The 576716-nt window shown below is 42.2% G+C and overlaps 3 protein-coding genes across 6 annotated transcripts in view; 2 read left to right on the top strand and 1 right to left on the bottom strand.

Annotated features, from left to right (window-relative positions):
- Positions 1 to 104314, top strand: part of LOC120524856 (electroneutral sodium bicarbonate exchanger 1-like) — a 237765-nt gene extending 133451 nt beyond the window's left edge. The window contains exons 8-25 of the mRNA XM_039746652.1: positions 34655 to 34812; positions 46803 to 46890; positions 47022 to 47168; positions 54718 to 54818; positions 59909 to 60083; positions 60610 to 60743; positions 62620 to 62865; positions 64927 to 65032; positions 65275 to 65436; positions 69577 to 69690; positions 71606 to 71767; positions 71932 to 72183; positions 80898 to 80966; positions 84489 to 84662; positions 90567 to 90704; positions 90804 to 90880; positions 96971 to 97087; positions 103104 to 104314. Coding sequence (XP_039602586.1) covers positions 34655 to 34812; positions 46803 to 46890; positions 47022 to 47168; positions 54718 to 54818; positions 59909 to 60083; positions 60610 to 60743; positions 62620 to 62865; positions 64927 to 65032; positions 65275 to 65436; positions 69577 to 69690; positions 71606 to 71767; positions 71932 to 72183; positions 80898 to 80966; positions 84489 to 84662; positions 90567 to 90704; positions 90804 to 90880; positions 96971 to 97087; positions 103104 to 103113 — 2430 coding nt within the window. The 3' untranslated portion in view covers positions 103114 to 104314. The remainder of the gene's footprint in view (positions 1 to 34654; positions 34813 to 46802; positions 46891 to 47021; positions 47169 to 54717; positions 54819 to 59908; positions 60084 to 60609; positions 60744 to 62619; positions 62866 to 64926; positions 65033 to 65274; positions 65437 to 69576; positions 69691 to 71605; positions 71768 to 71931; positions 72184 to 80897; positions 80967 to 84488; positions 84663 to 90566; positions 90705 to 90803; positions 90881 to 96970; positions 97088 to 103103) is intronic.
- A 43546-nt stretch (positions 104315 to 147860) lies between these two features.
- Positions 147861 to 188579, top strand: fignl2 (fidgetin like 2). The gene is made up of 3 exons (XM_039746650.1): positions 147861 to 148019; positions 148124 to 148222; positions 183198 to 188579. Exons 2-3 carry the CDS (start codon positions 148198 to 148200, stop codon positions 185267 to 185269), a joined length of 2097 nt encoding a protein of 698 aa, XP_039602584.1. The 5' UTR covers positions 147861 to 148019; positions 148124 to 148197; the 3' UTR covers positions 185270 to 188579.
- A 37575-nt stretch (positions 188580 to 226154) lies between these two features.
- Positions 226155 to 557918, bottom strand: LOC120524854 (sodium channel protein type 8 subunit alpha). 4 transcript variants are annotated; one of them, XM_039746647.1, is made up of 27 exons: positions 557790 to 557918; positions 506951 to 507285; positions 389698 to 389816; positions 383354 to 383443; positions 382546 to 382674; positions 375562 to 375653; positions 363320 to 363541; positions 363056 to 363119; positions 357801 to 357942; positions 337450 to 337656; positions 335539 to 335817; positions 333246 to 333617; positions 327667 to 327802; positions 326986 to 327224; positions 315416 to 315589; positions 304670 to 305026; positions 304048 to 304518; positions 301922 to 302036; positions 296535 to 296689; positions 289203 to 289376; positions 263101 to 263223; positions 247242 to 247526; positions 246438 to 246491; positions 245905 to 246042; positions 236590 to 236694; positions 234490 to 234760; positions 226155 to 227879 (listed from the first exon to the last, which is right to left on the bottom strand). In XM_039746647.1, the coding sequence occupies exons 2-27, from the start codon at positions 507224 to 507226 to the stop codon at positions 226729 to 226731; spliced, it is 5940 nt and encodes a 1979-aa protein (XP_039602581.1). In that variant the 5' UTR covers positions 507227 to 507285; positions 557790 to 557918; the 3' UTR covers positions 226155 to 226728. The 4 variants fall into 4 exon arrangements, with proteins under 4 accessions (XP_039602581.1, XP_039602583.1, XP_039602580.1 ...); XM_039746649.1 differs by having other exon boundaries at positions 333279 to 333617; XM_039746646.1 differs by lacking the exon at positions 375562 to 375653 and adding an exon at positions 375324 to 375415.
- Positions 557919 to 576716: the final 18798 nt, after the last annotated feature.

Raw genomic sequence — 576716 nt, 5'->3', positions numbered from 1 at the left:
GACCGGTCAACTCTATAATAGTTTAAATCAAATAAACGACCTTTAGGCATATCAACAACAACAACATTTATTTATATAGCACATTTTCATACAATCAGTAGCTCAAAGTGCTTTACATAATAAAGAATAGACACAAAAAGACACAATAAGAAAACAAAATAAATCAACATTAATTAACATCGAATAAGAGTAAGGTTCAATGGCCGGGGGGACAGAAAAAACAAAAAAACTCCAGACGGCTGGAAAAAAAAATAAAATCTGTAGGGATTCCAGACCATGAGACCGCCCAGTCCCCTCTGGGCATTCTACAGTGGTGTGAAAAACTATTTGCCCCCTTCCTGTTTTCTTATTCTTTTGCATGTTTGTCACACAAAATGTTTCTGATCATCAAACACATTTAACCATTAGTCAAATATAACACAAGTAAACACAAAATGCAGTTTTTAAATGATGGTTTTATTATTTAGGGAGAAAAAATCCAAACCTACATGGCCCTGTGTAAAAAGTAATTGCCCCCTTGTTAAAAAATAACCTAACTGTGGTGTATCACACCTGAGTTCAATTTCCGTAGCCACCCTCAGGCCTGATTACTGCCACACCTGTTTCAATCAAGAAATCACTTCAATAGGAGCTGCCTGACACAGAGAAGTAGACCAAAAGCACCTCAAAAGCTAGACATCATGCCAAGATCCAAAGAAATTCAGGAACAAATGAGAACAGAAGTAATTGAGATCTATCAGTCTGGTAAAGGTTATAAAGCCATTTCTAAAGCTTTGGGACTCCAGCGAACCACAGTGAGAGCCATTATCCACAAATGGCAAAAACATGGAACAGTGGTGAACCTTCCCAGGAGTGGCCGGCCGACCAAAATTACCCCAAGAGCGCAGAGACGACTCATCCGAGAGGTCACAAAAGACCCCAGGACAACGTCTAAAGAACTGCAGGCCTCACTTGCCTCAATTAAGGTCAGTGTTCACGACTCCACCATAAGAAAGAGACTGGGCAAAACGGCCTGCATGGCAGATTTCCAAGACGCAAACCACTGTTAAGCAAAAGAACATTAGGGCTCGTCTCAATTTTGCTAAGAAACATCTCAATGATTGCCAAGACTTTTGGGAAAATACCTTGTGGACTGATGAGACAAAAGTTGAACTTTTGGAAGGCAAATGTCCCGTTACATCTGGCGTAAAAGGAACACAGCATTTCAGAAAAAGAACATCATACCAACAGTAAAATATGGTGGTGGTAGTGTGATGGTCTGGGGTTGTTTTGCTGCTTCAGGACCTGGAAGGCTTGCTGTGATAGATGGAACCATGAATTCTACTGTCTACCAAAAAATCCTGAAGGAGAATGTCCGGCCATCTGTTCGTCAACTCAAGCTGAAGCGATCTTGAGTGCTGCAACAGGACAATGACCCAAAACACACCAGCAAATCCACCTCTGAATGGCTGAAGAAAAACAAAATGAAGACTTTGGAGTGGCCTAGTCAAAGTCCTGACCTGAATCCAATTGAGATGCTATGGCATGACCTTAAAAAGGCGGTTCATGCTAGCAAACCCTCAAATAAAGCTGAATTACAACAATTCTGCAAAGATGAGTGGGCCAAAATTCCTCCAGAGCGCTGTAAAAGACTCATTGCAAGTTATCGCAAACGCTTGATTGCAGTTATTGCTGCTAAGGGTGGCCCAACCAGTTATTAGGTTCAGGGGGTAATTACTTTTTCACACAGGGCCATGTAGGTTTGGATTGTTTTTCTCCCTAAATAATAAAAACCATCATTTAAAAACTGCATTTTGTGTTTACTTGTGTTATATTTGACTAATGGTTAAATGTGTTTGATGATAAGAAACATTTTGTGTGACAAACATGTAAAAGAATAAGAAATCAGGAAGGGAGCAAATAGTTTTTCACACCACTGTACCTAACATAAATGAAACAGTCCTCTTTGGATTTAGGGTTCTCACGGAAGGACTTGATGAAGATGGTCACGTAGAGTTCTTTTAATCCATCCATCATTGTTGGAGCATCATGAAGCTTTGAGTAGGTGGAGGTGGCGCAGGCCACCACCACAAAGAAGCCAGAAAAAGAAACAGAAAAGAGAGTAGGGGTCAGTACGGATTTTAGAGCCACCATGAATAGTTATTATGATGAATTGAACATACAGAGTATCAGGATTAAGTTAAATTGAAGTTATAGAAAGGCCATGTTAAAGTAATGTGTTTTCAGCAGTGTTTTAAAGTGCTCTACTGTATCAGCCTGGCAAATTCCTATTGGCAGGCTATTCCAGATTTTAGGTGCATAACAGCAGAGGGCCGCCTCACCACTTCTTTTAAGTTTTGTTTTTGGAATTCTAAGGAGACACTCATTTGAGGATCTGAGGTTACGATTTGGAATATAAGGTGTTAGACATTCTGATATATAAGATGGAGCAGATTATTTAAGGCTTTATAAACCATAAGCAGAATTTTAAAGTCAATCCTGAATGACACAGGTAACCAGTGTAGTGACATCAAAACTGGAGAGATGTGTTCGGATTTTCTTTTCCTAATTAGGATTCTAGCAGCTGCATTCTGCACTCGTTGCAAATGATTTATGTCTTTTTTGGGTAGTCCTGAGAGGAGTGCGTTACAGTAATCTAGTCGACTGAAAACAAACGCGTGAACTAATTTCTCAGCATCCTTCAGTGATATAAGAGGTAGATATAAGAGGTCTAACTTTACTTATGTTTCTTAAGTGAAAAAATGCTGTCCTAATGATCTGATTAATATGCGATTTAAAATTCAGATTACAGTCAACCGTTACCCCTAAGCTTTTTACCTCCGTCTTGACTTTTAATTCTAATGTATCCAGTTTATTTCTAATAGCCTCATTGTATCCATTATTGCTAATCACTAAGATTTCAGTTTTCTCTTTATTTAACTTGAGAAAGTTACTATTCATCCATTCTGAGATACAAGTCAGACATTCTGTTAGTGAATCAAGAGAATCGGGTCATCAGGTGCTATTGATAAGTACAGCTGTGTGTCATCAGCATAGCTGTGGTAGCTCACGTTGTAACCTGAGATAATCTGACCTAACGGAAGCATGTAGATATAAGCTGTAAAAATCTTTGGTGACCACAAGGGGGTGCTGCTGACCGTGCTAAACTATAGACACAATGTTTCCTAATACAACTCTGGATTCAAACAAATAGTTTTTATTTGTAACCAACATTTTTCCATGTAAGCACCAACCAAAACGTGCAAGTATAATTAAATGTTTGCTCTCCTGCCGAGTGTCGCCCCCTGCCTCCCGACTCTGATTCTTCAAGATGAGGCTGAGCGGGTCCTTTTCTCTCAGGCCCGGGAGTTCTTCTGGTGCGAGGGCACGGTCCATTGGAAGCACTTCTGGGTCAGGCGCAAGTCCCACGATGTTGGGAATGTAAACCCCTGCAGCTGCCTCTGATGACTCCCATGGAACCCAACAGGGCTGTACACCAGGACTCCAAATCCCAGCATGCACTGTGAGTATCTGATTGGGTACCGAAGCCCAAGGATGCTGCCATCTAGTGTATTGGGTGAGAAACTCTTTACCAGACAACATCTTCTTCCTGGTCCTTCCATTACAATGGCCTGGTAAGGGTCCCTGTTCAGCCCTGGCTGGCATGCCAGCCCCTGTGTGCCATCCATTACACTACCCATATCATTCATCCCAGCTGGGTTCATACTCCAAAAAACACCTCCGTTATTTTATTTATTTCATTTCATTTTTGAGGCGAGTTTCTGGTTGCTGGCTCTCGAGTCGTCCATCTCCTGCCGTTTTCCTTCAGTGACTCGGGCTTATGTGACGGCTCTTTTGTTGGACTCAACAGAGCGTAGAATACAAAAAACTGGGTGCAATCTGAGCCTTTCTTGGCCGGCTCCTAATTTCAGTCTGCCAAAGTCACGTTGAGGTATTGACGCTGTGGATCCGTCTTCATTTGTGGGAAAAGCAGAAAGAATAGTCGGTTTTACTGCGGTAAAGCTGATGGCAGCCATTTAGAGCTTCACTGATCTGTCTGATGAGCGAGTCCTGAGAAATGCTACACTGTCATCTGTACCCCCACCACCTCCTCCACAAGGTGACCTGCCAGCAGTGTGGCAGACAAAAGAAATGATCTGCTGCTCTCTAAAATAGACTCGGAAAATGTAGCAACGCTTTGAAGGCTCTAATGAGACAAAAGGAGTGACAGCAGTCCCTCGTCAGGGGAGCCAAAGAATAGATAATGAAGTCAAACAAAAGGACGCTGCCTCATAATGAGACCTTTCGAAAGATGATATCCACCTTGAGGGAGAAAAGGACTGATTATGGGATGTGAAAACTGTAGGTACTGGAGTGACGTTCAAATTGACAACAGACGCCTCTGTAAAGCCTTCAAATACAACCCCAAATCAGAAAAAGTTGGGGCGGGATGGAAAATGCAAATTACAAACATAAGACTCCGTGTCTCTTAAATGGACTTTGACTTTGCAGACAGTTTGAACCCAAGATATGTCATGTTTTGTTATTTGTTAATATCCGTCCATCTCTCCCTACATTTCAGTCCTGCATCACATTCCTAAAAATGTTGGGCCGTGTAAAGCACTTGGCACTTTGTGATGTCGCCATTCCTTCTCTCAACACTTCTAAGAAGGTTTGGCACTGAGGACCCCAAGTGATGAAGCGTTTCAGGTGTTGTTTTGTCACATTCCTCTTGTAAACACGTCTTAAGGTGTGCAGCAGTATGCGGGGTTGTTGTTATTGTCACGTTTTACATTTCAAAATGCTCCAGACATTCTCTGTTGGGGACAGGTGGGGACCGCGAGCAGGTCAGTCCAGTACCCGGACCCTCCGCTTCCACAGCTATGCCTTTGTCATGCGGGAGCAACGTAGCTGTGTATTGCCTTGGTGAACAACATGTGGACGTCCCTGGAAAAGATGTCCCCTTGAAAGCCACATGTGTTGCTCTAAACCAGTGATTCACGGACCCCTTTGAGAATCTGATGAAAGCTATGGACACCCCTTCCCCAGAAATGTTCACATACAAATGCAACTTTGCATTCAATGAATGTAATGGATTTTATTTATCGAGATTTGATTGTCTTATACTTATGGTATGTGACATACAGATGCTGGTCATAAAATTAGAATATCATGACAAAGTTGATTTATTTCAGTAATTCCATTCAAAAATTGAAACTTGTATATTAGATTCTTTCATTACGCACAGACTGATGTATTTCAAATGTTTATTTCTTTTTATTTTGATGATTATAACTGACAACTAATGAAAGTCCCAAATTCAGTATCTCGGAAAATTCGAATATTGTGAAAAGGTTCAATATTGAAGACACCTGGTGCCACACTCTCTAATCAGCTAATTAACTCAAAAGCCTTTAAATGGTCTCTCAGTCGAGTTCTGTAGGCTACACAATCATGGGGAAGACTGCTGACTTGACAGTTGTCCAAAAGACGACCATTGACACCTCACACAAGGAGGGCAAGACACAAAAGGTCATTGCTAAAGAGGCTGGCTGTTCACAGAGCTCTGTGTCCAAGCACATTAATAGAGAGGCGAAGGGAAGGACAAGATGTGGTAGAAAAAGTGTACAAGCAATAGGGATAACCGCACCCTGGAGAGGATTGTGAAACAAAACTGTGGGGGAGATTCACAAAGAGTGGACTGCAGCTGGAGTCAGTGCTTCAAGAACCACCACACACAGACGTATGCAAGACATGGGTTTCAGCTGTCACATTCCTTGTGTCAAGCCACTCTTGAACAAGAGACAGCATCAGAAGCGTCTCGACTGGACTGCTGCTGTGTGGTCCAAAGTTATGTTCTCTGATGAAAGTAAATTTTGCATTTCCTTTGGAAATCAAGGTCCCAGAGTCTGGAGGAAGAGAGGAGAGGCACAGAATCCACGTTGCTTGAGGTCCAGTGTAAAGTTTCCACAGTCAGTGATGGTTTGGGGTGCCATGTCATCTGCTGGTGTTGGTCCATTGTGTTTTCTGAGGTCCAAGGTCAACGCAGCCGTCTACCAGGAAGTTTTAGAGCACTTCATGCTTCCTGCTGCTGACGAACTTTATGGAGATGCAGATTTCATTTTCCAACAGGACCTGGCACCTGCACACAGTGCCAAAGCTACCAGTACCTGGTTTAAGGACCATGGTATCCCTGTTCTTGATTGGCCAGCAAACTCGCTGACCTTAACCCCATAGAAAATCTATGGGGTATTGTGAAAGGAAGATGCAATACGCCAGACCCAACAATTCAGAAGAGCTGAAGGCCACTATCAGGGCAACATGGGCTCTCCTAACACCTGAGCAGTGCCACAGACTGATCGACTCCATGCCACGCCGCATTGCTGCAGTAATCCAGGCCAAAGGAGCCCCAACTAAATATTGAGTGCTGTACATGCTCATACTTTTCATGTTCATACCTTTCAGTTGGCCAACATTTCTAAAAATCCTTTTTTTTATTGGTCTTAATTGATATTCTAATTTTCCGAGATACTGAATTTGGGACTTTCATTAGTTGTCAGTTATAATCATCAAAACTAAAAGAAATAAACATTTGAAATACATCAGTCTGTGTGTAATGAATGAATCTAATATACAAGTTTCACTTTTTGAATGGAATTACTGAAATAAATCAACTTTGTCATGATATTCTAATTTTATGACCAGCACCTGTACACAAAGTATTATTAAACTTTATAGTAAACAATCTCAAAAATGCAATGGTCACTCATAATTATGAAATACAGTCATGACTAAAAGTTTTGAGAATGACACAAATATGAATTTTCATCAAGTTTGCTGCCTCAGTTTTTATGATGGCAATTTGCCTCAACTTCGGACTGTTCTGACAAGCGATCAGATGGATGGCAATGAATTGTAAAGCCCATCTCCGCCATGAAAATGAACTTCATCCCAAAAACCCACTGCATGTCAGCCCTGCCAAAAAAGGACCTGCTGACATCACTTCAGTGATCCTCTTGTTCACACGGGTGACAGTGTCGACGAGGACAAGCATGGAGGTCACTCTGTCATGCTGATTGAGTTACAATAGAGAGATGATGAAGGCTTCAGGGAGCCCAAGAAAGTCCAGCAAGTGCCAGGAGCGTCTCCTAAAGTTCCTTCAGCTGCGGGCACCACCGGGGCAGAGCTGGCTCAGGAATGGCAGCAGGCAGGTGGGAGTGAGGCGAAGACTTGTGGAGGATGGCCTGGTGGGTGTCAAGAAGGGCAGCAAAGAAAAACATCAGGGACTGATATTCTGGGATTGGACCGCTGGAGTCAAGTCATTGTCTCTGATGAATCCCCTTTCTGATGGTTTGAGACATCCGGAAAAAAGAAAAGGTGAGCGGCGCTACTGTCAGTCTTGCGTCAGGCCAACAGTAAAGCATCCAGAGACCAGTCATGTCAGCCAAGGCAAGTGCATAGCTCAGAACACAGCCAGGAATAAAGAATGGGACCAAATCATCCTCTGAGGGCAACTTCTGTCAACCATCCAACAACAGTTTGGTGACCAACATGATGGAGCACCGGGCCATTAGGCAAAAGTGACAACTGAATGGCTCAGGGAAAAAAACATCAAATTTTTGGGTTCCATGGCCAGGAAACTCCCCGTTGAGAACTTGTGGTCAAGAGGCGGGTGGACAAACAAAAATCCACCAATTCTGATTATACAAGAATGGGTGGGTGCCATCTGTCAGTATTGGGCCCAGAAGTTGATTGACAACCTGCCAGGGTGAATTGTAGAGGTCTTGAAAAAGAAAGAAGGGCCAACACTGCCAATATGGACACTCTGTGCATAAGTTTCATGTCCTTGTCAATCAAAGCCTTTGAAACTTCTGAACTGCTTGTCATTCTACTTCAATATTCCGTAGAAACATCTGACAAAAAGATCTAACAGCACTGAAGCAGAAAACTTTGTGAAAACCAACACTTGAATCATTCTGAAAACTTTTGGCCACGACTGTACAATCGTCTTGTGCAAATTAAAACAGATCTACTACTACTACGTTTTCTTCTACCATTACTACTATTACTACTCCATTTGCTCTCTCATGGTCTACTTTATTTCAGTAAGAAGGTTGTTCTTGTTTGCCTTAAGAATATGAAACTATGGAGTGGTCTTTAACAAGGTGACACGCATATCATCTTTGACATTCAATCTCTTTCGACTTTTTCGTTTTGGTAGACATAAACTCTGAAACCCCAGATTGACAAATGTATGTAGTAGCAAAGGGAATCGGAGCACTCGTCGCTCGCTTTACCAGACGAGATTAGGCGACCTGTGTCAGTACACACCAGAATCCTCCAAGACTCTTTGAGTTGAATTCATTTTGTCACATTTCCTTTATCCTCCGGTCAATGAGGCCATCTTTGGCAAAGTCTTCATCACTGATGACAGTCTGTTTGGGCTAGGAAAGGATTATGAGTCTATATTTCAACTTTAAGGTCACCTGAGCCAAAGAAACCTTTGGAAGAAATGAGTCCTGCGGAGTATCCACATGTCCCAGCATTCGGTGCTGTAAGCAGTGGCAGGGGCTTTGTTTTCTTTCATTTCTTTCAATGGGAAACCGTTGATTGGGACAAGGGAGAGGGCAATTTTTCTCCGGCATTATTTTTCTCACAAGTATGGAACTCCCGCATTAGGCTTAAGTGAGATAAATACTTGTGAGAAAAATCATACGCGTGGAAAATAACAGCAAGAGACGTAACACACGAGAAAAATCACGTGAGATAGTTCACGCAAGAAAAATCAACAGTACCAGGCTACATAGTGAATATAAATGGTCACTTTTATCTGACCCTCATGGGACCCCTGAAACCCATCCATGGACCCCCCTAATAGTCCACAGACCTCAGGTTAAGAACTCCTGCTCTACAATCTCAGTGTACTTTTTCTGCAATAAAGCTGCCATGACAGAAGTGCCAAGGGCACTGACACAACCCCAAGACTATGACAGACCCCGCAGGCTCTTGGACTTGTTACAGAGAACAGGCTTGGTGGTCGGAAGTAGATATCAGGAGTACGGCAACGGTGAAAGGTGAAGTTCTGAAGACCATCAGTGATGCTTGGAGCTGAGACACGAGCAGTAAAAGGGAGCTCAGGAGAAGAAGTTGAATGTGGCAGACATGAGAATGTGGAGATGGAGGTGTGGACAAGGCAACAAAAGTGAGAGAGAAATCCAAGAAAGTACATGAAGGAAGACTGAACTGGTCTGGACGTGTGATGAGGAGAGACTGGGAATATGGGGGCAAAAGAGAATGAGAAAGCAAAGGAGTGGATAAAGTAAAAGAAGATCTAAAGGATGAAATGGCCTGATTGGCGAGCTGTTTGGAGAAGGCTGATATGGGAGAAGATGAGGAAGAAGCAGCTCTCTGCTGTTTGCCATATGTCGAGTTTTATGAACCAGCTCTGTTCTTGAAGCGGCCAAATATTAGTGCCGTGTTTTACACTCTTGATGTTGGCTCGTCTTCCTGGCTGTTTTGACGGTTGATTCTCTTTTCATTCTCTCATTTCTCATCTCGTGTTTGTGTGTGTTGACTGCTCTGTCCATTGTGGCCTGTTTAATGGTAATAACTGTTTTCCTGTTTTAGTGTTGGCTTTGAGCGCTAAGTGATGTTTTTCCACTCCATGTTTTTTTCTTTGTACAGTACGTCGTGTGAGTCAATATTTGGGAGTTATCAATCATAGCATCTCCCTGCTCTTTATCTTGATGAGACCGGGCTTAAAGCAGATGGCCGCCGTTGTCAGCTGAGGTGTCCAGATTATTGCAGTTGACTGTTTTGTATGTTGTGTTAAATTGAGCCCTTTGCTATGATGGGAGCAGCTTCTCCAACACACGGATTAACATTCCACACGTCCCACAATCGCAGCCAACCACCATCCCACCCCAAAGATCACAGCAGCAGCATTTTCAGTTGTCATCTCTGCCCAAGTAGGGATTGCGGCTCTCCCTGCTGTGTGATATCAACATTCACAACCATCTGAAAAGGCAAAGACCACCAAACAAGGAACACAAAGCCTGTGCCCTCCATCGGTGCCCCTCGTTATCTGCTGGCTAAACTCACCTTAATGTGAACCCTTCATTGAAGTGGCAGCCTTTAGAATCTGTCCAGGCCTGAGTAATGGCACCTTACAGTAAGACTCCTGGTACGTGTAAATTCTCATATAATCTCTTAACATTTAATATTTCACATATGCTAATTCGATGAAACTATTTTTTTCTTCTAGCCTTTTGGTAATAACAGAGCCCACTTTTTTAATTGTACTGATGTTTTTTATGTTTGTTACACAACGTTTGGAACGTTTTTTAATAACTAAAAAAAATGCCACACTGTCATCGCTGTGGATGTCAGACCCAAACATTATAGTTATACATATATTATATAGGTGCGAAAAAGAAGCCTGAGAAGTCACAGTGACAGTAATGGAAAGTCTCGTATCCTGTGTGCTTTCAGTCAACATAGAAAACATACGAGAAAAATGTCAAGAGTTTTGAGAAGTTGGACTAGAAGGTGTTGTGTAGCGAGTGCAAGTCAGCGCAGTATTCCAACATGGCTGCTCTTTAAAGGCCCCTCTGTCAACCTCCTCCCTTCATTAAGACTTAACTGGCAAGTACTTACCAGTGTGGGCTGGGGGCAGTGGGACAATCCAGGAGTGACCCTAGTGGTCTATCTACAGTGCTTAGACGGTGCCTTTCATATCTATCTATCTATCTATCTATCTATCTATCCGTCTGTCTGTCTACCCATCTGTGTATCTATCAATATATTTCTTATATAGTGCCTTTCACATCTATTAGCTATATAGTGCCTTTTGTTATTACAGACCTCCACTGAGCCTTTGAGGAGGTCCTCTGATATGCATGCGTGACTATGTTTATTTACGTTTATTGATTTGGCTGACACCTTTATCCAAGGTGTATATGCGTGTATATTCAGTATATACTGTATGTATGTGTGTATATATATATATATATATATTTGTGACAGATTAGGGTTTTTCTTGCACCCTTGCACCCTCAGACACCACGTCAGACACCAGATAAAAGTCCAATAATAGGATTTATTATAATAATAAAGTGCACAAAGCACGCTCCTCTCCACAATACTCAATAACAAACAATAAACCAAACCTTCACTCCCAGACGCTTAGCCACCCTGCCTCCCAACTCAGCTCGCCGTCTGGGAGCTCCCACAGTCCTTTTATATCCCCCGACCCGGAAGTGTTCCCAATCCAACAGTCCACAAGTCCTTATTCCTTCCGGGTCAGGGTAAACAATACTTTTTCTCACCCCGGAAGCCCGTCGCTCTTCCTATGATGAACTTCCGGGTCATAGGGCACGAAGAACTCTTCGGTCCTCCCTGCAGCTCCCTCTCATGGCCCTCATGGCATCCAGCAAGGCGGTGCATAAAAACTCCATTGTCCATGATGCCCTGCTGGTCTTCTGGGGACCTCCATGCTGCAAGGAGGGCTCCACCTGGCGGCTTGGGGTATTGGCGGGGTACATGGCCGGCCATATCTTACAATATATATATATATATATATATATATATGCAGTATCTCACAAAAGTGAGTACACCCCTCACATTTTTGTAAATATTTTATTATATCTTTTCACGGTACAACACTGGGTTGTGACACTTTGATCTAATGTACAGTAGTCAGTGTACAGCTTGTATCACAGTGTAAATTTGCTGTCCCCGCAAAATAACTCAACACACAGCCATTGATGTCTAAACTGCTGGCAACAAAAGTGAGTACACCACTAAGTGAAAAATGTCCAAATTGTGCCCAATTAGCCATTTTCCCTCCCCGGTGTCATGTGACTCGTTAGTGTTAGAAGGTCTCAGGTGTGTTAAATTTGCTGTTCTCGCTCTCACACTGGTCACTGGAAGTTCAACATGGCACCTCATGGCAAAGAACTCTCTGAGGATCTGAACAAAAGAATTGTTGCTGTACATAAAGATGGCCAAGGCTATAAGAAGATTACCAACACCCTTAAACTGAGCTGCAGCACGGTGGCCAGGACCGTACAGTGACAGGTTTAACAGGACAGGCTCCACTCAGAACAGGCCTCGCTATGGTCGACCCAAGAAGTTGAGTGCACGTGCTCAGCGTCATATCTAGAGGTTGTCTTTTGAGTGCTGCCAGCATTGCTGCAGAGGTTGAAGGGGTGCCTATTAGTGCTCAGACCGTACACCCCCCTCACACTGCATCAAATTGGTCTGCATGGCTGTCGTCCCAGAAGGAAGCCTCTTCTAAAGATGATGCACATGAAAAACAAGTAGACTAAGGACATGGATTACTGGAACTAATGAGACCGAGATCAACTTATTTGGTTCAGATGGCGTCAAGCGTTTGTGGCGGCAACCAGGTGAGGAGTACAAAGTCAAGTGTGTCTCACCTACAGTCAAACACGGTGGTGGGAGTGTCATGGTTTGCGGCTGCATGAGTGCTACCGGCACTGGGGAGCTACAGAGCCAGCGGTTTAGACAGTAATGGTTATGTGTTGAGTTATTTTGAGGGGACAGCAAATTTACACTGTGATACAAGCTGTACACTGACTCTTCACTTGCCAACCCCCCAGCCTGCGCTACACGCCAGCCACTTCCTGTCTCTGCCATTCGCGTATGTGGATTTCACTTTCACCAAACAACAAATCTTTTAATTCTTGTGGATACGCCTCTTCATTGTGAAGAAACACTACTTTTCCCTGTTGGCAACACAAATTAGGTGATCTACAAGTCTCCGACTTAAACTTTAAATCCGAACAATATATTCAATCTCTTTTCGGTGTTCTGTTATTTCACCGAGTAATAATTTCAGTTTAGTGCAAATGTGATCTTTACTATCCTTTTTTGAGACATTCGAATTTTACTACTTTCATAATCTCTAACCTGCTCTGCATGTGTACCGCGCCAATGTTTCTGAATTCTTTACAACGTTCTACTTTGTCATCTACTCTTTGTCTTTTATAACTGGCCTGGTTAAATCTCTTGGCACAAAGTCTCGTCTCGCAGGACATGTAAGTGTCTCTCTGAGAAAATCACATCTCGTCTCCTTCCAAGATTCTTTTTTTATAATAGAGATGAAGTAGAATAAAATGTAAAAAGGTTTTGAATATCCAGTATAATGACTGGCTTGCCTGAATTCTGTTTCAGTTCTTTTCCAATCTTGGTCATTTATTTGCTTTACCTTGTTGCCGCGCACAGGAATGACAGCTCAGGATTGCAGCAAAGAAAATTTGGGGCGCCAACCGGGTCATCCCTTTTGTTGACCAGACACTGAAAATCAACTAAAGCATTAATCCAAACTAACCCAGGATGGCATGCGTCACTTCAATGGGGACACTCAAAGGTGTAGTCCATTCTAGCGAAGCTTTGTCCGGCGGGTCGCTCTCGCCAGTAGTGACGCCTCTTTCCGGGACGCCTGGATCTTTTATGTCTGTGGGACCGGAAGGGGCGGAGTTAAACGCCTTCTGCAGATGGCTTCTTGAAGCTGTGGGGAAAGAAGGAGGTGACAGGGTTGGTGGCAGTGTCCCCTCTTGCCTCGACTGACCCTGCAACATGGACCTCCAACACACATGCATGACAGGGCTTATATTGTATTTTATTTTTTTATTCTAGTAGTACTCCTCCCTCTGTAATCGTACCTTTCTTTCATATTTTTGTAACACTGACTATACTGATGTCACAGACTTCCTGACAGAAAAAATGTCTGAATCTGGACAGTCTGCTTTTCCCTCCATGTCCGTCTTCACCCTCCTTGTGCTCCTGGGCTGTTCTATTCCTGCTGTGACAGTCCAAGAGTCGCCTGAGTGGCGCCGTCAGCGGCGTTCTCACACATGCCTGTCGGTGTAGCCGTTGACAAGCCCCCACACACCCTGCTATTGCTGGTGGTATTTATAGAGCTGCCCTACCCTCAGTTGTTCTTTTCTTATCTTCTTGACATTAATAAGACATGCGGAATGGAAAAACAAAAAATGAGACTTCTTAAGTTGTCACAAGTAAAGCTGCAGCATTTGAAGTGGAGTCTGAAAGTGTCGTGTTTCAAATGATTTGCCGTGGGCACAGCAATATGAGCTTATGGAGATCGCCTGATTGTGATGATTGCCGTCATTCAGTGTTTAGTACTTCAAGTCGCACTCAGGAGTGCTGGGCTGTCGAGCTGCATGTCAGCAGCAGTCTTCAAAGGGTCCCTGTAGGCCGCCTACTTTAACAGTTGATCTAGTAATCCGTGTAGTTGGCGCCTGTGCATACGGCTAATTACAGGTGACCGCGTGCAACAGAGGGTCTCAAATTTACTGCCAGTCATAGCCTTTGGGCAGTCAAGGAAGGATTTACTGCTGCGGTTATGCAAAATCATAATCAACCCCTAGAGAGTGACATCTCATCACGGCTTCAATCTTTACTAGATGTCCCCTGTGGCTCCGCCCATGTAGTAGTGAAACAGGACCAACTTTAAAAATAAATAAAAAAAATAAAATGTAATAAGAAATAATATTGATAGCTTTCCTATCCGAGGGCCTCTTGATGTACAGTATTTGTGTTTTGATATCAGGGGAGAGGACAGATCGGTTTCTTGGGGAACTAATCCGAGAGAAAGCGACGTGAAGCTGACCATGCGAGAAGCCTGGCGAGGTAAGATTAACCCCCAGCCAACCTGAGGGTCTGTCCCTGGGGCTTGTTAATTGACATTGTAAAGCAAAGCTTCACCGAGACCTGTAATCTCTTGAATTGAAAGGGCATGGCCGTCACAATTAGAGGAATGCCAGGGATTAAAACCCTCATGCCGATGGCATACATCCTCTGTGATGTTGTTCTGAAGCTGACAGACCTGCAGACTGGTAGCACTGCAAAATGTGGCTGGGCTCAGGTTTCTCAAAAGGATCATTGGTGTTCCTGCTTTCGGTGCTAAGGTGTGGGATGGCATGCCAGGAGGGTTTGTAGAGTTTGAAACTGAACTGAATCATTGTCTTCTAAAATGGTATTTATTGAAATGAATGTCCGAGTCCGAGCAGGTCAAATCATTTGAGCACCAATTGATTCATTTTACGCCTCCCCCTCCCCTCAGCCCACAGCCACACTCTTCACTTCATGCTTATAAGCGAACTCTGATACTTCGCGTGATGCGAGAAGTTGCAAAATCAACCGGAATGTTCAAGCAAATTATAGAAAAAAAAAAAAACACCCCTAAAGAACACCTTATAATGTCACTTCCGGTTCCACCCCTCAAGATCCTACCCCCAGATGATGTCACTCCGATCCCAGAAGGCCACTTTCTAGTTACATCACTTCCTGGTGTTTTATTATATATTTGCATATATATAACATCTGTCTGTCTGTCTGTCCGCTTTTCACAAGAGAACTACTTGATGGATTTAGATCGGATTCCGGTTGATTTTGCAACCTCTCTCACCACACTAAGTATCATAGTTCGCTTGTGGTATCCATTTATGTGTTTGAATCCGACAGACACACAGAGGGCCGATGGGAGGGGGAGGCAGGACCTCGTGAGTGGGGAGCCAGGCAGGGCCCTCCTTGCTGTCCTGTTTCACTACTGCATGGGCGGAGTCACAGGGGACGTCTAGCGTTCAATAAATAGATCCAATAAAAACGAGGTCTGGAATCTGACCACTCGTTTTAAACCGACATGAACCCAAATGCAGCTTTCTAAATGTGCAGCTTGATGACAACTGTGTAAATTTAGAGAAAAGTGTATGGCATCTGTCTTGAGACAATCGAGTTGGCCATCCACCATCTGCAGTGTTTCCCCATTGTTTAAAGTTGAGAGAACGAGAAGAATTAGGGGCAACTGAGATCTTCAGCCATATCCTCGGCCTGTAAAAAAAAAGGAAACACACTGGAGTGCAAACTATATATAGTGAGGTTTCAGCCTGGCCACAGACAGACACCAGGACACACAATGTCCAAAAACACACGTTTATTTTACATTTCTTTTCCTTGCACAACACAGTGCACCAAAACAGCCACAACAGCTCAGTCCTTTACTTTTAGTCTTTCTTATACTTTCTGCCGCCGCAACTCCTCCAGTCGCAAGCTCCGTCCTCTTCCACCCGACTCCAACTCCCTGAATGAAGTGAGGCGGCCACTTTTATTATGCACCTGGATTTGCTTCAGGTACTCCCTGATGACCTTCCTGCAGCACTTCCTGGTGTGGTGGAAGTGCTGCATGGGCACCCAGAAGCACTCTGGGTGTACCTTGGATCCTGTTCCAGCAGCACTTCTGCCACACCAGGGAGGCTCTGGAACCATCCCGGCGCCCCCAAGCAGTGGCCATGGCTCCCCACAGGTTTGAGCTTCCCAGCTCTGTGGTTCCCATGTCATCCCGGAGGGTTGCTATCTTGCGTCCTGCGGTAGGAATTGCCCCTCTCCCAGTCCCCTGCTTCTCCAGGTCTCCCATTGGGGCAAGATCCCTGGCTGTCACAATATACAGTATATATACAGTGGTACCGCGGTATACATCCTTAATCCGTTCCAGTTCCTTTGACTTATACCAAACAGGACATATACCAAACAAATTTTTCCCATGAGAAATAAAGGGAAAATGATTAATCCATTCCCATGGAAAAAAAATTCTATTGTTACTGGCATATTATACATTGATGGGGTTGTATAAAATAATTTAAACACTGCTTAATACTAAAATACATAAATACAAAAGCAATTAAATGAAATAAATTAAAATTTAACCTCGCTTTACTTTTTAATAGCACCTTTGTTTTTCACAATTGTAGATGCCGTCGTTCTCGGCATATGGTATGCAGCAGCCAAGTTCCGGATACGCATGCCACCTTTATACTTTTCAACAATCAATTCAAATTTACATGAAAAAACACAAAATCACGTGACAATTCACAGAGAGTTATAGCACGGGTTGTTCACTGAATACTAGCAACTGGCGTACTGACGGTCGTGGGCAGTCGTGGCTTTGTGTCAAGAGAGGTAAACAAGGGTAGCGCGCGGTGTTCTAGCACGTGAGTCGTATTCCAAAGAAGGGTCGTATACCAAGCAAAATTTTTCGTGTCCAAACAGGACGTATACCAAGGTGGACTTATTCCAAAGCGGACGTATACCAAGGTACCACTGTGTATTGTAAAAGCTAGCCTGGCCACAGACAGACACAACAACGCAGTGTCCACCACACATATTTACAACTATGTACATGATTCACAGTCCTTGGCTCCTTTGGCTGCCTCCACTCCTGTCCTGCAAGCTCCGTCCTTCTTCCACCCGACTCCGGCTCCCTGATTGGAGTGAGGCAGCCCCTTTTATCTCGTCCCAGATGTGCTCCAGGTGCCTGATGATGCACTTCCGGCATCACTCCCCAGTGTGGCGGAAATGCTGCCCTTGCACCCGGAAGCACTCCGGGCATAAACCATCCCCGGTCTATCAGCACTTCCTGGCGTCCTGGAAGTGCTGTCCCCCAGGGAGCAAGGACCGGCCAAGTGCCCAGGGAAAAGAAGCGCCGCTCTCCCGGTTCCTCCTTCCTCCAGGCATCCTGGTAGGGCAAGGTCCCTGGCCATCTATCACAATATATATATACTAGCCGATGCCCGCCGTAGCATACGGTGGTGTAAGAATAGGAACGTAAAACGGTGAGAAAGGAATTCAGAAATCAAGAAGAAAGAAAAACTTCTTCAAACACGCAGTTGTGAATAGGTGTTTTTCTGGAGATTACAGATAATGAGTCGAAAGAGCTAACCCTAGAAAAAGCCATGTACAACCGACCATGGCTGAAGACTGGCTGTTGAAGATTAACGCAAATCTTTGCAAACGTTTGTCCTTGGGACTTGTTGATAGTCATGGAGAAGGCGAGTCTGAGTGGGAATTTGTGCGTTTAAATGTAAAAGGGAGATTGGTGTCGGAAGGAAGGAGAGAGATTCTGGGAATGAAGATTGTTTCAGAATTTTGGATAGCGATCAGTTTGCATCTCTTATACAGTTGTGCTTGAAAGTTTGTGAACTCTTTAGAATTTTCTATATTTCTGCATAAATATGACCTAAAATATCATCAGATTTTCACTCAAGTCCCAAAAGTAGATAAAGAGAAACCAGTTAAACAAATGAGACAAAAATATTATACTTGGTCATTTAATTATTAAGGAAAATGATCGAATATTACATATTTGTGAGTGGCAAAAGTATGTGAACCTTTGCTTTCAGTATCTGGTGTGACCCCCTTTGCAGCAATAACTGCAACCAAACATTTCCGGCTTGGAGGAATTTTCGCCCATTCCTCCGTACAGAACAGCTTCAACTCTGGGATGTCGGTGGGTTTCCTCACATGAACTGCTCGCTTCAGGTCCTTCCACAACATTTAGATTGGATTAAGGTCAGGACTTTGACTTGGCCATTCCAAAATATTCACTTTATTCTCCTTTAACCATTCTTTGGTAGAACGACTTGTGTGCTTAGGGTCGTTGTCTTGCTGCATGACCCACCTTCTCTTGAGATTCAGTTCATGGACAGATGTCCTGACATTTTCCTTTAGAATTCTCTGATATAATTCAGAATTCATTGTTCCATCAATGAAGGCAAGCCGTCCTGGCCCAGATGCAGCAAATCAGGCCCAAACCATGATACTACCACCACCATGTTTCACAGATGGGATAAGGTTCTTACGCTGGAATGCAGTGTTTTCCTTTCTCCAAACATAACACTTTTCATTTAAACCAAAAAGTTCTATTTTGGTCTCATCCGTCCACAAAACATTCTTCCAATAGCCTTCTGGTTTGTCCACGTGATCTTCAGCAAACTGCAGACGAGCAGCAATGTTTTTTTTGGAGAGCAGTGGCTTTCTCCTTGCAACCCTGCCATGCACACTATTGTTGTTCAGTGTTCTCCTGATGGTGGACTCATGAACATGAACATTAGCCAATGTGAGAGAGGCCTTCAGTTGCTTAGAAGTTACCCTGGGGTCCTTTGTGACCTCACCGACTATTACACGCCTTGCTCTTGGAGTGATCTTTGTTGGTCGACCACTCCTGAGGAGGGTAACAATGGTCTTGAATTTCCTCCATTTGTACACAATCTGTCTGACTGTGGATTGGTGGAGTCCAAACTCTTCAGAGATGGTTTTGTAACCTTTTCCAGCCTGATGAGCATCAACAACTCTTTTTGTGAGGTCCTCAGAAATCTCCTTTGTTCGTGCCATGATACACTTCCACAGACATGTGTTGTGAAGAGCAGACTTTGATAGATCCTGTTCTTTAAATAACACAGGGTGCCCACACACACCTGATTGGCATCCCATTGATTGAAAACACCCGACTCGAATTTCACCTTCAAACTAACTGCTAATCCGTGAGGTTCACATACTTTTGCCACTCATAAATATGTAATATTCGATCATTTTCCTCAATAAATAAATGACCAAGTATAATATTTTTGTCTCATTTGTTTAACTGGTTTCTCTTTATCTACTTTTAGGACTTGAGTGAAAATCTGATGATGTTTTAGGTCATATTTATGCAGAAATATAGAAAATTCTAAAGGGTTCACAAACTTTCAAGCACAACTGTATTTCTCTTCTGGTTCGTCCTGCTTCCTCTTCAAACCCAGTCCCAACTAACCAAACCCCCCACAAGCAGCCCAAACAGCTTTTCTCGATTCCTATTGCTCCTTCGGACTACTGTGCTCCCCGCTTCTTTCTCTCATGAGCCCATTGGTGTCACGTCACCGCACTATATCTAGCCTGACCGCGTGACCTTTCACTTCAGCGGTGAGGAAGCAGAACGAACCAGAAGAGAAATATATATAAGATATATATTATAAAAAAAATGTTGGAAGGAGACGAGACGTGACTTTCTCAGAGAGACACTTTCACGTCTCGCTAGACAAGACTTTATGCCAAGAGATTTAAACACTTTGGGGCCAGAAATGAAAGACAAAGAGTAGATGACAAAGTTGAACGTCGTAAAGAATTCAAAAATGTTGGCGCGATACACATGCAGAGCAGGTTAGAGATAATGGAAGTATGAAAATTCAAAAGTCTCCAAAAAAATGATAGGAAAGATCGCATTAGCGCAAACAAACGGAAATTATTGCTCAATGAAATAATGGAACAGCGAAAAGTGATCGAATATATTGTTTGAATTTAAACTTTAAGTCGGATACTTGTACATCGTCTAATTTGTGTTCCCACCAAGGAAACGTAGTGGTTCTTCCCAATGAAGAGGTGTAGCCGCGAGAATTAAAAGATTTGTTGTTTGGTTAAAGTGAAATCCACATAAGCGAGAAAATTTCAAGCCCTGTGAGACAAGACTTAATGCAAAGAGATTTGGAAAAGTCCTGCCCACATCTAAAACATTTACAGCCGCGCACACGGTTCAATCACTTCTCATTTGTGTGAATGCTATTGTCAGTCAGAGTTCATGTAGAGAGAAAGAAACGATATTCACTCACCGGCAGTTATACATTGCTTTGTCACGATGTAAGTCCAAACGCGGAATCAAAATTCAATGCGATAGACGAAAAAGTAAAAGCGAAAAGAGATCAAAAATATGGATATAGGTGATATGGCAGAATTATGTAGATCTTGTTTGGATTTAAACTTTAAGTCGGAGACTTGTAGATCGTCAAATTCATGTTGCCATCAGGGAAAAGTAGTGTTTCTTCCCAATGAAGAGGCCTACCCATGAGAATTAAAAGATTTGTTGTTTGGTGAAAGTGAAATCCACATACGCTAGCGGCAGAGACGGGAAGTGGCTGGCGCGAAGCGCAGGGGTTGACGAACAAAGCAAGCGAGGGCAAAGCCCCCTAGTGTGTGTGTATGTATGTGTGTGTATATATATATATATATATATATATATATATCCCTATATATATATATATATCCCTATATATACAGTATATATATATATATATATATATATATATATATATATATATAGACTGTATATATATATATATATATATATATACTGTATATATAGGGAGGTCCAGATCTGATTATGCAATTTTCATTACGCTATAACTTATTAAATTTAGTTCATAGAGAATTCACAAAAAATTATTTTTGTTGGTGATAGATGGCAGCGCCTGCCCTGCATTCCAAAATGGCGGGGAGACGGTTGTCAGTCGAACAGCAGGTACGATGTGTTCACCTTTTCATAACTGCATAATTAGATCTGGACCACCCTGTATATATACAAGAGGTGTTCAGTTATAAACAGGAATTTTCATGCTCTGTTCTTATAAAGAATGCAAGGTAGACGTGACTCATTGGACAAACACATGCGTATGTGAACTTGTCATTAGTAGTGCTAGCTGCTCTTTCCCCAATTCCTGTCAGAGCAGGAGGTACACAGTAGTGTTGCGCAGCACATTATTTTTCAATTTTTGAAAAATGAAGGAGTCATTCCATCTCAGATTTATTTGAGACTTAAAAAACAGTTTGGGGATGAGGGTCTCTCTCTCAGTCTAGAGTGTATGATTGGTGCAAGTCATTCAGAGAGGGACGATCTCTTCGGTCCACTTAAGAAATTTGTAGGAGGGAAGAAATTCAAGCTGAATGAGGAGGTTACTGATGCTGTGCAAGAATGGGTCAGCATGCAGTCAAGAGACTTCTACTCTTCGGGGATTAAGAAGCTTCCTGAGCGCTGGAACAAGGGTATTGCAATGGCCGGAGACTACATAGAAAACTAGTGTGCAAGTCGTTTCATTGTATTCAGTAAACAAAGCATAGCTCATAAATTCCTGTTTATATTTGAACGCCCCTTGTACAGTGGAACCACGGATCACGAACGTCTCGGTAATCGTACAACTCGGTTCACGACCAAAAAGTTCACCAGACTTTTGCCTCAGTTCACGACCACACACTCGGTATATGGAAAAGCCAGTTTCCCTTTCGGTTTGTGCGCGCTGATGATTTCCGCATGTGTTGCATTGTTCTCGGTCAGACGTGCCTGCCTGCCTGCCTGCGCATGCGTGCCTGCCTGCAAAAGAAACCCAAGAAATCACAACAGAGAAAACACCTGAAGGAAAACATCCCTCCATCGCAGAGCCTGACTCTCCCTCAAAACTAACCTCCTCTCCACCCAGTTCCTCCTCACTTCATGCCAGAACTCGACTCATGCAAGGTTAGTTTTCTTGGTGGTTTATAGTTTTTGTATTACAGATTTTTCAAAAGTTAATTTTTCAGTTCGTAGCGTGAACTGTTGCAATGTTACTTTTCTCTTTTTTCAAATGTTCCTTTTTTCCCCTGTGCTTAAAACTCATTTTAAAAAAAAGTGTTTACTGTACAGTACAGCGATCGGGCTGTAAGGCTGTTAGTGTGAACTCCTGTTTTTAAATTAAAGTTCCAATTTGTTCAAATTTTCCTCTCTGTTCTGAGAGAGAGAGAGAGAGCGCGTGCTGCTGAGCGAGAGGGGGAGGGTGCGTGCTGCTGAGAGAGACAGACAGAGAGAGAGAGAGAGAGCGAGGGAAGGTGAGTGCTGCTGAGAGAGAGAGAGAGCGCGTGCTGCTGAGAGAGAGACAGAGAGAGAGAGCGCGAGCGAGAGGGGGAAGGTGAGTGCTGCTGAGAGAGAGAGAGAGAGCGAGCGAGCAAGCGAGAGGGGGAGGGTGAGTGCTGCTGAGAGAGAGAGAGAGAGCGCGTGCTGCTGAGAGAGAGGGGGAGGGTGAGTGCTGCTGAGAGAGAGAGAGAGAGAGAGCCTGCTCATGCAGCTGAGCAGGGACCCTGGGTGTTTTGTGTCCGTGTTATTCAATGTTTTTACATTAGTTTACTATTACACGGTGCATTTTATGGTGTAATTAACTATATTTGTGCTTTATCTTTAAATAAAATATATTTACATACAGTTTGTACGGTCTGGAACGGATTAATTGTATTTACATACAATCCTATGGGGGAAATCACGACCAACTCGGTTTACGACCAGAGTTTTGGAACGAATTATGTTTGTGAACTGAGTTTCCACTGTATAGACAGTATACTAGCTGTACCCCACGGTTCCGCCCACATAGTAGTGAAACAGGACAAACTTTAAAAATCAATTAAAAAATAAAAACGTCATTTGTATTGAGAAGAATTTCTATTGATAGCTTTTGTATCCGAGGGCCTCTTGATATCTAATATTTTTGGTTTTGCTATCAGGGGTGAGAATGTAGCTGTGATCTCAAAAATGTAAAAAATTGGCAGGGTGTCTCTGGCCATGCGGAAGGTTGGTACACTCTAACCTCAAACGTTGGCACTGTATCTGATCGTGTTCAACTCTGACGGGAGAGAGTCCCCCACGTGAGGAGAAGAGCACATGGCCAATGAGCAGCTACCCTCTAAAACACACGTAGATCTGATCTCCATCTCTCAAAAACGTCAGACATTATCCCTTAACAATCTCTAGATGATTTTGTCTGCTGATAATCAGGTATCGCTAGCTAAGTGGTATTTCAATGTAATATACCGAACATCAGGCCACATTTACATTTTTCAGTCCATTGAATAATTTAAATAAACATTAATGCAAATTTCACATGTGGAAAAAGTTATTGAATGGTGCAATACTGTATGAGATGCTGCCCCAGCATCTCATATTCAGAGCGGTGAGCCACAACAGGATTATTTAACAACAGGCCATGAGACTCAGTGGGTGAATCAACAGCCTGCTTGTTGAAGCTCCTCAGATACGCACAAGTCCAAGGCCGATTCTCCTCCTGATAATGTTTCCTCTCGCCTTTTGTTTAACTTCTAATCTTTAGTTTTATCTCAGCACAAGCTCTCTGCTGATATCACGTGCAGCCCAATTGGAGCCAATGAAGAAGCTGTCATTGGGCTCACCTCTAAGGGGGGTCTTCCGTTCCAACGCCTGGGTGAATCTGGGTACATGCCTATTTCATTCACAAAGTGTGAGTTCCAAACATGGTGGGTGGGTGTGAGGCCTCCAGGAAAGTGTAAGAAAGCGGAGAGAATTTGAATTAGGGTCAGGTTTTAGGGGGTCATTTGAATTATCAGCTATACCTTGGTCGATGACAGTAATTAATTCAATAATCCTTTAAATGTCCCACTTTATTTCCCTTACTTTTCCCTGTTGTAGGAGGCAGGGGTCTCTGAAGTCCACTCGTTTTAAGAAACTAAATAATGCAATTTATTAAAAAACATGAGGAATATAGAAACACGATAACTGCATGTATATCGACATGAGAAGCAGGACGCAGACAGACTAGCGCACACAGCACTGAAGCCAGCCGGCTCTTTACTCGTTCTGATTTATCTTGGCACAGAGAAACATTTTTACGAGACCAGATCTTTAAAGATGATGTCCAATGTTGTGTGGCGCTGCTCTGGGGTTAAGTGGAGAGCCGTTACTGTGTTGGCGTGCACCCTCTTTATCTTTGCGACACTGCTCCTTTGCCTGTGGTGTGCTCTGCCTTTCTCTGTTGGGCTCTTTGCTGCTTCGCTGCTCTTTCTGGCACAGGAGTTTGGGCTCTGAAGTTCCCCTCCTGGAAGTGATGGCTGCTTCTCATTCTTCTCAGGCTGGGCACAGTTGCTGGCACAGAGCTTGACTTGGCAGAAGAGAGAGGGGGGGCTTGTCAGCGTTCAGAGAGTGCCATCTAGAGGTGGCTTCAGGTTACAGGGCCACTGCCAGCTCACTGGCACCTTATCTTGTCCGTTGAAGTTGGCACACATTGAATTGCAGCTCTTTGCTCGGACTCGGGCATTCTTGGGTGTTCAAGGCCTTGTTTTATGTCCTCCTTGTTGCTTGCTGAGCCACGATTCACTTTGGTATTAGTTCAGTCAGTTATCTGCAGCGTTTTCTTTGCTGGTGTTATGCTCCTTGTGTTTTGTGGGTGGTCTCTCCTGTAAGGCGAGGCCACCTGCCAATCACAGCCCGTGACAAAGATAAAGAAAAGGAGCCAAAGAAAGGTTTGGGGCAGCCACCCGTATATTGTTCCTGGCTGCAAAAATGGACAGAATTGATGTACAAATGTGTAGAGCGTAGAGTCCAAAATTTAACTGAATTGCTGAGGCAAAGATGGCGGTTTTTAAGGGCAAGCAGAGGAAGTGACATTAGTGGGGCCGAGACCGGAAGTGACATCATCAGAAGTGACGTCATCAGGGCCAGGCGGAATTTCCCGTAGGTGGTCTGCAGTGGAAAGAGAGAGAGGATTAGTACACTTTGTCACGCCCTGGTTTAGTGTGGAATTGCCCCAAACCAATCCGGCCCTTTAGCTGCCTACCCTGCGCACGTGTGTGCCACCAGGAATTTCCCTCCAACCTGTAAATCTGGAGGGTCTGCCACAGTTCCTGATAGTTCAGGGTGAATGTGCTTCGGAGTCGGCTACTCGACTTGCTTTGTCATTTATTGCATTTCTGGATTTTCAACCTTCTGCTCTGTTTTTTTAAAACTTTTTCCAAAAGGTATTTTAATACCTTACCTTTCTGTAATAGTGCCCTCTAAGCACCCCAGCCATCATACACAGGCAAGTAATAATAATTACAATAATAAGCACAATAAGCACACGCAATTCTCTCCTCCACACCTCCCAGCAAGCTCTGTCCTCTACCTCCCAACTCTGGCTCTCTTGCTGTGTTCACAGCAGCCATTTATATAGTCCTTGACCCGGAAGTGCTTCTGTTCTTCCGTCCATGTGACTTGCCAGCACTTGACTTTTCTTCAGCCCGGAAGCACTTCGGGACTTCCGTCCCCGTGACTTGGGAGTACATCCGGGCTACGCACAAAGTAGAGACTCCCCATTCTCCCTGCAGCGTCTCCTGGTGGCACCCATGGTACCCAGCAGGGCTGTGAAGCCGAACTCCAGATCCCATGGTGCCCAGCGAGAATCCGGGGTGCCGCTATGCTGCAGGGGAGGCGCGCCATCTAGCATCTTGTGGGAGGCAGTGTCCCAAAGTAGCTGCCTTCCCTTATCCTTCCTTCCTTAGGATGTCCCGACCGGGTTGAGCTGCCGGCCCTCCATCACACCCTGGATTCTGGAATGTTAGCTTTTGGATCGCCTTATTGTTTCAGGCAGCTCCTTAATGCCTTTTGTGCTATTCAGAATTTCACAGTATTACAAAAACGATTTTGTATTAAAAAAAAAAAAAACGTTTAGCCATTTTCTCTGGTATGCAGGTGGGGGGTGAAGCTGGATTTCTGTATCCCTGTTGAATCTGCCACCTTAACACATCTTTGTGTGCCTAGCACAATGGACAGTGTCCCACTTTGTCCTCCTTCACAGGCCAACCCAGGAGAGGCAGACTGCTTGAAAGAGTGCTGTTGAGGCGTTGGTGCGCCATGTCTGCCAGTCCAGGTACCAAGTACAGGTGGGATGACAGCAGAGCGACTGAGAGACCACCACTTCTCCATATGCTAATGTCCATTAGCAGTGTTTGGGCGCTAGAGTAGCTTTGGCCTCATGGTGCCAAGTTGCCGCTGACCCCATGTGAGCCGTTTGTCGCATGGTTTCCCACCTAGTGTCACAAAAGGTGTGGCACCTCAAAGAGCCACGTAAAGAGCAGACCATCCCCCCGTTGCAGTACATTGGTTTCAGAAGTGGGATGAAAAGACCAACAGTCTGACTTAGCAGAGCGCCGAATGCCTCAGAGACCTAAAACGGACCTGCTTGGCTCTACAGATGAAGAGTCTCGAGGCTCAAATCTGTAATCTGGAGTGCCATTTGCAGCATCCATACAGGTGGGGTGACAGCTGAGGAACTGCCATCTCTGCTACTCCACCACCACTTCTTGTTCTGCTAATGTTTCATTACAGACACCAGCGGAGCTTCAGGCTCATGGAGCTGAGGAAATGTGTGGCAGATGGAGTTGCCACTGACCCCAAGTGAGCCGTGTGTCGCATGGTTTTCCACCTAACGTGGCAAAAGGCGTGGCACCTCAAAGAGCCATATAAAGAGTAGAAAATCCGTCCATTGCGGTGTTCAGTGCCAGCAGTACATTGGTGTCAGTAGTGGGATTAGAAGACCTACAGTGTGTCTTAGCAGAGTGCCATGGAGTCCTAATAAGACCTGCTTGGCACTACGGCTGGAGCGTCTTGAGGCTGAAATCCGTAATCTGGAGTGTTGATTGCAGCAGCAGTGCAAGGTGGGATGACAGCTGAGGGACTGCCACCTCTGCCCCTCCACCACCGCTTCTTCATCTGCTAATGTCCATTAGCCTGAGTGTGTGGGCCCCAGAGGAGCTTCGGCCTTGTGGAGCTAGGGTAAGGGTGGCAGATCAAGTTGCCCCCAAGTAAGCCATGAGCAGCAGGGTCGGTGGTAAAAATGTGCAGGCAAAGCACAAGGCAGATCGTAGAGTCGGAGGGAGAGTCTCAACACCGAGGCCCCAGACCAGGAATGCACTTTTCACCTCCAGTTCAGTGAAGGAAAACGGCCAAGAGACCTGAACATGTGAATGACAAGGAGGTTTGGCTGTTCACTTACAGCTGGCCAGTGTTGAATGACTCTGCTGCCCCGCATGACAGAGTGGCACTCAACATCCCAGCTGCGCCATTTGACAACACGCCGCTCACAATGTTCGCTGATGTGCCCTCGTCACCAGCTGCACGACTCAAGCGAGACAGGAGACCACAGTGCCATTTCAACGAGTCTGTGCGCTGTCACAAGGAGCCTGGAGTGGCCACTGAGGACAGCAAGTTTAGCGCTGATGAGTGACATTAACCAGGGAGGAGTCACCCAAATATGAGCGGGCACGACCTCACCAGTGGTAGGGGTGCCTATAGAAATGACAAGCCTGCAGAGCTGCATGTTTTTTCAACAAGTGTGGTGAGCAGGCCTGGTATGGCGAAGTGCCTCAAAGAGCCACGTAAAGAGTGGAGAATCCATCCATTGTGGCACTCAGATACCGGCATTAGAATATACAAAAATGTCACTTCTGGGTGGTGTGCTGTTTTAAGGAGCCTTCCACGGAGGGGCTAGCAGATGTGCTGGCACAAATACATCAGGAACAGAAACCCAACAGGGCCGTTTTGTTTTTTTTTTTTGTTTGTTTCTGTAGAATTGTCATGTGAGTGCTGTGAATGTGCAGACCTCCTGAAAATGAAAGTCTTGTGGTCAGAAAAAATAAAGACTCCAAGTGTAAAGGGGCTAAGAGAAGTGGAAAGCACTTCTTACAGAAGAAAAGACCGTCATAGTTTCACAGCAAAAAAAACTGTAAAGGTTATTTCCACACTAAAAAAAAAGATGCAACGTTTGAGCTGTGTGGCCTTCGTCAGGTGTGCTACTAAGGAGGAAAGAGCCGGTCATTGACATCAGGGAAAGGGGGGAACGACGCCTCAACAGCACTCTTTCAAGCAGCAACCAAGGACTGGCTGGACACTTGGCTTCAGGAGGATGAACTCTACTGGTGGTATGGCTTCTGATCCAAACAGACCGCAAACAATCTTTAGAAAACAAAAGATGTTTTCTTCACAATCAATATTCCAGTATCTGAAGCTTGTGGAGAATAAACAACAACATTTATTTCTATACCACATTTTCATACAAACAGTAGCTCAAAGTGCTTTACATAATAAAGAATAGAAAAATAAAAGACACAATAAGAAAAGAAAACAAGTCAACATTAATTAACATCGAATAAGAGTAAGGTCCAATGGCCAGGGGGACAGAAAAAACAAAAAAAAAACTCCAGACGGCTGGAGAAAAATAAAATCTGTAGGGATTCCAGACCATGAGACCACCCAGTCCCCTCTGGACATTCTACCTAACATAAATGAAACCGTCCTCTTTGGATTTAGGGTTCTCACGGAAGGGCTTGATGATGATGATGGTCACGTAGACTTCTGCCTTTTAATCCGTCCATCAATGTTAGTGCATCATGAAGCTTTGAGTAGGTGGAGGTGGCGCAGGCCACCACCACAAAGAAACCGGATAAAGAAACAGAAGAGAAAGTAGGGGTCAGTACGGATTTTAGAGCCACCATGAATAGTTATTATGATGAATTGAACATACAGAGTATCAGGATTAAGTTAAATTGAAGTTATAAAAAGGCCATGTTAAAGTAATATGTTGTCAGCAGTGTTTTAAAGTGCTCCACTGTATTTGCCTGGCGAATTCCTATTGGCAGGCTATTCCAGATTTTAGGTGCATAGCAGCAGAAGGCCGCCTGCCTCACCACTTCTTTTAAGTTTTGTTCTTGGAATTCTAAGGAGACACTCATTTGAGGATCTGAGGTTACGATTTGGAATATAAGGTGTCAGACATTCCGATATATAAGATGGGGCGAGATTATTTAAGGCTTTATAAACCATAAGCAGAATTTTAAAGTCAATCCTGAATGACACAGGTAACCAGTGTGGTGACATCAAAACTGGAGAGATGTGCTCAGATTTTCTTTTCCTAGCTAGGATTCTAGCAGCTGCATTCTGCACTCGTTGCAGTTGATTGATGTCTTTTTTGGGTGGTCCTGAGAGGAGTGCGTTACAGTAATCTAGTCAACTGAAAACGAACGTGTGAATTAATTTCTCAGCATCTTTCAGTGATATAAGAGGTCTAACTTTACTTATGTTTCTTAAGTGAAAATATGCTGTCCTAGTGATCTGATTAATAAGCGATTTTAAAATTCATATTACAGTCAACAATTACCCCTAAGATTTTTACCTCCGTCTTGACTTTTAATCCTAATGTATCTAGTTTATTTCTAATAGCCTCATTGTATCCATTATTGCTAATCACTAAGATTTCAGTTTTCTCTTTATTTAACTTGAGAAAGTTACTATTCATCCATTCTGAGATACAAGTCAGACATTGTGTTAGTGAATCAAGAGAGTCGGGGTCATCAGGTGCTATTGATAAGTACAGCTGTGTGTCATCAGCATAGCTGTGGTAGCTCACGTTGTGCCCTGAGATAATCTGACCTAACGGAAGCATGTAGATTGAGAAGAGCAGCAGACCAGGATAGAGCCTTGTGGAACACCATATAGAATATCATGCGACTTTCAGTTGTAATTACCACAACTAACAAAATATTTTCTCCCTGCCAGGTAGGATTCAAATCAATTTAAGACACTGCCAGAGAGGCCCTCCCATTGACTAAGGTGATTTCTAAGAATATTATGATCAATGGTGTCAAATGCGGCACTCAGATCTAAGAGGATGAGAACAGATAAATGGCCTCTGTCTGTGTTCACTCGCAAATAATTTACTACTTTAACGAGTGCAGTTTCTGTGCTGTGATTTGTTCTAAAACCCAAGTGAAATTTATCAAGAATAGCAGGTTTATTGAGGTGGTCATTTAACTGCATAATGGCTGCCTTCTCCAGAACTTTACTTAAGAAAGGCAGGTTAGAGATGGGTCTAAAATTTTCAAGAGCCGAGGGGTCAAGATTGTGTTTCTTAGGTATGGGTTTAACTACAGCAGTCTTAAGACAGTCTGGGAAGACCCCCGTATCTAATGACGAATTTACTATGTCAAGAACATTATCAATTAGCACGCCAGATACTTCTTTGAAATAATTTGTTGGTATAATAAAGGCAAAAAGGAACTGCCAGAAACAAAAGGCAATCCAAAGCAAACAAGACCCAATTCAGAATCATAAGGTGAAGTCAAAAAACTGAGAAGAATGTCAACAAATCCAACCATTTACAAAATGTACAAAGTGCAACAAAAGCACAGAAACTACCCCCCAATAAAAACAAAAAAAAAAATCCCAGACTGCTTTCAAAATGAAAACAGGAACTGTGAGAGAGCCTCTGGATTTAAAGGGTGGAGAGCAGTGACTGGCAGCGAGTGGCAGATGGCCTGCCTCTTGGGGGAGCCACCCATCAAATACATGGAACATCATAAGGTACAGTACAGAAAAGGCACTATATGATAGATAGATAGCATAGTTGGCAGGAATTAGATATACAGTTGTGTTTGTGCTTCAGGTCCTTCCACAACATTTCGATTGGATTAAGGTCAGAACTTTGACTTGGCCATTCCAGAACATTCACTTTATTCTTCTTTAACCATTCTTTGGTAGAACGACTTGTGTGCTTAGGGTCGTTGTCTTGCTGCATGACCCACCTTCTCTTGAGATTCAGTTCATGGACAGATGTCCTGACATTTTCTTATAGAATTCTCTGATATTATTCAGAATTCATTGTTCCATCAATGAAGGCAAGTCATCCTGGCCCAGATGCAGCAAAACAGGCCCAAACCGTGATACAACCACCACCATGTCTCACAGATGGGATAAGGTTCTTATGCTGGAATGCAGTGTTTTCCTTTCTCCAAACATAACGCTTTTCATTTAAACCATAAAGTTCTATTTTGGTCTCATCCATCCACAAAACGTTCTTCCAATAGCCTTCTGGTTTGTCCACGTGATCTTCAGCAAACTGCAGACGAGCAGCAATGTATTTTTTGGAGAGCAGTGGCTTTCTCCTTGCAACCCTGCCATGCACACCATTGTTGTTCAGTGTTCTCCTGATGGTGGACTCATGAACATGAACATTAGCCAATGTGAGAGAGGCCTTCAGTTGCTTAGAAGTTCCCCTGGGGTCCTTTGTGACCTCACCGACTATTACACGCCTTGCTCTTGATGACTCCTGGGGAGGGTAACAATGGTCTTGAATTTCCTCCATTTGTACACAATCTGTCTGACTGTGGATTGGTGGAGTCCAAACTCTTTAGAGATGGTTTTGTAACCTTTTCCAGCCTAATGAGCATCAACAACTCTTTTTCCGAGGTCCTCAGAAATCTCCTTTGTTCGTGCCATGATACACTTCCACAAACGTGTTGTGAGGAGCAGACTTTGATAGATCCTGTTCTTGAAATAACACAGGGTGCCCACTCACACCTGATTGGCATCCCATTGATTGAAAACACAAGACACCTGACACCTCACCTTCAAACTAACTGCTAATCCGTGAGGTTCACATACTTTTGCCACTCACAAAATATGTAATATTCAATCATTTTCCTCAATAAATAAATGACCAAGTATAATATTTTTGTCTCATTTGTTTAACTGGTTTCTCTTTATCTACTTTTAGGTCTTGAGTGAAAATCTGATGATGTTTCAGGTCATATTTATGCAGAAATATAGAAAATTGTATATATATATATCATGGTTGGTGGGAATTAGATATATAGATAGATAGCATAGTTGGCAGGATTAGATAGATAGATAGTGTGACAAGAAAGAGTCCAAGACATCATAAAGGTTTGGAGCAGCCACCCATATATTGTTTTTCCTGGCTGCAAAAGTCAAAATAAGTAGCAGAATGTGCATAGAACAGAGTCCAAAATAGAACTGATTACAAGAGACAAAGATGGAGGCTTTAAAGGCCCATATAGGAAGTGATGTCATCTAAAGGGCCGGAATCAGAAGTGATGTCGTCTGGACTGGATGTGACATCAGCAAAGGCCCCGGTGCTGGAAGTGATGTCAGTAAAGGGTATGGCACAGGAAGTGACGTCTTCTGAGGCGCCGGAACATTAGAACATTAGAACACTCTAAACGAGAACAGGCCATTCAGCCCAACAAAGCTCGCCAGTCCTATCCACTTGTTTCCTCCAAGAAAACATCAAGTCGAGTTTTGAAAGTCCCTAACGTCTTACTGTTCACCACACTACTTGGTCTCTTATTCCAAGTGTCTATCGTTCTTTGTGTAAAGAAAAACTTCCTAATGTTTGTGCGAAATTTACCCTTAACAAGTTTCCAACTGTGTCCCTGTGTTCTTGATGAGCTCATTTTAAAATACAAGTCTCGATCCACTGTACTAATTCCCTTCATAATTTTAAACACTTCAATCATGTCACCTCTTAATCTTCTTTTGCTTAAACTGTAAAGGCTCAGCTCTTTTAATCTTTCCTCATAACTCAACCACTGTATTCCTGGAATCAGCCTAGTCGCTCTTCTCTGGACCTTTTCTAGTGCTGCTATGTCCTTTTTGTAGCCTGGAGACCAACAGGAACAGAAACCTTACAGGATTTCCTGGGAAAGGTCTGTAGGGAGCTGAGAAAGACAGTCGGCGCACTCCGCTGCCCCCTGGTTGGATGTTTTATTGCAATTACTCAAACCCTTTAGCTGCCTCCTACTCACAATAGATAGATAGAAAGATACTTTATTTGTTCCCAGGGGTAAATTTGTCTTTTTACAGAAGATAGTCTTTAATAGGTAAATACAGATAAATATATATACGCACACACACACATTATGATCTGAACACACAGCAGAATGACTAAAAAGAAAGAAAACTTCTCACTTGGCAGTCCCAGTAAAGCACTATACAGGCAAACAGCTGTTTGTATAAAGGACCCCCGTCACGTTTCTTGACACACTTCTGCCGAATAATTAGTTGGCTGAAAGTCATGTTGACTTTATTCTCAACATTTCCACATTAATCTCGGTGCTTATGTCAAGATTAATGTCGAAATGTTGACTTTTTTTCTTGACATACACTTTTTTTTTCTTCACTGTGTCCATATTGTTTTTCTTCTTCGTTTCCCTAATACATTTCCGTGTGTTTGACATCACATTATTTCATTTTTTTTCTCATTACTGGTCTGAATTTTCCCCTGTCCCAAGTGTTTTTTTTGGGGGAGGATATGCTGTGGGCCTGAAATGCAGGAATGGATGGACATTAACAACTGAAATGAAGCCGACCAGGCCAAACATTAAATATCATGGGGTCTTATGGTCAGCAATGAAATCAAAGGCAAAGTCCTTTTTTTTAATTGCATTTCCATCCTGCTCCAACTTTGTTTTTTGATTTGGGGTTGTAAATTGGTGAATAATCTGTGACATACAGCCAGGACACCTCCATACTGGAAGGGAGGAAGTGTATCCAGAGCATTACCTCCCCTGGAGTGGTGGATGGCAGCCCCCTCTTTGCTTGCAATGGTGCCTCAGTCTCCTGCAGGGCACCATGGGAGTTGGAGTTTGGTGCAGTCCTGTTGGATTTCCGTAGGTGCCTCTAGGGGATGCCCCAGCTACTGCTGAGCTTTGGGCTGCAGCATTTCCACCACACCCAGACGCAGGTCAACGAGTACCTGGAGCACTTCTGGGGGCCTTATAAAAGGACCCAGAGGCCGCTATTCTGGGAAGAAGAGGATGAAGCTTGCTGGAGGAGGAGAAGTGGAGGCGAAGTGAGAGATGAGGAAGAAAGAAAGGACTGTGAAATTGTGCTGTTTGGTGCTTTATATTGTGTGGCTTCTGAGGTGCCGTGCAAAAGCGCTTCCCCAGCTTTAAATAAACGTGCGTCATGTCCTGGACTTGTGTCTCTGCCTGTCTGTGTCGGGTCAGGGTGGCCGTACACCCCCTGGTGGTCCAGAAAACTGTAATAGAAAGGAAAGAGTACAAGGTCCCATAGGAGGCAGCTGCCAGTGCAGCGTCCAGAACCTCAAGAGCAAGCTAGGGATCATTGGGGTCTTTACCAAGGAAGAGTAAAATATCACCTGTGTCAAGTGAGATCTTGCTGTACAGTACGTGCCATGAGAGTCAATGTGGGTGTCATTAAGGATTGTGCTTGCTGCTTCAAAAATCTGGAAAGGACGAAAGCTGGTAAGTGTGGCTATCATAGGCGAGGAGGAGTGTGGCTGTTACATGAGGAGGAGAGCTCGATGCCCTCTGCTGTTCTTCAGCTTTGCTTAGTGAATGGTGGCTTTTCACTATTTTTTTTTTCTTTAATTTTTTCTTGGTTTCTTTACCTAAAGTGTCCCTTTGATTCAATCCTTTTTGACAGGTTGACCTCCATTTCATGAAGAAAATACCCATAGGAGCCGAGGCCTCTAATGTTCTGGTGGGGGAACTTGAATTCTTGGACCGCCCCATTGTGGCTTTTGTACGACTCTCTCCCGCTGTCCTCCTGACCGGACTAACAGAAGTTCCCATTCCAACAAGGTCAGCTTTTCCTTTTGTGTGCCGCCTTACCAGTCTTTGCCTGAAGTTCTTTTGTTTTGTATTCAGATGTTCAGGGTCCACAGATACAAGTAGTGAAACCAGCAAAATGGATATGAAAAGAAAAGTAAATACAAAGCATCCTGTCCCCATCCCTTTCAAGCCTTGTGAGTGAAGGTGAATTGTCATGATGTGGGGGGTCACCCGCCAAGGCAAAATGGTGTGAGCCCTCAAAAAGCTGGGTTTTTCACTGGTCTGTCCAGCCGAGCCCCACCCTAACCCCACTAGGCCGCAAAGACCAAATGCTGTGTAACAAAACACACAAAATCAAAGTCCAAGGGTTGGGGACTGTCCCTGATTAGTAATGTTGACCGACGCAATGAATAGGTCTTTACAAACCTGAATCCAGAATGGAAATGACTAATACAGAAATGGTTGACATACCTCTCTCTCTCTCTCTTTATATATATATATATATATATATATATATATATATATATATATATATATGTATGTATATGTATATATATATATATATATATATATATATATGTATATACAGTATATGTGTGTATATATATATATATATATACAGGCAAAATACCCGCGCTTCGCAGCGGCAAAGTACTGCCTTATAATTTTCATTAAGATAAAAAGTAAGCATTTTTAAACTGAGGGAAAATATACAAATAATTATTTGTTAAGGATCTCTTTGTATGCCATGTTGTCAGTTCAGCACTCCTGTTGTAATATGACCAAGCTGTGCGCTGAGCTCACTCTTGAGCATGCAACATACAGTTGGCCATGTGAAAACCAATCCTGTCTCAAATCAATGCCAACCTTTTGTAGGGTTTGTCCCTGAGACTTATTAATTGTCATTGCGAAGCAGAGCCTTACTGGAAATTGAAGGCGTTTGACTTGAAATGGGAGATCAGAGGGTCGTAAAGGAGTGAGAGAGACTTTACCACCAGTGCAGCACAAACCAGGAGACTCACATTTCCACCTATAAGCTTGACAATAGTCACAGTGAACATCCATGGATCCAATGTGTACTGTTTTGTCAGATTCACAATGTATGTTTGGGTTGTATGCAAATCCACAATCGTTTTTTTTTTTTTTTGAGCCAAACCTGTTGTTTTCGTATGAGCCGCTTTTCATTATTGGGATCGTATCTAGAAACAGAAGCTCTATTAACTTGTGGATTTGCCTGTGAGTATTTAGCAACAGCGTGTCTATTAACTTGTGGATTTTTCTGCAAGTATTTGGTGGCAGCAGCACGAAGTTGTTTTCGTCTAGCTGCATCAGAAAATGTACCATGACATCTGACACTCCTCCTTTTTACTGTTTTCTCACAGCTTGGATTTCTGCTGTCATAATCGGTTTGAGTTTCATGGTTTGTTTCAATTACGTTAGTATTTGCAGGACTTGTTGTGTTGAAGTGACATTCAGCATCTGCAAAGCGTTGTAAGCATACAACCGGTTTCATCGATAACTTCACATCCAGCTTTTGAGAGTTTAAACATTCATAAACATCAAAGTGTCCAATTCTGATGAGGTTCCTCACACCATCACCCTCTTCTTTCTGTGTCTAAGCCAATTCTGCACCTATCTACATACCACACCCGGAACTGCCACTTCATTTAGTTTGATGCCCAACCATTCTTGTGGCATCTTATCAAATGCTATCTGACATTATCATCTAGAGATTGTTAAGGAGTAACGTTTGACGTTTTGGAGAGAGAGAGATCAGAGCTACTTGTGTTTTAGAGGGTAGCTGCTCATTGGCCACATGCTTTTCTCCCGACGCGGAGGACACTCTCCCATCAGAGCTGAACATGATCAGATACAGTGGCAACAATTGACATTGGAGCGGGCCTATCTTCAGCTGGGCTAGAATTACTGTAAATTTTTTTTTTTTCTCATTGATTTGAAGCTTGTCCTGTTTCACTACTACATGGGCGGAGCTGTGGGGATAGATATATATATATATATATATATATATATATATATATATATATATATATAGTGACAGGGGGCGCTATCGCCCCCTTGAACCCTTGTCCAATACGCCAGACACCAAGTAAAAGTCCAAATGTTGACTTTTTTTTATACACAACAGTGCACAAGGCACCCTTCTCTCCACTATACTCATCAATTTAATCACAAATACAATAAATCAATCCTCCACCACTCCCAGACACATTGCCACCCTTCCACCCAGCTCAGCTCGCCATCTGGGAGCTGTCACATTCTTTTTATAGTTCTTGACCTGGAAGTGTTCCAATCCCTAGTTAATGTGATCCTTATTACTTCTGGATCAGAAATAAAGTCCTTTTCTTCATCCTGGAAGTACGTCACTTCTGCTGTCGCTTTGCCTATGACGTACTTCCGGGTTTTAGGGCACATATGACTCTCTAGGCCTCCCTGCAGCGTCCTCTGTTGGCCCCTGGGGTATCCAGCAGGTTTGTAGGGGAAAACTCCAGTCCATGATTCCCTGCTGGTATCCAGGGCACCTCCATGCTGCAGGGAGAGCTCCATCTGGTGGCCTGGGTGTGTTGACCACAATAGACCACAATATATATATGGGTCGAGACATGATTTTCTCTGAGACAAGACAAGGACATGAGACAAAAGGACAGCTGCTGTACAGGCTTTTAAATGATCAACACGCGCAGCACGACATGCAGATCACGCAGCATGGCACAAGCAGCAGCAGCAAGCCAGCTGATTGAGTATAGAGGAGGTTAAAAAAACTGTATTTGTTTCCCATTGTATCACCATTAAAGAGGGGGTTTCGGAGGAGCAACCGCATCTCCTTTGCATGCATTCAGCCCCCCTCGTCAGAAGGACAGAGGCAGAGACGCGAAGTGGCTGGTGCGTTGTGCGCTCCCTTTGGGGGAATAAGTCACTCACTACAGCTTTATTACTGGCAAATATCATGAATGAAATGAAATTAACAATCTATACAAATTGTATATCCGGTTAACCAAACCTGGGGGTGGGAGAGTGAAGCGAGCAGGGGCAGAGCCCCTAGTAATATAAATATATATATATATATATATATATATATATAGTCACACACGTGCGCATGGGAGGCAGCTAAAGAGCTTGAGTAAGGGCAATTCCGAGTCATACCGGGATGTGGCAGAGTGCACTGACTCTTTTTCTCCCTTTCCTGCAGACCATTCAGGGTAGATTCCACCTGGACCTCTTGATGTCACTTACGGGACTGAGCCTATGGAAGGAGTCCTTCCCGGCTCCGGCCCCTGTGATGTCACATCCGGGCTCGAACCAATGGCTGAAGACCTTCATGAGCCAGACCCCTGTGATCTCACTTCCTGTCTTCCCCTTTAAAAGCCTCCACCTTTTCCCTGTTCCCTCAGTTCTGTTTTGGACTTGGTTTTGTGTACATCAGTGCTGTATGCAATTTTGCGACTTTGCAGCCAGGAAACCAATTACACGGGTGGCTGCCCCAAACCTTTCTATGATTCTGAGTCGAGTTTGTGACAATATATATATATATATAAGTATGTATGTGTATATATATACAATATATGTGTGTATATATATATATATATATATATATATATATATATCTATGCGTGTATATATATGTATGTTTATATGTATGTGTAAGACCAAATATATTATGTTTAATGATGATCAGGATTCAGACGTTAGAGCTGTTGAAAATCGTGGAGACGTGTAATATGTAGGATGAGTGGTAAGCCAAGATGGAAAACACGATGCAGAGACAACTCTTAGATTGCAGTGTGGATGGAACAATTAGAAGAAGGCATCGGTGGTCTTGTGTGATTGAAGAATTAAGGCAAAGGTGAAAGGTCAGGTTTTGAAGACCAGCAGCAAAGTAAGGAACTGAGACATGGGCAGTAAAGGGAGCTCAGGAGAAGACAATGTTGGATGTGTCAGAAATAGGAATGTAAAGTTACAAACAAAAAAGGACAGAATAAGAAATGAGATGTACAACAGAAGTAGGAGAGACAGCAAAAAAAAGGACAGGAGAGTTTGCTGAAGTGGACCTGTGATGAGGAGAGGCCATGAAGATGTAGGCAAAGGAGTGATGGGAATGGAAGTCCAAGGGAAGAGAAAAATCGAGGGAGGCCAAAATGGAGGTGGATGAATAAAGAAAAAGATGATTTGAGGGAAAAGGGTCTGACTGAGGAGGGGGTGCAGGGCCGAGCTGTTTGGAGGAGGTTAATCAAGCACATTAGAACATTAGAACAATCTCGACGAGAACAGGCCAACAAAGCTCGCCACTCCTGTCCACTTCCAAAAAAACATCAAGTCAAGTTTTGAAAGTCCCTAAAGTCTTACTGTCTGCCATAATACTTGGTCGCTTATTCCAAGTGTCTGTCATTCTTGGTGTAAAGAAAAACTTCCAAATGTTTGTGTTAAATTCACCCTTAACAAGTTTCCAATTGTGTCCCCGTGTTCTTCATGAACTCATTTTAAAGTCACCGTCTCAATTCCATGGACTAATTCCCTTAGTAATTTTAAACATGTCAGTAATGCCTCCTCTTAATCTCCTTTAGCTTAAACTGTGTAGGCTTAGCTTTTTTAATCTTTCCTCATCACTCATCCCCTGTAGCCCTAAACCATCCTAGTCGTTCTTCTCTGGACCTTTTCTAGTGCTGCTTTGTCCCTTTTTGTAGCCTGGAGACCAAAACTGCACTCAGGACTCTAGATGAGTCCTCACCAGTCTGTTATAAAGCTTGAACAGAACCTCCTGTGACTTGTACTTCACACACCAAGGCGCTATATAACCTGACATTCTGTTAGCCTTCTTAATGGCTTCTGAACACTGACTGTCTGATAGTCCACTGCAACTCCTAAATCCTTCTCATAAGGTGGACTCTCGATTTTCAGACCCCAATTGTGTATTCCCTTGGTTTCCTGTGTCTGAGCCAATTCTGCCCCCGTCTACACACCACACCCTGAACTGCCACTTCTTTTAGTTTGATACCCACCTCTCATGTGGCACCTCATCAAATGCTTTCTGACATTTCAGATCAATAGTATCATCTTCTCGTCTCTGGTCGTATCCTTTTGTTGCTTCCTCATAGAATTCCAGCATGTTAGTAAAACACGACCTCCTTCTTCTGACCCCACGCTGACTGTTCAGAATAACTCCTGTTCTTGCCGTGTGTTGCTCAATGTTATCCTTAATAATTTGTTAATTAACGTTAATCCTACTGGCCCATAGTTGCTTAGATCTGCCCTGTCACCCTTTTTATATAATGGGATGATATTTGTCATTTTCCAGTCCTTTGGAATCTCTCCAGTACTCAGTGACTTCCTAAAAATATGCGTCATGGGTTTATATCTGCACTCACTAGCCTTCTTAAGAACTCCAAGGTAAATATTGGTGATTTATTTGATTTCAGCTTATTTAATCTCAGCAGCTCTTCTCTCTCTACAATTTCCAAATCCCTCAGTACCTCCTTAGTAGTCCCTGTTACCACTCTGAGGTTATCCACTCGTTCACTTGAAAAGACCTCAGAAATATGTAAGTTTAGGGCATCCGCTATTTCATTCTCTGTATCTTTTAATTCCCTTTTACTATTTCTGATGCACTTGATCTCCTCCTTGACTGATTTTTTGCTACTAAAATGCTGAAATATTCTCTTAGGGTCTTCTTTCGCCTTATCTGCTATACTCCTCTTCATCTGTCTTTTAGCCTCCCTGATATCCTTCTTAGTGGTTGCTGTCATGTTCTCATACGCTCTACAATTCACTTTGCAGTCATTAGTCTTATTTGTATAATTAAGCAGTTTTTTTTTTTCCTTTGCAGCTTCTGTTTTAAATCTTTATTAATCCACCATGGAGTTTCTTTTAATTTCCTATTAAATCCAATTTTATGTATGTACCATGTAACGCATTTTTAAACCTGTTCCACTGCTCCTTGACTGTCTCCACACTTCAAAGTTTATCCCAGTCCATCCTTCTTAGAGTTTGACTCATCTGCTCAAAATTAGCCCTACCAAAGTTGAACTTAACAATTTTAGTCTTTGCATCTGTACGCTTAAAAAATACTGAGAATTGTATTATATTATGGTCATGTGGTCCAATCACCACCGCCACCTACTGTACACCCTCAATTCTCTCCTGATTATTCTAAAATACTAAATCCAGACAGGCTTCACCCTGTGTTGGTGACTGATTCCTTCTAAAAACTCCTCCATCTGCAAGGTTATCCCAGTTAATATTCGGATAATTAAAGTCCCCCATGACTATAATATCTCCCTGTAAACTTGCCTTTTTGATATTACTAAAAAGATGTGTGTTGTAATTACTGTCTATAACACACTCCTAATATAAGGCCTCGTTCCCTGATGCTTTCTGGGTGAAGTCAGACGTCCTCACTAAGATGGGGCTCATCATCCAACTGACATTTAAATTCTGTTTGATGTAAACAGCAACCCCACCTCCTTTTCTGTTCTGTCTATCCTTCCTAATAATGTGTATCCCTCTATGTTAAACTCATCCTCATCTTTGTTAGTTAGCCAAGTTTCCGTTATTGCTATAATATCCTAATTTTGATCTGCTACATACAGCTCCAACTCACTTGCCTAACTTTATATGTCTAGCATTAAGTCAAACTATTTTTAATATGTTACTCCTTCTACATTTAAATGTTGGCTTAGAATTTACATTACTACGCATTTTTATTTCTACACCGTAGCTTGTTCCTCCATGCACAGACCTCAACATGGCCTAAATTCCCTGCCCCCAAATCCCTGGTTTAAACCATCCTCGTTGTGCACGTTTTATATCCACGTGAAGCACAGGCACTTAGGTGAAGCACCAGTTTTTTGAATCTGTCACCTGATGTTTCCCAGATAAAGCTGTCTGCCCGTGGTGCCATGCTGTCTGCCAGCACTTAAAGACGGCGAATGTATTGATTTGCTGCAATTTGTAAAAAATCAGACTCCATAGAGGGCATCAGCAGCTGCCTGGTAGTTTGAGTTACTTAACTTTGTTCCAATACATTTGTTGAAGAGCACTGTTTAAAGAGGACGGTTGGTAAAATATTTATTGTTAAAGAGGACTAAACAAAGATACTCTGGGGGTCCTCGGTAAATAAAGGTTGGAAACCACTGGTGTGATTAAAAAGGCAAATTTCTTCTTCTTTCAGCTGCTCCCGTTAGGGGTCGCCACAGCAGATCATCTTCCATATCTTTCTGTCCTTGTCATCTTGTTCTGTTACACCCATCACCTGCATGTCCTCTCTCACCACATCCATAAACCTTCTCTTAGGCCTTCCTCTTTTCATCTTCCCTGGCAGCTCTATCCTTAGCATCCTTCTCCCAATGTACCAAGCATCTCTACTCTGCACATGTCCAAACCAATGCAATCTCACCTCTCTGACTTTGTCTCCCAACCGTTCCACCTGAGCTGACCCTCTAATGTTCTCATTTCTAGTCCTGTCTCCAGATTTCTGGTCAGTGCCACCGTCTCCAACCCATATAACATAACTGGTCTCACTACCGTCCTGTAGACCTTCCCTTTCACTCTTGCTGATACCCATCTTTCACAAATCACTCCCTACACTCTTCTCCACTCACTCCACCCTGCCTGCACTCTCTTTTTCACCTCTCTTCCACAATCCCCATTACACTGTACTGATGATTTCAAGTATTTAAACTCATCCACCTTCAGCAACTCTACTCCCTGCATCCTCACCATTCCACTGACTTCCCTCTCATTTACACACATGTATTCTGTCTTGGTGGTCCTACTGACCTTCATTCCTCTCTTCTCATATCTGCATCTATCCAGGTTCTCCTCGACCTGCTCCCTACTCTCACTACAGATCACAGTGTCATCAGCAAACATCACAGTCCACAGGGACTCCTGTCTAATCTCGTCTGTCAACCTGTCCATCACCATTACCAATACGAAAGGGCACAGAGCTGATCCTTGATGTTATCCCACTTCCATCACTTCTGCTGCAGACCTCACCACTGTCACACTTCCCTCGTTCATATCCTGTACAACTCTTACGTACTTCTCTGCCACTCCCCACTTCCTCATACAACACCACAGCTCCTCTCAAGGCACCCTGTCTTGCTTTCTCCAGGTCCACAAAGATGCAATGCAACTCCTTCTGTCCTTCTCTCTAAACTTCTCCACCAACACCCTCAGAGCAAACATCACATCTGTGGTGCCCTTTTCTTGGCATGAAACCACACTGCTGCTCACTAATCATCGCCTCCCTTTTTATTTGCGCTTCCACTACTCTTCCCCATAACTTCATGCTGTAGCCCACCAGTCCTTTTCTCCATCCTTAGTGGCCAACCTCTCATACAACTCATCATACGCCTTTTCTTTAGCCTTCGCCACCCCTCTTTTCACCTTGCGCCTTGTACTCTTGGCTACTTTCTGCATCTCTCTGACTATCCCACTTCTTCACCATCCTCTTCCTCTGTATACTCTCCTGTATTTTCTCATTCCACCACCAGGTTTTCTTTTCCTCCTTCCTCTGTCCAGATGTCACGCCAAGCACCCTTCTTGCTGTCACTCTTACTACATCTACTGTAGTTCCCCAGTTGTCTAGTAACTCTTCACTGCCACCCAGTGCCTGTCTCACCTCCTCTCTAAACTCAGCCTCGCAGTCTTTTCTTTTTCAACTTCCATCATTTGATCCTTGACTCTGCCCTCAATCCCTTCCTCTCATGATCTCCAACGTCATCCTACAGACCATCATCCTATGCTGCTTAACTACACTTTCCCCTGCCACCACTTTGCAGTCTTCAGTCTCCTTCAGATTGACTCTTCTTCATGTCATCTACCTGTGTGCATCTTCCTCCACTCTTGTACATCACCCCATGTTCCTCCCCCTTCTTAAAATGCGTATTCACCACAGCCATGTCCATCCTTTAGGCAAAATCCACTATCCTCTGACCTTTTTCATTCATCTCCTTGACACCATACCTACCCATCACCTCCTCGTCTCCTCTGTTCCCTTCAGCAACATGTCCACTGAAATCCGCTTTCAATCACCACTCTCTGTTCATCACTTCATCCAACTCACTCCAGAAATCTTCTTTCTCACCCATTGCACACCCAACCTGTGGTGCATATGCACTAATAACATTCATCATCACACCTCCAATTTCCAGCTTCATAATCATTACTCTGTCTGACACTCTTTTCACCTCCACTCTTGACGTGCTGTTCCTTCAGAATAACTCCTACCCCATTTCTCCTCCCATCCACACCATGATAGAACAATTTGAATCCACCTCTGATCCACCTGGTCTTCCTCTCCTTCCATTTAGTCTCACTATATATCAACCTTCCTTCTCTCCATCATATCTGCTAACTCTCTCCCCTTACCAGTCATACTGCCAACATTCAAAGCCCCCACCCTCAGTTCCACTCTCTTTACTTTCCTCCTCTCCTCCTGCCTCCGGACACGTCTCCCACCTCTTCTTCTTCTCCTTCTTCTTCAGCCAACAGTAGCCCAATTTCCACCAGCACCCTGTTGGCTAACAGTACTGGTGGCAGTCGTTGTTAAGCCAGGGCTCGAGCAATCCGGTATAGAAATTTCTATTGTTGTCCACATATTGATTTGCCAAAATTTTACACCGGATACCCTTCCTGACGTAACCCTCCCCGTTTATCCGGGCTTGGGACCACCACGAAGAAACACACTGGTTTGTGCATCCACTGTGGCTGGGTTATTAAAAACTAAAATTTAATGTTGCATTATATCATAAAAAATTGAATATAAATCAAGAGATGTTATGTTTGGCAAGTAGGTTGTCATAGTCATCTGGACCACATTATGGTCACCACAATACCAAAAGAACATAGCAGCCCTTGAAGCTGTGCCCAGGAGAGTAACCAGGTGCGTCATGGGACTTACATATGTGTCATACTGTGACACCAGTGGTGTGCATTTAGGACTGAAGCCAGGAAGGACTTCTTTATGTAAAAAGTGCTGGTTCAGAGACACCTTTGTGAATGTCCTCGAGTGGCCCAGCCAGAGCCTGGACTTGAGTCCAGCTGAAAATCTCTGGGCAGACCTGAAAACAGCTGTCCACCCGCAGGTCTCCATCCAACCTGATGGAACCTGAAAGTGTTGAGTGTCGTTCTGGTCACCACACTACAAAAAAAGACAAAAGCAGCACCTACAGCTGTGCAGAGCAGAGCAACCAGGTGCATCATGGGACTTAAGGATGTGTCTGACTGTTAGAATTAAACCTGTTTAATATAAACAGAGGAGCCCAAGTGGGGGCCTCATCCAGGTCTTCTAAACCCTCAAAGGCATTGATAAATACTTCTTTAAAGGGTGAGTCACATAATTGAGGACAGCCATGAACGTTATGGGGACATACACTGAGGACTGAAACCAGGAAGCACTTCTTTACTCAGAGAGTTGTGGGAAAATGGATCAAACTACAGAGACATGGAGTTAAAGCAGAAACCTTGTCAGCCTTTAAGAAGGATCTGGAGGAGATATTAAGACAGCTTAGCTATTAGCTAAACATACAGGATTGATGGACTGAATAGTCTCCCCATGTTTGTCAAATTTGTTATGTTCTCCCAATTCTTACCTCCTCTCAAATAGTCTTAGCTGGGTGTGGCTATACACTTGAGTGACAGCTATCTGGGTGGGGCTAGTCATTAATTCTTAGCTGACTGGGTGGGCTAGATATTTGAGTGACAGCTATCTGGGTGGGGTGAGATGCTTGAGTGGCAGCAGGCTGGGTGTGGCTAAATGCTTGAGTGGCAACTGATTGGTGGGGCTGGATGAATGAATAGGCAACTGAGTCATGGATTTGAAGGAGAAACCTTAAAAACCTTTAAGAAGAATCTGGAGGAGACATTGGGACAGCTTAGCTATTAGCTAAACAAACGGGCTTGATGGACTGAGTGGTCTTCTCTCATTTGTCACATTTCTTATGTTCTTCCAAATCTTACCTCCTCTCAGCTGGCTGGGTTTGGCTGGACACTTGAGTGGCAGTAGACTGGGTGGGGCTAACACTTGAGTGGCAGCCATCTTGGCAGGGCTAGTTACTTAAGTCTCAGTAGACTGGACAGGGTGAGATGCTTGAGTGGCAGTAGGCTGGGTGTGGCTAAATACTTGAGTGGCAGCTGATTGGTGGGGCTGGATGAATGAATAGATGACCGAGTCATGGAGTTGAAGCAGAAACCTTAAACACCTTTAAGAGGAATCTGGAGGAGATATTAAGACAGCTTAGCTATTTGCTAAACAAACAGATTTGATGGACTGAGTGGTCTTCTTTCATTTGTCACATTTCTTACATTCTCAAAATATTTACCTCCTCTTAGCTAGCTGTATTTGGCTAGACACCTGAGTGGCAACAGTCTGACCAGAGCTAGTTACTTAAGTCTCAGTTGACTGGTCAGGGTGAGATGCTTGAGTGGCAGCTGATTAGTGGGGCTGGATGAATGAATGATGACTGAGTCATGGAGGTGAAGCAGAAACCTTGAAAACCCTGAAGAAGAATCTGGATAAGATATTAAGACAGCTTAGCTGTTAGCTAAACAAACAGGCTAGATAGACTGAATGGGCTCCTCTTGTTTGTCCCAATTCTTACCTCCTCTCAGCTGACTGGGTGGGCTAAAGACTTGAGTGGCAGCAGTCTGGGCGGGGCTAGTCAGTAAATCTCAGCTGACTGGGCGGGCTAAAGACTTGAGTGGCAGCAGTCTGGGCGGGGCTAGTTACTTAAGTCTCAGTAGACTGGTCAGGGCAAGATGCTTGAGTGGCAGCTCAGCTGACTGGTGGGGCTGGATGAATGAAAAGATGACCGAGTCAATCATGGATTTGAAGTAGAAACCTTGAAAACCTTTACGAAAAATCTGGAGGAGACATTGGGACAGCTTAGCTATTAGCTAAACAAATGGACCTTTTGGACTGAGTGGTCTCCTCTAGTTTGTCAGATTTCTTTTGTTCTTATCGCCAGCTGGAAAGTGAGTTGTGATTTCTTACTTTCTTTCAGATTCCTTTTCATTTTACTTGGTCCAGATGGAAAAGCACAACAGTATCACGAAATTGGAAGATCTATGGCCACCATAATGACTGATGAGGTAATATTTATTTGTTCCTTTTTCTATTGTGCTGTATTTGACCCTTTTCATGCTCTTCACGTCTCAGATGTCCATGGCAGGTTCCTACAGTCTTAGCGACTTGTCCATCAAGTGTGTAATTTGTGTTGCAGATCTTCCATGATGTTGCCTATAAGGCAAAAGACCGCAGTGACCTACTGGCAGGGATTGACGAGTTTCTGGACCAAGTCACCGTGCTTCCCCCAGGAGAGTGGGACCCATCAATCCGCATTGAGCCACCTAAAAATGTCCCGTCCCAGGTACTGAAGTCTCTGGTTTTGTCTCTTTTTCCAAGTTGGTTGGAGAGCCTTCTCTGTTCATTTCTGTAAGGGCTAGAAAGGAAATGAGCTGGGAAACGTCACTGAAGGATTCGTTCAGTGCTTATAAAGACAAAATAACTGAGAGGAAAGAAAAGAAAACAATGAGAGTAACCAAATATTGGAAACATAAAAAAAATCACAATGATGATACTTCAAAAAAGAAGGGAACACAGAGAAAAGCCTGTGTTTTAATCTTTAAAAGAAGTGTAAATCATCAAAAATCCTCAAACACAAAGATAGAAACAACAATTGTATAATAAAAAGTAAGTAAAAATCTACGATGCAGTAAAACACTAAGGACTCTGTGTGTGTGTGTGTGTCCAGTCTCTCTGAGCAATCTGATTGGTCGGTTTGGCTTTGGTGTGATTGGTCAGTTTGCTTTTGGCGACATAACAAAAGAAGAGGTGCAAGGTCAATGAGGAGGAGTAAAGGTGTATGCTTAGGGGGTCATCGTCAAAGACCCCACATATTTCGAGTCTGAGAAGGTGGGCTTTATGGGAAGGCACTAGATAAAGAGAAGTGGAGGGCACTGGTGAAGAGATGTTACTGGAGACGTAAGATGCACACTGAGAGCTGCCTTCAAAGACAGAACATATAAAAGCGGACAAGAGGCGAGAAAGGCGTCTCGGAAACAGTGACAGAGTCTGAGACGCTGGTTTTACGGGAACACGCACGAGATATGGAGTGACGGTGACGAGACGTTCAGACACCATGGATACCACTGAGGAAAGGTCCACGTAGGGCAAGAGACAGCAAATGCTTTTAAATTATTCTGCTATCTGATAGCTAGTGTATTCATAAAGCGCCTCTCACAGACAAGGCCAGAAAGCACAGCACAGTACAATTATATACTGCAACTACTAGGGGGCGCCACTGAGCCCTAAAGCTCAGACACTGCAACACCCAAAACAATTCCAGGTTTTATTTTACAAAACACCTTCTTCGTTTGAACACCAGCAAAACCACGCCATACACAATTCTCCTTCCTCTTCCAAGAAAGCGTTGCCCACTGGCTCCCGACTCGCCAGCCCTGCGGGCCCTCTTTTAAACCAGACCTGGGAACTGCTTCCAGTCTCCTGACCAGGGGCCTCATGCATAAACGGTGCGTACGCACAGAAATGTTGTGTAAGAATGTTTCCACGTTCAAATCGCGATGTATTAAACCTACACTTGGCGTAAAGCTATGCACTTTTCCACGGTACCTCATACCTTGTCGTACGCAAGTTCTCCGCTTGGTTTTGCAGACTAGCGGCATCCAGCGTCAAAGCAGTGCTACTCTTCCTGTGTGGTTACTCTTTTATTTTCCTGACACGGCTTTATAAATACACTGAAACTAACCGCATATTGTTTATTAGTATAATGCATCTGATTGTATTTAACCAGTAACAATATAATGGTCCAGGTAACAGCCATAGTATTCCAAATACCAGAACTGCTTTAGCGTTGTTACTCTCACTGCACCATCTTCTTCTTCTTCTTTCAGCTCCTCCCGTTAGGAGTTGCCACAGCGGATCATCTTTTTCCATATTACTGTCACTGCACCACTCGGATTATTTATATCGCTGTATCTGAGTGTGAATCACAGCAGCAGCTGATCGGAAAGAGAATTATCGGTATACAGCTTCAAGCACACGCTGCCTCAGCCACGGCAAAACGTTTCAAAGCCATTTCTGTACAGACCTCGCGGTTCAGAAACAGTTTCATCACAAGAACTTTAAATGCACTCAATCAATTGCTGCTTGTTGAACTGTTTGTACTTATAAGTACAATCACCTCACTGTAAACTTGCACTACAGTTATAATATCGCACAACCTGAGCCACTTTATAAAGCGTATTTACATATGATGATGATATCATTTTTAAGATGAAATGCAGCAAAATATGTTTATTATATCTTACAGATTAGACTTTAACTTCATTTAAATATTCTATATTCTTCACTGGGACTCTCGTGAAGGATAGAATAATTAAACATGTACTACGAAGGTATTTCAATGTTCCTCAAACGTTTTGAAGAATCGGCGCTCTAAGCTTACAGATGGCTTAACGTCTATTACAGAGCTGATTGTGTGGTGATCGGTTACTTGGAGAAAGAAAAGCAAGGACTGCAGGGGCGGCCACGGCAATATATAAAATATATAAAACAGAAAGAGAAAATAACGACACAGCTAAAAACGCAGCGGCAAATTTCGACAAAAGTTAAACGCTTGTGTCATGAGCACGAGGCGGCTATGCAGTGTCTGCAACGTTCGTGGCCATCCACCATGCATAAGATACCATATTGACATTGGCGGGCGAAGGGGCCACCGATTTTTCCTCTGCCCAGGGCCACCACAAGCCTAGAGCGCCCCTGAGTACTGCTGCAATAAATTATTTCACTGAAGGTCGCACACAATCACTGCGCTGTGAAACACATGTTTAATAACGTGCTTTAACTCCTATCATCATGAAAATGATATCACGTATACATCTCAGTATTTTAGTTATTCAGAGAGCTGTAATATCACGAATGTAATGGATTCGGTGTCCAGTTGGAGAAAAGGAGCCGGTTTAAGAAGCACATAGAGCACATAGAAGATCAAATACAAAACAAAGCATTTAACGTGCTATTTTAATTATGATGTGATTTGAGAAACTGATTAATTAAACGATTTTAAGATGAAGTTTATGATGTTCTACTTTAATGACAAAATAAACTACGTGATTAAAGTGGAAATGTCGAGATTGGAGTTGACATTTCATGCTTTTTTCCCACTCTGTGCCTTTTTTTCTCTGTACCCTAATAAACTTTCATATGACACTCAGACAGTGGGCTACAACTCTTCTTCTCACGGTGACTTTGATATGTGACTTCTTTTTTATTTCCGGCACTGTGCGAGTTTGTGAACGTGAGTTTTCAAGTTTCTCCATCACGCTATGTCACTCGATCAACTTCCTTTTGTTGATTATTCCACGGTTTATTTGAACAAATAGTATGTTTTTAATTTGCCTCCACTTGGTATTCGCTGAAATTCTTATATTTTCCCCCGTGCTTTTCCCATTGTCTTTTCACAGAAGGCTGAGTTTAAGGGCGATTTATATTGATTTGCATATTCAAAGAGGCGTAATTCTGGGAGGAGTTGGGGTGGGACAGAAGGCGCATGCACGAGCGTTACTTTTCACGCTGACCGGGATTTATGGAGCGGAAGAACGCGGAAGTTGGAGTACGCACAGATTCCTGCATCTGGATTTTTCTGTGCGTAAGCACATTTCGGCTTTTGTGCTTACGTCCTTTAGTGCGAATTCTACACATGGTATTATGCATGAGGCCCCAGGTCATCAGGGGCATTTCTGGGTTTGTGTGGAAACCAGAGCAGTCTTCCCCCAGCAGTGCCCTCTGGTGCTCCCCAAAGACCTTGACAGGGCTGTATTTCCAGATGTTCTTATCAGGTTCAGCCCTGAGGAGCACTGCCATCTGTCGTGTGGAGAAATGAACTGCTCCCTGGTAAGCCTGTTCTCTCAGTCCTTCTATTATGGCCAAATGGCTGGGATAAAGCATGGATTCATATCCATCCTTCCTTCCTGGTGCTTACAGTCAGGGTCAGAATAAGACCTTTAGAGGCATTAAGCACTTAAAAGATTTTAGAGTCCAAATATACAGGTCAGGTCAGGTTCACAACACAACGAAACAGCTCAGGATTCTGGTCCAGAAATGACCCTCTATCTTCCGCAGCCAGGTGTTATGTGGGCGTTCCTTTGGCCTCGTCCAGCCACTTGGGTCCTCAACAATGAGGGCCATGTGAGCCGGATCACCCTCAGCTAATCACGCCACATGACTGTAGTGTCATAACTGACTCCCCCTCACAATACAGGTCATGTGCCTCATTCGGGACCCCATTAGCAACACAAAGTCAAACCGGCGGGACCCAAAGATTCTCTGAAGAGACACAGAAGTCCAGTCCTCATCTCAGGTCACTGGATAGCCTCCATGTCTCACAAACAGGGAGCACCAGGACACTAAAGACTTGGACCTTCGACCTTTTGTAGAGACTGGGGGGCTTCGCCCCCTGCTCTCTTCGCTCTCCAGTCCCCCAGCTTACACCGCCTTCCAGCAAATTCATGTCTCTGCCGCTCACAGACAACAACATTTTTAATTCTCACGGATACACCTCTTCATTGGGAGGCAACACTATCCCTGAGGGCAACACGAATTAGAAGATTTACAATTCTCCGACTTAAAGTTTAAATCCAAACAATATATTCAATCTCTTTTCGCTGTTCTGTTATTTCACAGAGTAATCATTTCCGTTTGTTTGCGCTAATGTGATCTTTACTATCATTTTTTTGAGACTTTCGAATTTTATACTTCCATTATCTCAAACCTGCTCTGCATTTGTACCACGCTAACATTTTTGAATACTTTACGATGTTCTACTTTCTCATCTACTCTTTGTCTTTTATTTCCGGCCCCCGGCGTTGGTTAAATCTCTTGGCACAAAGTCTTGTCTCGCGGGATGTGAAAGTATCTCTCTGAGAAAATTACATCTTGTTGCAGGATAAAAATCTTGTCCCCCAAGATGTTTTTATTATAATATAGAGAGATATTGTGAGCGCCACACACCCCATTCTAGCGACCTCATGACCAACCATGCTCTCCCAATCCATCTACTTACTTCATAGGAAGAGTCACCAGAGCCATGAATGTCACTGCCGGGGTAAGTAAACCTCTCGCCAAGGTCAACACTCTCTCCGCAGACAGACACACTGCTGATGGCCGTGCCCAAGAGGTCATTAAAGGCCTGGCTCTTTGTCACATATACAATTAGGTCCATAAATATTTGGACAGAGGCAACTTTTTTCTCATTTTGGTTCTGTACATGACCACAATGAATTTTCAATGAAACAACTCAGATGCAGTTGAAGTGCAGACTTTCAGCTGTAATTCAGTGGGTTGAACAAAACGATTGCATAAAGCATTTTTTAACACAATCCCTTCATTTCAGGGGCTCAAAAGTACTTGGACAATTGACTCAAAGGCTATTTCATGGCAGGTGTGTTCAAGTCCGTCGTTGTGTCTTATCAATTAAGCAGATAAAAGGCCTGGAGTTGATTTGAGGTGTGGTGCTCGCATGTGGAAGATTTTGCTGTGAACAGACAACATGCGGTCAAAGGAGCTCTCCATGCAGGTGAAAGAAGCCATCCTTAAGCTGTGAAAACAGAAAAAACCCATCTGAGAAATTGCTACAATATTACGAGTGGCAAAATCTCCAGTTTGGTACATCCTGAGAAAGAAAGCAAGCACTGGTGAACTCAGCAACGCAAAAGACCTGGACGTCCACGGAAGACAACAGTGGTGGATGATCGCAGAATCATTTCCATGGTGAAGAGAAACCCCTTCACAACAGCCACCAAGTGAACAACACTCTCCAGGGCTTGGTAGGCGTATCGATATCCAAGTCTACCATCAAGAGAAGACTGCATGAAAGTAAATACAGAGGGTGCACTGCAAGGTGCAAGCCACTCATAAGCCTCAAGAATAGAAAGGCTAGATTGGACTTTGCTAAAGAACATCTAAAAAGCCAGCACAGTTCTGTGAAAACATTCTTTGGACAGATGAAACCAAGATCAACCTCCACCAGAATGATGGCAAGAAAAAAGTATGGAGAAGGCGTGGAACAGCTCATTATCCAAAGCATAGCACATCATCTGTAAAACACGGTGGAGTCAGGCAGTGTGATGGCTGCCAGTGGCACTGGGACACTCGTGTTTATTGATGATGTGACACAGGACAGAAGCAGCCGAATGAATTCTGAGGTGTTCAGAGACATACTGTCTGCTCAAATCCAGCTAAATGCAGTCAAATTGATTGGGCAGCGTTTCATGATACAGATGGACAATGACCCAAAACATACAGCCCAAAGCAACCCAGGAGTTTATTAAAGCAAAGAAGTGGAAAATTCTTGAATGGCCAAGTCAGTCACCTGATCTTAACCCAACTGAGCAGGCATTTCACTTGTTGAAGACTAAACTTCAGACAGAAAGGCCCACAAACAAACAGCAACTGAAAGTAAAGGCCTGGCAGAGCATTAAAAAGGAGGAAACCCAGCATCTGGTGATGTCCAGGAGTTCAAGACTTCAGGCTGGCATTGCCAGCAAAGGGTTTTCAACCAAGTATTAGAAATGAACATTTTATTTCCAGTTATTTAATTTGTCCAATTACTTTTGAGCCCCTGAAATGAAGGGATTGTGTTAAAAATGCTTTAGTTGCCTCACATTTTTATGCAATCGTTTTGTTCAACCCACTGAATTAAAGCTGAAAGTCTGCACTTCAACTGCATCGGAGTTGTTTCATTTAAAATTCATTGTGGTGATGTACAGAACCAAAATTAGAAAAAAGTTGTCCAAATATTTATGGACCTAACTGTACATGTATATCTAATTCAAACCATAAAATAAAGCTTTATTTTATGAAAATGGTGGTATGCCTGGTCATGCTGTGCTGCACTTGCTCTCAGTGGACGACTGAACAGGACAGCCGACGTGACCAAGGCAAGAATTATAACGTGAGCCTTGGTGGACCGTGTGGAACTTACCAAATTCTAATTTTGTTGTATTCCCAATATTAATATCTATCATTAACCTCTATTATTACTATTTTATTATTATTTTTATTATTGTGTGTATATATATATATATATATATATATATATATATATATATATATATATATATATATATATATATATATATATACAATAATACCATATTGGATACTAACCATAGTGGATACTAACAGGGCTGCCTTTGACCGCTAGTTGGTTCTGCAAGAGCAGGCTTGTTGGGTTCCCTGAGGGGCAACCAGGGGTAACTTGTTGTATCGCAGGTCCTCCTGACCCACAAGTGCTCTCGAAAGACTCCTGGGCCCCTCTGCGTTACTTAGGTGAGTAAAGGGACAATGTCCTCCAGGTAAGGAGTGGAGCTTTGAAGAGAAGAAGGAAGAAGAGAATTTGTGCTTGAGAGGAATGGAGACTTGTAGTAAGGTAAGTGAATCAAATGAACAGGCCCTTGTGTCGAGTGTTTGGGGCTCTACTACACCCCCTACAGGCCACAATTGGTATGTTTCTATTTGTTTTATTTAAATTTATTTTACTTTATATTTTTTCGTATAATAAACTGTGTATACAAATGTTTCTTTATGTCATTGGTTTGGGGATTGTTGATGTCTTAGTGCTCTCATGTCTTTTTGAAGATTAAAATACAAGATAGCTTTCTTAGTTTTCCCGTGCTTTTTTTTAAACTAAAGCGTCGTCTTTAGGATTATTTTTATTTTATGTTTCCAATTTTGGTTATTTAGTTTTTGCGCAGATATTCTAGAAAGGGATCAACCATTTTTTTAGTCCAGAACGGGCCTCTTGCTGGTACAACAGAATAAACTCTGCCTCGTTAATTTGCAGAGACATTCAGCAGTCTGCTTAAATTCGTCTGAAATTCTTTGTACCATTTTAACAGGAAAAACGAAAAATGCCATCAGTTCCCAACGGCATGGTCTCCCAGGTGGAAGCAGAGCTCCACGCGGAGCATCATGGTCCAGAACTGCAGCGCACAGGCAGGTCAGTGTCCTCAGCAAAATGGCAGAATTACTTGGGCGTGATATTTAAAATGAAATATTGTTTGTTGTGTATGCTGTGTTGTAATGCTGTGCCTTCTCAGATTCAGAACGTATTGTTTGAAATGCTACGTCAAACTCCTCAAGTGTTCCTATGGGTTATGATTTGCAGAAAACAAAATGGTGACAAAATGAATAAATAAAATGACTGAAGCAGGCCTCACCCTAGGCAGCCAGAACCCAAACTCAACATGCAGGCCCATAATAGTGAGCTGGCTTTCAAAGTTCAAAACACACATCAGAAATAGCCATCAAGGTAGAGGAAACTGCTAAAACCTCTGGATTCAAGAATAAGGCCAACTCAGAGGAAATATAAATACAGTGGTGCCTCGTACTTTGAACTTGTTTCAGATGGCCTTCTGAACTTTGAATCATTTAAAGTCCAAATCTGAAATACCGTATATACTCACGTATAAGTCCGGTCTTGAAACCCAAAAAATCGATCATAAAATCAGATCCTGACTTATACACCCGTTCAAAAATGCGACACATTTTTTCTTTTTACATCTTCTTGCCTCCTCCAATTTTAGTTACCTATTTCTTTTGCCACTTCAATGACGTTTAATTTAATACCAGTTTCATATTTTCTTCTGATTGAACGCTCCATCGGAGATGAGGGATGCTCTTATGATACCAGAAATTATACGGTAAAATCAAGCCCCAACTTATCTGTGGGAGAACTTATCAGCAAGTATATACGGTAATGGAAAGTGAACTAATCCACTCCCAGAATCTAAATGGCCATTTTGATAAAATTAAACATCAAATATGCATAATTTAAGGTAAAATTAACACAATTGAATGCCCTAAATAAAAAATTAAAACATGAATACAATCAAACAATACCTAAATACTGTATAATTAAATAAAAACTGTATTTACTGTACCTTAGTGAGGAGTGCTGATGTCCCGTGTATCACTTTCATGCTTTGCAAGTTCTTTTTTCACCTTGAAATCGTCAATACTACAACCATCCTCTTAGGCTTCATTCTTCTTGGATGCCATGGTTAATAGACAGGAGTTATGTCCATATAGCCAAACACTAAAACTAAAGCGAATAAAGCACTAAAACACAAACGCGTAACACAAGAGATGCTTTCACAGCGAGAGCGAGAGACGACTTGGGCGCACAACTGATGATGTTTGCACTCACTCTGTAAGCACCGTCTGTTGCTGTGTTTTATTCACTGCGCTCACCTCACAGTTTGAATGTAGAAGCATCGTTTGAACCCAGGATCGAATTTCTGTCTAATTTAGCATTCATACTCTGGAATCTTCAAAGTTAGAATCGTTCGAGGTACGAGACACAAGAAAGAAAGAAAGAAAGAAAGGAAGATTGTTTTGTGATTTAAAAGCCTATTTTGTAAAGTATTATAACTAAACCTTTCTATTGGAGGTGCAGAAAAGAAAGAAAGAAAGGAAGATTGTTTTGTGATTTAAATGCCTATTTTGTAAAGTATTTATAACTAAACCTTTCTATTGGAGGTGCAGAAAAGAAAGAAAGAAAGGAAGATTGTTTTGTGATTTAAAAGCCTATTTTGTAAAGTATTTATAAATAAACCTTTCTATTGGTGATGCAGAGAAGAAAGAAAGAAAGAAAGAAAGAAAGAAAGAAAGAAAGAAAGAAAGATTGTTTTGTGATTTAAAAGCCTATTTTGTAAAGTATTTATAAATAAACCTTTCTATTGGAGGTGCAGAGAAGAAAGAAAAAAGAAAGAGTTATGCCTAAAATGGCAACTCAAGGCAATATTCCACACTCCGTGTAAAGGCAACCAGGGGCTATAAAGAGAAAAATCCAGAAATGTTCTTCCAAATGTGAAACTCCGTGTTGGTCTGGGGGCCTGGCCATAAATAGGCAGTGGGCGGTCCCTCCAGCTGCACATTATGGTGGCCCCGCCCTTTCATATTCAATGGATGGGACATACAGAACTTCAAGTCCTTCTGATCACAAAATAGGGCCCTAAAATGGTCTAAAAATTAAGGGTTTTTTGGGGGTCTAGTGGGTCAAGAATATGGGAGGGGACCCCAAAGTATAAGTACATACAAAGACAAGTCTTAATTTTATATCGTATGTCAAGGCTTTCTTGCACTGATGAGACAGGAGGAGCCCGACAAACAAAAGTGAAGTGAATTCCAAGCATTCAGAAGGAATTCTTGTGGCCACCATATACCATAGTATGCCATTTCCAAAGTCTGTTTAATCCTACGCAGGTTCCCAGTGAAGCTGGAGACTAACCACCGTCAGACGGTGGTAATTGAATCCTCGCTGTCCACGATAGACAGGCTTCTACAACGGAGGCCACAGGTAGTGGGGTGTTGGGTTATAGAGCACCCACACATGTTGAGGGGGTTTAACTACAGGCCATGAACACAAATTTAATAAACAAAATAATGTTGCGGCACCATGAATAATTAATCATTACATTGGGAAACATTTAATCACAAAGAGCCCACAAAGAAGGTGCTAGAGAAAAAGCAGCCCAAATTCCCACATAATACAGTATATTGTTCTAAAACAAGTGTTTTAAGAGGGGAAAAATAACTCACATGCACAGTGCATAACACTTGGCAACTGGGGGCTGGCATCTCAACAGCCGATTAACAAATGGTTCAGTTTCCATTTAAAGATTCTTGTTTCCACTTCATTCAGCTTTTGGTTGAAGGGTCCGCCCCGCTCATGAATATTGATGAGTTACCTTAGCATGGCATAATGTACAGAATATTCTGGATTGTTTTTGAATCACGATGGCATTTTATCCACTAGATGGCAGCAGAATGCTGTCACAAGTGTTTTACAGGCTTATCGTTGCACATCACTCCGAGTCTGACTCGGGCTTCACCGTAATTACAAAGAATTCCGATTCAGAGTCTCACTCGAGGCTAACGCAGTAGATTTTAAGGGATAGCAAAAGGTACGAACACCGCCATGTTTAAGGCATCACTTCAACAGTGCTAAACAGGGCACATAAATGCCACCCAGTGTGTCACATAAACAACGGGAATAAAATAAAACTTTTTAAATTGAAAACAAAACAAATGAGAAAAAGAGAATCCTTAATTTAAAAATTAATCATTTAAAATTTTATATATAGAAATAACCAAATCCACCACCAATGCAAATCAGCTGTCGTGATCTGGGGAGCCCCGAAATCACAGGTACTAAAAACACTTTCCAAAACTGCCCGCTATTGATGGACAACACCGTCAAGAAAACCCGAGTAGAAACCCAAAAAGGACGAGAGAGAGAAAAAGAGAGAGCTTTATAAAATAAAAGGCTTGTTTTCCCAGAGGCTGTGCAGGTACAAACTCCAAAGAGAGCAAAGACAGTGAACAAAGTCCCAATATGGAATCCAAAAATCGTACACTGCAGACAGAGCAGATAGAGGAGCCTGCACCGGTACAGAGTGTCGCCGCACCCACCACACGACGAAACCGCTCGGGATTCTCCCACCCATCTATCTGGTATTACATGGACATCCCCTTGGCCTGGTCCAGCCACTTGGGTCCTCAACATTGAGCCGAATCACCCTCAGGTAATGGTGCCACATGGCTGTAGTGCCGTAACTGACGCTCCCTCGCAATGCAGGTAATGTGCCTCATTCTGGACTCCGTGAGCAACACAAAGTCAAACAAGCGGTGCCTAAAACACCTCGGAATCCTGGTTGGCAACCCCCCAGGCAGACACGCGGTCCAGTCCCACCCTACAGAAATGACCATCTATCTGGTGACCATCTATCTCCCCATGGCCTGGTCCAGCCACTCAGGTCCCCAACAATGAGCCGGATCACCCTCGGGTAATGGCACCATATGGCTGTTGTGCCATAACTGACGTTCCCTCACAATGCAGGGACTCCATGAGCAACACAAAGTCAAACCAGCAGCACCTAAGGACTTTCCAAAGAGACACAGTACTGAAGGAGTCCAGTCTTCATCTCAGGTCACTGGATAGCATCAATATCTCACAAACAGGGAGTACCAGGACTCTAAAGACTTGGACCTTCGTCCTTTTACAGAGATATCAGGAGCGCCACACACCCCTTTCCAGCGACCTCATGACCCCCCATGCTCTCCCAATCTGTCTACTGACTTCATAGGAAGAGTCACCAGAGTCACATGAATGTCACTGTCGAGGTACAGAGCAGAGGTTCAAAAATCATAACACACAGTTCCAATACGAAATGTTGATCAAAAAGGACAGCACAGGGTTAAAATCCCAAAAAAACAATAAACATAAAACAATAGCACAAAGCACAGAAAACGCAGTAACTGACCACTCGCTAGTGCATTTGAAATGAACCACCAGGAACTATGGGATGCCCTCCCTTAAATAGGATGGAGGGCGGTGACTGGAAGGTGGCCACACCCCTTGGGAACCACCCACAACACACAAGACCACATTCATTTAAAAATGAACACGAAGGAAAACTGTACACAATAAACAGAAGAAACATAAACACAAATAAATGACATGAAATTAGACGTCACCAACAAAAAGCACAACTGTGAACCCCAGGCAGTGGGAAAATGCTGGCTGAACCCTGACATCGGCAGCAAAACGTTTTGGGCTCGCTTGAACTAACGCCATCATCGTTCTGTCATTGTCATTAAAGCCCCTAATGTCCATAAAAGTCATCTTGACATTTCTCCAAATCCCAGTGTGACGCCGCCAATCTGAAGTTGTATTTGTGCATTTTCACCTTTTGAAATGTGTGACTTTGGTTTTATGATTGTGTTTCACAGCCTGAGACCCCCATGTGGTGTTAGGTGGGTATTGCTAAAGTGACTGGGGATGGAGTTGTGTGAGGACTAGGGCTGTTATTTGTTTTCACTGTGTGTCGTATGACAGGTATGGCTGCCAAGTTGAACGCCAGCTGAGGAGGGCAGAGAGCAGCGGAGCCCTAAACTGCCCACCTGCCCCCTTCAGAGTCTGAATGGGGGCTCGGTGTTCTGGTCTCACTTGTTGCAGTCAGCGTTCTCTTATTTAAAGTGTTAATGTTAATTTTGTCTTACAGTTCCTTTTCTGCCCTTGTGCAGGTTGTTTGGGGGACTAATCCTGGACATCAAGCGCAAAGCCCCCTTCTACTGGAGTGACTTCCGTGATGCTCTCAGCTTGCAGTGTATTGCCTCCTTCCTCTTCCTCTACTGCGCTTGTATGTCCCCTGTCATCACTTTCGGAGGGCTGCTCGGGGAGGCCACCGAGGGACGCATTGTAAGGAGCACCCTGTTAGATCAGATCTCATTTTCGGTAGGGGGGAGGAGGTACGATAACTGAGGAACGTTTACCTGGGAGCATCCTGATAGGTCAAAGCAGGCTTAATGGGAGGGGTAAGGGCACCGCTAGATCTCATTGGCTCATTGCTGTTCTTACAAAGTTTGGAAAAGTGAGGTGGGCGCACACGTGAGCTAAGGACTGGGAAAGTGGTGCATGTGCCCACCGGTGACCCTGCCAGGGCATCAGTTACTGCCATGAGGCATTTTAAGGAGGTACAGTGGCACTTACACAAAGGGGGACCTTTATATTCAGCCAGTCAAGCGTTCTCAGCTTTGTTTCTGGTACCTGTCTAAAGTGAAGGGCCACTGGAGCGCAGCTTGGCCAAGGTGTAGCTGTCATAGCCAGTGCCACGTGCTTTGTGACACTATGGGGACTTGCTTTAGCAGATGTGCCTGCCCTGTTGTCTGACTTTAGTCTCCAGAGACGTTCCTGATCCCTCACCCTGTTCCTGTCTCCCTTACAGAGTGCTATTGAATCGCTGCTTGGAGCTTCCATGACAGGCATTGCGTATTCGCTGTTTGCCGGACAGCCGCTCACCATTCTGGGAAGCACTGGACCTGTGCTAGTGTTTGAGAAGATCCTCTTCAAGTTCTGCAGGTACCTGGCTGCTCCTTTTACCTCCTGAACAGACTTTCACTGGAGATGTAAGCAGTGCTTGGCCTCGGTTGTTAGATGAAAAGCAGCAAGCATAAGGAGACTGAGACCTAGAAACATGGGGACAGCATGGTGACATGTAATCATATGTCTTCTACAGACTCGTAACAGCAGTACAAAATAAAACGCATTGAACATAACGGTGCACGGCTGTCAGGTCCACTCTGAATTTGTAAAAGCAGTGTTAATGGTTGTGATGTGCCATCTATTAGAATGACAAATGCATTGCATTTTTTACAACAACAGCAACAACATTTATTTCTATAGCACATTTTCATACAAAAAAGTAGCTCAAAGTGCTTTACATAATGAAGAAAAATAAAAAGACAAAATAAGAAATTAAAATAAGACAGCATTAGTTAACATAGAAAAAGAGTAAGGTCCGATGGCCAGGGAGGACAGAAAAAACAAAAAAAAACTCTGGAGAAAAAAATAAAATCTGCAGGGGTTCCAGGCCACGAGACCACCCAGTCCCCTCTGGGCATTCTACCTAACATCAATGAAACAGTCCTCTTTGTATTTAGGGTTCTCACGGATGGACTTGATGATGATGGTCATGCAGACTTCTGATTTTTAATCCATCCATCATTGTTGGAACATCACAGTGCTTTGAGTAGATGGTGGTGGCGCAAGGCACCACCAAAAGGACACCGGAAAAAGAAACAGAAGAGAGAGTAGGGGTTAGTACAGATTTTAGAGCCACCATGAATAGTTATTATAATGAGTTGGATATACAGAGTATCAGGATTAAATTACAGTGAAGTTCTGAGAAGGCCATGTTAACGTAATATGTTCTCAGCAGTGTTTTAAAGTGCTCCATTGTATCAGCCTGGCAAATTCCTATTGGCAGACTATTCCAGATTTTAGGTGCATAGTAGCAGAAGGCCGCCCGCCTCACCACTTCTTTTAAGTTTTGCTCTTGGAATTCCACAAATGTTTGTGATGTGCCATTTGTTGGAATGACAAAGGCAATGCATTTTATTACCACAAATGTTTGTGATGTGCCGTCTGATGAAATGACAAATGCAATGCATTTTACTGTGTTTAAATGTTTTGAAATGTTTGTGAGGCGGCACGGTGGCGCAGTGGTAGCGCTGCTGCCTCGCAGTAAGGAGACTCGTGTTCGCTTCCTGGGTCCTCTGTGCGTGGAGTTTGCGTGTTCTCCCCGTGTCTGCTCCAGTTTCCTCGCACAGTCCAAAGACATGCAGGTTAGGTGAATTGGCGATCCTAAATTGTCCCTTGTGTGTGCTTGGTGTGTGTGTGTGTGTTTGTGCACCCTACGATGGGCTGGAGTTTGTTTCCTGCCTTGCACCCTGTGTTGGCTGGCATTGGCTCCAGCAGACTCCCGTGACCCTGTAGTTAGGTTATAGCGGGTTGGATAATGGATGGATGGATGTTTCTGATGTGCCACCTGTTGAAATGACAAACACAATGCATTTTATTACTACAAATGTTTGTGATGTGCCGTATTTTGGAATGACAAATGTAAGGCATATGTCTTTGTTATATGCCATTTGGTATGGAATTTGTAAAAACGGTGTTAACATTTGTGATGTGCCAACTGTTAAAATGACACATGCAATGCATATGTCTCTTGTTATATGCCACTTGGTATGTGAGTTGTAAACGCAGTGTTAAGGTCTATGATGCGCCATCTGTTGGAATGACAAATGTCTCTATTATATGCCATCCAGTATGGGATTTGTAAAGCAGTCTTAATGCTCGTGTTGTGCCATCTTTTGGAATCACAAGGACATAACAACCAGACAGAGACCTGGCTTGTCTTTTTATTAAGGTGATGATCTTTCCTTCCTTACAGGGACTATGAACTCTCCTACCTCTCACTGCGCACTTGCATCGGCCTCTGGACTGCCTGCCTCTGTCTCATCCTCGTGGCCACGGATGCCAGTTCGCTGGTGTGCTACATCACTCGTTTCACGGAGGAGGCCTTTGCATCGCTCATCTGCATCATTTTTATTTATGAAGCCATCGAGAAGCTGATCCACCTAGGAGAGCTGTACCCCATCAACATGAAGTCCGACCTGGACAGGCTAACCCTGTCTTAGTAAGTACACACTTACACACACTGTGTCACCCTTCAGGTATGGGGACATCTGTTCCCTGATCTGGCGCTTAATGTGCCATTTTGAGATTAAATGCCTTCATTATTGTGTCAGCCTTGTCCATGCTAAATAATCACTTAGTGCATTCCAGAATTTGTCTTACGCTCATGAAGATCCTACTCACGCTTGTCATGTGATCAGAAGCCAAAGTCACATGATGCGACTTGTAGTTGGTGGTTGGTTCTGATCTGATTCTCTTTCCAATGGCAGACAGTAGCAGGAGTTACCAGCAAGTCAAACGTCTTTCAGCGTCTGGTGTTCTGCTCCTGGGCCGCACTTGCTAGCCTGGACACGACCTGCAGGAGAGTGAAATGGGGAGACTGGAGTTCATATTTTCCTATTTCTTGTTCTTTTTTGATCCTTTTGTTAATATTAAGGTTGTTTGCCATTTAGTTTCAGTGTGTCAACGTATTTACTGTTGTGTTCCAAGTCCCTTGCGTGTGGTCCCACCTATCTTATCACCATGGAGGGGCTGCCCTCAGCACTCTAAAGGCTGAGGAAACCCACAGTCCCTTGCGGTTCATTGAATGCCCTAGGGAGGTGGTGAGTTCTCCTGTGTCTTTTGCCCTTTTGACATTTCTGATTTCTTGGTGATCCTAAATTGTCCCTAGTGTGTGTGCTGGGTGTGTGTGCCCTGCCTTGCGCTCTGTGTTTGCTGGGATTGGCTCCAGCAGACCCCCGTGACCCAGTAGTTAGGATATAGCAGGTTGGATAATGGATGAATTTCTGAGGGCTTTTGTGACCTTTTGCTCTGTTGGGACTTTGTTCACTTTTGGGGTTGCCCTTTGAAGACCTTTGTGCTCCTCAGGACTTATTTTTATAAACGTAAAATGTTTGATTTATAAAGATTCTTTCTTGCCCTCTTTGTAACTTGCCAGGGGTTTAAATTGTGTTTTCCCCCTCTAGTGGCCATTTTTGGGATTTTTCAAGGCTCTTCGATTTATCACTCCCACCAATTAGTTTCCCTTTCAAACACGTCATCAGTTTGACCCTTGGGGTTATTCTGAGGTGCAATATGACCTTTATGGCAGGGAACCCCCTGCTTTTTGTTTGTATTGTGGCCCAATTTTTCTCCAAGTAAATGTCTTTGCAACTCACTAACTAAGCTTGTTTGTGAGAACAGTTTAGGGTGAATTGTTGTTTGTCCCCCTTGGTGAACTGAAAGTGGGAGCAGAATGAGTATGAGGGTCAGAGCTTCGTCCTTTGTGAACTGAGCACAACCGTCAGCTATTGTGGTCACTGTGTGACCCCCTACTGTCATCATAAATAGCAACTCGCAGCCCACTGGTGGCAGTGTCAAGCGTCTTTAGCTGGTCTGTATGTGTACAGTGCCATTCACATTTGTCACGTTTGGACCTTTAGAGGGGTCATCATGTTAGTTAAGATGAGGCTTAGGCTTGAAAAGGCATCGCCACCCTCTGCAGTAATTGGACTGGTCATACGTAAGGAGCATTTTCACAACCTCCTGTATGCATATCGGTTAATGGTGGGAATCTTCTTCTTGATGAGATTGCTCCCTGTGACTGCCTAAGACATTTGGTATGGGGGTCTTCTTGTAATGGAGTGTCCCTCTGATTTCTAAAGGTTAATGTCCATTTCCTAAGGTTAAACACTTGAAAATTTTGTCACAGGAGCTTTGTTGGGACATTCAAGCCATCACAGGGGGACACCAAGCGGCCATTGTCTCAGAGGTCCATTGAAAAGTCACCTGCTTTACTTGCTTTGTTCCATGACGGTGTACATTTTGTGAAGCTTCTAGTCACTGACCTGGTGAACTACGATGTATTTAAGTATCGACCCAGTCACTGTGCCACAGTGGTGCCCCTCGCCAGAGCTCTAACATTCACTTGACTGGCCACTCACTAAGTGACTGCACTGAGAAAAGAGTTGCAATGCCCTAAATGCCCAGGAGAGGGCGGTGGAGACTGTGATTGAGACTTCACATGACAATCGCAGTTAAAAAATCAAAAGAGAATCAAGTTGGCTTTTCTTCCTCTTCACAGTTGCAAGTGCTCAGAACCAACAACTCCCAGCAACAAGACCTTACAGTACTGGGAGAACAACAACATCACAGCGGCGTCCATCTCCTGGGCTGACCTCACGGTCACGGTGAGTAGACCTCTTGTTTCACTGCATATATGTCTGCATTTCCACCAAAGCTCCAGAACCAAAATGTTATCTTGCATGACCAGCAAATGATTCTGTGCCAGGGCATTCAATGTGGGCATGTGGCACAAAACTGGCATTGTATTTCATGAATGCACATGACAACGACTTGACATACAGGGAAGGGGGGTGTTTTGACTTGGAAACAAAAAGCAGAAAGATTGATGTCTGTGTCTCCAATGCAGGAATGTCACAAATTTCACGGCGAGTTTGTGGGTCCCACCTGTGGACATCATGGCCCCTACACCCCAGATGTCCTTTTCTGGTCAGTGATCCTCTTCTTCTCGACGTTTGCCATGTCAGGCTTCCTCAAGCAGTTCAAGACCAGCCGCTACTTTCCCACTCGAGTGAGTACAGCAAACTTACTGAGCTTTAACTTTGTTTTTTTCAACTTTTCTGCCGTTGATTCAAAACAATTGGGCGGGGGGTGTGGGGGGTGAGTCGGAGGTTGGATTTACAGAAATACAGCAGCAGGTCAAACATTTGTATGTCATTCACTGTTCAGATAGTTAGACAGATATGAGTGAAAGGCATTATATAATAGATAGATATGAAAAAGTTTGGGAACCCCTCTTAATTCTTTGGATTTTTGTTTATCACTGGCTGAGCTTTCAAAGTTGCAACTTCCTTTTAATATCTGACATGCCTTATGGAAACAGTAGTATTTCAGCAGTGACATTAAGTTTATTGGATTAACAGAAAATATGCAATATGCATCATAACAAAATTAGACAGGTGCATAAATGTGGGCACCCAACAGAGATATGACATCAATACTTAGTTGAGCCTCCTTTTGCTCCTTTGAGCCTCCAGACGCTGTCCTCCTATAGCCTGTGATGAGTGTCTGGATTCTGGGTGGAGGTATTTCTGACCATTCTTCATTACCAAATCTCTCCAGTTCAGTTCAATTTGATGGACAGCCTGCTTCAAATCATCCCATAGATTTTCGATGATATTCAAGTTGGGGGACTGTGGCGGCCATTCCAGAACATTCTACATTTCCCTCTGCATGAATGCCTTTGTAGATTTCAACTGTGTTTTCGGTCGTTGTCTTGTTGGAATATCCAACCCCTGAGTAACTTCAACTTTGTGACTGATGCTTGAACATTATCCTGAAGAATTTGTTGATATTGGGTTGAATTCATCTGACCCTCGACTTTAACAAGGGCCCCAGTCCCTGAACTGGCCACACAGCCCCACAGCATGATGGGACCTCCACCAAATTTGACAGTAGGTAGCAGGTGTTTTCTTGGAATGCGGTGTTGTTCTTCTGTCATGCAAAGCGCTTTTTGTTATGACCAAATAACTCCATTTTTGTCTCATCAGTTCAAAGCACTTTGTTCCAAAATCAATCTGGCTTGTCTAAATGAGCATTGGCATACAACAAGTGACTCTGTGGTGTGAGTGCAGAAAGGGCTTCTTTCTCATCACCCTGCCATACAGATGTTCTTTGTGCAAATTGTGCTGAATTGTAGAACGATGTTCAGATACACCATCTGCAGCGAGATGTTCTTGCAGGTCTTTGGAAGTGATCTGTGGGCTGTCTGTAGCCATTCTCACAATCCTGCTCATATTCCGCTCCTGTATTTGTCTTGGCCTGCCAGACCTGCTGAGTTTAACAGCAACTGTGCCTGTGGCTTTCCATTTCCTGGTTCCATTCCTGACAGTTTAAACCTCTGAGATAGCTTTTTGTAGCCTTCCCCTAAACCAGGAGACTGAACAATCTTTGTTTTCAGTTGTTTGGAGAGTTGCTTTGAGGATCCCATGCTGTCTGTCACTCTTCAGAGGAGAGTCAAAGGGAAGGAAGCACAACTTGTGATTGACCACCTTAAATACCTTTTACCACTCATGATTGGACACTCCTGTCTATGAAGTTCAAGGCTTAACCAGTTAATCCAACCAAGTAATCAGCATTGAGCAGTGACAGGCATTCAAATCAGCAAAATGACAAGGGGACCCACATTTGTGCACAGATAGTTTTTCACATTTGATTTAATTTTATACGACTAAATACTGCTTCACTAAAAATCTTTGTTTGGAAAACACCGCAGTACTCAGATGTTCCTAGGAAATGAAAGACATATCACTGTTATCTTTGTTGTTGAAAGGAGAGTCAATTATTACACAGGCTGAGAGGGGTTCCCAAACTTTTTCATATGACTGTAGAAAGATAGATAGATATGAGTGAAAGGCACTATATAATAAATATTAAAGGTGCTATATAATGGATAGAATTTAATGTTAGTATAGTAGGCAGGATGAGAGAGATTTTGACACTCACTGCACTCCCAACCTACCTGGAAAGGGGTCTCTCTCTGATCTGCCTTTCCCAAGTTTTCTTCCATTTTTTCCCTACGAGGGTTTTTTGGGAGTTTTTCCTCGTCTTCTTAGAGAGTGAAGGCTGGGGGGCTGTCAAGAGGAAGGCACTTCTTGTGTGATTTTGGGTTATACAAAAATAAATTGTATTGTATAGATAGATAGATAGATATGAAAGGCACTATATGATAGGTAGAGATAGATATAAGTGTATAGAAGTGTAAGGCACTATATAATAGACAGATGGATAGAAATGTAACACACTATATAATAGAGAGATAGATATAAGTGTAAGGTACTATATAATAGATAGAGACAGATATAAATGTAAGGTACTATATAATAGATAGAGATAGATATAAGTGTAACGCACTATATAATAGATAGACAGAGATAGATATGTGTAACGCACTATATAATAGATAGAGATAGATAGAAGTGTAACGCACTATATAATAGATAGATGGAGACAGATATAAGTGTAAGACACTATATAATAGATAGAGATAGATATAAGTGTAAGGCACTATATAATAGATAGTTATAAGTGTAAGGCACTATATAATAGATAAATAGAATTTAATGTTAGTATAGTAGGCAGGATTAGATAGATAGATTGATATGAGTGAAAGGCACTATTTAATACAAAAAGTGATTGATAGACAGCAATCACCACTGGGACAGACCTCCCCCTCAGATAAACACCAGAAAGGCTCAAACCAGTCCCAGTGAGGCGCTATACCGGTGTATTGCCATTGGTATAAAGGAGCCCCCATCCCATTTCTTGACACTTTTGATGAACTATTCGTTGCCTGAAAGTTCTCAGTGTGTCAGAAAGCGGATGTGCTGCATTGTTCATAGCAGCGCTGTTTTCGTTGAATTCTCTCCTCTGCTATGACCTCCAGGGGCTCCAGAGTGTGTTCCCATAACTGATCCTGCCCTTTTAGTCAGCTTGTTGATTGAAACACAGCACCTCCCACATTAGCTCCTTGAAGACTTGACCGAACAAGGAGGCACTTTGGTGTGGTGAAAGTCACTAAGCAGTTCTTTGGTTTTGCTGATGTTAAGTTGCAGACATTTTTCAAATCCCACCCTCTCCCCTTCTCCTTTGTCTCATCCCCCTTATCAATGTCCCCCATAAGTGCAGAATCATCTGAGAATTTCTGCAACTGCCATGACCTGCTGTTGTATTTCTAGTCTGAGGTGTACAGAGTGAAGAGTTAAGCAGACAGGCCTGCTCCTTGTGCTGCTCAAACAGTCCATTATCCAGGACACCATTGGCTTATCCACCTGCTTATCTCTGAGCTGACCCCTTAACAGAGATGGCTGGATGGTATTGATCTTCATCCAATGGGCACACCAGAATGGATCCTGGTGGTCTACCTCAAGAGGACTCTAATGATCCAGGACCAGTATGTACCACTGGTCTGTAGTCATTAGGTGAAGAGGTGCCTGCCTTGTTTGGAACAGGAACAATAGCAGTGGCACTTTCTGCGGCCTTAGAGGTGGACCAACAGGTAACAGAGGACACCAGAGAGTTGGTCAGCACAGGCCCTAAGAACTCGGGGACTGACACCATCAGGTCCCATGACATTTCAGTGTGTGAAGGCTCATTAAATGTCTCCTCACTTGGCCATTAGTTATGGATCGACAGCCCATACTGGAGGTCAGAGGTGGTCTCATCACTGGCCATGCCAGCTGAAGTGGTTGTAGATGTGGTAGAGGTGGGGTTGGAGGACTGGTGGTGTTGAATGAAGGACAAATCTATTAACAAACGTTTTCCTGTGTGTTGGTCTTACCCATGTCTCTGTCTAACACCCGAGTCTTTGATGGCCTGAGTCCAGTAATTCTGCCCTGGCCATTGCAGACGTAGTTTGTTATTCTGGGTGAGTTTCTTTTCTCTCTTAGCTTTGTAAGCTTCCTTACCTTCACTCATGTGCTCCTTCAGCAACCGCTGCTGCCTCTTTGTCACCAGATTTGAATGTTCTCTTTCACGAGACCCTTCAGCTTCTTGGCAATTCGGGGCTTGTTGTTTAGAAGGCAGCACACTGTTACTGAGGGGACCACCGTGTCGACACAGATGAAGTGTCCTACGTTTCTCGTATTTTTTTCATTCGGTTTATCTAATCAAGATGGTGTGTTAATTCCTCTGCTGCTCTCTCTTTGTCCAGGTCAGGTCAATGGTGAGTGACTTTGCAGTCTTCCTCACCATCCTCTTGATGGTCGTCATTGACTACTTCTTAGGAATCCCCTCACAGAAGCTCTTGGTTCCAAGTGTCTTCAAGGTGGGTGTCCACTTCTTGTTTCCCATGAGTCACTAGTGCTGCTCAGACATGACAAGAGAGTCGGCGGCTTTGTTAGTGAAACACATATTGGGCACTAAGATCGCAAGTGAGGAGAGCGTCACTTGAGCAACGTGGACGCCGGGGTTGGTTTTATCAGGGTGTGTACGGGTCCTGAAAAACATGAACATACTGAAATGTCCTTGAAATTTCAAAAAGTCGTGGAAAATATTCACACGTCATGAGAGCAAACATCTGACATTTGACCAACAAAACACCCCCAACTCACAGGATTGAGCTCAGATTTAAAATCCCCTTGAGTTGTGTTCTGTGGGTGAGCAACTCGGCGAACTATGACATTGCATATGTGACACTGTGTATATGACACTGTGTATGTCACCCTGCATGCGTGCCACTGCGTATATGACCCTGTATATATGACACTGCGTATGTAACACTGCATATGTCATACTGCATATATGACCCTGTGTTTGTGACACTGCGTATATGACCCTGTATATATGACACTGCGTATGTGACACTGTGTATGTGACAATGCCCAGCTTCATGTGGCAAAAGGATGAAGGAATTGATGCCACTGACTGCCTCACACATCACCATATCAGTCCATAGCAGAGAGAGCCAGCATTGAGAGCGAATGTGTTTTCAAAGTGGTCGTTTCATTTTTTTAAGCAGTTTATATATATTTATATATATATGTGTATATATATATATATTTAGTGAAAGGCGCTATATAGCGCCCGACCCGGCACAGACTAAGCAGAGGCACATGTAACAACAACACAGGCTTTTATTTACTCTTCAACCGTGGGGCACATCTTCCCCGTGTCCCACAGGTCCAACACAGTCCCAACAGCACTTAAATAGGCAAACCAATACAGTAATCCTTACTCTGGCACCACCACTCCTCCCAGGCAACCTCGTCCTCTTCCATCCGATTCTGGCCCCCGAGTGGTGGAGGCTGGCCCGTTTTATAGCCCACCCGGGTGGGGCTGATGACTCATCCAGCCGGGTTCTTGAGACTCGGCAGCACCCCCTTGTGGCCATCCCAGCTCCCAACCAGGCTGTGGAAGACTCCATCTCCCATGGACCCAGGTGGGAGGCTGGGGAATCATCGTCGGCCCGGGAGGCTGCAACCAAGCATCCCGGGGGAGGTATTGAGCTGTCCAAAATTGCTCCCCAGGAACATACATAGCAGGGGCTTCCAGGCCGGGCATGGAATCCCAGCCGTCCACCACTATATACTGTATATATATATATATATATATATATATATATATATATATATATATATATATATATATATATATATATATATATATATATAATGACAATAAAGAGTCTTGATACACAAAGTAATATGGAATATGGAAGGCCTGCTCAGTTGGATTGAGATCGGGTGACATGGCCATTTTTGTAGGTTTGATAAGCTCCTGTGTGGTCTCAGCAGTCTGTTAGGCTCCTTATCTTGTAGGGTGAAGTGCCGTCCAATGGGTTTGGAGGTCTTTTCTGTAACTTGAGCAGATCAGATGTTTCTCCACACCTCAGAATTCATTTATTGTGCATTCATTCATTTTTGTTTGTTTTTGATTTCATATACTGTATTAATGCCCGAGGGGAATTTTGTCTTTCCGCATGACCTTTGGGATGGTGGGGGGTGGGGGATGGGGGTTGTTGAGAGCACAGGGTCAGCCTCATCATAGAAAGTAAATCTCTGGCATAACGGACAAAAAAACCTGCCACAGTCTCGAATGGGAGCCTCAGCCGGGTGTGTCATTTATGGAATTTTGAACTTGTTTTCATTTTTGTACATTCTTTGGCATTATGAATCCACCAGATATTTATTTTATTGTTTAATCCTTGCATCTCATTGCTGCTGTCTGTCCTTTGCCGTCAGCCCACACGAGACGACCGCGGCTGGCTCATAAACCCCATAGGACCAAATCCTTGGTGGACGGTGCTGGCAGCTATCATTCCGGCTCTCCTCTGCACCATCCTTATCTTCATGGACCAGCAGATCACTGCTGTCATCATCAACCGGAAGGAGCACAAGCTCGTGGTAAGTGGGGCAGCCGCTAGCTTCACGGCAGATTCGGAAGAGGGCAGGCTTTGATGGTGCCCGCTGTGGCTCCACTTTGTTCAGAGACCTTCGACGACCTGTGCACTGAAACCAGCGGCCCGCCCAAACTAAAAGTCTCTTCATCTTGCTCTTGTTTTCTGCAGAAGGGATGTGGCTACCACCTGGACCTGCTGATGGTGGGAATCATGCTAGGGGTATGCTCCATAATGGGCCTGCCATGGTTTGTGGCGGCCACCGTCTTGTCCATCACTCACGTCAACAGCCTGAAGCTCGAGTCGGAGTGCTCTGCGCCAGGTGAACAGCCAAAGTTTCTGGGAATCCGGGAACAACGGGTGACGGGCCTGGTGATCTTTCTGCTCATGGGCTGCTCCGTCTTCATGACCAGCATCCTTCAGGTAAGGAGGATCTTTTGAATTCATATTGCCTGGTATGGGAGATTTCTCGGCAGAGGTGGGCCGACTAGTTCAGAATCATCGGCTGCTGCTGCTCTTCTTGGAATTCCATGTTTTCCAGCTGAAATAAAATTTGAAGTGCAGTGCAATAAGCTAAAACAGAAGTTTGTGCACCTCTGCTCACATGGGGTACCTTATGATTCTGATGTCATGAACAGTCCACAGTGTGTTTGAGCAGCCCTTGAAAGGGGTCATTTATTAAAAAACGTCATAGTACATGGAATGGAAATACGGGGATGGGGCAGTCCCAGAAAGGGAGACAAATATCGAGGTAGCGGCTGCCCTCTCAGGCCTCTCTGAATAATAATTAGTCGTCTGCACTCGGTAACATGGGGGTCCTGTCTTAGTCTGGTACTGTGGAACCTACAGATGTAGACAGATGTGTTGGTCCCCTTAGAGCTCATTGAAAAAGGGCTGACAAGTGACAAAATGAAAAGCCATTGTCTCTTGTGGACCCACATGCCTTTGACATGTCATCGAGTAAAGCAAAGCAAGGGTGACAAGAGATCAAGTGTTGCTTCTTCTAGAAAGATCTTTTGAAATGACTTACACACATTTGTTGGGATCCCTGGGATCCTTTGGATTGGAGTGATTTGTCAAACTGTCTGTTTTCTTGAATTTGTATCACACACACACGTCTCCAATCGTGCAATCAGTCATTCAGTCGATTGAAATGGAAGAAAGTCGTGACTCTGCAATGGTGAGACAGCAAAGGAGAGAGTCATCTGAGAATATCAGAAAGAAAATGACAGATCAGTGTGTCAAAGGCAAAGGCTAGCAGACCACCATCTCTGAGCAGCTTGATGTTCCTGGGACATGTGGAAGAAAACAATTTGAAACAGACAGACACAAACAGAGAGGCGAGATTGCGTTGGTTTGGACATGTGCAGAGGAGAGATGAGGGGTATATTGGGAGAAGAATGCTAAGGATAGAGCTGCTAGGTAAGAGGAGAAGAGGAAGACCTAAGAGAAGGTTTATGGATGTGGTGAGAGAGGACATGCAGGAGATGGGTGTGACAGAGCAAGATGATGAGGACAGAAAGATATGGAACAAGATGATCCGCTGTGGCGACCGCTAAGGTGAGCAGCCAAAAGAATTAGTGACCCCCGACTGGAATGCCCTGATCCCCTGATCTATAATAATAAAAGGCAAAGCACTCACTGACTCACTGACTCATCACTAATTCTCCAACTTCCCATGTAGGTAGAAAGCTGAAATTTGGCAGGCTTATTCCTTACAGCTCACTTACAAAAGTTAAGCAGGTTTCATTTCGAAATTCTACACGTAACGGTCACAACGGTCGACAACGTCTGCCATGTTGAACTTTCTTATTTATGGCCCCATCTTCACAAAATTTGGTAGGCGGCTTCCCTGCGCTAACCAAAACCGCTGTACGTACTTATTTCGATGGTATGACGCCACTGTCGGCCACCATATTGAACTTTCCAACGTCATCAATTTTCAAACTTCCCATGTAGGTAGAAGGCTGACCCCATCTTCACGAAATTTGGTAGGTGGCTTCCCTGCGCTAACCAAAACCGATGTAATGTACTTATTTCGGTGGTATGACGCCACTGTCGGCCGCCATATTGAATTTTCCAAACGTCACTAATTCTCCCAACTTCCCGTGTAGGTAGAAGGCTGAAATTTGGCAGGCCCATTCCTTACAGCTTACTTACAAAAGTTAAGCAGGTTTCATTTCGAAATTCTACGCGTAACGGTTATAACGATCAACAACGTCCGCCATATTGAACTTTCTTATTCATGGCCCCATTTTCACGAAATTTGGTAGGCGGCTTCCCTGCGCTAACCAAAACCGATGTACATACTTATTTCGGTGGTATGACGCCACTGTCAGCCGCCATATTGAACTTTCCAACGTCACTAATTCTCCAACTTCCCGTGTAGGTAGAAGGCTGAAATTTGGTACTTATTTCGGTGGTATGATGCCACTGTCGGCCGCCATATTGAACTTTTAACGGAAACCGATGTCCGTACTTATTTTGTTGGTATGAACTTTTCAACAGTCTGTTACTTATGGGCCCATCTTCAAGAAATTTGGTACACGGGTTCCCAACGCTAACTGAATCCTACTTACGTACATATACACGTCCATAGCCTGCAGCTCGGTCACCGTGTGAGGCGGCGTTGGCTCCCCCATCCCAACGCCTCCCACGTTGTAGGCTGCCTGCCTATATAAGGCTGTCCGTCGCTCCAGTCTCTACATTCCCTTCTTTGCTTCGCCACGGGATTTACGTCTCCCTACTGATAACTACAGCCTTTTTGTTTAATCCACAGCTTCTATTTTATTGTTATTTTATTGTTCATTTATTACGATTATAGCTATTGTGTAGGTATTTTAGACTTACTTTACATTGTTCAGGTACACATTTCCTTTATCGTTCCAACCGTACCCCCATTAACATGTCTATCGAGGTGATCACCATCGATCAAAGAACTGTCACTTACCGAGTGGTTTCCATGCCCGGAGATGCCGCCTGCCTTTTCCATTCTCTGTGTTACATATTGCACGGCCATATCAGGCTCACTCTTGATATCCATTGTGTCTTATGTATTGAATGACTGGACAGGTTCAAGGTTTGGACTGATGACAGTACAGGAGATAATTAGACTACACAGGAGCAGTAGAAGAGTGAAATGCTTAAGCCCTTCACCTATGGATCTGCATGTGAGTTGATGGCTGACGCTGAATTGTTCGGTTGTCGCTTTCAAGTGTACCGAAATGGCCAAATATTTTACACCTTTCGACAACCGCCAATGCCTCTTAAACATCTTAGATTGACAGGTGACGATTTCAGTAGTGGACACTTTGATGTTTATGAATGTTTAAACTCTCAAAAGCTGGATGTGAAGTTATCGATGAAACCGGTTGTGTGCTTACAACGCTTGACAGATGCCGAATGTCACTTCAACACAAGTCCTACAAATACTGTCGTCATTGAAACAAACCATGAAACTCAAACTGATTATGACAGCAGCAGTCCAAGCTGTGAGATTTGAGACAAGATTACTGTTCACATGGCCGACTGTACGTTACATGCTCAAGAGTAAGCTCAGCGCACAGCTTGGTCATATTACAACCAGAGGGCCGAACTGACAATGTGGTATACAAAGAGATCCTTAACAAATAATTATTGGCATATTTTCCCTCAGTTTAAAAAGGTTAAATTTTCTTCTTAATAAAAATTTTAATGTAGTACTTCGCCGCTGCGAAGCACGGGTATTTTGCTAGTTTAGGCAATAAAACACAGGCAGGAGAAAGTGTCAATCGTTATCTAACTCTTGCAAGAGACAATAGCATGTCGTATTAGCAAGTGTTGCAAAGAAAAGAGCTTCCTCTGCACTACATTTATACCCTTCATTGATTAGGCCACTAGTCAGTAAAGGAATTCATTACCTAATCAGATGACTTTGAACATGATTGGTTACGCCCAGTTTTTAACAGTGATACCTTAAATGACTACAATTTAATCCTGTCCACTAGGCTGATTGATAGCCCTGTCCACTACAGAGTGTAGTAGACTTTGTGTACAGGATGCACATTCATTTTTTGTTTGCCACCAGTCAGGATTGGGCCCAGAAGTCGATTGCCAGCTTGCCAGGGCGAATTGCAGAGATCTTGAAAAAGAAAGAAGGGCCAGCACTGCTCCCTTGTTGGAATAAGTTCTTTTTAAATTGCAGCGTTTTAAGTAACCCGAAACTATATACAGGGTGGTCCAGATCTAATTATGCAGATCCAGATGATCTGGATGACTTTGATTTATGCGGGGACGATTCCAGTTCAGCGCAAAGACGATTCTTCATGTCGTCAGTTTGCACACTTCTTTATGGTCCGCCATTTTTCAGGTGATTTTCTATGTAATAAACTTAAGTTATAGCGTAATGAAAATTGCATAATTAGATCTGGACCACCCTATAGATATAATATAAAAAGGCGATACCCCTCCCTTAGTGATACAATGTTAAGAAATCACATAGGAGAAATAACTTTGCTTTCTTTAATGACGGTTTACGCGACATATTAGACGAAGGAAGCCATGACAAGACTATTACAGAAGTGGGTGCTCAATGTATACAGTCTGCCGTTTTTGTCGCTGCGCTAGAAGGATTTTCAGGATCGGATGACGTTATCTCCCATCCGTCCGTTGGCTTCAAAGGTGTGCTGGGCCATGTGCCAAGGCTTTATACTCTTTCTCCATGTGCAGGCCCCCTACTTAGGTGAATCATGCCATTCCAAACAAGGAAAAGAAGATCCAATGTCATGCTGACTGTGTCACACAGAAATAGTACAATGCCTATTTTCGTGCTTGCCTAGCAGTTCTAAATGATGAGCGCCTGTGTGCTAAATCTGGCCTTGCGTTAGCTGTACATGTGAGTGGAAGCAGATTTATAAAATATTTTTTGTTCAGAGCACAGTGACATATTAAACATATAAACTTATTACCACTACCAATATGGACACTCTGTGCATAAACTTCATGTCATTGTCAATCAAAACCTTTAAACTTCTGAACTGCTTGTCATTCTCCTTCAGTATCCCATAGAAACATCTGACAAAAAGATCTAAAAACACTGAAGCAGCAAACTTTGTGAAAATCAACACTTGGGTCATTCTCCGACCTTTTGGCCCCGACTGTAGACCTGGCATGAGGTTCTTGTGCTCAGATGTTCTCTTTGTTCTTTCTGGTACTCTGGTCAGATGAACTCTTATCTTGGCCTTGTCTGTCTGTCGCACATTCTTTCTGAAGTCCCTGTCCAGTGTTCATGATGGAGTCTTGCCCTGACATTCTTTCTCTTTCCTGCTGGCACCACACCTCTCCCGTTGGTCTCATTTGTGCAGCCTCGTATTGTGTGCCATCATGTTGCCTATCAGGCCCACCACGGTCCTTTGGTTGCTTCTGATCTGATTCTCTTTATAATGGTTGACTTTGACGTGAATAGTGGGCAGGAGTTACCAGTCAGTACCCCTAATGAAATTCTGGACTTCTTACTGACGTCTTTCAGCATCTGGTGGTCTGCTCCCAGGCTGAAGTTGCTGGGGCAGCCTGGAGTGGACAAGTGGGCCGCTTCACTTGTAGATGATCTCCCAGCCAGTGGAATGATTGATTTCAAGTTTGTTCAGAGATCTTTTCAGACTCCTAGACATCTAGAATGTTCCCTGCGAAGGCCTCAGGGAGCCCTTTAGATCAAGACACACTTCAGCATCCAAAAGCAAACACAACTTACTGTCTGAGGTTTGAGTCCGAGGGCAGGTTCAGATGAGGTCCTCTCTAGTGAAGTTCTAATCATTTGCTCCTGATTTTATTCTGAGGTGTATGAGGTAGCCGTAAATGTAGGGCTTCACTGTGAGATGTGCATTTACAGTGGAACCTTGGGTCACGGCCATAATTCGTTCTAAAACTCTGGTCGTGACCCGAAGTAATTTCCCCCATAGGATTGTATGTAAATACAATTAATCCGTTCCAGACCGTATGAACTGTATGTAAATATATTTTTTTTTTAATTTTTAAGCACAAAAATAGTTAATTATACCATAGAATGCACAGTGTAATAGTAAACTAAATGTAAAAACATTGAATAACTCTGAGAAAACCTTAAACAGAGAAAACTAACACTGCAAGAGTTCACGCTACAGCCTTACGAACCGCTCGCTGTAAACACTTTTTTAATGAGTTTTAAGCACAGGGAAAAAATGAACATTTGAAAAATCCGTAATTTATACAAAAACTAACCGTAAACAACCAAGAAAAGCAACACTGCATGAGTCGAGTTCTGGCCTGAAGGAAGTGAGCAGGAACTGGGTGGAGAGGAGATTACAGTTTTGAGGTAAAGTCCCTCTGCGTGATGCACGTCTGACTGAGAACAATGTACTGTACAGGGAGAGACTGAACACGTGCGGAAATCACCGGCGCGTGCGAACTGGACAGGAAACTGGTTTGTTCGTCACCTGAGTGTGTGGTCGTGAACAGATGCAAAAGTTTGACAAACTTTTTGGTCGTAACCCGATTTGTACGTGTTCAGAGACGTTTGTGACCTGAGGTTCCACTGTATGTTTATTTCAGTGATGCAATGGACTACAACATGTAACTGTGGCACGTTGGTTATTTTATATCACCTTTCTAGATCTATAGATGCTCTTTAAATAAAGATGAAACCTTGATATGTCTACAGATGTTTGGAATAAAAAAACATTTACATCATACATGTGGATACGGCAAACAGAAGCCGCACCACCTTGTACCCATTATGAGCTTGGGGTCCTAAGGCACATAAAACATTGCATAGATCAGTGGTCTCAAACTCCAGTCCTCCAGTGGCTGCAGGTTTTCATTCTAACCATCTTCTTTCATGATGTGAGCCGTTTGTGCTGCTGATTAACTCTCTTTGCCTTCATTTTAATTGACATGACTCAGACCCCTTAGTTGTCTCTTTTTCCTTCATGAGTCAGCCAAGCAATAGTGAGACACAAAACAAGCCGCCACATGAGCAGCTCACCTGTGCCCATCACACAATATCTGAAAATAAAGAAAGGTGAAGGTCTCAGTGGGGTCACCCAAACATTTTGACGATGTTCTTAGGAAAAACAGAAAAATCAACAGTTTGAGAAATGTCTGCTGTGGCAGAATGAGAGCAGCAATGAGCCACAGAATTAAATAATGGGGTTAATTAGCAACAAGAATCGGCTTCTCATTAAGAGATTGGTTGGAGTGAAATTGGCTGGAGTTTGAAATCCCAATTTAGCTGGTCATCTGTCGGCTCGTTTCACATCTCATTTCTGATTGGTTGCCATTTAATGAAGGAACAAATCAATTCAGAGGACTGAATCCTTAAAAACGGGGCTATTAAAATGAAGGGAAAATGAAGTTAATTAGCTGTGAGAACTGGTCACTGATTAGGAAAAGGGTTAGAATGAAAACTTGCAGCCACCATGGCCACCAGGCCCAGAGTTCCACACCCCTGGTTTAAAACATTGCATAGATCAGTGGTCTCAAACTCCAGTCCTCCAGTGGCTGCAGGTTTTCATTCTAACCATCTTCTTCATTAGTGAGCCGTTTTTGCTGCTAATTAACTTTTTTTGCTTTAGTTTTAATTAACTTGACTCAGACCCTTGAATTGTTTCTTTTTCCTTAATGAGCAGCCAAACAACAGTGAGACACAAAACAAGCTACCACATGACCAGCTCACTTGTGCCCATCACACAATATCTGGAAATGAAGAAAGGTGAAGGTCTCAGTGGGGTCACCCACACATTTTGACAATTTTGTTAGAAAAATCAACAGTGCTGTGGCAGAATGAGAGCAGCAACAAGCCATGGGATTAAAAAACGGGGTTAATTAGCAGAAAGAATTGGCTTCTCATTAAGAGATTGGTTGGAGTGGAATTGGCTGGAGTTTGAAATCCCAATTTAGCTGCTCATCTGTCGGCTCGTTTCACATCTCATTTCTGATTGGCTGTCATTTAATAATGAAAGGAATAAATTAAGAGGACTGAATCCTTAAAAACAGGCCTATTACCATGAAGGTGAAAGAAGTTAATTAGCCGTGAAAACTGGTCACTGATTAAGAAAAGGGTTAGAATGAAAACCTGTAGCCACTGCGGCCCTCCAGGCCTGGATTTTAACACCCCTTGCCCAACAGTTCCATGAAGCACTTTCAAAAATGGCCACTAGAGGGCGATGTACTGATAACTTGGCAAATGCAGAGGATCTTTATAAAAATGAAAAGGGTTTGTTTATAACATAAATGCTCTTAAGAGCACAATGGGCATGAAGTGCCAACTGAAGGCAATTTCAAAAGCAGAGAAAGTGCCAACACACGATCCAATGGTGAAGGTCAAAAACAGAGCTCAGCAGAAGCGCAGTGACTCACCCACTCCACAATGAACTGGCAGGAACTGTGGGAGACCCTCCATATTTATAGGGCAGGTGGTCCTGTCGTTTGGATACCACCCACAAAATGCTAGGAACAGGCATTGGCAACACAGCAAATATTAAGCAAAAGTGACATGAACATATGTGAATGGCACCGGAAACACGACATTGAACCTCAGCCAGGGGAGAAACATGACAGCACCCCCGACCAGTGTCACACACGTCGAATGCCCACTTTTCATCAAACACAAACTTCGATTCCAGGAGAAGGGAGGGTGTGTCTAGGATTAGGGTTAGGAGAATGGAGGTGGGGGTTTGTTGATGTATGGGGTGCTGGCTGGTCAGGGTTCAAGGGCTTGGTATAAGGTTTACGAGAACGGAAGGGCTCAGGCAAGGGGTGGATTGGGTTTGATGTGAGGTTTGTTGAGCTATGGGGGGGCTGGCTGGTCAGGCGTTAAGGGTTGGCTGTAAGGTTAGGGTTAGAAACTGGAGGGGCTCAGTGGATGGGTGTTGGCTAATGGGGTTGTTGGGCTATTTGGTCAGGCATCAAGGGTGGGTCTAAGGTTAGTGTTTGCTGTTTTGCAGCTACGTGCACAGTTTATGGCCCTGTTGCTTCTGCAGAGTGCCGAACTGTTCTTTGACTTGCCTCTTTCATGAAAGTTTGTCAAAAGTCTTCTTTCTTTACAATTTAGCAAATATGGCTGATTTGAACTGTTCCAGACAGCTGAGCACGTGATAATGGCCTTCCCTCATTCTCTTCCTCAGTTCATCCCGATGCCAGTCCTGTATGGTGTTTTTCTTTACATGGGAGCTTCATCACTGAAAGGAATCCAGGTATGATGGTCCGGCAGCCATTTTGTTTTTCTTTTTAGTTATTTGCTACTTGTGTTTGTGGCATTACTTTTAAAAGTAACTTATTCGGGCGTGGGGGTTGATTTTTTTTCAATCCTATTTTTGTCTAAATTGATCTATTTGTATGGAATGATTAAAATAAAGTTTAAAACATAAATAAATAAAAGTAACTTATTTACTGGGCAGCACGGTGGCGCAGTGGGTGGCACTGCTGCCTCGCAGTAAGGAGACCTGGGTTTGCTTCCCGGGTCCTCCCTGCGTGGAGTCTGCATGTTCTCCCCATGTCTGCGTGGGTTTCCTGCCACAGTCCAAAGACATGCAGGTTGGGTGGATTGTCAATCCTAAATTGTCCCGTGGGTGTGTATGTGTGTACCCTGTGGTGGGCTGGCACCCTGCCCTGTTTTGTTCCTGCCTTGCACCCTGTGTTGGCTGGGATTGGCTCCAGCAGACCCTGTAGTTAGGATATAGCGGGTTGGATAATGGATGGATGTTATGGAACTTATTTACTTTACTCGTTCACAGGCCAGAATTTGTTATCGAATCTTCGTGCCAATATTTTGGTGTGTGCAAGAAAAAATAATTGCGCCTTCTTATGCTGAAAGTAGGAAAAATGGTTTGTCTTTTACATTGCTGAGAGATGAGTCTCCCATAACATGAGCTGGCATTCTGTGAGGTAAATTATCAGCGTCTGTGTCACTAAGACTGACACGCCGACCAAAGTCTAGCACAGCGATGGCGAGCAAACACGAGATAATCCATCGGCACTGCAGTGGCCTGCCACAGTATGAAATTAGCCAATTGTAATGATTATCAAGTCGGGGAGCCTGCACTGGTACAGCGCATTGCTGTACCCACCACTCCAATCAACAAAAGACCCTCAGACCCCTTGCATTATGATGACACTTTAAAGCAACATGCAGTAGTACGATCTTCTGAAAAACTGAACATACAGGTGAGCCTCGTCAATTTAAATTCCTACTCTGACAACATAATAAAATTGTAGATCCTTCCAGTAGAAGATCCTTTGTGGACCGGTAATTGGAAAACCCTGGCTAGCACATCCATTGGTGGCGTCAGACCCCCCCATAGGTCCCCCCACCTCTAAACTCCACCAGTGGCTGCACACCACATTATACAGCTATCAGACTGCCACTTTGATACGATGCACAGCCTAAAATGTATATGTAGAAAAAGTCAGTCAGTCATTTCCCAACCCGCTGTATCCTAACTACAGGGTCACGGGGGTCTGCTGGAGCCAATCCCAACCAACACAGGGCGCAAGGCAGGAAACAGATCCCTGGGCAGGGTGCCAGCCCACTGCAGGGCGCACACACGCACTAGTGACAATTTCAGGATCGCCAATGCACCTAACCTGCATGTCTTTGGACTGTGGGAGGAAACCCACGCAGATACGGGGAGGACATGCAAACTCCACGCAGGGAGGACCCGGGAAGCAAATACGGGTGTAGAAAATGAAGAATGAATTAAACTGGAATATCCAAAATATTTAAAAAATGAATGTGCATTTGTGTGCCAAGCACCCTTGGCACCCACCACGAGCTGATTTGCCTCAGCCTTCATGACAGTAACCCAGAAACACACTCAAATCTGTCACTTTTTCTTGTGTTTTATTTACTTACAGTAGAAAACCCCCCGATTTATAGAAGTGCTGCATTATCTGAGGTGAGCCTGCAAGTGGAATAAACTATTCTTATCATTCATAAACATTTTTCCGTGAATACTGTAGCAAGCACACAGATATTATACTGTGTGGACGCTAGGTGTCACTGTTGCTCCTTTAAACCCAACAGGCAGACACGCAGGACACAAAGCACTGAGAAGCATTTTGAATTCTTCTTCTCTAAGCAGTGCCCCAAGCACCACAGCCACAATGAGTACTGCAAAGCACAGTATTGGTCTACTCTCTCTCTATTCTTTCTCCTCCACACCTCCCAGCAAGCATTGTCTACCTCCTCCCGAATCTGGCTTATTTGCTGGGTTCGCAGTAGTCCTTTATTTATGGTCCAACCCGGAAGTGCTTGTGGGTTAAGATGGAGAAGTTAAGTTTTCTTCAGCCCGGAAATACTTCTAGGCTGTCGTCCCCATGTCTTGGTATGTACTTCCAAGCTATGGGTGAGACATGACTCCCCAGATTATCTTGCAGTGTCCCCTGGCGGCACCCATGGTACCCAGCAGGGCAGTGGTATTAAAGTACACATACCATGGTGCCCTGCGGGATTCCGGTGCACCTCTACACTGCAAGGAGGAGCAAGTAGTGTCCCAGAGAGGTTGCCTTCCCTCTTCCTTCCATTCTCTGGGTGTCCCAGCCGTCTGTTACAAATGATATTATACTTTTGTAAGAGATCGAGGATCCTGGTGACTCTGGAAATGTGTCGCCATTGTTGACTGTGTTCACATGCTCTGCTGTCCTCATATACATTTCAAAGAGCCCCGTAAGCAGGTCCTCCAACTTGCAGGGAAAACTTGGGTGTTGGTGGCAGGATTGGCACTCTAGCCACCGTCAAAACACCTCACAGTGTGGTGCTGAAGTGCCACCCGCTGCCAAGCTGCACTCGGATCTCAATGCGGGTGGTGGGTACGACAACACGCTGTAATTGGCAGATGCTCCCAAACAACCAACCAACCAATATTTGAAAGTGCTGTGGTGAACTGCCTGGTGGGAACTGAGAAGCCACGTTCATGTGGTATGAGTGAAACAGAGAGGTCCATCCATCGGCCACGCACTGCCCACCGTGAGTGGTGCTTCTCTCTCTGGTGACGTCATCTTCTCTGAACAGCGTCACCGCTACATTCCACCAATCCACAGTACATATTGCCCATTGAATGGCTTTGGACTCGCACCATACTGCTGGTGGGAACTGCCAACCCGGCTCTGAAACCTCCGACGTTCAGCCACACAGAGCCTGCCCACTGTGACTTCACAGCCCTGGTGACATCGGCTGATCTCTCTATCTCTCGTTTTCTGTATGAGACCCCCAGCTTCTCCTCGGAGCCTCGCCACTACAGCGGCCATCTGTCTAATCCAAGTTTTCAGGTCCAGGGGGTCATTCTTGTTCGACATAAAGTATGAGATCCACAAAGAAAAAAAAGAATATTGCAGCATTCATTAAAACCCCACTGACAGGTCACAGTGACGACGCACGGCCGGCGATTTATTTCATTATGCGCTTTTTAGTGCTCCTTTTTTTTAAGTAAAATATTGTAAATACGTCAAAGGCAGCATTCTGAGCTGTGCCGTGTTTACAACACACAAGCAAAAGCAGCAAAGCTTAGAAGGCAGCAAACGTTCTTTATAGTGTTAAAAAAGAAAATGAACACTTCGTTACTCTTTAAGTAATGCGGGTATTTTTACTTTAATTAAACAAGTATCGCGTTACTTGTTACGTTAAGCTGACGTAAGTGCGTGTTACTTTTAAGGCAATTCCCCAAACTCTGTTTACAAGCCTTTTTCATTCTTGTCTCTTCTTGGCTCTTCTTTTGCAGTTTTTCGATCGACTCAAACTGTTTGGGATGCCCGCGAAGCACCAGCCCGACTTCATCTACCTGCGTCACGTCCCGCTGCGCAAAGTTCACCTTTTCACCGTCATCCAGCTCACTTGCCTGGTGCTGTTGTGGATCATCAAGGCCTCGCCGGCAGCCATTGTTTTCCCCATGATGGTAAGTGATTGCTCTGCCCGTAGACTCGAGAATTAAAACATCTTTGTAGAGTCCAGCCTGGCAGTTTGCCTGATTTGTGTTGTCTTCTCACTTTAGAAAGTTAGAATGTTAGAAAGATTTAGATGAGGGCAGGTCACTCAGCCCAGCATTCCTGCTTGTTTAATACTCCCAGTAAGTCACTTAAGGTAATAACTGGGCAAGCAGACAAAGACTACACATATGATAGACATCAGTATGTACATGAGCAGAACACAAGCAAGGACATTCAGGCCCTCTGGACGAGAATAGCCCACCAGTCCTGTCTACTTCATTCTCCTAAAATGACATGAAGTTGAGTTTTGAAGGCCCCTAAAGTCCTCCTGTCCACCAAACTACTTGGTCACTCATTCCACTTGTGTGTGGTCCTTTGTGTGAAGAGTAACGTCCTGATGTTTGTGTGAAATTCACCCCTCACAAGTTTCCAGCTGTGTCCCAATTGAACTCATTTTAAAGTCACCGTCTGATCCACTGCACTAACTCCCTTCATCATTTTAAACACTTCAGTCAGGTCTCCTCTTCATCACTGGGAAGGCTCAGCTCTTTTCATTTTTCCTCATAACTTACCCCCTGTAAGCCTCAATAAGCCTCATCGCTCTTCTCTGGACTTTCTCCAGTGCTGCTGTGTCTTTATGGAGTCATAAACTGACCCCAGGACTCCAGATGAGGCCTCACCAGTGTGTTATAAAGCCTGAGCAGAACCTCCTGTGACTTGTACTCCACACATCAAGGCGCTATATAACCTGACATTCTGTTAGCCTTCTTAATGACTTCTGGACACTGTTTGGTAGTTGATAGTGTCGAGTCCACTATGACTCCTAAATACTTTAATCTTTCCTCATAACTCACCCCCTGTAGCCCTCAATCAGCCTCGTTGCTCTTCTCTGGACCTTTTCTTGTGCTGTTATGTCCTTTTTGTAGCCTGGAGACTAAAACTGCACATAGTCCTCAAGATGAGGCCTCACCAGTTTGTTAAATAAACTCCCTTGACTTGCACTCCACATGTCAAGGTGCTATACTGTATAACCAAACCTGCTATTAGAACAATGTGGAGAAGAACCAACCACTCAGCCCTCCAAAGCTCACCAGTCCTGTCCATTTCATTCTTCTAAAATAACATCAAGTCAATCTTCCTGTCCACCACACTGTTTGGTCGCTTATTCCAACAGTCTGTGGTCCTTTGTGTGAAGACAAACTTCCTAATGTTTGTGCGAAATTTCACCTTCACAAGTTTCCAGCTGTGTCCCCGTGTTCTCGATGACCTCATTTTAAAGTCACCGTCTGATCCACTGCACTGATTCCTTTCATTATTTTAAACACTTCAGTCAGGTCTCCTCTATATCACTCTAAAGGCTCAGCTCTTTTCATCTTCGTAACTCACCCCCTGTAGCCCCTCAATCAGCCTCGTTGCTCTTCTCTGGACTTTCTCCAGTGCTGCTGTGTCTTTATGGAGTCATAAACTGACCCCAGGACTCCAGATGAGGCCTCACCAGTGTATTATAAAGACCTGAGTAGAACATTCTGTGACTTGTACTCCACACATCAAGGCGCTATATAACCTGGCATTCGGTTAGCCTTAATGGCCTCTGAAAACTGACTGTCTGATAGTCCACTGCAACTCCTAAGTCCTACACATATGGTGTGTTTTTCATTTTCAGACCTCCTATTGTATAATCAGACCTCACATTTTTATTTCCTACATGTAATACTTTATTGACTTTAAATTTCATTTGTCAGAAATTCTGCCTAAGCCTGTGTGCTGTCCAAGTTTCTCTATGATGTTGGATTTTCGATGATCTGCCATTCCTCCTATCTTGGTATCATCTGCAGACTTACCCAGCTTGTTCTTTATATTTCAATCCAAATCATTTCTGTATATTAAAAATAGCAGCAGTCCTGGCACCGCCCCTTGCTGGTCACCACTCTTAACCTCAGCCAATTCTGATGAGGTTCCTTACATCATCACCCTTCCTGTGTCTGAGCCAATTCTGCACCCATCTGCACACCTACTATTTTGATGCCCACCTCTCGTGTGGCACCTTATCAAATGCTTTCTGACAGTCCAGATCAATAACATCATCTGCTCCCCTTTGATCGTACCCTTTTTTTGCTTCCTCATTGAATCCCAGCGTGTTAGTAAAACACAACCTCCTCCTTGTCTGACCCCCATGCTGACAGTCTACTAAAACTCCTGTGCCTTACATCTTGTCCCTAATAATTCCCTCCGTTCCTCCTCAGTGCTTTTCCTTTTCTCCTACAGATTGTGTGAAATTGTCTTTGCGTCCGATGCTGCTGCCTTGCTTGTGGGCTGCTCAGGCTTGCTTTGTGGACCCTGTCCACCGATGAGGCACACATATCACTTTAAACTTTCAGATTCACCAAGGGGGCTCTGAAGGCCACAGCCCACCTGTAAAGTGCGCATCACTGGATTTGCTTTGGTTTGATCCCACTTGCAGTTTGAGGATTTTTCAGTCAGGGCAGCACAAGCTGTTTCTGAGTAAGGAGAAGTTGAGAAATCGTTCTGCCCTTGTAGGTTGTCAGAAACCAAAAACAAATTAAGAAAGGAAGACGAGGTTCAAGGAGGGCTTTGAGCACAAGACGTGCTGTGTTACATTTTTCAAAGCCACCCCTGACGTGGTATGTCTGCTCCTTTCTCTTTGTGGTGATAAAGTCGAGATGGGAGAAGTTGACCTGAAGACGTGTCTTTGGTGTGATGGCCTGGCGAAAAGTCGAGGGAGGTGAAGATCTGTTAAAGCCCACCTGGGAGATCTCGGAGTTGAGTGTTGTGACAACTAGGGATCGTGACCCCAGACTTGGCTATGCACAGACAGTGACGGGTTCAAATTAAATGCCTTCACTTCACACAGCACAACACAATTTACACAGATCAGCACGACTCTGTTCTTTGTCTCTCCATCCACTACCTGCCACCTCCGAGCTTGTTTTTATGCTGGACCCAGAGCAGTATGGCATTATGGTTGTACCTCCAGGGTCAGGTGAAAGCCCCTCAAAAAGAAAGGGGTAATTCTCCCCAACAGCTCCACCTTGTGGCACCCTGCAGGGGTTGTCCTATGGGACTACAGTTCCCAGCATGCCCTGCAGGAGTACGCATGGGCTGCATTGGCCCAGGGCCCTGCCATGCTGCATATCGGGGGACTGTATAATGATCACTATTATTATTTTTCACCAGCTATTATTATTATCACTAATATTGTTATCATCACTAGGCAATTATTATCAGTATTATTATCACTATTATTATTATCACTAGCTACTATTATTATTATCACTATTATTATTATTATCACTAGCTTATTATTATTGTTATCATTATCACTATTATTGTTATCACCAGCTATTATTATTATTATTATTACTATTATTATTATCACTAGGCAATTACTATTATCACTATTGTTATTATCGCTAGCTATTATTATTATCACTAACTACTATTATTATCACTATTATTATCACCAGCTATTATTATTATTATCACTATTATTGTTATTATCGCTAGGTAATTATTATCATTATAATTATTATTATTACTATTATTGTTGTTATAATTAGGCAGTTATCATGATGATAATGATGATGGTATTAGGGTGGGCTGGACCTTTTAGGGAGCCAGTACCGGACCCGATAACAATCCATGGCAATCCCAGTGGTCTCACTAGGTCAGCGGGAGTGTTGTGAGTGCGATGAAAATGGTTTGTAATGGGAAGTTTTAGCCAATAACCAATATCCAGTAAATCTTGTTGGCTGTAGCAGCGATTTCCACAACTGTGTGTATTATTAAACGAACAGACAACATAAAACAAAAAACAGTGCAACCAAAAGATAGAGCCATGAGCCGCTGCGTCCGTGAACACAGCCACACCATTTGAATTCATCATTGGCGTGGGACGACTGAGTCAAAGGCTTCATGAAAGTCACAGTCATTTCTGTCGTATTCTTTGCTTTTGTCAACATTGTAAAGGGAGAAATGAAGAATGCACAAGCAAAGCTGCTGTCGAAAAAAATCAAAACAATTGGCTTGCTGGGATCTTCCTCTCATTAACCCATGCTGGCTGTTCTTTAGTATGTTATTCTCATTGTTGGTACTTTTCTAATTTATTTCATATTATGGCTTCCATAATTGTGCATGGCACAGGAGTATGACGTGTTGGTCTGTAGTCCAGTTTGTCTCCCATCTTGTAGGCTGCAGTCCCATTTGCAACTTTCCAGTCCTCGGGTGTTTCTCCGTTCACAAGTGAAGGCTCCGTTACGCCTGATGAGGGGCTGATAACGTCTTTCATTTCTTTCAATGTAAATTGGTAAAATCCCATCAGGTCCAGGGGTGGGGTGGGGGTTTCTCAATTCAAATTCAAATTCACAAGTGTTGTGTGAAAGGTGCGTTACAACATCAAACTCTTTATGAAAGTTGAAGTCAATTCTGTTGTAGGCTTTGATTTTACCAACTGCTGCACTTTCCTGGGCAAAACACCTGAACTCTTTAAGGGCTGAATATTTTTTCCAGTTTTCTGAAAAGCACACAAAGCAATGGTTTCACACATAAGTTGGCATAGGGGCGTTAGCTACATGGACATGTTGAGCACCATGATCAGCTAACGCTGTCCCCTCACTTTCGGTTGTGATCTCCAGATCATTTCCATCACAATCCGACAACTCATAGAGTCCCACTCTGTGACATGATACGCAAATCATCGTCCACAGAGTGTTTCGTTTTGCGCACTTGCTTTGGTCTTTCACCAGATGTCGATGCCATTTGAGGGGCTGTTTGCTGTTCGCTACTCGGGCACGTGCAGGAAATCTCAATCAAATCAACAAAGCTACCTTTAAAGAGAGTTGAACTAAAACAGAAGGGCGTGTTTTGTCACATCTTACTGTGGATTTCCATCCTCTACCCCTGAATCTCAACAAAAGTCGACATCCGCCCTGAAAGAGTTAAAGTTTGGTTTGGTAGGAGCTTCTGCTTATAGTATAAGTCTTCATACTTATAGTCCTAATTTGATTCTTCTTATACTCTCCATATGGTACAGTCCTAAGACTTGCTGGTTTCTGATCGAGTTTGTCTCCGTTCTTGAAGACTGGAGTGCCATTTGCAACTTTCCAGTGCTCAGGTGTTTCTCCCTTCTCAAGTGACGGCTCCGATACGCCTGATGAGGGTCCATAGATGACGTCTTTTATTTCTTTCAATGCAAATCGTGTCCGGTGGGGATTCTCAATTCAAATTCAGTGTTGTGTGTTACACTGTCAAAGACTTTATGAAAGTTGAAGTCAATTCTGTCGTAGGCTTTGATTTTACCAAATGCTGCAGTTTCCTGTTCAACACACCCAGATTGGATTGGTAGGAGCCTCCTCTCATAAACCCAGCTGGTTGTTATTTATTATGTTATTTATACTTATAGTCCTAATTTGATTCTTATTATGCTCTCCATATGATAGTCTTAAGATGTACTGGTCTGTAGTCCAGTTTGTCTCCCTTCTTGACAGCTGGAGTCCCATTTGCAACTTTCCAGTCCTCAGATGTTTCTCCCTTCTCAAGTGATACACCTGATGAGGGTCCATAGATGCCGTCTTTCATTTCTTTTAATACACCTGGTCAAATCCCATCAGGTCCAGGGATTTCATTAGCCTTCGGCATACTGGGGGCTTGAAGCCCGCCTGACACTTCTATTCTAAAGTCCAGACACTCCGTTTTTTGTTTTTTTTTACCTCTACATGGATTATTCCTTTTGTTTCTTCTTTTACAAATACTTTGGGTGATTTATTTGTTCAGCCCACTTGCTATTTTGTAGCTCCTGAGATATCTGTCATTTGCAGCCCATGTCCCCGCTCCTAACCTTCCGCTAAACGTCACAGGTGCTGGCCCTCGTCTTCATTCGCAAATTGATGGATTTATGTTTCTCCAAGCGAGAGCTCAGCTGGTTGGATGACCTCATGCCAGAAAGCAAGAAGAAGAAGCTGGACGACGCCACCAAACAGGCCAAAGCTGAACAGGTGTGGCTCCATCTTTGTCTTCCATTGTGCGCTTGATGTTTCCTTGTCTTCACTCGAAAAACGTTTTAAGAAAATAACACTGGATTTTAATTTTTTTAGGAATCCGAAGGGATGTTAGAGAAACAAGAGGAAAAGCAAGTGACGCCAGAGACCAGCAAGCTACTCCATTCTACAAGGTAAAGTGACCAGTCATGTGGTGTGCCAGGTCGATCAAAACCCGGACTTTGGATTTCATGACGGTGTTCATCCACAAGCAGTGAGATGCGTGAAGTTAGCATCTTGAACTAAACGTTCCGGCTGTGACATCCGCATGTCTTTGTGTTGAATTTGTGTCTGTGATGGTTACTGTGCTGCTGATGTCTTACTTACCTCACCAAGCCCCTGCACCTGGTGGTCTTCTTGCGGTAAAGTCAAAGCCTCTTCTAGGATTGTGAGTTTGGTATGCTGGGGGGACTTGTGTGCCTCAGTGATACATAGAGGTATGAAGTTGGCAGAAGTTGGACTGTCTAAGGCAAACCCGTCTATGGTGGTGGACCAGGCAAAGAGGAGTCCGTAGCTGACCACGCTGAATGTTCTCATTAAATCACAAAGAGCTTCACACAGACAAGAATCGGGCTTTGTGTTTCCTGGGTGCCCTCATGTGTGCTAGAAACCTGTCTTGGTATCACTGACACAAACATACAAGGACAACCCAAAATATCTACTCTGTAATTCAACAGTAAGGTGTGTGTGTGTGTGTGTGTGTGTGTCCAGTCCCTCCAAACAATCTGATTAGACAGTTTGGCTTTGATAGCACAATTAAAAGAGGAAGAGCAAGTGCGAGACACACAAGGCAGAATGAAGGCCTAGGAGGCACGCTGGGAGTCACCTTTAAAGATAGGAAGTATAAAAGAAGACGAGGCGTCGGTCAAGAGAGGCTCAGACACACATGAGGATAACAAAGAAAGGCGTAGGAGGGACGCTGAGAGTCGCCTTCAAATGTACGCTATATTGCCAAAAGTCATATATCACTGAATTCAGGTGTTCCAGTCCCTTCCATGGCCACAGTTGTATAACACCGAGCACCTCGGCATGCAGACGGCTTCTACAAACATTTGTGACAGAATGGAGCACTCTCCGGAGCTCCGTGAATTCAAGTCTGGTATCGTGATAAGATGCCACCTGTGCCATAAGTCCATTAATGAAATTTCCTCGCTATTAAATATTCCAGGGTCAGCTGTCAGTGGTATTATAACAAAGTGGAAGCAATTGGGAACAACAGCAACTGAGTGGTAGGCCACATCAAATCACAGAGCTGGGACAGCGCATGCTGAGGTGGGCAGAAGTCGCCAACTTTCTGCAGAGTCCATAGCTACAGACCCCCAAAAGCTCAAGAACAGTACAGCGTAGAGAGAGCTTCATGGAATGAATGGGTCCCCATGGCCGAGCAGCTGCAACCAAGCCTGACGTCACCAAGTGTAAAGCAAAGCGTCAGATGCCGTGGTGTAAAGCCCACCACCCGCCACTGGACTCCAGAGCAGTGCAGACATGTCCTCTGGAGTGACGAATCACACAATCTGATGGACGAGTCTGACCAGGAGAACGGGACTTTCCTGACTGCATTGTGCCAAGTGTGAAGTTTGGTGGAGGTGGATTATGGTGCAAGGTCGGCTTGGCCCCTCAGTTCCAGTGAAAGGAACTCTTAATGCTTCAGCAAACAAAGCCATTTGGATAACTTTGTGGGCACTGTTTGGGGATGGCAACATGACTGGGCACACACCAGTGCACACAGCAAGGTCTGTAAAGAAATGGAGGAGCGAGTTTGGTGTGGCTGCACAGAGCCCTGACTTCAACAGTCAGACCACCTTAGGGATGAATTCTAGCGGAGACTGAGAGCGAGCCAGGCCTTCTCATCCAACATCAGCGCCTGACCTCACCAATGCTCTCCTGGTCACAAACTCCCATCAACACACTCAGTCCTACACCTTGTGGAAAGCCATCACAGAAGAGTTGAAGCTGTTAGAGCTGCAAAGGGTGGGCCGAGTCCATATTAAAGCCTATGGGATGGCATTAAAGTTCATGTGTGTGTAAATGCAGGCATCCCAATACATTTGGCAATATAGTGTCGGAAATATGAAAGAAGACGAGCAGGGCGCCTCAGAATAACAGAATGGGAAAAGGCTTTACGGGAATGCTATTGAAAAAGGAGGCGCCGGTCAAGAGAGGCTCAGACACACACGAGGATGCCCAAAAAAGGCGTAGGGGGAACGCTGAGAGTCACCTTCAGATTGTTCAAAAGAATATGGAAGATGTTTCCACAGTGGGTATTGGGGCTAGTCACAAAGTGGACAAGAGACAAGCATAACGTCCCAGAGTGACAGAGTCTGGGAAGCGGGCTTTACAAGAAAACATTTGAGAAAGGAAGTGCCATTCAACACGAGCCGAGACACCTGAGGATAAAGAAGAAAGGCATAGGAGGCACACTTAGAGTCGTCTTAAAAGATAGAAAGTATTCACAAAAATATGACTGTTTTCACAGCAGATATTGGGGGCTAGTCAAAAAAGCGGACGGGAGATGGGCAAGGCACCTTGAAATGTACACGTTTAAGATTTTTAAATGATTCTACTAGCAGTCTTTGACAGGTGACGTGGCTAGGAAAAGAGAAAATGAAAAAAAATGAAATTGTATTAAATAAGTATAAATTGAGTACAATTCAACTAGTTATACACTGATAATATTTGTGCATTTTGTAGGATAAAATACAACATACTTTGGATTCTAAAAGTCTTCAGCCCCCTTCACTTTCTACACACTTTATTGTGTTGCAGATTTCATTTTAAATGGACACATTTGCCATTTTTGCCCATCATCACATGCCTCGTACCGTGAAACGTGGTGTTGGTGGCATCAAGGGGTGCAGGGACAGGGAGACTGGTCAGAATTGAGAGAAGATTGAATGTAGCCAAATTCAGAGAAGACTTTGAGGAAACTCGGCTCCAGTGTGCAGGCCACCTTAGACGGGGGTGAGTGTTCAATGTCCTGAAGCCAGGACAGAGCCAGAGTGGCTTCAGGACAAGTCTCTGAGTGTCCTCAAGTGGTCCAGTCGAAGCCCAGACATAAACCCCATAGACCATGTGTGCAGAGACCTGAAGATGCCAGTTTACAGGCACTTTCCTTCTATTCTAATGGAGTTTCAGAGGATCTGTCGGGAAAAATGGGATAAACTTCCAAATCTAGGTGTGTGAAGCTTGTAGAGACCTATCAAGAAGACTTGAAGCTGGAATTGCTATTCTATAGTGCCTTTCATATCTAGTTAGCTAGATCTTACATAGTACATGTCATGTCTTTTAGTTATTATACAGTACCTTAAACATCTAACTTGTATATAATGCCTCTCATATTCAGCTTGTTAGCTAGCTATTATATAGCACCTTTCACTATCTATCTATCTATTGTATAGCGCCTTTCATTTCTACCTATCTATCTATCTATTATATAGTGCATTTCATAATCTATCTGTATATCTATTATATAGTGCCTTTCACATCTATCTGTCTATCTCTTTGTGTTATCCTGCTTATTATACCAAAATTAATGTCTGTCTATCTATTATGTAGTGCCTTTCATTTCTTTCTATCTATGCTATCCTGCCTACTATACCAAAATAATGTCCGTCTATCTATCTATACTTATAAAATGCAAAGCCCTCACTGACTGACTGACTGACTCACTCACTGACTCATCACTAATTCTCCAACTTCCTGTGTAGGTAGAAGGCTGAAATTTGGCAGGCTCATTCCTTACAGCTTACTTACAAAAGTTGGGCAGGTTTCATTTTGAAATTCTACGCGTAATTGTCATAACTGGAACCTACTTTCGTCCATATACTGTAATAGACTGCAGCTCGATGGCCGTGGGAGGCGGAGTTGCGTCTCGCATCATCACGCCTCCCACGTAATCACGTGAACTGACTGTGAACGCAGTACATAGAGAACAAGGAAGAGCTCCAAAGAGCGCTGAAGAAAAAACGCATTACACAATTGAGAAGGCAGCAAAAGAATATCAAGCGAGTGACGCATTCAAGCATATTCATAAGTGCAGCTACTGCGGAAACAAAGCACGGTGTAAACCGTAAGTTTAAATTAAGTTTATAGACAGGCTGCCGTTTGTCATGCCTACGACAAATACGATATTCACGAGATACAAGTTTAATGAGAGGACGCAGGATATAAACGAGAGTTTTGATCACTTTGTAACTAAGTTAAAATTGCTGGTGAAGGACTGTGCTTATGCAAATTCCGAGAGACTGTGTTTGTGGGGGATTGACAGTTAAGGCGGGTGAGGGAGTCATGTCATCATCTCCCCTCCCATTCACCTCATTTCATTCACTTCATTGAGCTCCGAGCTGAGCTCCGCAGCTAACGCGGTCTTGCGGAAGCAACTTTGTGACGCTACCACCAAATACTTACAAAAAAATCCACAAGTTATTACACACGCTGTCTCTAGAGTTTCTCTACACTCTGAATCCTCCAGGCACTACTGAGCATAATCTAATTTTGAGGGTCGGGACACCAATAATGTTACTGAAAACCTTACAGCCACGAGACTTTGTAACGGCACGAAAACTTCAGACCACGTGTCTGCAAAACAGCCTAATTGAGGCAACTATTTTTACTGGCAGTTGCTCAGGGGAGAGAGTTTGTATTCCTCGCATCCCCATTATACCCTCTGATCTCCCATTTCAATTCAAATGCCTCCAATTTCCAGTAAGGCTCTGCTTCGTGATGACCATTAATAAGTCTCAGGGACAGACCCTACAAAAGGATGCCATTGATTTGAGACAGGATTGCTTTTCACATGGCCAACTGTAAGTTACATGCTCAAGAGTAAGCTCAGAGCACAGCTTGGTCATATTACAACCGGAGGGCCGAACTGACATCGTCGTATACAAAGAGATCCTTAACAAATAATTATTGGTATATTTTCCCTCAGTTTAAAAAGGTTTACTTTTCTTCTTAATAAAAATTTTAAAGCAGTACTTCGCCACTGCGAAGCTCGGGGATTTTGATATATATATATATGTGTGTGTGTATGTATGTGTATATATATCTAATAATGTAGATATGTATATACAGTATATGTGTCTGTGTGTATATATATATATGTAGATGTGTATATGCATATGTATATATGTATGTATATATATATGTGTGTATATATATATAATATATATATATATATATACAGTATATATATATGACAGCAACACTCATGACAGTCACAAAACAATTACATTGACAATCATGTTACGTTATTTTTAAAATGTTTCCTTTTCTTTTTCATAACTTCTTTAACACACTACTTCTCTGCTGCAAAGCGCGGGTATTTTGCTATCTATTATATAGTGCCTTTCATATCTATCTATCTATCTATCTATCTATCTATCTATCTATCTATTATATAGTGCCTTTCACATCTATCTATCTATCTATCTATCTATCTATCTATCTATCTATCTATCTATCTATCTATCTGTGTTATCCTGCCTACTATACCAAAATGAATGTATTTCTATCTATTATATACTGTAGTGCCTTTCATTTCTTTCTATCTATGCTATCCTGCCTACTATACCAAAATGAATGAATGTCTGTCTGTCTGTCTATCTATCTGTCTATTATATAGTGCCTTTCACATCTATCTATCCATCATATAATGCTAAAACTCCTTATTTCTACCTATGTATCATTTGTTTCCTTTCATATCTACAGTATACAGCTATTAGATACTGACTCTATATATCTATTATATACTGCCTGCTATATCTGTCTGTTATTTAGTGGCCTTTACATCTGTAAATCTGTTATATAGTGCTTTTTCATATCTATATGTTCTGCAGTGCCTATCATATTATATGGCACCTCTTCATATCTAGATAGCTGTGTATCATGTGGTACTTTTTATATCTATTGTATTATCTATTATATAGTGCCTTTCAAACCTCTCTCTGTCTCGTATACTTGAGTGTTTGTGTCCGAGACGGGTGATTCCTGCCTGGTGAAGATGCTGAGCCGATTCAGGAGAAGTACAAATGAGAGATGAACTGACAGACTAAGAGTGATGAACATTTAGAAAGCGGGCCGCGCCATGTGCAGCTGGTGATGATCCAGCAGTGGCTTCTTGCCCTTGGTACACGTCACCCTCGGTTCTCTTTGCCGTGTGTGCCTGCTCTTGTTGGGCAAGCGGAGGTCTCACTTTGCTCTTGTGTCCCTTTCCTCCTTGGCAGGTGTGACCCTTCTGACATCAACATTTCTGATGAGATGTCCAAGACCACGGTTTGGAAAGCGCTGTCCCTAAACACGGACGGCTCGAAAGTCAAGGAGGATGCTGCTTCTCCTGTAAGGCAAGTCTCTGCAACGCACAAGATTGGTGGGCTCACAGCGTTGGGGGGCTGCTCTTTGAACCTGATTGCTAGTGTTGCAGTGTGGAGGTGAGCAGAGGGTCAAACGCTTGTGTGCTGTGCTGTGCTGCTCAGAGGTGGGCTGACAGACGGCTGGGCTGACCCTTTTTATGTTCTGGGTTTAGAGATTTACCTTCTGTGGAAGCCATGGACAGAGTGAAGTTTCTGTCCTCCACTACCTCAGTCTGCGCTAAAGTGTGTGGCAGCGTCACATGCTGCTGACCAAACTAAAATGCCCCTAATTCTGTAAACGAGATGGTGAGAATTGTGCGTGGAGTCATCCCGCTGTCTGTCACAGTGGGGGTTTCCTTGCTTTTTGTATTCACAATTACAGCTTGCTCCATCTGAAGTATCTCCTCATACTACTACCTACCAGACTAAACATGGAGTCAGGTGTTGTCTCTTTTAGTTTAACTAGGCAGCTCTTTGGCTTATTTGTCCATCAATCCATTTCCTGCCGCTTATCCAGTTCTGGAGTTGCAAGGTGCCCAAGATGTCCGTTTTTCTCTGCCATCCCCTCCAACTCCCAGGCTGGATGAATGATACTGCGTCTCCAGCGTCTGCCCCAGGGTCTCCTACCAGTTGGATAAGCAGGGCGGTGTCCAGGTGGCATCCTGATCAGATGGCACAACCGCCTCAGTGGGCTCTTTCCACTGTGGCGGAGCAGCGGCTCTACTGTGAGCCTCTCAGCTTCTATTTATGGCCGAGTCCCGACACCCTGCAAAGGAGCCCACACTCGTGTCCGCGCCCCTGTTCTTTGGGTCACTAGATGAGGAGGATCGGTGGCTCCACTGTGAGCTCCTCATCCTATCTCTGAGGCTGAGCCCGGACCCCCTACAAAGAACATTAAAACAATCTGCACGAGAACAGGCCATTCAGCTCAACAAAGCCTATCCACTTAAATTAACATCAAGTCGAGTTTTGAAAGTCCTTAAAGTCCCACCGTCTACCACACTACTTGGTCACTTCTTCCACACGTCTATGAGGAAGCTCATTTCTACTGCTTGATGGAGTTCTTTCAGTCACTCAACAAAGCTCATGGCCGTAGGTGAGGATAGAAACAAAGATCAACAGACGCCAAGAGGTTCGCCTTTCAACTCGGCCCCCTGTGCACCGTGACTGACCGATACAATGTCCACATGACTACGGCCGCTGCTTGATCCACCTGGTTACAATACAATATAATACAACTTACTTATGTGTAGCCCAAAATCACACATGGAGGGCCACAATGGGCTTTAACAGACCCTGCCTCTTGACAGCCCCCCAGCCTTCACTCTCTAAGAAGACAAGAAAAAACTCCCAAAAAACCCTTGTAGGAAAAAAATGGAAGAAACCTTGGGAAAGGCAGTTCAAAGAGAGATCCCTTTCCAGGTAGGTTGGGCACACAGTGGGTGTCAAAAAGAAGGGGGTCAATACAATACACAGAACAGAAGTAGTCCTCAATACAGTATAAAAGTAAAAATATTACAAGTACGGAGCAGAATTTAACAGTAGGTGATATCCCATAATATGTTTAGAGTCCTGAAGACCTCAGCCATCAAGCTGCCTCCTCCTAATGGCTATTCCACAGCTGGGCCAGCCAATCCGATGAAAGGACCCTCCATCAGGGATGACTTTTCCTTAGGCAGGCAGAACAACTTGGCAGGTGGGCCGTAGCTCCAAGTGCCACATTGATAAGTTCAGACAAGTAAGCCGGACCTCGGCCATTTAATGCTTTGTATGTTAAAAGGAGGATTTTGAAATCTGCCCTAAACTTAACCGGGAGCGAGTGTGAGGACTTGAGGACTGGGGCTATGTGTTTTTATTTTCTTTTTCTTGCAGCAGCTTTTTAGATTAACTGGAGGCTGAATAAAGAACAGTTTGAACATCCAGTGAACACCGCATTGCAGTAGTCAGTCCTACTAGAAATAAATGCAGGAATTAATTTCTCAGAATTCCGCTTATTTAGAAAGCTCCTTAATTTCCCAACATTTTTAAGGTGTAAGAAACCTGATTTGGACAACTTTGTGACGTGCACTTTAAATGACATGCGAGAGTCAAAGATAACAACGAGACTGCGTGCTGAGTCAGTAACATTAATGGAGACTCCAGCTGAGTTAAGTGATGAAGATATGTTGTTGTGGTCAGCGTCACTCCCTCCAGTAATTAACATCTTGTGTTTAAAGACAAGTCGTTCTCATCCATCCACTCCTTTAATTCACTAACACAACTAATTAAAGACAACATCGGAGAAACGTCATTTGATCTAAAAGAAAGGTAGGACTGGGTGTCCTCTGCGTACAAATGAACATGAACATCTAATAAGAGATCCCATTGGAGTCTGTAAAGTGCAAACAGTGAAGGTCCGAGTCCTGAGCGCTGCGGGACACCATATTGAACTTCTGCGTATGATGATGGGGTCCTGTCAGCACATTTCTGTACGTACTGGAATCAGTTTTTATTAATTAAGAACTAAACCAGGCAAGGACAGTGTCTGTGAGTGGCCAGTAGCTTCTTCCCTCACTTGTGAATGAGACCCCGAGATACTTAAACCCCTCAGCTTGAGGCAGCATCTCCTTCCCAACCTGAGGGCGTCACTCCAGCCTTTCCTGGAGAGACCCAAAGGCATGATGGCCCATTGGTTGTGGTTTCATAGAAGAGCTATTTCAGCCAGATTCAAAATAGCAATAATGTCGATTAGCTGAGAAATATAATAGCTTACAAGGAAACCCCAATGTGAGTACATTCAAAGATAGAGCAGATATCAAAAAGTTACAAATCCTCCGGGCTAAAGGCCCAGTAAGACAATGTCTGTGCGTCTCAAGACTTAAATCAGAATCTCATGATCAAAATGTGGTGTCCATGTATGTTGTTACATTTCTTAGCTAATCGATTTTATCACCAGTTGTTGGCTCAAATACAGTCCTGTGCAAAAATATTCACCCCCTCGGTGTTTGCACTGCAGCCTGGAATTCAAGTGGAGTTCTAGGGGTGTTATTACCATTTGATTTCCACAACATGTCCACCACTTTGATGGTGCAAAATATTTTGATTGTGACACAAACAATAATTAAGTTTTAAAAAAAGAAAAGAAATCCTGAGAGTGCATAAGTATTAAACCCCCCAATATCCCCCAAATGGTCCATGCTCTGTAGAGTTCACCTTTGCTGCCATTACAGCTGCTGGTCGCTATTAACTTGGCACACCAGGCCATTCCTTTAGGCCACACTGCTCCGACTCCTTCAAGTTAGACGGGTGGTGTTGGTGTCCAGTAACCGTCCAAGTCATACCAGAGATTCTCCATTAGATTGAGGTCTGGGCTTTGACGAGGACATTCCAAGCCATTTCAGTGTCCCCTTTTAAACCACAACACTGTCACTTTAGCAGTATGTTGAGGGTCATTCATTGTCCTGTTGGTAGATGAACCTTCATCCCAGGTCTCAAATCTCTGGTTGACTCAAAATGATTTTCCTCAAAAATTGCCAGTTTTTTAGTGCCATCCACCTTTTTCCTTTAGTCCTGACCAGTTCTCATGTCCCCTCAGTGTGTCCTGCCACCACCATACGTCACTGTGGGAATGGTGACCACAGGGTGATAGGAAGTGTTGGGTTTGTGCCACATGTCATGTTTCCCATGGTGGATAAAAACTTCAATTTTAGTCTCATTTGACCTAAGAACCTTCTTCTATGTGTTTGGTGAGTCCGCCATGTACTGCTGAACAAACTCATGACGAGTTTTCTTGTGTTTTTTTTTTTACTGGCCACTTCCATAAAGCCCCGCTCTGTGGAGTGTATGACTTAAAGTGGTCCTATAGACAGATACCCCCGTCTCTGCTGTTGGTCAGTGCAGCTTCTTCAGTGTTACCCTTGGGTGTCTGTCTTTTGTTGCACCTCTGATGAATGCCCTCCTCGCCCAGTCTCTGTTGGGCATCCTTCTCTTGTCAGGTCTGTAGTGGTGCCACATTCAAGCACTTTGAGCTACATTGTTGTATGAAAATGTGCTATTTAAATAAATGTTGTTGTTACCATTTTGTTCTCATGGACTTAATGGAGCTCTGTGGGATATTCAACTTTTGGGATATTTATTTGAAAACCTATCCCTGATCTTTACTTCTCCACAGATTGGTCTCTGCTAAATATTTTGTGTTCTATGTGATGATACAGCCGGGTTTGGGCATTTTATCACGTGGTGTTACTTGATTTATTTGAACAGGGTGGTTGATTGATAAGCATGCAGTATAGGATCCACCTTTGACCTTCAGACTCCATCATTTGAAGTTAGGCGTAGCATTCTCTGATTCCCAAATCTGTGGTGGCCTCAACACTTCTAGGACTTCCAGGTCCTTTACAATGTTATGCTCATAATGCACTGATGAGACCACCTCTGGAGTCCTGTGTGCAGTTGTGACCACCAGGCTACATGAAAGACAAATCAGCACTTGAAGCTGGGTGGAAGAGAGTGACCAATTGCATCACGGGACTGAACGACATGTCCAACTGTGACAGACTCAGAGACCTCAGAAACCTGTTTAGGCAGAGCAGAGGAGACTGCATGGGGACCTCATCCAGTTCTTCAAAATCCTCAATGGCATCGATAAAGGAGATCCAGCAAAATTCATAGATGCTTGAGTGGCAGCAGGCTGGGTGTGGCTAAATGCTTGAGTGGCAGCAGGCTGGGTGTGGCTAAATGCTTGAGTGGCAGCAGGCTGGGTGTGGCTAAATGCGTGAGTGGTAGCAGACTGGGTGTGGCTAAGTGCTTGAGTGAAAGAAGGTTAGGTGTGGCTAAATGTTTGAGTGGCAGCAAGCTGGGTGTGGCTAAATACTTGCATGGCCAATGAACAAACTACCAAGACATGGTAACATGAAATCATATTATGTGATATCATCTACTGCTGAATTCTGCTCTGTACTTTTTTTATAATATTTCTATTGCACTATTGTATTGTATTAAGGATTACTTGTGTTCTGTTCAGCGTATTGTATTATAATTCCCCTTTATTTGACACCCACTGCACACCCAGCCTGCCTGGAAAGGGTCTCTCTTTGAACTGCCTTTCCTGAGATTTCTTTCATTTTTTTTCCCCCTGGGAGTTTTTCCTTGTTTTCTTAGAGAGTCAAGACTGAGGGGCTGTCAAGAGGCAGGGCCTGTTAAAGCCCATTGCAGCACTCCTGATTTTGGGCTATACAAAAATAAATTGTATTGTATTGTATGCAGCTAAAGCAGAAACGTTGACGACCTTTAAAGTCTAGATGGGGCTTGTTACTGAAGTCTCAGTTGACTGGGTGGGTTAGACATTTGAGTGGCTGCAGTCTGGGCGGGGCTTGTTACATAGGTCTCAGTTGACTGGGCGGGTTAGACATTTGAGTGGCAGCAGTCTAGGCGGGGCTTGTTACTTAAGTCTCAGTTGACTGGGTAGGTCAGACATTTGAGTTGCAGCAGCCTGGGCGGGGCTTGTTACTTAAGTCTCAGTTGAATGGGCGGGCTAAACATTTGAGTGGCAGCAGTCTGGGCGGGACTTGTTACATAAGTCTCAGTTGACTGGTCATTTTGAGATGCTTGAGTGGCAGCAGGCTGGGTGTGGCTAAATGCTTAAGTGGCAGCTGATTCGTGGGCCAGGATGAATGAACAGACAACTGAGTCATGGATCTGAAGGAGAAACCTTTAAGAGGAATCTGAATAAAATATCAAGACAGCTTAGCTATTATCTAAACAAACAGGCTTGATGGACTGAGTGGTCTCCTCTTGTTTGTCACGTTTCGTGTGTTGTAAAGGCTCAGCTTCCAAAGTGTTGGATGATCGTGCCAAACAACAAAAAAGATTGACAGGAAATGATTCCGAAGTGTTCTCCATACTGCTCTTTACAAAGTGACGATGCCCTCTCCTGTTGGCACAGCTTGACTTCTGTCCGCTCCCACAATGCATTGCCTGCCGTTACTCACAACCTGCCTAACCCCTGCATTTGTCTCTCGTTTTTCAGGAATGTCTGACGTGGACTCCACTCTGCTGTGAAGATTCCTCTGCAGGACGGTGGCCGTCGACAAAGGAACTCCAGGAAATCTCAGTCATCGCCCGCTCCGTGCCGTCCCTCCTCTCAAAGACCCGAGTAGCTCGAGGTCCCCCTTTATGACCATCCAGGCCTCTGCCATCTCAGAGATATTGAACACAAGGTTCTTAATCTCAATTCATGTTCTCCACCCTGGCAGGCAGCTGAGCTTCATTTAATTAGCTGTATATATTTTTCATTTTTTTTTAGTTTATCTTCTTGATAAGCCCTTCATAAATGTGGCACATCTTGCCAACAAATTGTACTCTGGTCCAGAAGGTCCTTTCCTCAACCTGCTTGCCAAGGCAGCTGGTGGCCACCACTCTGGTTGTCTTCACACAGGCAGGCAGAAAGGCCTCTTGGAGTATAAATAACGAAAAACGGGGCCCCAAAGGTGGCCTGTCCTCCTTCTGGCCTTGAAGCTGTCCGATGGCTGTGCCACCATTGCGCCACGCACCACAAAGAACTGCAAGGCCGGCTCTCCTTAAAAATCAGAAGGTGGCCATATACCTCGAAATAAAAGCCAGGCAGCATCTGGACTGGCCCTCGAGGTCGCAGCACACCCGCCATGCCACTCCGGACAGGTGAGCCACTTGGGCACTCGATTCCCTTTTCCATCCTGCCAGTCATTGCGACCAAGTCGACGTTTTGCACTACAGCAGACACTTCAAACGCTTTGTCAGCGACAACTTCATCCCCTGCAATAGAAGCAGGCCCAGCGGTGACTGTGTGCTGCTGGGTAGGGTGGGCAAAAGCAAACCAAGGGGGGCAGCAGCCTGCCAGCCAAACTGCAGAAGTCACCCATAAACTGGCACATCGCATTGAAAAAAAAAAAAAAAGATTAGTACTGCTTAACAGCCATCGATCGTGGTCAGGTAATACTAACAAAAATTCTATTTTCACATCTAATTTGTGTATTTTATATATAAATATATTTAAGTTTGAGAAAAACAAAATAAATTAACGAGAAGTCACATTCAGAAAAACTACTGGGGAAAAAAATGCAGGCACATTTTTTTCTAGCATCTAATTTCTTTGTAGTTGCGCTATGTTTAGAAATAGAGATTATTTTTATTTGAACAAATCCAAGAATATCTGTGTGTATAAAATCGATGGGCTTCATTTGAATAAACAGCTGTCTCGGAGTCCCTGTTAGTGTACTGTGTGTGTACGTGAGAGTAGTGACGCCGGGGGGCTCAGTCGCTGTTGTCAAAACCAAAGGTCCCCCCCCCCCCCGGACCCCCCCCACAACCTTTGATGCTCTTTAGTTCCTCTTTTTTTTTGTTTTTTATCTCTGTAGCCTTTTCTTTGTGTCTTCGCCTTACAGTCCAGATGTTGGTTAGACCTGAATAAGTGAGTGTGACGTGGTAGAGAAATACGAGCCGCTTCTGTGACTTACACTCCGTGCGCTGAGGTGTGTGTGTGTGTGTGTGTGTGTGTGTGTGTCTGCCGCTGTGTCGTCCTCCAGCTCACACTACCAGGCCGTCTGCTTCTGTGGTCCTTACCACCCGGGGACAAGTGGACGTATCTCTGCAGCCTCCACCCTGGAGCATCAAGTTCGCTCTTTGACCACAGCGTTAATGGGCGCAACTCGGGAAGTCTGCAGCTGGACCCTGTTGGCACCCATTAGAGTCACCTACGTGGCGCTCCAGGGTTGGGGCTCTGGAATGCAAAGATGCCAGTCGTCTCATGCCAAGGGTGCATCTCTGCAGCCTGGAGCTTCAAGTTTGTGGATGTCACTTGCCAGACAGCCATCAGTATTTGAGTCACATAACCTCCCATGACCCTCATCTTAACCACAATGTAAATGGATGCAACTCGGAAGGTCTGCAGCTGGACTCTATTGTCCACCTACTTGGAGCTCCAGGGTGGGGGCTCTGAGATGCAAAGATGCCAGTGTTCTCATGCAAAGGGTGCATCTCTGCAGCCTGGAGCTTCAAGTACGTGGAGTTGACTTACTGAACAGTTGCCGTTATTGGAGTCACATCTCCTCGCACAAACCCTCATCTTAACATAGCATAACCAGAAGGAGCTCTACGGCTGGACTCTATTACTCCACCTGCTCGGAGCTCCAGGAGATAAACTTGGCCTAAGGGACTGGCATCTCCGCAGCCTGGAGCCTCCACCCTGGAGCTTCAAGTCCCCTAATTGACCATAGTGCAAATGGGCACAGCTCAGGAGGTCTATGGCTGGACTCTGTTGCTCCACGCCTGCTTGGTGCTCCAGGCTGTAGGAGATAAACTTGTCCTAAGAGACTGGCATCTCTGCAGCCCACAGCAACCACACAGAAGCTTCAAGTACGTGGATGTGACTTACTGGGCAGCCATTATTATTTGAGATAGACAACCTCCCATAACTCTAATCTAAACCATAGTGTAACTGGGCAGAGCTCTGGAGGTCTGCAGCTGGATTCTAATAGCACCAGTTTGACATCCGTGGCAGAGCGACGGGCGCTGAGCAGACTCCTGTCAATCATGGAGAATCCACTGCATCCACTGAACAGGATCATCTCCAGACAGAGGAGCAGCTTCAGAGACAGACTGCTGTCACCGTCCTGCTCCACTGACAGACTGAGGAGACCCCACACTATGCGACTCTTCAGTTCCAGCCCGGGGGGGTAAACGTTAACATTATACAAAGTTATTGTCTGTTATACCTGCATTGTTATCACTCTTTAATTTAATATTGTTCTTTATCAGTATGCTGCTGCTGCTGGAGTATGGGAATTTCCCGTTGGGGAAGGGTGGAGGCTCCAGGCTGCAGAGAAACATACTTGGCTTGGCAGAGTAGACTTAATGGACAGCCGTCGTTGTTTAAGTCCAAAAACCCTTCCACAGCTGTAATCTTAACCATATTGTGACTGGGGTGGAGGTCTGGAGGTCTGCAGCTAGACTCTACTGGACTTCACCTACTTGGAGCTCCAAGGCAGCGGAGATAAATGCTTGGCTTGTGAGATTGGTATCTTTGCAGCCCAGAGCCTCCACCATGGATTTACAGGTACATGGAGTTGACTTGCTGGTCAGTCGCCATTATTTGAGTCCGTAATCCTCCCACAGCTGTAGTCTTCACCACAGGGTAACCATCCGGAGGTCAGCAGCTGGACTCTCTATTGGCACCTAGTGGAGTCAACTCCGTTTACTTGGAGTTCCAGCATGGGAGGTTCCAGGCTTCAGGGATAAATACTTGGCTTGGGAGGTTGGTACCTCTGCAGCTCAGAGCCCCCTCAATGGAGCTACAAGTACTTGGTGTTAACTTACTGGACAGCCAGGGTTATTTAAGTCAGACAACCCTCCAATAGCTATAAGCGGGTGGAGCTTGGGAGGTCTGCAGCTGGACTCTGTTGGCACCCATCGAGTCTACTCCACGTCCTTGGAGCTCTAGGGTGTAGCAACCAGGCTTCAGTGATACAAACTTGACTCAAGAGTGTGGAATCTCTGCCAGCTCAGGACTTCTACCCTGGAGCTCCAAGGCCGTGGAGTTGGCTTACTTGAACAGCGGTCATTACCTGAGTCACAAACCAAATCTTCACCACAGTGCGACTGGGGTGGAGCCCTGGAGGTCTGCAGCTGCTCTCTGTTGGTGCCCATTGGAGTCGTCTCTACCTGTTTGGAGCTCCAGTGTGGAGGCTTCTGGCTGCAGAGATGTTTACTTGTGCCATAGAGAGAGAAACAAAAAAAGCACAACTGTGTTTTGTCACCAGTAGGTGTCACTGTTTTACTTCCCTAAAGACCTCCGCATCACTTGAGCCTGATTGGCTGGTTTCACAATCCAGGAAGGATCTGTCATGGCCGCTTTTGGTGGTGTAGTGTGGCTCTTCCTTCCTCGTAACGCCTTGGAGGACAGCAGTGGCTTCTACCTTCTTGCTAGTAGGACCTTCTGTTCTTCTTTGTCCTCTCACTCAGTGGATTTACTTTTGAGTCTTTTCCACCCCACACTGCGTCCCCCTTCACCTAAGGCCTTGTTCACACGGGCGTTAAGTTTTTGGATAAACGAACTTGCTCTGAACGTCCTAGACGTTTATGTTGCATTTTGTGGCGGCGATCGATTGACTTCTACACCGGCGTTCGTTTGTCTCTGTCTAACGCCAGCCTGCAGCCCAAATTGTAGTTTGTGTGTTAACCTGTGGAGGCAGTGTCGGGAACTGGATATGAAAGCCCTTGTCGTTTTATTTGAGGTGCCTCCTTTCAATATGGACCATTTTGCTATGTTAGATATTAATCTTCTTGTTTTAAAAATACTCTTAATACGGCGACGTAGGGAGAGAAAAAATCGCCGCCGCTACTGGGTTCATCCTCTGACTGCACAACGTCGGGTTAAAGGAAGTTTTTTTGTGCTTTATGAAGAAATGCGAAAATTTCCGCGCAAGTTTTTTAATTACTGTCGGATGTCAGTTTCCACTTTTGATTGTCTGCTGCAGCTGGTGCAATGCCACATTGCACGCCGATCAACCAATATGCGACTTGGTGTTAGCCCGAAGAGAGACAACTTGTCACTTTGAGGTAAGGAAACAGTAGTCGAGTGTGCGCTTACACCGGGGTTATGCACTGAAATGCCCCCACATAATCGTTATCAAATATTATATTAGAACATAAATTAATAGGTTCATGGTTTACAAATTACATGAGACAATAAAATAAAATAAGCATATATGAAAATATATATGTTGTATATGAAAACATAAAAATATTAATATCATGGGATATATCCGGTCCTCCGAAGCGTAAAATAAACGCGCAGAAAACGAACTAGAAGCGGTTTCCTTGCGTTCGTTGGGTTTTGAACGCCAAGAAAAGCTGCTTGCAACGTTTTTTTGATGCTGTATAAACGCGCTGCCGGACAAACGCACGTCACCAAAGCCTGTGTGAACACTCTCATTGACTCCTACGTGTAGAAAACACTCGGCGCTTGATCCGCGCTCAATCCGCGCTCACTGGACGCTACGAACGCAATAAAAACGCTCGATTTTAATGCCCGTGTGAACAAGGCCTTAGCTGGCGGTCTGTGTGCATTAGTGACACCCCTCCTGGCGGCGGCCCCTCTATGCAAGTGAATTGATGGACCCAGTCGACTTCTCAAACATCAGTGGGGGGGCAGTTAAACTCACTGAAGTAAATCAAACAAGTTGAGGCAGTAAAGCCCCAGGGGTCAACAGGCAGGTAGTAGGGTGTGGTGGCCATTTAGACATCTGGGACCCCGACAGTCCTGACAGTGAGAGGGCGAAGGGGGTCACTTCATCTGTCACAGGTGACTCTCGTGAATCCGGACGCGGTGTTGTGAGAACTTCAGACACACCTCGGGGGGACGCAGGCAAGGTAGCTGGGGGGTCCGTATGAGCAGCACACTGGACAGGTGGGGGGGACGACACAGTGGCACCGTAGAAGAGGAAGGGCCGGGGCAGACTGGACGTCCTAAGGAGACTCTCTGGGTTTTCTGATGTGTGCAGTAAGCTGCTGCAGCAAGTGTGGCATTCTACGCTGGGGGTCTCCTCGGGAAGAATCTGAGCTCAAAAGACCCCGCAATGGCTGAAGAAACCCATGAGGAAAACCTGTGACATCACTGGGCCAACCCCCCCTGGACGCCCTGGGAGCTGTGGTGGCCCAAACTGGATGCCATCTTGCTTGGCACCCTCTTAGCCTCTGGGGGTCTTTTCTGCCGGCTGTCCGGTCATTGCTTGACTAAAAGCTGATGCTCCCTCAGTTGCTCTTCTTGATTTTGTTATGGATCTGTCTCTCGATTGATTGTATGATTTGTCCTGTGAGTCTCTCTCTTTGTTTTTATGTTCCTCCTGCTGTATGTATCGACATTTTTCCCATTGGGATTAATAAAGTTGATCTAATCAAAACCTGCACAAGTCAAACACGCGCTTCATTCTCAAAGTCCAAACCGCCTGGACGAGCGTAAGGCGCCCTCAGTTGGGGTCTTCATAAGAACTGTAAAGATCTCTGTCACGAGGTCAAAGTGCATCACAAATGAGAAGAGTCGTATTAAAATGTGTGCTGCAACGGAAATGGTTAATGTCTAAATATTCTAGATTGTAATAGACATTTGTCACCCACTGATGGTGGTCCTGGTGGGGGTGGGGGGCTAAGAAAGGATCAAAAATCATAAAGAGCCTCATATTCGTATCGCTGACCTTGAAGCAGCCTGAAATGACACCCCACACGCCCAGGTTTCAACTTTGACATTTGTAACATTCTGCCGGCTACTCTTAGGGGTTTAGGACCACCAGTGAAGAGTCCAATATCAAAACTAGGATCATATTGGTGACCAGCAACCTCAAAATTGGAACTCAGCACGTTGATATTACTGATCCTGTTTTTTATTCTTATTTTGTGAAATGGAGTAAGTTGGACCCCTCGTATCCTTTTAGGGGGTCAGTTGACGTGGCCTGTGCAACTTCAAGTCCTAATCATTTTTGCTGAGGGCACCTATTGGTTTATTCTTTATCATAAAGGTGTAAATTCCTGCACAAAATATGGTCCAAAAGTTGCCTACAATTTATTTTTTTGATTTAGATGGACAAAAAGGTGTTTGGGGGGGGGTCCCCAAAAAGTTTGAGTTGGGTATGTCATATGTTTGGGGGTCTTCTTATACCGACGGACAAAAAACTGACGTGATTTGAAAGCATTCAGAAACCAAACACAATACACACTGAACATGTCCATAAGGGAGAGGATCGCCGGCAGACCCCCAGCTATGAGAAATCTTCGTAAAGGAGGATTTAATGAAAGAAAATGAGAAAATAAAACAAATACAACATGGACAATTGTGTTGGTTCCCTTAGACCTCGTTGAGGGAGTGTTGTATGCCCCCTGAAAAGGGATGCAACATGACAAGTAATTGGCCCCTGTGTACCCTTTTGTCATGTCATCGAGTAAAGTGTGACAAGGGATCAAGTGTCACTCCTTCTAGAAAGATCTTCTAAAATGGCCCAGACACATTTGTTGGGACCCCTAGAAGAAAAGACCCTAAATCACGTGATGTCTCCAATCGTCACTCTACTGTTTTGTGTCATCGTGTGTCCCACACTGAACACAGAGCAGAGAGTCATCTGAGGAGATCAGGCAAAGACCACCATCTACAAGCAGCTTGATGGTCCGGTGATGACAGTTCAAATATTACGACGAAGTTGAAGGGCCATGGGACTGTAGAAGACCTCCCTGGTAAATCGAGTGGGCAGAAGGGCAGTGAGAATGGCAGACACAAAGCCAAGGAGAACATCCAGAGAGACACAGAGTGATCTCCAAGGTCGAGGACCACCAGCGTCTGATCACAGTACCCACCAAAAAGTTATTCCCGTACACGGAGCCTAGCGCTTTGGTCTGCCAGCGGCTTTCTTAGCGTTGTGTTTGCCTCCCCCGGAAAAACGAGTCAAAGACACTGAATTTTCTTCACAAGAAGAGATAAACAAGTCGTATTACGTGTGACGGACCCCCGTCAATATGAGAATGTGACCCGAAAAGCAGTAGGAAAGGCCAGTCGAGTGTCCCCTGCAGTAGTAACGCAGATTTAGTGAACACGTCCCGAGTGTCACATGCTTTGAGACCGTCACCAACGCCCAGCCCAACGTCACAATCGCGACACTTGTCTTATATTGTTTTTTGTTGAAGGTCGAAGTTCAGCGCCCCTTGAGTCATTGTGGGCCACCACAGTGCAGGGCTGAGTGACGTCCACATTTCCCCTGCTAGTTACCGCAGTGTGAGCAGCGCTTAGAGGGCTCACTTTTTCCTTTGTCCTTCCACTTTTACACAATAATTTTGCCTTTTGCACGCACACCGACTTGCACCCCACTGCAGCTGGACACACCTGAGGTGACCTGGTGGTTTGGTGGTCCGTCATTTCACCACCGACGTGTCAGCGTCCCCATCGCTCGAGTCAATGAATGACTCGGTGTCAGTTTGTTCTAAAACTGGCCTTACAACGTCTTGTTTGCATGCCCCGCCCCACTCATGAATATTAATGAACTACCATAGACTGGCAGAGCTCATAGAAATGTTCCTGATTTTTGGGCAGTTGGCTGCTATTTCATGCACTAGATGGCAACAGCGTCTCGTCGGAGTGTTCGTTTGGGTTCATTGCACTCGGGGTTAACCATTTTTACTTAGAATTCCAAGCCTGATCCACACTTGAGGAACCCAAGAAATGGTCAGGGGTAACGACAAGGAGCTCAATTAACTGCTGGACTCCAGTCACCAACAATCAATGGGGAAAAGAAACCTCTTGGGGGTCTTTGTTCACCTATAGCATAGAAAGTCAGCCTGAAATCATAGAGCACCGGCGTGTTCCTATTGGCTGTCACAGAAAGGGGCGGAGAGTCGGCACACAGCCGGTAAACGTGACCCTGGCCGCACTTTTCAGTTGTCTACAGTCATGTGATCAGTAAGTGTGACACACCCCATAAAGTAGTGGCTTGTCATTTACAGGTGTGACTTGGGACTGTCACAAAGAACACCTGCAGACCCCGAAGACGTCCTCTCCTGCTTTGGCTTTTCAAGTTTTTCCTTTCATTTCAGAAGTTTGCATTATTATGCGGGATTTTCTTTCATTGCTGAACGTTTCCTCCATGTTTGACAACTCGTGTCACCTCTTAACATTTCAGAGTCTCTCTTTGCAGGTCAGAGCTCACACACTACTGGAGAGCTTTCTTCACAAAAAATGGAGTGAACAAGTGAAAAAGAAAAAGTGGAGCGACATCTTAGCTTCACAACAACAATCGTTCCACTGTCTATAGTGCCTTTCCAGTCACTGGTAGGCACCGTGACCTGCTGGCTAAGGAACGTCACCTACGACACGGCCAGCCACGTCACCTAATGTGATCCAGCAAGAAACTTCTGGAAAGTCTTTGATCGCATGATGAACTGAGCCTTCATGTGGAAAGGCGCTATATGACGTAAGGTGTGCAGGAACACGATTTTAAGGGACATTATGGGGCCATCACGGTCACATGTGCAAAGTCTGGGGAACTTTTACTTGTATGTGCTAATTAACTTGCAACACATCACTACAATGTGGCGCTGTGATTAGCTAGATATGTAAATAGATAGACAGATATGTAAGGTGCTATATAATAGAAAGACAGACATGAAAGGCACTATATAATAGACAGATGTGTAAGGTGCTATATAATAGAAATATAGAGATATGTAGATAAATAGGCAGATATATGTGAAAGATGCTATATGATAGATGAGAAAGGCACTGTATAATAGATAGATGTGTAAGGCACTATATAATAGACAGAGATAGACATGGAAGGAACTATATAATAGATAGATTAATAGAGAGATTTTAAGGCGCTATATGATAGAGAGACAATTGTATAAGGCACGATAGATAGATAGGAAAGGCAGTACAATATATCCACCATCCATTATCCAACCCGCTATATCCTATCTATAGGGTCAATTCCAGGCAACACAGGGTGCAAGGCAGGAAGCATACCCCGGGCAGGGCGCCAGCCCACAGCACACACCAGGGACAATTTAGGATCGCCAGTGCACATAACCAGCATGTCTTTGGACTGTGGGAGGAAACCTACGTAGACACGGGGAGAACATGCAAACTCCACGCAGGGAGGGAGGACCCTGGAAGAGAACCCAGGTCTCCTAACTGCGAGGCATCAGTGCTACCCACTGCGCCACCGTGCCGCCCAGTACAATATATATACTGTATATTGACAGACAGGTGCACGTTGCCCACCTTGTCTCTTTGTTGTTAGGTGTCATCCAAGGCTCCTGAAAATATCAGAGAATTATTTCATTTTGCCTTTTTTCCAGTTGGAGCACAGACAGCTGAAGGGTCACTGGTCGCTGTCAGTAGTGGGATTTGAATTCCCATCTTCATGGTATTAAGTCCAAAGCCCTAACCACTGAGCCACCTGTTAGAAAACGTCAGATGCCAACAAACCATTTAGCCCACAAAGTTCAGTTTTGTTGGTTCATAAAGTCCTGCTGTCCACTGTTTGCTCACTTACTCCTTATGTCCGTCTAGGAAGAAACTAACATTTGTGTGAAAAGTTCCCACCTGCGTCCACTTGTTGTGGTTGTGGTCACTTTAAAGTCACAGCCCGAAGCCACTGGTCTTCTTTTCATATCGTCGTTCACCACTTCAAGGCGCCAGGAAGCCACACGATGCGTCTCCAGACTCCTGTAATGTGAGCGGCGACTCAGACTGAACAGACAGCCATAACCGGGAGGTGGCGCTACGGTCTGCCGGTGACAAGGAAGTCTTTTTTTTTTACCAGCATAATAACTGACAGTAAATGCTTGGTGTGTGGGTGTGTTTGTGTGTGTCCTGCGGTGGGTTGGTACCCTGCCCAGGATTGGTTCCTGCCTTGTGCCCTGTGTTGGCTGGGATTGGCTTCAGCAGACCCCCGTGACCCTGTATTCGGATTCAGCGGGTTAGAAAATGGATGGATGGATGGTTGGATGAATGGAAAAACTGAAACTGGAAATGGAGCTGCTGTTTGATGAGCTCTGAGGCCAGCCGCTCGGCGCTAATGGAAAAGTTCGAAAAGACAAACGGCCGCCACACTTGGAACGCCAGCCTTCTACGCGGTTGCGACGCCTGCAGTCTCTGGCAACCAACTGCAGACCCCCGGCCTACTCCGCTTATGTGATCGGTCAGAATCTTATATAGCGCCTTTCACAGCCCGGACTGCCACAGGGCACTTTACACAGTAATTCAATATATAATAATAACTACCTATTATATAGTGCCTTTCACATATATAGTATCTCCTACCTATCTATTATATAGTGCCATTCACATGGCTAACATCACATATCCATATTATATAGTGCCTTTCACATCTATCCCCTATAGTGCCTTTCATATATATAGTATCTTCTCTCGATTATATAGTGCCTTTCACATGTATAACATCACCTATCTACATTATATAGTGCCTTTCTCATATATAATATCACATATCTATCTTATCATATAGTGCGTTTCACATCTATCTTTCAGTCATGTAGTGCCTTTCCATTCTGTCAGGTGAGGCATGTGGAGGTTTGCGGGTCCGGCTGCTCTACTCACTAATCCTGGCACCACGTGTCACATGTTCTTCTGTCCCTGACCCTCTCATATGCAGATGCTGCTTGTCTTCGTGGGACACGCCCACTTGTTACCCGCCTTTGTGTCATTAAAGAGTTTCTTGGCTTCTGTCTAACGTGCAGTTCCCTTTGGTCTCCACCAGGTGTCCCTGAGCTCACGAGTGACTGTTTCAGTGGTAGATGCTGTGACGTGTGGTGAAATGCTGACTGTGATTGGTGATCGGCGGAAAATGAAAGGTCCAGTGGAATAGACAGAGTGACGTGAAAGGCGCTATATAATAAAGAGATGTTTAAAAGGTCTTCATGCTCTCGGGGAAAAAGGCCAGTGGAATTTTTACATTCCGTGCAAATCAACATGCAAGATTTCACCACTCTCCAGTGCCACCATTACTGACAGATATATGTAAAAGGCGCTTTATAGATAAACAAATGGATAGATAGATATGAAAGGCACTATATAACATATAGATAGCTATGAAAGGCACTATACAGATAGATACGACAGGCACTATAGAGATAGATGGATAGACAGATAGATATGAAAGGCACTATATAACATATAGATAGCTATGAAAGGCACTATACAGATAGATACGACAGGCACTATAGAGATAGATGGATAGACAGACAGATAGATATGAAAGGCTCTATATAGTTAGACAGATAGATAGACATGAAAGGCACTATATAATAGATAGACAGATAGCTATCAAAGGCACTATACAGATAGATAGTTAGATAGACAGATGCCAGTGAAACTCTTCCTGGCATGTGCCAATCTGGTGCCAGGACTGACTGGATTTCTTGATTGCACCAGAAGCCCCCCCACCAGCTCACTTGCAGCCCTGCGAGGGTCCCATTGACCTCAGCGAGCCACGCTGTGACTTTAATGAGGCCTGAGTGGCAGGTGGACATGTCGAGCGGGTGTCATCAATAGATGCAAGGTCCACAAGGTCACATCGGTGAATCCGGCGACCCGAAGTGAGCACATCGATGTATGATGAACGTCTTGAGGGAGCCAGCAGGGGCATGGGCGGGGGGGTCGTCAGTCACCAGTAAAACAGACAGGGATCGAGGGTAGGTCAGGGGGGGTCCAGTCGGTTGCCCACCCCAGGACGAGGAGGTCACTGGCCATGTAAAATGTGCCATGTAGTCGGAGGATGAAGAGCACATTGGAGTAAATGAAATCCCCCCCGGGTTGAGGCAGTCATTACAACGTGACCACTGAGCCAGTGTAGCCCCCTAAATGCTGTCCAGGCCGAGTGTCACACCACGTTGTCCACAGTCAGATGTTTTCATTAATGTAAGTGGAGTGGGAGGGGGGCTCATTTGTGTGACGGGGGGCTCTGCCACCTCAGAATTGCTAACGGCTCTGTGCCTGTAATGGTGGTCTCATAAACTGGGAAGGAGCAGCTTGGCTCTTTCAGCGAAGGCAGCAGTGCGGCTTTTTTATTTTTATTTTTATTATAATAACCAAATGAGACAAAGAAAATGGCCGCCCTGTCATTCATGCGATCCTCTAACAGATGGGCCTCGTCGTCCTCTCCAGGGAGGCGCGTTTGACTTTTGTACCCCAAGGTGAGTAAAGTGGTCCTCAGTGGGCTGCGGGATGAGCCGTGAAGGACACAGGGAGCTTATTATGGGCTGCCCTGCTTGTTTTATGGATGCCATTGTGAACTTTACGTCGCTTTTCCGTAACCTTGAGTGAAATGAATTGGAGATATGAGGGGGGAGTGGGGTGGGCTCTGTTATTACTGCTAATAAAAAACTAAAATAAATCCGGTGGGCTAGGGGGGGTGGCAGGCCCACTATCTCCAGGCGGCCCCCTCCACGATTAATGACAGCAGCCTTGCTCTCCTGGCAGATTTAAATCTGACGCTGTGGGCTGACAGGCCGAGACCATTAAAACGAAAGAAATTAACGACCCAATCCCCCTGAGCGGCTGCCCGAAAAAGTAAGACCACCGGAATGGTGTGGGATGCGAGCCAGCCGGCCATCTGCCGGACCCCTCTCTGCCTTCTCCGGTCAGGTCCTTCGTAGCCCCTGCTCCCCATCGGTTTGTCTTTATTTCCATCGAGGACCCTCACCTCGGCCCCCTTTGTCCAATATTTCCACACGGTGGTCCCACTTTTCAGAGCTGCTTGTCCACCTGCTGGGCTTCACTTCTCCTGAGGGGGCCCACGATGTGAGGTTTGCAGATGCAGCCACCTTGTACGATATGCGAAAGCCAAGTGTGGACCACCAACGGTCAGCAAACCCAAATGGGATTCTCGGCGTGGACGCGGACGTCAGATTTGTGAAGTCAGGTGGGCACTTTTCGCCACAGAGTACAGGTGGGGAGCGCGGGCCCACCGTTTCAGTTTTAGTGCTGCTATAACCGCATTGAGCAGCAGAGGGAGCCGTGAGAGAAAGTCTGGAACCAGAGACCCTGCTGGCCTGGTGCCCAACACCCAAGGGCAAGGGTACCCCTCATCAAGGTGGGGGTCTGTGGACCTCGCTGAGTGAACGCCATCTGAGTGGAAGGCAACCGTTCCATAGGCACAGAAGAAGTGGGGCCGAATGACACCTGTGTCCCTCTGTGGGGGGCAACTCAGAGCTCCAGACTTATGACCAGCGGAGCCACATGTCCTGGTGAACCAACTGGGCAAACTGGTAAACCAACTGGGTGAGCTCACTGGACACACTGCTGAACCAACTGGGCGAACAGGTGAGCCAAATGAGCAAACTGGTAAACCATCTGGGTGAACTGATGAGCCCACTGGACAAACTACTGAACCAACTGGGTGAGCTGATGAACCAACTGGCTGAACTAGTAAACTGATTGGGCAAACTGGTAAACCAAATGAGCAAACTGATGAACCAACTGGGTGAGCTGATGAACCAACTGGATTAGCTGGTGAACTAACTGGGAAAACGGATAAACCAAATTAGCAAACTGATGAAGCAACTGGGTGAGCTGGTGAACCAGCTGGGTGAATTGACTGGACAGACTAGTGTACCAACTGGGTGAACTGGTGAACTGACTGGGTGAACTGGTGATCTGACTGGGCAGACTGGTGAACCAACTGGGTGAACTAGTGAATCAACTGGGCAAACTGATGAACCAAATGGATAAACTAGTGAACTGACTGGACAGACTGGTGAACCAACAGGCCAAACTGGTGAACTATCTGAGCAAACTGGTGAACCAACTGGGCAAACTGGTCAACCAACTGGATGAGCTGGTGAACCAGCTAGGCAAACTGGTCAACCAACTGGGTGAGCTGGTGAACCAACGAGGTGAGCTGATGAACCAACTGGTTGAATTGGGGAACCAACTGGGCAAACTGGTAAACCACTTACCGGGTGCTTATGGTGCTCACAGAAGAGGATTTGCCAGACGATGCCACTTTGAGATGGCGGAGAGCTTCCTGATGCCACAGTTCTGAGGGTTTTACTGATGTGGTGCCCTTTGGGTGCCTGGGCTTCACTCCCCCGTCATCAGACCAACAGCTGTTGATCCATCTCAGAAGAAACCAACGTGTGAGCCCAACGGCACTGAAGCTCATCTGGCAGGACAAGGAATTCAGAAAGTGGTGGAGATGAAGACTCCATCCTCGTCATCAGTGTCATGTTGTCCAGTGGCACTTGACAACTCAGTACGTGGCACAGGACAACCCACGAGGGTGGCATCACAGGTTGCCATCTCTCTGGTCCTCACCTCTACAGGTACTCGAGCAGCTCGGCCCTGCTGACCTCCACCTGTCTGTTGGGTCACGGTGACACACAAGTCACTTCTCTAAGGTGTCCTCACCAGTCGGTGCTGGTGCAGAGGCCTTCATCTTCTCGCATCCCCTGTCAGTTGTGCCTCCTCCTTGCCCTGTCAGACTTTTATCGTTTCACGTTAAGTTTTATCCCATTCTTGCCGCCATTATTGTATCGTCACCACGAGGACAGCGCTGTGACACTTCACGTGACGCAGCTTCTCCCATTTCTAAAGGCGCACAGGCGTGCAAAGACAGCACGAGAAACGGCGGTGACAGGCGGGCACCTGTAAAGCGTACAAGGTCCTCAAAGGGCAAACCGGGAGAAAAGGCTCAAAGCCGAAAAGTGACAAAATGATGAGTAAGTCAGAAATCGAGGTGACAAGGACAAAACCAACATCAGGACACCCAGCGGCCGATCCGGAAATCGAGAAATACTCACGACAGGTTTAGTCCACAGCTCTGCTAAAGACCCCTCGAAGGGGGCTGCTGTTTAAACCCCCAATCTCAGAGGCCACATCCCTCCCATGACATGAAGGGTTGCCCCGGCAACTGAGATGAGCCGCGATGGACTCAAGGCACCCAAGTTGACCGTCAGAAGAAAAAGAGTTTCAAATAACAATGCCAGGGTGCCAGGCGCCCGACACTCACCAGGAGCGTTTGACATCTGCCACTTGGCATGGAAGCTTTCGAGCACCCTCTGCAGGCAGGCACTTCACAAACTTCCTCGTCAATTGTCCAGTCCAGATGGGCAGGCGGACCACCAAGCCCCACAAAAATGAGATCGGCGAAGTTCTACAGGAAATAATTGAAAGAAGAAGAGGGGTGGAGGACAAGACAGCAGTGTCACCTGCTGCAGTGCCCCTTGACCTTGCACTTGACCCTGGGTGGTCCGTAGAAGAGGAGGAGGACACTGGGTAATCCCCTTCTGTCACTTAAACATGCCAAATAATTCACACCCCATTTTCTGCTTGTCGTCCCTTGTGTTTGACCCTTGTAAGTGACCGGACCCCCACCCCAAACCCCCCTACCGCTGCATCCTGCAAAGTCAAAAGAGAGAAGAAGAACATCACAGCGGCACCCTGCCATCACAGTGGGCTTCTTGTGTGAAAACCAATCTCCCTCCACCTCCCAATTTGGAACCTGTTATTCAGGGGTCCTTAACTGCCACGATCGGCTTATTGATCGGGAATCAATGAAATCGACTTTCAACGGTCGTGTGGACGAGAGTCGGCGGGTTAGAGAGCAGGAGGTGGTCAGCGTTGTGGCACAGCCCTTGCCGAGTTGCTGTATGATGGCTGGCCACTCAACGTCCTTGGCAGATGGCAGCCAGCCAACGTGATTTGCTTTATGGACCGAGGGTCCCGGTGCTGGCGGCCCCCCAAGGTAAAGGGTTAAGTGGTGAGCTGAAGCAGATGTCACTTTTAATTTCAGGCTTTCTTTCAGATGAAGGTCACTCAGGTGGACACCTTTAACATCATCAGCACACCTCGCTGTCCGTCCCCTAGAGGGTCCACTTTCTGTGCACCTCATCTCCTCTTATTTGTGCTTCACGGAGAGTTGACTTTCAAACCACAGCCTCACTGGGATGGACGATGGAGATGCATGGCACCTTACAGCCTCGGCATGTCACATAAAGCCAACGATGAAGTGGGTGCTGGATGGGCACGGGCAGAGAGTGGTGGGTGATGGGCCACATTCAACAGCATGTGCCACAGGCAAGAGAAGACACAGAGAGGGCAGCAGAGACTCTGGCGCAGCAGCAGCAGTGAGCTGGCAATGACTGTCCAACCAGGTCCTGAAATGGGAGCTGAGGGGAAAGCGGACCACTCCAAATGCCCAAGGGGGGTTTAATGCCCATAGCATATTAAGGACATAATGGACCACAGGCCGGCCAGCTCCTCCTAACAATTTCATGGTGTGGTCAGCCTGTCCAGTCAGCTCCCAACACCCAGTGCAGGATATGGGCATCCAATGGGCACTCGTGGCCAGAGACTCCACAATGGGTGAGATACGACCACAGGAAGTGGCATCAGCTTTGCCAGCTACCTGTGGGCTGTTTAAAGATGGCCTCACATTATCCATTACTGGCCGTGGCACGTTTGGGTGGCACTTGTGGCCTGATGCTCTCCAGCAGGCCACAGAAAATCACACCAGCCTGGCCAGCTGGCCATGCCAAGCACATTAGCAATGACATCCTGGTGCTGGGCATCCACAGCATGGGCACCTATGGCTTTCCACCCTGGTGCCTCCACAGCCGGTGAGAGATATCTGCCAGGTGGACACTTTTGTCCATAGAAGGTCCACTCAAGGCTTTGTAAGCTGTTCAGAGACCCTCCACTGCCCCGGGGGGCACCCATCATGCTGACAGCAGCACCCTGAAGGTGTGGCGACTCCGAGCCGTGTGGTTTAACTGCTTTGACCGGATGGGCAGGTCAAGCTGCAGAGCCCTGACGGGACGAGGATGAGGTGTGGCGCTCTGCTAATCTCGCCAGCCTGCTCTCACCCGGCAGTCCTGTCACAAAGCGTTTCCCACAGATGGCCTCTACCAATCCTGAGCCGTGAGGACCCACCCTGAGGACGCCTTGTACAGAAGACAAGAAGGGCGTAAATCAGGCAGCAGGCCGCTCGGGCCACAACAATGGGAACAGAACAACAATGGCCCCCCCAACTCCTCTGAAGGAGCCCCCAGCCGCAGTAGGTTACCTGCAGTGACTTTTACCCGTTGGCGAGCTGCCACAGAGGAGGAGGAGGAGGAGGAGTGGCGTCAAGGAATCTGAGGGGCTCTGGGGGACAGAAGGAGCCGCCAGGGAAACAATAGAGTGGGACATCTGTCACACTCTGCCGATCACCTTCTCGGGACAATGGCGGTGGGCCGCTCTTTCACAGGGCCGCTCCGTCACACAATGTCTCCTTTGTTGGGCATAACAGCTGCATTTAACCCCTTCCAGCCCCGGCGCTCCAGCGATCTGATCTGCCTGAGTAATGAATGGCATCTCGAGTTTCCAATGCGGGTGGTGGAGCTGCGCCTGTGGGTAGAAGTGACCTTTACAGAAAAATGAGGGGGGCCAGAGGGGGAGGAAAGGTTGGTGTCCGGAGACATGGAGAGGAACAAGAGAAACAGAAACAGACGTCTATGGCAGGGGCACTAAGGAGCGGGTATCCAGGCATCCGTCTTCTAGCCTGCCAAGAACAAGCAGCAGCCTGGAAGGGAGGCCGGTGGTCCATCACAGGACAGACACACTCAGTTCAGTGTTGCTGTTCTGGATAACCAGTGATGCCTTTAAAATGTGACAGACGGGAAGACCCCACAAAGACGGTGACCACCCTGGTATGCAGATTCCAGACGGGGACAAAGTCCAGACTGAGCCCACCAGATACACAAAAAACAAAATGGGATCAGACATCCTGTAGACACCACTTTGTGATGTGTGAGGAAAACCCACTGAATCACAAAGAGAACATGCAGACCCCACGATGGCGGTGACCGGACTGGGACTTGGACAGAGATGGTGCAAAGGGGGACTGCAGTGCTGGGACTGGGGTCTGTATCAGTGCCACATTGGCTGCCAGTCCATTATAGGGCCCCTTCACCCACCAGGCCAGTTTAGAGTTTTCAATTCTCCGCCAGTGCTGTGAAAAAGTAAGTGCCCCCCAGCATACACCATGAATGGCCTCAAACCTTCAGACAAAATGTAGTATCAGAGAAAGGGACCCCGAGTGGGCAAACAACACACTCCATCTATCTATCTATCTATCTATCTATCTATCTATCTATCTATCTATCTATCTATCTATCTTTATATAGTGCCTTTCATATCTATCTATCTATCTATCTATCTATCTATCTATCATATAGTGCCTTTCATATCTATCTATCTATCTATCTATCTATCTATCTATCTATCATTATATAGTGCCTTTCATATCTATCTATCTATCTATCTATCTATCTATCTATCTATCTATCTATCTATAGTGCCTTTCATATCTATCTATCTATCTATCTATCTATCTATCTATCTATCTGTGCCTTTCATATCTATCTATCTATCTATCTATCTATCTATCTATCTATCTATCTATCTATCTATCTAAGGAGTGACTCGTCTCTCGATATTCTGATATTTGGAGATCATCCTGCTGTTTCCTTGCACTGATGTTCCTCCTTGCTCCTCTCCCATTTCTTCATCTGTCTCTTTCTCATCATGGAGTCTTGATCACTGGCCTACAATTTTTTGGTTGTTCTTCTGGGATTCTCTGGGACTTCTGAAAGGAGACATCACGGTGCCCTTTTGATAGTCAGATTTTCCCCACTGCTCCAAATGTTCTGCACCGGGTCCTGGTGCCTTAGAAATGGCTTTGTCACCATGTCCTGATCACTGAGTTTCCACTGGTTATGTCCTCGTCTCTTCTGGACGTTCCTTTGATTAGCCGTCTTCCACAGTCATCAGTTTATTACGTAGCATTTTAGAAATGTTGTTTACTGTTTGGTGGCTTTTCTCTGCTGTTATGTTTTATCTGACATTTGAAGTTGTTGTTTGTGACAAATACACAAAAACAAAGCAGAGGGGGGCAAATACTTTTTCACAGCAATGTAAAACAGGCACATATTTGGGGACAACACACAAAGTCCCCACAGACAAAGGCGTCCTGGACAGCAGGGCTCAATTGCATGGCACCAGTCGCCCATCCATAAGTGAGCCCAGTTAAACCAGTTGAGGGTCTCAGTGGCTGGAGCCTTTCATTGGGGTCATCTGTAAGTTCACCACACACATTTGTTACATTTCTTGTCACGATTTCTTGCCCGTGCCAGTCTCCTACTCCACACCTCCATGGTCAGTGAACAGACGTTGGTGCTGGGATGGGCCGAGCTCCTGGGTTCAAGTCCCAATTTTGTCACCATGTCAAACTTGTACGTCCCTCTGTGTTTGTCTGGGGGTCTCTTCTTTCAAACTCTCAGAGATGTGCATGTTGGGTCACCTGATGGCTCAGAGTGAGTGGGCATGAATGTGCCCTGTGATGGACTGCCAATCTGTCCGGCACTGGTTTCCGCCTCATGACAAGTGAAGCAGAGGAACATCTGGGGGTCCCAGCCACCCTGAACTGGGCAGGTGTCTTAAAAGATGGATAGCAAACACGTGGTTGCTCCCTATGGGATTGGGGGTTTGCAATGATGCCCACCTCAGTTTGACTTTTCCGTGGCACCTTTAGTGGTTCCTGAGGGTCTCCTTTGTTCCCCCCCAAGTGTCGACTTGTTTACGGCTAAACGCTTCCAGCTGTTGCTGCCGAGGAGCAAACAAAGCGACTTTTGAGGAGGTGCAGCCTGCAAACTGAGAGGGGGACTCGGGTGGGACTCGCTGGACACGCATGGCAGGACATCCACTGACCGCTCCCATGGGTCATTCCACCGGGAATTTCAGCCCCCCATCTACACTCAGCATTTACCCACAATTCTCAGTGTTCATTTGAATATGTGTTCTGAGGTGACCAGAGGGGCCACCAGGACCTCCAGCAGGGGGCGCTCTGCTTTCTCTTTAATTCAAGTCCAGATTGAGACCTTGGACTGGAAAGAATACGACTGCTAGTGCAGCCCCCATTTCTGACACATGTTCAAGGGGACAGCGTTTGCCATGAAAGAACCTGTTTATAGCGCCTTCCACCACTGCCAGTGCTCGGAATGATGAAAGGCGCTATATACCACTGTTTGGTGCCACCTTGAGGCTTTGTGCCATTCCCTCAGTCCAGTGTCTTAAACTGGCAGGCTCATAGCAGAGTGGGCAGTGTAACACTGGTGACATGTCCATCAGATGATACTGTCCAGCTGACTGTCACCCGCTGCCATCTCCGCATCCATTCCCATTCATCTGTGCCTTCCCACTGGAGACCTCACTCTTCTCTTGCCCCCCCTCCCCCTTTAATGTCACTGTGCTACTGGCTTTATTGTGAGAAGGTGACAAAGTGACTGTCTACCCAAGCTGCATCACGGAGATGAGCCCACCAACGCCTGCACACATAAGACCCTTGAGACGCAGACCGGATGAGGCCTCTGCCAGCTAAGTACACATATAAGTGACCGGCCCGGCAGGTGGCCCCTCGTCCAGCCTTGACGTCCACTCCGCTGCCCAGCCTGCTGCCATTTACATAAAGCGACGTGCGGCTCTCCGAGATGATGAATAGGAATCTCCGCGGCCGCCTTCCAGCTGTGCGCCCCACGTGAGGAAAAGGACCTGCCAGCGATCCATCATCTTCACAGAGACAGCTTGTGCTGAGGCACGCTCCGCACCGCGCGGGGTTAACCCTCCAGTGTCAGCCAGCTGGGTGCCTGACTGGTGGGGGAAAGGCGCTATAAAGGGGCGAAATCAGCAACACGCTGGCAAAGGTGCTTATTAGGACTGGCATGAGGGTGCCCTGTGCTACTGGGGGCTCTGCTTCAATACACGGAGAGATGCAGACTGAAAGGGGGCTATGTGAGGTCAAGCACTGTGGGGGGCAACTTTAAAAGGTGCCATATTAGGAGTGACACTTTTAATAATGCACACTGCAAAAGGTCCTCTAATTAATCTGACAAGAAAAGTGCCAAATGAAGGGCGCTATACTAAGGCCGCCACTTTGATATTAGCTAATGAAAGGTGCCACATGAACACTGGAACTTTAATATGAAATAATGAAAGGCGCTCTATTAAGGTTACCACTTTGAAGTAGGTATAAAAAGGTGCTATAGTAAGACTGAAAGTTTGATATTAGGTGAAGAAAGGCGCTATATCAGGACCACCACTTTAATATGATGTACTGAAAGGCGCTATATTAGGATTGGCACTTGGATATTAGGTAGTGAGAAGCGCTATATCAGGACTGCCATGTTGATATTAGATAATGAAAGGCGCTATATCAGGTACGCCACTTTGATATTAAAAAATGAGAGACGCTATATCAGGACCGCCACTTTGATATTAGATAATGAAAGGCACTATATCAGGACCACTACTTTGATATTAGATAATGAAAGTCACTATATCAAGACCACCACTTTGATATTAGATAATGAAAGGCGCTATATCAGGACCGCCAATTTGATATTAGATAATGAAAGGCGCTATATTTTAATGACACTTTGATAGTATACAATGAAAGGCGCTATATTTTAATGACACTTTGATAGTATACAATGAAAGGCGCTATATTAAGAATGACAGTTCTGATATTGTTTCCTGCAACGTGCCACATTAAGCCAATCGCTGTTAATGTTTCACAGCGTGAAAGGCGCTACATTCGGGATGATAGCTTTGACATTCCTTAATTGTAAGAAGTTCCATAGTAAGTTCAACGTCACTAGCAGAGAGGCCTGACGGTGGCACGCTGGTGGCCCTCAGAGCTGTGACTTTAGTCCTCAGCAGCTTTGTGTACTCATTTCCTCCTCTACTTCTCCTCCTCTTTTCCTCGTCTTCTCCTCATTTGCTTCTCAGCTGCTCGTTGTTTTCTTCTCGTCTTCTTGCCATCTTCTTGTTGTCTTCTGCAGTTCTTCTCCTCCTTTCCTTGTCATCTCCTCCCTGTTTTCTTGTTGTCTTTCCGCTGCTTTCTTCCCATTTTCTTCCAGTCTTCTTCTTCTTCTTGTCTTCATGTTGGTTTTTCTAAGTTCCCTTCTTCAAGTCCCAAAGATGTCCTGTCAGATTAATTGCCCACTCTAAACTGAGATGCCCAGTGCTGCCAAGATAGGCACTGACTAGCTGTACTGGGTGAGGAGGCTATAAAATGGATGGGTGGATGAAAGGCGCTTTATTATTGGATGTAAAGCACTTGCCAGTGCAGTCAGGGTGTCAGACGCTATATAAAGGATCTCATTTCTTGGTTTCTCTTGAAGCTTCTCCATATGCATGGGTCATTTATGGAGGCTCTCTTTAGCTCTTCATATGATGGTCACTCTGGTCTGCTGTTTCTTAACTGACAGTAAGTTGGTCACTAGCATGGGTCCCCATTTCTCAAGTCTAGGTGGTCAGTTGGGGCCCTCATTCCTAGGGGTCTTCTCTGGAGCTGCTCTTGCTCTGAGCTGATCTTGTGTCTCGCCCACAGCTACTGACCATTCAGATGGTGTCCATCTCTCTTCTTCTTCTATTTCTTTGCGGCCTTACTCTGTTCCAGTGGTCACTCCTGACAGCGTTGAGCAGGTGCCAGCATGCTGAGTGACCAGACAGGCCAACTGTTTCGATTGGCCAGTCTCCAAACCCAGCAGTCCAATGAAGTAGCCGGGCGCTGAATTCCTAGTGTGGCCTGCAGTCCTCGAGAAGACAGACTAAGATGCGGTCGAGCAGGTGCCAGGTCAGACGGGCAGTGGTGTCCTCCCTGGGCTCCGGGCACTCACATTGCCTGCTGTGGGCCTTGAGAAGACTGCAGTGGTCAAGCTGGGAACCCCTCTGGGTAGGTGAGCTCGAAATGGTGTGTGATATGGATGGGGCACAGGCCTGGCACACGTGTGTCATGGGGTCAACTCGAGTGTCTGTGGAGTGGACTCCTGTCCCCCCAGTTCAGACTGGCCTGCTTCGCACTGCCCACTCTGGAGGCTCCTTGTACTCTTGCTGGACTTCTTAACTCAAAGAGATGGATGAAGTGGCGCCAACAGTTAATAAGTGTGGGCACTTTGATTGCATTTGGGCCCCTTTGCATGTGTGCCCAGGTCACTAGGCAGAGGGACAATGAGACCACATAGGCCTAAAGATGAGTGGTGAGGCCAGTGGGCAATGCACCAGTGTGCCACTCCTGCCTCGTGAGGTCTGACTAGTCAGAAGGACTGGGGACCCTCAAGTGTGGCCTGGTGGGTAAGCCTCCAGAGACAAGGGGGCACCCGGTGTGATGAGGTTTGTGGGGAATCAGAGGGCAATTAATGCCTAACAGGCTGGTTCACATAACTCACCATAGCCGAAAGCCCAGTGGGCTATAAAGACCTGAGCTGGCATCCTGGTGGGCGAGTAGATTCACGGGGTGAAATAAGTGAGTAAAGGGATTGGCATTATAGGGGTAAAGTGCAACTGCCAGTGACCCCCAGTGACCCGTGGGGTTCAGGCAAGTAGAATGAAAACTCGCAACCCTTCAGTGAGTGGGATTGAGGTGCCCAGTCCAAACTCCAGATGCCAGCGGCGGCCCAGTGCCTCAAGGGGCTCCAAATGACATTCAGTTGCTAGCCAAGTGGACGCCTGTGGGCGTCAGTGATGCCAAGGGATGTCCAAGGGCAGGTGGCTGACAACAATGAAACAAAAGCTAAACTTGGAAAGAAGCCCCCAGGGAGTGACCGCTGTGTGGACCCCCGAAGCCTCAATCAAGTGAGTAAAGTCAAGGACATGGCCTAAAAAAGGCTTGAGGAGCTGATGGACCCTAAAAGTGGACCCACTGGACCCACTGGACCAGAGAAAGTGTGTGTGTGGATAGGTGCCCTGGCGTGGGTTCAGCGCACTGTTGGTCATCTTAGAGTCCACTGCATGAGTGACAACTGTGTGACCTCAGAGACCCCCTGGACGCTGCAGTGAACAAAAAAGACCAAAGGCCAGTAAAGTTGTGAGGACCTCTGTGCACGGCCAGAGTGTGACCACTGTCCACTAAAATCAAAGGATGCCACCAGGTGTGAGTGGGCACTCGTCCCTACACTGTGCATACCGGACGTAGGGGTACTGACCACTGTCCACATTTCACTTTGGACTGAACGCTGGACACCAGGATGAACAATGGTCACTTGTGTGTTGTGGACTCCGGAGGGCTGACCGCTGCCCACTAAAAGTGGACACCTGGACACCAGAATGAAGATCTGTGCTTATGAGACTTAGCAGTACTGACCACTGACCAAAGTGAAAGGACAATTCACCAATGAGTTCACTGAAATGAAGAATGGTCATCTGGGCATTGGGCATTTGTAGAGTACAGTTGTGTGTTCGCTGACTGCTGTCCATGACAAGGAAGAGGAGCCACCACAGCAGACTTCACCTGTGAGTGGACACTGGACACCAGTTACTTGTGCATATTTGATTTTTGAAGCACTGACCACCGTCCTCTAAAGTGCGGAGGACTTGCCATGCATTGAGTGGACACTGGACGCTACACCAAAGAATGGTCAGTTGTGTATTGTGGAGTCAGGACTACTACTGACCACTGACCATCACGATCACCTGTGAGTAAACATGGGACACCAGAATGAGACTTACAAGTACTGACCACTGTCCACTACAATGAAGAGAGGCGTTTAAAGTGTATTAGATTAAGGAAAACTGACCACTGTCCTCTCAGTTAGGATGCCATCAAAGAACATGCCACCTTGAAGTGCTCTGAGCACGGGCATGGCACTATAAAAATACAACGGATTATCGTTATTATAATTGAGTGGACACTGGACACTAGAATGAAGAAGGGTCAGTTGTGTGTCTGTTGACCGCTGTCCACTAAAATGAAGAGCAGAGTTCACCTGTGAGCTGGCGCTCGTCCCTAGACTGGAGATTTGCTATTTGTGCCTACTGATAACATTTCACTTTGAGTGGGCACTGGACACCACAATGAAGAACAGCCCAAATGGTGGGCACTGCCTGCTGCCCACAAAAAGTAAAAGAAGCAGAGTTAACCTTGTGCAGTGACTACCGGACACTAGGGGACAGTGTGATGGTGTGAATGGCATGCCAGGGTTGGTGCCCTCTTTGTCTGGAGGAGATGATGGTGGTGGTGTTGGTGGTGGTAGTGGGCTCACGGCTTTATCCTGTACACTGTCCTTCCTTTGGCACCCTCGCCCAGCTTCACCCTGCGAGGCTTCTGACAAAAGGCGTCTTGTGGGGCAGAAACAAAGCGGCACTGTTGGGCGCATTCTTTCACAACAAGGCGAGATTATTTATCACTCAGCGCTGCCCACCGCCAACACACAGGCTTTGTTCCCCTTGAGCCGCTCATGAAGGTCTCGGGTCCACAGCCTGAAGGCAGGGGGGCGGGGCTTGGCTCAATGGAGGTGAGGGGGTGGAGCCTCGGAATGGGAATTTGCATTTTGGGTGAATGAGTGGCACTGGTGGAGCCTTCACCTTGTGCTCATGATATGCCTACCGTTCTGGAAGGGCCAAGATGGAGTGCCTGTGCTAGAATTGTAATGGCATGTATGTGGCCAGACTGGGCATATCACGGCCTCCTGGTGTCCACTGTTGTATGGATGGATGTTGGAGGGCCGGTGAGGTGGTCCTCAGCCTACTTGTGACATTGTATGGCAGATCAAAGTAAGCCAAAGTGGCACAGCCACTTGTTGATTTGAATGTCAAACATCTGTGTGGTTTAAGGCAAAACGCTAACTGAGGAGGAAGAGGAAGAGGAAGAGGTCACCTTCTACGACTTGGAAAGCTGCAGGTTGTGGGGACATCAGGAATACGTCTCACCCGGCCACCTGCTGCATTTGAACCCGAGTCTTGTTTTTCCCTTATGAGAGGCCATCTGCTGTATTCCCTTCAGATTTCAGGGATGCCTGACACTTTAATCGGAGGAATTGGATTCTGTGGCTGCTTGACAGTGCTGTGAAAAAGTATTTGCCCCCTTCCCAATCTCCTCTTCTACTTCTCCATATTTTACACAATAAATGGCCTCAGAACATCAGACGTAATACAATGTTAGAGGAAGAGAACCCACGTGAATACACAGTTTGCTTCTGTTTATAAAACAGGAAGAAAGTTATCCAACACCCCTGTCCCCCATGTGAAAAAGTAATTGCCCCCATAGTTTCAGGGCTTGGTTGCAGCACTTGTTAGAAATTGGTCTCACTCTTCCCCATCGTCCATTTTCTTTGTTTTATTTTGGACACATTGGTAGGTTTTGTGAGGATCATCTGCTCATTTCAGGTCCTTTCTACTGGGTTCCAGTCAGCCACCCCATCATCAACTTGCTTTTGTGCTTTGACTCCTTGTCCTGCTGTATAAGACAATGAATGATGTGTCAGGTTTCAGATCATAGACAGATGATTGGATTTTCTCCATAAGAATATTCTGGTCAAGTGTGCAATTCCTGGTTCCTTCAATAAAGGCAACACTTCCAAAGCGTCCCCACACCAGTACCACCAGCATCACCATCATTCTTACTGCTGAACACCAGTCGCAGTGGGCCTTGTGACGTCCAAACAGTTCATCTTCTGATTCGGGTGTCCATAGAACAAATGGCTTGGCCTGGAACTCATCCCGGTGGTTCTTTGCACTGATGGTCCTCTTGGATACCAAAGGTTTTCTCTTTGCTTCTCACCCATCAATTCTTCCTCATTGTGGAGCTTAGTGGAAGTTGACGAGGCCGCAGCTGCTTGGATGTTCTTCTGGAATCCTTTGGGACTTCATGAATGAGTCATTGCTGAGCCCTCTGGTCTGCACTTTCCAAACTGCTGCAGATGTTCTCTACTTGGAGATCATGGAGTGCCAGGGAAGTGGAAATGCCTGTCACCTTTTCCTGACTGGTAGGGTTCAACAGCCTTTTTCCTCACTCCTTCTGGAATTTTCTTTGGCTCAGACCTAGTGTTCTGGTGGTGACGTGACTCTCACTCATGGTGAGGGTGCTCTTTGGGGCCACCTTCCCAGGGCTGCCCTTTTATTGTTCCCAATGTCCTCCATTTGTAGCTAATGGCTCTCATTGTGTCACACTGGAGTCCCAGAGCCTCCGACATGGCTGTTCCTGATTGGGGTGTTTCAACAACATTTTTTTTTTCAAATCTCTTCTGGAGTTTTCTTTGATGGAGGCTTCATGGTCTGGTGGTGACGACTTCGCTGTCATGCCGTGGGTCAATATATGCTGAGGTTCAGATTAACAGGGCTGGCTGTGTGAGGCAAATGATCAATGGACTTTAGTCAGCTGTTTGAGTAACCAAGGGGGCAATTACTTTTTCACAGATACTGAATAAGTTTATGACTTAAATTTGGACACGGTGTCTGTGTTTGGTTCACTTTATCTAATGTTATATTCTGTCTAAAGATCTGAAGTCACTAATTATGACAAATGCAAAATGAGGGGATATCAGGAAGGGGGCAAATACTTTTACACATCACTGTTTTTGGGGATATGAGAGGAAACCACAACGGAAACACGTGGTCAGCACACAAACTCTGCACACACACACTGTGATTTGACACTGGGACTGCAGAGCTCACCTCCACACCACCAGTTCACCAACATCGGCTAACCCAGTTCAAGGCCACATGGGCCAGGCCCCTTCATGGACAGAAGGTATCCTCTTCTGCCTTTACAGGCCCTGAGAGTTCTGAGAAGCCTACTGCTTGACGTCCTCTTTTGTGTCTTCCATAGATTAGCCGTGCAGTTGGATCCCACCAGACAGTGAAGCGCCAACTTTGTGGTTTCCCAATTGAGGGGGTCTCTCTTGGTAAAGTCAGCCCACAAACACCCAATCCTTTCATTGAGCTGGGGGTCTCCTTTGGTGGGTTTCAGCCTCCAGACACTTGATCATTTTACTGAGATCTCCCTTGGTGTTTTCTGGCCAGCAGGGGGGCAGGGGGTCTCCCCTGGGCTTTCACTGAGCGAGGGTGGGAGTCTCCCTTTATGACTTCAGCCCACGGACACGCGATCGTTTCATTGAGGAAGGGGGGTCTCCCTAAGTATATTCAGTCTGTGGACACTTTGTGGTCTCTCAGTTGGGGGTCTCTCTTGGTGATTTCAGCTGATGGCTTCATTGAGCAGTGGGGGTCCTCTCTTGGTAAAGTCAGTCCACAAACACCGAATCCTTTCATTGAACTGAGGGTCTCTCTTAGAGATTCATTGAGTGGTGATATTTGGGTGGGTGGTCTTCCTTTGGTGATTTCAGCCCACAAGCTCTGTCCAAGTGTTTTATAGATAGTGTTTGTGTGGGTGTTGGTGTCACCCAGTGCGGTCTTCAGCACCCCCTAATGACGCCACTGGGTCTGCTGTGGTGTAGTAAGACCACCCGTACTCTGCTGTCCAATAGCCGTCCTCTATTACGGGCTCAGCTGCTGCCCACTGGATGGTGGTGCGACTAGCGGTTGACAATTTTTCTCATTGGTTACAGAGATGTCACTCATCTTGCCCACGTTAGGTGACAAGAATGTTTGCTAACTGCATTTTCAGTGACCGTGAAAAACTGAGCGGTGCCACATCGCATGTTCACCGTCCCAGCGTAAATCTCTACCGGAGGTGCAAAGAAGTTGATCGTAACACGATTTTTAAGGGGGTCTGATAAATCTCGATCTACGGGGGGTGCAAAGGTCATGTGTGTCGGACCGCTGAGAGCAGCAGGAACACCAGAAAATATCCGAGGGCAGGCGAAGGCTGCAGAGCGGAGCCCTCGACAGTTCAGCATGACGTCAGTGGGTAGCCTTAAACGTTTTAAACGTTCCTGTCGCCCACATAGAATACAAATAACCAACACAAATTTGTTCCTGATAAACATTGTGACCAGCAGTTAGGGACACAGAGCGAAGTGACAAGAATCGTTAGGGTACCCACCCAGAAACCCCGTTGAATTATTGTGAAACAAACATTGGCACAACCAAATACCGATTCGACCGTTACATTCCGTCTCTGGCACAGGAACTTGCTGGGCATCGTCCCGCTTCATAGCGTCCTGTCTTGCTCTGGGTGTCACTGTCCCAGGCTGGCTGTCCCCTTTTAGAGCTGTGGGGAGCACCCCCTCTCGCTTACCTCAATCGAGCCCAGAAGATGAGGCCCAGTCGCACATGCATGGCAACAGGTGGTGGGGTGGGTTGAACTGTACATTTTTTGTTACCAGTGGAGTCCCTTTAGGGGACGCGATTTTAAACAAAAAGCCATGTAAGGCAAAGTGAATAAACGGCTTTGACCCGTCGTCATTTTTAGCACTTTACCCCTTTCTCTGGCGCCAGGTGACTAAGCTCAGCGGCCATTCACGTCGTCCTTTCAGAAATCCTTGGATTCTCCATTCATTCCGAACACTAAGCATTGACGCTGACAGTGATGGGCCAACCTCGGGGGTCTCCTCCCTGTTATGAGTGGTACAGTAACTCATGCTCACGTTCCACTTTTTTAATTATATTCATGTGGGAAATACACTCGACTGTGGTGGGCTGGCGCCCTGCCCAGGGTTTGTTTCCTGCCATGGCTCCAGCAGACCCCCGTGACCCTGTAGTTAGGATGTAGCAGGTTGGATACTGGATGGATGGATGGATGGAAGGAAGGAAAACATTCACTTTTTGCTGTTATAAGGCAATTGTTATTTCTTTATGTAAGACCCCTGGTGGGGCGGCACGGTGGCGCAGTGGTAGCGCTGCTGCCTCGCAGTTAGGAGACCCAGGTTCGCTTCCCAGGTCCTCCCTGCGTGGAGTTTGCATGTTCTCCCCGTGTCTATGTGGGTTTCCTCCGGGCGCTCCGGTTTCCTCCCACAATCCAAAGACATGCAGGTTAGGTGCATTGGCGATTCTAAATTGGCCCTAGTGTGTGCTTGGTGTGTGGGTGTGTTTGTGTGTGTCCTGCGGTGGGGTTGGCACCCTGCCCAGGATTGGTTCCTGTGTTGGCTGGGATTGGCTCCAGCAGACCCCCGTGACCCTGTATTCAGATTCAGCGGGTTGGAAAATGGATGGATGGAAGACCCCTGGTGTCATTATGGTAATAATCCTCTTCGTGGGTCCCAGTATGTTGCTGATTTCCTTACTTGGGTCCTCAGATTAAAACATTTTAAGAACACCTGCTCTAGATCCTCCAGCACAGCCCACCATAGCCTGGCCAACCATGTAGACCCAAACAGCCTCCTCAACTTGACACCGTGGTTCACGGTGCTGCCACCTCTGCTGGTCACCGCAGCTCCACCAGGGTGCCTTGTCCCCTTGCTGGATGCCACCACTCTGTGGCCACTCTCTATCCATGTCTGCTTGCTTGTTCAGTGTATATGAGTGTCATCACCCACCAGAACTTCCATTACAGCGGTCCATCCAGCTCCCATGAGCCGCTCAACAGAGCAACCTGCAACCAGTCCCGTTCCTTCTGTGGAATACGTGTGTGTGTGTCACAAATCAGCGAGCGCTTTCTCGTCTCAGTTTTCTATTTTATTCTCCCCTCCCTCTTCAACACTAACTCACCACCACTGAACAATTAACCCCTGCCCACCCAAACTCATTTAACCACATGAGTGCTGTGAACATCCACCTTAATAAGAGGAGAAGTGTCTGTGTGTCCAGTTACTATGTCTCTGTCATTCCAAAAGATGGCGTATCATCACCATTTGGAGTAATAAAACACATTGCATTTTTCATTCTAACAGATGGTGCATCATAACCATTTGTATTAATAAATTGCATTGTATTTATCATTTAACTAATGATGCATCACAGACATTTGTAGCAATAAAACACAATGCATTTTTCATTCTAACAGATGGCGCATTACAACCATTTGTAGTAATATAATGCAATGTATTTGTCATTCTCACAGATGGCGCATCATAACTATGTGTAGTAATAGAATGACAACAGCAACAACATTTACAATATCTGTATAGCACATTTTCATACAAATGATGATGAAAAGTTTATAAAAAATAGAAATATAAAAATAAGATTAGGCAATACTAAACGCTAAAGAATAAAGTAAGGTCTGATGGCTGGGATTTCAGAAAAAGAAACAAAAACAAAAGAAAACAACTCCAGAGGTCTGGAGAAAAAAAAAAAATCTGCAGGGGTTCCAAGGCCACGAGACCACCCAGCCCTGCCAGGAATTCTCCGTAACATCAGTGATTTAAATCAGTCTTCATGCATTGCATTTGTCATTCCAACAGATGGCATCTCACAAACATGTTTTTTTTTTTTTTTTTACCTAAAATGTTGTGAGAATCTAAAACAAAGTATCGACTGATGGCGTTGACGCAGAAACCTCCGGATTCTTCCTTTCCTAGATGACTTATTACTAACGTTAGGTAACCTCACCGTGTCAAACCCACTTGACCCATCTCAGGGTCACCTGCAGCTCTCGAGTGTCATTGTGAACTGGTCAGCATCTACATCCTGACACTGGACAGAAGCGTCACCAAATGCTTCTCAAACCAGTCAGTGGCCGTGTCACATAAAACCTGTAAGGCCTGTCAGGGAATGCTTGATGGCCCAGTTGGAGTTGAACCCTTTTATGGTCTGGCCTGTTAAGCCGCTTTTCCACTGCATAGTACGGCACGACACGGTTCAGTTCAGCTCACTTTTGCGGGGCTTTCCACTGGGAACAGTACCTGGTACCTGGTCCTTATTTTAGTACCATCTCGGCCGAGGTTCCAAGCGCGCCGAACCGTTACCAAAATGTGACGTGTAAACTCTGCTGGTCACTGATTGGCCGGAGAAAATCGTCATTACTGCGTCACTGGCTGTTCTTTTCTTTAAAGGTACAGACACGCGGAAGTTTCGAAAGTTCTCCAGCCACTGAGTGTTTGTAAAACCGGGAACAATCACATCCCACCACTCTGAAGCACGGTTAAATGTCCAAACAGATGGTCTGTTGCGGCGACTTTTTGCAAAATGTGGAAGATCTGTAATATACAGAATCAGCATTTTAATGTTACACTGGCAGTTAAGTTCATTTTATGCTTTGCAACAGTGATAAAAGTTAGCTAGTGATGTGCTTTTTTTAGATGCTTACCCTTGCGCGTTGTCGAGCTAAAGTGTTGTCGTTGTCTGCGTGTTGTTGTAAAAGTTCCACGGTGTCACGGCAGTAGAGGCGGCGCATCTCTAACGACACGTGAATAATCCCGCCCACTCTAAAGCGGTACTAAACTGCAGTCGAAACGCAAACCGAGCTGAAATGAGCCGAACCAAGGTGAGCTGTACTGAACCGCGCTGTGCCGTACTATGCAGTGGAAAAGCGGCTTTAGAGTCTGTGTGATGGTCCATCGTGACTTTATACATAGCCAGACCTGTCAGAGAATGCTTGAAATTGTATCTTGGCTTTATATAGCGCCTTTCATGACAAGGCCCATCACAGAATGCTTGCCAGTCCCTCTTGACTTTATATAGCGCCTTTCGTGTCAAGGCCTGTCTGAAAATACACGAAACTCTATATATAACTCCCTTCATGGCAACATCTGTCAGAGAATTCTTGAAATTCCTTCTCGAGCTTATATAGTGCCTTTCAAAGCAGGTTTGTCAGTGAATTCTTGGGGGTCCGTGATGACTTCATAGAGCCCCTTGAATGGTAAACACTGAAGCTGCAAAGCCAAAGAAAGCCTTGGAAAGAAACTAGTCAGCTAGATGAGAGCGGCCCCCCTTCCAAAAGGATAGGAAGCCCACCAGAAATGTTAAGGAAGACAATGGCTAAGCAGAGCCCTGGGCACTGCTGACTGCACAAGATCTGAGCGTCCCGGTGGCATTCTGAGGGTCACCTAAACAAGCCCAACAAGTCCTCGTCAGCCTCAGGCTTTTCCACTCGCTGATTCTGAGATAAAGGGAGTGGCTGGGGACACTCGTCTCGGTGCGTCACAGCCTAATGGTGACAGCTTGGTGGCAGGTGCAGCGCAGGGCTATGAATAACAGGCTTTGTGACGGCGAAGAATAAGGAAAAAGACAGCAGGCCGTGAGATGGGTCTGTAGGGTAGGAATGGCACTAGGCGGGGGTTCAAGTCGTGTTTTCTGCTGTACCCCAGCTAACGGGCTCAGATGATTTTCATGTAAGCATTCAGTAGCACAGGGGGTGCTGATTTTTTTGGCCTCCCACCTCCGGAGACCTGGGGTCAAATCCCAGCGAAACCCATGGTCAGCGTGGAGTTGGCACCTAATCCATGAGGATGTGTGGGCTTTTCTTCAGTGGTGCCAGTTCACCTCCCACATCTCAAAGACTTGGGATTGCACCAGGGAGGGCATGTGCCCTGCGAGGTTGGTCCATACCATATAGGTGAACTTGGCAGTGGCCAAGGGTGGTAAACTTTGGGGGCAGCAATTTTTGAAACAGTACAGACCCTCACACTCAACACAACCATCCAGTTCCCATTAACCTGATAATATTGGTTTATATTACAATGTCTGTCAACATGGTGGGACGGTGGGCCTTCTAGATCCAACTGGCATAGCATAAGAGACACAGAAGTTTCAAAATAAAATTAACAAAATGGCAACACTACTGCAGATCTGGACTGCTCTCGAAAAGCAGATTTAATTTAAACTTTAATCAAGTTCCAATGTCCTTACCGTAAATTAGTGTTAAAACTTAGCAAATATCAGTCCCTGCTATGCACCACCATCTTTGAGAGTCGCTCTTGACGCTTTAAAAAAAGGACTCCCTTGTCTCATGGGTGGGACTCACTGAGGTCACGCCCTGATTGGATAATCATGTTGGGCTATTTGCATATATTAGCAAGGATGTTGTAAATATGATTCATGGGTAAATCTATAAGGGTAATGATTATACTTGGCTTTCATTGAATTTTGCTATTATATTAAGTTTGTCAGTTTAGTTCAGTAATCTAAATGAGATATATATATTTATAATGCCACCTTGATAAGATTTAAATTAACTTGTCACCATCACTATAAAGTACCTGACTCTCTGGTGGTTTAAATACAGAGCTACAAAATACATTTTGGTTTAATATGATATTTTTTTAAACTATGATTTGCTGAGGATTTTGTAAAACATCATCACATGACAGCATAATAAAATCAGCTTACTTCATCCATGTGCCAGTTCTGTATTGAGTGACATACTGTCCTAGACTATGGAGCTGACGCATACAAAAATCTACTATAAAATAAAGTAATACTCTGTGCGTGTGTGTGTGTGTGTGTGTGTGTGTGTGAGAGAGAGTGTCCAGTCCCACCTAGCAATCTGATTAATCAGTTTGGGTTTGGTACTGAGTGGTCAGTATTGTGAGACAAGAAGCAGCGGGTGTGAGAGGTACACAAGGATACTGAAGGAAGGCGTAGGAGGAACGCTGAGAGTCGCCTTCAAGGATGGAAAATATTCACAAGAACTTGCACGACGTTATTACAGCGGGTATTAGTGGTGGTCAAACAGCTGACACATGACTCGGTCTGAGGAGCAGGCTTTATGGGAATCGAGAGAAGGAGTGCCGGGCAAGACAGGCTGACACCAGAATCCATTAGGCGACATGGACAGCTGCCTTGGGCATCGTTACATTATGAAAGTTAAGGACAGCAAACGTTTCGGACACCGAGGGGCGCCGTTTATGTAACTCAAGTGGGATGCGCTCCAGAAATCCCCCACCCCCTGGCCATGCAATGGACACCATGGGGTGACTTTTATGTAACTCAGGTGGGATGCGCACCTGAACCCCTCTGATAGATAGATAGATAGAAAGGCACTATAATATAGACTGGGCACTATATAATAGATAGATAGATAGATAGATAGATAGATAGATAGATAGATAGATAGATAGATAGATAGATAGATAGATAGATAGATAGATATCTAGATAGATAGAGGGCGGCACGGTGGCGCAGTGGTAGCGCTGCTGCCTCGCAGTTAGGAGACCCGGGTTCGCTTCCTGGGTCCTCCCTGTGTGGAGTTTGCATGTTCTCCCCGTGTCTGTGTGGGTTTCCTCCAGGCGCTCCGGTTTCCTCCCACAATCCAAAGACATGCAGGTTAGGTGGACTGGCGATTCTAAATTGGCCCTAGTGTGTGCTTGGTGTGTGGGTGTGTTTGTGTGTGTCCTGCAGTGGGTTGGCACCCTGCTCAGGATTGGTCCGTGCCCTGTGTTGGCTGGGATTGGCTCCAGCAGACCCCCGTGACCCTGTATTCGGATTCAGTGGGTTAGAAAATGGATGGATAGATAGATATGAAAGGCGCTATATGATAGATAGATAGATAGATAGATAGATACTTTATTAATCCCAAGGGGAAATTCACATAATCCAGCAGCAGTATACTGATACAAAGAAACAATATTAAATTAAATAGTAATAAAATGAAAAAATTTAAATAAAATTAATGTTAGCATTTACTCCCCCGGGTGGAATTGAAGAGTCGCATAGTGTGGGGTCTCCTCAGTCTGTCACTGAAGCTACTCCTCTGTCTGGAGATGATCCTGTTCAGTGGATGCAGTGGATTCTCCATGATTGACAGGAGTCTGCTCAGCGCCCGTCGCTCTGCCATGGATGTCAAACTGTCCATCTTTACTCCTACAATAGAGCCTGCCTTCCTCACCAGTTTGTCCAGGTGTGAGGTGTCCATCTTCTTTATGCTGCCTCCCCAGCACACCACCACGTAGAAGAGGGCGCTCGCCACAACCGTCTGGTAGAACATCTGCAGCATCTTACTGCAGATGTTGAAGGATGCCAACAATCTCACAAAGTATAGTCTGCTCTGTCCTCTCTTACACAGAGCATCAGTATTGGCAGTCCAGTCCAATTTGTCATCCAGCTGCACTCCCAGATATTTAAAGGTCTGCACCCTCTGCACAGTCACCTCTGATGATCACGGGGTCCATGAGGGGCCTGGTCCTCCTACAATCCACCACCAGCTCCTTGGTTTTGTTGGTGTTAAGGTGCTCAACACACCGTCACACTATGGATGCTGAGAGGTGCCATGTAAGCAGATCAAGGGGCAGTGTAGGCTGCAATACGGTTTATTAATGGAGTGGCAGGAAAGCCACTTGACTTGACCTGCGCACCTCCTCTGTTAGCCTGGGCACAAACTCAAGCAGCAGGCATACAGTGGGCACAGGCCCACTCTCATCTGGCAGAAGGTTCCATAGCATTCAAACCAGTTCTACCAGCTGTCTGGACCCTCAACTCTGTTCTGCCCCTCTGCCCTCAGATCTGCCCCTAGCAGTTTACTTTCGTTCAGTACTCTTATTCAGTCATTGCCCAACCCACCATATCCTAAAACAGGGTCACGGGGGTCCGCTGGAGCCAATCCCAGCCAGCACAGGGCGCAAGGCAGGAAACAAACCCTGGGCAGGGTGCCAGCCTACCACAGGGCACACACACTAGGGACAATTTAGGATCGCCAATGCACCTCACCGGCATGTCTTTGGACTGTGGGAGGAAACTGGAGAGAACACGGGGAGGACATGCAAAGTCCACACAGAGAGGACCCGGGAAGCGAACCCATGTCACCTTACTGCGAGGCAAGTACTGTACTGCTATTGTTAGTTGTTATTACTAATTGATGTATTATTGTCTACTTATACTGTCTATTCGATTACCTACTACTGTACTTATTTATTTTATAGACAGTTTATTACCTGCCTTGCATTTTGTTCGGTGTTTATGTCACACCAAAGTCCTGGGGAACGTTATTTGGTGCCACTGTGTGCTGCAATGTGGTGTGTGAATGGAACGACAACAAAGCCACCCGATGTGACTTTAAAGCAGGCCGATCCTGTCACCCGTATAAAATTCAAATAGCGCACATGTTTTTTGAAGAATAATTTCGCTACGCGACTCAGCTTTTTTATTCAGTTTATAAACCGAGGATATGCTGAACAACACATGGGCTCATTCGAAAAGCGTGTTAAGATTTGACGCTGATTAACCGCGTGGACTCATCCCTTTGACTACTTTTTTCTTTCATAACTGAAGTGACCAAAGTAAGTGACCATTCGTAGCGTCCTTTCCAAAATCGTGCAACACCTCGTGTTCAAGGACCGGATTTCTCTCCGCTTGGCTGGATTTTACACTGAGCATGACAGTGAGGGCCCTCAGGAATCTACAGAGCCCACCACACAGCAATGGCAGGTCTGTTAAAGCCATTGTCACATATCAGCAGTGACTACTTGAAGTCTGCGATTCATCACCATCAGTACAGTTGTGCTTGAAAGTTTGTGAACTCTTTAGAATTTTATAGATTTCTGCATAAATATGACCTAAAATATCATCAGATCTTCACTCAAGTCCTAAAAGTAGACAAAGAGAAACCAGTTAAACAAATGAGACAAAGATATTATACTTGGTCATTTATTTATTGAGGAAAATGATTGAATATTACATATTTGTGAGTGGCAAAAGTATGTGAACCTTTGCTTTCAGTATCTGGTGTGACCCCCCAATAACTGCAACTAAACGTTTCCGTAACTTTTGATCATTCCTGCACACCGGCTTGGAGGAATTTTCGCCCATTCCTCCGTACAGAACAGCTTCAACTCTGGGATGTCGGTGGGTTTCCTCACATGAACTGCTCTCTTCAGGTCCTTCCACAACATTTAGATTGGATTAAGGTCAGAACTTTGACTTGACCATTCCAGAACATTCACTTTATTCTTCCTTAACCATTCTTTGGTAGAAAGACTTGTGTGCTTAGGGTCGGTGTCTTGCTGCATGACCCACCTTCTCCTGAGATTCACTTCATGGACAGATGTCCTGACATTTTCCTTTAGAATTCTCTGATATAATTCAGAATTCATTGTTCCATCAATGAAGGCAAGCATCCTGGCTGAGATGCAGCAAAACAGGCCCAAACCGTGATACAACCACCACCATGTCTCACAGATGGGATGAGGTTCTTATGCTGGACTGCAGTGTTTTCCTTTCTCCAAACATAACGCTTTTCATTTAAACCAGAAAGTTCTATTTTGGTCTCATCCGTCCACAAAACATTCTTCCAATAGCCTTCTGGTTTGTCCACGTGATCTTTAGCAAACTGCAGACGAGCAGCAATGTTTTTTTGGAGAGCAGTGGCTTTCTCCTTGCAACCCTGCCATGCACACCATTGTTGTTCAGTGTTCTCCTGATGGTGGACTCATGAACATGAACATTAGCCAATGTGAGAGAGGCCTTCAGTTGCTTAGAAGTTACCCTGGGGTCCTTTGTGACCTCGCCGACTATTACACGTGCCTTGCTCTTGGAGTGATCTTTGTTGGTCGACCACTCCTGGGAAGGGTTACAATGGTCTTGAATTTCCTCCATTTGTACCCAATCTGTCTGACTGTGGATTGGTGGAGTCCATACTCTTTAGAGATGGTTTGGTAACCTTTTCCAGCCTGATGAGCATCAACAACTCTTTTTGTGAGGTCCTCAGAAATCTCCTTTGTTCATGCCATGATACACTTCCACAAACATGTGTTGTGAAGAGCAGACTTTGATAGATCCTGTTCTTTAGATAACACAGGGTGCCCATCACACCTGATTGGCATCCCATTGATTGAAAACACCGACTCCTGACACCTCACCTTCAAACTAACTGATCATCTGTGAGGTTCACATACGTCTGCCACTCACAAATATGTAATATTCGATCATTTTCCTCAATAAATAAATGACCAAGTATAATATTTTTGTCTCATTTGTTTAACTGGTTTCTCTTTGTCTACTTTTAGGACTTGAGTGAAGATCTGATGATGTTTTAGGTCATATTTATGCAGAAATCTATAAAATTCTAAAGGGTTCACAAACTTTCAAGCACCACTGTAGGTGCTGAGGGTCTTCTCGGGTGATGCTCTTCTCTGGGCTTGTCCCCTTACTTTCACTCTTCATCATATGGAAGGCCTGCTCAGTTTGATTGAAATCAGGTGACTAGCTTGGCCTTTCCAGAAATTTTCCATTTTGTAGCTTTGAGAATGCCCTGTGTCCTCAGCAGTACGTTTGGCTCCTTATCATCTTGAAGGATGAAGTGCCATCCTGTGAGTTTGGAGATCTTTACTGAACTTGAGCAGATGAGATGTTTCTACACACCTCAGAATTCATTCTGTGTCTGCCATCAGCAGTGAAGAGAAGTGTGCCGGGACCTGTGGTGGCCATACATGCCCAACACCCCCAGCAGCACCATGTTCAACAGATGAGGTGGTCTGCTTCGGGCAGTTCCTTGTCATCTCCACACTTTGCTCTCACCATCACTCTGATGAGGTTCATCTTTGTCCCGTCTGTCCAGAAGACCTTTTCCCAGAATTCTGCAGGCTCTTTGAAGTCCTTTTTCATAAACTGTAATCTGGCCATCCTGTATTTGTGGTCTCCATCTTGCAGTGTGGCCACTGTGTTTGAGTTCTTGAAGTCTTCTGCTGATAGTCGTCTCTGACACACACACATATCGGCCCCCAGAAGACTGATTTGTCAGACAGGCGTGTGGGGGCTTGTAGGCACCATAGTGAGGAGTTTTCTGTCATCAGCACTGGAGGTCTTCCTTGACCTGCCAGTCCCTTTGTGATTTCTGATCCCACCAGTGTGTTCTTTCTTCTTCATGATATTCCAGACGGTTGACTTCACTCATCCTAAGGTGTCACTGATGTCTCCAATGGTTTGATTCTTGTTTTTCAGCCTCATGATGGCGTCTTTGACTTTTATTGGCACAGCTCTTGTCCTCATGTTGAATGGCAGCCACAGACTCCAAAGGGTAGAAGCAGGCTGAGGTGTCTTATGAAGCCATGAAATACAAACCCCTGGGACACCAAGTGTCCCAAACATTATGGTCCCCTGAAATGGGGGAAACCACATAGACAAAGTGTTGTGTGTCCCCTCAAATGAAAGTCCACAATGTGCTCTTTAATCGCAACATCTGACTTGTGATTTTAAATCATGGAGCAGTGGGGGACATCACAGAGGAAGGGGTCTTTGTCCCAAACATTATGGAGGGCGCTGTATCCCTTGTTTTGAAGAATAATTCTTGTTTTATTAAGAATATGCTTACTTTCCACTCTTCTCTTTAAGTATATCCATCAATCCATTCTCCAACCCGCTATATCCTAACTACAGGGTCACGGGGGTCTGCTGGAGCCAATCGCAGCTAACACAGGGCGCAAGGCAGGAAACAAACCCCGGGTAGGGCGCCAGCCCACCGCAGGGCACACACACACACACCCACCAAGCACACACTAGGGACAATTCAGGACCTCCAATGCACCTAACTGGCATGTCTTTGGACTGTGGGAGGAAACCCACGCAGACACGGGGAGAACATGCAAACTGAGAACCCGGGTCCCCTAACTGAGAGGCAGCAGGGCTACCCACTGCGCCACCGTGCCGCCCTTCTTTAAGTAGATTTGTGTTAAATATGAATGAATAGAAATAAAAATGATTATTGCATTTTATTATATAGCTTTTATTATTTGTCTGTGTATGGCTCTGCTCTCATTATTGTTATAATCCACTTCTTGGATACCAATTTGGTTTTCAAGATTAAAGAGCCCCTCATTTAAACAACTTAATCCAGCAATGCAGATGGTTTTCTCGTCTTACAGAACCTTCAAATACAAAGGGTCGGCACCTAAAGCCCACCAACACAGCCCAACTCCTACGTGTTTTCTGGAATGGCGTCCCAGTGACAGTCTTGATAACAGACGTTGCTGTAAGTAATCAGACATTCTTAAAGTGTGAATTCACTGTTTTCCATCTTCCGGCTCCAGCCTCTCGTTTCTCCAGGTTTCTGTGTGCAGCTCTGCCTGTGACGGTTCCACTGGAAACAAAAGGGGGCGCCATTTACAGCTTCACTTAGAGAAGTAAAAATGCTCGGGTCGGCCCTGCCAACCTTGCATGAAATACCTTAAAAGCCTTGCAATAAACAGGGCATAACTTCAAATGTTGTCTTTCGTGTGCGGGCTTAGAGCAAAGAGGACAGATGGCATCATTGGCACCTCACTCAGCACTGGCACTTTTCCCACATTGTTCAAACAGACCCTAAGAACTCCTCTCAGTCTCTGCAAGAAGCCCACCCTCGACCCGTCTCAAGTAGGCCATCACAGACTAGCCGTTCTCCTCTCCTTTCCTTCCAAGACACTGGAATGTGCCATCTCTACAGTCGTGGCCAAACATTTGGAGAATGACCCCAGTGTTGGTGTTCACCAAGTCTGCTGCTTCAGTGCTTTTAGATCTTTGTGTCCGATGAGATACTGAAGTAGAATGACAAGCAGTTCAGAAGCTTCAAAGGTTTTTACTGACAATGACATGAAGGTGATGCACAGAGTGTCCATATTTGCAGTGCTGGCCCTTCTCTCTTTTTCAAGACCTCTGTGATTCGCCCTGGCAGGCTGTCACTCAACTTCTGGGCCCAATCCTGACTGACGGCACCCGCCCATTCTTGAACAATCAGAATTGGTGGGTTTTTGTTCGTCCACTCGCCTCTTGACCACAAGTTCTCAATGGGGAATTTCCTGGCCATGGACCCCAAATGTCGATGTTTTGTTCCCCCAAGCCACTCAGTTGTCACTTGTGCCTTATGGCCTGGTGCTCCATCATTGTTGGTCTTGGATGGTTGGCAGAAGATGCTCTCGGTTGATGTTTTGCTCGCATTCTTTACTCCTGGCTGTGTTCTGAGCCCTGCACTGCCTTGGCTGACATGACTGGTCTCAGGATGCTTTACTGTTGGCCTGACACAGCACTGATGGTAGCGCCGCTCACCTTTTCTTTTTTCCGGATCAATCTGGAAAGGGGATTCATCAGAGACAATGACTTGACCCCAGCAGTCCAATCCCAGAATATCAGTCTGTCCCTGATGGCTTCTTTGCTGCCCTTCTTGACACCCACCAGGCCATCCTCCACAAGTCTTCGCCTCACTGCCACCTGCCCACTGCCATTCCTGAGCCAGCTCTGCCCTGGTGGTGCCCGCTGCTGAGTCTACTTTACAAGACGTGCCTGGAGCTTGCTGGACTCTCTTGGGCGCCCTGAAGCCTTCTTTACCCCTCTATTGTAACTCAATCAGCGTGACAAAGTGACCTCCAGCCTAGTCCTCGTCGACACTGTCATCTGAGTTAATGAGAGGATCACTGAGGTGACGTCAGCAGGTCCTTTGGTGGCAGGGCTGACATGCAGTGGGCTTTTGGGATGAAGTTCATTTTCCTGGCAAAGAGGGACTTGGCAATTCATCTGATCCCTGGTCAGAACATTCTGAAGTTGATGCACATTGCCATCATAAAAACTGAGGCAGCATTCTCAGAACTTTCCCATGACTGTAGCCCAGCCTGTTCCTTTCTCCTACAGAGCAGACCACTCGATCCTAATCAGTGGGGCTTCAAGAAGAGCCACTCCACTGAGACAACTCAACATAATGGCTTTGCTGGGGCTACCGATATGTCATCTGTTCTCATCCAGCTAGATCTGCCCTCTCTCTGCCTTCCACACGGTGAACTACCAGATCCTCCTTGGCATCACTGGCGCTGCCCTCAGGTGGTTTGAGTCCTACTTCTTGGTCAGAGACTATCGTGTGTCCTGGTGAGGGCAGATGTTAAGGGTACACCAGGGAAGCATGGGGCTTCACCAATGATCAGTGCTGGGTCCTCACTTTGTCTTCCTGTACACCTTCTCAGAGGGCCCTATCATCCTCTCCAATGGCTTCTCATATCAGTGCTATGCTGATGATACACAGCTGTACCCGTTATTCCCTCCAGAGGACCATACAGTATCTGCATGTCTCACTGATGAAGTGGATGAAGTAGCACATTCACCATCATAATCTGACAAAGGCGGACCTTCTTGTTATCCCAGATTGTCCGTCTGCTCAGCACCCCATCTTCTGTTCAGGTTGGTGAATTATCGTTATTATCCTGGGTGGGGTGCTGATCAATGAGCAGCTGTCCTGTCCTTCATTGATCACACATCTCGGTCTTGCAGATTCCCTCAGTACAACATCCACAAGATCAGACCATACCTGATGGAATATGCAGTACAACTCCTGGTCCAGCCTTTGGTCTCCTGCAAATCTCTGCTGGCCGGAGTACTGGCACATGCCACCAAGCAGCTGCAGTGGCACGTCTGCTGTTCAATCAGCCAAGGTGGGCACATGCCACTCCTCTTTTCACATCATTACATCAGCTCCCTGGCAGTGCATATTGAGGTCAGATCCTCGATGCTCGCCTACAGTGTAGTCAGTGGGTCAGCACCTATGCGTATGGAGACTTGTGAGATCCTCTGCTCCTTCTCGCCCTGTCAGGTCTGCTGATGCCACCCCTGCGTGATCTCAAATCTCAGTCTAGACTCATTTCATGTCCTAGCTGGTGGAACGATCTGCCCACCTCCTTCCTAACAGCTGACTCCCTCAACATGTTTATGAATTGCTTGGTGTCTCTCATTTGGGGACTTTCTCTCCAACTGAGCTGTTAGGTTTTATAATCTAGGATTAATCAATTTTGTCACCTTGTCCTGTCACACTTGTTCCCATGCAGTTCCTCAGACTCGTATTTACTTGATTACAGGGACCTCATTTGTAAGTCGCTTTGGATAAAAGCATCTGCCACGCAAATACACGAACATGTTGTCTGCACTGCTGAAGGAGAAGCCTGATGGTGGCGCTGTTGGGCACTCCCGAGGGTCAGCACGTGCCAGTGTCGTGGTGTAACTTTACAGGCTCACGAGTGACTTTTCCTGACTTGGGCTTCTAAAAATGACAAGCAGTTGGGGGACTGGGGGGGGGTTGGTGGGGGGGGATTTTCAGTGCCTCAATGTGCCGAGTTGCAGCTGGCAGGGCTGGCAAGACAGGCGGCCTTTTATCCCAGAAGGCCGAACTCGGCTTTGTGCTCCTGTCAGCCGCTCATTCTATTAGCACAGCGCGTTCAGCTCTTTGTAAATCAGAAGATGAGGAGCAGATGTGTGGCCGTCCAGTCCCGTCCCTCGTCAGCCTGCCTTGCCGCCTTTCCTGCTGTGACATCCAAGTCGTTTCTTCTCAAGGTCTGAGCCAAAGTTAACGGTCGACACGCCGGCCCATTCAGTCTTATGCAGTTGGGGCTTATTAAACCTGCTGTAATCGGGTGAGCAGGCCTTCTGAAAGGCGCCATATCACACGTTGATTTATAGCCAGGCGTGTGTCCTTGAAAGAGAAGCCCGCCCGTAACTCGCTGAGATCGCAGGGCCAGCTGCAAGAGGAGCGTCACGGCCTGCTCGGAACCTCAGAAGGCGGGACTTGAGCTCAGGGACTTGTCCCCGCCCAACTTTCTTACTACTGAATTCGCCCCGCCCCTCCGCCAAATCGCTGGACTTTCTCAGCGCGTGATTGGCTGGCCCTCCTTCCTCGGTGCCCAAAAGGATTAACAAAAAAAAAAAGGGAGTGGGCGGGGAGTGGAACGGAGTGGAGGAGGGGAGGCGCCAACGGCGGCAGAAGCAGCAGCAGCTCAACGGAGCGCAGCCCACGCGCGTTCGGACGGGATCGCCCCGCTATTCTGGATTATTATACCTCGGTGGTCGTGGAGGAGGAGGAAGATGCGCAGGGATGAGAAGGTAAGATCCGCCCTGTTCGCAGCCGACCCGACGCAGCCCCGCGTGTAGCTCTCTCCGGGTTCGACGCGCACTCAAGTGGCCGCACTTTCTGCCTGTCGTTTCAGAGGACAGGAGGAGGGACCGCGTCTCTGAGCTCGACCCCCGCAGCTGCCAGCGCTAATGTGGCCCTCCCCGCAGAATGCTGAGCCCCCTGCTGCCTTACAGTAAGTACCCGACGGAGATTAACGGAGCGCAGCCGCGAGGAGCGGAAACTTACGGCGCGCCGACTGCAGAACCATTGCGGGGCTTCGCGGCACGTAGGCTACGTGACCAAAGCGGCGATGCACAATGCGGGTTGAACGACGGCAAACATCGGAGACGGAGCGCGGGCCTGCAATCCACCGAAACTGCACGGCGATGGCACAGTGCGGCGGGCAGACGCTAAAGACCCGGGGAGGGGGCAAAATGAAAAACGTGCTGCACGGTGCGGGTGAGGCTTCAGTGGCAGAGGGCCACACAGTCGTAGTTAAAAGACAAATGTGGGGTCACAAAAGTCAAACGGACCTACAAGAGCAGATTACACGACAGCCATGGCGAGCGTCGAGCATCAGGACCCTCGAACTGAACAACAAACGTGGGGTTTTCACCAGGGTCACGACAAGGGTCGTGTGGTGCCCTGCGATCTAAACAACAGCTGCAGTGCTTACGCTTCACAAACAGTGCTGGTGACAATCGGAGTGACCCATAATAGCAGTGCCACATGATAGCAGTTACATGACAACACTCGCAGGCCATAACTGGAGATGATCAAAGGCAGATAACACAATTAAACTTACACAACAGGGAGAGTGTCGGGTGCCACAACACAAATAACTTACAGTACACAAGGAATGCAGGTGCACGTTACGTAACGCTAGCAGTGCCACACAATATTAGTCACACGACATCACAATGCGTAACAGGAGGAGCGCCATGAAAGGCAAATTACAGAAGGAGACAGCTCGGCTTACACAACAGCAGTGGCATCTCAATACTCAAACCGAACAGCAAAATGTGGGGCTTGACAACAGTTAGTAAAGTGCATGGCAAGGGCAATACTGTGCCATGTGGGCTACACTACAGCTGCACTGCTTCAGGACCTTTACACTTCACAGACCGTGCAGGAGCTCATGACAGTCACAATGCACAGGGCTACACAATACAGGTACTAGGCACGAGACAACACATGGCACATAACTGGAGGACAGCTGGGTATGGCATCAGTGGCACGAGTGCCACACTTAAGTGGTTAAATGACAACATGGCTTTCACAGAAGCCTAATGGGTCACCAAGAGCAGGTCACACAGCAGCCCTGGGGATCGCAGGGCATCACAACAAATATGGAGCTTCACAAGGGCACGAGCGGTGCCATGTGGGCTACACAGCAGCTGCAGTGCTTCAGGACCCTTACACCTCACAAATGGCACTGGTGCATGTGACAGTCCAAATTCACGGTGGTATCCGCCAACACATGGTGCACGCCTGAAAGAGAGCCATAGATGGCAGATTACACAGTGAGACAACATACTATACGATGGGAGTGTGTGGCGCCATGCCACTCATGCTGTGTAATACAACAGCCCAGGGCGCTTACACTGTTCCATAGTGATAGCAGTGCTGCACAATACTAGTCACATGACAACGCAATGCCTGACATTCAAACAGAACAACAAATGCCAATGGTCACAGTGCATAGTGACAATTCCATGGTGCTTCAGAATCCTTACACTTCACAAACAGCGCCAGTGCTCATGATAGTCAAAACGGAGATTAGTGCCACTCAATGCCTGGCGCAGGAACAACACACGGTGATGCAGGAGGGCTATGAAAGGCAGACTACACAATGAGATGGCATACTGTGTGGTTAAATGACAACTGGAGTGTCACAGAAGTCAAACGGCACAACAAGAGCAGATTACACAACAGCCATGGCGGTGCAGGGTCTCCAACTGAACAACAAGTGTGAGGCTTCACAGGGGTCAATGAGCATGCGAAAGGCACTATATCAATAAAATGTATTGTTATTATTACAAGAGCACAAACAGTGCCATGCAGGCTACCCAACAGCTGCTTCGCTTCAGGACCCTTACACTTCACTAACGATGCGGGTGCTCGTTACAATCCTTGTGGTGGCAGCGCAACACAATAGAGAAGAGCTATAAAAGGCACAATGAGACGCCACACTACATACCACACAGTGGCAAATGGGAGTGTCGCTGCCACAACAGTCTGGCTGTGCAATATGGCAGCTCAGGGCGCTTACACTACACAAGGAACGCCGGTGCGTGTTACGTAGGGATGGCAGTGCCACACAAGACTAGTCACATGATGACACAAGGCATAACTGGAGGAGCGCAAATGACAGAAGCAAGCAGCACAGAGCAGAACTCGACTTACATGGCGGGCATGGGGACTCCAACTGAACAACAAATGTGGCTTCACAGCGGTCATAGTGTGTAGCAGGAATTGTGTAGCCCGCATGGCACTATACAAGAGCCCACAGTGCTGTTGCCCCCATGACACAACAATACCAGGCACGAGACAACACATAGTACCTAAATGGAGGCGGGCTGAGAAACGGGCAGCACAGAGAGTGTCAGGAGTGACAAGTGCCACACTCGGGTAAATACATGACATGTGATTTCACAAAAGTGAAGTGGCACAACAGGAGCAGGTTACACGACAGCTATGGGGAACGTGTAGGGCATCACAACACTCGAACAACAAACGTGGGGCTTCACGACTGTCTCAGTGCCTAGCGAGAGCTGTGCGGTGCCACGTGGTCGTTTAACAGCCAAATGGCCGCAGTGGTTTGGCACCTTACACTTCACAAAGCCTGCAGGTGCTCATGACAATCAAAATGGCGGCAGTGCTACACAATATTAGTTACGAGACAACACACAGTGCGTAAGTGCAGGAGTGGCACGAAAGGCAGATTACGCGATGAGACGGCACTCTGCACAACTGAGCTTGAGGGGCACATGCGCCAATCTCAGGTAGTTAAATGACAACTGTGGCTTCGTTCAAATCAGACGGCGCAACGAGAAACATCGGTGGGGAGTGAACAGCAAACGTGGGCCCTCACGACATAACGAGGGCTGTGTGGTGCCATGTTGGCTGTACAAGACCAGCAGGACCCTTCAGCTTCACAAACGGTGAGACGATACTCGCGCTGCATGACTGTAGAGGCAGGTGACGCAGTGGGGACGGCACACTACACAACTCGGTTTACGTCACGGCAACTGGGGAGTGTGGGAAATCATAACCCTCGTGCCATGCTTTGCAATGGAGGCTGCACACCAGCGCCAGGCCGCTCACCTTACACGAGGAATGCAGGTGCTAATTCCAGCCAGATTGCATTACACAATACTAGATACGCGCCCCCACAATGCATTGCTGCAGGAGAGCCATGAAATGCAGACTACACAACTCGGCTTACATGGCGGCTGTAGGCTGCGCAGGGCATCGCAACACTCAATCTGAGCAACAAACGAGGGGCTTCACAGCGGCCATAGTGCATAGTGGGGGGCGCACAGTGCCATGCAGGCTACACAACAGCTGCTGTGGTTCAGGGCCTTCTGCTTCATAAGGAGTGTTGGTGCTCGTGACAGTCACAGTGACAGCAGTGCTACACAAGATCGGTCACATGACAACACTCACAATGAATAACTGAAGGACAGCCATGAAGAGCAGATTACACAATGAGACTGCACAGTGAAGAACCTGCTGCTCAACTGCACAGAAGGCTTCGGTTCAATCGGGCAGCGCAGTGGCACCAGTGCCACACCAGAGAAGCTAAATACCAACTGGGGTTTCCCAAAAAGGAGCAGGGTACACAACAGAAATGGGATGCGTGGGGCATCCCGACATTCAGCGCACGGTCACAGCAATCATCACGCGTGGCGAGGGCCGCACTGTGCCATGCAGGCTACACAACAGCTGCCGCGGTCCAGGGCCTTATGCGTCACAAGTGTTGGTGTTTTCACGACAATCGCAGCGGTAAGCAGTCACATGACAACACACACACACAATGCACAGATAGTGAACAGCAGATTACACGCGGACACAGCACACTACACGGCTTGGATTACACCGCCCTCGTGCCATGCAGTGCAATGGAGGCTGCACAACAGCGCCAGGCCGCTCACCCTACACAAGGAATGCGGGTGCTAATTCCAGCCAGACTGCGTTACACAATACTAGATACGCGCCCCCACAATGCATTGCTGCAGGAGAGCCATGAAAGGCAGACTGCACAACTCGGCTTACACGGCGGCTGTAGGCAGCGCAGGGCATCGCAACATTCAATCTGAGCAACAAACGAGGGGCTTCACAGCGGCCATAGTGCATAGTGGGGGGCGCACAGTGCCATGCAGGCTACACAACAGCTGCCCGGTTCAGGGCCTTCCACTTCACCAGGAGTGTTGGTGTTCACGACAATCGCAGCGGTAGCAGTCACATGACCACACACACACACAATGCACAAATGGAGGATGGCCGTGAAATGAGATTACACAATGAAGAACCTGCTCTGTAAGGCTTCGGTTCACTCGGGTTGCACAGTGGCACCAGTGCCACATCAGAGTGGCAAAATGACAATTGGGGTTTGACGCAAGTCATAAGGATACACAACAGCAGTAGGGCGTGTGGAGCATCACAACATCCTAACTGGGCAGCACATGTTGGCCTTCGTAACAATCATGGTGTGTAGCGAGGGCCGTGCAGCGCCATGCAGGCTACACAACAGCAGCAGCGCTTCAGGACCCTTACACCTCACATGGAGGGCTGGTGCCCGTGGCAATCCCAATGCACGCTGATAGCAGTGCCACACAAAGCTTGTAGTATGTAACTGGAGGAGAGCCATGAAGGCCCGATGACACCAGGATACCCGCCTGGTTGTGTGGCACTACAGCATTTGTGCAATGCCATGGGGGCTCTACAACAGCTTCAGTGCCCCAGGACCCTCATTCCAGTCAAACGTCATAGCAGTACAATCGATATGTGACAGCACAGCATGTCACTGGAGGAGAGGGGAAAAGGGAAAATGTGTTGCCCAAGTGCGGAGTGAGCAATTGGCATCGGCTCTCTTGGACTGCACTGTGGTAGCAATGCCATGTCGCATTAGTTAAACGATAACGGGGGGTTTCCGCACAAGTGCCAACACGAAGCAGGTTACAGAACACTGAGAGTGAGCAACTCGTGTGGCAGACTACGTGGTCAGGGCTGGGCAGTGCCATGCAGGCTACACCGCCATGGTGGGGTATTTTAAATTTCACAGGGCGTGCAAGTCCTCATTCCAAACAAGGGCGCAGGGGCATTTTAGTGACAGTGGCACTACACGATACCCACCCGATTTCACAATGACACAGCACAGTGATGGAGAACATGGGGCGATGAAGGCTGCCCAACAGCAGTTGTAGTACACAGTCAGGTGTCATGGTGGCACTACACAGTATGGGTTACGTGGCAGTATTTGTGAGGTGTGACGGATGGAGAGCTACAGGGGTGGTGGGGGGTTCACATCACACTGTACAGGCTGGGCCGCATGGTGGCACGGTGGCACAGTGGCAGTAAGGAGACCCGGGTTCGTGTCCCAGCTTGTCTCTGTGTGGTGTTTGCAGGTTCAGTGCTAACTTAGCCCTGATGTGTGTTTGCCATGTGTGTGTATGTGTTCACCCAGTGATGGACTGGCATCCTGTCCAGGGTTTGTTCCTGCCCTGCGCCCTATGCTAACTGCCCCAATACCGTGACCCTGGTCTGGATTAAAAGTGACACGACATGACACTGCAGGCTGCTGGGTCTTCCTGACCCTCCTGATTACAGGCTTTGATCACACACTCCGTCTGCACGATGCCACACAACACAAGCCACACGACAGCTGTGTGTCTTCACAGCACAAAAGTGGGCACAAGCTACAGAAGCAGATCGGCCAGCGTGTGCGGGGCTTTGCAGAACGCAGTGTGGCACACAATGCACGTTAATGCCACGTCACGATTTTCAGGCCTCCCGCAGGTCTCCATGCCAGCCTGCTGACACTTACGACTTTGAAGCCGCACAGTTCAGATGCCACAACAGTGGTGGCCTTTCCCAACACTCATAATGGGAGCAGAGTAACGTGACAACAACGCACAGCGGTGTCACTCGCTACACAGGAATACAGAGCCACGCCTGGCGAAGTCCATCTGCACGATGCACGCAGGACCCTCATGCCACTGGGACCACACGGAGAAGGTGGTGTTTCACTCGATCATCGCTTGCGGGCACAGTGCTTTAGGGCTCACGTGTCTCAGCCGCTCTTTCTGTATAATGACGAGCAGCAGCCATGCTTTGCGTTTTATAGCGTCTTTCATTGTGCGCCGACCTTTAAATTGGCCAACAGTCGCTCTGAACTACCCCCCTGTGTGGCTCTTCCTTGTTATAGAGCCTTGTGTGGTGCCACCTGTCAAGGCCTAAAGTGAAAGCGGGTGAGTGGCACTGGTGAAGTGAGTGCAGTGCCCGAGGGCCTTTTTTTTTTATCATTCAGGACCACTAGGCAGGACAGGAGCTGGAGGATGGATCACCGCAACAGGCAGTGCGTCCCACCCCACCTGAGGGGGACCACCTTCCCGTCTTCTGATGTCATGACTCACTGCTGTCTTGGGTATCGCACCTGATGGACACACGTGGACGGACGGACGGACGGTCATGCTGGACCGCCAGAGGGGATTCTGTATGTGTGTGGGGAGCCTAAGAGATGGGCACAGGAGAGGGGGGCATCACACAGAGTCTGAATGACGTGTGGTATTGGTGCCCATCATGTATACGTGCAGCATGGACAGAGAGAAGAGACCACTGTGTAGAAATGTGAAAGGACAGACAGACACACGCAGCGCGGCTAGATGGACAGCCGGTGGCCGCTGATGGACGCGCACACTTGGAGGTGAGCCAACATGAAGGACCCCATTTCACAAGGTCATTGCGTGAGGTAGAGGTGGGGGGTTCCTTCGATAGGCGACCCCACATGCACACCAGGCTTTTCCTGTCAAAGCGTTCTTCAAACACAAGGAGTCCATCGTCACTACACACCGCACCTCAGCATCCCTCTTAGCGGTGACGTCCCAAATCGGAACACAGTTCTCAAGGTAGACAGACGGCTGTACAACATTGAACAGAAAATCTGCAGGCCGTCCTCGGGCAACGCCTGGCAACATCCGAGCTGTGAGGGCATCCATTTTGCAATCTGCTAGACGTTCAGCGCTCTTCTGCCTCAGGCATTTCCAACACGTCTTTGGTTTTACACGAGGACCTTCATTTCCATCCACGCAATGTGATGGCAGTGCAGGAACTCACTGGGAGAGCCGGAGAGAGTTGGGCGCCAACCTTCTGCAAACCGTTCATCGAGAAGCCATCAGCGACGAGGCACATTGCCATTTGAAGAGTTGCTGCGTAAATAAGATAAACCTTCACTATTGGGCTGAAACCCACCCTAGTGAACTTCATCAGAGACCCCCTGCACAGTGAGCACACGTGTTACAGTTTGGTGCGCCATTGCAGAATTTCGGTCACCGTCACTTCAGACCGTGACATTGAAATGTTAGAGAACTGGAAGAAATGGATGTGGTGGACACCTGGAGCGACGGCTCATACGGCCTGCGCGGAGATCCATGCAAGCGTAGCGGGAGAAGTGGCGATGTCGGGTGGCCTTCACATTCGCCTGATCTCCCTCTGTGCGGTTTCTTCTCTCAAGTCGATGGTCTACACACACCGACCTCAAAACCTTGAAGCCCCTCAGGGACGCTATTCGTCACGAAATCGGCGAACGACTTCCGTGAGTGTTCAGAAATCGTCTCGACTTGCGTATCGCTAATGATGGCCACCACCTTGACGACCTCATTTTTAAAACACGATGAAAAGCATTTATTCTGCATACCCTTTCTTGTGGAGCGGCACGGTGGCGCAGTGGGTAGCGCTGCTGCCTCGCAGTAAGGAGACCTGCGGGTTCGCTTCCCGGGTCCCGGTGGCGTTTCCTCCGACAGTCCAAAGACATGCAGGTTAGGTGCATTGGCCATCCTAAATTGTCCTGTGGGTGTGTGGCGCCCTGCCCGGGGTTTGTTCCTGCCTTGCGCCCTGTGCTGGCTGGGATTGGCTCCAGCAGACCCCCGTGACCCTGTAGTCAGGATATGGCGGGGTTGGACAATGACTGAGTAACAGTACTGTATTAACGTAAACTGCTAGGGGCAGATCTGAGGGCAGGGGGGCAGAACAGAGTGGAGGGTCCAGACCAGACAGCTGGCAGAACTGGTTTGAATGCTATGGAACCTTCTGCCAGATGAAAGTGGGCCCGTGCCCGCCATATGCCTGCTGCTTGAGTTTGGGCTCAGGCTAACAGAGGAGGCGCAGGTCAAGTCAAGGCTTTCCTGTCACACCATTAATAAGCCGTATTGCAGCCTTGTGCCCTGTGCTGGCTGGGATTGGCTCCAGCAGACCCCCGTGACCCTGTGTTAGGATATGGCGGATTGGGCACTGACTGACTGACCGACCCTTTCTCGTGTCGTAATGACACTTATTTCATCTGGTAGCGTTTCCGTCGAGTAACGTTTGGCATGTGGGAATTGTGTTTGGCTCACCCTGTCCATTTGGGTGGACAGACAGCTGAGGGTGCACATGTGCCGCATAAATGGACGTGAGGCCAGGTGAGTCAACACATGCGGACTGAATGGCAGGCGTTGACGGGCAGAATTTGACAGAAATGGAATGAAGTGAAAAGCTCGCCTCCCGTGTTTTCTATTTCTGAATGGCACTCATTTTGCAGTGGGTGACCCCTGGTGGGGTCACTTTAAAGATGGCTGGCTTACCCTCAGCTGCTCCCAAGTAATGTCGTCGGCTGACTTTTTCAAGAGAAGGCGGGCATTCGGAGAACCAATTGCCTGCCGGGCGGCATGTGGACGCGCACACTTGGTGACATGACATGGGACACATGCAAGGCCGCAGGACGAGGGGGCCGAGAGTGTGCAGAAAGTGGTCGCCACAGTAGTGAAGCAGGCAAGGGCATTGAGGGCATCTGTGACAACCCTGGCACCTTGGGAGGCACTACATAAGATGAGGCGTCTCTCTCGTTGTATCCAAAGTGACATCAAGCCACTTCTCGTTATGGACAGAACGCACACACAGGCACACATTTACCGCTGCGCCCACAGATGACCTGCACACACATTTCTATGTGCCTTGTCGATGCCCCCCAAGTCACTCCATCGTGCGCTGTGGAGATGCTCGACTTCACGCTACCCGTCGGAGTGGGCACGGTCACTGTGTGTCAGGAGGTCCTGTTTGTTATGACGGTGCACCCCGGGTGGCTCAGCAGGTCGCCACGTTTGCGTTTGCTGCCTTCTTTGTCTTTTATTGTCGGTAATTTGTCACTCTGAAAGGTGCAGTAGATTCAGTGGGATTACTGGGGTCCGTAAAGACGTACGGTGGGACAGCCTGACGTGTGGATTCTGCACGGGCTGTTCTAGTTTAGCCTTACCCTTAAAAAGGGGGCATGCACCTCCGCAAGGCCGTGATATGAAGGAGCTTATTCATTCCACACACACGTGTCACGTTTTATTCCTTTGCACAGAACAAAGCACACGTCTCACACTGACGGCTTATTGCACGGGACCACGTGACGTCCCTCCTCCCGTCGGTCAGTCAAGTAAAGACGAGTAACGAGAGGAAAGACTGACGGTCCCCTCCTGAGGTTTGGTGTCCTCAGCTCATTCTTCTGCCATCCAGTGCTCCTTCATCTGGCCTGCTTGGTGGGCAGTGCTCGTTTGTTGGGACCAGTTGGCATCTTCTGGCTGTTCATCAGGCGTCCAGTTCTTGTTTGTCCAGCCTGCTTGGCATCCCCTGCTTGTTTGTTCGGCCCTCTTGGTGTCCTCTGTTCATTCATCCAGCCCCGGTTGGTGTCTTCTGCCCATTTCTGCAGCCGACTTGGACTCATCGGCTTGTTTGTCCTGCCCGCCTGTTGTCCTCTGGTCATTCGTCTGGCCTGATTGGTGCCCGATGCGTGTTCATTCAGTCCCCTTTGGCGTCCTTTTCCTCTTTGTCTGGCCCTCTTGGCATCTTCTGCCTGTTCATCTGCCCTGCTTGGCATCCTCCACCCGTTTGTCAGGTCTGCTTGAACATACGCCTGGCTTTCTCTCCAGCACTCATTAATTTGGCCTGCTTGGCATCCTCTGCCTATTTGTTTGGCCCACTTAGTATCCTCTGCTTGTTCTTCCAGCCCATTTGGTGTCCTCAGCTCATTCTTCTGCCATCCAGTGCTCCTTCATCTGGCCTACTTGGTGTGCAGTGCTCGTTTGTTGGGCTCAATTGGCATCTTCTGGCTGTTCATCAGGCCCACTTGCCGTCCAGTTCTTGTTTGTCCGGCCTACTTGGCGTCCCCTGTTAGTTTGTTCGGCCCTCTTAGTGTCCTCTGTTCATTCATCCAGCCCTGGTTGGTGTCTTGTACCCATTTCTGCAGCTGACTTGAAGTCCTCTGCTTGTTGTCCTGCCCGCTTGTTCTCCTCTGGTCATTCGTCTGGCCTGCTTGGTGCCCGATGCGTGTTCATTCAGCCCCCTTTGCCATCTACTGCCTGCTTATCTGGCCTGCTTGGCATCCTCTTCCTGTTTGTTTGGCCCACTTAGTGTCCTGTGCTTGTTTGCCCTGCCCGCCCGTAGTCCTCTAGTCATTCGGCTGGCATGCTTGGTGCCCGATGCGTGTTCATTCAGCCCTCTTTGGCCTCCTCTGCCTATTTTTCCGACCCACTTGGCAAACTTCTCTTGTTTGTCTGGCCCACTTGGCGTTCTCTGCCCATTTTTCTGGCCTGTTTGGCAAACTCTACCTGTTTGTCTGGCCATCTTGCCGTCTTCTGCCAGTTCATCTGGCCCGCTTGGCATCCTCCACTTATTTGTCGGGCCCGCTTGGTGTCCTCTGCTTGAATATACACCTGGCTTTCTGTCCAGCATTCATTAGTTTGGTCTGCTTGGCATTCTGTTGCAGTTTGTCTGGCCCACTTGGTATCCTCTGCCCATTTTTCCAGCCAGTTTGGCATACTCTTCCTGTGTGTCTGGCTTTCTTGCCATCATCTACCCGTTTGTCAGGCCCGCTTGGTGTCCTCTGTTTGAACATACGGCTGACTTTCTGTCCAGCGCTCATTAGTTTGTCCTGCTTGCCATCCTCTGCCTGTTCGTCCGACCGGCTTGGCGTCTCTTGGCCCTGCCCTGCCCAGGAGGCTGGAATGTGAGGCGCTGGACACATGGTGACTGTGAAACGACAGGCGGCCGTGAAAATTGTGCGGGAGTGGCTTCTGTTGGCACACGCTGTGTCACTCTGCTGTGTTTGTCTATGCTGGTGTGCCCTCTGTGAAAGGCGCTATATAAAATCACAGTTGGCTGAAGAGTTGCTTCAGGTGGCAGTTCACAGAGTGCCACCAGAGTCATAAACGTCTCCTGATGTCCCCAGTTATCCTGAACGTTGTTAACGTGCCCGCTCCAGGGGACTGTGGTCGTTGTTTGTATTTTTTGTACATTTGAGTCACTAATTGTTGGTCACTCGAATTTGTACCTTAATTTGTGCCCTCCCAGACCTTCATCAGTCAGGCCGTTTTTATACAGCGCCCAGCATAGGGGGCATCATCACAAGTACACAGGATAAAACGACAGGTCATTCAGCACATGATACACGACGACCCCACACGGCTCTCCGCAGGGTCACATTAATGGCTTCCCATGTCGGTCAATTAGGGGAAGAGGGGCAGAGCGGTAAACAGTCGGTCATTTTCTCCAGCGGGCTGAGGGGTCATCCATGTTGGTGACCTGCGCCGCTCAAATCGTACATGAGATCGAATGACGGGAATGCGTGCAGGTGGGCAGCACGGAGCTTTGAAGGTCAGTTGGTATCAGCGCGGGCCGTCGTGCTGAATGCCAACCGTCATCGGCACACGTGTGCAGGCTGCTGCCCTTCGCTTCGACTGTGGAGCACCGCAAAGGGATTAGGGGGCTCTGAATGCCCCCCTCCCCCTTGCAGTTAAAGGGAAGATGAGAATTGGACAGATGGGTCTGTGAGGGGGTGGGCGGTGGTCAGTGTGGAGCCCCTGTCCAGCTGCTCTTTGATATATGAAGACAGAGTGGACATAATGACCTCAGCTCATCAGAGATCACTGACTCCGGGGGGCTGCAGCCGGCTGCTTGCTCTTTTATTTTACACCCCCCCCCCTTCTTTGTGATTGCGTGAGAGCAAATGCTGGCAGCCATTAATGGTGACCAGTAGCCTTGGGGTTTAATGGGCCGCTGCGCAGCACGCTGTGCCACTTGGTCTTGTGTGCCCACTCATTTTGTGGCACGCAGCCCAAGGGGAAGGTGCCAGCCTTCTATGGGAGACTGACATGCAGAGTCTTCCGCGGGAGGCCACACACACACACACACACACACACACACACACACAGCCTAGCAATGGACCCCAGACAAGTGAGTGCAGCCTGTTCAGTTACTCCGCTCGCAGCCTGCAAGATGTCTGCCTCTAAATGGACGGCCAGTAAACAGCCAAGAGTGAGAAACAGAAAGGGAACGCGACACTCGGGGACGAGGAACGCAAAGCGACGGAAACGAGAATCGCGGAGTTGGGGAGGGCTATCTATCTGTCTATTATATAGTGCCTTTCACACTATCTATCTATCTATCTATCTATCTATCTATCTATCTATCTATCATATAGTGCCTTTCATATCTATCTATCTGTCTATCTATCTACAGTGGCGGAAATAAGTATTTGATCCCCTGCTGAATTTGTATTTTTGCTCACTTACAAAGAAATAAAAAGTCTCTCATTTTTATGGTAGTTTCATTTTAATTGCGAGAGAGAGAGAATCAACTAACAATCCACATGACATCAAAGTTCTAAATTGAGTTGCATGTCATTGAGAGAAATAAGGATTTGATACTATAGATAGATAGATAAGAGAAAGGCACTATATCATAGATAGATGTGAAAGGCACTATATAATTAATAGATAGATAGATGTGAAAGGTGCTATATAATTAATAGATGCGAAAGGCGCTATATAATTAGTAGATAGATGTGAAATGTGCTATATAATAGATTTGAAAGGCACTATATAATAGATAAATAGATGTAAAAGGTGCTATATAATAGATAGATGTGAAAGGCGCTATATAATAGATGTGAAAGGCGCTATATAATACATAGATGTGAAAGGCGCTATATAATATATAGATGTGAAAGGCGCTATAAAATAGAAATGAAAGGCGCTATATAATATATAGAAGTGAAAAGCGCTATATAATATATAGATGTGAAAGGCATTTCTTTCTAAGTGAGCCAACTTACAAACTCAGCAGCGGATCCCGTACTTTTCCCCCCACTGTACGTCTACTCGCCTACACACGATATAAATGAACCCAAAATAAGTCAAGCTCAGTAGTCCAAGTTTAAAAATTCAGCCCGACTGCATCTGAAACACAAGACAAACCGACGTAAAACATGCAAACGTGTGACAGAAGAGTGCAGTTGAGAGGGAAATACGAGAAATGAGCTGACAATTACTGAGAGCACAAAAACAGATGAAGCAGTCGGTTTACATTCCAGTCACTGATGTCAAACCTGAAAAACAAAAAAACGAGAATGTGACGAATCGGGAAGCCCATCAAGTCAGTGGATCTCGACCTCTTTGGCCCTGTGACTCCGTGTTATTTATTTTTGGTTAGTGGTGTCCTTTTATGATCTCCCCAAATGGCACACATTAACAAATAACTACGCTTTAACATTTTTATCTACAGCGTACAATGAACATGACACACGGGTTTGTAATACTGACTCAGATTTAGTGTCCGTTTGTCTTCCTAATGGCTGACCTGGGCTGGGTTGTACGACTTCTACGTTTCTCAGGGACATGTGAAGAGACCAGCAGGTTTTACTTGGCGGGCAATGGACTCGCCTCGAGCTTTGGCGCAGGCGTCTGTTGGCACAAGACAAGGTGAGCGGTTCTGCAATGCTGTGCACTTCCTTAGGTTTGGCAATTCGATGTGCGGTGAGACGCCACCCCGAGTGCCTGCTGCCTTGTTGTACAAACACGCCTGAATGTTTTTGGTGAAGCGTCAAGATTTTCATGTTTTCATTTAAAAAAAACGCCTGACGTCTGTAAGTAGCGGGCCTTGTTTCCAAAGGTCTTTATAGCTGAAAGCTTCTTGGTTCTTGGCCATTGCTCACCTCGCTTCATGGTAAACGTGTATCTCAGAGAATTTGCGTTTGGTTCATGAGTGGTTCAGGCTTTTTGGGTGAATGATGTGGAACTGGAAGAGCCCGGAGCAGGTGATATTACGGGGGAATCTGCGGAGATCGTCTGTGTTTGTTGGCTCTCTTAATGAAGTGTGCGGTGTGCCGTGTGACAGGACGTCATCCGCTCAGTCGTTTCACTGTCCCAGGAGAAAAAAAATGTCCCTTTGACTGGGGACGGCACTTAAAGAAGTGGCTTTTTAAAAACTTAAACTGACAACCCATAAAGCATCCAGTGACCCCACGGGCTGAGAAACACTGCACTCAATGACTTGCCGATTGGCACAAACACAAAAAACGATGTTAACTGAACAAAAGAAAATATCGGGTTAGCGGTCTCCCCTCGACTTCCTCCTGTACTCAGATTAAGGGGATGGATATTTGAGGAGTAAACCTCAAGACAATGATTTACGTTTCTATATGATGTACATCAAATCAAATCCAATTAATAATATATTGAGCAATTATTAGAAAAGTAAAGTTGAATACAGGCGGCACGGTGGCGCAGTGGGTAGCGCTGCTGCCTCACAGTAAGGAGACCTGGGTTCGCTTCCCGGGTCCTCCCTCCCTGCCTGGAGTTTGCATGTTCTCCCCGTGTCTGCATTGGCCCGGGTGTGTGTGCCCTGCCAGGGGTTTGCTCCTGCCTTGTGCCCTGTGTTGGCTGGGATTGGCTCCAGCAGACCCCCGTGACCCTGTGTTAGGATATAGCGGGTTGGACGATGACGGACTGACTATAAAGTTGAGTAAATCGGACTGTGCAGCTGCATTAATAAAAGGTAAAGTACCACTTCTGGTTAGCAGAAATAGCTCAAAAGTTGATCGAAATGTACGTTTTGTAACGGCCGGCCACTACCCTACCAAGACTATTCCTTTGATTACCCGAGGCTTCGTGCTCAAATAACAAGCCGTACTCCATTTTTACCGACATCACAAAATAACCAGCAAACGGTAGACAGATATGTAACATCAAACACGGATATATTGTAAATGATAAGGTATATATGTAGACGAGGACAGACGAATATTCAATAATTAATTGTGGAGATCTCGGACCCGGACACAGACACCAAATGTCTCAAATCACACTCGTTTATTTACAACCCCTTTTCCTGACACCACAAACAGTGCAGTGATCACCACTAGCAGTCCTCCTTCTCTCTCTTCAGCCGCCTCCAGCTCCTCACTCGCAAGCTCCGTCCTCTTCCACCCGACTCCGGCTCTCCGAATGAAGTGAGGCGCTCCTTCTTATAACGCACGATTAACACCCGGCAGCACTTCTGGGTGTGGCGGAAGTGCTGCGCAGGGCCACAGTTCAGGAGCTGTCCGGGCACCCCCTGGTGGTGGCCACGTCCCTCTGTAGGGTTGAGCTTCCAAGCTGTGTGACACAAATGTCACCCCCTTGTGGTCCAGGGAAGATACTGCCCTTTTCCCGGTCCTTCCCTTCTTCCGGCGTCCCGGTGGGGCAAGGTCCCTGGACATCTGTCACAATATATATGCGTGCACAAAACACCACTATCCCAATGGCACCAGTGACTAATTATTATGTAAGCCACGAATATACCAATATTTACAAAGAACCCTCCCTTGCCCCCAAACACTAAGTGAACAAACACAAACACAGATGAAATGATAAACGGCGGTTGAAATGAAAATTATAGAAGAGTCCAAAAGCTAATAAAGTCCGGCAAACGTTGGATATTGGCTGGTGTGAAATCTCGCTTCCTCCTGACAATGCAGAATGAAACGACCTCACCGTAAGTGTCCTCATCAATGGTTGGCAAAGGTCCACACCCGGGGTTTCTCGGTCCTGGCTGTTGCGTTAATAATCCGGATCCTAAACAAGCAAGTAACGGACTGGCACGATGTTCGGAATTGAGTTGGAACATGCGTAAAATGATTCTTTTCCTTCCTTTCTCTCTCTCTACAACTCCACCTTGCCTTTTGCTCCTCTTGTTTAAATGCAAAATGTCCCGGATGTAACTGGTGGATCCAACAAGTGAATTTCCGTCTTGGGTTGCGGTCTCTCTCCATCATCCTTCCCCTCTTCACTTATGGGGACAACATTTACTGACGCGCATATAACGGACAGTAAACAAAACGCACACACCACAGAGAAAAACAAATACTTGCTACTTGCTACAGTTTTGTACCTAATACTTCTATGTAACATTTGGTTGACCAAAGTGAAAGCGTACTCAAGTTATCGTTTTACACACACACACACACCCAGACATGATTCCAAAAATATTTTCGGTCTCAGGTAGGTCTAAAACGTCGCGATTCATCAAAATCTCGTCATCAAATCTTTGGCTGATTCCAATGTTTTCCCTATACTTCGTATATGAGAAATTCAGGGAGATCTAAAACATCGAGATTCATCAAAATCTCAAAAATGGAATTTCTGGACGATTCCAATGCTTTCCCTATACTTCGTATATGAGAAAGTCAGGGAGATCTAAAACATCGAGATTCATCAAAATCTCAAAAATGGAATCTTTGGCCGATTCCAATACTTTCCCTGTACTTTGTATACGAGAAAGTCATGGATGGATGGATGGTTCCGAGGCAACAAGACCACCCGGCCCCTTCTAGGCATTCTACCTAACATCAATGACCTCAATCAGTCCTCATTGTATTCAGGGTTCACATGGAAGAACTTGATGTTGACGGTCATGTGGACTTCTGGCCTTTAATCCATCAGTGTAGGGACATCACGGTGCTTTGATCAGGTGGTGGGGGTGCAGATCAACCTGACAGAAAACCAGAAAAAGAACAGAAGAGAAAGTAGGGGTTAGTACAGATTATGGAGCCATAATAAAAATGATATTGATAATTAAATACACCTACAGAATATCAGGATTAAACTAAAGTGAAGCTCTGAGAAGGCCATGTTACAGTAGTGAGTTTTTAAAGTGCTCCACCGTATCAGCCTGGTGAATATCAGTCAGCTATTCCAGATTTTAGGCTCATAACAGCAGAAGGCCGCCCGCCCGCCTCACCACTTCTTGAAATTCCAAGCAGATTCTCATTTGAAGATCTGAGGTTATGATTTGGAGTTTAAGGTGAGAGGCATTCTGGGTTATCGGATGGAGCAGATTATTGAAGGCTTTATAAACCATCAGCAGGATTTGAAAGTCAATTCTAAAAGGCACAGGTAACCAGTGTAGTGACGCTCAGACTGGGGTGATGTGCTCGGATTTTCTTTTCCTAGTTAAGATTCTGGCAGCTGCATTCTGCACTCATTGCAGTTGATTGATGTCTTCTTTGGGTGGTCCTGAGAGGAGTGCGTTACAGTAATCGACTGAAAAGAAAAGCGTCAACTCATTTCTCAGCATCCTGCAATGTTATAAGAGGTCTAACTTTTTCTATATTTCTTATGTGAAAAAATGCTGTCCTACTGATCTGATTAATACGTGATTTAAAATTCAGGTCCGAGTCAATAGTGACCCCTAAATTCTTTATCTCCGTCTTGACTTTTAAAAAGTTTATTTCTAATAACCTCATAATATCCATTATTGTCAATCACTAAAATTTCTGTTTTCTCCTTATTTAGTTTGAGAAAATTACTGCTCATCCATTCAGAAACACAAGTAAGACATTGGGGTCAGTGAGCCAAGAGAGTCGGGGTCATCAGGCGCTATTGATAAATACAGTTGTGTGTCATCAGCATAGCTGTGGTAGTTTACGTTATGCCTTGAGATAATCTGACATCATGGAAGCATGTAAATCGAAAAGAGCAGCGGGCCCAGGATAGAGCCTTGTGGACCACCATATAGAATCTCATGTGCCTTTGAAGTATAATTACCATAACTAACAAAGAATTTTCTACCTGCCAGGTAGGACTCAAACCAGTTTAAGACCCTGCCAGAGAGGCCCACCCATTGAGGTAGAGCACCGCAAACTGGTGTAAAACTGCACATCAAACGTGATAGACTCAAGCTGATGTCACATTACGTGACTTTTGTTGCAAGGTACATCAAGTCACTGATCTCGTCACTGCATCGTGTCAAACTGCACGACCGAAAATCGCAACCCACGTCACTTTCGTAGCCAATTGCAGACTAGTTGGCCTCAGCTGGTGGGTAAGTCACATTAGACGTTTGTCTTCATGGTAGTGCACCTCTGGTTACCCTCGAATGGCTTAAGATTATATAAATGAAGGCTATGACTAAAAATCACTAGGAAAGTCGTCTAATGTGCCCTGGGCTTAACGTGACCATGGCTAAAATACGAAAATGTCGATGAAAAAAGTAAAACGCAACAGTCAGGCCTAAAAATGAGAATTTGAACAAGAATGAAACATGATAAGTACACGTCAATACCGACGTAAGGACTACAAACCGACAATCCAGTAACACAAGAATGCAGTCAAGAGTGACGTACGGTAAACGACCCCGCAGTTACCAGTGGGTCAAATCAACCCAGAACTGTCGATCAAACGGGGTCCTCGTTAATAAAAGCAAGCACAACTACAACTCGGGATGTAATCAGACAAACCTCGTGGGGTGACTGCTGCCTAGGCGATGTCACACACACACACGCACGCTCTCGTGTGGTCTTCAAGTTATTAATGCAGTGACACTAAAATGTCAGATCCAAGTACATCCTCCTCAGCGAACAACCCCACCACATGTAGTATCTTAATGGGTTTCCAAAAGCAACTTCCTTTTTTTGGGGTCTGAGTGGGCCCTCATACAGTACGTCTGTAAAAACGTGCAGATCTACTGCCAGCCTGCGCCCGACCCTGCCCTTCTCCTTCATGAATATTGGTATTTATGGTGCGTCCGTCACCAGGTCCTTTGGTTGCGTCACTCATGCCTGAACTGCGCTCTTCATTTCTTGTCCTTAATTTAACGGATTTCACATTGGGTGTAGTTTGCCTTTCACTGGTGTTCTCACCTTTCGCCCCTCTGTACCGTATAACTAATGGTCTCCTCTACTTTTGTTTTTCAGTCTGCTTTGTGGCATGTAGTAGTGATGGGTGATATATCACTATATTGGCCAAATGTATTGGGACGCCTGCCTTTACACACACATGAACTTTAATGCCATCCCATTGGTTTTAATATGGAGTAGGCCCATCCCACCCTTTGCAGCTCTAACAGCTTCAGCTCTTCTGTGATGGCTTTCCACGAGGTGTAGGACTGAGTGTGTTGATGGGAGTTTGTGACCAGGAGAGCATTGGTGAGGTCAGGCGCTGACGTTGGATGAGCTCGCTTGAAGTCTCCGCTCGAATTCATCCCTAAGGTGGTCTGTCGGGTTGAGATCAGGGCTCTGTGTGGCCCACCAAACTCGCTCCTCCATTTCTTTATAGACCTTGCTTTGTGCACTGGTGTGTGCCCAGTCCTGTTGCCATCCCCAAACTGTGCCCACAAAGTTGTCCAAAATGGCTTTGTTTGCTGAAGCATTAAGAGATCCTTTTACTGGAACTAAGGGGCCAAGCCCAACCCCACATCATAATCCCCCCTCCACCAAACTTGACACAATGCAGTCAGGCGAGTCCCGTTCTCCTGGTCAGACTCGTCCATTGGATTGTGTGATTTGTCACTCCGGAGGTCACGTCTGCACTGCTCTAGAGCCCAGGGGCGGGCGGTGGGTTTTACACCACTGCATCCAATGCTTTGCATTACACTTGGTGACATCAGGCTTGGCTGCAGCTGCTCGGCCATGGAGACCCATTCATTCCATGAAGTTCTCTCTCTCTACGCTGCACTGTTCTTGAGCTTTTGGGGATCTGTAGCTATAAAGTTGGTGACTTCTGCCCACCTCAGCATGCGCTGTCCCCGCTCTGTGGTTTGACGTGCCCTACCACTTCGTGGTGGAGTTGCTGTTGTTCCCAATTGCTTCCACTTTATTATAATACCACTGACAGCTGACCATGGAATATTTAGTAGCGAGGACATTTCATGAATGGGCTTATTACACAAGTGCCATCCTATCAGGGTACCAGACTTGAATTAATTAAGCTCCTGAGAGCGACCCATTCTGCCACAAATGTTTGTAGAAGCCGTCTGCATGCCGAGGGGCTTGATGTTATACACTTGTGGCCATGGAAGGGATTGGACCACCTGAATTCAATGATTGGGGGGGTCCCAATACTTTTGGCAATATAGTGTATCACTTGATCTGGTATACCAAATGAAATTCTTCTTCTGTTATAGAATTAGAGAGTCCCGTTTTACCAGTGTGATAAAAATGAGCAAAAACCTTATAACACAATATGTGAATATGAAAGGAAATGGGAAATGTGATCTTTGTGTTGATGTTTTAGCGTCTCAAAGGTACCGTCTTTGTGTATGGACTTGAACGAGAGCGATGTGCAGAAAGAAAGCCTACCCCTTTAAGCGACTTACCCAGAATGCTGTGTGTTTCATCCTGTTTGGAGAGTTGATACAAACAGAGATGGAAAATGGGAAGAAGCCGCGTCTTGTGCTGTGTTTGCTTGGCAGCAGAGATGGCAGCAAGCGAGTGAATGAGAGGGAGAGAACGAGGTTGTATATTTGTTGGTTTAAGACCTCCCGTCGAATCGTTTGACACGTGTTTTAATGGATGAGAGGAGCGCCAGTGTTAATTGCGTTAATCATTACATTTTAGATCCTGCCCCAAGTGGAGGAGTTCAAGTATCTCGGGGTTTTGTTCACGAGTGAGGGAAGAAAGGAGAGTGAGATCGACAGGTGGATCGGTGCGGCATCCTCAGTGATGCGGGCTCTGCATCGGTCTGCCGTGGTGAAAAAGGAGCTGAGCCGTAAGGCAAAGCTCTCAATTTACCAGTTGATCTACGCTCCTACCCTCACCTATGGTCACGAGCTATGGGTAGTGACCGAAAGAACGAGATGGCGAATACAAGCAGCTGAAATGAGTTTCCTCTGCAGGGTGTCTGGGCTTTCCCTTAAAGATAGGGTGAGAAGCTCAGTCATCCGGGAGGAACTCAGAGTAGAGCCGATGCTCCTCCGCATCGAGAGGAGTCAGATGAGGTGGCTCGGGCATCTGATCAGGATGCCTCCTAGACGCCTCCCTGGTGAGGTGTTCCAGGCACGTCCAACCGGGAGGAGGCCCCGGAGAAGACCCAGGACACGCTGGAGGGACTATGTCACCCGGCTGGCCTGGGAACGCCTTGGGATTCTCCCGGAAGAGCTAGAAGAAGTGGCCGGGGAGAGGGAAGTCTGGGCTTCTCTGCTTAAGCTGCTGCCCCCGCGACCCGACCTCGGATAAGCGGAAGAGGATGGATGGATGGATATGCATGTATTATTTGTTAATTGGGTCTTAAACGGATATACACATACCTTATACCGGTATCTAGTGAATTTTCAGGTATCCTGTGATGCGGAGTTTAGGCCCGGCCACCCATTCCTATCGTGCAGTGACCCTACTTCAATCTTAACAACCGAAAATAACAAGTGGAACTGAAAAATCAAGACCATGCCTGGGTGAGACACCAACTGGTATCTAATATACCAGAAGAAATTCTCTGTGCAGGATGGATTTCAGAAAAAAAACGTTTCACCGGTGTGTTAAAAATTGTTGGAAAACACGTGAGCACGTGTAAACATAAAGGAAAACGTACACATCCGTGTCTGGAAAAGGAGCTGAGAATTGTGATATTCTGCCTGCTCACTAGTGTCTTGAAGGAAGCGTCCTCGAGTATGGATGTGGAAATGAACCGCGAGCCGACCTCATAAGAATAGAGTGGATTGAGAAATTATTCAGACTTGGGTTGCGCAGTATGCTGGCTGGTACTGGAAAAGTAGCAAAAACACAAATTTTAACATAGTTTGGTACCAACATTTCAGGATTTTTAGATCTGAAAAACCTGAAATTTGCATTTGTGGAAAAACATCCATTTCGTAGACTTCATGAAACAAAACTACAAGCTTCAACACGATCAGGACTTGCAGGAGGACCCCTCACTCCCCCTCATTGCTTTGACTCAATTGGGACTTCACAGGCGCCGAATGGGTTTGATGCAATTGGGACTTCAGGGGGACCTCAATTTTTCCCTCCCCCTTCCTGATTTGACGCAGTCGGGACGTTATGAGAGAAATATCGAAATATTCAACACGATTAAAACTTCAGACTTTCAGAACTTCACGGGGGAGGCTGGAGTAAGCCGGGTGTTTTGGAGTTATCCATTATTTGCTTCGGAACTTTTTTGGCATCGGCGCTGAGGTCTGAAAGCTGGTATCGATACCAAAGTCGACATTTTAGTACCGATCCAACGATAAGTCGGACCCCTTCAGTCACATTTTGTTATTTTGCAGACTTGTTCTAAAACCATTTAAATTCATTTTTTTCCCCTCATCATGTAACCTTTTGGAACCCCTGAATGACAAAGCGAAAACAGGATTTTAGGAATTTATGTACCCTTAAGTCTTCTTGGGTTCAGTGTGACAAGCTTCACAAAGCTGGATTTGCGGATTCTTCACTGCACATCCTCTCAGGCTCTCTGTCAGGTTGGATGGAGAATTTGGAGACCGTCAGCACACCGCCGTTTTCAGATTTCTCCGGAGACGTTTGAGTAGGTTCAAGTATGGGCACTCAAGAGTCGTCCCTAAGCCACACGTGTGTTGTCTTTGGTTTGTCTTGTTGGTAGATGATCCTTCGGCCCAGTCTGAGGTCCAGAGCGCTCTGAGCAGGTCTTCATTACGCTGTCTCTGTACTTCTCTGTTCATCTTTCCCTCAACCCACCCTAGTCTCCTAGTCCCTGATGTCCTCCAAACATGGCGCTAATTCTGTGTCATCACACCATAGTCTGAGAATTCTTTAGGTGCCTTTTTGTAATCGGAAGGTTGTCGGTTTGAATCCCGTAAATTCCAGAAGTAACTCCACTCCAATTGCTCCGTCCTGGATATGACGTTAATCTGCATCCAGCCATGCAAGCAGCTCCTCCAACTCGATAGGGAAAACTTGTGGGGTTTGTGGCAGGATTGGCACCCCAGCCACCATAGAAAAACCTCACGCTGTTCTGGTGTGGTGCTGAGGTGTCACCCGTGCACTCAGATCTCAATCCTGGTGGGTTGCGACAACATGCTGTAATCAGCGTGTGCTCCCAACTTCTCTTTCTGTAAACTCCAAGACGGTTTCTGTGTCTCTTTACTGCGGGGAGGCTTCTCTTTGGCCACCAGATCGGTGGAGTGTTAGAGTGATGGATGTCTTTCTGGTATGTCCTTCCATCTCCACACAGGTTCTCTGGAGTAGAACATAGTGACTGTTGGGTTTTTGGTCACCTCTCTTACTTAGGACCTTCTCCCCAATGTGCTCGGTTTGACCGGGCGGGCAGCACTAGGAAGAGTTGCGCTTGTCCCAGAGGTCTTCTGTTCAAGAATTATGGAGGCCACCGTGCTGTTGGGAACCTTGAATGCTACTGGATTTTTATTTTTTTTTTGTAGCCAGATCTGAGCCTCAACACAGTCCTGTCCCTTAGCTCTCTTTTGACCTCATGGCTTGTTTTGTTTTTTTTTTTTTTGCCCACCTGTGGGACCCTTTATAGACAGATGTTCACCTTTACTAATCAGTCCAGTCAGTTGGTCGATTCCAAACAAGATACAGAAACATCTCAGTGGCGATCAATAGACTGGGATGTACCGGAGCCACATTTCATGTGTCACAGTAAAGGGTCTGAGTCCTCGTGTCATTTGGGAATTTCAGTTTTTTATTTTTAACAAATTCTGAAGTCCTGGTTTTGCTTTGTCGTTCTGTAGTTCTGAACATTCCTCGAAGATGTGAAGAAATGAATTTCAATGATTTTGCACAAAATGAATAAAAAGTGATGGGGGTCTGCGTACTTTATGAATCGGCTCTATTACCCACAGTGCCCTGCTGTTCGGCCTGATGTTTGAGTCATTGAATCGATTAGGTGGGTTTGGCAATGTGTGTATGTTTGAACCCGGGAGGGCGAACAAATGGAAGCCGCATCTTGTGCTGTGTGCTTGACGTGAGTGAGTGACAAAGGGGCCGCACTCCCATCGGTTTTTAAGTCACAGAGGTGAGACCCCCACTCTTAAACCTCCATGTAGCAAAGCGTTAACAAGCATTGTGATGGATAAAGAGGTGCACCTGTAGCAAAAATTAGTTGCTAATGCATTTGTTGTCTATAATGACAATGTACATTTTACTGGCATCTTCCAAAACTGTCAGAATTCCTAATTGTACCGGGATATTGTGGTATAATTATACCTGGAATGCTACAGTCATGCCTTAACCGCCTCAGTAAAGGAGTCTCTGTGTGTCTGTGTATTGGTGTGTCCGTCCGCTTTGCTGTGTCTTTGTTGTTCCAACAGAAGGTACATCACAACATTTTCTGCCATTCCAACAGATGGTGCATCACAAACATTAACATTTCTTTTATGAATCCCATAACTACATGGCATATAACAGAGACATATGCATTGCATTTATCATTCCACCAGATGGTGCATCACAAACATTTTTTACTAATAAAAGGCATTACTATAAATGGTTGTGATGCGCCTTCTGTTGGAATGATAAATGCTGTGCATTTTACTACACCATGCAATACAGAATATATTCCAGTAGAAGCTGCACTGCAAACGCTAATGCTAAGGGAAGAGTTAGGCATGTGAGTGTGGCCGACTTGGGGGGTGTGAGACCACACCGTGCTAAAAGGTGAGACGGGAGAGAAGTGAGACAGGCCGGCAGATCACATTGTGAGTCATTAGGATTCAAAAAACAAAGAAAAATTTGAGCTGCTGAAAAGGAAAAAAAACGAACAATTTGGCACCTCGAAGGAGGCTTAGACAACACAACACGCCAACACCCAACAGTGTGCCAGCTAACATTACATACAAGGCTGCCGCAACATCAATCAGTGTACCGTACCTCGGGAACGTGTGGAGCTACAGACTCCCTCCAGGGGCGTCACTTGGCTGGGCCATTGTCCACGCGGTCAGAAATTTGTCACCTCTATTTAAGACTTTAGCTTGCACACCCAATCCCAATATTTCACGTTATAGTGGGAGCAGAGCGTCAGGATGCAGGCCGTGATGGCCTTCCATGCCAACTGTAAGGTTGTGTAACGGAGGGTCTCGCAGGAATGGCCTGTAGCCCCCAGGTGCCCGTTTGTTTGTCACCTTTTTCTCTGTTTTGTAGTCCTTCTCACTTCCCTTGCCTCCTGCTTGGGTCACTTTGCCCCTTAATACGTCTCCCATGTTGTGACTTATTTGCTGCTCATGCCCTCCACTTCCTGGAGACACTTCCACTTCCATCTTGGTTGTCGGGACAGATTTTTTTTTTTTGGAATGGTTTCCTGATTTCTAACTATTGGATGTCTGTTGCCCTGTTATTTACCCCACTATATCATACCGACTACGCCACTTGTGGAAGTTAGGTGGCACATGCAAAAGGAAAAGCACAAACTCCTCTCCGTTGCTCCATCTTCGTTTATCTTGTGTGTGTTCAATGTATGTCTTCCCAAACTATGGCTCATCACTGCCCTCCCATGTTACATTACGCATCATTTCCGCCATATCCTCCAGAAGTCTTCCAAGAATTTTAATTCTGCATTAATTCCAGAAGAAATATCCGGGGTGCTGTTCCTCAAGGATGCAGAGCTTGGGCTGTCTCAGGTACAATCAAACTTCTTTGGGTTTCCCTGGCTATTTGAGGGAGTGCTAGGAAACTAATGGGAAGCCCCTGAGGCTCTCTCGTCTACTGTCTGGACTCTGGGTGTTGGGAACATTCTGGAAATTAGGAAGGAGCGTTTTGTAAAGGAACATTCCGGAATGTAGAAAGGAGCATTTTTGAAAAGGGAATATTCTGGAATGTAGGAAGAATTGTTTTGTAAAGGGAACATTCTGGAAATTAGGAAGGAACATTTTGTAAAGGAACATTCTGGACTGTTGGAAGGAATGTTTTGAAAAGGGAACATTCTGGAAATTTGGAAGGAACATTTTGGAAAGGTAACATTCTAGAAAGTAGGAAGGAGCATTTTGAAAAGAGAACATTCTAGAAAGTAGGATGGGAATATTTTGGAAAGGGAACATTCTGGAAGATAGAAAGGAATGTTTTGAGGTGTCTGGTAACTGAGGAGGTGAATTCTGTGCTGCACTGCAGGGGAAAAGGTTAAAACATTGGAATGTCCTAAAAATGCTAACATGGAGGTATTGAAGAAGAAAAGTGGGATTCCTCAATGATGATAAATGTACTTTGTAATGTTAATGACAGAGGAAAAAAATATCTGGTTTCAGAAATATGGGAATATTGACTGGGAATTACGATTTAATGAACTGGGAGACAGAGATGTGTTTATAGAAGCAGCATCTTAACTGGATTGAACTGCATTCTGCATCTGGACTTGGATTGGGAATTATACAGGCACAGTTGGGAATCAGTCGCTTGCCGAATGCAAGTCTGGGAATATAAAAATAATTTGTTGAGCATTTATTGAACTGGAAATTAAGATGGAATATCAGAAATTAATATACAATGTCTTTTTAATGTAATTACCAGGAAATTATGGTAAGATTTTAGATAGATAGATACTTTATTAATCCCAAGGGGAAATTTTGGAAGCAAAATAAGTCACAAAGTACTTTTGAGAATTTTCTGAACAAAATTGGGATGTTTTGATCTGGAAATTGGAAGGATTTGACATTATTTTAATGTTTCCAGCTACTGAGTGTATGGGATTTGGTGCAGTGGAAAAAAGTGGGAATTCCAAGTTTTGACTGTAATGGAATTGTGATGAGCCCAAGTCACAGGGACAATTGGAGAAGATTGTCTTTAAATTCCTAGTGGGACAACCGGAAGAGAGAAATGGGAGAAGGTCCAATCAGGCTGAGATTGCCCAGTGGAGGTTGTGATGTGGGGTGATGCACTGCTTAAAGATAGAGAGCCATGTAGCTTGTTGGGCAGCGTGGCACGCCACTGTTGGTTAGGTGTTTCCATGTTTTTCTCCTGGTTTTCTTCGGACATGCTGTGTGTCTAAATCGAGTCGACACTGGTGTGCCCTGTCCAGTGTGCCACTTACTGTGTGGCACCCCTTCTGGTTTCACGCGGTGTAGACTCCCAACACCCCAAGAGCCTGACCAAGAAAAAGTGGGTGCAGAACACGAAGGCGAATGTGTTTGGAAATATTTGGGAAGCTGAATCTTCATTTGGATGTTTTTGCATCAGTGTAGCGGTTTAGGAGCTCGGTGACATTAGCTAGGAATTTATGGCATCTAATTTGGGATTAAAATCAGCCTGTGATGGGAATTGGAGGGAGCAGGAGCTGGAAGTGCTGCCTTGTGACATGACGCAAGCGTCTGGTAATGTCTTGAACTCGTGGACCTGGCATCAGTTCCCAGCCCTCGCACCGTCTGAGATGAGCTTGCCTTGTTGGCATCTACTCCATGGGTTTATGTGGCATTGACAGGCCCCCTTAGGAGGGAGCATTTAGAGGTAAATGGGAACTGTGCTGGCCCAGCGTCCCATACAGGGTGGGCTCCTGCCACATGCATGCCCCTGCAGGGATTGGTATGATTCTGTAATGTTGAGAAGAAGGTTCGCAAAAACGGATGGGCAAAGGGTTAGGGCGTCCCAAGTGTTTGCCGCCCCGCCTGTCCACTGCCTGTAGGTTTTCTTCATCTGCAAAGGCTTGCCTGGCATGAGCGTGAGGCGTCTGGGCTTTGGTTCCTGGCTTCCACCCGATCTGTGGTAAATTTGGGAAACTGGTGCTCGGGGTTCTGACTGGTGCTTCCGAGTTGTCCGCTCAGGATTGCCAGAGTAGAGAAATGGAGCAGTTGTGTGTGAGGGAATGCAGAGCTTCGACACCCACATAGGACGAGAGCCGCCTGAATTTGGGAAGATTGGGAGCCGACATCAAAGGTCACGTTAGCACAGAGATGTCAGATCAATCTGCAGAGTCGCTCGGGGCATTCCCACATCCCCTCTTCACTATGTGATGCCTTCCAAAAGCCTGCCAGCGACTTGGCGAGCTTGAGACCCTTGAGCCAGGAATGTCTGGGAAGAAGTGGTGAAGGCACTAGAAAATGATGGAAGAGCCTTCTGTGTTGGGCACTGCCAAAGTCGTAGCAGTGTGCCAGTCTCCAGGCTTCACATTTGCCTAATCAGGGGGTCTGGGACGTGAGGAGAAATGTTGGGTTTTGGGGGTCCAGCGTCCAAAAGTGCCAAATGCTCGCTGGCATGGCTTGGACATGCAGGTCATTGCCTGAGGCTGGCATGCTGACTTGTTGGCAGAGACACCTTGTGTTTTTTTGTTTTTTTTTTTAAACAAGCTGACATGGCATTTAGTGGGGCACAACCCCCTCTTTGAAATGTTCTACCCCAGGAGGCAATGTTAACCTGTCTGCAGTTTAATGCATGGTAAGTCAGATATGGGCTTCCCGTTGGGAACGCAGCACCTTCACTGCCATGCTTGACAGATCGTCCTGTAAGGCCTAAAATCTGAGCAGCATAACGTGAGATGCATCTTCATTTTATATAGCGCCTGGACCACCTTGACAAAGCGCCCTCCATTATCCACAGGTGACAGGATGCCAGCACTAGAAAGGATGGCCCTGAAGTGCACACGGCTCCCCACCCTCCCTCACGCTGTCTTACGGTGCCCAGTTAGTTGTTTGAGATGTGGCAAACAGGAGGATCTGCTGGAAAGCAAGGGGAGGGCATGATGCCAGGGTGTAGGATTTGACCCCAGGACTGTGGAACTGAGATGTGCCACCCAATCTTAAATGAGCCCATCACCATTACAAAGAAATCGACCCAGTTATGTATCGTATAGCACCTGGCATGACGAGAAATGCGCCTACGGTATTGTATAGCGCCCTGCATGAGGAGAAGTCCAAGATATCGTAGAGCAAAGTATATAACGTTATATTAGATAGTGCCTGCATGACAAGAAATCCATCCAAGGTATTGTTTAGCACCTTATGTAGCGGGACGTCTGTCTAAAACACTTTATAGCGCCTCACATGGCGAGACATTAGTCCAAGATATCGTATAGTGCTTTGCATAATCAGATCTGTTCAGGCACCCGGCATCGTGATCATTCACTGGCGCCTTCATCCAAGGCGACTTGCAGTGCTTACGACACCATCAGCTCCATTGCAGGTGTCAGTAGTGGGATTTGAGCCCACAACCTCAGGGTTCACAGTTGTAACCATTACACAGCGCTGCTTCTCATTAGGACATAAAGTTTTGCCGACCAGTTGTGAATAATTTTGTATAGCGCCTTTTGTTTACTGGGACAACACAGTCAAGGAACCAGTTGGTTTATTCCAGCAATTTAGATAAAATTTGACTTTCCAGGACATTTAGCCGTGGTGTCTTTTTTTGTACCCTATTGTAACAAGCTGTTTCTTGTGGTTTTGCATATAGCGCCTTGCATAGTGAGTATTAAGACACGAAACATGAAGTGCAACGATGTGAGCAGGACATGGCGGCTGGGTCCGGGAACACTGACACGCTTGCTTGTTTTTCCAGGAAGAAATTTGATCAAAGCGACCGAGAATCAATACGAGAAGCTCTTAGCAAATCAGCAAAGGGGGCTGCCTGTCACAAGCAAAACGTCTCATTTGTGTAATGACCAGTGACTGGGCTGGCTGGGTATGGTGCCCACCTGCCAACCTCCATGGGCATCGGGGCCATTTCGACAGTCGCCAGGGTGTCATGCTGCATGCTTTCTGCAGATCCAGCAGGACTGCCTTATTAGTCTTGGATTCTTTATTAAGTATATAGCGCCTTTCACACAGAAGTGGTAAGGAAGGGTCACAGCTGTGAAAAGTACCAAAATAAATTGCAGAGTGACGGCACCTCATTGAGAGGTGCACCTTGTGTGACAAGAAATCTGTCTCGAGATATTATATAGCGTCTTGCCTGACTAGCCATCTGTTCAAAATATTATATAGCGCCTTGCACAATAAGAAATCTGTCTCAAGATATCGTGTAGCACCTTTTTCATTTGAAAGACATCTACTCAATATTACCGTATAGCACCTTGCATGACTAGAAATCTGTCCCAAGATATTTTATAGCGCCTTGCCATTTTAAAGAAATCTATCCAAGACTGTTGTTTAGTGCCTTGAATGCCTAGAAATCTGTCTTGAGATATTATATAGCGTCTTGCCTGACTAGGCATCTGTTCAAAATATTATAGCGCCTTGCACAATAAGAAATCTGTCCAAGGTATTGTATAGCGCCTTGCCATTTTAAAGAAATCTATCCAAGATTATTATATAGCGCCTTGCATAATAAGAACTCTATCCCAAGATTGTTGTGTAGCGCCTTGAATGACTGAAAATCCATCCAAGATATTGGATCGTGTAGCGCCTTGCACAGTAGGAAATCTGTCCCAAGATATTTTACAGCACCTGAAAAGGCAAGAAGCGTATCCAAGATATCGTGTAGCACTTTGTATGACAAAAACATTTGTCTGGGGTGTTGTCGAGTACCCTGCCTTTGTAAAATATCTCCAGTTTGTTGTGTAATGCCTTGCACAATGAGAAGTCTGCCCAAGATATTATATAGCGCCTTGCCGTCACAATTCAATCCAAGCTGTCATATAGCGCCTTGTACATTGTGTATGTTGTGTGGTTTGACTTTTACATTGTACCGTAGAAGCTGAGCATTTGCCTGAAATTTACCAGTTGGGTCTACATTTTGCCCACTGAAGGACTGGCATCCTGCCCAGGGATGGTGTTTTTTTTTTTTGTTTTGTGCCAAGCATTCCATATAGCGCCATGTTGTTTCTGTATCACAGCCCGGGTCCTGACTCGCTTACCGCTGCCTCATATTTTAAGTTTAAGCAGAGAAGGGTGCAAATCATCAGATGACCACAGGGGGCTTGTGGTGACCCTCACAGAGCACCCCATGCTACCCCTTCCCCCTCTGCACTGAAGGCTTGGTGCCATGTCCCGCCCCGGACCCCAATGCTGTTCTTGTTTTGGGGACCCTTGTCACATCAGCTGGCCTACATTTGAGGGAGGTCACACGCGAGTGACTGGACAGGCCACCGAGTGTCCCCCGCCTTAGCAACAATAGGTCATTAAATGATGCCACTCGAGGCCCCTGCGGTCCTCGCCTGTCATCCTGGGCCCAGCCACCGCGGCGACGGTGGCAGCAGAAGCAGCGTGGGGGCCTTGCTCGGCCCACCGACTCAGGCTCGCCACGTGACAGAGGCCCCAGTTGGAGTGCCGCTGAATTGATTAACAAGATTTCCATAATTAGAGGGGCTACGGACAATGGGATTCCTCTTTTATCCCTTGGCAGCGGATAATGGGCCCAGAGAGCGAGTTCTCACAGGAAACATCTGTCTGGTGGGCTGTGGAGGGGCACACAGATGCACAATACATGCCTTGCCTTTTTGGAGGTTGCTTTGTGTTTTATGGCACCTTTTTTTCTTGTTTTGGCACCGTCTTCTGAACGGGACCATTTAGGAGGACGTGGGGCTGGGGGCTCCCTCCATATGTTGTAAAGGGTTCAACAGATTTAACCAGGTCCGGAAAACCGAGGGGCTCGGCCAAGAAATTAAAGAAGAGAAGAGGGGCGTGAGACAACCGCTGAAGGTGCACCCACCAGTCTGACCGCTCAACCACTGGGTGGGGCGTCACTGCACCGCCAAAAACCTGTGGCACTCGCTTGACAATCGCCAGAGCCTGGCAGGCAGGGCGGGGGAGGGGGGATAAGGATGGTCATCTTCAAAAGAAGTAGCATGGTGGGGGTCTGGGGTTGGGTTCTGCACTATGGAATTTGTACAAGCCTAAATGAGGCCGCCCCTCCCCCACCCGCCCACCGGCATTCGCTCGCGGAGGTTAGAATGTCAAACATCGGCCTTGGGAGGAGAGTGATGGGCTTCAGATGGCCGCAGCGTGCCCACTGTGGCCCACCTCTGCCAGCCCCTTGTAGACCCCAGGCCTGCCTCTCCTATATAGCGTCCTTCATTGCCACCACTGAATCAAGATCAAGGCGTATATAGCGCCTTTCAGACTGAACGAGCCACAACACTCGTATTAGCATGAAACGGGCTGCTGCTCATTTCTTTTTATATGGTGCCTTTCAGATTACATGTCAAGAACATTATATAGTGCCTTGTAATGGCTGGAAAGTCTGAGGACGGATCAGAGTCGTGTGCACATATAGAAACCCATCCATCCATCCGTTATGCGACCTGCTATATCCTAACTAAAGGGTCACGGGGGTCTGCTGGAGCCAATCGCAGCCAACACAGGGCCCAAGGCAAGAAACAAACCCCGGGCAGGGCGCCAACCCACCACAGACATGTAGAAACCTTCCCAGTTAAAGCCCATCACAAATAGAATCCTTAAATGATATATAGCGCCTTTCGGTGATATTGTACATCCATCCATTTTCCATATCCTGAGCAGAGGCCCCAGGAGCCAATCAAAGCAAGCGTAGGGTGCAAGGCAGGAACAAATCCCTGGAGAGGGCACCACTTTATCGCAGAGTGAATACACACACACATCCTTGGGGGGGGGCAATTTGGCATCGCCAGTCCACCTGACCTGCATGTCTTTGAACTGTGGGAGGAAAGCCCTGCAGACACAGAGAGAGCATTTAAACTCCATGCAGGGTGGCCCTGGCACATGAACCCCAGTGCTCCTTATTATGAGGTGGCCGCTCCACCAGTGCGCCACGGTGCCGCCCTCACCAGGATTGTACTTCGGGCATTTCATAAAGTGATGACCACACGGACTGAAGATCCAGGAGCTCAGGTCTCTTATCTGTGTGGACTTTGCATGTTCTCCCTCTGCTTGTGTTTCACCTCTTGAGTTCTTTACATGTGAAGCTGGCAGAGGACTCCGAATTGGCACTGTGAGCCTTGCGTCCCATTAGGAGTCATGCCAGTCCCTCCAGCTTCAGGCGCAGGACAGGAGCCCACCCTGGATGGATGGCTAATCCGCGTCAGGATGACCCCCACCCCCGTTACCTGTGTGTTGTACCCAGAGAGTTAACCACTCACTAAAGTTAACCCTTTTGGCCCTGGCATCCTATTACTAGTACATACAGTATATATGCGGCCATTTTAGTAAAGCACAGGTACGTTTGCTATTAGCCCAGACTGGAGAGACTGGCATACAGTCCACGAAACACGGAAGTGAAACAAGTAGTACTGAAGTATTTGGCAGCTATCATATAATAATAGTGATCATTTTTTTGTTTTTTCATCCTAGACACCCCAAAGGTAGAATATCTCACAAAATAATTCTTCCCATAAAAACAGAAAATCCAGGGCCAAAAGGGTTAACCAACTGTATATAGCGCCTTTCAAACTGAGTCCTGATGTAATATTCTATGCAGTCTGGTTGACTGCGGTCAGTCTTTGCACCTTTACCTTGTGTGCTACTGTTCTTGGTCAGCCCTTTTTTAGGTGGGCATTGCCCACTTAGGGGGCACAGGATGCACACTTCATTCATTTCAGACAGCTTCTTTCAAACTGAGGAGCACACACGAGCCCAGGGTCTCGATCTGTGTGGACTTGGCATGTTGTTCCTCTGCTTGTGCAGAGTTCTTCAAATGTCAAGTTGGCAGAGGACTCTGAATTGGCACAGTGAGCCTTGCCTCCCATTAGACGTCATGCCAGTCCCTCTGGCTTTTGGTGTAGGACAGGAGCCCACCCTGGGTGGGCATTTAGGGGACACGGAATGCATACTTCACTCATTTCAGACAGCTTCTTTCAAACTGAGGACCACTCAGGAGCCCAGGTCACTATCTGTGTGGACTTTGCATGTTGCCTCTCTGCCTGTGTGGCTCCTCCTTGTACTTTTCGTGTCAGAGGACCCTGAATTGGCACCGTGAGTCCTGTCCAGAGTCCCAGCAGTCCCTCCAGCACCCAGGATGGAGATTGGAAAGGGTGGACCCTCACTCTCCATCGGGAGCAACGCCTTCCGCCTGTTAGCTACTGCCGTCAATCAACTCGCTCTTAAGCAGCGAGTGAACCGTCTTTTATATAGCGCCTTTCAAACCGAGTCTTTCCTCCAAGTCAGTACCCTTATATATTCTGCAGCATGGCTTACTGTGCACAAACGGGACTCGTATTTTGCCTGGGGAGGGTCAGCCTTTTTAGGTGGGCATCACCCATTTCAGGGGGGCACAGGGTGTGTTTTCTCAGCTTTTAATGAATTCTGTCTGCCCAGCTGCCATACAAGAGAATGCGGGCGTGCTGGCAGGCCATTCTGTTGGTGTTATGGCCAGCCAGCGGAGCAAGTGGGCTTATGAGAGGGGAAGACTCATGTCGAGGTTGATGTCGTATTCCTGCCCCCCCCAGCCCTGACCCACCCCCTCCTCACGGCTCAGCAGCGACAGTTTAATAAAGTGCAGCTATGCAAGGAATGCCACGACAGCCAGCAGCGCATCGGCAAAGACAAATAGCCAGCAAATCCCGTCCTGGTGTGTCACCCACCCCCAACCCTGCAGCGGGAACGATATGAAGAAGAAGAAGAAGAAAAAAAAAATCTCCGAAAAGCCCTAGAGGGTCCTGAAAGCGTGAAACGATACATGCGGGGGTCGTCGGCCATGTGGTCAGTGTCGACCACTTCCCCCTCCCCCAGCTCCCGTGGGACCCACAGTGCAGGCCAGAATTGAGTGCGGACTTATCGCGCGGTCCATCGCTAGCCAGAGGGCGCCAGCCCCTTTGTTTGTAATATGAGAGAATCGCTCGTTGTAGTTGGGTGGGGGGGATTTGCTGCCTGCCCCAGCTGTGCTGAAATTTGGGAATTTGTTTGGCCTGCAGCAAGTCTCCACCTTGTGTGCTCCTATCCATTTGTTCTCATAGGAAGGTGGCGCCAGCCACGACCATGTTAGGGTTAGGCAGGGCGTCTCTCTGGGGACGAGTGGGCAAAGGTTGGTGACTTCCACTTAACTCTCTCTCTCTCTCTTTCTGTGTCCCCTCCTGCAGGCCTGGTGAAGATGCACTGGACACCGGAACATGCCCAGCCTTTAAGCCAATGGCCAGAACAGCACCTCGACGTCTCTTCCACAACGTCGTCACCCGCTCACAAGTCAGAGCTCTACCACAGTCGGCAGCGCTACAACTACGCCTGGGCCAACGATGACATCTCAGCGCTTACGGCCTCCAACCTGCTCAAGAGGTATGCCGAGAAGTACACGGGGGTCCTGGACTCGCCCTACGACAGGCCCTCTGTCAACTACCCGGACGCAGCTTTCGGGTCGCTAAATGGGCAGAAGAGTGAGACTGAGCCCTGGCAGTTGCCACATGCCACCGACACCTCTTATCCAGTTGCCCCGCTCCATGATGGGCTGCCCGGCTCCAAGCCCGGGGGTGCTTCTGTCGTGCCTCCAGGGACAGGGAGCACCTCCAACCTCTCGGATGTGGGCTATACGGTCAACTCCTGCAACGGTCCAAGCACACCTGCGGGCCTCGGTGGGGTCCCGTCTTCTCAGGATTACACATCTGGCTACAATGGGACATACCTCTCCACGGGGTACTGCCCCCAGCCCAGCACAGCACTTCCTCCTTCTCATCCCCCAGGGCTGCTTGCACCAGGGCCCCCTGCACCAACTTTGGTGTCCACTTACAGCTCTGCCGGCTCCATGTACAACTACCCGTCTGGCGGGTACCCTCCCCAGGCCAGCTACGCGGGGGTCCATCCCTCTGTACCCTACCTCCCTTCGGGCATTGCGGCTCCCACACCTCTGCCGCCGTCGAGCAGGCCGGCCGTGGTCAGCAGTTATGGCTACCAGGCTCATGGCCTGCCCATACCCGTGGTACCCGAAACAGGAACCTCCCTGAAAAGGAAAGCATTTGAGATGGCGACGGAAGAGGATGAGGGGGTGCGCTACAGGAAGTACAGCTACGAGCAGCCAAAGACCACCTCGGGCTCCCCTTACCACCTGTCCGACAAAGGCGAGTGCAGAGGCGGCAGCAGCAGCAGCGGCAGCTTTGTGGCCGCTGGGTCTGAGGGCACCCCGCAAGTCACCTACAAATCTGGAAAGCCAGCAATGGGGGACGAACATGGCACCAAATACGGGAGCCAGCCCATGAAGGCTCTGCTGTCACCGTCCTACAGCGGCCCCGCCGAGACCCCGCTGCGGCCAGATTTCAGCCCCCCGATGATGAACGGAGAAAACGGGAACAGCAGCGACCGTAGCCACGCCTTCTCCCACCGCATGACCCTCAAAGCGACGACGTCGGAGGAGCTGGCCGAGTTGGTCAGCAGTGAGATCATCGACAGGGGACCACCGATCCAGTGGGGTGACATCCCCGGCCAGGCCACCGTAAAAGCGGCCATCGAGGAGGAGCTGCTATGGCCGGTCTTGCGTCCTGGCGCATACACTGGCGTCAGCCGACCACCAAAGACCATTCTGCTGTTTGGACCTCGAGGAGGGGGCAAAACACTGCTGGGCAGGTGCATCTCCACTCAGCTGGGTGCCACCTTCTTCCGAGTCAGCGGCGCTGCCCTGCTCTCCAAGTGGAAGGCCGAGGGAGACAAAATTCTGCGGACCATCTTCCTCATGGCCGGCTCACGCCAGCCTGCCGTGGTCTTCATCAACGAGGTGGAGTCTGTCCTCTCCAACGACGAAAAGATGGGCCTCCTGTCCTACCTGGAAACGGCCCACAATGGCAGCAGCACAGTCATCGTGATCGGAGCCACCCGGCGCCCCGACCTCCTGGACGAGTCGGCGCTCAGACACTTCGCCAAGCGCCTCTACGTCCCCCTCCCCGACAGCGGGGTCCGCCAACAGATTCTGCATCACGCCCTGGCCCAGCAGAACTGCTGCCTGAGCGAGCGGGACATCGGCAGCATCCTGCAGCGCACCGAGGGCTACTCAGGGATCGAGCTCGTGCAGCTCTGCCAGCAGGCGGCAGCGGCGGCGGCCGAACAATTGCAGCCCACCTCGTATAAGGACTTCGAAGGCGCCTTGTGTAAGGTGCGGCCTGCTGTGTCCCAAAAGGAGTTGGACCTGTGCATGGAGTGGAATAAGATCTACGCCTCCCCGGGACAGTGAGCACCACCAGGAGCCTCCGTTGCAACCAAAAAAAGGGAAATGTGGTGCCGGGGTCCCATTTGGAGCAGGTGATCCCTGCCCCCTTTTTTTTTTTTTTTAACCCCTTAAGGGTCTTTTGAAGTATCAGGTTGGACATTTTGTCATGTCGTCGGGGCTACACTCAGGAGATATCGTATTTATTAGCAGTCCACACGCCTTGTGCTCCAACGGTTGGCACCGTAAGGAACGCTGACACCCGGGACCACCCGCCTCGATCCGGCTGGACCGTCACTCCACTCGACAGGCACTTTGGATTGTCACACTCTTTACTTCTGTACTCACTCACAATCACCGGCGGGGATGCCTTGAACCCAATCACACCGGTACATTGTAGGGTGGGCTATGGTGTTGGGGGGCCGTGTCACTTTTCAGCGCTGTTAGAAGATGGCAGAAGTTTATTACGCCGGCTGACGCTCGAGCAGACGGCTCCCGTGTGGACCTTAGCTTTTATTTTGTTTTTGTTTTTTTTTTGTACGCCGTGTATGTAGTCTCGTTTTAAAATACTCAGGAATACTTTATTTACCTCAGAGAGATGAAAACGAATGTATGTAATCTAACGGACTTCCTAGTGAACTTTTAGTATTTTATCAGGAAAAAAAAAAAACGGAGACGTAGAAAATTGTCCCAGTGAAACGAAATGTGTGTTTACCTCAGAAGAAGAGAAAACTTGAAGTCAATAGCAGGACTAACGATGAATGTAATCCAGGTACGATATCTGATCTTCCTCATCCTCATCCTCCTCTGTGCTCTCTTTTATTTTTTATTTTTTTTAATTCCTCTCGTGTCGTCTCCTCTCTCTCTCTGGTAAGGCTCACTTTCAGGGCGGGCCATTTTATTGGGCGACAGACAGATCTGTGCAGACTTTGTAGGTGGGTTTTGGGTATTTAGCCCCCCAAACCCTAAACCCCCCGGCCGGCCTACAAGGTGTAGTCCACACGCACACTCGGAAACGTTGGAAAATTTGTTTTGGTATTCCGTTCACGTGTAAACAATGTTATCGACCACCCGCTTCAGAAGTGTATGAATTTGAAAACACGGGGGTCTCGAGCCTTCAGAAACGTCCGATTGTCGCGAATGCCCTGTTTATTTCGGCTGGACCCCCCCGTTTCATGGTGTCTTGAGTCTTTCCTTACGTTACGCTGATGTCACATTACTTGACTTCTAGTCGGAGGTTATGCCAGTCTTGCCGACGACAGTTGCTAACCTCGTCACCGGACTGTATAAAATTACGTGACCAAAAGTCACGGAGCAGGTGGGATTTCCAGCCCAGATTTTTGACAGCCAATGGCGAGCTTCCTGACGGAGCCAGTGCTGTACGGAGGGTCACCAACTATGATGGGTTCGGCTGTCATCTCCTCTCCTTTTACTTTTTTTTTTCACGTAAAACACGAGACATCAGACAGACGAGCTTCCCTTATTACGTTTGTGTGGTCCGGAGACCCCATGATCCTTATTCCTCATTGCTGCTGACTTGAGCATTCATTGGTCGTTGGCTCTCATGCACATAAAGGCCACCCCTACGACTAAAGACAAAACCTAACCTGTTGGTCTATTAGGAGAGAGGAAGTCACGTGACGCGAGAGTGGGCAGCTCACCAGGCTACGACCGAAAATTGCTAGAAAATTCCAGGTGGGTCCAACTGCAGACCTCCACAGCTCCACTGAATAGCCAATCGGATTGCAGGTTTTTGTCACATGGATAGACCACTTAGATAACTCTGTCAAACCCCAATCTGTGACAGTGGAGCGGGGCTCTGACGTGTCACCATGAAGTCACTCTAATGTCCTCTGTCCGGACAGAACAAGTCGAGCTGGCCGCGCTCCTCCTGTGCCCTTTCAACATTTCGATTCCTGGCACGTCAGCAGACATCATCCTCAGTCGACCAGCTGGGTGTGCCAAACAGGAAAGAGTGACACGTCGGAGCTGGGGACAAACTTTTAAGAAAAGGAGATGAGCGTGCGTTTGAAACGGACATGGCGATTGCCAATGTGTGTGCGCGCGCGCGCGTCAGTGTGGGCTGAGCCCGAGTGTCACGTCCGCTGCCTTCTAACGAACTCCACGTGATTTCCAGTTCAAACTCCCGTTTTCTCTTCCTTTGCACCTGTTTGTTTTGGTTCTCTTTTTTAATCTTTCCAGAGAATTCTTGTCGTGCACATTTTTTGCCGCCTCCACCTTTGGATATTGAGGCCATTTTCAGAGCTGCACCTTTCTGGACACGTAGCCCACCCTTGGCTGTGGAAGACCACCGCCGGTTATTTTCAGTTGTCCTCGTCGGCTCGTTGTTCCCGTTACCGAGTGTACGGCGTATTCTTCAGCCCTTCCAGTGTCTTGTCACGCGGTTCACCGTAACGACTCTTATGCCTTACAAGCGGGAGACCCGCCGCCATTCCACTTGTAAACGTTTTCTGTTTCAGCTCACTGAAGAACGCGTCTCATCCCCGGAAGATTTCATGGGGGGGTTTGTGCCCTCGTAGGTTTTTCTTGCCGTTTCTGTTTCAAGAGCTTTTGGGAACGTCAGACTGGAAGGACTTTGAGCCGCCGGGAGCTGCGGACGTTTCACCCCCAGAGTGCCCTCGTTTCAGCGTTCACTTTGGTTCCTTTCTGCCGATGTTGGGTTTTCATTATCGTTACGCAGATCCCCACTCTTGGGACGTTTTCTTCTTCCCTACGGTGCACTCTGACTCTTTATGGTCTCGATCCTGTGCCCATTGTTGTTGTTTTCATTGCTAGCCCCCCATTTTCTACTCTCATTTGCTTTTCCTGTCCCATTTCATTTTCTGTTTCTGGTTTGCTTTTCACACGTCGGCCGATTGACCACCCATTGTCAGCCCTAGTTTTGTGGTTTTTCTACTCTAGTTATTGTTCTTCTTTTCTTTATATAGAGACCGTACATTTTCGACCATTGTGGGGTTATTTTTTGTACCAAACACATTTTTCCATCTTGTACTGGAGTGATTGTCGGTTACAGATGTGCCACTTTCAACTGAATGGGTTTTTTTTTTTTTTGTCCCGTTACATGCCACACATTCCCTACTGTGGTTCTTTTATTTTTTTTTCTTTTCATAATCCATTACTTTTCCAGCTTTTAGCGTCTTTGGTTCTGATCCGGAGCACATGATTCTGCTCTACTTATTATCTTTTTTATTATTTTATTTTATTATTTTGTTACAAATCTGCCAGATTTCTACTGTCGTTTTTTTATTATCCATCCATCCATCATTCAACCCACCATATCCTAGCTACAGGGTCGCGAGGGTCTGCTGGAGTCAATGCCAGCCAACACAGGGTGCAAGGCAGGAAACAAACCCCGGGCAGGGTGCCAGCCCACCGCAGGGCACACACACGGGACAATTTAAGGTCGCCAACCTGCATGTCTCTGGACTGTGGGAGGAAACCCACGCAGACGCGGGGAGGACATGCAAACTCCACGCAGGGAGGGCCCGGGATGTGAACCCACAGGTCTCCTAACTGCGAGGCGGCAACGCTACCCACTGCGCCACCGTGCCGCCCGTTTGTTATTATTATTATGTACTTCTGTTACGGTGTGTTTTTGGCAGAACTGATTTTTTTCTTTTCATTTTGTTTTTTTTTTTTTGTCCCGTTACACACCACATATTTTCTACTGTAGTTCTTTTTTTTTTATGTTATCCATTATATTATACCGTAATATTGTTAATTTTTTGCTTTCTTATCCAGAGCACATTTTTCCACTGTAGGTTTTTTTTCCTTCATCTTCTACTGTACTTATTATCTTTATTTTCCTTACCCATCTGCCAGTTGTAACCGGTTTTTCTCTCTCTCCCGTTACAGTCCGCTCGTTTTCCGCTGTAGTTATCGGAGCGGCTGCTCGCTGAGGCAGGGTGAGTGGAGCCCGAGCCAAACGCAGACCCGAAGAGATCTCTCCTTCCAGAAAGTTCCTTTTAAACGGTTTAGTGAAACCTCACAGCAAACCATCCACGTGAGAATAGAGAGACACGTCAAATAAAAGGCCAAAATACAAAGTTTCTACTTGTTAAACTTCAGTTGTTTCTCCATTTCATTATCCATCCATCCATTTTCCAACCCGCTGTATCCTAACACAGGGGCGCGCGGCTCCATTTCATGATTTTCTTTTCTTTTGTCCACTTGACTTCACATTCAGTCGTTGTGAACGTCCGCCGCCACCGCACACTGCTGAGCGCGCTAAGCTAACCAGGCAGGTCACTGAGTGAGACCGAGGGGCGAGACACAGCGGGGGTCTTCCAGTCCAGTCCAGCTTATGAGACCCTCTCATTTATAGGCTAAACTAAGAAAACACTTCTGTCAGCTTCCCATGAGCACTCGGAGCTTTCTGTGGGGTTTTTCAGTGTAGACCACCCATTGTCAGCCTTAGTTTTGTGCTTTTTCTACTCTAGTTATTGTTCTTTTTTTTCTTTATTTTCGACTATTGTGGTATTCTTGTTCCAGTACGAAGCACATTTTTTCAGTGTAGACCACCCATTTTCAGCCAGTTTTTTTTTTTTTTTTGTCCCATGACAGACCACATATTTTTTTTTTTGGGTCATCACAGACCCCCACATTTTCTACTGGAGTTTCTTTTTTCCGCCATTTTTTGTGGGATGCGTTGCTGACGGGACTGCTGTGCTCTGTGTATTTCACCCCAAGGGTCTCCAAAACCCCTGTGCCCCCATATTTTGAGACTTTGTCAGATTTGTCATTTGTAGAGTTTCAAGCCCCGAGTCTGAGTCTCCCCCAAATTCACTGCCCTGCTCCTTTCTGGCGCTCTGCTCTTCTGTGTTTGGAGGAGTTGCTTATTCTCCGCCCGTTTGTTATTCTCCGCCCCATTTCTTATTCTCCGCCCGTTTGTTATTCTCCGCCCCATTTCTTATTCTCCTATTTCTTATTCTCCACCCGTTTGTTATTCTCCGCCCCATTTCTTATTCTCCGCCCCATTTCTTATTCTCTGCCCGTTTGTTATTCTCCGCCCCATTTCTTATTCTCCGCCCGTTTGTTATTCTCCGCCCCATTTCTTATTCTCCACCCGTTTGTTATTCTCCGCCCGTTTGTTATTCTCCGCCCCATTTCTTATTCTCCGCCCCGTTTCTTATTCTCCGCCCCTTTTCTTATTCTCTTTGCAGATCTCAGGTTGTTTTTCCGACAGCCCCTGGGTTTTGGTTGCCCTGGTGGAGCCCATTTTGTGTCCTTTGCCCGTTTCGTGGTTGATGACTGATTTTTTTCTCTTTCGTATTTCCCTTCCCTGATGTAAGACGTGATCTTCGGCTGTGATTTTCCTCCTGTACATTTCCTCTGTCGTTTTCGTTGTTGGAGATTTCCATACTTTGGGGGTGACACCCGATTTCTGGTCACGACCTGTTTTTTTGTTTCACTCCACACACCCACCTTCATAATTGAGAGACGTTGGCACCATTTTGGCCCGTAGTTGGCATTAAGCCTTTCCCTTGGCAGGATTCTTCTTGTTACAGATTACAGTTGTACTCCCCCCGCCGGACTCTGCCCTTCTTTACCGACTTCACGACCTTCCTCACATTTGAGAAGACGTCTACAAAAATTCAGGACGTCGCCATCTTTACGGCTTGGGTGGGTTTTTGAAAAATTGCCACTTGCTTCCATTTTCCGGGTCCCATACCCCCCACCCCCCAGTTCAGCCTTCTCATTGGTGGTCCGGTTAGTGTGGACCACTGAGTGTGTGGAGATTTGCACAACAGTCCCAGGTTGCTAAGTTGTGCCTGAGACGTTTTTGGCTTTTTGAGGTCTTTAAAGGGGTCAGTTGAGGGACAGTTTTGTGTGTCCGACTCGGACATTGGTGTGGTCAAATGTGACAACACCGGGTTGTGATTTTAAGGTGTCGTTTCTTCCGAGCTGACCTGTTGGGATGTCCGGGTGACGTTTGGTGGCATGGATGCCGTTTTCTTTCCCCGCTGTGATGGCTCTAGAAATGCCCCTGAGGGACCCCCTTCTGCTGCAGGATATCGGAGGTCCCACTTGCACACAGATAGGAGCGGATCACGTTTGGCTCGTCACTCCTGCCTTCTTTTTTGATTATTATTATTATTTTTTTTTTATTTCCCAGGCTGCCTTCTCCCTGAAGTGCGCATCCCCCCCCCTCCCCCGCAGATGACGGATTGCCCCGTCAGGGTCTTTTGAGCGGCCGTCCATTGATTGATGTCCAGTAACCTTATATTACTATTCAGAATTCCACGTACAGCTGGTGGCTTTAATCATGTGGGACGACGGGGGGGGGTCAGCCTGGGTGACCTTTGACGAACGGATCGATCGGGGGGCACAAACTCAAGCGGCTTTCTAGTCTTATTATTATTATTATTTTTTTTTTACAGCCACGTTTGTGTGGATTGGATAGAAAAAAAAAAGGAAAGCAAATCGTATCAAGAAAACCCACCTGGCCGGGGGTCTGTCTGTCGGTCTGTCTGTCGGTCCTCAGCCCACACCAAAGACGCCTCTTCAGCAGGGGCCGAGCGTCCAGCCTGACACTGTGTTAAAATGGCCCGCCGTAGAGCTAGCGAGGAGCGCTTTCCTTGTGTCTTGTACGTTCTCTGTGACCATTTCTACCTCATTTTGGTGACATATCGTACACGAGATGTGACTTTCATGTCTTCTCGGTGTCCGTTTTAAAGAAGATGTTCTTGAACTTGAACGCTCTACCTCAAAAAGACTTGACTGTATTTTAAGAGAAAGTGTTACGCAGTATTAAAGAGATTCTCATGAGCCCTGCTGCCTCTTCTTTGACGTCTGGGGACACGCCCTTCATTTCAGCACACGCCCCTTTGTCTCGTCCATATAAGGAGGTGTATTTGCATGTCTCCGCCCCCCTGGGAAGGCAAAAATGTGTTTCTAGCAGAAGGGATTTGGTGCCAGAAGCGCCAGTCATGAACATGGGCGGTATGGTGGTACAGTGGGCGAGGACTGCAGCCTCCCCTGCCTGGCCTGGTGGTCTTCGGTGTGTACTTTACATGGTTGTTTTTTTTTTTGCTTTCCATCCATTAACTTAATTGGTGGGGGGGGGGTCTTTAAATTGGTTTGAGAGCAACTTCCCTTTAGTGGACTGGCACACCATCCCACTTTGAGTTACCAGCTAAATGGATAAATAAATGGGTGGAGGGTCTGGAAAATGAAGGGGCGGTGTGATGCCTGTCTTCAGCTGACGTGCGCATGGCACAGCTCACTTAGGTAAGATGCCTTCCATGCCACACAACAAGGGAGGAGGAAAACGGGATGCATCAAGGTGTCCAGCACACCACGTTGTCACCCCTGTAAGGGGGGGGCATACTAAGAGTGACAGAGGTGACAACTGCAGCATCAGATGAGGATGTGCTTGGCATACGTGAATGAAGAGGGGCACCTGCAGAGTGTGGTATATGTGGCATGACACCTTAACATGTCATTGTGTCACATTCACATCTGCGCTCAGTCACTTTTTACTGTTTATAGCGCCTTTCCTTATGGACGTGTGTGCCCAGTACTGTGCCACAGCATGCCTGGTTTACAGTTGGCACACAAGCAGGTGAAAAGTCCAAGGTGAAGGTGGACCTGAGAGCCTTGTGATGTACGGTCCACCACCTTCATGCCATGGCCAGACCTTCTTCATGCACCCTGGATGTGCCCTGCTGCTCTCGGCTCTTCAAAGCAGAGGCTCATTGGCTTTGGCAGTGCCCTGTGGTTCCTGAGGTCTCTGCCCGCTGTGTGGTTACTCCAAATGGACTCCCTGACATGTGCAGGAGATAACGGGTACTGCCCGACTCGAGGGTCTGATCCTAAGGTGTGCAGGTGCCCTCTCCTGGGTGGAGGGTTAATCACAGTCTATGACCCCTCGATTAAATGAAAGTTTGGTATTTAATTGCTTTTCCTGCACATCCAAATTCCCAGCCTAGGATGACATTCCAGTAATGGCACTGACTGGCAGGGGGGCACATTGTCTTCTCCTTCAAATTGTGCACCTTAGAAAGACACCACTGTCAGAACTTTGCGCTACTAGCACCCCACTCACTGGTGCCCAAGACAATTTTGGGGGGAGTGTCCATTTGTGGGGTGCAGCCGCTGTTTGTGTGCCCACCCCTGGCTCTCCTTCTCCCCTCCTCTAGCGTTCGGGCGCCGCCTCGAGTCGTCGGAGTGACAGGGGCAGCCCGACTCTGATTGGCCCCCGCCCGACTCTATTGTCCCCGCCCTCTCGACGACAGAGCTCATTAAGCCAAGCGCGGCGCTCATTTAGGGCGCTAATGGAGGCCGCCAGTCGTCATTTTCACTGCCGGACGACCGCGCAGCCCGAGGGGGCTTACAAGAGGCCGTGCGATCTGAAATTCTATTGAATTCTTAATTTGTGTTGCTATTGCTCGTAATTAAGGGGGTTAAAAGTACGCCGATTTAAGTCCCCCTTCCTCCCCGCCACATCAATCTCTATTAGCGAATTGATTAGGAGAAGAAACACGTGACCCCTCCGCCTAAGGGGATTCGGGGGTTTGTTTGGTGTAGCTTGCCCATCTCCGGGGACCCAGCAGACACGGGTTCAAGTGCATGAGCTTCACGGAAAAGGACGTCAGGGGCCCGAAGATCAGAGCGTCTGAAGTGGCTGCCGCCTGCCGGCTTGTGCGGAGCGGGACTCGTGTGATGGCCGCCTGACGCCCTCGTGCGGCAGCAGAGCAAATGACAGACGGAGTTGAGCGCATTTAACTGAGGAGGCTTCATTACAAAAGAGTTCCACAACTGGACAACATTACACAATAAAACGCCATGTACAGCTGGCGAAACCATCACATTGGGTGCACCGAAATGACCCTGGTTTAAAGAAGCATCATTGGGGCAGATTAGCTCCACAAATGAGGCCGATGGGCTGGTCGTAGCGCCTTCACAAAGCACCTCATCATATTATACCTCATCGAAGGAGACCCGACAGACTACAAGAAAATCAACGTCACGTCGGGGGGGGTGGGGTGTTGTCAAGGGATGGAGCCTCAAAAAGCAAACGAGAGTCACGTGATCCGAGACTAAAGACCACCAACACGTGTCCTCCAGCTGCAGCGCACCGAACCTGCGGGAATCGATCAATACTAAAGAAAGAAAGAAAAAAAGAAAATGTCCTCTTTACATCGTCCAATTAATGGCATTAAGTTTTTTTCAGTTTGCATGATCAGAATTTACAAACGTCGGTCTATTAAAGCGCAGCGGCCGGTCCGATGTCCCGGGTTCAAAAGCCATGTCTGCGTGATGCGGTGGGCTGGTCTGGGTGGGCATGAATGAATGCCCGAGTTACTATCATTTAAACGCAACTACAGCTGCGGCCGGGATGTCCGACTTTTCGCAGAAAAGGGCGGCAGGTCGTGACATGATGGCGCATTGATTTTTGTTTAATTCCTTATTAATGATATTCTTTTATTTATTTATAGCTGGACAAGCACGGCGGGGGGTTGACATTTCGCCCTTGGGGACAGACGTATCATACAAAATAATTGCATTTTTGAAGTCAACATGGTGCCGCTAGTTATTTCCATTGCACATAAACACGGCTCTGTAGCGGCACTTTACCGGGTTTTGTGGTTCCGCCATTGCTTGACAACGAACAGAAATCTTCAATGGCGACCTGCAGGATACAAGCGATCAAGAAACGCGAAGTGAGCCTCGGTAACTGAAAAGCGACCCCACTGGGGTGTCACACCTCGGTTACCTTCTATTCGCGGCCGTCTGTTATGGATCAGCAGAGGCTTATTTTCGGGGTCCTTGCTGGGGAACCCAAGATGGTTAACCCTTGGCGTCACTCCGAAGGACCACTCCGGCATGTTACTTTCGAGAAGGTGTCGTAAACTGCTCGTAATGCAAAGTTAGAAACAGGGACCCCTGACGTGGAGGACTGGGGGGGCCTTTGGAGTCCACAGCGCGCGCTCCTCGGAAATGGCAACATACGTTGCCGTTGCACCAACTTGAGAGATGATGCTCAGCCAATTAGAACAACAAAATGCAAGGTGGGACATTAAGGTGCCCAGGATTGACTTAATTGCTTTGAAAGACACGAAGATGAGAAGGATTGGCAACACTCAATTGCCCCCCTGTGTGTGAGCGCGCGCGCGTGTCCCGTGATTGCTCCTGCCTTGCGCGTGATGAGCTTCCCTGCGTCTCTGCTTTAGCTTTAGAAAATGGTTGGACTGATGGAAAGTTGAAGAACTTTGTCATTCTCTATTAACTTCATCAAAGAGACATTTGTCGTTGATTAAATATTGTGCTGAGTGTGTCACATGACTGAGGTCTGCTCAGCCCGCCGCGCCTTCAAGCATCAGGCGCGGGCACGCTGACTCTCGGACACTTGCGGCTGTGCGGTCATTTAAATGGCTGCTCAGTCTGACACGTAAAAGAGCAAAATGCTGGATCGAAAATGAGCAAGACGAAGGGACCTCTCGAGATGGAACGAAAACACTCCTTCTGCCATTCTGACACAAGCAAGGTTTTGCCTGTTGCGTTCACATAGTTCTCTTGGATGTCACGTTAACACAAGTAGATGATGTTGAAACAAAAAACAATACATTATTTTCTTTAAACGGAATTCGATTGTTATCTTTACTCCCCTTTTAAAAGATCATTTTAAGACTTAAAATGAATACTTTTTAATACTGAAAACAGAGTGTGCCCATTTACGCGACACACGCTTGAATGAAGTTGCTTTAACTTTTAAAGAAACACGTTTTACACACGTGACTAGCCCATATTTGCATAACGCCCCACCCCTTTTTTACGTTATGTATACGCCTTAATAAATCAGGAGGCAACTTTACTGTGAAGCTGCGCCGTTTAAACGAGACTACATCTCCCGGCGGCCTCAGCGCTACAAGGCTATTGGCCAGATACAGAGGAGGCAGGGATTGCCGGAAGGAGATTAATCTGGCGGGCTCTTTAAAAAGGAGCCTAAGAGACGCCGCTGGTGGGATCGTGATGAGTGTCCGTTTTTTGTTTCTACTCTTCACGCACGCTGTTAGATTACACTTTCTCTTTGGATGTACCTGCTGTCCTGCGCTTGCTTGTGAGGAGGTCTTAGTCTGAGGTGCACCCCCCAGTCACGCTGAATCTTCAGGCCACAACTGGACCCAGCTAGGACAAAATGCGACATTTCATTCGGGTTTTCATTTCGCACATCCATCGTCATCTGCTTCTGCTTTACTGAACTTGGTTGGACATTGTTGTCAGTGCTTGTTGTTCCATTTTTTATTTTCATGGACTTTTGTTTATCCACGATGACTTACAACATTTAGGACACAATCGGTTCAGTCTCTTTTGGTTTTCCATTGGAGCAGAGGGTCACACAGTGGCAGTGGTGGGATTTGAACCCACAGCCTCTGGGGCTGAAGTTAGAAAACTCGAGTTAGTCGTCCACAGCCTTACTTAAGCACCACACGTTGGGTACCTGGGAGGGCTTTGGCGTTCACTTGGGTATCATTGTTAAGTTTTTAATTATTTGATTAACATGTTCATTATTATTTAACGGGGGGGGCGAGGTGGGCCAAGGCTGGGGTGTTCCTGGGGTTCGTGCAGTAAAATAAAGAAATCCCCTCATCAGCCAGTGTGAACCTTGGTGTCCCTGCGATCGATGCAACTGAATGCCGGGGGCTTTGGGGGGTCCGAGACGCTGATTGATCCACTGAGCACACCCAGAAATGCATCGTCTTTTTGTTCGCAGGTATATAATTTAATTATATATATTAATAATTATGCATTATTTTGATTTACACAGTAACAGACTGTATAATGTATATAAGAGATAGGATTGTTAATTTACAGTATATATGATTTATTAATACGGGGTGGGCAAATTTAGGTTTGAAGTTTTTATTTATTTCTTATTTACTGTATTTTTTTTCTCTTATTTGTCGTCTTCTCCTTAAAGGTATAGACTTCATAAAGCTACGCAATAATCTCAACCTGCATGTCCTTTTTCATGCGAACATCTACTTTTGCCCACCCTGTATCTATAGATAATTATAATGAATTATTTGGGGCTCCCTGGACCTGAAAAATCCCTCATTTCCGGGTCATATTCTGCACAAGACATTACACCCTTAACGCAAAGTAAAACAATAAGGGTCTTCAGAAAAAAGCACTTGAAGCTGTGCAGCCCCCCCATCCCCAGTGGGAGATGAGGCGTCAAAGTTAGAAAGCGGACATCTGCAAAGTCGACACGCGGAGGGGCATTTCAATCATATTTTGGATTCTTCACTGGTGGTCCCGCTCTCTAAGACCCTCTCCAGTGCCACATGTCAGGCCTGAGCATGTGGGGTGTCGTTTCAGACTGCTTCACGGTCAGTGCTATGAATTGGAGGCTCTTTTGATCCTCTGTGGACCCCTCATCAGAGGGTGACAAATGACACATTTCTGCTACAATCGAGAACATTCAGACGTGAAACACGTCAACCGAAGCACACATTTGAACATTTCCGGTCTTCTTATCAGTTGTGTTCTTCTGCCTGATGAAGTCCGTTGTCTCGTCTCTTATGAGGCGCCTTTCGCTCATTCCGACGCGGCGCGTGCGAACAACGCGGCTGATCGGCCAGTCGCCTCTGGCAGGCCCGGATACCCGACAATCGGAGATGTGAAGGTAAAGAGCGCGGCTCTGGGTTCAAATGCAGTGTGGTGTCCGTTACCATCTCGGATGAGGCACAGCTGGGCTTCACTGCGGATATTGTGACACACGGGTGTGTGGGCGCTGGGCACACGTGGTGCCACCGGAGAGCTGAACACGGGGGGGTGGTTTGGGGGGCAGCTACACCTCCGAGACCCGTGGCCTGAATAATTTACTGAGGTTGAATCTAAATATCAAGCCGTACCTCTAACAAATAACATTTTTGCCCCACAATCGACGTTGTAAATACAAGCACAACAGAAAAGCAGATATGTAAAATTAAACTGAATAATTGTATTAAATGAAACAAGAAATACGCAAAATAGAAAATAAATAAATAAATATATATATATGTAACCCTCTACCACAGCAACAACGTGACACCACCATATATAAATACAACAACGCCTCCCTGCCCGTGTAACATAACAAACACGAATAACGCCAATGAATGATCGGAATTCTAATCCGGTCCTGCAGACGGCTGGCTGTACGAGACATAAGTGAGTTGTTTGAATTTCCCGGCAAATGGAGCAACCTCTCCGTGATTCCTCGGCGCGTGGTGGTTGATGATCTGACCCCGGGGTCTCTGCAGATGAGGGACGGAAGACAAACAATGGTGTGAATTGCGAAAAAACAGCAGGTAAGTTTATTTGTAGTTCTGAAAAAATGGTTTGGTTTGGTTTTCTTTTCTTTTCTTTTTTTTTTCTCCTCTCCCTTCCTTGTTTCCTCCTGATTGCTTAAATAGTCCTGTGCTGGATGTAATTGGGGCGGCACGGTGGCTCAGTGGGTAGCGCTGCTGCCTCGCAGTTAGGAGACCTGTGGGTTCGCTTCCCTAGGATGTCCCTGTGCGGAGTTTGCATGTTCTCCCACAGTCCACAGACATGCAGGTTAGGTGGATTGGCCCGAGTGTGTGCTTGTGGGTTGGCCCCCGTCTGCCCAGGATTGGTTCCTGCCTTGTGCCCTGTGTTGGCTGGGATTGGCTCCAGCAGACCCCCGCGACCCAGTGTTCGGATTCAGCGGGTTGGAAAATGGATGGAATTGAATGATAGTTAAGGTGTTTTCCAGGTTTGGGGCTGCGGTTTCCTTCCATCATCCGTCCCCCTTTGTAGATAGATAGATAAATAGATACTTTATTAATCCCAAGGGGAAATTCACATAATATTTACAGGGACGACATTTACTGACGCACACAAACAAACAGCAAACGGGGCGATGGAAACAAGACGCACTCAGTACTAACATTTGACACTATTACTATGTGTTGATATGAAGGCCACCATCATGAATGCGGGTTCAGCTGTCCATCAAATGTGAAGAATAGAAAGTGGGCTTAGCGGAGACCCTAAGGCCACCAAAGCGGAGGGAAAGCGTTCAGCCAATCAGAAGGCCAGATAAGGACATGATTGACAGGATCGACCACAAAGCGAGAGAAGGGGGGGCTTGATTGAAGGTGGCGGAGGTTGGCATCTCAGCCAAGGTCTTCACTGCAGGGAATTATGGGATATTTGATGCCTCCAACTGCAGTGTCAGTCCAATTGGCCATACAAACCCACCGTGCCGTAGTCCTTGTGTCTTGGGGTCCCTCAAGAGCCCCTCGAAAACTAAGAATGTCCGAGCTCACTCACAAAGTCATATAGCGCCTTTCACGAGCAGCCCTGCACTTTTCCCAAGTCCTGCTGCTCTTGGCATTGCAGCGGGAGACGGCGGGCTTTGAACTGTCCCGCCATCAGTTATCGAACCCTGGACCCCATCCTGGCAGGAACAAACCTTGGATGGGACGCCAGTCGATCGCAGGGCCAGGCCAGTTTACAGACCACCTGAACAGGCAGAGATGTGGGTGGAAAATCACAGTACAGGGCAACAGGGGAGGAAAATGCAGGCGCCTCACAGAGGGGGGGCCAGGGTGGGATTTGAACCTGGGACTGCAGTGCAAACCTCTGCTTTTAGGCTAAAGGCAGACCCTCCAATATAAATGAGGCCACCCCTTGAGACAAGGCTGCTTGATAAAGGCGCTATATAGAATCTGAAATGTCCTTCCCACTGCTGTCGCCTTCACGCTGCTGCTCCCGATGGCCCCCCTTGGAGATCTGATATACTTACACAATATGGGAGAACGGGGGTCCCACCCTGATACACGAATGAGCGATCGACGTGCGAGTCAACGTCCTTGGAGTTTCAATCCCTGTGATATTCGTTCATTAGTTTGGAATTAGCCAGGCGAGGCCCACCGACATCAGGTGTTAAACAGACAAAAAAGGGGGGCTTTCAGCAACCTGCAGAGACATCAGTGCTGAATGGCGAGCCACCTAGTGGGCACTGGAGGGCAGTGCCCTGTGTCAAGGTGGCAGCAGTGGTGACTTTGTGGCGAGGCGGTGACCAGAGTGACATGCCAATCTCCACTCATTCGTTTCTTGTCTTTTATTTGGTACTTCATATCTTATGTAGCGCCTTTCGGAATCCTTTCTTGTTATTTACAGCATCAGCCCAGCGAGCGGTCTGCACTCCCACCCCCCCCAAACCCCCAGCTCCAGAGAGCCCCCCGATGACGTGTTTGCGTGCTCTCCCGGTGGTCCTGTGTGGCTTTCATCGGATCTTTTGATTTTTCTGCCTGTTAGGAGGTCCAGTGGACTGGTGTGGTGGCCCTGTGATCACCGGACATCCCACCCAGGGGTTTTACACCTGCCAGGCTAGGGTCTGAGCACCAAAGCGTTGATAACTAAACGAGGGACCAGGAGCAGCTCGCCATCTCCCACTAAATCATTCCCATGCGGCTGCCTGCATCGGTTTATCTCGGTAGTAGTTTATTCATTTCTGAAATGTTATTAATGCGCCGGTCACAGTTCTGTTAAGTGACCCGCCAGTGTGTTCAGTTTAAAGGACAGGCGCCCGAGACAAATGGAAAAATGAGAAGCGCCATCTGGTGGCCTCACATGTCATCGCTACAATCCAACCCACCATATGACACCATGCAATGCTGCCACCTTGTGGCTTCTGCTGTCATCACACGTTGGGCTTCAAATTCCCCAATCAGATTAAATAAAAACCTGCCACCTTGCAGCCTCACTTGTCACCGTGTGCTTTTGTTATAAAGCCATAATATGACACCATGCAGTGCTGCCTCCTAGTGGCCCTGCTGTCATCACACCTTAGCCTACAAACCTAAAACCAGATACCACCTGAGCTGTCATTCTGTGCATACATTACAAACCCAAATAATGGCACCATGCAATGTGCTGCCACCTTGTGGACTGTGTTGCCATTGCATGCTTTTATTACAAATCCATAAACCAGACACCATGTAAACCTGCCACATGTCACCTCACTTTTCACCAGATGCTTTAGTTTCAAGCATATAATTATACATCACAATATGCTTCGCAGGGTGGCACGGTGGCGCAGAGGGTAGCGCTGCTGCCTCGCAATAGGGAGGTTCACTTCCCGGGTCCTCCCTGTGTGGAGTTTGCATGTTCTCCCCGTGTCTGCGTGGGTTTCCTCCCACAGTTCAAAGACATGCAGGTTAGGTGCATTGGCGATCCTAAATTGTTCCTGCTGTATGCTTGGTGTGTGGGTGTCTGTGCGCGCCCTGCCCGGGGTTTGTTTCCTGCCTTGTGCCCTGTGTTGACTGGGATTGGCTCCAGCCAATAGTTAGGATATAGCAGGTTGGATAATGGATGGATGGAATATGCTTCTCTCTTGGGGCCTCAGCTGGCATCACTCCTATAAACAGATACCATAGCAATGCTGCCACCTTGCGGTCTCCGCTGACATCACACCTTAACCTACAAACCTCGGGTGTCACGTATGCTGTATACTGAAATTATATACCCAAATAATGACACCATGCAATGCTGACACCTTGTGGCTTCATTTGTCACCAAACCCTTAAAGTACAAACCTTGAAACAGACAGAATGGAATGCTGCCGCCTTGTGGCCTCAGCTGGCATTACACCCTTAAAATACACACCAGGGGCCTCACGTAGAACGCCGTGCGTAGAACTCGCACTATAACATGGCGTAAGCACAGAAAAATCCAGATGCAGGAATCTGTGCGCACTCCAACTTCCACGTTCTTCTGCTCCATAATTACCGATCAGCGTGAAAACTAACGCCCGTGCACGCGCCTTTTGTCCCGCCCCCAACTCCTCCCCGAATTACGCCTATTTGAATATGCAAATCAATTTAAATCACCCTTAAGCTCAGCCTTCTGTGAAAAGACAATGGGAAAAGCACGGGGAAAATATAAGAATTTCAGCGAACACCAAGTGGAGGCAAAGGAAAAACATACCATTTGTTCAAATAAACAGTGGTATAAACAAAAAAAGGAAGTTGATCGAGTGACATAGAGTGTCAGAGAAACTCGAAAGCTCACATTCACAAAATCGCACAGTGCCGGAAATAAAAAAGAAGTCGCATATCAAAGTCGCCGTGGAAAGGTGAGTCGTAGCCCACTGTCTGAGTGTCATATGAAAGCTTATTAGGGTACAGAGAAAAAAGGCACACGGTGGGGAAAAAGCACGAAATGTCAACTTCAATCTCGACATTTCCACTTTAATCACGTAGTTTATTTTGTCATTTAGTAGAACATCATAAACTTCATCTTAAAATCGTTTAATTAACCAGTTTCTCAAATCACATCGTAATTAAAGTAGCACGTTAAATGCTTTGTTTTGTATTTGATCTTCTACTCGTATGTGCTCTGTGTGTGTGAATCACTACTTGCTTCTTAAACCGGCTCTCTTCCTCCAACTGGACACAGAGTCCATTACATTTGTGATATTACAGCTCTCTGAATAACTAAAATACTGAGATGTATACGTGATGTCATTTTCATGATAATTGGAATGAAGAGATGTTACTAAACATGAGAACACGATGGCGCAGTGATTGTTCAGGACTCACACAAGATGCTGCTGCGCCGTGCGCGACCTTTGATGAAATCATTGCAGCAGTCCTGTCTCTTTCAAACGTACTAAACTCCAATTCCTGTCCTTACTTTTCTTTCCCCAAATACCCAATCGCCATACAATCAGCTCCGTAACAGACGTTAAGCCATCTGTAAGCTTAGCGCCGATTCTTCAAAACTTTTAAGGAACGTTGAAATGCCTTCGTAGTACGTGTTTAATTATTCTGTCCTTCCAGTGTCACGCCAGCCCAGCAAAAATACAGCGCGAGGTGGAAACAATCCGTGAACAGAGCGCTGCGGCACCGTGTCCTCACATGTTTAATTATTAACAAAACAGAAAATTTAAATGAAGTTAAAGTTTTATCTGTATAATTTAACAAACATATTTTGCTGCATTTCACCTTAAAAATGATATCGTCGTCATATGTAAATACGCGCTTTATAAAGTGGCTCAGGTTGTGCGATATTATAACTGTAGTGCAAGTTTACAGTGAGGTGATTGTACTTATAAGTCCTAACAGTTCAACAAGGAGCACCTGATGGGCTGATCGACTGTTTCTGAACCGCGAGGTCCGTACAGGAAAGGCTTTAAAACATTTTTTCGTGGCTGAGACAGCATGTGCTTAATGCCGTATACCGATAATTCTCTTTCCGATCAGCTGCTGCTGTGATTCACACTCAGATACAGTGATATAAATACTCCGAGTGGTGCAGTGAGAGTAATATGGAAAAAGATGATCCGCTGTGGCAACTCCTAACGGGAGGAGCTGAAAGAAGAAGAAGGAGAAGAAGAAGAGAGAGTAACAACGCTAAAGCAGTTCTGGTATTTGGAATACTATGGCTGTTCCCTGAACCATTATATTGTTACGAGTTCATTACAATCAGATGCGTTACACTAATAAACAATATGCGGTTAGTTTCTGTGTATTTATAAAGCCGCGTCATGAAAATAAAAGAGTAACCACACAGGAACAGTAGCACTGCTTTGACGCTGGGTGCCGCCAGTCTGCAAAACCGAGCAGAGAACTTGCGTACGACAAGGCATGAGGTACCGTGGAAAAGTGCGTGGCTTTATGCCAAGTGTAGGTTTTATACATCGCGATTTGAACGTGGAAAAGTTCTTACGCAACATTTCATACATTTCACCGTTCATACATGAGGCCCCTGAGGTTTTGCTGGTTCAAATCCCGTTACTGCCAGAAGGGGTCTTACTCTGTGGGGCCCTTAAGCAGGACCCTTAACTTGAAAACTGCTCCTGGGGTTCTGTGCAATGGCTGACCCTGTGCTCTGACCCCCAAGGGACGTGTGGAAACCATTAATCGCCATCAGCGTGTGTTTCCAGTGTGTTTCCAGTATGCAGTGTAAAAGCGGCCTCGATGCCCACCTTCGTCTGTCTGCCCACCACCACCCTTGACTTTTCATGAGTGGCCAAGCAGTGAAGGCTTCAGTTCTAAAGGAGGTGGAAAGGCGCTATAATGAGTTAATTCTCCAGAATGTTCCTTGTGGGAGGAGCCATAGGAAGCAAAGGCTTTATGTTAATGATTTGTGAATGGGGGTGTCGTGGTGGGGGTCCCAGCCTTTGCGCGTTCCAGGCGGGGTGGGTCTGCTGTGGCATCCCATCCTGTGTTGGTTCCTGTCTTGCATTTGGGGGTCTTTGGGAGTCCGTTTTGTGAGGTGCGAAGTGATGTCGTTCTCACTTTTTAAAATTCACATCCCACCAAATGTATTGCCGGCCCGCCAGAGGAGGACGTGTCCACATCCCGTGATGAGCCGGTGGGCCTCGTGGCGCTGTCTGTGCCCAGGGAGTCTCCGTTGAAGGGCTATATAAGACGCTATGTGGCTTATTGCAGATGACGTCTCCCTTTATGGCCGTTAAGGTGCCTGTCCCCTTACCTTTGACTCTTTCAAGCTCCGTTTATATAGCGCCTTTCTTGCACGTCTTTCTATCTGCAGCCATATGTGTGCTAGCAGGTGACTTTGTCATCATGTCTGGTGCCTTTCCTAATGCATGGCACCCCACAGCTCTCTCATAGCACAATGCCAGGGTCGAATATTACTAGGAATTTTACACAAGTGAGTGAAGTCGGGGTCACACTGGTATCTGGGGGCTCCTCTAAATGACCAATCCCACCCAAGATGGCTATCCACCTTGTCACCCCAGATTTGCTCCCATGCCTGGGTTGGGTTTGGCTGAAGTGACTTCTCTGTTTTTGTGATGTCGCCCCCCTAGTGTGTGTGTCACTGGTGCCTTCTCACTTTGAACCGAGGTGGTCATTTTATTTTCTTTGTGGTGAGCCCCATGCCCATGAGCAATATGCCACATGTCTAAACGTGGCACATCGCTGGGCGAGGATGGACGACATGTAGAATTAGACCCCACCATACTGAGAATCTGGCAGAACACAAGCTTAAAGAAAACCCAAGACCCCCAGGAGTGGGTGACTTGCACGAGGTCCTGAAGGAATGGCTTTGTAATTTAAGGGTGTGATGACAGCTGAGGCCACAAGGTGGCAGCATTTCATAATGTCGGCCTGTGGGCTTTGTGCCTAAAGGGTGCAGTGATAGCTAATGCCACAGGGTGGCAGCACTGCATGGGGTCTGTTTATGAGTTTGTAGGTTAAAGCCGAGGTGGCATCAGGGTTATGGATTTGGGGTGTAAGGGTGTGGTAACATCTGGGGGCACCACACAGGCCAGCAGTCCTGACAACAGAAGATGGGTGGGCAGACTGGGCAAAGGCTGTTAGCTAAAACTACAAGTCCTGTGGCACTGGGCTCACTGGCATGTGGTGTGGACTGGTGCCACACCAAACCCCAGCAGGGGGACCAAGAAAATGAGAGCTTGGGGGGCATTGCAAGGCCATCACCTGCAATTGAAAAGTTTGCTTGAGGCTGTTTGGTGCTTTCCTTCGTGCGCCTGCCCTGCTTGATGCCATCTTATACTTCACTCATCGCGTTTATTTTCCCTTTGGTTATATGAGTGCGGACCCCTAATGTCACCTAAGGTTATAAGAATGAAGACCCCTTAATGTCACCATAGGTTATATGAGTGCGGACCCCTTAATGTCACCATAGGTTATATGAGTGCGGACCCCTTAATGTCACCATAGGTTATATGAGTGCGGACCCCTAATGTCATCATAGGTTATATGAGTGCGGACCCCTAATGTCACCTTAGGTTATAAGAATGCAGCCCCCTTAATGTCACCTTAGGTTATATGAATGCAACCCCCAAATATTACCTAAGGTTATAAAAATGAAGACCCCTTAATGTCACCATAGGTTATATGAGTGCAGACCCCTTAATGTCACCTTAGGTTATAAGAATGCAGCCCCCTTAATGTCACCTTAGGTTATAAGAATGCAGCCCCCTTAATGTCACCTTAGGTGACATGAGTGCGGCCCCCTAGTGACACCGATGTTAAGGATGTCACTGCAGGTCACCACGGTCTCCCTCAGAGAGTCACTTTACCAGCACACTATTAAAGGCCCTGTATAAAGCGCTGTCATGTTGTCACCACTGATGTCCTGTGTGTTACCTGCCAGCGTGCCCGTTGTGTTGATTTGGGTGATCCTGCCCACTACGTCAGTGGTGTCCCTTCTCCTGGTCCTCTCAGCCTCACCTCTGCATTGTTCCCATGTTCTCCCATTTGTAGTGTTTTGTTTCCATTTGGTTTGTTCAGGGTCTTTGTCCCCCCCCCTTATTTATTTGCCCCCAGGTGTTTTTGACCCCGCCCCCCCGGTCCTAACTCCTTTAATAAATCAGAGTTTTGGCCCTTTGGCCTCCTTGGCTTTATTTCAGGATGTGGACGTTACAACAGCGCCCTCTGGTGTCCACACGTGTGAAATCATTATTGCTGGAACTTCAGGATCAGAGCTGAGACGAAAGAAGGACAACTGCTGGGCGGCCTGGTCATTCAGTCACATTCAGTTGTCATTATTATGACTGGGGGAGTGTCTGGGAGGGGGTTTATACTGAAGGCCCCCCAATTCTTCTCCTGCTGTGTTCACTTCATGTTAACAGCAAAGCCCAAAAGCAGGCATCCTTGGTTCATTCCTGGGAATATTTCATGTGAAGTGCGGTACTGTAAGGACGTCCAGCTTTGGGGTCCCTAAACTGGTGTGAGCCTGGAGTCACAGGGGTCCATAGTGGAGGGACTGTGATCATAAATGAATAACTTAAAAACTGAAAAAGTCACTCCCACCAAGCCCATTTTCAGAGTTAGCAAGAAAGGCGCTATATATATTGTCACAAACGTGTGCATTGGGAGCTCCTTTAAGGCTGTGCTAAGGTAAAGCGCGACCAGCCAATGAAGAGAGGGGGCGCTGCTGCTCACATCCTGAAGTCCCAGCCAGACCGGGCCTGACCACGCCCCTGCAGGCTTCTCAAGCCCCGCCCCGTCACACAGGCCACGCCCTCTCCTGATGGTGGCTGGGTGGCTTCTCCTTTAGCCATTCCGAGTCTTTGCTTATTGTTACCCTCAGAAGCCGAGTCTTTACTTTGTACTTTGTGTTATTTGCTTTGGTTCCATTTTATCGGAGTTACCATGGTGATCTTGAACCCGTGTCTGTCCACACCTTGCATTATTAGTTTATGCTCTGTAATGACTGACTGCTGTGTTCTCTGCTGGAGATCCGCTTCTAGTGTGTGAATTCTTTGAGTAAGTTGCATTCACATTGCTGTATGTTTATTGTAAGGCGCTATATAAGATGGTGGCTCTCTGCATCCTCACGGCTCTGTGTCAGGGTCTGTCGTCTGTCTGCGTGAGTTAAGCGAGTGGACTGGTGCCCACTACAGGGCTGATTCCTTAAATCAGTTAAGCTGATGGGCACATGATGGGTGGGAATTGAACCCGCTTTTCATGTCAGTTGGAGGAGCGGGTTTCAGAGAGGCTGTGGTACCAACTGTTGCCACTGGAGGGCAGCACCTTAATTTTCACCTTTAAGAAGTGACAGACGTGTCCCTGCAGTTCCGCTGCTCTGTCTTTTTTGGTACTTGGATTTTGGTTTAGAGCAGCAGTGGCTCTGAACCTTCTTGGTGTCATGAGCCCCATTTAAGTGTCTTTATGACCCAGCAAAGGTGGAAATCACCCTGGTAAATCGAGCAAAATCATTAGAACCGGGAGCTGAGCACAATCGTTACAGCTGGAGGGGCGGGGGTCCTGCATAATTGTTGTGGCACTGACCCACCGCAACCCAAGAGCCACTTGTGATCTACCAGCGACAGCCCATAACCCTGAAGTTGGTTTGCGATCCAGTGGGCTGAGAAACACCAGTTTAGAGAACTGGTTACAATGATACGGTTTGGATTCTTTGGAAACAATCCTGGCTTGGCTTACAATCACGGTCATCTTCCTCTAAAAATCATTTAGCAGTACGGGAGCCGTAGCAGTGGCCAAAATGAAGGCCCATGCAGGACGAGGCCACCAAGAGGTTCTGGATTACGATTTGGCGATTCAGCAAGCGCCGCCTGAGATCAGGAAGTTAACGTCAATTATTGAAGGGTGGACGGGGCACTCTGAGGAGCCCATAAGCCTGATGGGCACCCAGTTCTTTTATAAGCCTGATGGGCACCCTGCTCAATTATAAAGCCTGATGGGCACCCTGCTGTTTTATAAGACTGATGGGCACCCTGCACTTTTATAAGCCTGTTGGGCACCCTGGCGGTCACTGACTGTGATCAGTTGTAATGAGTGTGATTAGTGAAGCTGCTCCTGGTCCATTCATTCCCTTGCTTGGTTGAGCAACTGACAGCAAAGAACTGACTGTGGGTGACAAGTCACTTTGAAAAGATCTCAAGGATAGAGTTGTGGACGGACATCAGGCAGGAGATGGAGAACAAAAACCTCTCAAAGGCTTCATCAATCCACAGGTGCTCAGTAAAGTCCATCATAAAGAAGTGTTTGGTACTACTAGGACCCTCTCTGTATCCTCCAAACTGGATGGAAGAGCCAGGAGGTCACTGGTAAGAGAGGTGACCGAGAGGCCAATGGCCACTTTGAAGGAGTTACAGGATTTGATGGCACAGAGTGGTCATTAATGGTGTGCAGGTGACAACAATTTCACAAGCGCTCCACAATGGTGGTTTGTTCAGGAGGGTCGCACTTCTCAAGAAAGGCCACATTGAGGCTCGTTTGAGCTTTCCCAGAATGCACCTTGAAGATTCTGATGCCAAGTGGAAAAAAGTCTTCTGGTTAGAGGAGACCAAAATCAACTCTTTGGCCTCAACACCAAACGGCACAGCAATGCAGCTCATCATCCACAACACACCATACCTACAGTAAAGCATGGGGGCAGCATCTTGTCGTGGGGGGCCTGGGGATCTCGTTAGGGGAGAAGGAAAAATGGATGGGGCAAAGTACCATCAAATTCTGGAGGAAAACCTGCTACCCTCTGCCAGAAAGTTGAAGATGGGCAGAATGTTCACCTTTCAACACGACAACGACTTGAAGAACACAGCAAAATGGACCACCCAGTGGCTGAAGGAGAAAAAAGTGAATGTCCTGGTGTGGCCAGTCAGAGCCCAGACCTAAATCACAGTGAAAATCTGTGGAAAGATCTGAAGATGGCAGACCACCAACACTCACCATCTGATATGAGTGAACTTGAACAGTTAAACTGTGAAGAAGAGTGGGGGGCAAACATTGAGTGGGCTCAGTCTAGATGGGCAAAGCTGATAGAGAAGAATCAACAGACTCAAGGCTGCCATTAAAGCAAAAGGGGGGTCAACAAAATGAAAATGACATTGAGGGGGTCCTTCATTCATCTCAGTTGGTCTTTTGATTTTTTATAATTCCTTTGAACTGTAGCTGTGATTTCTTTCACTTAGATGTTAGAGGTGGCATTGAGTAAGTAAAGCTGGGAAGAAAAATTAGTTTGTGTGTTCATTGAAGGGTGTAAAGCAAAATAAATGGGAATATTTCAAAGGGGGGGTCTTTTCTACACCCACTGTATGCGGGGCACAAGCTCACATTGTCTCAAATCATTCAGTGAGGCCGCTGGACTCCACCAGCAGTTCATGTCGTCTCCTCTCCTGTTTGGGATTTTCATGGCCAGGAGCTTAAGATGGACGACTACACAGTTTTGGGTTCCCCCTCTCGGCCTCATCTTCACATGTCGTCTGCGAGGCGCTGTTCCACCTCACAATCACAAAGGAGAGACGAGCGGCTGGGCGAGCAGAAGAGTTGAAGTACATTGGAGCCTCGAGATCGAGACAATCTGCTGAAGCAATGGCAGGTACTCAGACTTTGTAACACAACGTGGCACAGAAATGGGAGTTCAGCTCTCAGATGATGCATTTGATGTGCTGGTCAGTCTTCATCCTCACCATTGGCCACAAAGACCTGGTAGTGATGACAAGAATCAGATCAGAAGTACGGCGGTGAATGAGAAAAGTCTCCACACTCCTTCCAAAATCGCAGACCACGTGTGATAAAAAAATGAAACCAGGATCAGTCCCGTCAGGACCTACAATCAAGACAAAGAAGATGAGAACAAATGAAAAGAGGAAAAATGAAAGCCCTGCAAAGTCCTGGCGTCATCAGCGTGCAGACCCTGAAGGACATGGCAGCGTTCAGAATCAAACAAATCAGCACAAATGGCAGCTGATCATCAGTCAAAGTGGCTCTCATTGAGCTCACATAAGGTGTGGCTCTTCCTGTAGGGTCGTTCTGATATCCTCTTGGTGGCAACATACGTCAAAAGTGGTGGTGGACCACAAAGAGCTCTTAAAACATGAACAGGGTCTCGTCATTGAAAGGTATCCATCAGGACGGGGCTGCATTAAAGAATCCAAAGTATTAAACATCCCGTGGAGGACGGTCATCAACAAGTGGAGAGAACATGGCTCAACGGTGACTCCACCAAGACCAGGGCGTCCCCGCGAGATTGATGAGAAGACAAGACAAGGAGAAAACTGGCCATGGAGGCCACCAAGTGAAAGGAGTCCTGGTTCTTCCCAACATGTGACAACAATCAGTCACATTCTTCACATGTTGTGACACATGTCCAGGGACCTTGTCCCACCGGGACGCCAGAAGAAGGGAAGGACCTGGGAGAAGGGCAGTATCCCTGGTCAGCAAGCTTGGAAGCTCATCCCTGTTGGGGCCCGTGGTCACCGCTAGGGGGCGCCTGGATCATTAAGGAGCCCTGGAAGGCAGCACTTCCACCACACCAGGAAGAAGATCAGGAAGCACCTGGAACACATCTGGGTGAAGTAAAAAAGAGGTCACCTCACTCCATTTGGGGAGCCAGAGTCGGGTGAAAGAGAGAGTGAGAGAGAAAGAGAAAGAGAGAGAAAGAGAAAAAGAAGGAGAGAAAGAGAGAGAAAAAAAGAAAGAAAGAGAAAGAGAGAGAAAGAGAAAAAGAAGGAGAGAAAGAGAGAGAGAAAGAAAGAAAGAGAGAAAGAAAGAGAAAGAGAGAAAGAGAAAGAGAGAGAAAGAGAAAAAGGAGAGAAAGAGAGAGAGAAAAAGAAAGAAAGGGAAAGAGAGAGAGAGAAAGGAGAGAAAGAAAGAGAGAAAAGGAGAGCGAGAGAGAGAGAGAAAGATAAAGAGGGAGAAATAGAAAAAGAAGGAGAGAAAGAGGGAGAGCAGAGAGAGAGAAGAGAAACAGAGAAAGAAAGAGAGAAAGAAAGAGAGAGAGAAAAAGGAGAGAAAGAGGGTGAGTGGAGAAAGAGAGAAAGAAAGAAAGAGAGAGAGAAAAAGAAGGAGAGAAAGAGGGAGAGCAGAGAGAGAGAGAGAAAGAGGGAGAAAGAGAGAGAAAGAGGAAAGAGAAAGAGAGAAAAAGAGAGAGAGAAAAAGGAGAGAAAGAGGGAGAGAGGAGAGAGAGAGAAAGAGGGAGAAAGAGAGAGAGAGAAAGAGAGGGGGAGGGAGAGAGAAGGAGAGAGAGAGAGAGGGAGGGAGGGAGCCTTACTGCTGCCATTATGTGCCCAGTGGTGTCGGGTTGTAAATAAACGTGTGTGTTTTTGGGACATGTGGAGTCCGTGTCTGTCTGTCTGTCTGTGTCCGGGTTCAAGGCTCACAATGCAATGGCTCCATCAAAGGAGGATCAGCATTCTGGACTGGCCCAGCCAAAGCCCACCCTGACCTGAAGAGAGCTGAGCACACGAGATGCTCCTGGAGTTCAGGAGAAGTGGGCAAAAATCACCAAGTCCAGATGTGCCAAACTGGAAGAATCAAATCAAAAGGGGCTTCACCTAAGTATTAGTTTAGGGGTCTGCACACTAAGGCCACCAGCTTTTTTTGTAGGATTGTGTTCAGTTTTTCACTAAACAGTTTGTGATTTGTTTTCATCTTCGCTGTATTGATTGCAGCTTTACAGTAAAGGTGGGAGACGTCCTGAGAGGATTTCAGAGGTGCGTAGACTCTTTCTATCCGCGGTGCACAGAGCTGATGGACTCCCTCGGTGTGACAGGATAAGTCGCTCGGCCCCATCGGTGCTGCTCCTCTGGTCTGAGACAAACAGTGAAGAAGGTAGTTTGTCAAATGGAGGTGACCAGCCTGGGAGTTGGAACTGTTGGTAAGGAAAGGGGGGCCTGGTTGGTCGAGCTCAGCCTGTTAGCACCATCAGGAGAAGAAGATCGAAAGTGAAGTGACGTGAAGTGCCGATCCTAGACTTCATGGCACCGTGCGGCTCGATGTGAGATCACCCTGAGGTTGCCTGCTGAAATCAGTTACTCTTTCTTTTAGCAGAAAGTGACATGCAGTAGAACCTCTGGTCATGAACGTCTCCGAACACGTACAAATCGGGTCACGATCAAAATGTTTGCCAAACCTTCGCATCTGTTCACGACCACACACTCTGGTGGCGTGTTCTTCCCTTCCGGTTCGTACGTGCCAGTGATTTCCGCCCGTGCTCAGTCTCTCCCCGTACATCGTTCTTGGTCAGAATGGCGCGCATTCGCTGTGAACTCTAGGTGTTTTTGCATTCATTTTGCAATTAACTAAGCAAGTGAAGAAAGGTTCAAAGAAAATTTAAATCCGATTAAAGAAAGAAATCATTGAAAAATATGAGCGTGGCGTTCATGTTACCGATCTTGGCGCCGAGTACAAGAAGTCAAAATCTACTAGAAATCTATTGGTTTCTAAATTGAAATCTTCCTTGGCAGAGCCGGACTCTCCCTCAGAACTGTAACCTCCTCTCCACCCAGCTTCCTGCTCACTTCCTCCTCGCCAGAACTCGACTCATGTAAGGTTAGCTTTCTTAGTTGTTTAGGGTTAGTTTTTGTATAAATTAAGGATTTCTCATCCATCCATCCATCCATCCATCCATTATCCAACCCGCTATATCCTAACTACAGGGTCACGGGGGTCGGCTGGAGCCAATCCCAGACAACACAGGGCGCAAACTCCGGGCAGGGCGCCAGCCCACCGCAGTCTATCTATCTATTATGTCACACAACTCATGCCAGCAGGATTACGTATCGCTTTTCTACACATTTGGCGATTCCGTAACATTCGCTTCGCGGAACCGCCTTCTGTTCGCTCTTATGACAATGCAGCTGGTACATTGGTAAATGAGGAGAGCAGGGAGGACCAGGATCAGCCATTTTAGCTTCCTGTGCCCAATTCCCGCTTAACTCTTTGAGGGCTGACTATTTTTTCCAAGAAACAGTCTTCTGAAAAGCAATGGTTTCACACAGAAATCGACATAAAACGTCTGTTGCTGCCTGCCGTGGCTGCCAGTTTGCCAAGAATGTGCGGCAGGCTTGCTGCCAGGCTGTCTTTACATGGCTGAGGCGGCAGCAGCAATGGTATAAAAGAGGCTGCCTCACTCCATTTGGGGAGCCGGAGTCGGGTGGAAGAGACAGAGAGAGAGAGAGAGAAAGAGTGAAGGAGAATGGTATCATTGTTAAGTGGCACTCCTCCTTGGCGAACAAGTGCCGTAGCTTCATGAACCCGTTCAGCACCGCGGGACCAATCAGCTGAAGCTGGAACCTCACAATCATTTTCAGTCACTTGTATCAAAATCGGAGTCCGACAAGTCCTAGTCCAGTTCAGAGAGAACAGGCAGAACGTCGTTCACAGAGTATTCGCTTTGATCTCTCGCCAGATGTCAGTGCCATTTTTGCCATGGTGTGCGCCTTCCTACTCACGCGAGTGCAGGAAATCTCGGTCAATCTAACTTTCCTTCTAGCAACGAGAGTCCAACTAAAACATAACGGTCGGTTTTGTCACCATTTACAGTCGATTCGCATCGTCAGCTCCTCCGTCTGACAAAAGTCGGCATCAGCCCTGAAAGAGTTCAGTGACATCGGCGTCCCTGTCTGAGTCACAGTCCAGGACAGACAGAGGGTGACAGCAGCTTCTCTCTTGGTAGACCTGCCGACTCAGCGATCCTTGACTACATCAGCGCGTCTGCAGTGCCAACACAAGTCGGGGCCGTGCCCTGGCACTAAGCAGTCGTCAGGTGAAATGTCTGGAGGGATGAGGTGCTCTGAAGGACAACAGGCCCCCTTAATGCGCCAAGTTATACCTTGATGTGCACGAGGAGCCCTCAGGGCTTCCATTTACACTCGGAGACCGAGGGGCGGCTGGGACGGTAAGAGACAAGAAGTGAGACGGCCGATGGCGGCCGATAGTCCTGGAGGTCGAGAAGATGTGTATCTGTATTCTTATTCTCACCTGCACAAACCAGATAGGGGGCGCTGTCATCCCCTTGAACCCTCAGACTTGACGCCAGACACCAGGTAAAAGTCCAATAATAATTTTTATTCGGACAAATACAGTGCATAAGCACCCTCCACTCCACTATATTCATGAATCACAACACAATCAATAATCAATAAACAATCCTCCACTCCCAGACGCGTTGCCACCCTTTCACCCAACTCAGCTCAGCTACTGGGATCTCCCACAGTCCTTTTATATTCCCTGACCCGGAAGTGTTTCCGATCCCTCAGTCCACGTGACTTCCTATTACTTCCGGGTCAGATCAAAAGTCCTCTTCTTCATCCCGGAAGTACGTCATTCCCCCTGTTGCTGTGACTAAGACGGACTTCCGGGTTATAGGGCACCTAAGAGCCTCTGGGCCTCCCTGCAGCGCCCTCTGTTGACCCCCAGGGTATCCAGCAGGGCTGTAAAGGAAAACCCCACTGTGCAAGATTCCCTGCTGGCATTTGGGGCACCTCCATGCTGCAGGCGGCCTGGAGGTATTGGCCGGGATGACTGGCCGGCCATAGTCCACAATGCGTAATAAGACAGTTGTGTGAAAAAGTAAGTGCACCCCATGGCAACTGTCGAGTTTTCCAACATATATGAACAGGCAAACATTACATTGTCATGCAAACAGTGCCTGTGCGGATGAAGGTGACCTGCTTGAAGTAACGACACGTGGTGTATTCGTTCTCATAATTTAAATGAACAAAAAAGCAGATTTGTTACGTGGAGAAAAGCAAGCGCACTTCAAATCCGTAAAAATGAAAATTAGGTGTTCTGGATGAGATGAGAACAATTGGAACCTCCTTAGGGGGTCTGACTGTCTCCTTTAAACCGCAGATATCGAGGGTGCGGTGTCACCATGCCAAGATCAGAAAGATTGTGGATGCCTAGGAGTGGGGCAAAGGAGTCAAAACGATCACCAAATTACCGTATCTACTCGCGTTTTAAGTTCTCCCGCGGATAAGTCGGGGCTTGATTTTATCGTATCATTTCTGGTATTTTTATAATGTCGGTCGTTTAAGTCGAATGCGGAAAACTGACGCTATTGGTGCAAGAGATTATGATATGTTAACACCCACCAGAGAGAGGAACCACGGAGCATCGGAGCACACTAGCATCGGAGCACACTAGCATCGTGCCTACGTGACCACACGGTGATACTCGAACAATTCCGAAGCGACGTTTGCACTGTTTTGTGTTTTTTGTATCTCACACCCTCATACGCGTTTATCGTAAGAGCATCCCTTATCCACGAGCAGAAGAAAATATGAAGCTGGTTTGAAATTAAAAGTCGTCGAATTGGGCAAAGAAATTGGCAACTGCGCTGCTGCAACAAAATTCGATGCATCTGAGAAACTGGTGAGAGATTGGAGGAGGCAAGAAGATGTAAAAAGTAAATAAATAAAATTAAGTGTCGTATTTTTGAACGGACGTATAAGTCGGGTCTGATTTTATGGTCGATTTTACGGGTTTTCAAGACCCGACTTGTGTCTATACCAGGGGTCTCCAACTCATAAAGTTTAATTCTGACTATTGCCGTTTCAGGTAGTTTATACCAGGGGTCTCCAATTCCGGTCCTGGAGGGCCCCCAGTGGCTGCAGGTTTTCATTCCCACCCTTTCCTTAATCAGTGACCTATTTTTAATGCTAATTCACTTCTTTTGAATTCATTTCAATTGATTTGCTCTTGCTTTAACTGTTTCTTTTTCCTTAATTAGCAGCCAAACAATAACGAGACATAAAATGAGCCAAAACAACTGGTGTCCATCACACAATATCTGAAAATAAAGAATGACGAAGGTGTCAGGAATGCTGATCTGCTCAGATCCCCAAAACACTTGAACTCTTAGAAAGAGAAAAATTTAAAATTGTGGAAATGCCTGCTAATTGTACCGCGAGAGCAGCAACGAGCCACAAAATTAAAGAACGAATTTAATAATAATAATAATTCATTACATTTATATAGCGCTCTTCTCAGTACTCAGTACTATCCACACTTTCATTAACGACAAGACTCGGCGCCTCATTAAGCAGCTGGTTGGAGTTTGAGGCCCTGACTTAGCTGGTCTTCTGCTGGCTCCTTCACCTCACATTTCATTTCTGTTTGGGTGCCATTTAAGAAATTAAGTAATTCAGAGGAACGAGGAAGACATTCAGGGGGCCAAATCTCAATTCAAATGAATTCACAAGAAGTTAATTAGCAGCACAAACAGGACACTCAATGAAAAAAGGGTTAGAATGAAAACCTGCAGCCACGGTGGTCCTCCAGGACCCTGGTATATACGGTATTTGAAATGAATCGTTTCACTGTAAGGAAAATCATCGACAAGTGGCATCGACTTCAAATGACCGATCATTTGTCCAGGATTGTCCAGACCAGCAAATTCAGCCCAAGAGCTGACTGTTGGATACTGTCACGCACGAGCGTTTAGGGAGCAGCTTAAGGACCCGACGAGCAGCGCGAAATCGCCCGTCAGGGGACGACGGCAGTGAACTAACCACTCTCTCTTTGTTTTAACAGGAAAGACGAGAAAACGCCACCATGAATACCCCCAAAAACCCTAGCCAGAAGACCGAGCCACTTCCATCCCTCTGGTCCCCCAATGATGACATCACTGCATCCCATCCTCCTCAGCGTCTCCTTTCCCAGCATTCCCTTTCCATTTCCGTCCCCACACCATAAAATGTCCGCCGACCAACGTACCCATTGTCTGTACTTGAACTTTCAAGTGTGACCAGCATTTACAGACGCCATTTCTACCGTATACGGGGGCGGATTCCCCAACTCCTAAAAAGAAGTTTGCAGGTAACTCTTGCAATAGTTGGTGTCAAAGTACAAGCATCTCCAATCTGAAAGAAGTGGCACAAAGTTGAGGGCAAGGTGTGCCAGGGAAAATGCCATTACTTTCCAAAAAGAACATTAGAGCCAGACTATACAGTAGCTTACCAATGAACATCAAGACTTCTGGGAAAAATGGGCAGATGAAACAAAAAGAGACTTACCTGGCCACAGTGACATTAGACATGTTGGACGGCATCTCGGGAGATGAAAGGTGGTGCAAATGTTCTCGTTTTAGGGCCTGGGCAGCTTGCAGTCATCGAGTCAAGCATGAATTTTGAGTCAAAGTGTTCCTGTGGAGAATGTGAGGTCATCTGTCCGCCAGTTTAAGTTGAACGATCCAAAGCGCACTCGCAAATCTACCAGAAATGGCAGGGCCACATCAAAGCTCTGATGTGAAACAGGCAGGACCTGCAAGAAAACCCACAGACACCTTGCAACAGAAGGACGAGATTCTGCAAAACACCTACAAGAAGTCACTTCTGCTCAAGGGGGGCAATGCCAACTGTAAGCATAAGTTGAATATGTCGCTGTGCTCTGTGCAAATAAATCTTCTCGCATGCACAGATTAAGCACAGGGCTCACCACATTGAACTGAACAAATGGGACAGACTGGAACAACCGGATGGGGAGATGCTGTGTCTGTGCGATTTCTAACCTGTATCCTTGTTTAAGCACCGTGGCCTTGTTTAGAAGTGCATGTTCGCCTAACTGCGCGTGAAGAAAGAGGATAAAGCCCTGGCACATTGCCTGGCACACCTTTGAAGCCAATGAACGGATGGGAGATACCGTCATCTGTTCCTGAAAATGACTTCCACTGCACCGACGACAGACTCTACGCCTCGAGCCCCCAATCCCTGACCGGCTTTTGTCATCGGCCTCATTCGTCTGATATGCAGCGTAAGCCGACATTAAACAAAGCAAAGTTATTTCTCCTGTGTGATTTCTTGCCGCCGTATCACCCTTTATGTTATATCTATATAGATTCGGGTTACGTCACACGGGGTAATTACCAAAGAACTCATTCCCAGGGATCTAGTGCCCCCTGCTGGACACACTGAGGCCAAGGGTGGACTTACTTACGATTTCTCCCATTACATCTATTACTGTTTGTGTTGAATAAACAATTGAAAAATTACAAAAAGCAAAAGGAGATTAAGAGGTGACCTGACTGAAGTGTTTTAACATCATGAAGGGAATCAGTCCAGTGGATCAGACGGTGACTTTAAAATGAGGTCATCAAGAACACGGGGACACAGCTGGAAACTTGTGAAGGGTGAATGTCACACAAACATCAGGACGTTTGTCTTCACACAGAGGGTCACAGACACGTGGAATAAGCCAGTGGTTCCCAAAGTAGGGGTCGTGAGACATTGGGTCGAGTTGATTTCCAAGAAATCAAATACTTTTTTTAAACTTTTTAGAAATTAATTAATTACATTTTTTAGAAATAACATTTTATCCATAACTAACAAAAGATAAAAACACATAAACGAGTTATTGTACAGTCATATGAAAAAGTGTGGGCACCCCTGACCTAGTTAGTTGCGGTAATTAGAGCGTAGAAAGCACAACGTGTCCAGCGTGCGGTCGTCCAGGCGAGAGCGCGCCTTTGTGCAGAGTACGCCAGCCGCTGAGAAAGCACGCTGAAGTAGCTGGCAGAGTCATCAGATACTGACACACTTATTCTAAGCAATGCCCGCGCTTGCCGTTGCTCTGAAACACGCCATTTCAGCTCTTACTGATGCGTCCAGCTTTTTGTCATCATTCTGTGCTCAGTCTTAGTGGGAGCCGGGAGACTGACGACTGCTGCCGGTCTGTTGTTGACTGAATTAATCGGCAACACACCACACCGTGGGCCAAAGAAACTTCCACTTAATTAGTTTCAACTATAACTGTTATTTCTTGATTGTTTTTTACACTTTTACACACAATATATATGCGAGCTTGGCCGTTCCCGTTCACCCGGGAATTACAGCAGTTTCATTCCCAGGAATGCAGAAATGAAAAATGTCCGGGAATCCCGGGCCCCCAATTACCTACTCCCTACGCTGCTTGCATAAAAATGGACTGTTTGCCCGTCGACATACCATATACTGAAAAAGTTAACAATTTCCATGGGGTGTACTGACTTTTTCACATGACTGTAAAAGCGTATGGTCACACGGTAACAGAAAAATGACGTCACAAACACACATATCACATGTTCAAGACACATATTCAATATACTGCACATTAGTGATTAAGGCTTGGAACTTAAACCCCTGAAGCTGTGGGTTCAAATCCCACTACTGACACCTGTGTCACCCTGAGCAAGTCACTCCAATTTGGAAAACAAAATGAATGTCACCAATTTTATCTCTCAAAGTGGCCTTGGATAAAGCCAGTGGCAGACAAGTAAATGGAAATAAAAAATCCAACAAGTAACAATACGTCAAACAGCCTGGGTGAGGAGGCTAAACATGAGTGGCTTCACCCAACTAAACGTTCCTCTTCAGCTGGACCTGGACGTGCAGCCACTGGCCCTGAGGTTTTAAGGTGAGCTTACTTAAGGTCTCTAGAGGACCAATATTGTACCAAAGGTGAGCAGTCTTAGACGTAAGCCAGACCGCGTGTGGTGTTCGGATTAAGGCTTGGCACTTCAGGCGCTGAGGTTGTGAGTTCAAATCCCGCTACTGACACTTGTGTGACTATCAGCAAGTCACGTCACCTGCCAGCGCTCCAATTGTAAATAAAAACAAACACATGTAACCAATCGTAGATGTTGTAAATCAGCCAAATAATAAGACACACGTATGCACACTCATAGACACGTGCGCCAAGTACATCAACATGCAGTATGTAACACTCCTAAGCAGCAAGACACCATCTTCAGGAAGCCCACCCCACTCTTTCTGTACAAAATGCTTTCCCCTCTTCAGCTTGGACAGGCCATCCTCAGGGCAGCTCAATACCAGCGAGCAACTGAATCACTCATGTGAAGACTTGGCCATCAGAACAGAAAGGACATCGTGGCTCTAAGATCAGCTCGCCGAGATGGGGCGAGTATTTTGTGAAACCGATCAGCAAAGCCATCGATAAGTGGAGCAGACCAGAGTGGCACTTTTAGGAAGAGGCATTTCAACACAGCACCATGTGCTCAAGAGCCAGCAGCCTGCTGCACGCACCAAGACACATAAACGAGTTATTGTACAGTCATATGAAAAAGTCTGGGAACCCCTCTCAGCCTGCATAATAATTGACTCTCCTTTCAACAATAAAGATAACAGCGGTATGTCTTTCATTTCCTAGAAACATCGAAGTACTGCGGTGTTTTTTAAACAAAGATTTTAAGTGAAGTCGTATTTAGTCTTATGAAATTAAACCAAATGTGAGAAACTGGCTGTGCACAAATGTGGGTCCCTTTGTCATTGTGCCGATTTGAATGCCTGTCACTGCTCAATGCTGGTGACTTGGTTGGATGAGCTCGTTAAGCCTTGAACTCCATAGAACGGTGTGTCCAATCATGAGTGGTCAAAGGTATTTAAGGTGGTCAATTACAAGTTGTGCTTCCTTCCCTTTGATTCTCCTCTGAAGAGTGACAGACAGCATGGGATCCTCAAAGCAACTCTCAAAAAATCTGAAAACAAAGATTGTTGAGTCTCCTGGTTTAGGGGAAGGCTACAAAAAGCCATCTCAGAGGTTTAAACTGTCAGTTTCAACTGTAAGGAATTAGAAAATGGAAGGCCACAGGCACAGTTGCTGCTAAACCCAGCAGGTCTGGCAGGCCAAGAAAAATACAGGAGTGGCATATGAGCAGGATTGTGAGAATGGTGACAGACAACCCACAGATCACCTCCAAAGACCTGCAAGAACATCTCGCTGCAGATGGTGTATCTGTACATCGTTCTACAATTCAGCAATTTGCACAAAGAACATCTGTATGGCAGGGTGATGAGAACGAAGCCCTTTCTGCACTCACACCACAAACAGAGTCACTTCTTGTATGCCAATGCTCATTTAGACAAGTCAGATTCATTTGGGAACAAAGTGCTTTGGACTGATGAGACCAAAATGGAGTTATTTGGTCATAACAAAAAGTGCTTTGTATGGCCGAAGAACAACACCACATTCCAAGAAAAACACCTGCTACCTCCTGTCAAATTTGGTGGAGGTTCCATCATGCTGTGGGGCTGTGTGGCCAGTTCAGGGACTGGGGCCCTTGTTAAAGTCGAGGGTCGGATGAATTCAACCCAATATCAACAAATTCTTCAGGATAATGTTCAAGCATCAGTCACAAAGTTGAAGTTACTTAAGCAGGGGTTGGATATTCCAACAAGACAAGGACCTAAAACACAGTTCAAAATATACAAAGACAATCATGCTGAGGGAGAAGTACAATCTTCTGGAATGGCCGTCACAGTCCCCTGACTTGAAGATCATCGAAAATCTATGGGATGATTTGAAGCAGGCTGTCCATGAATTTGAACTGAACTGGAGAGATTTAGTAATGAAGAATGGTCAGAAATACCTCCATCCAGAATCCAGACACTCATCACAGGCTACAGGAGGACAGCGTCTGGAGGCTCAAAGGAGCAAAAGGAGGCTCAGCTAAGTATTGATGTCATATCTCTGTTGGGGTGCCCACATTTATGCACCTGTCTAATTTTGTTATGATGCAAATTTTCCTGTTAATCCAATAAACTTAATGTCACTGCTGCAATCCGACTGTGTCCATAAGGCATGTCAGATACTAAAAGGAAGTTCAGCCAATGAGAAACAAAAATCCAAAGAATTAAGAGAGGTTCCCTAATTTTTTCATATGATTGTATCTCAGGCCACCATCCACATCACCTTTTCGATTACGCTTTTCAGATTTTGGGTCTCACCACCCACTCCTCCCAAAAAAAAGGTGCTTCAGTCACACGGGATGACAGATGCCCCCCCGCCACTCCCACCCACCCTGCTGTAGCGTTGCTTATCCAGACCCGCTCGATCAGAGTGGCAAGAAAGAGACAGAGGCACATCCACACAGCCTTACCTGGTACAGTAAAAAGGGTAACCTTTATTCTCTTTTCATTTATAATATTAGTTATGTAGTTTAGCCATTAGTTTGGGCAAGATCAGCATCAGCCACCATGCATTTTTAACTAATTAAATACTACTCAGGTTTGCTATTGTTCACGTATACAGTTTGTCTCTGTTGTGGAAGAAAACGAAAATTAGCAACAGAGGTAAAAAGGGAAATAAAGGAAACAAAAGAAAAGCACAATGAGTCTCAGCTTGGGCGGGCGTAACCGGCGTGTTGTGCAGTGGAGTGGAGTGAGCAGCACAACACAGCACGGCACCGCCTGGCCCGGCCCGGCTCCAAACGTACACACTTCACACGCGTGCGAAACCTCAGTGTGACGACATAACTGCAGGAAGCAGAAAGCATCCAGATGAGGCAAACAAAAATCTTTTGCTTTTAGTTGTGTAAACTTTTCATATCCCCAGGAAGACTTTTTTTTTAACAAAAAGCATAGATTTATTTGTTTACTGTGGCTTCTTTCATTTTATTTTACCATTTCTTTTCATTTTTTTTTTTTGGAAAATACCTTCCAGTGTGCTCTGTTTCAAGTACATTATTAATCAATGGAAAAAAAAAAAAAATGAAACGAGTTGTGTGACCATTTGAGGAAATGCAAAGAAAAGCAAACTTCACCAGCAAACGTGACGCTCACATCCCACATTGTCATGAGGTGCCACTCTCGGTTTCTAGCTGTCTGGAGGAGATGGGGCAGCACGTGACAAGCTCCACACAACAACAGAGGCAGGGTCACACGCTATGGTCTCAATCCGTTTATTGTCCATTTTATGGAGACCTCCGTCTTGCCTGCTCCTTGGACATTTTCAAGCAAATAAGAGTCCATGTGGGCATGGCTTTGAAACAGGATGCAGTTTTATGCAAACTGGGATGTGGCTTACCATAAAGAACCCGCCCCCCACTCCACCAATATCTTCACCTAAGAAACGCCTCCTCCTAATTCCACCCCCCTCCCCCAACCCCTATGGCTATTGTTTCCTTTTCAAATACAGGGAATCTCCCTGAACCCAGCAGCCAGAGCGGACATGCATGTGATGCATTCCCTCATTCTTTTTCGCGAATACTCCTAAATGGTCATGCAACACATTTCATTCCTTTTCTCTTGCAAACTTTCATTTCCCTCCTTTTCTAACAAACAATGGAACAGCAAACACAAGTATTTCCAGCATTCGCAAAAAAAAAAAAAAAAGAAAGAAATTAAATCAAAATAGAAAAGAAAGGCTTTGTTATAATCATGCTACCCAGTTCACGACAGAAGTGTCAAGGCAGTGTACCCATTCCAGCAACTCGTATACACAGAGTGAACAGCTCAAAATAATAAATTAATAACAGACAACAACATAACCCTTTTTCGACTTTAAATCAGGCAGTTTCCTGGCTCCTCTAACCAGCCCACCTTCCTAGGACCTCTTGGCAGGTAGGTTGTGCTACTTCATTTGCTCCTGTAATAATTTGGTGTAATTTTAATATGCTAGTGGCAGAAGTGAAAAGGCACATGGCGTAGAAAAACTGCACCAACAAAAAAAAAAAAAAATATATATATATATTTTAATCAAAGGGTGTGAGTGTGTGTACAGTATATGTGAGTGTGTGTGTGTGTGTGTGTATCTGTGTGTGTGTGTGATAGGGCAAAGTTATTGGGAGTCATCAAGAGCAGCAAAATCACTCCATTGCAATGTTTGAGGGCGACATCAGAAAGGTACGAAGGTATGTGCTGGTAGCTTAATGCTCTTATTGTCTTGAAGATGGACAAGTCCCACAGGCAGGAATCCAGGCCCAGATGACTTAGCCGTAAACGTGGTCATTTGCTGAACTTATTGCACGTTTGAGACGGCCCGCCGGTCTGCACATTGCTGTTGTTTATGTATGCAGGGGTGTACTGTACTTGTGTTGAGGGACGAAGATCTGGGACATTGATACTGCATTGTTTTCCCCTTCAAGTTCAATGTTTTTAAAAATAAAAAGTAACAATCGTGACAATGGCATCAGCTGGAAGCCATTCTATTTCGTTAAATTTTTTATTCTGTATTTACAAAAAAGCATGCCAATAAAATAAACTGATATATTACATTATTTATAATATTCTCTTAAAAAGTTCAACCATAACGTTTCAGCATTTTTGTGCCACTTACTACATAGCCAATACTGTACATATATATATCTATTTATTTATTACTTATAATACACAATATTTTAGCTGTAAGTGGGGACACTAATAGGGCAGCAGTGAGTTCTCATTCAGCTGTTATTTGGCAGAGATCAAAAGATCCATTTTAAAATAACCAGTGACGCCACATAGCAAGTGGAGCAGCGTTACATCTTATAACATCAGCAGGCAGGCAGGTAGGCCGATATCAGTGGTAAACACAGACAATAACACAAAAGGAAATAAAGCGAGGAGACGTGTCAGTGTGTTTGCTGTAAACCATTTCTGGATGTGGATTTTAGGACTTGGTGTTACTTTATATAAGACATATCCTAAAAAACTGAGTCAGTGTCAAGCATGTTCATTTGTTTTTTGTGCAAGTTTTTAACGCAAGGCTTCCGAAACTCATGGTCAGTATGAGCAAAATAATGCACTCGCTTTGACAAGATTAAAGAACAAATGGCTGACATTTACGTATGAGAGAATTGCTTTCCCATTTTTGTGAAAGAAAAAAAAAAAACAAAAAACAATTCAACAGATACAGACTGCCTGCTCAGAAAATTAACAAAGACAATCTGCTACGTCCAATCACTTCACCACTTAGAGGGAGAATGCCGGTTGCCTTGAAGATGTTACCTGTTCTGCATTTTCACCTTTTTTCTTAACAGACATGGCAGTTCAGAATAGTATACGTAGTACAACAACAAATATGTTAATCTATAAAAAGAGAAATGATGGTTTTCACTAAGGTTTGGAAATGAAAAATTCATCAAAGTATCAGGAGACAAGTCAATGAAAATATTACAGTTAAATAAAAATTGGTTGACATGGTACAAATGTCGAGGTTTTGACTTCCCCACATACGTATTTCTTCTATATTGGCAGCTTGTGTTACAACTAAAAAAATAAAAACAAAATCAGTGTTCTCTGCATTCACTCTTTAAGAAAAAAAAAAGTGTGTAGGCTGCAGTCTTAAGATTTGTTAATAAATATTGCAAGATACAAATGATCATTGTTTTTAATAAGCCCTGTTTTTTGGTTTACAGTGTTTTAATTATTTTTTTTTTTTTGTTTTATTTCCAGATCACAAACCATTCTTGCATTTCACTTTGATCCCCTTTCAGAAAATCCAGAGCAGCAAATTGGTATTGAGTTCATGTTTCCTTTAATGTGCAACAATGGCTGCATACTCAAAGGTCAGAACATCAGCTATTCAGTGCACACCAACGTTCTCCATTTCAAATTTCTAGTGAGGCTGAATGAAAGATTGGTCAGTTGTGTTCTATTTGTGAAGGGCATGGTATATTAAGTTGTTCCCCTAATGTTGTGTACGGTTTAATTCCCAGCGGACAGCCTCAAACATATGGCCCAGTCACTGATGTGAACCGATTATTAGTGTCTTGTGGACTATGAGTCATCATGCATGATTCCTGATCACAGCATGCCATCATGCAAGTCATTTCTATGCATTGAACGAGCACAATTATTTATTTATTTTTTTTCCTCTTTTTTCTTTTTTTCTTTTTTTTTTTGGAAATCGGCCTGAGCAAGTCCCCTTCAGCCCGAGTCAAAACCCTGATATATCCCCATTATCCCAATCAATGTGAAAGCCCATGTAGAAAAACCTTTTTTTTTTTATGCAGATATAACAAAGAAAACATGAGTTGAATTAAGTGACATGGGCTAAATGTTAAATGGTTTTTTTGCCGCTCAAAAAATGTAAAGATGCAAGTATAATCTGCATGAACAAACAAACCCTTTTTTCTTCTTGTTCTGCATATTGTTCCTTGTTTCACTCTGTTTCATTTTGTTTTCTCAATTACTAAAGAAAGTGAGAAAATAAAATCCTTCTGACCACTTTGGAAAGGTACGGCATTTCCCCAGCAGCCTTTGGGTTCATCCACATGTGTGTTTGCTGATGTGGCACATCCACCCACCCTTGTGTTGTTCAATCCGTCTGCTTATCACTCTGCAATGGAGGGTTTTCCCAGAGAAGTTCCCAGACAGGCGGCATGGGTTCCTTTTCCATTTCTTTTTGTTTTGTCACACACAAAGCTGATTATGTTTGGTTTAAATCAATTTAAGTGTCTTCATAGCTGTAGAAACTGGGTTGCTGTTCTGCAATTAATACATTTGTGAAGTCTGTAAACAATATATATTCTTTACTTGCAAAATGAAATAATCTGGTTTTTTGTATACTCTAACACTTAGATTCCCTGACATCTTTTTGGTTTTTGCCTTTTTCTTTTTTGCCTTTCCCTTCATTGTCATATTGTTTTTCCTTGTCGGGTTTTGTGACACTGTCATAAGAAGGGAGGGATGCTGTTGAGGGGGTGCCCTCTTTCCTCTCTTGGTTGGCACCTCCGTTTTCTAGTTTGGTACCCTGCCCTTTTTTGCACACAAATCCCCTTTTCGCTAAATGTCGCCTGTAAGCACGCTGGATGAAGATTGCAGAAACCTCCTCTTGCTTGCGTCTCAGAGTGGTCGTGATGGGCTCATAGGACACTTTGGATGGGTTGGAGGCAACAAAGCGTTCCTCCATCTGCTGACGCAGGATGTCTAACTCCCCACTGTCCCCCAACACACGCTTGGTAAATGCAAACAAGATGTCCAAGCAGTGGATGCGATCCCCACTGACCATGGGCAAGTCCATGGCAATAAGTTCAATGGTGTTTGGTTTGGGGACACGCAGCGGGTGCTCCAGGGCATCGGCGAAGTTGGACAGTTTGGCGTATTCGATGAATTGAGTGGCATCTGGGTCAAACTTCTCCCAGATCTCATAAAAGGTCTCAAAGTCATCCTCACTGAGCGGCTCCGCACTCTCTTCAGTTGCTACACTGAAATTCTCCAAGATGATGGCAATGTACATGTTAACCACAATCAGAAAGGAGATAATGATGTAGCTGACAAAGAAAAAGATTCCGACTGAAGGGTTGCCACAGTCACCCTTGACCTGGCTGCCGGGGTGCTCTTTATCCAGGCTGCAATCGGGTGGTCGATTTAGGATGGGTAGCAACAGGCCATCCCAGCCAGCTGAAGTGGTGATCTGAAAGAGGCAGATCATACTGTTGCCAAACGTTTCAAAGTTAAACATGTCATCAATTCCAGCTTCCTTTTTCACGTAGGCAAAGTTAGACATTCCAAATATAGAAAAGATAAACATGACCAAGAAGAGCAAAAGACCAATGTTGAACAAGGCAGGTAAGGACATCATGAGAGCAAACAACAAGGTTCGGATTCCCTTGGCTCCTTTGATGAGACGAAGGATGCGGCCAATGCGAGCCAGTCGGATTACTCGAAACAGCGTTGGAGACACAAAATACTTCTCGATAAGGTCCGCCAGGAACATTCCTGAAGAGAGAAGGACAAACCATTTAATTACTCTCTCAAAACCGGCTCTAGGATTAACAGTATGCTTAGAAAGTCTAAACATACCCAGAGATTATTGCAGCGTTACTCAGAGGATCACAGGCAAAATCTCAATTGCATAAGCAGCCATTTAACACCCATCTGGCTGTGGCTAAATCTGGGGAGATCATTCGACACTAGGATGAACAGAGGGGATTCACCTTTCTTGTGTCTTCTTTAAACAAAGTTCTTTCTGGGTTCATTGTAATCTTTACATATCACCACTCTGCCTATACTGAGTATGTCTTCAATAGTTACAAACATCTTACTTTACCATAGCATCATGGGTCACTCTGGTAACAAGGGAGACTGCACAAGAATACACATTCCCAACAATATTGAACAATATTATGCAGAGAATGTGCAAGATACTTTATATATATATATATATACCGTATACATTGTTGTTGATCTACTCAGGGGTTTGAAGTCATTTATAGTTTAGAGTCAGTGGTATAACTTATAGGTAGTACAATTCAACAGTTACACATAGGCCTGGTTTACTTAATAATAATTATTAACATGCTTGGCTACTTGACATTGGAGTGAAAAGGTGAATTGCGTTATATCACAACTTCATAAAGTTTAATTATGACTATTGCTGGAGGACCACCGTGGCTGCAGGTTTTCATTCTAACCCTTTTCTTAATTAGTGACCTGTTTTTGCTGCTAATTCGCTTCTTTTGAATTCATTTTATTTGACTTTGCCCCTGAAGACTTAGACCCCTTAACTGTTTCTTTTTTCCTTAATTAGCAGCCAAACAATAATGAGATAGAAAATGAGCCAAAACAACTGGTGTCCATCATTCAATATCTGAAAATAAAGAAAGTTGAAGGTCTCAGGAATGTCGGTCTGCTCAGGTCCACAAAACATTTGACCTTGTGAGGGAGCATCAGTTATGGCACTATGGCCATGTGGTGCGTTTCCCAGAGGGTGATCTGGCTCATAAGATCCTCATTGTTGGGGACCCAAGTGGCTGGACCAGGCCAAGGGGTCGCTCACATAACACCTGGCAGTGGCAGATAGAGGGTCATTTCCGGAGGGTAGGACTGGACCGCGTTTCTGCCTGGGGGGGTTGCCAACTGAGATCTCGAGCTGTTTCAACGTGTAGTGGGTGCGGCAACGCACTGTACCAGTGCATGCTCCCCAACTTGACTTGACTTGACTTAGAAAAGAGAAAATCAACAATTTCAGAAATGTCTTTTAATGCACCACGAGAGCAGCAACAAGCCATGGAATTAAAGAATGGGTTTAATTAACGACTAAGGAAGAGAAAAAAAATCTATATATTAGCATAAATAATATATTAGCATAAATAGCCATTAAAGTAATTAAAAGCTTCTGAAACATTAGATTAAGCATAAATTAGAATGTTAAGTAAATAAGATAAGTAAAGCAAATGGTTAACTAAAAAATCAGTCATACTGCATTATTTTTTAAGCTTGAAGCAGAATTGCTTGTGTGTGAAAGAAAAGACAGGACAGGAAAAGGATGAATGCAGAAACTGCCGAGAACAGGAGAAGGAGGGGTGTGTGTGCACCTGTGTTCAGCAAGTTAGGAAACTACGAAACGATATGGCCTTGGTAGGCATGTGAGAAACCAGCTGGAGTGATGAATCAGCAGAAAGACAGCAAAAGACTTTGCTATAAACAAGGTCAAGATGATGTAATGCATGAAAGTAAAATTAGTATATTCAGGCACTAGCATAAATAAATATAGAAGAATATATTAGAAATTAAATTTAGCGCAGAAATTAAGGCAAGTCAACAATGCCGAGCAAATGATTAAATAAAGGTATATGCCACATTTCTTTTTAATTAAAGGTTAGCTTTGGGCATCAGACAAACAAGCTTAAAAGTCCGAGAAAGAGGAAGTGACGAGAGGAAAGCCCATAAATGGAAGAGAGAGAATGTCTGTACTGGCCTTGGCCAGTGAAAGAAATAAGCAAAAACAGAAACTAAAAATGGACAATAGACAGTGAAATAACAGAGGCCAGCTGCAGGGAAAGTCAGGAGATAATGATGGTTCCCATGAGAACCCGAGGTATTGGCCGGATAGGTGCAGAGGGGAGTCAGAGAAAAACAGCAAATGAGCTAATTGAGCGAGGTCGGAGTGATAAGAAATTACTATATAAGTTTTGAGTTTTTAACTGTTCTGGGCTCAGCCTTATTGGCCGAATTGGGTTGAGTCCGTGTTGTTGTTTTATTGCAATATATGTCTGCTTATCCTGAGTCCTAATTGCCTTCATTTTCAGGTAAAAAGCCTTCTGGTGACAATTTTTCGCCACGACACGACAAGAATTAGTGCCTAATTAAGCAACTGGTTGAAGTGAAATTAGTTGGAGTTTGAGGCCCTGACTTCGTTGGTCTTATGTTAGCTCCCTCACTTCACATTTTAATTTCTGTTTGGGTGGCATTTAAGGAAGGAAATGACGCAATTTAGAGGAATGGATGAAGACATTTGGGGGAACAAATCTTAAAAACGCAATTCAATTAAAATTGAAAGTTAATTAGCAGCACAAACAGGGCACTCATTAAAAAAGGATTAGTATGAAAACTTGCAGCAACAGTGGTCCTCCAGCACTGGAGTTGGTGACCTCTGGTTTATACTGTATGCTTGAGGTATTTTATTAATGGTAGACATTTTTAATCCATCTGTCCATTTTCTGCCCCTATCTGGGTTTAAGTCGCAGAGGCAGCAGTCTAACCAAAGATACCCAGGTGTATCTTTTCCTTGCCACCCCCTCCAGGGCAATACTGAAGCCAGACGTATTCCCAATGCAAGCTGAGAGAAATAATCTCAACCAGCTTGGCCTCTGTTGGCCGTGATATCTCCTCCTAGTTGGACATGCTCAAAACACTTCCCCAGGAAGGCACCCAAATGCATGAACCATATCAATTGGCTACTTTTGATGCGAAGAAGCAGAAGCTCAAATTTGAGGTTGTCTGAGTTCCTCACCCTATCTATAAAGCCAAGCCCAGCCACCCTGCAAAGGAAAAAGCATTTCTGCCACTTGTATTCATGATCTAGTTTTTTGGGTCACTACCCACAGCTCGTGGCCAGAGGAGAGGATAGGAATGTAGAACGACCGGTAAATTGAGTACTTCGCCTTTTGGTTCTCCCTTCACCACAACTGACCAGTACAACATGCACGTGGCTGTGTATGCTGCTCCGGTCCGGTTGTCAATCTCCTGAGACACTTAAACTCCTTCACTTGAAGCAGCACGTCATTCCCAACTCATAAAGGGCACTCCACCCTTTTCCAGGTAAATTTTAATTTACTATACTCAGTGAAACAACAATCAATAAAGTTGACGCTACATAGCAAGTGGAGCAGCGTTACATCTTATAACATCAGCAGGCAGGCAGGTAGGCCGATATCAGTGGTAAACACAGACAATAACACAAAAGGAAAAAAGCGAGGAGATGTGTCAGTGTGTTTGCTGTAAATCATTTCTGGATGAGAGCTTGACAGAAGCTCTCTCTCTTTTTTACAATTATTGTATAATTTTTTAATGTTTTAATGTTATTAAACATTCATGTAAATATTTAGTCTCTGGCTTGTTACTATTAATTTATGAAGGAATGTTTAAATTAAATTGAAGAGATTCTCTACGTAGAGTTTGCATGTTCTCCCCGTGTCTGCGTGGGTTTCCTCCCACAGTCTAAAGACATGCAGGTTAGGTGCATTGGCGATCCTAAATTGTCCCTAGTGTGTGCTTGGAGCATGATGTAGGATATACTAAACATTCACCTAGTAGCACTGCGATCGCTGCCTAAGAAAAACCCTGTTACACCTTATTGGAACAGCAGCTTACCCGACGTTGGAAAGAGCAAAATTCTGTAACAGTTTGGAAACTGGATAAGACATACTTTGGTATGTTGTCGTTACCATCAACATCCAGACAATGCACAGAAGCCATTTAGAAGACTAACAGAATGTTGGGTAATATATTATGCTCAAGCTTGATAACGCACCTTACCTGTAGTACTGCATACAATTTTGGTCTCCAAGCTATAAAAAGACATAGCGCCACTAGAGAAAATCCAGAGAAGAGCAACCAGGTTGATTCCAGAACTGCAGGGTATGACGTATGGGGAAAGATTGAAGGAGTTGAACTTTTTCAGTTTAAGAAAAGGAGATTAGGAGGTTACATGATTGAAGTGTTTAAAATTTTGAAAGGAATTAGTTCAGTGGATCCAGGCTATTACAGTACCTTCAAGTTAATTCAATAAGAACATGGTAAACTTTGCACAAAAGTTAGAAAGCTTTTCTTCGCTCAGAGAACCATACACACCTGAAATAAATGACCAGGTAGTGTGGTGGATAGGATCATTTTTAGAGACAGTCAAAAATCAAATTGATGTTATTTTGGAGAAATTAGGTGTATAGAATTGGTGAGCTTTGTTGTGCTAAATGGCCTTTTCTCGACAAAAATTTTCTAATTACAACCAAGGTACCGTATATATACATTTTAACAGGAACACACTTAAAAGGAGCCTCTACCCAGAGTTTCACATTGAGAAAAAAACAAAAAATACAGCAAGAAAAAATGTGACAAGGAGATGGACAGGGTTGTGGTCGGACAGTGAAGAAAAAAAAAAAAACTGTTGTAGAGTTGCTACAGGAGAAAGTCAGTGATCACAAAGTAATAAATTAAAGAGCAATCAGATACTGTTATTAGATTACAAATAAATATTTAGAATAAGCTTATCCTAAAACCTACACTTCACATCCATCCGGCTTCCAAATCTACTTATTTCAATTCAGATTCAAAGAGGCCAAAGCATATTGAGGCCCATGAAGTAACCCTGTATAAGGATGGCTGCTTACTGCAAAGCACATTCATGCACACAGACATTTCTACATTTGGAAATAAACCTGCCAGATGGTCTGCATATTAAATATTTTATGTAGGTGTGGCACATCTCATCCTTCTTTTTTCAGCTGCTCCCGTTAGGGGTTGCCACAGTAGATAATCTTTTTCCATATCTTTCTGTCCTCTACATCTTGCTCTGTCACCCCATCCCTGCATGTACTCTCTCACCACATCCATAAACCTTCTCTTAGACCTTCCTCTTTTCCTCTTCCCTGGCAGCTCTATCCTTAGCACCCTTCTCCCAATATACCCAGCATCTCTCCTCTGCTCATGTCCAAACCGACGCAATCTCGCCTCTTTGACTTTGTCTCTCAACCGTCCAACCTGAGCAGACCCTCTAATGTCCTCATTTCTAATCCTGTCCATCCTCGTCACACCAAATGCAAATCTTGGCATCTTTAACTCTGCCACCTACAGCTCTGTCTCCTGTGCCACCGTTTCCAGCCCATATAACATAGCTGGTCTCACTACCATCCTGTAGACCTTCCCTTTCACTCTCGCTGATAACCGTCTATCACAAATCACTCCTGACACTCTTCTCCACCCACTCCACTCTGCCTGCAATCTCTTTTTCACTTCTCTTCCACACTCCCTGTTACTCTGTACTGTTGATCCCAAGTATTTAAACTCATCTAACTTCGCCAACTCTTCTCCCTCATCCTCACCATTTCACTGACCTCTCTCCCATTCACACACATGTATTCTGTCTTGGTGGTCCTACTGAACTTCATTCCTCTCCGCTCCTCCTCATATCTCCACCTCTACAGTGTCTCCTCAACCTGCTCCCTACTATGTGTGTAATCATATATTCAACAGCATATACACTCCAAAAGGGACTCCATTGGGCCCTTGAGCAAGGCCCTTAACTTGCAATTGCTACATCCTGGGTATGACGTTAATCTGCATCCAGCCCTGCATTTAGGCCCTCCAACCTGCAGGGAAGAACCTGGGGGTTGGTGGCAGAATTGACACTCCAGCCACCATAAAGAACCTCACTCTGTTCCATTCCATCTGAACTAGTGTGCTGCTGAGGTGTCACCTGTTGCATGACTGCACTCGGGTCCTAATCTGGGATCCTGAGGTGGTTTGTCGTGTGGTGGGTACAGTAACACGCTGTATATACACTACACTCATTTTCTAATTATCTGCAAAACTATTATGCAAGAGGTGGACTGCACATTTTCTTACAGTCCCAACAGCTAGTTTTATAGTAAAAAAACAATCAAAGCAATGGTGGCAATGCCAAAGAGAAGTGCTTTATACTGCCTTCTGTTTGTTTAACCATTACTGTATGCTTGTTAACTGGAAATGGAATGAGTCACACACAGTAACAAGGAGAACGATGAGTCACTGATGTGGCAGTCAAAAAGAATATTGGAATCCTGATTCTAGTGCATTATCAAATGAGAATGTTAATTATGGGGTAATGGAGATTATATGAAGAAGGGCCCCTTGTAATAAAAATGGGTGTATTAGTCTTCTTAATGAATTACCTAAAGTAAAAACATGAAAATAATCTAGGGAGTAGACAAAAATACCTACATACTAAGGAGGAAGAAATAAGTGACTGATTTCAAGTCTGTCCATGGATGAAGACTAGTAAAGTGAAAAAAAATAAGAACAAATAGGAATGAATCAGTGCATTTGGTTCATTAAGACACCTCTGACTTACCTACAATAGATAAGATGACAACCACAACATCAAAAATGTTCCAGCCAATGGTGAAGTAATAATGACGAAGGGCAAACAGTTTCAAGACAAATTCTGTGGTGAAGGCAATAATGAAAATAAAATTAATCCAGTACAAGACTTTTTCCATTTGATCGCTCTGGTCATCTGTTTCTACCATCATTGTCACCATGTTCAAACAGATGAGTATCATGATGGAAATGTCAAAAGCTTGCTGGGTGACAAAGTCAAAAACCATTCCTTGGACTTTGTTCTGTGCAAAGAAAGAAAAAAAAAAAAATCAGCTTTTCATTGTAGTTTGTTTTGGCACATTGAAGCAACACATAAAACAAAAAAAAATCTTAGTTCATCAGAATGTGATCCATATCGACACAATGGTAAAAAAAAAATTGTTGCTGACTGGTGAAATGAAGTGTCATGAGAAAACAGCTGCAATAACATACAATAGAAGCCATCCTGAATGTTGTCACACCTATAGCAACAAATTATAGTACCCGATTAACTATTAGCTGTAACAAGGTGCACTAATTAATAATAATAATTTATTTTATTTATAGGTGCCTTTCAAGGCACATAAGGACACCTTATAGAGCACATTAATAACAACAGGCACAACATAAAATTAATAAAATATTACAGTACAATAAAACCAGAGTCAATACAATAATACAATTGAATTTAAATTTATCAGCAAAAACTATCAGACAGAATAAGCCAGCTTAAAAAGATGTGTTTTAAGATGAGATTTAAAGGTAGGAAGAGAGTTGCTATTACGAGTTCCAGAGGCGGGGGGCTACTTAATTAATTAACAGTTTATGGTGACAGTTATCACACTGTATATCACCTGATTCACAAACAGTTTGCATTCTTAAAAACTAAAGCACTCAAAGTGACTATTAATGAATCTAGGCATTGATGTTATAGTATATTTTTTGCAGCTTTTTGATGTTTTTGTATGCTCTGTTGTTTTACACACTGTTCAAAATTTTCACTTTCTATCATCATTAAGTCAAAGTCCAACCTTCAATATCCTAACACAGGGTCACGGGGGTCTGCTGCAGCGAATCCCAGCCAGAACAGGGTGCCAGTCCACCGCAGGACACACACACACACACACACACCAAACACACAATTTAGGATCACCAATGCACCTAACCTGCATGTCTTTGGACTGTGGGAGGAAACCCATGCAGACACGGGGAGAACATGCAAACTCCATGCGGGGAAGGAGGACCCGGAAAGTGAACCCAAGTCTCCTTACTGCGAGGCAGCAGCGCTACCACTGCGTCACCGTGCCACCCAGTAAATCATATTTAAATGATTTTACTTTTGTTTTCCTCATAACCCATTCAAATCCTTGCTTTATGTTTTTAACTTATCTCTCTACTTTTATATAACGGTCCGGGTGTGTAAGGGGGCATGTATAAATTTATAGAGTATACTATATATAGTAATATAGAGAGAGATTTTAACAGTGTCAGGTATTTCTAATTTTCTAATCTGGAAACCTTATCCACTAATGTAAAAGTAAGTAATTCTTAATGGGTCCTAATAAAGCTCCATATTGTCTATGTTATTTTCAAATATCAAGAGGGAATTTAACTGTAGAAGGTAATCACAGATGGCAAGCAATGCCGTTGTTCAGTACCTAAAATATGCCTTCAATCTAATAATTCCACAGTTGCCTGAAAATTAATGGCAGTTTGAGTTGTCCTACTGTTTGAGTTGTCTTACTCATTTTTTATTTGGGACCCTTTAAACTTCTACTGAACTCCAATGGTCACACCATTATGTTACTGTATCAGCCCACTTCTGCCCACCCACAGAGCCTTTGAGCTCTGTAGCTGTAAGAAAATCAGCCAAAACCTTTGCAAAATTAGAAAACTGTTAACAAACTTAGAATACAGAAAACCACACACCACTGAGTGCGTTCTTTTGTCTTTTCAGGAGAGAACAGGAAGGACCCTGACCTGGAGAGAACATGAAAGCATTAAGATGTGGACCTGCATAATAACTTAATTAAAAATGAAATCCTTTTATTTTCACAAATGTCCCTCTACTGCTCTCAATGCTGTTACCTACCAATGGCCGAGGAATAGGCTTCTGGGGCTTCTTAGAACCCAGTTTTTTCATGGCATTGTAATACTTCTTTTGCTCTTCTGTCATGAAGATATCTTGACCTCCAAAGTATAATAAAAACAAAATAACTGGTCATAATCTTTTTTAAAATTCTGTATTTACAAGTACAATGCAATATAATTATTTAAATTGTTCAAGCACTTAAAAGTGTTTCAGTTACTGTATGACATCTTAAATAAGATATTTTCATGTTTTTATGACTGACACAAGTTTCTTCCAATTGACTAAATGCATATTGCTAAAATAATAGGAAACCCAGTAAGTAAATGTTAAGATTCATGTCACCACAATAATGTGACAAGCAGACAAAGACTACATGGTAAACGCCTAATTAGCACAACACAACACAACGAGGAGGTGATGGGTAGGTATGGTGTCAAGGAGAGGAATGAAGAAGGTCAGAGGATACTGGATTTTGGCAAACAGATGGACATGGCTGTGGTGAATAAGTATTTTAAGAAGATGGAGGAACATAGGGTAACGTACAAGAGTGGAGGAAGATCCACACAGGTAGATGACATCCTATACAGAAGAGTTGATCTGAAGGAGATTGAAGACTGCAAAGTGGTGTCAGGGGAAAGTGTAGTTAAGCAGCATAAGATGGCAGTCTGTTGGATCATGTTGAAGATCAAGAAAAGGAAGAGAGTGAGGGCAGAGCCAAGGATCAAATGGTGGAATTTGAAAAAGGAAGACTTCAAGGTTGAGTTTAGGGAGAAGGTGAGACAGGCACTGGGTGGCAGTGAAGACAGCTGGGTAACTACAACAGAAGTAGTAAGGGTGACAGCAAGAAGGGGGCTTGGCGTGACATCTGGACAGAGGAAGGAGGAAAAGGAAACCTGGTGTTGGAATGAGGAAGTATAGGGGAGCATACAGTGAAAGAGGATGGAGAAGAAGAAGTGGGTTAGTCAGAGAGATGCAGAAAGTAGACAAGAGTACAAGGAGATAAGGCGCAAGGTGAAGAGTCCCCGTGTGCACCTGAATGTTGCAATGAATGATTGCAATAGAATGCAATCGCATGTGTTAGTAAATTACATTAAATCCACTCTTTTTAACAGTACAATCTTATGTATTTGAAAACAGAGCCCACATAGACATATGGATGCTGAATAGCTTTCAAGGACTGCAGCAGAGTCCAACTCAAGTGATGAGAAAAATGGCATCAGCTAATGTGCCGTTGTTCCAATATACATCAATAAATAATTTTTTAAGCAATTCGATTCAACCATAACCTCATTTATTTGGAATTTAAAACATCCACGTGTCCAAAGAGCGACCCTACAAAGACCTAAGGCAAAAGGTGGCATGGCTCTACCTAACTTTCAGTTTTATTACCGGACAGCAAACATATAAGCTATAAAAACGTGGAGACAAATAGATGAGCATACACAGGCTCGGTTCACAATAGAAAAAAAAATCCCTCAGCGTGTCTTTATATTCCCTGCTTTGTATCCCAATAAATCCAAGTTATCACCAATATACTAACAACCTAATAGTGCTTCACTCACTCAGAATATTGAACCAATGTAAAAATCATTTTAAGATGGAGAATCATTTATCTATGACACCTCTGCATGAATACCACCTTTTTCAACCCTTGCAAACATATGGAGTTTTTAATGTCTGGAAAACATTTGGGATTAAATCACATAGAGATCTGTACATAGACAATGTCTTTGCATCATACGAACAATTACACTCCAAATTTAACTTTCCAGCAACACATTTCATTCTCTATCTTCAAATTAGAAACTTTGTTAAACAAAATCTGCCCGATTTTCCTCATCTCCCACCTACCTGTATGCTGGAAAAAATATTGCTCAGTCTCGAGGACTCAGACAGCATTTCTGTAATATATAAAACCATCTTACAGTCCCTCCCTTTTAAAGATCCAACAGGGCAGTGGGAAAAGGATCTCTCACTCAACATATCAGAAAAGGAGTGGAAGGTAGCAATGCACAGGATTCACTCGAGCTCTATATGTGCAAAGCATACATTTATTCAACTCAAAATTAAATATCGAGTATATATGTCTCATTTAAAATTGTCCAAAATGTTTTCAGGGCAAGAGCCAACCTGCAAACGTTGCAATCAAGTTCCAGCCTCACTGGGTCACATGTTTTGGGCCTGCGCCAAATTAGCATCATTTTGGACCAAAATCTTTAAATGCTTATCAGACAGCCTTGGTGTCACAATCACTACTAACCCATTAACAGCGTGTGTGGTGTACTCCCAGATGGGCTGAAAGTGGAGAAGTACAAACAAACTGTAATTGCCTTTATTATACTATTGGCATGCAGACTTATTTTGCTAAACTGGAAGAATCCTAACTCTCCTCTTTTAAGTCAGTGGGTAACTGATGTTATGTACTACTTGAAACTGAAAAAAAAATTTTTCACTTAGCGGATCTATGCAGACATTTTTTAAAAATTGGCAGGATTTAATTAATAACATTCTAGAATAAGCTCTTAAAGCACTGAGGAAGCAGATTCTCTCCCCATTTCTTTTTCTTCTCCATTTATCTTTATCTGCTTATTATTTTCTCTATTTGCTTATTTTTACTAGCTTTTACGTTTTACTCTGTTGGCCATGCTCTCTTTCTCAGGGGTGGGGGTTGATTACTTTTCAATCCTATTTTTGTAAAAATTGATCTATTTGTATGGAATGATTACAATAAAATCAATAAAATTAAAAAATAAATAAATAAATAATGTGGTGTTGTTAGTTGTTGGGGGTTTGTGAATAACTGGAATTCAAACTTCTTAAACATAGCGTTTTTGAAAGATATACACGGAGTCTCAAGGTAGATCACTTCATAAGATGGACCTTGGAGCCATGGTGGACTTTTCACTGTCCGAAACAATAAAGTGTACAGAAGCCGTTAGGAAGGCTAATCTGATGTTAGGTTACGTAGAACAATGCTCCAAGTACAAAACGAGACAAGTTAGTTTTAAGTTACTGGAAGCACTAGTGAGGCCTCCTCTACAATACTGTATGGAGTCTTGGCTTCTAAATGTAACAGTTTTAGAAAAGAGCAACTAGACAAATGCTAGGACTATGTGGTCTTAGTTATGAAGAAAGGTGTAAAGAGTTTAACTTTTCATCTTTAACAAAAGAGATGAGACATGACAGAAGTGTTAAAAATTATGACATTAACTGGTGCAGTGGATTCCAGCTGTTACTTTAAAATGTGTTCTTCAGTAAGAACAGGGGGCACAGATGTAAACTTCTTATAGGTAAATTTTGAAATGTTAAATATTTTTCATCACACATAGATCTATAATTACACGGAATAAATAACCAAGTAGTGTGGTTCATAGTAGCAGTATGGTGACCTGAATGGTATTTCACAAACATTATGTACATAGAGATTCTTGAGCTAGGCTGGGTTAAACGACCTATTCACATCAAAATATTCTTATGCTATAGACTTAGTCCAATACAATTTATTAACCATCTCTAAGCCTGAGTTTTCACTGCATAATAGTAAATTTTGACCAGACCAGACGTATGAAGCACATAAGATATTACTGACATTCAGAGAACCTTAAATCTAAACTCCGAATCTAACAGCAAGATACAAAAGATTTAGCAAGTGTCACACACGTTTGAGTAGGGGGCCGCGGACGGACCTAAATGAGATTGTAAAGTCATACGCCAGGAGAGAGTGGCGGGGTACTAACCTTTCTCTCTTTGTTTCCTACAGAAAGAAAGACGCACTGCCGCCATGAGTCTACTTTCACCAGTTCCCGCATTACGCTACTTCCGCCTTTCCTCTGTCTACTCCTTATGACATCATCGATCCCACCATCCATTTCGGCTCCTACCCAGCATACACCTCTACTTCCGGCCCCTCCTTCCATCTTTGGACGGTCAACGATATACTGATTTCATGTATTGACCGTGGCAATAATATTTTGTCATAACTTTGATTTTCTACAGTATACAGGGCAGGAAACCCCAAACCTTTATGCTTATTGTCTGTTTCTTTTACACAAGATTAAATGATTCCACACCCCACGATCCTAATCTGGATTGAGTGGGGCAGAATATGTCATGACATGACACACTCTTACATCGAAAACAAAAATATCCAAATCTGACATCTGGCATAGACAGATTTAATAATACAAGTAAAATCTGCACAGACTCCTTTTGATTACTACTGTAAATTATCACTCCATCCAATTTATAAGCTCTCATTTTCAACGCAGCCGCAGTGTGTGCAGTCAGGAATTTAATCCGGACGGGGTGCGATTCAACTGCTGGGCACAGTCATGCACACATCTACACTAGGCACATTTAGAGTTGGCAATCAACATAACAGGTATGTCTTTAGGGTAATAATAATAATAAGAAGAATAACAACAAATACTAATAATCATCAGTCATTTTCCAACCCGCTATATCCTAACACAAGGTCATGGTGGTCTGCTGGAGCCAATCCCAGCCAACACAGGGTGCAAGGCAGGAACAAATCCCCAGGCAGGGTGCCAGCCAACCGCAGGACACTCACACACACACATACACACACCAAGCACACACACCCATGGGACAATTTAGGATCGCCAATGCACCTAACCTGCATGTCTTTGGACTGTGGGAGGAAACCGGAGTACCCGGAAGAAACCCACGCAGACACGGGGAGAACATGCAGAGGGGGGGGAGAACCCCCGTGACCCTGTAGTTAGGATATAGTGGGTTGTATAATGGATAATAATAATAATAATAATAATAATAATAAAATAAAAATAATACATGTTATTTATATATCATCTGAAAAACTGGAATATCCACAGGAATAGATATTGGGAAAGTTTATAATCTCCATATAGGCAGTGCCCAGGCCAGAATTTGAACCTATGACTCTGGACCTGGGATGCAGCAGTGCTAACAACTGCACCGCTATATTCCTAAATAATTGCAACACTGGAGGTTCATTTGAAGCAATAGCTGAGGTGAATTCAAACCAATGAGTACAATTTTGCCTGTTATTAGTAAAGGATTCTTTAATCATAAGGTGGATATCACTAACATGCTGTTGTGATGTGAGATTTTGCATACAAGTTCATAAATATTTTGTATGTCTTTATATGTAATTTAGGCAAAGCAATGTAATACAGGCAGTCCCCGGGTTGCGTAAGTGATAGGGACTGTAGGTTTGAACTTAAGTTGAATTTGTATGTAAGTCGGAACAGATACATTATTTTAATAAATGCTAATGTTGACAGACTGTGACCAAGTGCCCTGCCAATGAATGATGGAGTTTCACCTCTTTCCGACTTTTTTTATTACTTCTACTTTATTTTCAATGGTGATGGTTTTTCTCTTCTTTACTGTATTACCAGCACTTGCATCAGATTGGTGTTTCAGAGACATTCTTGAAGGGTGAAGACAAAAGGTTAACATGAGCTCTTCTGCACAGCACTGTATAGCTATCACAGCAGGAAGGCACCCGTCCTCAGCACGTCTGATGTATAGGGTGGGCCAGATATAATTATCCAATTTTCATTACGCTATAACTTATTCAGTTTATTACATAGAAAATCACCCGTAAAATCACGGACCATCGAGAAGTGTGCAAACTGATGACATTTAGAATTGTCTTCGTGCCGAACTGGAATCGTCCCTGCATAAATCAAAGTCATCCAGATGATTTGGATCTGCATAATTAGATCTGCGCCACCATGTACTGACAAGAGACAACTTCCTGCTATGTGCGTAACAGTACAAGCAGGCTTGGTATTGAGAATGAATGGGGGCAGCGAGGGGCGGTTCATCACCAGCCACCTCACAGTCACCTCCACTAGAGCAAGCTGCCTGCAGCGTCTGCAACACCACCGCCCCCATTCCTAGAACGAATGGGGCAGCCTTGTGTGGTGGGCAGGCAGTGAAACCGCTTGCCACTGGGAGCTGGCCGAGGGACACTACACTGCGCGAGCAGCGAAATCGCCCCCCTCCAGCCTCCGTCCAGCCACCGCCTGCAGCGTCCAAAGACCAAAGATGATGGAGCGGCAGTTGCTGAGGCGCATGCGTCGCAGCTGCGGCCCCGTTCGTATGTCGTAGGTCGGGTGTCCGTAACCTGGGGACTACCTGTATTAGTGTTACATTAGTGAGAAGCACCCATGTTCACCCCTGCCTTTTAGGAATGGGTCTCTTTGAGTTTTACGACAGAGTTTTGGTGAAGTGCCTTAAACAAGTTTGGCTAATGTTTCTCTAAAGTCTCTCAGTCAACCTCCATAGGAAAGTCAGGCTGCCTAACTGGCAAACTTTAGCTCAACAAATGGTTTTGGGGGGGTGGCAGGTGTGAAGATGTTCTATTCCCCCATTGGTCTGAGGTATGGCTGTTTGGAACTGGCCTGTATCAGAAGCCTTTAAGTACCACAACATCCTATTGGCTCTAGGGGTTGGACAGAACATCTATAAATATGCTTGCTTTACTCACTCTCTCTCTCTTACCAAACTGATGAACTGAAATGGACAACACAATGAAGAGCACAGCTCGGCAGCCATATTGAGACAGGCATACGGCCTGTTCTGAAAAAGGCTGACCACAAATGATACCTAAACTAGAGACATTTAAGTAACTAACAAGTCTGTGTGCCGCCTGAAACTACACATCCCCATTTATCAGGTTGTATGGTTGCCAATATTCAAATGTACTTTGCATATTGTTATTATTTATGAATATTATCAGTGGTGGGCCGTCAGGGCCTGCAAGGACTTCTCTGCTGGCCTAAAAAAGATCTGAATCACAAACTAATGTTAATTATATTTTGTCCATGAATACTTATTAAATAATTCCAAATAGTCTGTCCGCTTCCTTTCATAGCTTTTCCGATGATTGTGCTGCTTCCAGACATGTATTTTCGTATTAAAGCATTTAACCAATCACATTTCAGCCATCATTTGTTGCCAGGCAGAGTCAAAGTCAAAGAAGTCTGCCCGGAAGGCCTTCACAATCCGTTCTGCAGGCCCTCTAACACAAAATAAATGTCGATTAAACTGTTGCTTCAACCAATCAGGTTTTGAGTTGGTGTCACTAGGGCCCTCTAGCAGGCGTACGGCAACATCACCATATTCAGACCCATTGATTGGATAGGATGGTGTAATAGCTATTTTCAAAACGCACCGCAGGCGCTCTGAGCGCATGAAAAGGTCAAGCGCAAGATTCTCATGCACACTACCGCCAACTCCATGGCAGGATTCTGGACAATATTATTTGCCAGACACAGACCAGATTTCAAGACCACGAAAAACTGATGTTTGTCACGCTCCTCGACCCTCAGAAATTTCGGGAATACAAGAAAAATTTCCCGCATGCAGCCTTCTCCAGTTTAACACAGAGCCATGGAGCACTTTTTGATCTGTCTTGGCTAAAAAGAGAACTGAATGTAATGTATGCCATGGATGATTTTGCAGAAAAATCTCCCACTGATCTCCTTGACTTCCTTCATCAGAAAAATCTGAATGAGAGCATGGGGCAGCTGTACACATTGGTATGTTTGGCGGTGACCATTCTCATGTCCACTGCTTCTGTCGAGCGGACATTTTCAGCCCTAAAGTGAATTAACTTATGCCAGAAATACGACAGGGCAGGTTTGACTTTCAGCATTAGCTTCGATGGCGATAGAAAGGGACTTTTTGATGGAACTGAAGCACACGGATAATCTGTACGACAGAGTAATTGAACTGTTTTTGAGGAAAGAGAGGAGGATGGATTTTGTTTACAAATAATCCGAATTTTTGGTGAGTAAAATGTTGCGATTTTCCTAAATAATATTGCAAGTTTATGAGTTATTATTAATGTTTTTTATGTGTCGCAGCTGTAGATGCAGTAGAAAGGAACTTGTTCACCCCTGGTTTATCTATTCAATAAAGGCATTTATTGTGGCTACAGGAGTGATCTATCTGCGATGCAGCAGCTCTTTATATTGTATTTCTGCATATTAAGATGGTTTTTGTAACCATAAATTAGTTTTTGAGGGGCAGGTTGATTTAGACGGAGCACTAATGAAGGCCTAGGTGTGAAATACATGGACCGCCACTGAATATTATCAATAATACTGCACATTGTTTAAATTGTAACTTAATTCCTGCTTGTCTTTTACTACACCATATTGCCTGAGGTTATACATGTAGAAGGGAAAGTGGGGAGGTTATATGGGATAATACCTTATAAACAGTAGTAAGTCTGTGAGATTTGAGGTATTCTGAGAATATATGTACATATTAATAATACAAAAGGGCAAAGTAGAGTAATATATTACTCTACCAAGACAAAACACATGCCAATTTAAATTAAGTCAGTTTCCTTATCTAGTGCCACAGGATCAAAGCTTGTTACCCTCTGCACTTAACCAATTCAGAAAATGTACACTGTTAATAGGAAAAGAAACTGTACTAAAACTTATCACCTCCCCTTTGGAACTAAACACAACCAATTAAAAGTTGCCTAACCTATAATAAAGATAATTACTGCAGTTAATTGACAAAATGTTCCAAACTGTTTCAAAGTAGGCATTGTTTCATCTGTATTACAGAAATCAAAATGCATTTGAGCCTGTATGGTTGGATAATGATTGGCACTATTGCTTTCCAGCTCCAGGAGATAGAGTTAAAATTCTGGCATGCTCACCAGTGCCTAAAGCTACGCACATTTTTTAATTACTGAACTGGTAACTATGAAATACCAGCACTGTATTGTCAGTCAGTCAGTCATTTTCCAACCTGCTGCAGTATATCCTAACACAGGGTCTCAGGGGTCTGCTGCCTGCACAGGGCACAAGGCAGGAACAAACCCCGGTCAGGGTGCCAGCCCACCGCAGGGCACACACACACACCAAGCACACACTAGGGACAATTTAGGATCACCAATGTACCCAACCTGCATGTCTTTGGACTGTGGGAAGAAACCCATGCTGACACGGGGAGAACATGGAAACTCCACGCAGGGAGGACCCGGGAAGCAAATCCAGGTCTCCTTACTGCGAGGCAGCAGCACAACCACTGCGCCACCGTGTCGTCGCACTGTATTGTTTCATTGTGAATTACTGTGTGTCCTGTTTGCACCCCTTGCTTCCCACAGTCAGATGCTTTTGCTTTCACATTTTCAGCCCCACTTATTACAGGGATGAAGCTTGTTGCTATTTCAATCGATTAATCATTAAAACTACACCATTAACTGAAAGAATTAATGTAAGATTAGAATATTATGTAGCATTAAGCTAAAAGTCATTAACAGAGGGAGAGCAGACTTATCTTTTTCTTCTGCTGGTTGAAATTGTCAATGATTACACCAATGAAAAGATTTAGAGTGAAGAAGGATCCAAAGATGATAAAGATGACAAAGTAGATGTACATGTAGATATTGTCTTCATATATGGGTTGTTCTTCCACCTGTAGACCAAACCAAATGTGCAACTAAAATTTTTATTTACACATACATCAAATTATCTTGACTGGATTGTAACTTTCTACACAGGTTTTTCAAAATGATACATAAAAACAAACAAAATGTTTCCCATGCTTTAAAAAGATATGTCTTGAAGACAAAAAAAGAAAAGTATAAATAAAGCCTATACGTTAAGATGAACAAAATAAGCTGCTAGGAAAGCTACTGATACTCTTAAACACTTTACAGTACATTTAAAATGCACAATATGCACTTCAAGCGCTTTATGCATGCATCTTTAGAGTTTAAAACCCCACGTCTAGTTTAATCAGTAACACTTTGGATTAAATATTTGAAACATTTATTTTCCTAATAATACAAGAATGAAGCTGAGGCATACCCTTCTTGAATCCACTGCAGCATACATGATGTCCATCCAGCCTTTAAAGGTAGCCTGTTGAAAGGTTAAGCAAGTTATTAATGGCCAACAGGTATTAGCTGATCCAGCTCCATGTTATATTTTCTCCATAATATTGATTTATTGTTTTTGCAATCATATAGCTCTTTCTTGACAGTCATATTTGGATGACCTTCCCTCTCATCAAGTATTGTTGATGGACCAGGCCAATCAGTAAGTCAGTCATTGTCCAACCTGCTATCTTCTAACATAGGGTCATGGGGGTCCGCTGGGGCCAATCCCAGCCAACACAGGGCACAAGGCAGGAACAAATCCCGGGCAGGGTGCCAGCCCACCACAGGACACACACACATACCCCAAGCACACACTAGGGACAATTTTGGATCGCCAATGCACCTAAACTGCCTGTCTTTGGACTGTGGGAGGAAACCCACGCAGACACGGTGAGAACATGCAAACTCCACACAGGGAGGACCCGGAAGGCGAGCCCAGGTCTCCTTACTGAGAGGCAGCAGCGCTACCACTGCGCCACCGTACTGCCCGATGGACCAGGCCAAATGTCTAATCAGCATTACAAATTGCCCAATAAAATAAGACCAACAACTATGCTCGAGACTAATAGTTCCACACACTCTTTACGCTGAAATTTGGGGCTTAGATTAAGAATTTCAGAACACTGAGGCCCTAAAGAGTTTGTCCTATGATGAACTGCCTGGTGAAAAGCTGAGACTTCTGCACTGCTGATGGGAGTTCCTATAAAACCAATCTCATCCATGATATGCTTACCACTTGGAGTAGAGCCAGGTATCCTGCACCCACATTATCAAAGTTGATTTTCACACTTTTCCACCGCACATCTGTGTTGTTCTCTGCGATTAAGTCTTCACACTCTGATTTGTTGTTTACGATATGAGTTTTAAAATATGCTTCTTCTGTCTCATTGAAGCAGTAACCATATTTGCCCGCAAACAGGTTGACTCCCATAATACTGAAAATCAGCCAGAAGATAAGGCAGACCAGAAGTACATTCATAATGGAAGGAATGGCTCCCACTAAGGCATTGACTACAACCTAAGGCAGAAAGGGGAAAAGCAGTAGTAAAAAAATATAATACACAATAATCAAAGGCATGTCACACGAGGAATACATTTTGGGAATTGGCTAAAGGCTACATCTTGTATGTTTTGATTGCAGCATATGTGGTATAAATTGGTAACCACTCTTACACACCTGTCATAGGAGCTCATTTCACTAAATCGAGTAAACAGCTGGCATAAATATTTTGTGAGGGGAGATGAAGAGAAAAGACAAAAAAATTTAAGGCAACACGAAAAGCTGAACGTGCTCATGAATGAATATTCAGCGTGGCCCATTTCTGAAACTGCTGTCAATTTCTGAAACTTCAGTTCAGGTGGCAAAAGAACAATTTAAGGACAGTCAAATGCCAGCCACATGCCAACTTTTTCTGAAGGTGTAGATCATAGGTTCCTAACCTTTTTTGGGTCAGAGCCCACTTTTTCAAAGAGTTATTCGATAGCACCCCCCTTGGGTGAACTACACTATATTATATATTGAAAAACAAGGACAGATTTTTAAAATTATTTTATTAGAAGATATTAACAATATTGGTGTGCTGCTCAAAGTATGATGAAAACAATATATATTATCAAAAAAATGGATATAATATTAATAAGTGAGAGGGCTGAGCTTGGTGTGATGACACAAATTTTTTGATGTTTGGGGCCATTTTTGTCATCAACAATCTTAAAATATTGACAATCTGTTTCTTTTCTTTGTTAACAGATTGCTGCCAATGCTAAATCCTCATTCGGCTAAATATGATGATGGGAGACTTGTAGATCGTCTAATTCATGTTGCCATCAGGGAAAAGTAGTATTTCTTCCCAATGAAGAGGCCTACATTGTGAGAATTAAAAGATATGTTGTTTGGTGAAAGAGAAATCCATATACGTGAGTGGCAGAGACACAAAGTGGCTGGCGGGGGGTTGGTGAGCAAAGCCCCCTAGTTTTTAATAAGTAGGTCCACGTTAAGTGTTCCTTTGAATGTGATCTGTAGGTACCACACTGTAATTTTAGGTTTACACTTGCTCTGAAGGAATTCCGAAACAATCTGGTATTGATAAAAAAAACTTCTCACGTATTTATAGTAACGTTCAATGAACCTGTCAAAACAGGCATAGATTCGGTCCTCTACACGTGAGTTAATCTTGTAAGGACTTGCATGACTTGTAATGACTTGTACAAACTTGTAAATCTAATGTACCAATACCTACTATTTAATACGAATGGGTCTTTCTTAATGGATATTTAGATTGATTGGTTGAAAAATGTGTTCGATGATTTTTAGTATTAATCAAACGTTTCAGTGCGCTCTTGTGAGTATTGCCCAACAGGGAGGCGGCTGGTCCTCAACGCCCCCTTAATTTGTCTCGGACCAGAAATGCCCCCTTAGATTTCTTCATCGCCCACCAGTGGGCAGCACCGCCTCTGTTGGGAACCTTAGATGTAGATCCTGATCATGTAGGGCCACATAATCACCAGGACATGCATGAGTGTGCCAGCATGCACATGGAGCACTTGGGAAACTTGTGCCCATATCGGCATTCTACGTTAATTGTTTATCAAATTACTTAATAAAGTCAATGAGAAAATGTCCATTTTGAAGCATCTGCAATGATCTGCATACCACAGTCTGTCTAGCTTTTGGGGAATCAAATGTTAAAGTTAAGAAACTATAAGGCTGTGTTGCCAATAATCTCTCAAGCTCAGCAGTCCTGTATGGGTTTATTTCTCATTTATTTATGAAAACGAGTGTATTTTAAAATCTTCTAGAATTATTAATGGCTTATAAATTGTCTGGAAAATGAGTAAAACATTCTTTGGGTAGATGTTAAGAGTTCTCCCTTGCAATTAACAAATTAAAGTGAAATTGTTATGACTCTTGTACTGTAAATGGGATGATAGGTTTGTGACAATTTTGTTTCATTTTTAGGTAAAAAAGACATTAATATCTTCCTAGTATTCTGTAGTAAAATAATGCATACAAAAATAAGTGGAGGTACAGTGACATAAGACATACTGTACTTCTTAACAGCTAGTGAATTGAATACAATGTTATTTGTTCATTTATGAGCATTATTCTAACATGCATCACTTTGGAAATTAAATAAGGTTCAGCCTAATGACATGAATTTATTAGAAGTCGACTGTTACAGAAATCCAGGCCATATAAGGTTTTGGTTGCAAAAACAACTTTTTAAAGCTCTAAAAACAAGTAAACTCACCCATATCAGGAACATGTAGTGGAAAGAGCAAAACATACCAGTCTGTAGCCTTCTTCCTTGAATTCCACTGTATTTAATAACTTATTGCTTTGATAAAGCATTCAAATGCCCGAAACCAAAAAATGAAGAGTGAATTAGCAGACAGTACGTTTTTTAGCATTAGTGAATATGCAGGCTGACCAACAAGTCTCGAGCAAAGAGCTAGACATGCACTTTTTATAGCAGGTTGATTAGATAAAGCCATATTCTCTCTTTGAAAGGAAAGACGAAATACCCAATAAAGGGACTTGGATGCAACAAATCACTTTCTGCAGACGGATATTAAATGTGCAAAAAGTAAAAGGAGACTAATTCAATTCTAGCCACAAGACTTCAGGAGTGGGATTGTCTATAATAATAATTTACATTCTTTTATTTGAAATTTGCTAAAAGCTCTTCAGAAAAACAATAGCAGACCCATGCTGTCTAAGAAAGCTTAAGGTAATATTGGCATATTTGACTTGGGAAACGTCTTTCCTATCTATTATAGTTTTCAGTAATTTTCATATATCTAATGTTTTCCATTCACCTAATGTATGAATGCAATGATAAAAAAAAAATTAAATAAAGAAAAATGGCTGCAACTAGGGTGATATGGTGGTACTGCCTCACAGATCTGCTGTAGTGGTCTGAGGTTTTTGAATTCTGTGTAACGTGTTGTCTATTTGCACGTCGCCTTTGTTGGTTTTCCTTGGGGCACTAAGTGCAGGTTAGTGGGCCCTGTAGTGGGCTGATGCCCTGTCTAGGGCTGTTTCCTGGCTTGTGCCCAGTGATGATGGAGGAGGCTTGGGCCCAAAATAAACCTAAATTGGGCTATATGTGGATCTGAGAATGAGATGATGATTACAACTATGGTTCTTGTTTTCTTATAGCATTAGTGATTTGATGCTTCATGCTTACAGAAGCTAATAATAATATAAATATATTTATGTTGAAGTCAGGGAACACATCAAAAGAACTGAACACTTCCAAAATGCACAATTCATTTTAAATGTTAAAATTATTTTGGATCTGGAGCTCTTGATATGTATGTAAGCTTTCATCATTTGTCCTTAAGTTAATGACAGAATTATTTCAAATATATTAAGGTTCCATACTTTAATAAAACTGAAATATTTTTGTAGATATTATGATTATTATCTTGCTGACAGGGATAAACTGATCCTACCTACAATGATTTATTTAGTTGTAGTAGCAGCAGCAGTATTGTCATGTCTACTCAGTATGTTGAAACTTAAAAAGATATAGAATACAACATGGAAGCGCAGCAGGATGGCACTATGTTTAGCTCCAGTGACCCAGTCTTGAAACCCGGCTAACTCAGTGTCTGCATGGAGATTTCACACTTTTCCTTTGTCCATATGGACGTACTTTGAATACTCCAGCATCTCAAAAGACATGCATGTTAGATGGACTGGTGATTCTAGATGATGTCGTCGTTATATGCATGAGTGTGTTCAGTAAAATGCCATCCAGTGTGGTTTTCTGTCTTGCACTTGATGCAGACCGACTCTATCTCCCCAGACTTTTAGTAAAAAAAATAAGAATGGCAGATAATGATAATATCTAAAAATGGGATGCACAGAGCAAAAAAGGTATTCTGCAAAGAGTATATACAGTATGAGGGTTTAAAGTAAGAAGAGTACAGGCAATGCTCCATATTGCAGTTGAAATTTATGAAAGCTCAATCAGTGAAAATGGCCAATGGATAACTGTAATTAACAATCAGAGTTGCGTAGAAAACTTTAGATCAATGTAATAAATTAGTGTCATAGTTGAAAGCAGCATATAGCAGAAAGAAGACTTTACTTCATGACTTGACAATATTTTACAGACATTAGATACAAAGGTAAAGGAGGGGTATATTTGCCTGAATGTCCTGCTCTCTTCAACTGTTGTTTTATTTATCAATGCTGGAGACATTTTTCTATAGTTTATATTATCTGAAGAGGATACTGCATGGGCTTTCATTATTAATTTAAATGATTATATATTATAAAAATGTATTTGTTGCAAATAAATGAGTAGGATACTAGAAAAGTGTCTGATGGCATGGCATGCAAAAGATGGATGGATGGATAGGTGAATGGAAATGTATAAAATTCTTCTGTACTCTTTTTTGCCGTTCAGTTCACTGCGCTCATTTACTAGCTTAATTGATTGAGCTATTTGATATAATTGTTATTTAAAAGATAGCAGGGTGTCAGCTTTAAAAATATGAATGAACACCATAATCAATACCCTCCACTTTGCTTCCCATTTTTTTCTGTATAAAATGTGCTTTCCTAGAAGGTCTGAGAAAAGATTTCTTGTACAATTTTACCCACTTGCATAATCTGTAAGATACTGATGCATAAATGTAGTTTTAGAATTAGTTCAAGAAACATCCATCATAGACTGCTTTCAGTCAATTACAGTCTTCGAAGTCAATCCTCAGAGGGAAAATGGCTTTTTGAGTGCATATGTTTAGCATTGCTATTAAACATGCATGTTATGTGGTTTTGTTGTCTTACTTTATTTTTCCACAGAACTATCCACATCTTTGTAAAACCAATTATGTGTTTTTTTTTTAATTTAATAAAAAGAAGCTGATCAACTGGAGACAAACTATACATTTACGCCTACCTGTAAAAATGTTTATTTTCTCATATTCAATGATTATCTGACAAATTGTGCAAAAAATGGATTGATGTTGTTATGTTACTCCATTTTTAATTCATGGATTTGTTTTATTACTTGTTAAAGGTTCAAGGATTTGCTCACAATAAGACCGACTTCACTATGCTTTTTAGTTTACAGAATGAATTTAAAATGCATCAGCTAAGAAAATCCAGGCTGAATTGTTGAGTAAAAGGAAAAGACATTTTAAGTGCAGGGCAGTAGGACGGGCACTGTATGAAAAACGGGCAGCTGACGTTCATTTGAGTTATGAACTAAGCATCCTTCAACTGTAAAAAAAAAAAAATCTTCACTGCGAAAACAAGAGAAATGAATCCTAAATCTCAAAGCTGTCCTGGGTTGGACTGTACAGTCCTAGTCCTCTCCTGAAGATCTCTCCAAAGATAAGCGTGGTTAGATGATACTTAAACCATCTGCCTTCAAACAAAACACAGATTATGGGAAAACAGCAGCTAATCAAAACGAGCCTTGTCTTTTTGGACCCCTGAGTCTAGATAACAGCTATGCAGATGAACAATAAATCCTAAAACTCGTAACTGTTCTAGTTCTTTACATTCTGTTAATTTAGGAGATCGTCATCCGTTATCTGCTACTCGTCCCTTTGTTATTTTAGTCTGAAATTCTAAGTTTAAAATAAAAAAACCCTGATACAGTCATATGAAAAAGTTTGGGACCCCCTCTCAGCCTGCATAATAATTGACTCTCCTTTCAACACAAAAGATACCAGTGGTATGTCTTTCATTTCCTAGGAACATCGGAGTACTGCGGTGTTTTCCGAACAAAGATTTTTAGTGAAGCAGTATTTAGTCATATGAAATTAAGTCAAATGTGAAAAACTGGCTGCGCACAAATGTGTGTCCCCTTGTCATTGTGCTGATTTGAATGCCTGTCACTGCTCAATGCTGATTACTTGGTTGGATGAGCTTGTAAAGCCTTGAACTTCATAGACCGGAGTGTCCAGTCATGAGTAGTAAAAGGTATTTAAGGTGGTCAATTGCAAGTTGTGCTTCCCTTTGACTCTCCTCTGAAGAGTGACAGACAGCATGGGATCCTCAAAGCAACTCTCAAAAGGTCTGCAAGCAAATTTTGTTCAGTCTTATGGTTTAGGGGAAGGCTACAAAAAGCTATCTCAGAGGTTTAAACTGTCAGTTTCAACTGTAAGGAATGGAATCAGGAAATGGAAGGCCACAGGCACAGTTGCTGTTAAATCAACACAGTAGGTCTGGCAGTCCAAGAAAAATACAGGAGTGGCATATGAGCAGGAATGTGAGAATAGTGACAGACAACCCACAGATCACCTCTAAAGACCTGCAAGAACATCTTGCTGCAGATGGTGTATCTGTACATCGTTCTACAATTCAGAGCAATTTGCACAAAGAACATCTGTATGGCAGGGTGATGAGAGAGAAGCCCTTTCTGCACTCACGCCACAAACAGAGTCACTTGTTGTATCAAATGTTCATTTAGACAAGCCAGATTCATTTGGGAACAAAGTGCTTTGGACTGATGAGACAAAAACACTTTGCATGGCGGAAGAAGAACACCACATTCCAAGAAAACACCTGCTACCTCCTGTCACATTTGGTGGAGGTCCCATCATGCTCTGGGGCTGTGTGGCTAGCTCAGGGACTGGAGCCCTTGTTAAAGTCGAGGGTCGGATGAATTCAACCCAATATCAACAAATTCTTCAGGATAATGTTCAAGCATCAGTCACAAAGTTGAAGATACGCAGGGGTTGGATATTACAACGAGACAATGACCCAAAACACAGTTGGAAATCTACAAAGGCATTCATGCAGAGGGAGAAGTACAATGTTCTGGAATGGCCGTCACCGTTCCCTGGCTTGAATATCGAACATCGAAAATCTATGGGATGATTTGAAGCAGGCTGTCCAAGCTCGGCAGCCATCAAATTGAACTGAACTGGAGAGATTTTGTATGAAGAATGGTCAGAAATACCTCCATCCAGAATCCAGACACTCATCAAAGGCTATTGGAGGACAGTGTCTGGAGGCTCAAAGGAGCAAAAGGAGGCTCAGCTAAGTATTGATGTCATATCTCTGTTGGGGTGCCCACATTTATGCACCTAATTTTGTTATGATGCATATTTTCTGTTAATCCAATAAATTTAATGTCACTGCTGTAATACTACTGTTTCAATAAGGCATGTCATTTATTAAAAGGAAGTTCAGCCAATGAGAAACAAAAATCCAAAGAATTAAGAGGGGTTCCCAAACTTTTTCATATGTAATTGCCAAACTTGATAATCATTTCTAAGCATACTGTATTACAAATTGTTTCACTTTTTTGTATTGTGTAGTAGTGAGTCGGTAACTCTGGTATACTGTACATGCAGGGGTGTCATTTATTTAGTATAGTGACATAATGATGAAGACAACACAAGAAGCCTGACGTCAAGAATATGTATGACATGGCTCCCCGCCACACAAGTGACTCATACCAAAAAAATCCCATGACAATGTAAAAAGTGATACAGTATAATGGATTAACAATTTTATCACTGGAGACTAAAATGTAATATAATTAGATTTACATGATAAATTAATTGCTCCAGTCAACCATGTATTCCTACCTGTTGTTGCAAAACCCATCTGGGATATGGAATGTATAATATTAACAATGAACAGATGACAAGGTGGATTTGAATGAATTGCAAACATTACTACAATGATTTTACACTACTGAACAGAAAACAAATTGCTTTGAGATGTTTCTCATTACTATATTTTTCAGGAATTAGAGGGTCTAGTGTGAGGAAGTTATTGGAAAAGTCGGCTGTTTTAGAAATGTACAGTAGCACAATTTTTTAAGCTCTTCTTACTTAGATCTCACTTTAAAGCACATGTCTTCTGAAAGTTTTTCTAGCCTGCTAATCCTTACATTATATAGTTTATTTGTGGTATAAATTATATGGTATGCTCACCAGCAACATGCAAAGCCATGATTTGACCTTATAAAATTAAAATTTCATCACCCAAATTTGATTTAGTATAATGGCATGTTTCTCTTAGATGTGCGTGGTGACAAACTTTTCTGTCAGCCATAACTTGGCAGTAGTTTAATAGACTACTACAGTTTTTCACTTTAGCAACTTTTAATGGAAATTCTGCAAAGATCCCATTAGCGCAGGCCTCTTCTATAATCCTTTTATAATAGGAAGATTAATCATGTAGAAAGGACATCAAAAAACATGCATGACATGAGGTTTGTGTCCCGCTCACGCAGGTATGCTGGGCCTTATTAGATTTATTCTTAGACTACTGCTGTTCTTATTATTTGTACTTGGCAGTGAATTTTAACACATCAACTGTGGCACTCTGTCTTTTTTATTTAATAATATATGCACTGTTTCTCTTATTTTACTTAGACACTTATGCAGGTTTGATAAAAAAGACTACTGTATGGCAGCACCATTGCAAACTAGTTTTGACTATCTGAAAGATTAATTTTACATTTTCAGCCTATAGTTTGTCAAGTAAAGCTACAAATAAGAATAACAAGAATCTGCAGTATTGTCTGACAAATATCACCTTGACTTTTTTATTGTAATTAATTCCATCTGTTAAATTCAACTGGCTTTTTTGTGAAGGCTTGCTCTGTAACTGTTTTTGCCTTCTCTGTGAGCCTGGGAGGTAAACCGTTTTAACATTTAATGCCTTTGTTTGACTACTCATATTCTCATGAATTCAAATTACATTTTAGATATTGTGATGGACGGCCGGCAGCTCATCCCGAATGACACTAGATGGTGTCATCCCTGCAGCCTAGAGGTGCCCTGGATTCCTGCAGGGCAATCATGGAAAATGGAGTTCGGCTTCACAGCATTGCTGGGTACCGTGGGTGCCGGCCAGGGGACGCTGCAGGGAGAGATGGAGACTTTTGTTTTTATTATAGCCCAGAAGTGCTCCCAAGTCATGGGGGCGGAAGGACAGAAGTACAGTACTTCCGGGCTGAAGAAAAATACAAGTCTTTGTCTGATCTGGAAGTGCTGTTAATCACATGGATAAAAGGACAGGAACACTTCTGGGTCATGAACTATATAAAGGATTCTAAGAAACCCAGCAAGTGGAGCCGGAGTTGGGAGGGAGTGTGATGGACCTGCTGGGAGTGGAGGAATATTTGTATTGAGATTATTGTTATTTAATAAGTTTATGGTGGTGATTGTGGTGCACTGTGGCACCATTGGAAAAAGAAAAGAAATTCAAATTATTTCTGGTACTTTTTACCTGGTGTCTGGGTGTTTTGTCTGTGGGTTTGGAGGAGCGACAGCGCCCTCTAGTGTCACAATATCTAATGTATTGATCTAACAATATCAATATGAAATCTGCAATAAATATTTTTAATTAGTTCAAATCAGCATTTCAGATATCTATTATTCAATATGTGTATATGTGTGTACACCACCCTATATTTGGTGGGATAGGCTCCAGCCCCCCCGCACCCCAAGGGACCCTGCTCAGGATTTATCAGGCTTAGAATATTGTATGGTACTATTCAAGACTGACTACTGTAGCAGACAGCCGGGACCTATGCCCGGCTAATACACCCCTTTGGCACTACAGCCATGGGATCCCCGCTACGCCCCCCGCGGACACTTGGTGGCAGCCCCACTATGTTGCATCGGGGCCACAGGCATGGGACTTCGAAGCTCATGCCTCTTGGGCTCTGTTGCCACCGCCAGGGGGAGCTGAACGACTTAACGAGCCTGTCTGGGCTCTGATGTAGCCACACCTGGAAGTGCAGCCTAATTAGGCTAATTACCACCTGAAGCACTTCCGGGTGGGCTATAAAAAGAGCCTGCAGCCACTAACCAAGGCACCAGAGTCGGGAGGAGGAGGATGAAGCAGCCTTGATGAGTAGAGGAAGAAACAGTGTGATGTTTTGCTTTATTGTGGTGTGTTTTGAGGACTGTGTTAGGGCCGAGGGACACAGGGAAGACGTGGACCTCAACTAAAGAAAATAAATCTTTGTGTTTTATTTTATGTGTGCCTCTGGTGTCAGTCTGTGTTGGGTCGGTGCTGATATGGCACCTTTCACACTACTTAGAATATAAACTACAGACTCTATAATATACTATAATGAATCTATAGCATTACTTTGCGATACTGTATTTAGGATTGAAGGACCTTTCCCTTTGACGTCTATAGTCTTCAATTCAAAGTGACTGCAATTCTATTTTGACAAATCAAAATTTATTGCAAGCAGTTTCAGCAGTTAATGTGTCATGTTAACTTAGACATCTACAAGTATATTTTCACCAGTTGAAGTTCTGAATAAGGATATTTAACAAAATGTTGAATAGACTGAGTCAGTCAGTCATTTTCTAACCCGCTATATCCTAACACAGGGTCACCGGGGTCTGCTGGAGTCATTCCCAGCCCAGACAATTTAGGATGGCTAATGCACCTAGCCTGCATGTCTTTGGACTGTGGGAGGAAATCAGAGCACCCGGAAGGAAACCCACACAGACATGGGGAGAACCTAGGAAGCGATGTTTCTATTGCACTATTCTGTTGTATTGAGGATTACTAGTGGTCTGTTCTGTGTATTGTATTGTATGGCATTTAACCCCTGAACTGCAAATATGTAATTATTATTTTTATATAATTAATTAAAACAGTTTAAAGATGTCTGAAATTCATATTTTGACAAGCAGAAATATAATTATAGATATCTTGAGTTATGTGGTGGGCTGGCGCCCTGCCTGGGGATTTGTTCCTGCCTTGCGCCCTGTGTTGGCTGGGATTGGCTCCGGCAGACCCCCGTGACCCTGTAGTTAGGATATAGCGGGTTGGTTAATGGATGGATGGATATCTTGAGTTAAAACATCAATAAAAGCTAATGGGAAATATTCCTCTATTTTTATAGCCAAACTATTGTTTCGCTGAGACGGACATAGATGTCTGGAGACAACCATGAGAGAATTTTTTTTTTTAAAAGTGGGTAAAAACAATTTGAAGGTTCACTTAGTTTGATATTTCTGAACCAATCCAGTGTCTCATGAAGGCAGAGCTCAAAATGGGGGTGGGGGGTGGGGTATTTAAGCAGCAGCAAAGCCTAAAGGTGCGCTTGTTAACATGGGCTGACAGACAGCAAGCCCATGGTCACGACAGATACATTTCTACGGCTGAAAAGTCTCCTACAAGACTTCTGTTAGACATATAAATGTGTGCTGTGTGTGCAGAGAACACTTCATATGTCTTAAGAATAAACTTATCCTGTGGCAGAGGAAAAAACTTAATGCTGTTAAGTGAGTTGATAAAGAAGAGCCACAGGAGATTTAATTTCACCGGAAACAGTAAATATACCTGACGACACAACGACAACTCCAGCAGGACCACAGACAAGGCTGCACAGCACCCAACGTCTCGCTGCCTGTCTAAACGAATAACTACTGGCAGTTAAAATTACTGTCTGGAAATGCAAACATGTTATACCTGAAATGGTCGCAGCATGTTAACATATTATATATATATATATATATATATATATATTGTGGTCCCCGGCCGGGATGCCCAGGAGGACCAGAGGAGGGCTTGTGCCTCCTCCAGATCGCGAGGGGGCGTCCGTCCTGGTTGTGTTGGGGGCCTCGGGTAAAGGAAAGGGCTTGGAAGTCACACCAGGAAGTGCCAGGGGGAAGACGACAGGGGCCGGGTGCGCAGCCGGCACTTCCGCCACACGGGGTGTGTCCGCGGGAGATTGCCGGGAAGCAGCTGGAGCCCATCCGGGTTCCTATAAAAGGGGCCGCCTTCCTCCAGTCATTAGCGGAAGTCGGGTGGAAGAGGACGGAGCTGGAGTGAGGAATGGAGGCGGCCAGGAGAAAGAGAGGCACAGGACTGTGTGGCCTGGACATTGGGGGAATTAGTGCTGGAGGCACTGGGGTTTGTGAGTGCACTAATTGTAAAAATAAACGTGTGTTGGGTGGAACTATGTTGTCCGTCTGTGTGTGTCCGGGCCAGCGTTCACAATATATATATATATATATATATATATATATATATATATATATATATATATATATAGACCAAAATGTTTGTCTAAACCAAGAGTTCCCAAACTTGTTTCGGCCGCAGACCCCTTTACCAAAAACTTTTGAAAACCATCGACCCCCTAGTCACATGCACCGGTTTTTCATGTCCGCACTTGCTTTGATACATTCGTGTTCATGTTTGTGTTACATGTATTTTCATGCATTTTTACATGTGACTCTTTTAATGACACATTTTACCTTTTCGTTTGCAAGTTTGATATGTAACGTGTTTTTATCAAAAAAGTGTTTTTTTAAATTGTTTTACTTCTTAATTAGGTCCCTATTGGAATCATAGATATTTTGAAGTAACGAACAAATAGCAGTAGTGAGAGGGTCTATTTTTGCTGTTGTCGACCCCTAAATATTTTTATTGAAACTATCGACCCCTAGAAAGTTCAAATCGACCCCAGGGGGATCGATATCGACCACTATGGGAAATCTTGGTCTAAACACTATTTGCTGCTGTTACACATTGTAATGATGCAACATTCAAAATGGCAGCAGGATGTATAAATGAGCTCATGAATTGATAACAGCAGTTTTAACTTTCTGTTTTCTCTCAGAGTCACATCTTTTGTTCAGTTTCTTCTTCTCTTTCCCTGTATTTCCATAGTGATTGTACACAATCGTCTTGTGTACAAGAAACCCTGTGGGCGCACCCTATTTGGCAGTGGATTTCAGTGCTATTCACTACAAACTGTTTACATTATCCCCAGACATGTAATTTCGTTCGAGAACCATGTCTGCCCAATGAGACTAGTCAAAATATAATTACCAATATTTTTATTTCGAATTATGACAAGTCATTGTTTAGTATTCAGCCACCAGTCAAGCAAACAGTGCCAGTGGGAGAAGGATTTGTTAGCTTGTAACATGGGCCAAAATTAAAAATAAATGGTCTAAGGCAGAGGTGGCCAACTCCAGCCCTAGAGGGCCGCAATGGCTTCAGGTTTTCCTTTCTGCCACTCTCTTAATCAGTGACCAATATTTGCTGTTAACTGACTTCTGTTCTGTAAGACTTTTTTCTTTAAATGACAGCCAAACAAAAATGAGATGTGAAGTGAGCCACCAGATGATCAACTAAGCCGGGGCAACAAACTCCGAGCAGTTTGACTTCACCTGGTTTCTTAATTAGAAACCTGTTCTTGCTGTTAATTAAACCCATTATTTAATTCAAATATTCAAATATTGTATGATGGCCATAGGTTAGCTGGTCATGTGGGAGCTTGTTTTGTATCTTCATTATGGTTTGACCGCTAATCAAGAAAAACAAAAGCAATTAAGGGGTTTAAGTCTTAAACAACAAGCCAATTTGAATTAAGCAATCAGTAGCAAAAACCGATCATTAGACAGAAAACAGAATGAAAACCTATAGCCACTGCAGCCCTCAAGGATCGGGGTTGTCCATTCCTGGGAAATAAATGGTTAAATCAGAATACATTATTGTATCTGCCTTTAAATCAAAAAAGTGAGTGCAACAACATTTAAGCTAACGTCATACTATAAAGTGCTGATGAACAAGTGTCAGCTCTTGTTCAGAAAGTGGACGCCACTTGGTTGTTTCACAATAATTAAGATTAGGTATATAATAAGTAGGTTTCACATTTCTGTTATCATTTTAGCCCTAAAATAGTGACTTAACATCAGGGACCTATTTTACCGACCTTAAGGTTAGTGTTTGGGCAAGGGGAAGGCTGTCTCAAGTGGTGTCTGCTTTCTGAACAAGACCTCGAGTGTCTACTGCACTGAAGACTGAGGGGAAGGTAGTGATGCGCTGGATCAAATTCTAAAAATGACAACTAAATATACAGACTATTAACCTTACATTAAATGATTTGAACTAAAAGGTTTGTGTCTGTAAATTGTTAACACTGACTAACCATTTGTAACTTCGTACAATACTGTGAAGAAAGTGTAGCACGTTCAAAGTTCTATCTCTTAAGGTCAAGCTGTCCTTGCTGTTTTTGGCCAATTATAATAAAAATAATAATAAAAAAAAAACAATAACAGATACCAATGTTTTGAGTACACACCCCTGAATTTTTTTGTGAATCAGAAGTTTTTTAGATGCATGGTGATATGTTGTCAGGATTCCACCCCACTCTCCTCTGATTTAAGTGCTCTGTTACCATGTAACCTCTTGTCAGTAGGCAGATCCAGCAAGGAGCTCAGAATAGGGCGGCAAGAGATAACATCGCATTGGAGAGCTGGAGAAAAAATATGTGGAGGAGAGGTGAGAGAGCAGTAAGAGGCTAACAGGTGATCAAGGTAGCCCACCTGACAGCTGCACAGATAGGCTAAAGATGGAGAAGCTGTTTAGTTCTACAGTGCTTGAAACATTTCAATCACAGTTACCTTCCCATGTGATCTAGGCCTGTCAACATGTATGCAAGTGCTCTCCTCCTGTCTTCAACTTTGTACTGTAGAGGTTACACATGACAACATATGACATTTACAAAACAGTCCTCTCTAGAATGACAAACACATGTCAATAAAAATGTAGGAGCAGACTTGGAGGGTGTCCACAGCCTAATATTTGTAAATGGCTAATGTTGCTGGATTTTGTACAGCATTGTCTGGAGGTGCTTCTGTGATCCAATAGACCTGCTATTTCAGTTATTTTTTTTATTTCTGATGGAAAACTGACTATGATAGTATCATACATCATGGCAATAAAAAGTGAAACAAAAAAAGCTTCAACTGTGAGACATGACTAGCAGTTTTAGTGCAGAACAACCAGATACAAGGATTGCTCCCTATAATAAATTCTAGTCTCGGTTTCATTCAGGCTCACTTAGCAATGCACCTTTGAAGGAAAATTGTGCAAAAATACAGGTAGCTGATCTGCTTATACTTTTAAGTAATAGCAACCCCCATCAAACAATGAATATAAATACTTATGTCCTTCAAAGGTTAATAATGTGGCAGAAATGATGCACAATATAAGGTGTGCGACCGACTACCTCTGCTATACGTTTTGTTGTTTTTCTTTTCTACTTCAGTGCATATCTTTGCACCCGGTTGTTCTCCATACAAAAAGCAAGGAAGGGTGAATAGGGAGGAAAAGGGTGTTGGTTAGGGATCCTCTCAAATGCGTAGAGGTAAAAGCCAGGCTAAATGAGAACAGCCAAATAATGTTTTATATTCTACAACATGGCATGAGGTCTGTGTTCTGGGTTATATAGCTATAGCTTTAAAAATAAATAAAATAATAACAGTTTTAGAGGGGGGCACAAAATTGAAAAGCTCTTAAATGTGATGAGGCAGCTTTACAGATATGTCTATTAGGTTGGGTGTTTGCTTCCTTTCTTTTGAGAAGTTATGCTTTAAAAAAAAATTCAAAAATGAGAAAAAGTAAAAGATGGGACGTAAAATAGGGTGAGGGGACTATTTGTTCAGCAGCTGCATCATGACGTTTTCTTTTCTTTTTTTTTGCATGTTTGGTGTGTGCTTAATTCTTTTTTTTTTTTGCTTTTGTTTTGTTAAACTCCCCCGAATTTTGATCAGTTCTAGCATGCTTAAACTGTTCCATCGGCATGCAGAAGGATCAGCTGCTTAGCGTTTGATCTTACCCTCATCCCTTCAAAACGTGACAAGGCTCTTAGGGGTCTCAAAGCTCTTAGAGTCCTAAGTGACTTAATAGGACCTAGATCCGAGTAGCCCAGGGCATTAGCTATAAGGCTGACTATAGAGACCTACACAGAAACAAAAGAGCAGAAGAGGTTCCAGACTGTTAGAAAAAAAAAAGGCCCCTAGCACTGACGGATAGAAACTCGACAGATATTAATTCTTTTATATATATATATATATATTAAATATTTATAATATATATATATTATTTTTTATTTTGTATATTTATATATAAAATATTTATGCATATATATTTATATATATATATATACACATATATAAATATATATATAAATACACACAAACATATAGTGATATATATTGATGCCCCAGGAATTTTGGCGATGGCATGAGGTCAGCTGCCTACTTGACGAACCTAGAAGGAAATATGTGGTTGAGAAAAAGAGATATAAAGGAAGAGAGGCATAAGATTCAAACAAAAGGGAAAATAGTGAAGAGTAGGCAAAGAGACACACAGAGGACTCAAAAGGGGGAACCTGTTGAAGGAGATGTCCATAAGGACTGCAAAAACCTTACCCTGGCCCTTTTAATACTGCCTCGTAGTCCCCCAGCATGGTTGAAGAATAAAATCCCATTAAATTTAAGACAGACAAATAAAAGGAACCTATGAGAAAGAATACAGGTAAATATGTACAAGTTGTTTCTAACATGTTTCATCACTTTTGGGGAGGATGCACAGTCAGACAGGAGCTAGTAATTGACTTACACTGGAAACATGGTGGACCACCACAGTGCAGCATCATGCTTGTTAGGGTACATTTACATTTAAAATGTACAGTGAAGACACATGTGCTGTCAAGTAAGTTGGATATTCTAAATTACAAGTGCCCTGTGAAGTACAAGTGATTTCTCCAGTTAGTATATTATTAATATTAACAACAGTATAAACAGTCAGACTCTCAAGCTTCTAATTGAATCGACTGCATTTCCTATATGTTTATCTCAAACAAATAAATTAGTGTAAGAGGGGTTGGTAAAAGCAAAACCTGCACAGTGGACAGTACTGTCCACTTTGGGGATGCTCATTTGATAAGCTCTTCAAAAGGTGGATGAGGTCAGCCCTTCAGTCGGAGAGGTGCCTGGTATCTCTGCTGACTGGAGCTACAAGTACCTGAAGTTGGCTTAATGGACTGGCGTCACTATTTAGGTCAGATAACCCATAACAACCCAAATCTTAACCATATTTTAACTGGGAGGAGCTCTGGAGTTCTGCAACTTGACTCTATTAGCTCCCTATGAAGCGAATTCCACCTACTTGGAACTCCAGGGTGCCTCAGACAACTACTGCTTATCAAAGTGGGACTGAATAGCAAAGCCAACTAGTGACAGTAAGATCAGGGGAATTCAGTGTGTTTATTGATATGTTAAGTGGTTGCTTTCAGCTTCTACCACAGGTTTCCCAGATGTGTTTCTTGCTTGTGCTGCTATTCTTCTTCTTCTAAAATGATTTTTTTTCTCTGTTGTAACTCTCTCCTGTAATTTACTATGTAAAAGTGCCTGCCTTTAGAAATACAAACTGGTCTGCGTGATGGATGCCTGACTACAAATAATCACTTTGGTGAAGTAACTTGAACAAACTTACTTTAGTTTTTCACAGATACATGAAAAAAGATGTTGAAATCACTTTGTTGATCCGTTTGAAAATTCTTAACTTCCGAATAAAGCTATTGCAAACTCTTTTCTGAACAAGGTGAAGGAGATTGAGCTCCCTTAGCTGGTGACTGGAGTACGTGTTTGGTAAATGCACTTTCACTAAAAGAATGCGCCTCTTGCCAAGCTGCCACACTACTGCAGTATGGCACAAACAAAGATTGTCACACTCTTATTTGGTTTGTGATTGTAATGCATTTTTCTTGGACCTTTGATTTGTTCATAGGCATCTCTCAGTATACTGTATCAGATGATAGTTTTCACGTACACTACCCTGTTAATACATTTTTCTCTTTATGTATTTTCACTATAGTTATTTTTGTCCAAAAATGATGCCTAACCAGATCTGACAAGGTGGTCAAGTATGAGCTCCTCAATAAATCCACTTGTAGGGGTTATTAAAACATTAGATAGAGAAGTGCAGACTTTAAAATACATCCATCAAGCAGCTTTTAGTGCAGCATGTAAGTTTTAAATGCTTTGTCTGTTAGAAATGTCTGACTTTCACCAACAAAAACCATTAAAACACACAACACATGAAGGTGATCTTTGTCCACGAAACAGACTGAATCTTTATTCACACCTCACAAAAAACAAAGGCCACCATAGATCTCAGGAAGTAATTTGCTCTCTGCAAGCTCAGTTTCAAAGAGAGCTCAAAGAATGTGCTTTTCTTTCAAAGCTGCTTGTAAAAGAAAGAGTTTGGTAAAACATATTCAAATGAAAAGAATACTCTGCCCAGAATGTTTTTTTATCTTACTTACCCCCAATGTTGTTTGTAATTATGAAAAAGAGAAAAAAAAATCTTAATCTTGTGTTTTTATGAAGGATCGAGATAACAAAGTTCAATGGAGACAAGTGCTGAACAAACAGCAAACCTTATCTAAATGTCGATGAGAAATATTCAGTTACTTGTGTCACTTCATCCATAGGTCAGATATCTGGTTGTATGCTCACATAAGAACATAAGAAGCTTGGCAAATGAGAGAAGGCCATTCAGTCCATTGAGCTGTATTTTTAACCCTATAGCTAAGCTGTCCTAATATCTCATCCAGCTACTTCTTAAGGGTTGTCAGGGTTTCTGCTTCAACAATAGTTTCTTGCAGATTCCCACAACTTTCTGCTTAAAGAGATGCTTTCTGGCTGCAGTCCAATGACCCTACAGCATCCCAAACACATGTACATTTGGTAAAATATCCACCTTAATAAAAGGGCAAGTGTCTGTGTGCATGTCTGTGCATCTGTGCTTCCATTTGTTTGCTATGCTATCAGTAACGGCGGATTGCGCGATAGCGTGCAGTGAATACACTTGACTTATAGTTTTCATCCTCTTTCTCTGTACGTTTACCATTTGTTTGCTCAGAGGTTCATGCGCTGCCAGAAATATTTGGGCCCCAGACAACTGGGTACGTGTGGGCCCCTTTGCCTTCCCCCAGGTCCCCACATGCCAAAACCTTCAAATACGTATACAAAATGATTGAAATGTACTGTAGTTTATCCGACAGCGACAATGCTGCATTTATGAATACCATACTTGATGAGTTAAGCCTTCTCGCACATCAAAGTTTGACTGTGAGAAGGAAAGCCAGTGCTAACTGGAAGCTCGTAGCAGAATTGAAACAATACATTAATGAGATAGACCTATGTATTATCGAACGTGTAACGGTACAATTATACCAGTCCAATGAATAGGAGTAACATCTGAACATTTTAATATATACTAACGGTTAGAGTCATCTACATGGTGTACAACCAGTATGGTAACTTGCTGTATCGAACTTCAAAGTTTTCAAAATATCCGGGTGATCCAGAATCTTTAGTGATACACACAAAACCAACGCACACTCGTCACTGCTTTAAAATCAACATTAAACACCCAAGCGAATGAATTATCAAACTATGGAGACGGACGTCTGCTACACCATACACGTCAACATCCACGATAGTGCACAACAATATCGCTGTTGTCTGAGACAGAACAGCGCGTGTGTGTGAAATGGGAGTATTCAATTACAGCGGCAAAGTCGATCCATTATCCACGTACCCTGTACAACAAACATATTATTCAACGTCAAGCTCAAGGACGTCGCCGTTGGCTCTCCTTTGTCTTTGAGAAGTGTGCCGCTACCGGCCCCCTTTGACAAGTGTGCTTCACACGACACGAGCACGATATCTACTTGCATGGAGCGTGCAGCTATTAAAACACTCACTTGTATTGTTGTAAGCTAAATAATTTCACTTTTCTATTAAATGTAACTTGAATAACTGTCTGAATATATATCTACACGCACAACATCAGCATAAAAAAATCAAGCCTGAAGGCGACCCTTTCCGTTAGGGCCCCGGACCAGAGTCCCGTTTGTCTCCCCCTGGCAGTGGGCCTGCTAGCGGCCCGCTGCTTCTCTTCTTCCGTCAGTATCTTTTGACGTTAAAACTGATCAAGTCAGTGTTTGGGTTGCAATTACTTAATTTTTCATTTAAGCTGGCACTTAAGTCTTCAATCTGCCTCAAGAATGGAGGAAGAGGAAGTGACAATGAAGGTGGTAGCGATGATGCCGTCTAGCTATCTGCCTCAAGAATGATCTAAGATATGAAGAGGTAGAGGAAGTGACCACAAAGGTGGTAGGGAATGAGAATGACGCCTGTACGCATGCACCACACAACCACCCTGCTGGCCGCTGTCGAGAGTTGATTCTAAAATAGAACAAAATAAAAAGAGTAATAAAAATCATCACCACAAAAGTGGACAGTAGAGGTCACGTAGTATACAGTATGTGTACCAAATTTCAGGTCAACAGGTGAAACGGTTTGCAAGCTACAGGTGATTTAAAATCCTGGACAGACAAACGGACAGCCACAGTAGTGTATTATATAAGAAGATTTGGTATGGGATTTGTAACATCAGTGCTAATATTTGTGATGTGCCATCTGTTGGAATTACTATATCCTAACACAGGGTTGCGGGAGTCTGCTGGAGACAATCTCAGCCAGCACAGGGCACAAGGGAGGAACAAATCCCAGGCATGGCGCCAGCCCACCGCAGTTCATTACTACATGTATTACAAAATACATTCCAATAGATGATACACAGCACATATTAATGCTGAGTACATCCAACAGAGAGTAACTTTCCTGGATAGACAGAAATCAGCGATTTCAAACATGTGAGTCACAGCTAGTTGATAAATAAACCAATTCCAAAAAGTTCTCTTATGAACTTCTAGGGAGCACGCAAATGGGATTGAGCTATTTAATTGGAGACAGGCCTCTTCCTTCATTTGCTGGTCATTAACCCATAAAACAATATTTCTGAGTTTTTCCAATAGCTGCACCACTGAATTGACCTACTGCTTGTTGAAGCACCACAGATATGCTCCAATATGAGGCCTACTTTCCACTTCATAATGCTTTCACTCTCTTTCTTTCCTAATTGCTCACCTCTCTCTGACCACATTCTGCAATGCTGACATAATGTGATGTGCCATGGTAGCCAATGAATGTACTGTCATGTCAGGACTCCTGTTCAGATAATGTGGGGGAGGCAGGTCTTCAGTTCCTAAGATTGCTCTCATTTGAACATACCCCTCAACCGTTCAATACAGGATTTCCCAGAAGTTGTCTATTTAAAATATTTTAGCCAAAATACACAAATTTGTGAGCATAAGACTGGATATCTGATACATGAATTATGTGACACCATTAGAACATTCTAGATGAGAAGAGGCCATTCAGTAAAAACAAAGCTCGCCAGTCAATGTACTGTTGATTTATTTTTGACATTGTTTAGCATTGGTCTCCACAGAAGCCTACTGTGTCAGGAATTTTGTTGTCTCCATTCTCCATGAAATGAAAAAATTGTTTATGTCATTTCTACAAACAGGTTCCCAGTCCCTCCCTATATTTGCCAAGAAAAATATGTACAGGAGCCCACGTGTTACCCAAATAGATTCCTTGTTAAGGTCCTCCAATGGGAACTTGATTTCAAATGATCTATGAAGACAGACTTAAATGTGTCAAGTCAATTGCTGAATGAGGAAAATTGTGTTTTCTATGAGCATTTACCCTTTGGGCACAGCAACCGAATCTAAACCATATTTATCAAGCATCTCAGAGTTACACGAAAAGCCAGATTAGGATGAGAATTTGTCCTGCCATAGAGTAGGACATGAGACATATTTACGAAGCATCCTGCATTTACTAGCAGCTAGGAGTAAGAGTTTGCAGTTGAGAATGAATGACGTCATGATTTCACAGCAGCCCGAGCTGCAAACTGATAGTCATTATGACGTTTTGGAGACTCCCTGGAAATCACAGTCACGCTATGTAGTTTTCTGATACTAATGCTACGGCTTCCCTAAAAAGATAATAATAAGGAGAAGAAGGAAAACGATTAAATAGGATATATCACTAAGCAGCACGTAATTGTTGTCACTTGATCATAACAGCATTATGAATAATATTGCAATGGGCACCGAGATGGAAAGACTGAGACACACACTGAATGACAGTAAACTCCGTTAATGGGCTTATTTTATTTAACCATGACTGCTCCACATGTGTTCTGTCTGAAGAGTCACATTCTCTCTGTAATGGCCACAAGAAGCGTATCGTAAAGCAATAGTTATTTGGAAACTAGCCATGGCTTCGAGTCACGTTCATTCCTCCAGTGTACTGTGGAGTGCCTGCCGTGCCTCTCTCTGTGATGCCTCCTTATCTTCCGCAAAGCTCTATTTATCTAAAATAGATGGTTCGATGATCAAACCATGCAACCTATTGAAATGTGCAACAAAGCTGTTCTGCGCACATTTCACCTCATCATGCGTCACTGTACCCATCAATTTGTGTAACCTTTGAACAAAACGTTGGCTCATGGTGAGTAATACCATAAAAATCTTAAGTTTATTTTGACATTTTAAATGGGTAAATATTCACTACGGTAGCATGCTTTGACAAGGCAGCACAAATTGTCAGAACACAGGCAGTCTGCGTCTGCCTTTTAGAACCTTTTCAGGCTTGTAAAGTGTAATGTGAATGTTCCAGGGGCCTATGGTATGCCGAACTCAGCATTACTGTGTGACATCTCGCCGTCGATCATGCACTGCACTTCTTTGGGACAATACGGCAGCTATACAATAGAGTTTGCATCCATGACCACCTGTGTATTGATACTGTAACATAGCTTGTGATTCAGATATAGCGGTGCAACGGGGGAATGAAACCTGAAGTGGCTCTGATTGGTCATCTGCTGAGGGTGCAGAGGCTGTTGGGGACAAGGAGACCGACACAAGATTTAAAAGGAGGCCAGTTCTACAGAGAAAAGGGAAGTCTTTTGCTGTTTCGTGTCTGGTGTTGCCTGTCTGTTTTGTGGATTCTTGTTTTGTCCTGGATTATCTTCTTTGCGTGTGTATGGACTGTCTGGTGTCTGCCTGCTGCGTGAGGACCGATTTGGATTCTGTGTCAATCTTCGAAGAAAGTAGCGCTCCTGATTCCATCCTTCGTCATCTTCAGGAAATACCGGTAGGACTGACCTTTCCATTCACATAAAACAAGCTGATCTCTGGACTGTCTCCATCATTTCACTTCATCAGTTGCCGTTTTTTATGGACTTCACCCTGTGTGGTTTTTGTTAATTGTTTGTTATTGTTGAATTTTTTGTGGTTATTGTATATCACTGTAAAGGAAACTGGGGTGGGAACCATTGTAGTTTCTATATTTATATTTTGTTTATTATTGTTTAATAAAGTATTTAATTTCTGCTTTATTACCGGCTGCTTTTATGTCTCTGTGAGGGAGTGTGTGCGAGTTGGGCCAAAGCTGGTTGCATTCCTGGGATCCTCGACGAAAAAATAAACACTGTCCTATCGATGGTGTGAATCTTAGCTGGGTTTTAGTCCACAACAAAGTATGCTTATGCACATCTTTATGTGCATGCTGGTATGAATGGATGCAATTTGCATTAGAATGGCCAGGAAATGGAGGAATATGCGTATTAGCTGATGTGTTGTGACATACAACATGTGACATGTATGGATCATCACTATTGCAAAGCTGCATTTTACCCGTAATGTTACCAACACTTTCATTTTGTCTGGCAGTGCATGACTTCTCTGTGTAGCTGGAGCAATCACCTAACATACAATATTTATTATGAGTATTATTCCATCTCTGTCAAATCAATATTTTTGTACAAGTTTATTGTTGTCCAACATTTCCACAATATTCCGCCTTTCCTGGAATGTGCCCATTGGTCTCCACCTGAATGCCTTCTTCTGCCAACTCCTAGCGAGTAAGGACGGCGCTCATAAATTCTTGTGAAGTTAGAGGTATTTTCCTAAATTAGGAAAACTGATAAAATTTAAAAAGGCTTTTACTTTTACTCTTAAGAGTAGGTGCAAATTTGTGACGCATTGAAATTTTTGACCCAGCTCTCCTTCTTTGAGGCGCTTGATAAATACAAGTACTGATTTGGTTGAAGAGACGCAGAAACTGGAAGAAATCTGGCACTAGTAAGGCCTACACGCTGAGTAGTAAGTTTTATACATAACATAGATCAAGTGTCGGGTGTTGTTCAGAGTTTGTGCCAGCATTTCAGGCTCTGCTCAAATGAAATGTAAGGTGTGTTTTGTTGAGGATATATGAGTATATGTCTATCAGGTGGCTGTATTTATGTGGGATTGCTTTACAGCACAGGGTACTCAGTCTCCTTCTTCCTGTTATCACAGCTTTTTCATCATAAGACTTGAAAGCAACTGTGACATGATCAGCTAAATCTACTAGTTAAGTTTTTTATTTTTAAGACTTTTGGTAAGCTAGGATGAAACTCCACCTTTACGCTATGTAACCTTTGACACACTATAGTTCACTCTTCTTCACTCGTGCTGTGATCGAACGATGCTCCCTCCAGAATGTGCTCATGTCTTTTTACTACTGGAGTTGGATCCAGGACCCCAAACTCTGAAAACTAGATTAAGTGCATTCAGCAAATGGATGGATAATAGATACTGGTACTTTTTGCACTGTGATGCACTATTTGGCACAGTGGTTAGAGCTGCTCCATCACAGTTCCAGGATTCAGGGTTTAAATCCTAGCCAATTCAATGTCTATGTTGCTTACATGTTCTATTCAGGATGTCTAATCTTTTACGCAGCTGTCCTTGCATTGTTCTACATCAAATTGTACATACTGTATACAGGGATCTACAAGAAACTTTGAAGAAAAGCACCTGATAGAAAATACATGTAGATGCAAATTAAACATCAAGTCGACTAATGTAAAAACTCAGTTTGATCTGAAGCTTGCAAAAATAACCTGCTACTAAGCATCCCGTTACCATTCACAGGATAGCAATGTACAGTGCTTGGCCAAATTTATTAAGGTATTCGGGGACTATAAACATTGCACCTTCATTATTGTGTACAAGCTCATTGGTGTTCCCCTCCTGCCCCAGTCAACCTCACTATAACATTTAACTCAAATGGCAATGTGAAAGTGCGGTGATGTTTGGTCTTCGGAATTCTCCTGCAAGGCAAAAGTCATGAAACTTTCATTTGTAACACAAAGAAAAGTCAGCAGAAACAGCAGTGCAAGTAAATGCTAACAGACACAAAAATAAACAATTTCATCTTTTAAGAATACAGGCTTTCATATAAAAATCAAATTCAGTGATACATACTCAGAATAATTTCACCTCCCACAAGTTCTGAAGGCAAAAAACATCTCAACCTTTACACAGAGCATATACACACAAACACACACACAGAAACTGACAGTGCTCACTTATATATACTGTTCATGGACTTGTGTGTGAATACAAGATGTTAATTTTTGTTTCTGATTGATCGGATCATAATACTAGATCTACACTTTAGAATTATTTGCTAACAAAGTCGCTATTAAAAAGGAGCAAGAGAAGCCAATGGAGAGGCTTGAATTCCACATAGCGTGTCTCACACTATTTTATAATTTTTCTTTTTTATTTCCCTTTGGCAAGGAATAAATATTCCTTCCCTGTTTTAAATTATTTATTGCAATTATCCATGTGTTCCTCTATTGAAGACTCTCAAAAGACTGGCTCAGACAATTCATTAGGAGGTATGAATTGCAAGTCTGAGCTACTGTATATTCCCTTTACTATGAAAGCAGCAAGTAAATCCTTTGATTAGTATTTATCCATATTAGTGCAAGTCATTCACTTTAGACCAGTGTTTCCCAACCTCGGTCCTGTGGACCCCAGGTGACTGCAAGTTTTGTTCCAACCAGATTCCTAATCAGTGTCAACACCTGATAGCACTGATGTCATTTAAGTAGCTGGGATTATTTTACTTGTATTCTCCATTCAGAAAAGCACAGTAGTGTGATTTTTTACATTTATAAGACATTTAGAAATATGTCTGCTTTTGCTGTAGATTTAAATGCTCAACTCTCTTTTGTTGATTTCATTCTATTTTGCCCTTTCTCTGTGCAGTTTTTCCCCTTCATTGTATCTTACTAATGGCAATTAAAAACGAGCAGAGCAGAAACGCTGGCAAACAACACTGAATTATGAAAGGCTGCAACTACTTTAATGTCAGGGCCGCTAATTAGTAAATAACGGATTAATTAAACAATTAGAACACCTAGAAAAGTAGAATGAAAATCAAGTTACATTGTATATTATTCCCATATAACTGCTTAGTACATTTATATATATATATATATATATATATATATATATATATATATACTGTTATATATATATATTTACTGTTAAACCGTACTTCTAAAATTTTATTATTATGCTGTCTTAAGGAATTGTTCTGTTCTGTATATTGTATTATATTGACCGCTACTTTTGACACCCACTGCACGCCCAACCTACCTGGAAAGGGGTCTCTCTTTGAACTGCCTTTCCGAGGTTTCTTCCATTTTCCTACAAGGTTTTATTGGGAGTTTTTCCTTGTCTTCTCAGAGAGTCAAGGCTGGGGGCTGTCAAAGGCAGGGCCTGTTAAAGCCCATTCGGCACTTTCTGTGTGATTTTGGGCTATACAAAAATAAACTGTATTGTATTGTATTGTATTGTATTGTATATATGTATGTATATATATATATATATATATATATATATATATATATATATATACACATACATACATACATACAGTGGTACCTCGGTATATTCATTCCAGATCCTTGGACTTACACCAAACTAATTATTTCCATAACAAATAAAGGGAAAATGATTAATCCGTTCCCATGAAAAAAAATCCTATTGTTATTGGCATATTATACATATAATAATTTTAACACTGCTTAATACTAAAATACATAAATACAAAAGCAATTAGATGAAATAAATGAAAATTTAATCTTACTTTACTTTTTAATAACAAAAAACTTTGTTTTTCACAATCGTAGATACTGTTGTTCTCGGCATATGGTATGTAGCAGCCATGTCCCGGATATGCAAGCCACCTTCATTCTTTTTAACAGTCAATTCAAATTTACACGAAAAAAAACACAAAATCTTGTGAAAATTCACATATAGTTATAGCGCGGATTGTTCACTGAATGCTAGCAATTGGCGTACTGACGCTTGTAGGCAGTCGTGGCTTTGTTTCAAGTGAGGTAAACAAGGGTAGCGCACGGTGTTCTAGCACCCGAGTCGTATTCCAAACAAAGGTAGTATACCAAGCAAAATTTTTCGCGTCCAATCAGGACATATACCAAGTTGGACTTATTCCAAAGCAGACATATACCGAGGTGCCACTGTATACACACACACATATATATATATGTACATATATATATATATATATATATATATATATATATATATATATATATATATATATATATATATATATATATATATATATATATATGTACATATATATGTATATATGTATGTATATATATATATGTATGTATATATATATATATATATATATATATATATATATATATATATACCAAACTTAGTTTTCTATTTTCTATATTGTTCCCAAAACACAGAACTTAGGAAATAACGCATCACTTAATTAGCCCAGGAGTCCAATTAAAAACAGAAGTTGGTTGGAACAAAACCCCTCTCTCCGGGGGCGCGCTTCACGCTCGCCGCTCATGTTGTGAAGGGGGGGGGGAGGGGGCTGAACACACACTAAGGAGATGCAGATGAATCAGCTGCTGGCTTGCAGCTGCTGCTACTGAGCTGCGTGATCTGCATGTCACACTGAGCTTTGACCATTTAAAAGCCTGTACAACAGCTGTCCTTTTGTCTTACTTCCTTGTCTCCCGGGACGTTAAAATGTCTCCAAGAAATTGTTTGTAAGTAGGGTGTGACGTGCAAGTAGTCTTGCAGGACTTCAAAGTGTCTCCCTGAGATGATCACATCTCGAGCCAAAATTTTTTCTATAATATATATACGTATATATATATATATATATATATATATAAATGTATATATACATATATATATATACATATACAGTATATATACATATATATATATACATATACAGTATATATATATATATATATATACACATATATACATATATATACATATATATATTGTGACGGAAAGCTGGGTCCCATGCCCGGCCGGGACGCCCCTATTGTGTATATTCCGGGGGAGCCACCATGGACACTTCAGTACCTCCCCCGGGACGCTTGGTGGCAGCCTCCATGGCAGACGGTGATTACCCAACCACCCGCGGGGCTCCATGGGAGATGGAGTCCTCCACAGCCTGGTTGGGGGCTCGGGTGGCCGCTAGGGGGAGCTGTATGGACTCCGCAGCCTGGCTGCTTGAATTCTCAGCCCCACCCGGAAGGGCAATTAGGACCAGGTGGTCAACCAGCTGGAACTCTTCCGGGTGGGGTATAAAAAGGGCCAGCCACCTCCACTTGAGGCCAGAATCGGGAGGAAGAGGACGAGGTTGCCTGGGAGGAGTGGTGGAGCAGGAAAAGTTTGGTTTGTGTTGGGCCTGTGGGACACGGGGAAGAAGTGTGCCCACGGCTGAAGAATTAAAATAAAAAACCCTTGAGTGTGAACATGTGCGGGTCGGGCTATATAGCGCCTTTTCACAATATACAGTGGTGTGAAAAACTATTTGCCCCCTTCCTGATTTCTTATTCTTTTGCATGTTTGTCACACAAAATGTTTCTGATCATCAAACACATTTAACCATTAGTCAAATATAACACAAGTAAACACAAAATGCAGTTTTTAAATGATGGCTTTTATTATTTAGGGAGAAAAAAATCCGAACCTACATGGCCCTGTGTGAAAAAGTAATTGCCTCCTGAACCTAATAACTGGTTGGGCCACCCTTAGCAGCAATAACTGCAATCAAGCGTTTGCGATAACTTGCAATGAGTCTTTACAGCTCTGGAGAAATTTTGGCCCACTCATCTTTGCAGAATTGTTGTAATTCAGCTTTATTTGAGGGTTTTCTAGCATGAACCGCCTTTTTAAGGTCATGCCATAGCATCTCAATTGGATTCAGGTCAGGACTTTGACTAGGCCACTCCAAAGTCTTCATTTTGTTTTTCTTCAGCCATTCAGAGGTGGATTTGCTGGTGTGTTTTGGGTCATTGTCTTGTTGCAGCACCCAAGATCGCTTCAGCTTGAGTTGACGAACAGATGGCCGGACATTCTCCTTCAGGATTTTTTGGTAGACAGTAGAATTCATGGTTCCATCTATCACAGCAAGCCTTCCAGGTCCTGAAGCAGCAAAACAACCCCAGACCATCACACTACCACCACCATATTTTACTGTTGGTATGATGTTCTTTTTCTGAAATGCTGTGTTCCTTTTACGCCAGATGTAGCGGGACATTTGCCTTCCAAAAAGTTCAACTTTTGTCTCATCAATCCACAAGGTATTTTCCCAAAAGTCTTGGCAATCATTGAGATGTTTCTTAGCAAAATTGAGACGAGCCCTAATGTTCTTTTGCTTAACAGTGGTTTTGCGTCTTGGAAATCTGCCATGCAGGCCGTTTTTGCCCAGTCTCTTTCTTATGATGGAGTCATGAACACTGACCTTAATTGAGGCAAGTGAGGCCTGCAGTTCTTTAGACGTTGTCCTGGGGTCTTTGTGACCTCTCGGATGAGTCGTCTCTGCGCTCTTGGGGTAATTTTGTTCGGCCGGCCACTCCTGGGAAGGTTCATCACTGTTCCATGTTTTTGCCATTTGTGGATAATGGCTCTCACTGTGGTTCGCTGGAGTCCCAAAGCTTTAGAAATGGCTTTATAACCTTTACCAGACTGATAGATCTCAATTACTTCTGTTCTCATTTGTTCCTGAATTTCATTAGATCTTGGCATGATGTCTAGCTTTTGATGTGCTTTTGGTCTACTTCTCTGTGTCAGGCAGCTCCTATTTAAGTGATTTCTTGATTGAAACAGGTGTGGCAGTAATCAGGCCTGGGGGTGGCTACGGAAATTGAACTCAGGTGTGATACACCACAGTTAGGTTATTTTTTAACAAGGGGGCAATTACTTTTTCACACAGGGCCATGTAGGTTTGGATTTTTTTTTTCTCTAAATAATAAAAACCATCATTTAAAAACTGCATTTTGTGTTTACTTGTGTTATATTTGACTAATGGTTAAATGTGTTTGATGATTAGAAACATTTTGTGTGACAAACATGCAAAAGGATAAGCAATCAGGAAGGGGGCAAATAGTTTTTCACACCACTGTATATATATATAAAATATTAAGCATAGGTCTTATTTATATATATACTTGTGAATAACAGTTAATACATTTAAACTGACCAATTGTATATTTTTGATATTAACTAGTTATAGATATAACAGGTGAATAGTGTCAGTAAATTAGTTTAAGTGTAAGTTTATTGTTCTATCAAGTCTACAGAAAAGAAAAGGTGGATTAAAATAAAGTGCTGAGAACTAGGTAGATTAAGAATATTCGAAGGAGCTCAGTTAAGCACCCTCAGCAAATGTAAAGTGTAAAAAGTGTAAGATAAAAGGGAGGCAAGGGCAGCATATATGCAAAGATCCAGTCATAAGGTGTACAAAACGTGTCCTCATAAAGCATGCACAAATATTGAGGACTTGTTTTCATGAAACACTCTCCATGATACACCCACATTCAAGCGCCTCCATACAGTCTCATTACAGCACCTCCCAGCATCCAACAGCAATCAAATTTGAATTTGTCTTGATTCTAAATTAATGGTGGAGTTCACCTTTGCAACATATGGACTCATTAACAATGACCAGTTCTTAGTTTAACGTCTTCATCTCCTTTTTTTATCTCTTCCTTGAATTTTAAACCATTTGCATTCATTTATAGGTCAGTAGTGTGGCACATTGGTCAATGTTTCTGCATTACAGCTCCACAGTCACTCCTTCTCATGTCTTTGTGGGTTTTAATCTTGCCACTGCAGTATTCTCTCACATCCTAAAGATGTGCATGGCAGTCCTACACTGGCTCAGTCTGAAGGAGTGTAGGTATATGCATGAGTGTGCCCAGTGATAGACTGGTATTCCGTCCAGGATTGGTTCCTGTCTTACATGTAGTATAGCTGATGTCCTTGGCTTAAAATTGCTGTTTTGCCATTAAGCATGATGAGAAAAAAAAATTCAATTTAAAAGTTACCTAAAAAGCATTAAATGTTTTATTCATATATCATGCTGTAAACTCCACTCAATATCAATATTAAAAACAACATTTTCTTGCCAGCACAAGTGTTTCAGACCTTTGTAGTTGTTTCCCTTTCTACTGACAGGAGGCTTATAAAAATGAATGGGATGACTAGAAATAGATCTGTCGTACCCTTCACATCCAGATTGTACACAAGCATTGCAAGTAATGCACAGAGATCTCATTATATTACAAAAGGTGAACAACAAAAAATGTGGCTTGAGTTTAAATTGTGAAATGATGTATGAGAAAGAAATCAGGGAGACGCTCAAATTACATGGACAGGAGGAGCAGAGTGTGCAAGATGGGTGCGATACTGAGTGAGCACCTATGGGGAGGAAGGAACTTAAGTGTAATAACTTATCTTTTCATAAAAGTAACAGACACAAACACAGAGGGTTTTTGCACAGGCCTCGAGAGTGTTATAATGAGCCTATACATCATGAGGGACAAACTTTCACTTTAAGTGTATTTATCCCCCACAGGCAAATCAGCAAAAATATAATTTCATCCAAGAAACACAGACAAATACAAAAACACTTTTGGAAAAATGTAAAATAATTTAGCTTGCACAAATTTCACTTACTCATGCAAATAATAATGCAACTTAAAGATACAGTGGGATGCAAAAGTTTGGGCAACCTTGTTAATAGTCATTATTTTCCTGTATAAATCGTTGGTTGTTACGATAAAAAATGTCAGTTAAATATATCATATAGGAGACACACACAGTGATATTTGAGAAGTGAAATGAAGTTTATTGGATTTACAGAAAGTGTGCAATAATTGTTCAAACAAAATCAGGCAGGTGCATAAATTTGGGCACCACAAAAAAGAAATGAAATCAATATTTAGTAGATCCGCCTTTTGCAGAAATGACAGCCTCTAAATGCTTCCTGTAGGTTCCAATGAGAGTCTGGATTGTGGTTGAAGGTATTTTGGACCATTCCTCTTTACAAAACATCTCGAGTTCATTCAGGTTTGATGGCTTCTGAGCATGGACAGCTCTCTTTAACTCACACCACAGATTTTCAATTCTATTCAGGTCTGGGGACTGAGATGGCCATTCCAGAACATTGTACTTGTTCCTCTGCATGAATGCCTTAGTGGATTTTGAGCAGTGTTTCGGGTCGTTGTCTTGTTGAAAGATCCAGCCCCGGCGCAGCTTCAGCTTTGTCACTGATTCCTGGACTTTGGTCTCCAGAATCTGCTGATACTGAGTGGAATCCATGCGTCCCTCAACTTTGACAAGATTCCCAGTCCCTGCACTGGCCACACAGCCTCACAGCATGATGGAACCACCACCATATTTGACTGTAGGTAGCAGGTGTTTTTCTTGGAATGCTGTGTTCTTTTTCCTCCATGCATAACGCCCCTTGTTATGCCCAAATAACTCCATTTTAGTTTCATCAGTCCACAGCACCTTATTCCAAAATGAAGCTGGCTTGTCCAAATGTGCTTGAGCAGACCTCAAGCGGCTCTGTTTGTGCTTCCTCTGCATCACTCTCGCATACAGCATCTCCTTGTGTAAAGTGCGCCGAATGGTTGAACGATGCACAGTGACTCCATCTGCTGCAAGATGATGTTGTAGGTCTTTGGTGCTGGTCTGTGGGTTGACTCTGACTGTTCTCACCATTCGTCGCTTCTGTCTATCTGAAATCTTTCTTGGTCTGCCACTTCGAGCCTTAACTTGAACTGAGCCTGTGGTCTTCCATTTCCTCAATATGTTCCTAACTGTGGAAACAGACAGCTTAAACCTCTGGGACAGCTTTCTGTATCCTTCCCCTAAACCATGATGGTGAACAATCTTTGTCTTCAGGTCATTTGAGAGTTGTTTTGTGACCCCCATGTTGCTACTCTTCAGAGAAAATGAAAGGAGGAGGGAAACTTACAATTGACCCCCTTAAATACTCGGATTCACCTGTGTATGTAGTTCAGGGGTCACTGAGCTTACCAAGCCAATTTGAGTTCCAATAATTAGTTCAAAAAGTTTGGGAATCAATAAAATGACAACGGTGCCCAAATTTACGCACCTGTCTGATTTTGTTTGAACAATTACTGCACACTTTCTGTAAATCTAATAAACTTCATTTCACTTCTCAAATATCACTGTGTGTGTCTCCTATATGATATATTTAACTGTCCTTTTTAATTGTTATAACCAACGATTTATACAGGAAAATATTGACTATTAACAAGGTTGCCCAAACTTTTGCATCCCACTGTACCTGCAAAGTACAATGAGTTCTAACAAAGGAAACGAGCCAAAATTACAAATATCCTTTCTAACCTACTCTTGCTTCTTCATACATCTCAATGCTGTAAAACTCGCCTCTGCTGTGATTAACTGCGGGCACATTCATACTACCCAACAAGAAAAAATTCAGTTAGCTTGGCATAGGATTCTGTTGTCCTGTTTATTAAATGCCCACTTGTCTTCCAGTGCCTGCACCCCCCCCCTTCCCCCATAGATGCACATGACGATAGACAGAAAAACACAAAGTGAGGCAGTGTGGCCCTGTGGTTAAAGGGTTGGGGAAAACATTACAGGGTTTCAAATTAAATTTCCACCTCTGGATCAAGAAAGACTCTACAAAAAAATAAATAAAGATCATTTGAGGTGAAGTTATTGGCATACTAAAACTTTTTACTGTTTTTGTTTTTTTTTTTTTTAAATTGACACTCATGGCGCAGAGCTGGCATGCAAAAAAGTGACATAAAAGCACATAATCCAAAGGCAAACCTAAACCTTTATGAAAGTATATTCTTCTTCATGCAGACCTCATAAAACCAGCTAAGACATCTTTCAAATCAGCAATGCTTTCTAAATGTACTGTTTTTCATTGTCAATGATCACCAGATTTGCTTCCATTTATATAAAATTGGATTAGGCTGTGCTAAAAATGAAAATAGAGGCTTAGGTCAGTTCAGATGCATTAGATAAACATAGTGTATGCCAGGGGTGGGCAAAGTTGTTCCTGGAGGGCTGCGCTGGTTGCAGGTTTTTGTTCTAACCCAGTGGTCTAATAAGAACCCCGTATTGCTCAAGTAACTCTTTTGCTTCACTTTAGTTGTCTCGCTCGTTAACATTTTGAACCCTTATAGCTTATTATAGTCTTAAACAGCCGTATTCTCAGTTTTTAATTGCTCCTTATTAGTAATAAGATGCAAATGACAAAGTAAAGCGGCACTTCTCCATTTAGCTTGTTACCATTTACACCGGTGTGTATTTATCGTGCACTGTTGGGTTTAATTAAATACTTGGGAGGAAAGTGAAGAGAAAAAAGTGAAGGACTGAGAACCACTCATCCATTTTAGCCTTCAAATTCTAAAGGGGAAGAAAACCTAGGATATGAGAATGACCTGACATGGCAGAGTGAAAGCACTAACAACCCATGAAATTCAATTATTGCCAAGGTTTGTTTTCTAATTAAGCAACTGGGTTTGAACAAAAACCTGCAGCCACTGCGGCCCTCCAGGACCCCTGGCGTATGCGAATCATTTTTTTTCCGTGTAACCAGAATGTTGCAGACATAGCAGCACTAACCATTACATGTTAACTTTATGGACAAGAAGAAACTTGTAAATCCTAAGAATAGCACATATTCAGTCAATAAACATTTCCACTGACTGACAGATTGACAGTATTTTCATTAATTCCCGAGAGAAACATCATAAGTAAAGTATTATATCAATTCAGTTTTTCAAAATCAATTTTGCCACTCTTAAAGAGGGAACAATTTAAATATGAAACACACCTGTGTATATCTGTTAATATTCTGACATATTCTAACATCTTAATAACATCTTCCTGCATATGACCATAACAAAACTATATGGTAGGCAGCACTTTAGCACATAATGTGGATTTCTTTTGTTTGTCAAACATAAAGAACTTAGACCGAGGTAAAAACTTTGAATATCTCCTACTGAGATCTTGGATATTAATGTTAAATGTCACAAGACAGCACCAGAGCTCACCATACAGTGAAATACAGTATTGTCCTTAAACCTTTACTTTCTTTTGGTCCATTACTGGTTTACAGCTGGAGAGCAAGGTGGCTCCAGTATACAGCATGCTATATTTACTTTGAAGAAAAAAGCAAAATATATTAAAAAGCCAAAAAGGACTTCACTTTCACTTGCATTATTTATAGTTTGGCATCAAATTCTTAGCATTTTTTAAAAACTGTAAAGGAACAATTTTAAAATAAGTTTGACAGAAGCAATACAAGCTTTAGGAGTCTAATCAGTGCAAAAATTAGAATTATAGCAGTATTTTTTAATGTCAAAAATGAGAATGTGCATGTCAAATAAACCACCACACTTTACTTGAAAGAACACCTTTCTACAAAGAACATCATCCCATGACACCTTTATGGATTACGTTCAGTTGCTTTAAGTGCTTTGACAATATGGTTCCCTCAGGACCCCACAGTAAGTGAGACATCCAGCTCCTTTTCCACCAGGCCACACTGTCTTCACATGATCTTCAGCCTGTACATGATGTTGATAACATTGCCAGAAAAAAAATACACCATGTAGGCATTGGAGCCTTCAGGTCTCATAAGGGAGGGTCAGTCAGTCATTGTCTAACCCACAGACAATCCCAGCCAGCACAGGACGCAAGGCAGGAACAAACCCCGGGCAGGGTGCCAGCTCACCGCAGGGCACACACACACACACACACCAACAACACAGTAGGGACAATTTAGCATCGCCAATGCACATAACCTACATGTCTTTGGACTGTGAGAGGAAACCCACACAGACACGGGGAGAACATGCAAACTCCACGCAGGGAGGACCTGGGAAGAGAACCCAGGTCTCCTTACTGTGAGGCAGCAGCGCCACCATGCCACCCTCATAAGGGAGGGTCTAATTTGAATTATTTGAAATGTTACCAAAAAAAGTGCTTTATTCATATTACATTTTTATGGCCTTACTGGTGTCATTTTTAAAATTATGCTGGGGGTTGGAAGAAATAATAATCTGGCTAAGCTTTCCATCTGACTCTGTGAGGCGGCTCACAATAATTAGTCAGTGAGGAAAAGATGTCATTATCACCTGTGTGTTACACTGGCTACGTGAAAAACTGTAACACTGCATATTCAGACAACAAAAACAATGAAGTCACCTCATATGCAATGATAAGTTTCCATACAGTGCAACAATGGATATATATCCAAGACTGGATGTTGTGGAGAGACCTGAAGAATGGAGATTATCACACTTGCCAAGCAAGGACTTTCTAAATGCTGCCTGAGAAAATAGATTTGGATATTTTTGTCTGAATAAATTTCAGTTTTGCAAAATTGTACATGGCTGAGACAGTGGGGCAACTTAGCTAGAAGCTAACCCAATGAGCTTGATGGTTTGAATGGTCTTCTCTCATTTATCAAGTTCGTATCTTCTTATCATGTTTGACTGGTGTAAAGTAGTATCGTCTCTAGATGTTTACAAGTTGAACACTACAGTACTTTAGTGAAAAGTATTCTTTTAGTAAATAGACAAAAAGATTACTTTGCACTCTTGTTGCCTTATTAAAAAAAATAAAATTGGTGTAGATTTTAAAAAGGTAACTCTAATATTATAACATAATATTAACAAATGCTGGAGACTGACTTTGTCATTCTTTAATTTTAAATGTAGACCGAGTTTTAATGGCATTTTATATCAACAGCATGTACATCACGAAGAGAGGTTAGGAATCTGGGATGAAAGAAACAGCCACCATTTTAATACATTTTGAGCTGAAGTTCTCTACAACCCACCTTAAGAATAACAGAGATATGTTGACACAGATTTCTGTATTTCCCACATGAAAAGACCAGCTAAGTAAAAATACAGAAACGCTGTGTCCTTGGAAGTTTTGTTTTCTTTAAATATATTGGCTACGTATAACACTTACATACTTTAAATATTAAGATCATAAAAAGAAAAAGGTAAAAGATATGATATTTTACTACGGTAAATTGTGCTGGCTTGGAATTGCTACAGCATAATACAAGAAGCAGGATTCACAAGTTGACATTAGTTGCAATGGAAGAATGTAATGAATGTCTGGTATATGCAGAGGTGAGTATACATATGTTTTTGTCTATGTGTAGTGTGCCAGCTGAAGACACAGAACCATTTCCATACAAAGGAAATAAGTGTATCAGTCAGATTGGAAAAGTCTGTTACTGTTTGATAAATGAATTAATTGATTTGTTCTGTAAAATAAAGAACTATCTAGGAAAACATACAGTATGTCCTGTTCAGAGTTCAAATTTAACTGTGAATGGACACACATGCAATGCTGTTACCAGAGACCAAGACCAATATCTCCTCCTCCTCTGAAAGAGACACCATTGATCATTAGGGTTCCTAAAACTATATTGTGCTATTCAATGGGCTTCTTTTAGCTGTTAATATATAGGAGTGTAAGCCAACATCGCAACAACAAAACACTACATGTTTCTTTTCTCTCTGGACATGTTTCTTTAAAAACATGTCAGGTATCATTCTAAATTTATTTACTGGCAATAATGTTATTTTAAGTATTTATTTTTAAGGTTATTTTTACTACATCATTATTTTGTTTACTACTTTTCTGTGGTCACAGGGATTTTTTTTAAGTTGTTTGCATGGGCGCCAGCATACGATAACCTTGGCTAGTTACATGATTAGAGGGCTGTGATTTCATCACACTTTCTCCATAAAAGATTAACATTTGTAGTTTGTAGTAGTTTGTCTGAATTTTTATCAAAGAAGCTTTAACAATCAAAGAAAATCACTAGTTAGGCAAATGCTAAGAGATCAGAGTTAGCACTTTTACTTCAGTTTACACTTAGACTAAAGTTTCATTTAGTTTTAATTTTGATGATTAGTTCTTTTAAATTATACATACTTAGAACGTGTCCTGACAAATAACTACTATTTTTAATTCTCCCTCTAAATGTTTGTCATTTCTCAGTCGCAAACTGTCCTGCTCCACTGACAGACTGAGGAGATCATTCCTCCCCCACGTTATGCGACTCTTCAATTCCACCCGGCGGGGTAAACGCTAACATTATTCAAAGTTATTGTCTGTTTTTACATGCATTTTTATTACTCTTTAATTTAATATTATTTTTTGTATCAGTATACCTCAGCAGGATTATGTGAATTTCCCCTTGGGATTAATAAAGTATCTATCTATCTATCTAACTGTCATAGTTTTGTTTGGGTCTTTCCCCGGGATTTTGTTTCACATTTCTTTTGTATTCTGCACCCTTTGTTTCTATTAGTTTTTTATTTTCATTTGTTTTGTGTTTATTGTTTTTTGATAAACATACAGCCATGTGGCGTGATTACACAAGGCTCGTAAGATCGTCATTGTTGGGGACCCAAGTGGCTGCACCAGGCCAAGCGGTGTCACCCAAGTAACAGCTGGCTGCAGCAGATAGAGGGTCATTTCCGGAGGGTGGGACTGGACTGGGACTGCCTGGTGGGGTTGCCAACTGGGACCCTGAGTTGTTTTGTAGTATAGTGGGTGCGGCAACTCACTGTACCCAGTGCATGTTCCCCAACTTGACTTGACTTGTCATCATTTGTTTATTCTTTTTTGTTGTTTAAATATTTTCCCCAGTTTCGGTTAATAATGTAATTATGTTTCTGATTGTTTTAGATGTTAGTGGAATGAGTCCTTTAATTAAACCATAAACTTCATGTGCTGCAATTGTTGTGCTTGGAGATGAAAAATAACACGAATTAAAAAAGGCCCGGCAGAGAAGATGTAGGCAAAGCAAAGCTGGGGTCATAACATGAATGCCAAAAACAGTGTAGTCGAAACCAAAAAGCTAGGCTAGAAATCATAGAAATTAAAGAAATATTTGTTTGTAAAAGAAATTACAAGTAAGGGGTGAGTTATCTGCAATCATCAATGAGAAGTGTTATGTCAACAGTAACCTTTTTAACCCGTTATACTAACAACGCCAAAGGTCAGGACCCCCAAGACCACAACCTCCAATAACTGGGAGTCGTGTCATAGCAGCAGGGCATGAAAAACAGTAGCACCCACATACAAAACTATTATGATGGCTGTTTTTGTTTATTTTTTGGGGGGCCTTTGTAATGTCCATAGCCATGATCTCTACATGACTTTGGGAATTTTATAGATCAAGAGTTCTGAATATTTCATCAGTTTTTTTAATTTAATGATTTATTTTAAAGCTGATTATTTTTTTGTTTACTGCAAAGCCATCTTGGATCCTGACAAGTGCAGTGCTGGTGACATTTTAACTGGCGACAGGTTTAAATGTCATGTGAAATAATGCTGTCACATGTGGCTTTAGTAATCTTAAACTCTTTCTAGATTTTTTTCTTGCAATTTATTTACCGTATATACTCACATATAAATCAGGTCTTGAAACCTGAAAGATTTATCATAAAATCAGACCCCAACTTATAAGCCCATTTAAAAATGCAACACTTAATGTTTATTTACATCTTCTTGCCTCCTCCAATCTTGCATCAGTTTCTCAGACGCATTGAATTTTGTTGCAGCAGCACAGTTACCAATTTCTTTCACTACTTCAATGATGTTTAATTTAAAACCAGTATCATATTTTCTTCTGATCGAACGCTCCATCGTAGATAAGGGATGCTCTTACGATAAAGGTGTATGAGGGTGTGAGATACAAAAAACACAAAACAGTGTGAACGTCACTTCTGAATAGTTTGGGTATTACCGTGTGGTCACATAGGCACAAGAGAGAGAGAGGTTAGGAAACCAGGCTGATACAGCGCATTGCCGCCCCCACATAGAAAAAAAAGTCCATGTGCTCTATTGTTACTCTCTCAGGTGGGCGTTAGCATATCATAATCTCTTGGACCAATAGCGTGAGTTTTCCGCATTCGACTTATATGACTGACATTATAAAATACCAGAAATTATATGTTAAAATCAAGTCCTGACTTCTCCGCAAGTATATACAGTAGTTTCAGTCTACCTGTATTCGACTTCTTGGGTTATGATTCTTATCTTGTGCTCTGTATTTTGGCAATTTGGTTAGCTTCAATCTCCCGGTTTTGACCTTTGCCTGTTTCTGACTACACATTAATCTTGGTGTCCTCAATATCAGGACAAAAAAAATTGTGTCAGAAATGGCACAATATAACTTCAACAATTGTAAAATATTGATAAATACAAAAACTAACATCAACATTGAATTGTTTATCCCTATGGCACACGGCTGCGGGTGGCACCCAGCTGGGATGCCCAGGAAGACAGGAGGAGGGCTCAGACCTCCTCCAGACCACGAGGGGGTGACCGCCCTGGTTCCTTTGGGGGCCATGGGTACAGAGCTGGGAAGCTCAACCCTGTAGGGGCCCATGGTCACCGCCAGGGGGCACCCCCATGCCTGGAGAACCCTGGATTCCAGCACTTCCGCCACACCAGGCAGTGCTGGGGGGAAGATGAGTGGGGACACCTGGAGTGCTTCCAGGTACGCAGCCGGAACTTCCGCCACACTGGGGCGTGTTCTTGGGAGATTGCCGGAACACACCTAGAGCACATCTGGGTACAGATAAAAGGGGCCGGCTCCCTTCATTCGGGGCTGCAGTCGGGTGGAAGACAGACGAGGTCGGTGACGAGAGAGAGAAGGAGGCGGTCCGAAGAAGAGGCAGTGTGGTTTGGCCTGGACTTTGGGGTTTGTGGTGCACTTGTGACTGTAAATAGTATTAATAAACGTGTGGTGGTGACGTTAAATATGTCTGCCTGTCTGTATCCGGGGCTCGTTCCACACCCTCAAAACCTACAATAGGTAGAAAACATTAAAAAAAACATGCTTAATGTTCAGTAAAAAATCTGAAACCGAATCAAACTCATATTATAATAGCGATAAGGCTGCTCAATGAGCATCTGGGGTTTGTATATGTTTTGCCTTTAGTTAGGCCTTTATAAAGGCATCGGACCCTTTCCTTTGTTAATCTGTTCTCTTAGCTATTCTTTGTGTTTTCCTTTTTGGTCTTTTGACTTTTCTAATTTATGTTTTTTGGATTTTTCATTTTTATCTTGTTTTGAGTATTAAGATTACAGATGTGGATTTGTTGTTAGGGCTTTTGCTTAGATATGTTTTATTTAATTTTGCATTATAAAACATTTGTACATTTTGGACTTACTTTTGAATCTTTATTACTATTTTGAATTAGATTTTTTAATTTAGCTTTTGTTTTTGTATTTCTCACTTAGTCTTTTTCTTGTTTTGATTCCTTATTTAATTATATCAGTTAATTAAATAATTTTTAAATGTGTGCCAGGGTTTTCGCGGTTTCCCTACCCTTAAAACAGTTTGGAATATCATATCAATAACAACTTAAAATCACTTTGGTCCATTTTACAATTAACAAGCATAACATTTTGTGGTTATTGACACAAGACTTGATCAGTGTTATAATGAGCCCATATAACCAAAGGGTGAGCTACCCTATTCAATAGTGTAAGCAAAACACCAAATCATTAACAAAAATGGGAAAAAGTGAGTTTTGGCCTGTCAACTCCATACCACAGTACATAAAATGAATTCTGGCTTCTTGTTCATGCATTTTTTTTATTTGAACTCCTTCAGTTTAAGATGGAACTGATACAAATCTGACCTTTTTATATTAGCAGCTTGAAGAACACACACACAGAACTATAGCATTTCACAAATAGTGAATTATAATTCTACTCTAAGGGTAAAAAGCAGGTATACATACATCAACAATGAAGAAGTCAAGCCAGCACCATGCGTTGGTGAAATACTTCACAAAGCCATAGGCCACCCACTTAAGCAACATCTCCAGAATGAAGATATAAGTGAAAACCTTGTCTGCATACTCCAAAATGGTGCGAATCATCTTGCGCTGCTCAATATAAATGTCTTCAAAAGCCTGAAGGAGAAAATAACATTTATTTACAAGTCAAACAAAGGATTACAATTCCAAAAATAACAGATAAACAAGAAAATAAATAAATAAACAGACCATACAAACACTCAGCAGAACTAAGCAAATTTATTAAGTTAAACACAACCTGCAACAGTTTATACCAACATATGGATGGGTGCTGGTTAAACACTTTTTGCAAAAGACTGCACTTTACAGGTAACCTGTAATTTACATGGACCTATGCCTGTCATTACATAGCATTTTTGTTATACTACCTGTTTTTTAATAATATAAATGAAATGTACATTGTTCCAGTAAATACAACTAACCCCAAGGGGATTACTAGCTGTGCTCATTTGTTGCTGTAACAGTTTTCCTGTACACATTTGTCTCAGAGCTTATTTGAAATGTCATCAAACGAGAAAATAAACCTCTTGGAGTTCCAAGGCCAAAAGTCCTTGGGACTTCTATAATACATAAATGTGATAAAGTAATTCACTAGTGTTATAATAAACCCATCTAGAAGATTTGATACAGAATGTCTCTTCTGTAATTGGAGAACTCACATCCCTCACAAAATCCAAATCAAAATGAGTGGTAGCCCAGATGGTCACACTAGCTGTATTTAAGGAAATCAATAAGTATTTTACCTTAAAGCAGCTGTTGATGATTAGTAATATCAGAAAGTAGAAGAATGCACAGTCTTTAAAATAACAACAAATTATTCAAGAAATGCTGCTGGAGCTCCTTTATGCCAAAAGCAATACACCTGCACAATCCGCATTGGGACTGTAAATGGCAAGTCAGAAGTGTTTTCCTTTTTAGCTTTCTTTGTTCTTAGTCATTCTGGTGCATATTGTGAGAGGGGTTTGTTGTTTGTCTTAATATAAAAATGTTTTGTTTATTGAGCTTCTGTAAAAGCCAAATTTACCCTTGAGGAGAAATAATATTCTGTCTGTCGGTTTATCTATCATTTATATAGTGCCTTTCAATCTACCTATCTATTATATAGTGCCTTTCTATCTATCTATCTATCTATCTATCTATCTATCTATCTATCATATAGCACCTTTCACTTCTATCTATCTATCTATCTATCTATCTATCTATCTATCTATCTATCTATCTTTCAATCTATCTATCTATCTATTATATAGTGCCTTTCAATCTATTTATCTATCTGTCTATCTATACTAATAAAAGGTAAAGCCCTCACTGACTCACTCACTCAGTCATCACTAATTCTCCAACTTCCCGTGTAGGTAGAAGGCTGAAATTTGGCAGGCTTATTCCTTACAGCTTACTTACAAAAGTTGGGTAGGTTTCATTTTGAAATTCTACGCGTAATGGCCATAACTGGAACATACTTTTGTCCATATATACTGTAATAGAATGCAGCTCGATAGCCGTGGGAGGCGGAGTTTCGTATTAAAATATTTAACCAATCACATTTCAGCCATCATTTGTTGCCAGGCAGAGAGGCTTTCAGAATCTGTTGTGGAGGCACTCTAACACAGAATAAATGTTGATTAACCTATTGTTTCAACCAATCAGATTTTGAGTTGGTGTCAGTAGCGCCCTTTAGCAGGCGTACGGCAATGTCACCATATTCAGACCCATTGATTGGATAGAAGCCGATATGAGGAAGTCTACGACGCCATTGAACACACCATAAATGCTCCGAGCGAAAGATCGTCGCGTGCACTATGGACAACTCCATGGCAGGATTCTGGACAATATTATTTGCCAGACACAGACCAGATTTCAAGACCATGAAAACCTGATGTTTGTCACGCTCCTCGAGCCCCAAAACTTTCAGGAATACAAGAAATATTTCACGCATGCAGCCTTCTACACTTTAACACAACAGCCACGGAGCGCTTTTTGATCTGTCTCAGCTAAAAACGGAACTGACTGTGATGTATGCTATGGACGATTTTGCTGGAAAATCTCCCACTGATCTCCTTGACTTCCTTCATCAGAAAAATCTGAATGAGAGCATGGGGCGGCTGTTGACATTGGTATATTTGGCGGTGAGCATTCCCGTGTACACTGCTTCTGTCGAGTGGACATTTTCAGCCCTAAAGCGAATTCAAACTTATGCCAGGAATACCATAGGGCGGGCTCGCCTTTCACCATTAGCTTCGATGGGGTTAGAAAGTGAGGTTTTGATGGAACTGAAGTGCTCCGATAATCCGTACGACAGAGTAATTGAACTGTTTTTGAGGAAAGAGAGGACGATGGATTTTGTTTACAAATAATCCGAATTTTTGGTGAGTAAAATGTTGCGATTTTCCTAAATGATATTGCACATTTATGAGTTATTTTTGATGTTTTTTATGCGTGTCGCGGCTGTGGCTGCAGTAGAAAGGAAGTTGTTCATCCCTGGTTTGTCTATAAAATAAAGGCATTTATTGTGGCTACAGGAATATATATATATATATATATATATATATATATAATATATATATATATATACACACGAGGTGTGGCAGGAAAGTAATGAGACTGATTTTTTATTTACCAAAGTTTTACTTTTTTTCAAACATCAATGTTATCCCCTTCCAAGTAGTTCCTTGGGCAGCTACACACCGATGGAGACGTTGTTCCCACTGTTGGTAGCAGCGCTGGAAGTCTTCAACAGGTATGGTCTTCAGCATGTCCGTTAAACTCTTTTGGATGTTTTCTAAAGTCCCGAAATGACGTCCTTTGAGAACATTTTTCAGTTTAGGAAAAAGGAAAAAGTCACACGGACTGAGGTCAGGTGAATAAGGGGGCTGGGAAACCACAGGAATGCCTTTTGAGGTCAAAAATTCTGTTATGGAGAGGGCAGTTTTTCGGCACCATTTTGGCACAGACCTTTCGCATGTGCAAATGTTCAGGCAAAATTTGATGAACGGTAAATCTGTTCAAATTGAATTGTTCACTCAACATTCTTGTTTAACGACGGTCTGATCTCACAAGAGTGTTCACACGTTCGATGATTTCATTGGTTTTCGAAGTTGAAGTCCTCCCTGAACGGTGTTCATCTTCAACGTGTTTTCTGCCTTCCAAAAATGATTTGTGCCAGCGAAAAACTTGAGCTCGGGATAAAGAATGTTCCCCATAGGCCTGTTTTAACTTTTCAAACGTCACACTTGCCGTTTAATGGCACAACGTTGCTCCAAATTCCGCTGTTCCATTTTGCGTGACGCACAACCAAAAACACAACTTCGCTAATAGCAGTCACAAAAATCACGTAGTTAACGGAAGGAGTTGAAACTCGCACTGAGCTATGGGAGGGTACTGATACACGTGCTCTATCAAGGACAACAGCGCAGCATTGCCAGATCGCTTGCAGTGTTGCCAGTACTTTTCTGCCACACCTCGTATATATACACATCCCGATCTACATACTGTCAAATAAACGAAACACACGCCGTGGTGCAACATGAGAGGCTTTGCCTCTAGCGCTGACGTCCGAGGTTTGATTCCCGAGACGGGATGCAGTGAGTGTGTACGCCTGATGAGCCCAGAATTAGGGCGAAACACGTGCCGCGTATTGTTTGCATTATTTGACAGTAAAACTATTTCAGTATATTCAATATATATAAATCAGCGCTTCCCGATTCATTTTACCCTCGCACCCCCTTGGTTTGAGAAGAAGTATGAAAAAATATGAGGTTAACGCAGAAAAAAAGATCACCAATTGAAACTTTATGAATAATGGATACTTTATTCACCATCAATAATTATTTTGGTAAAGCCATACTCAGTGTGATCCTCCTTCCATGTTCTAATTTTTTCGCGACTAGCCACGATTACATAAACAGTAAAAAAGTAAGAGTGAAGTGAGGGTGACATATCCAGTCAGGCAGGCGACAGGAATGTAAGATGAATTTACTCTTTAAATTTCTATGGTGAAGAAAAATTTATGCAATGCTGACTAAATTTACCTGTCATTCCTACCAAACATATTTCTGTCGACTAAATAAAAATTACTTATATTTAAAATTTAAATAGAACTTGAACAAATACGATACTTCATAATACCCACGCAGCACTACAGTTAGTGCACATAAGAGCAGGAGTCATCCGTTTCGTTTTTCATTTTTCTTCCTCAATGGATTCTGGCACCCCCAGCAACAGCTGCTTGCACCCCAAAGGAGATAGATATATATATATAGAAATATATAGATATGACAACACTCATATCAATGACAAAACAATTACATTAGCAATCATGTTACGTTATTTTTAAAATTTTTCCTTTTCTTTTTCATAACTTCTTTAACACACTACTTCTCTGCTGCGAAGCGCGGGTATTCTGCTAGTCTATTATATAGTGCCTTTCTATCTATCTATAATATAGTGCCTTTCTATCGATTATATAGATTATATAGTACCTTTGTTTTCAGTCGACTAGATTACTGTAATGCACTCCTCTCAGGACTACCCAAAAAAGATATAAATCGTTTGCAACTAGTGCAGAATGCAGCTGCTAGAATCCTAACTAGGAAAAGAAAATCAGAACACATCACACCAGTCTTAGCGTCACTACACTGGTTACCTGTGTCATTCAGAATTGACTTTAAAATTCTGCTTATGGTTTATAAAGCCTTAAATAATCTCGCCCCATCTTATATATCGGAATGTCTGACACCTTATATTCCAAATCGTAACCTCAGATCCTCAAATGAGTGTCTCCTTAGAATTCCAAGAACAAAACTTAAAAGAAGTGGTGAGGCAGGCGGCCTTCTGCTGTTATGCACCTAAAATCTGGAATAGCCTGCCAATAGGAATTCGCCAGGCTGATACAGTAGAGCAGTTTAAAACACTGCTGAAAACACATTACTTTAACATGGCCTTTTTATAACTTCATTTTAATCGTAATTTAACTTAATCCTGATACTCTGTATGTTCAATTCATCATAACAACTATTCATGGTGGCTCTAAAATCGGTACTGACCCTACTCTCTTTTCTGTTTCTTTTTCCGGTTTCTTTGTGGTGGTGGCCTGCGCCACCTCCACCTACTCAAAGCTTCATGATGCTCCAACAATGATGGACGGATTAAAAGGAAGAAGTCTACGTGACCATCATCATCATCAAGCCCTTCCGTGAGAACCCTAAATCCAAAGAGGACTGTTTCATTTATGTTAGGTAGAATGCCCAGAGGGGACTGGGCGGTATCATGGTCTGGAATCCCTACAGATTTTATTTTTTCTCCAGCCGTCTGGAGTTTTTGTTTTTCTGTCCCCTGGCCATTGAACCTTACTCTTATTCGATGTTAATGTTGATTTATTTTTTATAATTATGTCTTTCATTTTTCTATTCTTTAATATGTAAAGCACTTTGAGCTACTGTTTGTATGAAAATGTGCTATATAAATAAATGTTGTTGTTGTTGTTGTTGTTCTTTCTATCTATCTATCTATCTATCTATCTATCTATCTATCTATCTATCTATCTATCTATCTATCTATCTATCTATAATGTCTTTCACATCTATCTATCTATTTATTATATAGTGCCTTTCACATCTATCTATCTAAGAAAAATGACAACAATTCTGAATTGAGATGTGGCATTTTAGTAGCCAATGGCTAAGTTTGTTAAGTGAATGGCTATTTAAACTTTACAGAATACAGTGATCCCTCGCTATATCGCGCTTCGACTTTCGCGGCTTCACTCCATCGCGATTTTAAATGTAAGCATATCTAAATATATAACACGGATTTTTCGCTGGTTCGCGGATTTCTGCGGACAATGGGTCTTTTAATTTATGCTACATGCTTCCTCAGTTGGTTTGCCCTGTTGATTTCATACAAGGGACGCTACTGGCAGATGGCTGAGAAGCTACCCAATCAGAGCATGTATTACAAATTAAATAAAACTCCTCAATGATATACGATGTGCTTCCCGCGCGGTGCTTGATTGTTTGCTTTTCTCTATCTTTCTCACTCTCTCTGCCTGACGGAGGGGGTGTGAGCAGAGGGGTGTTTGCACAGAGGCTGTTTGCCTAGGGGATACGGACGCTCCTCTACAAAATGCCGCTTTATCGCGGTGCTTCGGCATACTTAAAAGCATGTATTGATTTTTTGATTGTTTGCTTTTCTTTCTCTCTCTCTCTCTCTGAAATTCTCTGCTCCTGACGGTGCTCCTTTGAAGAGAAGATATGTTTGCATTCTTTTAATTGTGTGAAAGACCTGTCATCTCTGTCTTGTCATGGAGCACAGTTTAAACTTTTGACTAAAGGGTGTTACTTCATGTCTAGATGGCTCAATTAATGTTAACAGTGTGGGAGAGTTTATAAGGGCTTAAAATATACAAAAATAACCATACAAACATATGGTTTCTACTTCGCGGATTTTCATCTATCGCGGGGCATTCTGGAACGCAACCCCCGCGATCGAGGAGGGATTACTGTATTCGCTTTTACAACTTATCTGGGCAGTCTGTTCCAGAATTTCCATTACCAGTCAGTCAGTCAGTCATTTCCCAACCTGCTATATCCTAACACAGGATCACGGGGCTCTGCTGGAGCCAGTCCCAGCCAGCACAGGGCGCAAGGCAGGAACAAATCCCAGAGCAGGGCGCCAGCCCACTGCAGGGCACACACACACACCAAGCATACATTAGGGACAATTTAGGGTCGCCAATGCACCTAACCTGCATGTTTTTGGACTGTGGGAGGAAACCCACGCAGACACGGGGAGAACATGCAAACTCCACGCAGAGAGCACTCAGGAAGCGGATCCAGGTCTCCTTACCGCGAGGCAGCAGTGGTAACACTGTGCCACCGTGCCGCCCATGTCCATTACCAACTTTGTTAAATTCCAGTTTTTAATTCTGATTGACTATAAAATGCCATACAACATCTCAAGCAAATACCACAATGTTAAATAAATTAACATTTAGAAATGAAGTACAAAACTGCAGTGTGATAAGAAAAATAGATTTTTGGTGACAAAACAGTTTTTAAATGTAAATGAAGATCCTTTTCATTAATGTGTGAACCTTTGCTTGATTTCATAATTTCTAAACTTAAAGGTTCAGGTTTAATTTTAATCTTTAATGATTGCTAAAATTAAGAAAAAATATTGTGAATTCTAAGTAATAAACTAATGGCCTACAGTAATTTGCTACAGGTAAAAGAAGCTGAGGATCAAAGACTAACTTACCAGTGCACCACTGCTGAGGAGGATCATGAAGATGATAAAGGTCTCAAACCAGTTGTGCTCCACAATCAAGTAGCAAGTCTTTCGCAGAAACCACCAGTACTTTCCCCAGCCTTCCACAATGCTGACTTGACACACCTTACAACTTGCCACACAAGCTGAAAAAGAAAAATAGAAAAGAATAACCTTTACTGTCATTGCACAACATACAATGAAACTTAGTGATACCTCCTAGAATAACATACATTTAAACATAGACATAGTCAAGTCAAGTCAAGTTTGGAGCATGCACTGGTACAGTGCGTTGCCGCACCCACTACATGACAAAACAACTCAGGATCATATAGACATATTGTGGATGCTAGAGGGCGCTGTTGCCCCCATGAAACTCAACAGACAGACGTTCAGGACACATGTTTAAAAGCACCAAGTAGAATTTTTAATTATTTTCTTAAATACAGTGCACAAAGCACCAAAAACACCACAATTCACAAATCCCAATAATCAATAACAATACAATAATACAATCCTCTCCCAGCAGCTCTGTCACACTCCCTCCCAACTCCTGCTCAGCTAGCTGGGTCTCGATCCGTCCTTTTTTTATATTTCTTGACCCGGAAGTGCTCCTCCTCTTCTTCCGGGTCAAACAACACATCATCAGTTCTCAAGCAGCCCGGAAGTACTGTGGGCTTCCGTCCTCCTGGCTCCAAAGTACTTCCGGGTTGTAGGAAAAGTAGGAGTCCTCAGGTCATTTATGAGCTCCCCTTGGCAGCACCCACAGCACCCAACAGGGCTGCGAAAACGGACTCCATGCCCTGAGGGAATCCACGGCACAGCTATCATCCAGGGGAGCTGCCACCTAGCGTCCTGGGGGAGGCAGTGTCCTGGAAAGGCTGCCTTTCTCCACTCTTCCAGTTCAGGGACGTCTTGGCCGGATTGAGCTGCCGGCTGTCTATCACAACATATAGACATAGACACAAACATAAAAATAGTCTGTGCTAGCTGTATAAAAACAATCCATATAAAAAATAAATTATAAAATAAAATAAAAAATGCATGAAGATACTTGTGCCCAAAATTAGAACCTTCCGATGAATGCTACTTGTTTAGTGCTGAATTTAATTTAGTAATTACCTTAGAACGGAACAGTTTTTGAGCCTGGAGGTCTGGGCACACAGGGTCCCATAATGCCTGCCAGATGGTGACCGGGGTTGAATTGAATCCTTAGCAATATTAGTGGCCCTGCAGAGACCACGACAATGGTCTCCATTGAATACTAGGAGAAGGTTAAAAAACTGCATTATCATTGGGATTAGTTTTTCTTTGAAACAACCTTTCCTGATATTTTAAGAAAAACTGTTCACATCTTAATAAACCTTTATCAAAAGATAAAAGTCACAATTTACTATAAAAAATAACAAAAACGAAACAATAAGATGCTACAATAAAGAAGTGTCATTTGTTTTAGACAAGATCAATTTAGCTTAGGGCGGCACGGTGGTGCAGTGGTAGCGCTGCTGACTCGCAGTTAGGAGACCCGCATTCGCTTCCCGGGTCCTCCCTGTGTGGAGTTTGCATGTTCTCCCAGTGTCTGCGTGGGTTTCCTCCGGGTGCTCTGGTTTCCTCCCACAGTCCAAAGACATGCAGGTTAGGCGCATTGGCGATCTTAAATTGTGCTTGGTGTGTGTGTGTGTGTGTCCTGCGGTGGGCTGGTGCCCTACTTGGGATTTGTTCCTGCCCTGCGCCCTGTGCTGGCTGGGATTGGCTCCAGCAGACCACCGTGACCCTGTGTTATGATATAGCAGGTTGGATAATGGATGGATGGATGGAATTTAGCTTAAAAAGAATAAAACACCAAAACTGTTTTGTCTAGATTTGCAAGTCGAGGTAATCTTAAGCAAGAAGTGGAAATAGTAGAAGCAAAAAAGGTAGCAGAAATTGGGAAGTCAGTATAGAAATATGAGAACTCCTTTTGTCACCCATACAGATTCCACATCTGGACGCTGCGAGCAGAGTGCTTCCTAATAATATTAACAGCTATTTTTCTCTCTGCCTCCACCATTTCTATGCAACGTTGCCACTGCGGTCACAAAACAAAAACAGTATAACACATAACTGCACACAATTTACATGTTGGATGTTGTTAACTTAGGTTTTTGAACATATTTTGACCCATTTTTTTGCCTTTGTAATTATGAAGTTTTGTTTTATTAGAATTTGGTATATTATTTTTATTTATGATTATGTGTTCAAGTATGTCTGGGGTTTGTGATGGTACATGGTTTTTAAAAAAATAAAACAGTGTTCCTCAGCCTTTGGGGTATAGGTACGAGTGGGTGGAAAGCCGTGTGGCCCCAGAGTGTTGAATGGGTACATTGCCTGATTGCTCGTTCACATGCAGGCACAGTCAGTACAGCCATTAAACACTGACAGCCCGTGGGTCATTAGTGAAAGCACCTGCACCCACAAGGACAAAAAGGTTCCGAGTAGGACAGAAAAGAAAAGGAGGAGACAGGCTGAGAATAAAAGGATAGAGAAAGAAATAGAGGAAGAAAGATCAATAAAAAGAGAAAGACCAGAATTGGGTGGGAGCAATGGAGTGGTCAGGAGAAACCCAGTGAGAGGTGCTCCAGGGGCCGAAAGAATCACTCCTGCAGAACAATGGAGAGGAAGAGTGATCATGTACTCCAATGGATCCTGCAGATGCAGACAGAGGTGTCAGGATGAGCCGGGCTCACTGCACCCTGGCAGGTGCCAATGAAAGGCGTCTGGGACTCAGACCCACTGAGTATACCTGGGAGATGGGTGAGGATGGTAAGAAGAACAAGAAATACAAGAATGCCAATTCTGACTCTGATTTTATCCTTGGTTTTATGATCCATTTATTTGATTTTTAACTTCCTCTTTTTTAATGGATTAAGTATTTACTGAAGATTTCTGTAAGGCACCACACTTTGCTTTGTACACTGTCTTTGGATTTAATAAATGCACTTTGCGTCAAGTCAAGTTGGGAAGCACGCACTGGTACAATGGCAACCCCCCAGGCAGACACGTGGTCCAGTTCCACCCTCCAGAAATGACCCTCTATCTGCCACAGCCAGGTGTTACGTGGGCGACCTCTCGGCCTGGTCCAGCCACTCAGGTCCCCAACAATGAGGATGTTATGAGCCGGATCACCCTTGGGTAATCGCGCCACATGGCCGTAGTGCCGTAACTGACGCTCACTCACAATTCCGGTTCATGTGTCTTATTCGGGATACCATGAGCAACACAAAGTCAAACCAACGGTACACAAGGATTTTCCGGAGAGACACATAACTGAAGGAGTCCAGTCTTCATCTCAGGTCACTGGATAGCGTCCATGGCTCACAACCATGCAGCAAGACAGGAAGCACCAGGACTCTAAAGACTTGAACCTTCATTATTTTGCATAGATAATCAGGAGCGCCACACACCCCTTTCCAGTGACCTCATGACCCCCTATGCTCTCCCAATCCGTGTACTGACTTCATAGGAAGAGTCACCAGAGACATGAATGTCACTACCAAGATAAGTAAACCTCTCGACGAGGTCGGCACTCTCTCCGCAGACAGACACACTGCTGATGTTTGTGTCCAAGAAGTCATTAAAGGCCTGGCTTTTTGGTTTTTATCAGGACATTCACAAGCCCAGACACTCAGACTTCTCATTCAGTTTCTCAAGCCCCCCGAGCAGAGCCTCCATTGACTCGTCAGCAAAGTCAAGATCTATGAATCATTCTTCACCAACAGATGCCCCACAGCCACTGGACCCCACGACCTTGCCTGACACCCAGTTCATACAAGCATTAAACAGAGTAGGAGCAAAAACAGACCCCTGATGAACCCCAGAATCAACTGGGAAAAGGTTCTGCCTCCACTCTGCACAGCACGGCCATGATATCCAGCAAAAAATGATATACTTTGCACCAGTAGATTGTTATTTGTCCTAATTCATACTGGTTCATGACTATAAAGATATTGGGATCTTTATTGTTCAAGGGCACTGCCATTATGTTTATGCCATGATGCCTGTTGTTATGTTGTGAATGCTGGGCTGCATGGCATCATCACATGAGCCCCTTTAAAAGATGATGGAGTGGTACATACTGTAGATATCCACTTATTGGATTCACTTCACGTAAAACAACATTTTTTAGAGCTACTTATGGGCAAGTTAACTAGGTAGGTAGGCATTGTTTGTCTTGGATTTCTACTTAATGATCTTGCTGTTTTTTTGTGATTTATTTTGGTATGTTTGTTAATGTAAATGTTTTTGTAAATTGTTTTTCTGGATACCAATCACTGTGTGATTTTCATTTGGTTATTTAATTATGTCATCATTATTATTTATTTTCATCGTTCCTTTATAAAGGCCTGAGATGCTACACTGCATTAGCTGCCATGCGTTTCGCTTGTTGTTCTGCCCTCTTTGTGATTCTTCATGAAAATTTTGTAAGTTCCTGTCTAAATGTTTTTGGTTCATTTTGGAAATGTTGCTCTCATGTTTGGCTTTAATTATAGTCTTTTTGATTCTGTTCTGTTTTGGTTGGCCTCATAGAAGGCAACATTTGTATATTGCCTTTGACTGATAATTGTTTGTAGCTTTATTCCTTTTTTGCCTCTTGAATCATTTTTGCTGATAAACTTTACCTTCCCAAATAATATTAGTTTTGTTGTTTGGGCCAGGGATACTAATATAGTTTCCTCTTCCTCTTCCTCTATTTTGGGATTTATAGGATTTGGAGTTTTAGAAGTGTCAGCCCCAGATCTGCTTTAGAAGTTCAAGGCTAGGCCTATCTTTTAGATTCAAGTCTTTCTTAAGTTTTTGAAGCCCAAACTCACAACATTGTTCTTTTGTCTTCTAACTTGGTTAACATCTCTGGTTTATTCAATTGGTTCTCGATCAGTTCTCTCAGTAATCGACCCCAGCTTGTTCCTTTTGACTATGATTTAGCTTAATTCCCTTTGTGTTTTTATCTCCAATTGGACATCCTTGAGTGTGCATTTGGGCAATCTCCCTGAAAATATCTTACATAAGTTAACCTTGAACTTCAAATGTAAAATGTAATAGAAATAATTTTAGGAGAAGATCTGGTCAGCGGGCAGCAAAAGAGAGGCAAACAAAAACGTATGTGATGCATGCTTTATCACTGTGACTAACAAAGTATATATTTTTGCACTGTTTACTGCATATTGCCTTATTGCTAGAAGTAAATGTAACACTACATGAGGAACTGTTTTGTGTTCTACTTAACTACAAACTTGAAAAAGTAGTATAAGAACCGCAGTATAATGTACAATAAATAACAGCAAATAAAATTTCAAAACGAACTCAAGAATGACCACGCCGTCCTTGCTGAGAAGACTTACCATCAGTAAAGCAAGCATCTGGATCCACATACTCTTCTGGTTGCTCCACAACAACTTCTTCTGCATCTGGCTTAATATCAATTGTACTCCCTTCAGAAGAGCTGGTGTCATCCATCTATAAAACAAAATAAGGACATCAATGCGCACTAAAACAAGAGACTTTCAACATAAAGTGTATACCTCATAAGCAAATTCAACTGCAACAGAAGAAGAAACATAAACGAGTAGCCCAATAATTCTGGGTTAACCTAAACTAAGCACAAAAACATTGATTTAAATATTTATTCAGTATGCCATATTAGGGAAAAAAGCTCAGCAAATGGAACCTTCCTGAATTATACTGTATGTCAACAGGTAAAATACTTTTTCACATGTGAGATTTAGAAGTTTAAGCTCTTAAGTTAAGCTGGCCATAGCCTAAGAAGTGTTCCCATGATCTTGTAAAACTCACAAATTCTAGTTTGAACCCTTTTCACGACTGACATACACTTACAGGATAACTTTGGTATTTTTCAAGTCAAAGTTATTTCGTCACAAACCTGGCATACATGCAATTGTCATGCAAAATTTTTATGTTCCAAAGTTCAGCGTTTTCCATAAATCTTAAAAAATACAATGCCCATACTGGTATTTTACATTAGAACACTGTAGATGAGAACAGGCCATTCAGCCCAACAAATCTTGCCAGCCCTGTCCACTTATTTCTTCCAAAAAAATCATCAAGTCGAGTTTTGAAAGTTCATAAAGTCTCACCACTACTTGGTCGCTTACTCCAGGTGTCTATTGTTCTTTGTGTGAAGAAAAACTTCCTAATGTTTGTGTGAAATTTACCCTTAACAAGTTTCCAACCGTGTCCACATGTTCTTGATGACCTCATTTTAAAATAACAGTCTCGATTCACAGTACTAATTCCCTTCATCTTTTTAAACACTTCAATCAGGTCTCCTCTTAATCTTCTTTTTATTAAACTGTAAAGGCTCAGCTCTTTTAATCTTTCCTCATAACTCATCCCCTGTAGCTCTGGAATCAGCCTCATTGCTCTTCTCTGGACCTTTTCTAGTGCTGCTATGTCCTTTTTGTAGCCTGGGGACCAAAACTGCACCCAGTACTCCAGATGAGGCCTCGCCAGCGTGTTATAAAGGCTGAGCAGAACCTCCTGTGACTTGTACTCCACACATCAAGGCGCTATATAACTTGACATTCTGTTAGCCTTCTTAATGGCTCCTGAACACTCTCGGGAAGTCGATATCTTAGAGTCCATTATGACCCCTAAATTTTCTGACCACCCATTGTGTATTCAAACCTCACATTTTTACTTCCTATGTGTAGTTCTTTACATTTATTGACACTAAATTTCATCGTCTACAAATCTGCCCAAACCTGTATGCTGTCCAAGTCCTTCTATAATGATATAATGGATTCCAAATTATCTGCTAATCCACCTATCTTGGTATCATCTGCAAACTTAACCAGCTTGTTACTTATATTCCTATCTAAATCATTTATATATATTAAAAATAGCAGTGGCCCTAGCACTGCTCCCTGCTGGTCACCACTCTTAACATCACCCAATTCTGATGAGGTTCCTCGCACCACCACCCTCTGCTTCCTGTGTCTGAGCCAATTCTGCAACCATCTAAAAGCATCACCCTGAACTCCCACTTCTTTTAGTTGGATGCCCATCTGTCATGTGGCACCTTATCAAATGCTTTCTGACAGTCAAGATCAATAATCTCATCTGCTCCTCTCTGGTCATATCCTTTTGTTGCCTCCTCATAGAATTCCAGCCTGTTAGTAAAACACGACCTCCCTGACTGTTCCTAATAACTCCTGTTCTTGCCAGGTGTTGCTCAATCTTATCCTTAATAATTCCATCCATTGATTTTCCTCTGATGCACATTAAGCTTACTGGCCTATAGTTGCTTGGCTCTGCCCCGTCACCCTTTTTATATAATGGGATGATGGTTGCCATTTTCCAGTCCTTCAGAATCTCTCCAGTGCGCAGTGACTTCCTAAAAATAGGTCTCATTGGAAGCAGTGGGGCATGGAAAATACCTGTATAGCATCTTTGTGAAGACAGAATGTACATGCTAAGCATAAACTTGGAACCTTTTTATAGATCTTACCTCTTTGCTGCCCTCAATGTCCGATTCACTGCTGAAATCCTCTGTGTTGAGATTTTCAAAGTCTGACTCGCCAACAGCAATAGGCACTCGTACTGTCAGGTTTGGGTTGTGGATAAAGGACATGCGTTCTTCATCCATAATGTACTTTTCCACACTGCTGCCAATGCCACTTGTTGTGCCATTTCCGTTCTTCTGAAAGTCCATATCTCTGTTAATATCTGCTGCTGTGTGATTTGCAATACAGTTAACCTTCTTGTCATACATATCATCCAGAGGTTTCACTTCATCTGTGACTTTCTTTTTGAAGTGGGCTGCCATAAATTTGCGCACCTTGGCTTTGAACCATGCAATACCCTTTTTGATTCGAATGACTGATATCTGCAAGTTGTTCATTTCACCATCATCATCAGTTGCTGCCAGGTTGTCTGCACTGAACGAGCTCAGCAGCAAGGCTAAGAACAAATTCAGCACCTGAAAGAGTGGAGAAAAAAATCATTTAAAATAGAATATGTCAAGACTACAAATTCTTTGATTTTCTTTTAACGATTTAATAAAACTAGTATGCATGGTTAATACAGGAAGATGTGAAAGCTAACTGTGAATATACCAAACATGAACTCACCACCAAGTTCCCGATGACCATGACCATCATGAAGACAATTAGACACATTGTCTGCCCAGCCACTTCCATGCAGTCCCACATGGTTTCAATCCACTCTCCACAGAGAACACGGAAAACAATCAGGAAAGAATGAAAAAAGTCATTCATGTGCCAGCGGGGAAGTTCACAGGTTTGCGCAATCTTGCACACACAGTCTTTGTAACTTTTTCCAAAAAGCTGCATGCCCACAACAGCAAAAATAAACACAATAATAGCCAGCACCAGAGTCAGGTTTCCCAAAGCACCTACAGAGTTCCCGATGATCTTGATCAGCATGTTCAGTGTAGGCCATGATTTCGCCAGTTTAAAAACCCTCAGCTGTGGAAGAGAAAGCAGGAAGGTTACACATCTCAGAATATCTATCAAGTCCTGAATTTTAACGAGTTAAGGATGAAGAATTAGCTGTTTTACATTAAGAATGCTTTATCATTAGTCAAGAACAGAGTTTAACATTGTATTGTAATGTAATATTAATGTCGGTTGCTTAAATCATAGTAAATTATTTATTGTATTACTTTGACTATAGTAATATTCTAAAGTTTTCTGATACAGATGCCTTTTAAGGAACGTTAGATACTATCTCTTAGTGTGCACCATGTCTATGAAACGTTTAGAAAGTATTTAAATTATCAGAATTTGTATTTTCTTTCATAACAAAAAGACACTTCTGGAGGTTTGGGCTAGAAAAATCAAATAACAAGAGCAAGGATACTACATTTTAAACATCTTAAAGTCTCACCTGCAATTTTAAGTAGCGTATAATAGGTTTATTTTATTTTGCAGTGGTTGCCTGTTACAGAAATGTTCTTCATATTTGGTATTCAAAGAACCTCTGAATATTCCATACTAGGAGGTGAGTATAATCAGCCCTTGAGGAATGCAATGGCTGCATGTCCTCAGAGTGTCTGTGATGGGCTCTGTTAAATGAGTGGCTATTTAAAAGATGTGCCAGAAGGAATTTTATGTAGAAATAATGAAAAACAACATTATTTTTATGAAAATAATGTTCTATGCGAACATACTGTATAAATGTGACATCTTTACTGAAAGGTGTAAGTGTCAAGTGGTAGATGCAGGCAAAGAACCAAAACTTATGAATAGAAGATTGACAAGGCTGACCTAGAGGAAGCAAACTCTGAAGTGGTTGTAGGAGCACAACATTCTCATTCTACAAGCAACGTGCAGAAGGAAGTCAAAGGTGAATCAATTATTGGGTTTTTTCTTTTTTCCTTCTTTATTAATTTTATTGCAATCCATACAAAGCAATCAAGTTTTTACAAAAAGAAAAATTGAGTTAAGGACAGATCGATCCCCACCCCTGAGAGAGAGAGCAAGCCAAACAGCGTGAAATTTAATGCTTGTAAACATACCTAAATTAATAAATTCTCTGTGCTTTATGAACTTATTTAAAATATTACTGATTAGATCCTGCCATGTTTTGAAAAAGTCTGTACGGATCCTCTAACTGAGTATTTGATTTTTCCAATTTCAAATAATATAACACATCGGTTTCCCACTGACTTAAAAGAGGAGAGTTTGGGTTCTTCCAGTTTATCAGAATAAGTCTGCGTGCCAAAAGTGTAGTTAATGCAATCACAGTTTGTTTGTCTTTCTCCACTTTAAGCCCTCTGGAAGAACCCCAAACACAGCTGTTAATGGGTTAGGAGGGATTGTGAGTCCAAGGCTGTCTGAGAGGTAATTAAAAAATTTTCTCCAGAATAATGTTAATTTGGCGCAGGCCCAGAACATGTGACCCAGTGAGGCTGGGACTTGGTTGCAGCGTTCGCAGGTTGGATCATACCCTGGAAACATTTTGGAGAGTTTTAGTCGAGACAGATGTGCTCGATATATAATTTTGAGTTGTATAATTGTATGCTTTGCGCATATGGAGCTCGAGTGAATTCTCTGCATTGCTACTTTCCACTCCTTTTCTGATATATTAATTGAGAGATCTTTTTCCCAGTGTCCTCTTGGATCTTTGAAAGGGAGGGATTGTAAAATGATTTTATATATTGTAGAGATGGAGTCTAAGTCCTTGAGATTGAGCAATATTTTTCCAGCATGGATGAGGGTGCAAGATGAGGAAAATCTGGAAGGTTCTGTTTAACAAAGTTCCTGATTTGAAGATAGTGAAAGAAATGTATAGCTGGAATGTTAAATTTGGAATGTAATTGTTCATAGGATGCAAAGACGTTGTCTATATAAAGATCTCTAAGCAAGTTAATTCCAAATTTTTCCAGATATTAAAAACTGCATATGTTTGTGAAGGTTGAAAGAGGTGGTTCTCTTGCAGAGGTGCCACAGATAGAAGCTTCTCCGTCTTAAAATGCTTTCTACATTGGTTCCAGATTCTAAGTGAGTGGAGCACAATTGGGTTATTTGTATATTGCCGATAATGTGTGTTTATTGGAGCACAGAGCAAGGAATACAAAGAAGTACTGCAGGATTTTACTTCTATTTCGGACCAAACTTGTGTTTGTTCTTCTATTTGTGTCCAGGTTCTTATCGCCTGTATATTTGCTGCCCAGTAATAAAACTGGAAGTTAGGTAGAGCCATGCTGCCTTCTGCCTTTTGTCTTTGTAGGGTCGCTCTTTTGATGCGTGGATGTTTGAATTCCAAATAAATAAGGTTATTGTTGAATCTAATTGCTTAAAGAATGATTTATTAATGTATATTGGAATGTTTTGAAATAAAAGGAGCTTAGGAAGAATATTCATCTTAACAGTGTTAATTCTTCCAGCTAGTGTGAGATGAAGGGTTGACCATCTATGCAAGTCTTGTTTAATTTTTTCCATGCAGACGGCGAAATTTTGTTGATATAGAGCTTTATGTTTACCCCGAGGTATTTAAACTGTTCTGCAATGATAAAAGGTAGGGTATCTAATCTAATATTATATGCTTGAGAATTCACTGGAAAGAGTACACTTTTATTCAGATTAATTCTGAGACCAGAGATCTTTTGAAATTCTGTGAGTGCTGCTAAGACTGCAGGCACAGAATTTTCTGGGTCCGATATATACAGTACCATATCATCTGCATATAATGAGATTTTCTGTTCCAGTCCTTCTCTGCTAATCCCCTTTATCTGATCAGTATTTCGACAATATATTGCCAGTGGTTCAATGGCAATTTCAAACAGCAGCGGTGACAAGGGGCATCCTTGTCTAGTGCCACGTTCTAGTTTAAAGTAGTCTGAGCAAATGTTGTTAGTATACAGTAATTTAATCCATGCACAAATGTTCGGGCTAAACCCAAACTTCTCCAATGTAGTAAAAAGGTATTTCCATTCATATGGAGGAATATTTCGGACAAAATGAAATAAATAAATAAATGCGTAAATAAATAAAAGTACTGTGAAATGTGAGCATAAATAAATAAATGTGTCATGAAATGAGAGCCTTAATAAATAAATATGTCATGAAATGAGAGCATAAATAAATAAATGTGTCACGAAATATGTTTTTCATTGCTTATTTATTTCTTTCATTTTGTCCGTAACATTCCTGCAAACCGTCATGAAATACGGCTTGAAATAAAACTGTCACTTTCACTCGTCAAAGTTGAGAGGGTGGGCTCTAACACGCCCTCTAGTTACTGATTGGTGGATCGATAGCACAAGAGTTAATTAGAAAAATGCTTACTACTGCCGATGAAATGGATTCTGCCGAAGATATTACGTATTTCAGAGAGAGAATTGAAGATTTATCGGAAGAAATTCCAATGTTGGCGGCCCTTTTAGACTCCGATATAGATGAAACTGTTTTTGAAATTATCGAAGAACAGGTGGAACAGACTCTACTACACTCCAGTTCAGGTGATGCAGTACCCTGCTCTGGACGTCCATCCTTTGACATTCCAGCTGAGTCAATAGAACACCTTGAAGAAACATTGTAATTTCTTCCGATAAATCTTCAATTCTCTCTCTGAAATACGTAATATCTTCGGCAGAATCCATTTAATCGGCAGTAGTAAGCATTTTTCTAATTAATTCTTGTGCTATCGATTCACCAATCAGTAACTAGAGGGCGTGTTAGAGCCCACCCTCTCAACTTTGACGAGTGAAAGTGACAGTTTTATTTCAAGCCGTATTTCATGACGGTTTGCAGGAATGTTATGGACAAAATGAAATAAATAAATAAGCAACGAAAAACATTTCGTGACACATTTATTTATTTATGCTCTTATTTCATGACATATTTATTTATTAAGGCTCTCATTTCATGACACATTTATTTATTTATGCTCACATTTCACAGTACTTTTATTTATTTACGCATTTATTTATTTATTTCATTTTGTCCGAAATATTCCTCCATACATTCAATCATGTCGAATGTTTTTTCTGCATCCAATGATAATAATATTTCTGGGGTGTTTGATTTAGTTGGTGAGTATATTACATTAAACAGGCGTCGAAGATTTGAAGATAAGTGTTGGCCCCTAATAAATCCAGTTTGATCTTGTGATATTACCGAGGGGAGCACTTTCTCCATCCTTCTAGCTCTGATTTTAGAGAGTGTTTTAACGTCATTATTCAGCAGTGAAATTGGTCTGTATGATGCACATTGTAATAAGTCCTTATTTTGTTTTGGAAAAACAGTGATTAGTGCTTGGATAAAGGTTTGAGGAAGAGACTGGTTATCTCTAGCTTCTGTAAATGTTGCTAATAGGTCTAATATAGTCTATTTGTGGTATCTGTAATGTATCCAAAAATGCATTAGATTGTGTATTGTCTTCTTTAAACTCAGTAGTATATAGGGATTTATAGTAGTCTCTGAAAGTGTGCACTATATTTTTGTGTTCATGATTTTATCTCCATTCGTTGGTGATTACTGAGATTGCGTTGCGCACTTCTTGCTTGTGAATTTGTTGAGTTAAAAGCTTATTAGCTTTCTCTCCATGTTCATAGTAATGATGTCTGGATATATAAATTAGTTGTTCCGTTTCTTTAGTTGTCAAAAGGTTTAGTTCTGAATGTAGAGCCTGCCTTCCTATGTAGAGTCTCGCTTGGTAGTCTGGCATGTTCTTCATCTATTCTAGTAATTTTGCTTTTAATCTCTGCTACTTTCTTCGCTTCGGATTTATTTCTGTGGGAAAGATATGAGATAATCTGTTCCCTTAAGAAGGCCTTAAGAGTTTCCCAGAGTATTCCTGCAGAGATCTTGGGGGATGTATTTGTCTCTAGAAAGAATTTGATTTGTTTGGATATAAATTCCATACAATTCTCGTCAGCTAATAGAAGCGGGTTGAGGCCATCTGCGGGTGAGTGTATGGGGCTTAGTAATTTTAGCTCCAAGATCATAGGTGCATGGTCAGAAATAACAATAGCATCGTATTTGCAAGATTTAATCATAGGCAAGAAGTTATTGTCTATAAAGAAGTAATCAATCCTTGAGTAGCAATGATGTACTGGTGAGTAGAAAGAATATGTTCTTGAATTTGGGTTTAAAAACCTCCAGGGGTCTGATAAGTTGTGATCAGTTATAAACTTTGTAATTATCTTTGCGTGTTAGATGCGTTCCCCTGTGGAGAAGTCCTATCTAAAAGTGGATTTAGAACACAATTAAAGTCCCCAGCCATTATAACTTTATGAGTGTTCAGATTGGGAATGGATGCAAATAAATTTTGTATAAATTCCTTATCATCAACATTAGGTGCATAAACATTTATCAAAATCATTTTACAGTTAGATAAGTCTCCCATGACCATTACATATCTCCCTTCAGGATCCAATACTACATCTGATGCTACAAATGGTACTGTTCTATGTATGAGAATTCCCACACCTCTAGTTTTCTTTGTAAAACTAGAATGGAACATTTGGCCAGTCCAGTCTTTTTGCAGCCGGAACTGATCCTTGCTTAGTAAGTGGGTCTCCTGTAAAAATACTATTTTAGCATTTAGACCTGTTAGGTGAGAGAGTACTTTCTTTCTCTTTAATTCGTGATTCAGGCCTTTAACATTCCAGCTCACGAGTTAACTGTCCCATCATGGAGACACTGATTCTGAGTTTTTGATGTCATTTTATAGTCTTAACTGGAAGTGAGACAGCTTCAGCCTTAATTTCCTATTTCCCCTAGAGTTGTTGCCATGCAGCTTATTATTACGTTGGTAGTTATAATTATAAAGATTAGATAGATTAGGTATAGATCAAGCCTGCTCTCTTTCTCTCCCCTTAACCCCCACCTCCTTTTTGCCTCCCCAAGTGAGGCTAAAACCCACTTCACACAGTCCCAGTCCTCTGACATACCCAGAGACAGAGCACGTCCAAAGCAAAACAAGCCCCAATGCAGCGCGTTTTAGGGTTAAAAGATAGAGATATCTATTACCAATATAGTCTAAAAAAAAAAAATTTGCACTTAAAATATATATATAGTCTTCAGCAATTTTAGTGCATTAAGATGATACACCCAGATAATAAACCCGGGATGGTGTTAAAAATGTGTTCAGAATAAGCATAACAAGTCTTAATGCAGTAATAGCAATAACAATAAACCAAGGGTATGATATTGAACAGTCTGTTTAGGGTAGAGATGAAATAATTAGAAAAAAAAAAAAAAGAGAAAAAAGAAAAAGTAGTTAAGCACAATAAAACATAAACAGATAGCGCCCTAGTAATACTAAGTAATAATGAGAATATATGATGATAAAACCCGTATTTTAAACAAATAGATCAGACAGTAGATTATTAATCCTTGCTATATCATTAACGGCCATGACTCACTATTATGTATCAGAATAGTCCCGGGATCAGCTTTCTTAATTCCTTTTCTGCTTCTTCCTTGCTAGCGAAGACATAGAATTGACCCTGCCATTCCACTTTCAGTTTTGCCGGATACAAGAGGCTGTATTTGACGCTGGCTTGCCGTAACCACTGTTTAATGTTGTAGAAGGCTGCGTGTTTAGTAGCTGTTGCTGGAGAGAAGTCAGGGAAGATACGAATGTGGTTATTTTCATATATAATATCTTCCTTGTTTCTGAGGAGTGCCATCACCTCTAGCTTAAATGATAATCTTTCAAAACGAACTATAAAAGATCTGGGTCTAACGGTGTTTGATTCGCGTGCGCGGTAAGCCGCTGCTATCTCAGATTCTGCTTTAAAGTCGTCCCCGATTATTTTAGAAAAAAGTTCAGCTGCGAATTTCACAGGGTTTGGACTTTCTCGATTCTCAGGCAGACCTTCAATTCTGACATTATACCTTCTGCTTCCATCTTCCAAAGCAGCCAGTCTCTCTGAGTTTTTTTGCATTCAGAGCTGACATTTACTGTTTTTTCCTCGGCACTGGCAGCTAAATTTTCGGCTATTTCAATCCGGGTCGTGAATGTCTCCTTGAGATCCTCCAATTGATCAGTAAGCGTGCTCAGTTTAACCGAGTTTTCCTGAATGTGTTCTTCAATTTTACCCAGCACCTGTCGCAGCTCAAGTTGCATCTCCTGTCGCAGCCTTTTATTTGCCTGTTGCAATTCCAGCCGCTGCGTTTCATTTGCCTGTTGCATTTCCTGTCGCAGCCATTCATTTGCCTTTACCCTTGCTTTCTCATTTACCTTCTCGCTTTTCTTTATATCTTGCATGAGCTCAGCGAACATCACCTGCAGTTTAGACATTTCAATTGTGCTTTCTTGTACCGTAGATGAAGCAGCAGGCTCTACTGTAGCCGGTGTCCCCACTGCTCCCGGCTCGCGTGGAGTAATTGAAGCTGCGGACTGCAAGGACTTTTCCAGTTTCAGGTGATCTTCTCCGATCGGCGAGCTATCGAGATCTGCACTCACGATCGTACCTTCGCTCCCCTTTTCTCTCTCAGCCGGCGACGATGTAGCGGACCGTGGTCCCGAGGAGTTTGTACTTTCGCCCATCTGATCCAGGTCTGTCTCTGAAAGGCCGTATCTTGAACTAGGGCTTGCTGATCTTAGCTTGGATGTAGCTTTAGTTTTCGATTCTTTCAGATCCCCTTTCTTGTTGGCCATGTTTATATATGCCTACATATACTGTAGCAGTCCCTCTCGGGTTGAATACATACAGGATATCTCAGGATAATAAGCAAATAATATGAAAAATAACACAGCTGCTAGCGGAGCTCCACTTCAGACGTCCATCTCTCGCATCGGACGAAACCATTTAATTATTGGGTTATAATGCAAAAAACGTTTTAATGTAAATAAAGCAAATCTGTTCAATGTGTGTTTTGGATAAGTGAGATGCCATGAAGAGTCCCATGTTCATTTAAAAAAAAAAAAAAAATACAGGAAGATAATTTATGTGGGGGGTGCTCCGGGAGTATGGGGTACCAGACACCCTAATAAAGGCCCTGTACAACTGGTGTCAGAGCTTGGCCCGCATTGCCGGCAGTAAGTTGAACCAATTTCTGGTGAGAGTTGGACTCCACCAGGGCTGCCCTTTGTCAACGATTCTGTTCATAACTTTTATGGACAGAATTTCTAGGCGCAGCCAGGGTGTTGAGGGGTTCCAGTTTGGTGGGCTCAGGATTGGGTCACTGCTTTTTGCAGATGATGTTGTTCCTGTTTGCTTCATTAGGCTGTGATCTTCAGCTCTCTCTGGATCGGTTCGCAGCCGAGTGTGAAGCGGCTGGGATGAGAATCAGCACCTCCAAATCTGAGACCATGGTCCTCAGCCGGAAAAAGGGTGAAGTGCCCTATCAGGGTTGGGAGCGAGATCCTGCCCCAAGTGGAGGAGTTCAAGTATCTCTGCGTCTTGTTCACGAGTGAGGGAAGAATGGAGCGGGAGATCGACAGGCGGATCGGTGCGGCGTCCGCAGTGATGCAGGCTCTGCATCGGTCTGTCGTGGTGAAAAAGGAGCTGAGCTGTAAGGCAAAGCTCTCAATTTACCAGTTGATCTACGTTCCTACCCTCACCTATGGTCATGAGCTATGGGTAGTGACCGAAAGAACGAGATCGCGAATACAAGCAGCTGAAATGAGTTTCCTCCGCAGGATGTCTCGGCTTTCCCTTAAAGATAGGATGAAAGGCTCAGTCATCCGGGAGGGGCTTAGAGTAGAGCCACTGTTCCTCCGCATCAAGAGGAGTCAGATGAGGTGGGACGCGCTGGAGGGATTATGTCTTTCGGCTGGCCTGGGAACACCTCGGGATTCCCGCGGAAGAGCTAGTAGAAGTGGCCAGGGAGAGGGAAGTCTGGGCATCTCTAGTCAAGCTGCTGTGCCCGCGACCCAATCTCGGATAAGCGGAAGAGGATGGATGGATAGATGGATGGATGGATGAAGACAATTTATTACTTGTGCAGACAACTGTAACCAAGTGCATCCCAGGCAACCCTGGCACAAGACCAAAATGACATGGAAGGCATTTGAAAAACTGGGGAATTTGGAAGGGTGGTTTCACATTATGAAAAGGTCTCAAAAACTCCAAGTGGTGACAGTGTCGGTGGCGGACTCAACATGATATATTGAGAGCTTAGCCCAACTAAATGACACTCTAGAGCCTGACCCGATCACAGAGTAAAGGGGATATGCTGCTTTATCCCCTTTAAATGTGAAATGTGTGTATATCACTAAAATCTTTAAAATTTTCAAGTAGGCTTGATCCACCAGAATTCTTTTTGTTTTGGGAATGTTATACAGTGGCTAAGGCATTATATTGTTAACCAAGAGGAGAAGTGAATTTACTCAGACTGCTTTTAAAAACTGTGCCATTGACACCAATTAATTACTGTAGTAGTTAATAAAATGTACTTGAGAAAGTTAAATCTAAATGCTGTAAGTAAATGTAGTGTACATGCTGTAAAAATAATATATTTTGAATCAGTTAAATTATGTTTTGAGTATAGCTACTATATATGTAGAACATCTATGGTACAAATGTTTTCATCAAAATACCTTTGCATAATTCTGTACAAGCATGAACAGCTTTTTATGTGGTGCCAACTTCCAGCTATGTTTTTTAATCCATCATAATTCAAATTTTATTTTATGAACTACTGTACCTCTGTTATATCACCTATGTCTATATATTTGATCTCTTTTCGCTTTTATCTTTTCGTCAATATCGCATTGAATTTTGATTCTGTATTTAGACTTACTTCATGACATGCAACGTATAACTGCCCGTGAGTAAATATTGTTTCTTTCTCTCTACAAGAAATGTGTCTGACAATAGAATTCACACAAATGAGAAATGATTGAACCGTGTGTTTGGTTATGTGGGCTGGACTTTTCCAAATCTTTTTGCATAAAGTCTTGTCATGCGGGGCTTGAAATTTTCTCTCGCAGGATTTCACTTTCACCAAACAACAAATCTTTTAATTCTCGTGGATACGCCTCTTCAATGGGTAGAAACACTACTTTTTCCTGATGGCAACACGAATTAGATGATCTACAAGTCTCCGACTTAAAATTTAATCCAAAAAATATGTTCAATCTCTTTTCGCTGTTCCGTTATTTCACCGACTAATAATTTCCATTTGTCATTTTTTTGAGACTTTCGTATTTTCGTACTTCCATTATCTCCAACCCGCTCCGCATGTGTACCACTGCAATGTTTTTGAATTCTTTATGGCATTCTACTATGTCATCTACTTTTTGTCTTTTATTTCCGGCCCCGGGCGGTGGTTAAATCTCTTGGCACAAAGTCTTGTCTCGCAGGCCATGAAAGTATCTCTCTGAGAAAATCTCCTTCCAAGATTTTATTTTATATAATGGAGAGATAAAGATAAGAAAATATAAGCAGTTCTTACCAGTCGGAAAGACCTCAAGACAGAAAGACCTTCCACATTGGCCAGACCAAGCTCCATTAAACTGAGGCTGACAATGAAGCCGTCAAAAATATTCCATCCTTCTTGGAAATAATAATAAGGGTCCATAGCTATGAGCTTAGCCAACATTTCAGCTGTGAAGATGCCAGTGAACACCTGAAAAAAGAGACACATGTGAAAAAGGTATGTTCCTGAAATTGCTTTATTATGCATCATGGGAAAGTTGCTAAAAGTAAAAAAAAATAATTAACACTGGCCCAGTGTTATTTTCATCTGTGCTTACACATATTTCCTCTTTGTTGATACATTAAATAATTTCTCCTCCCCAGGAAGTACTGAAATGACATCTAATATTACACAAACGTTTAAATTTAAAGTAATTACATCAGAAATATATGTTAAATTTAAATGAAAGACATTAGAATAGTATATGCATTTGATTTATTCATAGATTGACTGAATGATTTACAGTACTTTCTTATTCAATCACTAAATCATCTCAAATAACTAGGATGTGCAAGTGTGGGCATTAAGCAGGAGCAATCAGCCAAACATGATAATGTCAGATCGTGATTGTTATTTGAGTTATTTTCTTGCTTATTTGTTCATTATCTGTTAAAAATCTATCTATCTATCTATCTATCTATCTATCTATCTATCTATCTATCTATCATGCATATGAAATGAATTACTACATTTATATTGAAATATCTTTACTGTTGAAAATATTAAAAATGAAGTTTTAAATCTGACTTTAGTTAAGTCCTCCATAGTCATGATAACAGCATCTAAAGATCCTTTATTAATTAAAGATTCCTAGCTAAAAAACAACAGCAAAATAAGTTAGATTCATTGAGGGTCCCTCATTGACAGACAATATTCTCTTTGTCTTCTCCATATAATGCCTAATTACTTCTTTATTAATAAATGTTTTTATCCTTGTGGAAATTATGCAACTAAAATGCTACAGTAAACCATGATTTTGTTCCACTTTCATGGAGCTCAAACTAGAAAATTCCTTACTTACCGAGTAACGAGATTTGACACATTATGAGCAGATATTGATATTACTAACTACATCCTCACAAACGGACTTCATTATTAACATTATTATTACTCTGAAGATCTCACTGGAAAGGTCACAAAGTATATTATAGGGGTCAAACAATATCCTATAACACAAAAGGAAACTGTAAACCAGAAGTATAATTGAATTAACTGCATTTTTTCCAATAGTTTATGAAGGATACTTAAAATTCAGATGTTCGAGCTTTTTGAACAGAGGTCGCCAGTCTACTGATTTAAAGCTGACTTTTAGAAAAGGAGTGACAGTAACAGGACTTGGAAATGAATCAAAGTCATGAACAGACTGTGACCAGAGAGACTAGAATAACCAAATAACTTTATCCAAAATGCAAAACAAACTTGTCAAAAAGGGCAAACAAGGATTCAAAATACAAAAAACAAAATAAAGGTTTAGTCTTTTGATTTTTAAGGATTCAATCCAATCATGGATACACAGAGCTGTGTAACACCAATGTTGAAATCTTCATGCCACACAGGGCTATGACCCCTTCTAACTGGAACCAGTGACAGAAACTCAAAATGACGATGCAGTAAATAAATCTTATAATAGTAGCCCCAATAATAAACTCTCCTAAGAAACCAATAAAATTACAAAACCCAGCCGGAAAGATACTTTATAACAAAAAACATAATTCTTCATAAGCAAAATACTGTAAATATAAGTATTAGCCCCAATTTAGATGAAAGTTCTCTGACATTCTGTATGTGCATTTAGTTATCATTTTTTTCGTGGCTTCAAAATCCGCTCTAACCCTTATTTTCTGTGCTGTTCTTTTACGGGTTTTCTGTGGAGGTGATCTGCACCACCACCACCTGATCAAAGCGCCATGCTGTCCCAACATTGATGGACTGAAGGCCAGAGATCCACATGACCAGCATCATTTAATTCTTTCATGTAGAGCCTGAAAACCATGAGGACTGATTGAGATCAATAATGTTAGGTATAATGCCCAGTGGGGGCTGGGTGGTCTCGTGGCCTCAGAACCCTTGCAGATTTTGTTTTATTATTCTTCAGCCGTCTGGAGTTTTTTTTTTTTTTTTTGTCCACCCTGGCCATTGGACCTTACTTTTATTCTATGTTAATTAGTATTGGCTAATTTTATTTTTATATTTTAAATTTTTTTTTTCTTTCATCATCCTGTAAAGCACTTTGGGCTACATCATTTGCATGAAAATGTGCGATAGAAATAAATATTGCTGTTGTTGTTGTTATTAGGGGGTGAACTTAACACCTGAGTGTGGGCACGCCCCGCCATGGTGACCTGACACTATTATATAACACCAGTAACGGTGAACTGCATGATAAATTGCAGTGAATCCACTTGACTTGAGCATTCTTAGTTTTCCTCCTCTTTCTCTGTATGTTTAGCATTCGTTTGCTCAGAGGTTGATGCGCTTGCTGTTTCCTGAGTAACTCTTCTTTTGTCGGCATCTATTCACGTTAAAATTGATGAAGTCAGTGTTTGTGTTGCAATTACTTAATACATTTTCTTTAATGTTCCATTTAAGCTGGCACTTAAGTCTTCAATCTGCCTCAAGAATGATGTAAGATATGAAGAGGTAGAGGAAGTGACGGTGGTAGGGATGAGAACGGCACCCATACGCATGTGCTGCATGGCCTCCCTGCTGGCCTCTGCTGGGAGTTGATTCTACAATAAAATTAAATAAAAATAAGAATAGCCTTGGAAGTCAATCATCACCCTGAAAGTGGACAGTAGATGTCACATAGTATATGTGTATCAAATTTCAGGTCAATCAGTCAAACGGTTTGCGAGCTACAGGTAATTTAAAATCCTGGAAAGACAAACACAGCCACGGTAGCGTACTATATATTAAATTATATTATATTATATAGTAATTAAATAAATGTAATTAAATGTTCAATCTTTGATTTCCCTTTAACTATTCTGCGGCATTTTATAAATAACAGTAACATTTACTCAATAGCTTGAGACAGTGGCATAGCCAGTACACTGGGGGCCCCCTCATATAATAATTAGGAAAAGAAATATTAAAAGTTCAAGAAAAGAGTTCAATAAAATGTAGGTATATTTATCTGAATATAGAGTTTCTTTGAAATTAGTTGTTGTACATGAATTATTTATTGTTTGTATAAGAGGATGATTAAAAATACATTATTTCAGAAACATGAAATAGTCACTTAAAATTCAAATACTGGGTAAAATATTTGTAGGTTATTTTTTTATTTAGTTGAATCAACATGTAATTTAAAACTGCTATTGCACTGATTTTTTTATTGAGTGGATACCTCAGGAGAAGTGCATGTTTTATTGTTTCATGTGCTCTTTTAATTAATATGGATGGTAATTTTAATGACAGAGAGCTTACATTGAATTGTATTATATCAAATCAATGTATTATTTTCCATATTTCATATGGTATGATTTATAACTGTAAAAACGTTACTGTAATATCATATAAAGTAATAGAAATTACTTATTAATCATATTCTCATGTTAACGTTCAAAACTGAAAACTTGGATATCACAATAGAAACTGGACAATTGTTCTCATAAATGCTAGTCGTATAGGAAAACTAATAATACAATCAAGTTTTTTTTTTTCTAGATGTCTGTTACATAATTTCCTTGACTGGACATCTTCTGATTATTTTTGGTCTCTTTTTCTTTCAACAGAAAGAGTTGCTAAGCTTGATGGACTGAGTCTCAGTTGTGATGTGGTTGATCTGAAATGGTCTTTTATCAACCTCGGTTTGCTGAAACATCTTTTAGGTGTTGCTACTGTTACAAGAATTGTCAAAAGCAAAATGCATGCAGTACAAATATTAGGCTAGCTTAAAGCTGGCACAAATACACAAACAGAATTTATCATACCAGTCTCAGTTACTAGAAGCAAGGCATCCATGCCAAGTTACCCATAGACCCACCTTATTCTGAGCTTTGCTGCCTTCCGTCCACAGTATACGTGGATCCAACTTGTTCAGAAATGTAATTGCTGCCTTCCAACACAACTATCATGCTCCATATGAGGGAACTCCCCATAACACTTAAGTTTTAGATAATGAATGCAAAAATATTCTTACAATTTTGCAGAAAGCTGACCCAAGGGCAAGAGAAAGTTCATTTTTATTTTACATTCTGCATTGTGGATGAGCCTGACTTATTAACTGAATTTTCACATTATATCACAATGTGTTGCTGCTCGGTTTGCTGCCCAGTCACTTCTGCTGCTTGCTACCCAACTACCCTCTGTCATTTGTGCCATAGCAATGAAAGCTTGCCGTGATGCATCAACAGCATTATTATTTCACAGACCACAAAATAAATAGGTTGGTAAATTGAGTGCAGTGTATCACTTGTCGCAGAATTCGGTCTTGGGTGACCCTGGGTAATTTTACTACATAATCATGAGGTGACCCGTCACAAACATGGCCAAGAACCATAACTATAATTTAAGAAACACTGCCCTAATAGGTTGTAATACAAATTCTTTCAAATTACAGGCTTGCAGCATGGTTCAGTAAAGGGGAAATGTTAGGAATTTTTGGAAAAAAAAGGAAAGGGCTTAGAGGGGCACCCCAGACTCAGGGACTCAAGGAATTTCCTGCCCATTCCATGTGTTTGCAATGCCACTGACTTGGTTGCCATTCAAATATCTAAATCTAAACAGTAAATTGGGAACTGTTAACACTTGTTTTGCATAAAATAGAAAAGCTGCTTGATAGACATAAGTTATACACGCACAGTTAGCAAGAGAAAGGCAACCCTGACTTTTCACCGTGTGCAGACATGGACAAATAGCCTTAAACATTAGTACAAATCTGCTGGTTTAGCACTCACTATGAATCTGAGTTCAGTGCGGGTGATGTTGGAAATGTTGCTACCAATCACATATTTATAAACATTTATTTCACCATAGATTTTGCTAATCTTTATCCACTATATATTGTGGGACCTGTTATACGTACAGTTCTGCTACTATTAATGAGGAATATGCAAGTGTTTTTATAACAATACACCTCTAGATAATCTGAAACAGAGTGGAAATAGGACATTCCAATTGGATTCTCAGACAGTGAATCTCTAGATATAATATATAATTTTCCTTAGCCTAATGTTATTTATAACAGGGCTCGCCAAGTCCGGTCCTGGCTGCAGGTTTTCATTCTAACCCTTTTTTTAATGAGTGCCCTGTTTGTGCTGCTATTTAACATCTTGTGAATTCATTTAAATTGAATTGCTTTTTAAAGAATTGTTCCCTTGAATTTCTTCATTATTCCTCTGAATTGGTTTGTTTCTTTCCATAAATGGCACTTAAACAGAAATGAAATGTGAAGTGAGGGAGCCAACAGAAGACCAACTAAGTCAAGGCCTCAAACTCTAACCAATTTCACTCCAACCAGCTGCTAAATGAGGTGCCGAGTCTTGTCGTTAATTAAACTCGTTCTTCAATTCAGTGGCTGGTTGCTGCTCACATGGTGCATTAGCAGACATTTCTGAAATTGTTGATTTTCTCTTTTCGAAGAGCACTGTGGACCTGAGCAGATCAGGGGGCTGAGTTTTGTGGTCGAAATTTAACATCTTATTAAAGAAAGAAACATCCTCTAATAGGACAATTCAGTAATCAGGCTGGAGTAAAGCTGTTCATTGCATCTTTTAATGACTCCTCACACAAATGCCTTGGAGGCAGCATTCTTCAAAAGCAATCTGTTAGAGCCTGGTCAGAATGGTCAGAGAAACAAAGGATAGAGGTTCATTTTAGAAACTGCTGAATTTACAAACAGTGTCAATCAATGCATACATTTTACTCTGGTTGGTTCGTTGGTTTATACCCAAATATTTATATAGAATGAAAGTATATTATATTATATTCTGGTTCTTCTTATACCTTTTGAGATGAGCCACCACCCTTGAAATTTCTGTGCATATAACAAGTGTCCATTCTAATCTGCTGATTTCTTAGTCATGTCTTAGTCATCCTTCAGTACATTTTGTATGTTACATCAACCTTTCTTCTGGTCCATTCTTTATTTACTTGACCATCTCAGTATTTTTCCTAAACCAAAGCTTATATTTCAGTGTACTTTTTGTTGTTCACTTGACCTTTATGTGTTTCCCACATTTATTAACCCTTTATGCTGTTTCTTTAAGATGAATGCAATGTTACCCTAAAATGATTCTTCCACAGTTTTCAAGAGCAAATCAATTTAAATTAATTCAAAAGAAGTGAATTAGCAGCAAAAACAGGACACTCATTTAGAAAATGGTTAGAATAGAAAACCTGCAGCCACAGTGATCCTCCAGGACCGGAGTTGGCCACCCCTGATTTATAATACATATAAAATATAGCTCTCTGCATTTACACAGTCAAAAATATACTCTAGATTAGACACCACCTGTGAAAAATGCTTCAATGTTTTGGCTGTTTCCTCTACTGCAGCCTTTTTGGAGTACAATTTTCATCTATACAGTGTATTGGACATCCTCAGAATCACCATAAATCATTATCCTTTAATAGTGGCTAAAAGGAATAATACAGCATAGAAGACCAGAGCTCTGCACTTGTAATGATAACCTCCACTACACTCATTTTGTTCAGCTGAAATATACCTAAGCCACCTATAATAGCACAATGGGGAAATGAACTCTTGTATTATTTAAAAGTGGAGAAAATGCATTTTTACACTTAGGAACAATCCGTTTTCTCAAAGCACAGCAGTGCTACATTAATGCCGCCATCAAATTGTACCCTTTAAGATGCTTCTTAATCTCTGTAAGCTTTCTAGTTATTTTATCATTTATGATTGACTTTATTTTATAGCACTCCAAACTTACTGACTCTCTTTGTTAGAGGAGGATCTAATTATGACTATTGGATCAAATGACTATGTCTGGCTGGCTTATTGACTTCTATTGTAAGAAAGCATTTCATTTAAAAGCAAGAAAAAAAGTTGAGGAGACTTGTATCAATTCACATGTTTTACAGCTTCTAGGAAACCACCAAAAGCATTGGGTTTCTGTATTTTGTTTCTTTTTCTTCACAAACAAATAAGGCTCCAGCAGAAAACATTGTACAGTGCTCAACCGATCATATTGATCAGGCATTATAAATTATTAACTACATGTTTCCCCCTCAGGTATTGTCTTTAGCATTTCAGCTAACAGGACAATATACACAGGAGAAACATAATGCATTACACAGTAAAAATGACCTAATATCTAACAACATATAGCATTTCAAAGTGTATAACTAGACTAAATAGTTTGAACATAAACAAAGGGCACTGTGTATGAGCACATGCCTTTTTTTAATTGAACAGTGATTATTATTTACCCATCCTAGTCCACAGGATCAGGAGCCATTTGATTTTTGCTGAATTATACTGCATGCTCATTCTACTATCTGAACCTTAAAGTGCTGCTTGTTTTGAAAGTGATTTTGCACGTGTAATCCACATACCTTTAAACAGAAATAATCAGAAATATTTTTATGGGCAGAAACTCATTTTTTTACTATTTTGAAATGCCTAATACAAACTACAACATGGTTTCAGAAAAAAACATGGCTGGCATCCTCAGCGCATTCCTCTGAATACCTGGTTGTATTTATGTAGTTATTTTAAGTTATTTTTTAAATCACCCTCAAGTGGAGGTTTCAAAGTACCTAACTCACTATACTGCTCTCGAGCAAACAGTGTGTATGGAATGAGCAACAGAGAGACCAGTGTGTGAGAAAGATATAAGTGTGTGTGGTTGTTGTACTGTTCTTCATCACCTTGTGAGATTGGTTGCACTTAGACATATCCAGAATGTAACAATATATAACAACCAGGCTAGTACTGTGGAACATTAAAAAAAAACAAAACACTAAAACCCATTATTTTAATTTGTTTCTTCATAGCTACAATTTAGTTGTGTTCCTGATAGGCTATACGGGCATAGAATTATCATATTCTTCAGGGATCTGCAGTCTCTCTACTATTCTCTTCTGGTTCTTCTGTGGTGGCAATGTGCATCACCATCACCTGATCAAGGCACCATGCAGCCCCCTGTGCTGATAGAATAAAGGCAGGTGTCCCAGCTACCCAAGAGACCAACATCATCAAACACTATCATGTAAAGCCTGAAAACCACGAGGACTGACTCAAGAACATTCATATTGGGTAGAATGTCCAGTGGGGGCTGGGTGGTCTTGTTTTTGACCTTAGTACCCCGCAGACTTTGCTTTTTTCTCCAGCCTAACAAGTTTTTTTTTCTGTCCTCCCAGCCATCTGACATTACTTTTTTTGTTTGTTACTTATTCTTTAATATTGTTGCCTAATGTTTTTCTTTTCATGTAACTTTCTTTTTGTCATCTTGTAAAGCACTTTGAGCCACATTGTTTGTAAGAAAATGTGCTATATACAGTAAATAAATGTTGCTGTTGTTGTTATATAATGCAATAATATTTGCTAGCTTCCAGTCCTTAGGAATTTCTCCAGTATTGAAAGATATTTAAAAAAAAACCACATGTTTAGGGTTTATATACCATTTGTACTCAAAGAAGGTTCTGCTGTGTTAATTGATAGTGTATTTGACATACAGTAGCTAACTGTTCAGTAAGAATAATAATAATATTAATAAATTATATTTATACAAAGTGCTTCACATAGACAGAGGGGAGCCACTTCAACCACCATCAATGTGTAGTACCCACCTGGATGATGCCATGATTGCACCAGTATGCTCACCACACATTAGCTATTAGGTGGCGAAAGGGTTAGAGAGACAGCCAATTAGAGACAGGGGGTGATTATACATAATGAGATATCTTGGGAATGGGACCTAAGTCTAAACACAAAATGTATTTATTTTTCATATACACCTTATTATATACAGTGGGCGGCACAGTGGCGCAGTGGTAGCGCTGCTGCCTCGCAGTAAGGAGACTTGGGTTCACTTTCCGGGTCCTCCTTCCCTGCGTGGAGTTTGCATGTTCTCCCCGTGTCTGCGTGGGTTTCCTCCCACAGTCCAAAGACATGCAGGTTAGGTGCATTGGCGATTCTAACTTGTAACCTAGTGTGTGCTTGGCGTGTGTGCCCTGTGGTGGGCTGGCACCCTTCCCGGGGTTTGTTCCTGCCTTGCGCCCTGTGCTGGCTGGGACTGGTTCCAGCAGACTCCCGTGACCCTGTAGTTAGGATATAGCAGGTTGCAAAATGACCGACTGACTGACATTTGTTTAATTTTTCCAAACAACAATCAATCAATCAATCAACATTTATTTATATTGCACATATTCATACAAAAAATGTAGCTCAAAGTGCTTTACAAAATGAATAGAGAAATAGAAGACACAATAAAAGATAAACATAAGTCAACATTAATTAACATAGAATAAGAGTAAGGTCCGATGGCCAGGGTGGACAGAAAAAACAAAAAAAAACTCCAAAGGCTGGAGAAAAAAATTAAATCTGTAGGGGTTCCAGACCAAGAGACCGCCCAGTCCCCTCTGGAAATGCGGAGCTTTTTATCCTGTTGCCTTTTATAATACCTGTTAAAGCTAAAATAAAAAAAACATTTTGCAGTCTATGTGATTTTACGAGAATCTTATAAAAAGTGACATTTTAGGAATCTACTGCAGAAAGCAAAGGAAGACATTAGGGAGTGAAAATATATTAGCTGAATAGTGAACTTTTTTCATATGTCCAAGTTGTGTCAGTTTCACGAATCTGAACATGAGAACACTGTAGCCCAACAAAGCTCGCCAGTCCTATCCACTTATTTCTTCCAAAAAAACATCAAGTCGAGTTTTGAAAGTCCCCAACATCTTACTGTCTACCACATTACTTGGTCTCTTATTCCAAGTGTCTATCGCTCTTTGTGTAAAGAAAAACTTCCTAATGTTTGTGCAAAATTTCCCCTTCACGTCAAGTTTCCAACTGTGTCCCCGTGTTCTTGATGAACTCATTTTAAAATACAAGTCTCGATCCGCTGGACTAATTTCCTTCATAATTTTAAACATTTCAAATATGTCACCTCTTAATATTCTTTTGCTTAAACTGTAAAGGCTCAGCTCTTTTAATTTTTCATCATAACTCATCCCCTGTAGCCCCGTAATCAGCCTAGTCGCTCTTCTCTGGACTTTTTCTAGTGCTGCTGTGTCCTTTTTGTAGCCTGGGAACTACAACTGACCACAGTACTCAAGATGAGGCCTCACCAGTGTGTTATAAAGCTGGAGCAGAACCTCCTGTGACTTGTACTCCACACATCAAGGCACTATATAACCTGACATTCTGTTAGCCCAGTGGTCCTCATCCTGTGGGGCGGGCACCCCTAGTGGGGTGCAAAGTAACAAAAGGGGGACGCAAAGATGTGAAAAAAAGAAAACAAGAATCAAAAATATGAAAAAACATCTATTGAAACCAAAACAAATGAACTTAAACTACATTCTGATACTACAACAATAAATATAGAGTTAGATAAATGTCGATAAAAGTTAAGTAGGTATAATAAAATATGCATCTACATGTAAAAAAAATGTTTTGTGCGCGATTAAAACTGTTATGAAAACTCGGGTCGCAAATACTTAAAGGTTGAGAAACGCTGTGTTAGCCTTCTTAATGGCTTCTGAACACTGTCGGCTTAGAGTTCACTACGACTCCTAAATCCTTCTCATAAGGTGGACTCTCGATTTTCTGACCGCCCATTGTGTATTCAAACCTCACATTTTGACTTCCTATGTGTAATTCTTTACATTTACTGACATTAAATTTCATCTGCCACAAGTCTGCCCAAGCCTGTCTGCTGTCCAAGTCCTTCTGTGATGATATAACGGATTCCAAATTATCTGCTAATCCACCTATCTTGGTGTCATCTGCAAACTTAACCAGCTTGTTCCTTATATTCCTATCTAAATCATTTATATATATTAAAAATAGCAGTGGCCCTAGCACTGCCCCCTGCTGGTCACCACTCTTAACATCACCCAATTCTTGATGAGGTTCCTCACACCATCACCCTCTGCTTCCTTTGTCTGTGACGATTCTGCACCCATCTAAAAACATCACCCTGAACCGCCATTTCTTTTAGTTTGATGCCCAACCTCTCGTGTGGCACCTTATCAAATGCTTTCTGAAAGTCCAGATAAATAATATCATAAGCTCTACTCTGATCGTATCCTTTTGTTGCCTCCTCATAGAATTCCAGCCTGTTAGTAAAACACGACCCCCCTTGTCTGACTCCATGCCGACTGTTCCTAATAAACTCCTGTCCTTGCCAGGTGTTGCTCAATCTTATCCTTAATAATTCCTTCCATTAATTTTACTGCGCTGGGCTGCCCTGTCACCCTTTTTATGTAATGGGATGATATTTGCCATTTTCCAGTCCTCAGAATCTCCCCTGAATTTTGCTATAGACTTACAAAAGCAGTAAGACCAATTCAAATTAGGCATTCAAAAATGGAACTTATTATTGAAGCTTGCTAGTTATCAAAAAGACCTAACTTACCAGATTTCCAACGCTGAGGACATGTTCGAATTGAGGGGTCATGGGATAATGCTCCATAGCCATGAATAATGTGTTCAGCACAATGCAAATGGTAATAGCTAAATCAACAAAGGGATCCATTACAATCAGGTTTGTTATCTCCTTAATCTTGATCCATAGAGGACAACATTCCCATATAAGAAAGGTGTTCGCGAACTTATACCAACAGGGTGGGCACTTGCGTTGAGACTCCTCCAGCTCTGAAAGCAGAAGCACATGCTTAATTCAAATCAAACATTGTAATCATTTTTCACAGCAGACAAAGTACATGTATACAAACTGCAGCGCGTTTGCTCCTGATTGGCTCTTTTTCTTAGAGGTAGTCATAAATATGCCTTTTTTCAGGTAAAGAGCTGCATTCCTGTTCATATACGTAGAAATCTTTCAAATAACCTTTAAGACAAATTGTGGCTGGCTGCTCAAGGAAGGCTGATACATAAAATAATGATTAATGTTTGAGAGACTAATAACCACTTTTCTACACCAAAGTACTCAGAAATCGCTATATGATGATTCAAGGCAATTTATATATTTTGGCTACATTTCTAGAGGCTACCTCTTGATAGAAAATAGGCATAAAGAATGCTTATTGAAAGTGCCTAAAGTGTTTTTTATTTTTTTTTGCAGGAAAAAGAGACCTACCCTCCACAAGGGTGTTGGTAAGCACACTGAGAACACTGTTGGCTCGGTCCTTCCTTCCAAATGAGGTATTGAGCTGATCAACAGACACCATGAGAGAACCAGAGTGCTTCTTTTTGCCTTCCACTTCAGTAGTGGGCTGTGAAAGTAAACTTATCAAGTCAGAAATAATATTAGAGACATAGCACGGTGCCTTTGTTTTCATGCGACCCACAGTCTGTTAGTCTAGAAGGACAGGAAACCTGCAAGGAACTGTATCTCAATGAAAGCAAAGTGTAAGAGATATGAGCACAAATGAGAAAATGTGTTTTCTGCATTCTTGGCCCAGTCATCTGCATGTCACACAATTAAGAGTCTGTCATTATGTAAGATCTGCCAGAACCATTTTCTAAACCATGCATGTGCTCTATTGCTCTCTCTTTTAAATGTACTCTGCAACATACTGCCACTGCTTGACTAAATGTGTGCAATACTTTTTAGCCATTAATGTGATTCTATCATTTGAGGTCAATCTGAAAATATTTTTTTTTAGCTTGAAACATACTGGATCATCTCTATCTGCAGCAGAGGCTGAATATGTAATAATGCTTTTACAACATTCAATCAAGACTATTGTAATGTCTTACTGTATGTCCATCTGAATTCCTTTTGCACTTCTCTAAATATATGTTGGCTCCTACCAACACTGTATATTGGCTGTTTCTTTGACCTGGGTTTGAAAGAGATTGTTAAGTCTCTGCTCTGGTACATTGAACGCCCTTTTTCAGATCCTTTGTTTGGCTAATTTAGTTTCAATTTTAAAATATTTCAGTACAATGTAAAAGGAAGACTAATAATTTCTTTTGTCCTAGTGTTATTGATCTATGTGTACTTAGTTTGATATTTACAGTATGCCTGACCCTGGTGCGTTATAGATAGTAATAACTATCATTAAAGACCATGGAGAGATTAATTTTAGTTTTCTTTATCTGATGCAGTAATCTACTCGTAATCTCCACAATACGGTTTTATCATAAACAGAACCTAGTTTATCTACCACAAATTTCTTTTGGGGTGACTGCACCGGTTTTCACTTTGACAAATCTCTTTATTCTTTTTTCAAAAGACTAAAGAAGAAGGGGCCTGAATCGCCTCAAAAGCTTGCATATTGTAATCTTTTTAGTTAGCCAATAAAAGTTGTCATTATGCTTGACTTCTCACTATATTCATAATGGCTAACACAGCTAGGGTTGCCAGACGTTCCTTATATACGGAACATGTCATTTGTTTAAGACTGCTTTTTCTCTTTGATTACAATTGCTCTGTCTGATTTGAACTTTTGTATTTTACTTTTGTTTATAATCTGTGTTTTATCTACTGTCTGCCGTCCTTGAGGGTTTAGAAAGGCGCCTACAAATAAATAAAAGGTATAATTATTATTTTTATAATTATAACTACTTGACACGACCCACTATTTTTCTAACTGCCTGTATTAAATAATAATAATATTTCTCTGTTGTCTGTATTAAATAGGGCGGCACAGTGGTGCAGTGGTAGTGCTGGTAGTGCAGTAAGGAAACCTAGGTTTGCTTCCCGGGTCCTCCCTGCGTGGTTTGTATATTCTTCCCGTGTCTGCCTGGGTTTCCTCCAGGTGCTCCGGTTTCCTCCCACAGTCCAAAGACATGCAGGTTAGGTGCATTGGCGATCCTAAATTGTGCTTGATGTGTGGGTGGGTGTACCCTGCCCGGGATTTGTTCCTGCCTTGCACGCTGTGCTGGCTGGGATTGGGTCCAGCAGACCCTGTGACCCTGTGTTGGAAAATGACTGACTGACTGTATTAAATAAATATTATAAAATGATTTCACTTTTATAGAATATTTTTAGCTTGTATTAAATAATTTTCAAATGATTTTACTTTTGTTTTCCTCATAACCCATTAAAATCCTTGCTTTATGTTTTTAACTTATGTCTATACTTTTATATAATATATTGGTCTGAGTGTGTAGGGGGCATGTATAAATGTATATATATAGTAATATAGAGAATGTCCCGTATTTCTAATTTTCTAATCTGGCAACCCTAAACACGGCACAAAACCCTAATACTACAACAGACTACATGGTATAGTCTTTCCATGTGTGATTAAACCACTGTCTGCATTTGATGGTCATTTACACATTACTTTCTACAGTCATCTCAACACACTGCTCCACAACTGTCTTTGTGAATCATTATAATGTGCTTGTGGTATATTTTATTAGACAGCATGCCAATACTTCATTGGTCTGTTGACAAATTGGTGCCACCTCTGAAGAATCCATGTATTTACTAAGTTCTTAATTGTCTAAATTCTAAAGCCAACAGTCCACTTCCATTCATTACAAAACAGGAAGTGGTTCCTTGCTTAATCATTTTAATTGTATTATGGGCGGCACATTCAGATAAGTCTTATAAGTGTCGCACAGCAGATGTAGGCTCCTACCTCAAAAGCAATATTGCTAATCTTGATTGTGACTTCTGTGTTCAGTAAGATATATTAGTTGAGAACTACTGATTTAATCTTTTAATTACTACTACTTCAATTGGACTCAAGGATAGAGCAATAGTGAATCGTAAGTAGGTGAGTTAAAGCTGTCTTATCACACAACTTGAGAAAGAAATGATCAGTTTTAATGTCACCTAAGTCATTTAAACTCTCACACTGATTCTGGAATAACATAGCAGTTTCTCAAATTGTCCATCTAATTGCACAAGAGATATCCAGTATCGTTCAGAGGCAACTGGGCGAAAGACAACCCGGCGAAAAGACAACTGGGCGACATCCTTTACCAGTTAGGTAATAGTTAGGTTCAAAGAGATTTTTTAATGATATTTAAATGACAATGTAGGGCGCCGGAAAATCCACAGAATCACCTGCTTTATGAGTGTCCCATTACGTTGAGAGTAAAGATATTCCTTAAGTCGTACTCGCAGGTCACCTTTTGTATTCTAAATAACGTTATCATATGATTACAATCAATACAATTTATATAAAAGATTAGCAACTTTGGTTGCAGAAGATAATGTAAGAGAGTTTGTTCCATCTGCGGAATCAAGTTCGTTCATCAATTATATACATTTATGTTCAACACTTTAATTCACGTTGTCATTTAAATATAATTAAAAAATCTCTTTGAACCTAACTGGTAAAGGATGTCGCTGAGTTGTATTTCGCCGAATTGTCTTTCGGCAAGTTGTCCTTTCGCTAAGTTGTCTTTACGCCGAGTTGATTGTCGCCCAGTTGCCACCGAACCGTTTTATCTAAAACACGACGTGGTGAGCCTACTGCTTGTGGTGTGGCGCTTGTTTTTTATTGGATTCATTATTCTCATACAGTAACTTGTTGCTCTATCCTTGATGTTTCCATTTTAATTGGCATGCATCGTGCACATAGAGATTGAAAGTCACTTCCATGCTAAGTTAGAGACACACAGTTGGAAATTCACAGAATTGAGATCATCATGCTAGCTACATAAACAGAATACCCCTGCCAGAGTGTCAGGGTTCTAATACTGGAAAAAGACAGATGAAGGTACAGAGCAATAGACCACTTAGCTGCATCAACAGTGTAAATATCAGTGTGGAACTACACTACCACTGAATTTTTATTTAGTCCCCCTTTTTAATTGGGGGCCTGTTTAGCTTTCCTCCTTGAAATGCTGCATAGCTGCAGCATACTTTTCTGTCTGCAGATAAAGAATAATTCAGTTATATCAGAAAGACTGAGGATGGATTATTTATTTGTTTGAATTAGCTGGGAAATGACCTGCTGCCACTCTTCACTGGAAGAGACAAAAATCATCAAATTATAGTCTAATATGAATAACTGAACTCCTACTTTGTGAGGTCTGGTACGATTTTAGGGTGGTGAAGACTTAAACAGAACACTACTATGAACTGCGGCGAATGGTCTAACCTACCTAAAATGGCATAGGTTGTTTTTATCCTTTTAAAATCTCCTTCTTATTTCGGCTGCTCCCGTTAGGGGTTGCCACAGTGGAACATCTTCTTTCATATCTTTATGTACTCTGCATCATGTTCTGTTACACCTATCACCTGCATGTCCTCTCTCACCACATCCATAAACCTTTTCTTAGGCCTTCCGCTTCTCCTCTTCCCTGGCAGCTCTATCCTTAGCACCCTTCACTCATTACACCCCTCATCTCCTTTCTGCTCAGGTCCAAACCAACGCAATCTCGCCTCCCTGACTTTGTCTCTAAACCGTCCAACTTGAGCTGACCCTCTAATGTCCTCATTTCTAATCCTGTCCATCCTCGTCACACCCAATGCAAATCTTAGCATCTTTAACTCTGCCACCTCCAGCTCTGTCTCCTGTGCCACCGTCTCCAGCCCATATGACATAGCTGGTCTCACTACCGTCCTGTAAACCTTCCCATTCACTCTTGCTGATATCCGTCTGTCACAAATCTTAAAATTTTAAAAACTATACTGTGCAAAAACAATACTGTACATTACACTTAGTGTTGGAGGTGAAACTGCATAACACAGATGAATATAAACTACAGATGAAGCACTCAAAGGAGGAGAGCTGAACACCAAGAAGAGATTCATGCATTCACAAAGCTACTGGTCTCAGCTTTTCAGGTAGAAAGAGTTTACTGGAAAATAGGTTTTCAATCAAAGTAAACTAGTTCAAGACAGGCAGATGAGAAAGTAGGAAAGAGTAAACAGTTAGTAGAAAGAATAATCATTTTAGTCCACAGGGTTTATTAGTTCCTTAGTTTAAAGCTGCATATTACAGAATTGCCTCTATCCTTTCTAAGGCCTTTTTAAGGCTTGAGGATTGAATGTCTGAGCAAATTGAGGCTAAGGTCAAGGACAAATAGGGGTGGCACAGTACAGGTACTGCCTCATGTATAGGGTACAGTGTCAAATGGAAGTCAGCACATCGTAAACATTGTGTTTGAATTTCCGGATTTAATTGGTCGGTGTGGAGATAAAAGAATCACTATGTAATAAAAGTATTTGAAATGACAATGGCCTTAAATGAAGTTCAATGCACACCTGGCATGAGTGCTGTAAGGATTAATCCTTATTACTGCCAGTCAAGCAGGAGATGCATATGGTCTAAAACATATCTGATCCCAAAGTACAGCAGACTGATATCCCATTTGTACAATTTCAAGGCTGTTAGTGTGCATCTTTGTATAGTTTAAGATTGTGTATTGTATTGGTAATTATATCTAAGATGAGCATCTGTGGCATGTTAAAAATACAACATGCAGGATAAATCTGCACTCTCTTGGCATTCATCTGATACCCTCTGGCAAACCATCATAAATAAAATGCTGAAGCTTTGCCCTTCATTTTGGCAACTTAACCAGAAATTTGCTCAGCCCTGAAAGTTTAAAACTGTTTTGCTTTAAATTTTTGGAAACCCTAAAAACCCCTGGTCTATACTCAAATTAACAAAACTCAACAAAAAATAAACTAAAGTTAGATTGGTTTCAATTTTTTTTCTTGATTGGGAGGGCGGCATACAGAAAAGGAGAAAGAGGTTAAGACCGCCATGCCTAGACTGATCTGCACATTGACTTCCTTACACTGTCATCAGTAGCTGCCTTATCTATTATCACCTCAGGCAGAAGTCGTCCACCAGGCAGAGATGGAGCAGGCCCGCCGATTAAGGAGACCACACCATTGCAGTCAACTGTGCTGTTCCTCTTGACATTGTGGGGAAGGACAGGGATGATGCGTGATGAGCGGCTGCCCTGGCTGTTGCCACTGTAGCTATTGCGACGGACTGGAATGAACAAAGAGTCGCGACGACCCTCGCTCTCCTCCACAGTGCTGTGCTCATCATCTGCAAATTCATTCTCTGATCCAGCATCCTTTGACCGTCCCTTGAAGCTGAAGATACTACTGCGACTGTTGTGCCGGGACAGAAATGGAGATCCAGGAATGCTGAGAAGAGACTACACGGAAAAAGTTACTGTTATTATTATTTCATGAAACATAAAAAACACTAGTTGTAAATTAACTGCAATCTCTTGCATCATCAAATTAAAAATGATATGTTTACCATGCGATTAATGCAGTTTCTTCTAGTATTTTGTTTGCATAAAGGTGTTTTAACAGGAAGGCCCCCACACTGTGATTATGTCTACACTACTACCTTTTCATTTAAAAATGGTGCTTTTAAACAAAAAGAACCTTTGACCACACAACTGTCTTGACATTGTTAATGAAAGTATCTCCGTCCAGACTAAAGTGACTGATATTGCATATGGTGCAGTCATTACCTACACGGAAAAATCCACAAAGGGGTGGCACTGACCCCTGGTGTGGGATTAACCTCAGCACCATAGCAACCAGTAAATTATTGCCCTTTTGTGCATGTATGCAGCATTCAAACTGTACAAAATGCAATTTAGATGCATACAGGTAACCAACATAAGAAGTGTCATGGAAAGCAACTCCTCAGTGTCTGTTATGTTGGAATATGGTGTTCCTCTGTGAAGGGTGATCAGTCAGATGATGAGATGTCATAATGAGCAGGATCTAATCAACCAAGGGCTACGTAATAAGCACAAGCACTGTGGCAGATGGCCAGGACCCATGCCCGGTCAGGACGCCCCTTTGACATTGGATCTGGGAGATCAGTCATGGGATGCATGCTACGTCCCCCAGACACTTGTTGGCAGCCCCCTGGGTTACATCGGGGCCAATACTTTGGAACATCAGAGCTCATTCCTGTTGGGCTCCGTGGCCACCACCAGGGGGAGCTGCATAGCTTAACGAGCCCATCTGGGTGGGAACACAGCCACACCCAGAGTTGCAGCCAGAAGTAGGTCAACAAGCACCTGCAGCACTTCTGGATGGACTATAAAAGGAGCCGACAGTCACTACTCCGGGCGCCAGAGTCGGGAGGAGGAGGAGGAGGACGAAGAAGAAGAAGAAGAAGAAGAAGAAGAAGAAGAAGCAGAAGCTGCTGCTGCTGCTGCTGCTGCCTTGGAGGAGAGGAGGAGAAAGAAGAATGTTTTGTGGTAGTGTTTTGCTTTGTGTTTTTGTGTTTTTGGGCTGAGGGACACGGGGAAGACGTGGCTCCTAGCTGAAGAAAATACATCTTTTCATTTTTACATGCCTCCATTGTCAGTCTGTGTCAGGTCAACCCTATATAGCGCCTTCGCCACAGCACATAAAAGTGCGATTAGAGTCTATGCTTTTAGAAATTTACAGTGCAATTCTAAGCCAGAGTTCTCAGGAAGTACTGTATATGGCTTTGTAGGGTATTTTCAAAATTTTGCATTTTCGTGGATTACAAACACCAGTGTAGTGTGGATGAAAGGCAACAACAGACTAATGTCTGCATTTTTAAATGAAAACATGGTAGTGTGGACATAGCCTGAGAGCACCATCAGGTAGGCAAGAAGTAAGCATAAATCATTCTTTTCTTCACTAAATAAACTCAAAGTAGTGATAATCAAGGATAACAGAACGAAGCGACAAGTCAGTCAGACAACAGTAGCAAAACTCCTACTACCTATTTGGGAAGTGCAAAATGGGACATTGCTGGTCTAGTGGGGAAGCTCACCTACCAAGAACCCCAAAAACATCCCCCTTTTTGACCCTACATCTTTCTCTCTACCTCACCTTCTGCCCTGGCCAATCTTTTATCACCAACTCTCCTCCTGAACACACAGACTGCTTTTATCCCCATGCTAGGGTCAGCTGTAGTCAAGACTCTGAATTATTTTCAGGGTCATAAGACCAGATGTTTCATTCTACATAGAAAGAGAATGCTGTATTTATAGGCACTATAATTGTGTTGGTTCTGAAGAGATGCATAATTCCATATTGTACCATTCATCTGAAAATAGTTTTTCTGAAATATACCTGATTCATGATGGAAAGACGTCGGTTGTCCCCTGGGAAGCGGAACTTTCTTTTAATACCATCATCAGACTCTGACTTGACAAACTTCTCACTGTCCCCCTTTTCTTCACCCCGGGACTGTTCTTTCTGTCGCCACTTTTTTTTGCGGTTGCGTCGCTCTTTGGCACTCTTGGAACTCAGTTTTGAGATCTCAGATGAACTACGGGACATTCTTCCTCCACCATCATCTTCTACTGCATCTTCTGAGACTGTACCAGCTGATGTAGCCATTGCTGCTGCCTAATGAAATAGGGAGTAAAGAAAAATGTGGGTTTACAGTTTCCTGAAGATCACATTACTATCTAGCAGAGTAACAGTAATTATGTTATACAAGTAAAATTCTGTTACAATGAATATCTTTACAAAGAAATTTCAATTACAACAAAGTATTTTTATGGTCCCGACAGATTCTCCATATGACACGAGTCTATATAAATCTTGTTACTACGAAATACATTCAGCAGATACTTTCATTACAACGAAGTGCCCAAAAGACCTTGACATGCCTGAATGAATCATCCGCAGAGCAGTTAGTTCTGTGGCCGCAGCTCAGTTGTGCACAACGATCCACAAACACAAACATTTTTTTTTTCTTTTTTGCTGTTTTTGTTTTCGGTCGTTTTCAGTGATATCTTTTGCTTATTGCTCGTCAACATCTGAAAAACATCCACTGGAATTTAACTCAATGTCACTTTCCCATAGAAACGACAGACACGAAAAAATGATAACAGTTCATATTAGGAAAAAAAAAAACTAATTTTTTGCAGATCTCAATTACGGCAAAAAGAAAAAAAACATTGCCAGTGAATTCGGAATTTCGCCATCAACACTGTTAAGCAAAAACAGTAGAAAAATCTCGGGTTGCAAACATATGTGAACTGCTGCATTTGAAGATGTCGAAAAAGCCGTTTTTATGTGGTTCAGTGATGCTCGTTCAGGAAACATTCTTATTAATGTGGCACTCATTCAAGAAAATGTGAGGTTTCTAAACTCTCTTGGGACTTCCCCCAAGTGGACAACATGCCGAAGAGCGTCCCGAAGTGTGATCACTGCGTCTGTGGAAGACTGCTTATCCATTGCCGAGGCAACAGCCGGCTCACAGCTCTACTGCGGCTCTTCACTGAAGCAAACAGAAAAGATCTTGATGGGTGATGCAAGGAACATTGTTAATGCAAGGAACAGGATTACTTGGCCACTAATCTGACCATAACCCTGCTTGACTGCTGTGTCTGACTATAGGAGAGTGGCAGATCAATAAATAACCGTGCTGTTCCTGTTTCAAGCTGAATAAAGCTGGTTTTGCTAAAGTACTGGGACTCAATCTTTTATTATTTGCTTCTGTGACATTTCAATGCAGGGCCCTGCCTCAGCAACGGACTAACAATCTTCCCCAGACTCGGCAATCGCACTTCTGGATGCACTTCGGCGTGTCGGCCCGTTGGGTGGGGTGTGGGGGGAATCCCAAAAGAGTTCAGAAACCTCACAATATGAAGAAGAAGAAGAAAAGGATGATGTCTACAACATGCTTCCACATTTAGATAATGTTTGCGTTGAATTCCTCCCACCCTAGTGCTTTAAAAAACTGGATTTGGGCATGATTCGCACCCTGAAAGTGTATTATCGCAAGGAAATGCTGAGAACAATTCTCGTCAGCATAACTTATATAAAGAAGGAGATGAAAATTAACGCGAAAGAAGCTATTGGAATGATTGTAAACACCTGGACGCAAGTGAAAGAAAGCACTATAGTGACAAATACAGAATCTACAGAAATATTTTTTAGGTCCCTGGCAGTTCGTTGTAATGGAATTTTACATGTATTTGATTAAAAAAAAATTATACGTGAAAATGTGAGATTATGTATCAAACAGACCTGTGCTTCCTCTTGCTGTTTCTTCAGCTGTTCAAGCATGGCCTTGAACTCAGCCTCCTTCTGCTCTGCCTCCTCCAGCGTTGCCTGATTCTGCTCTTCATAGGCCATAGCCACCACAGCTAAGATCAAGTTAACCAGGTAAAAAGATCCCACAAAGATGACTAGCACAAAAAAGATCATGTAGGTTTTGCCTGCAGCTCTTAGGGTCTACAAAGAGAAGACAAATATTCAGGAGAGCAGTGATCAAAATTAAATAGCGTACAACATTGTTAATCATGGACTGAGAGAACAGTAAGGGACACACAGCAGTTCTCGTTATTTGGATCTACTTTAACTGACAAAATAAAACTGCAAGCTACATTATTCTACTGCTATTTCTTGACGTTTCTCTTTATATTGTAAAGAGTTACAAGAGCTGAACATAAGTGAATTTTGGAGGTCAGACAGGTGTTGCTGGGGCCTGCTTTTATGTGTGCAGTCAAAAGCATACTGCTGATCAGTCTTGGTATCATAGGGTGACAGGAATTACAATTAAATAAATAATCATGTGTTAATATTACCAACATAAAACATTTCACCAAAATATTACATGCAAAATAAGGAGTAATTAAACACAGTAAATCTATTAAAAAGGCTTGCATTATGGGTACTCTGAGGTACTGTATTAAGGAGAAGCCTCAAAGAAAAACACTGGACTTTTGATTTCCTCCATAAGTTGCAAAACTGGCTTTTATACCCATTAGAGCAGTATTTAGATTAGGTTTGGCCACCTTTGAAAGTCATATTTAGATCATTAGTTAAATGTCTTTTATCAAAGAGCTGTATCAGCCACTAACACTTGCCAGCATCTCAGAAGTTGCAAAATCATTATAAATGGTGATAGCTGAACGTCCAGATAGGCATTAATCAAAATTCTATATAAAAACTATGTTTCTAAAAAAATGAAACAAAATTATACCTAAAATAAAGCATTTAAATCTGTTTTGTTAAGAAAAATAAAAAATGATCTGAAATGAATCATGCATTTTAATCTCCCATCATGTTGCTCGGTAAAGCACCACTTGTATACAGAATTTAACTTACCTGATAAAAACAAATTTACTAAAGACAGAAAATACATTTAACAGGGTTTGATGAGAATTCCTATTTGCCACCTCTGTGTAAATTTAACAAATCCAAAATGCAACAAATTACTACATTCTAACCCTGAAGCCTAAACTAATACAAGCAAACTGTTAGCTCTTTCCCTCTAGGACTCCCTACCTCTTTATACCACTTCAGCTGACCCACTAGCCACTTACTTGTCCATTTGGTTGGTAAAAAATAAGTACATGAGAAATTTGACAAACAATAGGAGACACTTGAGCCCATCAAACTATTTTGTTTAGGTAATTGCTAAGATGCCCCAATATCTCATTCAGATACTTCTTAAAGGTTGTCAAAGTTTCTGCTCCAACTCCACGACTCAGTATTTTGTTCCAGATTCATTAGAACATTGGAACAATGTAGATGAGAACATGTCATTCATCCCAACAAAGCGTGCCAGTCCTATCCACTTAATTCTTCCAAAAAAAACCCTTAGTTTTGAAAGTCAGTAAAGTCCTACTTTCTACCACATTAGTTGGTAGCTTATTCCATTTGTCTTTGGTTCTCTGTGTAAAGAAAAACATCTTAATGTTTGTGTAAAATTTACCCTTAATAAGTTTCCAACTGTGTCCCCATGTTCTTGATGAACTCATTTTAAAATATCAGTCTGATCCACTGCACTAATTTTAACACTTCAATCATTTTTCTTAATATTTTTGCTTAAACTGTAAAGGATCAGCTATTTTAATCTTTTTACATAACTCATCCTCTGAATCCCTGGAATCAGCCTCGTCGTTCTTCTCTGGAGAATTTCTAGTGCCATTATGTCCTTTTTGTAGCCTGGAGACCAAAACTGCCCACAGTAGTCCAGATGAGGTCTCACCAGTGTGTTATAAAGCTTCAGCATAACCTTCTTGGACTTGTACTCTACACATCAGGGCTCTTTATAACTTCACATTGTATTAGTCTTCTTAACGGTTTCTGAACATTGTCTGGCAATTGATAATGATGAGTCCACTTAGACTCCTAAATCCTTTTCATAAGGTATACTTTTGATTTTCAGACCTCCCTTTGAGTATTCTAACCTCACATTTTATTTAGTACATGTAATACGTTACATTTGCTGACATTAAATTTCATCTGCCACAAATCTGCCCAAGCCTATATACACTGTCCAAGTCCCTCTTTGATGATTCAACAGATTCTAGATTATCTGCCAATCCATTTAGATTATCTGAAAACTCCTACACTCTTGGAGTTAAGAAGTGCCTCCTGGCTAAATGCACTTCCCCTTAATTTCTACTGGTACCCTTAAGTGAGTGATTCGAAGTTTAAAGAATTCTGCTAGACTTACTTGATTTACTATGGCTTTTAGAATTTTGAAGACCTGGATTAGGTCTCCACACACTCTCCTTTGATAAAAACTGTCTGTCACAGTAGAACATGTCCTTAAGTCCTAGGATGCACTTGATTGCTCTCCTCTGTATGGCTTCAGTTGCTGCTATGTCTTTCTCTTAGTGTGGTGACCAGAACCACACAAAATACTCCAGATGTGGTCTCACTAGTGCCTTATACAGTCTGAGAGATTTAGGGGATTCTAAAGTATGGATTTGTTGCTTTACATAATTAATTTGTACATATTGCTCCACAATGATCAAATAGGTTTGATCATCCTAACCCACTCTCACCTCGGAGTACTGCATCCTCCAACCGTCCTCCTGCTGATATCAGCATAGGTGAGACATCCACACCCACAATTACAGCAGCCCATGTAAGCAGAGAGCTGAAAAGACCGTGCCAGCAAAGCAGTGGGTCCAGATGGAGTATCACCACGACTGCTGAAGGCCTGTGCGTTGGAACTGGGGAGTCCTCTACAGCGCATCTTCAACCTGAGCCTGGAACAGGGGAGAGTCCCAAGGCTTTGGAAAACATCTTGTATCACCCCAGTCCCAAAAGTATCACGTCCTAGTGAGCTGAATGACTTCAGGCCTGTTGCTTTGACGTCACATCTGATGAAGACCATGGAGCGGCTGCTGCTTCACCACCTGAGGCCACAGGTCCGCCACGCCCTTGACCCTCTGCAGTTCGCATACCAGGAGAATGTGGGAGCGGAGGATGCTATCATCTATATGCTACACCTATCCCTCTCCCACCTGGACAGAGGCAGTGGTGCTGTAAAAATTATGTTTTTGGACTTCTCTAGTGCCTTCAACACCATCCAACCTCTGCTCCTTAGAGACAAGCTGACTGAGATGGGAGTAGACTCACACCTGGTGGCATGGATTGTGGACTATCTTACAGACAGACCTCAGTATGTGCGTCTTGGGAACTGCAGGTCTGACATTGTGTTCAGCAATACAGGGCGCCGCAGGGGACTGTACTTTCTCCGGTCCTGTTCAATCTATATACATCAGACTTCCAATATGACTCGGAGTCCTGTCACGTGCAAAAGTTCGCTGATGACACTGCTATTGTGGGCTGCATCAGGGGTGGGCAGGAGGAGGAGGAGTACAGGAAGCTAATCAAAGACTTTGTTAAATGGTGCGACTCAAACCATCTTAACACCAGCAAAACCAAGGAACTGGTGGTGGATTTTAGGAGGCCCAGGCCCCTCATGGACCCTGTGATCATCAGAGGTGACTGTGCAGAGGGTACAGACCTATAAATATCTGGGAGTGCAGCTGGATGATAAATTGGACTGGACTGCCAATACTGATGCTCTATGTAAGAAAGGTCAGAGCAGACTATACTTTCTGAGAAGGTTGGCATCCTTCAACATCTGCAATAAGATGCTGCAGATGTTCTACCAGACGGTTGTGGCGAGTGCCCTCTTCTACGCGGTGGTGTGCTGGGGTGGCAGCATAAAGATGAAAGACGCCTCACGCCTGGACAAACTTGTTAAGAAGGCAGGCTCTAATGTAGGAGTAAAGATTGACAGTTTAATATCTGTGGCAGAGCGATGGGCATTAAGCAAACTCCTGTCAATCATGAATAATCCACTGCATCCACTGAACAGTATCATCTCCAGGCAGAGGAGTAGCTTCAGTGACAGACTGAGGAGATCGTTCCTCCCCCACACTATGCGACTCTTCAATTCCACCCGGGGGAGTAAATGCTAACATTACTCAAAGTTATTGTCTGCTTTTTTATTTTTATTTTTTTCATTTTTTTTTCTTCATTTTTATTACTATTTAATTTAATATTGTTTCTTTGTATCAGTATACTGCTGCTGGATTATGTGAATTTCCCCTTGGGATTAATAAAGTATCTATCTATCTATCTATCTATCTATCTATCTATCTATCTATCTATCTATCTATCTATCTACCTAAATACGATGGATACATTCCAAAAATTATTTGTGTCAAAAATTGATTCGAACAAGATAAAAGTATTTCCCATCAACCTCCCTCATGGAAGTTTCATTTTGAAAACTTCCGGTTTACAGTTTAAGTTTACACAAGCAGTCCAATTGCCATTTAATGACCTATTCCTACAAAACTAAATTCTACCACCCTTTCTGGAATTTATCAAACAAGGGCTTGCAAGCTGGCATCTTATCCATTCAACAGTAATTGGGAAAATCACTTTCATTAAAATGAATACAGCGTAACAATCTGGCCTTTTTCTCTGACAAAGATGCTACACTCTTACTCGCTTTAGAAGTCAGGTATTAGTTTAGGTGACCAAAATCAGTCTATAAATATTTTCACTCACAATAATTTGCAAATGAAACTGGGCATCTAATAAATAAGACAAACAATTGTACTGTATAAGAAAACAAAATGAATAGAGAATATAATGAAGTGAAGACAAATACCACTTTCAAGAAAACATATCACAAACAAGTTAATAATATATATTCCTGGTGCTTATTCTAATATATTCAAATATTGTATACTTTATATGTTGTTCTCCCTTCACTACACATACACAATAGACAAATAAAATTATATTACATTATTTATAACATATAAAGTGCGGTGGGCTGATGCCCTGCCCAGGATTTGATCCTAATTTGCGCCCTGTGCTATTTCGCCAAGTTGTTTCTTCGCCGAATTTTCTTTTGCGAAGTTGTCTTTCACTGACTTGTTTTTTCGCCAGGTTGTCTTTTCGCCAAGTTGACTGTCGCCAAGTTGCCACCGAACCATCTACCTTTACCTGGTTTTCAATATTACTACTGGGCAACAAACAATATGTATATGGCACACCCATACCTGTAAGGCTGAGATGAATTTAAATTATTCACATGAAAGCTTCTGAGAAATTGTTTAGTTTAAAATTAGTTTAGGTTTGTCTCTTATTTATAAATTTAGTTTGGAATTATAGATAGGAGAACCTCTTCCATTCTTGTTACTTTAGTCTTTGCATAGTTACAGTTGTTTTTATAATGAAAAGATTATGTTGTATTCATATTGTAATAGGTTCTTATTTTTCTTGGAAAGATCATGATTGATGCCTGATATAATGTTTCAAATAGAAGACAGTACGCATTCACAGACTTCCTTTATTAGATAGCATTTCATAAAATGCTTCTGGGTATCCATCAGGGCCTGCTCTGAAAAGATGTGACAGCTTTTTGATTTTCAGTCTTTTCATTTTTTTGTAATTATTCCCCATCACTTTTTCTCTATTTTTTTGTGATGTTTGTGATTTTTCCCAGCCCCTATACCCCAGAATTACTTATTTAGGGCTGTACGGTCAGGTCAGCAATAACCTGACAATCCTATTTAAATACACTTGTTGTCATAACCAAATTGCTGTGGCATTAGCTTTTACCACATCTCCCTTTTTGTGAATCACCCCTCTTTTATTTTTTTTAAATGAGACTGTTAATCTTTGAAAAACATTTTTTGTTTTGATGTTTCTGTTGTGGATTTGAGTCTAGTTTTCTGCTTTTTGATTTGTTAATGACTTGTCTTATGTAAAACAACAATGTATTAAAAAGGTTTGAAAAATTAATTCAGCCCAACAATACTCATCATTTCCTATTCACCTAATGCTTCCAAAAAAATATTTCAAAGGACTTCAAATTCCCAATTTCATTGATGACAAGTGGTAAATTCTTTCAAACAGCTACAGTTTTTTGAATGTGAAGAAACAGCTTCATACATTGATCAGCCACAGCATTAGAAGTACCTGCCTAATGTCGTATAGGTCTCTCTTGTCAATATAGCTTTGACCTGTCGATTCATGGACTCCACAAGACATCACAAGGTGTCCTGTGCTAGCTGGCACCAAGATGTTCGCAGCAGGTCCATTAAAAGTCCTTTAAACTGCAAGATGGAGCCTCCATGGACCAGACTTGCTTTTCTAACACATCTCACAGACACTCAATTAGGTTGAGATCTGAGGAATTTGTAGGCCAAGTCAACAACTTCAACTTACTCCTCCTGAATAACTTTTGTAGTGTGGCAGGGTGCAATATCCTGATGAAAGAAGTCACTTCCATCAGGGAGTACCGCTGCCATGAATGAGAGAACAAGGTTTCCCAGCCGAACATTGCCTAGAGCATCACATTACCTCCGCCAGCTTGCCATCTTCCCTTAGTGCCTAGTGCTGCTATCTCTTTCCGAGGTAAATGACACATACACATGTCAACATGGTCTAAAAAATACATTTTATTCATCAGACCAGTCTACTTTCTTCAACTGCCCCATGGTCCAACTGAGACCCTCACATTGTAGGTGCTTTCGGTGGAATGCACTGTGTGTTCCGACACCTTTCTCCAATGGCCAGCATTAAGTTTTTTCAGAAATTTGTGCTCTTGTGTAGATCAGACCAGACAGTCTAGCCCTAAGGTTCCCAACGGGGGCGATACTCCCCTACCTGTTGGCACTGAAGAAATCTAAGGAGGCATTTCTAGTCCAAGACATATTAAGGGGGCATTGAGGACCAACCGCTGCCCCCTTGGGCAATACTCGCAAGAACGCACTGAAAAGTTTTATTAATACTAAAAATCATTGAACTCATGTTTCAACCAATCAATCTAAATGTCCAATAAGAAAGACCCGTCCGTATTAAATAGTAGGTATTGGTACATTATATTTACAAAGTTGCACAACTCATGCATTCTCAGATCATGCAAGTCCTTAAAAGATTGCTGAGGACCAAATCTATGCCTGTTTTGACAGGTTCATTGAACGTTACTATAAATACGTGAGAAGTTTTTAAATCAATACCAGATTGTTTCGTAATTCCTTCAGAGCAAGTGTAAACCTAAAATTACAGTGCGGTACCTACAGATCACATTCAAAGGAAAACTTACATGGACCTACTTATTAAAAACTAGGGGGCTTTGCTCACCAACCCCCCTGCCTGCACTACATGCCAGCCAATTCGTGTCTCTGCTACTCGCATATGTGGATTTCACTTTCACCAAACAACAAATCTTTTAATTCTCACGGCTAGACCTCTTCATTGGGAAGAAACACTACTTTTCCCTGATGGCAACATGAATTAGACGATCTACAAGTCTCCCATCATCATATTTAGCTGAAAGAGGATTTAGCATGGTCAACAATCTGTTAACAAAGAAAACAAAACAGATTGTCAATAGTGGAATGCAGTGATTTAAGATTGCTGATGACAAAAATGGCACCAAACATCGAAAGATTTGTGTCATCACACCAAGCTCAGCCCTCTCACTATTAATAATATATTCATTTTTTTGATAATATATATTGTTTTAATCATACTTTGAGCAATACACCAATATTGTTAATATCTTCTAATAAAATAATTTAAAAAATCTGTTCTTGTTTTTCAAAAAATAGTATAGTATAGTATAGTTCACCCAAGGGGCGTGTGATCCAATCACTTTTTGAAAAAGTGGGCTCTGACCCAAAAAAGGATGGGAACCTATGGTCTAGTCTGAGTGCCGCATTTGACACCACTGATCATAATATTCTTAGAAATCGCCTTAGTCAATGGGTGGGCCTTTCTGGCAGTGTCTTAAATTGGTTTGAATCCTACCTGGCAGGGAGAAAATTCTTTGTTAGTTGTGGTAATTACAACTCAAAGACACATGATATCCGATATGGTGTTCCATAAGGCTCTATCCTGAGTCCGCTGCTATTGTCAAACTCCTCCTTGGCAGCATTATCTCCCTCCTCCTGACACCGGCTCCCAGAGTGGTGGCTGGTGGCACCTTTTATTGCTCGCCAAGAAGTGCTTCAGGTGCTTGACCACCTGCTTCCGATTGCACCCAGACAGGCCCAGGAACCCCTGCAGCGCCTCCTGGTGGCCACGCCGGATCCTAACAGGGCTGTGGAGAACTCCATCTCCCATGGATCCCTGTGGGTATCTGAGGCACCACAGTCACCCAGGAGGGCTCCCACTAAGTGGTCTGGGGGAGGTACTATGCAGTCCATGCTTGCTCCCTTGGAACATATTCAGAAGTGGTGTCCCGGCTGGGCATGGGCCCCGGCCGTCCGTCACACTGGTCATATCCAAACAATAATCCGTGGATTAATTCAGAGTCATGCTCCCTCCAAGGCATATGCCTCAGGGGATGCAAGTGAGTACAAGATATATGCTGAGCTATTAGAGACGCCAAGAAAAAATGTAGACTTAAACTGGAAGGTCACTACACTACGGCTGACACTTGGACTACGTGGTAGGGATTGGGAAACATCACAAATTACAGAGACAGAAGCAGAACTAGAGACAGCCATTTCTCTCCGGATGAATTCTATGCCTGCTTTGAATCCCACAACACCGAGTCAATGTGCAGGAAGGTGGCTAGTGAGGGTTCAATATATCATCCGCATATGTGCAAACGTCTCCGAGGAAGACAAAACCCTGGAAGGCAGCTGGCCCTGATAACATTGCTGGACATACGTTTAAAGCTTGCGCTTCAGTCCTGGTTGCTATATTTAACCTCTCCCTTTTGCAAGCCACAATCCCCACCTGCTACAAAACAGCCACCATTATATCCCACTACCAAAAAAGAGCAAAGCTAACTGTTTGAATGACTACCAGCCCATTGCATTCACTCCTATAGTGATGAAATACTTTAAGCAAATCATTAGGAGCCACATTCAGACATTCATACCCAACACCATGGACCCTCTATGGTTTGCCTATACTTTAGACCAAATAGGTCAACAGAGGGCACAGTTAGCACAACACTGCATACAGTCCTTACACACCTGGAGAACAAGGACTGCTATGCCCGATTGCTGTTTATTGATTAGAGCTCGGTTTTTAACTCTAGTGATACCACCTAAGCTCACCAACAAGCTCTCCATTATAGGCATGCCACCTACTCTCTCCAGCTGGGTCCTGGTCTTTTTATCAGGCAGACCCTCATTCAGTCAGACTGGGGAACAACATTTCCAAAACAACAAGCATAAATATAGGAGCCCCACAAGGATAAGTTTTGAGTTCCATGCTGTACGCGCTCTTTACCCATGACTGTGTCACTTCCCAGCATAACAATGGTATTATTACATTTTTGTTGACGATACCATCGTCATTGGGCTGATTTCTGGGGGTGACAAGTCAGCATACAGGAGGGAGGAGGCTGGCCTTGTTAAGTGGTGTCAGGTCAGTAAGCTCTTTCTTAACACCAGCAGAGATGATTATTGACGCATAGAGGAAGAGAGGTCAACAACCCATCACTGTATATTGGAGAGACTGTGGTAGAGAGGGTGACCACATTTAAATTTGTTGGCATTAACATCTCTGAGCATCTCACTTGGACCAACAATGTCACAGACCTGGCAGGGAAAGCCCAGCAGTTTTTCTATATTTTGAGAAGACTGAGGAAGTTTCGCATGCCAAGCACTATCCTCAGCAACTTCTAGAGATGAACAATTGAGAGTATCCTTACCTGCTCTATCACAGTCTGGTATGAGCACAGTAAAGCACAGGACTTCAAGGCACTACAGCGGGTGTTAAAATCGGCACAAAATATTATTGGAACAGCAGTAGAGGACATCTATAACACCACTGTTCATTCTACTGCCATCAGGGAGACGCTATAAGAGCGTAGCTGCTACAACAGCAAGGCTAAAAGACAGTTCTCTCCCTTATGCTATCACTGAACCAATTATTTATTTGAACGTGCACTCTTACATCTGTTTGTTTTTGCATTTCTTTTTCACCTGAGTGATTTTAGTTTATTGATGTGTATGCTTGTCTGTTGGTGTGCATTCTTGTCTATTGCTGGACAACTCACAGAATAAGATTTTCATTGTATTGAGTACTTATGGCAATAAAGTTGAAGTTGAAAGTCATTCAGATCATTACGTTTGCTATTTTTCTTGCTACCACAACATCACCTTCAACAACTGACTTTTCAATTGCTGCCTAATATACAGTCATATGAAAAGGTTTGGGGCCCCCTCTCAGCCTGCATAATAATTGACTCTCCTTTCAACCAGAAAGATAACAGTGGTATGTCTTTCATTTCCTAGGAACATCGGAGTACTGGGGTGTTTTCTGAACAAAGGTTTTAAGTGAAGCAGCATTTAGTTCTAAGAAATTAAATCTAATGTGAAAATTGGCTGTGCACAAATGTCTGTCACTGCTCAATGCTGATTACTTGGTATGATGAGCTCGTTAAGCCTTGAACTTCATAGACAGGAGTATCCAATCATGAGTGGTCAAAGGTATTTAAGGTGGTCAATTGCAAGTTGTGCTTCCTTCCCTTTGACTCTCCTCTGAAGAGTGACAGACAGCATGGGATCCTCAAAGCAACTCTCCAAAGATCTGAAAACAAAAATTGTTGAGTCTCCTGGTTTAAGGGAAGGCTACAAAAAGCCATCTCAGAGGTTTAAACTGTCAGGTTCAACTGTAAGGAATGGAATCAGGAAATGGAAGGCCACAGGCACAGTTGCTGTTAAACCAACCTCAGGTCTGGCAGGCCGAAAAAATACAGGAGTGGCATATGCGCAGGATTATGAGAATGGTTACAGACAACCCACAGATCATCTCCAAAGACCTGCAAGAACATCTCGCTGCAGATGGTGTATCTGTACATCGGTCTACAATTCAGAGCAATTTGCACAAAGAACATCTGTATGGCAGGGTGATGAGAAAGAAGCCCTTTCTGCACTCACGCCACAAACAGAGTCGCTTGTTGTATGCCAATGCTCATTTAGACAAGCCAGATTCATTTTGGAACAAAGTGCTTTGGACTGATGAGACAAAAATTGAGTTATTTAGTCATAACAAAAAGCACTTTGCATGGCGGAAGAAGAACACCGCATTCCAAGAAAAACACCTGCTACCTACTGTCAAATTTGGTGTAGGTTCCATCATGCTGTGAGGCTGTGTGGCCAGTTCAGGGACTGAGGCCCTTGTTAAAGTCGAGGGTCGGATGAATTCAACCCAACATCAACAAATTCTTCAGAAAAATGTTCAGGCATCAGTCACAAAGTTGAAGTTACTCAGGGGTTGGATATTACAACGAGACAATGACCCAAAACACAGTTGGAAATCTACAAAGGCATTTATGCAGAGGGAGAAGTACATACAATGTTCTGGAATGGCCGTCACAGTCCCCTGACTTGAATATCATCGAAAATCTATGGGATGATTTGAAGCAGGCTGTCCATGCTCGGCAGCCATCAAATTGAACTCAACTGGAGAGATTTTGTATGGAAGAATGGTCAGAAATACCTCCATCCAGAATCCAGACACTCATCAAAGGCTATAGGAGGCGTCTAGAGGCTGTTAGATTGGCAAAAGGAGGCTTAACTAAGTATTGATGTCATATCTCTGTTGGGGTACCCATATTTATGCACCTGTCTAATTTTATGATGCATATTGCATATTTTCTGTTAATCCAATAAACCTAATGTCACTGCTGAAATACTACTGTTTCCATAAGGCGTGTCATATATTAAAAGAAAGTTCAGCCAATGAGAAACAAAAATCCAAAGAATTAAGAGAGGTTCCCAAACTTTTTCATATGACTGTATCTCACCCTTTGACTGGTGGCACTGTAATAAGATAATAAATGTTATTCACTTTACTTAATGGTGTGGATGATCAGTATATACTGTTAACAAGTTTCCACCTATATCTCCTTATTCTTACTGAAGCACTAATTTCACAGAAACAGACGACATTCACAATACTTGTTTCATTCTTTTATCTCTTTAGTCTTCATTCTGTAAAACTTAGTTCATTTCAAGTTCAAAGAACACTTACACTGTATAGACACAAACATACACTTACTTATACCGGTCACAATAAACTACACTGTGTACCATTTGGATATGCAAAAAAAGGAGAATACCTACATGGACATGAGGAGAAAATGCAAACTTTATGCAGATAGACAAATGCAGAACCTTGGGTCCCTGTGTCATCATACGTAGCACAAATGTTGTAGTCCTTGAATCAACCTAGTAGCTCATTTTTGGGCTTTCTGCAGTGCATTACTTTAATGCCTGCCTTGCAAAACAGAAGCTAAAACTGCTCATGGTTCTCCAGACGTAGCCTAAAGAGTGCATTCTAGAGCTAAGCAGAACCTTCTAGTTCACTACAGACTCCTAAGTCCTAATGATAAGGTACACTTCCTGCTCCAGAAATGACAGTGTCATACAATTGAATATTTATGCTTACCACATGCAGGGTTTAACATGGATATCAAACTTCATTAAACATCTGTTCCGTTCAATTTTTTTCCGAGTCCACTGGTAAAGACTTGTGATTGTATGATGCCTGCTAATATACTGATTTAGTTTTGCATCCAAACTCTTAAATGTACAGACCTTTTTAATCACACTCTCTAATGTATTTCTCTGCTGGTTAAATAGCTGTTTTCTGTGTTCACTCAAGTTAGCTGGCTGCCTCCCAAATTTTGAGGTTATTAAATTATTAGTGTTTAGAACCAAGCTATTTTTCAGATGCCAATTTTATTTTTAGTTGACTTGTACAACACACAAAAATGACCAATGACCTTATTGCAAACCCAGACTACAGGGGTTAAATTTTTAAATTATATAAATTGACTAATGGGAATCCCTCATTTGACCTTAAGCTTATTCTACATTTGCCGTATCTTTGAAATACGCGTTTTGTTATTAAATTTTAACTTTTCTTTGACCCTTCTGCTACCTCTAAAATGATGAAAGAACCCCTCTGTTCTGACCTTGTCCTGTCCAGCTGCTATTTGCTATTTACATTTTTTACTTTAATTATTTTACTGGTTTGCTTACAGTATGAGTTTCATGCTTAGTGCTGGCATCATTTTTGTAAAAAAAAAACATTCAGCTGCTCTTTAGAGTATTTTCTTATTCTTACATTTAGGAAATGTTTATTGCTTCAAATTTTTGTAATGAGTTTGCCATACATTGTAAGTATTATACTTTTAAATCTACCCAGTACTCCATATTCCAAATGCACACATTTGTGACAGTTTATTCTGTTAAGTATTTAAAGTCTTAATTCACACCCAGGCAATTACTGTTCTGAAATTAAATGTATAGTTTTAGTTTTTGTTATTTTACCCTACCAAAATACAATGAAACTAAATTATGAACAGTGAATGACATAATTTCAATTCTATATTATTAGATAGATAGATAGATAGATAGATAGATAGATAGATAGATAGATAGATAGATAGATATGAAAGGCACTATATAATAGATAGATACAGTGCATCCGGAAAGTATTCACAGCGCATCACTTTTTCCACATTTTGTTATGTTACAGCCTTATTCCAAAATGGATTAAATTCATTTTTTTCAACAGATTTCTACACACAACACCCCATAATGACAACGTGAAAAAAGTTTACTTGAGGTTTTTGCAAATTTATTAAAAATAAAAAAACTGAGAAATCACATGTACAGAAGTATTCACAGCGTTTGCTCAATACTTTGTCGATGCACCTTTGTCAGCAATTCCAGCCTCAAGTCTTTTTGGTAGATAGATAGATAGATAGATAGATAGATAGATAGATAGATAGATAGATAGATAGATACTTTATTAATACCAAGGGGAAATTCACATAATCCAGCAGCAGTATACTGATACAAAAAAAAAACAATATTAAATTAAACAGTAATAAAAATGCATGTAAACGCAGACAATAACTTTGAGAAATGTTAGCATTTTAACCCCCTATCTTTATCCTTGGCCAGTTTCGCCCATTCCTCTTTGCAGCTCCTCTCAAGCTCCATCAGGTTGGATGTGAAGTGTCGGTGCACAGCCATTTTAAGATCTCTCCAGAGATGTTCAATCGGATTCAAGTCTGGCTCTGCTCTGGCTGGGCCACTCAAGGACATTCACAGAGTTGTCCTGAAGCCACTCCTTTGATATCTTGGCTGTGTGCTTAGGGTCGTTGTCCTGCTGTAGGATGAACCGTCGCCCCAGTCTGAGGTCAAGAGTGCTCTGGAGCAGGTTTTCATCCAGGATGTCTCTGTACATTGCTGCAGTTCCTGCTGCTGAAAAACATCCCCACAGCATGATGCTGCCACCACCATGCTTCAAGGACTCCAATTAAGTTGCAGAAACATCTCAAGGATGATCAGGGAAACAGGATGCACCTGAGCTCAATTTTGAGCTTCATGGCAAAGGCTGTGAATACTTCTGTACATGTGCTTTCTCAGTTTTTTTATTTTTAATAAATTTGCAAAAACCTCAAGTAAACTTTTTTCACATTGTCATTATGGGGTGTTGTGTGTGTAGAATTCTGAGGAAAAAAATGAATTTAATCCATTTTGGAATAAGGCTGTGACATAACAAAATGTGGAAAGAGTGATGCGCTGTGAATACTTTCCGGATGCACTGTAGATAGATAGATAGATAGATAGATAGATAGATAGATAGATAGATAGATAGATAGATAGATAGATAGATAGATAGATAGATAGAAAGGTGCTATATAATAGATAGATAGATAGATAGATAGATAGATAGATAGATAGATAGATAGATAGATAGATAGATAGCATTTTTGTGTCCAAATAAATTTGCATCTTTTGGGGAAAAACTAGTTCTTGATGTTGCTTTTAATGTCTATAAATTTTGGTGTCTAAGAACTGTTGTCTATGTCCATTTCTTGTTTCACTATGGTATAAATAAGAGATAAAATCCTTTTCTCATCCATCAACATGAGTAAAAGGACAGACCAATTTCCAAAACAAGGTCCAGTCTAAGTATGTGGAGGGTCATGGATGAGACGGCATGTTCTGATTTAACAATCTTATGGCTTGAGGATAGAAACTCCTTCTGAGTCTCTCTGTCCTGGCCAGGATGCTACAAAACCTTTTGCCTGATTTTAACAGACGAAACAGGCTATTGCTGGGATAAGATGACTCTTTGATAATCCTGAGAGCTCTGGTCCTGCATTTTCTGGTGTAAATGTCCTGCAGAGATGGTAGAGCTGACCTGCAGCAGCGTTCCGCTGCACAGATCATTCTCTGTAGGGCTTTACGGTCCTGAACACAGCAGTTTCCAAACCAGGATGTAATGTTCTGTGTCAGGATACTTTCCACAGCGCCAGAGTAGAAAGTATTTAGAATCCCTGAAGAGACCCCAAACTTGCCCTTTTGGTCTGAACTTGGATGTGTTCAGTCCATGTCAGGTCCTCAGAGATCTGAACCCCCAGGTATTTAAAACTGTGCACCCTCTCCACTGCAGTCCCGTTAATGATGAGGGGCTTATAGTCCCTCTGCTGTCTCCTGCTGAAGTCCACCACCAGCTCCTTGGTTTTGCTGACATTAAGCTGGAGGCAGTTTTCCTGACACCACGATGTCAGGTTTGCAACTCTCTGACTTCATCACGTTGACCTTCTTCAATTACATGTTTTTTTTTACCTTTTACTTACTATAATCAAAGAATGAAAGACCATTTTTTCAAATCACAAAATACTTAATCTTTATATTTACACTTTTTTTCCTACATGCTTATCATGTGGATGGTCATAACAGAAGGCATTCTATTTTTAGTAATTTAGAAATTCTTATATTCCCAAAGGCCAACTGATTGATACAACCCTTTCACCATGTCCTAGGTCTGCTCCAGGTCTTATCTTTTTAAAACCCATGAATGCTATATTTTGTCAAATTCACAGAGACGTAAATCCAGACGACCTTTAATTTCTACGGATGAAGACAGAAACAGAAGCAAAACATCTAAATAAATAATGCATTCCCATATCAGCAATAATTGGTGAACTGGCTTTTAATTAAATAGTTATAGACTATGCAGCATTACTGTGGCCTAGAATGTCTATGGTAAAAGCTTCTTTAGAAAAAAACCCAGCTGGTACTTATGGTTTCCTTTTAATATGTTTTGCCTTTGTGGTAGAGGGCTTGTTAACTTAACAAACAACATTAGAAAGGATAGTTTTGATCTTTTAGTAGCAGGATGTACAAATGCGCTGAGGCACTTTTACAAAACTGAGTGTAGCTAACCTATATATTAGCATTCTATACTGGTTACGCACATTACTAAGCAAGTCAAGTTTATCTAAAGGGTCAGGGGTTGAAATGAATAACATTTAAGAATTGGGCCAGTTTTAGTAAAAATGACCTGTGAAAATATGTTTCAAATTAAAATAAATCTTGGTTATGGATGAAACAACAGGAATCTTTTATTTTTGGAACAAATGAAAACAATATTTGGTGAAAAATACTTCTGCTTCCTAATAGGTTAGAATTTACTTATCTTGGTCAACCATGTGCTTGTGGAAAGAGCAGAAGAAAATGAGCAACAGAGTAAAGGAGAGCACATGAGAGTGAAATAGCATCTACAGTCACACTGCAGCATCTGCTCCATCTTCACTGCTAATTCACTCTCCCCAGTTAGAACATTAGAACACTCTGGACGAGAACAGGCCATTCAGCCCAACAAAGATCGCCAGTCCCATCATCCACTTCATTTTTCTAAAATAATATCAAGTCAAATTTTGAAAGTCCCCAACTTTTTACAGTCTACCATACTACTTGGTCTCTTATTCCAAGTGTCTATCGTTCTTTGTGTAAAGAAAAACATCCTAATGTTTGTGTGAAATGTCCCCTTCACAAGTTTCCAGCGGTGTCTCCGTGTTCTTGTTCCACTGGACTAATTCCCTTCATCATTTTAAACACTTCAGTCAGGTCACCTCTTAATCTTCTTTTCCTTAAGCTGTAAAGGCTCAGCTCTTTTAATCTTTCCTCATAATTCAACCCCTGTAGCCCTGGAATCAGCCTCGTCGCTCTTCTCTGGACCTTTTCTAATGCTGTTATGTCCTTTTTGTAGCCAGGAGACCAAAACTGCACACAGTCCTCCAGATGAGGCCTCACCAGTGCATTATAAAGGTTGAGCATAACCTCCTGTGACTTGTACTCCACACATCAAGGCGCTATATAACATCACATTCTGTTAGCCTTCTTAATGGCTTCTTAACACTGTGGGGGAGTCGATAGCTTAGAGTCCACTACGACTCCAAAATCCTTCTCAAAAGGTGTACTCTCGATTTTCCAACCAGACTCATACCTGATATCTTATTTGTAAAATTTTGCTTAGATTTGAGGCTGAAAGTATGCATACACCAAAAAAAAAAAACAAACAGGAAAATGCATACAGCAAAAGAAAATCTGATGTATAAAACCTGGTATATGTACATTTCAATGCAATTTACTCTTTATAAATTGCAATTATCTTGTAAATGTGTGTACGTGAACCTACCCTATTGCCACCTTGAAACAAACATATATTGACTATGCTAATTAACTTTGTACATATGAAATTAGGATGCAGCAGATCTTCATTTACTGGTACAGTAGCCTCCCACCTGACACATAGAGACACTGCCATCTGCATTAGAGCAGTCCTATGGTGCACTCCTCAAATGAATGTGTGGCCTCTCCTCTGCATTCTGTGTGTTGGAGAAAGGTGTAAGCCACCAGAGTCTGAGCAGATAGTCACTATCACCTGTCACATGTAATGACATGATTGCTGTTACAATTAAAACTATAGGCTATATGAAACAGTGAGGGTTCAGTCAGTTACCTTACCAAAAACCAAGCCATCACCTACAGCACAATCAGCAGTTGTATGACAATGATACTTTGACACAAAATAAATTAATCATGGGTTGGCCACCGAGCCACACTGTCAGTTTCATCTTGGCATCACAGATGACTTATGCGCTAATAATGGAATGTCACTGCTTATTGTTAACAATAGCAGCTTCAGCATTATTGCAAAATGAGTGCAGTCAATTGCCTCAATTAGGTCATAAAAACTGGACAATGCTGCAAATTGCATTTTTATGTTGACAAAAGTCTGTGTTATTTTATGTGTGTACACCAACAACGTACAGAAACTGAATATACTACCTCGTCGGTCAGTTATTGGCTTCAAGAACTTGGCTGAAATATTCCTAACCTGTCAGCCAGTTCCTTGAGAAGTAACAACAGGTAGCTGATATAAATTGGTGAATAAATAAAAAAAGTTCTTCATTTCAAATATTCTGTATTGGTCCTCTTGAAAGGGAAGCAAACAACAGTCTGTACATTATATTAATTATTTTTGAGGTTTCATATTTTTGGCATGTCCACACACAGTATAATAACAGCTCTGTGATATGAATTATTTTATGTGTGGGTCATTATTTACCTCATTTGGCTTCATTTCCCTATTTGTTCAAGTGTTCAAGGTTGTTGCCTTTTTTCCACTTTCTCCGAAATGTTTATAATCATAGGTCAGAGTTGTCACAAATAAACGCAAGTTCTCACATCAACTTATCTTGTATAAATCCCGATTTTCCTGTGGAAAGTTTTGCACGCACATTTACTGTGTCGAAAAATCTGACCACAAATATTTAATCAAAATTATCTTGCGCACTATACCACTTCATCTTTCAGACCCCCAGCCTTGGTACATACCTCTTCTTATTTTTCTTCATGCCTGACTAAAAATTCTCCTGCAGACATGTAGTGATACACCACCTTGTCTAGGGATCACCTTCAGATTTTTCACCAAATTCAAATCAACTCTCCTCACTAGTCATAGTCTATTGTATTCCTTTTACCACAAGATTATTAGGTCATCAACTTCTTTTCCTATTTATTATACATGGTATTAGCACACAAGCATTTCCATTGCAGCACCAACCTCCAAGATCTTCCCACCCTCAGCATTCCTGGTAAGTAAAGGCTAAAGCCCCTAAGGACTCCCTCCGAAATGGCCATTTGAGATACCACCTATTACAAGCGTATTTGCTTGAAGCTTTTCACCTCAATTACCAAAACTAGTCTTTCTCTTCATCACCTCTGTCAAAATGTGGTGCATTTATCAGTCATTTACCAAAAATCATCTTAACTAGAACATGGTCATTCACTACTGTGTCTGGCTATTTTCCACATACACGTACACTAACCCCAGTATTACCAGCACTTCTCCCTCATCAGAAAAAAATGTACGTTCTGCTATTCTCACACCTTTACCTTTGCACCTTGTTCCCCGTACGCAGCACACATCCAATCTCCTTCTGTTCAGCATTTCCTCTACTCTGCCCGATTTTCCCCTCATGCTCCCAATAATGCTCACTATCATAACTTTGTGTCTCCTCCTAATAAACTGGCCTCCCCAGACTGCATCAGGTCCAAGATGATCACAAATCAGGTTTCCCAGACTATACACCAGGCCAACTTTCTGTTTGTTGAAAATGGTGAAATGGTGGCCCATTTGTGCTATAGGCTATATGGACTGCCAATGCTTTGCCACTCTCATTTCTGTTTCTGTATGTCATCATCTAGGAAGTATTGGAGCAGAGGTTTTAAAGGCTGGATGACCTTCCTGACATCAACTTCCTTTAGTAACTTTTTATGACACACAACAGGAACAGCGACTTTACTCGAGTGCTATGTTCCATAAATAATTCTTTCAGTTAAACGGTGAAAATGTACTGGAGGACATCAGTGCGCCGTAAATTATAAGAAAGTGCTTTCATGACAGAATCCAGGAAACATCTCTTTAAGCAGAAAGCCATAGTCATCTGGAACACACAACATCAAGTAGAAACCTTGACAAATTTTATAAAATATCAATAATAACCACAGTAAATCCACTGTGTGAATACATTTCTTTACTTGGCAGAAATTTCTGAACTCCTGCACTAAAATACAATTGGAATTTCATTAAAGATTATAATAAGGTGGCTAGGCAACTATGTCAGCTATGCAGCAAATCTAGACAACGCCATTTCTATGTAGGACACCTTAATACTACCTGGGCTTCAATTGCATCTATCAAACTCTTCAAATAGTTAAACAGAACAAAGGAAAACTAAGCTAAAATCAGCAACTTACCAACTGGTACAAGTTTTCCCAAAAGTCCTGAGTCATTAGTCGGAACAAAGCAAGGAATGCCCAACCAAAAGTGTCAAAGCTGGTATAACCATAATTGGGGTTTCTTCCTGCCTTCATACAGACATACCCCTCTGGACAACGTCTATAAAAAATAAATTAAAACAAGTTAGAATATGGTGTCAGTTAAATAATAAGAAAATTGTATCATGGGTAACAGGAGAAAGAATTAGGAAAGTAGAAAGATTAAACAGCATTTTCTTGTTTACTACAGTATGCCTATAGCATTGATTCTGCATGAGGAAAATATTCTTGTAGAATTAACAGTGATCAAACGTTTCCTATGAAACCGCGCCAATATGGCAGCAGCTTTAACTTTATTAACCCATAAAAGGAAATTTAAGGAATAGCATATGTCTCAACACCATTGTGCATACATATATTAAACATACATACATACATACTTATGCAAATACTAATAATAGAGTCTCAGACACTGTAAGTCTGCCAATGCAGTGATGAATGTGTTTTCCAGATGGTCTAAAGGAAAATGTAGTAGCAACAGCAATTAAAATATCATTTGATTCAAGTGAAGATACTTTGATTCCAGTTATGATGGAAATCATGACAATTGCAATCCTGTGGATGCATCAGAGATGTATACGATATTGGGTACAAAGTTTTACTGTGGAAGGTGATTTTGAACTTTACAAAACATTAAAAAACTATGTTTCATCGGGGGAATTTAAACTCAGTTTAAAAGGTAAGAAAACGTGAAGTGAACAGTACCATGTGTCTGTGAAATGTACAATTACATGTATGGTACCCAAGGTAATATTTTGTTCAACAGTTTGGGGAGCACCATATGGGATTCAGTGTATGCCAGCATTTGCCAGACAATCGCAAAAGATGGGCTTACTGTTCTGACCTGAAAAACAAAAAAATGCATGACAGGTGTATAACTGTAGGCCATATAGCATTATTGAGTTTACTGATGTACTGTGGGTTTCCTGCATAAAGTGAATGTGGAAAAAAACGAGGGAAATGAAGAAGTGTGAACATATGCATTAAGTCAGCAGATCATTCATTAAGGTTAACAGGCAAAGGCCAAATCCAATGCTGTTAACAAAGCTAGATTCATAAACAAAATATTTAACCAGTTAGAAAATGTCTTTGAAAATAATTCAGATGCTACATAATCCACGAAGACACTTTTATGGCCCAGATGTCAATACATTATGTGTGCACGATAACCATTTAGCATAATAGTGGACAGTTACACATAAAGGCTGTGTCCATAAAAACAAACAAAAAAGTGAAATCACAGTGACCCTACAAACAAATAGTGGCACTGAAGAAAAAATACACTTTCAAAATAGCAGTGAACTGATGCAACAGAAATATTGGAGGAGGAGACCAAGGTTCATGTCCCAAGTTCTCCCTGCATTGAGTTTGAAGTTTCTCCCCGTGTCTGTGGGACGGAAGTCCAAAGACATGAAGGTTAGGTGGATTGGTGACACTAAATTGGCCCTAGTGTGAGTGGCAATTTGCAATGGGCTATCCAGGGATTGTTTCTGCCTTGTGACCTATGCTTTCTGAGACAGGCATCAGCCCCAGGATTAAATGGGCTTAGAAAATTGTATAGTACGGTATCATTAAATAAAAACAGAGCATTATTTGTGAAGTACTGACATTGGAAAATTTGGGGAATAAAATGAAACAGAACTTCCTGTACTGTATGTGCTCTAGCATTGTTTCTGCAGTATCTGCAAACATCCTTGTTTTTCCATTATTTTGATCTAGTGGTTTGTTAATTTTCTATTCCTGAGATTTATACATCTTTGTTGTAGTTTAGGATTTGTTGTATGCTTGCCTATTTTCTCTGATTCATGTGTTTTAGCCTGCCCCTGATCACTATCTTTGCTTATGTAAAACATACATTTTATCTCTGTTTCTTGACCTCTTGTCATGGCTACCATCCCCAATACTGCACATATACTCAACATATGTCTCACTAAGCCAGAAATGCTTTGGTGGGCACAGCTTTGTTCTCCTGCTTTAACACTGGGTTGGGGTCCTGTATGCTTGGCACTCACTTAATGATTTAAGTGTAGTTGGTCAGAGTTCATGTGACACAGCCATATGTGTGTTGTGGTCATTTTTTTGTTTAATTGTTTTACTTATGTCCATTTATATATAATATATAGATATATAAAATTATTTGATATTCATAAAAATGCTCCATGTATGATTCTAAATTATAATAATTTCTTACAGGACACTGAATTGGCACTCCAGCCAGCATAAGAAACTTCACACTATTCCATTCCATCTGAACAAGTGTGGTGCTGAGGTGTCACCCTTTGCATGGTTGCACTCAGGTCCTAATCTGGGATCCTGAGGTGGTTTGTCATGTGCTGTATCAGCGTGTGCTCCTTACCTCTCCTCTTCTCTCCCTTACAGGACGCTGTGTTGTTTTGGTCATTTTCTTACCATTGGTGCAGCATTGCTTAGTACACAAAGCCAGAAGTGAGCCACAAGTGATGTCAGAGGTGAAACTCTTTAATTAGCTAGCGTTGAAACACTGAAAGCATCTCATATTAACGATAGATAAGAGAAAAACAACTCCCTTTATTGGCATGTTAATTGAAAGATTACTTCTTGCTTTTCATATGAAAAATGAACTCTTTAGAGTATAAAGGAAGAAAATGTGGAAATATTGCATCTTTCAATACAATGCAAAATATGTGTAGTTCAAATATACATATATATTAAGATTACATCTGAAATAAGGAAACACATTTCCTGTAATACATTGTAACAAACACATTTCCAAAGTGTATAACACAATTAATATACTATTTGTTCAGACCCAAGATCGATCATTCATAGCTAATATTTTTTACCTGGTCTTCACAATTATTCCAAATTATTTTGAACTCTCTGTAACTTACTAAAAGTACTTCAAGTTTATCACCCTGCCAACATACATAGGTTTCAATTTACAATCTTATTACTTACTTGTACTCAGTTAATAATAGGTTTAGTGTTAAGAACTTATGCCACTATAACAAACACCTATGAGAGAGCTGTTGGATATTTTCAATTCCAGGTTAATATATTTTTAAATATACTGCAATATACAAATATGATAGGTATCTTGAAATATAAACTCTAAAATATATTGTACTGTAAATTGTAACTAGAATTAACAGCTTATTTAAAAATATAATTGTTTTTTAAAACATATCTTACACTATAGTATTTGTAGTATTTAAAAATAATAACAAACATAGTCTTATATATAAACGTCTACGCGTGGAAGTGTGTGTCTGTCCGGCCTGGAAGTGAGAGGTGGAGTCAGAGTAAGGGCTCCACCCATGAGGATACACAAGCAAGGCCAGAACGTTGGTAAAACGGTATCCCTTATACTTTTCCTCCTGCTGCTAATACACAAGCGACGCAAGCACAAAAGGCAAAAGGAAACCTTTGAAGAATGATAGTCACTTAGCCGCTAATGCACAAGCGATGCAAGCTCGTCGGCAACACGAAACCTCCTAGGATAGAAAGTTCCTTTCAGTTACTTGACATCTCTGCAATTCAGTTTTTTTTTTCTGATGATTTCAATAATTTCTAGGACCCTGGGCTTTTTACAGCACGGGCTTACACAGCTAGTATACTTTATATATATATATTTTACAAAACATTTCAATATACTATAAGATTACACAGTATAATATATTTAGACATAATGTAGAATAATTTCTATTATAAAAAAAAATCTTGGGAGGGCGACGAGATCTTCTTGGAAGACACTTTGACGTCATGCGAGACAAGGCAGTGAGACAAAAGGACAGCTGCTGTACAGGCTTTAATGCGACAAGCAGAACACGCAGCTCTCCAGCAGCAGCAGCAACCCAGCAGATGATCCGGCCGCATCTCCTTAGGGTGCGTTCAGCCCCTAGCCGCCCAACCCCTGCACAACATAAGTGACAGAGACGCAAAGTGGCAAAAGGACAGCTGCTGTACAGGCTTTTAAATGATCGACACGCAGCGTGACAAGCAGAACATGCAGCTCACCAGCAGCAAGACAGCACCTGATCCGACCGCATCTCCTTAGCATGCGTTCAGCCCCCTCCCTTCACAACGTAAGCAGTGTTATACATCCCACAAGAAACAGATTTAACCAGGTCTGGGGCCAGAAATAAAAGACAAAGAGTAGATGACAAAGCAGAACGTCATAAAGAATTCAAAAATTTTGGCTCGATACACATGTACAACAGGTTAGAGATAATGGAAGTACGAAAAATGGGAAAGTCTCAAAAAAAAGGATAGGAAAGATCACATTAGCACAAACAAACGGAAATTATTATTCCCTGAAATAATGGAATAGCGAAAAGATATCGAATATATTGTTCGGATTTAAACTTTATGCCAGCGAGAATTAAAAGATTCCAAAACCATTGTTGCAGTATGAAGTCCCGTAAGACGGAGAGTTTTAACATGAGATTCTTTCCAGTCATGCCCTACTTACAACTATTTTCAAACAAGACCACAGTCATCTAAACTCAGTCGTGTGAATGCTTTTGTCAAACACATTTCCTGTGCTCTCAGCGCTTATAAATTTTATCAGGACAATAACTTTATATGTTCTAGATGACAAGTCAATGACCAAGTGAAGAAGAAACAGCATGGACAAACATTCGAGAAAGTCATTTTATTTATTAGAGAGAAAGAAATTATATTCACTCACACAGGCAGTTTATACATTGCGTTGTCACAATGTAAATCCATACATGGAATCAAAATTCAATGCAATCTTGAAGAAAAGTTCATTACAAATATTGTTTTAACTAAAGTTTTAAAATAAAGTGAAAATAATGCATATGTAACAATTCCCAAGAAAATAATAATCTCTTAAAATTGTATATCTGGTTAACCAATTCCAGGGATGGGCGAGCAAAGCGAGCAGGAGGCGGAACTCCTAGTGTTTTTAAATAACAATAAAAAGTAGATTTACATGTATAAAGGTTTGGACTCCTGGCTAACTCTAACCCTACCCTGGCTCCTAGTTTTTTGTTTTTTTTTTTACTTTGGTTTCTTAGTTATATTTAGCACTGACTCTGGGATTGACACTTTGCTTTGATTTATGTCTATTCTCTAGTTGCTAAAACTATATCATTTGCCTGACACCTTGCCGCCTGGCAAATTATCTGGAATAAGAAGCTCCGTGTTTTGTTGAAAAAGTAGAAACTCACCCAGAATCTGAACTGTTTCCACATAAAAGGGCATCAAGGGCTCCAGGTAAAAAATAAAAGTTTGCTATAGGAGAAAACAAGAAGTTGAATTAAATGCAAAGTAGAAAATGCTCTTTAAAACAGTTATAAAATAGTTTTTTTATACAGATGCAACTGTAACTCATTCCACTGTGGGAGCATTAAGCTTTTTAGTTGAAGTTAAAATGAATGCCTGTGCAACTTTCCATGAGCCTTAAGAGGATTACAAAGGAATAAAATACGCACTTTCATTCAAGATGTATTCGTCCCAGTCAAAACCTTTGCTTCCATTTCCTAAGTACACCTCGGTGGAGTTGATTGGCCAGATGACACATTTTTGCCGTAGATTTCCCATAAACAACTGCAGTCCAATCAGAGCAAACACACTGAGACAAAATACTGTCAGAATCATGACATCTGACAGTTTTTTCACAGACTGAATGAGAGCTCCAACAATGGTCTTCAGGCCTACAAGCAGAAGGGAGAAAAACAGCTTCATCTATCAAAGCCCCTGAAAGTTATAGAGCAAGTTAGCATTCCAGATTAAATCGCTAACATGGATGTGTGGTAACATGCACATCCAATTCAAATCCAGAGATCTAAAAAATGTATAAAGGTAAGTGAAGAAGTAACTGTAAAGTTCTTCAGTCTTTTTTGTTGACCCAGCTGATGAATCTGTTCCTAGAACATCCACCACAACCACTGATAATCATGAGTGCCAATGAAGATTATTGTAAAGTTACGTTTACAAATGTCTGCGAGTTATAAGAACCTACCTGACGTACTGCTGGGAGAGAGAGAGACTAGACAGTGGTGATTACAGTGAGGTGCTGTATGATGAAGCTGGCAACTTGGAGTAAGTGCCAGGTATGATTGCTACCAAGATGTTCTGTTCCCTCATGGCAGCAGCACATCCCACATTGCTACACATATACTTGAAAGTCCATCAGTTAACTTTAAATGATTTGTTTGGATTTTTTTAAGTAGCCGTTATTTTGACATGCTTTGAAAAAAATGGTGCATAAGGTGCTTGTCATCCATTTATAAACAGTTTTTGCAACCACAAGCATGTGCAGTGCTAGTTAAACTTTTTTGAAAATAAAGCAAAGCGGATGCATGTGTGAGGATGATACGGCTTTCGTGTTCATTTTTATAACAGCAATGCAAAATCTTTTTAGTTACCCTTGTACATTTTAATAGTGTGCTTAATATATTCTCTCACATGCTTCCATTCTATAACTATTAGGCTGTACTTTCAGACCAATGGTACCAAATTGTTAAAATCCACATCAGAAGGATGAAAAACACCTTTTTTTTTACCTCAACTAGAATACTTGTACATAGATTGTTGTTTTCTCTATTGATTTTCTATGTGCTGCTTTGGCCATTTTCTTTTAATTAGCATTTTTATTTTTTGCTAACAAAACAAGTATGGATACTGATTACTCTTGGCAAATATATCCTGAACTATACAACATATTTTTGCTTGCTTACTAAAATAATCTTAAAATATTATACATCCTTTTTTATATACCATGACAAAATGGTAAGAGCATGTATCTCACAGTCCTGGCTTAAAGCTCCAGGCCATTGGCTACAAGTGTGGAATCTGAATGTCTTTCTGTGTCATTGTGGGCTTTATCCTATTGCTGTCATTTTAAGAGTTAGGTCAAAAAGTAACTTTGTGCTGATGCAACTTGGGTGAAGAGTCTTAGGGGTGACAGTGAGTAGAAAATTGCTACTTGCATGAACTGTTGAAGAATTCAAAATAACAAAATTTGTTGTATACTAATAATATGACATTGGAATCTTGTAAATGTGAAGAACGGGCCCAATGAAGAGCCACAGAGGAGTGCTTATAGCTCTTCATTACAAATCAGATACATATAAACAGCAACATCAGAGTGAAGGCATAAGTTAATTTTTCTCTCCATTTATCCTAAGACATACAGTATGAGAATAATGAAAACTTTGAACTCTGTGTTTAACTAGCTTTAACTGAACACCCTAGGATCCACTTGGTCTACTAGAAGCATGTGATTTGTTAAAATGATTTGTTGTCATTTCATTTTTTTCTCACTATATAACATTTTTCACGTAGATTAAATGTTAGAATAAAAAAGACGCTAAGAGTTTTTTTAATGTGTGAAGTGTATTAGTTTTGTTATATATTTGGACATTAGTATCAGACAGGTACTAGGCATGTACTGTATACCTGAGTATGCCCAAAATAATGAACATAGAATACTTATAACTGATATAATAATAACTGGTACTGCTGGCATTTTAATGAAAATAATTTTAATATCAACATGTAATGTACTTGTAAAAATAAACATAAAAATAAAGACACTTTCTGCTAAGTCACTAAAGGAAAATGTAACAGCAGAGAAGATGGGGCCTCCCCATTAATTTCTTTCTATACATGAAACAGACCTTCTTGTTATCCTAGGGTCATCCATCGGTTGAGCACCACCTTATCTCTTTTCAGCATGGTTCATTATTGCGCATACCCACCAGGTCTGTACACAAACTTGGGTCCTTCATCCTCCAGGAACTGCCTGCATACTCTCGGCACTGTTGTGCACCAGGAGGAACCCAGGACCCACTGCACCAGCACAGGGCCAGACAATGGGTCCAAGGATTTCATCCTGATACCTAATGGCAGTCAAGGTGCCGTTGTCTAGCCTGTAGAGGTCTGTGTGTCCCTCCATGGGTATGCCTCCCCAGATATGCCATCACTGACCCACCACCAAAGAGGTCATGCTGAACGATATCACAGGCAGCATAACGTTCTCCACACCCTTTCACATCTGTCACATGTGCTCAGGGTGAACCTGCTCTCATCTGTGAAAAGCACAGGGTGCCAGTGGTGGACCTGCCAATTCTGGTATTCTATGGCAAATGTTAATCGGAGCTCGATTAACATTTGCCATAGAATACCAGAATTCTATGCTCCATGGTGCCCACTAGAGGACATTGTCGTGCCCTCAGGCCACAATCATGAAGACTGTTTCTGATTGTTTGCTCAGAGACCTTCACACCAGTGGCCTGCCTGTTGGAGGTCATTTTGTAGGCTCTGGCAGTGCTCATCCTGCTCTCTGTTGCCCAAAGAAGCAGACACCAGAGGGTCCTGCTGATTGGTTAAGGACCTTCTACGAGGGGCCCTGTCCAGCTCTCCTAGACTAACTGCCTGTCTCCTGGAAATTCCCCCATGCCCTTGAGAATGTGCTGGGGGACACAGCAAACCTTCTGGCAATGACAGGCACGTATTGATGTGTCTGCCATCCTGGAGAAGTTGGACTACCTGTGCTACCTCTGTAGGGTCCAGTTATGGCCTCATGCTACCAGTAGTGACACTGACCATAGCCAAATGCAAAATAAGTGACAAAACAGATGAGGAGGGAAATATGTCAGTGGCCTCCACATCTTAAACCATTCCTGTTTTCGGGGTCATCTCATTGTTGCCACTCTAGTGCACCAAAGCAGCTAAAACTTATTAATACCCCCAAAGCTACTAAACTGACCAGATCAATTGCCTAGATGTTTCATTGACTTGATGCTGTACTCTGATTCAAAAGTGGTCCTTTCATTTTTTCGAGCAGTATATTATATTACACACCTATATTCATGTATATATATTCCTATCTAGTTATATTCAGCTCTGCATGGTATGAAATCACAGCCTAGATTCTTTTCATGTGTATTTCCTTGCTGGTTGATGTTAGGTTTTTGTAACCTATGCATTGTAACTCATTTGCATTTTGTTCTGATCTCTTCACTCGTAATAATCAATTATGTCCCCTTGTTCAGTCACACTTCTTCCTAAAGACTCCGCCTAGACTGATGTTACTTGAATTATGTTCACCTCTTTTGTAAGTCACTTTGGATAAAAGTGTCTGCTAGGAAAACAAATGTAAATGTAAACTGTTTAAGAATGTAGTGACTTTCAGGTTATCATGTTGCTATATCTGGGCAAAGCATAAACCTACATCTAAAAATTCCTCTGAGAATCCAGGAAAATAATTAGAACAGAAAGTAAAGCAGAGGTGATGAGTACTATTCTTACTATTTTCTTGGCAAACGCTTTTTATGACGAATGAAGAAATGGCTGAAGACTGCATAAGAGTAAACTGAGCGATGAAAAGCTCAGGATAATGAAAACCATAACTAGTGCAGCGTTCCAAGAGTAAATGATGAAAAAACTCTTGTAGCAGAAATGGGTGTTTGGTTGCACTGCTTGAGCGAGGTCTTCTGTTTGCTCTGCAACTTTGCAATACAAGATAACTCAAAAGTCAGTTTCCCCATCTGAAATGGAATGCAAGCCAAGGTTATTATAGTTTTGCCTTTTTATAATAGTTATTAGTTCTATATGTTTTCTGACCTTACATTGAAATTCAGTTTAGTTTTAGTTTTCCTAGTTTTAATTAAAGTTTTATTTCACAAAGACATTTCTATTTTATTTTTATATCATATTAGTTTCAGTTTTAGTTTAAGTAATTAAGGTATGGTTAAAGAGCTACTATGGAGTTTAGTTTTGTAGGATTTGGATATAATATGAGTTTAATGTTACTGAAAGTTTACTACACTACATGGTTTACCATCTGGTTTTGTTTTTGTCTGATAAAAACAAGCATAATCAAAATCAGATACCGAATATGAACAATGTTGTAATTTTTAAAATATTGTTGGCACTTTTTATCTTTTCCTTTTATTGCCCAGAATGGACCAATTTGTAATGAAATTTATGTGAATTTTAAGTTTTGAGGGTTTTTTACTCTAAATGTCTACTGCACACAACATTTCCCATTCCAAGACAATGTGCCTATAATGAATGCCTTCAATATTGCGCTGAAATATCTCCCATACTGGGTTTTGTTATTTTCTAACAGCCATATTGATCTCTGATTCCATCTAAGGCACATACAATTTATAGACAGAATTTTGCCACCTGCAGGCCTGAAAAGATATAAAAAATCAGAAAATATATTCCACTGTGTTCTGACAGGTGTGATCATGAAAATCACGAGGGCTTAGGAAGAACATGGCTCTTAGGCTTGAATTAGTGTGCAGACACTACCTAACTGTATTATTAAATGATTTCAGGGATTTGAATTACATTGTGATATACAACAAGCGCAAAGAAAGGAGGCACAGTAAATCGCTTTCTATCTCACATGCTTTACGCGCCCATATTCCGCTGGATCTGTCACCGCAAATGCTGTGTGAACACTCGCCTTCCGTCACCAGCCACCATTCACTGGATAAAATACATGCGGGTGGCTCTTGGTGGATTACTTTCTGTTTTAGAATCATAAGGGTTAAAGACTATTGCAAAGAATATTAATTGAAAAACAAAAAAATATATACTTTTAGTAAATTATTATTTTATTTCAGTTAGGTTTTCCAGCTACTTTAATAGTTTTGTTTAGTTTTAGTTATTCATTTCGGTTTTGTTAATTATTTTATTTCAGTTTACGAAAATGTTTTATTAATAACTAGGGGGCTATACCCCCTGCTTGGTTCACTCGCCCATCCCAGGGTTTGGTTTACCGGATATACATAATATGTCTATTCTCTTTCTTCTCTGCTTTGTCGTTGACGTGTCATCTAGAACGTATATAAAATTATTGTCATGATAAAATTTATAAGAACTGAAAGCACATGAGGTGTATCTGACAAGAGCATTCACACAACTGAGGTTAGATGACTGTGGTCTTGTTTGAAAATAGTTGTAAGTAGGATGTGACTTGAAAGAATCTGATGTTAAAAGTCTCCGTCTCACGGTACTTCATAATGCGTCAACGTTTTTGGAATCTTTTAATTCTCACTGGCAACACGAATTAGACGATCTACAAGTCTCCGAATTAAAGTTTAAATCCGATCAAAATATTCGATTTCTGTTCGCTGTTCCGTTAATTCACAGAGTAATAATTTCCGTTTGTTTCTGCTAATGCGATCTTTCCTATCCTTTTTTTGACACTTTGGAATTTTCATACTTCCATTATCCCTAACCTGCTGTGCGTGTGTACCACGGCAACATTTTTTAATTCTTTATGACCTTCTGCTTTGTCATCTATTCTTTGTACTTTATTTCCAGCCGTGGGCATGGTTAAATCTCTTTCTCGCAGGTCGTATAACGCTGCTTATGTTGTGAGGGGGGGGTGTTTTTGGGGGCAACGCTCACTTAGAAGATGCCGTTGGATTAGCTGCTGTCTAGCTGCTGCTGCTGACGAGCTGCGTGTTCTGCTTGTCGCACTGCACGTCGATCATTTAAAAGTCTGTACAGCAGCTGTCCTTTTGTCTCGCTGGACGTCAAAGTGCCTTCCGAGAAGATCACGTCTCGTCTGCCTCCCAAGATTTTTTTATAATAGAGAGATGGTTTCTGTTTTGTTTTTAGTTTTTGTTAACTATAATAACCTTGATGCAAACAATTATGATATATATATTACTCCTATATGTGAGGGAATTTTCAGCCTTCAAGGCTACTGTAGTGTCCCAATCATATTTTCAAGTAACCTCTTATTTAATTTCACAATTGACATTCACTGTTGGGCTCTAGTCAGAAACATGTGGTATAACAATTTTTTCAGGGGGTATCATCGTAGGATAATAACTAGAAAAGTTATCTTAAAACTCTAGGAACCTTCATTTGAACCAGAGTGATCACTGTGTCTGTGTAGCTTGCCTCTTTTCCACATGCCTGCACTGAAATCCAGATTCTCTCGATATTACCAAGCATGTATATTCGGTTTAGTGGCCTGCCATGGCTGAGGATGACAGCATACATCCATGTGTGTTCTCTGAGATGGACTGATGCTACACTCATGTTCGGTTTCCCCTTTGTGAACATTTCTGCGGAGATGGGCTCTGGCTATTTGTGACTCTGCACTGGATACTTTATGTTTTTAGAACTTGTAAAGTCTAATTTTCCTTTTTGAAAAGCACTCAGTTGCTAATGATCACATAAAGTTAAAATTTTATCATAGGGGTTTATGGTCCTTTTTACTTGATCAGAACAATTGATGAAATTGATAAAACTACTTACAGTTGTTAATTTACAGAGTTTAAATGAATATTGATGCAAATTATTCCTGAAAGCAAATGATTAGTTTTCATAACAGACTCCACGCAAACTTTAACATTTTTTACTTAGCACAAATACATCAAAGTAAAATTGCATTGCATAATGTCAGCAACAAACAAAAAAATCTAAAATGATGAAAAGTATTTAATCATACATTAGTAATATTTAATGCATTACACAAAATCAAAATAAAAGTCAAACCAGTAGGAACTAAAGCAAAAGACAGGCAAGGGGGATGGATTTTCACATGCAAATCATTTAAACTCCAAGGCTGAACCAATCTGTAAAATTTTGCTTGGTTTTTTGTTTTTCAGTTTTTTTTTGGAATTTTACGTTTTTTTTTTTGTAAAAGCAACTGCACAAGCAAAATCGTAAAGCTACTCATTTGATACAACAATGATATTTGCTTTAGGGTATAAAAGAGGAAAGCAAAAATAATCTAAACCTAAAAGGAAAATAGCTATTGATTCTTACCAAACATGCTTTAAAAGCATATTGAAATCATCCTGACTTCCTACTTTGACAGCGTGTAGCAATTAAAGAAATATCCTGGGAACTTATTATGACATATGACTGTCATTCTCAAAGTAACTGAAACATTTGCTTTTACGCTCACCAAATGGTCATTTAAAAAGAAGCTTTTTTTTTGTATTTGGTTTAAAGACTTGGCTAATGTGAGAAAATGACATTTTGTGACAAACAAGACAGACATTTATAATAAGCTTAAAGGAAAAAAGAACATCCCATTGTTGGCAGACTTGCTCTGGTGACATGAAGAAATCAAAAAATATAGAGTATGGGTTGTAACATGCAGACATCTATAGCTGCTGTTAGCAGTGAAGGGGGGGTCAGCAATGCAACTTGTAAAATTCTTTGCAACATGGCAAAAAATAGTGTTGTGTTTTTGTTGTTATAAATACAACTATCAATGTAATATTTGATCTGAAAATATACAAAGAACCATTCTGGGGGTACCAGGCACCTGTCTACAGGTTTCTGAATTACGGACTTTTAACAATAAAATTCTAAGATAGGCTTTTGCATTTTACTGAGGAGACTTCCTTGTCGGCTCCCCAGACCACTTGCATGAGCTCTCTGTGGCTTTGTTGCCAGCACTTTAAACAATTAGGTGTTGTCAGCAATAAGGAAACATTACCCTGTCAGCCATTTTACCAACATATATACATACATTTGAAAATCTTGGTTTTCAATAGTATGGGGGTAACAAAATGTTGATTTTATTTGGGATTGTTTGTTATTTTAGTTTAAAATGGGGCCGATGTACAGCTTAATGTGAGAAACAAATAAAACTGACCTTATTTTAATCATTATATATGTGACACATTCAGGCAAGAGAATCATAAAAAAAGGAATGTCCAAAAAAGATGTGCAGCATTACACATCTGCAACAAGATTAAATTTAGAACTTGTTTTTCTTGGTATATATGCCGAGGGGTGATGGTGTGTCCTACATAAATACCGTGTTTCCCCAAAAATAAGCCCTAGCATGACTTTTCAGGATGCTCATAATATAAGACCAACTCCGAAAATAAGCCCTAGTTACAATTCCGTGCAGGCGCCTTTGGATGAGCGATAAAAGCCTACTGCTACCGTATGTACACAGATGAACAGGAAATAATATCGGTATTTTGACCTCCCGACAAGATGAGTAAGAAAAGAAAGAGCTGGTCTGTCGAGTTCAAGAAAAGAATTGTGGAGTCTCAGGGCAAAAATCCAAATGCACTATGAGCAGGCTACATGGACAAGAGGTGCTCATTTAAGGAAAGCTTTATTGCTAGACATGAGGGGTTGGGGCCAATTGTTCTAAAGGAAAATGGAGTTGCAAGAAATTCATAATGGAATTCGGGGTTTGGGGAGTTATGATGATGTTCCAGATGATGATGACGTGACTGTATTTGAATAAATGTAGATTTTTCTTCAAGAATACTAGGGGGTTGTGCCCCCAGCTTGCTTCACTTGCCCACACCCCGGGGCGTGCTGCACGCCAGCCACTTCACATCTCTGCCACTCACGTTGTGAACACACACTAAGGAGATGTAGTCGGATCAGCCGCTGTCTTACTGCTGCCGAGCTGCGTGTTCTGCTTATCGATCATTTAAGAGCCTGTATAGCAGCTGTCCTTTTGTCTCACTGCCTTGTCTTGCAGGTCGTTAAAGTGTCTCTGAGAAAATCACGTATTGTCTCCTTCCAAGCTATTTTTTATAATAGAGAGAAATGTAGATTTTTGTTCAAGAATAAATGTAGTCTCTTGTTGATGGAAAAACAAGACATCCCCTGAAAATAAGCCCTAGCACGTCTTTTGAAGGAAAAATTATTTTCAGAGAAACACGGAAGCTGTGTGACAGGTAAGAGAAAAGAGTAATAGTTTGTCATCTTGCCTGAAGAAAGTGGAATCCTGCAAAAGTGCATATGATTGACTTTCATTTTTGTTCATTTGCTCTAACACTGGCTGCTCAGTGATGAATTTATATGCACTATACAATGGCTTGCTATTTTAAACATGCAGTAAAGAAAATAGTAAAACGCACAATAGGAGTGACATTTTATCCTTTAAACATAAATGAATATGTTCAGTATATTAGGCGGGGGCCTTTTCATTTTCATAATGTAGCAGTACTACTACACATTTAATAAGCAAATGTACAACACAACATCCTGATTTTGGGATGAAGTCACTGATTTCACCTCAGGCCCTGTGCTTACTTGACGCTAAATCATATTATATCACAAAGGAATACTGTAGCAGACCAAGTGTACGGCCATTACAGTACAAAATCTATTATAAATAAAATGATCGTTTTTTTGATGAACAAATAAAAGCTATCTTCATTACTTTCTTTACGCTGTTCCTGACAAAACATTCCCCAGAACTTCCTGACCCAGAAATTCTTAGGACAAGCAAGAAATATAATGCCCCCAGCATGTCCTGGGCTGCCCCTCGGTCTTCTCCCAGTCTTCTCTTCTTCATCCATTTATACAATAGCAGTGAAATGTTCTCACTTATGCAACTTGTAAACAATATCATAAGGAAAGTCTTTATATTTATTTAGTTTTGCATGCTTTTATAGTTAAAATACAATATAGTACGCAATCATTCATTAGTGTTTGCAGGAGCTTATGATAAATGTATTAATCTTTCTTATTTGAAAGCTTTTAAACAGTAAAATAGAATGCAAATATTCACACTTTGTTTCCAGAAAAAAAAAGCTAAATAAAAAAAGCCCAAAACAATATAAAATAACAAAAACAATAAAAATTGGCCAAGCTTTGTGCCAATGTAGTACATAGCAGGTGGGGCTTTAAATGCATCATGCAGCATGGATGTGTTCACAAACTAGGCTTGGCAGTCTTAATAAATCAGCAACAGAGAAATATCTGGAAATAAACCCTGGGTCATTTTCAGAACAAAGATAATTAGGCTTGAATCTTTCATGGATTAGAGGAATTTTTTTTTTTAAATTAAAATGATCAGAGATTACAAAATATACTGGAAAAAGGGCAATGGTGTAAGTACAATGTTTTACTTTAGTTTCTTATGATAGCCTACTTTCACTGATTTTATCATTAAAAATTCACATACTGTTGAAATAAAATCATGTATTAATATTGTTATTGGTATATTTCTTCTGCTTTGGTCATTATTATTAATACTACTTATTACTAACTACAGTATGTTGCTAAAATTTGATGCAGTGGCACACTAGGTAGCGCTGCTGCCTCGCAGTAAGGAGAGACCCGGGTTTGCTTCCTGGGGCCTCCCTGCGTGGAGTTCTCCCTGTGTCTGTGTGGGTTTCCCCCCACAGGCCAAAGACATACAGGTTAGCTGCACTGGCGATCCTAAATTGTCTCTAGTGTGAGCTTGGGGTGTGTGTGCCCTGCGGTGGGCTGGCACCCTGCCCAGGATTTGTTCCTGCCTTGTGCCCTGGGATTGGCTCCAACAGACCACCGTGACCCTGTGTTAGGACATAGCGGGTTGGACAATGACTGACTGACTATCACAGACACTAATGTCAGTGAAACTAGTACAACTACTTTTCTTAAGCCTGCTAATACCATTTCAGACACCAAAAGTCTTACTGTTACTGCTAATAACAATTTTATCTTTACCAAAATGGTATGAAACTCTTATTATGAATTGTCACTTTGCTTGTATTTTGTTCCGAATTAATCACTTGTGGTGATCCATTTTGTCACCTTGTCCTGTAACACTTGTTTCAAAAAAGCCCTCTTGTTGACCTCTTTTATACGTCGCTTTGAATAAAAGTGCCCGCTAAATAAATAAATGTATTACAGGTTTTTTTTGTTAATATTTTAGTTAAAAAAGCGTTATCTCTAGCTATACTTATAATTCATCTTCCTGGACTGTCTCCTTTTTCTGATGTGGCCGATTTTGTGTTACTAGGGCTTGTGTCAACACCATAAAGACTTTTCATATCTGTTGCTGAAGTTTTAAATTTTAAATCATTTTGTATTTTCCTGTTAAATGTATTAAGGCTTTAACCTCATATCTCTAGATCTAGCTTTTCTAGCATTAACCTTCAGGTTGTGACCAGGGAACATTCAATAGACTACTGTAATGGCCGACAACGAGATGTCTGTAACTTGACATCAAACATTAATGATCTGTTTTAGAGTATAGTTAGAAACATAGGAGGTCTGGCTCAGGATTATCAAACCATTCAAAGTGGCAGCCAAATGAAACCACCTCCATGAAGGTAGCATGTTGAGTTGGTGAATCTCTATTTATTAAGAACTGTCTTACTGGACAGAGATGTTACAAATACACAGCTCTCTCCCATCTCAATGAGTGCCAACTATTAATATGCAAGAACAGGTTCACTATAAAATCTTCTATTCTGTTTATACTTTGAAATTAATTAGTAACAGCTATGGGTTTATGAAAGTTGTACAATTTTTGTTTTCAATTAATATGCTGATCAAATTGGAAGCTTTAGTTTTTTTGAATAATTTTACTAATGATGGAGTTTTGATGGTGGCAAATAATTTCAAATGGATTTTTAGAACATTTTTAAAAGAACAAAATAGAGTAGACTGCGAAGCCTATCAAAAATGTATCGATACCATTTTTGAGATTTTTGGAAAAAAAGAAAGCTCAGCCTTAGTGTTTAAACGGTCTCTCACCTGGGATGACAGAGATAGTTTTCAAAGCTCGGAGAACCCTGAACGTTCTCAACGCAGAAACATTGCCAAGGTCCACAAACTCTGTCACATATCTGCAATAAGGGAGGTCACACACAAACACAATGACAAAAACACACCAAAATAAAAAAAAAAAAAACAACAACTACAACAAAGAGGTACATCACTCACAGGGCCTATCCAAAACACCTAACACCAAAGTACCACAGGCCTGTCTTACCTGGGATTACTGAAATAGTTTTCAAAGCCCTCAATACTCTGAATGTGCGGAGAGCTGAAACATTGCCTAGGTTTACAAACTCTGTAATATACCTGCAGAATCAAATCAAAGTTACTTGTAGTAGAGCTGCTGCTGCAACAAAAATAAAAAAAATAAAAAAAAGGATGGTACATCTGCCTACGGGGTTCATCATTTGTCATTTGGGTGTCACCATTGACCAAAAACAAAAAAAAAAGCAAAAAAAAAAACCAAATGCTATGTCCAGTCTGGTCATTTCTGGAAATTATGAAAATCCGCTCAATCCAGCACCACCTGCATAACTACGGTCAGATGTTAGGATGAAGAAACATGACAGGATCTCTGAATATCTTGTAAACTGTCAAAAAAAAAAAATAGAAAAAATGCACAAATGAGAGAAAAAAAAAAAAAAAACGATGGTCAGGACAGAGCGGGAAAAACAAACAAATGAGAGAAAAAAACCCAGGAAAATGAAAATGTCAAAAAAGGAACAACAAATTTAATCAAAATGAAAAAGGCAAACATAACGGAAGCAAAACGGTGGAACTGCAGAGGACTTGTTTCAGAGAGGGGTGGAGAATCAAACTTCATTTTACCAGGGTTGCCTAAGAAAGCTGCCGAAGTACTTCTTTCCAGTTTTGGCAGGGGTCTCATTCAGTTTTTTTTGCTCCATCCCACTTCAACAATTGCAAATGAAAATGGAGAATTTCTTTGAGATGCTTTGTTTTTTTTGGTGGGAATGGCAGGGTGCCTTCAAACAACTTGTTCTTCACTGCCATATCATAAGTTAATGACTGAATAGTTGTTCCAGTGATATTACCCTTCTAGCTATGCCACTAAAGCAAACAAAAAGCAAATGGAAATAAAATAAATTATAGAGTAAACAAAACTAAAGTGAGCAGTACAGCAAAAAAATAAAAATCAGAAATGCAGACATTATAAATGAAAAAAGTAGAAATGTGGGGCAGGATATACAGTATAAAGAGTAAAAGGTCATGCAGGCGAAAGGAACATTGAAAACAAAGATAGCAAGACATCTAACAGAATTTTCTGATAAGAAGAGAAATGAAGAATAGAGATTAAAAATGGAGGAGTAAAGCAAAATCAGCAGCAATCAATTAAAAAAAATCAAATGCATAAAGCAGAGAAAAGGGTAAAACATAGCAAACAATAAAAAAATACATGTAAATGTGAGCAGTGTATTCAAATAATACAGTAGCAGAGAAAATGAGACATCAAGCTAATGAAACACAAAAGGAATAAGAGTAGGGTGCATTTTTGAAGAGATTTGGGGGATCGCCTTTCAAAGCATGGCCCATAACTGAACCATTGCCCAAATCTACGTGAAAGCAACATTTATTGTCCTGCTTTGCCGCCTGTTGGAGGTCCTTCTACTCCACGTTCCTTTCCTGTAATCAGTTGTTTCTCAAAATGCCTGCTTATGGAATCTCCAAACTTGCTCTTCAGCTTTGAGCAAAACAATGCTGGATTCAAACCATGTTTACTTAGTGCCCTCTGCTGGTCAAGAAGATTCTCAAGATCTATTTCCAACTTGCCAATAGTGCCAGCATATTCAAACATGAAATGATCGTTCAGCACCTATGATGCAATCAAGCTCAAGGCAAGAACAAGTGAGGAGTAAATCTGGCCATTTAGGCTCTTGGTGGGATAAGGAGATGCAAGAAATTTGCTAACATGTGTTTTACAGTTCAGCCTTCTACCCATCTTCCAGGACAAAGACACTGTAATGGATGGCAAAGGGTCCCCTCCAAGAGTTCAGAACCAGAATGACAGGGGCATGCATGGGGACGTAGAAGCAACCCAGTATCTGGTTTTGTATCCATCTGCTGCAGCTTCTGATAACATTAATGGTGATGAGCCAGGACAGCAATAAGCATGATCTTCATACATTTGAGTGTAGTTCCTCCCATAAGACAAAAACATGATGTACTGTTAGGATGTTTGGTTACAGTCCTGGAGTGGCCATGTATGTGGTTGCGTTTACGTGCTAATAGGTCCCAACAACCATTTCTCATTGACTCTGAATTTAGGAAAACCAAGAAAAAGGAATGCACTGCTACTTTTCAAATTCAACCTTATTGTCGCCATCAGTGGCACCATGAAGTATTGCTTGTCAGGTGTAGTGTGTACTTTGAAACCTCTTGATTATTTTTGTTCCAGTTTGAAAATCGCAGAGAAACCAGGTGATTATTAACCACCTTTAGATGTGTGTTCAGCATTTTCCGATATTATTTACTGTCATATCAAGATACAAAGACGTTGTAGCAGTAATCATGATGAGAGAGCCAGTGATATCAATGTGTCAAATGGACTTGAAGGACTAAAGGATCTTTGTTTCTTTTGAAAATTTCTTATCTTCCAACATAACAACATGTCTCCAAGAACAGCAGTTTCACAGAAGTTCAGTTTCTCAAGACATTTCCCAGTCTTTTTTTTCAAAGGTCTTTTTCATTTTGCCCCTTTGAGATGCTTTTTAGCTATGACTTTCTAAGCAATTTGTACACAAGCGCAGTAAAACTGGTCCGGATCAAACAGAAACAAAATGTCATATTTGTCTTTCTCCTGCTTATCCAGGACTTCAATCAGTTATCATCTTCCATCATTTGGAGTCCAAGCAGTTATCTTAACTGAGGGAGCAGATTACTGTTATAGAGATAATGAGCTGGATGACTGCCATCATTCTAGTCCATGATCTGGTTTTGTCCATTTTGTAAGCACGCACAAGTTGATTCAATCATTAATATGCTATTGTGGTATTATATAAAATGTTTTTATTTTATGTGCCTTTAGGGCATTAAGCCACACCAATGCAGATTGAGTGTATCACATTTCATTATTTTTTTTTAAATTGGGCAGTATTAATTAAATGAAGCTTACTTTTAAAGCTGCTTAACATTCATAATTTCCTTGTAGGTTTTCATTGCACTTGCATTAAGGAGAACAATGTGAATTGAAATAAATGAGGTGGCTGGAAATGTCTAACATTTATGGATGTTTTTCTTGATGTACTGCTTAATGGTTTTGCGTCTGATGGTTTGCTGAGTGCTAAGACACTACACAAATAAACTGCCATTCTTCAGCATTTGGAGAATGGGATATGTGCTGTATAAATACAATGTATTACTACTGTTACTATCATTGTTACTTTAGTATTGAAGATAGTTTCTTTTGGGCGGCACTGTGGTGTAGTGCTAGTGCTGTTGCCTTGCAACAAGGAGACCGGTGGCGTCTGGATAAATTGCCCCCCACATTTCGCCCCCGGTAATTTTGACCCACACCCCCACATTTCGCCACCACTATATTTTGCCCCGGTATTTATGCACATACCTATAACTGCAATTAAAAATTTAATAAACCTTACTCGTCATTGAAAATAAGTAGTGTTCTTATATGACTCACAGATCAACGTGTTCCACTGAAAATAGTATGCGTGATTGCCTCCATAAAAGGTGAGTACTGTACTTAAAATTTAATCCGTGTTATGTAATATAGTATTGTACCATTGTACTGGATTTCATGCGGGTTTTTTTTGCCAGCACTACGGCCGTTTCAAGACGTGCGTTTACGGTTTTCACCGCCTGATTATTGGTGGTGCGTGGCCGTGTTGAAGAACCATCAACACCTCGCAGACAGCGCAATATCAAAACTGCTGCATCACCACTCACAGTGAAAGCGTTATTTTTCCATCGTGACTAAACCTAAAATCAACTTTATAAAATTTCACTATGGCAGAAAGAATTTCATCTATTAGAGGTAACAGAAAATTGATAGATGATGATAACCACATTTATGTGTTTACAAAGAAAACAGTCGGTGAAAAACATTCCATCTACAAAGGACGTGTTTGGACAGTTGGTTTGGAAGGCCCAGTTGTAAAAGTGGTAACTAACCATAATCATGCAGCTCAAGCTGCAAGACTGGAAGCATTGTGATTGGTTGATCAAATCCGGCAACATGCAAAAACCACCAACGAACGACCCAAACAAATTGTTGCATCCATTGTTGCAGAGGCACATGCCAATGTCACAGCATTGCTTCCTAGAAAAGACTCGCTGAAACGAACCATTAGTTATATTCAAAACCACAACGGTGCTCCTGCTTTGCCAAACAGTGTTCAAGACTTAGTAATTGCACAAAAGTATCAAGAAATTATTGTCGATGACATGCTTTTCCAGCAGCTTTATACAATTCATGTGGTCAAATTCAATGCACTTACTCTAGTGGTCTACGCACTTCTGCCAAATAAAACTTGTGACACATACATCAAATTGCTTCAAGAACTTAAAAATCTACAGCCGGGTCTTCAACCACAAAAACTAATGACAGGTTTTGAGCCAAGTGCCATTCAATCCTATCAACAAGAATTTCCTGGAATTGTAAACACTGGATATGTTGATATGTACATAAATACCGGGGCAAAATATAGTGGTATAGTGGCGAAATGGGGGGGGCATGTGAAAATTACCGGGGGCGAAATGTGTTGGAAGCAAAATGCGCCAGGGGCAAAATGTGCCAGGGGAAAAATGTTTGAGGCAAAATTTCCATAAACCATTTCCACTGGGTGCTACAGTTTCTACCCAAAAATATGCAGCCTAAGTAAATTGGTATGACCGTGTTTATGTTGACTTACAAAGCTGCTATTATTCTTCCCAGTGGGCAAGAGAAAATGAGAACCACTGAAAGAAAAGACATAGAGAAAAAATGTAAATGAAGCAAGAGTGTGGACCAGAAGAATTAAAACTCATCAATTACCAAAGCCAAAAACCGCAAGACAAAAATAAGGTCAAAAAGGATTGCAGAGTTCAAAATAAGTAAAAAAAAAACCCAAAAACAAACAAATTGACTAAATTAAAGAGCAAGAATGGTTTTGAAATTTGAGTTGTCGGATAAGAAAGTTAACCTACAATGACCTATTTATCCTGTTGAGTAATGACCCTTATTGGGCAAAACGTGGTAGTTTAGTGCAGTTGAACAAAAAACAAAATGGTGGCAGAAAACAACCCAAGCTGTAGATGAACAGTGTGGCTGACAGCTGGGGGCTGTGCCCAGCCGGGACGCCTGGAAGGACTATACCTCCCCTGGGCCACAAGAGGGCAGCCGCCCTGCTTTGTATGGGGGCCACGGGAACGGAGCATAGAAGCTCAACCCTATTGGGGCTCGTGGTCACCCCAGGGGGGCCCCCGCACGATTGTGGAGCTCTGGATGTCAGCACTTCCGCCACACCAGGAAGTGCCGCCGTAAGATCGTCAAGGAGCACCTGGAACATATCCGGGTGCTTATAAAAGAGACCGCCGGAGACTCGGTAGCCGGAGTCGGGAGGAGGAAGCCGAAGCTTGGGAGGAGAGGAGTAAAGGTGGAAAGAATATGGAGAGTGAAGGAAAGAAGGGAGTGAACTTGGGCAGATTGGAGCAGGACACTTTTGTAAATAAACTGTGTGTTTTTGGACATTCAGCATCTGTCTGTCTGTGCCCGGGGACTGTCTTATCACAACAGATACCTCTCTTTGTGTAACATGTTAAAGCTGGCAGAAGATTTTTTTTTTCCCCGTGTTAAAGATTTAAGTTTATATTAAAACATTCAATATGCAAAATAAAGAATCAAAACTGATTGATGGAATAGAAATGGGACAGTAAGTGATAGGAGAACTTAAAAAATGTTTTTTGTTAACAATCATAATTCAAAATGATGGATAAGGTTACTATCAAAGCAGTGTGTCCATCAGTCCTTGTTGAAAAGTGCTAGCATCTGTTGCAATCAGGACAGAGAGCAGGAAATGAAGTGCCTTGAATGAAAAATGTTCCATCGATCAGATCCACAGAATAATTAGAGAAGCTCCATTGATGCTCACTGGCAGAGGTTCTCAAGCCATCACACTCATGCTTGAAAATCCAGTACTGCTGTGGTTGTAATATTTTATTTCAAAACTACAACTACAGGCATAATTTAGTCTGCAGCTGAAGAACTAATCCTTTAAAAGAGAATAAGATGGGTACAGTCCAAAGATATTTTGTACTCTTCAGATTGGATGCTTCTGTTTCTGAAAATCAGCAAGCACAAACAAAATACAGACTACGCGGAAATAAAGAACTCTCCAGCTGGGAAGATGTTCTGCAGAAAACAGCAGAGCAGTTGGTGTAAAGTGGCAAAGGCAGCCATGCTGACAGACGTTATTTGTTTCTTCATGTAGCTGATGCTGCAGATCTTCTGCTTCTGACGCACAATGTCTAAACATTTGAACCAAGATGCAGAGGGACTGCCTAAACGTAACTTTTGTTTGGCTTTAAACAAAATGTTAAACATAAATCTAAATCATGTGTAAAGGACCTCTTCTCAAACATATTTTGTTCAATAGCTAAATCAGTGTAGAAGACATATAAGGAATGGTCACATTACATTTAATGATAAATCCACCAATGCATGAAACATTTAATACAAAAAGTTGAACCCCAACCCCAGGTGTGCAAAGAAGTTAGCAGATCACAGTGTAATCCCATCCTTGATCTAGTTATCCTTACAATTGGATAATGCAATAGTAGAATTATTTAGCCAGTTGCAGGGTCAAAGAACTTCTGCTCTTATTATAGTATTCATTTGACTTAATTTCATCCTGGACTAGCAAATTTACAGGTGATAAGCCAAAGTGAGATATCAATTAATTGTCTGGCTACTAAAAATTTAACAGACTAAAAATAAAGAAAACAATATAATCCTCCTATACATGCAAAAACATTCAGTAGGTGTTTGGTACAATTTTATGAGGAAGCTCACTTTAGTTATCCAGCAGTGCCTTAAACATTATATTTAAGCAGAGGACAAACAGACTGGCCTGCCTTCCGTGAAACTTCCTTTCCTCCATTTTACTCAATAAACTATTATTTCATCAACATAGCACACTTTAAGACACAATAATATATAGAGTTATAATACAATTAGGTGGTTACTTACGCCATTGAAATTACACTAAAATCAAGCCAGTTCCATGGATCTCTAAGAAACGTAAAGTCATCTATACAGAATCCTCTAGCAAGAATTTTTACAATTGACTCAAATGTATAAATACCAGTGAAAGTATACCTGTAAAGAAAAAGAAAAAGAAAAAAACAAGACTGAAAAACACACAAGAAGCAGATGTGGAGTGCAGAGCATTACAGGATTATAAAGAGGTCAGCGAGATAGAAACAAAAAGATCTGTCAGGATACATCCAAATGTACTGATGCTACCAGTTCTTCTTATAAATAAACTGGGTAGCAGTGAAACTCCTGATAAGCAAGAATACAAATTCTAACGCATTCATAACAGGTGGCTAATAAAATTTCAAACAGTGTGGCATTAGATTCCAGTATATCGTTATTTCACCTCGTAGACAGAGATGAACACTAACAGACAATGGATAAAATAAACTAGGCAATGATTTTTAAACACTTTGAACATCAATGATAAACATACAGGGTGGTCCAGATCTAATTATGCAGATCCAGAACGTCTGGATGACATTGATTTATGTGGGTGTGATTCCAGTTCGGCGCAATGACAATTCTTCATGTCATCAGTTTGCAAGCTTCTCGATGGTCAGGGATTTTTGGGGTGATTTTGTATGTAATAAACTTAATAAGTTATAGTGTAATGAAAATTGCATAATTAGATCTCTACCACCTTATACTTTAACCGTTAATGTCAGTATAGCACATTATAACTTGGCTCTCTAAAGCACATAATGCAGAAATGAGAAAGCAAATAAAAAAATATACTTACTCTACTTGTTTTGACCATTCAGGGGGATTACTAAAAGTCATGAAAACACAGTTTGTCAAAATAGTGCACATAATGATCATGCTGAATACTGTACACACAGCAAGTTAAGGAATCAGGCAAGAATTTGTAAGATGACAAACCAAAGAATAACTAAGGAGACAAATTGCAAAGTTCAATGATAAACAGTTCAACCTGAATTTAATTTTGTATATTTTCATCTCTGCTCTAAGAACTTTCTCTTCCATTCAAGTTTGATGTACTTAAACAAAGGTCTCTAAAAATGATATGTTTAAGTAATGTCATGAGTTGCTTATTTTAAATTTCAATTCTGTATGTCTGTTTTTGTGCATTACAATACTGGCAAGTAAAGAAGAACTGAAGACATATTAAAAATGAATCAGTGTTTGACAAAACAAAAATGTAAAAAAAATATAGAGAGAGTGGGAATAACTGCTGAAGAAGTGTTTGCCAGATCATTTGTAGTTTCTTCTGCTGTCACTATGACTGTCATGTAGTATTCCATGCAGATAGATAGTAAAAGATGGTTAAAACTGGGACAAGTGGAAGGTCACCTGCAGCAATTTCTATTTATTTGAGTGTACGCTAAGGCAATTGTTTTTTCACTAAGAAATCGCAAAAAAACATGCAGCAAAGTGAACAGTCAGATGGACCAACTTTGGGAAACCCTCAGTTAAATTAAATGTGTCAATTACTTAATCATTTAAAAGTCATAAAGTTTTACAAATCATCAGTTTGTGTATTTAATAATCTCTGCACTCATGTACATTGCCTAAGCATGAAAAGTTTTTTCATATACAATACAAGGGAGCTTCGCCACCCGTTCGCTTCGCTCACCAACCACCCGGCCTACACTACACACCAACTACTTTGCGTCTCTCCTGCTCACGTATATGGATTTCACTTTCCCCAAACAACAAATCTTTTAATTCTCGTTCTTCATTGGGAAGAAACACTACTTTTCCCTGAAGGCAACACAATTTAGACGATCTACAAGTGTCTGTCTTAAAGTTTAAATATGAACAATACAGTATATTCAATCTCTTTTCACTGTTCCGTTATTTGTTTGTGCTAATGCGATCTTTACTATCCTTTTTTGAGACTTTCGAATTTTAGTACTTCCATTATCTCTAACCTGCTCTGTATGTGTATCACGCCAATGTTTTTGAATTCTTTACGACGTTCTACTTTGTCATCTACTCTGCGTCTTTTATTTTTGGCCCAAGGTGTGGTTAAATCTCGGCACAAAATCTCATCTCATGGGACGTGAAAGTATCTCTCTGAAAAAGTCACATCTCATCCCAGGCTAAAAAGTCTTGTCTTGTCCCAGGATTTTTTATTATAATAGACAGATATACATTTTATTTCAACATATTATAATGTAACATTGCATGCTTTTCTTTTTTTATTATACATTCTTGCTTTTAGTGTTGAATAGTATGCTTTATGAGTTTGTGACAGAAGTATTTCTTAGGCTTTTCCCCTTCTACAGAAATTAAATATATTGCAATATACTCCAAAATATGTGTATAGAGGTAAAATTCCATTACAACGAATATCTTTACAACGAAATGTTCACTACAACGAAGTATTTTTATGGTCCCGACAGTTTCCGCATATGACATGACTCTATAGAAATCTCGTTACGACGAAGTACATTCAGCAGATGCTTTCATTACAATGAAATGACCTTGAAATGCCTGAATAATTCATCCACAGAGCAGCAAGTTTTGTGGTCGCAGCTCAGTTGTGCACAACGATCCCCAAACAGAAACATTGTAAAAAAAAGTTTCTTTCTTCGGAATTTCCTCGTACTGTTTTTGTTTCTTTACTGTTTTTGTTTTCGGTTGTTTTCAGTGATATCTTTTGCTTATTGCTCGTTAACATTTGAAAAACATCCAGTGGAATTTAATTCATTGTCACTCTCTTATACAAACGGCAGACACTAAAAAACGACTACAGTTCAAATTTTTGCAGCTCCCAATTGCGGCAAAAAGAAAAAAGACGTTGCCTGTGAATTAGGAATTTCGCCATCGACACTGTCAACTTTCTTGAAAGACCGAGCAAAAAAATAAGAAAAATCTCGGGTTGCAAATGTATGCAAAGTGCTGCATTTGAAGACGCCGAAAAAGCTGTTTTTATGTGGTTTAGTGATGCTCGTTTAAGAAACATTCCTATTAATGCGGCACTCATTCAAGAAAATGTGAGGTTTCTAAACTCTCTTGGGACCTCCCCCAAGTGGACAACATGCCGAAGAGCATCCCGAAGTGTGATCACTGCGTCTGTGGAAGACTGCTTATCCATTGCCGGGGCAACAGCCGGCTCACAGCTCTACTGCGGCTCTTCACCGAAGCAAACGGAAAAGATCTCGATGGGTGATGCAAGGAACATTGTAAATGCAGGGAACAGGATTACTTGGCCACTAACCTGACCATAAATAACCCTGCCTGACTGCTGTGTCTGAGTATAAGAGAGTGGCAGATCCCGCTACAATAAATAACCATGCTGTTCCTGTTTCGAGCTGAATAAAGCTGGTTTTGCTAAAGTACTGAGACTGAGCCTCGTGTTTTGGGGTGCAAGACAGGGACTTATAGAGTGACCCCAATCTTTTAGGATTTGCTTTTGTGTCGCTTCACTGCAACGCTCTGAGCCTGCTGTTGTCCTGCCCCGGCAACAGACAAACAATCTTCCACAGAAGCGGCAATCGCGCTTCGGGACACACTTCAGCATGATGTTCCCGTTGGGTGGGGTGGTCCCCAAAAGAGTTCAGAAACCTCACAATATGAAGAAGAAAAGGATGATTCGGCTTCTGATTGATAACTGTGCTGCCCACAACATGCTTCCAGATTTAGATAATGTTCGCGTTGAAATCCTTCCATCCAATTGCACAGCAGTGCTTCAGCCATTGGGTTTGAAAGTGTATTATCGCAAGGAAATGCTGAGAAACATTGTCGTCAGCATAACTTGTAGACAGAAGGAGATTAAAATTAACACGAAAGAAGCTATTGAAATGATTGCAGACGCCTGGACGCAAGTTAAAGAAAGCACTATAATAACAAAAACAGAATCTCATTACTATGAAATTTTCATTACAACAAAATATTTTTTAGGTCCCTGGCAGTTCGTTGTAACAGAATTTTACCTGTATATCCTTCCTTGTAATGTAAAATATATGTATTTCAAATGCATATTTTTAAGATTTTATCAAAAATATAATTAAACCTATATTTAATTAAAATATATTGTAACAAACATCTTTCCAGTGACAGTCAAATGTCTGACAGACCTAGAAATGTTTGTGTTTCTTATAAAAATGGATACCTTTTTTATCAAGATACCATTAATTTGATTTAAAATAAATCCAAGACATCACTAGTGTAAATAATGGCTATTACTGCTTGAAATTACTGATTTTTAATTTAGTATTTGCATATTGCTACAAAGCCTCATTTTCAGAAGCAAGTCCTTAATTTCCCTAATTGGTCAAATCCCTTAGCTTATCCTTTTTTGGTTCTTTTTAAATACTAATTGGTTATTAGAGAAACCTTTGTAATTGCATCAGCACAGATGAAACCTGTTATGCTGTTGTATATCCTGGGTGGCTGGGTCAAAATGAAACTGCTTTCTCAAGAAAAGAGGGCAAACTAGATCTGACCACGACAGAGAAAGAAGGGTAAGGCACAGATGTACAACTGCATATTAGGATAATGTCTGTAACAGAGAAAAGACAATTCCAGGATGCTTGCCTCAGAAGCAGAGTTTCAAAGACAAAAACATATATGAAGCCTGCAAATAAAAAGAAAAGATTAAAATGGGTAAAAGAAAAGACATTGGACAGAGCAGGTCTGGAAACGCATATTATGGTCAGGATCCTGGAGTTGACTTTTCTCTGTCACAGAAATTCTTCACTATAAAAGAAATGTGTAATCTAATCTTAATAAATAATCTCACCAAGATAGTGTTTGCAATTAGTGCTCGTTTCTGTCTGTTCACTTTCTGCAATTAAACCTGCCCTTGGCGTCTTAGCTCTGGCATGGACTGGATACACAAGTGACCAATCAAGCAGAACTAAAGAAGATCCACTTAGCTTTGGGTGCCTAGTGATGCCATTATTTGCATGGGCAGTGCTGTTACTACAATACAGCAGTCTCACTGGATCAGATGAGTAGGTTCAGTGATATTCACTTGTGCTGCTGTTTATTGTATCTTTCAAATGCTCTTTAATCACCTGTAATATATAAAATAAATTGATAAAGTCACTGGATTAAAGTCATATGAAAAAGTTTGGGAACTCCTCTCAGCCTGCATAATAATTGACTCTCCTTTCAACAACAAAGATACCAGTGGTATGTCTTTCATTTCCTAGGAACATCTGAGTACTGGGGTGTTTTCTGAAAAAGGTTTTTAGTGAAGCAGTATTTAGTTGTATAAAATTAAATCAAATGTGAAAAACTGGCTGTGCACAAATGTGGGTCCCCTTGTCATTGTGCTGATTTGAATGCCTGTCACTGCTCAGTGCTGATTACTTGGTTGGATGAGCTTGTTAAGCCATGAACTTCATAGACAGGAGTGTCCAATCACGAGTGATAAAAGGTATTTAAGGTGGTCAATTGCAAGTTGTGCTTCCTTCCCTTTGACTCTCCTCTGAAGAGTGACAGACAGCATGGGATCCTCAAAGCAACTCTCAAAAGATCTGAAAACAAAGATTGTTGAGTCTCATGGTTTAGGGGAAGGCTACAAAAAGCAATCTCAGAGGATTAAACTGTCAGTTTCAACTGTAAGGAATGGAATCTGGAAATGGAAGGCCACAGGCACAGTTGCTGTTAAACCAACCTCAGGTCTGGCAGGCCAAGACAAATACAGGAGCGGCATATGAGCAGGATTGTGAGAATGGCTACAGACAACCCACAGATCACCTCCAAAGACCTGCAAGAACATCTCACTGCAGATGGTGTATCTGGACATCGGTCTGCAATTCAGCGCAATTTGCACAAAGAACATCTGTATGGCAGGGTGATGAGAGAGAAGCCCTTTCTGCTCTCACACCACAAACAGAGTCGCTTGTTGTATGCCAATGCTCATTTAGACAAGCCAGATTAATTTTGAAACAAAGTGCTTTGGACTGATGAGACAGAAATGGAGTTATTTGGTCACAACAAAAAGCGCTTTGCATGGCGGAAGAAGAACACCGCATTCCAAGAAAAATACCTGCTACCTCCTGTCAAATTTGGTGGAGGTTCCATCATGCTGTGTGGCTGTGTGGCTAGTTCAGGGACTGGGGCCCGTGTTAAAGTCGAGGGTCGGGTGAATTCAACCCAATATCATCAAATTCTTCAGGATAATGTTCAAGCATCAGTCACAAAGTTGAAGTTACTCAGGGGTTGGATATTCCAACAAGACAAAGACCCAAAACACAGTTGGAAATCTGCAAAGGCATTCATGCAGAAGGAGAAGTACAATGTTCTGGAATGGCCGTCACAGTCCCCTGACTTGAATATATCGACAATCTATGGGATGCTTTGAAACAGGCTGTCCATGCTCGGCAGCCATCGAACTGAACTGAACCGGAGAGATTTTGTATGGAAGAATGGTGAAAAATGCCTCCATCCAAATCCAGACACTCATCAAAGGCTATAGGAGGAGTTTAAAGGCTATTAGATTGTCAAAAGGAGGCTCAACTAAGTATTGATGTCATATCTCTGTTGTGGTGCCCACATTTATGCACCTGTCTAATTTTGTGATAATGCATATTGCATATTTTCTGTTAATCCAATAAACTTAATGTCACTGCAGAAATACGACTGTTTCGATATAGCATGCCAGATATTAAAAGGAAGTTGCTACTTTGAAAGCTCAGCCAATGATAAAACAAAAATCCAAAGAATTAAGAGGGGTTCCCAAATTTTTTCATATGACTGTATATATTAAACCTAAAGAGAAATGACCTCAACAATACTGGGTGAGCCACTGTGAGCCAAAGAGTCTGCTTACCCCTTGATACCAAATAAGTTTAAGAATTAGATAATGAAGAAACTCTTCATTCCAGACATTATTATGTCTAACATAAAATACAGTAATATATGCCAAATGTAGATGTCTAATGATTATACCCCTTATAAATGTGGCCAATATATTCTGGCAAAAATTAGAAATGGTATCTGCAGCAAAATGTTTTGCATTTATAACTCTATATGACATAATTCCATGTTATCTCATGAATTGACAATAAAGAACACAGGACTGTGCTGATAGTTAACAGAAAACATACAAAGCTAACACAGGATCAGACACTCTGGCACGGTTTCACACAAACATTGAAAGGATATGAATGTATCAAAATTTTAATAGCTATTTGCCTAAGTAAATTAAAAGGACTTATGCAGTACAAGGCAGGCGTGGCACTAAAACGGAAGATTGTTTTCCCTTTATTGAGGACTATAAACGTCTGTGGAGAGAGAAAAGAGACAAAAGAAAACAAGAAAAGTTCATTAGAGTTTGTTAACCACAATCTGCAGCAATTTAAACAGGAGTACAGTAAAAACCTTAATGTCTGATTCAGTAATAACATCTTCTTTTTGTTAAATGACACCATTTTAAAGTAATCCAAAACTTTATCTAGAAAAGGTACTGCCAGTATGCCTTACATGATACAAATATTTTTACAGAATTTTACAAACTTCCCATTCAGCAGATTCACCAGGGTAACAGCTGTCAAAATTGTGTGAGTCAGTCATCGTCTAACCCACTATATCCTAACTACAAGGTCTCGGGGGTCTGTTGGTGCCAATCCCAGCCAACACAGGGCACAAGGCAGGAACAAACCCCGGGCAGGGCACCAGCCCACCGCAGGGCACACACACACACACACATACTAAGCACACACTAGGGATAATTTAGGCTCGCCAATGCACCTAACCTGCATGTCTTTGGACTGTGGGAGGAAACCAGAGTACCCGGAGGAAACCCACACAGACACGGGGAGAACATGCAAACTCCACGCAGGGAGGACCTAGGGAAGCAAACCCAGGCCTCCTAACTGCAAGGCAGCAGCGCTACCCACTGTGCCACCCACTGTCAAAAGTTGTTTTTCAAAACAACCCTGTGCCCTTGCAGTTGCATACACAGTAAATGTACTATGAGGGTTTCACATTTAGTAAATTAACTAAAAAGAAACGACCAGCACTGGTAATTACAGTACATCTTACACAGTGAATGTTTTTAATTAACACAAGTAAAAAAAGCATCATTTTTTCAAATCAATAAAATACACAAAAAGATACTGGCAGCATATCAGCCTTTAAAGAAATGCATTCACCATTCACTCTAACTTTCAAGTACTGTATGACATGCAGATGGTTTGCCTTGTTTTTGTAAAAGCTGCTTAAGAGACGCAGTTGGTGTCAGGTGGCTGACAAAGGCTGAGAAGATGAAGCCGAACTCTAAAGCTGAAATTGGCAGAAGCACAAAATGTCTAACACACTTTGCAGCTTATATTCAATACTGGCCATGACACAGCTTTACACACCTGAAAGATGTCTGCAACCATGATGGACTCCTACTTGATAAGTATATTTTAATGATAAATATTACAAATGAACAGTTGTATAGTTTTTGTGTTTCTGCTATTATCTAAACTGGCACATTTTGTTTTTTATTTCTTACATATCAATGCAATGAGACTGGTTATACAGAAATTAACAAGCAAAATGGCCCTAAGAGAAGCAAATTCAGGAATTAACTCAGAAAACTAAAGCCTTCCTCTTTTTGTATTAAACAGATGTCTTTTACTCCTAGCCTTTCTCTTTCTGTACTGTCATTAGTGAGCTTTCTTGGATTCTGATTAAATTTGAGTTTTTGTGAATTTTCTGAATATTTTATATCGTTGCTCTTTTTTTAACGTTGCTTCATGCATTTGCTTTGGGATCTTGTTTGCCTTGGATTGCCTTGTTATTTGCAGGCATTTGCTCTAAGGAGCTTCATTACTGAAGAGCATCTTTTATAAAAATGCATTTTTGTATTTGTAAGGATTCAATGTTTGCCCTTTTTCTGACTAGCCATGGTTTTTCATTTTTCCCCTTCTAAGTGGGTGTTTTGAGTATTTTTTGGACTTTGTGCATAGGACTCCTCTCTAGTTCAGTGGTTCCCAACCTCAGTCCTTGGGATCCCCTATGGCGGCAGGTTTTTGTTTCAACCAGATTCACAATCAGTGATAATAACTGATCTTGTTTAATTAGCTGCTCTTCTTTTCTCTTCCTTTATTATGAATTAAAAAAACACAGCAGTATGATTTTTTACATTTACAAGGCATTTACTTCAACTATGTGTTTGTCTACATATGTGGGTAACTTAACATTTCACATGAGTATGAATAATAGATATAGAATAATAAAGATAGAAGTAATGCAATATCTTGTATAAATTGCAACTAAACTGCAATTTAATCAATTGGGTTCAACATATTCTATTAATCAAGCCACCACATTTAATAAAAGTAAATGACTGTTCAAAGAACACTTTTATTGAATTACCACAAGACTCTTTGCCTCTTTTACATTATTTTCTAAACCGAAAAAAGCACACAGCACACAGTTTAGACTGAATTTGCTGATGATACAACTCTTCTCAGCATGAGAGGAGTCACTGAAAATGTCACTTTTGTAAGTGTGGCACTGTCCTATGTGTCACTACTTTGTCATTTCCTTCTTTCCATTTTGTTTTGTGTTTTCATGTTTGTCTTGATGTTAACCCCAAGTCTCTATGTAGAAGCCATGAACCCCGATTGTCTCTGGGGTTACACTGTTATGATCAGATCTACAATGTTAAGCCTGAAAAATGCTCAGAACCGTATTCTAATGGATAAAATAACATCACTCTTCAAACAAATCATAAATATTTCTATGCCTTTTGCCACTCTATGGTAAGTCATCAATATTCATGAGTAGGGCCCTGGGGCACAATGCCATGTAGACAAAAAGCTCTAATGCCAGTTTTAGAACAAACTGAAAATGAGCCATTAGTTGAATAAGTAATGGTGAAGACAATGTGAATTGGTCATCGGACTTTGGTAAGGACTGAAGCATACAGCACTGTATGAGCAAACCATCATGAAATTTCTGGTGTCTACAGTTGTGTAAGACTGCAGAGGGATGCAAGTAAGTGTGTGGTACAGCTGAATGACTAATTGATTACAAATCAATATCACAATTTGAAAAAATGTGATTAGCAAATCTCAAAGGCTGCAGTATCTGTTTTTGCACTTCACTTCTACAATACTGGTCTTTTTGTAATTTTGAATGGCTAGAGCTGGGGTCTCCAACACGTGGCTCGTGAGCTACCGGTAGCTCGCAACCCCTGTCCAAGTAGCTCACCAAAGGGTTAATGAATCCTACATAAATCTGAAAACTTTGTTAGTCAAATTAGGGGTGGGCGATCTTTCCAAAAAATCGTATCATGATCCTTTTAAAACAAAATCACGATCCACAATCTGAATTGCAATCTATCTTTTCAATATGAGAATATCCGGACTCAAACTCATCAAGACCTAAGTAACACTTTATTTTAAATATCAAACAAAGTTGAATTCAATTGTTCTGTCGTTCGCTGGCTAAGCAGAGTTAAGGACCACGCCCCGAAGATGGCATACGAGTTAGGAAGGCCCCTCCCCTTGGCCCGGATTCGTGCAAATAAATCGGTACAGTAAGTGAACTATGATACATAGCGAAATGAAAGAAGTCACAAAATTAACTGGAATGTTCAAGCAAATTATAGAAAAAAAAATCTGATCTAAATCCGTTAAGTACTTCTCTCATGAAAACTGGACGGACAGACAGACAGACACTGGATTCAAACTAATGTGCAGTTAAAGTCTCAGCAGCAGAGCCAGATAACTCCAAGAATCTTCACCGAGCTGCTCTAAAAATGCCTGCTTTGTTTGGGTCTCCGTACCTCTGTGAGTCTGACAGGAATGTCATGAAGTAAAGTTCAGAAAAAGACTGACAGACGAACATTTAAATGACTCCATGAGAGTGAACCTGAGTGGCTCCACTTCACCAGGCACCTCAGTGCCAGTCATCTGACTAACTAAACAACACATCACACATGTGACTGGACCTGTGAATAAAGTGACACAGTGACATGTGACAAAATGACAAATGAATAAGTCAGGTCTGTGGGTTTGGAATTGCATTGTTTTGACAGCATTCATATTTTAATTCAATAGTGTAAGATACACCAGACATACAAAATGCACTTGCAGGTGAACTCTATTTTTTTGATGTTTTAATGCAAAATGTGAGTTGTGGACACATAACACGTTGTAAATGTTCAGGCAAAACAAGCTTATTCAGTTTGTTTGGGTTGAAATAAACTATGAGAAGAAACGTTGGAAAACATGAGGAGCTCTCGGCCATTTTCATCTTGTAAAAGTAGCTCTCAGAGGATAAAAGGTTGGCTGGCCCAGCACTGTTTCAGCTGTGGAATGGCCAATAGTGGGAGGCAGCTTGATGGCGGAGGTCTTCAGGACTCTGAACAAATTCAAATCATATTATATGCTATCATCTACTGTTTAATTCTGATCTGTCCTTGTAATATTTTTATTTTCATATAGTATGGAGGATTTGTTCTGTTCTGTGTATTGTATTGTATTTACCCCTTTTTTGACACCCACTGCACACCCAACTTACCTGGAAAGGGGTCGCTCTTAAATTTTCCACTACAAGGGTTTCTTTTGGGAGTTTTTCCACGTCTTCTTAGAGAGTCAATGCTGGGGGGCTGTCAAAGGGCAGGGCCAGTTAAAGCCCATTGCGGCACTTCTGGAGTGATTTTGGGCTATACAAAAATAAATTGTATTGTATTGTATTGTATATCATACCCAAACTGGTTAATCGGTGAGAACAGTGACTTAGCATTACCTTTGGCAGGAGGGTGTGCATACATCCAAAGTCACCAATGTGGATCATTAATAATTATAAAGCATTCATGTCTGAACCCAGCAAATATTCACAAGCTGGTATTCTTAACAAAAAAAATATGTAAAGACCACAATGTGCGTGTTGTTTGCAGTAATTTTAAGATATTAGTTGTTCTGCACTACATCTTATAGTGGCAGCCTTTGGTATCACTTTTTTGATCATTATTATTATTATAAGTGTAAATGCTGGATATCAGTAAATAACATTCTACTGATTAAAGATTGCGGCAGCATGGTGGCACAGTGGTAGCGTGTTTGTGTTGCAATTAATTAGTACATTTTCCTTAAGTTTGCACTTAACCTGGCACTTAAGTCTTCAATCTGCCTCAAGAATGATTTAAGATATGAAGAGGTAGGGGAAGTGACGGCGAAGGTGAAAGGGAATGAGAACGGCACTCATATGCATGCACAGCACTGCTGAGAGTTGATTCTGCAATAAAATAAAATAAAAATAAAAAGGGTAATAATTCCAAAACTCTTCACTTTTAATATAAAGCTGTAGTGTAGAGTTTCAGCGTAGTATATGTGTACCAAATTTCAGGCTATAGGTTATTTGATTTTTGACCTTCACCTTCCTGGGTTGACCTTTGACCTTGGAGGTCAATCATAACCCTGAATGGGATAGTAGACGTCATGTAGTATGTGTGTACCAAATTTCAGATCAATAGGTCAAGCGGTTTGCGAGCTACAGGTGATTTAAAATCCTGGACAGACAAAACGGACAGCCACGGTAGCGTATTATATAAGAAGTTATATATTTACATATAAGGTAAACATAATCGAATAATATTAGGCTAGGGGCTGTTCGTTCAACAAGAGTAGTAGGACAGGTAATAAAAGTTGATTGCCACAACTGAAAACATGTAATAACCTAACAAATTTTACAATCATAGGTCACAATCAATAAACCAGCTGATACTGTCCTGGACATTGACACTAGTCCCCCAATGGAAGCAGAAGTCAGGCTCTCCATCAAAGTGATTAAACTTAATCTAACAGCAAATTAACCATCCATCCATCCAAAATGTTTTTTTTACCCAGATATTCATAGAACAGGTGGGTTTTAAATTGCTTCATAAATAAAAGGAGGGAGTCAGCAGTAAGGATGGAGGTGGGCAGCTTGTTCTATCAACTAGAAACTACACAGGAAAAGAGTCTGGATTGAGACTTAATACCACGCACTGATATATTATAACTACAACTGAACACCAGCAAGACCAAGGAGCTGGTGGTGGACTTTAGGAGGCCCAGGCCCCTCATGGACCCCGTGATCATCAGAGGTGACTGTGCAGAGAAAGCAGACCTATAAATACCTGGGAGTGCAGCTGGATGATAAATTGGACTGGACTGCCAATACTGATGCCCTGTATAAGAGAGGACAGAGCCGACTATACTTCATTAGAAGGCTGGCGTCCTTTAACATCTGCAATAAGATGCTGCAGATGTTCTACCAGACGGTTGTGGCGAGCACCCTCTTCTACACGGTGGTGTGCTGGGGAGACAGCAAAAAGAAGATGGACGCCTCACGCCTGGACAAACTGGTGAGGAAGACAGACTCTATTGTAGGCACGGAGCTGGACAGTTTGATATCCGTGGCAGAGCGACAGGTGCTGAGCAGGCTCCTGTTAGTCATGGAGAATCCACTGCATCCACTGAACAGGATCATCTCCAGACAGAGAAGCAGCTTCAGCGACAGACAGACTGCTGTCACCGTCCTGCTCCACTGACAGACTGAGGAGACCCCACACTATGCGACTCTTCAATTCCACCTGGGGGGGTAAACGTTAACATTATACAAAGTTATTGTTTGTTATACCTTCTTTGTTATCACTCTGATACTTAATATTGTTTATTATCAGTATGCTGCTGCTGGAGTATGTGAATTTCCCCTTGGGATTAATAAAGATCTATCTACTTGCTAGTATTTACATGACTAACACTGAAAAGTTTGAATTCACCAGAAACGTTTGTGATTATGATTGCAATTGATACTTTTTTTATCAAGGTACTGCTGCAGATTGAATTAATTTTTTAATAGCTTCTGTGGATTAATAGAGTTAATACTTTTTATTACAAACAACACAGAGAGTAGGTAGAGATTCTTGCATGTTTTACATTGTAACAACAACACTGTGACATTATACACCAGGTTTTAGGGGTAATCTGGTGGCACAGCTCAGTACATACCTGTTTCAGTATTACACATTCCAGTATCAATCCCAATGATGAAGGTGAGACAGAAAATGCTCTAAGTCTTTTAATTTTCAAATATGAGCAGTTTGCAGGCACACTTCAAACACAATCTCCCTGATGCTTTTGCTTAGCTGATACCCCAGCTTCTTTGTTGTCGACTCAACTTTCACATCTAGGCCACAACATTTATGATTCATTTTTATTAGCAGTTACAACTTGTAGCCTTTTATTTATGTGTTACTTATAGGCTAACCACTTGCAGTGAAGAGTTTTCTTAAATACAAAAACTTGCCCAGATCACCCCAGCCCGGCAGCATACAGTAGCTTTTGAAAGTTTAAAATCGCACACAGATTTTTATGTTTTTAACAGAAATTGATATATTTTTTTTTTTTTATCAAGGTGCCATTAAACTGATTTAAACATAGCCAAGCCTCTACTAATGTAGCAAATGGCTATTATTCCCCCTTTGCTCGTACCTTGTTGTGGTTTGGTTTGGAGGGAGGAGCTTGTGTCTCGATGACACCTGAGAGCTATATCAACAAGGCTTTGCTTCTGGAAGGTTCAACCAAACTGGATAGGTTTCAGGATAGAGGCCAGATGAAATTCAGCACTTGGTCCTCCAGGGTAGGGGTTGGGCATAGAGCCAATGACCACAAACAAAGAAATTTCCATTCGGTTACAGAAATAACGACACATGCCACAATTACAGAGCCGGTACTGGATTTGAACCCAATAAGTGGCAGTATGACCACTTCTGATGAAAGGGATAGTCTACTTGGGCCCAAAAATAACATTCGCCTAAGAACAAGAAATATCCACACCACATTTGAAACATCCAACAGTGCAGGTCATCAGAGAGATGAAGAGGTACAGGCTGGATATTCTTGGGATTAGTGAATGTCAATGGACAGGCTCCAGACGGCATACAAATAGTGATGGATCAGTAACCCTGCACTCTGGACACGAAACCCAGCACATCAACTCTAACCATTGCAAATTCACCATCCTGCAAAGTTATCTACCAACAAATGATGCAGATGAAGAGGATAAAGATGACTGGTACAAGGCATTACAAGAAGCAGTCACTCAACAAGTTTGGCTATCGATCATGGATAACATGAATACCAAGGTCAAAGCTGACAATACTAACTATGAGAGAGCTATTAGAAAGCATGGATGTGGTGTTACGAATGACAACAGTAAATATCTTGTTGATTTCTACATACACAAAACTGTGTAATTGGCGGTACCATCTTTCCACACAAAAACATCCATACGTTCACATGGAAATTGCCTGACGTTTGCATTATCAACCAGACCGACCAGATCGATTTCTTCCATTTTCTCGGGAGTTTTTCCTTGTCTTCTTGGACAGTCAAGGCTGGGGGGGGGCTGTCAAAAGGTAGGGCCTGTTAAAGCCCATTGTGGGACTCCTTGTGTGATTTTGGGCTCAACAAAAATAAATTGTATTGTATTGTATCATCAACCACATCTTAATCAATGGAAAGTGGAGCAGGCCTCTTCTTGAAGTTTGTGTTTGCCGTGGGGCTGATGTTTATAATGACCACTACCTAGTCACTACCACCATCAAGTTGAAGCTTGGGAAAGTGGTCAAACAGAAGGAACAAAGGAATCATCTTGATGTTGTCAAGCTCAAGTGCCCAAATACCATCGAAGAGTTTGCTGTGGAGCTGAGAAATCACTTTGCTGTTTTGGTTGAAGAATCTGATGTGGAACCTTATATCAACGCTAAATGGAAGTCCATTAAAAGAAAATACAGCTACCAAAGTCATAGGTTTAGAAAGAAAAAAGTCAAGGACTGGATTACACCTGTCACCTGGCAGAAAATTGAAGAAAGGAAATTATTAAAGACCAAGATGCTGAACACAAAGTCGCTAAGGCTCCGAGAGCTGGTCACTGAAGCCTACAAGAGTAAAAGATAAGGAGGCTAAGAAGAGTGCCAGGAGAGACAAGAGGAACTTTATTGAGAATTTGGCAGATGACTCTGCAATAGTTTAGATGAGTGCTGTCTACAAGATCACTAAGTAACTCAGTGGCAACAACACCAGCCAGTCAAAGACAAGGATGGCAAAAACCTCTTAACGGAGCAGGAACAAGCTGCCAGATAGGTACAACACCCTCGTGAAGTGCTTACTAGCAGATGACCCTGCTGAACCTCCACCAGCTGATACTGTCCTAGACATTGACACTAGTCCCCCAGCTGATACAGAAGTCAGGCTCTCCATCAAAGCCATGAAGAGTTGAAAAGCTGTCGGCATCGATGCTATCCATGCTGAAATGCCGGAAGTGGACCTCACCACCTCAACAAGGAATCTGCACTGATCTCTTCAGGAAAATCTGGGAAAAGGACACAATACCTGTGGACTGGAACAAGTGCTTAATAGTCAAACTCCATAAGAAAGGTAGCCTCCAGAACTGTGATAACTGGAGAGGCATCACACTGTTCTTATTTCTATCCAATGTTTTCTGCAGGATTCTTCTTGGCAGAATTGATGTAGCAGTTGACCACAAACTGAGAGAGGAACAAGCAGGATTTAGAAGAGGAAAGGGATGCATCAATCAGATCTTTGCTTTAAGGAACGTCTTTGAGCAGTGAATAGAGTGAAAACCCTCTCATACATAAACTTCATTGACAGCCTTTTGCCAACCTGCACCGTGACACCCTATGGATGATCTTATGGTCATATGGAGTTCCTCCAAAATGGTCACACTTATGGGGATCGTGACACCCTATGGATGATCTTATGGTCATATGGAGTTCCTCCAAAGATGGTCACACTTATAAGGATGTTCTACCATCAGTTTCAGTGCAGCGTCATAGTTGATGGAGCCCTATCAGTGGTTTCCAGTGGAGTCTGGTGTGCGACAGGGATGTATCATCTCTTTTATTCTCTTTCTGCTCAACTCTGACTGGATCATGTGGAAGACATCTCTTAATAAACCTAGAGGCATCCAGTGGACTCCATTATCCTAATCTGAAGATCTTGACTTTCCCGACGATTTAGCTGCCCTCGCCTCAAAATTATACCATTTGCAGGAGAAGATTGACAGACTGAACATCTTTGCCATGCAAACAGGCCTCGAGATCAGTGCCACTAAAACAAGTGATGTGTATAACTGCCAATACTAGTGTACCTATTGTAGTAAACGATGCTCCAATCAAATACAAGGGGAAGTTTACATATCTTGGCAGTCTTGTTATTAAGGTCAATTCAGCACAAAAAGATATCAGAGCAACATTTGGAAAAGCATGCAATGCATTCACAAGACTTCAGCCCATTTGAAAGTTCAAACAGTACAGGCTGAGAACAAAGGTCAGACTTTATAACAGCAATGTCAAACTTGTTCTTTAGTATGGTTCTGAATGCTGTGTGTTGTAAAGGGGGGCATGAATAAGATCAACACCTTCCACAATGGATGTCTCTGGAAGATCTGTTGTATCTTCTGGCCCGAGAAGATCTCTAATGAAGACCTTCACAACAACACAAAGAGACAGAATGTGGTGTTGGAGATCAAGCACCGACGTTTAAGGTGGCTTGGTCACATCCTCAAAATGGACCAGGACCATAAACCTCCTAAGGTGGCATTGAGATGGGCACTACCTGGGAAGTGTAAACAAGGCCAGCCTAAACCATCCTGGTGGCAAACTGTGATAAATGAGCTGAATGAGATGGACCTAACATGGGGTGAAGCAGAACACATAGCTCAAGACAGGACCAGATGGAGGCAAATTGTTGACACATTATGTGCCTTTCTAAATAATTTATTACTCACATATGACTTGAAAGCTCCATTTTCAGCAACCATTACTCCTATGTCCTAATGGTAAACGGTTCTAGAGTATCCTTAATTAATGGTAAAATGTTAAACGGTTATTAGAGAAACCTTTGCGGTTGTGTTGGCACAACTGAAATGTGAGTAAAGCAAGGAAAATGTCTTTCCTTGGAATGCATGGTACTGGCATTCCTAATGTTCAATTTTAGGTTAATAATATTTCTTTGCATTTATATAATGCTTTTCTCACTACTCAAAGCGTTCAGCAACTGCAGGGTTAAGAGGCCTTGCTCAAGGGCCCAACAAAGCAGTGTCCCGTTTGGCATTTACGGTATTCAAACCGGCAACCTTCCAATTGCCAGTGCAGATCTCTAGCCTCAGTGCCACCACTCAGGTTCAAAGACGGCCACAACAAAACAGCCTACTTAACAAACAAGTCAGTGCAGTGGAACCTCAGTTTGCGAGCAAAATTTGTTCCGGAAACATGCTTATAATCCAAAGCACTCGTATATCAAAGTGAATTTCCCCATAAGAAATAACTCAGATAATTTGTTTTACAACCCACAAAAATGTATATAAAAATGATTAATACAAAATATAAAGTAAAAACTTTTTTTACGTAAAACAAATTAACCAGCACTTTACCTCTGAAAAGAACCATGGCTGGTGTGAGGGAGACAAGAGAGAGGAGAGGAGGAGAGAGTTATTGTGTATAACAACTTTCACTCAAACTAACAGGAACCCCTGCTATCTGTTGGCTCACTGGAATCCTTTTCTTTTTTTTGGCAACTTTAACAAGGAATCTCTCCAATGACAGTTGCTTTTGCCTGAAGATTCATTACACTTGGACACAAACAAGTAAGGTTTGTAAACTTTTTTGGGGTTCCCACCAATGTTCCCTCTAAGGAGTAGCATTTAGTGAGCAAAAAACATTGTTTATGAACGACATTTTGTTTAAGCCAAAAATTTATGAGCACCAATTTTCACGATAAGTGCGAGCGGCACCGTCGGAATGAACGATCGTGCGAGAAGTATGACCAACGCTCTGAATTCATGTGAGCGATCGCTCACGCGCTCAGCTTAGAAGGAACAATGGATCCCACCCAATGGGACAACATGCAGAAGAGCATCCCGAAGCAACCACAGGCTCCCAGCGCTGTAGCAGTTAGCCGTAAAAGTAAATCAGAAAAGATTGTGGTCAAGCTATAAGCGCCTACCATCAATGGGTGATGCAAGGAACATTATAAATGCAAGGGCACAGTATTACTTAGCCACTAACCTGGACATGACCCTGCCTGACTGCTGTGTCTGTGTATAGGAGAGTGGCAGATCCCCTACAAAAAATAACTGTGCTGTTCCTGTTTCACGCTGAATGAAGCTGCAGTATTGAGGCTCAGCTTCGTGTTTTGGGGTGCAAGACAGAGACTCACACATTATGCACACACGTGGTCACCATGCTATAGTAAACAGTATACACTCGTACAGATGTTGACTATATGAGTGAGGCACGCCGACTGAGAACGAGCATGGGAGACGATTATCCACAATCCCCACATGACACTCGGCGGACAAAGCGTATAAGTACTACTCGTATTGCGAGACCTCGCTCGTTTATCAAGTTAAAATTTATTAAAAATTTTAGCTCGTCTTGCAAAACACTCGCAGACCAAGTTACTCGCAATCCAAGGTTTTACTGTATATATAATTTTTGTGAAGGTTATTCCATGTGACAGATTGCCAAGAAAATGAAGGCTTCATACAAAGGTCTCCACTACTGTCTTGAAAGTAAAGGGTAAACAGGTGTAAGTGCCTATAGTCCTGTACTGTCTGCAAGAAGGAAGGAGGGAGGAAAGTGATTGTGCAGGTATGACTAAGGGATTTAATAATCATGTTTGCCCAGAGTATTGTGTTTGCCCTGAACAGAAGGCAGCTGGGTGATGATGATACCCCACCACTCTCCACAGTGCTTTAATATATTGTGTCGAGCAGGTGCCTTTACCAGGCTGGGATGCAGCCAGTGATTATGGATTCCACTGTGCACCTGTTGACGTTTATGAGAACATACAAAGAAATCTGAGCTTTCATTTAAAGTGCTGATTAAACAGAGGTGACCCTTCTTGAAAGCAGATGAAACGTGTTGTGCCCAGTTCAGTGCATTAGTGATTCTCACAGCAGGAAAAACAAAGCTGCTTACCCACTTCACAGCCTCCCCTTCAATGTAGATGGAAGTGTGATCTCTCTTTTGCTTCCTGAAGTCTATGACCAGCTCCTTGATGACAATAAGGGTGAGACTGTTGTCTTGGCACTACTTTATCAACAAGTAAACCTCTTCTCTGTGAGTCATCTCGCCATTGTTGGTGAACAGGCCTATCATAGTGGTGTCATCAGCAAATTTAATAATGGGGTTGGAGCTGTGTCTGACTACACATATTCTAGATCTGAAGCATTTGTTTGAATGACCAAAGTGACTCTGCAACACAAACAGTAATTCATTCTCTCTGTTAACACTAAAATCCCTGAAGCCTACAAAAAAACTTGTAATCCCGGGCCAACTTAAATTCCATCGCACCCCTCCATTAGCGTCTTTTGTTTTGTAAATGTGTCGATCAGCACAACCAGCAGGCAGACTGCTGTCCCACTCGACGGAGCTCAACTCGGGCAAAAAGTTCTTCCAGCTCAAGTCAGTTTATCTGGGTGTGAGGTGCCTGGAGTTGTACAAGGTAAATAAAACTGTATATCGTTAATTGGAACACGTGCATTTCATGTGTGTTCTGTGTCTACAACAATCTGTATAAATGAAGGATGACAGAAAATGTGAGAAAAGCAAGAAATGTTTTTTTATGTTACAGTACGAATGACAACATTTTGCCATGAAGTGTATAATGTGTCAAGACTGAAGTCCAAATATCAAATAAACACTTTCACAAAAGGTACACATAAAAGAAAACAAATGCGCTTTTATTCAAGGATATAACCGAAGAAAAAGAAACTGGGTTAAGGTACAACACTGACACAAACACTTTGGTGGTGCAGTGGTAAGAACTGCCGGCTCATAATCAAGTGGTTGCCGGTTTGATTCCAGGCACTTCCCAGAATTACCATTTTAAGTGGTGAGCTGCTCTTATTGTTACTATCTCTATATATAATCTTCATTTGGATCTTGATCTTTGTTTGTCTGCGAATGAATTAGAAGAAGAAGCACTAGATGGCAGTAGAGAGACAGCTAAAACATAGACATTGCATTAAGAATTTCCTCCAGGCTTATACTACTGAAGACTGTAGTACGCCAGTCACACCTCAAAACACAGACATTCAAACTAAACAAATTGTTGTGCTTTAAATTAACTAAAGAGATCTTCATTTAGATCTTGATGTTTGTTTGTCTGCGAATTCCACACATGCGTAGACCACCGTCCAGTTTAGTACGTTGTTGTTACTCACGGATGTCAACAATGTGCTGGAATAACGAAAGGGGTGGTGGACAGTGTTACGCTGGTTTGCTCCTGAGGCCTGGTTAGAGAATGAGATTGCCGAAGATAAAAGGTACGTGCCTACGTAACATATGAATGAAAGAAAGACAGTGGGTAAAATGAATGACAACATAACAGCACGTTCCAGAAATTATTATTGTTATGTTGTAGCTGGCGAGTGCTGCGCATCTCAGTTGTACCGTGGCTTGCTCTCATGTCAGTGAAGTGATCCCTGTTTATGCTTTAAACAGCCTGGATACCTATGTGTCCCTCTTTTATAACCATTGCTCCGTGTATATTGCCTGCGAGATTTGAGAAAGGTTGAGAAGAGATTGTGAGAGGAAACGACAGCGTCGTGAAAACGAGACAGACTGTGAACGGACAGAAGCAGAAATGCTCCTACACCACCACATAATTACGATTCGGACAGTGATTAAGAGTAGGCTGTTCGTATCGAATCAATATCCAAGGGGTTTTTTTTTGTAATTTTGTTTCCCTTATAAAAAATGATAATGCTGTCCGACGAAGGGCCCAGTTCACGACTGGCAGCCGCGTTTAAACAGGGAGCCCTTCACAGATAACTTTAACACGCGCAACGTGGCTAGTAATAGAATAAAAACATACATTTGATTTGAGTCTGTAACAGCTGGTGTAAATTTATGGTACTTGTAAAGGTTACTGTTTACTCAGTCACATTCATGCTCCCCACCAATCTGAAACTGCTAGTTTTAATATAAAGACGTGCTATAGCAGAGGTGAAACTTAAATCAGGATGAAGGTTCTACGTCGGGGAAAGAGAACAGAAGCCCTACCCGTAAGAAACATCTACTCACACATAAGAACAATGCAGCTGCACTAGGCGTAAAGGTAAAAGATGGCACCGTTGGTGCATCATCCAGTTAGGCAGTTAGTAGTGCTAATCAAATCCCTAGCAGCGCAATTGAAAATAAACACAGACTTTGCAGATAACTAAAACCAAATTCGTGGATATGGGGGTTCTATGTAAAGGGAATCCAAGATTTTAATCAGCAGCTTTGTTTTTTATTGTCCTGCATGTTTTGTATTTGTGATATAAAGTATTTTTAATTATCAATTACCATACAGAAGAGATGAGAAGAGTTAGGTTTACTTCATTATGCCAAAGGGAAATTTGTTTGAGCAGGAAAATATAAAACATTAGACATTGTTACACAGATACAAGAAAATAAACAAAGACAGAACAACTATGATTGTACATACACATACTCAAGATTAGTATAGAGATGAATGATTACCTTTAACAGTACACAAAATAATAATTCAGAATTTAGCAGGATCCCTACAGTCAGTCAGTCATTGCCGCAGCATCCAAACACTTGGCGGGTCTGCTGGAGTCAATCCCAGCAAGCATAGGGTGCAAGGAAGGAACAAATCCCGGGCTGGGCGCCAGCCCACCGCAGTGCACACACACCCACACGGGACAATTTAGGATCGCCAATGCACCTAACCTGCATGTCTTTGGACTGTGAGAGGAAACCCACGCAGACACGGGGAGAACATGAAAACTCCACGCAGGGAGGACCCGGGAAGTGAACCTTTGTCTCCTAACTGCGAGGCAGCAGCACTACCACTGTGCCACCCTATCCCTACAAGTACCAGAATTCAAAATGCTTACAGCTATAGGAATAAAGGATTTCATAAATGTGTTGTTTTTTACTCTCGGGAACCAACAGCCTGATGATTGACAACAGCAGAAATTTAGAGAAGCGTGGATGGCTGCTGTGTGACAGAATCAAGTCTGCTTTCTTTCTAACTTGTTTGTGATACAAGTGAGTGAAAGAGGTCTGCCACAAACCAATAATTTTATTGCTAGTTTTTACAACGTTGTTAACATGGTTTATATTCTTAATGCTGTGTTTGCCAAACCAACAAATAATACCAAATGTAACAACAGATTCAACAAAGGACATAATGTTATGTTTTCCATTTTAAAACAGTTTTTATTCCTAAGAAAGAAGTCATGTCTGCCCTTACTTACAAATGTACTCCATGCTAAGATCAAAGTTTAGCTTGTTCTTAGTTATTATCCCTAGTTATTGGGTGTTGGTGGCAGGATTGGCACTCCAGCCACTGTAAAGAAAACCTCACACTGTTCCACTGCTGAGGCGTTACCTGCTGCACTTGAATCCCAATCCAGGTGGTCTGGCGTGGTAGGTGGTGGCAACGTGTTATCAAGCACATGCTCCCAACCTCCTCCTCCTCCTCCTCCTAGTTATTTGTAGTGCTTCACCTTGTCCTTCTATTTATCTGCAGCAGTGATATGATCACAGTGATATCAGTTTCCCAGCTCATCCTTAGGCATGTTATTGATGGTTCCAGATTCAAGCTGCCAGGGACTATGGAGCCAACCTGGACAGTCACAGGTTGCAATAGCAATGCACCTCCTGGAAATATTGTATGTGGTTCCTGGTGCTATTGAAAATATGGTATTAAAACAGCATGGTTTATCAAAGACTCTCCAGAGAGATCTGCTGTAGTGAAATGAAAGGAATAAGCTTGATGAGCTGAACTCCTTCCTCTTGATTGTAAAACATCTCATGTAATTAGAGTAGGCAGAAAATCCCAAATGAGACTGCTGGCCTTCACCCAAGGAGCAGGCAATGTATCAGTACAATGGTAACATTGAGGCTGATTCTAAACAAAGTTTCAAATCCATGAAAAACAAACATTCAGTACTGAGATATGGTAAACTGGAGGAGAGTAGCAATCACACATCACATATACAGTCATATGAAAAAGTTTGGGAACCCCTCTCAGTCTGCATAATAATTGACTCTCCTTTCAACAAAAAAGGTAACAGTGGCTTGTCTTTCATTTCCTAGGAACATCGAAGTACTGGGGTGTTTTCCGAACAAAAATATTTAGTGACGCAGTATTTAGTTGTATGAAATTAAACCAAATGTGAAAAACTGGCTGTGCACAAATGTGGGTCCCCTTGTCATTTTGCTGATTTGAATGCCTGTCACTGCTCAATGCTGATTACTTGGTATGATGAGCTCGTTAAGCCTTGAACTTCATAGACAGGAGTGTCCAATCATGAGTGGTCAAAGGTATTTAAGGTGGTCAATTACAAGTTGTGCTTCCTTCCCTTTGACTCTCCTCTGAAGAGCGACAGACAGCATGGGATCCTCAAAGCAACTCTCCAAAGATCTGAAAATAAAGATTGTTGAGTCTCCTGGTTTAGGGGAAGGCTACAAAAAGCCATCTCAGAGGATTAAACTGTCAGTTTCAACTGTAAGGAATGGAATCACGAAATGGAAGGCCACAGGCACAGTTGCTGTTAAACCCAGCAGGTCTGGCAGGCCAAGTAAAACACAGGAGCAGCATATGAGCAAGCAGGATTGTGAGAAGGGTTACAGACAACCCACAGATCACCTCCAAAGACCTGCAAGAACATATCGCTGCAGATGGTGTATCTGTACATCGGTCTACAATTCAGAACATCTGTATGGCAGGGTGATGAGAAAGAAGCCCTTTCTGCACTCGCGCCACAAACAGAGTCGCTTGTTGTATGCCAATGCTCATTTAGACAAGCCAGATTCATTTTGGAACAAAGTGCTTTGGATTAATGAGACAAAATTTTGGTTGTTTGGTCAGAACAAAAAGCGCTTTGCGTGGCGGAAGAACACCGCAATCCAAGAAAAACACATGCTACCTCCTGTCAAATTTGGTGGAGGTTCCATCATGCTGTGGGGCTGTGTGGCCAGTTCAGGGACTGGAGCCCTTGTTAAAGTCCAGGGTCGCATGAATTCAACCCAATATCCATAAACTCTTCAGGATAACGTTCAGACATCAGTCACAAAGTTGAAGTTACACAAGGGTTGGATATTCCAACAAGACAAAGACCCAAAACACAGTTGGAAATCTACAAAGGCATTCATGAAGAGGGAGAAGTACAATGTTCTGGAATGGCCATCACAGTCCCCTGACTTGAATATCATCGAAAAACTATGGGATGATTTGAAGCAGGCTGTCCATGTTCGGCAGCCATCAAATTTAACTAAACTGGAGAGATTTTGCAATAAAAAATGGTGAAAAATACCTCCATCCAGAATCCAGACACTCATCAAAGGCTATAGGAGTCATCTAGAGGCTGTTAGATTGGCAAAAGGAGGGTCATCTCAGTATTGATGTAATATTTCTGTTGGGGTGCCCACATTTATGCACCTAATTTGCATAAATTTACAGAACAATAAACAATACATAATAATAATATGCATATTATTGTATATTTTCTGTTAATCCAATAAACTTAATGTCACTGATGAAATCCTACTGTTTCCATAAGGCATGTCGTATATTAAAAGGAAGTTGCTACATTGAAAGCTCAGCCAATGAGAAACAAAAATCCAAAGATTTGAGAGGGGTTCCCAAACTTTTTCATATGACTGTAAGTATATAAATAGCAGATACTGTAGCTGACTCAAGGTTTTTTGTGGTCATGTAACCACAATAAATTTTATTTCACCTAAAACAAGAGATACAAACTTGAGAGAAAAGCAGTAGCAGGGAGTCAATTTGCTGAACATCACAAAGGCGGCCTTGCATGTGTGACATGGTGGCAGTGAATTCAGAGGAATGGAGAGAGAGGGCGGAAGAGTTTCATTAAAAAGGAAGAAATATGACATCTAGGAGTAAGAAAATCACGAGATGACATCCTTTATGTGTTAAGTCAATCAGTCAGTGTTAAGTCAATAAGATCCTTTCTAAACACCTGAGGACACTGTACATAAATTCAATAATACAAGAAATACATGTTTAAGATAAAAACAGCTATTACAAATGATACAATCGCTACACAGATACCACTTTGAAGAGGTAAGTATTTAAGAATCATCAACAGTAAAGAGGTCACCTGGAAGCAACAGGGTTATGTGATTTGTTACCCAATGACTGGTGTTTAGCATGAGGAATAACATGTATGGATGTACTCACACTAGGCACGTTTGTTCTGTACCGTGTCCAAGCGTGATTGTCCCCCACCCACCCCAATCCCCCACTTTCCTGCCGTCACACTGTGTAGTCATCACAGCGAGCACAGCATACAACCATATGGGCTCGTAGGTTAAATGAAATTTAATCTGATGTCACACTTCATAAATTATTCTGCGAAATTCAGTTGCAGACTTCATTCACATAATCTTAGTAAATCGGGGCAGTTTCCATGACTGTCAGTAATTTAGTCTGACATCTACAGGCAAAATCAAATATTTGTTTTAAATCATGGTGTGTGTGTGTGTGTGTCTGCCTGCCTCAGGGATGATGAACAATAAGTGCTGATTCAGAAGTTCAATTCATACACTATGACCAGTAGGAATGAAGGAACTTGGGTTATTTAGACCATGCAAACTGAAGAGCTGCTCTTCTGTCTGATGTCTCACATTTAAGGACAAAATTGAAAAAATAAAATAAAAAGATCACAATTGTAATATTTTATAAAAATGAAACTGGAAAGTTGTCATGGAGTCATGTAATTTGACATTATCAAGGGGATGACTCTTAAGAAAACTAAGAAACACAATCTTAACTGTAAAATACTGTATAAAATAATGTCACAGTGATGTTTATGAATTGAGTCTACATTGTGCCTCATTCTATGGAGCTTACTGATTTTTGGAGGGGTGCAAGACATTGATTTTGAAGTGTTGCTGAAAAATTGTTGTTTATTAGAAATGAGTACATTAGAGCAGGGGTCTCCAACTCCGGTCCTGGAGGACCACCATGGCTGCAGGTTTTCATTCAAACCCTTTTCTTAATGAGTGAGTGACCTGTTTTTGCTTCTAATTAACTTCTTTTGAATTCATTTTATTTGACTTGCCCCTGAAGACTTAGACCCCTTAATCGTTTCTTTTTCTTTAATTAGCAGCCAAACAATAACGAGATACAAAATAAGCCAAAACAACTGGTGTCTCAGGAATGTTGGTCTGCTCAGGTCCACAAAAGATTTGAACAGAGCTCACAGAAAATAGAAAATCCACAATTTCAGAAATGTCTGCTAATGTACCACGAGAGCAGCAAAAAGCCACGGTATTAAAGAACGGGTTTAATTAACAACAAGAATTAGCACCTCATTAAGCAACTGTTTAGACTGAAATTAGTTGGCATTTGAAGCCCTGACTTAGTTGGTATTCAGTTGGCTCCTTCACTTCACATTTTCATTTCTGTTTGGGTGCCATTTAAGGAAAGAAATGAAGCAATTTAGAGGAACAATGAAGAAATTCAGGGGAACAAATCTTAAAAAAGCAATTCAATTAAAATTGAAAGTTAATTAGCAGCACAAACAGGGCGCTCATTAAAAAAAGGACTAGAATGAAAACCTGCAGCCACAGTGGTCCTCCAGGACTGGAGTTGGCGACCCCTGCATTAGAGGGTCAGCTCAAGTTGGATGGTTGACAAAGTCAGAGAGGCAAGATTGTGTTGGTTTGGACATGTGCAGAGGAGAGATGCTGAGTATTTGGGAGATGGATGCTAAGGATAGAGCTGCCAGGCAAGAGAAAAAGAGGAAGGCCTAAGACAAGGTTTATGGTTGTGGTGAGAGGTCATGGACATGCAGGTGATGGTTGTAACAGAACAAGATGGAGAGGACAGAAAGATATGGAAGAAGATGATCCGCTGTGGCGACCCCTAACGGGAGCAGCCGAAAGAAGAAGCTGAAATATTGTTGTTCGAGGAAGACTTACTATTCGGTTCCACTGACTGTGATAGGAACTTCAGCAAATAAAGGAAACTCAGAGAGTCACTCAGTGAGCCGAACACCAAGCCCTTCACCTCAGGTATTTCAGTAGGGATGGCAATAAGCCAAATGAGCAGAGCTCTGTTAGAACAAATTGCACTGATTAAGGGCAATAGAATGTTTGATGTATTCAGATGCTTTAAGCTGAAAAATCCATTTGTATTTATAGTTACATTTATTTGTAATTATGCCCTGAACTTTAATTCATGGGTGGCACGGTGGTAGAGCTGTTGCCTCGTACTAAGGAGACTTGTGTTCACTTCCTGGGCCCTCCCTGCATGGAGTTTGCATGTTCTCCCCGTGTCTGCATGGGTTTCCTCCCACAGTCCAAAGACATGCAGGTTAGGTGCATTGGCGATCCTAAATTGTCCCTAGTGTGTGTGCTTGGTGTGTGTGTGTGTGTGTGTGTGTCCTGCCCAGGGTTTGTTTCCTGCCTTGTGCCCTGTGCTGGCTGGGATTGGCTCTAGCAGACCCCTGTGACCCTGTATTAGGCTATAGCAGGTTGGATAATGATTGACAGACTGACTTTAATTAGTTTTTTCACTGATGGATTTCACTTGTGCTCAGAATTCTTGCTGTTGCTGAACATGTGTGTGTATAATTTGTAAAATAAAAAAATTATAAAATGTAAAATTAAAATACAAAACGCTTTGTTCCATTTTATTTTTTGTTTTTATAGTTGATAATACATATTTTCAGTAAAAAGAATAGTCTAAAAATCAGAATTTCAATAAAATAAAATAATTCAGAGAGAAGCAAAAATAGAAAAAATAAAATATAATTAATTAAATATTAAATCAGATTTCATTACTCTCTAAAATCTAATGCTCCACTTACTAATAAAGACTTAAGAATGCGATTATTCCAGCTGCTTTAATATATGTTCTGTGCTTGAATATGACATTCCTGTTTTATTTAACATCTGCCCTATCAAATGGAGTTTTTAATGTACAAAAGAGACCACCGCATATTTATCTTATGTTGAAATTTCCTACAAATTACGTTAGAAATGAATGCTCCATACCAACCAGTCCCGACTGTCACATACACTAGGACAATGAAGTGCTGTACTTTCTAAGTCAAAGCCTTAGCTAGAATCTTGCACATTTTCTTTTCGTTCCTGTTGGAACAATAAACACAAAGCCTTCAGCAGCTTCCTGTGCTTTTCTCATATTTCATCTACAGTGGAGAAGATGAAATATGATCACTTCTAAAGTGTCAGAAGCGTGAAAGCTTTCAGAGCACATGAAGCACAATGAGACTTTAAAACATGGACTTTCAAGTTGACAAGGAGCACGGCTACTTAACTGAAAACAGAAAACTGAAAGGCGCTCAACCCTCAGGCTGAAAACGATCTCTAGATCATCCCTGTCAGATACGGATACTGCAAACTGGTGACAGGACACCATCCAGCTTACTTTGGCATTGGAACTCTGCCATCAACCGTGGCCATATACAATCAGTGCTCTACACCTTAGCTGTACAGTTTTCTTTTTGGGAAGGCACCTAACCTTTTCATTTTTAAAGCAAAAATTAAAAAACCCAAAAACATTTTGGACAAAATATTTCCAAAATTAAGAATAATAAAAAAAACAATGCCAACACAAATATCTGGTGACAACAGCAACATTGTGCAATCGTGCAATACAGCTAATTAATTAAAGCCAGATAAATTTTATAGATAGACTAGCTGTATCCCGTGGCTGCGCCCACATAGTAATGAAACCGGACAAACTTTAACAATCAATAGACGTTGGCACCGTATCTGATCGTGTTCAGCTCTGACGGGAGAGCGTCCCCTGCGTGGGGAGAAAAGCACATGGCCGTGATATCTCTGGCAATCAGCAGCTACCCTCTAAAACACACGGAGCTCTGATCTCGCTCTCAAAAACGTCAGACGTTACTCCTTAACAATCTGTAGACCGGTGTTTCTCAAACTCGGTCCTGGGTGACCCCTGTGGCTGCAGGTTTTTGTTCCAACCAGATTCCTAATCAGTAACAACACCTGATAGCACTGATCTCATTTAATTAGCTGGTATTATTTATCTTTTATTCTACATTCAGAAAAGCACAGCAGCATGATTTTTACATTTATAAGAAACTTAGAAATATTTCTGTTTTTGCTATAGATTTAAATGCTTAACTCTCTTTTTATTATATTTCGCCCTTTCTCTGTGCAGTTTGCTCCCTTCATTGAATCTTAATAATGACAATTGAAAACAAGCAGAGCAGAAACCCAATCAAACAACACTCAATCGTGAAAGGACGCAACTACTTTAGCGTCAGCCCCACAAAGTAGTAAATAACGGATTAATGAAACAATTGGAACACCTAGAAAAGTAGAATGACAACCAAGATAAAAATACTGTTAAAAAGAAAAAAATACATATACAGTAATTGCTTAGTACATTTTAATACTTTTTTTTTTTTTAACCAAACTTAGTTTTCTAATTTGTATATTGTTCCCAAAACAGGGAATCTGGGAAACAACAATTCACTTAATTAGCCCAGGAGTCGAATTAAAAACAGAGGCTGGTTGGAACAAAAGCCTGCAGCCACAGGGGTCCCCCAGGGCCGAGTTTGAGAACCCCTGCTGTAGATGATAATGTCTGCTGAACAAACAGGCATCGGTAGTTAAGGTGAAGGTGCACTCCAACACGTGGCGACCAACTGAAATAGAGACTTTTGAGTGAATGAGGAAGGCCCCGGTCCCCCTGCTCTCGGCCCAGAGCCTAAATAAATACATCGGTACCGCAAGCAAACTCTGGTACTTAGCGCGACAAGAGAAGTCACAAAATCAACTGGAAACTTCAAGCAAATTATAGAAAACAACCAGATCTAAACCCGTTAAGTAATTCTCTTGTGAAAAGCGGACAAACAAACAGACAGAACAGGCTTGGACCATGACATTTTTAAAACTGTTTCTTAGTGAGCACCTATTGGCCAAGAGTAACCTACATTCCAAGTCCCAAGTCCTCATGTTTTCAGGAGATTTCGTGAGTAAGTGGTATTTGGCTTTTATACAGTAAATATAAATAATGCAGTTGTAAAGCTGTTTTTTTTGGGTAGCGTAAATACTGAGTACAAATTTATTTACTGCATGCATAATTTCTTACAGAGCCATGCATTGCTTATGGAACTCATTTCCTTGTCAGTTAATTTCTAGACAAGTTAAGTGACTTTTTCCTCTCCTTGTTTTTCATGTTTTACTTTTACAGTTACCAAAATTATTAACATACCTGAAGGGCCAGTGTGATAAATAATCCTATTGAGGTAAGACAGGGGTGGGCAAAGTCATTCCTGGAGGGCCACAGTGGCTGCAGGTTTTTGTTTTAACCCAGTTGCTTAATAAGAAGCACTTACTGCTCAAGTGACACTTCTGCTTCATTTTAGTTACGATTTGGAGCTCTTATTGCTTATATAAGTTGTAAACAGCTGTTTTCTTGGTTTTTAATGGGTCCTTATTAGCAACAAGATGCAAATGACAAAAGAAACCAGCATTTCTCCATTTAGCTTGTTACCATTTATACCTGTGTGTATTTAAAGTGCACTATTTGGTTTAATTAAATACTTGGAAGGAAAGTGAAGAGAAAAAAGTGAAAAACTAAGTATTACTCGTCCATTTTAGACTTCAAATCTTTTGGATGATATCCTTAGAAAGGAAAAAAATCTAGGATATGAGAATGACCTGACATGGCAGAGTGAAAGCACGAACAAGCCATGAAATTAAATTACTGGCAAGGATTGTTTTCTAATTAAACAACTGGGTTGGGGCAAAAACCTGCAACCACTGTGGCCCTCGAGGACTGACTTTGCCCACCCCTGAGGTAAGACATACCCTCTACACCAGTGATTGCATCCCTGCCCACCACAATAACACCATTGTTAAGTTCGCTGATGATGCCACGGTAGTAGGGCTCATCTCTGGGGGGGATGAGTCCGCCAAAAGGGATGAGGTGGAGCGGCTGACCACGTGGTGTAGGAATAACAACTTGCTCCTAAACATAGCCAAGACCAAGGAACTCATCGTGGACTTCAGGAAGAAGGCAGACAACATCCAGCCACTCATCATCAACGGGGACTGTGTGGAGAGTGTCTCAGGCTTCTGCTTCTTGAGAGTCACCATTAGGGAGGACTTGACCTGAGGAACACACACTGCTGAGTTAGTGAAGAAGGCCCAAAAGAGACTCTACTTTCCGAGGGTGCTCAGGAAGAACAACATCCCTGAGAAACTGCTGGTGTCCTTTTACCGCTGCACAGCAGAGAGCATCCTGGCCTACTGTCTCTGTGCGTTGTTCTCCAGCTGCACAGTAGCACAGAGCAAAGAGCTCCACAGGGTCATTAAGGTCACCCAGAGGACAGTCAGCTGTCCTCTCCTCTCACTAGAAGAACTACATACTTCCTGTTGTCTCAGGAACGTCAAGAAACTTCTTCAGGACCCATCACACCCAGGACATGCATTGTTTGAACGCCTGCCTTTCAGATCCATAAAGACTAAGACAAACAGACTGAGAAACAGTTTCTATCCTCCAGCCATCACCATGCTGAATGCTGCTAAGTGGTCAGTCTGACCGAGTGCACCGTCACGTTTACAATACGGCACTAAGTCAACATTGGCTAAGGGACAAGTGCAATATGGCGTATGTATGAGGGGAAAGCATTTTTCTGCTGTTATGGACTGTTTTGGTACTTATTTTATTCCCTTTTTATTTTAGTTTTCACTTGAGTAATTGTGTTTTTGTTTTTATTTTATTTCATTTTTTGCACTGGAAAATTGCACCTAAAAATTTCGTTGTACAATGTCTCATTGCTACAATGACGATAAAGATTTTGATTGACTGATTGATCATTCCACATACAATACGATGAGATATAGGCTTTATGGTACAATACTCGCATGATAAAGTGCATTCTCAGAACAAAGAACAAAAATAATCATTAATAAACAATACAGTTTAGGGATGGCAAAATTAAGCATAAAAATGTAACTAGGCTGTTTTTAATCTTCCTACACACTTCTTTAAATACCATTAAAAACTCCCTGGATGTGAACCCCGGCCTCCTCCCACAGCGCCAACATCCAGCTTAAAAATTAGCATACGCCATTTTAAATGATGGAAGCTTGTGGTGTGACAAGACATTGCAAACTGTGATATGCAAAATTTTAAAACCTTTAAAGTGCAAATATTTCTGACAATTATTACAGCTAGCATATACAAGGCACTGAATATGTGGTAAATGTTTTATGTTTTGTACTTAATTCTCATTTTTTTGTATTATTATTTTGTAATGTTAAACAAAAAAACTGACACTTGATGTAATTGTCTTACCCGACATGCAGGCCCCGGTAATAAAATGCATGACGTCATTTTTTCCCCAGCTGTAACATCTTGAAATACAAAGCTCAGGCGATTGTTTCCAACCTCTCTGTAGCATTTTACATTTTGAACACCTAACCGTTTTTTTTTTTGGTGTGGCAGCGGTGCACACTACCTGCTGGCTGTATGATCTTCGCCATGAGCGCAACTCAGACAGTGTTCCAAAATCTTTGATTAGGGATCTGCTATGGAACGAGTAAAATATGAAAATATAGAAAATAAGTAAGCTGACATAACCTCTCTGAAGGTAAATTTGAAACAGTAAATTATTCAGTGATTTAAGTTGTACAGAATGTTCTGTTTGAACATAAAAAAATATATTAAAAATGTCAGTGCTTTTAAATCGCTGTGTTTAAAATTTCATTGCTATTTTCAAGATATCTTAATGAAAATTGAACTTTTATGACAAATTTTCTACCACTACAAAAACATTTATTTCTACGGCACATTTTCTCATAACGCCAAAGGCAAAAAGACCATCCATCACCCACTGGGCCCTGTACCAATGTTAATGAAACTGGTCACATGGAGATTGAGTTTTTACATGCGGAATGACAAACATGATGACGACAGTGAATTTGCACTACATGGCAATAGACAATAAAAATGGGTTATTTGTTTTTTTACCATTATAGGGTATGTCAGCACAGTTACTGTTATGAGCTAGAGCAGGAGTCACCAACTCTGGTCCTGGAGGACCACCGTGGCTGCAGGTTTTCGTTCCAACCCCTTTTGTAGTAAGTGCCCTGTTTGTGCTTCTAATTAACTTCTTGTGAATTCATTTGAATTGAATTGCCTTTTTAAGATTTGTTCCCCTGGATTTGGTGACCCCTAAACTTGAGCACTGGTTCCCAATCTCTGTCCTGGGGACCCCATGTGGCTGAAGGGTTTTGTTCTAACCAACTTCTGTACAATTCAGTGAGTTGTTATTTACTAGTTTCTGTGTTTTAGGGTCAATGTGAAAATTACACAACTAAGTTTGGTAAATTTTTATTAAACTTTAGTTAAATAGGAATATAAATATATATATATATATATATATATATATATATATATATATATATATATATATATATATATATATATATATATATATATATATATATATATATATATATATATATATATATATATATATATATATATATATATATACGTATACATTTTAATAATATTTTCAGCCTGATTTTTATTCTGCTTTTCTAGATCTTCTGGTTATTTAATCTATTATTTACTAGTAATTAGCACATCATTATTGTCATTATTAGGATACAATGAAGGGAGCAAACTACACAGAAAAGGGATAAATAATAATAAAACATACAAGAAATGAAGTAATTAAAGTAGAGCAAAAATAGAAATATTTCTAAATGCCTTATAAATGTAAAAAAAATCATACTGCTGTGTTTTTTTTAATTCACAATAAAGGAAGAGAAAATAAGAGCAGCTAATTAAACAAGATCAGTTATTATCACTGATTGTGAATCTGGCTGAAACAAAAACCTGCCGCCATAGGGGATCCCAAGGACTGAGGTTGAGAACCACTGAACTAGAGAGGAGTCCTATGCACAAAGTCCAAAAAAAAATACCACTTAGAAGGGGAAAAATGAAAAACCATGGCTAGTCAGAAAAAGGGCAAACGTTGAATCCTTACAAATACAAAAATGCATTTTTACAAAAGCAGGAGGTGCCTGCAAATGACAAGGCAATCCAAGGCAAACAAAATCCCAAAGCACAATGCATGAAGCAACATTAAAAAACAGAGTAACGATTTAAAATATTCAGAAGATTCACAAAAACACAAATTTAATCAGAATCCAACAAAGCTCACTAATAATAGTACATGATATGAATGACTAGGAGCTGTGACTTTTGAGCTGCTCTTAGTTCAGTTCATTGTGGAAAATTCAGATTTGCATTATTAGGTCGATCCAAATACATTCAGCAAAAAATGGGCAAATCTGTGATGGTTCTTAAATTGGTGAGTGTTGTTAACCTGAAATGCTGCAGTTCAGTTTTTCCCAATTTTATTTCTGTGACATCTCAGAATTGGAATTTGCTATATTGAATTGCCATGCACTCTCACTACAATGCATCTCAGTTTAAGAATTGCACTGTGGTGACCTGCCTGTGGTAAGTCATGAACTAACAACATCTGGCTCTCTTCAGCATGAGCTAATAAGATAACTGCTTTAGTTAGCTACACAGAGACTGCTTCTGAACACTGCAAGCTGAGCAATTTCTGCTGAAGTCAGCTGATCTCTCTTTGTCAGCTCCTACTTTTTCGTCATCATTCATTGCAGGGGGAAGTCTATTGACTTCAGAAAAATTTTCATGACTATGTTTTGCAGAGAATGAATCTTTGGTAAATAGAATTACAAATAAGAATCTCTTATTGAATGTCTGATTTTCATTACAAACATTCTAATTAGGAATACGCCGATCGATCGGCCGCCAACCTAAACTGGCCGATTTTCACTAAGAAGAGACTCTATTGGTGATCAGTAAATTAGCTGATCACAAAAACTGATATTTTCAGCCCTTGCTTTTCTAAGTTTTACAGTAATTTATCTGCAATTCTCCTTTACAAAAGGTATTACAGCAGTTGAGCCAGCGCGTATCTATCTTCTGCAGTGTAAACAAAAAGCAGCGAGTGGAGGCTTGTTTTATGGCAATTGGGATTACATTAAAGAAGGTGGAGTAATAAACTGAGAAAAAAGGAATAGGCGAAGATGTCATGTGCAAGAAAAGCTGCTTTAATTAGCTCAGACTTTTTTATTTTGTCTTTTAAATTAAAATGGACCTGTTTGTGTTTGGACAGCAAGCTTGTTTTAAGTGCATGAGCTTACAATTTTGAATTGGAGAAGAAAAGATAAAGAAGAATTTCAGATTGCAGCTTAGTAAATAATAGGCTTTTTAAAAGATCTGTGCTGTTTTTATTGTTTGCTGCTGTGTGTCATACAGCATAAGGTTTGGTAAGAAATAAGTAATACATAATTAAAATGGTAATCCATATTTATAATTACACATCAAGAATTACAAATGTCTAGCTGATACACTGAAGAAAAAAACTGTATAAATATAGTAAATGTACATTTTAAAAGCAAACAGCTGTAGTGTAATTGATGATAAGTGCATGTTGTCACACACGTGCAATTAGGTGACAACTAAAGGACCTGAACAATAGCAATTCCATGCCTGACCAGGGGGCAGCAGGGTGCACTAATTCTCTCTCTCAATTTCTTACAGACCATTCTTGGAAAATCCCGCCCAGTTCTGGGGCAGCCAATGGTGTCACTTCCGGTGCAGGTGGTGCTGACACTTCCAGTTCTGGGCCTGATGACATCACTTCCTCTACTTACATTTAAAGGCTGCCATTTTAAGGCAGCAAGTCAGTTCTCTTTTAGACACAGTCGTGTGAACATGTCTGTTCTGTTTGATCAATTTTACAGCCAGGAAATATAATATGGGTGGCTGCCGCAAACCTTTCCAATGACAATTTGTCGTTCTTGTGACAATGTATATTTATATTTAAGCGGTGTTATGTTGCCAATACCAATTAATTGATTGTGTGAGTATAATATATATATATAGTGACAGATGCCACACAGGGGCCTGAAACACGGCCGGTGCTATACTGGGCACCATGCCCAGCTCGAACACCAACAGTATGGAAGGACAAGGGAAAACAGTTTTTGCAAGGCATTGTCTCCCCCAGAATGCTAGATGGTAGCCCCCGGATTGCAGCATCGCCATGATTTCCCAAACTGCATGATAAGAATTGGAGTCTGTCGGCTTTGTCCTGTTGGGTTCCATGGGTGCTGCTGGGGGGCGCTGATGGAACTGGCGAGCCCTGCTGTGTTGGGCTCCAACTTCACCCAGAAGTGCTTCCGAGCCACTGCTTTGGGACACCAGAAGTACTCCCAGGTGTAACATAAAAGGAGCAGTCTCACTTCAGCCTAGGAACCAGAGTTGTGAAGAGGTGAACGAAGCTTGCTGGAGGAGCGGAAGACGCAGAGAGAGAAGACAACAGAGTAGCTGTGTGTTGAAACTGTCATTGCGATTGCGCTGTGGAAAAGCCCTTGGTTATTACTGAACTTGTGTCTGAGCATTTGCGTTGTGTTTTTGGGGATATGCAGCGCCCCACTGGGAAATATGTATATGTCAGAGAAATGGTGAAAACTACTTTTTTAATTAAATTTTATTTCAGGTAAGTACATTACAGAAAATTCAAACAATATGACAGCTTGCGGTTCTAAAAAGCATTTTATTTTCTTTCATGCCATATGTATTATGTGTAAATATATTTTGAATACATGTTACTAGTTAAAGTATATATTGTAAGGAAATTTTATCTGTTTTAGTATTTTATGGTTACTGAACAAAACGCCTACAGAATTTAATTTTGTTAATAAAAAAAGAACAGTTAACACCTGTGGTCTCTAGTTTAATTATAAAAATATTAAAGATATCACTTTAATATAGGACATAATACTTCGGTGTATCTGGTTATGCAGGAGCTTAGTGTGAAAAGTTTTTAAAGGGACAAGGAAAAACAAACAATCAGAATCGGTAGTGAAGTGTGATATTTCATTCCAGAGAAGAGTTTCCACTGCTCCAGAGTCCTATGGTGGACAGCGTGCTTTACACCACTCCATCTGACACTTGGCATTGCACATACTGATCTTAGGCTGGTGTGTGGTTGCTTGGCCATGGAAACCCATTTCACGAAGCATGAGGATAGGCACTATATTTACATTTATTTGCTTGGCTGACGCCTTTAACCAAGGCGACTTGCAACATTTTTGTTACAATTGGTTACATTTCTTTTGGCTTTCTAATTGGAGCACAAGCAGGTCAAGTGACTTGCTCATGGTTGCACAGTGTCAGTAGCAGGCTTTGAATCCACAACCTCAGGGTCTGAGGTCCAAAGCCTTAACCACTATGCCACACTGCCTGTGGTTTATGATCTCATCAAAATCATTAATGCATACTAAAATGAACAGTGACGGCAGCATTGCTCACAGGAGAAAGCCACTTTTTAACCTCACCTAATTCACTTAATGTGATAATAAAGTCTAGCTGTTTGTTTTTAGTTGGATATTTCCTAACGTGTTCTGCCATGCTGTTTTAGTTAATGTGCTGGCATGAGAAAATGTTAACACTAGTAAAACGTAAAGGGTATCTTTTTACCCTTACAGTTTTATAATTATTTAGAGCCTATACAAGCAAAGCAGAGTCCAGCCATGGATGGTATGCTATTCCATCACAGATCATACACAGATATCAGCACACCATGGGGCAGTTTCAAGGGGCATATTACTATATATGCACATTTAGAGATGGGGCAATAGCGGTTGCTTTAAACACCTCAAATTACTGACATTCAAAGACCTGCATTGGACCCAAAGCATGAAAGTCATGATGAAAAAGCCCAAGAACTGAGAAATGTATGATGAACAAAAGGAAACATTTCCACTTGTACTGTTCCAACAGTGAATGGTCCACATGGAGTGAGATCTTCAGTGGAGTACCTCAGGGTCTGTACTTGGACTCTTCTTTGCTCTTTCTAATTTATATTAATAACAGAGATTCTAATACACTTAGTAAACTTACAAAATTTACAGATGATACTAGAATTGTAGAGGCAGCAGATATCGAGGAGGCACCAAAAGCCATTCAAAAAGACTTAGACGATCTTCACTGGGGAAAATTAGTTTAACATGGAAAAGTGCAGAGTGGGTAATGATATCAATTGTGGATGATCAGCCCTGGCACAGACAGGCAGACACTAATGTTGCAAACACACACACGTTTATTTACAATATATACAAGTTCCCAGTCCAGCACACAACCCAGTGTCCCTTCACTACACACCCCCAAATCCAGGCCTTCCACTAGTCCGTCCTTCCTTCAGCGCCTCCACTCCTCCCCTCCGAGCTTCGTCCACTTCCACCCGACTCCAGCTGCTGACTGGAGGGAGGCTGCCCCTTTTATTCCCACCCGGATGTGCTCCAGGTGCCTCCTGATGAGTTTTCTGCTGCACTTCCTGGTGTGGCAGAAGTGCCGCATGAGCTCCCGGGTGTCCCTGGTAATACACCTGGAAGTGCTGACGTCCAGGACTCCTCAGTCGTCTGGGCACCCCCTGGCAGTGGCCACGGGCTCCTTTAGGGTTGAGCTTCCATGCTCCATTCCCGTAGCTCGCATACCAACCAAGGCGGCTGCCCTCTCGTGGTCTGGAGGAGGCGTAGTCCCTCTCCCAATCCTTCTAGGCATCCCAGCTGGGCACAGCCCCCAGCCGCCCGCCACACATTACAAGACACTGTCCTACAAGAAGCACCCTCTGAAAGAGATTTACAAGTTTACATTGACACAAAGTCATCACAATCGAAGATATGTGCAGAAGTGACTAAAAAGGCAAATAAAATGTTAAAATGTTGAGATATATTGTAAAAACTGTGGAATATAAACAAATGAATGTTATGTTAATATTGTATAAAGCAAGGGATACCACTTCTGGAGTGCTGTGTGCAGTTTTGGTCTCCAGGCTCCTAGAAACACAGAGAAGCACTTGAAGTGGGGCACTAATTGCATCCCAAGTCTTAAGGACGTGTCCTACTCTGACAGACTCAAAGGCCTAAACCAGTTTAGTATGAGCAGAGAAGACTGTGTGAGGACCTCATCCAGGTCTTCAAAATCCTCAAAGGCATTGATAAAGCAGATCCAGTAAATTTTTTTTCTAATAAATAAAGAATCACATACTCAAGGACACCAATGGAAATTAAGGGAAAGTACATTTAGGACTGAAGCCAGGAAGCAGTTCTCTGCATAAAGTGTTGTGGGAATCTGAAACAAGCAATTGAGATATGTAAGTGAAGCAGAAACGTTGACAACCTTTAACAAGAATTTTAATGAGATTTTGGGACAGCCTAGCTATTAGCTAAACACACAGGCCTGATGGACTGAATAATCTCCTCTGGTTTACCAAAATTCTTATGTTTCAATGTTCTAAAGTGGCCTGACTGGTGGCATCACCATTTGGTACGACAGTATAACTTACAAAGGACAGACAAGCAATAAAGAGTGCAATGAGAACTACAAAAATCATTGGATCTCTTGCATGTCAACAGTTAAAGAGAATAATTTCTAATGGATTAGAAATAAAGTTTGTGCCATTATAAAGGAATCAAACCACACCAAGCCAGAATTGTTCTCACCCTGACAACCCAAGAGACAGTTTCATAGTATCAAACTCAGACCAGTCTAAATCAGAGTTTAAGACATTCATGTTATAAATCTTCTTCTTCATTTGGCTGCTCCCATTAGGGGTCGCCACAGCAGATTATCTTGTTACCATTTCTTCCTGTCCTCATCATCTTGCTCTGTCACCCCCATCACCTTCATGTCCTCTCTCCCCACATCCATAAACCTTCTCTTAGGCCTTCCCCTTCTCCTCTTCCCTGGCAGCTCTATCCTTAGCACCCTTCTCTTCAGTATACCCAGCATCTCCCCTCTGCTCATGTCCAAACCAACGCAATTTCACCTCTCTGACTTTGTCTCCCAACTGTCCAACCTGAGCTGACCCTCTATATCAAGGGCAGAGGGCAATCTGATTAAATGACATCTCATTTGTACTGTGGCAAAATCAAACTTCATTATACCATATTTACTACAGAAATTGTGCTCATTTTTACATAATTGATTTCTTACATTTTATTTACTCATTTTTCTCTTTAATTGTATTGTTACTTTGAGGAGTAAACAAGTCAAGTCAAGTTGGGGAGCATGCACTTTCGCTTTGCGTAAATCGACAAAGGCTGCAAAGAAACTCTGCCGATAATCGCATTTGCGCTCCATGAGAACCCTCAGTGCCAGGATGCGGTCGATGGTAGACTTCTTAGGCGTAAAACCAGACTGTTCCGGTCGCTGGTAGGTGAGCAAGTGATCACAGATCCTATTGAGGAGTAACAAGATATCCAAATTTAAATGTACATATGACATAATAATAAACGCTGAATTTAAGCTTGAAACTGAGGCAATCAGAGAAAACCCATGTACCTGTACATTTAGGGAAAATGTGCTGATTCCACACCAACAAAACAGGTAAAGCCAGGTTCTTGAAACTATACAGAAGCATGAAACCTCTGCCAAACTGCCATCTTACTCAAAGACTTAACTATGACCAATGAGGAAAGCATTCAGTGTGGAACTCCCAAAAGACTAGATCATTAGGTTGCTGACCACCTCTGACTTGCTGCTAGACCCTAAACAACTTAGCTGACCCACAAGCACTCACAATGGAAAGAAATGTTGATTACTGATGTCAGACACAAATTCACATTAAAAAATACCACTAAAACATGGAAATCAACATCTCTCTTTCTGTACTTCAAATTGTAAAAAAACATTTAATCACTTACTTACTCTGTACACATGACAATACTCCTACTCTTACTGTTGGAAACCAGCTTCTTCCTCTGCTTGAGTAGGCGTAACATCAGGTTGTTCACTGAAGCTCAACAGCTTGGTTGACCATCACAATCAGATTGTGGCTTTCAAATGTCTTCACCCTCCCACAACTACCTGAGGCCTACAATAGTGTATGGATTACAGAATTTTTCTAGCCGATATGTCTTCATGCACGAAGCCTGGTCAGATTTCTTGATAACCAAATTGCATAACATAATGTAACATTCTGAGACACATTTAATCCAATTGATGGGGCCACAAAGAAAACTATCCAGCAGCTTTTAGGTACATGGCACATAGAAGCCCTTCACGGGGCACCAGTCTATTGCAGGACACAGTCATGGGCACACTCATACAGAGCTAATTTATAATAACTAATCAACCAAAAACAAATGTTTTTAAAATGTGGGAGAAGTGGGAGCAGTGTCACGGAGATCAGATTTAAATGCAGTCTACTTGAGCTCTCAGCAGACAGAAGGGAAAGGAAACTCAAGACTAATTTGATTAGTGGGGCAACACAAGTAGCCCCGCTGCTTCCTCGATCCTGCATTCTAGATTCAAATTTTGTCACTTCCAAAAGACTGTCGATTACTAATTGGCATCTCCCTGTGTGAATGTGGGTGTGTAAATAAATGTGTCCTGTCTAGGGTGTGTTTATAGATGACACAGTACAGGTAGTTCCCGAGTTACGGACATCCGACATCCGACTTACGAACTGGGCCGCAGCTGCTGCTTCATCTGTCTGGGGCACGCGACACAGGCTCCTCAGTAACTGCCGTTCCGTCATCTCTGGCCTGGGTACCAGAGCTACAAGCTACAAGCAGTGGTTGGACGGAGGCTCGAGATGGGCAGTTTTGCTGCTCACGTGACCCTAGTTGATGAATGGGGTGGTGGGTGCCACACCCCATTCATTCTCAGTGGGTGGCTGGATGTGCAGCAAGTGCTCGAGTGCAGGACAGAGGCTTGATGGGGCAGAGGGGGGCAGTTCGCTGCACACTCACCATGCCCCTGAAGTTACTGCTCCTGACTGGACGGAGGCTGGATGGGGCAGAGGGGGGCATTTCACTGCATGCCCACCACAAAGCCTTGCAATGTCCATCGAATCACTGCCCTGTTCATTCTCAGTGGGCGGCTGGTGATGCTGAAAGCGGTGACCAGGTTGTGGCTGAACAGAGGCCATTGAGAGTGAATGGGGCAGCAGGGGGCAGCATTGTAGTGTGCCTCAGGTGGCTGCCTGTTGAATAAGGGCGTTGGTGGGCAATTCATTACCCACCTTTGGCCGCACCCTTTTCGTTCTCGGTGGGCAGACGCTGCAGGCAGTATACTGTATGCATGTGGAGGTGACTGTGTGGTGGGCTGGTGATGAACCACCCCTCGCCAGCCCATTCATTCTCAATAGCAAGCCTGCTTGTACGGTTACGTACATAGCAGGAAGTCATCTCTCATCAGTACACCAGACGTGCTGACCAGGGGTGCCATCCTGCTGTGATAGCGTGTACAGTGCTGTGCAGAAGAGCACATCTTAACCTTTTGTCTTCACCATTCAACAATGTCTCTGAAACACAAATCTGATGCAAGTGCTGGTGATACAATAAAGAAGAAAAAATAAAGTAGAAATAATAAAAAGGTCAGAGAGAAGTGAAACTCCATCATTCATTGGCAGAGCACTTACAGTCGTCAACAATAGCATTTATTAAAATAACGTACTTGTTCCAACTTACATACAAATTCAACTTAAGTACAAGCCTACAGTCCCTATCTCTAACGTAACCCGGGGACTGACTGTACTGCACATTATGAACTCATACTTGAAAGTCATGTTTTAACTGTCATCTACTATACTGTATAATAAAGCGCTAAGGTCTGCATGTGTGTGTCTAGAGTTTGGCTTCAGTGTGATTAGTTAGTTTGGCTTTAAAGCGCCAGTCAAGAGAGGTTCACACATATAAGGATGCAGAGGAAAGCCGCTGAAGGTACATGTAAGGGCAACAGATATTAAGTATTTTAAAATGTATTCTATTACCTGTCTTCAGCATGTAACACGGTAGTTTTATAGAAATTTGTTGTATTAATATAAATGTCGACTACCCTTGCATTACTTCCTCTTAAAAAAAAAAACATCTGCTTTCCTGTTATGTAACTGGCCCTAATGAATTTATCCCGTTGCATACGTTCATTGCATACGTAAAGCTGGACACTTTATTAGTGAAGCGTTCTTGTGTTCTGGAGAATCCCTGAAAACTTAAGGAAAGAACGTAAACTACTGCAAGAGTAAAACCTTTTTTTTTTGGATACTTACAACTTATCTGTAGAACTATTTTACTACAAAATTCTTATCTTGAATTTTGTTTTTGATTTATAACATTCTAATGTTAATTACTGCAATGCAGATTACAATAAACTCAGGAATAAAGAGAAATGAACCCAGTTAGGGACTGAACAACATGTTTTTGCTTTCTGAAACATTGCTTTGTTATTGTTCTTTGGCTTCTGTGCCACTTTGTTGCTGTGAATTTCTTAAGTTTAGAAGGCTGGTTGATATTTAACTGTTAAATGTCTTTAAAGAGGCAGCCTTCTGACAGTATGCATATTTGCTCTACTCACCACAAACCAGATGAGCAAGTAAAAGCTCAGAACAAGTATAAACTGACAGTTTAAATTCACAATGTAAACAAAAAAAAACAACTTTGTCCTAGCCCAGGGCCTAGATTGAAAAGCTAAGTCATGTCTAAACAGGATTGGCAAATACACTACAACTCCCATTGGCCAATAACATACATCAAGGAAGCACAAGACAGGCACAATTTCAGGCTAACAGAGATGCTCAGAATTTCTGTCATTCCATCCGTCCAGAGGCTATGATGGATTGGAGACCAATCCGAAAAGTGGAGAGACACCATACATGCCTAGATTCCTACCACCAGATTGTAACTTTGCTTGTGTTTTGGGCGTATCAGGAATCTTAACTAATCCATATTTCATTAAAAAGTCAAAACCTTTCTCTCCTGCTTGTTTTATTTTGTAACAGTCTGTTCAATGTGATGGCTACAGTGGAAATATGGGACACTCTGTTCAGGACTATGTAAGAAAAAGTCTGAAACTGAGAATAGGGTCACCCTGGGACTGAGATTTTTTTTCCTGCTTAAGTTCCACGTTGAGAGCAACTTCTTCTTCTTTCGGCTGCTCCCATTAGGGGTTGCCACAGCGGATCATCTTCTTCCATATCTTTCTGTCCTCGTCATCTTGCTCTGTCATCCCCATCACCTGCATGTCCTCTCTCACCACATCCATAAACCTTCTCTTAGGTCTTCCTCTTTTCCTCTTACCTAGCAGCTCTATCCTTAGCACCCTTCTCCCAATATAACCCTCATCTCTCCTCTGCTCAGGTCCAAACCAACACAATCTCGTCTCTCTGACTTTGTCTCCCAACCGTCCAACTTGTGCTGACCCTCTAATGTCCTCATTCATAATCCTGTCCATCCTCGTCACACCCAATGTAAATCTTACCATCTTTAACTCTGCCACCTCCAGCTCTGTCTCCTGTGCCACCGTCTCCAGCCCATATAACATAGCTGGTCTCACTACCGTCCTGTAGACCTTCCCTTTCACTCTTGCTGATACCCATCTGTCACCAATCACTCCTGACACTCTTCTCCACCCACTCCACCCTGCCTGCACTCTCTTCTTCTCTTCTTTCCCACAATCCCTGTTACTCTGTACTGTTGATCCCAGGTATTTAAACTCCTCCACCTTCGCCAACTCTACTCCCTCATCCTCACCATTCCACTGACCTCCCTCTCATTCACACATGTATTCTGTCATGGTGGTCCTACTGACCTTTATTCCTCTCCTCTCATATCTGCACCTATCCAGGGTCTCCTCATCCTGCTCCCTACTATCACTACAGATCACAATGTCATCAGCAAACATCACAGTCCACGGGGACTCCTGTCTAATCTCGTCTGTCAGCCTGTCCATCACCATTTCAAATAAGAAAGGGCTCAGAGCCGATCCTGATGTGATCCCACCTCCGTCACTCCTACCGCAGACCTCACCACGGTCACACTTCCCTCGTTCATATCCTGTACCACTCTTATGTACTTCCCTGCAATACTGATAGTATAAATAACTGTTTATGTATATTCTACACTTTGTTTGAGTCTGTAACTGTGTCTTTAATTGTTACTTATTTCCTATACTATTCTGGTGTGTGATGTTAAGGCGGTTAACACTTAACAGGGTGAGTTCCAGCCTTGTACTTGAAGTTGGAAGGATATGCTCCAGCACCCCATGGCTGAGATTTGCATTTAGCAGAATCAGAAAATAAATGAATAAATATCTGCTGTTGTTTTTTGGCTTTATTTTCTTCTTTTGTGTGCCACTTGGTTTTCTACAAAAAAGGCATTATCAGCTTTAATTTTCAAACCATACTGAACCCAGCCTATATTATTAATTGGGACTGTTTGTTTCCTATTTTTAGCTAAAAAGGCAGAGAGCGTATGCATTCTAAAAGAAAATGTGTCTCAGAAATGTATTATTAGTTTAATTCTCCAGTTCAGGATTAATCAACAGTAAAAAGTCGAATAAATGGTTTTATAAAATGAACTATTATCACAGTGGCTAACAGGCTTTAACAAAAGAAGGTGTGATTTCAAAGACATTTAAATACATTTTAATTTCAAGGTAAAGTATAAGTGCTTGTCAAAATAAAAATGTAAGAATAATACACCTGAATGTTTAACGGAAATGCAAAAAAAGAATTTAAGAGCAAACGACAGAATGTTTAGAAAGATTTAGAGCCCATTATTACCTGACTGCCTTTCCATGCAGTGTGTTGACATGCTAACACACAACTGGGATAAGGGGAGTATCCCAGTTAAGGCAGAAAACTGGTATCTTAAAAAAAACCCTGTGCACATATATGAGTCCACTTATGGAGTTCCCCCTTGGGAAAAAGGCTACACACGCACACGAAAACAAACATGAAGTACATGTCTCCTGAACAGTGAGGGTTACGTTACTTTTAAAAGTAGTCAGTTACATAGCTCGTTACTTACAAAAAAGGGTAACTAAGTATGTTATATAGTTACTTATTGTAAAATGATAAAGCGTGATGCATTAGTTACAGTGTGTTACGTTTGCGTTATTTTTTCTTCTTTTGTATTAAAAAACTTGTTCAGAAAGTGGACGCCACTTGAGATGGCCTTCCCCTTGCTTAAACACTAACCTTAAGGTCAATAAAATAGATCCCTGATGTTAAGTCACTATTTTAGGGCTAAAATGATAAAAGAAATATGAAACCTACTTATATACCTAATCTTAATTATTGTGAAACAACCAAGTGTACTCCGCTCTCTGAACAAGAGGCCATTTGACTAGTCCATGTTAGCTATTAAACCCTAAGCCTATATATGAACTTTCATGAAATGATCAGAAACACCCCCAACCATGATCATTTTCTTGTGTGCATTAAATATATGTAGTCCTTAATGTGCTATGAAGTAAAAAATATCCATCATCATTTTACATCCCCCAAAGATTCACAGTGTGAACACTGGCCACTGCTCCACAATTTCACTTTTTTAACAAGCCTATAGTAAATAGCTGGATTAAATCTAAACTGACATTTCATTTATAGGTTTCTATTAACGGGTTGCAGGTAGCACAGTCTTTTATGCTTGGATGTGCAATTGAGCCCTGCAAAAGGAGTGGCGTACTGATAGCCAGTGCTGCTGGGATAGTAATAATACAGGTATTTTTACATCAATAAAGTAAATATTATGTTAACTTGTTAATTTAAAAAGTAACGCACATTATTTTTAGAGCTGTGGATTAATGGTGTTAACGTGTGCGATTAAAATTTTAAACATTTGTATGATTTTTTAATGCAACTCCTAAATGCTTTAATTTAATCCGGTCAATTAATGAAGTAGTGCCAGATAAATTAAAGTCAATTATTAGTTGTAGCGGGTCACTGTAGTTTCACCGCTTCCCATGTTATTTCTTGATAATGAGCTTGATTCACACAAACACCACTAGAGTCGCAACTCGGTCCTTATAATACAGGATCGCCCCATAGTAGAACATAAAATGCTGCATGCCATAATGAATCAATTCGGGACATGATTTGACCCATATATTCGTACACATCGTTTCATATACAGTGGTGTGAAAAACTATTTGCCCCCTTCCTGATTTCTTATTCTTTTGCATGTTTGCCACACAAAATGTTTCTGATCATCAAACACATTTAACCATTAGTCAAATATAACACAAGTAAACACAAAGTGCAGTTTTTAAATGATGGTTTTTATTATTTAGGGAGAAAAAAAATCCAAACCTACATGGCCCTGTGTGAAAAAGTAATTGCCCCCTTGTTAAAAAATCACCTAACTGTGGTGTATCACACCTGAGTTCAATTTCCGTAGCCACCCCCAGGCCTGATTACTGCCACACGTGTTTCAATCAAGAAATCACTTAACTAGGAGGTGCCTGACACAGAGAAGTCGACCAAAAGCACCTCAAAAGCTAGACATCATGTCAAGATCCAAAGAAATTCAGGAACAAATGAGAACAGAAGTAATTGAGATCTATCAGTCTGGTAAAGGTTATAAAGCCATTTCTAAAGCTTTGGGACTCCAATGAACCACAGTGAGAGCCATTATCCACAAATGGCAAAACATGGAACAGTGGTGAACCTTCCCAGGAGTGGCCGGCCGACCAAAATTACCCCAAGAGCGCAGAGACAACTCATCCGAGAGGTCACAAAAGACCCCAGGACAACGTCTAAAGAACTGCAGGCCTCACTTGCCTCAATTAAGGTCAGTGTTCATGACTCCACCATAAGAAAGAGACTGGGCAAAAACGGCCTGCATGGCAGATTTCCAAGACGCAAACCACTGTTAAGCAAAAAGAACATTAGGGCTCGTCTCAATTTTGCTAAGAAACATCTCAATGATTGCCAAGACTTTTGGGAAAATACCTTGTGGACTGATGAGACAAAAGTTGAACTTTTGGAAGGCAAATGTCCGTTACATCTGGCGTAAAAGGAACACAGCATTTCAGAAAAAGAACATCATACCAACAGTAAAATATGGTGGTGGTAGTGTGATGGTCTGGGGTTGTTTTGCTGCTTCAGGACCTGGAAGGCTTGCTGTGATAGATGGAACCATGAATTCTACTGTCTACCAAAAAATCCTGAAGGAGAATGTCCGCCATCTGTTCGTCAACTCAAGCTGAAGCGATCTTGGGTGCTGCAACAGGACAATGACCCAAAACACACCAGCAAATCCACCTCTGAATGGCTGAAGAAAAACAAAATGAAGACTTTGGAGTGGCCTAGTCAAAGTCCTGACCTGAGTCCAATTGAGATGCTATGGCATGACCTTAAAAAGGCGGTTCATGCTAGAAAACCCTCAAATAAAGCTGAATTACAACAATTCTGCAAAGATGAGTGGGCCAAAATTCCTCCAGAGCTGTAAAAGACTCATTGCAAGTTATCGCAAACGCTTGATTGCAGTTATTGCTGCTTAGGATGGCCCAACCAGTTATTAGGTTCAGGGGGCAATTACTTTTTCACACAGGGCCATGTAGGTTTGGATTTTTTTTCTCCCTAAATAATAAAAACCATAATTTAAAAACTGCATTTTGTGTTTACTTGTGTTATATTTGACTAATGGTTAAATGTGTTTGATGATCAGAAACATTTTGTGTGACAAACATGCAAAAGAATAAGAAATCAGGAAGGGGGCAAATAGTTTTTCACACCACTGTATATACTTGCTCTTCAAAGTGCAGAGAATAACATCAGAAAATTCAAATCAAACCAGTTATACATGAGGTGTGAACGAGTTGCATTTCTGTGTCACGCTAACGTTGCAGATGGACCAGCACTGCACGCTGAGTGAAATTGTGAATGAGCGTCATCATCTTTCCCAATGTACTGCTTTCACACTTTGACAGAGAGGCCCCAGTCAGTTCGGATGGGCTACATCACTTCCAGCATCATCACACTGAGCACTGGAGCACCGCAGGGCTGTGTGCTTAGTCCACTGCTATTCACCCTGCTGACTCACGCCTGCACAGCCACGCACAACACCAACCACATCATCAAGTTTGCGGATGATACGATGGTGCTGGGACAGATAAGCAGGGATGATGAAACAGCATACAGAGATGAGGTAGAACGGCTGTCCACATGGTGTGAAGACAACGATCTATCTCTCAATGTCTCAAGACAAAAGACAAGGAAAATCACATCCTGCCCACATCCCACTCAGCATCAACGGTTTAGATGTGGAGACTTGTTAGGAGTACCAAGTTCCTTGGTGTGCACATAACTGAGGAACTTATGTGGACACACAACACCTCATCACTAATCAAGAAAGCCCAGCAGAGACTACACTTCCTGAGGCAGCTGAAGTGAGCAAGTCTTCCCCCTCTCATCCTCACCACGTTCTACAGAGGCACCATTGAGAGTGTCCTGACCAGCTGCACCACTGTCTGGTATGGCAACTGCAACATATTTGACCGCAATCGCCTGCAAAGGATAGCGAAGACAGCAGAGAACATTATTGGGGTGCCTCTCCCTTCATTACAGGGCATATTTTAAAAATGCAATGTCCGCAAGGCATTGTGCAGGACCTCTTACACTCCTCACATAGACTTTTCACAATTCTGCCATCCAAGAGAAGATATTGCAGCATCAGAGTCAGATCTGCCAGCCTGCAGGATAGTTTTTACCCCCAAGCTGTCAGACTCCTTAACACCATGCTGCCCCTTGGGATCTTCCACACTGCCTCAACAACCTACCACTAAAAACAGAACCTTTATACATGAAAGCCACTTTCCTGTAAAGACGAGTGAGCAAGTAGAGAAGAACTGAACATCTCCTACTGACCTTTAAGGATTTTGCACACTGCACTTTGACATCCTTTGAAACATTCTGACCTGTCATTGTTTACATGTCTTAAACAACTACTGTATTACACTATGTAACAAATTTTTATTTTTATTTTGTTCCTGGGTACAAAGTGTGTTTTCCTAACCCGTTATGCCTAAAAAAATAGAAAATAGCTGTTGTTCCACAAATACTTTGCTTTTGTGATCAGGACAATGATATCTTGAAATTTGTCTGTTTTCGAGAAAATTCTTGATTCGCATTCAATACTGAGTAGTCTTCTAGAATATTCTTGAACTGTAAGAATTGCCCAGGAGTTTCTAGAATTTTCCGGAATTATCTAGAACTTTCAAGAAACTTTTAGAACTTTCTAGAACGTTCTCGGACTGTCCAATAGTAGTCATCCTCTTTAATAAAACCTCTGTGTGCGTCCAGGTGTCCGTGTGTGTGTGTCTTTTGGTGAAGTGCGCATGCACAAGGCTCGGTGCGACACGCACAACTGGCATCGTGGACGCACACACACTGGAAGCAGAGCACACAGTGAATGGCGTAGCCGCGACACCTAAAATCCATTGCTGGGGAGACGCCACACATACTGCCCCGTGCATGTTTACTAACTAACTATCTACTAACACCATGCCACCCAAAAAAAAAAAGGACACATCAAGTAGGACAAAAGACACAGACACTCAAATCCTATATAAGCAACATCTCCTGGAAGAACGGTCAGCTCAGCAAGTAAACATCGACAAAAGAAAGGCTGAAAGACAAAGAAAAATACGAGCAAATAGATCGATTGAAGAAAAAGAAAATGAGCGTCAGAATATTCCCCGTATTGATTTGGCTCTATCCTCTACTAATTTACCCTTTACCATAAGAAGGTGACAATTTCCAGTTACATTAGCCTTTGCCATAACAATTAATAAAGCTCAAGGGCAAACCTTAGAAAAAGTTGCCATTTACTTGCCAGAGCCAGTATTCAGCCACAGTCAGTTATATGTTGCATTATCAAGAGTTAGAAGTTTTACAGATGTTGTTGTCAACGTTGTAGATGGTCCTGAACAAGAGTGTTTAAAAAAATGTTGTCTATAATGAAATTTTATTGAAAAACTTCCTGAGGTAAAAAAATAAAAACATTTTCCTAAATATCTTCTTCAGATATTGTGTATTACAGATTGTTATAAAGTTTTACACTAAGGCAATATTAATTATACTTACTGTATTGTCATATAAATTTCTGTTTTATTTTTAATATTATTTTACTTTAGACTTCTTGCAAAAATATTTTGAACAAAAAAATTAAGACAACAAACAGAATGAGGTCAAGGTCCCTTGCCATTTAATATAGACTGTTCCTAATAATGTTTATGCAATACTGTTCTAGCTCCCGTTATTGTAACGGGCTTAATGTCTAGTACAAGTATAAAAGCACAGGTGACTCGAACCAACATTTCGGTTTATGTTATTTTTTTGATTTGATTTAGATGGCATCAAGAGGTTGCTTGCACCCAGTAGATGCATTTTGCTACGTCTGTGAACAACTTATAAAGACAAGAGCGAGAAAGTATTCCTTGAAAGCATTTTGTAAGATGTGCGAGGCCTACAAGGCATACTTCGGCATGCCTGTCGGGGATCAAGACAAGCCCTGGGCACCTCATTTCACATGCGAATATTGCAAGAAAACTCTTGAAGGTTGGTACAGGGGAGAAAAGAGAGCCATGAAGTTTGCTATCCCGCAAATTTGGTGGCAACCGACTGACCACTGAAGCTACTGCTACTTCTGCATGGTGGATCCTACCAATTTGCCAAGCTGCTGAACAGGACAGAGAAAACGGCTTGGAACAGTTTTGTTGCAGTGGTTCACGGCTTCCTGGGTAATCACAAGACTGAAAACTATGAGCAGTTAGTTCGGACTCTCATAAAGAATTAGGCCAAAATGGGATGCAGAATGTCTCTCAAAGTCCATATCCTTGACGCTCATCTTGACAAATTCAAGGAGAACATGGGAGCTTACTCAGAGGAGCAAGGCGAGCGCTTTCATCAGGATATACTGGACTTTGAACGTCGTTACCGAGGACAGTATAACGAAAACAAGATGGGGGGACTACATTTGGGGGCTTCTTCGAGAAAGCGATTTGCAGTACAGTCGCAAGTCTAGAAAACCTACTCATTTGTGAACCTTTTTGAGTGGCTTTGACTGTCTTTGTCTATTTACCATGCAAGTGTTGTTCTTTATCAGACCGCATGAACGAAAAGATAAAAATTCCCTTGTTTTGTCACTATAAATACGACATTTTCTGGGCTGTGGTCATAAAATTAAAGTTTGTGCTGAATGTAGTCGTTAGATATAAGCAGTTGAAATATAACTCTTGGAAGCCAGGAACAAAAATTGTGTTACATAGTGTTATCATACACTGATAATTTCTGTATTATCCTTATCTATTATTTATTTATTATATTACATATTTATTGACTATATTTATGTATCGCCTCGCAGTTAGGAGACCCGGGTTCGCTTCCCAGGTCCTCCCTGCGTGGAGTTTGCATGTTCTCCCTGTGTCTGCGTGGGTTTCCTCCGGGCGCTCCGGTTTCCTCCCACAATCCAAAGACATGCAGGTTAGGTGGATTGGCGATTCTAAATTGGCCTTGGTGTGTGGGTGTGTTTGTGTGTGTCCTGCGGTGGGTTGGCACCCTGCCCAGGATTGGTTCCTGCCTTGTGCCCTGTGTTGGCTGGGATTGGCTCCAGCAGACCCCCGTGACCTGGTATTTATGTATCTAGATTGCATAATACCATACATTGCATTGAATCTTGTCTTTGCACAATGTCTTGTCTTGTTTGTGTTTTAATTTTAGTTTAAAATTTTACTTTTAATTTTAATTCTATTTTTAATTTAATATTAATTTTTTATTTGCACTTCATACTGTTACACTGTGGACCCTGAGCTTCACAGTTTCGTCTATCTGTATACTTGTATATAGTTGAGATGACAATAAAGTTCGTTTTGACTTTGACTAAAAAACAAAAAACAGACATATCATCAAAACAAGACACTACACGGCGTGTAAAGATTACTATGGTGATGTCTGCTAATTCAAGTCTGTCCGTAAAAGAGTCTGTCAAGGTGTAGGTATGAGTGGGAGAAAGAATGTCTGTGCATCAGCACTGTCCCTAGAGTCATTGTCATCAAGCTATTTCATTCATGAAAATCGGACGGAGATGGTGCTACCCATGTCTAAGCAGCTAAAGAGCAGATGACACGTAGAATCGCTCGATTTCTTATACCTTACACAGTCTTCCCCCAACGCAGACATGGTATGTTGCTCTTGTTTAATGAATTGTTTATTACCTACTGTAGCCAACAATATAACCTACATTATACACCTGAATTAAACTGGAACCAATAAAACTAGGCAGTAATCAAATTGTTTCAACGAGGAAAAGGAATAATGTGATTGCCTGAGTCTTTACCTTAGCAAATTTATCTTTGTGAACATTTTTCCCACTTTTTACAAACGGCTGCTTTATGTACAGTATGTGCGAAGCAAACACTGGTGGTCACAGACATGTACAAATTACAAAATCATTAAGTGTGAAGGGTTTACATGAACACATAACCGGCTTACTGTCACAGAAGTCTACATTTGTTAACCTGGTCTCTCACATAACAATAATCTGGTTTCTTTAACTGGAACAAGTATATACATGGCAATTCTGAAGCTATGTTTCTGTGGAAAGCTGGGTTAGTGAAGTGCATGTAAATGCATTCATTGGGTCAAGTAGCATTTTACAGGCAAGTTTCAGTAACACGAACTGAGAGCCACTTTACTAGATTAGAACTCTACTTGGCCAGTCAAGTAAGTTTAACAGTAGTTTAAAAGGGCAATAAATACGTAGTAGTAAAATGTACTGGCAGCTTCAAGACGAGAATTAAACATCAATAGACCAGTAACTGTTAAGAAGAAAATATATTTTTCAGTTCCCATTCCCGACCGCTGCACAGATATGCATCAGAAGGGACAGCAGGGAATTTGTAAAGTCTGCGAAGTATGAAACACAACAAAAGGTACTGCTGAAAAGTAACATTTACTAGAAGTTGATCTGAGTAAACATGACATTCCACTTTAGAAACGTTTTATAGGACTTGGGTGGGTTGACAATTTAACTATGGTAAGAATTCTGATGAAAGACTTTCATCTTTCTGTTTCGCCAAAATTGTTTCTATTTAAGAAATTGATTTGATTAACTTTGAAATCAGATTGTCTACATGGCTGGATTGTGTCAGCATAGCCTGATGATTTCTGGCATAATTTAAAATAGTGCTACATAAGTCTGTTTGTTTGAGGTTTCTGGTGATGGTGATGTGGCGTACAGGAGGAGGAAAAGGCCACAACTGGTAATAAGAGGGTGCTGATAAACCAAAGTGGGAAACAAGGTATGACAAAATGAAAACAATTGTTTATCAAGGAGAAGGAGGCTGGCAATTTTATTAACTACGGTATAATGTCAACCGAATTAGCTACTGTATAAATGCTATTAGATTTAAAACACTTTCTCAGCTGCTTGAAAACGTAAATTTCTTTTCTAAGCTCAGGTGTTTTCCAGGCAGTCATGTCATTATGATGCCTATTAGAGTGCAGTGATAGTCCCTTTGACCTAAAAGCTTTTGGATTTGCATATTGAATCTACAGAAAACAAAAAAAAGAAAAGCTATCAGCACTGGGAGACAACTTTCCATCAGAGGCAACATAGCCATGCCTGCTTTCAGCCTGCAGTGCTTTAAGTCAGCAATTTACTGGAAATGACTGCAGTACCTAAAAATCAATATGTGTGTATTTGCTGACCCCAACCTTTCAAGCCAATAAAAAACATAGCTGTCTCTTGTTTACAAATCCCACATAAAAGGTAATGAGGATCTTTTAACAAATGACAAAAGCTGGTATGCATTCTTAGCCTTCTTCTTCTTCTTTCGGCTGCTCCCGTTAGGGGTTGCCACAGCAGATCTTCTTCTTCTTCCATATCTTTCTGTCCTCGTCATCTTGCTCTGTCACCCCCATCACCTGCATGTCCTCTCTCACCACATCCATAAACCTTCTCTTAGGCCTTCCTCTTCTCCTCTTACCTAGCAGCTCTATCCTTAGCACCCTTCTCCCAATATACCCTTCATCTCTCCTCTGCACATATCCAAACCAACGCAATCTCGCCTCTCTGACTTTGTCTCCCAACTATCCAACTTGAGCTGACCCTCTAATGTCTTCAATCATAATCCTCTCCATCCTCGTCACACCCAATGCAAATCTTAGCATCTTTAACTCTGCCACCTCCAGCTCTGTCTCCTGTGCCACCGTCTCCAGCCCATATAACACAGCTGGTCTCACTACCATCCTGTAGACTTTCCCTTTCACTCTTGCTGATCCCCATCTGTCACCAATCACTCCTGACACTCTTCTCCACCCACTCCACTCTGCCTGCACTCTCTTCTTCACTTCTCTTCCACAATCCCCGTTACTCTGTACTGTTGATCCCAAGTATTTAAACTCATCCACCTTACCAACTCCCCGCATCCTCACCATTCCACTCACTTCCCTCTCATTTCCACCCTAGTGGTGCTTTGCCAGGCTTTTACTGCCGCTGCTTGTTTGTTGGACGTTCTGCCATCAGTTTTGTCTTCAGCAAGTGACATTCATGTCCAATTGGGTTGTGGTCAGTTGATTAAACTTGGCCATTGAAGAATTCTCCACTACTTTGCATTAAAAAGCACTTGGTTTGATGTCACAGTATATGTTGGCTTATTGTCTAATCTGTACTGTGAAGCATCAACCTATTAGTTTTGCAGCATTTCTCTGAATCTGAGCAGACCGTATAGCGCCCTCTACACTTCAGGATTCATCCTACTAATTCTGTCAGCAGTCTTATCATCAATAAACACCAGTGTCTGACTTCCATTTGCAGCCATGCATAATCAGGCCATAACATGGTCTCCACCATGTAGATGATGTGGTTTTCATCGGATCATGAGCTGCTCCTTCTCTTCTCCATACTCTTCTCTTTCCAACGTTCTGATACATATTGATCTTAGTTTCCTTTGTACAAAGAAACTTCATCCACAACAAATTCTGGCAAATTTTAATCTGTCCAAATACTTATGGACCTAACTGTAATTGTTTTAAGCCAACCTTGTCCTTTCTGTGTTCCCTCCAAAGACTCTGATATCTAATTCCATACTCTTCTGCTAACTAGCAACCAAACGAACGTAAGCTGATCCACCAATACTCACCTCACTTTTTCTTCCCATCGAGCGTGTTTGATGGTCCCCATCAACTATACTACCTGGTGAATTATTCCGCAGCAGAAACATGAAAACAAAGATACAGACTCACAAGACAAATAATACAATCAATCAATCAATAAAAAAGTATTAATAAATGTATATATTGCAGAAATTGCTAAATTAACCTAAAGAGTATCAGTATTTAGTTTGGTACATTGGGACAAAGCAGTGAATTGCCTGATAGCAGTGGGCAGAAAAAATCCCCAGAGGTCTTAGCACACCATATTGGAATAAGTCTGTGGCTAAATGTGCTCCTAGAGAGCACTTCCTGGAGGGGAAGGAGGGGATTTTTCATGAGGGCATCCAATTTTGCCACTATCCCCATTTCAACAACAGCTTCCAGAGTGTCCAGAGTTGGCCTTGTGATGAAGCAGATATGTTTTTTTTCAGGCAGTGTGCACATTTTGAGTGCTGTGACGACTAATGAAACAGATGATAAAATGGGTTAATCTGGAAACTAGCTGAAATACCCAGTGTTGCCCGGGAGGAAAATTTAATTATTTGAGAAAAATATAATAAAAAAAAAACACAACTTTAAAAATAAAAATAAATGAACCAACAATGAAGACTCACTAATGTGCTTGTCTTGCGGTCTTGTATGTATGTTATCATCCAATTGATGCTCAGAACCAGCCAAGTCTATTTCATTTCAAAAGCAACAGGGGCGCGGTGGCACTCAAACATAAAGAATACTGGCAGTCACCTCCAGTTTGCACTCTGGTGGCCGTTCCGAGTGTCTACTGGATGATAACGTGCATACAAGACCAGAAAGGGGTGGGTTAGGGTTGATTTCACCCTACAGTATTCTTAGTCAACTAATGAGAAACACGTGTACCAAGTTTCATGAAAATGGCTCCAGCCATTCGGAAGTGAAGCTGGAACATACAAACATACACATACATTGACTTTTATATATATATACATATACTGTATATATATATATATATATATATATATAGATATAGATATAGATATAGATATGGAGGAAAAAAACATGCTTCGGGGTTAGTCTGCTATGAGCAAGAACCGGTGACATGGAGCCATATGCATTTTCCTCTTGATGACATGTTATGGATGGCCATTCATGTGAGATGATTTGGTAGGATTTCAGCAATATTAGGGTGGATCATAACTGTCAGAGTTTCTATATGGTCACCAGTAGAATTCCTGTACACAATGTGTAGTGGCAACAGGCAGGTATTCAAATATTTTCTTAATGAATTACAAACTGTTTCATACATGTGGATGCAATACCTAACAAAGATATAAATGGACTGACAAGGAGGAGGAAATGGCATCCTTTGTATAATATTTAATCTGCTTTATGTAGTTAATGTATTTATGAATGACATGTATGCAAATTGCTAAAAGCTTCCTAATGGCATTTGACATGCTATTCAGACGTGATGTAGTATTTTCTCATGCGGAAAAAAGAGAGGTAATTGAAAAACACGTTAAGCAATGTGTGGTGACCCCATAAATAAAAATAGCTTCAGGTGTAGGCCCACTGTCTTCTATGTGGGTTTGGCTCTGTTGGTTTTATTTTGTTACAACGTTGGATAATTTCAGGAGATACAAGCATAGATTTGCTGATTATTAGGAGAAGCAAACACCTGCCACATCATGTTTCTCTTATATGCGCAAATTCAGTCAGTCATCATGTCAGTTATCATCCAACCCACTATACCCTAACAGAGGGTCACAGGGGTCTGCTGGAGCCAATCCCAGCCAGCACGGGGCGCAAGGCAGGAACAAATCCCTGGGCAGGGCTCCAGCCCACCACAGGGCACACCAACACCCACACAGGACAATTTAGGATCGCCAGTGCACCTAACCTGCATGTCTTTGGACTGTGGGAGGAAACCCATGCAGACACGTGGAGACATGCAAAATCCACGCAGGGAGGACCCGGGAAGCAAACCTACCACTGCACCACCGTGCCACCCTATGCGCAAAGTTCCATAAAAAATTTATAGACTGCCTCAATTCAGTTGAGATTTTATTTACTGTACAGATGTATTTGACATCTCCTTTTAAATAAGATGCTAATTCAGATCAATAGCTTACAAAAATGTGATGTACCTGGATTAATCAGTCTAGCTGCTACTAGGGTTTCTCTGGTCAGGTTTTTTAAGGCCGATACTGATCACCGATATCATGCTACTTGATCAGCCGATTCCAATACAGATTCAGATATTTTTTCTTTATCACTTCAAAATTTTTTTTACACTACTCTACTGCCTAACCAGACAAATAGAAGCCTTATGTCCTGTATTAAAGTGTATTTCTATTATTAAACTATAGGCCACGGGTGGTAACTGCTCATTTTTTATTAACAAAATGAAATTCTCTAGGCTTATTGTTCAGTGAACATAAAATGCTAAAATAAATCAAATTTCCTTAAAATACATACTTTAACTAATACATTACTAATAAATAACTTTTAGCTTTATTGGAACTAGGCTGAGTGACTTGTTTTTCTCGTCATACACATTTCATTGTATGTTGACCCTGTGTTAACCTATATATGACAAATAAATAAACCTGAACCTGAACCTAATACATATGGCATTAAAAAAACAAAATGCTTCTTATTAATTAAAAACTCCTGCTATTTAGTGTTTTCTGTAATGTACCTATATGAAACAAGGATTAATTAAAAAAAGTAGTTTTCAACATTTCTCTAACAACAAAAAATACGTATGTATATATATTCTCACATAAACAATTAATTGATATTGGCAATTAAACACTGCTTCAATGTAAATATACTGCACTTATAGGTTTGCATCATTTTAAATCATAATTGTACTACAGCTTTTTGCTGGTTAAAATATACATTTACTATATTTATGTGTTTTTTTTAATATGGATTACCACTTTAATTATGTAGTAGTTGTTTCTTATGAAAACCTATGATTTATGACACACAGCAGCAAATAACAAATACAGTACAAATCTTTAAAAAGAGAAGCCTATTGTTTACTAAGCAGCAATTTCAAATTCATCTTTATCTTTTCTTTTTCCCAATTAAAAGTGTAAGCTTCTGCTTTTGGGTGACATGGTGGCGTAGTGGGTAGCGCTGCTGCCTCGCAGTTAGGAGATCCGGGTTCACTTCCCAGGTCCTCACAAACAAGTTAGAAAGAAGGCAGACTCGATTCTGTCACACAGCAGCCATCCACGCTTCTCTAAATTTCTGCTGTTGTCAATCATCAGGCTGTTGGTTCCCGAGAGTAAAAAACAACACATTTATGAAATTCTTTATTCCTATAGCTGTAAGCATTTTGAATTCTGGTACTTGTAGGGATAGGGTGGCGCAGTGGTAGCGCTGCTGCCTCGCAGTTAGGAGATCCGGGTTCACTTCCTGGGTCCTCCCTGCGTGGAGTTTGCATGTTCTCCCCGTGTCTGCGTGGGTTTCCTCCCGCAGTCCAAAGACATGCAGGTTAGGTGCACTTGCGATCCTAAATTGTCCCTAGTGTGTGCGTGATGTGTGTGTGTGTGCCCTGTGGTGGGCTGGCACCCTACCCAGGATTTGTTCCTGCCTTGTGCCCTATGCTGACTGGGATTGGCTCCAGCAGACCCCTATGACCCTGTGTTAGGGAAAATGACTGACTGAGTGGCTTCTGCTTTTTAAATAAGCCCATTACCCAAACGTAAGTGGTGTCCATTTTAGGACAATGTAAAGGTCTGAATTCCTTAAAGTAGCTTTTCTTGCCGCTTATCTGATGACACACGATGACATCTCCGATTACTAATTTTCAGTTTATTACTCCACTTTCTTTAAAAGTTTAATAGTCCAGTTGCCAGCCGTCCACTGCATCTCTTTGTTTACACAGCAGGAACTTTGAAAAATAAATAAGTAAACAGCACAGACTCAACTACCGTAATAACTGGCATGCAGAAGCACTGCAACTAAACTACCATAGAGCTTTGAAAAGCAGGGGCTGAAAAATATCACTTTTTGTGATTGTCTTTTTTACCAATCGAGTCTCCGCTTGATCAGAGCATCCCAAGCTGCAAATTACCACTTTGCTATATTAAAGCAAATGTCATCAGTCCACCACTCTGCTCCATCTTTCCCTATGCCAGCGAATCATTTCCTTTCACTTTGTAATCCTAGTTTTATGTCACCTATTCCTGCTTTCTATATTGATTTTTCTAAATATTTCACTAAATGGTTTTATATTGATGCTGCATACATTACAAATGATCAGTACACTGATTTTTGATTGCATTGTACTTTTTATACAAATGCATAAAGTTTTACAACAAGTTATCAAAATCTTTCAGTCTTTCAGGTTTTTAAATCTCCAAACAGTGCCTAAGGTAATGAGGGAATAACGTAGTAAGGTAAACCAAGTTATGGATTACAGTACTAGAAAACGATTTTACTCAACCAAAACAAATTTGAAAAATCTTCAAGTAAAAGCGACTGCTTTGAAGGCAAAGTAAGCGCAGGTAGGAGTCCTTACGAAAAACAACAAAAAGTGTCGTGATTTGGGAGAACTTCACATTGAAACTGAAAGAAAACTGAAGTTGTCTGCCAAAGCTGTAAAACAGAACTGGCTTACAACTGAAGAAAAATAGCTAAGCAGGAGCAGCAACATCTACATAGAAGACAAAACACTTAACAATAAATGTCCTCTGAATTCAAAGTAACAGTCCTTCTGAAAACATGAATAGACATACTGCTGTAAAACCGGCAAAAACTGAATTGAACCATACTATACATTGCCTCATTACATTCTTATCGAGACAATGCCAATGACACTGAGATATTTTCAACAGACTCGGTAATTGATTTTATTGTCATTTTAATGTTACTTGATTTTTGTATCTTTTAAAACAGCTAATTATGTAATCCATGGTATACACTGTATATGCTGAATTAAACTCATAAGACTTGCTTCCATGTTTATTTGTCCACTGCCAATGGCATCACTGGCTATCACTGCTTTAAAAGCTGACAAATTCAGAATAATGGTGTTATATATGAATAGTCATCATATCGTATCACGCCACTGTTGTATCCAGGTAAGAGCGGCGTTATTAGCATCCTTAAGATCTTCATCGGTACATGTAGGGCCTCGGGAACATTCATGGAGAATGCAGTCTATTGTTTGGGTGGGCTCACCACAGGGACATTCAGCGCTTGTTGTGAGGCTCCATCTAAATAGGTTGTCCCTTGTTTTGTCCACCTTTGACCTACCTCGGTTAAGCACGATCCAGTCTTTCCTAGAGAGGGATGTTCCATTGGGTAGATGCTCTTGACGTGTAGGAAAAAACTTCATTGGGAGGGCTACAGTCAGTCTCTCGCCACCTCTCGAGCCTATGCTTTGTGGACTGCTTTGGATTAAGGGGTTCCATATATGGATAGTGTAGAAATTTGTATTCTGTAGTTTTATTTTAGTCCAGTAAAAGTGAAAATTTCATTTCATTTGAAGACATTAAAAGGCTTTACCTGGTCATATATTTTTACAGAGGCTTTCTGAATTGCTTGAAATCCTATTTAATCATTTATATTATTTACAAAGCCTTTTAAAGATGTCATAGTTTATTTCTCCCCATAAATTATGGGGATCTTGAAATGATGTGCCATGTTAGTTACTGCTTATTTATCCTCCTTGCTATTAACCCCAAGCATCCTTGGGCTTGGAATTCTATTTAAAATGGTAAGCCTGAGTGTTTCTTGGATTAAGCTTTTATGATCTGATATCTTGAATAATGCTCTAGATCAGGGGTCTCCAACTCCAGCTGCAGGTTTTCATTCTAACCCTTTTCTTAATTAGTGACCAGATTTTGCTGCTAATTAACTCTTTGCCTTAATGTTAATTGATGTACAACTTAAGGCTCAGGCCCCTTAATTATTTCTTTTTTCCTTAAATAGCAACCAAACATTATTAAGACACTAAATGAACCAACACATAAACAACAGCCTGCGTCCATCACACAATAACTAAAAATAATGAAAGGTGAAGGCCTCAGTGATGCTGATCTGCTCAGGTCCACCAAACATTTTGACAGCGCTCTTAAAAAAGTTGTAGAAATGTCTGCCATGACAGAATGAGCGCCATGTTTAATTAGCAACGAGAACTGGCTTCAAATTAAGAAACTGAATGAAGTGAAGTTGGTTGGAGTTTGAGACCCTAAGTTAGTTGGTCATCTGTTGGCTCACTTCACATCAAATCTATGTGTAGGTGCTGTTTAAGGAAAAAAGAATTAATTCAGCAGTCTGAGTCAATTCAAATAAAGGGAAATAGTTCATTAGCAGCAAAAACTGGTCTCTAATTAAGAAAAGAGTTAGAATGCAAACTTGCAGCCACCATAGCTCTCCAGGACTGGAGTTGGAGACCCCTGATCTAGACAGCATTCTGTTGTCATCTAGTAGAAAAAACAGCTTCACGCTACACAAAAAAAATAAATAAAATGATGAAAACATTCGAACATCAACATTCATGCTTTTAACTTTCACAACTTCAAGCATTCACTCAATTTTATTAGTAACATCTTTTTTTTTTTTTTTGCTTTGGCAGCCGAAAACATTCTCGTGCTGCATGGCTATTAGAGAACAATAAGCTTGGGGAGCGGCTAATATCCTACTAGGCGCTTCACCGGTCTTGTTCACCCTACCATTGTAAAGCAAATACCTCCTTGTGCATTCATTTGATATTTTCATTGTTTTGTTGAAAAAAATCTAGTTTATTGCTGCAATTATGACCCTAAAGCACAGCACAAGTCCACTGGGGTCTAAGCCCATGTGGGCAAAGTCAGTGATACAGCTTAATGAAAAAATAAAAGTGTTAAGATAAATTTTGTGTCGGAATTTTGGCAGTCACTGTCGGCCACGAGTTTGGTGTTAACTAATGGGAGGTTTGTTATATCTCTCTATTTTAAAAACAAATCTCGAGAGGGAGACAAGATGTGACCTTCTCTGAAGACAATCTGACATCCCGCAAGAGACACTTTAACATCATGCGAGACAAGGCAGTGAGACAAAAGGACAGCTGCTGTACAGGCTTTTAAATGATTGATGCGCAGCACAACAAGCAGAACACGCACCTCAGCGTGTGACACAAAACCAGCAGCTGATCCATCTGCATCTCCTTAGTGAGCGTTCAGCTCCCCCTTCACAACGTGAGTGGGAGAGACGTGAAGTGGCAGGAGCGTAGCACGTCTCCAGGGAGGTTGAGCGAAGAGAACTAGACGTGATCATCTCGGAGAGACACTTTGACGACACGTGAGACTATACATTACAACCTTAGGAAGCAAAACCCGTGAGACGGTGACTTTTGCACATCACGCCCTACTTGCAAACAATTTAAAACAAGTTCACGGACATCTAACCTAGCAGTCATTGAAATGCTTTTGGCAGACACACTTCATGTGCTCCCCGCTCTTAAAATAGTGACAAGCAGAACACGCAGCTCGCCAGCAGCAGCAAGCCAGCAGATGATCCGAGCGCATCTCCTTAGCATGTGTTCAGCCCCCTCCCCCTTCACAGCGCGAGCAGCAGAGACACGAAGTGGCATAAGGACAGCTGCTCTACAGGCTTTTAAATGATCGACGCAAAATGCGACAAGCAGAGCATGTAGCTCGCCAGCAGCAGCAGCAGCAAGATAGCAGCTGTTCCGACCACATCTCCTTAGCATGCATTCAGCCCCCCCTTCACAACGTGAGCCGCATTATACGTCGCACAAGAAAGAGATTTAACCACGCCCGGGGCCAAAAATAAAGGACACATATTGTTTTTACAAAAGTTTTAAAGTAAAAGTGAAAATAATAATCTCTTTAAATTGCATATCCGGTAAACCAAACCTGAGAGTGGGAGAGCGAAGCGAGCAGGGGGTGGAGTCCCCTAGTCTGTAAAATGGAGGAAAATAAAGACTGGCTAGATAAGCTGATCCTATCATTGATTGCAGTCTCAAGGTTAAAAGTCAACTCACCACTGTTATGCTTTCATATTCTGAGACCCTTAAGGATCTGAAGCAGCACACAAAGCAGACATTACTGATGGATTATTTCAAGCTAGCAGATCCTTTATAATATCTAACGCTATCTACCTGCCATTAAAGGACAGAGTGTCGAAGGTGACGTTGAAACCTTGCCAGTCTCTGTCTTCCGAGAGCAGTAAATGAAGTGTATTTATGTTAGCACAGAGTAAATAGCGATATAAAGTGTTTTGCATATTACCAGTTTTATTCTGTGTACTGCATTTTATGGGATATTTCATGGTTACTGTGTTATGAAAAGTGCATATTATTAGAAATAATGCTTTGTTATAATAAATTCTATACAGAAGTGTGTATTTTGAGCATTCTCTGGTAAAAGATTACATTCAAATTTGCATCTTTGACATTAATTCCAGATTCCAGCAATTTTACCTCTGCAAAAGCAAAGGATTGCCATTATTTCTATTGTGACTTATCAATATTCTTGAGTAGAATGGAGCCTTCAACCAAAACACACAAGTCAAGTCATGTCAAGTTGGGGAGCTTGCACTGATACAGTGTGTTGCTGTACCCACTACACAACAAAACAACTTGGGATCCTGGTTGGCACCCCCCAGGCAGACACGTGGTCCAGTCCCACCCTCCGGAAATGATCCCTCTATCTGCCAGGTGTTATATGGGCGACCCCTTGGCCTGGTCCAGCCACTCAGGTCCCCAACATTGAGGATCTTACGAGCCGGATCACCCTCGGGGAAACGCGCCACATGGTCGTAGTGCCGTAACTGATGCTCCCTCACAATGCAGGTCATGTGCCTCATTCAGGACTCCATGAGCAGCACAAAGTCAAACCAATGGTACCCAAGGATTTTCCGGAGAGACACAGTACCAAAGGACTCCAGTCTTCGTCTCAGGTCACTGGATAGCGTCCATGTCTCGCAACCATATAGCAAGACAGGAAGCACCAGGACTCTAAAGACTTGGACCTTCATTCTTTTGCATAAATATCGGGAGTGCCACACACCCCTTTCCACCAAAATGTACAATGTCATGTAAATGAAAAGCTGTATAACCAGTTTTAGTACAAACTGAAACTGGACCATTAGTTGAATCAAGTAAGTAAAGACAATGTGAATTTGTCAGGAGATGCTGACACGGAATGTGAAACTGATATCCAGTGTAGAGCACTGTATGACCCAATTGCTCTGATATGCCTGGTGACTTCAGTCGTGTAAAACTGCAGTGGTTTGTTTAGTATACACATTGCCAAAAGCTCCCAAAGCACTGGTCACAACGCAGCAACTGTCAATGTTTGGTGCAGTGGAAATGTAGAAATCCATCCATCCATCCATTTTCAAACCCGCTGAATCCGAATACAGGGTCACGGGGGTCTGCTCGAGCCAATCCCAGCCAACACAGGGCACAAGGCAGGAACCAATCCTGGGCAGGGTGCCAACCCACCGCAGGACACACACAAACACACCCACACATCAAGCACACACTAGGGCCAATTTAGAATTGCCAACCCACCTAACCTGCATGTCTTTGGATTGTGGGAGGAAACCGGAACGCCTGGAGGAAACCCACGCAGACACGGGGAGAACATGCAAACTCCGAAGCAAACCCGGGTCTCCTAACTGCGAGGCAGCAGCACTACCACTGCGCCACCGTGCCGCCCCAATGTAGAAATCCCATTTTTTAAATTTTAGAAACAGATTTCAAATATGTGAACATTCTACATACTGGGAATATACAGTACTTAGTTACGGTACACAACACACACACACACATCACTACAAACCTTAGTTATACATGATGCTTTTTAATATAAGCCCATTTGTTTGTGGCATGGCTATCATTTAACTCAAATGTATGTACTATTTCAAATATATTCAGTCTGTTTAAAATTCTGGACACTAATCATGTATGTTCCTGCATGAGATACACAACACTATGAAACCACTAAGATGCTATTTTCACAATAAATTACTTGTTACATTTTCATGCCCTTGTTAAGTTCACAAATAGGGTGAACACATTTCATATTAATTAAGGATAAGGGCAGAAACATCCTGCAATGCTCTGCATTCCTATTCTTCAAAAGAAGCAAATGAAACATTGTCACACACGTGTGAACAGGAAGCAGCTGAAGGGCTTACAGAATAGTATTAACACATCCGCCCAGGAGGGGGTGGCGGGGGGCACTGAATCTCTTTTTAAGTCTCCTGCAGACCTTTCCCAGGAAATCCCACCACGAGCCGGCGCCTCAGCTCAGAGCACGTCACTTCCTGCCCCGGCCCCAAGGACGACATCACTTCCTCAAACCCCAGTATAAACCCACACTCCCCTTCTTTGGAGGACAGTTCTGTTTTGGACTCTGTTTTGTTTCTAAACACTACTCGCTTCTCAAACCATTTTACTTTTGCAGCCTGGAACATATTATACGGGTGGCTGCCCCAAACCTTTGCGATGTCTGTTGTCTCTTTCTGTCATAACATTTTTTTTCTTTCAGGCTTTCATTGCAGAACAGATAAACACCCAGAGCCATCTTAACGAATGGGCACGGTCGGCAGTTGCCCCACGAGCATAGGGGCCCCATGCTAATCTATGTATGTTGTGACTTGCTGAGTGGTTGTGTAGGTAGGGGTCCCAGTGCACTGCTTTGCCTGGGGGCCTATAATGCTGTTAAGACGGCCCTGTGAACACCTCATGTAGAAGTGAACTTGTGCTGATCAACATGGGGCACTGAGAACGCCCATGAATGCTGCAGTTCTTAGATGAATATGACAATATGATATTGTGTGTGCCTCGTCTATACAAAACTTCTATAGTCCTGTTTAACAAGAAATATATAAAGTGATTGGCAGCACAAAATGTATGCTTCTCTGCTTTCTAACTTACTTTATTTTCAGCATGTAATAAATCTGAAGGAGATAGTGACATCAGCCAGCTTGTCCAGTAAAAGGGAAAATATAGTAAAAATGAAAATAAAAAAGCTGCTGTTTCTCATTGGGTTTCCATTTCATTGATGACAATACAAGCTATCCGACAACAAATAGCCTGCTCTTGGTTTAGATATATGGTGGTTAAATCTGAAAAATTACTCAATTATTGCATAGCAAGTTTAGAGAAACATGACACACACAAGAACAGCAGTAGAATTCCCCTTATTCCCCTTATTCCAATAGTAGTGTAAGAATCATTTCCTAGTTACATAAGATTCATAAATGTTTTACTAAATGAGTGCATAATCTATGGGAGGTTCCTATAACCCCCCATAAGTGGAATTGAATTGGTAAATTTTAGTTATTTCTAACTGCTCTGACTAAACATTATTCTCAGCTAGTGATCAGCCTTGTCATGTGTAAGGTGTAGAGGGCACAAGGTTTTAAACTCGGCCTCTCATGCCTTTTGAGCATTGCGTGCCTTGTGTGCGCGTTTTTGTGTGCTAAGAAACATGTCAGATAAAGCATTTAATTAAAAGTGCCGCGCCGTACGCTTAATGCATACAGAAGAAAAAGTTAAGAACTTTTAAGTACAGAAATAACTAAAGTTTCACAAGAAAAGCTAAGTTTAGAGAAGATATATTTTTCCTTTTTTTTACATTTTATTCTACGTGTGCAACAACTTTTTTCTTCATTCTAGTGTGGATTATTTGCTTTTAATTTTCACTAAATATTTTTAAAACAAACTTTTGGACTGAGAGATTTCTTTCAGCACATGTTTAAACCGTGCTTGAACTTGCCTTTGGGCTCGTTTATATTTCACGCTCAGAATGCATATGCCCACGCAATCATGGCTGCCACGCGATCCCAGTGTTCATTTGACGCATCCTCTGAGCAGGTGCTCAGAAATTAACGCGATGCGTGCGCGAGTTGCAGTACTAGCAAAAAGTCGGGGGGCGCAGTGTGATAAAAGTCGGAATGTGACGTCAGAGTCTCTGGTTACTATCAACATGTGACAGAGAGCCTCTATGTGGATCCTACAGGATTGATGTGCGCGCTTCGATGTTTGATGAATGATTGATGAGGTGAAGCAAAATGCCGACATACAAATGCATTTGTGGTGCTTTTATATTAAAGAGTTGCATATTCCCGATCGTAATGACACAATACATTTTAAAAGTCTCTTTTGTGGCCTCTTTTTTTTTTTTTTTTTGAAACCTCACAACAGCAACATAATGTGCAGCATTGTATTTGAGCCACAGAGGAAAAAAAATGAACGACACGGTAAAAACGTGTATTTTGTGATTAAAGTGGAAATTTCGTCTTTAATCTCGAAATGTTCACTTTAACCTCATAGTTTACTTTATCATTAAAGCAGAGCGTCGTAAACGTCATCTCAGTTTTTAATCGCTACGAGATTTTTGGACCTGACAGCAGCGGCAAGCAGCAATAGACCACCACACAGAACAAATTAAATGTATGATATTCCAACTCACTGCACATTTAGAATTTTCAGATTTATACTTGATATTACTTTCATGATGAAATGCAATAACTTAAGTTACATTTTACAGATAAATCATTAATTTCGTTTAAATAATGAATACCGTTAATAATTACACACATGGGGGTGACACAGTGGCAGAGCGGTAGCACAGCTGTCTCTAAGAAGGTCATGTCGCTGGTATTCCCTGCCTGGTGTTTCCATGTTTTCCTGCTGAGTATCCACACTGTGCTCCGGTTTCATTCAAAAGACATGCAGATTTGGGGATTTGGTGCCACGCTAAAATGATGCCAGTGTATGTGTGTGCTTGTATTCACCTTGCAATGAGATAAGGGCCCCATCCAGGGATTGTTTCTGCCTCGTGCCCAATGCTAGCTGGAATGGACACCTCCATAGATTAATGGATTTAATCATTAAACATCCTTTTCAGAGATATTGCAGTAAGGTGTCATCAGAATTTAATGGATGTTTCAGGCAATTCACAACACAGCAAAGTCGAACCTGTTCTCACCGTGATGATATCTCGCACTGCCACCTGGTGGATTCCTCCAGATTTACGTAAAGTATGTGCGCAAGTATAAACAGTGAAACGCTGGCATAGCAGGAGCGTCCGCTGGAACATGTGTCGTGTCGGGTGAAGTATAAACCCGGCCTTACACTCTGGCGGCTACAAGTAGCAAGAATAATGTCCAAGAAATTGGAAGGCCTTTCTTTTTTTAACTCAGCTTGGAAGCCTTCAACAATTTCATCATTCAAAGCTGAAGACAGCTAATATAGCGTGTCCAGAAATGAATAATAATTATGTTGTTGATGTGCTCTGTATTTTGGGATTGTGATGTGGAAGGCAGAGGATGACTGGATGAAGAGATGTACCAAGATAAAAATAGAAGGTATGCGGCCCAGAGATAGGCCAAAGAAGATATACTTTCTGGCGGCATCAGATTACGTAAAAGGAATGAGTCTCCGGGCCTGATGCCAACAAATCACAAGAGGAAAGACCCTTCACACCAACCCAGCCAGATCAACCCAAGGAATTGGAAAAAGTACTCTGCATACATAGTATGGAAACTTGATGACAAATGGAGCAGCCAACTTTTAATATGACAATAAAATCACACCTTTTTCTAGCTAATTTGTGAGCGCTGTCACTTCTATTCAGGATGTAAACTTGTGTGTAAGCACAATTAAGATATAGAAAACAGGAGAAATGTCTACTCTTTCTTCTACCCACACATTAAAACTTTGTTTACAAACTAACTCAAGAAAGATATGATGCCATGTTTTTAAATATGGTAACTCATGTAGTTGGTCTGTAGATAAAATTTCAGCTAGGTTAGCCAACTACCACTTTCCTAGTTATTTTAGGTTTGGGGATATTCAGCCTATATCTTTTTAAAATAGTTGTTTCTATATAATCATAGATATCAAACCAGCAAATACAGAATTTCAATGAGGAACATAACCATTCTTTTTTCACAAAAATACAGGTCTTTAGACATTGTACTAAAAACAAAGTGTGTTTTCTGTAATTGCCTATATTAAATTTCTTATGGTACTTTTCTATTATTGTGATGCAAATCAGTGGGGCCACCGCCCCCACTGTCTCCCACCCCATTCTCTTATCTTAACCCCACTGTTTTTAAGACCCTTATGTTAATTATTGTATGTCCTGTCCCATCCCTTACCCTTATCTTAACCCCAACTGACTAAGTCCATCCATCCATTATCCAACCCGCTATATCCTAACTACAGGGTCACAGGGATCTGCTGGAGCCAATCCCAGCCAACACAAGGCCGGAAACAAACCCTGGGTAGGGCACCAGCACACTGCAGGGCACACACACACACACACCAAGCACACACTAGGGACAATTTAGGATCGCCAATACACCTAACTTTGGACTGTGGGAGGAAACCGGAGTACCCGGAGGAAACCCACGCAGACACGGGGAGAACATGCAAACTCTGCTCACCCATTCCCTTATCTTAACCTTGCATCACAATAATAGAAACGTACCTTAATTACCATACATATTAAATGAATTGCCATACATGAACAACACTGCTTTATTTTGCACAAATCCACCAGTCAGATTTGTTGATTTATCAACAAGGCAAATCAAGTGCAGAAGTTTACAGCCAGTTTAACGTACTGTCCAGATTTCAAATAGGTCCACAAATTTCATTTTATCTTGCCTGAAGAAGGGGCCCGAGTTGCCTCGAAAGCTTGCATATTGTAATCTTTTTAGTTAGCCAATAAAAGGTGTCATTTTGCTTGGCTCTTCTCTACATTCATAATGGCTAACATGGTACAACACCCTAGTACTACATTTTATATTGCTGCTATTTAAAGCATGTTCTGAATATACACATACAGTATTTACAAAGGTTTCCATTTTCAAAAGGAGATATACTGGGACAAAAGTGTTATGAGTTTATATATATATATATATATATATATATATATATATATATATATATATATATATATATATATATATATATATGAGTTTATATATATATATATATATATATATATATATATATATATATATATATATATATATACACATATATATATATACACATATATATATACATATATATATACATATACATATATATATGTATATATATAAATATACCATTCTATCTTCCATAGCTGATTACTCTAAATAACTTCTTTTTATTGTATTCAAGACATTAAATTTGTGAAACTCAAAATACAGTTGACCTAATGCTTTAGTTTATTTGTTTGAGCAGTCCAGTCAAGTGCCAGTGTTATCATTTAATAAAAAGAGCTGTAAATTAAAAATAAAAGATGCGTTCATTTTGACTAAAAACAATAAATAATTAAATAAAAACTGTTATAACAGGACTTAATTCCTGAGATAAATAAAACCTGTAATCTTCTATGGTTGTCCTTGAATGAAATGTGTCTTTCAATTTGGGAACCTTTACCAAACCCTACTGGGTTGACCTGTTATTTAGTTTATTGGTATGAGAGGTTCCAAATCAACTGCAAGGATTCAAACAATAAAACACTCAACCAAAGATACCTCTACGTTTTGGTCTCTTTCACAGATATACACACGATTCTTCACACTATTTTGTAATGCAGACTAGCATTTTCTAGAGGAAAACACCAGTCCCAGATCTGATCCAAAAGGATGCCGAGGATCACTGAAAGTGAAGGAAAAAGATTACAAGAGCTAACCCCTGTAATTCTGGAAAATGACCATAAACTCAGTGATGATGATGGTCTGTGAACCGAATTCCTCTGTCAACTTACAACATAAACAAAACTACAATACATACACAGCTATATATATATATATATATATATATATTAACACACATTTAAATGAAAAATGTCCAAATTGTGCCCAATTAGCCATTTTCCCTCCCCGGTATCATGTGACTCATTAGTGTTAGAAGGTCTCATGTGTGTTAAATTTGCTGTTCTCGCTCTCACACTGGTCAATGGATGTTCAACATGGCACCTCATGGCAAAGAACTCTCTGAGGATCTGAAAAAAAGAATTGTTGCTCTCCATAAAGATGGCCCGGGCTATAAGAAGATTACCAACACCCTGAAACTGAGCTGCAGCACAGTGGGCAGGACCATACAGCGGTTTAACAGGACAGGTTTCATTCAGAACAGGCCTCGCCATGGTTGACCAAAGAAGTTGAGTTCACGTGCTCAGCGTCATATACAGAGGTTGTCTTTTGAAAATAGACGTATGAGTGCTGCCAGCATTGCTGGGGGGGGGGCAGCCTGTCAGTGCTCAGACCATACGCCCGCCGCACACGGCATCAAATTGGTCTGCGTGGCTGTTGTCCCAGAAGGATGTCTCTTCTAAAGATGATGCACAAGAAAGACAAGCAGACTAAGGACATGGATTACTGGAACTGATGAGAACAAGATAAACTTATTTGGTTCAGGTGGTGTCAAGCGTGTGTGGCGGCAACCAGATGAGACAAGTGTGTCTTGCCTACATTCAAGCATGGTGGTGGGAGTGTCATTGGCTTGGGGCTGCATGAGTGCTGCCAGCACTAGGGAGCTACAGTTCATTGAGGGAACCATTAATGCCAACATGTACTGTGACATACTGAAGCAGAAACTGGGCTGCAGGGCAGTATGCCAACATGATAACGACCCCAAACACACCTCCAAGACGACCACTGCCTTGCTAAAGAAACTGAAGGTAAAGGTGCTGGACTGGCCAAGCATGTCTCCAGACCTAGCAACTGTGGGGCATCCTCAAACGGAAGGTGGAGGAGCGTAAGGTCTCTAACATCCATCAGCTCCGTGATGTAGTCATGCCCAAGAGAGTTCAGGCAGTGCTGGAAAATAATGGTGGCCGCAAAAAATATTGACACTTTGGGCACAATTTGGATATTTTTCACTAAGGGGTGTACTCACGTTTGTTGCCAGCGGTTTAGACCTTAATGGCTGTGTGTTGAGCTATTTTGAGGGGACCGCAAATTTACACTGTGATACAAGCTGTACACAGACTACTTGACATTGTATCAAAGTGTCATATCTGCAATGTTGTCCCATGAAAAGATATAATAAAATATTTACAAAAATGTGAGGGGTGGACTCACTTTTGTGAGATACTGTATATAAATAAATTTGTGATACCCTTTGTCCTTTGCATTTTTGACACTGATTGATGTTATTTATCTAAAATTTATTTGAAATCTTAGGACCTTATTTGAAGCATCAGATTGCATCTAGTCTGTTTCTTTGGCTCTTTGTTCACAAATCATGCAAAGGCTGCAGAACCAATTTTCACAAAGTTCTGAGTTTAAGATGCTATTGGTTCAACTTAGAATATAGAGTATATGGAATTTAAAACATTTAATTGAGGAGAAAGGATGTATTGAAGGGCAGGGGAACCCATCAACTGTGCATTATTCTGAAACAGCTGAGTTGATCACAGTTTTGCATGTATAATAAAGCTGAACCAACTTAAAATCCATCCTGCATTTCAAAAATTTCATCAATAATGGTGCAAGCAAAAAGTGCATCACTCCAAAATGAAGTTTGTTAAATTTTACATTCATATCACTGTTAAGACAAATTAAAATCAAGCCTTTAAGTCCTTTCAAAAGTTCCGCTGAGAAAGGGGGTTGTAATATAAGGCAGGGAGGAAGCAAAAACAAAATCAGATTATTGGTTGTGATGATAATGGCATATTGTGTAGGTTTGGTGCAAATCTATGTCAGTGATTCAATGGAAACGACAGCATTGTGGGTATTGTTGATTTGGGAATAACACAAAAACTGTGCATCACTCAAAATTAGCAATGCCTAATTTCGTGAAATTGTGTATTTACAGTATATTATTGGTCATGCAATTTAACTTAAAACACAATCACACTGATGCTTTTACCACTCAAATTTCACATATTGGCATTTAAGATTAATTTTTATAAGCAGTTACACAGCTTTATATATATCTATGTATATATAATATCTATGTATATATACTGCTCAAAAGAATTAAAGGAACACTTTTTAATCAGAGTATAGCATAAAGTCAATGAAACTTATGGGATATTAATCTGGTCAGGTAAGTAGCAGAGGGGGTTGTTAATCAGTTTCAGCTGCTGTGGTGTTCATGAAATTAACAGCAGATGCACTAGAGGGGCAACAATGAGATGACCCCCAAAACAGGAATGGTTTAACAGGTGGAGGCCACTGACATTTTTCCCTCCTCATCTTTTCCGACTGTTTCTTCACTAGTTTTGCATTTGGCTACAGTCAGTGTCACTACTGGTAACATGAGGCGATACCTGGACCCTACAGAGGTTGCACAGGTAGTCCAACTTCTCCAGGATGGCACATCAATACGTGTCATTGCCAGAAGGTTTGCTGTGTCTTCCTGCACAGTCTCAAGGGCATGGAGGAGATTCTAGGAGACAAGCAGTTACTCTAGGAGAGCTGGAGAGGGCCATAGAAGGTCCATAACCCATCAGCAGGACCAGTATCTGCTCCTTTGGGCAAGGAGGAACAGGATGAGCACTGCCAGAGCCCTACAAAATGACCTCCAGCAGGCCACTGGTGTGAATGTCTCTGACCAAACAACCAGAAAGACTTCATGAGGGTGACCCAAGGGCCCCATGTCCTCTAATGGGCCCTGAGCTCACTGCCCAGCAGCATGCAGCTTGATTGGCATTCGCCATAGAATACCAGAATTGGCAGATGCACCACTGGTGCCCTGTGCTTTTTACAGATGAGAGCAGGTTCACCCTGAACACGTGACAGAAGTGAAAGGGTCTGGAGAAGCCATGGAGAACATTATGCTGCCTGTAACATCATTCAGCATGAGCAGTTTGGTGGTGGGTTAATGATTGTCTGGGGAGGCATATCCATGGAGGGTCACACAGACCGCTACAGGCTTGACAAAGGCACCTTGGCTGCCATTAGGTATCAGGATGAAATCCTTGGACCCATTGTCAGACCCTATGCTGGTACAGTGGCTCCTGGTGCACGACAATTCCAGGCCTCATGTGGTGAGAGTATGCAGGCAGTTCCTGGAGGATGAAGGAATTGATACCATTGACTGGCCACCACACTTTCCTCACCTAAATCCAATAGAACACCTCTGGGACATTATGTTTTGGTCCATCCAATGCCACCAGGTTGCACCTCAGACTGTCCAGGAGCTCAGTGATGCCCTGGTCCAGATCTGGGAGGAGATCCCCCACAACACCATCTGTCATCTCATTAGAGGCATGCACCGATGTTGTAAGGCATGTATACAAGAACACAGGGGCCATACAAAGTGCTGCGTACAATTTGGAGTTGCTGCAATTAAATTTGGGCAAAATGGACTAGCCTGCCACATAATTTTTTCACTCTTATTTTTGGGGCGTCTTTGAATTCAGGGCTCTGTAGGTTGATCATTTTCATTTCCATCAAACGATGTGGCATCCTTTCGTTCCTAACACCTTACCCAGTCTATATCAGTATAGATATCCAGGAGGATTTCTTTTTCCCATTGAGATCTGATGTGTTTTCAAAGTGTTCCTTTAATTTTTTTGAGCAGTTTACAATATCTATATCTATATATATATATATATATATATATATATATATATATATACAGTAGAGTCTCGCTTATCTGACCTTCACTTATCCAACATTCTGTATTATCTGACGTTCCACCGCAAAAAAAAAACAAAAAACAAAAAAAACGGATCAATCGGCAACAAGAACTGCAAGTTGCAAGCGTGGGCGTAGTCTATTTTTTTTGTTGCTAAGTTCATTTTTTCAGTTAAATTTTTATGTTGTTTTGTTGTAAAACATGATTACAGTGGATTATGTGGCCAGCCCTCTCTAGCATGTGTGGGTGGTGTCTCTCTCTCGGGCGTGTTTGTGTGTGTGCATGCGTGCATCTCTCTCTCGGGCGTGTTTGTGTGTGTGCATGCGTGCATCTCTCTCTCGGGCGTGTTTGTGTGTCTCTCTTGCGCAGGGAATGCACAGAGAGAGACAACACATGCGGAAATCATCGTCGAGCACAAACCGAAAGGGAAACTGGCTTGTTCCTATACTGAGTGTGTGGTCGTGAACAGAGGCAAAAGTTTGGCAAACGTTTTGGTCATAACCCGATTTGTACGTGTTCAGAGACGTTCATGAACCAGGCCACTGTATTAGGTTCGTAATGTGTAAAATTATAACATAGTTTGACGTTTAATAGGCTTTTTCTTAACACCTCCCATTATCCGACATTTTCGCTTATCCGATGTTCTGACGGCCCGTTTATGTCGGATAAGCGAGACTCTACTGTATATACATATACATACACTAGCTTTGTAAGCCCATGTTGCAAAAAACCCGGGGCCTAAACTATGAAACTATAAATTCTGGCACTTCAATGAATGAATTAATTGCATCGGTGGTGCTTTAGCGGCTAAGTGAGGTTCTCTTTCCTCTGTGGTTTCATTTTGCGAACATGCTCGCCTCCATTGTTATCAGCAACTAAGCGTGTTTCTCTCTCCTCTGAGGTTTTGTTTTGCTGATGTGCTCACCTCGCTTGTGTATTAGCAGCTAAGTGAGTTTGTCTTTTCTTGGCAGTTTCACTTTGGTGACAGAGTCGCTTTCTTTAACCTTCATGCTGTAGCCTCAGACTCACACACTTCCATGCGTAGACGTTTATATATATTTGTTTGGGGAGGCATATCCTTGAAGGGTTGCACTGACCTCCACGTACTAATCCTGTTTGCTCTCCTACAGATCAGATGACCAGCTGTCCCAATGATGTCACTTCCGGGTCACAGTCACTTGGCCCCACTCCTTCTGGACAAGCTTTTTTTAATGGGCTCCACCACCATTTTGTGGTGGCTATGATTTTGACTCCTTTCTAAAAACAACTTTATTGCTTTAAACAACTGTTTTTTTAGTTTTCCAATCAATTACACAGGGTTTGCCTTCAAGGTGCCCCAACTCTTTATCTTGTCTCCTGTTTTTCTATATATATATATTGTATATTGTCACAGACGGCCGGGGTCCTTGTCCCCTCACTAAGAGACCCGGGGAAGCAAGCATGGGCAGCACAGAACCTCCCCCAGGATGCTAGATGGCAGCCCCCATGGGTTGCAGAGGTGCCTTGCACGCCCGCAGGGTTTCATGGGAGATGGAGTTATCTACAGCCCTGTTTGGATCCGGAGGTGCCGCCAGGGGGTGCTGCAGCTGTTCCTGAGCCCATGTGGGCGGTTCTTCTGCCCAACACCCAGAAGTGCAGCTGGAAGTGAGGCAATAATCACCTGGAGCACTTCCAGGTGACTTATATAAGGGGCCAGCAGAGACTACTCGGTAAGCCAGAGTTGGCAGGAGGGAGACGAAGCTTGCCGAGGAGGAGTGGAAGAGAAAGAAAAAGTATAAGAGAAGGAAACTATTGGGTTGTGCTTTGGACTGTGTGGTGGCTTGTGGGAACGGGGAAGACGTTACCCACTGGTGAAGAAAGAAAACAAAACCATTTGTGTTTTATCAGTGTGCCTCCTGCATCTGTCTGTGTCGGGTTATTCGCTGGTATAGCGCCATCCTTTATCACAAAACATACAGTATAATCAAACACAAGCATTCAAAAGTTTGAAATCACCCAGATATATTCATATTCATGACAGAAACTGATATATTTTTTTTATAAACGTACCAATAAATTGATAAATATGGCCAAGTCATTACTAATGTTGTAAATAGGTATTATTGCTTGAAAGGATTGATTTATAATTTATTATTCACACATGACTGCAAAGTACTTTTTAGCAGCCATTACTCTGGTGTCCTAATAGTAAACTATCCTAATTTATCCTTAATTAATAAGCTTGAATTGCTAATTGGGGTACGGTGGCACAGTGGTAGTGCTGCTTCCTCACATTAAGGAGACCCGGGTTCGCTTCCCGGGTCCTCCCTGTGTGGAGTTTGCATGTTCTCCCCGTGTCTGCGTGGGTTTCCTCCGGGCGCTCCAGTTTCCTCCCACAATCCAAAGACATGCAGGTTAGGTGGACTGGCGATTCTAAATTGGCCCTAGTGTGTGCTTGGTGTGTGGGTGTGTTTGTGTGTGTCCTGCGGTGGGTTGGCACCCTGCCCAGGATTGGTTCCTGCCTTGTGCCCTGTGTTGGCTGGGATTGGCTCCAGCAGACCCCCGTGACCCTGTATTCAGATTCAGCGGGTTGGAAAATGGATGGATGGATGGGTTTGCGTCCTGGGTCCTCCCTGCGTGGGGTTTGCATGTTCTCCCCGTATCTGTGTCTGTTTCCTCCCACAGTCCAAAAGACATGCTGGTTGGGTGCATTACCGATCCTAAATTGTGCTTGGTATGTATGTGCCCTGCGGTGGGCTGGTGCCCTGCCTGGAGATTTGTTCCTGCCTTGCGTCCTGTGCTGGCTGGGATTGGCTCCAGCAGACCCCTGTGACCCTGTGTTAGCATATACAGTAGCGGGTTGGACAATGACTGACTGATTAATACTTTTATTTATTTATGAATTTAACAATTTTAGCTTCTCTCACTGACTTCCTGGTTGCTAAGGATCAAGTTTAAAATGTTACTGTTTGTTTTTAAGAACCCATAATGGTTTAGCCCCCATTTATCTTACTGACCTCTTACACTCTTATTCTTTTCCATGGTCATGCCAAGACCTAGACTGAAGCTTACAGGGTACCGAGCTTTTTCAGTAGCTGCCCCAAAGCTTTTGAATTGTCTGCCTTTTTATATTAGGTCAGCACCAACTTTGGGAACTTTTAAATCCATTTTAAATCTTTTTGCCTCAGCTTTTTCAACTAATTTTATTTAATTATTTTTGGTGTATTTATTTCATGTATCTATATGTGTATTGGTGTGTTTATGGAAGCTGAAAAGCTTTTTGTTCAACCTCTGTGGTTTTAAATGAACTTTATAAATAAAATTGACTTAACAATGTACAGTTTACTGTTTCAAGTCAAGTTGGGGAGCATGCACTGGTACAGCGCATTGCCGCGCCCACTACACAGCGAAACAACTCGGAATCCCGGTTTGCAACTCCCCAGGCAGACACGTGGTCCAGTTCCACCCTCCGGAAATGACCCTCTATCTGCCGCAGCCAGGTGGGCGACCCCTTGGCCTGGTCCAGACACTCGGGTACCCAACAATGAGGATCTTACGAGCTGGATCACCCTCGGGGAAATGCGCCACATGGCCACAGTGCCGTAACTGGCACTCACTCACAATGCAGGTAACGTGCCTCATTTGGGACTCCATGAGCATCACAAAGTCAAACCAGTGGTATCCAAGGATTCTCTGAAGAGACACACATGAAGTAGTCCAGTCTTCATCTCAGGTCACTGGATAGCGTCCATGTCTCACAACCAAATAGCAAGACAGGAAGCACCAGGACTCTAAAGACTTGGACCTTCGTCCTTTTGCTGAGATATCAGGAGCGCCACACACCCCTTTCCAGCAATCTAATGACCCCCAGAGACATGAATGTCACTGCCAAAGTAAGTAAACCTCTCGACGTAGTCAACACTCTCTCCGCAGACAGACACACTGCTGACAGCCGTGCCCAAGAGGTCATTAAAGGCCTGGCTCTTTGGTTTTTATCAGGACCCTCGCAAGCCCAGACACTCAGACTCCTTACTCAGCACCCCAATCAGAGCCTCCATTGACTCTGTGAAGATCACAACATCGTCAGCAAAGTTAAGATCCATGAATCTTTCTTCACCAACAGATGCCCCACAGCTACTGGACCCCACGACCCCCCAACGCCCAGTTCATACAAGCATTGAACAAAGTAGGAGCTGAACACACCCCTGACGAACCCCAGAATCAACTGTGTAGTGGTCCTGCCTCCACTCTGCACAGCACTCGCAGTACCAGTGGACAGGCTGGCCATGACATCCAGCAACCTCGAGGGACATTCCATGAACCCTCAGGATGTCCCACAGGGCAGCTCAATCAACTGAGTCAAAAGCTTTGTGAAAATCGACAAAGGCTGCAACGAACCTCTGCTGATATTCGCGTTTGCACTCCATGAGTGCCAGTGCTCACTGCCAGAATGCGGTCGATGATAGACATCTTAGGCATAAAACCAGACTGTTCCAGTCGCTGGTAGGTGAAAAAGTGATCACGGATCCTATTGAGGACAACCCTATCAAGGACATTACCCGGCACCGAGAGCAGTGTTATCCCCCTGTAGTTGCTGCAATCCAGGTGATCACCCTTCCCTTTCCAGGTAGGGACGACAAGTCCCGTTTTCCAGTCAGTTGGGATGATGCCAGTCTCCAAAATGGAAGCAAAGATTTCTTGCAATGCCAGGAGGACAGCCTTATCACCAGCCTGGAGAAGTTCACCCCGGATATCACAGATCCCTGCAACCTTACCTACCCTCCTACCCACCACCTGTGCCATCTCAGTGAACTGGGGGTTCACAGCTAATTAGAGAACTGCAGACCCTGAGATATCTGACGTCGTAGCCGGAGGATCAGCTTTGAACAACTGCTCAATGTAGCCAGCCCTGCGGGTCACAACTGCAGTGTCATCCATTACTGTTTGGGGAAATATAAAGAGTCTTGTTTAGCCAGGCTTTAACTTTATTGGCTCCACAGAGTAACTAGTACCGAACCTCCCTGGGAGAAAGAAAAACACAGCAGCAGAAATGAGTGTGAACAATGTTCTTCAAAAATAGAATTTAACTTTTCATCATGGAAAACAGGAAAACTTTAGTTATGCATTCTAGCTTAAGAGTTACAAAAAATCAATTCAATGTGAATTCTTTATTTACATATACAGATATTATCTAGACTGTCAATTAAAGCCTAGGTTCCAAGAACACTGCTGGCCATTATCAGTTCTTTCGTCTATGGATGTGACATCTGATCTTTCACAGTGAGGAGTCGTCTGTTCAGCGTGACTCTCTAACCACTCTGCGCTGCATGTGGCATGGTGTATTTCGGAGGTGTAGCATTTCACAAGCGTCTAGCCAGCTACTTGTCATTAGGTTTAGTTTCAAAGATCGATAATTGCACTTTGTTAGAATGGGCTGCTCTTTTAAAGAAGGGTAATAAAAGATACACTCATGTACGTCTCTCACCATTTCTCTTAAATATTTTGGTCACCCTCTGAAGCAGACTAAAATGCATTGCAGCCCCTTGCTCACTAAAACAAGTTTTCATGTTTGACCGAAGCTTGCCCAAAATCATGTTTCGTTTTATTATTATTACCATGCTTTATATTAACTTCACCTGTTTGTTGTCTGGTACAAATCTTGTAATTGATATTTAACTCACTTCCTATTGTCCAAATGACTTTTTGCACACTTACTCACTTCCGATGACAATACATGAATCAATAATCAGTTTCACTAATTGATCAATTAATCCATGTTAATTAAGAAATGAAATTTACATATGAAGAACAGTTCAAGATTTCACCAAAAGATGGCACTAGTAATGGATAGAAACATTAAAGGAAGCTTTAAAATAATGATAACAAAATGATAATAAAATTAACCTAAGACTAAAATGTTGAAAACAATATATATATAAAAAATACTTTTTAAAAACCATGCTTATATTAAGTTAAAAAGGTGAATTTAAAAGTAAAAAAATAAGTCTCTCATACATCACTCGTAAAATAAAAGCGTGGGTGCTTCATCAATCAATAAAATCTTAGCAAAAGCACCCACGCTTTTATTTTACGAGTGATGTATGAGAGACTTATTTTTTACTTTTAAATTCACCTTTTTAACTTAATATAAGCATGGTTTTTAAAAAGTATTTCATCCATCCATCATCCAACCTGCTATATCCTAACTACAGGGTCTGCTGGAGCCAATCCCAGCCAACACAGGGCGCAAGGCAGGAAACAAACCCCGGGCAGGGCGCCAGCCCACCACAGGAAAAAAGTATTTTTTATATATACTGTATATTAGTTATGGATGTATAGCATTGTGGTGGGTTGGCACCCTGCCCAGGATTGGCTCCAGCAGACCCCCGTGACCCTGTATTCGGATTCAGCGGGTTAGAAAATGGATGGATGGATGGATGTATAGCATATACACATAAAAATCCAACAAAGAAACAGATCATTATTAAGAAGTAAACTGATATTTTAAGAAGATATTTACAAGTAAAATGAGAGGTGTACAGTAAATCACTTAATTTATCCAGATGAAAGATTAAAGAAGAAATAATAAAAAAGCATATTTATTACTTGAACCATTGTTATTTCTTTAGCAGAATGTGAACAGATGCCTTGTGTTCACATTGACAGAGCATAATACACCAAGTACAAGAATCCATTGCCGGGATTTTTAGTCGGCTGCAGTGTGCCTCTCATACTTTCCTGGGATCGGTAACATGAACTGTAAACTGCAACTTATATGAATTAGCTTGACGATAAAGTCGCACAGTTGTTAGTGCTGCTGCCTAACATCACTGAAAATAATGATTCCGTCTCAGGCCCACTTACTTGCCAATTGTGGAAGACTAGGCTTTCTTTCCTACTCAGTGCTGGTTTCCACCACATACTCTGGTTTAACCCCATATCCAAATGGTGGAAATCAGGACAACTGCCATCACCAAAGTGGCCTAGAATGTGTTTGTGCAAGTGTGGTCTACAATAGATTTGTCATCCCATCCAGCACTGGTTCCTACTATGGAACTTGAACAGGCTCCACTACTAAACAAAACAGGGTTCAGAAATAGATAAATGTATGCTTTGTCTTGAAATTTTGCAGAAACACACTTGCCAAATTGAGAAGATCATGACTTGATCATCCTCAGCCTTCCCAGATTCAAGACTCATGTACACCTCCATGACTCTGTGGTTTCCTCCCACAGTCCAAAGAAATGCAGGTTAGGTGCATTGGCGATCCTAAATTGTCCCGTGGGTGTGTGTGCCCTGCCTGGAGTTTGTTCCTGCCTTGGGCCCTGTGCTGGCTGGGATTGGCTCCAGCGGACCCCCGTGACCCTGTGTTAGGATATAGCGGGTGGGATAATGACTGACTGACTGAAAACTGGTTGCTTCTAGTAAAGCCAATGATCATTTCAATATGCTATAGGTACAATACTTGATAGATGATAGAAAACAGTGATAATGACTCCAATGTATGACAAAATCAGACTTGCACAAAAACTCCTTTTTAGTAATAGCATGTAAAACACTGCTTAATCAACATTTACTTCAAGTATCAGTACTTGAATCTAAATGCTTTACATATTGATGCTTAACAATAAAGGAAAGCGATCACATTCTCAAAACCAATACTATCTATAAGAAGTAATTAATCTTTAAATCTGGAATAAAAGTAACACTTTATCCTGCTCATTTCCATAATTCTTCATCTACAGAGCTGCAGCTAAATCAATCAATGAAAAGAAAAGACAGACGACCTAGTTGTCAGATCCTCAGTACAACAGATGTTGAGGGGTCCATTTCAAATGCCAGGAAATATAAGCAATTTTTAGTGACATTCGGGACCCAGAGAAAGCATTCCCTAGCTTTCCCACTCAACTATGGTCCTACTCAGCTACACTCAGCACTAGATAACCACCTAAAATGTGTACATTGTATTTTTAGTCAAGAGCTGGGGTGGTTATAAGGTGTTGTGACTCCTCTGGACATGAATACAATGGAAAAATATGGGTAACTAGTAAAAAAAAATAAAAAATAAATAAACTTGAATGTTTAAAAAAGGCATAAGAATTCAAGCAACCAACAATCATTCAGAATGAGCAGAAACACAACAAACCAAAGCAAGAGAACAGATGGAAATGAAGATGCAAAAAAAAAAAGACTATGATGAGAACAGCATTCCAAGACTCACTTGCTGTTAAGTGTCTTGTTTAATAATGTAAGGTTTCGAAAAGGATGGGGACAAACTCAACATTTTCAAGGGCAACACATGAGGAAATATGCCATAGCTACTATAGTTTTATTACTGCTTAATGTGCAATTGATCAATTGGTTTATAGATGAGTGTTCTCTTTTAAAGTTGAACATGAGAGCCAAGTGCATGTCTGATACTGAGATGTCATCTTACTAAGAGAACAAGCGAAGAATGTGCCTGTCAGCAATTTAACTTGAGTTTTGCTTACTCTTACTGTCCTTTGCTGATTAAACACTATATGATGATTAAGTACAATGCACTAAAAACAGCCAAATACTCACCACTGTCTCAGTTGTCAGTACTCAAGCAAAACCAGGAGTATGAAAGGAACAAATTTCAAAAGACAGTGCAAAATAAAATTCCATACAGAAGCACCACAGATCCCATATTAACACATATTAAATGATTATCATCAACATGAGCTTGTTTAACCCACACTACTATGCTAAAAAAGAAAGGAAGTCTGCCAGAAAAGCTATATCACTGAGGACAGGATTGGCTCCAAAAAAGCCATGTCTGTGACCGTGTGCCCTGAAATGTATGTGTCCTGTGCGCACCACCTACGTATGCACTAGATGAGTTCAAAGAGAAGGCCAGTGCGCATGTGTGCAATGATGCTGCATCAGCGCAGTGCTGCACACACACAGTTGTGGTATAAAGAAAACAGGTTTGGATTATAAGCATTCCTTAAACCCTGGGGTATTTGGGCTAGGGAATAAACCTGGATGGGATAAAATCTCAGTGCCAGGGTGTAATAAGAATGTAAAGTTTAATGTCACTGTGCTCTGTACAAGAAATTATTTTGTAAATCCATTGACATGTACAGGCCAGGCCAAAAGGGGCTCTCAGCATTTAGAAGTGCTTAGCCAAGCACAGGACAAGATGGACGGAGACAGCTTGAGGAATGTGTAGTCAGTCTAAAGACAGGTGTATGCTATTTTGTCCTCTGTTGGAAGTGAGCACGGGATCTTCTTTCCTTGTTTGGAAAAAGAGTATTTGCCATTTGCCAACCAGGATCCAGAGTTGTTTCATCATGTAGTGGGTGCGGCAATGCACTGTACCAGTGCATGCTCCCCAACTTGACTTGAAACAGTAAACTGTACATTTGTTAAGTCAATTTTATTTATAAAGTTCATTTAAAACCACAGAGGTTGAACAAAAAGTTTTTCAGCTTCCATAAACACACCAATACACAAATAGATACATGAAATAAATACACCAAATACTTGATGATGACACATGGTTGGTTGTCAAAAGCCTAGGACTAAAAAACTACTTTAAGATACGTGACTCATGTTCTCCTTTTGTGGATCTCTAGCTACAAAAATAAATAAATACTGTATATATATACAGTGGGATGCAAAAGTTTGGGCAACCTTGTTAATAGTCATTATTTTCATGTATAAATCGTTGGTTGTTACGATAAAAAATGCCAGTTAAATATATCATATAGGAGACACACACAGTGATATTTGAGAAGTGAAATGAAGTTTATTGGATTTACAGAAAGTGTGCAATAATTGTTCAAACAAAATCAGGCAGGTGCCTAAATTTGGGCACCGTTGTCATTTTATTGATTCCCAAACTTTTTGAACTAATTATTGGAACTCCAATTGGATTGGTAAGCTCAGTGACCCCTGACCTACATACACAGGTGAATCCGAGTATTTAAGGGGGTCAATTGTAAGTTTCCCTCCTCCTTTAATTTTCTTTGAAGAGCAGCAACATGGGGGTCACAAAACAACTCTCAAATGACCTGAAGACAAAGATTGTTCACCATCATGGTTTAGGGGAAGGATACAGAAAGCTGTCCCAGAGATTGAAGCTGTCTGTTTCCACAGTTAGGAACATATTGAGGAAATGGAAGACCACAGGCTCAGTTCAAGTTAAGGCTCGAAGTGGCAGACCAAGAAAGATTTCGGATAGACAGAAACGACGAATGGTGAGAACAGTCAGAGTCAACCCACAGACCAGCACCAAAGACCTACAACATCATCTTGCAGCAGATGGAGTCACTGTGCATCGTTCAACCATTCGCGCTCTTTACACAAGGAGATTCTGTATGCGAGAGTGATGCAGAGGAAGCACAAACAGAGCCGCTTGAGGTCTGCTCAAGCACATTTGGACAAGCCAGCTTCATTTTGGAATAAGGTGCTGTGGACTGATGAAACTAAAATGGAGTTATTTGGGCATAACAAGGGCGTTATGCATGGAGGAAAAAGAACACAGCATTCCAAGAAAAACACCTGCTACCTACAGTAAAATATGGTGGTGGTTCCATCATGCTGTGGGGCTGTGTGGCCAGTGCAGGGACTGGGAATCTTGTCAAAGTTGAGGGAGGCATGGATTCCACTCAGTATCAGCAGATTCTGGAGACCAATGTCCAGGAATCAGTGACAAAGCTGAAGCTGCGCCGGGCTGGATCTTTCAACAAGACAACGACCGAAACACTGCTCAAAATCCACTAAGGCATTCATGCAGAGGAACAAGTACAACGTTCTGGAATGGCCATCTCAGTCCCCAGACCTGAATATAATTGAAAATCTGTGGTGTGAGTTAAAGAGAGCTGTCCATGCTCGGAAACCATCAAACCTGAATGAACTAGAGATGTTTTGTAAAGAGGAATGGTCCAAAATACCTTCAACCACAATCCAGACTCTCATTGGAACCTACAGGAAGCGTTTAGAGGCTGTAATTTCTGCAAAAGGCGGATCTACTAAATATTGATTTCATTTCTTTTTTGTGGTGCCCAAATTTATGCACCTGTCTGATTTTGTTTGAACAATTATTGCACACTTTCTGTAAATCCAATAAACTTCATTTCACTTCTCAAATATCACTGTGTGTGTCTCCTATATGATATATTTAACTGACATTTTTTATCGTAACAACCAACGATTTATACAGGAAAATAATGACTATTAACAAGGTTGCCCAAACTTTTGCATCCCACTGTATATATATGCATATAAGTCGGGTCTTGAAACCTGAAAAATCGATCATAAAATCAAATCCCGACTGAAATTCCCATTCAAAAATATGACACTGTTTTGTTTTTTTTTAACATATTATTGCTTGCTCTAATCTCACACCAGTTTCTCAGACACGCCAAATTTTGTTTCAGCAGCGCAGTTACCAATTTCTTTCACCACTTCAACGACTTTTAATTTAAAACCAGCTTCATATTTTCTTCTGATCGAACACTCCATGGTAGATAAGGGATACTCTTCTGATAAAGGTGTATGAGGGTGTGAGCAACAAATCAGTGTAAATAGTTTGGGTATTACCGTGTGGTCACATAGGCACAATACACAGAAAGAAAGGCTGTGCGCTTCGTTACTCTCTCAAGTGGACATATGCGTTAGCATATCATAATCTCTTGGACCAATAGCGTGAGTTTTCCGCATTCAACTTATATGACTGACATTATAAACTACCAGAAATTATATGGTAAAATCATCTGTGGGAGAACTTAAACACGAGAATATATGGTAAATAAAAATATTGTATACATGTCTAGTGTACCTCAGTTTTGAAATTTGCCTTGATAAAGGCCCAACAAAATTTTACATCAAATCGTAAAAATGAAATGTGCTCTTGGTGCTGTGAGGACTGAAACACCTAAAATTTGAGGTATCTTTAGTGATTTAAAGTAGCCTTGGAAGCTTTAAACATCTCCACACTTCAAACTAAGCAACAATCAACATATTCATTTGAGGATTCAGTGCTGAGAATATACTCAGGGACGTTTTTTTTTGTCCATGCAACATTGAATTTTCTTGGTATTATTTTTTACAGTTAAACCAGAAACAAGAACAAAAAAGTAAATTGTCTGATACATAAATAGCAAAGTTTAGTATATGAGTATTAAGAATTGCAAACAGAGACAAAGCTAAATCCTCATCATGCGTCTCATAACAAAGATGAAACTCACTTAATAAGCTACCATGCGTAGTGAAACTTGCAAGAAAGACACTGCATGATTGGAAAGATAGAAATGTTTAAGAATTCAGAGCAATATTACAACCAGTGAAAGAAAAACAATATATGACAAAAGAATCCTACTTGAACCTACATAAGATAACATTTCCCAAACTTAGATAAAGAAAAAAAATATTCATCTGTTCATTCAACCACCCAAACTTTCTTCATGGTTGGGGTGCCAGAGCTCATCATATCAACACTGGCACAAGGCAGAAATCAACACTGCACAAATTCACCGAAAGGGTCTGCACAAACCCACACTTACTCTCACTGACAAAAGGCCAATTCAGAGTTGACAATAAACATGTCATGTACACCTGATGGATCATTGGTACTGCAAAAGGTGGGGTCAGGATCTTCTGTATTTAAAATCGTAGTCTGAAGGAAGTTAAATTATCACTGCACCTATAATGTCTTTTTTTCTGGAACCACACAGACAGTAGGCTACAGCTGGACCAATGCATAGTTAGAGGTTGGTATTCTTCTTTAACCATTTCAATAACCTGTACCCATGACAATTTTATTTATTAGCTTTAATTAAACAAAGGTGTTGTAACATGAGAAATATTAATGACACAACATTCTCAAATCTACTTGCACAAGGCAGGAGACAGCCAAGGACAGTTGTTGCCCCATCTCTATTTAATCTTTTTGCAGTTTTTAAATATAATTTGATGTATTATATTATTAATTCTGTTTTTGGATTTGTTTGTTCTGCATCATATGCCCTGTCCCCTGTATGCAAAGCCTAAAGACGGGATGACATCTGATTACACAGCAGTATAAATTGAGAAGCTGACGTTTAGTATTTCTATTGTTATTGATTAGTTTTTGCTTCATTCATCTTTTTTTTTAGTACTCATTGATTTTCAGGTTGTGACCCCTGATTCATGAATAGGGTACTATCTTTGGACTTTGCCTGGATTTGTTTGCCATGTTTTTTTCCTGCCTTTTGTGCTCTCGTTTTTGAATAATAAATACTTTCATTGCAAAGTACTTGGTTATTTATTTAAGGTTTTACAGTTTTACCTTTCACATTTTTTGCAACCTTCTTGCTTATTTCGAAGTTTAACAGCCTCAGTCCCATTTTTGGACCTGTGCAAGCCAGAGCCTGTCTATTGAAGAGCAATTAGGTAGCCTAGATCAAGACCTAATCCAGTGGTTCGGATCTGGCCCTTTGTATTTTGGAGGCTTGCTCTCCATTATGTGCTTCAGGTGGCAATATTTCACAATAGGCCAATTCCAGTCTTACACCAAATGCTGCTGAGATAGGATAAGGTGCCATTGACCCTGTACTAGAATAAATGGGTTCAGTAAGGGATGATGTTAATAAAAAGGTCTCTTTGAAACACTCTTTCCAACACTGATTATACTATATGTATATATATGCTATTTAAGAACTCCATAAACAGTTAGGTCCATAAGCATTTCGACAGTGGCAAAGTATAGACTTTCAGATTTAATTTAAGTGGTTTACTTAATATGACTCTTATGAGCCATTTTGGAATGAAAGACATTTTTCAGTACAGCTACCCATGTCCAAGGGTTCAAAAGTATTTAGACTTGTGACTGACAAGCTGTTCTACAGTCAGGTGGGAACAGTTCCCTCATTATTTCATTAACTATTAAGCAGGTAAAAGGTCATGCAAGTAAAAACAGTCCATCATTAGGCTGAGAAAACAAAACAAAACCTTTAGAGAGATAGCAGAAACACCAGGAGTGGTCAAATCAACCATTTGGTAGATTCTTAAAAACAAGGAACACACTGGTGAACTCAGCAACACCAGAAGGTCTGGAAAACCAAAGACAACAACCGTGCTGGATGATTTCAGAATTCTGCCCTTGGTGACTAAGAACCCCTTCACAACATTCAGCCAAACTAAGACCACTCTCCGGGAGGTAGATTGGAGATGGCCAGGGGTTCAGACTTCAGGCAGTCATTGTTTGGAAAGGATTTTCAACCAAATGTTGAAAATGATCATTGTATTTATGATTCATTTAGTTTGTCCAAATACTTTTGACACCTTGAAAATAAAGGGACCATGTATGAAATGTCTGTCTTTTCTAAACAGCTCATAGATATTTATATTAAAACCCATGAATTAAAGTTCAAAGTTTACACTTCTTATATTTTGATTTTCTGATAGCTTTTTTACAAATCCATTGTGGTGGTGTAAAGAGCCAAAATTATGAAAATTGCGTCACAGTCCAAATACTTATGGACCTGACTGTATATACATAGGGCAGCAAAAATGTAAGAGAAGAGCATCACAGAAAACTGAAAATATTAACACTTTATCATGCAGGTAAACTTTGTTTGGAATGGCTGATATTAACAGTTATTTAAATGAATGATATAAGCAAAGCTTCAAGACAGAAAGAGGCAGCTACACAAATGATAGTCACCCACATATTTGAGATGGTAAAAGGAAACTTGTTCATTTGCAATGCTGCATATTAAATGGAATACAAATAAGCATCTCTCCGCTTGAATAGGATTGACATCGCAAAAGCGTGGCTTATGGACTCACACAGAATTCTTTGATACTTAATGGAAGCATTTTTTTTGCTATTGATAACACATTTCCCTCACATCTAACTACTGTAGTAGATAGGGGGCGCTCTCGCTCCCTTGAACCCCTGTCCACGACTCCAGACACCAGATAAAAGTCCAAATTCTGACTTTATTTAATCTCCACAGTGTACAAAACACCCTCTCCTCCACTATACTCATAAATCACAATAATAACTACAATAAACAATCCTCCAGCTCCCAGAGCTCTCATAGTCCTTTTATATTCCCTGACCTGGAAGTGTTCTCCATCCCCAGTCCATGTGACTCTTAATCACTTCCGGGTCAGGTACAAGTTCTTTTCTTCATCCCGGAAGTTCGTCGCTCCTCCTATGACGAACTTCTGAGTCATATGGCACGAAGAAGTCTTTGGTCCTCCCTGCAGCTCCCTCTTGCGGCCCCTGAGGTATCCAGCAGGGCGGAGGATAAAAACTACATCGTCCATGATTCCCTGCTGGTCTTCAGGGCACCTCCATACTGCAGGGAGGGCTCCATCTGGCGGCCTGGGGGTATTGGCCGGGATGATAAGCCGACCAAATATCACACTACGTTTAACAGAACATCTGCTGTGCAATGACATTTTATTGTTGTTGTCTACTAACTGCCTATATTGCACATAATAATACACAGTTTAATATTCACAGCTATATGGCTCTCTGAAAATCATGCCTAGTTCATATAAACAGTTAAAGCATGAAAAACAATATCAAATTTCCCTATAATTATATTCAGTCTAGAAAAACTTTCTGCTTGAAAATTGTTGCTGAGTGACCAAGCAATTGTATCAACAATAAATTATCCAACAGATAAATACCACTGAATTAACAGCGCCTGCTGTCATCCTATCCAGTTCAAGCATGTTTGTCCAAAATGAATATTAACTGACTAATGCTTTTATCAAATTTTTAGGAACCAATGTAAAAAAATGCTTTTAGTTGGAAGATGTTTTGCTGTTAACCAATAAAATAATAAAAAAAACTCAGGAGCTCAGCCTATAATATATACTATATATATAACTATATATACTGGAGCACCGCAGGGCTGTGTGCTTAGTCCACTGCTATTCACCTTGCAGACTCACGACTGCACAGCCACGCACAACACCAACCACATCATCAAGTTTGCGGATAATACAACGGTGCTGGGACTGACAAGCAGGGATGATGAAACAGCATACAGAGATGAGGTGAAATGGCTGTCCGCATGGTGTGAAGACAACAATCTATCTTTCAATGTCGACAAGACAAAAGAGATAATTGTGGACTTCAGAAAATCACATCCTGCCCACATCCTACTCAGCATCAGTGGTTTAGATGTGGAGACTATTAGGAGAACCAAGTTTCTTGGTGTACACATAACTGAGGAACTTGCATGGATGCATAACACCTCATCACTAATCAAGAAAGCCCAGCAGAGACTACACTTCCTGAGGTGGCCGAAGCGAGCAAGTCTTCCCCCTTCCATCCTCACCATGTTCTACAGAGGCACCATTGAGAGTGTTCTGACCAGCTGAACCACTGTCTGGCATGGCAACTGCAACATATCTGACCCCAAGCGACTGCAAAGGATAGTGAAGACAGCAGAGAACATTATTGAGGTGCCTCTCCCTTCATTACAGGACATATTTTATAAATGCAGTGTCCGCAAGGCCTGCAGCATTGTGCAGGACCCCTTACACCCCTCACATGGACTTGCCATCCAAGAGAAGATACTGCAGCATCAGAGCTAGATCTGCCAGGCTGCAGCTTACCCCCAAGCTGTCAGAATCCTTAACACCATGCTGCCCCCAGAGATCTTCCACACTGCCTCAACAACCTACCTCTAAAAACACAACTTTTATACATGCCAGCACTTTCCTGTAAAGACTGAGTGTCAAGTAGAGAAGAACTGAAAATCTCCTACTGACCTTTAAGGATTTTGCACACCACTTTGACATCCTTGGAAACATTCTGACCTGTCATTGTTTACATGTCTTAAACAACTATTAGCATACACTGATAATTTCTGTTTTATCTATATCTCATTATTTATTTAATAATTCTATTATTTATTTATTATATTACATATTTATTGACTATATGTATCTACATTGCATAATACCATACATTGCATCAATGTTCATATTGCTTACTACACGTCAGTATTACTGCTACTTCTTTGTCTTGTCTTTGCATAATGTCTTGTCTTGTTTGTGTTTTAATTTTAAATCTTAATTTTCATTTTTTATTTAAATTCTAATGTTAATTTAATTTTAATTTTTTTTTGCACTTCATGTTGCTACACTGTGGACACTGAGCTTCGCAATTTCATCTATCTGTATACTGTACTTGTATATGGTTGAGATGACAATAAAGTTCGCTTTGATCTCCTTTGATAAATAAATCAGTTTTATCCACCTACCAAGCTATTTCCAAACTGGCTAAGTTCACGTCAGGTTTGCAGCAGGCCAGCATCCATTCAGGTAGTACGGAATATCAGGTCACTACAGAGCTCACAGAGAGAATGTGCCGACTCAATAAAGAAAAAGAACAAGCTATGGCTTAAAGGATAAGTTTGGTATTTTTTAAGTCAAACTTATTTCTTCCCAGACATGGTATATATCAACTTACCATGTGAATATGTGTTCAAAAGTTAAGTGTTTTGTATAAATTTGAATACTAGCGTGTTGTACTGTGTTAGCCATTATGAATGTACTCAGAAGTCAAGAAAAATGACACCTTTTATTGGCTAACTAAAAAGATTACAATATGTAAGCTTTTAAGGCGACTCAGGCCGCTTCTTCAAGCAAGATTACAAAATTGTAGAATTGTTTTCACCCACAGGAGTTGTGCCATACCAGCTGTATGAGATGATATTTTCTGCTTGTCATCCAGATATAAGATTTCCTTACACTGGTTGAACAGGCAAACATCCAAGCGCAATTCAAATTGAAAGTATTTCCCAAAATGCATCCCATTCATTTTGTGGCGAGATGTCCTGGCTCAAATCATTCATTCTGAGAAATAGCAGTGTTGGAAACAAAGTTGAAAATGGTGTTGGGTGTGATGGCTGGCTTCTCTGTAAGATAAGACATTTGATTAAATCCCTTTGGCCAAAATTGTAAGTTATCTACATGATGTAACCATATAACACAATTACTTAGGTGACAGTGGGTACCTGCTGAAGACATGGCTTCTCATCCTGCTCACCAACCTACTGACTGAACAAGTGTGACATTATAATGATGACAGTGCTAGAATATACTATACTGTTCCTGAAGAGATGCGGTAAGATGAACCTGTCCCACAAAATGATCAGTCAACTTCATTTGGATGTAATTAACAGAATGTAAAATACCGGTGATAAGTAAAATGCCAGTTATAACTGTCTTGCCAATAACTGCAGCAGTATGCTACTCAAACGGTGTGAACCCCAAAATTCTGCTACCTCCTTCAGTGGAGTTGTCACTCGGACAGTGGTCGGCAACTCACCTTTTCACATTGACTTTGATATCTGGCCACTTCTTTTTTTTACTTCAGCACTGTGCAACTTTTTGAACTTGAACTTTTGAGTCCCTCTGCCATGCTGTGCCACTCCATCACTTTCCTATTGTTTCTTATACCACTGCTTAAGCCAACAAACAGTACGTTCTTCCTTGCCCCCACTTCACTGAGCAGGACCTCCAATTCACATTCACTGAAATTCTTCTTTTTTTACACATGCTTTTGCCATTGTCTTTTAATAACAAAACATTGGACAGAAGGGGATAGTTATATTGATTTGTATATTTAAGTAAGTGAAATTCTGGGTGGAGTCGGAGTGGGGCTGAAGGTTTTTGGGTGTTAAAATTCACTTTGATTGGGATTTATTAAGGGAAAGCATGTAGAACTTTTCGTAAGCACAGTTTTATACATCTGAATTTTTTTTTTATTCAGAAATTTCTAGTTTTGTCCGTATGCCATGTTTTATGGTAATTCTACACAAGGCTTTTTACATGAGGCCCCAGTCAGGCTGTATATATTTATTATCTTATAAAATATGCTTAAATGTAAAACACAATTTTTCGTGGCAAATACAGATATACCACGTTTGTGAAGAAACAGCTTTGAATTTAAAAATACTGAATTTATCATTTAAATAGAAACCCTTTGAGCAAAAAGGCAGCATCTCAAACCACAGTGCCAGCGTGCTGCTGTAAATCAGATTTCAAGTACATTACTGAAAAGACATCTGCACATACTGTAATGTTTTATACATGAAATGCCTTTGGAATCAAAGTCAGTCCTGAAAGGTGCTCACCACCAACCATGGCCATTTCACCAGAATATATTGAAGGAGGAAGGCTGACTTGTTTGTTTTGAAAGCAAGCAACACGTAATGTTGCTTAAAATATGCAGCTTTTTTTGCTAAGCTGCTACTGTGTTTTCAAAGAAGCTGGCTGGGCATTGTTCTTCTCTGTGCCCTTTTTCGGAACAAAATGCTAATGGAAGCCTGGCAAGTACCCTTCTTCTGATTTGATTCATCATACCTTTATTTGATTTGATTTATTGATTTACTGTTTGTGTAAAGTTTCCATAAATCTATTTCCACAAACTACTGCTTAACTCATTGCAATTGCTGGTTAGTTTACAAAGCTGACTAGTGATATTTGGCTAAAGGTATCACCCAGCCTAAACGCTTAGCAAAATGTAAAATGCCAGTGATAAGTAAACTGCCAGTTATAACTGTCTTGCCAATAAATGCAGCAGCTTTTTGCCCAAAAGGTGTGAGCCCCAGAATTCAGCTACCTCCTGCAGTGGAGTTGACACTCAGATGGTGGGCTAGGACTCACCTTTTCATATCGACTTTGATATCTGACCACTTCTTTTTTTTATTTCTGATTTATCATACCTTTATTTGATATGATTTATTGATTTACTGATTGTGTAAAGTTTCCAAAATTCTATTTCCACAAACTACTGCTGAACTCATTGCAATTGCTGGTTAGTTTACAAAGCTGACTAGTGATATTCGGCTAAAGGTGCCATCCAGCCTAAACTCTTATCCATTGAGAAACCTTGAGGCATACTACAGAGCATTCTGCAAGTTTAAAATAAGACCTTCCAAATAAAAAAATGTTCAAAAATATTCCAAATGATTCCCAAAGTAAAGATAAACAGATTCTATTGTGGCCTCAACCATAGAAACTGACATGAGTATCAGGAAAAAGGCTTCAAGGCTCTCTAGACCAGTGTTTCTCAAACTCGGTCCTCCGAGTGGCTCCCCCTGTCGCTGCGGGTTTCTGTTCCAACCAGATTCATAATCACTGACAACATCTGATAACACTGAGCTTATTTATTTAGCTGATATTTTTGTTCTTTTATTCGACATTCAGAAAAGCATAGCAGCATGATTTTTACATGTATAAGACATTTATAAATATTTCTGCTTTTGCTAGAGATTTCTTTTGTTGATTTCATTATACTTTGCCCTTTCTCTGTGCAGTTTTTCCCCCTTCATTGTATCTTAATAATGACAACTTAAAACGAGCAGAGCAGATACGCTGGCAAACATCACTGAATAAGCCAAGGCTGCAACTACTTTAGCGTCAGACCTACTAATTAGTAAATAATGGATTAATTAAAGAATTAGAATACCTTGAAAAGTAGAATGAAAATCAAGATGAAAATACTGCTAAAAAGAAAAAAATACATTATTCCTATATAACTGCTTGGGACATTTTAATTTTTTTTTTTTAACAAACTTAGTTTTCTAATTTCTATATTGTTCCCTAAACACAGAACTTGGGAAATATCAGCTCACTTAATTAGCCCAGGAGTTCAATTAAAAACAGAAGCTGGTTGGAACAACGACAGGGGGTCCCCAGGACCGATGTTGAGGACCCCTGCTCTAGACAAAAACATACAGTATCAATGTAACTGTGACAGGCCTAGCGCTCAATTACCCTTAAACAGCAGTACATTTAAATAAAGGACTTCAGCCAGCAGCATGTGACCCCCATGCCCTACTTAATAATCAAAGTTAAAATATTTTGTTGTCACTTTTCATTCTCACATGGGATTTTATAATTGCAAAGGTGCAATTTTTTTTCTCAGAGCAAATGCATGACTTTCAGAGCAGAGTTTCACGACTCAGCAGCTTACTTCACAATCAGTGAAAGAGTGAAAGAGAGAGTAAGAGTCAGGAAGTAGGAGGTGTAAACGACAGACAGAAATCAAATAAACTATCTTGTGTAGCATTCCCTGAGGACCTGTGAGGCCAAGCACAAAGGAAAATAATTTACCAAGCTGCTATAGATTTACAAAGCCCCCCCATCTGTACTTAAGCAAGAATTTACATACAGTTAAGAGTATCACTTTCTCCAAGAAACATCTAGATGATTTTTAATTCAAAGACCTGTGGCATGTGTTAATGTCACAAGGTAAGGTATATAAGCATAAAAAGTTCTTTACCAATTTTGCACTAAAGTGAAAAAAAGGTTGAATAAAATTGTGCCACACAATGAGTTCAAAGTGTGCAGAAAATATTTAAATACGGGGTGGTTCAGATCTAATTATGCAATTTTGATTACGCTATAACTTATTAAGTTTATTACATAGAGAATTCACAACTGAATGGAGGACAAGTGGGACATTACATGGAAAATCAGTGAATTAATTCAATGTTAAAGTCAATTTTTGTTTATTACAAGATATTTCAACAATTCTTTTGTCTTGCATTTTTTTCCTGCATTGCATTAAAAGTTGCATAATTAGATCTGGACTGCCCTATATAATACAATACTGTGGCTGTCCGTTTGTCTGTCCAGGATTGTAAATCACCTGTAGCTCACAAATCGTTTGACCAACTGACCTTAAATTTGGTACTGATATACTACGTGATGTCTACTATCCGCTTTTGGGATGATAATTGACCTTCAAGGACTTCTAATACATTTAAATTGCAATAAAAAAAATACAGCAAGTTCAAATGTCCCATTTCGCAAACAACACTCCTAATTAAGTACTTCTCTGATGTAAGAATAAAGCCCAGTGCATAGTTGTATTGCTATTAGTGTGAAGTTCAGCTTATCGATTATACAACCTGACATTCACATATTGTAATCTGGATTACGGTACATTACAAAAAGGATTTTATTTAATTTCTGATACAGGGTGCAGCAGAAATAACTCCCGCATTTCGAAAAATCACTGTGGGGTCACCAAAGCAGGTAGAGGGGTGCGGTTCTTTCCATTAGGTACGGTACATAATAAAGTTTTCAGTCGTCACCATGCCATGGTCGGGTGAGCATCGAGGCTTTGTAGTGGAGGCTTTTTTCAAAAATGGCGAATCTGTAGCTGCGACGTAGAGATGTTCCCGGGTCGAGTGGTCTCCTTACACAAGGCAGTTCCGTGCCATCCACGCTCGCCTGATTTAAGTCCCTGTGACTTTTTTCTGTGGGGGTACCTCGAGGCCGAGGTTTTCAAACATCGTCCTCGGTCCTTGGACCAGCTAAAGGAGGCTATTCAAGAAGAAATTGAAGGAATTTCGCCCGACATGCTAGTGAGAGTGATGGAAAACTTCCAAGAACGGCTTCAAATGTGTATCATCTGTCAAGGCCACCATTTGGACGATATAATTTTTAAAACTTAAAAGTAAAAAAACTTTTTTATATCTACATTTGGAGAGTAAAAAGTTTTTGGTGATAACTTGTAGCATTTTTTTTTCAATCCCCCTTTGAAATGTGGGAGTTATTTCTGCCGCACCCTGTATAATGTGTTTAACAAGCTAATTTGAGTGTTAACAAGTGTAATGATGGAGGTGGAGGAGTGTGCTATGGCCTGATGTGTCTTCAGAGGTTTTGTTTAAACTGGCCAATACGGTAGAGAATCCGCTTCCTAGCCAGTAGTTCTGTGGTAAAATGACAACGTGGATGTTGCCTTCCTTCAATCAACATAAAAAATACAGTAGCATATTAAATACAGAGGAGCCAGCAGTCGGAGTCAGAATTACCGGAAACTAAGGAGTCAGAGTCGAAGTCGAAGGCTTTATCTACCGACTCCACAGCCCTGCGTGCGGCGCATGCGTACAGGTGCCGTTCTCATCCCTACCTCCTTCGCCATCACTTCCCCTACCTCTTCATATCTTAAATCATTCATGGGGCAGATTGAAGACTAAAGTGGCAGCTTAAGTGAACAATTAAAGAAAACGTAAAAGTAATTGCAACACAAACACTGACTTCATCAGTTTTAACGTGAAAAGATGCCACTATAGTGAAGAAAAGAAGAGCAGCTCACGGAGCAGCAAGCGCATCAACCTCTGAGCAAATGAATGGTAAACGTAAAAGAGAGAGTATGAGAACTAGGAATGCTCAAGTCAAGTGTAACGTGCAGTGCACCGTTACTGGTATTAAATAAATGGTGACGTTCAAGAGGCAATATCAAAATCAAAGAAACCTGTTTTGCGAGAGATTCTCCCTTTTTAATAAAGGAATAAATATTTTCCAAGGAACTATACGGGACTAAAACTCATATAAAGCCTCATTTATTCTCATTACTTGACTGAAACTGCATTCAGAGTTTCTATTCTTCTGTAAAAACTGCACTCATCCCGATTCTCCAACAGCTCTTCCACTTGTGATGTTCAGGTGGCTCAAAGGTACAATGGTAGGACTGCTGTCTCGTCGGAAGGACACCAGGGGTTCATGTCCCCAGGTGTTTCCTGCATGGAGTTTGCATATTCTCCGCATGTCTCCATGGGTTTTCTTCAGGTGCTCTGCTGTCCTCTAACAGGTTTAGTTGGATTGCCAATGCTAAATTGGCCCTGATTTGTGTGTGTATTCACCCTATAATGGACTGGCACCCTGAGTTTTTCTCCGCCTTGCACTCTATGCTTTCTGGGATAGACGCCAGCCCCGTGTGACCCTACTCAGGAATTAAGTGGCCTTAAAAAATGGTTTTGGATGATTTTATAAATCATATTACAATGAATGGCACAGATCAAACAAGGATGCAATCAATATTATTATCCATACTTTTACAGTATGTTTCAGGTTGTTTCACAGTACTATTCTGATGATCTACACTTATGGACTCTTTAAATGTAAAATGCAACTAAAAGTGATTGCGTTTACTGTTGATTTTGAAATGTATTCTTGCTTGCTAGAGTTCTTATGATGGTGTATTTTATGAATAGTTAGTCAGTCAGCCAGTGTCCAACCCGCTATATCCTAACACAGGGTCATGGGGGTTTGCTGGAGCCAATCCCAGCCAGCACAGGGCGCAAAGCAGGAGCAAATCCCGGGCAGGGCGCCAGCCCACCACAGGGCATACACACTAGGGACAATTTAGGATCGCCAATGCACCTAATCTGCATGTCTTTGGACTGTGGGAGGAAAACCCACGTAGACACGGGGAAAACAAGGAGAAGCAGTCAGATCATCTGCTGACTTACTGCTGCTGGTGAGCTGTGTGTTTTGCTTGTTGCTTGTCGTTGTTTTAAGAGCTGGGAGCACATGCAGCGTGTCTGCCAAAAGAATTTCAACAACTGCTTGGTTAGATGTCCGTGAACTTGTTTTAAATGTTGTCTCACTGCCTTGTCTCGCAGGACGTCAAAGTGTCTTCCGAGAAGATCACATTTCGTCTCCCTAGTCTTCCTCCCAAGATTTTTTTTTATAATAGAGAGAAAGGTCCAGGAGGTGGAAGAGACACAAATCATAGCAATAAACTCTATACAAAGAGCTAAAATGTGAAAGACATTTGACAATGCACCTCAGGCTAAATACTACTCTAAACTCAGTCATTTTAATCAAAGCAGAGGTTTTAGCCATAAATAGCCTAGAACTGTATGACAACAAGTTATTCCATTAAAATGTATTTATGGCTGCACTGACTTCTTCCAAATGTCAATATAATTTAACTGTATTAATCTGCCTGCTAATAGATTAGACATATCAGATGCTTCATTGGTTCCAGCATTTAAGTCACGGCAGGAGATACATTATTTTAAAATAGCATCATGCTTCTCATTAATTGCATCAACTGTGCTGACTGGATGTTACTAAGTCTTCCCATTCTCATAGTCTTCTGTAGGTCCTGCAGAGGCACCTGATGTGCCTCTTAAACATATAAAGCATTAAATGGCCGAGGTCTGGCTTACTTGTCTGAACTTATCATGACTTACAAACCAGAGCGCACATTAAGATCTCAAGATGCCTGTCTGCTTAGGATTCCAAGAATTAATAAAATAACAGTGGGAGGTCGAGACTTTAGTTACAGGGACCCTAAACTGTGGAATGGTCTGCCTGCTACTATAAGAGATGCCCCTTCAGTCTCAGCTTTCAAATCCCGGCTGAAGACTCACAACTTCAGTTTAGCACACCCTGCCTAGAGCTGCTGATTAACTGTCCCGACTGCATCTCTGTTGTTAGTCATTAGCACTAAAACATAAGTAACACGATAGTTAGAATTTGTTACTAACCTTCCTCACCTATTCTGTTTCACTTCTCGGTACTCGAGTGTGGCATTTGGTGCCTACGGCCCACCTGCCAAATTGTTTTGCCTGCCTAAGGTAAAGTAATCTCTGATGGAGGATTGCAGGAATCATGGGGTAGAGGGGTCTTTTCATTGGATTGGCTGGCACAGCACTGTTTCAGGACTCTGAACAAATCCAAATCATATTATGTGATATCATCTAATGTTAAATTCTGCTCCATACTTTTAAAATTTTTATTGTTATACTGTATTGAGGATTTGTTCTTTTCTGTATATTGTACTGTATTGACCCCCTTGTTTTTGACACTGCACGCCCAACCTACCTAGAAAGGGGTCTCTCTTTGAACTGCCTTTCCCAAAATTTCTTCCATTTTTTTTTCCCTACTGGGTTTTTTTGGGAGTTTTTCCTCGTCTTCTTAGACAGTCAAGGCTGGGGGGCTGTCAAAAGGCAGGGCCTGTTAAAGCCCATTGCGGCACTTCTTGTATGATTTTGGGCTATACAAAAATAAATTGTATTGTACTGTATGTCAGTGTCAATCTAAACGATTACCTCCCAGATCCTGTAGTAATAAGGTGTTACAAGTTGCCTGAAGAAGGGGCCTAAGCATATTGTTATCTGTTCAGTTAGCCAATAAAAAGTGTATTTTTGCTTGACTTCTCATTGCTCCCTGGTCTTGGAAAATGACATTGGAGTGAATGACTGCCCACCAGTCTTTGTCTTATTCTGCCACTACTGTCTGTGGTGGTCTGTGTAATGGTGCACTGCACAGTACTGGCTGACTTGCTTAATTACAAATGTGAAAATTGGAGAAATTTCTTTCTCTGTCACAGGGCTGGTTTGACAATTAGTCTTAAAAAATAATTAGTATTTAAAAAGTACACAATATGAGGATTCTTATTTGCATTTCTTCAATATGCCTTCAAGACAATGCACCCCTGAACTAATTGAACTTATGGAATTTTATCTTATCTTCTTATGCAAGCTAACTATCCACAATGTTACTCAGAAAGTTTCAATTTCTATCTTGAGGTGAATTACAACAAAACCTGTCCCATTTCATTTAAAATTTAGCTTAAACCGACCCTGCTGAACTGGGCAAACACTTGGAAAATGCAGTTTAATGTTAAAAAGTAAAAAGTGTTGGGCTACACACGAGCAAAAGAAAAGTCAACTATAAATACAAGATGAGAGACACTGACTTAAAGGAAACAAACTCTATAAAGGATTTAGAGGTTTATGTTGACACCACAATGTAAAAAGTGTACAAATGCAATTAAAAAGGCAAATAAAATATTAGGCTATATGGGGAAAAACTGCTGAATATAAATCAAGGGACAAAATGTCTTAAAACTATACTGTATATTGCATTAGTGAGTCTGCACATGAAGTATTGTGTGCGGTTCTGGTCACAATGCTACAAGAAAAACAAAGCAGTGCTTGAAGTTTTGCAGAGAAGAGCAACCAAGTGCATCCCAGGACTTAAGGACATGACCTACTGTGACAGACTCAAAAAATTAAACCTATGTAGTCTCAAGATGAGGATGAGCTGGAGGTGGCAGAGTTAAAGTTGCTAAGGGTGCTAAGGATAGAGGTGCTAGGTAAGAGGAGAAGAGGAAGGCCTAATAGAAGGTTTATGGATGTGGTGAGAGAGGACATGCAGACGATGGCGGTAACAGAGCAAGATGACGAGAACAGGTAGAGATGAAAAAAGATGATCCGCTGTGGCAACCCCTAACGGGGGCAGCCAAACGAAGAAGAAGTCTCAAGATGAGGAGACTTAATCCAGGTCCTCAAAATCAACAAAGGCATTGATAAAGCGGATCCAGTAGAATTCTTTCCACTAAATGATGAATCATATAATCGAGGACACCAGTGGAAATGAGAGGAAATTGCAGTTAGGACTAAAGCCAGGAAGTACCTTACTTCTTCAGAAAACAGTTATAGGAACCTAGAGCAAACTACCAAGCCATGTGGTGGAAGCAGAAACCTTGACAACCTTTAAGAAGTATGTGCATGAGATATTGGGACAGCTTAGCTATTAGCTAAACAAACAAGCTTGATGGACTGAATGGTCTCCTCTTGTCTGTCAAATTTCTCATTTGTTGTGGCCGCTACAGAAAATTAAAAGAGCAAGAATGGAGCACTGAGTGACTGGGTAGCGCAGTGTATGAAAAGCTTACACTTAAATATGAAATAACAAAATTAATCAACACACTGAATTCTTAACTTTGAGCAATCTCTTAATATGGTATTCTATCGGTATACAAGATGAAGACAGTGTAGAATTAGTTAAAACACATTTACGGTATGAAGCTGCTTTTCTAAACTACAGAATGTCAAATAGAGGTCTGACAGTGTCACTGCTTTTTATTTTACAACACGTGACAAGCAACTTAATTAAATTTGCAGATGGTCACCCCAGAGATATTATTATCTTTGGATGCAGAAAAAGTATTTGATATGAATGAATGGAACTACCTTTTCACTACATTGGAGAAATTTGAGTTTTGCCCGAACATTTGTGCATGGATTAAACTACTGTATACCAATCCAGAAGCTTCAGTTTGTATTAACAACATTTTTTCAGACTACTTTAAACTAGAACGTGGTACCAGACAAGGATGCCCCTTGTCACCGCTGCTTTTTGCAGCCGCCATTGAACCACTGGCAGTTCACTGTCGAAATGCTTATCAGATAAAGGGGATTATCAGAGAAGGGCTTGAACAGAAAATTTCTCTCTATGCAGATGGTATGGTTTTGTATATATCAGACCCACAAGATACTGTGCCTGCAGTCCTAACAGCACTTACAGAATTTCAAAAGACCTCTGGTCTCAGAATTAATTTGAATAAAAGTCTGCTCTTTCCAGTGAATTCTCAAGCACACAATATTAGATTGGACACCTTCCCTTTTATCATCGCAGATCAGTTTAAATACCGAGGTGTAAACATCAAAAGTAAACATAAAGCTCTTTATCAACTTTCAATCAATTTTGCCGTCTGTATGGAAAAAATTAAGCAAGACTTGCACAGATGGTCAACCGTTCATCTCACTTTAGCTGGAAGAATTAACGTTGTTAAGATGAATATCCTCCCTAAGCTTCTCTTTTTATTTCAAAACATTCCAATATACATCAATAAGTCTTTTTTTAAGAAACTGGATTCAACCATAACCTCATTTATTTGGAATTCAAAACATCCACGTATCCAAAGAGCAACCCTACAAAGACCTAATGCAGAAAGTGGCATGATGGCTCAACATAACTTACAGTTTTATTACTGGGAAGCAAACATACAAGCTATAAAAACCTGGACACAAATAGATGAGCATACACAGGCTTGGTGTGCAATAGAAATAAAATCCTGAGGTACTTCTTTATATTCTTTGCTTTGTACCGCAATAAGTTATCAACAATATACTAACAACTCAATTGTGCTTCACTCAATGAGAATATGGAACTAAGGTAGGAAGCATTTTAAGATAGAGAAGCTTTTATCTGTGGCAGCTCTGCAGGAGAACCACCTTTTTCAACCCTCGCAAATGTACGCAGTTTTTAATATCTGGAAAACATTTGGGATTAAATCACATAGAGATCTGTACATAGACGACGTCTTTGCATCCTACGAACAATTACACTCCAAATTTAACTTTCCAGCAACACATTTCTTTCACTCTTCAAATTAGAAACTTTGTTAAACAAAACCTGCCCGATTTTCCTCATCTCTCACCCACCTCTATGCTGGAAAAAATATTGCTCAGTTTTGAGGACTCAGACAGCATTTCTGTAATATATAAAACCATCTTACAGTCCCTCCCTTTTAAAGATCCAACAGGGCAGTGGGAAAAGGATCTCTCACTCAACATCTCAGAAAAGGAGTGGAAACTAGTAATGCAGAGAATTCACTCGAGCTCTATATGTGCAAAGCATACAATTACTCAATTCAAAATGATATATCAAGCACATTTAAAATTGGCCAAAATTTCTCCAGGGCAAGATTCAACGTGCAAACACTGTAATCAAGTTCCAGCCTCACTTGGTCACATGTTTTGGGCCTGCACCAAATTAACATCATTCTGGACCAACATTTTTAAATGCCTTTCAGACAGCCTTGGTGTCACAATCACTACTAATCCACTAACAGCTGTGTTTGGTGGGCTCACAGAGGGGCTTAAAGTGGAGAAGGACAAACAAACTGTAATTGCCTTTACTACACTATTGGCACATAGGATTCTTCTAGTTGAGCAAGATAATCCTAAGTCTCCTATTCTAAGTCAATGTGCTAACTGATGTCATGTACTATTTGAAATTGGAAAAAATCTAATTTTCACTTAGAGGATCTGTGCAGAACTTTTTCAAAACCTGGCAGGATCTGATCAATAACATTTTAAAATAAGCTTTTAAAGCACAGAGGAAGCAGACTCTCTCCCCATTTCTTTTTTTTCTCCATTTATCTTTATCCATCCATCCATCCATTGTCCAACCTGCTATATCCTAACTACAGGGTCACGGGGGTCTGCTGGAGTCAATCCCAGCCAACACAGGGCGCAAGGCAGGAAACAAACCCCGGGCAGGGCGCCAGCCTACCACAGGGCATGCACACACACACCAAGCACACACTAGGGACAATGTAGAATCGCCAGTGTACCCAACCTGCATGTCTTTATTTGCATATTAATTCATCGATTGACTTATTTTTGCTAGCTTTAAGTTTTACTCTGTTGGCCATGCTCTCTTTCTCAGGTGTGGGGGTTGAATTGTTTTCAATCATATTTTTGTAAAAATTAATCTATTTGTATGGAATGTTTACAATAAAATCAATAAAATTAAATAAATAAAATGTGCAGATGGCATTAAACTGGGTAGATTAGTAAATACTCAAGAGTTCAGTACAGATGGTCTTTGACACGTTTATATGCAAAATGAAATTGATTATAAACAGAAAATGTACACATGGAGAAGAAGAAATACAAGATATAATTAGAGTTCATCTGGTAATGTGTGGCTCAAGCTACAAATGACATTTACAAGACTTACCTGTGTGTGTTTGTGTGTGCTGTCACTACCAAACACTATAAAACAAATGACTGGTTATACGGTGTCCACACCATGTGAAGTGCAAGTCAATTCAAGGCAGGTTGTACTGTACTATCCACTATAATGCACTTAAGAGTCTTCAGCTAAAATACAATATGACATGTTGGTCTTCATATTATAAGGACGACATCAATTCCAGACAAGAGTAACTAGTAGGGTTTGAGAAATCTGTAAAGACTGCAGAAGTTAAATCTAAGTTTATGAGATGAAGTCAATATTCCAACATTATGAGCAAAATAAGTGAAGCAGATGCCAGGTGTTATTTTAAAATCAACAAGAGACGAGTAAAGCAAAAGGAAGCTTGTTAAAAATAAATATCATGCAAATGTACAATAATATTTCTTGGTCCACCAAACTGTGTGGTGTGAACTTGAAAAGTCACATCATGGGGACCTTTAAATATTGACCTTACGCTTGATGAACAGAAATTATGCTGAAGTAAATGACCTACCCTTATCAAATCTTTAATGTTCTAGTATTCTAAATATGTGAGAATTGTAAACAGAATTGTGTTATGTAAAATCTCAATACAGTCTGATACGCAGACCTTCTTAGTGACACAATTTAATATTTAGAAATGCATCAAAAATGCAGATCAGGATTGATTTTTACATATTTTGAAGCAGCCATTCTATCACAGGAACTCATTTTAAAATAGCTTTCCAAACAGACCTCATGTACATCTAAAATATCTCAAAACATATTTAAGAAACTTAAATAGAAAATAACTTAATATCTCTAAATTAATGCCAGATATCTAGATATCATTTCTGGTTTATTTAAATGCATTTGAAACTAAAATTAATTTTTCATAATTAAAACTTTTTCTGGCACCTCATATGAAAATAATTTTCAAGACTTCTCAAATGCATTTTAAAAAGATCCTAATTACAAGTCTATTTAAATAAATCATAATGTGTCAGTTAAGCACAGTGGAGCTTTGCAGGTGCTTACTGCTTGGAAATAGACCCAAACATGCAGAAAGAGTAACGCAAAAGAGTAGCAGAGAAAGAGAGATTAGAATATAAAGGGACAATAAATGAGAGGGGGGCAAGGGTGGGACGAAGAGGCCCAGAAACTTTGTCACATCCTGACAAGTGGGTGGGGAGGGGCCATTGTGGACACCTGACGTCGTACATACAGTGAATCAAATATTGATGTTCCACAGACATCGTTCAAGTCACTGATGACACTTCTCTTACCGATTGTTGTCATGTTATGCTAAAATAAACACACAATCCATTCAAAAGATTTCCTAGAAATCTTTAAGTGTATTTCCATATAAACATACATTTTGGAGATTACTAACTAGGCCAGCAGTATTCAATTACAATTGCAAAATGTCCAATCACCCATATTGTCTCCACAAAAAAGGTAGAAACCATCTCAAACAGCTGTGTGCTGTTACAAGACCCATGATATGTCCGAGGATTACTGCAAGCAACCAAAAAACACCAGGAGAAGGTTTTTTAGACATAGTCGTGGTCAGGAATGAAAAAAGATCAAAACCAGATTAAAAAATAAGGTACCAGGAATCAAACAACAAGAGGTTAAACAAATGCTGAAACCATACTAGAGTTAGTAACCATAAAACAATTGTAATGATTGGGCCAAAATAGAAAAGAAACTTCCTGAGTTAAAAGAAACAACATGTTGTGGATCCACCGTGGGATAAAAGTCATTACACATTTATTGAGTCATTTAAATTATGTCACAACATGATGAAACTCCACATCATTAGTTTAACTTATTTAGCAGAGGCCTTTATCCATAGCGACTTACAAATAAAGGTATAATTAATAGATTGGAAGGTGCAAGCATCAAAAGCAACATAGAACAAGATAAGAAAAAATGAGCAAGCAGGAATAGCACTACTACTACTGCCACAATCATATAATTGTACCTGGAACTAGACTATGACATAAATCAGTATCCTACATGTTTTGTCAGCGTAACAGCATCTCTCCATTAGAAGGGACACTAAGCAGTTGAAAAATACTTCAAGGAAAAGTGCGTTTTCTAAAACATAAGTAAATTGGGTGCAGTTAGAATAGATAAAGGGAGATTGGGACATCATCACATTAAGAAAAATCAAGACAGGACCAAAATTAAACCTTTTCATATCCAGTCTAAATGAAAAATCAACCTCAAAAATTAATTCCACATGTCCAAAAACATACATGAAAACACATTTACAAAAGTGTTTAATATGACAGATGTACCTGTTGTTCAGACATTTGTGTTACCGTAGATCTAGCAGTAGTGGTCAAGTTACCATAGAACTATTAAAGAATATAGCAGAAAAGAATATAAAGGAATTATTTAAAACCAAGTAGGTTCACATTAAACGTGGCAACACAGATGTTCCTGTAGCGGCCCACTTCAACAGCCATGGACACTGTGAGTGGGACTTTAAAGTCACAGGGCTTATGGGCAACTTCAGAACACAGCAAGAGAGAAACGAATGGGAAGTCAAACTCATGTTAAAATTTAACACATTACTACATGGTTTGAATACAGACAGTTTTATGGCCAGGTATGAGGATTGTTTGCATCTCTCGAACTGACACAGGCAACCTGACTACAGATCCACATTGTATGAAAAAACTCATCAGAAACTTCAAAAGACTTTGTTGGACGGTCATCTTCTCCAAAGATCTTGATCATACATTGTTCTTCTCTCTTGTTAAACGAATCTTAGCCTGAAGAGGTCTACTCATTTTTTTACATTTAAGATGTCTCACTTAAAGTTTTACCAATGTTGTTTCTTGTCCTAGGGTGTATATAAACACAGGGAACTCCAGTTTCTGTATTACATCTCGCCTGAAGAAGGGGCCTGAGTCGCCTCGAAAGCCTGCATATCGTAATCCTTTTAGTTAGCCAATTAAAAGGGGTCAATTTTGCTTAACTTCTCACTACAATCGTAATGTCTAACACAGTACAACACCCTAGTACTACTAAAACCAACCAGGTAAATTTTAACATGTTTAAATTGTGAAAGTTCAATATGCATGCTTCAGTCATGAGCAGTGGAATTTTTAACTAAAAAAATATGTTTTGTTTGTTTTACCAATAGTCAGTACAAGACATAAGTATGTGTGAAGCTGAGCACAGGGGACAGTTCAAATGGGTTTACTTTTGATGACATTTACTGTTGGGTCAATCTGTATGTGGAGTGTTGTAGAAAATCTTTTTATAACACTTTAGCATCTTGGTCTGTTAGACGTGCATGGTTTCTAACTGTTAAATAAGCAACTACTGTCTCAAAAGGATGCAGCTGGCGTAATGCTCTTAATGCAGATTTCCATCCATCCGCTTTAAAAGTATGCTGACGCATGTCTAAGAAGCAGCCTCTGAACTTAAGAGAGAGCAACAAGAAAACATTCCATGTTCATGTTTAGTTCATTCTACTTTACATTCTTAAGTAAATGTACTTGCCTATAATTTGCATGCTATCAGCTATATGCTAAAGATGCTCTTTTAAATTTGCATCTATAAAAGCTTTGCCCAAACAAAGAATTCTCAGCATATCTTTGATTACAAGCCAGGAGCGCACATTTTGCTTGGTTTGTTCCAGAGGTGTCTTTGACAAATACATTTCTTATATTGTTTCTGGAGTCCTGAGAGTCATTGTATTCTGTCAATGAAATGAAGAGGAATTTGGGATCAAGACGCTTTCCCAGTCAGTAGCTAAACATTGTCAAATTGTGTTTTGCCACTTTGGTAAGAAAATCCATGTCAGGCACAGCCTGCATCCAGACAGTTTTAAGGTCAACAACTCTAACCTGCTGTCTTAGTGCAACATTTGCTTGCAGAGCAATCAGTAAGCTCCAACGGCACAGATACAGCGTGTGCTCACTTCAAGATCTGTTTAGCATCAATTGAAAATTCTGAACCATTTTTGAGGAATAGATTCTGAATATATAGAAGGGACTTCTCTCCAAGAATAAAGGCATCATCACTGTTCTTGAAGTTTACAATTAACTTCTTAATTAATTAAACATGAGGAGAAACATTTCCCTGTTTCTCCTGGAAGGAGTGCATAGCTGCTGTCACACACGTGCGAATAGGAGGACGTTGTGTGGACCATGTAAAGGTAATTCCACGCCAGGCCAGGGGAGGGCGGGGTGCATTAAACCTTCTCCTGCTATCTCTACAGACCAGCCGCGGGAAAACCTATCTGAATCAAGAACGTCACTTCCAGTTCCGGCGCCCAGGCTGATGTCAGAGAAACACCACTTCCGGTCAACCTACATCACTTTCAGTTAACATACATCGCTTCCTGTCTGACCATTTAAAACCGCCATCTTTTCCAACCGTCACCAGTTCTGTTTTGGACTCTGCACAATCAACTACCCTATTGAATGGAAAACCAAACCTTTGCAGCTAGGAATAATATACGGGTGGCTGCCCCAAACCTTTTTACGTGTGTCGAGTCTCTTCCTTTTTACACTGCTATCAAAACACATATGGAGTTCTTTCTCTTCAACCTTAAATTGAGGTCATTTAAGGGTGTGATGTCTACCAAAACAGAAAGAAAAAACTCATTCTCATTTTATATTGAAAAGATCCATCCATCCATCCATCCATCTCCTAACCCGCTGAATCCGAATACAGGGTCACGGGGGTCTGCTGGAGCCAATCCCAGCCAACACAGGGCACAAGGCAGGAACCAATCCTGGGCAGGGTGCCAACCCACCGCAGGACACACACAAACACACCCACAACACACCAGGGCCAATTTAGAATTGCCAATTCACCTAACCTGCATGTCTTTGGATTGTGGGAGGAAACCGGAGCGCCCGGAGGAAACCCACGCAGACACGAGGAGAACATGCAAACTCCATGCAGGGAGGACCCGGGAAGCGAACCCGGGTCTCCTAACTGCGAGGCAGCAGCGCTACCACTGCGCCACCGTGCCGCCCTATTGAAAAGATTGTAAATTGAATTGACTTTTGATTCTTTAGTTTTGTCAAGCCTTCATTTTATCTTAAACGGCCCAGAAATGCACCATCATCTTGTTGCTGCTTAGGCATCTTATGATGTTGTGCAATGGTTAAGTCGTTTGCATTTGTCAGAAATTGTCTCTAGAATTGATGCTGATGGGATGAGGATACAATTAGAAACTTCACAGGTTTCTTCATAAGTTTTGCATTTTCATAGGCCAGACTAGAGCATGGGACAAACTGATCTTATCTGTGTGTCAAAATCTCACATATATCAACAGCTGGGCGTTTTCAGTTATGTCTATGAGCGGGGCTTCCCGAATGGTTGCATCAAGCCAAGAACTGTATGTTCTTAACTAAATTCAACTCAGCTCCACTTTAATTTGCTTATCCCATATAGGAAAATCCAATTGGCTTGTGCATCAACAATAAACTTATATAGAAATAGATTTTAAATATAAAATGACAAGGAAGGAGAAGTATTACTGTATTAGGAACCACATATATCTGAGCACCATCATGCATACATATATTAAACATACATCCATCTATTATCCAACCCGCTATATCCTAACTACAGGGTCATGGGGGTCTGCTGGAGCCAATTCCAGTCAACACAGGGTGCAAGGTAGGAAACAAACCCCGGGCAGGGCGCCAGCCCACCGCAGTATATTAAACATTTGTACATCAAATACACATACGAAAAACCCATCTTTATATAGTGGCTTATATGAATCTGCCATGTCAGTGATGGATGTGTATTCTAGTTACCTATTCTCATTAAATAGACTAATCACTTAGGGGATAAATAATTTCTTATATGTGGAAGTTTTTGTTCGACATTGTAAGAATTTGTGTATTGTCACTGAGCTGACATTACGTTTACAATGCAGTTGTCAGGGTGTGGGATTGTTGAAGATTTGAGGGAGCTTTTTATGAACCAGGTCCTCATAAAGTTGCTGTTGCACTGATTTTTATTCCATCCTAATGACCTCATTCGCTGCTTTAATCAGGTGCTGGAGTTCAACTTTGTCCTTGGCACACATGTTGCCAAAGAGGCAAATTAAGCTTAAAGAACAAATGCTCTGCAGAGCAGATAAGTAAAAGATGTGGAGAATGTGGCAGATCACACTAAAGTCATTCAATTTATGCGAGGCAAAACAGCTTTTCTGTGGAATTTGTTAGCTGAATCTAAAGCACTTTCATTGAATTGTGACTGGTTATCAATCTCTCCCCTAAATATTTGCAGGATGTGACTTGTTCCACAAGTCCAACATTTATTTCCATATGTGGGACTTCTGTCTTTATTTTCATAAAATCAACTAAGACACCTTTAGTTTTCTTTGCATTAATTACAAAGGAATTATTATACCACCATTTGGTAAAGAGTTCTACATCTCTGTCAAAATACTGACTGGACTGGGGGTCAGCCTTTAAGATCCCCGCCAGTGTTGTATTGCCTGCATATTTATAGAAAGTGCTGGCTGGTAACAAAGCCCAAACCACATTTGTAAGTTCAGGGGACAGCATGCAGCCCTGGGGCATTCCAGTATTAATGGTTCGTACGGAGTAAATGTTGCTGCTAAATCTCACGTGCTGGGTGCAATTAATAAGATAATTGAAAATTCAAATACTAAGTTTCCCGAAGTCTTAACAATTTGTTGACAGACAGACAGACAGACAGACAGATATGAGTGAAAGGCACTATAAGAGATAGATAGATAGATAGATAGATAGATAGATAGATAGATAGATAGATAGATAGATAGATAGATAGATAGATAGATAGATAGATAGATAGATGCTTACAGAAGCTTTTTCTTTGCTCCAGATGTCATAGGATATTTTTTAGCAAAATCAACAGTGCATCTTCCATCCCATTTTCTGCATGAAAGTTAATCTGGTCACAGTGTTGATCAAAGTGGGGGGTGAATTCTAGTTATTCCAAATCTACTAGTATTTTAATGTGTTTCATTGCTGTGGAAGCTTACATTGGGAAAAAAGTCTTACACTTGCTGCAGGGAAAAGAATAAAGACATATTTGGCAGTGCCAACATTTCTGAGTCATTTGACTACAAATCATTTACTTCTGGTCTCTCGCTAATTTCTCCTCTTCCCTTCCTGACTGCATCTGTCTGCTTGCTCATCTCTCACACAGGATAACCTAACACTTCTTCCGCAACACCGAATGATTGGATGAGCTGCATGAAGCAATTTAATTAATGTAGGCATCTGGACACAAAGCAGTACTGGCAGACCAATGCAGCTGAGCTAAACTGCCCTCGATTTAAAAAATAATGTATATATATCATGGCTCTGTCATCAGATAAGCATATTATTTAATCATTTTAAGTGCTTCAAACCTCAAATGGATCATTTTCTGGGTCTTGACCAAAACTGAAATCCACTAACTAGTGACTACTGGACTGGGTTATCAGTGCAAAACAACTAAAATAGATTGGATATATTTTAAAATTCCTTTGAGTTATTATTATTATTATTATTATTGTAACATCCATATAATTCTATTAGTGATATCTACTGATAAGAATTATAAGGCTAGTATATATTGCAAACAATTCTTTACACATTTTTACTGCTGGAACACTGAAGAGTTATGTAATTGGATCAGAGTCACATACTATGAGGCAAAAACTGATCCAAAAGCGTTATTAGAGAAGTATTTTCCAGCATTTGAAATATATTAGCTGCAACAGGAACAAATGTTGTATGTAGAGGCTGTAGATAAACAGCACAAGCAACAATTGATAAAAACCAATTGATGACAGGTGGTTTGGTCAGATGCAGAAAAATGGAAGTGGACAAGGAATTTTGTTCCACTTTTCTTCATTCAGCACATTTTTCTTTTGCACTGCTTTGATTTCTCTGTCAACACAACATCATACAGAAGTATGTAAGACTAAACTATTTTGGATTCTGCCTCCGTCCCATCTTCTGTATTTCTTTTACATTTTACCCCTTGACCCTATTTATTTAAAAGGTGCTGATGAACTTTATACGCAGAAGCCATATGATGAGCAGAGGGATAAAATAAAATGGTAGTTGTTAAATTGTGTTAATGCATTGTTCTCTGATGCCTAAAAGCAAGACATTTGTGGTTTTGCATAGCAATTTATTTTCCTATGGATTTTTTTTTACCTCTGCTTGTTATTGGGGTCCATTTCTGATGCATTATTTCTGCTTTGTGGGTTTGAATTTTTTTCACTCCCCTACCATTTCATGACCACTCTCTACATAATGGCACACATTTCAGTTGCAGCCTAGATGGTTCATTCAAATTCACTCTTAATTCGCGTTGCCTTTGTCATTGCCAACACTGCTCATTATTTGCCTTTATGTTCTTTATTAATGCCCCTGGATTTCTACTTAGCAGAAAGCCACTCAGGAATGTTGTGACCGGCAGTCAACACTCTTCAAAGGTGCCATCGGCATGTAGCTCCCTGACCCTCACACCACTCACTGCTCAAAACCTCCTACACCATCAAGAACAGACCCCAAGCAAAGTCCCACATGCCTCTCACACCTTCCACTCTGAAATGATATGGCAGCCAATATTAGAATTCTATCACTAGATTCAAATCAAGGCAAGATTATTATTCTCAATAGCATTCTTATTTTAGAGTGGCTGAAAGTGCTGCCGATAGAGTTTTTTAATACTTGTGGAAATCTTTCAAATAATCTAAAAGGAGTCTTTCTTATTTTCATTTTCTTCTAGCTCTCCTTTGGTGATGCCTGGAGTTATGGTCAGTTTGATCAGGTTATTCTGCTGAGCACTGAAAGCGGACAATAAAGGGGCTTTGCCATGATTACTGACAGATGCAACATCAAAAACGTTTGTTGTGCTACATTAATTTTTTTAGTTATTATTTATAACATATCATTCTATTAGAGCTGTTTATTGATATTAATAAAGTCAAATATTCTTTTATTGTCCTGCTATATTCTTCTTAAATACATAGTCACTGGGGTTTAGCAACTAAGCATTTCACTACATGCTGTATTGTATGCATAAGTTGTATGTGACCAATAAAATATAAATTGATGTTACTGTCTTTGATAGGGCAGCACGGTGGGGCGGCGGTATCACTGCTGCCTCACAGTAAGTTGGCCTGGGTTCACTTCCCGAGTCCTCCCTGCATGGAGTTTGCATGTTCTCCTCTTGTCTGCGTGGGTTTCCTCCCACAGTCCAAAGACATGAAGGTTAGGTGCATTGATGATCCTAAAATTGTCCATAGTATGTTCTTTTTGTTTGGGGGTCGGGGGATGGGGGTGTGCCCTGCGGTGGACTGACGCCCTGCCCAGGGATTTGTTCCTGCCTTGTGCCCTGTGTTGGCTGGGATTGGCTGCAGCAGACCCCATGACCCTGTATTAGAATATAACGGGTTGGATAATGACAGACTGTCTTTAATGGTAGTTTGAACATTGGTGAACTACTGGAGTGTGGCGCTAAGGTCTGGACAACCAACCTGTCAAAAACAAATGGCTTCTGAGAATAGTGAAAGTTAGTTTTTCTTATTTCTATTGTGAGCATTATATTTATACTTTTTGCTTTAAATTATTCATATTTAATCTGTAAATGTTACACATATATGTGATTCTATGCACAATGATGACTACCTCGGTGCACTGTGATAAATGCAGCATATTTCCTTCCTCAACAGGTTGTCCTGACAATGACATTAGAATTTGTTGTTCCTTTCTGTTACTTTTAGTATAGAATTTGGACATTTAGAAAAAGAAAATGAGTTGACTTCTATAATATTTCATTTTAAGCAAGGATTTACTATACATTTGTCTCAATTGTTCATGTGAGAAAAACTATTCTCCAACCAGTACATATTTCTCCAAATTCTTCTGTACAATACCATCATGAGTTAATGCGAGTTAAGTTGAATCTTTTCATTAAGACAACTGAGAAGTTAACAGAAAACCTGTAATGAATATTAAGGTATCAAAACAAAATGTAATACGACTGATAGCTACAAATAAGAAACTAAACTAGGTAATGTAAAAACATTCAAAAAATGATAAATTGTTACATAATAATAACAATTATTAAAATTAATAATAATATTCTTTATATATAAACAACATTCTGCACTTGAGATGTATGAACAAAGGTCATTAAGCTTTAAATGAAAAAATAGTGAATGCTAAAGGAGAAATGAAACAGTTTACCATTACAATACTGACACTGAGTGCACTGGAAATAATTTGAATTGCTGCTTTAATATACAGTATATTAAAAGAACAGGAAATCAGAAAGGCGCACAAACTATTCTAGCAGTACAAACAGCAAAGAAAGAGATGGGCATACAGTAACTTAGTGACAGACTGCTGATGCTGTGCCATGGAGATGAGCTTTGGCAAATGAATATATGAACAGAAGAGCTTTAGGACCAATTTGAAAAATTAATATTCAATAAGGAAGAAGAAAACGAGATACAAACCTACATTTAGAAAATTAGAATTTTCCATCTGGCTCAACTTTTGGTAAAATAAATAAACCTTTAGTTTCAGTCATAAGTTAGTTTTTATTTAGGAGTTCTGAAAACTACTTGACCGCAAAACTCTATCAGTATGTATTACACCTGATGTGTGACTTTCATAATGGAAATGGAACTTGGAGGGTAGGAGTAAGAGAGCATTAATGAGGCTTCTGGCTGCCCTTTATACTTTGGGCTATGTTACTCATTTCTGTCTGCACATGGCTAAGAATGCATAAGCAGATCAATATATCAGTCAAGCTTTGAGTAAGTCGGAGGTCTGTATGAACAGAAAACATTATTTGATGCCTTTATTAGTATGATTTGCTGGGTTTCACTCCAAGCCACAGAAAATGCCTAGAAACAAATGAAGGTATTATGATCTAAGTTTTTATGAGCATATGGTGCAAAAGCATTTACAAATAATATAATTAGTTCCTGTTGTGATGTGAGATTTTGCATATAAGTTGATAAATATTTTGCATGTCTTTATTTGTAACTTAGGCAAAGCAATGTAATATTAGTGTTACATTAGTGAGAAGCATTCATGTTTACAAACCCCCCACCAGGACTGGGTCTCTTTGAATTTTACGACAGGATTTGGGGGATATGCCTCAAAGCAGTTTAGCAAGTGTTTCTCTGCTGTTTCTCAGTCAACCCCCATAGGAAAGCCAGGCTGCCTAACTGCCAAGCTTTACCTTAACATATGGTCTTGGGGGGGTTGGCAGGTGTGAAGATGTTCTATTCCCCCATTGGTCTGAAGTATGGCTTTTTGGAACTGGCTTATATCAGAAGCCTTTAAGTACCATGATGTCATATTGGCTCTAGGGGTTGGACAGAACATCTATAAATCTGCTTGCTTAACCTCACTCTCTCTCTCTCTTACTAACATCTGATGAAGGAGCAGTTCTCTCTCTTACCAAACTGATGAACTGAAAGGACAACACAATGGAGAGCACAGCTCGGCAGCCATATTAAGACAGGCATGCGGCCTGTTCTGAAGAAAGCTGACCACAAATTATGCCTTAAGTAGAGACATTTTTTAGTAACTAATAACAAGTCTATGTGCCGCCTGAAACTACACATCACCATTTATCTGGTTGTATGGTTGTCAATATTCAAATGTATTTTGCATATTGTTATTATTTATGACTTTTATCAATAATACATTGATATTATGTTAAGTTACATTATTTTATGTGTAACTTAACTCCTGCTTGTCTTTTACTACACCTAATTGGCTGAGGTTATAGTTGTAGGAGGGAAGGTGGGGAGAAGTTACAGTGGTGTGAAAAACTATTTGCCCCCTTCCTGATTTCGTATTCTTTTGCATGTTTGTCACACAAAATGTTTCTGATCATCAAACACATTTAACCATTAGTCAAATATAACACAAGTAAACACAAAATGCAGTTTTTAAATGATGGTTTTTATTATTTAGGGAGAAAAAAAAATCCAAACCTACGTGGCCCTTGTTGAAAAAATAATTGCCCCCTGAACCTAATAACTGGTTGGGCCACCCTTAGCAGCAATAACTGCAATCAAGCGTTTGCGATAACTTGCAATGAGTCTTTTACAGCGCTCTGGAGGAATTTTGGCACATTCATCTTTGCAGAATTGTTGTAATTCAGCTTTATTTGAGGGTTTTCTAGCATGAACCGCCTTTTTAAGGTCATGCCATAGCATCTCAATTGGATTCAGGTCAGGACTTTGACTAGGCCACTCCAAAGTCTTCATTTTGTTTTTCTTCAGCCATTCAGAGGTGGATTTGCTGGTGTGTTTTGGGTCATTGTCTTTTTGCAGCACCCAAGATCGCTTTAGCTTGAGTTGACGAACAGATGGCCGGACATTCTCCTTCAGGATTTTTTGGTAGACAGTAGAATTCATGGTTCCATCTATCACAGCAAGCCTTCCAGGTCTTGAAGCAGCAAAACAACCCCAGACCATCACACTACCACCACCATATTTTACTGTTGGTATGATGTTCTTTTCTGAAATGCTGTGTTCCTTTTACGCCAGATGTAACGGGACATTTGCCTTCCAAAAGTTCAACTTTTGTCTCATCAGTCCACAAGGTATTTTCCCAAAAGTCTTGGCAATCATTGAGATGTTTCTTAGCAAAATTGAGACGAGCCCTAATGTTCTTTTTGCTTAACAGTGGTTTGCCTTGGAAATCTGCCATGCAGGCCGTTTTGCCCAGTCTCTTTCTTATGGTGGAGTCGTGAACACTGACCTTAATTGAGGCAAGTGAGGCCTGCAGTTCTTTAGACGTTGTCCTGGGGTCTTTTGTGACCTCTCGGATGAGTCGTCTCTGCACTCTTGGGGTAATTTTGGTCAGCCGGCCACTCCTGAGAAGGTTCACCACTGTTCCATGTTTTTACCATTTGTGGATAATGGCTCTCACTGTGGTTCGCTTGAGTCCCAAAGCTTTAGAAATGCCTTTATAACCTTTACCAGACTGATAGATCTCAATTACTTCTGTTCTCATTTGTTCCTGAATTTCTTTGGATCTTGGCATGATGTCTAGCTTTTGAGGTGCTTTTGGTCTACTTCTCTGTGTCAGGCAGCTCCTATTGAAGTGATTTCTTGATTGAAACAGGTGTGGCAGTAATCAGGCCTGGGGGTGGCTACGGAAATTGAACTCAGGTGTGATACACCCCAGTTAGATTATTTTTGAACAAGGGGGCAATTACTTTTTCACACAGGGCCATGTAGGTTTGGATTTTTCTTCTCCCTAAATAACAAAAACCATCATTTAAAAACTGCATTTTGTGTTTACTTGTGTTATATTTGACTAATGGTTAAATGTATTTGATGATCAGAAACATTTTGTGTGACAAACATGCAAAAGAATACGAAATCAGGAAGGGGGCAAATAGTTTTTCACACCACCTTAGTTTATTACAACACCTTATGAACAGTGGTGAGTCTGGGAGATTTGAGGCATTCTGACAAAGGCTACTTATTAATAATACAAAAGGGGAAAGTAGTGCAATATATTACTCTACCAGGACAAAACAGTTGCTCAATAACTTTAATATAAATGTTGAATTCATATTGTTAATTTAACCATTTAGATCTGTTTGAAAATTGTAATGTAACAAAGTGTTAATTTACATATGCGGAAAAGATAACACCATGAAGCCAAATAGAGACACAGGCAAAATGGAAGGCAAAGTCTAACAACATAAGAGCAAGAACTGAGTGTTTAGTTTAAAGAGTGCTAAACAAACTTAAAGTGACTAACATTTCTTAAGTTGCATATCTGGAATACTCAAATACATGAACATTAGGAGATTTCCTAGAACTTTATACAGCTTTCCCTTTAAACGCTGCATCATGTTATAAGCTAAACATGCCTCTTGTGCACTACCACCCAGAATCAGTGACCATGTTCACTGCAGATACTGTGATGGCAAGAATAGTGTGGCACCATAGGTGCACCATAACTCACGAGCAAAATATAAACACAGGGACAATAAAAAAGAATGCCTTAACAAGTACTAAAGAGAATTCAAAAATCATTTAAATGGAATGCAAAATGTTCACACAGCGTGACCAAGCAGCATGGTTGTCTGTTTACTGCTGGGATAAGACATGCAATGACTCCACCAGTCTCCTTATTATTACCTTTGCTGTGATTCTAGATGTTTCCTCTAACAACAGTGCACAACAAAAATGAGCACTTCTGTTTGCAGACATGGTACTTAGCTGCACAAACGCTATGCATGCAACATACTTGCCAGATATATAAAAAAATGACTAAAAGGAAAATAATGCAAATTTAATTATTCCTGTCTAGTGTGCATCTTGTAATTTAAAAAGTTACATTGTAATGGTGGTTTCTTACACTACAAGCAGTCACTAAAAACTGCACACAATTTGACCCTTTATTTTAGATAAATAATCAAATACCACTCATGTTGCAAATCATCTCTTTTGGTTAACAGGACAACAGACAAGAAAAACTTGGCAGTCACACTGAGCTTTGATTCAACTTTGTCTTTCTAGACCTTAAATACCCATCATCCACCGAGACAAGCAACTGTGTTGACCGAAACGTCATTCAATCCATGTAGTTTTTCTAACTAACAGTAATTTGATTCATATTTTGTCATATACTTCACTGCCCCCTCTAGCTGATCATCAGCATATTGACTTTCGGAGCTTAAAACACAGTTTATTCATCTTTTTCTACTTACAGTGGAACCTTGGATTGTGAGCATAATTCGTTCCGGAAACGTGGTTGTAATCCAAAGCACTCATATATCAAAGTGAATTTCCCCATAAGAAATAATGGAAACTCAGATGATTCGTTCCACAACCCAAAACTATTCATATAAAAATGATTAATACAAAATATAAAGTAAAAATACATGAAACAAATTAACCTGCACTTTACCTTTGAAAAGAATCATGGCTGGTGTGAGTGAGTTTCTAAACTCTTTTGGGATAAAACCCAACAGGAGGACATGCGGAAGATCATCCTGAAGCAACCGCAGGCTCCCAGCGCTGTAGCAGTTCACCATAAAAGCGAATCCGAAAAGATTGCGGACATGCTATAAGCGCCTGCCATCGATGGGTGATGCAAGGAACATTATAAATACAGGGCACAGTATTACTTGGCCACTAATCTGGCCCCCCCGATCCTGCCTGACTGCTGTGTCTGTGTATAGGTGAGCGGCAGATCTCGCTACAATAAATAACCGCGCTGTTCCTGTTTCAAGCTGAATAAAGCTGGTGTCGCTAAATGACGGAGACTCAGCTTCGTGTTTTGGGGTGCAAGACAGAGACTCCACGTTACGCACACACACACACACGTGTGGGTCACCATGCTATAGTAAACAGTATACGCTCATGCGGATGTTGACTATATGAGTGAGGCACACCAAGTGAGCCCCATAGACATAGAATTACTAGACGCCGCATGATCAGCAGCATCGTACATCAACCTCGCTGCCATATTGCAAGTGGCACTGCTGTGGAGTGAAGTAATGGATAAAGGTGCCTCACACATGTGCTGCTTGGGATTGTACAAACCGCTGTCCGCTCCAAATCAGATCCTGGAGGATTACATATCATAGGTAAGGCTGAAAAATTCTTATGGTTATATTTGGCCATTAGAAAATCCTGTTTTATAATCTTAGCACTCAAGGTCACCTTACAATAAAACTCGAGCTCCCATAGCACTGAGTCTGATGTGTGGTACAGAAAGTCGAGCTGCAGATGAGGATCTGAGTGAGCGAGAGGATCGTCAGTCTGTAGGAGATCAGTGAGGCGTGGAGAGCTTTAAATGTTCAGAGCGGGATTTAGTATTGTAATCTGTAGTGAACAGGGAGCCAGTGAAGGTGACAGAGAATCGGTGTGATATGGTCAGTGGATTTAGAACAGCAGGTTATTATTCTGGCAGCAGAAATTTGAAGAAGTTGTAAGCGATGGATATGTTTTCGTGGGATGCCAGTTAGAATAGCATTACAGTAATCTATACGCGAAGTGACTCGGGCATTAACCGATACTTCAGTTCTGTGTTGCATAAGAACAGGACGAAGTCTACAAATGTTTTGGAGATGAAAGGCAGCCCAAGAAATGTTACTTATATGGGAGGAATTATTTAATAATAATAATAATAATTATTATTATTTAATAATTGCCATTATTAGTGTATAAATGGATATAAAAATTGCATTTAAACGATTCGCCAAAATCATTGTTGTATGTTGCATGTAAAAGATACTGTTTTAGACATTACTGTCTTTTCATCAGAAAACTAAGTTTCCGCGTCTACCTGTATAAGTTTAAATGGCACTTTTGCCACTCGAAATATGGCGGGCGTGCTGCTGTATCGCGTCGACTGGGCAACACAGTGAATGCGGCGTCTATCTATATACGTTTATGCTGAGCCCGAGAATGGGAGACAATTACCCACAATCCCGCAGAGACAGAGAGAGACGAACCATCAGCTCAGTTGTGATCACATTATGCTCAGCAGACAAAGCATATACGTACACTCACAAACCAAGTTACTCGCAATCCAAGGTTCCACTTGTACATCCCTTTGTTTTCTTCTTGTATCATATTATGAGTAACTACAAGGGTCAGAATCTATTACGCCGCTGAACAGGTCTCTCTTGCTTTAAGAGTGAAGATTTTCTGTTCTGGCCAACAGATTGTCAGCCAAGTAAAAACACACAGCAAAAAAATCACTATAAAAGCAAGATATAACATGGCAGGAAAAAGACAGTCATACAGTATAGTCAACTTTACAATGGACTAATTAATGGAAAAATAAGTAAATGCTAACCCCATACTGCAAACAAAATTGAAAAGAATGATTGAGAACATTTTAGCTGTGTAGCCTTAATACCTATTAGAAGATAAATCTACCACTGAATCATATGAAATTTAAAAAGATATATTTTGCGCAAAATGTGAAATTATGCTAGTATTGCTTTAAGCATTTAAAAATAGAAATGCTACGCATAATAATGTTAAAACCTAAAACACCAAATAAAATTTTTGAACATTCAAAACAAACCCATGCAATTTTAATTCGGCCTCAATTTGTTGTAATTAAAATATTACTTTATCATCACAGACAGCATAACAATAAAATAAAACTACTATTGAGTAAGTAATATTTGTCAATTAACAGAATAGCTGCAAGCTTTAGGGTAGCCTTCGGAAAAGAAGCATTTCTTTAAAAGCACCCGGAATCATTAAAGAAAAATAAAAAAAAAAACACAAGAAATGAAGTTTTCGTTCTTATAAAGAAGCTAAAATAAAAGAAGAGCTTTACTATAACTTGTTTTTCCTTTTAGCAGTATTATTACATATTTTCATTTTGACACCCAGAATATTTTACCTTACCCAACCTTTCCTGTAGAGTTATACAAGTAAGCACTTTTTGATTCATTCTGCTTTTTAAAGGTGAAATAAACTCTGAAATGTGTTTTTTTTTCCTTTAGATCACTCACTTTCTCATTCAAATAATAAGGGTCCAAGTCCTCCAATGGTACGGCAACCATGCCCGAGGGAATGTCGCCATAGATAAAAGGCAGGCTCTTGCCTGCTTCCAGATCACTATTGGGATGGGGCTTGTTATCGTCGTCGTCATCTCGATGACTGCTGTCGGGCTTTGGTGGCTTCTTGGCTTTCTCTTCACTAATGCGTTTCTCGATGGCAGCCAATGACTCACGTGTGAAAAGTTTGAAACTATCAGGTCCTGGTGGTGCAATAAGAGGCGCAGCCATCTTTTCATCCTGCAGCAAGCTTTTTTTTTTTAATTATGCAGCACCCAGGATAGCCAGCTCTGTGTGAGAAGAGGAACAGAGAAAGAGAAAAAGACAATTAATCAGTCAAGATGAAAGAAGATTGAGAAGATTAACTGTGTAAATGATGGCACAATGCCTTCCTGCATTCTGCAACTGCTTGGCTAATGGTGCTGTATATAATAATAATTCATTTTATTTATAAGGCACTTTACATTTGTAGTAAACCTCAAAGTGCTACATAAAAAAATTAAACAAAGACACAACAAGATAAAAACAAAGATAAAACAATAATTAGAGGCAATTTTGTTAAAATGCTTTCCTAAATAGAAAAGTCTTTAAATGTTTTTTAAAACAGCCCACAATCTGCTGTGGTCTCAGGTTCTCTGGTGGGGCATTCCAGAGCCATGGAGCGGCAACTGCAAAGGCTCGCTCACCCATTGTATGTAGTTTGGTCATCGGGGGGGCAAAGGTGGTAAGTATTTGCAAAACGGAGGTTTCTTGCAGTGGATTGTAATATAAGAAGTTCATTAAGGTATTGTGAAGCATGGTGAGTGTATTGTACTCAATACGGAGGTGCACTGGGCACCAATGAAGTGACCGAAGAATTGGTGAGATATGTTCATATTTCCGCACCCTCATTAGGATCCTTGCAGCACTATTTTGGATTTGTTGGAGCTTTTGAAGGCTGTTGCTGGGGATCCCAATGAGGAGTGAATTACAATTGTCCAGGCTGGAGGAGACAAAGGCATGAACCAGCTTTTCAGCATCACAAAGGGAAAGGCAGGGACAGAGTTTGGCAATGTTTCAAAGATGAAGGAATGCAGTTTTACAGAGGTGGTGGACATGTGTATCAAATGACAAGTGGGAGTCTAATTTGACACTCAAATTAGTAACAGAATGGGAGAAAGTAATGGTGTGGCCAGAAAAGGAAATACGGTTTATGGAGGAACAAAGTTGATGGGGGGTACCAATTAAAAAAGCTTCCGTTTTGGTGCTGTTCAGCTTAAGAAAGTTCTGCAGTAACTGTCTGCAGTAAGCGGACTTTAATTGCTCATTGTATCCAGGGAGAGAATGTTTTACATCAAATCTGGTGGCAAAGCTGTTCAACAAAAGAAAATCAGAAACACTGTGCACAAATTTTTCTTTTTTATTCATATAGAAAAAGCTTATGTTTTTGCCATCCAAATGAATTTTGGCTACTGAAAACTAATTTTATACTTATGTTATATATTGGCGGGTGTGGGGGATGAAAGGAATTTCAACTTTGCAAACTGTTGTTTTATCTTTCTGAGTTAACACACCAACTTGCCCAAAACAAGTCTAATAATAAAATTAACAGCTATGAATAATTTAGCTTTTGTTGATTTGCCCTTTGACATTGACAAGGGTGAAGCAATTCTGAACATTCACTCAGTAGTTTAGGGATAAAAATGGAAGGAAAAATGTCATTTACTGTCAGCAATATCTAGTACAAGGTCAGCTGTAACAGATTCATGTCATTCAGTACCACATCCTGTTTTTATAAAAGTAGCCTAAAAGATAATAAATCAATATCAATAATAAAATAAAGTAAAACATTCAGTGTGTTGGCATGGCACCCTGTCCAGGGTTGGATTTTTCCTTCCCTCAATGCTGTTTGGATAGAATTGATATTGTGACACTAAATTCTGTTAAACAGATTTGAATATAAGATGAAATAAAACAAGCAAACATTCTCCTGTTTTTTTCATAATGTAATTCTTTTACTCAAATAAAGTCAACCTCATCATTCATCAATAGGAGATGCTGATAGTGTCCTGTTCCACAGCAACACAATGTAGATGTAAATTATCAATACCTTGTACTCACAAGATCTCATCCATGCAATCGCTTTTTGCAGCAGGTGCCTCATAAACACATGGCTGGAATGTGATGTCTTGTTACTTTGAATTAAAGCTATGAGCCACAGAGTCCGAGGAACCTGCCCACCTCAGAGTTTGCGTCTCACATTTACAGTGCATAGTTAACTTTACATTCACATTTTACAGAGGGAAAAATGCCATTTATCCTCCAGATAAATGTACAGGCTTAATGGCAATCTTTTGGGTATGGCTTTCGTTTAGTTTGGAATACATGGCACCTGTTAAAATTATTATTTTTTTTTAATTTTATTGAATTTATTAAAATCAAGTAACACTCCATCTGCGGTGGGCTGGCACCCTGCCCGGGGTTTGTTCCTGCCTTGCGCCCTGTGTTGGCTGAGATTGGCTCCAGCAGACCCCTGTGACTCTGTAGTTAGGATATAGCGGGTTGGATAATGGATGGATGGAAATAGCACTCTATACACATAACTCACGTTTTACAAAAAGAAAAGGGTTCAAAACAAATCAACCCCTGAGAAAGAGAGCTAGGCCAGCAGTTTGTAGTAATTATTGGGAACTCCAACAGTATGACAATGACCTATATCCTATATTAAAGTGTATTTATATAATTAAACTATAGACCACCAGTGTTAACTGTTCATTTTTTATTAAAAAAAATATTTTGTAGGCTTATTGTTCAGGGACTATAGATTACAAAAATTTCCTTAAAATACATATTTTAACTAATAAAATATGTACAAAAATATTTATCCATAATGCATATGGCATGAAAGAAAATAAAATGCTAATAATTATAAGCTATCATATTGTTTCTTTTCTTCTCTAATGTACCTATCTGAAATAATGCTTAATTAAAAAAGTAGTTTTCACCATTTCTCTAATAACAAATATATATATATATATACACACACACACATACATACATACATATGCATATACATATACATATTTAGATATACATATTGTCACACACGTGTGTTTGGGGGACAACTAAAGGGCCTGAATAAATGTAATTTCATGCTGGACCAGGGGGTGGTGAAGAGTACTAATTCTCTCTCTCTCAATTCCTTGCAGACTATTCTTGGGAAATCTCGCCTAGTTCAGGGGCAACCAACGGCATCAAATCCGGTTCTGGTCCTGATGACATCACATCCTCTGCGAGCATTTAAAAGCCGCCATCTTAAAGACAATGACCAGTTCTGTTTTGGACTCAGTCATGTGAACATGACTGTTCTGTTTAATCAATTTTGCAGCCAGGAAATATTATATGGGTGGCTGCCCCGAACCTTCCCAATGTCTCTGGGTCGTTCTTATTACAATATATATATATATATATATAAATATACTGGTCACTGCCGAGAGTTGATTCTACAATACAATAAAATAAAAATAAAAAGAGTAATAACTTTGGAGGTCAATTATCACCCCGAAAGCGGATAGTAGACGTCACGTAGTATATGTGTACCAAATCTCAGGTCAATCGGTCAAACAATTTGTGAGCGACAGGTGATTTAAAATCCTGGACAGAAAAATGAACAGCCACGGTAGTGTATTATATATAAAGATTCTCACACAATCAATTGATGTTGGAAATTAAACCCTGCTTAAATATAAATATACTGCACTTATAGATTTACAGCTTTTTGATATTAAAATATACATTTACTAATATTCATACAGAAGTGTTTTTTTTTTCTTCAGTGTATCAGCTAGACATTCGTAATTCTTGAGTTGTAATTGTAAAATATGGATTACCATTTTCATTATGTAATACTTGTTTCCTACCAAAGCTTACACTGTATGTCACACAGCAACAAATAATAAACACAGTACAGATCTTTAAAAGCCTACTGTTTACTAAGCATTCAATTTCAAATTCATCTTGATCATTTCTTTTTCCAATTATAATTGTAAGTGTCTTCATTTTAAACCAGCTCGCTGTCTAAATTCCAGCAGTGTCGATTTTAATTTAAAGGACAAAATAAAGGTCTGAATTCCTTAAAGTAGCTTTTCTTGACACGTGTCTATTTGCACAGGACAATTTCTCTGATTACTTTTTTCAGTTTATTACTCCACTTTCTTTAATATAAAGGCTAACAATCACCTCTCGTTAACTGACAAAAGGCTCCACTGGCTGCTGTTTGTTTACAATGCAAGATGTTTGCTGCTGCTGCATAAAGGAGCACTGCAACTAAATTACCATAAAGTTTAGAAAAGCAGGGGCTGAAAACATTGGTTTTGGTGATTGCCATTTTTACCGATCACCAATCAAATCTCTTTTTTAAAATTGGCCGATTCCAATTGGCGGCCAATCAATTGTAGCGTCCCTACTGGATATTGCTTTTAACAGAAACAGTAAAACTCATGACCTTACCGCATTTATTTTATAAAGCCACATATTCTGTGGTGGAGTGGCAGAAACCCTGTACCTATCCCACTAGAATAAACTCAGGATAGGATGCTAGTCCAGCTCAAGGCATACTTAGTACACACGTATTCACACATACTGGATCAATTTAATGTTGACAATTCAAGTTAAGAAATGTATCCATCCGTCCAATAATAAATATATTTTATACAAGTGGTGGTTGCAGCGATTAGCACCTATCTTTGCAGCATCAGGTGCAAGGCAGAAACTAACTCTGGATGTGATGCCTATTCACTACAGAATACGTTCACACACAAAACCAAAATTAGGCAGTCTTTTAAGTAACTTTTCGGATTGACTTTAATGTTGTTCATATTGTTTGATCAGAAATATCACAATGCGTCAGCTTTAAATACTTAAGAAAATGGAATGATCTCCAGTGCTGCACTAACAAGCAGAATGTTTCAAATTAACTGCTGAATAAGTTGCAGATATCTCTCATCATTTTAAATAAGGTGTACAATGTGCAGAAAATATTTTTGAGCTCTGTATATCTATTTATATTTTAGGAGTGTTGCAAGGAGTACTGATGCTACAATATGCACTCTGGGTTTGAAAGTCATCCATGGTTATTGTCCATATGGAGTTTGCACATTCTCCCCACGTCCTTACAGCCTTTTCTCTGGAATCCTTGGTTTTCCCCTTATAAAGACATGTTTGTTAGGTTGATAGGTTAGTCGAGATTAGCCTTGTGTGTGTGTGTGTGTGTGTGTGTGGTAGCATGTCCTTTATTGGTTAATGCCTTGTGTGCAGTGTTGCTGGGCACGTTTGCAGGAGTTAAACCAAGGAGAATTCCTGAGCCGGGGGGCTAGTTAATTTTGGACGTGGGGCTATCACAAAAATTCTAATAACTAAAATAATATGAAAATTCACTTTTGTAAAAGACAATTCAAGTGCTTTTGTTAAGCCATTTCAAGTACTGTACACATTTCCAAGAAGATATCCAATGAACTTATTTCAAGAGCTTCTTTTTGCTATGACAAATGAATATTTAACTAGTGCATTAACTGGAATGAAAAAGAAATTAACATTTTTTGTTAAACAAATGTGTAAACAATGAGCAAATTTAAACTGCTTCTATTCTTCTTCACAGCTATGAAAATAAACAAAGAGTTCAAAAATATAAATGAAGAAAAGAACTGAAACATAAATTGCTGATAGATTGAGAGTAATCAAATCAAGTAATAAAAATAAATGCAAAATAAAGTAGCATTCTTTAGTCAATCATCAAATCAGAAACATTTTAAAACTTAACGAACGGCTCAGTTATTGTGTTCTTTGGTTGCATGTATGGCCTGCCATAGTAAGTACGGCAGCTGTAGTGGCTGTCTCTCCTGGCAAAGATGATATAAACTGGTGAGCAAGAGCACAAGCTATCTTGTAGTTTCTTAAAACACAAAATACTGAAACAAGCAAAACTTTCATTGAATCTGTGACACCAAGTGCCAGGAAATTGTTATTCACACCCCTTTCCTCTAAAATAAGCCCACCGCCATTTATGTCTCATATCTTGTTCTTGTATCATCGGCCTTAACCAATTTTCATTCTACTTTGAGGGGACGTCTTGAATTGTGCAGTATTGAGCAGTTTAGCAAATGCAGATTGCTGACAATCGGTTGAAAAGCTACTCTAGTCTGTAATTGTATAAATACTACCAAACAGCTGGATAAGAGGTATCCAAAACAAAAACTTGTCTTTTTCCTGGTTTTTGCAGTTTCAATAGAACGGTTAAGCAATAAACAGCTAAGTCATAGAGTTCAAGAGTGGTATTTTAGGGTTTTTAATGACAAATACTTCATTATGAAATTGGTGGTATTTACACTTTTTTCCTTTTCAAACTGCTTTCCTTCACATTTCATACTATTTCAAACCATCTCTTCTATTGTGTTCACTATGCAGCCTCTGGAGGTCTTTTCTGCCCACTGCTATCCATGCACTTCAGTGCTTCCTCACAATATCCTAGACTAAATGCTTATACTCCTTAAATTCATTTTGCTATTTCTGCACAATATATGTTTATTATTTATTTATCTATTTATAAATTGACTAGCTGTCCCCCTGTGGCTCCACCCACATAGTAGTGAAACAGGAAAGTGAGGAGGGCCCTGCCCGGCTCCCCACTCCTGACATCACGCCTCCCCCTCTTCTTGGTCCGCAGCCTCTGTCTCGGATTAGTGCGAATATATCACTCCTGCAAGCGAACTATGATACTTCGTGCGATGACAGAATTTGCAAAATCAACCGGAATGTTCAAGTAAATTCTAGGAAAAAACCTGATCTAAATCTGTTAAGTAGTTCTCTCATTCACTAGCTAAGCGGAGGTAAGGAACACATCCCAAGGCTAGCATGTAAGTGAGGAGGGCCCCGCTCCCTCCCCTCGGCCCACTGAATGTCTCTCAGATTTGTGCAAATAAATCAGTACTGCAAGTGAACTATGATACTTAGCACAATGAGAGAAGTAGCAAAATCAACCGGAATGTTCAAGCAAACTATAGAAAAATCTAAATCTGTTAATTAGTTCTCTCGTTAAAAGCAGACAGACATATAGACAAACAGAAAGATGTTGGATTATATGTGTATATATATATTATATATATATATATATATATATATATATATATATATTTATTATGCACACACACTAAGGGGCTTACCCCCGCTCGCTTCGCTCACCAGCCACTTCGCATCTCTGCCACTCGCATTGTGAAGAGGGGGGCTGAACGAACCCCAAGGAGACGTGGTCGCTCCTTCGAAACTTAAACGGTGATACAATGGGAAACAAATACAGTTTTTTTTTTTTTACCTCCACTTTGCTCGATCAGCGGCTGGCTTGCTGCGGTTACCGTGCCATGTGATCTGCATCTGGTGCTGCAGTTCAAACATTTAAAAGCATGTACAGCAGCTGTGTTTGTCATCTACTCTTTGTGTTTTATTTCTGGCTACAGGAGCGGTTAAATCTGTTGGCACAAAGTCTTGTCTCATGGGACGCAAGTTCTTGATATTTTAATTTATAATTTAAAAACAGAATAAGAATCTGAAAATCTAACAACATCACATTAAAGTTCAATAAATTCTGAAAAGAATGATACCAAACATATATATGCAGGTTTTAAAATAAGCCCGATTTAAAGCGTGACAAAAAATGTGGCATAAAAATGTCATATAAAATCACTGCACAAAATTGTTGCACTTTTAGACTTAGGATTTTATATATAGAGAGTATATATATATATATATATATATATATATATATATATATTTGCAGCTGGAGATCCACAAAGGGAGAAAATGAATCACGTATCATAAAGTAGTTTTTTTTCCTGAGCTTTCAACCCCTACCAGGGGTCTTCATCAGAGGATAATGCTTAGACTTACAAGAATCAAAGGCAATATATAGCAATAAATTACGTGGAGGGGGTGGGGAGGGGTGGCTAAGTCCGTGTGGTTGGGGAGGGGTTATGTTATTGACAGCAGAAATACGAAACGCAGTGTACAACATTCCATGCAGTTCGTCCTCAGCGGTATACATTGGACAAACTTCAAAAAGAATCGCAACACGTATACAGGAACACCGCAACGCCGTCTGAAGAAAGGACTCACTATCATTGATCTATACGCATACGAAATCAACAGGACATACATTTAAATGGGAAAATGTACAAGTAAAATTTAAAGCCAATACTAAAAGTGCCAGAGAGTTGGCTGAATCCTGGTTATCAAATGAGAACGCCATCAACAGACACTTGGACATAAATCCAGCATATACAAACCTAAGAAGAACTTATTCATAATAAACAAGACTTTACACCCAATAACCCCCCAACCACACAGACTTAGCCAACCCTATACGTAATTTATTGCTATATATTGCCTTTGATTCTTGTAAGTCTAAGCAATATCCTCTGATGAAGACCCCTGGTAGGGGTTGAAAGCTCAGGAATAAAAACTACTTTATGATACGTGATTCATTTTCTCCCTTTGTGGATGTCCAGCTGCAAATATGCAAACCGTATCACAGACCTTCTCTTCCATATATATATATATATATGAGAGAGAGAGAGAGATTGTATTAATTGTCCTATGAGTCTATATTGTTGTTTTCTTAATGTTTCTGTTGATTTATGCATCTAAATTTCCCCCTTGGGATTAATAAACATTATCTAATCGAATGTAATTAACTTGCGTCAAGCAGAAAGAACTAGTACAATGCTACTTCTAAATTATTCTGTTTCAATTCAATTCATTTTTTTGTTGTTTTATAGAGCATTGTTCACCAAAAAAAATTTTTTTTTGTTTTTAAACCATTCAAATATTGAAAGGATTTCAAAGTCCTCCTTCAGACATATAATATTGTAAACAGCTTTCTCTCCCTTTACCTTACAAAACTTACTAACTGTCTATATCTCAGTACTGTACATTTACATTTATGTGCTTAACATGCTTTTATCTAAAGTGACTTACAAAAGAGGTTAGCATAATCGAGTAACCATCAGTCTAGGGGACTGTTCTGGAAGAAGTGTTGTAGGACAAGGTTAAAAAATTGATCCCCAAAGTGAAGAGCTTTAAACAAAATAGAACACAACACTAGTTAATCTTTTCTAATTAACATGAACCTCTCTCTGCCATTATCAATTAGACAATAAAAATAATAAAGATAATAATTTTCAAGGCAAATTACTCAGGGTTAGTGGTATTTAGACTATCATAGTGATTCTAAACATTTTAATATTATTTATAGCATTTTTTTTCTTGAATTCAATAAAAATGTTTAAGTACAACACATTTATTATTTTATTTTTGTACTTAAAACAACCAGTTTTAATCTGATAATTTCACCACCTCTGTTCTAATGCCTAGGGAAGTTACTGCCCAAACACTAATGCTCAGATATTGCTGGATTACTGGCAAAAATAACAATAAAAATACATACAAGGTTGGATGTACTCAATTTTTCACCATGCCTAGAAGATATTCCTAGCAATGAGATTTTTTACTTGCCATGAGATTCAAGAAAGCTACAATTCAAACAGACAACACAGCCAATTCAATCAATCAACATTTATGTATACAGCACATATTCATACACTTTCAGAAGCTGGGTCTTTATCTTTACCAAAATCTGTACCTCTACTCACTTTAGTATATAATGCAGACCTGCAGAACTAATCTGCCTTGTCCAGACCTTACCAATGACTCACTACCCTAAGCCTCCACTGTGCAAACAGATGCAATGTGCATTTGGGATGTGTAAGTCACTTTGGACAAATCTGTCAACTTAATATATAAATGAAAGATGTTAATCTTGGATAATTTAATTTGAAAAGTCATAAAATACGAAGCATAAAAGCAATAGTTCACTTCTTAAAAAAAAGAGAAACCCAAGCGTTTCCATAATAACAAAATAAACAAAGACAGAAGAAAAACTGCTTATCAGTTTATTGTAAATGCTTACACAGCACTATCATGATGACTCATTAAAAGAGAAACTATTAGTGCCCATATCCATTATGTGGTGAAAACAAGATCACTTTCTTGCTGAACCACAAGTGTACAATTCAATCATTCTTTATTTTATGTAGAGCCTCATGCACATCAACAATTATCAAGTGCTTACCGCCTTCTAAACTCATAGCAGTTTAACTTAATGAATAATGACAAACATTAGCATCTCTGAAAAAATAAATAAATAAAAAATGAACGGACGGCATGGTGGAGCAGTGGTAGCACTGCTGCCTCGCAGTTAGGAGACCTGGGTGCGCTTCCCAGGTCCCCCCTGCATGGAGTTTTCATGTTTCCTCCTACAGTCCAAAGACATGAAGGTTAGGCGAGTTGGCGATCCTAAATTGTCCTGTGTGTGTGCCCTGTGGTGGGCTGGCACCCTTCCCAGGATTTGTTTCTCCCTTGCGTCCTGTGCTGGCTGGGATTGGCTCCAGCAGACCCCCATGACCCTGTGTTGCAGATGATGCTCCAACAATGATGGACGGATTAAAAGGCAGAAGTCTACGTGACCATCATCATCATCAAGCCCTTCCGTGAGAACCCTAAATCCAAAGAGGACTGTTTCATTTATGTTAGGTAGAATGCCCAGAGGGGACTGGGCGGTGTCATGGTCTGGAATCCCTACAGATTTTATTTTTTCTCCAGCCGTCTGGAGTTTTTGTTTTTTCTGTCCCCCCTGGCCATTGAACCTTACTCTTATTCGATGTTAATTAATGTTGACTTGTTTTCTTTTCTTACTGTGTCTTTTATTTTTCTATTCTTTATTATGTAAAGCACTTTGAGCTACTGTTTGTATGAAAATGTGTTATATAAATAAATGTTGTTGTTGTTGTTGTGTTAGAATATAGCGGGTTGGACGATGACTGACTGACTAAAAAATGTACCGTAGATAAAATGTGAAAGAATCACCACAGCTGACTAGATTATCAACAACTTGGTTGAATATCATAAGTAAATGTTTTATAATTTTATTTTCTGTTCCACAACCACCACACAACATCCAGCAAGCCCACCTAAAGCTTTATAAAAAGAAAAGCGAGCTATTACTTGAATGCTTTCAGGGCTGATGTCGACTTTTGTCAAAAGGAGGAGTTGACGATGGTAATCGACTGTAAACTGTGACAAAACCGACCATTATGTTTTAGTTGGACTCTCGTTGCCAGAAGGAATGTTAGATTCATTGGTTTGACCGAGATTTCTTGTGCTCGCATGAGTAGCAAGGCGTAAACAACGGCAAAAATGGCACCGACATCTGCCGAGAGATCAAAGTGAATGCATAAAGCAAAATACTCCGTGGACAAAGTTTTGCCTATTCACTCTGAACTGGACTATAACTTGTCGGACTCAGATTTTGATACAAGTGACTGAAAATGATTGTGAGGTTCCAGCTTCAGCTGATTGGTCCCCAGCTAATCGTTGTACTGACAATGTTCACCAGGGAGGACTGCCACTTAACAATGATAAGAGGTAAAAACCAAATTGCAAAGCACTGCCACCATGTCCCAACCATGCAAAGACAGACTGGCCGCAAGCCTGCCGCACATTCTTGGCAAACTGGCAGCCACAGACGTTTTATGTTGATTTCTCTGTGAAGCCATTGCTTTTCAGAAGCTATGTTTCTTTTGGAAAAAATATTCAGCCCTCAAGAGTTAATGCCAGCACTCTAAACACCTTAATGCTTTATTCTTCCTGGCTTACTGTGCTTATTTCTGTTTTCCAGCCCACAAATAGTTCTTTGTATCTGCCACATGGCCTAGTGCAGGGGTGTCCAACTCTGGTCATGGTGGGCCGCAGTGCCTGCAGCTTTTCATTCTAACTCTTTTCCCAATCAGTGAGTAGTTTTCACTACTAATTAACTCCTTTTCCCTTCATTTTAATTGCCCTGTTTTTAAGGATTCTGCCCTCTGAATAGATTTGTTTCTTCAATCAATCAATCAATCAACATTTATTTATATAGCACATATTCATACAAAAAAAATGTAGCTCAAAGTGCTTTACAAAATGAATAGAGAAATAGAAGACACAATAAAAGATAAACATAAGTCAACATTAATTAACATAGAATAAGAGTAAGGTCCGATGGCCAGGGTGGACAGAAAAAACAAAAAAAAACTCCAAAGGCTGGAGAAAAAAATAAAATCTGTAAGGGTTCCAGACCAAGAGACTGCCCTAAATGGCAGCCAAACAGAAATGAGATGTGAAATGAGCCAACAGTTGACATCAAATTCCAGCCAATTCCACACTAACCAGTTTCTTAATGAGAAGCCAATTCTTGCTGTTAATTAAAGCCGTTATTGAATATCAGGACTTGTTGCTGCTCTCATTCTGCCACAGCAGACTGTTGATTTTCTGTTTTTTCTAAGACCACCGTCGAGATGTTTTGGTGACCTGAGCAGACCAACATGACCGAGACCTTCACCTTTCTTTATTTTCAGATTAGCTGGTCATGTGGCGGCTTGTTTTGTGTCTCATTAATCTTTGACTGCTCATTAAGAGAAAAAGAAACAACTAAGAGGTCTGAGTCACGTCAATTAAAACGAGGGCAAAACAAGTTAATCAGCAGCAAAAAAAAAAAAAATACCTCCTTAATTAAGAAGGCGGTTAGAATGAAATCCTGCAGCCACTGCAGCACTCCAGGACCGGAGCTGGACATCCTTGGTCTAGTGCATGGGTGTCGAACTCCAGGCCTGGAGGGCCGCAGAGGCTACAGGTTTTCATTCTAACCCTTTTCCTAATCAGTGACCTGTTTTAACTGCTAATTCACATTTTAATAGCCCTGTTAGAAGGATTCAAGTCCTCTGAATTGATTGGTTACCTCATTAAAATACAGCCAAACAGAAATGAGATGTGAAATGAGCCAACAGATGACCAGCTAAACTGGGGCTTCAAACTCCAACCAGTTTCTTAATGAGAACCCAGTTCTTGCTGTTAATTAAACTCGTTATTTAATTCCACAGCTTGTTGTTGCTCTCATTCTGCCACAGCTGACATCTCCAACACTGTTGATTTTCTGTTTTTCATAAGAACATCGTCAAAGTGTTTTGGTGAGTTGAGAGATCAACCTTACTGAGACCGTCACCTTTCTTTATTTTCAGATTGTGTGTGATGTGGCGACTTGTTTTGTGTCTCATTATTGTTGGGCTGCTAATTAGGGAAAAAGAAACAACTAAAGGGCCAGAGTCAAGTTAATTAAATGAAGTAATTAGCAGTAAAAACTGGTCACTAATTAAGAAGATGGTTCGAATGAAAATCTGCAGCCACTGCGGCCCTCCAGGACTGGAGTTTGACACCCCTGGTCTAGTGAATAGGAGGCACAGTAAGCATAGCACATTACCTACATCAAGAGTATTTTACCAAAGAAATGATATTAAGCTGATTAGTGCCAATGTTTTGTTTGGTCAACTAAGTGAGAATTAGCTGACACTTGATGAGATTTCGCTGACACTTTATTACCAGATAGTCTTCATTGTTTATAGTTGATCAGCATAAAGAAGCAACACTGGAGACCCTATAAAACTCCTCGTCCTTCCTCAGCTATGCATGTTTATCATTTAAAATCATTTGGAGTACAGCTGAGTCAGCATGAGGATGTAATCAGGGAATGTAATGATCAATTTTACCCATGGAAAATCAGAAAGGAAGCTATGGAGTGCAAGCATTGAGCATCCAAGCTCCAAATCACTGTGAATCTCTAAAAGCACTGGAACTATAAATGTGCATAGAATAGTCTAAGACTGAATATCCTGGCAAGAAGAGGATTAGACACAGAGGCTCCGAGTGGCCGATGACAGTTTAAAGGAACAGTACTATTTCACAGCTAAGACGGGAGAAACTGCGCATACAATGACATCTGAATGCCAGTAACTAACAAACAGGGTATTAATGTGCTGTTAAACAAAGACAGGATCCGATTTTAAAGACCTATAGTCATAATTTAATGAGAACACCACGCAACTTTTGGAGAAAATTACAGAATTATGAGTATTTAATAAGTGCATCTTGCTATTGGTCATTCGGTGTTCTGAACTTGCATGCAAATGGTTGTCTAAGTCAGGGGTCTCCAACCTTTTATCCTCTGAGAATTACTTTTACAAAATGAAAATGGCCGAGAGCTCCTCATGTTTTCTAACGTTTCTTTACATAGTTTATTTCAACCCAAACAAACTGAATAAGCTTGTTTTGCCTGAACATTTACAAAATGTTGGTGTCCACAACTCACATTTTGCATTAAAACATCACAATAAAATATTGAGTTCACCTGCAAGTGCATTTTGTATTTCTGTATGCATTTCCTAGTGTATCTCACACTATTGAATTAAAACATGAATGCTGTCAAAACAGAACAATGCAATTCCAAATCCAAAGATAGGACTTATTCATTTGTCATTTTGTCACATGTCACTTTATTCACAGGTCCAGTCGCATGTGTGATGTGTTTTTTAATTAGTCAGATGATGGTGGAGTGGAGCCACTCAGGTTCACTCTCATGGAGGCATTTAAATGTTCGTCTGTCAGTCATGTTCTGAACTTTGACTTCATGACATTCATGTCAGACTCACAGAGGTATGGAGACTCAAACAAAGCAGACATTTTCAGAGCCACTTGGTGAAGATTCTTAGAGTTATCGGGCTCTACTGATCTCCAGAAATGCTGAGAATGCTGTTGAGACTTTAACTGCACATTATTTTGAAGGGTTACTAATATACAGTGGTGTGAAAAACTATTTGCCCCCTTCCTGATTTCTTATTCTTTTGCATGTTTGTCACACAAAATGTTTCTGATCATCAAAAACATTTAACCATTAGTCAAATATAACACAAGTAAACACAAAATGCAGTTTTTAAAATGCTGGTTTGTATTATTCAGGGAGAAAAAAAATCCAAACCTACATGGCCCTGTGTGAAAAAGTAATTGCTAAAAAATTGTTAAAAAATCACCTAACTGTGGTGTATCACAGCTGAGTTAAATTTCCTGATTACTGCCACACCTGTTTCAATCAAGAAATCACTTAAATAGGAGCTGCCTGACACAGAGAAGTAGACCAAAAGCACCTCAAAAGCTAGACATCATGCCAAGATCCAAAGAAATTCAGGAACAAATGAGAACAGAAGTCATTGAGATCTATCAGTCTGGTAAAGGTTATAAAGCCATTTCTAAAGCTTTGGGACTCCAGCGAACCACAGTGAGAGCCATTATCCACAAATGGCAAAAACATGGAACAGTGGTGAACCTTCCCAGGAGTGGCCGGCCGACCAAAATTACCCCAAGAGCGCAGAGACGACTCATCCGAGAGGTCACAAAAGACCCCAGGACAACGTCTAAAGAACTGCAGGCCTCACTTGCCTCAATTAAGGTCAGTGTTCACGACTTCACCATAAGAAAGAGACTGGGCAAAAACGGCCTGCATGGCAGATTTCCAAGACGCAAACCACTGTTAAGCAAAAGAACATTAGGGCTCGTCTCATTTTTGCTAAGAAACATCTCAATGATTGCCAAGACTTTTGGGAAAATACCTTGGGACTGATGAGACAAAAGTTGAACTTTTTGGAAGGCAAATGTCCCGTTACATCTGGCGTAAAAGGAACACAGCATTTCAGAAAAAGAACATCATACCAACAGTAAAATATGGTGGTGGTAGTGTGATGGTCTGGGGTTGTTTTGCTGCTTCAGGACCTGGAAGGCTTGCTGTGATAGATGGAACCATGAATTCTACTGTCTACCAAAATATCCTGAAGGAGAATGTCCGGCCATCTGTTCGTCAACTCAAGCTGAAGCGATCTTGGGTGCTGCAACAGGACAATGACCCAAAACACACCAGCAAATCCACCTCTGAATGGCTGAAGAAAAACAAAATGAAGACTTTGGAGTGGCCTAGTCAAAGTCCTGACCTGAATCCAATTGAGATGCTATGGCATGACCTTAAAAAAGCAGTTCATGCTAGAAAACCCTCAAATAAAGCTGAATTACAACAATTCTGCAAAGATGAGTGGGCCAAAATTCCTCCAGAGCGCAGTAAAAGACTCATTGCAAGTTATCGCAAACGCTTGATTGCAGTTATTGCTGCTAAGGGTGGCCCAACCAGTTATTAGGTTCAGGGGGCAATTACTTTTCACACAGGGCCATGTAGGTTTGGATTTTTTCCTCCCTAAATAATAAAACCATCATTTAAAAACTGCATTTTGTGTTTACTTGTGTTATATTTGACTAATGATTAAATGTGTTTGATGATCAGAAACATTTTGTGTGACAAACATGCAAAAGAATAAGAAATCAGGAAGGGGGCAAATAGTTTTTCACACCACTGTATAATATCCAAGATCCAAGCAACTATAGGCCAGTAAGCTTAACAAGCATCACAGGAAAATTAATGGGAGGAATTATTAAGGATAAGATTGAGCAACACATGTCAAGGACAGGAGTTATTCTGAACAGTCAGCATGGGTTCAGAAGAGGGAGGTCGTGTTTTACTAACATGTTGGAATTCTATGAGGAGGCAACAAAAGGATACGATCAAAGTGGAGCTTATGATATTATTTATCTGGACTTTCAGAAAGCATTTGATAAGGTGCCACATTAGAGGTTGGGCACCAAGTTAAAAGAAGTGGGAGTTCAGGGTGATGTTTTTAGATGGGTGCAGAATTGGCTCAAACACAGGAAGCAGAGGGTGATGGTGCGAGGAACCTCATCAGAATTGGCCGATGTTAAAAGTGGAGTTCCACAGGGGTCAGTGCTAGGGCCGCTGCTATTTTTAATATATATAAATGATTTAGATAGGAATATAAGTAACAAGCTGGTTAAGTTTGCAGATGATACCAAGATAGGTGGATTAGCAGATAATTTGGAATCCGTTATATCATTACAGAAGGACTTGGATAGCATACAGGCTTCGGCAGATTTGTGGCAGATGAAATTTAATGTCAGTAAATGTAAAGTATTACACATAGGAAGTAAAAATATTAGTCTTGAATACACAATGGGCGGTCGGAAAATCGAGAGTACACCTTATGAGAATGATTTAGGAGTCATAGTGGACTCCAAGCTATCAACTTCCCAACAGTGTTCAGAAGCCATTAAGAAGGCTAACAGAATGTCAGGTTATATAGCACGATGTGTGGAGTACAAGTCACAGAAGGTTATGCTCAACCTTTATAACACACTGGTGAGGCCTCATCTTGAGTACTGTGTGGATAGGACTGGCGAGCTTTGTTGGGCTGAATGGCCTGCTCTCATCTAGATTTTTCTAATGTTCTAATAAAATCCAATGTCTTTCAGTATGTCGATCTGTCCGCTTTTCACGAGAGAACGGATTTGGACTGGGTTTTTTTTTCTATAATTTGCTTGAGCATTTCGGTTGATTTTGCGACTTCTCTCATTTCGCTATGTATCATAGTAACGATTTATTTGCGCGAATCTGAGAAACATTCACTCCCCAGCTTTGGGGCGTGTCCTTAACTCCGCTTAGCTAATGAACGAGAGAACAACTGAATTCAACTTTGTTTGATATTTAAAATAACGTGTTACTTAGGTCTTGATGAGTCTGAGTCCAGATATTCTCTTAAGTGTCTGCCACATTGAAAAGATAGACTGCAATTCAGTTTGTGGATCGTGATTTTGTGTTAAAAGGATCGTGATATGATTTTTTTGGAAAGATCCTCCACCCCTAATTTGACTAATCAAGTTTTCAGAGTTATGTAGGATTCATTAACCCTTTGGCGAGCTACTTGGAAAGGGGTTGCGAGCTACCAGTAGCTCACAAGCGACGTGTTGGAGACCCCTAGTCAAAGTGCAGCAGTGGTATATCCAAGTAAAGAGCTGCCACTTTAGATGTTCTGCTAAACACAAAATATAAGGTGGAAGATGCTGCCAATCTCTAGACAATTTAAAAAGGACCATGAAAGGGGAATACCACAGAGGCTACAGTCAGCAGAGAGAAAGATAAAGTAACACCGAAGTAAAGCAGGTTTCATCTTCAAGCATAATGAACAGACTTGAATCTGCTTCATTTAATAAAGTAATCCCCTTTCATCAACTCTCAACCCCTTTCAACGATTGAATTAATTGTAACAAGTTACAAAATGTGATTCAATTAAAAATTTCTAAGTTTTTTTTGTGGACATGCCTGGTTTAATGTGACATCCAGGAGCACTTTTGGCCATAGTGTGCCAAGATGCACTTCTGCAGTACTTTTGTGCCCATTAAGCAATTCAATGCTTCCTCCCGACATGCTCTTTAAGATTAATTAGAAATATCTGCACAAATGACTTTAATTAATTAATTTATTTATTTGTCAATGGATTGATTGATTAGCTGTATTACTGTCCTGTTAGTCTGTATCCTTGTTTCTTTTCGTTGCTGCTGCATTATGCATCTGAATTTCCCCGTAGGATTACTAACGTTTATCTAATCTTCTTCTATAATACGTTACCGTGGCTGTTCGTTTGTCTGTCCAGGATTTTAAATCACCTGTAGCTCGCAAACTGTTTCACCTATTGACTTGAAATTTGGTACACATGTACTATGTGACGTCTACTATCCGCTTTCGGGGTGATGATTTTTATTACTCTTTTTATTTTCATTTTACTGTAGAGTCAACTCTCTGCAGCGTGCAGCCGGGCGGCGCATGCGTATGGGCGCCGTTCTCATTCCCTACCAGCTTCGTTAATCATTTTTGAGGCAGATTGACGACTTAAGTGCCAGCTTAAGTGAAAAATTAAAGAAAATGTACTAAAGTAATTGCAACACAAACACTGACTTCATCAGTTTTAACGCGGAAAGCTGCTGGCGAAAGAAGTGAAGAAGCGGCCGCTAGGGTGGAGAAAAGAAGATCTGCTCAGGAAGGAGCAAGCGCATCAACCTCTGAGCAAACGAATGATAAACATACAAAGAAAGAGGATGAAAAACTAGGAATGTTCACGTCAAGTGCATTCGTGCGCCGTTACTAGTACTGTAATAAATACTATTTTTAACAACTGAGCAAATATATAAAACTCCCATTAGAAAAAGTCGCTCTCTTATTAAACTGCGGATGTGATCATTCGAAAGGTTTTGCTATGATGTAACTCTTAACTCTAACTAGCTACATGCAATGAAAACTTTCAGGAAATGTGCCGTACTTACATTTATTTCATCGCTGCAAGATCACATGAGGGCTGTTAAACTCGTAAAAATCCAGAAAAAAACGTTCAGCGGTGCCCACACAACGCATGTGCAGTCGACGCAAAATGAGCGCCAAGCGGAAGTCCAGCAGCTGCTCAGCCCGCCAAACGGAGACTCCCGCGAGTGGCCTCAGCATCAACGCAGTCAAAAGAAGAGACGCGCACAGATACTTAACTCAAGATCGCGTCGCCGGCAGTGTTTGTCTTTTTTTGTTTTAGAATACCATCATACCGATCTACTGGCATGCTCATCTTTGGGGAAGTCTTGCGTGTAAATTGAATAATAATAGCAACTGTCGAGTTACAGGGAATTGGAATGATGACTATTAAAACAAAAAGATAAACAAATGCATGCCTTTTCTTACTAAATAATAAGTAAGTATTGTGTATTTATGCGGTGGCGCAGTGGGTAGCGCTGCTGCCTAGCAGTTAGGAGACCCGGGTCCGCTTCCCAGGACCTCCCTGCCTGGAGTCTGCATGTTCTCGCCGTGTCTGCGTGGGTTTCCTTCCACAGTCCAAAGGCATGCAGGTTAGGTGCATTGGCGATTCTAAATTGTCCCTGGTGTGTGTGTGTGTGTGTGTGTGTGTGTACGCCCTGTCCGGAGTTTGTTTCCTGCCTTGTGCCCTGTGTTGGCTGGGATTGGCACCAGCAGACCCCCGTGACCCTGTAGTTAGGATATAGCGGGTTGGATAACGGATGGATGGCTTACATTGTCTGCCCGTCTGCTTACAGAGACATGGGTAAATGAAAAATATTGGCGGTGGTGCTGTATTGAGCTCCTCCGTGTTTTGGACTTAATGGGCAAGTGTGAAAGAAGTGGGATTTGTTCCTGCATTAACAAAGATGGATGTCATTATGTCACAATCAGCGGCATCGGTGTGGGTGTAGACCACACCAGCCGACACTATCAGCGGGGATGACACCCAAATGCCTGTCTATAAAAAGTTTTGGGCTGAAATCACCAAGGAGGCCCCCTGCTAGATGAAATGATCGAGTGTCCATGGGCGGAATCACCAAGGTGGGAAGCTTGATGTAACGATAAAGTGCCTGTGAACCATTAGTATTGGGTTATATCGCGCTGCATTAAACGCTTGGATGTCCGCACGCTACATTGTTTAAGGTGCGACCAACTATCTGTTAAGGTAGCTCTGTTCACTAAATTGTCCGGGGGCCTGTGGAGGTAGGGTTGCCAGACATCCCTTATACATGGGGATATGTCCCATATTTGATCATTTTGTCCCCTGTCCCATACTGACCTGTCAGGGACACCCAAATGTCCCATATTTAGTTCATTTTCAAATTTTGTTAATAAAAATATATTTTTACTACCTTCTTATGGTACTTAGTTGTAACTTTATAAGAATTCTTTTCTCAGATTCTCTTGATGAAAATAACCCAAACGTAAAGAGGAAACGAGTGTTTGCTGCCTGTTTGCAGATTGTTCAGTGGCTATGGTTGGCTGAGGATGGCGACACTCTTACCGTTTTGCTCTCCAGCCAGATCAGCATTGCAACATACAGTGACTGTCGACAAAGTGTCTTGTTACTACTTGCCACAGCCCACTTTTTTTCTAACTGCCTGTATTAAATAATTATAATATTTCTCTGTTGTCTGTATATTTTTTTTATTTTATTGATTTTATTGTAATCATTCCACACAAAGAGATCAATTTTTACAAAAAATAGGATTGAAAACAAATCAACCCCCACCCCTCTACGTTGTCTGTATTAAATAAATATTTTTAAATGATTTCACTTTTACAGAATATTTTTTTTATCTTGTATTAAATAATTTTCAAATGATTTTACTTTACTTTTTCCTCATAACCCATTAAAATACTTGCTTTATATTTTTAACTTATGTCTCTACTTTTATTTAATATATTAGTCTGAGTGTGTAGGGGGCATGGATAAACTTATACAGTATATAAAGTAATATAGAGAGAGATTTTAAGAGTGTCCCGTATTTCCAATTTTCTAATCTGGCAACCTATGTGGAGGTAGACCATGGTCCTCAGCCGGAAAAGGGTGGTGCCTGCTCAGGGTTGGGAGTGAGATCCTGCCCCAAGTGGAGGAGTTCAAGTATCTCGGGGTCTTGTTCACGAGTGAGGGAAGAATAGAGCGGGAGATCGACAGGCGGATCGGTGCGGCGTCCACAGTGATGTTGGCTCTGCATTGGCCTGTAGTGGTGAAAAAGGAGCTGGTGACGTAAGGCAAAGCTCTCAATTTACCAGTCGATCTACGTTCCTACCCTCACCTATGGTCATGAGCTATGGGTAGTGACCGAAAGAACGAGATCGCGAATACAAGTGGCTGAAATGAGTTTCCTCTGCAGGGTGTCTGGGCTTTCCCTTAAAGATAGGGTGAGAAGCTCAGTCATCCGGGAGGAACTCAGAGTAGAGCCGCTGCTCCTCCGCATCGAGAGGAGTCAGATGAGGTGGCTCGGGCATCTGATCAGGATGCCTCCTGGACGCCTCCCTGGTGAGGTATTCCGGGCACATCTAACTGGGAGGAGGTGACAGGGAGACCCAGGACATGCTGGAGGGACTATGTCTCCCGGCTGGCCTGGGAACGCCTCGGGATTCCCCCGGAAGCGCTAGAAGAAGTGGCCGAGGAGAAGGAAGTCTGGGCATCTCTGCTCAAGTTGCTGCCCCCGCGACCCAACCTCGGATAAGCGGAAGAGGATGGATGGATGGATGGCAACCCTATGTGGAGGTCTTAATCCGGCCTTCATTAGTGCACTGGGTGACACCAACCCTAGTGACACCACTGGTCACAATGCTACTGAACCATGCTCTCCTAATCTGGAATCTGTTATTACTATTATTAATATTAATTATAAATCCTTTTATTCTGGGAGGTGTTTATATTCGACTGCAAGCCTGCATACGTGATTTGCAGCAGAGGTCGGTGGAAAGGATGTTCCCTAATTCCAGCGTTATTATCTTGGACATCTGTGTCAGGAGCTCCCTAAATATAGCTAGCATATTACACGTGTAATGAGAGAGAGGAGGATTGCAGTTCACTGTTACACCACCATTAAACATTGTGCAATCCCTCCCATGACTCTAGGACACTCTGGCCACAGTAGTGTAATTCTAATTCCTAGTTAAAGGCACTGACTCAAATCAGCAAAGCCAGTTGCCACAGAAGTGAAAAATGGACTGCTACAGGTATAGATACTGAGAAATTGAGCTGGTTTGATCTCACTGGCTGCATTTAAAAAGTGTGACCAGCTCAACTCAGGCAGCTCCTCTGTGCAAAAGAGTACGCTTACAAGGGTGGAGATTAAAAGCAATTATATTGTTATTATTACTATTACTTAGCCTCATTTATCCAAGAGAACACACAAAGTAAGTTATATTACATTCAAGAATGATCAAAAGGTGCAAATATTAAAAGCCACCGAGAACAAGACACAAACCAAGCAAAAGGCAGTTGTGTTGCTACTAAAAAATGACACCTGCAACTTCATAAATATACAAATCAGCTCTTTCAACTCTTTGCCAGAACAACAGCAGCTATCCTGCAGAAGAGAAGCTACGCAGTTCCAAAATCTCCCTATTATAAAAGAAAATCTTGAGATGAGACGAGACTATTGCCAAGAGATTTTTTCAAGCCCCGCCCTCCTCTCCACCATTTCCGGTTCACGGCCCACGCCCGCGGTCCTGTCACCTCTCAGTCTTGTGAATGCTTTTGTCATCACAGTTCCTGCTCTCTCAGCTCTTATAAATTATGTTTTCCTCACTTTAAGTTCCCAATAAAAGAAGGCATATTATGTCCAAATCTTATTGAAGAATTTCATCAGGAAGGGTAATCAACAAAACAAATGAGTACACGGGCAATCCTAGCACCGAGAAACAATGAAGTCAAACGAATTAACGTGAAAATTGTCAATGGGTTACACGGCAAATTGGTAAAATACGTATCAAAAGACTCTGATGAAAAAGTTGGTGGCGATGGTGTGTAAGATGAAAACATCAACTTACAATATCATGAAGAATATCTACAATCGTTAACACCGTCTGGTCTTCCACTGGCCGAATTACTGTTGAAAGAAGGACGCATCGTAATGTTATTGCGTAATTTATGTCTGAGTGATGAGCTATGCAATACGACAAGATTAGTTGTATTCAAAATTGGTCGAACAATTCTGACATGTCAAATTTTAACAGGCGACAAGAAAGGTAATGTAGTCCATCTAACATGAGACACCAAAGGAGATCTTGATACGCCATTAGTATTAAAACGTTTACAGTTTCCCATTAGAATAGCTTTTGCTATGACAATTAAAAAATCACAGGGACAAACATTCGAAAAAGTCGGTTTATTTATTAGAGAGAAAAAAACGAAATTCTCTCATGGGCAGTTATACGTTGCGTTGTGACGATGAAAGTCCAAACACAGAATCAAAATTCAATGCGATATTGATAATTCCAAATATTGTTTTTACTAAAGTTTTACAGTAAAAGTGTAAGTTTAAAAAGAATTTGCATGTTAATTTCAAAGCCAAACAGAATGAAAACGTATAACGCAACGAATACCTCGAATGCAACATGAAACATAATTTTCGTTCAATTTATTACGTTTGACTATTTTTTACTATGGTTAATTACTCACTGTAATGTAAAACAGTTAGTTCTTTATGCATATGTAACAATTCACATGAAAATAACAATCTGTTTAAATTGTACATCCGCTTCCCCATAAGCGAGCGACAGAGCCGTGAAATGGCTAGAGAGTAGCGCCCACCTGGGGGGTTGGCGAACGAAGCGAGCAGGGGACAGAGCCCCCTAGTACTTATTAAAACATGAGGAAAATGGGCGCACTTCAAACTGACAAAGGGAGGTCATCCCACAGCTTTGAAGGAAGAACAGATCAGCTTTGTCTCGTCTTTGGCATGTCTGGCAAGAGGTGGGCCAGTCAGCAGACATGCAGAGGCAGAAGAAATGGAGAGATCAAAGATTGGAAATACCGAGGAGCAGAACTATTCAGAGAATTGTAAGTCAACACAGGAGTTTTGAACTGGATTCTTGCAGAAGTGAGAAACCAGTGAAAAGATCGCAGAAGAGCAGTAGTATGAGTGAAGCATTCTGGAGAAGCTGGAGAGGTTTGATAGCAAATGAAGGAAGCCCAATCAAGAGAAAGCTGAAATAGTCTAACCAGAAGATAACTACAGTAATGCCTGAACAAGGACTTGTGTTGCATAATTAGTGAGGAAGGGCTTAATCCCCTAAACATTACAATGAAAGAAATGACATAATAGGTCACTGAAGTTTAAAAGCAGCCAATTCTAAACGAGAGAGAGCAATCAGCATTGCAAAGTAACAATACTCTGATAAACTGAAAAACAATATTTCTCTACTAATGTTCTCCAATTGGCTCCAGCAGACCCCCATGACCCTGTAGTTAGCAGGATGGATAATGAATGGATGGATGTTCTCCAGGGGTGCACAGTGGCGCAGTGGGTAGCGCTGCTGCCTTGCAGATAGGAGACCCAAGTTTGCTTCCTCCCTGCGTGGAGTTTGCATGTTCTCCCCATGTCTGCGTGGGTTTCCTCAGGGTGCTCCGGATTCCTCCCACAGTCCACAGACATGCAGGTTAGGTACATTGGTGAATGTGTGTGTGCTTGGTGTGTGGGTGTGTGTGTGTGTGTATGCACAGGCCCGCACCTAGGAAATTCTGGGCTCCGGGCAGCTGACAGAGCCCCTTTTGTGTTTCAAATATGTGCGTATATTTAAAAAAAAAAAAAAAACTCGAAAAAGGGCAGGCCCGTATCTAGCTCGGGCCCCTGACAAGTGTCATGGTTGTCCCCCCACTAGGTGCGGGCCTGGTTTGCGCCCTGCGGTGGGCTGGCTTGCTGGCACCCTGCCCGGGGTTTGTTCCTGCCTTGCGCCCTGTGTTTGCTGGCATTGGCTCCAGCAGACCCCCATGACCCTGTTATTAGGATGTAGCGGGTTGGATAATGGATGGATGTTCTCCATCTGCAGTGTGAAGAATCCTGCAGGCCATTACAAAGCTACAACTAGAAAGCACCATCTCACTCCTCAGGTGACCTCCAATGCACTGAACAAATTGTATTACAGATTTGACAAGAAGAAGGCTAATCTGTATGAGGTCAACAGTCTGCTGAACATTGAAATCTGCCTTATCTATCAACTCAGCACTTTATCCTGGCAACTTCACCTTTCCCACCACGCATACATCCATCTTCCAAACCCACTGATGTTGCTTTCACATGCTGTCAGACAGACAGTAAATATGAGTTTCCAAGTCGCAGATTCCTCATAAATGGCCAACAAACTCTGATCTACAAGTTGGACAATTCAGGAAAACAACGCTACCTGAATTTTCCCAGATGTGACATAACACTAACCGTTCATCTTAGTAAATTGTTTAAAAAATACATATAACCTTGTCGTCCAGAAACGCTCATTTTGTGGTTGAATTGCATTAGGAGAAAAGTGAAACATGTTTAAAATGCATAGTTTCCCCTTTATTTTCATAAAAAATTAAGGAGGAATCAATTCCTGGTTGAGGCTCCATTATGAGCACACACACACACACTATGGTCAATTTAGCATTATCAGCTCACCTAAATTGTATGTCTTTGGACCATGGAAGGAAACTGGAGAACCCGGAGGAACAATAATCAAACATCAAGACGACAACAAAGTTTTTCAAAAGGAAGGAAACTAATAAAGCTGCTGGGCAAGAGTAATCACCGAGTAATCATTCCCCTCCTTATTTGTTATATATTGCCTCGGATTCCTGCAACTCTAATCATGCCCCTCTGATGATGATTCCTGGTAGGAACTGAAAACTTTGGCATTGAAAAGGACAGTCGGTAAAGTGTTTGGCAGTTTGTGTGCTATCTTGATCCCAGATCTGGACAGGATGAGTGCCGTACTTTCTGACACACCACAATGATAAGGGAGGCTGTGATAAGTGCGATGGGGGACTAAGTGGGATTTGCCTGTTTGCCGGGGTCTGGGGCATCTCCTGTACAGGCATTGTTTAACACAAGGGGGGATTAAGCTAAAGTTAGAAAATGGGATTTACTAGAAAATGGACCAAACCTTCACAAAACTGATAATGTCATTTCTCAATGGAGTCTCCACCCTTCCCAATGCACTTGCGCAACCTGTCTGAAAGTGCTGGGATTCCAGCAGAATAAAAAGGCTGTGTCTCACCCTCACCACCACTCGTGAACCCGTTTCTTCACATCATCATCTATCTTGAGTTGACGACCATCCAGATGTTTTTTTTTAGCGGTCCAAAAAGGTAGAAATCACATGGTGCCAAATCTGTGGCAATACCTGAAACTTCAATTTCTCAACACAAGCCTTGGTGTTCTTAGCAGTGTGTGGGCAGGCAGGCAGGCGGACATTGTCTTGCAGCTAAAGGACCCCTTGAGACAGCAGTCCCCGCTGCTTGGATTGAATAGCTGGCTTCACATTGGCCTCCAGAAAGTCACAGTAACTTGCTCTAGTGACTGTAGTACCCCTTGGCATGGAGGGTTTGGCCATAACTATGGTGCACGAGTGGCTGCGAGGACAAGACAACACCTTTTATTCTGCTGGAATCCAGGCACTTCAAGGCAGGTGGTGCAAGTGCACTGAGAAGGGTGGAGACTCCATTGAGAAATGACATTATCAGTTTCGTTAAGGTTCGTTCCATTTTCTAATTTTATATATATATATACATTCACCTAAAGGATTATTAGGAACACCTGTTCAATTTCTCATTAATGAAATTATCTAATCAACCAATCACATGGCAGTTGCTTCAATGCATTTAGGGGTGTGGTCCTGGTCAAGACAATCTCCTGAACTCCAAACTGAATGTCAGAATGGCAAAGAAAGGGGATTTAAGCAATTCTGAGCGTGGCATGGTTGTTGGTGCCAGACGGGCCGGTCGGAGTATTTCACAATCTGCTCGGTTACTGGGATTTTCACGCACAACCATTTCTAGGGTTTACAAAGAATGGCGTGAAAAGGGAAAAACATCCAGTATGCGGCAGTCCTGTGGGCGAAAATGCCTTGTTGATGCTAGAGGTCAGAGGAGAATGAATGGGCCGACTGATTCAAGCTGATAGAAGAGCAACTTTGACTGAAATAACCACTCGTTACAACCGAGGTATGCAGCAAAGCATTTGTGAAGCCACAACACGCACAATCTTGAGGCGGATGGGCTACAACAGCAGAAGACCCCACCGGGTACCACTCATCTCCACTAAAAATAGGAAAAAGAGGCTACAATTTGCACAAGCTCACCAAAATTGGACAGTTGAAGACTGGAAAAATGTTGCCTGGTCTGATGAGTCTCAATTTCTGTTGAGACATTCAAATGGTAGAGTCAGAATTTGGCGTAAACAGAATGAGAACATGGATCCATCATGCCTTGTTACCACTGTGCAGGCTGGTGGTGGTGGTGTAATGGTGTGGGGATGTTTTCTTGGCACACTTTAGGCCCCTTAGTGCCAATTGGGCATCGTTTAAATGCCACGGGCTACCTGAGCATTGTTTCTGACCATGTCCATCCCTTCATGACCACCATGTACCCATCCTCTGATGGCTACTTCCAGCAGGATAATGCACCATGTCACAAAGCTCGAATCATTTCAAACTGGTCTCTTGAACATGACAATGAGTTCACTGTACTAAAATGGCCACCACAGTCACCAGATCTCAACCCAATAGAGCACCTTTGAGATGTGGTGGAACGGGAGCTTCGTGCCCTGGATGTGCATCACACAAATCTCCATCAACTGCCAGATGCTATCCTATCAATATGGGCCAACATTTCTAAAGAATGCTTTCAGCACCTTGTTGAATCAATGCCACGTAGAATGAAGGCAGTTCTGAAGGCGAAAGGGGTTCAAACACCGTATTAGTATGGTGGTCCTAATAATCCTTTAGGTGAGTGTATATATATATACTAGGGGGTTCGCCCCTGCTCGTTTCGCTCGCCAAACCCCCAGCCTGTGCTACACACCAGCCACTTTGCGTCTCTGCCACTCGCATTGTGAAGAGGAGGGCTGAACACACCCGAAAGAGTCATGGTTGATCCTCCGAAAACCCCTCTTAAACAGTGATACAATGGGAAAATTGATTGCTCAATCAGCTGCTCGCTTGCTGCTGCCGCCGTGCCGTGTGATCTGCATCTCGCACGATGCTTCAGATGTTTAAAAACCTGTACAGCAGCTGTCCTACTCTTTGTCTTTTATTTCTGGCCCCAGGCCTAGTTAAATCTCTTGGCACAAAGTCTCATCTCACGGGACGTGAATTCTAGATATTTTTTTGTTTATAATTTAAAAACGGAATAAGAATCTGAAAATCTAACAATATGGCTGGCACCCTGCCCGGGGTTTGTTTCCTGCCTTGCGCCCTGTGTTAGCTCCAGTAGACCCCCGTGATCCTGTAGTTAGGATATAGCAGGTTGGATAATGGATGGGTGGAAATCTAACAACATCACATTAAAGTTCGATAAATTCTGAAAAGAATGATACCAAACATATATACAGTATAAAGGTTTTAAAATAAGCCCGATTTAAAGTGTGACAAAAAACATGGAAATAAAAAGGTTACATAAAATTGTTGCACAAAATTGTTACACTTTTAGGCTTAGGATTATATATATAAAGAGCAGATATGTATATGTATATATACATTTTATTTTATAATAAAATATTATGGCCTATGTGTGTGTCAACCAGTCTCTGCAAGCAATCTGATTGGTCAGTTTGCCTTTGGTGTGATGGGTTATTTTGGCTTTGGAAGAAAGCATCTCAAAAATAACAACAGAGTCGGAGAAGTAGGGTGTATGGGAACTCGATCAAGAGAGGGAGTGCCAGTCAACAGAGGTTTAGACACACAAGCATACCGAGGAAAGGCACTGAAATTTCACACAGGGTAAGTGATTATAAATATTGTTTAATTTAATCTATGGCTAGTGTATGTATATACATATATACACTAGGGGGCTCCCCCCCCCAACATGCTTTGCTCACCAACCCCTGGGCGGGCGCTACACGCTAGCCACTTCACAGCTCTGCTGCTCGCATAAGGGGAAGCAGATGTACAACTATTTTACATTACAGCGAATAATTAACCCGTAAAAATATAGTCAAACGTCAAAAATTGAAAGAAAATTATGTTTCATGTTGCGTTAGAGGTATTTGTTGCATTATAAGTTTTCGTTCTGTTTGGCTTTGAACACGCAAATACTTTTTAAACTTACACTTTTACTGTAAAACTTCAGTAAAAACAGTATTTGGAATTAACTTTTTGTCAATATCACATTGAATTTTGATTCTGTGTTTGGAGTTACATCGTGACAACACAACGTATAACTGCCCGTGAGTGAATTTTGTTTTTTTCTCTCTACTAAATAAACCAACTTTTTCGAATGTTTGTCCCTGTGATTTGTTGATTGTCATAGCAAAAGCTATTCTAACGGGAAACTGTAAACATTTTAATACAAATGGCATATCAAGATCTCCTATGGTGTCTCATGTTAGATGGACTACATTACCTTTCTTGTCGCCTGTTGAAATTTGGCACATCAGAATTGTTCGACCAATTTTGAACACAACTAATCTTGTCCTACTGCATAGCCCATCACTCAGACATAAATTACGCAATAACATTACGAAAAGTCCTTCTTTAAACAGTAATTTGACCAGTGGAAGACCGCATGGTGTTAACGGTTGTAGATATTCTTCGTGATATTGTAAGTTGATGTTTTCATCTTCCGCACCATCGCCACCAACTGTTTTCAGCAGAGTCTATTGATACGCATTTAACCAAATGTGCCGTGTGACCGATTGACAATTTTCACGTTAATTTGTTTGATTTCCTCGTTTCTTGGTGCTAGGATTGCCTGTGTACTCATTTCTTCTGTTGATAACCATTCAGGATGAATTTCTTCAATAAGATTTGGACATAATACGTCTTCTTTAATTAGAAACTTAAAGTGAGGAAAACGTAAAAGTTTATTAGAGCTGAGAGAGCAGGAACTGTGACTGACAAAATCATTCACACGAATGAGAGGTGAGAGGACCGCGGGCGAGGGCCGTGAACTGGAAATGGTGGCGAGGAGGGCGGGACTTCAAAAAGTCTCTTGGCAAAAGTCTTGTCTCAAGATTTTCTTTTATGTATATGAAACTTCACATGAAACAGGAGGTAAAAGTATGATGACACCACCTAGGGCTGCCATTCAGAAAGCCAATGCACAAAGATGGTGTAAGGGGTACAAAACCTCAACCACTCAACAGGGGGGCAAAGTCATATAGTCTGATAGTCCTTGCTCACATTATTTCTTACTGTACTCACTTCAGAAAAGGGCAATCCATCCAAAAAAAAACATTGGAGTCATAGAGCTAAGCAAGGATCAGGACCTTCTTCTTCTTCTATCGGCTGCTCCTGTTAGTGGTCGTCACAGCAGATCATCTTCTTATATATCTTTCTGTCCTCTGCATCTTGCTCTGTTACCCCCATCACCTACATGTCCTCTTTCACCACATCCATAAACCTTCTCTTAGGCCTTCCTCTTCTCCTCTCTATCCTTAGCATCCTTCTCCCAATATACCCAGCATCTCTCCTCTGCACATGTTCAAGCCAACACAATCTCACCTCTCTGACTTTGTCTCCCATCTGTCCAACTTGAGCTGACCCTCTAATGTCCTCATTTCTAATCCTGTCCATCCTCATCACACCCAAAGCAAATCTTAGCATCTTTAACTCTGTCACCTCCAGCTCTGTTTCCTGCTTTCTGGTCAGTGCCACTGTCTCCAACAGGACCGATAGTCAAAAAAGAGAGAGAGATGTCAAAGCCAAATCATTAACCAAAGAGGTCAAAAGGCAGAGCTTAAATTCAAGTGACCAGTAATCAGAGCTTCACAGTAGATAATTTGCTAGGTCTGATCCAATCTCAGATACTACAGACTATTTTGGGGTGAAATTTATATACAGTAGGTGCTCCAATGACATCACAAGTGGCACAGCCCCAAAAAATGTATCATGTGAAGATCCCCATGGAAATAGATAATGCAAAAGCCACAAGCAGGTGGCACCCACCTTCAAAACAAAATGGCATCTGGAAAAAAAACAGTTACAATTAATCAACTTTTAAACCAAAGGTCTAAAATAAAGTTCTGATTGCATAATTGGAATCTTTGAGTGGTAACAAGGTGTTGTTTTTTTTGCTAACTTTAGGGAAACCTAAGAACAATTAAAAAGAAACTCAAATCATAACACCTACAGGTTTACATTTGGAGAAAGCCAAAGGATTCCTTCAAGCCACAATGTCTGTTGCTAACTGCTAATGATGGCGGAGGATCCATAATGTTATGGGGAGCCATCTTGATCAAGGAAAATGATGCCATTTTCAGAAGACCAAGTGCTCCCAACGGTGCAAACACCATTCCCTTATGATGTTCCCCATCCCAGGATTGTACTCCCCCCATACACACTGCTAAATCAATTCAATAGCAGCTTCATGATGATTCCGCCCAGGGCAGCATCCCCTCTTAGCTATGCAGCACTTGAATTTTGGACCTTTGCATGATAGGGCACCCATCTCATCTCAGCTATCTATCTATCTTATATTGCCTATCATTTCCATCTATTTGTCTATTAAAACAAGAAATCCATTAATCTGCTGAGGCCACCTGAGGCTTCTTACACAGCAGCAGTCTCTCTCACCCTGTCCCTGCTTTGCTGCAAATGAACACCATAATTCTCTCAAATGCTTTCCATTCCCTCAGTAATCGCCAGTTTTAAACACCCTTGAACTTTGACGCCAAGTTCTTGAACACAAAAGTAAAACATGAATGTGCACCACGGTCATCCTTCAAAGAGCGAGAGGCTTGTTTTGTCTGAAGAAAGGTGCAAAATCTCATTAGACACACTTTGGGACTTGTTTGACAGAAATCCAAGAAGGACTGAAAAAGAATCTCCAACTTTTTAAGTGGCTGGATGGACAATGATGGACTGTAAATAATTATGTTCTGTATTTTTCTTATATCTTACACATGTATTGATTTGACGCATTACGCCAGGGGTGACCAACTCCGATCCTGAAGGGCGACATTGGCTACAGAGTTACATTCTAATCATTTTCTTAATTAGTGACTAGCTTATGCTAATAATTAACTTCATTTATATGCTATTGAAAGACTCCAATCCTTTGTATCAGAGCTGAACAAAGTCGGTCCTGGAGGGCCGCAGTAGCTTCAGGTTTTTGTTCCAACCCAACTACTTCATGAGAAATCACTCATTGCTGATGAAGCACTAATTGCTCAAGTGACATTATTCTGCTTCATTTTAGTTCTCTCGCTTGTCAAGATTTTAAACACTTATTTGCTTATTTTAGCCCTAAACAGCTGTATTCATTGTTTTAATTACTACTTATTAGCAATAACATGCAAATGACGCAGGAAACCAGAAGTCCTCCATCTCGCTCGTCTCCGTTTCCACCCGTGTGTGTTCATTCACTTCTTCTTCTTCTTCTTTCGGCTGCTCCCATTAGGTGTTGCCATAGCGGGTCATCTTCTTCCATATCTTTCTGTCCTGTGCATCTTGTTCTGCCACCCCCATCACCTGCATGTCTTCTCTCACCATATCTGTAAACCTTCTCTTAGACCTTCCTCTTCTCCTCTTGCCTGGCAGCTCTATCTTTAGCATCCTTCTCCCAATATACTCAGCATGTCTCCTCTGCACATGTCCAAACCAACACAATCTCGCCTCTCTGACTTTGTCTCCCAACCGTCCAACTTGAGCTGACCCTCTAATGTCCTCATTCATAATCCTGTCCATCCTCGTCACACCCAATGTAAATCGTAGCTTTTTCAACTCTGCCACCTCCAGCTCTGTCTCCTGTGCCACCGTCTCCAGCCCACATAACATAGCTGGTCTCACTACCGTCCTGTAGACCTTCCCTTTCACTCTTGCTGATACCCGTCTGTCACCAATCACTCCTGACACTCTTCTCCACCCACTCCACTCTGCCTGCACTCTCTTTTTCACTTCTCATCCGCAATCCCCGTTACTCTGTACCGTTGATCCTAAGTATTTAAGCTCATCCCCCTTCGCCAACTCTACTCCCCTCATCCTCACCATTCCACTGACCTGTTTTCTGTCATGGTGGTCCTACTGACCTTCATTCCTCTCCTCTCTAGAGCATATCTCCACCTCTCCAGGGTCTCCTCAACCTGCTCCCTACTCTCTCTACAGATCACAATGTGTCATCAGCAAACATCACAGTCCACGGGGACTCCTGTCTAATCTCGTCTGTCAACCTGTCCATCACCATTGAAAATAAGAAAGGTCTCAGAGCTGATCCCTGATGTAATCCCACCTCCGTCACTCCTACCACAGACCTCACCACGGTCACACGTCCCTCGTACATATCCTGTACAACTCTTACGTACTTCTCTGCCACTCTCGACTTCCTCATACAATACCACAGCTCCTCTCAGTCACCCTGTCACATGCTTTCTCAAGGTCCACAAAGACGCAATGCAACTCCTTCTGGCCTTCTCTAAACTTTTCAATCAACATCCTCGGAGCAAACATCACATCTGTGCTGCTCTTTCTTGGCATGAAACCATCCTGCTGCTCACTAATCATCACCTCACTTCTTAACTGACCTTCCACTACTCTTTCCCATAACTTCATGCTGTGGCTCATCAATTTTATCCCCCTTTAGTTACTGCAGTCCTGCACATCCCCCTTATTCTTAAATATCGGCCCACCAGTACACTTCTTCTCCTCTACTCAGCCATCCTCTCACTTTCCACTCATTCGCTATTTGGTTTAATTAAGTACTCAGAAGGAAACAGAAGAGAAAGTGAAGAACTGAAAATTACTCATCTATTTCAGAATTTATATCACTTGGATGATATACGTTATCATTATAAAGGGAAAAAATGTTGCCTTAAATGGATAATGTATACATTGTATCATTATAGAGGGAAAATAATTTATGATTTAGGAATGAACTGACATGGTAGAGTTAAAACTCTAACAAGCCATGAAATTAAATAAGCTCTGTAACTGGTGAGGATTGGGCTTCTAATTAAGCAACTGGGTTAGAACAAAGGAGGAACTGAGGCCCCCCGGGGTCAGAGTTGGCCACCCCTGCTTTATACAATAGTGATAAAAGCGTGTACTAGAAAAACATAAAAAAGTTTAGGGTTAGTTGTACTTTGTTTAGCAATAACTTTATTACAAGAAGTGCTGAGCTTCTTGGCTGGCTGCATGATTGGCTAGAACAGGTGTGGAGAGGTCTTTAACGTGAGCATGGACCAAAGGTGTAAACGCGTGAGGGATGTCCTGTGAGACTGTTGTCATGGGTAAAACATTGACTAATGTAAGGTGAATTTGGAGAGGAACAGTCAAAGGGAATAGAGGCCACCATAAGAATGGTGTCGGACCCTTCTCTTCAATACCCCATTGATCCAAAAATGCTGCAGGGAAGTGTGTAAAAGACATGGACACCTGGGCAGAATGCCTGTCTGGATTCTACCCCAGCCACTGCAGCCAGCAAGACTGACCAGATCGCTGTGTAATGTGAGAAGACCTTTCACCTGAGCACCTGGCACATTGGGCATCGAGCCTTTAATGAGAAGTGCTGCGATCCATCCAGGTTGCATTTGGGGTAAATGCTGCTCACATATGTAACTGCTTTGCTTCAGCTTTAGGTACATTTTAGGACTGAAGGATATTTTTGGTCTACACTTGTACTGAGTGAATAAACGGTTGTACCTGCTGCCCTGTTTGATTTGTGTATGCTCTCTTTCCTGTCTCTAAGTAAAATTAAAGATAAATGACACATACAGTCAGTCTGCCTGTGATCAATGTCTGCTAAAGATACTGCAGCCTGACACCGGAGGTTACAACTGGGGACATTACTAAGAGAGACGCCTCTGAGACACCCCAACAACAAAACACTTTGCTATTGGTACTCTTTCCACTGTTTCATCCACCCATTTATACAGTCATATGAAAAAGTTTGGGAACCCCTCTCAGCCTGCATAATAATTGACTCTCCTTTCAATAATAAAGATACCAGTGGTATGTCTTTCATTTCCTAGGAACATCTGAGTACTGGGGTGTTTTCTGAACAAAGATTTTTAGTGAAGCAGTATTTAGTCGTATGAAATTAAACCAAATGTGAGAAACTGGCTGTGCACAAATGTGGGTCCCCTTGTCATTGTGCTGATTTGAATGCCTGTCACTGTTCAATGCTGATTACTTGGTTGGATGAGCTTGGTAAGCCATGAACTTCATGGACAGGGGTGTCCAATCATGAGTGGTAAAAGGTATTTAAGATGGTCAATTGCAAGTTGTGCTTCCTTCCCTTTGACTCTCCTCTGAAGAGTGACAGACAGCATGGGATCCTCAAAGCAACTCTCCAAAGATCTGAAAACAAAGATTGTTCAGTCTCATGGTTTAGGGGAAGGCTACAAAAAGCCATCTGAGAGGTTTAAACTGTCAGTTTCAACTGTAAGGAATGGAATCAGGAAATGGAAGGCCACAGGCACTGTTGCTGTTAAACCAACCTCAGTTCTGGCAGGCCAAGAAAAATACAGGAGCGGCATATGAACAGGATTATGAGAATGGCTACAGACAACCCACAGATCACCTCCAAAGACCTGCAAGAACATCTCGCTGCAGATGGTGTATCTGTACATCGTTCTACAATTCAGCGCAATTTGCACAAAGAACATCTGTATGGCAGGGTGATGAGAGAGAAGCCCTTTCTGCACTCACGCCACAAACAGAGTCGCTTGTTGTATGCCAATGCTCATTTAGACAAGCCAGATTAATTTTGGAACAAAGTGCTTTGGACTGATGAGACCAAACTGGAGTTATTTGGTCAGAACAAAAGCTTTGCATGGCGGAAGTAGAACACCGCATTCCAAGATAAACACCTGCTACCTCCTGTCAAATTTGGTGGAGGTCCCATCATGCTGTGGGGCTGTGTGGCTAGTTCAGGGACTAGGGCCCTTGTTAAAGTCGAGGGTCCGATGAATTCAACCCAGTATCAACAGATTCTTCAGGATAATGTTCAAGCATCAGTCACAAAGTTGAAGTTACACAGGCGTTGGATATTACAACGAGACAATGACCCAAAACACAGTTCAAAATCTACAAAGGCATTCATGCAGAGGGAGAAGTACAATGTTCTGGAATGGCCATCACAGTCCCCTGACTTGAATATCATCGATAATCTATGGGATGATTTGAAGCAGGCTGTCCATCAAATTGAACTGAACTGGAGAGATTTAGTAATGAAGAATGGTCAGAAATACCTCCATCCAGAATCCAGACACTCCTCACAGGCTACAGGAGGACAGCGTCTGGAGGCTCAAAGGAGCAAAAGGAGGCTCAGCTAAGTATTGATGTCATATCTTTGTTGGGGTGCGCACATTTATGCACCTGTCTAATTTTGTTATATTTCATATTTTCTGTTAATCCAATAAACCTAATGTCACTGCTGAAATACGACTGTGTCCATAAGGCATGTCAGATATTAAAAGAAAGTTCAGCCAATGAGAAAGAAAAATCCAAAGAATTAATATGGGTTCCCAAACTTTTTCATATGCCTGTATACGTATATTAACTATTAGCAGTCAAGACCAGCATGGAAATAACTTTTGGAGAGGTTAATTTTATAAACAGACCACAACAAGAAACACAACGCTGCCAACAACCAAGAAAAACTTCAGATCAGATCAATGACCAAGAAGTCTGCTGTCTCAGTAAGGACATATCTCTCTATTATAAAAAAAGGAGACAAGACGTGATTGTCTCAGAGAGACACTTTCACCAGAGATGGGTAGTAACGAGTTACTTGAGCAACTTTTTAAAAAAAATTGTACTTCTAAGAGTAGTTTTACTGCACCATACTTGTTACTCTGACATTTGTGAAGAAGAAACGCTACTCTTACTTGGGCAACACTCGACTAGTTACTTTTTTTACCATTTACACATTAGATACGCTATATTTTTGCCAGAGAGAGGCCGCCAGTGGATCTACTCCATAACTGTTTCACCAATCAGGAGTAACAACAATAATCACATGGCTCCGTTTCACCAATCAGACGTAGCCGTGCAGTCACATGACCACACACAAACTTCCTGCCGTTTGCAGCCTGTGAGAAACGTTTCCTGTTCACTGCTAAACGGTCACGGCTTCACTGCAGGAACCTTGAGAGCCAACTCCTGCTGAAGCTTAACCATCACTTCACTGAGTGAAGAACAAGCAGGTTTTAACCAAACATGCAAGGACACAGACAGTCATGGTAAGGTGAGACTTGTTAACTACAAAGAGGACTATTTCATTTATGTTAGGTAGAATGCCCAGAGGGGACTGGGCGGTCCCGTGGCCTGGAACCCCTGCAGATTTTATTTTTTTTTCTGTCCACCCTGGCCATCAACTAATGTTGTCTTATTTTAATTTCTTATTTTGTCTTTTATTTTTCTTTTCTTCAGTACGTAAAGCACTTTGCGCTACTTTTTGTATGAAAATGTGCTATATAAATAAATGTTGTTGTTGTACGTGCACAAGCTGCCTTGTTCTAATGTTATTTTCTATCAGCTGTGCCATTTGGAGGGCGAGTGAATCTGCAGTATTATACTGTCAGTGTACAGGAGATCTCGTCACAGTAAGTAGTGTGCACTGTTCAGACATACATGTCACCTACTGTAGGTATCGCCTTCAAAAGCTTTGGTGCGAAAAACTGAGATTTGGAACTTTGTGTTATTTTATTTTTACTCATTTTTTATGTTATTATTTGGAAATAGCAGAATTTGCACATCATTTAATATTTTTGTCTGTCTTATTACATTTCTAAAAAATAAATTATTTATTATGGTCAAACAGTTACTCAGTCTTTTTTACTCTTGAGTCATTTTTTTGGATGACTACTTTTTACTTCTACTTGAGTAATATTATTCTGAAGTAACACTACGCTTACTTGAGTACAATTTTTTGGCTACTCTACCCACCTCAGACTTTCACGTCCCACGAGACGAGTCTTTGTGCCAAGCGATGTAACCACACCTGGAGCCGGAAGCCACGCGAGACTACAGCTTATGCAAAGAGATTTGGAAAAACCCTGCATGGTTATGTCAGATACATTTCTTGCAGTAATTCGTGTTGCCATCAGGGGAAAAAAAAAGTAGTGTTTCTTCCCAATGAAGAAGCGTATCCGCGAGAATTAAAAGATTTGTTGTTTGGTGAAAGTGAAATCCCCCGCGAGACAAGAGCTTATGCAAAGAGAATTGGAAAAGTCCCGCCCACATCTAAAACATTTACAGCCACGCACACGGTTCAATCAGTTCTCATTTGTGTGAATGCTATTGTCAGACACAGTACGTGTAGAGAGAAAGAAACGATATTCACTCACGGGCAGTTATACGTTGTGCTGTCACGATGTAAGTCCAAACACGGAATCAAAATTCAATGCGATATTGACGAAAAGGTAAAAGTGAAAAGAAATCGAATATATGGACATAGGTGATAGGACAGAAGTGCGCCACGTGAGATGCAGATCACGTGGTAAGCCAGCAGCTGATCGAGCAAAGACGAGGTAAAAAAAAAACACAACTGTATGTTTTTCCAATTGTATCACCGTTTAAGAGGGGGTGTCGGAGGAGCGACCGCGCCTCCTTGGGGTGCATTCAGCCCTCCTCTCCACAACGCAAGAGGATGTGGTAGAGACGAGAAGTGGCTGGCTCGTAGCGTAGGCGGGGGGAAGGGGGGTGGGCGAGTGAAGCATGCGGGGGTGAAGCCCCCTAGTATACAAAAAAGTGTAAAAAGCACATCTCAAAAAAACTGAACATCCAATGCTTTTTTTGGTATTGTAAAATCAGCTTGATGATGGTTCCTCTTCAAAGACAGGTGGGCAACCAGGTCCCTTCCCATCAGCTCAACTTCAGCAGCTTAATGTTCTCATATTTGCTCTCATGTGTTTTATTTAGCCAAGATTGTTCATTCTTCATCACTGGCACTGTAAAAAAACAGAATCTCTCTCTCTCTCTCAACCTTGGCCAGAGACGTGATGGAGACTCTAGGGGGCAGCACTTTTGTTTTCTTCATGGCATCAGTTGCATGTCTTCAAGCACCAGCCAGGAGACCAAAATGGTATCTACGTTTTTTTTTTAAATGTCAATGTTCTAGAATTGTCAATGAGAAAGCCTTGAATGGGAAGCAATAGAATACACTTTGGAAAAGAGTGGAGACCATTCAGTCCATCTCCATCTGGCCCATTGGATCAGCTAATCATCTGATTTTTGCCTTTTTTTTACATGCATGTCGCCATCTTCTTTTCAAATTCATAACCTGGTAGTCTGTTCAATAACCCCACAACTTCTTTGTGTGAAGATGTGCTTTCTGCATTCTGCCTGGAATGTCCTTCTCCTGCGCCTCCACTATGTCTCCTCAGGGTTTGTGATTCACAATTAATGTGACGGAAGTTTTTCACCAACTTAGGCTCTGCCTTTTATCTCTTTGGTTCCATTAGCCTGTCAGTACACGGCATGTCCATCAGTCCAGTGAGGAGTGCGGTCACGTTTATCTGCCCAGCTTCGAGTGCTGCAGTGTCTTTCTTTGAAAGAGATGAGTAGAAATACACACAGAAATAAGCAGCAAAGTCGTGTGGTCTGTAAAGAGAGCTTCTGTGCATTGTCAGAATGGAGCGTCAACCTAAAGCCCTCAGGTCTGTGTGGTCTGCCTTGCATTTTTACAGTCATTAATGTTCCCTTTAACTTTATCTATTTAGAAGATAATCCAGATCTTTCAGATTTCTTTTGAAGCCTTCTCGACACTTGCTATCCCTCCGGTTTTTGGAGTATTCTGCAAATTCTACAGGCATTCTTAAGAATTGACATCATTGATATAAATTAGAAGGAGTGATAGTCTGAGAACAGACTCACGAGGGGCTGCACTGATGACCTCAATACACATGCTGGCCACTGATGTGTCGTATGTGGAATTTAGGAGGCCTGCATTCGAAAAGAGCAACAAAATGTACAGAAACTGCTGCCTTTACCTCATTAGAATTCACTACCGAGAGTAAGAAGACCGGAGAAAAGGAAAAACTGGAGAGCAGCAGGTAAAGAATGCTGTTATACTAAGCTTTCTTTAACATAGGTACTATATGTATGGCATATCTCTATCTATAATCTTCATTTGGATCTTGATCTTTGTTTGTCCACGAATAAATTAGAAGAAGAAGCACTAGATGGCAGTAGAGAGACAGCTAAAACATAGACATTGCATTAAGAATCTCCTCCAGGCTTATACTACTGAAGACTGCAGTACGCCAGTCACACCTCAAAACACAGACATTCAAACTAAACAAATTGTTGTGCTTTAAATTAACTAATGACATCTTCATTTAGATCTTGATATTTGTTTGTCTGCGAATTCCACGCATGCGTAGACCACCGTCCAGTTTAGTACGTTGTTGTTACTCATGGATGTCAACAATGTCGCCGGAATAACGAAAGGGGTGGTGGACAGTGTTACGCTGGTTAGCTCCTGAGGCCTGGTTAGAGAATGAGATTGCCGAAGATAAAAGGTACGTGCCTACGTAACATATGAATGAAAGAAAGACAGTGGGTAAGATGAATGACAACGTAACAGCACGTTCTGGAAATTATTATTGTTACGTTGTAGCTGGCGAGTGCTGCGCGTCTCACAGTTGTACCGTGGCTTGCTCACATGTCAGTGAAGTGATCCCTATTTATGCTTTAAAGAGCCTGGATACCTATGTGTCCCCCTTTTATAACCATTGCTCCGTGTATATTGCCTTACTCTTTGGATTGCCACAAAGCAACCTGTGAGATTGGAGAAAGGTTGAGAAGACATCGTGAAAGGAAACGATAGCGTCGTGAAAACGAGACGTACTGTGAACGGACAGAAACAGAAATGCTCCTACACCACCACATAATTACGATTCTGACAGTGATTCCAAGTAGGCCGTTCCTATCGAATCAATATCCAAGGGTTTTCTTTTGTAATTTTGTTTCCCTTATAAAAAATCATAATGCTGTGCGACGAAGGGCCCAGTTCACGACTGGCAGCCACGTTTAAACAGGGAGCCCTTCACAGACAACTTTAACACGTGCAACGTAGTTGGGCGCACATGGCTAGTCTATATATATAGTTTATATATACATATATCATATATATATATATACATACTGTATATATATTGTCACTCACGTGTGAGTAGGAGGCAGCTAAAGGGCTCGAGTACTTGTAATAAAACATCCGACCAGGGGGTGGCGGAGTGCGCCGACTGTCTTTCTCAGTTCCCTACAGACCTTTCCCGGGAAATCCTGTAAGATTCCGGCGCCTCAGAAGACATCACTTCCTGTGCCAGCCCCTTTGCTGACATCACTTCCGGCACTGAGGCCTTTGCTGATGTCACATCCGGTCCAGAAGACATCACTTCCAGTGCCGGGGCCTTTGATGACGTCACTTCCTATACGGGCCTTTAAAGCCTCCATCTTTGTCTCTTGTGATCAGTTCTGTTTTGGACTCTGTCTTGTTCAATAACTCTGTGAAAATTGACTACATTTGCAGCCAGGATACATTATACGGGCGGCTGGCCCAAACCTTTATGATGTCTGGTGTGATTCTTTGTGAAAATATATATATATATATATCTAGTATTTGTAAATATATATATGTAAAAATATATACTGTATATATACATTTATATATATATATATATATATATATATTCATTGCATTCGTAGTCTGAGTCCCGACCTGATTGTATCGATGGTTACCTACCAGGTAATGCTTGTGGTTGGTCTGCCTCAGACTACGAATGCTATGAATGTAGTTACTCCGGTCTTCAGGCTGTCAAATAAATGAACCGCACGCCGTGGCGCAGCGCAAAGGGACTTCGTCTCTCTGACTCTGATGTCCGATCCCCGTGACGGGTGCAATTGGAGTGTGTACGCCTGATGAGCCCAAATGAGGGCGAAACACGTGTCGCATACTCTTTGCATTATTTGACAGTAAAAAAGGGGAGGACTGGTGGCTCTGAGGCTGGGGATCGGCACTGGTAATCGGAAGGTTGCCGGTTCGAATCCTGTAAATGCCAAAAGGGACTCTGCTCTGTTGGGCCCTTGACCTGCAATTGCTGAGCGCTTTGAGTAGTTAGAAAAGCGCTATATAAATGCAAAGAATTATTATTATTAAAACTATGCAACATATATATGTATATATAGAAATTGTCTCATGCGACCACAGGGCAGGGGCAAAAATGATCACTAACCATCTTTTCTCTCTTCCCCTCAGACCAGACTACCATTCCAGAGACAGACCATAATGTCACCTCCAGTACAATCCCAAAGGTCCAAAGGCATTTGGAAACTGCTGTCCATTTGGACCACACACACTTAGAGGTAAGCTCTGTGATGGACAACTCTTTTGTGGCTGAGACTTTTTAGGATATTCTGTTTCCTTATTATAAAGAATCACTATATACAAACCACTGTGCCACTGTAACAGAACAAGATGCAGAGGACAGAAAGGTATGGAAGAAGATGGTCTGCTGTGGTGACCCCTAACAGGAGCAGCCAAAAGAAGAACACTATATATAAACCAAAACCGTAGCATTTTCTAAGCCTGCTTAATCCCGGGCAGCCTATCTGAGCAAGCATATGACTCAAGGCAGGAACAACACCTGGACAGCTCACCAGTCCATCACAGGGTGAATACACACAGGCCAGTTTAGTGTTGACAGACCACCCACCTCACCTCCCTATCTTTGGACAATGGGAGGGAGCCAGGGCACCCACAGGAAACCCAGTAAGAACCGGGGAGAACATGCAAACTCCATATAGGGAGGACTCGAGACATCAACCGTGGTCTCTATCGTGCAAGTCAGCAGCACTACCGGTGGTCCACCATGGCACTCTTTATATATAAATATGAAAAGCATTTCTTATAAGTAGATATTAAAGATAGTATGTGTTGTATATGAAATGCACTCACAGTGTGGAAGGAAAATATAAATATGTAGATAGATAAATAGCTGTGAAAGGCAAAATATGACAGACAGATGTGGACGGTGCTACATGATAGATAGATAGATAGATAGATAGATAGATAGATAGATAGATAGATAGATAGATAGATAGATAGATAGATGTGAAAGGCACTATATGATAGATAGATAGATAGATAGATAGATAGATGTGAAAGGCACTACAGTATATGATACATCTAAATGATATATATTTATTATGTATAGATATTAAAGGTACTATATTATACATGAAAGGCACTATATAAGTGCATTTACAGTTTGGTAGAATGGGTATGTACAGTATGTGTGTAGATAGACTGAATGACAAATGATGTGAAAAGTACTATATTATAGATAGATTTGAAAGGTTACAGCCCAATTGATAGTTAACTAAACTGCATATATACTGTATATATATATACTATATGAAAGGCATTTATTATGGATTTTAAAGGTATTTTGTTAAATACAGTATATATTAATACAGGCAGGAACTATATTAACCCTGTAAAGTGGATATACAACATGGGTGAATGGAATAAAGAGATGGAATGTTTCTGTCATCAGAATGGACAGCCGGCCAGTTGTTTGGGGTCTTCAAGACTGTGACCATGTATGTAGGTATGTAGCCAGACAGAATTAAAATGTACTTTTAAGTTTTATGAAAAAATCTGTATTAAAGACAGCTAAACAGACAGATTTGAAAAATTATATTTAGATAGATAGATAGATAGATGTGACAGGCACTACATAATGTTAGATGAAAAGATCAAAATGAAAGGCACTATAGATGTGAAAGGCATGATTGATAGATGTGAAAGGCACTATATAATGGATATATGCAGAGATCAATATGAAAGGCACTATATACGTGAAAGGCACAATAAAATAGATAGATGTGAAAGGTGCTATTTAATAGATCATAAATGAGCTACATAAAACACATTAATTCATAATCAAAGAAAACACATTGTTGAATTTAACTTGTGAAAACAAAATCTGCCAGATGAAGATGTGTCCATAGCACTTTTACTGGGATATGAATTATGGCCCAAACATCGGTCAACACATTTCTGCCCCCATTCTTCATAAACTATGGCCGTGTGGACACTTGCAGTCTTCTTCCCGTGTGTCAGTAAAGTCCGGCGCCATATGCAGTTCACCTGTCTGCAGTGTATGCAGCGCCTTTAGCCACCAAGTACGATTACAGTCACGGTGCGCTGAATCTTTGTGATTAAATGTTTTTCTTATCTGTAGATGTAAAGATGGATTATTTTCGGTAACGCACAGTTAGCATTCCATTTCTCGTTTAGAAGCAACTTTGTAACGAACCAGTGTCAATTCTGAAAATCTAAAGTACGTATTTAGTTGTTATTTTATTAGGATGATGCGTAGTGGTGAAGACTTTCGACTCTGCTACCAACCCTGTGTGACCCTGAGCACATCACTTCACCTGCGTGTGCTCTAAGAGGACAATCAAAAGAAACGTAACCAAATGTATGTAAGTCGCCTTGGAAAATGGCGTCAGTCGCATAATTGTTCATAATAGTAAGTAACTGTTTAGAATATTGTATAATGTTCGCAGGGCATGTTGGCTGAGTAAATTCTTCACATAACGTCGATAATGTTTCAATAGTGCTTTTTTCAATATCGGGTGACGATAAACGAATGCCGAACGATTGCACGTCCAGCTCTTAATTGTCGTACGGGTGCCCCGCTAATTGCAGCTCAGGCCTCCGAAACAGTACAAGGCGGGAGTGGGGTTAGGGTGGAGGCTTCTTATTTCTTATCACGGGATATCCCAGGATGCTGGAAAGCCTTCCGATCCTCAGTGCTTAAGAAGTCGTATTCTGGACTCGCACGTTGAACACACAGCGCGCATCCACCATTCCCGTTTAATAAAAGAACCATGAAGCATCGGCCGTGTCTTCTGCCGGACCCTCGCCCATCCGATTCAACGCTGACCGCTGAGCCAAAGCCCAGCGTTCTTTCCGATCACAGCGCCAGTTCAGACCTTGCCGGCTCTCCAAAACCGAGATCCCTCCGCTGCGCCGCCGCAACACAGACAATGACGAGAAAGGTCACCTGCAGTAGGCGCATCCGGAAAGACCGGCAAAAAAAGGACTTTTCAGGAATCCACTCCGAACCCAAAGGCGAGTTGCGCTGCCAGTGGGCTGTCGCCGCCTAGCGGCACGGCGAGCTACACCAACTATGCCAAAATTATAAGGATGCGCCTCGGACACCCGGCCATGAGTGGTCTGGGACAGGCGACAGGCTCAGTGAGACACGCACGAGGCCCAGCAGACGTCTGATGCGACAACCACACAAGCAGGTCCGCGGAACATTAAACGAGGCACACAGAACACAACTGCTAAACTGCCATTTTTTGTCAGAATACATACCCGACATACACATATCTGCTCCGGTCCAATAAACGTTTTCACATCTATGTTCACTCTGCGCAGGCTTGAAAATATGTAACTATCCTGCAGACTCCACCAAAATATCTGTGCGCTAAGGTTGGAAGGCACTTTTTAAAAGAAGAAACAATCGGTGCAGCATCACCGCGCCCAAGCCGACCGTTAGCAGTTCCGTCTGGCACCGACGATGCTGAAGGTAAGAAGCGATGAGAGCGGATCAGAGCAGAAAAAGAAGGCGCCATCCAGAAATACCAGCAGCGCAGGCCATGCGACAGAGGGGGCCAAGATTATTCATATTTTACCTATTCATCCATTTCAAACACGCTTATTCCGACTTCAAAAAACGTCCAAAAAAATCCGTGCCTGGCACGCAGATGTAAGAGGAGGCGACCAGATGAGAGGGGGTGGGGGTGGGGGGCGCATTAGCCACTAAGTGCTTCTGTGCGACCCCTGCCTGTCAATGGCTATCGACATTCATTAAGCTCGGGCAGCTTCCGATACGCATTTATTAGTTATGCACAGCGCATCTTAGATAGATAGATAGATAGATAGATAGATAGATAGATAGATAGACAGAAAGGCACTATAGATAGATAGATAGATAGATAGATAGATAGATAGATAGATAGATAGATAGATAGATAGAAGGCACTATATGATGAAAAGATAGATATGAAAGGCACTATATGATAGATAGATAGATAGATAGATAGATAGATAGATAGATAGATAGATAGATAGATAGATAGATAAAAGGCACTATATGATGAAAAGAAAGATATGAAAGGCACTATATGATAGATAGATAGATAGATAGATAGATAGATAGATAGATAGATAGATAGATAGAAAGGCACTATATAATAGATAGATAGATAGATAGATAGATAGATAGATAGATAGATAGAAGGCACTATATGATGAAAAGAAAGATATGAAAGGCACTATATGATAGATAGATAGATAGATAGATAGATAGATAGATAGATAGATAGAAAGGCACTATATATTATATTGATAGATAGATAGATAGATAGATAGATAGATAGATAGATAGATAGATAGATAGATAGATGGCACTAAATGAGGAAAAGATAGATATGAAAGGCACTATATAATAGATAGATAGATAGATAGATAGATAGATAGATAGATAGATAGATAGATAGATAGATAGATAGATAGATAGATAGATAGATTGAAAGGCACTATATAATAGATAGATAGATAGATAGATAGATAGATAGATAGATAGATAGATAGATAGATAGATAGATAGATAGAAGGCACTATATGATGAAAAGAAAGATATGAAAGGCACTATATGATAGATAGATAGATAGATAGATAGATAGATAGATAGATAGATAGATAGAAGGCACTATATGATGAAAAGAAAGATATGAAAGGCACTATATGATAGATAGATAGATAGATAGATAGATAAATAGATAGATAGATAGATAGATAGATAGATAGATAGATAGAGAGATAGATAGAGAGATAGATAGATAGGAAAGGCACTATATAATAGATAGATAGATAGATAGATAGATAGATAGATAGATAGATAGATAGATAGATAGATAGATAGATATCTGCAGTGATAGGCACACTGTGCTGGAAAACTGGCACCATCCTTCAGATGAGATGTAAAACTGAGGTCTACACTCTCTGTTGTCATACAAGATGCCAGGACATATTTTGAAAAGAGTAAGGTGTACCTTGTTGCCTTTGTTAATGTGCCCACCATAATCATATCCATTCTGAGACACCCCCCCATCATCCCCTGACCTTTATTATAAGTGTCTCTCTCATCCCTACACACCTAATAGCTGATGTGTGCTGAGCATATTGATGTAAGAACGGCTTTCATCACATCATACAGGTGGATTCTGCACTTTGGCAGTAACAGAACTGGTTCCCCTCTATGTGGAGTGTTATACAAATGTGGTAGATAGATAGATGTGAAAGGCACTATATAATAGATAGATAGATATGAAAGGCACTATACAATGATAGATAGATAGATAGATAGATAGATAGATAGATAGATAGATAGATAGATAGATAGATAGATAGATGTGAAAGGCACTATATAACACAAAGATAGATCATACTTTATCATTGTAAATAAGCCTGGTAGTTCACTTTTAGAAACACTAACCATTTCTATTTTTCTATTTTTTAGAAGACCAAATACATGTGTTTTATGAGTATTACAGACCTCTAACTCAATTCACTTTAAAGATCTGAAGCTTAAATATCTGATCAAAACGACTTCTAAACATACAGTACACTGTGAAAAGAATACAAATGTACATGTCGACCAGCCTATAGGGATAATAATAGTGCCAAAGTACAACCCGAAAAATGTGTAAAAACTGAAATCAAAATGGAATATTTCAATGATTCCAGAATTAACAGACTGGTGTGAAAGGTGCTATATAATAAAAACGGAACCATGTAAACAACACATATCCACTAGAGTACAAATACAATCAAGAGAAATGGAGCGCCCAATTATCAGGAGTTTAGTCTTGAAACTCTGAGGTTCAAATCCTGCCACTGAAGCTGTGTGACCCTGAGCAGGTGACTTCACTTGCCTGTACTCCAACTGGAAAAACAAAAGTAATTAAACCAAATGTATCCCAAACGTTGTAAATCACCTAAGAATAAGATGTCACAATTTAAACAGTTCGGATACTTTTGATGGTGTGTTCTGTGATACTCAACATGCATAACGCAGATTCGTTTCCAAACTGGCCAACACTCGCCTCTTTAATAGACGCAGCATACAGTCGTCTTTTCACGACTCTTTGTTATTTGCAATTGCTGGGTTGCCGGGGCCTATTCAAGTAACATCAGGAGAGAGGCAGAAGTCAGCAGAGGAACGTCCGTCAGTCCATTGCAGGAAATATCCACAGAGGATCAATGAAGCCGCCGATTAACTGAACATAAAAAATCTCCCCAGTGTATATGGGAACCGTAATAACCGTGAGAGAAATGACGTGAAAACGAGACAAGCGTGAACACTTCCACACAGATCGCGATATCCATTGGAATTAAAATGAAGGAGCCACGCAGTGGAACGCCAACGAATACTTTACTTTACTAGACTGGATTTTCTTCACAACCGGAGGATTTAAAGCCATCCAAAGTATGCGTTGTATTGACACTCAACGACAAAAAAAACACAGCCCGACACGCGTCCAATGATCCTAAATGGTCGTTTTACATTGTCGTTGAGCACAGTCCTGAACCGAATCTAACTGATGTCCATGAGGGTGGACGAGGAGCATCGGCTCGCTCCGTTCCCGTTCTACGTTAAAGAAAAGCCAAACGTTGCCCAGTCTGCGGCGCCGAAGCTGAGAGCTAAAGGGTTTGCCAGGAGCTGTCCATTCAGCACCCGCAGAAACTGCTCAAGCCACTTCAGACCGTAAAGCCCCTACAGTTCTGTACATTTATGATGAAAGTCACATTTGGAAGAACAGAAAAAAAAAAAAAAAAAAACTCGAACAATGACGACCCCGAACGTTTGAAACCAAACAAGTGCACACGCTTTCTGCTCCATTACATGTGCATGGACCCGACCAGCACAACAAAGCTACCTCCCTCTCGCTGCCTCCCTCCGATACACACCCATTTCACACATCGTGTGGCTCACTATGCCCATTGATTCAATCCACAGCGCCTAATCATTACATAAGAGCGGTGCACACAATGCAGTTACAAATGAGGGACTGGATAACCCGAGCCCAACACGGTACACCATTTTCTACTTTATTACAGCAGCAGGGCAGTCCCGTTACACCGAGTTTCATTCATGGAATAACTGGCGGCCCGTATAGAATTCGCTCAGAATATTAAAACCTCTGACTAGATACCAAACCAACACAGCATGATAATGAATGGTAAGGCGCCCAGAGATCAACATTCGTGTGCTCTGAAGTCGCCATGCAGGCACCCCCTGTGATGAAATACAGCACCTTTATGGCATACCGTGCGAACAGTATGGCTTCTTTTGGGGTACGCGTTTGCAGAAGAGCCGCGGCCCTCTTAGTACACATTTTATTAATAAAGTAGAAAAACGAAGCATTTATAACTTTGCATATCCGTCCGGGGGGGAAACGCAGTTAAGTTGTTTTCTTCGTTTGTTGTGAATCGATACTTGCACGCGAGCGTGCGGGCCGAAGGCTGCATGTCTGAAAAATACTGCAGTGCTCGGTTCTCCGGTTATGTTAAACGTCCAGCACACGGCACAGAAAAAAAAAACACACACACACACACGCAAGTGAGCTTTTGAAGGGAGCCACTAGGCACAAATCCCCCCTATAAAAAAGGAAGAAGCCATACAGGGTGGGATTATGTGCGCAGGATGCGTGGAAGCCCCCGATTCTTGACAGTTTTCACAGAATTCAGCGCACCACACCCGACACATCTACGTTGTCCTAAACACCGGCATGTATGACACCATACCCCAGGCACACTAACATCTCCCATTTTTTCATTTCCAGATTGCAAGTTCTTTTAAAAACAGACTGTACACACCGAGGGACGGTGTCTATTATTCACATTTGCCATTTCGTTAATAAAACTTAACGAGTATATTGGCGGAGAACGAAATCTGCGCTAAAACAAGTAAAGTCATACAAAGGCCAATTTGACGATTTTACCAATTCGTCCGTTTTCTTTTTCATCTTTTTTTTTTGGTGCAGGCGAACACAAAATTACATTTTATTTCAATCCGTTTTGGAAAATCCAGGTGTACCCCCCACCTCCTCACCCCCTTTCAATCCCCCCTCCTCGCTCCCCCCTTCGCTCCCCACCACCAAAGGAATTCACAAATCCATATTTACATTTCAAAAGATGTCGATTTGATATAAGGCGCCGTCCCCCCAAATGAAATGGCCACTGTATTTCAATATGGGGGGTACGGAGGGTCTCCGCAGCTCGGGAGATGCTCTGGCACGCAGCCGATTCTCGGATGCAGGCAGCGATGCTCCGCTGGAAAATTGCTCTGCGGCACTGCGATTCTGCCGATACTCGGACGGCAAAGAGCGCGCATCGCGACCAAGAAGCCCGTCGCTCCAGAAAAGCAGAGGTCTACTTACTTTTTAAGCGTTAACACAAATCCCGAAAGGCGTAACTGGACTGCAGATGTTCAAAAGCTGCAGGAGAAACTGCGGTTGTCGCCATATTGGTGCTGCTTCCTCAGCTTCCCAATCCGTGCGGTTACCCTGCATAATTGATGACTCTCAGCAGAAAGTTAGGGAGCGTCTGGCAAGTGCAGCCTTCGGCGGAGGAGCTTAGGGAGCGTCTGCCGTGAGCGCAGCACCAATTACGTTAACTGAACTGCACATCAAACACACAACAGCGCGAGGGGTTTACACGGAGGGCGAATTACGCAGAGGCACAGTTAACTGCACCTTCCGTGGGGGACACCATCCCCATGAGCCCTGGCAGGGGCCTGGACAGGCAATCTCCTGTTATTTATAGAGACCAGGCCACGCTGCCCTTTGTGTACCTAGAGCTGTGCCATTCCCTGGTTTAGTAAGCAGTGAAATAAAGCAGCAGAGTGAGGTATGGGCCAGGGTGTGTAATAAACAGGAGGAAGACCTGAAGATATACAAGAAGAAGAGGGCGAGGCTGTCACCTGTCGGCATGGAAATGACAACCGTATCAGTCTAGAAATGTCAATCAATCAAACCATCTTTACTTTATATAGCGCCCCAAACAGCCAAAGAATTCACAGAATAAGCCAAAACACAATTTCCCTTCAGACTGACAAACTCATGAGAAGAATAAAAGGGTAAAAGGAAACGTAAAAAGAAGCACAGCCGCGGCAACTCCAGGAGAAGAGAAAACAGTGGGCAGTGGAAAAAGAAGGCAAAGGGAACAAAAGCAAAGTCGATCAGATCGCAAAGTTGAGGGTCAACGAACATGGCTTCAGTATTCAGGCATCTTCACTGCTCAGTCATTTCCGGCTTCACTCCCCTGGTGGGTCTCTCTGTCACTTGCTACTTGCTGGAGTGGTCGGGGACAGACGCCAGTGTCCAGATCTCCCTCAGCTTACAACATCTTCAAGAAAATGGTGTGACTGTGGGGAGGCTCCAATTCCAATGTGCTTTTAGGTACTACTGCATAATCAGCACGATCTATTGATTATAGAGTCCCTTTCATATACATTTATTTATTATATAATGCCTTTCTTAGTATCTATCTTATAGTCCCTTTGCTATTTATCTGTCTGTAATCTAGTGTCATTCAGATCTGTCGATTGTGAGAAATATAGAAAAATGACACCTTTTATTGGCTAACTAAAAAGATTACAACAGGCAAGCTTTCAAGGCAACTCAGGCTCCTTCTTCAGGCGAGATGTAATTCTGAGATCATTCAATTGTGCATCTGTCTGGGTACCTAGTTATCTGGAATATAGTCAGTCGGCCATTTTCTATTCTACTTTGTCCTGTACAGGGTCGCAGGGGGCGCAGAAGCCTATCCCCGCTAGCATGAGGAGGAAGGCAGGAAAAACCCTGGACAAGGCGCCAATCCATCACAGGTGAACACACAGACCCACCACAGCCACACACTACAGCCAATTCAGTATCACCAATCCACCTAACCTCCATGTCTTTGGACTGTGGGAAGAAATGTGAAGTTCCTGGAGGAAACCCACACAGACAAGGGGAGGACATGCAAACTCCATATACAGTAGGGAGAAGCCAGGCTGTAAACAAGATGGGAGCGCTACCACTGCACCACCATGCCAATCTATAATATAGTGATTTTAATACTTATATACTGTAGGTAACTATTATATAGTATATTTCATAATCTCTGTCTATAACAGAGTTCATTTCCTTTCTATGTAGCTATCAATTATGTAGTGACTTTTATATTTTTCTATCTGTTTATTACATTGCGCCTTTGACAGCTATCATATGGAGCTTTTAATATCTATCAATGTATTATATAGTGCCTTTCCTATCTATCTATCTATCTATCTATCTATCTATCTATCTATTATATAGTGCCGTTCACATCTATCTATCTATCTATCTATCTATCTATCTATCTATCTATCTATCTATCTATCTATCTATCTATTATATAGTGCCTTTCCTATCTATCTATTTATCTATCTATTATATAGTGCCTTTCCTATCTATCTATTGTGGTCCCCGGCCGGGCTCCCAGGAGGACGAGAGGAGGGCTTGTGCCTCCACCAGACCGTGAGGGGGCGTCTGTCCTGGTTATGTTGGGGGCCTCGGGTACAGGGCTTGGAAGCCCAGCTCTGTAGGGACCCGTGGCCACCGGCAGGCGCCGCCCAGGTGCCTGAGGAACCCTGGAGCCCAGCACTTCCGCCACACCAGGAAGTGCTGGGGGGAAGACGACCGGGGACACCCGGACGGCTTCCGGGTGCGCAGCCAGCACTTCCGCCACACTGGGGTGTGGCTAGGACTGATTGCCGGGAAGCAGCTGGAGCCTATCCGGGTTCCCATAAAAGGGGCCGCCTCCCTCCAGTCAAGGCGGAAGTTGGGTGGAAGAAGGATGGAGCTGGAGAGAGGACTGGAGGCGGCCAGAAAGGCATTGTTTGACTGTAAGGCCTGGACTTGGGGGATCGGTGCTAGAGGCACTGGGGATTGGAGTGCACGGTAAATTTGTATATAATGTAAATAAACAGTGTGTTGGGTGAACTATGTTGTCCGTCTGTCTGTGTCCAGGCCAGCGCCCAGTCCACACTATCTATCTATCTATCATATAGTGCCTTTTCTATCTATCTATCTATCTATCTATCTATCTATCTATCTATCTATCTATCTATCTATCTATCTATCTATCTATCATATAGTGCCTTTCACTCATATCTATCTATCCGTTCAACCACAGGGTGGCAGCCAGTATCCAACCCTGGTGGGATGCCAGTCCAGCACATGGCACACTTGTCATTATTAGTTTGACTTGCCTCTTCATCCTGATCTGCCTGTCTTTTGATGTAGGACTGACTGGCAGGAAGTGCCAACGTACAAACGAGGAGGACATGAAAACTCTTGTCATAATGGCTGGTGTGGGGTTTGAGCTCAGTTCCCAGGAGCCGTGTGGTTACAGCCTTAACCGACATGCTGATATTCTGTCTGCCTGAGTTTCCAAAGCTTACAGACATTGTATGACGTTCTCCATGCCCGCTCCCTGGCTGTCTGGACTGCTGAAGTGGCTCAGCAGTGGGTCTTGAACCCGTGTCCTTGTGCTGTATGCAGAAGTTCAGCTCCTGAGCCACTGAGAGTACAACAATGGAAGCTGGGCAGTGCTGGAAATGTGCAGCGGCTTTTCATCAAGCAGGCAGTGACAGGCTGCAGAACAGGAGTTGGTGACGTCCCTGGCCAACTGACTGCCTGAGGGTGACATGAGACGCACCTCTCTACAAACTAATCAGAGAAGACGGACAGACCGACTGCTTCTCTGTTTAAAACATTCTCCATATCAGTGGGCAGCACATCAGCCCACTTTAAAGACAGATGGCCTTCAGTAAACAGCCGTCTTTGTGTTCACCTGCAGAGATGGCAGCAGTGGATGGAAGGCAGAGGTCGATCCTGGGGGCAGTGCCACTCAGTCAAGGGCATGCACACATTTGCACCAGTTGGTTTGGCTTTACATTGCACCTTCTCACAGAGGGGTGTCATGGTAGCTTAGAGTTTATCGGCGCTGCTGTACTGGGTGCAGATTGTATCCCTAGTTGTTGTCTGTGAAGAGTCTGCGTGTTCTCCCTGTGTCGATGTGGGATTTCTACCAAGTGCTCCAGTTCTCCTCCCACATCCAATAGTAAAAAGTACCATTGACACCCTTAAACCAGCTGCCAGTCCTCTTGATGTTGTACCACCTCGCCTCCTAGTGGAAGCCTTAGATGTTTTGGGCCCACCCTTACTATCCATTATCAATGATTCTATAAGTGCGGAGGTTGTGCCTTCATTTTTTAAACTTGCTGCGGTGCGTCCCCGTCTAAAAAAGGCAGAATTAGAACCTGGAGTTTTAGCCAATTTTTTAGCCAACTGTCATTTCTGGCTAAAATTCTACAAAGAATTATTTCTAATCAATTGGTCGATCACCTTAACTCCAGTAATTTATTTGAGATCTGCCAATCTGGCTTTAGGCGTTGACAGTGTTGAGGCGGCCCTCCTGAACGTGTTCAACGACATCTCTCTTATTACGGACTCAGGTGGCACTGCAGTCCTTGTCCTCCTTGACTTGTCCGCTGCCTTTGACACCACTGACCATGAGATGTTACTGATGCGGCTTGAACATCTTTTTGGGCTTAAAGGGGCCGCTCTTAACTGGTTCAGGTCACATCTAACTGGCGGACACTTTCAGTGACTTTCAATTGCTCTTTTTCGTCTACTGCTCCTCTTAAATGTGGTGATCCATTTTGGGTCCTGTCTTATTCTCTATATACCTTCACCCTATTGGAGCGATTTTTAGGAAATTTAATGTTTCTTTGCACTGCTGTGGTTTATATTCCCGTCTGCAACTCTGCAACAAATCAACTCCACAACTGTCTGTCTGAACTCAGATCCTGGATGGCTAATAATTTTCTTGATCTGAATCAAAATAAAATGGAGGTCCTTATGGCGGGTCCATCAGCTAAAACCCAAACTGGTCTTGGACTTCTCGGCTCTTCCTCTGTCTTTTGCAAACCTCAAGTCCGTAATCTTGGTGTTGTCTTTGACAGTAACCTCTCTTTTGAGAAACAAGTTCATTCTGTAGTCAAGAGTTGCTTTTTCCAGCTTTGTCTTTTAGGGAAGATCAAGCCTTTATTATCTTCTAGGGATCTTGAGAAAGCTACTCGTGCTTTTATCTTGTATTCTGGGATTAGCAAATCTCTGATACGCAGGTTACAGTTGGTCCAGAATGCTGCCGCTCGCTTTCTGGTTGGGGCAAGAAAGTCTGACTCTGTTTCTCCAATATGAGCTTCTTTACACTGGCTGCTGCCTGGCAGTTTTCAAATTGATTTTAAAATCATGTTGCTAGTTTTTAAATCTTTACATGGACTCGCTCCTGCCGATTTATCTGAACTGTGTGCTTTACTCCAGCCATCCAGAGTGCTTAGATCTTCTGGCCAGTTGTCTCTTGTTGTCCCTCGTACCGAGTGTCAAACTAAAGGGGACAGCTGCTGCTCCTCGCCTGTGGAACTCTTTACCTCGTCACATAAAGGAGTCGTCTGCAATTCAAAACGAGACTAAAGACTCACTTGCATTCTGTGACCTCCAGTAATACTGATGGTTTCCTCATTGTGATTACGTAACATTACTTCTGTTTATTATTTATTTTATTTCTATTTATGTTATTTGTTTGTTTTCTTTTATTCTTTTATTGTAAAGCACTTTGGCCACAGCATTCCTATGTTGTTTTAAATGTGCTATATAAATACATTGACATTTGACATTGACATCCGCAAAGCCAAGCAGTTCAGATTAACTGTTGAGTCCAAATTGGCTCATGTGGGTCCTGTGATGGCCTGGCACCCTGTCCTGAATTGTTCCCATGCTCTTTAGTTGGCTCCAGCACCCCCATAAAGAAGTTTAAGTGGGTTTGAAGATGTTAGGTTACCATTTCACAGTGGGTGGCACAGTGGCTCAGTAGTCAGCTCTGCCACCTCATGGAGTGGTCTCTAGTCCTGTGGCCCGTCTCGGTCTCTCCTCAGATTCATTGGTTTAAGTTTTCCTTCCACATCACAAAGACATGTGCCACGGCTTCAGAAAGTCTTCAGACCTTTCATTTCTGCACACTTTGTTGTGTTGTACATTTTATTTTAAGTCAACAAATTTGCTATTTTTTCACATCAATCCACGCTGAATAACCCACAATTACCAAGTGACAACATCTTTACAGAACAGTCTGCAAATGTATTAAAAGTCAGAAACTGAAACCTCTGATTTCTAGAAGTATTGGGGCCTTTTTGTGGTGGCACTCCGCATTGTGCTCAGGTCCATCCTGTTTGCTTTAATTCTCCTTGGATTGAACTCCACCTTGAAGTAAACTGAATTGACCGGACATCACTGACAAAGCCTTCATGTCCTTTTGAATAGATTTACGCTGCATGTCAGGGCAAAAAGCAAGCCACAAAGTCCAAAGGAACTCTCTGCAGATTTCCATGATCAAAAGTTGGTAAGGTAAAGATCAGGACAGTGGGATCAAATCATTTGTAAAGCTAGGAGTGTTTCCAGGACCCCAGTGGCCCCAAGAACTGGGAAAATGCAAGAAGACAATCCGACCGAAGTGAGTCACCTGACAGGAATGACCGACGTCAAGGAGGTGAATAGCAACCCAGTGGCTGCTCTGACGGAGCTTCAGAAGTCCTCTGCTGAGATGGGAGAGCCGATTGCATGGATGTCTACCTCAGCAGCAGTCTATTAGACAGATCGATAGATAGATAGATAGATAGATATCTGAAAGGCACTATATAATAGATAGATAGGAAAGGCATTATATAATAGATAGATAGATTGGAAAGGCACTATATAATAGATAGATAGATAGATAGATAGATAGATAAATAGATAGATAGATAGATAGGAAAGGCACTATATGATAGATAGATAGATAGATAGATAGATAGATAGATAGATAGATAGATAGATAGGAAAGGCACTATATAATTGATAGATAGGAAAGGCACTATATAATAGATAGATAGATAGATAGATAGATAGATAGATAGATAGATAGATAGATAGATAGATAGATAGATAGATAGATAGATAGGAAAGGCAATATGTGATAGATAGAGAGATAGATAGATAGATAGGAAAGGCACTATAAAATAGATAGCTAGATAGATAAGATAGATAGGAAAGGCACTATATTATAGATAGCTAGATAGATAGATTCCTGCCTTGCACCCTGTGTTGGCTGGGATTGGCTCCAGCAGACCCTCATCACCCTGTAGTTAGGATATAGCAGGTTGGATTATGAATGACTGACTTACTGACTGACTGACTAGTAGCTAAAATCCATGTGCATGGCCATACCAACACTTCGCTTCCATCAGGCAGATGTAGTTTCCACTATGACTGCTAGATGGCGTGACCAACACTTCGAATATGATCCTTGGTACGTATCGAATACGCATCAGCTGGCATTGGCGGGATACATACGCCACCTCAGCCAGGGACACCCGGAGTGCTTCATCAGGAGGCACCTGGAGCACATAAAAGGGGCCGCCTCCCTCAAGTCAGCAGCCGGAGTCGGGAGGAAGAGGACGAAGCTCGGAGGAGAGGAGTGGAGGTGGTGAAGACAGGACTTTGGAGAAGCCTGGACTTGAGGGTGTTTGGTGCAGGACTGATTACACTTGTATATATTGTTGTGGGTTTTGAGTCTTTGGTCTGCCTGTCTGTGCCGAGGCCAATCTTCCACAGGGGTTAAGAAGGATATCAGGGAGGCTAAGAGACAGTTGGACAGGAATATAGCAGATAATCCGAAAATACGACCCAAAGAGATTCTTTCAGTGTTTTAGTAGTAAAAGAACAGTCAAGAAGGAGATCAAGTTCATCAGGAATAGTAAAAGGAAATTAAAAGATACAGAGAATGAAATAGCGGATGCCCTAAACTTACATATTTCTGAGGTCTTTTCAAGTGAACAAGTGGATAACCTCAGAGCGGTAACAGGGACTACTAAGGAGGTACTGAGGGATTTGGAAATTGTAGAGAGAGAAGAGCTGCTGAGATTAAATAAACTGAAATCAAACAAATCACCAGGTTCTTAAGGAGGCTAGCGAGTACAGATAGAAACCCTTGACACATTATTAGGAAGTCACTGCGCACTGGAGAGATTCCGAAGGACTGGAAAATGTCAAATATCATCCCATTATATAAAAAGGGTGACCGGGCAGATCAGAGCAACTAGAGGACAGTAAGCTTAACATGGATCATCACAGGAAAATTAATGGAAGGAATTCTTAAGGAGAAGATCGAGCAACACCTGACAAGAACAGAAGTTATTAGGAACAGTCAGCGTGGGGTCAGCAGAGGGAGGTTGTGTTTTACTAACAGGCTGGAATTCTATGAGGAGGCAACAAAAGGATACGACCAGAGAAGAGCAGATGAGATTATTGATCAGGACTGTCAGAGAGCATTTGATGAGGTGCCACATGAGAGGTGGGCATCACACTAGCAGAAGTGGCAGATAAGGGTGTGGGTGCAGAATTAGCTCAGACACAGGAAGCAGAGGGTGATGGCATGAGGAACCTCATCAGAATTGGCTGATGTTAAGAGTGGTGACCAGCAAGAGGCAGTGCCGGGGCTGCTTCTATTTTTAATAAATACAATACAATACAATTTATTTTTGTGTAGCCCAAAATCACACAAGAAGTGCCACAATGGGCTTTAACAGGCCCTGCCTACCTCTTGACTGCCCCCCAGCCTTGACTCGCTAAGAAGACAACAAAAACACCCCAAAAAAAAAACCCTTGTGGGGAAAAAATAGAAGAAACCTCAGGAAAGGCAGTTCAGAGAGAGACCCCTTTCCAGGTAGGTTGGGCGTGCAGTGGGTGTCAAAAGTAGGGGGTCAATACAACACAATACACAGAACAGAACAAATCCTCAATACAGTATAAAAATAAATATTTTAGAAGTACGGAGTAGAATTTATCAGTAGATGATACCACATAATAGGATTTGGATTTGTTTAGAGTCCTGGAGACCTCATTCATCAAACTGCCTCCCCCATTTGGATATTCCACAGCTGAAATATCGCTAATCTGATGACAGGACCCCTCACGATTCATGCGATCCTCCATCAGGGATGACTTTACCTTAGGCAGGCAAAACAACTTGGCAGGTGGGCCGTGGGACCGAGAAGAGAAACAGATTAGGTGAGGAGGGTTTGTAACAAATTCTAACTCTCACATTACTTCTGTTTCAGTGCTAATGACAGTCTGTACAGTTAATCAGCAGCTCTAGTCAGGGTGTGCTAAACTGAAGTGGTGAGATTTGAAAGCTGAGACTGAAGGGGCATCTCTTATAGTAGCAGGCAGACCACTCCACAGTTTAGGGGGTCCTGTAACTAAAAGCTCGACCTCCCACTGTTATCTTATTAATCCTCACAATCTGATGCAGACCAGCATCTTGAGATCTTAATGTGCGCTCAGGTTTGTAAGTCATGATAAGTTCAGACAAGTAAGCCGGACCTCGGCCATTTAATGCTTTATATGTTAAAAGGAGGATTTTGAAATCTGCCCTAAACTTAACTGGGAGCGAGTGTGAGGACTTGAGGACTGGGGTTTTTATTTTCTTTTTCTTGCAGCAGCTTTTTAAATTAACTGGAGGCTGAATAAAGAACAGTTTGAACATCCAGTGAACACCGCATTGCAGTAGTCAGTCCTACTAGAGATAAATGCAGGAATTAATTTCTCAGAATTCTGCTTATTTAGAAAGTGCCTTAATTTCCCAACATTTTTAAGATGGAAGAAACCTGATTTGGACAACTTTGTGACGTGTGCTTTAAATGACATGCGAGAGTCAAAGATAACAACGAGACTGCGTGCTGAGTCAGTAACATTAATGGAGACTCCAGCTGAGTTAAGTGATGACGATATGTTGTTGTGATCAGCGTCACTCCCTCCAGTAATTAACATCTCGTGTTTAAAGACAAGTCGTTCTCATCCATCCACTCCTTTAATTCACCAACACAACTGATTAAAGACAACATCGGAGAAACTTCATTTGATCTAAAAGAAAGGTAGGACTGGGTGTCCTCTGCGTACGAATGAACATCTAATGAGAGATCCCAGTGGAGTCTGTAAAGTGAGAACATTGAAAGTGCTGCAGGACACCATATTGAACTTGTGTGTATGATGATGGAGTCTCGTTAGCAAATTTCTGTACGTGCTGGAATCGATTTGATAAATAAGAACTAAACCAAGCGCGCACACAGTCTGTGAGCCCAACATCATTTTCTAGCCTGTGCAGTAAAATCGAATGGTCAATGGTGCCAAATGCCGAACTTAAGTCTAACAACATACAGTGCATCCGGAAAGTATTCACAGCACATCACTTTTTCCACATTTTGTTCTGTTACAGCCTTATTCCAAAATGGATTAAATTCATTTTTTTTCCTCAGAATTCTACACAGAACTCCCCATAATGACAACGTGAAAAAAGTTTACTTGAGATTTTTGAAAATTTATTAAAAATAAAAACATTGAGAACTCACATGTACATAAGTATTCACAGCCTTTGCCATGAAGCTCCAAATTGAGCTCAGGTGCATCCTGTTTCCCCTGATCATCCTTGAGATGTTTCTGCAGCTTCATTGGAGTCCACCTGTGGTCAGTTCAGTTGATGTGACATGATTTGGAAAGGCACACACCTGTCTATAGAAGGTCCCACAGTTGACAGTTCATGTCGGAGCACAAACCAAGCATGAAGTCAAAGGAATTGTCTGTAGACCTCCGACACAGAATTGTCTCGAGGTACAAATCTGGGGAAGGTTACAGAAAAATGTCTGCTGCTTTGAAGGTCCCAATGAGCACAGTGGCCTCCATCATCCGTAAGTGGAAGAAGTTTGAAACCACCAGGACTCTTCCTAGAGCTGGTCGGCCATTTAAACTGAGCGATCGGGGGAGAAGGGCCTTAGTCAGGGAGGTGACCAAGAACCCGATGGTCACTCTGTCAGAGCTCCAGAGGTCCTCTGTGGAGAGAGGAGAACCTTCCAGAAGGACAACCATCTCTGCAGCAATCCACCGATCAGGCCTGTATGGTAGAGTGGCCAGACTGAAGCCACTCCTTAGTAAAAGGCACATGGCAGCCCACCTGGAGTTTGACAAAAGGCACCTGAAGGACTCTCAGACCATGAGAAACCAAATTCTCTGGTCTGATGAGACAAAGATTGAACTCTTTGGTGTGAATGCCAGGCGTCACTTTTGGAGGAAACCAGGCACCGCTCATCACCAGGCCAATACCATCCCTACAGTGAAGCATGGTGGTGGCAGCATCAGGAACTGGGAGTCAGGAACTGGGAGACTAGTCAGGATAAAGGGAAAGATGACTGCAGCAATGTACAGAGACATCCTGGATGAAAACCTGCTCCAGAGCGCTCTTGACCTCAGACTGGAGCGACGGTTCATCTTTCAGCAGGACAACAACCCTAAGCACACAGCCAAGATATCAAAGGAGTGGCTTCAGGACAACTCTGTGAAGGTCCTTGAGTGGCCCAGCCAGAGCCAGACTTGAACATCTCTGGAGAGATCTTAAAATGCAACCTGATGGAGCTTGAGAGGTGCTGCAAAGAGGAATGGGCGAAACTGGCCAAGGATAGGTGTGCCAAGCTTGTGGCATCATATTCAGAAAGACTTGAGGCTGGAATTGCTGCCAAAGGGGCATCGACAAAGTATTGAGCAAAGGCTGTGAATACTTATGGACATGGGATTTCTCAGTTTTTTTATTTTTAATAAATTTGCAAAACCGTCAAGTAAACTTTTTTCATGTTGTCATTATGGGGTGATGTGTGTAGAATTCTGAGGAAAAAATGAATTTAATCCATTTTGGAATAAGGCTGTAACATAACAAAATGTGGAAAAAGTGATGTGCTGTGAATACTTTCCTGATGCACTGTAATTACAGTGGAGTTTCCTTCATCAGAGGATATCAGAATGTCATTTACAACCCGTGTTAGTGCCGTTTCTGTACTATGACCAGTGCGGAAACCAGACTGGAATTTCTCAAATAAATTGCAATGCGTAAGGTGTGACTGAAGCTGACTGGCGACTACTTTTTCTAGTATTTTAGAGAGAAAGGGTACATTTGAAATAGGCCTATTGTTATTTAGTATGTGTGGGTCCAGGTCTGACTTTTTAAGTAATGGTTTAATGACTGACACTTTTGGTGCATCAGGTACTGTGCCATGCAATAATGAACTACTGATAATGTTTAGAACAGGCGCTGCAAGAACATCCATTGCACTTTTTACTAGTTTTGTTGGCATTGGATCAGGGGAACAAGTAGTGGGCTTCATTTTAGAAATTAACGTTAAGACTTCCTGCTCAGTTACAGGATTAAAATGACTAAAGTGCTGAATGCAATGTGAGATGGGGTCTGCTAAGCCAGTATGCAGTTTGTACTGTGATGCTGAGATCTGGAATCTTATATTTTCTAATTTTCTCATTGAAGACGTTCATAAAGTCTGTACTGCTAATATCTGTTGGTATTTTGCACTGTTGATCTGAATTCCCATTTGTTAAGTTAGCGACTGTTCTTAACAGTCTATTATTGCTATCTATTATTGTAGAATAGTATTCTGAGCGAGCTTTAAAGAGAGCTTTTTTATATTTTTTAACACTCTCTGTCCATGTAATTTGAAAGACACATAGCTTTGTTGTTCTCCAGTTTTCGACACTCTAATTTAAGAGCTCGAGTATTTTCATTAAACCAGGGAGAGTTTCTATGTGCTTTGATCACTTTTGTTTTAAGGGGAGCCACTGTGTCCAGAGCATCTCTCAAGGTCACATTATAATGTGATGTCAGCTGATCTCAATTGTTTTCCACGTTTACATTTGATGTTAACTGATCTAAGTGGTTTTCCACAATTACACTTGACTTACTCAAAGTATCTATAAATTTTGAAACAAGCTGGTTAAGTTGGCAGATGATACCAAGACAGGTGGATTAGCAGATCACCGGGAATCTGTTACATCGGGGGTCAGCAACCTACGCCATGCATGCCAAGCATGGCATGTGGAACGATTTTCAATGGCACTCTGATTGAATTGAAATCGAGTAAAAAAATGATATTTTAATTACAGCGCATGCGTTCGCATCCCTCACCTACATTTTGTGTATGCGACTCACATGTAAATGGAAACCATGTGTTCAGTGCAGGCTGTGGTACGTTAAAACGAAACACTCTTGCTATTTACTAAGTAATATGCTACCCTAAAATGACACATACAAGAGAAAAACTTGATGTGTGCTCTTTTCAAGACCCTTCAACAAATGAATAAGGATTTGTACAACAAAAGGATCGTGCTGTGTGTGCGTTATGCTGTGACGGTGTCGTGCGTCGAGTGTACAAAGACCTTATCAAACTAAACATCAGTCCACGTTTTAAAACGCTGATGAGGACAGTGAAGCTTTAAAAGGGGCTCTTTCTGGCTTTAAGAAACAAACTACTTATTTTAGTCGAATAATTGGAACCAAAAATAAAGCCACCGGATTTGACAAAACATTCTTTTCACAGGGTGGCACAATGGCGCAGTGGGTAGCGCTGCTGCCTCGCAGTTAGGAGACCCCCAGGTTCGCTTCCCGGGTCCTCCCTGCGTGGAGTTTGCATGTTCTCCCCGTGTCTGCGTGGGTTTCCTCCCACAGCCCAAAGATATGCAGGTGAGGTGCACTGGCGATCCTAAATTGTCCCTAGTGTGTGTGTGTGGGTGTGTGTGTGCCCTGCGGTGGGCTGGCGCCCTGCCCGGGGTTTGTTTCCTGCCTTGCGCCCTGTGTTGGCTGGGATTGGCTCCAGCAGACCCCGTGCCCCTGTAGTTAGGATATAACGGGTTGATTAATGGATGGATGGATTAATCTGAGTTTGAAATGAAATTAAAGTTCTTTGAGAGCATATTTAGGGTTTAAACTATAAAAATAGGCATTTATAGGAGTTTTTTTAACCACATCCAAAATTCGTGGTTTTTCACTCTAGGAATGTAACCCTCTCAAATTTGTACTTTTGAAGCCCATTAAAACCGGACCAATTTTTATACTATATGTAACAAAATTGGTTGAATTATGTCGACATTGTAAGATAGGGTGGGCACGGCACCGCTGAAAGGTTACCGACCGCTGTATTATATCATCACAGAAGGGCTTGGACAGCAGACACGGTTGGGCAGATTTGTGGACGATGAAATTTCATGTCAGTAAATGTAAAGAATTACACATAGGAAGTAAAAATGGGAGGTTTGAATACACAATGGGTGGTCTGAAAATCAAGAGACCACCTTATGAGAAGGATTTAGGAGTCATAGAGGACTCTAAGCTATCGACTTTCAGACAGTGTTGAGAAGCCACTAAGAAGGCTAACAGAACTTCAGGTTATATAGCGCCTTGATGTGTGGAGTACAAGTCACAGGAGGTTCTGCTCAAGCTTTATAACACACTGGTGAGGCCTCAGCTGGAGTCCTGGGTGCAGTTGTGGTCTCCAGGATTAGGTCTGAACACACAATGGGAGGTCAGATCATTGAAAGTCCACCTTAGGACTTAGGAGTCGCAGTGAACTCTAAGCTATTGACTTCCCAACAATGTTGAGAAGCCACTAAGAAGGCTAACAGAACTTCAGGTTATATAGCGCCTTGACGTGTGGAGTACAAGTCACAGGAGGGTCTGCTCAAGCTTTATAACACACTGGTGAGGCCTCATCTGGGGTCCTGTGTGCAGTTGTGGTCTCCAGGATTAGGTCTGAACACACAATGGGAGGTCTGAACATTGAGAGTCCACCTTAGGACTTAGGAGTCGCAGTGAACTCTAAGCTATTGACTTCCCAACAATGTTGAGAAGCCACTAAGAAGGCTAACAGAACTTCAGGTTATATAGCGCCTTGATGTGTGGAGTACAAGTCACAGGGCTGCCCTGGAGAAAGTCCAGAGGAGAACGACGAGGCTGATTGAGGGGCTACAGGGGGTGAGTTATGAAGATTAAAAGAGCTGAGCCTTCACAGTGAGGTAGAGGAGACCTGACTGAAGTGTTTAAAATGATGAAGAGAATCAGTGCAGCGGATCAGACGGTGACTTTAAAATGAGGTCAATGAGGACACAGTTGGAAACCTAAGGGTGAATTTCACACAAACATTAAAAACTTTTTCTTCACACAGAGAGCCACCTGGAGTGAGTGACCAAGTAGTGTGGTGGACAGTAAGACTTTATGAACTTTCAAAACTTGACTTATTGTTTTTTCGGAAGAAATAATTGGATAGGACTGGTGGGCTTTGTTGGGCTGGAAGGCCTGTTCTCGACTAGAATGTTCTAATGAGGAAAATGAGTCTGTGGTTTGATGAGACAAAAATGGAGCTCTTTCAGCAGAACTCCAGGCACTACATGAGGTGAAACCCAAGTGCACTGCCCATCACCGGCCTTATGCTATCCCTACAGTGAAGCTTGCTGGTGGTGACATCATCTTATGGAGAGGGAAGGATAAATGCAGGCTAAAAAAGAAAGAGGTCCTTGAAGAAACCTTTCTCCAGAGTGTACACCACCTCAGACTGGGATGATGGTTCAATGACCTGAAAGATACAGCCAAGATAACGCAGGGGTGGCTTTGGAACAAGTCTCTGAGTGACCTCAAGTGTCCCAGTCTGAACCCCACAGATCATGTGTGGAGAGACCTGAAGATGAGATGGCAGTTTACAGACACTTCCCATTCAGTCTGATGGACCTTGAAAGGATTTGAAAGGAAGAATGAGGTAAACTGTCCAAATCCAGGTGTGCTAAGCTCGTAGAGGACTCACCAAAAAGAGGACTCACACCTGGAATTGATGCCAAATGAACTTCTACAAAGTACTGAATGATGGGCTTTGATAAAGATCTCAGTTTTTTTCGATTTGAAATACATTTCAAACCTTTCTGAAAACATCTTGTCACTTCGTCCTAATTGGTTATTGAGTGTAAATGGATGGACAAATATGGCAGCTTTCTTCATTTTAAATGAAATGTACGGCATAATAAAATGTGCAGAAAGCAAAGGGGTCCGAAGACTTTGTGAACCGCCTGTATGTCCCATGTGCAGTGCTACATCTTAACTTCTATGAAGGTTACTTTACCACAACATCTGAATAAACTGAAATTCTGCGCAGATTTCTCTGTAATGACTTGGCTGAATATCTGCTGAATTCCACCTTGGTTGGTATCCTCGGCAAACTGAGCCAGCTTCTTGTTTATATTCCCAGTAAGATCCATCCATCCATTATCCAATCTGCTATACCCTAACCACAGGGTCTTGGGGGGTCTGCTGGAGCCAATCCCAGCCAACACAGGGCGCAAGGCAGGAAACAAACCCCCGGGCAGGGCGCCAGCCCACCGCAGAGCACACACACCCACACACAATCGCCAGTGCACCTAACCGGCATGTCTTTGGACTGTGGGAGGAAACCGGACCACCTGGAGGAAACCCACGCAGACACGGGGAGAACATACAAACTCCAAGCATGGAGGAACCGGGAAGCGAACCCAGGTCTCCTAACTGCGAGGCAGCAGTGCCACCGTGCCACCCCCTAGTAAAAGCCAGGTCCCCAGCATTCATCCCTCAGGGACACCAGCATCATCTAGTTAGGATAAAGATCTTTTCCCAGGAACGCCTTCTGTTTCCGATGCACTTTTGCACCCATTTACACTTTTTTGCATTTTGACCCCGAACTCCCAATAATCGAATCTCTGGCCTCTCAGGTAGCACCTGATCAACAGCTTTTTAAAAAACAACAGGAATAATGTGGCATGTGTACCTGTCATTTGTTGCTTCCTCACAGGATTGCAGCCTGTCAGTGATGCTCGATGTCCCCTGTTTGAATCCACGTGGACCTTTTCTCCATCTTGACTTGCAGACGTGGACTGATTCGTTGGTCTCCTGCCACGAAAGAAGCAGAACACACAACTGTCTCTGAAATAACTTGAAACTGACTAAAGTAATTGGCACCCATCATTGTTCATTCTGTATTTAACACAAATCTGACTTTGCTTTAGAGCAGTGAAAGGCAACCTTTTTCGAGTCCAAAAATTTTCTTTCATGGCGCACCTGAGGGACTGCCCGTAAATAAAGTCGTGACGACACAATCTATAGACAATCACAAATAAAAACAGTTAATTTTACAAGTTTGAAAGACATTTTATTAATAAAGGAATCAAAGGATAAAACTTAAATTTAATTAATGTGAACGTTGAGATTGTTTTTCAGCACATATGAGATTGATGCGAGGATCAATTTTCGAAAGACAGACGATCATTTGAAGTCTCTCGTGTTTCTTAGACTTCATTTCCGTAAGTGTTCCATTATCTGTTTTTCCAACATAACATTTTTTTTTAAAACATTATCTTTTTAATCAACCTGTGGAAGACTGCCGGCTTCTTACTCCGGCCCTCACCCCCAGGAGGAGGAGCTCTCCTGACAGCATGATCATGCCCCGAGTTCCAGCAGGGCCTCATGGACTATGTAGTGTTTTTACACAGCCCTGCTGGATACCTTGGGGGCCACCGGGAGTCGCTATAGGGGAGCTCGTGAGGCTCTTATGTGCCCTATAACCCGGGAGTACGTCACGATCACGTGACAGGAAGGAACGACATGCTCCCGGGTTGAAGAAAAGGACTGTTTACCCTGACCCGGAAGGAATAAGGAACTGTGGACTGATTGGGCAGGAACACCTCCGGGTCAGGGTGTATAAAAGGATTGTGGGGAAGCCCTGAGTCTGAGCTGAGCTGGGAGGTAGAGAGGCAAAGTGTCTGGGCGAGGAGGAAAGAGTATCATTGTTATTTATCTAGTTTATGAGTAGTGTGGAAGGTGCTTTGTGCACGTTATTGTTAATTAATAAAAAGTCTTGGACTTTTATCCAGTGTCTAGAGTGGTACCTGAGGGTTGAAGAGGTGGACAAGAGCGTTATCTGCGACACTGGCGTAGCCAGCAGGATTCTCTAGGCCGTCTGTTGGCAGGGGACCTGTATTTCAAATAAATATTGTGTATGCAGATGACCCCAAGAAGGTCCCGCGTCAGTACAGGAAGGTGCAAACACCTCTCACCATAGAGAGCGCTGCAGCTGTGAACCTATTTTTACCGCGGAGCAAGATGGTGAAAAAATCCAAAAGAAAGAATGAGCGAGCTCAACCAATACAGAAACTCGCAGAAATGTGGCCACCGGAGCATGCCGCGATGCTGTGGTCTTACCTGACGGGTCCTACGGAAACAAGTGATGAAATCGTCGCTGTGAGAGAGCTCTGGCTAAGGCAACAACAAAGCAGTGAAAGGATGACTGTGCTGGAGCCTGAAGCAATCCCTCATACGTTGGAGGTATGTGTCGCGACCGTATCTGAAGCGCAAGAAACTGTATATTCTTGTTTTGCAGAGGCCGAGCGGTTCGGGAAATCGTTTTACAAAGACGCATGCCTCATACCTGGGCAAGATGGCCGCAATGACGAGGAGTCTGTAAATGGACAGCTGGGGAGCTTATTCGTTGACGACGATCACATGGACCAACCTGGGAACGACATGGGGTAAACACAAAGTCACCTGACCAAGAAGAGGCCTGTTTATTTGCCGACACGCATTGCATGACTGCACGTGATGGATGCCGGAATAGGGAAGGTCAGTTACCGTCTATCAGTGAGGTCATCTTGTCCCTGACGACTCCGGACTCCCTGAAGGGGAAGGGGGGGGGAGCGAGCAGAGCAGCACCGAACTTAAAGACAGATAAAGAGGGGCAGGTTGTGGCTGAAGGGTCTGCCATTAAAAGAAAAAAGGCAGATCTCAGCCGGCTCGGAGTAGCCAGCCGTTCCTCTAAAGACTCCAAGTCCCAGAAGCCTCCGCGAAGCCCAGCAGAGCACGTGTCAGAAGCGGACGTGCTCATTGGCTCCCGGCTGGCAGGTGAGACGAATGCGGAAGCGAGCTTACCTCCGGCCAAAATAAGTTACTTTATGGACTTACGGGAGCTCGATAAATATCTCGAGCCCGTCTATACTTTCTTCCAGGGACTGAAGGAACTGAAGGCCCGTGTGGAGGAGCTGGGAGCTACAGCCAAGGCGCCACTTAGAGGACTATTGGAATACCTGCAGCGATTAGGCCGAGAAGCACCGGTCTTGATTGATTCGACGGTGCATGTGAGTGAAATCTGTGCCGTATATCATAAGGGGACACAGTGCGATCCGGCACCACCATTAATAAGCAGCGTGTGTCAAAGCACTGTGAACCCGACAGTGGAGCATGGCATGGTGACTGACTGGTCGGGTGAAGGTCCAATTGAACCGGGACAGCGGTACAAGACGGCTTCCCGGAACGATACGGACCTCAAGACCCCGACCCGCGTGATG

This window comes from Polypterus senegalus, chromosome 3 (genome assembly GCF_016835505.1).
Source record: "Polypterus senegalus isolate Bchr_013 chromosome 3, ASM1683550v1, whole genome shotgun sequence".
In the NCBI taxonomy this organism is placed as follows: domain Eukaryota; kingdom Metazoa; phylum Chordata; class Cladistia; order Polypteriformes; family Polypteridae; genus Polypterus; species Polypterus senegalus.
This window is presented reverse-complemented; position numbering and strand designations above follow the sequence as displayed.

Coding starts and splice junctions, on each gene's coding strand:
- fignl2 (XM_039746650.1), top strand. CDS start 148,198: ATGCTGAGCCCCCTGCTGCCTTACA. Junction 148,223..183,197: donor GAGCCCCCTGCTGCCTTACA/GTAAGTACCCGA, acceptor CCCCTCCTGCAG/GCCTGGTGAAGATGCACTGG.
- LOC120524854 (XM_039746647.1), bottom strand. CDS start 507,226: ATGGCTGCGCCTCTTATTGCACCACCAGGACCTGATAGTTTCAAACTT. Junction 327,803..333,245: donor AGGCAGCTACTGATGACAGT/GTAAGGAAGTCA, acceptor TTACTTTCACAG/CCCACTACTGAAGTGGAAGG. Junction 236,695..245,904: donor TCAACCAGCAGAAGAAAAAG/ATAAGTCTGCTC, acceptor TTTTTATTATAC/TTTGGAGGTCAAGATATCTT.